The sequence below is a fragment of the Periplaneta americana genome, chromosome 17 (assembly GCF_040183065.1).
Source record: "Periplaneta americana isolate PAMFEO1 chromosome 17, P.americana_PAMFEO1_priV1, whole genome shotgun sequence".
Lineage (NCBI taxonomy): Eukaryota > Metazoa > Arthropoda > Insecta > Blattodea > Blattidae > Periplaneta > Periplaneta americana.
Window position 1 is genome coordinate 55,438,866 of NC_091133.1, and position 576,716 is coordinate 56,015,581.

A 576,716-nucleotide genomic window follows, 5' to 3' on the forward strand; every position below is an offset into this window, starting at 1 on the left:
GACAAAGTACGTTGATTTGCAGGCCAGTGAGACTCCAGTGGTTTCTGATATTCGAATCAGAAAAGAAAAAAAGCAGATTTCTAAATTGATGACTTTCACAAAATCGCGGAACTTGGTTAGTAGTATTAGATATACGTAAATGTACAAAAAGTCTATAGGTTGACATATGCAGAGACTTAAATATAATGTATACACGTATAGTTATGTGCGTAATGTATGTAAAGTCGATACAGAATCAGAGAAACCCGATAGATTATAGTACTTCTAGGTCAGAGCTTCGATAGATTCACTTGCTGTGAATGAGAATTTTGAGAAAGCCCATTTAACAGCAGGTATAGACTCCATTTAAGCATTCAGGAAATTAAATGGCTCTGTGGAATGGAGGCATCGATCTCACGAGAAGCAGCTTCAAAAGTCTTTGCCTGCTACTAGGCAGCGTCTTATTTCCTCCACACGTCACCCGAATTCAAGTTTCTCCTTGTATAAAGTCTAAACTGAAGTTTTATGACTCTGATAAACAAAATTATCATGAATTTAAATTGGGAATACATTACCTATTTTATACCCCAATACTTCTTGGGGATGACTGTTTATACTTACTTACTTACTTACAAATGGCTTTTAAGGAACCCGAAGGTTCATTGCCGCCCTCACATAAGCCCGCCAGCGGTCCCTATCCTGTGCAAGATTAATCCAGTCTCTATCATCACACCCCACCTCCCTCAAATCCATTTTAATATTATCCTCCCATCTACGTCTCGGCCTTCCTAAAGGTCTTTTTCCCTCCGGTCTCCCAACTAACACTCTATATGCATTTCTGGATTCGCCCATACGTGCTACATGCCCTACCCATCTCAAACGTATGGATTTTAAGTTCCTAATTATGTTAGGTGAAGAATACAATGAGTGCAGTTCTGTGTTGTGTAACTTTCTCCATTCTCCTGTAGCTTCATCCCGCTTAGCCCCAAATATTTTCCTAAGCACCTTATTCTCAAACACCCTTAACCTATGTTCCTCTCTCAGAGTGAGAGTCCAAGTTTCACAACCATACAGAACAATCGGTAATATAACTGTTTTATAAATTCTAACTTTCAGATTTTTGGACAGCAGACTGGATGATAAGAGCTTCTCAACCGAATAATAACACGCATTTCCCATATTTATTCTGCGTTTAATTTCCTCCCGAGTGTCATTTATATTTGTTACTGTTGCTCCAAGGTATTTGAATTTTTCCACCTCTTCGAAGGATAAATCTCCAATTTTTATATTTCCATTTCGTACAATATTCTGGTCACGAGACATAATCATATACTTCGTCTTTTCGGGATTTACTTCCAAACCTATCGCTTTACTTGCTTCAAGTAAAATTTCCGTGTTTTCCCTAATCGTTTGTGTATTTTCTCCTAACATATTCACGTCATCTGCATAGACAAGAAGCTGATGTAACCCGTTCAATTCCAAACCCTGCCTGTTATCCTGAACTTTCCTAATGGCATATTCTAGAGCGAAGTTAAAAAGTAAAGGTGATAGTGCATCTCCCTGCTTTAGCCCGCAGTGAATTGGAAAAGCATCAGATAGAAACTGACCTATACGGACTGACTGTTTATACAGAATGTCCAAAATAGTTAAGGAATTTGAAGATAGATAGTATTTAGTGAAATAAGTGGAAAACTTATAATGAACACAGATCCATATATAACAATACCTACGAAGCTAAGAGATCTTGGTTGTTATTATTACAGAAAGTGGTCTGTGTGGCGTTCAGTCATTTGTACACCGTTTTCAATTCTTCGTCGAGAAAAGCGCGTGTTAGCTTGAGCATATCTGATTGCTTACGAATCTGCTGACCAGCATTCACAATCCTTTGGTGAAATGTCTCCAAGCCGTTGTTAGGCCTTGACTATACCAAAGTCTTCAAATTTCTCAAAGACAAAACTAAGAGATTAAAGTCAGGAGACCGTGAAGGCCACTTGACTGGACCTCCCCAATCTTTCCATTGGTGTCACCGAACTGATGGTCTAGGTGTGGAAATATCGTGAAATAATGGAATGTTACTTCTCCATGCATACATATCCTTTATCGTCAATGAGAAGCACATTTCGTAGCACCTGTTAAGCAGTGCGATAGAAATGGCAAAAAATCGTCTGTAACTTAGAGAGCTTTGTTTTTTGACCTGTATTTGTTGGTAGTTCTTTATTTATTTTGGTGAATATTGTCTACCGCCAAAATTTTTAACTTTTTCTTGGACTTCTGCATTCTGTTTTCATCTTAAACCGGTGAAGCCAAACTCTAGTACTTAATGGCGGGTTTTCCTTCGTTCTTTTTCTCATCTGAATTCAGGACTGGGCGGCTAGTTGGCATTTAGAGGCTCCGACAGAGCAATACCCCGTCGCCAGACGACTATCTGATAAACCAGAGAGACCAGAAGTCCGTAAGTCTTAATCCGTAAGTCTTATATTAACATCCAAGACCAATTTAGTATAACTCCAAGATTTCAGCCCAGTCTATTTTAACTACTATGTCATGATAGGTGATATTATAAGGGGAAAGTAATGTTGATGGAACGAAAAAGATAAATACGAGTATCCCGAGGAAAAACCTCTGCATCGTTTGCTTTGTCCATCACAAATTCCATCACGACCCCGCCAAAGTGTGGAAACTACACATTAGCACTGAACTACAGACACGATCTGAACTCGGGGCATTTCACGTTCTGGTCTTCAACCCAGTAAGCTTATAGTTGACATAATAACACTTAACTCAAGAAATAACAGCCATGCACTTGAGTCGCGCTCAATCTCCCAGTTTATACATTTTAATCTGCAGTGGGACAATCTATTCTTACCAAGAATTGCAGGAAATCATTTGTATGGTACTTCCTTAAAACGTACTGCTGTAAAGCGCAGATAGTCTACATAAAAAATTATCAAACCGTCGGCTTAGAGTGTAAACCTGCTAACCGCCAAAAAGAAAATTTTACAAGGGAAGCAAAAAAATCAGTTTAATTTAACTCTGAAACTTTAGGACCAAATCTAAAGTAAAGGTACAAATGCCATCTGTACTTTGGATTTGATCCTAAAATTTCAGAGTTAATTTAAACTTAGTTTTTTGCTTTATTTGTAAAATTTTCATTTTGACGGTTAGCAGGTTTACATTCTAAGCCGACGAAACGTATTTTGTTCAACAATTTTAAGATAACTTTTTGAATAACTCGCCTTATTAACTAAAAATAACCAGGTTGCAAAAGTGCAATGCACGTCTGCTTGTGTCACAATTTTGGGAATGTCTCCTTCAAGGTTAAAGCATGTGACACTTGTGTCAGCTTTGTTATCACTCGCTGACTGACTGACTGACCGACCGAACCACCGGCGGACCGACCGACCGAGCGATATATTGGATTGGATTGATTGGTCGGTTGAGCGGTTTATGATCAATTGGACATGGGAAATCATGACGACCTAGCACTTAGACCATTTCCTGGTCCACTGTACTAACCCTCAACCAGGCGCATTCTCATCCACACTGGTCGACTCTGCTAAGATACGATGTGTGTCCAGGGTGCACGCAGGCGATTCCGCATGTCCCTGATTTGCCTTCTCTGCAAGACCGTTGATCGGAGAAATGTTCTAAATAAGATAATGGTACGGAGAAATGTCGATGTAATAATTTCGATGCCTATATTGACGAAAAGAGAAATCCCGAGAAAAACCCCAATTGCTACCTCGTCCGCAACAAGCGGGTAAGAGATTGCACTATCATGCATCCGTGGCTGCTGGTGAGTAGGTTTTCTCTCTTTCTCTCTCTCTCTCTCTCTCTCTCTCTCTTCTGCACGACGGTGCATATTCCGATACACTGCTTACCCGTTACCCATTTCAGCGAATGCTGACGACCACTGGTCTACACTACCCGGCCACACAGAAGTATAAAAGAAAAGGTTTATTATAAGAAATGTAAGGATCTAAGATCTTTCCCTCCCTATTCCGCACTTGAATTGTAACAAGGCCTGCCTAACTCTCGCAATAACCGCAAGCTTCAAACAACGTATATTTAAAGAGCACTGTAATAACAACTTCAATACTCAATAACGACGAAACGTGACATTTCAGTAAAAGATTTTTTTTTCTTGTCAAAATTACTTTGAAACCAATCTATTACCTCACTAAGGCCGTCGGTGAAATTTTTCTGTACTTTGTATACAAAGTACGTATATCCAATGAAAGAAAGCCAAGAACATATTCAATACGAACCAAGGAAATCAAAGAGAGCGAAGGAAGACTTTGGAATGAGTGAGGCTGCTCATGAAATTGAGAAAAAGGAGAATGAAAAGTTATAATGCAGAAATAATATCACACAGTGATTTATTCGCTACAAGCACTAACACCTTTTTTCTCGATTTTATCTTCATACAAAACATTTTTGTTAATAATAGAGTGGGAGAGTTGTTTTTTTCGAAATGTTTCCTTTACTATAGCAAAGTTCTTTGGAATCTCTAAACGCATTTATAGGCCTACATGCAGCGTAAATTTTCCCTCTGCCTACTATTAAATTATTTAACCGCAAGAGAAGAACAGGCATTTCATCTCCATGTCTATGGTAAATCAACAACTTAGAACATTCTCAATGCGATACTCAACTTTGAAATTAAATTAGTTTCACTAAATTGTATATAGGTATATAAAGTGAATAATTTCGAGGGAAAAATTGTTCCGGGGCCGGATATCGAACCCGGGACCTTTGGTTAAACGTACCAACGCTCTACCAACTGAGCTACCCGGGAACTCTACCCGACACCGATCTAATTTTTCCCTCTATATCCACAGACCTCAAAGTGGGCTGACAACCATCAAGCAACCAACATTGAGTGCACACTAACTCTGTGTGACTTAAATTGTGGTTTTCTGTTAACGAACAGTGACGTATATTATGCAAATCATGCTTTTCAGGTACTCGTACATAAAGTATTCATTGAATGTTAGATGCTAACTTATAGATGTTACAAGGTAAACTTAAATTTACAATAACAGTAATAATATTATGATTTTAACAAGTGGCTGAAAAGTTAGCACAGAATTATCACTACAGTAATTATGAAGTACTTAATGGTTCTCGAAAAGACAGTACAAAAACATTACACCTTGCTTCCTTTTTTACCCTAGACGTTGCACGCTTGTGAAAGACGACATCCAAAGTGCCGCCCATTGCATTTATTATCCTTTTAGCAACGTTTTAATTATTTTTCAGCCCTCTCTACAACGTGGAGGTGACTGAGACCCTTTGAATTCCCCCTAGTAGCAAAAACCAGGCAGTCGCATAGGATTGGCTTCATTGGAGAGGCTCTTGAAGTAGGAACAGCACAGGAAGAAAAAGGAGCAACAGGCGGACCGGAAATGACGTCACTCTTTTGCTTTTGAATTACTTTTTAAGTAGGCTATTTTACGACGCTTTATCAACATCTTAGGTTATTTAGCGTCTGAATGAGGTGAAGATGGTAATGCCGGTGAAATGAATCCGGGGTCCAGCACCGAAAGTTACCCGGCATTTGCTCATATTGTGTTGAGGGAAAACCCCGGAAGAAACCTCAACCAGGCAACTTGCCCCAACAGGGAATCGAACCCGGGCCACCTAGGCTTTTCAATGATACAGCAGCAAAATTGTCGTAATGTTATTCCTGGCTTGGTGTTGTAACTCTATAAAAGATATCAATGAAAAGCACCAATATTTCTAATTTAATTCTGATGATAGGCTAAAGTATTGTTCTGAAATCAATTTAAGGCAGGAGCCCAGAGTTGTTGAAACAAGCCTGATTAATAACAATTTAGAGACGGTTAATGATAATTAATTTTATGATGGAAGATGAGTAGAACGGAGAAAAATTCTCTCCAGTACCGGGATTTTTCTCCGTTTCCACTCATCTTTCATCATATGATGACGCAGAATATCTCCACGGAAATATCATATGCACTCATAACGAGTGCATCTCTGCAGATGTGTGGACATTGTGCCACTGTCATACATCTATGACGCAGTGCATGAGGTAGGCCACTAGAGGGAACCAAAGAGGTAGAATTTAAACTGAGAGGATTCAATCCGACATCGGGATGGGAATCCGGTGTGGCTTAGTGGATAGAGCGTCAGCACATAAAGCTGAAAACCCAGGTTCAAATCCCGGTACCGGAGAGAATTTTTCTCCGTTCCACTCATCTTTCATCATATGATGACGCAGAATATCTGCACGGAAATGTCATATGTACTTCGGTACATCATAATAATATAATTGATTTTACTTTTTATAATGAATTTCGAATTCAGTGACCTGTACCTTGTGTGCGTGTGTACAGGGAGGAAGGGAACCTATTACATTAATTCACAGAGGTAATAGATCAATTCAATGCGAAGAACTGATACAGCTAATAATTTTGAGAATGCGAAATATAACGTATTTAAAAGCTGCAAAGAATATTTGAGATCACTGCTTCGCAGTGGGGGTGAGTGTGACTCTTCCAGACTTGCGAGAGGAGAATGTAAACAAAAATGTCTAATCAGATACGTTTCGATCAAAATGTGAAGTATTCAATTAATTAATTACGCAAATTGTGTAGTTTTTAATATTCTTTATTACTCTATAACCTCTTTAACTCTAAATTTAATACCATGAAACTTATTTAACATTCACAGTATCTCTTGATTTCTTTGATTTTTAGGTAATTACAAAATAGTAAAGAATGTACACTCTTATAAACTATTTCCATTAAATATTTCTTTACATTTGTGTAAACTCAAAACAACATTATTACGAATACACATTTTGTAACTCAATCTTCATTTGACGTATTATCTTTGAAAAAATTAAAAATTAATGGAAAAGAAATTGAGTTTACAGTAAATTAAATATAATGTGTTAAGTATTACGTAATAATGTGTAATATGAAAATGAAGCTATTATTTTATTGAATTATGGATTTTTTTTATATTACACGTATGCTGTACATGTTATTCTACTTTCATCATCCGTATAGTCACATATCTACCGCTGTTGAGCGACTGTGGTTTATTTGAATTGAAGAATACAGGGAGAAAACCTTATAAGTCACGTTTTACTATTTTTACAGAAGAGCAAGTTAAAAATTTCAAGATCCATTATATTCTATTGTCTTTGGGTTATCATTCTTCAAATTTTTTTGGACCTATGAGGTCGTTATTCTGTACAGTTAAACTACACAAATCTACACTACCTGAGCTATTACAAGACATCTGAAACAGAAAATCGATGATTTTGGACTTACCATGTTTCTCTCCTGTGCTCTTCAATTTTATATTATGAATGTAATTATAATTTCTATCGGTAGTTCATGCAGTAAACATTACAAAAATATTGTGATTTACTTATATGCATATTTCTGTTAGTGTTTAATCATAATTATGTAACAAAATTATCTGTACTTATAGAACTTCGCAAGATTTGTCTTAAATTCTTAGGGTACGTACAAGTTGGAGCGACGATAAACGATAAAAGAAGCAGCGATGCTATATCAGAGAAAATTGAAGCATGCATTGTCATTGAGGTATGCATATTGGAGTAACGATAAAAGCGAAGATACACGATAAAAGCGACGAAAAAGATAGGCCTACGTTTCATTTTCTTCGCTCTTCTCGTTCATATAATCTCTGATTAAGATAACATTGATCTGTATAATGACCGGTGGTTATCAATATATCCGAATATAAATAGATTTATTATTATTTCGGCATATTTAATTAATTGTTGTAGATATTGGCAAATTGATCAGTTATGTATTTATTCGTGATACATTATGTGATCACAATAACCAATCACAGCACAACGAATTTATACTACCTTTGCGATGAGAAACGGGTTCAATTTTGTACGTATTTAAGTTATATTAACCTTGAACTTAGCAGCTGATATTTCCTATAATCTTCTTTCATTAAGTGGATGCATAGAATATTTTCTACTGATAAATCAAAATGTTCGCTTCCCGCGTCCTCGTCGCTCCATATGAACACTTGATTCTTTAATAATACCAAAGCGTCGCTAGGTAATTTCTTTTATCGTTTATCGTTGCTCCAACGTGTACCTACCCTTATGCAACTAAAGCATGAAATCAGGGGTGGGGAGGGGAGAGGAGGTCAGCGGCTTAAGGGGCGAGTTCGAACGAACATGAAATCTCTGCTTCCACAGAGGAGCTTCTGTTCTACACGAACTCGGCGAACTTGAACCGAACATAGCTCCTGTAAGGGTACGTACACGTTGGAGCGACGATAAACGATAAAAGAAGCAGCGATGCTACATAAGGGTACGTACACGTTGGAGCAACGATAAACGATAAAAGAAATGAGCTAACGACGTTTTGGTATTATCAAAGAATCAAGTGTTCATAACGGAGCAATGAGGTCGCGAGAAGAGAACATTTTGATTTATCAGCGGAAGATATTCTATGCATCCACTTAATGAAATAAGATATATGAGGCACTCAGAAGCAAAGTGATACAAGTGACATGTAGTAAGTTTTGAGGTAAGTGACTTTGAAGCTGAAACGGAAATTAAAAAATCTGTTACAGGACTATGTTGCTGTAAATTTACAGTTGTATATGTTGGTACCTATATTTTTTTAACTTCTAAATAGAAATTATCTATTCTAAAACAGTTTAGGTAAAATAGGGTCCTAAAGTCACTTGTATTATTCTGCCACGAAAATATTTTTGTGGCAAAGTAATATAAGTGCAAGGGTTTTCAGTATTTTTATATTATTTAAAACAAGAACAAGGACATTGCTTACAACACTGAAACATTTCTGTCTTAACAGCACCTGAGCTTTCTTTATTATCATATTATAACAAAAAATGTGTCTGTATAACCGAAAGAATCAATCAATCAATCAATCAATCAATCAATCTTCTTAATGTATCCAGTTGTTTGCAGACAACATAAAGTCAACTATAGTCCATTGTAGTATTTTCAGTTATTCTTTTTCATAGTAAATTAGGGGTATTTTGATCGGTGTTCATTATAGACGCCTGTTGCTAGTAGCCAAGTTGAGGTGTAGTCAATATATACTGCAGAGATGTGTCTTTTGCAACTGATACTGATGATTTTAATTTACTTCTTTTGTGGTTTATGAATGGACAGTATAGAAGAATGTGTTCCAGATCTTCATCATGAATATTACACTACATACAAGTAGAATTATTAGAAAGGTGAAATCGGTGTAGGTACAATTATGTGACAATGTGACCTGTTCTGGCTCTTGTTAAAAATGTTTGAACATGTTTGGGCAAGTTTTTGTACATTTCCAGGTCATTTGGTTTCTTTTTAACGGACTGTAATTTTTTTCCTTTGTCAGAAGAGAGCCAATTGTTGATCCATAAGTTTATAAAATGAAACTTTACTGAAGTAAAGGCATAGGATAGAGATATCACTTGAAGAGGTCTTGGTTTCAAATATGTTGCCTGTTTCGCAACGTTATCGACTTTCTCGTTTCCAGGTAGACCACAATGACTAGGTATCCATTGAAATTTTATTTTCTTTTGGAGTTTTTTTAGTTCACTTAGTTGTTTCTGAATTGGAATAATTCTATGCGCGTATAGGTGTGGTACATATTTGATTATATTAAATATAGCCCCCTTGGAGTCGGTAAGTATTCAAATAGATCTTTCAGAAATTTGAGTAACACACTGAAGAGCAGCATCAATAGCTAGCAATTCAGTGTTAAGACTGGAGGAGGCTGAACATGGTATGAAGTAATTTTCTTGATATTTTGGAATATAATACCCTGCTCCTGATGGTCCATCATCAGGGTTTAGAGATTCATCTGTATAAATTTGAAGGTAATCCTTATATGTGCTGCAGAGTAGTTCAATGGCATCTAACTTAAGAATGTATGGAGGATCATTTTTGAAATGATTTCATGGAATTTGTAGGCTATGTACTGGAATTATCCATTTTCATGGAGGAATTTCATTTATAACTGGAGTTTTAGCAATGAGTGTGTCTGTGATATAGACTGGTATTTCTTCTTTGTTTATTTTGTAGAAATTACATAGGATATTATCTCAAGAACCAGTCACATCACAAAGAATTTATACTTTGGGATGAGAAATGGGTTCAATTTTGTACGTATTTAAGTTACATTAACCTTGGACCTAGCAGCTGATGTTTTCATGAAGTGGATGTATAGAATATCTTCTACTGATAAATCAAAATGTTCGCTTCCCGCGTCCTCGTCGCTCCGATATGAACACTTGATTCTTTGATCATACCAAAGCGTCGCTAGGTCGTTTCTTTTATCGCTTATCGTTGCTTCAAGTGTACGTACCCTCATGCACAGCACTATTAGGGCATTATCTGAATTTTTTTAAGTCATACTATACAGATACAAAGGAACGGAAAATTTTTAAGGTGGTTCCTTAATTTTTTAACAGTATATTTTGTCTCATTGTGAAACAACATATATATATATATATATATATATATATATATATATAAATTGTGCTCAAAATTGGAAATTACTTTTCACTGCCATTATATTTCTCCATATATACGACCAATGACGCGAATCAACCGTCAGCTGCATTGAAATAATATTTCTCCATATACATAATTGAAAAAAGCAAAATCAGTTAATTTCATGTGTTTATAATATTCCATTTCCGTACTAATAAATATTCTACCACATTCACATTCCCACAGTTCATCTCATATTTTTAAATGTGATCTCCCTTCCATTAAGCAAATTACAAACCCATAAAAAAAATGTACTAAATGCGATATGCAAATGACTCCATGCGCATAATTCCACGTGGCAAACTAGAAAACAACAAAAATCGTGTAAACAGAACGTTACTCCGTGATACGTGAAAACATTTGAATACTAAGAGGAAACAGTTGAGTATCGGTACATGTAGATTATTTGCCGAACCATAGAGTCAACACTTTTTATAAAGTTGGCTCTCCTGTTTGCGTTTGGGGGCGTCAGATAAGAAATGTACGGCGTAAATGTTGGCACCGAATAATAGTTTTAGCGCCGTATCGTAGCCTGCCAGACGCACTTTCTAGCGTCTAGTCGACTCGTTTTTGTTATTCAGTCTGAAATCTGATTGGGTAGTATTACTACACAAAACAGCAACGCATGCGAAAGGGAATCTATGAACGCAACACCTCACATTGAGTGGGTCGAATTTACGAAGATGCCAGCTGAAAATATTCAGTTTTCACTTATGCATGTGCGAAAGGAAATACAACATGAGACTATCTGCCATGAAATCGTTTTTTATTTATGTGATATTAATCTATCCCATGACTCTTGTTGAGCTTCGACTTTAAAAACCTAAATATGGTTTGTCTCCTGGTTAGGTTGATTGAAAACAGGCAAAATTGGTAAAACCTGTCGAACTGCGTTTCCGGCGTCATCAACACCGCCCGTCGTGAGTCATGCTGTTTGATAACCGGTTTTGTACGTAGTTGAGTTGTTGAGAGTGGAGCTAGTTTGACACTTTTTGTTCTGTTCTTGGTTCATAGTGAAATATTGAGTAATATGTGGGAATTTCATATACTTTAAAATAGAGAATATTCATTTGCGACTGTTATGTGGGAAAATATTGTTACAAATCCTGCAAGAAGGAATTTCGTTATAATTATCCCGGGGTGCACATTGTATTACCATAAACAAGTTTTAAGTTTGTAAAAAAATGAGAACACATTATATTCTTCCACAAAAAGTATAAAAGGCGTAGGTCCAATCCCGTTTTAACAGAGGAATACTACAAAATGAACTACATGTAGCAGTTTTCCGTAATCTTTTCAAAAGAATTGATGCATGTTTGAGAGCGGAGGTTGAATATCTCGACGTTCTGATGTAATGATCAGTACCATTTTATTATTATTTATGATAGATAATTTAAGTATTTTAGTAAAGTAAGTTATTAAAACAATAACTAACATCTGAGCGACGCAGCACTTTTCCGACGGCAAAACACTACGGGATCGACTTCACTGGTGGAAACCCATTATATCTAGCAAACTCTCACGTACACTGCATTGATGTGCTTTGTCTGTTCAAAATTATTGTACCAAAACTTGATATCCTTTAGAAGTAGCTCACATATTTCCTCTACGGGCATAAACCTAACTAGTTCACAATATTGTATTGTAAGTTTTGTCAAATTATCTGTGCAGAGTACGATTCTACGTTCATGCCAATGCCATCACTACGGTCACTATGGTTACCGCATGACTAGAATTTGGGCTATTTCACGTCTGTTAATCACAGCAGCATTCCAAAGGATTCAACGCATACAATCACCATGGAAACCCCTAACAGTGAGAAGCGCGAATATTCGTCTTCACCGGCGCCGTGCCTAGAATAATGAGCCCGAGGCAGATATTGGAGCTTCAGACACGTCAATACGCCCACCTGATAGCGAGACCAGCTCTTGTTTCCTATTGATGAAATATTGCTTTGAACAGAAGTTCCTTCTCTGTGAGCCGCGGAACTTTTGTCTAAATGCGCTAAGTCCATCTGCTCTTCAAAAACGAAGATAATTCGAAAGAACAAAGTTCCTACTTGCAGCCTATCATTCGATCCGAAGTTGGCGGGTTCAACCCCGGACCATGGAAAATGGATTTTTTCTTCTTTTTCAACCTTCCATTATGTGCATAAAGGCTGTTCTTCTTCTGTTCTGTGCCATTCAGCTCAGCATCATCCCATCTTCTTCTGTAAAGTGAGGGGTAGACAAGGCACTATATCCTTTTACTTATTGTTTCTTGTTTTAGCTATCCTATATCTATCCATCCTGTCCATATTCTCATTCATGTTTCCTTCCATGTATCACTGCTATACACTACTCATTTATTATTTCTTTCTGACGCACCCTATATTGTCCAAATTGTATGTTTCCCTTAAGGAGCCGCTCCTCTCCCGAAATTTTGCTATGTACAATTATTATGAAGAATATGAACACATTTTGTATACAGAAAATACAGTCCTCAGAAATGAAATTTGTAAGAACAGTTGGAGGTTACAGATTGCTAGACAAGAAAAGCATTAAAGACATAAGCCAAGAATTAGCAATAAAAGAAGTACAAGAAGAGATGTACTATGGATGAACAACAAGTTATCAAGGCAATCCTACACTACAAACTAGCTGACAGGAGACATTTGAGAAGACCATTGAAAAGAAGGGTAGACCAATAAATTATTGGTACAAGTTTGGAGTCGGATTCAGAAGGAAACAATCCTTGACGTTGATGATGATAACGATTATTATTATTATTATTATTATTATTATTATTATTATTATTTATCTTCATTTCCGTCTTTCAAATAATAGTTTTGTTGTTACCGTATCGGGTCTGATATGTCATAACTCATAATTTATATTATTATAAAGTGCATGCATTTTATATTTCCACGCTCGCGGAAGTAGAGTGGACAGTGAACTGCACTGCACAGCTATCCACATGTAAGCGTCGAATGATAAATTGTATGCACTGTAGTTTTGTAGACTCTAACCTTGGTTTAAATTTGTAAATATGTATTACTCCAGATAGTATTATTAGACATCCCGTCACTTGATTTGCCTTAATAATCTGTTATCTTACTTCTTCATATGATATAAGGATTTATTTATTCATTCATTTAGTGTTCTGCCCTAGGGCAGGTCTTTCACTGCAAACCCAGCTTTCTCCAATCTTTCTTATTTTCTGCCTTCCTCTAATACCAGATTACAGAAATTAATTATAAATATGCCTACTTGTTTTACACCTGAACGTTGTAACTGGACACAGCCTATGTATGTACAAATCTATAAATAAATAAGTACATAAATAAATAAATGGTATAAATTTCAATAATACATACAATAAATTACAGTAAAAACGAAATTTACACTGATTACTTGTTTCACTAGTCTCTACACATTACAATGATTGACTAAGCATTTTAAGTGTTTCAAATGAAAAATTTCTCCTTCTTTCTGATAAACACGCTTTTTTTTTCTTTCCTAATGAAGTGCTCGCTACCAAATTCTTCTATTAGAGCACTGATATCCAAGCAACTAGCTTTGTTTTGTTTTGGAATGTTCACTCAACAGCAGATCTGAAGTATGTACGCCGCACTATACTCTACACAGACTACCACTGTTGCGGGTTGCTTAAAGTCCATAGGTAACCAAACGCAGGATTCTAGTTGTAACCTAGTACAACAGTCTAGTATGTACAGTCACGAAGCTTGAGTTTATGAGGGTACTAGGAACAATAGACTGTGCAGGTATTATTTCGCATTGTCTGTGATGAGGCGATAGTAGCGATCCTAGTGGTTAGCAACTATCTATGGATGCATATTTACTACATATTCAGCTTCGTGACTACATATACTAGACTGTTCTAGTAGGCCTACTATATTAGGTGATTGTATACATCACGGGAGTCCCACCACGTTCACACCAACTTTTATGTAAAAATTTCCAATCGTAGAATTAATCTATTATCTAAATAAACATAGTATCCCGGTGATGCAACATGACTTTTGGGGCAGGCAGCAACTAAAGACGACGCAAATTAAATGGAGCGGCGCGGCGCCTGCTCTTTTCAGCAGGATCACAAGGGCTTATTAATCCGCAGAAAAGTCGGTTTAGTAACATGAATCCCTGATCAGTAATTTGAGGCCTCGTGCATTTAAATACCGGCTTCAGCTTACCAAGTTCCGCCGGTTCTCATGATGCTGTTAGAACTTCATTTGTTCGAAGAAAACGTTGCGTAGGATAATTTACGTGTTTAATTTCTCATTAAACGAAGTGCTGCATAATATTTAGAATATCGTTTTACACACAACGTAAATAATTATAGGACAATGAATAATATGTAGGTATTTTCTTTCACATTTTGTTTTTTTTTTTTTATTTATTTATTTTGTTGAATTTTTAGTATCAAGTATTTTGTAAGCTTTTTTTTTTTTTTTTGACAAATCTGAGCATTGATTATCATAATCATCCACATCATCCTCGACACCGTTGTAATGAATTAGACTATAATGCAGCTCTTATACGGTCAGTAATATTGAGTCAATAATACTGACAGTACGCATCAATATTTTAGCGACCCTAAATGATCAGTAGGCTATTACTGTCGATATTTCTGGTCAATATTAATGCGCGTCTCGTTCAGTACAGACGCACAACATGTTTAGTTATAATTAGATCACGGAACTTTATGCACTATAAAACCTGAAAATATGCATGCAACATTGTAGTAAAAACTGCTTAAATATATGCTAAAAATTGAAATACACACAATAAAAAACACGCTTTAGAGGTTTATTTGGTATTTATATGATATAAATAAAAATAAGTTAAAGTAATTATTGTCTTCAAGTCATCATCATTTTTATTAAACCTATTTATTTATTCATTTTACCTCGTATTTGAATTCGCTTCGCACATTTCTAAGTTTCCAATTCTTTTTTAACTTTTTGCCTTTCAAGTAATTATTATGACAGTAAACAACCAACGATTTCTTCAGGATCCGAGAGGATCCGAGTGCGCGCAAGAAGTGGTATAAGTAGCATCGATTTTCAAGTCAGTATATTTTGTAAAAGAGGAAAAAGCGAAACGAACGACTATCACCACGTTTATTAACGAACGAAAATTAGCTTAAATATAATATATCTTCATTAAATTCAAGCCATATGAGCTGGGCCGGTTCCCTTGTTAGTATTGCCGGTACTGTATAAATTCAGTCGTTTTCAATTCATTCATTCATTCATTCATTCATAGTTTTCTGCCCAAGGGCAGGCCTTTCACTGTAAACCCAGCATTCTCCAATCTTTCCTAATTTCTGCCTTCTCCTTTGCCTTTGCATATGATCCACATATCTTAATGTCGTCTATTATTTGACATCTTTTTCTGTCCCGAATTCTTCTCCCGTTCACCATGTTCACCATTTCTTCCAGTGCATCCTTCAGTAGGCAGTTTCTTCTCAGCCAGTTACCCAGCCAATTCCTTTTCTACTTCCTGATCAGTTTCAGCATCATTCTTTCTTCACCCACTCTTTCCAACACAGCTTCGTTTCTTATTCTGTCTGTCCATTTCAACGGCTCCATTCTTCTTCATATTCACATTTCAAATGCTTCTATTCGCTTGTCCTCACTTCGTCGTAATGTCCATGTTTCTGCCCCATATAATGCCACACTCCACATAAAGTACTTCACTAGTATCTTCCTTAGTTCTTTTTCCAGAAGTTCGCAGAAGATGTTCCTTTTTTCTACTAAAATCTTTCTTTGTCATTCCTTTTAACTTCCTCGCTGCAGCTCATGTTACAACTTATGTACCCCCAAGTATTTGAAGCTGTTCACTTGTTCTACTGCCTCATTTAGAATTCGCACGTTTACCTCCATTATTTTTCTTCCGATGACCATAGTCTTCGTCTTGTTTGCGTTTATCTTCATCCCATATTTCTCACAGCTGCCATTTAGCTTCAATTACATATCCCTTAGTATTGTCTCCTCTTCTGCTAACATCATTAGCAAATCGTATGCACTTTATTCTTCCTCCTACTGACATCCCTCCCGTGTTGTGAAAACAGTTCTTCACTAAATCCTTCAAGTAGATGTTGACCAGAGTAGGTGATTCGTTTTTAATAGTAGGTTAAAAGTCGCTTTCCCCAAACAATTCCTTACATTTAATAACATTCAATTTACATTTGGCTACACACTCCTTTGCAGATTTTGTTCAAAATGGCGGCCCTGTTTCTCGATACACAATTCACAACGTCTAAACACTGATTTACAGGTGGCAGAACATAACTCACGATTTTCACCGAATTTCACGAATGATTGTTCGATCAACTGTTGCAACTTATGCAGATCTTGGGGTTACAAAGAAAAAACATCATTTTCCAGGACACCCCTCAGAAAAAAATTACATTTTGTCAGGTCGCATGATCTGGGTGGCTATTTTGTTGTGCCACGTCGACCAATCCATTCATGGAATTACTGGTTCAAGAAATCCCTCACTCCTGCACCAAAATGATGTCATATCAACTGCACATCGGCAAAATGAGGGCTGTTTTCAAGACACGACAATGGAAAAACAGTTGCCGAACGAACATGGTTGCCAACCCACCACTTATTACACAAGCTATTCGTTTGTCCAATTTATGACATCTGTTGGATATGTGTACAAGTATGAAATCTAAGAACGAATATTAGGGAAAGTGTCTTTTGATTCACCTTGCATATTCTAATTTAAGTGTTCTTCGGATCAAGAATTCATTTCCCTTACTTAAATATTAAAATCCCTATTTAGTTACATTTCGTTCCTAACAAAGTGTTCGTCATACAGTCTCCTACTATTTCTTCTCAGGCGATATACTAACGTCAAAGTTCAAGCTCATAATTAATTTGTCAAACTGTTATTTGGAACTGTCACCTGGTCCCTAACATCAAAACAGAGGTGTATGCTTCAAACCTGCCACGCAGTATGGAAAGAAAAATCCTGCAACTTTCTCTGAGGAACAAAGTAAGGAACGAGGAGCTACGCAGCCGTACCGGCATGAAAGACGTCCTAATCATCGCAGAAAGCCTGAAGTGAAAATGGGGAGGGCACGTAGTAAGGATGGACCACAGACGATGGACGCACAGACTGACATTGTGGGATCCCAGGATCGGCAGAAGAAGAGTGGAACCCCAGACAACTAGATGGGCCGATTTCTTCAAGAAGAAGGCAGGACCACATTGGACGAGCAGTACAAGAGACAGACAGCTATGGAGAAATCTAGAAGCCACCGTCCTCAGTGTGTAGTGTGGTGCGAATCTTACAAGTGTATGTAGTGTTTGTGTACATAGAACACTCCTTAGGATCGGCTCACCTAACGAGTGAAGTCTATTGAGCCAAGCCCTGTCAATCAGGAGGCCCTTGCCCTTACGGGATCTAGCAGGCTAAATTTATTTATTATTATTTATTTAATGTACGAAATAATTCCGGAAAAGAGTAACATTCATCGTCCACAGTACAGACACATGGTTTTCAATCTAAGTCTCCTCAACGCAAAACGCAGAAACAAAAGGACAGAGATTCAGTGTGTTGATATTGGATTGCATAAGGAAGGCTCTGTTCAGTGCATGTCCCGTTCCATATATGAGATAAATTGTTGCGATATTCAGACTGTGAAATGGTTTGTATTTTGAGAAAATATTTCCCCCGCGAAACTCGTATGCGGCCGCAGCAGCGGTTACACATCAATTTAATACCGTGCATTGCAACTCCTTGGATTTCTCAGCATCTCTGCTTCTTTGAAAGCTTTTATCTTTGCTTTTTCTCAAAATAAATCTCAGTAGGTGTACAGTACGCCGATGTTACTCTGAATAGCTGCACTTTTCTTTGCTCAGATATACTAGTATTATTTTACCTAGCTTGGATACCTAATGTGGTGTCGTCATACAAATAGGATTCAAGAAAAGAAGTAAACGGTGTCATTACATGACACACAGTTTTCCATTATGCAGAATACGTAGCAAATAAAGTGACCACTGCTCCAAGTAAAAGTCTCATAAAATTAGCCACAACCACATTCTTAGAAAAGATTTTCTTCTACAAAGACACAACAATCCCACTATCATAATTATCTACCTATTCTGATATTAGAATCTTTTTGAAAATTATCTACAAAGAAAACAAAACTCAGCTATACCGCTATATGTTAATTTTTTGCAACGGTGGGCGCACCAACACAATAAACGTATAATTTCAAATGTTATTGTTGACTCCGTAACAGCGTCTGTATTTATGAGCGCACCAGTCGATAATATGGAAGAATTGTGACGGTATAGCAAAGTCTTCGTAAAACTGGTAGGAATCAGAGGTACGTGACACCACCTGTCTTCACACATTTATGCCGAAATAAACTTGTTAATGAAGTCGGTAGCACAAAAGATTTTCAAAAATTTAATATATAAACTCTTATGTTGGTGACGCGAGTAAATAAACCTGCAGTAGGCCTATTTACGTCACTTCTTGCTGTATCTCGAAAGAGCTATTTTTTTCTTAAATACACAGATATTTTCACACACAAATATTTTATTTAGACAATTTTTCCGTTTGAGTCATGCCTTTTGGCTTAATGTTTGCTATACACATACTTACAAATCATGAACTTAATAATTTCGCATGGACCAAAATATAAAGATACACTTTCGTCATGTATTCTGTAATTCCAGAAAGTAAGATATATCAGTTAATTTTATAAATAGTGCGGTTTAAGTATACTAGGTCTATGTAATTAATACTGTCATTCAGACAAACATTTTGTAACATTGAATGATTCTGTATAAATACTCCCAATCATAACAAGAGGAACTTACAACTAGTGACCGTTCAATTCTTTAATAAAAAGGAGAAATACTTACTCAAATCGTAAAGAAAAGTATAAATAATTCTGTATATAATAAATAATTTCTTATGGGAAATTATTTTTCATTTCATACGAATTGTGTTATCTTATTTTTCTCATATTCTGAAAAATCAGGAATAAAATTATCTGAAAATTTCGGATTAACCCTTAATCCCTGTGTGGGGCACTAGAGTACCCCATGGGATTTTTATTTTAATGCTTCTTCGAGTTGGTTTGCAGTACTGATATGTTCAGAAGATTGTGACCATATTGTAGAAATTAAATTTTTTGCTTTTAGAGGAAAACATTACAAAAGCTCTTAATTGATAGGGTTCTCCAGTCTCCCAGGGAAAGGTTAATGTAAGTTTCGCTATGGGTAGGGATTAAGGGTTTAACAAACACCTTTAGAAGAAATCGCAGTAAACAGACAACATTTACAAAATCAATCTTTCGCATCAGGTAATGAAAACATGTACTATCGTGAAAATCTCGAAATTATTTCTTTATACTATCACAACACTTCCTCTTTACACATCGTAAATGAGAACAAAGAAAATTTTGAGCAGCTACATTTTGAACAAATCACAGTTTTTTTTGGCAATTTTACCGTAATGGCTTCAAATAAAGGAAACTGTTCTTGTTTATGAAGTAAAATCGATTAGCTATCAAAGAAGCACAATGGGTTCGGCTTGCGGCCTATATGCATCCGGAATCTTATGGAGGACTCAACCAAAAGCAGCATTCATTCATTGATTAATAAATTCCTTCGTGGATATTAAATATAATAAAATCTATTCAATAATAGGAAGCTATATAAATATGGACGGTTTGTTAGTCAATTAGAAAGACGGCATACAAAAAAAACACTTTTTCAGTTATCCGGAATTCAAAAAAGTGTAGGTGCTACCGTTAAAAATCCTAAAGAGACTTTAAACTTACTTACTTACTTACTTACTTACTTACTTACTTACTTACTTACTGACAAATGGCTTTTAAGGAACCTGAAGGTTCATTGCCGCCCTCACATAAGCCCGCCATCGGTCCCTATCCTGTGCAAGATTAATCCAGCCTCTATCATCATATCCCACCTCCCTCAAAGCCATTTTAATATTATCCTCCCATCTACGTCTCGGCCTCCCTAAAGGTCTTTTTCCCTCCGGTCTCCCAACTAACACTCCATATGCACTTTAAACACTATCATAATATTCTTCCTATACCTCGTATGAGGAAATAACAATGACACATGTACTTCCTCATTAAAGTCGCTTTAACTGGAGGTCATTGCGCGATTATCAATACTAGTGTTAATACTCGTACACTGTATCGCTGCCATCTGTTAGATATTTCAACGAATAAATATTCAACGTATTGAACTTCCTTGCAAAAACTGACGATATTAAGTGTCTATGAATTCGACAAGAAAGTAAATATTAGTATTAGTAGCACCGAGCAAATTATTCACGACTACCTAAACTTTTCTAAAATATGTACAAGATGTGTATCCAGAAATCAGACTGAAAAAAAAATAACAAAGCAAGACTAGTTGAACTTGTCCCCAACATCTCCAGCCCTATAGCCAAAAGAGTCAGGAGTTCTTGGGTAGTATCACAGTCTAGTATATACAGTCACGAAGGTGGAGTTGTGAGGGTGCTAGGAACAATAGACTGTTCCGGTACTATTTCGCATTGTCTGTAATGAGGCGATATTAGCGATTCTAGTGGTTAGCAACTATCTATGGATGCATATTTACTACGTATTGAGTTTCGTGACTGTATATACTACACTGTGATAGTATTCTGACAACCGGTGGGACTTGGGTATACCAATACACTCTTTTCACAAGGAGATAAACATTCATATTCGCCACTAACATAGAAGATTAAAGTGAAATCATCTGGGAAAAATATAATAAATATGGTTTTTTGGGTATGGAAAGTTCGACATAAATATATAAGGGTTGTCCAGAAAGTAAGTTTCCCTGGGGCCGTTTACAGAAAGAAAACATAATTTCATGGAAAGATTTAATGGAAACAGATACAGCAATTATTGAGTTATACCACAGAAATTGAGATATCTGTCATACCGTGGGATGAAATTTTGTGTCCTTGTATCGTAGAATCTGCCGCCTGGGATTGGAACCAGTGTGTGAGACAGCCGTCTGCATCTCTCTGTTGATCCCAATATGACAAATGTCTCAATTCCGGTGGGGAATACGTTGAAAAATAGCTCATTAATTGCTGTAATTGTTCCAATAAATCTTTGCATGAAATTGTATTTTCTTTCTGTAAACGGCCCCAAGGAAACTTACATTCTGGACGCGCCTCGTATTTTCTCTTAGATCAACAAACAATCAAAGCAACAATTTACAGCAGACTTTAAAAATTCAAACTGAAAGAAGTCATGTTCAGAAGATGTGAAAAATTGTCTAAAGTCATTATCAGAGAGAGCATTTGGTGTACGTAAACCGTTGAGTTAGCTGCTACATGCACTATATCGCAATGTATTAGGGAGCTAGAAAGGGAGGGGGTGAATGTCATCGTGCCGCTACAATAACAACGACTAGAGTACAGTTCCTGCAGAAAATTATCTTTACTATTCAGTAATTTCATTTTATAATATTAAATGACCTATTGTTTATATTTAACTTTTAATTACTACATACATAGTTCTGTATTACATGATTTTTCAAACAGAGCTTTTCTGCTTTCATTTCGTCAGATCACAATAATTGGATTGATTTTTCAAACAGAGCTGCAATGGTAACATGATTTACTTTCTCTAGCTCTTCGGATGTCAATAGAAACATTTTTCCCACACCATCAGTTTGAAGTGCCCCAACAATAACATTAGCAACGGATCTGTTTGCAATATTTGTCGTTTCGTCTATAGATACCAGACATTTTTCATCTTTTAAGGTTTCTCTAATTTCACGTAAGACATCTTCATAACATTTTGCTAAATAACCCGTACGCAGAGTAGATTATTAGGATAGTGTTCTACCTGTATATTTTTGCAAAAATGATCTGACACATGGGTGTTTCAGTTTTTTAAATGGAATATTTTCCCTAACGAACATGTGGCCTAAGTCTTGGTAAAAATCACATTCCATATTTGAACTCGTAGGAATAGCTTCGACTTTCTTCAAACTCAAGAACTTAAAACATTCTTTGTGTCTTTTAGAGTTGTAGTGTTTTTGTACATGGTGTCTCTTATTCTCCAGTAGATCGACTCTACATACCTTGCATTTAAGTTTTTCACCATCCGTTGAAAAGTGCTGCGATCCGAACTCCTCAGCAAATCGCTGCAATTGTACATGCCGAGGCTTCTTTTCTTCCGCACATCGTAAACTATATTGTAATGCAAAGGCAAATAAATGCACTTACGGTAAACACAAGTAGAACTAATTAGGACTGCGATAGTAAAAATTAAATACAGGAAATAGTGTAGAAGGGCCAACAAAGAAGAATATGAAGAAGACAGAAAATTCAAATACATCAGGAAATGCACAGGTATTGAAAACTATCCAAGACAGCACATATAACATCAGAGAGCTCTGTGCGTACAATGACTGTACCTTGTTGGTAAGACCCCTTCCCCCACCCCGTGACGCAGTGAAAGCTCTCGGTATAGTAAACTTGTGTCCACGTACCCCATCTGCTCTCTTTGGTCATTATCCTCCACAACGCGCAAAGATACCATAAGATACCTTATTGAAATGTTGCCACATCCTTCATAGCCCGGACTTATCCCTGTGGGCGCTATTATCATCCATTTGAAGAGTTGAATAAAAAGCTTACGAGGCAAAATATTTACAATTAATGACTTGGTGATGAAAGAAACACAACCAACAAAAGATATAAGAAGGAATAGAGTAGCTTTATAGCCGCTAACAAAAGTTGTCCATAAAACGGAGATTTATTGAAAATATAATTAATCAGGTTTGAATTTTTGTGTTATATAATGTTCACAACTGAAAAAGGTTCGGATGAAATTTGAATTCGCTAAATACGTGAAGGTGACACGTTCGTGACACATTTTTTTTCTAAATTTGCAGCTGCTCTGTACAACCAGTCTCTGAAGAATAAGGTACATTACGTCACTATTGCACATTTCTCAAGTGGGCACGTAATTAATCAATACATGAGGCTGAAATTCTTGATAATGCTTCTCGCGTCCTCATAGAGTTGAGCGAACCGAACATGTCAGCTAAATAGGATCAGAAATCCCTTCCACGCCTGACGTCAACGGTACGCGAGACGGGAGAGAGGAAGGCAAGCAAGCAGGCAGGCAGCATTTACGAATATTGGTTTCCTTCGCATCCTTAGGTTGGTTTACGAAGAGGAAACAAAATTAGGTTTATGAAATGATCGCCTGTATGTAAGAGAATGCCCCGTACCACGCTCTATATGAGTATATCGATTTTTATAGAACTTAGTATAGGCCTTCATAACACCAGCAAATGATATCTCAGGCTCATCCTTTGGTCGAACGACTTTTCATTCGGAGGATTCAGTTCAAATTGCAGCGAGTACTACTGTAATTTATGATGGCCACATGAGGTGTTGGGTCAGATTTTAATTCAAGGTATACTCCTCCAATAGTTTCACCATTTTGTTATAGTTATACAGTAGAAGGCATCAGTTATTCATAGATTTCAAAAAGGCATATGACTCGGTTAAGAGAGAAGTTTTATATGATATCCTTATTGAATTTGGTATTCCCAAGAAACTAGTTCGATTAATTAAAATGTGTCTCAGTGAAACGTACAGCAGAGTTCGTATAGGTCAGTTTCTGTCAGATGCGTTTCCAATTCACTGTGGGCTAAAGCAAGGAGATCCACTATCACCTTTACTTTTTAACTTTGCTCTAGAGTATGCCATTAGGAAAGTCCAGGATAACAGAGAGGGTTTGGAATTGAACGGGTTACATCAGCTCCTTGTCTATGCGGATGACGTGAATATGTTAGGGGAAAATCCACAAACGATTAGGGAAAACAAGGGAATTTTACTGGAACCAAGTAAAGAGATAGGTTTGGAAGTAAATCCCGAAAAGACAAAGTAGCCTATATGATTATGTCTCGTGACCAGAATATTGTACGAAATGGAAATATAAAAATTGGAAGTTTATCTTCTGAAGAGGTGGAGAAGTTCAAATATCTGGCAGCAACAGTAACAAATATAAATGATAATCGGGAGGAAATTAAACACAGAATAAATATGGGAAATGCCTGTTATTATTCGGTTGAGAAACTTTTATCATCCAGTCTGCTGTCGAAAAATCTGAAAGTTAGAATATATAAAACAGTTATATTACCGGTTGTTCTGTATGGTTGTGAAACTTGGACTCTCACTTTGAGAGAGGAACAGAGATTGGGGGTGTTTGAGAATAAGGTGCTTAGGAAAATATTTGGGACTAAGAGGGATGAAGTTACAGAACTGCATGCACTGTATTCTTCACCTGACATAATTAGGAACATTAAATCCAGACGTTTGAGATGGGCAGGGCATGTAGCACGTATGGGCGAATCCAGAAATGCATATAGAGTGTTAGTTGGGAGGCCGGAGGGAAAAAGACCTTTAGGGAGGCCGAGACGTAGATGGGAAGATAATATTAAAATGGATTTGAGGGAGGTGGGATATGATGATAGAGAATGGATTAATTTTGCTCAGGATAGGGACCAATGGCGGGCTTATGTGAGGGCGGCAATGAACCTCCAGGTTCCTTAAAAGCCAGTAAGTAAGCATACAGTAGAATCCCTCTTATTCGGCACCAAAGGTATCAGGCTAGTTCCAGATACGAGATTTTTCCGGATAATTGAATAAATACCGGTATGTACAAAACAAAAGTTCGCATTTCATGGCGTCAAATGTTGAAACTGCAGCCATGCGAAGCTTATTTCTCTATCACTTTCTCATAACTGAATAAACATAAAAACTGTGTGGATTTCTTCTTATTAAAACACACCACACAACACAAATAATACACTAATTTTAGGTTTGAATATTCACTGAAAACGAAATTCGTGCGAACTTCCTAATGTGACAACACTGACGGCCCGAACATAACTAAATAAACATAAAAACTATGTGGATTTTCTTTATTAAAAAACATCACACAACACAAATAATACACTAATTTTAGGTTCGAATATTCACTGAAAATGAAAGTTCGTGCGAACTTCTAATGTGGCAACATTGACGACCCGAACATAATTAAATAAACATAAAAACTGTGTGGATTTTCTTTATTAAAAAACTTCACACAACACAAATAATACCCTAATTTTAGGTTCGAATATTCACTGAAAATGAAAGTTCGTGCGAACTTCTTAATGTGGCAAAACTGACGGTCCGAACATAATTAAATAAACATAAAAACTGTGTGGATTTCCTTTATTAAAACTCATCACACAACACAAATAATACTCTAATTTTAGGTTTGAATATTCACTGAAAACGAAAGTTCGTGCGAACTTCCTAATGTGGCAAAACTGACGGCGCAGTCTGCGGCAATGTGGCAGATTTAAACTTTTTTTTTCCCCCAGCCAAAAGTGTCGTTGTTTTGGTATTGCCGGTTATTTAAGTGCCGGTTACGAGGGATTTTACTGTATATAATTCACTGTTGTTCTTGTCATCGATGCAGAAATCAACATGAAACTACTGTATCTCATTATCGTCCAAAGAGATCAATTTCACAGAATTATTACGGTAAACATAATACGAAAACTAATCGTAAACTTGACCTGAACTCTTGTTTTCAGATATACCACAATGACGATAAAAGAAAATCTAAATTATCTAATCATATTCCTCGATCCTCAAAATTTTCAACGAGAAACGTTTAAGCTTAACCCTATACGGATATAGGCCTAAGTGTTACATTTTCTTGTAATATGATGTCGTCACGATATCATTTGTTTAGCAACTGCGATGGGTTACGTCACACTATTCTGACGTCAGTTGCTCAGCAACGGCAATGAGGTACGCCACACTATTCTGACGCCAGTTGCTCAGCAACGGCAATGAGGTACGTCACACTATTCTGACGTCAGTTGCTTAGCAACGGCAATGAGGTATGTCACATTATTCTGATGTCAGTTGCTTAACAATGGATCATTCAGATGAAACACAGTAAGTCCATTGTAAATACCTGTAGAGATATTTTGTATAAATTTCAAGAACAGTTTTACTGGTGGACTCAAAATCTGCCATTGCAGCATTAGCATCAAATAAAACACCAAAAAATAACAAAATGTTGGAAACACGTAAGTTTATCAGACAACTTATAAAAACAGGGAAGAAAATAGCATTATAATAGATACCATCTCATGTGAGCCTTCTAGGAACAGAAATAGCAGACGAACTGGCGAAGAAAGGAACAGAAATAGCAGACGAACTGGCGAAGAAAGGAACAATCCTCTAACAAAAACGTATCAAGATATCATTCCATAGCCTCAAAACACTTATGCAAAGAAATTTTGAAAAAAAAAATGTAGAACAAAAACAGAAAACCATATAAAAAATAAACCGGGAAACATATAAGCAGCAAGAAAATATGCAGTAGCAAGACTAACCACACACCATGGTTGTTTGGTGGGTCATCTGCAAAAATTAACATCATCGGTAAAGACTCAACTTCCATTATGAACAGACCATCTACTCCAATGCAGTGCAGTGCAATAGAAAGATACATGAGGACAGAATTCAACTTACAACAATCTACTGACAAGGGAAGGGTTTCGGCTCGAACAGGAATTTTTGGTTAAAAATTTGTACAGAGGCTTACCTCACAATGGTGGTGAAGTCCGTAAAAGCATTCATTTGTGTAACTCTCCGTTTGGTTGGTATTGGTCAATACACTTCTTTAAAAATGTACATGAGGATTATCTATAAAATGCATGAAACAGCATGGAGCAGAGCAATAAGCACAACACGCAGAAGCAACACCTGAACAATCTTCTGAACAACACTCCAGTGCTGAAAAATCAAATGCTACCTGAATTACATTTTTTAAGTCCGAGACTTGTTCAGGATTCACCTAACCAGCTGACTGCCAGGAATACTAAAGCATAGGGCAGTATACTGGAGCAGACAACTGGTTATGAATAACAGAGTGCATTTTCATTATAAACACTCGATTTCCTAAGTTAAGTTCTGGATTCTCAGCAAGAGTCCTTATGCAATCTGTTATCCTCCGAGCATATATTTTGTATTGTCTAAGGAAATAGATATTCAGAGGCTGGAAATATTTAGTTTATTTAGGTGGAATGATCATACATTCCATGTCCTAGCCTTGGAATGATTCATTTATTAATGTTGCGTCCTTGTGCGCATTCAATGACTCACACAACAATGTACATTTTTGATTAGCTGTAATATTTCCAGACAGAACGTTGGAGAAAAATGTTCTTAAATGGGCTTTAGACATTTTACCACTCGCACTAGCTTCTAGGCTAGGCTGGGCTTACGGGTAAAGTATCCCATCCCCTTAATTTGTGCAGTGCTCTCCCCACCCCTCAACTTGTACAGTGCTCTAACACACAAACCACACATTACACAAACGAATGCTTTTGGGAGCTTTACAGAGATGTAAAGATGGGCCCGTATACAAATTTTGGATACGAAATTCCTGTTCGAGCCGAAACCCTTCCCTTGGGAGATCCAAGAAAGAATCACATCTTTTTAATGATGTCATTGGAATTTAAGAACAAAAGCCTTCTATAATATAGTATACTTACTTATAGCTTTTAAGGAACCCGGAGATTCACTGCCACCCTCACATAAGCCCACCATCGGTCCCTATCCTGAGCAAGATTAATCCAGTCTCTACAATCATATCCCACCTCCTTCAAATCCATTTTAATATTATCTTCCGATCTACAACTCGGCCTCCCCAAAGGTCTTTTTCCCTCCGCCTCCCAACTAACACTCTATATGCATTTCTGGATTCGTCCATACGTGCTACATGCCCTGCCCATCTCAAACGTCTCGATTTAATGTTCCTAATTATGGCAGGTGAAGAATACAATGCATGCAGTTTTACGTTGTGTGATTTTCTCCATTCTCCTGTAACTTCATCTCTCTTAGCCCCAAATATTTTCCTAAGAACCTTATTCTCAAACACCCTTAATCTCTGTTCCTCTCTTAAAGTGAGAGTCCAAGTTTCACAACCATACAGAACAACCGGTAATATAACTCTTCAAACAATAAATTTCCAATTTTTATATTTCCATTTCGTACAATATTCTGGTCACGAGACATAATCATATACTTTGTCTTTTCGGGATTTACTTCCAAACTTATCTCTTTACTTGCTTCAAGTAAAATTCCTGTGTTTTCCCTAATTGTTTGTGGATTTTCTCCTAACATATTCACGTCATCCGCAATGTCAAGCAGCTGATGTAACCCGTTCAATTCCAAACTCTGTTATCCTGGATTTTCCTAATGGCATATTCTAGAGCAAAGTTAAAAGTAAAGGTGATAGTGCATCTCCTTGCTTTAGTCCGCAGTGAATTGGAAAAGCATCCGACAGAAATATTATAGTATATAATTAATAAAAACAATAATAATAATAATAATAATAATAATAATAATAATACACATAAATTACATTAAATTTATTTTACCCTCAATCAAATGTACAGTACTTATAAATAATAACCAATTATATTAAAAAACTAAATATTACAGTAATATCCATGTAAGAGTATGAAGATAAACGTTTCACTCAATTACAGGCGTGAATTTTAGCGAAAAAAAAAAACAAAAAACAAAAGTTTGTTTTCTGTGTGTGATCTGTAGTTTTTACACGGTGTTCCGCTGTGTCAGACTCTGTCCTGCCAGCAACGACGTTCGAATGTTGGCCAGGAGGTTGAATAAATTCTCGCTACTTAGTTTATAAACGTAACGTTAAGTTACGTTTAAATCTACGATCTAATTAAGTACTAGCCTATATGTTGACGTATAATCAATCAACTACGACGACATAAAATTAGAAGTTTGCTAACACCTGGTTTTTAAGCTTAAGTTTGCCTGTAAGCAAATAATTCAGCCAATCGTACGGCAGGAGGAAGATTATATTTTTGTTATGAGTTTTAGCTCAAAAACAATTTTTACGCGGTATTCCACTGCTTCCAGACTCCGCCCGGCTAGCAACATAATTGGTGTCTTGTTGGTATCACTTGTGAGGTTTAGATCCGTCTTCGGACAGTTGACTAAACAGCATATTTGTGTCCTAATAGTCAGAGAAAGAGGATGTTTCTATTAAAATACAACAAGTTTGAATTTATTTTTGAAACCTAATTCTGTTAACTTACAGTTGGTGTTGACAGTTTAGTTTTTTGTGTTTAAAATTTCTTTTGAGGCACCTATTCGTTCAGTACTTTTCAGTGGCGGCTTGTGAGTTTTAGGCTAGGTGGAGCCAGGACAAAAATGAACTCATGTCTTATACCGTATGTCTCTATAGGCGACTCTCAATATTCCGTTATAGTTACATCAACATATCAGTTCATATTATCAATCGTTGGACTATAAAAAATACTTGAAAATAAAACATGCAATAATTAAAATATTTGTACACAATGGTTAGTACATGCACAATTAATAAAAAAAACAACCAAGTTAAACAAATCAACAAACTTACAGTGGCCGATTATTTGTATAGCTATGCTGCTTTTCTATTCTTCTGATGCGTAAATGTATCAATCACTTTCGAATTATACTTCGTTATTTTGTGAATGTAGTGCTTGTGAATAGAAAGAGCAGCTAGTGAATTTAATCTTTCTTGTGTCATAGTGTTTCTAAAAAAAGGTTTTATGTACTTAAGGGTGCTGAAACAACGCTCTGCTTCGGCAGTACCCACAGGGTCACAAGAACTATTTCCAACAACTTTGTTACTTCCTTGAGTGTGTCTGTAAGGTCATTTTCATGGAGTAACAACATTAACGCACTAGAGGTAGGTACGTTCCCGAACGTGGAATGCACTTAGTTCATTTCTAAGTATTTCCTTATCCAGCATATTTTATTGCGTAATAATGATTTGAAGCAATGACTCTGGGAAATTATCACAATAAATAGGGAATATTTTAGAATAAACTATCGAAAATGCAGAAAAAATTCCGGAAGTTTGGAATCTGTCACTTATTTGACACGTTATGGTGACACACGCTTCTTTTGAATTGACACAACACCTACAGTTTCATATGTGTAACATTGTTAACAGTGTAATTGAATTAAATATAAATATTCATTTAGAATTGATTAGGAGGCCGATTATTAAACCCTGGTTGGGACGGCTATCAACTATCTACACTTTTGTAAACGTACTTATCCACATTAAACACTGTACAATTACTCACACGCACTTTACATTGAACTTGATAGAACTTCAATTTTAACACAATACTACAGACAGAACTGAACAGAAGGGCCAGCCCCAAGTAAAGCTAGAAGACTGCGAGGGTGGTGGGGTAAAGGACGGGGAAAACTGGTATGTTACAGTGCAACCTTTCGTGCTAAAATGAACTACGTACAGGGCGGACTCTCACGGGCCCAGTCAGACCATTCTCTCGCAGAATTGCGTCTATGAATTTTTTCTTTTTTCTTTTTTTTTTTTTTTTGGATTGGAAACGCATTAAGAAAGATAACTTTAATATGAAATATACTGCACTATATTGTAATTTACGTTCTCAAAAATGGGGACCGGGACCGAGCCCCAATGGCCTTTAAAGAGGAATCGCCCCTGTTACTAAAGGGATGCTTCAAGATAATAATTCTGAAAGATTATGATGTCAGTCTTTCCGTACGGTACAGTACGGAAAAAATGTATAATAATTATCATTTCTATAAATGTTTAATTGTTCACTTTATAAAACGACTCTTACAATCAAGCAAAACTATAAAACGTGTATTACTATATCGTACGGTCGACTTCGGTTGCCTCGAGGTTACCATGATGGCCATTGCATTCGAGGTTCAGGTTCAAATCCGGCCGATGGCGATGGACTTTAACGTGGGATAAAATCCTTTGCATGGCTTCCTCTTTAATGGAAGTAAAACTGGAGATCAGTGTCACACATTTACACACATGAAAGAACAAAGAACCATGTCCCTATTTCTCAATTTCGAGGCTAATACGGAAAGGGCCGTGTGATCTGTTCCCCTGCCGTCATTCAGAAATCTCTTCGGAGGACACAATTCATACAGAGAACGTGGCTCGGAGATCGGGCGGATAAGTGAGAAAAGTATATTGAAGAGTAAAAAATCCTTGCGACACTTCCGCGTCGCACACTTTTCTTAATGTCTTCAGACGATACGGATGGCCTGGCTCTCGAAAAACTCGCTAATATGTGGTGTATAAAAAGGGGGGGGGGGGTTTTGGTTGAAAATGGAACGGAAGTTTGACATATTCGATGTAATGAAATACAGTGGCCTAATTGAACATGTATCCGGACCGTTTCCAGAATTTTTATTAAAATTTCCCACTAATGTTTCTATGCTATATCACTAGGGCTGAAGAAAAGTATTGGTATCAGGGTAGTATAAATAATTTCTATATACGTTGTTTACAAAATGCGTCCCATTGACGGGTATCTCTACTGTCTGTAAGGAGCAGAGAGAGTGAACATTCAACATTCCTCAGTAGTAGACCTGCTTAAGTGACGTGAGGTTGTATCAGAATGTAGAAACAAAAATCCGACAAAGAACAGATAATAAAGCGACTGAATTCAGAACATGGGAAAATGTTTTTGACTTAATTGATAAGAATTACATTGTTTTGTAAATGTAATGTTTGTTCCGAGTTAATTAATTTGAAACACAAGTAATGCAGTAAATGTAAATTCTATTATGAGTTCATTCATACGGAGCGGACTGTACAAACAGCCGCTTCTGTAACCAGTCGAGCTTGCACACAAGCAGTTTGTAAACACAGAGCTATACGCACGATGCAGCTTAGCCTATAACAGTACTTTTTTCAGCCCTACATATCACACTATCTTCCTCACAAAATTGAATATGAAATTCAAAATCGTCGCACGTTTTCTTTTGCAATCAGACGCCACGTGTCGCTTTGAAGGGTCACTCGTGATTGGAAAGAGACGCAGCGCTGGCTTCTGAGTGTCATGCCCACATCCCATCTTCTCTGTATGCATTGATACATTTGTTTACATGGGACAGACTCGAAAAGTCGTCATCATCATCATCATCATCATCATCATCATCATCATCATGCCTTCGATCGATTTCCGAGCCATGACTTCTCTGTGTGAATTGTGTCACAGATTTCTTCTTCCCTGTGGCCAGTATTTGAGAATAAACTATGGAATTCTCTACCTGTCCATTCTCCTTCAATTTTTACCCGAATAATTCTGATATTTGTGAAACTTTCAATACGGTTTTTCCTGACGTAGGGCTACGTGTATAACTCGGGCCAGTAAAAGGGTTGCACTTCGAGCTATGCGAGAAACGCAAATAAATTAATAATGGTGTAGCGAAAACCGCTATAATTTTCAAAGTAATAGATTATAACGATGATACTATAATTATTAATGAAGAAAATTTGCTCCGGCGCCGGGGATCGAACCCGGGTCCTTTCCTCCATTAATAAACATAATTTTGTAGGATCAAAAAAATTAATCTTTACGTAGAATAAATTTATATAACAAGAAGTTTTTCAATGCAATACCGCTTATTGATGTAATAAGTCATATGCCGAAAATCTCTACAGGAGGCTAGAGTGGGTAAAAAGAAATCGAACAAGCCCAAAATCAACGGCACGAGCGAATTAAACGCGAGAAAGTAGCTGCGGCTCAGGCCGTCAAACAATCTTCAGATTAAACTATCGAACTTGTGCCTGTCCCATTGGGAATCGTAAATATATTCACTTTTGTTTAAAACAAATTTTTTGTCCTCCAGCATTATAAACAATCTTTTATGCAATTCTAGCATAAAAACACGCTTGTTATGACGCTATAAAGCGTGTACAATTGGCCTAATTCTGGCACTGGTGCCAGAAAAAGTTACCTAGCAACTAGTATTCAATGACGTCATCACCACCTTCACGACACAATTTTATACAACTTCGCTGTAAGTAAAAGCTTCAAAACAACAACAAAATAACATTCTCTTAGAAACGGTTACTTAGCAACCATGCATTATATTACGTCATATCCAGTACTCATATCTCTACTATGTCATAACATTACATTTTGTAAATTTATAATATTTCTTTTTACATATTTTAATGCTAGAATATCAAAAAACGTTGTATCTAACACGTCTATAATCTTCATTATAAAAATTCGTGAAAATTAGCATAAGCATGCTCACGAGCTAAACATTCACTCCAGTGGCGAAGCGTCAGGGTAGAAAGGGTAAGCTGAGCTTTCCCAAACATTTTCGAAGAAGGGACAAGATCAATTTGGAATTTAGTTAATTAAAAACAGGAGTGTTTCCGCGTTTCGTTTACCTTCTAGCGACGTAAAGCACGGCCTAGATCACTATTTCCGAACCCCAGCTTACCCAAAAATTGTTTCACGATTCGCTACTGATTCATTCGTGCCATAATTGCCAAGATTATACACTGGTTACATAAATTACTATTATCGATAGTGAAATTCATGCATAATATGCCACAATAAATATCAGAGCCGTAAAATATTACCATGCCAACTAAAAACGTCATCACTTCTGTTAAGAAGGCATAGCTTGTATCATGAAGTTAACATTATGAAAGGCTTTGCCATGCTATAATATTTAATACATAATTGTTATCATAGTAACCTCTTTCTTCATAGACTATGATATCAAACTACCCATGATTACAAATCTGATGTTATCTCTTTTTTAATTGTTTTATAATGCTATCGTACAAAAAAAAATAACGTATGAAACACATCCAATACATGATGTAGGCCTACTCTTACGAAAAAACTCTGCGATTCAATGAGAATTGGGCTTATACGTTTCTTAGTTCCTTGTGAATATCTTCATTGTGTTTGTCACCCCTTTCATGTGTACCTACGAGTAGCTGTTTTCCTTACGATACTCTTAAGGTTGCGCAAGGAATTCGAAGAAAGTCATCTTACTTTGGTGAAATATTGAGGAAACGATTGGAAAAGGCAGTTTCGAATCTCTACGCCAATTAGTCATTCGACACAATCTCTAGATGCCAATTAGTCATCCAACACTGAAACAAAATACGGTAGTATGACAGTCATCAGGCCAAAACACACAGTGTCTACATTGTAATCACAACGCTCAAATTTGCCCATTGTTCTTACCCTACGGATATTTTTAGTCTAAACACGCCCTCGCGATGGTTGAGGTTTCAAGTTCAAATTTTGGACAAGGATGTTTTTTGATTGGCTTAAGTGGAGGTTTGGAACTGTAATTTACTTACTCCACGTCACAAAATCCCAAAATATGGATATGAACACCCCCGAAAAAAAAAAGACAAAGACAATTGAGATGCGGTTCTGACGTGTGGATATTACTGGGTGAACAGTATAGAGCAGAACAGGTTACATGGCTCTTAGCCGGCCGGCTTGCTATGCTCGCGGAGGCGGGTGACAGGAAGTCCGCAGTAAATATACGCTAGGGATTGTCGCGTAAGTTATTTCTAACAAAGAAACAAAAAATAAACACTTGAAAATAAAAGTACCCACATTATCAAGCCAGTAAATATACACTACGGTTTGCCGCGTAAGTTATTTCTAACAAAGAAACAAGATATAAACACTTCAAAATAAAAGTACTCACATTATCAAGCCAGGTGATTTTGGAAGTGCCTTCTTCAGTAACTTTGTAACCGTTCGAACAGTCATAGGAAATTTCCATTTGCTGAGAAAGACGTCGAAGTGATTTTCTAGGAGACCTCTCCAGAGCGTGTCCAATGTTATCTAGAGTTTCTTCTGTGAGTACTGTACGTGGTTTATTATGTTTCTTATCAAGAAGACTTCCCGTTTCACGTAATTTATTTACTACTAGTAATCTATGAATCGTAGTTCGACCTGAAACTTGAATATCAGGAAATCTCTCTTAAAATAATCTCCTTACGGCACTCCCAGATTCTGTATGGACGTATGAATCATAAATGAATACTTTTGGGGGAACAGAATACCCATACCCGAATTGAGCCATTTCACTTAATACGCACTATATTGCGTCACCTAACAAACACGTGCCACATTTGCAAGAGTTCAACTCACAATGAAGTCTCTTGCGGCCTTGAGTCCCCCACCGTCGAGCGCATAGCCAGCCGGCTAAGAGCCGTGAAACCTGTTCTGCTCTATACTGTTCACCCAGTATTAAGGTCCTGGTTTCGAATTTCGCTTAGAACATGAACTATGTTTATTAATGTAGACTCTGATATTTTGGTCTAGACAACATCACAACATCTGCCAATAATGAGATTTTCATTTAAGATCTATTTCAGCAGGTAGATAATTGACATATATACCTAAAAAGTGAGAACTGAACCATGTGTCAAGCCTCGATTAGGGGAACGTGCGTTATTGGATCCAAGGAACTAATTTAATCTGTATGAAATCATTTACATAATTTGGCCATCACACTAGTGAGTGATATCGATCAATAACTCGAAAAGTATTAGCTGATTTAATGCTTTTCAAAATTAGTATTAGGCCTATATTATCTTCTTTCCAGGCAGCAGGTGTTGTATTCTAGGGCAGATTATATAAAAGGACAGTAGTCTTCGTTTGTCTGTTGTTTTGTTTTTTAATTGTCTGGATGTTGAGGTTTTTTTATCTCATTTCATTTCATTAATTGTATACCATAGATTTTACATCAGCATTGAATCTTTAAGATGGGGACAAGTCAAAAGTTGTACAGAAATATACAATACATAGCAAGCAGATTAATTAAATTTGTAAGCATAAACAAATCATCAAATGAGTAGAAGGTATGAATATGCAGAATGGTTAATTCTGTCCTTAACTTCTGTCTTGACTCTTCAAAGTTTTTTAAGACAATTTGGCAGTGCAATAATTGCAGCTTAGCTTCAATGTTGACACATATCAATATGCAGCTCCATTCCGGAGAATCTGGGACCACTTGTTCCTATACTGGCATAGGCGGAGAGAGAACCGTTTCCTTGGGGGAGCAAAGCAAAACCATAGAATCCCAATATACCGAGGTTACGGGGGATATCATTTACTTACTCCCCTGTTATAGCTTGACCGTGACCATGGTACAGTATATCAGAATATGATCATTTAATAAAAGTATTTTTGGGGTGCATGTTTCTTATAGTGTTATATCCATATCCACGATGTTTAGGACCGAGTTGTATAGGGCTTCAACTGTAGGTCTACTACAAATTATAATAGGGCATAACCATAGGCAGAGTTATGGAAAGGTATGTGGGAGCACTGCCTCCCCTAAATTTGTCTGAACTCTTTTTTTTTCTATTAACATTACAAAATATTGAATTCAAAAGACTTTTCTTGCTTTTGTTTATGGATGGGACATTATTTGTAAATGCTACCATCATACCATCTTCTTGGAAAATGGCTGTTTTTACAAAAAAATCTTTGGACTCTAGTTGTTTTATGAAAACTACTGAAAATTTTCACTCCTTTAACAAGGGACTATGGTTTTTTTTTTTCTTCACTATCACCTAATTCAGTAGATGGCTGCTGCAGACTTCTAACACAGGAGTATAGGCTGTTGCAAAAGAAACATTACAGTGCTTCCATTCCTCAAACGAGGTATAGAAATTCTTATACATTCAGAAATTTAAAATAAATATTATAGTCTAGACACATGATCTTAAGACATTAATTCGTCAATTTAAGCACAGAAATTTAGTCATAAACAAAAGCATGAAAAGTCTTTTGCATTCAATATTTTCTGATGTTAATAGAAAAAAAAAAAAAAAAAAGAGAGTTCAGACAAGTTTGGGGGGGCAGTGCCCCCCATAACTCCGCCTATGTAATACTGGTACTTAAAATACTGTTTTATGATCACATCTTACTCTCAAATTTTTTGTACATATTTTTTTTTCGCATCCTGTATATTCAAACATCAATTTAATAAGAAAAATCAATAGTAAAAATTTCACGAACAGGAAAATGTAAAATATAATCTATCATAGTAAAGAATGCACAATTTCAAGTTTTCAACCGAACAAAGAATACTAACCCACAGATTTTCAATTCTTATACTGTACAACGCATCTGAGTCATCTAGATCGGAAAATTGGTCAGCCGCATACTGGATAGGAAGCCAGGTCTCTACCACTAAAAAAGAATGTGTGCTCTTGGGAATTATTAAAACTTAGGCATGTATAACATTCGGTACTCACCCAGCTCACTGAAGTTCTGTATGTCATTTTCAATTTTCTCTTACACACCTTTTCGAAAACCTTTGTGTGAGCTCCAAACTTCCATGTTCATACTGAGCAAGCCATTCCACCCAGGTTTTCCCATTAATTTGATAATGTGGACACAACTGGAAGTCCTGGTATGTCCTCCAGGCATATTTTCCTTTTACTAATGAAGAACAAATTATGTTCGTTTTCTACTGTATATCTTTCCTTTGAACATTCGAGCAGCCCTCATAAAAGAAGTGACCAGCTCCACGGTATGACTGATTCCTTTCCTGACTTCTAGTCACAGATGACTGCACTGTCAGTCAGATGAGTAGCCCACAATCTTCGAGTCATGTGATCACGACAATTGTTTACCTCCAGTTTATTTCTATTTCTCTGTCCTCTTGCCCCTGTTTTCTGTTCTCTAGCTCAAGACAATGTTATTTATGTGATTTCATTTGCTGTAAATGAACTCCACAATAATATTAAAAAATTGAGAAGTTAAAAGTGTCCCATATTTCTGTACAAACAAAATATGAACCATAACATCATCACTGTTGGCAATATACTGCAAGCCTTGACCGTCTCTCTAATGTGACCTCAATTCTTCCTATTTCCAGTATTTACAGATTTGTGCAATACTATTCAACCATCTGATTAACCATAACGTCCATAATACAGAGAGTGTTCCCTTGGAGAAGAAAAATTCCCTGAGTGTCTAGAGCAGAGATCGACATAAGAGCACATTCTACGTGTGGGTACCTGCTGCTTCCTCTGTGTCTTGACTGTTCAGGAGATCAGACCATCTCTCAGGTATACTGGATCAGTGGCGAGTTCATCACGGCACAGCACGTGGAATCTAGCAAATGAAGGGATAAGGAGACCGACCTGGTAGTCCATGTCATGAACAGAGACCGGAAGTTTAGGCATTATGAATCATTAAAATAGGCAGGCAAAAAGGCTATAAATAGTTAAAATACGCAATAAAAGGCAATTACAAAAACTTTGCACTAGACCCACAACCTTGAACTTTCCACAAAGGGATTCCCGCAGCAAGAAAAGCTTTACAGAAGTCAAATGCAAATTGAGATTTTCGACTCGATGTTGCAATTACTATTGGAAGCAAAGAAATCTTCTTCCCAGTAGCCTTGGAAAGTGCATTTTTGTATTTGGGTATACTGATATGTTGTGATATGAAATATTTAGCTAGCTACAACAACGTCGCAATGAAATCTGAAAGAAAAATGTTAGACCCGCACTCATTGTTGCCTTGTCAAATAAACACAAGCAATAATTAAAACGCTTACTGTTATACATTTTTGCACTGTAGCACTCATTGTTGCAAAGAGAATACGAACTGACTGAAAGACAATAATATACATTCGGTGAAGTAACTTTCATTGTAGCAGTTCTAGAAATAAATAAGAATATACTTGTAGGCAATTTTTAATAATAAATTAATAAATAATAGCTAAATAATCAAATAAAGGCAAAAAAAGCAAATATTTTGTAAATTAGGCATTTATATTAAAAAAGGCAGGAAAGGGCAACATAAAACTCTGATGTTTCAATCACAAAGGTATAATTCGTACAGATTTACATTCAAAATGAAGATAGATTTAACACATTTAAAAAGACATTCTGCCAAAGTTCAGGTCTCTGGTCATGAATAATTAATGTCGACCATTCTCAGAAGGATCTTCAGTGCTTGCGAATAACAGCTGAGACAGTAACTGCAGGAGAAGTGGATGTTTCTGTGACGTTAAAATATTAAAAAAAAAAAAAAAAAACAAACAAACAATACATCTGTCTCATTACACCTCAATGGCAGTGTTATTTGAAATTTCAATTGATTTCCATGTGTGTCTCAAGTCACCCCCACTAACTTTTCGTATTTTTCGTTCTGGTGAATGATATATACCTTTAGATAACATTGTCCCACAATTTGGGATAACTATAGCCCCATCTCAATTTCCTTGAACTTTTATTTTTAATTCATTAAATGGTAATATATATTCAAATGTGTTTTTTGCATGAAAATAAAACTTTTTTTTTTCTTATTTTTTACAGGTATCATGCCATGAAATCCAAACAAAAGGGTGGATGTTCGACCGTACATGAAATATAGTCCAGAAATACTGGAGGAGTGTCTAGAAAAAGTAAGATCTGGACAACTAACTCAATGAGCTGCAGAATAAAAATACAACATTCCCAGATTCACAATCAAAAACAAGCCGAAGGGTTTGCACAACAAACCCATTGGTCGTTCACATGTATTTTCAGTTGAGGAGGAAACTGCATTTGTTCACCATCTGATCAAATTATCGAATTATGGATTTCCTGTCGTGGTATTAGATTTTCAAATGGCTGTGAAAGACTACCTAGATAAAAGAGGAGTCAGGGTTAGTATTTTTCAAAATGACGTACCTGGCTATGAATGGACAAAGGGATTTTTAAAGAGATATCAAGAGCTTTCCGTCAGAACCAGTGCTAATATTAAAAAAGTGCAGGCGAACATTGGTGAAGCTGAATTTAATGATTACATGAGCAATTTGAGTGTTGTTATAAAGGATGTCCCTCAAAACTGTATTTGGAACTATGACAAAACTAACTTAAGCGACGATCCTGGCAATAAAAAAGTAATTTGTAAGCAGGGCAGCAAGTATGTTGAGAAGATGTGTAACAGTAGTAAGAGCTCCACTTCACTAATGTTCAGTGGAAATGCTGAAGGCAAATGACTTCCACCATATGTTGTGTATATCTGGACATGGACAGAAAATGGACCAAAAAATGCTCGTTATAACCACTCTAAAAGTGGGTGATTTGATGTGATTACTTTCGAGGATTGGTTTCAATCTCTCTTTTTACAGACCACCAAAAATCTCACTGGACCAGTAGTGTTGATCGGTGACAATTTGGCATCCCATATTAATTCTAGGATCTTAGAGCATAATATTAGGTTTGTATGTTTACCGCCTAATACAACACATCTCACACAACCCCTAGATGTAGCCTTGTTTGCCCTATGAAGAGAATATGGCGAAGTATTTTGTCAGAGTGGAAGGAATCAATGTCTGGCTCAAAATTCATCACAATTACGAAGAATGTGTTTCCTTCATTGTTGAAGGAATTAATGACCAAAATGGAAGAAAACATGGGAGAAAATTTGAGAACTGGCTTCAGGAAATGCATAATTTTTCCTTTTAATAGAGATATGTTATTCAAATGATTGTCCAGGAACCTGAATGCCAGTGACAATTTAGTTAGAGAAACCTTCTTGGAGCAATTAGAGAAGAAATGAGCCAGTTTCCTAGGAACAGAAGGCCCTAAGAGGGGTAGGAAAAAATGCAAGTACTAGCTGGTAAAAGCACTTCTCTTGAGGATGTAAGCCTAGCTTCTCAATGCACTGACAATGATCCAAACCCCAAACCTCCAGAAAAGAAAAGAAAGCTTCAATCTATTTCAAATGATGAGGACGACCATGATGATGAAAGTGATGAATCGCTGGTTGAATCTGACAAAGATGCTGAAACATACATGATAGAATTTTCAGCTCCATTTACAGCACCTAAATTAAAACATCATTGTTATGAAATCAATAACTTTGTTCTAGCTTTATTTAACGGTGACAAATACCCCGGAAGGATTGTGAAAATCTCTGAGGAAGGACCCACTGTAGAGTACATGGAAAGAGCATATAAATTTTGAAGGTGCCCTGACAGGACAGTTCAGTTCTATAGAAATGGGAAGATATGGTCAAGAAAATAAATCCTCTCAAAAAAATGTCAAAACGTAATCAATTCCATGATTGATAACTTTGTTCAATATTCCTAGGTTATTCCTATCAATTCATGATTTTTGTACTAAGTGACTCATTATGCCTTTGTTTGTTTAACATATTTCTAGTATTCTGTGATGTCATGTTTTGTGTTTTAGGAATTACCTACATGTGTTTGTGTAATAACTTAAGCAGTTTTATAATTAATATTTCAGTGTCTCGGGTCTGAATCTTTGCTATTTTTAGCCATATCCAGTTCCAAAACCTCACAATATCTTACAGAATTTATGTATTTTTAACATCTCAGTACTTCCCCTGGAGTAACTTTAGCCCAAGCTCTAAAATATTGGTGAAATCAATGATATATCACATATGGGACAAAGCTACCCCATGTCCAGGTAACATTGTCCCAAGTTTAAAAAAAATTCTTTGATGACTCCAAAACATCGAACAAATATCCAATACCAGTCAAAATTGTTCTCTTCTTTCTTCTAAAGAAGAACAAGAATATTACAAAAGATACAAACATACAGTTTCTCTATAATCGTAACAGGTAGAAAAATGTAAAATTCTGGGCCAAAGTTACCCCATCTTACGATATGCTTAGTTTTATTTGTGGTTGGAAAATTAAAATGAAACGAGTACATGTCCGCAACTGTTAGTCTTCATAAGATGTAAAGAGCTCACTTGCTTCTCTCAGAGCCCACTGCTCCCCATAATTAACCACTTTACGTACCCGAGCGCTGACCTCTGGTCTAGAATCTGGAAATTTATATTCAATCTTCTTAATGTATCCAGCTGTTTGCTGACAACATAAAGTCCACTATAGTCCACTGTAGTCTATTCTCGTGGGTACTCACCATGTCGTGATGAGGGGGCTTAAACTTGTTGTTTAAGTAACAAGTAATAAAGAAGTATCCACATAAGCTGCATTAACACCAAAGCAGTCCCACTATATTTTTCACTGGAAATTTATATGAATGTATGATTGTGTGTGTGCTGGGTTATTAATTAATCAATCTTCAAAATACATCACAACTGTGTCTGGGCAGAAACATGAACACAAGTTTGAACGTCACATTGTTGACATGTAACATCATCAGTTAGCACAACCATAAAGCACAGATAGATGCTAATAAAAAAAAAATTCCAACATCCTACATCACCATTGCCAACACCAAAAAACTACAACCCAAAACTGAGTTCCTGCAGGTACTTACAACAATGGTGAGGTATTGTATATAGCTGTACATATCTTCTATTAACAACGCCATATCACATTGACTCATTATTTAGAAGTGATGAGAAGTTGCAAGCATGGTATGCAGGAAAGGATGAGAGATAGAAAGATTTGCCAGTGGTAAGTTATCTTCTAACTGAAAAAGGGAATGTTCAAAAGCATTGTCAGAAAAGTTCCGAAATCACACATTAAACACACTGAAGAGAAAACAGAACATTCAGCAATAGTGGACAGAAAGAAATCAAGGTTTCAGCTTGCCTGTAAATGTTCTTTAAATAACAAAGCTACAAGTAATGAACAGTGCTATTTAAGTTGTGTGTACCTTCTCATTAACAGTAGTCATTTGATATTACATCATTGAAGCTAGTAGCAGTAATGTGCCAAACTAGCACATCATTTTTAATGTCTGAAACCAAAACTGCCTTATCCATTGGCCATTCCCCACAAAGCACCTTTTGATCTTTAAGGATAAAAAGATAAAGATAGTCTATTGTGCCCCATGAAGGGAAAAAGCCTCCTGCTAGAGGGAAAGCTCTAACTTTTCTAACATGGTGAGCTAAACCACGTTGGAAGTTGTAATTTGAACTTTATTTTTGTAGCGAGTTTTTAGTTAGAATAACTCTTCTCGGGTTCTCAGCCAGGTGAGTTGGAGATTAGCTTCCAAGCTTTCGATGGCTAGCTCTGCCATCTTCTTCAGGGAATGAAGTGAAGATGGCAGAGCTAGCCGTCGAAAGCTTGGAAGCTAATCTCCAACTCATCTGGCCGAGAAGAGTTATTCTACATCAAACACCAGGAAAGCCTCAAGTCATACGAGTTTTTAGTTAGTTTTTTAATGATTGCCTTTGTATAGTTTTATTTTTCACACACTCTAATCCTATAGAGTGACTTCTACAAAACTCAGTTTCTAAACTGCAAGCTCTCGAAAGCTCTGCATGAACACTTTTCTGTTTCACTAGATGCCTTACTTTGACTTACTCCAGTTCAATACCAGCAATGTTAATTTATTTGTACATTTAATGAAATTTCTGGCGAAAGTTTCTTCCATGAAGTAGAAGGAAGGATGCAACTGTTCTTTACTGCAGTCCATTAAAAAGTCTGTCACTTGGCCTGACCATCCTGGCCTTTAAACCAAACAGAAAGACAAACCTCTTCGTATAAGGTGTAGTACTGAAACCTGCACTAAATACTTTGTAATTAGAAATTAAAAATAGAGTGTGGTAATCTAGAAGGGCAAGGATCTCTTTTCGAGAATGTAAAGGTACCTTAAAATACGTATAGTGAATGACCTCAGCTATTCTCTTACAGTTCAGGCTAACCTAGATATTTTATTCTTAATAAGTCTTTCCCAATCTGTCCTCTGTTTAGACTTCATTGTCCATCATCTTTTCAGTATCTTCTTAGGTCGTCAGCCCAACTGGTTACCTCTTTTCCCTGCACTCTGTTGGTCGATTATTGAGTCCTAAGTCATTAGCCCGTGCACCGAAATGTACTGTCCACCTTCATTTAAGATTTTTAGTGGCAAATGCTGCATCTTGAATCTTCATTCTGTCCTACCATTCTCGTTCCATACTCGATCTTTCGTGCTGATGCCACAAATCTTCCTTTGACAGATTTATATTGCATGCCTGTCTTCTCTTGTTAGTTGCCAAGTCTGTTGGTGCGCTAAGCCAAAGGTCCCGGTATCAATACCCGGCCGAGAACAATTTTTCCTTTGAAATTATTTTGGCTTATTATTCTGTAATGTTACTTAGACCTTGTACAATGCTTTTCACGCGACTAAGTTCACGCATCTCATCTTCTTCGTGGCTACAATATTTTGTCTGCACACATGTAATATTAACTTACTATAACTAACAGCTTCTAGTCTTAACATTATAACTAGGTAATGTTGCTTAATCGCGAATAGCTCGTGTTGTTCTAGGTGGTTAAAAAGCCTCGATCTCCATGAACTAAGTCGCATCAGAAGGGGTATAGCACAAACATCATGTTCTGTAATTGTCCATAATTATTGATAATTAATAATTAATTGATATTAATATTTATAACCTAGACAAGGGTTCCTATAAGAAAGTTGCTCATAATGATCACCTCTCAACCCTAAAAGTTTGTGACAAAGTCACCCTCTATATAATGCATAACCATCTTTATGGCTGATACAATGGAAACAGTAAACAAATGCTCTCTAACATTTACCCCAACCAGCTTCACAGTATTCCTATAGCAAATTTTACAAAGAGGATGTAATTATAGGAAACCTTGGAGTTGGCATTGATGCTTGACAATTCTGATACGGTACTGTAAAAACAAATACTGAAAATGAAATAAATCTGTAAAATATACATTAGAAAATAACTACAGTCAACTCTGGGTATAGTGAACTCGGTTGTAGTGAACATTTGGCTATAGTGAACCTAAATCGTTGGTCCCGACATTAATATTTCCGTTTATGTGAACCCCCATTTCGGTTACAGTGAACCTAAAAACTAGAATTTCCAAGAAAATGTTGCAATTTTAAAATGACCAAAATGGTAATTTACGAAAACCCTTCTTTCTCGTATAAACTTTCAAGAATATGTGTTTAAAACAAAATTTCAAACCTGCTATTCCTTAAGTACATTCAAAGACAGGATTTGATCAACTTCCTGGACAGCTTGAAACATGTTAAAGAGAATAGTGTACGCAGTGAGGGTTAAAGGAATGATTAATTCTGATTCGAAAAAAGGTTATTAGAAAAGTAGGTAGAGAAAGTGTTTTCTTTTGCAAAAGGATAAGTACAAGAAAGATTACAGTATAATGACTGAAATGGATTCGGAACACCTCAAAATCTGTGCTTCAGTGGCTGGTCATGATAATATCTTTGAAAAATATTGGAGTCAAACGCCTGGCATTAGAAAACAACAACAGTATATTGACTCTCAACCTCCCTCAGAGTCTTTGTAAAAGTGAACCCGGGAAAATTCCCAGTCCGAATACACAATACAGTATCTATTATTTTCCATTGCTCTCAATTTAAGATTTATTTATTTATTTTTCATTTACTGCCAGAAACATTAATACTATATATGTAGCCATGTTATTAGTATAAAAGCAGACACTTCGGTTTTAGTAAACCTCGGATATAGTGAACGAATTATGCCAGTCCGCAGATGTTCACTGTAACTGGAGTTGAATGTATATACAGACAGAAAAACGGAGCACAAGGAGAATGTTTCTGGTATCAGGAATGATGAAAACAATGTTAAAAATCCCTAAATAGCAATTATTTATATTCCTAATAAATTAATATAAACATTATAAATAAATACAAGTGCTGCAAAGTTATTTCAAAAGAACAGCGAACTGGTTTAGAAGATCGAAACATTGCCTTCTCCCTGCAAATTGAAAATGAATGAAAGGGATGGTTTGTGGGATATTCATTTCTATCAAAGTGGACTGCAGTCGTAAGAGAGGAGGGAAAGTGGAACAAAGTGTACCACAATACAGCCTATAAAAGTTACTCTCCAGTCTCTATGTTCACTGATGATTAAGAACCCCATCTCAAACACAAAATAAAATGTGATCCTATGTAAACTCGTAAAAACCTGATCCTGCCAGTGTAGAGATTACAACCATCACCAAAGGCTGGCTCAGGAAAATTTTTCAATACTGTAATGATAGGACAATAAAAAGGAAAGGTAAATTAACTTAAGCCAGATAATTTTGCTCGCTGCTTTCTCAATCAAGGACAAGGCTCATCAAAGTGGTGGAAATCTATAAAACAGAATTCACATGTTTTACTTCCCTTTCAGAAAAAATGCTTAAGACTTTTACCAGTATTTATTTATTTATTTTTTTTTAATATTCATCATCCTTGGTAAAAATCTAAACATCGGAACAACATATCTAATGGGAAACACTATTCAACTGTAAACAACAATGGCACTGAAGGGGGCAAAAAATTCCACAAACTTTCATAAACGTTCTTTATTACTTAATTTTTTGAGATGTAGATGGCTATGACGACTAACATTCTGATAAGAAGAAGAAGAAGAAGAAGAAGAAGAAGAAGAAGAAGAAGAAGAAGAAGAAGAAGAAGAAGAAGAAGAAGAAGAAGAAGCAGTTGCAATGCCAATAGTGTTTTGTTTAATGATACTTTCAATTGCAGATGTTACTTATCATTGAAGTTCAGTATGGGTGAGGAATGACAAAACGAATTTTGCTTGGAACCCCTACTACACACAGGGTTCTTTTAAGTGTGGTAAATCTATTATATGATACCAGCAGTTTTACTTCCTTCAGACAGAAAATCATGAAGTTCTTTATCCCCGTTTATAATACATCACTCTTAGATAGATCTTAACTTGTAAACCTCAGTTCAAATGGCTAGAACTACAAAATGAAGGAGGTCAACCTCAAAACGCAGAACTGATGTAAAAATTCATAGTTGCTGTGATAATCTATTTGCCGCAGATGTTTGTTGAAAAAAAATTATATATATATATATTTTTTACGTTTGACTTTTCTTTTTTATTGTCGGTAAGTTTGTTGAAATATTGTCATATCAGTTAATCAGGTAAACGAAGAAAAAAAGAAGACTACAGTACACTTGGTCAGGATCAAGTACACAATAAAAGACTCCAAGTATGGTCCTTTTTACAATTTTTATTCTCATCTTCACAAGTTCTGATGCGATGACTATTTCCAGTTTTCATCAAAAGTCAAATGATTAACTGGAATCTGCACCAAGCTCAGGAACGAATATTTTCAAACTCCTGTACAATACAAGTATCAAGAGTCCATTCCTTGATACAGTTTTTTACATCGTTCTCATTCTCATTCACAAATTAAATCATTCGTCGTATAAAACACGCACGCGTACACACACACACACACACACAATCACACACATTTTTGCTACTACAATCTGAGATGACTTACAATGGCGCACATATGTGCATTAGTCTTCGGGGGTTCATCCCACACAGGAACTTGAGTTCCTTTCGCCCCTCCTCTGTGCAACTCTGCTCATTCTGTAACCAGCGGCGATCTATGTAGTAGTCCAAACAACTCTCAATTTCCTTCTCATTGTATTCCGGTACATAGATTGGCACAAATGGATCGAAGTGCTCAAAACCCTGCAAAAATAATAAACACTTGTTAAGTTCTACTAATAATGCTGTCCACCTTGAAAGCTGCTGCTCATTCTGCTTTGTTTGTCAATAAACTATTTTCAGTATCTCAGAAGTCATTCTTGATCGATGATGGTAAGTAGAAGAATATGTCACATTTTAGAGAAATTTTTCTGTCATTTCTAAGGGAGGGGAGAGACAATAATTACCATTTTACATAAAATGATGGGAAATTTCATGGTATGAAAGTATGCAACAAAATTTATGGCACTAATTTGGGAGAGGTCACTACAGAGTGTCATTCACGTAATCCCATATCTGGCATTTTGCTAATGCTAGTATCGCATTAGATTTTTCCCATTATAACTTTTGAAAGGAGTGAAATACTGAGCTGAAGTAATTACACGCATTTTTTTCAAAATTTGGAACTTTCTTTTTGATGTATCACAGCATATAGTTTCTTTAAAAAAAAATGTCCATACCTGCTTTAATACTTTCTGGCCCTATTATGGTCAAGGTCAACTGGCTTTTGTATTGCAAGTTACATGTTTTTATTTTATTTACAAAAGGGTAAACTGTTTGGCGAAATACCTGCATTCAAGAAAAGGTTTAGAAACTTTTGAAAGGCAATAATAATAAGGAATAAGACGAGAAGTCCACTGACTTTACAAAGACATGACTATAATTCCATCATAACTGAGCTACTGATCTAACAAATATTTTCTCTACAGAATATGGTGTAATATTCAAAGAAAATTCTTCAAGCCAACACTTAAAGTCAGCCAGGGAGGGACAAACTTGCAACCCCTTTTATTTTGGTGTGATTGACATTTGAATTTGATACTTAGAAAAATGCTCAGATAGCAATCAGTGCAGAGAGTGGATACCATACATCCACGAGAAAGGACTGAACTATTTTGCCAGGAGTCATCTCATTCAAGGACAAGATTCTTTTAAATGCCATAATATCAAGGACCTTCTCGCTTTACTTCCTTTCTGAAGGAAGCCATGCTAAGGAATTTTATTGGTCTTAAAATACATCGTCCTCAGCAAAGTTTGAAACCACGAACATCAAACATAAATGAGAAATAGACTCTAAATTTCGCCTTCAGGCTCCCCTTCTTAAATATACAACAAACTTTACATTATGGGTTCTTTTCTCCCTCCTCCTTCCCTTTGAAAGAAGCCCAGTAAGGATATTTAGAACCATTACTAATTCCAACATTCTCTGTTTCTATTTTCTTTTATGTTCTATATTCTACTGCAACACACGACAAGTTACAAAATGTAAAAAATCAAACAGAAATTTTTCAGCTGGTCATAATGAAGCCCCTATACTTTGATAGAGTTCTACTGCTTAGATGGTTAACAAATATGCAATAATTAACTATGAAATGATGATGTGCAAGTAGATTGTCCACATAATACCTATGTATGTGAGCAACTTTAATTACAACAAAAATTCTACTCAAGAAAACCAAGAATCGAAAGTAGACATTTTTGTATCTTTCTAATCCCAACGCATTCTCACCTCTTTCCCAAGCAGATAAACTGGCAGACAAGATTCTCTTCTGTCATCAGCTACTCCAGTGTTGTCTACAGTTATAACCACAGCACCATTGCACTAAAAATCAAACATTAAGTTAAGTAAATATACATCTTACTCACGAAATGTCAGGTGTTCACTAAAGTTGAGTTATGATGTGAAATGTGGATTAATGATTTCTTATTTGGATATAAACAACAATCATATAACATAATTGCAGGGCCAATCACAACCATTTCGGCATTCTCCTATCTTAACTTTGACTTGTTTCATATGAAGATTACTAAATAACCTCTCATTCCAATTTACACCAATTTTCTTCAGGATACCCATAAATTAATTAAATTCACTCTGTCACAAGCCTTTTTTAAATCCACAAATGCTACACATACTTCATTATTTTTCTCTAGGTACCTTTCGTTGATTGTTTGTAACGGTCCAATTGCATCTCTTGTAACTTTTCGCTTTCTGAAAAAACTAAATTATTGTATATTAATACCAACCCAATCATATTTAGTGATTTCCATGAAAGCTTCAGTCAATGTAACCTTCGATGGTGTGACTTGAACTTTATCTTCTGTGACTATGCGTGTCCTTGGATGGAAGAAGGCATTAAATCCATCTATTACAACAAGCGTTTTGCACCTAGAAGAAAAATAAATACTACTGTAAACATAATTTAATTTACTCATTTATCAGTAAGGATTAATAATGGTACTTTAACACCACCAATAATAATTATTGTTATGAAGTATTAACAGCGCTGGATTTTTTTTAACTAATGCCACCAGGTTGTCTTTCGACATTTTTGGTTTTCTCTTCTGACAGTGGCTTATACGTAAATCACTTCTGAAGTTTGGCACCTGGAAAGTGGAGTTATGTTATGCTGATAATATGGCACCAGGAGAGATCTTAATCTAGATTCCAGACCATGGACGAACACTGAAACAATTCCTGAGATCTAACCAGGAATCAAACCTGGGACCTCAAGAACTGTAGCCAGAAGCTCTGACCACTAGAGCATGAGAGACTGTGCTTCTTAAATAATAAAGTCACTTTTAATTAATTAAAAAATTCTCCTCACTTCCTTTGAATTCAGGACCAGCAATATTTTTTCAATGTGTGGGCCTATGGTATGGTAAAAAAAACCTATACTTAGATACTCAAAATAATGACATTTCTTAGCAAATAATTTCAAAAAATGTAGAATGTGGACAAATGAATAACGGTGAGGCCAACAGGCCACTTTCACATGGGTAAGCAGTGATGTGAAAATTCAATACTTTAATCAAACCCATAGGATTTGTAGGGTTTGAACATCAAACTTAAAGACATGTATATTATAGACACATGGATGGTCGGCCATTAAAAACAAATATAAAAATAATAAAAAAAAAATAGTACTGCTATCGACATTCTTTACATTGGGTAGTCCAGAGAGACATAAAAATGGCTGCCTCATATGTAAATTTGTATAGGCTTAAAGTCTATGAGAAATATAAACTGAAATGATGAAGATATTCGAGATCACTAGTTTGCAGTGATATGATTATAAATTACCATTCAGATTTGCAGACTGAAACTGGTCACAGGCAATGGATGTTTACAGGAATTCAAAATGCATAGCATGGTTTTCTTTCGAATTATGGTAAAACTGTGAGTTGCATACAGTAGAATTAAGGCATTTTCTATTTTCAAAAAGTGATTTTTTTTTATTACTATGTTATTTTCAAAAGACGAGTTAAATTATCCTACGTTATTTCAGTTTACTTTTGGGTTAATATATCTTAGTAAAGGTAAAGGTATCCCCGTCACACGCCATGAAGGCACTTGAGGGGCATGGAAGTAGAGCCCCATGCTTTCCATGACCTTGGCACTAGAATGAGGTGGTGTGGTTGGCACCACACTCAATATATCTTAGTACGTCATTAATGTGTAATGAACTTCACTTGAACATATTACATTATTGACAAACCATTCTATTATTTCAAGTTGCGTGCAAATGTGCTGTTGAAATATACGCACACAGCAGTAGATTTAACATGAAGAATTACCTATAAATCTGTGTCTGTTAATTTCAAGTCAATAAATCAAATATCAATGTCTAAGACAACTCGATCTATCTTGATGCGAGATTTTTTAGTTTTTGCGCATGGCAGAAACATTCAGTGTTTTAGAGCTATATACTGCGTCCAACATCAAGAATAGCAATGAAATGGAAACGTGCAAATTTAACTCAAAACAGTGTCAGCAGCCTCTAAAAATATATGACATCTGCCATTCAGCAAGAATTTTTATGCCAGATTCCCTGCTAATGCTTTCATTGAATTAAAAATGTTCTCCCTTCATTCAGCCAATTACAGTACTTCAGACTGTCTGCTACTAGTGATTTATGGGAGTCTGAAGAAAAAACGTGTAAGTGAAAAAAACGTATAATGGAAATAAAATTTAATAGCATCTGAAACAGCAAACTTAGTACAGTAAAACTTCATTCATACGTTTTTATGGGGGTCTGAAGAAAAAAACACGCGAGAAAAACATATAACAGAAATAAAATTTAATAACATCCGAAATAGCATACTTGTTTTTTCGCTGTATATACGCACATTTCTGGTGGCATGGAAGAGAAGGCCTGATGGCTTTAACACCACCAGAATAAATAAATTTATTATTTAATACAGTAAAACTTCATTTATATGTTTTTATGAGGGTCTGAAGAAAAACGTGTGAGAAAAATGTATAATTGAAATAAAATGTAGTACATGTATTAACATCTGAAATAGCACACTTAATACACTAAAACTTCATTTATAGGTTTTTATGGGGTCTGAAGAAAAAAGTGCAAGTGAGAAAAACGTATAATTAAAATAAAATTTAATAACTTCTGAAATACGTTTTTATGGGGATATGAAGGAAAAACACATAAGTGAGAAAAACATACAACTAAAATAAAATGTAATAACCTCTGTAGCACACATACCAGTAATATAGTAAAACTGCATTTATACGTTTTTATGGAGGTCTGAAGAAAAATGAGAAAAACTTATAACTGAAATAAAATTTAATAACATCTGAAATAACATACACACCAGTAATACAGTAAAACTTCATTTATACATTTTTATTTATTTATTTATTTTATTTACTTATTCTGTAGAGTTAAGACCATGAGGCCTTCTCTTCCACACTACTAGAAGTGAAATATACATTGAAACAATAAGAGTCTGAACAAAAAATGCGTGAGAAAAACATATATCTGAAATGAAATTTAATAGCATCTGAAATATCATACTTAATACAGTAAAACTGAAATGACTCTTAATAACATCTGAAATACGCATTTGAAGACTATATCATACTTAATACAGTAAAACTGAAATGACTCTTAATAACATCTGAAATAAGCATTTGAAGACTATATGGAGATCTTCATTTAATAACAAGTATTCATTTTACAAAGTCATTTATTTTGGACTGCTTGTTCCAAATGAATAAACCAAGCAATCAAATTGTGATAATTTTTCCATAATTTGTTCAGTTACATCAAAATGTGTTGCAAAATGTTTCAATTGTTTCTAAACCAGTAACAGTGTCATTAAAGGACACAAGATTAGTGCAGGAAAACATGAGCAGCTTTGAATTTCCACGAACTTAAATTGGACCACTTCCTAACAATGAACATGTACTGTATTTTCGCCTTCTTACATTTTCATGTCGAACCTAATTTCAAGCAAAACTGATTTAGAATGTACAAATAACCTTTCGTATCTCCCAGGGTTTAAAATACAATCATATAAGTATAAAGAAAGAATAAACGAAAAACATACATCCGAAATAAATTAACATGGAAAGTATAGAAATTTTGCTGGGACATCAGGAAAAAAAAAAAAGGAATGAGTGTGAAAAATGCATAAATGTGAAATATATAAAAGAAGTTTTACTGTACGTGTATAAGCAACAGTACCTTCTACAATCTTTTTGCTGTCAGAATAAGCCTACAGTAAACAATAGCACATGACTGAAATGAAACTTGGTTCGCCACAACTTAAGCCACTGATGCTCAGTACATGATTCTGCCAAATGTAGCACATTCTTTTTCATGTTAAATATTTACATTACGCGTCAAAGTAAGCCTAACATCACTACAATGCATTTGTTTGCTTAGGAAACAGTGACTTTCTAATTAATTACATTATTTTAAACTTCGTGTTAGGTCAATCGCTCTTGAACAAAGATGGTATTCTTCTCTTATGTTTAACTACATACATTGTGAATGCAGAAGTCATACTACCATGTGCTTACATGGACAGCGAGCTCAAGCAATGCCAGGGTATTACAAAAACATACTACTTTAGTATTAGGTACTCTTTGTATTCATCCGCTTTGTTGAGAAATTCATACTAAATAAAAGTACCTTTTCTTTTATATGTTGTTGTTTTCTAATGCCAGGTGTTTGACAAAGTCATTTGATCTCTTGCACTCCAATATTTTTCAAAGATATTATCATGACCAGCCAATGAAGCACAGATTTTGAGGTGTTCCAAATCCATTTCTTGGTTTGAGTTGCACAATGTGCAGTTAGGGGACTGATATATTCCAATTCTATGCAGGTGTTTGGCCAAACAATCATAGCCTGTTGCCAATCTAAATGCAACTACAGACGATTTTCGTGGTAAATCGGGAATTAACTGTGGATTTTGATGCAGAGAGTTCCATTATTTCCCTTGGGATTGAGTTATCAAATTTTGTTTGTTGAAGTCTAAGTATGTAGATTTAATAAATCTCTTCACAGAGTAATACATAGATTTAGTAACAGGTCTGTAAGTAGCAGTGCTGCCCTTCTTTGCTAAAGCATCCGCATTCTCGTCTCCCAGGATTCCACAATGGGATGGTATCCATTGGAGTACAATTCTTTTATTGAGTGATATTAATTGAGAGAGCAGTTTAGTTATTTCTGCTGTTTTCTGTTAATTTCCTCTTTACCCTTTCCTATCCAGTCCTCTAACTGAACTCTTACTTTCTCCGACCCCAACGGCATTAGAGCATTCGAGGCCTAGGGGTTCATTTCCCTTTCCTTCCTCCTCTTTCTACTTTTCTATTCCTAGTGCTGACCTGCTATGGCACTAAAATCGTCCTCCAGTGGCTTAAGGAGGGAAAGCTGGTGATCAACAAGATCTCCCAGCTAGGTCCAATGAACCCGTCGACCAACAGCAGGTGTGGTCCTCCAGACATTCTGGGGGTTGTGTGTGAATGAAGTAGCCACCAAAACGTTAAAATATGGTGTTCACTTAAATCGGCTACAACTTGCCACTTAACTCCAATATGAAATGAGTACCATTTTCTTTTATATAATGTTGTACATATGAGTTCAGTCATATGCTTTATCATACTTGCCAACTAAAAATCTAAAATTCTAATTTTCTATTAGAATAAATACAAAGTTATGGTCCTCAAATATAGAACTATATATTTCTGTGTCGTGTGTTTCGACTAGTAGCCAATTATAGGTATGACAGCCACGTGCTTGTGTTTACATTATAATTATTCTAACAATAAAAAGATTGTAGAAGCAGGTTGAATGGAATTACAGCTTTCATGAACGATATATCTCCCTTCTATGTACTTCATATTGCTCAAACATCGGGTCAGTTTCGTAAAATTAACTGACAATTACATGTCATACTGAGATAAGCTGAGTAGTTTGATACATTATCAGCAGAAGTACTGAGAAATTTAAAAAATACATCCAATAGGATGCAAGCAACTCACCGGCCCTGTGTGGAGTGGGCTTTAATCTCCTTCACCAACGCCACTACACAGTCTGATGCATACTTCACTCGCTTTATCCCATGTTCCACCAGTTCCATTATAGGTGCACCCTTCTCTGTAACCTCTCGCTTGCTCCACACATATTCATTTGATAAACGTAGCTAGAAGAGAGACACATTCATAAAATTCATTAAGATGTTAATATTAAACATTCTCAGTTTCAGCAATGGCATTGGATTATTATAACAACTTGACTGTCTTTCTTCAGATATTGATTTTGTCTACTTTAGTTAATGAATTAAAACTTCTAACCTTCATGCTGATCTCACACAATCACTAATACTGATACATAGTAAAACTGACCATATGGGTCATGCTGATGGCTAAACAGTATGAAAAATTCTTACTGGTCACTGATGAAATAAATGTCTGTATTTGCTACACTGATAACAAAACTGTTAGTATCAGTAATACACTATGTAGAGCCCACGAATATATTGTTATTGTGAGAAATGCAAGTCAGAAATCAGAGAGGCCACAAGACTTCAAAAGTTGTATTTCTATTTTTAAAGAGTTCCCTGACCTGTGGCACGTAAAGAGCAAAGAACATTTGAACAAAAATAAACGCAGAAATGTGTGCGAGAAACTAAATGAAGTTTTGAACACAATTAAATCAGATGCTTCCACAGACAGTACCAAAATAAAATAAATACTCTTCAAAGCAATAAAAAAAAAATCAACGACTCAAAACAAGTAGTATTAGGGCATAAGAAGTATACGAAAAAAATAAAAATGTATCATTAATGGTTTGGTGCAGATACAAAGTTTTTTAACTTTTTATATAACAACATGGTCTATTGATGGTTTGATGAAAAGTAACAAAATCCCTTCAACACTGTACAGAAGATAAATTTAAAATTACAAAACTAAAGCCTGGTTGAGACGGTGCGTGTTTCTGTGATGGATTCCAAGGTGGCTGCACGGATGGGTAGCCTGTGTGCTGACTGGCTGGCTCCCGTGTTGCCTACAGTGATGGTAGTTGTTCACACGGAGCTGGCTCTTTTCACAGTTAAATTGGAAAATCATCTGCTGCTTCATCTGTTGCCAACACTCATGGTCAGAAAGAAACTAAACCGTGAGTGGAAAACAACTAAAGTCCTACATTAACAGTAGTAAATGTCGTAATAAAGTAATTAAGCCATAAGTGCAAAACAGCTAAAGTCCGATATTTAATTGTTGTTTCTTAGAAACTAAGGAATATAGAAAAAACAGGTTTAGTTAGAAAACAACGAACATGGCGACATGGTTTCAGTGGTGATATTATATGATCATCTTTGGTTTCCAGCCTGCAAACCATCGCGAAAAATAGCAAGGAACCTACCCTCGAAATCCAGCAAGCTAGCCATCCACGGAGCCACCAGAGCGCATTACTTCTGGTGAGTGACCACGCAGGCAACCTATCCGCGCAGCCACCTTGGAATCCATCACAGAAACACGCACCATCTGAACCGGGCTTTACTTACATCTAATTTTTCTAGCAAGGCTGCATTCTGACATTTGAAATGGATAAGCCATGCAGCTGCATCCAAGTTCAGATCCACATAGCCTTCTCTCGTAGCTGAATTAGAGACTTCTTTGCTTGCCCTCATCCAGTTGGGAACTGCAATATTCGATTCATTATTGGTTTCATAAATTTTCTTGATCCAAATTTTTTTTTAAATTATCGGTAGATATCTCTTATGTCAATGCATTTCTTAATTAATTTCGTCTAACACAAAATCCTTATTAAGCCACATATGACTTAGTTGGTACAGAAGATTCTGAATATATGTGACAAAACTTGAGAACACACTTCTTAACATGTTTCACAAAGTTTTTATTTTTAAAACAAGTTTCCATTAAAATAATTTTCTATCCAATACTGTACCAAATTACCTTTCATTAAGATTCTGGCTGATACATACACCTATTACTTGGTAGTACATGTCACTTGATGATATGTGTCAGAGAAAGAACAATAATATTGTTTGTATACATCTGAAGTCTAATTAGTGGAATATGTAGCTAATCGGCATGTATGCAATGGAGGAGGAAAGGAACTGGCTACCCTACCCCATTATCATAAGTTACCTCATAAGTGGTGTCTTATCACTTGTGGGGTTCAGATCTGTCTTTGGACAGTTGACTAAACAACTGTACCCAATTAATGCATTAGAATGACTAAATGGACACATACTGCTCCTTCTCGAAAGCTTGACTCATCTGAGACAAGAGCAGCTGACCTAAGGGCCAATAACACACAGCATTAGATGTTGTAACAACTCCCTAATTACAAATGGATCTCTCTGAATTATGATAAATGACAATTGATTCCAGTGGCAGGAGAAACTTAAGTGCAAGGCTGAATACAGAGATATACACAGAAGTACGATGTGGATAAGGGCAGGAGAGTTATATAAAGATTCGTTGAAAGGTGTGGGGGCCCTTAACTTTGTTCAGGATGAAATTCAGCAGCAAATTAAAATGAGAACAATAATTTTCTCCGTACAAATACACGTCACTGTTCATTAGCAGGAAACCACAAATTTAAGTCACACAGAGCTTGGTGTGCACTCAATGTTGGCTGTCTGACATCTGTCAACCCACTTGAGTTAAGTGAATATAATGTGAATAATTGAGCTGGGTCTGGTAGAGTTCCTGGGTAGCTCAGTCGGTAGAATGTTAGCGCGCTCAGCCAAAGGTCCCAAGTTCGATACCTGGCCCCAAAACAATTTTTCCCTTGGAAATTATTCAATTTTCCTCCAGTTTCAGTTACAAAGAGAAGTCTTGAATTGAAACAGAATTTATAACGTCACTGTTAGCAAAAATAAGAATTCTTTAAACTATCAACATCAACAGTGACTATCATTCACCGCAGATTACTTACCCCAAGGCACATGAATGAGCAGAGACCCTGACTCATATCCATAGTGCAGGACATGTGCAAGTGTGATGGACTTCCCACATCCAGCCTCACCATCTGAGTGTCAGTTCAGGAAAACACTAATAATATGCAGAAAAACCAGCTCTGAAAACAAGACACTATGATCTCTCATCAAAATCTGCCTATTCATACAATTTCTTCAAGATTCTGAACAAACACAATTGTGTTAGTAATTTCCCTTTTTAAGTCCATCCCCTTCCGAAGCATTAATAGGTATTTTCTTTTAAAGCCATGGCACAAATATCCATAACACTTGAGCTAAGGAAACAAATGAGAAAGAAAGTAGCTTGGTGTCTACAATGTCAACAAAATGGCTACAAGCCATGAGTCAATAAATATGACCATCTTGAGAAAAATACAAACAATATGGCGAGGTATTAAAGCCCAAGAAAGACTGCATAACAAACAAAATAAAGCCCAAGAGAAATTTTTAACTATGTAGCATTTGACAAATAATGCAATATGCTCTGTTGAATATTTTTATTTTGTGAGCAATTTATGATTCAACATTAATCTGTATTCTTTAATTAACTTAATGCAATTCATTTTATTATTTTCTCTCCAAATTTCTTGTCCAAGGTCATCTACACCTGTCTTATCACTCTTTTAAAAGAATATTAAAATAAAAATATAACATGTTAAAAAAAAATTATAATATTTCTGAAGTAAATGGAAAAAATGGAAGCAATTACGCAATAAATCTAATTTATAATTTAATACGAGTAACTACTGAAGTGGCAACATACAGATTATTTCCTGGCCATGATTACCTCTATAAATATCATCATCATCATCATCATCATCATCATCATCATCATCATCATCACCATCACCATCACCATCACCATCACCATCACTATCACCATCATCTTTATAATAAGTAATAGTCCTAAAAAGAATGTTCCAGTCTACAAATTTTCTTTCCATCTCTTCACAGGGCGTCCTAGTGATGTTTCTCCTGCTGGTCTGTAATTCAAGACTGCTTGAGGGATCCTTTTTCTAGGCATATGCTGACATGATGATGCTAGCAAGCAGTTGGAGGGAAACATTATTTCTTACATAGAACAGATATTGTAGAATCTCCTACATGCTCTTTCTCAAATATTAATAAAATTATGAATCAAGGTCATCATCTTCACTGCCCAACGTTTACTCAATTTCCCCATTTGAGTGCAAGAGAGTGAATGGCACTGTCAACTGCTCAACATTAGATACCAACCAACAACCTTTTCCTCCAATATATTTTGCCACAGACAATTTCTAACAGGATATGGATGAAAATTAAACTTACCACTTAAAATTCTGGTTTACTACCATTAAAATGAACATTAATTTTTTTCAGCTCAAATTATTCCACCAGCATTGTTTATGCAAGGATTTGTGGGAAATCAGTTAAGATAAGGAACTCCCTCGAGATTTTTTTTAAGTGACAGACCTATAGTATAAGTGCTACGATAAACACTATCTGTATTACTATTATCATCATTATCATTATTTTTATTAAAAGAGACAAATAATGATGATTATAGAAAAAGGACCATCTTCTGCGAACCTCTGGAAAAAGAACTAAGGAAGAAAATAGTGAAGTGCTTTGTTTGGAGAGTGGCGTTCTATGGGGCAGAAATATGGACATTACGAAAAAGTGAAGGGAAGTGACTAGAAGCATTTGAAATATAGACATGAAGAAGAAGAATGGAGCATGTGAAATGGACAGATGGAATACAAAACAAAGCTGTGTTGGAAAGAGTAGGTGAAGAATGATGTTGAAACTGATCAGGAAGAGATAAAAGAATTGGTTGGGTCAATGGCTGAGAAGAAACTGTCTGCTGAAGGATGCAATGGAAAGAATGGTGAATGGGAGAAGAGTTCGGGGCAGAAGAAGATATCATATGATAGACGAGACATTAAGATATAATGATCATATGCGGAGACCAAGAGGAAGACAGAAAATAGGAAAGCTTTAAGAATGCTGTAAAAGATTTGCCCTATGAAAGAGAGGAGTGAGAAGAGGTGACTGAGAAGAGATGAAAAGGATGAATGGAGAAGGGAAGGGGGAGAGAAAGATAGAAAGAGAGGAGTCAGAGCTATCCTGTCTTTGGGGAAGAAACAAACTGCATACTGAAAAAAGGATAAAAAAAATGTGTAAGCACAGAGAGGTATTCTCCTTCATAGATTTCTAGCTAGTCCTAGTTTTGATGACTGCAATACACGTGATGTATTTCTGCTAGCCGTTGTTCCTAAAAATTGTGTTCAGAAAGTTGTAGACACACACTTCAGTCACAAAAATGAAGTAAGAAACAACTGCACATACAATTCAAATGCCACCTCAGACAAACTGTGACTTATAAACAGCATGCATAGCTAGGCAAGGATACAGACGACATATCTGACCACAGGACGTGAGTAGTCAGCTGCCCTCAAGTAGTGCAGGAGCTCCAGGGCTGGACTGCGCACCATGACGCATGCCTCTCTGAATGTCTTGGTCTGCTCAATGAAAAGCTTGGGCAGACCTCCATGCAAGTACAGCCGCTGCTTCACGTCTTCTGGAATTGTGTAGAACTGGCAGTCGTGTCTGTGATCATGCTTCAGCTGCAAAATAACAAACAAAAAGGAAGTAAAATGTCATGCCTTTCAAACATACACATTTTTCAGACCACAACAAACACCTTGATTTCAGGATGATCTGAATGACTTTTACCTAACTTTAGCAGCTGATTTAGTTGCCTCCACCATTCATGAATCTACTTTTTCCCATTATAAAAATATACACGTATCTTGAAAACAATGGTAGAGAGTGTCCTTCTGTATGAGTCAGAGTGTTGGACTTTGAATGATAGATGGAGGAAAAAGTTGGAGAGCACTGAGATGGATGGGTTACGTCGAAGTATGAGAGTGTCTCGGTTGCAGCATGTAAAAAATGATTTTATTAGAGAAGAGATGGAAGCAGAAGAAACTGTAGTAAACAGGATTGAGGAACAGATACTGCAGTGGTATGGACATGTACAAAGAATGGAGGAGGATAGATGGCCCAGACGGATAATTCATTGGTCCCCCACAGGATGAAGGAAAAGAGGAAGGACTCGTTTAAGTTGGTGTGGTAGTGTGAAAAAAGTTATGACTAAATTCGACTTAGAAGATGGAAGTGGAATGATAGATCCTTATGGTGGACAGGAATTAGAAGTAACCGCTGAAAAGTGGATAGCTGAATTAAGAAGAAGATAAAAATATACAGAAAAAGTACTCTAATGACGTGGACATGGACAAATAAGTGAGTAACTCTTCTCTGCTCAGAATAACAATCAACTGTATTGTATTAAAAAAATAAATCTCCTGCTTTACTTTCTTGGTTTGAGTGAACAGCTACGTAATATTTCTGACATAAAATGAATCGCTTCATAAAGAAAGGGCATCAGTCACATTTTTTTCGAAATTGAGTTAACATTGAATTTCCCATCTTGAATGCTCAACACATCATTTTATCAAGAAAAGAAACCAGTCCAACATTTCTTTCATCGTGATATTGTGTTCGGAATGTGAGCATTTTGTAAAGGAAGAGGCATCGGTCTGGACAGTTTTTCTTCATTTCCCACAACTTAGCTAAACTGGACTGAAGCCCTTTCTTTATGAAGTGATTCAAATAACAAACGTACAAATTCATAATTGGGCGACATTATTAGAAAAACAACATTGTATAAATTGTGTTTCTATTATTATATCATATCATAACAAAAACACTAACTGGACTACTTTCTGCAGTGCGAAACCTCGGAAGTTTTGTCTCTGTAGAGGGCAGTACTTGTGAAGCCTCAGGAGCTAGAGTTAATGCTCGTCGTTGCAAGAAAACGCATGATATTCCCCTCAGCATGGACTCACTCGTCACTATAATCAAAAGAAAACAATTTTTTTATAATGTTTATCAAACACACATGAATAGCTATTACATTACACCTACTACTTGAAACAGATGTATAATAGGCAGTTAGCACAACTGAATCACATATAGGTTATAACATGAAGACATTGACGTCAACACACAAGAGCTAACATGAACTGGATATAGGAGGCAATGTTAGAAGTTTTGTTCAGTCAAAGACAGGAATTACAATCCGTTACTTATTATCACAGTGGTTGAACAATGTAGAAAATTTGTAATATGCACGTGATAATACACCCTACAATAGTACTACTGTTTATCTCCCAAGACTTAAATCAATTATTATGGTAATTACTCTACTCGAAATTACTCACTATGTTATAGCCAAAGAGTTAAATGTTTCATTTCTTGATTTTTGTCGTCAATATCTTTTAATTTTCCGGATAAATAGGCCTATTACTAATATTTTTCTTTTGTGAAGTAACACATATTTTCATTAATCTTTTCTGCAACAAAAATTGAAGTTTCTGCCATCAATCATAATTATGTGAATTACTTAAATATAATCTGAATTTAACTCAACTAGAAAAAAGATGGGCAGAACATACAAAAGGACACCTGAAATAGGAACTATGCTAACTTTACAAAGCAACAAATAGATGATGCCCTAAAAGATGTTATCGATAATGAACTATACCTGTTTTTTTGAAAGATGGGACATGACAGTTAAGCGGCCGAGCTTAACGCTATGCTGCCAATAATGGACGACCACGAGATCAGCTGATGTTAGCTAGCAGTTGATGTTAGTTTGCTAACGTTGAAACATTCACTGACAACTGATGCGAAGATGATAAAATAATACAAGAATCGACAGAGAATTAAATACGAAACATATTAATGTTGACATTGTATGCACAACAAATGGCACTATAGTAGAGAGCAGGAATATTGGCGGATGGAGGTATACCCCTTCATACTACCCAACCCACGTTCCACCCCTACTTTAGCTGTAAACGTTCTTCGAAGGGTCGCTTCCGAAACATCTTCCACTCCTCGCTACGTAACCTAAAGTCTGTAACATCGAAATAGTGTTTATATATAAACACTGTCTGTGTGTCAGTATTTAGTGCAATTTCTGTGCGCAGCATTACAATTATTTCATTAAACAACAGCACATGTGAACACTTCATTTGTTATAATACAAACTACTGGTATACAATATGCGACATGATTTTATAACTACTATACTGATATCGAATAGCATTCGTATTTTGAGGTGAATGAACTAATAAAATCAGTTGAATTCATGTCTTCCAAGTTCGAGAGTCTTAGAGAGGAATTGGCGCACACAAGACATGAACTCAACTCCACGCAGGAGGAGATGAAGAGGCTAGTGCAAGAAAATGACCATCTCAAACAGGAAGTGAGTGATCTGCAGCAGTACACACGCAGAGACAATATAATGCTATTTGGAGTTCCGGAGATCGATGAACAATCAACTCATGAAGTCTTTGACCAAATATCGGAAGTCATAGGCGGTAGTGAATTGGTGCAGCAGGATGTAAGCGTAGCACATCGCATACCATCCAGGCCAGGGAAGACGTGTCCTATTGTCATCCGCTTCACAAAGAATAGAAGTCGTGATGAATGGCTCCAGCTGTTCAGAAATGAGGCCAAAAATGATGACAGCGGTCCTGGGATTGCAACAAAGAAAGTCAACAGGGACCTTCCGGCAGGAAGAATCACAGCAGGTGACCAACTGACAGCAGTGACCAGAGACCTTTTGAACAAGACAAGGGTTGCAAGAAAAGATGAAGCCAGTCCCGTGAGTAAAATCACTAATGTTGACGATGTAAATAATTTGTAAATAGTATTGTGACGGTACCCAGATTTTATTTTATATGATATAATTGACTTAACAATGGCTAGTAATACTATATTAAATGAAATCCATCAGTGCAAATTTAATAATAATAATAATAATAATAATAATAATAATAATAATAATAATAATAATAATAATAATATAATAATAATGGTTTTTATTCACTGCAATGAGTATATTGCCAATATACTATCAGATCTTAAAATATTTCACTTAAACTTATAGTGACCTAATTCCTGTTTTCCTCATTCTCTTAATAACCAGAATTTCAATCTATTACGAAAATTTTAATTTGTTGTATTAATTAAAGTTTTTTTAAGTATTCGTAAACACTATAAATAATTCCTTTCCTTTCCTTTCTAGACATGTCGCTCAACTAGGCACAGAAGCAATTCCACTGTTAGTATTGAAAATTACTGTTTGAATATGTGCAGACAACAGCTACGATGACTACTCTCTCAATACCCAACGATTGGCTTGCAAGCAACTACACCCGAACGCATCGACACACTGCCAGTCAGTCATCCCAATGGACAGGTCAGAAGAGAGGGGGTGGTACGTGCAAAAATGTGCTATGTACGACCCGCCAATATCTTTGCTCCTTACTATAAGAGAGGTATTTAGCACTCATCACGTGGAAACTGTAACTTTGGCAACTCAACTGTCATTACCATAGCAACAGGACTCTCACACTATGTGATATTCAGTTGTTTTTCCGATCACAGCACTTATGTCATGTCCCATCTTTCGAAAAAAACAGATATACATTTGCGAAAAGCTGGCAAGAAATACAATATACTATATGGCACACTTATTAAGTATTATGGAAGAAGAATAAAAAAATTAGTAAACAATCTAGGCCCTATATTCTCTGAAAAAGAAGAGGCAGCTAAAATTTCAGGTATTCTGAAAAATTCACACAAACTCACATCCACAGACTTGCGAATGTTTGTAAAAAGCTACTAGGATAAATTATTGTGGACGCAATATCTCAAAATGTAAAAATAATTTGCCTGGGAAGAATGGGTAAGAAGTTTGCTGAAAAGGAACAAAAGTGTACTAGTAATGGTGAAACGGTTGGCAACTAACATGTTACTTATGTCCCGCCCACTATTGAGACATAGGCCAATTTTACACATATTTAGTATAACTTGTTGCTTCTTTGACAGGTTAGGTTTGGTTAGTTTAGGTTTTTGTTATAGCCTACCTTGCATATACGATTATAGCACAACATTGGCAGTGATAAAAGTGAAATATTCGTTCAGTGGGCGTTGGATACTCTACATTCACCCAAAGACAATATAAGGAACATCGACAGCTTTTAGGAAATTACCTATCTTTCAAATAGACCTAACCTATATTCATTCTACTCTCATGTTAATTAGTCCTCTATAACTTTCATTAACGTCAACTGAACTTGAAATATGAAAAAATAAAAAATAAATAACTTTACAATTTACTTGACTACATTTTAGAATAATATACTCAAATAAGATACAAGAAACAAGCCAATACGCCTAAGAGTAAATTAATGTAGTCTCTATAAACACAATTTTAAGACCTACAATTTGTGTGATGAATTGCCATTTTCACATTATATTTTAGAAATATTTCGAAACAGCTTTGCCAAAATATTCTAATAAATACAATCACTTACGGTCTTTACAAAACCTATAGACCATTTTTCCTTTCTTCACCTTTCTACATTGGCACCCATAGACAAATTACAACCACCATTGTAAAGTGTAGAGAATTAAAGAGCAGTGTTGCCAACTAAGAATTTCATTTACCGCTGCACAAGCTTAAAAAACAGCTGAATTGTAGTTTAAAAACTTCAGATTTTTCTTAACACATCACTTCCAAATTTGAAATACAAATTATATGTACACTTTTAGGAATTGGAGAATTTTATATAAATATACACAAAATTGTGGAAAATGTGTATTACTTTGGGGCTCTATGTTCTATGCAAAATCGTCCTCATTTTCGTACAGGAGCATATATAGGCGGAGTTCTTTGGAGGGGAGGGGGCCTTGCCCCCACAAACTTGGCCGAACTCTTTTTTTTTTTCTATTAACATTATAAAATATTGAATTCAAAAGATTGTCTTGTTTTTGTTTATGAGTAAATTTCTGTGCTTAAATTTACGAATTATTATCTTCAGGCCGTATGTATTATTTACAGTATTTTAAATTTCTGAATATATAAGAATTTCTGAGGAATGGAAGCACTATTATGTGTTTTTTTTTTTTTTTTTGTAACAGCCTCTACTGATGTGTTAGAACTCTGCTGGTGTTCAAGCAGCTACTTGAAGAAATATGAATAACATACTGCACAACAATGCAGAAAAAAGAAAAGTGATCCCGATTAAATTTAAAGATGAGATTAAATAAAATAATTAGAATTCACATTTCATATGATATCTTGCTCTTTTGAATAAACAGATAAAGTAAATATAAAATTGGGGTTTTTCCTCAACCAATTGAAACAGAACTGTTGGGTAATTTTCGATGTTGGACCTCGGACTCATTTCACCATCATTAATTCACATATCATAATCCATACAATAGCCCGGGTTAAGTTCACAGTGTGGTGTGCTATACTTGTACAAGAGCGCGGTCGTTCAGTTACCCAATCATTCACAGAATAGAAGTGGTAAGCACAATAAGCCTCAGGCTGCAGTGCATGTCTTCGAGTCCCTCTTCCCTACAAGAGGAAAAAAAAAGTAAAATTGTCTGTATATTTTGTTACAATTTTACTTTATTTTACAATACCTTTATTAAATGATCATATTCTGATATACAGGGCTATTCAAAAAGAAGGAGCAGATTTCAAATATTTATTTCTTCCAAACTACAAAAGATAGAAACACTATTCCAACGTTCCTGGACAGACGAAAGTTTAAATTTTGAACAGTCCGGGTAGAAGTTCCAATCACGGATTCTGTAGACACACTGAAAATATAGAAAAACAATACTGGGAAAAAGATGAACTATCATATGTGATTAATGAAATTATTAGGCTTGTAATATTGGGGACAGATTATACAAGTTGACTGCAGCATGGTACATAGGCCGGAGATGAGCTAGCACGAGGACATTGACTTGGTTCTGCGATCAATTACACGAATAACAAGGTGCATATAAACAAATCTGGATAACTCTAATAGTAATATGCGTTACAAGAGCGGTATGTTGAAGTTTTCATGTTTGAGGAAAAGTTTGAAAAAGCGAAATGTAGTTGAGCTTTTTATTTTCGAGAATTGAAAGAAAACATACCGCTCGTGTATCGTACATTATTTTGTGCGAAGATCGTTTATTACATACCTGAAAGAGGAATTTCTAATTAGTTGCAATGAAATCTCCATCTTGATTTCTGTTCAATGACGGCAAATTTGCAAAACAAAAATATCTATCTTCAAAATTGTTGCTTTAAAATGTTTTCTGTGTGATATACGTCTGTCTTCCCCCCCCCCCCCCCAGTCTATGATGAGTCTGGAATCTTGTCGATTTTTTCACGGCTTCCTTAATGTTACTTGCATCACGAATGCAGTAACTTTAGTGGAGTTGTAGAGTTTACTTTATTTTTGCAAATATTTAAAAACAATAATTAACAGTGCAATTTAGGTGTAATTGCAGTGGTAAGTTTCCAATTTATAATTATTACTATATTGAACGTCTCTAAAAATAATATGTTAAAAGCCTAAAGCAGTAAAATCAATATGTCACTTAAGCGGTAAGAAGAGGGAAATTGTTATGTGTGTTAGGTTGGGAATACTGAATGTGGAATTTTAGACTTTCCGCGGATTGGTTTTGTGCGGAAACCAAGCAAATACGCACGATCTCGCACAAAAGTAAATATACGCTACATAGCATTACAAAGATATATTTTTACGCACCCTTCGTTATGTGTAGAAGAACACTATCATACTGTAGAATTATTCGTGGGTTTGAGTTTCCTCCTTGATTTTCTTGTGCTACAGTGTCTCTGTATATAATATCGCTTGTAACCTCGTATGTTTGTATTTCATAATTTACATATAATATTCTCGTCATTCACTTCAAAGAAGGCTAGCATTACTAATAGGGGTCATTATCACGAACTGTAGGGTCGCGTCGCATTCTTGTCAGGTTCCAAGATTAGAGTCTTCAACAGTAGGCCTATATAGCAGTATGTAATGTAACAGTGGTATTTTGGAACAGGCCAGTGAGCATAGAGCTCACTGGAAGAGCCACGCACGACTAGTATGTAATGTAACCGACAAGTTAGAAAGATGTCCCTTTGTTTCATGGCTAGACGTGCATATGTATTAAAAACTAACAATTATAGTGAAATTGAAAAATGTAAAATGCTTTAACAAGCATTATGAAATTGATTTTAAATAACTACATTTAAATATTAACTGTATCAGCCTCCGAGATACGATTGAGAGACAGACATTTATCCAGCTTTTTAGTGTCACTGCAGGCAGGTTCCCATTCAAAATACTGAAAAAGAATATTATAGCCCGGGCCATTTAGGAAGATGTTCCAAGAGGGGAAGCCTGTGAGAGAGAATGCTGACTTCCCTTCCTCGAGAAGGCTTTTTTTTCATTTCATTTACTGTATTCTATAAATCTTACATTGAAGCTTTAAGATGTGGAATAAATCACAATTTTGTAAGATTACAATTGTACAAATTTTTGTACTGTATAGATGAGGAGGTGAGATATGGCATATGAGTTTTGTCACAGGGGAAAGAATGAGCTATCAGAAAGAGTGTTTGTTTCATGATGGTTAATATTATACAAATCTACTGACACTAAAGTTCATATCGTCGCCTGAATGAAAGAACTAGGTAACTTGATTTTTCATATTTTGTGACATTGCCTATTTGTTATATTGGAAAATAGATGTTGCTGGTATTGTTCGGTCAGTCACCTAGATCCTGGATTACATGTTTTGCGATTTTTGCTATGCTATAAAAGAGGTAACTAAAAAACGCACATTTTGAGTTACCTAGTTCTTGCATTCAGGCGACGATATATTTTCTCCCTCTATACCCATTCGTGATATAGCCATGTCACATGATAAGGTCACAGGACAGGTCTTGCCTCCTCTACTACAGTATAGCTCACTTCAAAATTAGTTACATGGCACTCAATAGAAAATATCCTGAATAAATCTGTGATCGGTCCGGCTGCCATACAGCATCTTAAGACCTCACTTTGGCTGGGTGCACACAGGAAGAGACAAGTCATTTTTATCAGAGACCGACTCAAGGCTAAAGTTAACATGATTTTTATGGATCAGTCACACATAGGTGGAGACGCTTGTCTCAGGCTTCAGACTGAGGCAAAACAGTGAAAGTGCCTGGAATTACGTCTTGTTTCGAGGAAACTAGAGACAGTTCAATTTGCGCATACGCGTACTTCTGCTTTCATTATTTCATATTATCAGTGTTGCTGAGTATCGGAAGGAGATTCAGATTAATTTGATTTCAGTGTCATTGCCATGCACCAGTACTGCAATGGATGATGCACTGTGTTTTCCGCTGGTAAGAGATGCTAGCCCCAGGGTGCTCTGTGCTGACAACCATTGAGATAGAGCATGGTCTATTTTCCTGCATTCTAGTAAATGGAATCCCTCTTCATTCTGAATATGTTTATTTGAATTCTGATGTTTCTCCGCTTTTCTAAGGACGTTTTTTGAAACAGTTACTGCATGCAAAGCCCATTCTTTTCCACCACCAAATAAAACACAGTATAACAAAAAAGTTTGTCGGTGTCCAAACAGCCAGCCAACCACGAAAATCGCGTATACCAAGAGAACACAAATTTTCTAGATACTTTGTCATATTTAAAATCTAAATTCGGGCATTACATTTTTCTTCGTATGTCCAAGAAGAAAATGGCTTACTTTTCAGTAAGTTCACAACACTCGACAAATTACTACAAGAGTCTAGTTTACTCATTATTTCAGGCTCAACCTAACAAATACACCTAATTCTCACAAGTAATATAAAAATGGTCTTCACTCACTATTTCGGCCACAATCTAGTAAACTCACACTTAATTCTCACAACAAAAATAATCTTGAGTAACTTACGTGCTGACTAAACCAAAAGGAGCATTTCCCACTAAAGCAGCGTTACTAACCGTGTTTGTGACAAAGTCCTTAAACAGCATTAAAAATTTACTATAAATATGCTATCAATGGAGAAAATTGTTATTTCTGTCACTACGAGGGCTTTAAAAACTCGCTAAATTAACAAAAAAAAAAATACAAAACCTTCATCAATGTTGCCGCTGAAAATTAGTTAAAAATAGTTAGATCTAGCTACCATAAATTGGCAACACTAACTGCAAGGGAGAGAAAGTTTGAATATTCTTTGTTGGTCACTGTGGTTGGTCGTGAGACATGCCTCCTTGCGACGTGGAGGGGGTTGCTAGAAATTCAAATAACCTCACTCCATTTTCCATCCTCTCCAATCCCTGCTGTAAAGCGAAAGCCTGTTGAAGTGGCAGAAGAGGCAAGCGAGAAATTGTCTCATCCGCAGATGCCCATCACCCTGGCCGAGCACAACAGGAGCACAACAGAATAGATTCTGTCGTTGACATGTGCCATTATCTAGTGGCCGATGAGCGAAGAATCCTGTATAAACTGCTGATTTTCTCAATCACAACAATTATTAGGGTCAAGAAATTTATTTTAGTAGGCCTATTTATAATTCTTTATCTTGAGGTTTTTTCTGGGTAGGCATTGCCTCAATTGCCTCCACATAGCTTCGCCACTGGTAACAGCTCACACTTACTACTTTCTGTTGGCGCCTCGTCTCCTTCTCTGCTTCTAGTTGTTGACTCAGACTTTCCAGTTGGACATTGCACCACTGTCACACATCTGTGACACAGTGCATGAGGGTTAGCCACTAAAGGGAAACTAAGAAGGTGGAGCTTAAACAGAGAGAATTCAATCCGGCATCGGAATTGGAATTTAGTGTGGCTTAGTGGATAGAGCGTCAGCTGGTAGAGATGAAAACACGGGTTTGAATCCCGGTGCCGGATAGAATTTTTCTCCGCTCCACCAATCCTTCATCATATAACGCAGAATTCCTGTAAAGAAATGTCATATACGCACTTCGGTACATCACAATAAAAAAATACGCCTAGTAATTTCACATTAAAATAAATCTTTACAATAAAAAATGTACAAATACCCGGGTATCTTAAGTGACAAATTTGAGAAATTTGGACAACAAAATTAACTTTTAGTTTTTTCATTTAAAAAATATTCCATTCTTCCTCTATCAGAAAATGTTCACTTATCTGTCCTATCTTTCTTAAGACTCCCAGCAGACATTTTGAAAAGGCATATGCATGAGTAGTTCTGAGTAAGTACATTTTCATTAGCGCTTTTTTTTTTTCAGTTCCATTTGCTGTGTACAAATGTTCCTAGCGATGCAATTCTTACACAAATCAGTTGAAAATTTCAAAGAATGTTGTAAAAAGTATGAAGATTAAAATTTGGTCTCTGCTTATATCATATTATAGTACAAATTTTAACAAGTTCAATTACAATAATAATGCATTTTTTTAATAATAAAAGTTAAACATTTCTGAATAATAAAATATACATAAAATATTGTGACAGCCAGGAAACGATCTCGCGTCCGGCAGGAGGGCAAAGTCGGCCGTGGTTCGGCCCGGAAGTTGCGCGCGCATCTGCTTCCTGGGGCATGTGCTGTGGCATAGAGAGGAGAGGAGAGATGGCGACCGTGGCAGTGAGGGGAGAAATCCAGAGAATTTGAGAGGTGCCATCTTCTGAGATTCGTAGAAATTTCTAGCAACGTACTCTCTGGAAACTATGGTTTGGTTATAAAAGAAGAGAGGCAAGTGAGCTGGAGCAGTTGTTGTTGTAGTCGTTGGACAGCAAGCCAGCCAGTCTTGTGTAGCAGTGAAGCCAGCTTCGAGATCGGAGTTCGACTTGAGTGTGTCCGCAGCTGTGTGAGCATCTAAGTCCTGAGTTTGAGTGCAGTGGACCACAGTTGGGGGACCTGAGTTCGAAGTTCAGTGGACTGTCTCTGAAGGTCTGGGGTTCGAGATACTGTGAACTTGAGTGACTGAGCTAGAAGAACTTGCCAAGGCAAACGAACTGTAAACTGAGAGTTCTGTTTTGTAAATAGTGCTTTGTGAACATTAGTTAAAATTAACAGTTCATTGTTGTTCTCAATAATCCAAGTAAATTGTCACTGTCGTCTGTGGAGTGCAATAACAAATACTGTGTTACTGTGTGGAGTGGAAATCCCATTGTTGACGGGAATATAATTAAATTGTAGAAAGTGATTATTATTGTCATAACAATAAAAGTTACATTCTTGTTTTGTATAAAAGTTACAATATTAAAACCCCCAAAGCAAGTTCTTTAAACATGTGTAGAGTTTTTCTGCAAAATTTTAGCTTCATCAAATTAAGATTTCAGAAACATTTTATATCGACTAGGCCTAATAATTAAAAGTTAATAAATGCTAATAACTTCGAAATCAATAATGCCCAGCCCAAATTGAATCTAGTATGTACTGATAAGAATATTACTCACATTAGCAGTTTATAACTAGTGTTAGACATTAAAACACACGTATTTTGATTGGTTTCGTTAGTAATTCATGCTTAAACACACTCGTATATGAATAATGAAGATAAGATAAGAGTGTTCTAATATACAGTAAGTTGACATTTTGTTATGGTTTGTATCAACTCACATTCTTACTGAAGCACCAACATTTCTACAAGAAATTGTATTGCTGTAAGTTGAAGGCTCTTGGGAAGTGCTTAAGAATCATTTACAGTTTGCTTATGGTAGTTTAACAAACATTTATTACAATTATGTCACAATGCAAAACATTCAAGTCAGTCATCTGTATTCGTATTCTCTTTAACACATGATCTATCACTTTGTCACTTCCAGAGGTTTTATTGCCAATGGCTTTGTAGGAAGTGAGTTGAATGGTGAGAGTTCATCGTCCCTATCACTAAAACATTCTTCCTTATCATTCATATTCATAGGGGTAGCTTGCACGTCTTCATTCTTCCTCGAAAGTTGATTATACACTGCCATTGCCTGGAAAAAGAGGAGAAATGTATTTCCAATTAGAATCAAAATAACACAAAACTTATGCTTTTGGCATAGTACTTCATTCCATCGAAATATTCAGTTGTTGGCCAGTTAGTTACCGTTAGCAACTGAAAAGAGAGCCCTATTCCACAAAAGTATGCTCTAATACTCTGATACATTACAAGTGTATTGAACTGTAACTAATCAGTGATTAGTAGAATTGTGTTCCACAAAGGTTTCTTGTACATTTGTACTTTATTAGTTCATACTTATAACAGTAGAAGTGATTTTTTATTGTTTCGTTCCACGTAAGTATTAGCATTAGTCAGTTACTCTGTGGTAAATTGTAGATTTATCTACAAATGAAGGAATGCTAATAACTTCAAATACCAGTGAACTTTTTGTGTAATTCAAGGAAATAGTTCCCTGAAATATGTAATCTAATGGTAGTAAAAGTGACGATAATAATGAGAATATCCGTGTATACAAAGGAAGAATAAATTTACATTTTAATTCTATATTTGAGTACAATGAATGCTTTAGGTTAAGTGCACTTCAAGTATCTAGGACTTTTCACTAACACTGGACATAGATTAGAACATCCAACGAATCAAAGTAAATCATTATCAGTTAGCATCAAAATACACTTACTAAATACACTTCATTGGTTGGGTAATGGTAGTCAATATCATGGCATAGCAGATATGCATGGAATATCAAAGTTTTTACTATGTAATACTTACTTACTTACAAATGGCTTTTAAGGAACCTGCAGGTTCATTGCCACCCTCACATAAGCCCGCCATCGGTCTCTATCCTATGCAAGATTAATCCACTCTCTATCATCATATCCCACCTCCCTCAAATCCATTTTAATATTATCCTCCCATCTACGTCTCGGCCTCCCCAAAGGTATTTTTCCCTCCAGTCTCCCAACTAACACTCTATATTTCTGGATTCGCCCATACGTGCTACATGCCCTGCCCATCTCAAACATCTGGATTTAATGTTCCTAATTATGTCAGGTGAAGAATACAATGCGTGCAGTTCTGCATTGTATAACTTTCTCCATTCTCCTGTAACTTCATTCCTCTTAGCCCCAAATATTTTCCTAAGCACCTTATTCTCAAGCAGTACCTTGATTAACATAACAATGTCTTCTGAACACATGTCACGTGCTTCTTTTTACCAAGTAGCAGATCCACTCCTTAGCTTCGAAACCCTTCTGGCTTACAACTATAAGTGACACCTCACCAAAGAAATAGGATTTGATTCCTGCAACTCCTATATGATTTAAGGACAATTTTTTTTTCTGAATATTTCAATTTCTTCTTACATATACAATTTTATGAATTCTCCTGGTCAGCTGCACTGGCTCTGAGGTAGCTAAAATGCCTATCCAAATGGTCATTGGTTCGATTCCTCGTATAAGCAATGGAAGAAATTTATCTTCCTTCTACGGGACTGGATAGTTATCTGTTGTCTTGTGATTAACCTACGATGACTTTGCAGTCCAGCGTTGTGCCAAGGCCCACAATGTGCAGATGTCCTTTCTATCTTACACTGCAGTGGTGCATGTCATTCTGTCACCATTTCTCCATTTCGTCATCATTCCATAGCATTCCCCGAATGCCAGCTGGCGACACACGGGGGAGGCTGACCTAGGGACAAGGGGGTTTGCCTGCTCGAAACCTGGGTGCACAGCAAACCTTAGTGTAGTCTGCCAGTGTGGGTTTGGGAATGTGTCTAGCTTGAGGGTTAGCGCAATAGATCGTAACAGGTCGCAGTGCTGAGCTATAGTACCCCCCTCCTGTAAATTTCATTCCATTCCATACCACTGACCTGTGTAACTGCACTAGTGACATCTCCAACGTTGTTTGGCAGGATAAGTGTGTTACCCTTCTGAGCCAGTTTCTGGAATGCATGTACATACAGCTCTGCTACATTCAGTGAAGCAGCATTCTTTCCGTCCTGAAAATGAAAACAAAACTCTCAAAATTTTCTCATAATGTTGCATGTGTATAAATACATCAACGTCTATTCGGCAAAGACATTCACTTAGAATGCAATCTTGTTATTTTTCACTTGTGAAAGTTAGCTTAATAGCATTTACTTTCAGAGTGATCTGAAGACTAACTAATTAAATATTGCTCCATTAGAAGTTATAACTGACATTTTCGTACAATCCCACACTTACACATTTCATTTCCTGATAACTCAATCCCAAGGGAAAAAAATGGAACTCTCTGCATCAAAATCCACAGTTAATTCCCGATTTACCACGAAAATCGTCTGTAGCTGCATTTAGATTGGCAACAGGCCATGATTGTTTGGCCAAACACCTGCATAGAATTGGAATATATCAGTCCCCTAACTGCCCACTGTGCAACTCAAACCAAGAAATGGATTCGGAACACCTCAAAATCTGTGCTTCAGTGGCTAGTCATGATAATATCTTTGAAAAATATTGGAGTGCAAGAGGTCAAATGACTTTATTGTCAAACGCCTGGCATTAGAAAACAACATTTCCAGTGGCGGCTCGTACCTGAAAATAATAGCGTGCTAAAAATATTTTTAGACTCTCCTAATTTTTTAAGGTGAAATCCATCTGTCGACATTTTGAATCGACTTAGAATTGCCTTTAAACACTTTGCTATTTTCAATGTATTCTCTCACTACACTGTCCACACTGCTTATCAGATTAGTAAGACCTATGAACACACTGAGATTATCTGACGTTTCCGTCTCATCGTGGCCACGTAGCGCTAGTTCAAATTTCCCACAAAATTTAATACAATCAATCATTTTCGATAAAATATATCGATTTTTTTTACTTTCTCATTATGTTATTGTGCTGATTCTTGATAAGCTCTATTAGCTGCACTGCAATATTTGCGGTGCCAATCGTACAAAGATCAAACGAGTTTATGTTTCTTGCTGTGTGAATGTTTCTTTATATATTCATTCAGAGACCAAGATCTTTGACACGAATCACCACTACTAAATAGGAGGCAAGGCAAACAGAACAGAGCATTTCGTATTTCGCATCCACATATCCAGTCACTGTTGTCATAAACTCTTCTGTTACATTTCCTAGTATACACATAGTTTTTACCATTCTTTATTTTCTGCACAATATTGGTGTTGGCCGCCCTAGATTTTTAATTCTAATTTAAGCTTCTATGGCTGCTTGGAGAAAACAGTTATGAGTAATGAATCGATGGAGTTCATCATGATATAACTACAATGAATCCCATAAACCTGCACACACTGTTTTGAAAGTGGAAAATAATCCCTATTTTAACGGACTCCCGCAAAAAGATATGCCAACATAGACCCCGTAACACGTAGATAATAAACTCAAAACTTCTGCTGAGATTATATAAAAGTAAACCTGTTTACACAAATATATTTCAATATGATTATATTTATGAAAAACACAAAAAGCAAAAATAAGCTACATATATAAAACGTATTTTCTTTATTTCAAAGTTATATCTTTAGCGTGTCTAGGCAGCACTGTTCCGTCGACTGCTACGAACCAAAACAAAGTGAAGAAGAGCGTACCACGCTGCAAAATAGTGAGCACGGTGTTGTGTGAAAAAGCAGGACAAAATATCAAGGAGGGGCGAGGTGAAGTGCTGTTCTGCGCATGAGCAGACACTGCTAGCCGGGCTAAATTGGGAATTAGCACGTAGAGTAAGGATGGATTCCATTGAATCTATAGCACCAAATTATCGAAAATAGTGAACTATTATAAGTAGAATTTGTATTATGTGCGTTCTTTTAACAATATTATTTCGACGATAATTTTATGGCGTGCTACAGCACGTTAGCACGTAGGGAGCAGCCGCCACTGCTATGTAGTTAACTTTCAGAGCTAGCTTACAGCTGTTCTTGTTTTTAGTCTCTCAAACTACTAAACTGAAAGTCACTTATTGTGACCTACAGTACCGATTATGTTGCCAAATAACAGCTCACGATTCAAAGTTTATTAAACACCTTAGTGTTGTCAGCAGTATATTTAAAGTAAGAGTGTTACGGAATTGGATATAAATTTAAGAGAATAGCAGAAAAACTTAACATACGAACTAATTATTGGCAAATAAAAAATATTTAAGGTATGTAATCTGGAAAGATAAAATCCACTACATTGTTTCTGAGAAAATGTTGCCAATTCACTGCAACCAGGCTAAGTTACACACTAGAAATCTGAATAATCATTGTTCTGTTTTTCCTCAAAGAATCAATACTGTACTTGCTATTTTACTAGCATGCACTTTTCTCTCGTCATAACTTTTTCCTATTTTGTTGGTTAAAAAAACTGAAAACTAATAGAGAGCATTGGCTTTCCAAATTTTATAGATGGCAAACTCAAACTGTAATTTCCTGTAGATAAAGATGTTAGAGGTACACCGGTTTTTGCTGCCATTATTCTATAATTTTCAATAATTGTTTATTATTCTACAATTTTCAATCATTCTTTTCATCGGTTAAGTATCAACAGGACTTCACTGCACTGTATCTTCTTCTCCATCAGACCAATTCCATGGTGTTCATGTGAAAAATGTTCTACAGAGCAAGTAACATTCGATATTTTGTTATATGTACAATAACAACAAATCTGTTGTTGTTGTTGTTATCCAATGCTGGGCTTTGGCAACGAAGCCATTAGCGCTCTTGCTCTCCAATATTTCTCTGTGGTGGATCCAACAGGTAGAACTTCGCAGGTTTGTAGATGTTCTGCAGTCATTTCTTCTTCTTTGTGGCATAGAGGACAATTTGGATAATTCCTATTTTATGCAAGTATTAGACCAAATAATCATGTTCCGTAAACAGTCTGAATTTTGCTACTGCAGTTTTACGTGGGATTTCTGGAATATATATATATATATATATATATATATATATATATATATATATATATATTTTTTTTAAATAAAATGTTCCATTTTTTATCTTTGGCTTTGTTACATAGTGCTTGGTTTTGCTTGATTTTATATTTGTTTTCAATTAGTCTTTTCATGGATTGAAAAGGTAGGCTTTTATTTATATTCTGAATTAAATTGGAACCTTTTTTGTCAAGAAAATCAGCAGTTTCATTTCCAGCAATTCCGCAATGTGCAGGTATCCGTTGCAATTGAATTCTTTTCTGTAGTTTTTTAAGTTCTTGAATCATTTTGTGACATTCTTTAATTTGGATTGACTTCATTTTATATGAATTTATTGCGTATAAAGCTACTTTAGAATCAGAGAGTATGACAGCATTTGAAATTTATCTATTCTGTATAGTAGGTGTTGGAGTGAAATATGAATAGCCATTATTTCCGCATCAAAATTTGTTGTATATCCTACTGGTTGATAAAATGAGAATAATGCACACATAATTCCTGATCCTGAGTTGTTATCAATAGTAGACCCATCTGTGTAGATATGTAACCAATCTTCTGGTGGGTATCTATTGTTCACAGCTTCTAATGCCAGCGCTTTTAGTACAGGTTTGGAAGTTTCAGATTTTGTAACTGGTTCTTCTAAGTAAGCTGAATGTTAATTGGTTCGAAGGTTAGAGGGTTTTCTCTGGTTAAAATGTTTTCTTTAGATTTAGGAGATTCAATTCTGTTTTTATTTCTATGACTTTGGAGCAGGAAACTTGTTTGTGTTTTCAACTTGGTTGGTTGTAACAGTCTTTTTTCCCATTTTGTTGTTGTTAACCGTAGCATTTTTTCATGGTGTGTTAGTGCCTGCTCCTCTAGAGTTAGACATATTGGAGGGTTCTGGGTTGAGGCTTGCATTGCCGTGATTGGAGTCGATTTTGCTGCACCAGTTATTAGTTGCAAGGCCTGATTTTGGCATACTTCTAGTGGATTCAGGTTAAAATTATTTGCTGTAATTATTACCTCCGCATTGTAGAGAAGTATTGCTTGATGAATGTTTTGTACATGGTGTTCAAAGTCTGCCGATTGCTACCCCACTTTGCTCCAGCTAATCTCTTTAAAATTGAAAGTCTTTTCGTTGATTTGTTTACTACTGCTTCAATATGCTTTCTCAAAGATAATTTTGAATCAAAAATTGTCCCTAGATATTTCGTTTCATATGTTTGACTCAGGTTTGTTTTCTTGAACTGTAGATTTAGTTTTGGAATTTTTTTCTTCAAGCTAAGAACAAATCATAGAGATGAAGAAATTATACATAATCATAATTCCAAATTTTAAAACCACACAATGCTAAGTATCTTCTATATATTTGTTGTGAGTCTTTATTTAGTCCATGGTCTTAAACCTTTCGTTGACTCTGAAACCATTTTGATGCAGACTAATTTTTGTGGGAGGCATCCTGAACCTGTGTGCAAAACTTAAGATTGCTTAGACCACACATACGAGCTATTGTGCTACCTCCAACTTTTACGTTGGACAAATTTTGCCTTGATCCCTCTCATTCAGGAATACGATTTTATTGCAGTAAAATTATTATCAAGAAATGATTACCATTTATCATGATTATGCATAAAAATACCTCTGGAGGTTTTCCTTGCCCTATGCAATTGCTCTTTCGATATTTTATTAAGCCCCTGATACTAATTTCAACATTTTATTTCAATCCGTTACTACCTTGGTCTTAAGGGGCTTTGCCACCAGTTCCAGCCCCTTGGCTCTGGCTTCAGCTATTGCCAGCATAGCCTGTGCCTCTCCACTAGCCTTGTTGATTTGCTCTTGTCGCTCAGCCTCTGTAAAAACAGCAAATGTATTACATATGATCAATTTCACCAATATTAATTAGAATTTGAAAGAGAAAAAATCCTATAATGGTAAGATAAATTTTATTAAATTTTATGCTCAACCATGCCGAAATGTAGTAATTATACACCTGGTAGCAGCCCTTTAATGGACCTCATTAAAGTACACCTATTCATTAAAGTTCAGGTGTTCCACCAATCAGAAAGCACCAATGTAGCAATATGAAAGCGCAAGTATCGATTATTCTCGGATATGCAATCGAAAGACAACTAGCGAAACGTCACGGAGGCTGGAAATCCAATACTGTCGCAGAAGTTTATGTTCTGTTACAATAATAATTAGCGTTAATTGTAAATAATATTCAAATAAATTCAATTTGTCATCTCGTTTTTCAATGTCTAAATCAATTTCAAGGTTATATCAAGATTAATGTTTATTTTACTCTCTAGATTATATCAAGGTCAATGACATTTCTTTCTCGGAAAAAATCAATACTTTCGCGTCTGCGCACATCTCACAATTTACGAGATATTGCACAAGGTCAATTCCGCTCCCCAGTCAGATAAGAATAACATGAATACTTATGAATAATTTCAAGTTAGAAATATGGTCGTATGAAAATTATGAAACGAGCTTGCGCTCGTTTCATAAACATACTCGCGTCTTAATTGCTACCATTATAGGCTTGTTGCATAATGTACTATAATAGTTGTGAATATTTTTTAATGGATAATGTTTGAATATTATAGTTTGTGATATAAAATTATTTATTATTTTGCATTTTTATGACTGGAATTGAATACATATACTTCCTAAAGTTGAAATATTAAAGATGATTAAGGAAAATTAAGTTTGAGTAAAATGATGAGGGGGGGACTTAAGAAAGTTCTCACACACAGCACACTCTGAAAGTCTTCATGTTGCGACAAGCGTAAACTCTGCAAAACTAACCAGATGCCAATATCCTTGCTTGCCGTTTGCCTTCTGCAACATTTATGTCTGCTTCTCTAGTTCCCTCAGATTCCAATATAGCTGCTCTTTTTTTCCTCTCTGCTTCTACCTGCATTTGCATGGCCTCTTGCACACGGGATGGCAATTTTATATCACCTGGAAATGAAGTTTAAAATCAAATGGTTATATATTGAATTTTCAGCTTCTAGGAAAAAATGGGTAAAATAGGTAGGCCTATATGCACTTACGAATTTCATATCGAAGACATGTGATGCCCCAGGCCTCACTAGCTTTGTTAATTGATTCCACTATCGACACATTCAGGCTCTCTCTTTCTCGGAAGACATTGTCCAATGAGATTTTACCCAGTTCTGATCTATGAACAGATAACAAGTTCATAGCATTTCTCATTACATTCGCCATAATCAACATCAAGTTGGACATTTTTTTGTTCATTCTACTTCACAATGAATCACTGCAGTGGATTCTCAAAGGAATATGAGTATTTACGTTTTTTTTGTTAGTGAGCTAACACTTGTAAGCAACCCGCAACTTGGAGGACTGGTATTGATGGGGAATCTTAAGGTACGGTCACACGTCACTACTTTTGCTGCGCAACTTTTGTACTGCAGCTGCAAAAGTTGCGTGTCGTGTTCACACGTAAGCCAAAAGTAGCGCATTGCACGCTACTTTTTGTGCTGCACAACCCGAGTGCTGCAGGTTTCCATCTCCGTGTTGACTTTTCAATATACATTTTCTGGTTATGTTCGCATTATTAAGAAACTCATGCGAAAGCTTACTTATCTATTATTTGCTTTTCTGTACTAACTAGTATTCAGAAATTGGCATTATTTTTACTATAAACCTTTTAAAAACGCCTATATACTTAAATGATAACCAACAGCATATTCACGTAATCAATGTTGGCAACACTCCTGTTTGAAACCACGATACGGAAAATTAAAAAAAAAAATGAATTATATCATCAGCAAATATGCTTAGACTGTGTTGTGTATTTAATAACTTACTTACTTACTGGCTTTTAAGGAACCCGGAGGTTCATTGCCACCCTCACATAAGTCCACCATTGGTCCCTATCCTGAGCAAGATTAATCCATCATATCCTACCTCCCTCAAATCCATTTTAATATTATCTTCCCATCTACGTCTCGGCCTCCCCAAAGGTCTTTTGCCCTCCGGCCTCCCAACTAACACTCTATATGCATTTCTGGATTCGCCCATACGTGCTACATGTCCTGCCCATCTCAAACGTCTGGATTTTATGGTCCTAATTATGTCAGGTGAAGTATACAATGCGTGCAGCTCTGTGTTGTGTAACTTTCTCCATTCTCCTGTAACTTCATCCCTCTTAGCCCCAAATATTTTCCTAAGAACCTTATTCTCAAACACCCTTAATCTCTGCTCCTCTCTCAAAGTGAGAGTCCAAGTTTCACAACCATAATTAATAACTGTTACAAATAATTTATTTTCATCACATCTAACATTAAAATATATCCAAACAATAAAAGTATCATTGGCACATTTGGGTGCCAACACTGGTTGCAACCGCAGCAAAAGTTTCAACAAAACTGATATCAAAAATGCTGCGGCTGCAACCCTGAGAACCCTGTTCACATGTCGCTACTTTTAAGCTGCACGCAGCATGAAAAAGTAGCAGGCAGCAGGTTCGACAGCTGCTACTTTTCGAGTTGCACTGTTGTTCACACTTCGCAGTACGAGAGTTGCGCAGTTTTTTGTACTGCACGCTGCAAAAGTAGTGACGTGTGACCATACCTTTACCTATCCCTCCCTGTAGGTTATGTAACTGTGGACAAGATCCATACCAAGTACTGCCCGCCAGGCTCATAGCACCTGATGTGAGTTCCCATTACCATTAGTGAGTGTCTTAATCTTAGGGATTTCAACTGCTCTGTAAAGTCATGTACAGAATGATTGACAGAACATATCTACCTCATTGTTGTTTGAGCCAGCTGTGTGATTGCAAACTCCGGATCTTCTACTCCGTAGCTTGCTAGATAGGGATTCAGGATTCGTAAATACAGCACTCCATCTATACTTAACGTCACATTGTCTGTAACAAATAGAAACTATTGGAAACATCTCCAGGATTCTCACTGGTTACGTGTCCCACTGATATGTTCTACTCAGGTATCTCTTGGTGTTTGAGTATGAGGGATTTGAAATATTGTAGCAGTTCTTTCGTTTTTTGCAGTGGTGCTAGATGTGATAATGAATTATGAAGAAATTATAAAATTATGGAAGACGGGGAGAATCCCAAGAATATCCCCATAGTTTTTCTTCAGAGCAGGACACTCGTCTTGATATTTTTCATGAAATAACACACATACTGCTACAAACTGCCTCTCTACATTGGAGATTGGAAGTCTATGTGGAATTTATGGTGGACAAATTAGGATATTAGGGTTGGAAAGTGTTTTATAGTTTCCTGCAGAGCTATTTTCACTAGATGTGCAGTAGATTCGACCCTATGAGCAAAAGGAGTGGCAGTATAAGATGATAGATCTCCACGTGAGGAAGACAATAAGTGAATAATCCAGTTTGTGTGGTCAAGTGTTTTAGTCTCATCAATTAGTGGGTCCAGTTCTACAACTAGGTAACTGCAAATCTAATGTTTTTTGCATCCAATCTATTGTCTCCCTGTGTAGAAATGATGTGTAGTGAACATTTTTTTTTTAAATAAAATTAAAGATAAGTTTAATACTTAAATCGTCTAATGGTAAATTTATCGTAAATGTTTATGCTATAACACTTCGCTGTTTCATTTTCTTGTTATGTTCCTTGGCAAACGTAACAAATTAATATTAATAATCTTTACGAAGATTAAACGTAATAAAGTTTTTATTGCAAACGAAATTTAGTTTTAAATATGCTGCTGCAACTTCACAACATTGTGGGATGGACCATGTGACCTATCTACCATACTTCTAATTTATTCCAAACTAGCCATACCCGTGCGCTCTGCTGCACTGTTAGAAATAAATATAAAGTAATTACATAATTAAAATAGGACGTTTGATCCAGGGAACATTCGTGTTTGATAGAAGGATAAATCGTTTAATATGTTACTTAATTTAAATTGCATTTAAATAATTAAAATGCAGTCATTTTGGTCCAGAGAGCAATCATTTGGTGCAATGACAATTCCTTTAACATGTTTCTTAATTGTTATTACATGCAACCATAGTTTAATGAAGATTGACATATCATTTAGTTTTAATGTGTATACTTTATATTACTTGCTATATGTTTCAGAAGTTACTGTAATAACATTGTAGAATTATGTCCATCTAGAGAAACTACACTTTCCAATGGTGAAATAATAATTAAACAATTAATTAGCTTCCGATATTATTTCATACAAACACAGAAACATTCTCTGTAGGCTATGTTTAATAGCATTCGATTGTTGTTGTCCAAGGCCCCTTATAGACGAAGTCATTTGTTTTTATTTCAGTACAGCGCCTTAGATGGCGTTGTTATTGTAACTTTAAAACTCACTTATCTCATTAAATATCAGTCCTATCAAAATTTTTCAAAGAATAAAACTTATCGGATATTATTTTTAAAGAAACTTTTGTTATGTAACATTTTTCATGAAAATCAATAATAAGCGAGATATTTCGATTTAATTAATTCAGGCCCTCTTATAACCCCCCTTTTAAATAAAGTCTTTGAATGCCATATAGCCTAAAATCTAAGTTACAACGAACTTAATTTATATTCCAATTTTCATATAAATCGGTTCAGCTATTATCGCGTGAAAAGGTAACAAACATCCAGACAGACAGACAGACATACAAACAAAAATTTCAAAAAAAACGATTTTCGGTTTCAGGATGGTTAATTATACATGTTAACACCAATTATTTTTGGAAAATCGAAAATTACCAGAAAAATTTTGGCTACAGATTTATTATTAGTATAGATGTAAGTTGCACTTCCTGTACAGCAATAATAATAATTATATTAGTTGACTTACCTGAAGTAATTGCACTTTGCTTCGGTACATCAATAGCAATTTCCTTGAGGGACTGAACATATTTCACTTTATCTACAACTGGAATCAAAATATTCAAACCAGGTTCTAGAATGCGGTGAAATTTCCCCATTCGCTCAACAATCCATGCCTGAAAATCACAAAAAGTTATATCAACATCCTGAAACAGGGAATTAACTTGCAGTGAATATTGATCACAGAATATTAACACGACAGCAGACAGTTTTGTTTCTATGTTACAATGAACACACCTCTTGCTGTGGGACAAACATGATGACAGTGTTGATGGGCGTGGAGCCCTTGCATCGTACTGCAACTAGTGGCCCACACACTGAAGGCTTATGCTCCAATAATCCAGCGATAGCAACTGAATTCTTGCAAAAGAAAAAAGAAGTATTATAAATAATTATATTTATTGTGCAGAGAAATAGAACTATGTTATTTTAGAGAAATCAGAGACAGTGTATTGTCCAAAATTTGACATAATTGCACATCAGTAATTTCTAAAGAAAAGCCATTCTGCCTTCCTCACCAAAATTAATCTAACCTAAACTGAACTAGGCTACGTTAGTTTAGTTCATGGCGACTGTTTCTTGTTACTTACCTGTACATCTTATTTTTATATCCAAATGCAGGTACTTGACTTTGAGTCATTCCATGTGAAATCAACAAGGTTCACAACCTTATCCTCTCCAATTTTAACAATATTTTAGGCACTTCTTATAATCAGTTAGAAATGAAAGTATTACAAGCTTTCATAACTCCTAGGTAACAATTATAGGAGTTATTGATGATTGAAATATTGAAAAACTGCCTCAATTCACATTACAGTCCTTCACATATTTTGGAATATATTGAGTTCTATTTAAGATACAGAACTGATATTTGGCTTTTTTCCAAGAAGAAACAAAGGTCTTTGAGTCCAGCATATTTTTTTTTTTTAAGTTTTAAGAACATTAAGCTAAAAATTGTAAATCAATTTTTTCAAAAACCTACAAACGAAAAAATTTTAAAAATATATATAATTTAAGTCCATATGTGCCTAACATAACTACGAAGTTTGAATTTGGAACTCGAAAACTCTCCAAAGTTACAATTTATTTTGTTCAGTTGTGTGCCCAATATAAGAAAATTGCATTCATAACCCAACTTTGGATGTGACGGGCTTACATATTACTGGTTTTTAATATTTTCTTGTAGCATCCCTATGATGACAAATTAGTTTATGGGCTACCGTACCTCGTAGGATTTTTTTATACAGCGATCACAGTTTCTTTGCAAGCATGGGAATTTTTTCATTTGCAGTTGGCCGCATGTTAAAATAAAAATAGCCTATATCAATTTAGTATTCCCAATAAATGGCAGCATAATTCAATACATTTTTTTTATTCGGTTATTTTACGATGCTGTATAAGGTGATAATGCCGATGAAATGAGTTCGGGGTCCACCACCGAAAGTTACCCAGCATTTGCTCTTATTGGGTTGAGGGAAAACCCCGGAAAAAACCTCAACCAGGTAACTTGCCCCGACTGGGATTCGAACCCGGGCCACCTTGTTTCGCGGCCGGATGCGCTGACCATTACTCCACAGGTGTGGACAATTCAGTACATGACTTGCAATTCTACAAATGTATTTTTGTAACTTGTGCTGTAGTTAACTTCTTGCGTAAAGAGTTTATATAAGTTGTGAGAAATTTAAGACCCATTCAGAAATGGGTGATAGACTTCGTTAGTGGTTTAAATTTGAACTGTGAAGTTTGTAGCAAATGCAGGATTACATTTTATAAGTTGAGAAAAGGGGAAAGACATGACAGTCCAGACAAAGGAACTAGTGTGGAGCAAAGAATGAAACAAGAGGAAGACTAATCAGAAGATACCACTACTTCGAATGATGCAACTAAGTATTAAATTCTAGCTTACAGGCTGTTGGGGAATCCCCTATTAAGAAGAAGCATTTGACAGAAAATAAGTGTCCACAGAAAAAGACAAGGAAAGTAATGAATGTTCTAAAAAGGAACATTTTTTAAATTCCCTCTGACAGTGATATTGAAGATAATGTCAAAATTACAAGTGATGACTCTGAGATAATTTCACAACTGAAAACAAAATTTAAGACTACTAACTTACCAAGAGGAGTAAACAAACCCAAATACTAACAATACTACTACAGAGTTGGAGTGTAAAAAAACTGAAGAAGAATTTAAAGTTTCTAACTATATGGCTAGAAAGGCTAAATAACTAGTGAGAAACCATGGAATATTGTCTACACCAAACCCCAAACCTGGGAGGGTATTGCGTCATGTTACTGTGAACTTGGTTTACGAATTCTATACTGACAATGATGTTAGTAGATGCATGCCTGGGAAAAAGGATTTTGTATCTGTAAAGAAAGGCAACCTTTACTTTTTAACTTTGCTCTAGAGTATGCCATTAGGAAAGTCCAAGATAACAGAGAGGGTTTGGAATTGAATGGGTTACATCAGCTGCTTGTCTATGCGGATGACGTGAATATTTTAGGAGAAAATCCACAAATGATTAGGGAAAACACGGAAATTTTACTGGAAGCAAGTAAAGAGATAGGTTTGGAAGTAAATCCCGAAAAGACAAAGTATATGATTATGTCTCGTGACGGGAATATTGTACGAAATGGAAATATAAAAATTGGAAATTTATCTTTTGAAGAGGTGGAGAAATTCAAATATCTGGGAGCAACAGTAACAAATATAAATGATACTCGGGAAGAAATTAAACACAGAATAAATATGGGAAATGCCTGTCATTATTCGGTTGAGAAACTTTTATCATCCAGTCTGCTGTCAAAAAATCTGAAAGTTAGAATTTATAAAACAGTTATATTACCGGTTGTTCTTTATGGTTGTGAAACTTGGACTCTCACTTTGAGAGAGGAATATAGGTTAAGGGTGTTTGAGAATAAGGTGCTTAGGAAAATATTTGGGCTAAGAGGGATGAAGTTACAGGAGAATGGAGAAAGTTACACAACACAGAACTGCACGCATTGTATTCTTCACCTGACATAATTAGGAACATTAAATCCAGAAGTTTGAGATGGGCAGGGCATGTAGCACGTATTGGCGAATCCAGAAATGCATATAGAGTGTTAGTTGGGAGACTGGAGGGAAAAATACCTTTGGGGAGGCCGAGACGTAGATGGGAGGATAATATTAAATTGGATTTGAGGGAGGTGGGATATGATGATAGAGAATGGATTAATCCTGCATAGGATAGGGACCGATGGCGGGCTTATGTGAGGGCAGCAATGAACCTCCGGGTTCCTTAAATGCCAGTAAGTAAGTAAGTAGGCCTACACAAGAAAAGAGACTGCTTCTATTCAATTTAAATTAAGCATATGCATTCTTCAAACAGAACCATCCAAATATTAAAATAGGATTTTCTAAATTCTGTGAATTGAGACCGAAGCATGTAGTTACAGCTGGGGCATCAGGTACTTATACTGTATGTGTTTGCACTGTAGCCTACACCAAAATCTTAAATTAATGTTATTAGGCTAAATTGATATAACTTCCTGCTGAATCTGAAATAAACTTAAATTCATACAAACATTGCCTCTCACATGTAATATGTAACCCTCCAATACCAGAATGTTATCTTGGCAACTGTGAATATTGCCCTGGTGAACAAAAATTATAATCCATTTTGAATCTTGCGTACACTACTTTTAACACTTGAATATAATCAATTGATTAACTAGTGGACTTACTCATGTTAATTATGTAAGACCTGTCTGGCTTACAGCTGTTTCAGTGCTTCACGCACCATCCTCAGAGCCTACTAGATCACGGCATCATCTCAAACTTCTCTGCCTGTTATGTGGGTGTGTTTGATTGTTGAAAGGTGTTGAAGAGTGGAGTCAAATAGTGTGTCACTATTAGACTCCACTCTTCAACACACACACTATTTGACTCCACTCTTCAACACCTTTCAACAATCAAACACACCCACATAACAGGCAGAGAAGTTTGAGATGACGCCGTGATCTAATAGGCTCTCTAATAGGCTCTGAGGATTGTGCGTGACGCACTGAAACAGCTGTAAGCCGCACAAATCTTACATAATTAACACGAGTAAGTCCACTAGTTAATCAATTAAAAATTATAAAATATTCTCTCTGATTGGTTTCAATTAAATTCAATTGATGAAATATCTTACAAGCAGTGATTACATAAAGATAGAACAACCTTAGAAACACTTACTCATTCTGCAGAAGAATTTGGACATTTTATTTGTAAAACTGAATAGGTACCCTTTTACATCATTCATTTATTGCAGTACAACAATCAAGTTTCTTGAATGAACTTAAATCATCACTTCACATAAATGAGTTCATTGGTCTGTGTGACTTTGCTGAGAATTATTCGTTTATACTTCAAGATGAATATAATCATACCACTAGAACAATGCCCAACAACAATCTATCCATTTGTTGTTTACTTCAAGAATAATGATAGCAGCACAGGCAAGTTTGCAAAGATCTTACAACAACCACATATTGATTCCTCTGCAGGTATACCAGTGGTGCAAGGACAACATCAAAGCAATTAATTTTGAGTATGTGACTAATTCACAATACAATGAAGAACTTCACCTTCTCCAGGAGAGATTTTATGACATCAAGCCAATACCTGGAATGCAGAAACTGTATACTTTCATATCCACTGGAGTTCATAAAAAATTGTTATTGAAACAGTGAAAAGTATAAAGATGAAAACCTTCCTCTCATGATGTTGTTGAAAATGTCAATGACGTATCATCAGGATTTGTTGCATATACAGTAGCGTGCAAATTAATCTGAACACGACATATTTTTATATTTTCTGTCATTGTTGGCCTCACAGCTGCTCATACCGCTTTAATTGACATCTGTAGTATGTGTAATTCCATTGCTGAAGGTCTGTCGTTATTATTTTTTTTATAATATGGTAAATTAGGGTCTGTTGGACAGTCGGGCATGTTGACCACTCTGTACTTTAACGTGTTACCACGCCACTTGTGGGCATCACATTCTGCTAGAAGTCAATGACGGAAGTAGCCCCACTCATGCCTACTTCCATCACTGACTTCTAGCTGAATGTGGCGCCCACAAGTGACGTGGTAACACGTTAAAGTACAGAGTGTCCAACATGCCCGACTGTCCAACAGACTCTAATTTACCCTATGTGACATTTTGCCTGTCGTTTTGTACTTATAAGCATTTCAGTTGTGTTGAAGACTTAATACTGCAATCCTGTGTACATTCTGTTGTCTTCACAAATGGATACAACTCCACGAAAACGGTATAAAATTATAACATTAGCAGAGCATTCTTCTATGACACAGAGGCAAATTGCTGCAGAATGTCACATCGGTTTGGCTATTGTTAATTCGACCATAAAACGATACAGGGAGACTGGATCCATCACACCCCAGAAAAAAGGAAACTGTGGCTGGAAAAGGAAAACTTCACCTGCAAATGATCGTTTAATTGTCAGGAAAAGTAAATTAAATCTTAGACTAACTGCTGTCGACTTAACCCGCGAGTTAATGGCTACCACTGGGGCGAATATTCACGTCACAACAGTGCGGCGTAGGCTTTTGGAAGCTGGACGAAGGGCTCGTAAGCCTATTAAAGAGCAACTGCTAACCCCTGTTATGTGCAAAAAACGCTTAATGTGGGCAAAATTACATCAACACTGGACAGTCAATGACTGGAAGAATATACTTTTTTCCGATGAGTCTCATTTCGAGGTCCACGGCCACCATGTTTCTTACGTACGGAAAGGATCCGAAAAAGTAACAGTAGCTCATCTCCAAAAATAGGGGTTGTTTTACACATGAAGGGCCTGGAGCATTAATACCTATCAAGGGAATGATGAATTCTGACAAATATATTCACTTATTGGAAACCAGAATCGTAGCCCAGCTGCAAAAATCTTTTCCGGATGGCAGAGGTGTGTTCCAACAAGACCTGGCACCATGCCATACGTCTCGAAAAACTACAGAATTCTTCAACAAGAAGAATATTCAGGTACTCCCCTGTCCAGGCAACTCACCCGACATCAACCCCATTGAGAACTTCTGGTCAATTTGCAAAAGAAGAATGCAAAAAATGGATTGTTCTACAAAGGAGAAGATGATTTCTGCCCTCATTGGTGTATGGTTTTGCGATGAAGAAATGAAGAATATTTGTGGGAAATTAGTGGAATCCATGCCAAATCGTCTCAGAGCTGTTATTAGGAACAAGGGAGGCCACATAGATTACTGAGGTATGTCTTAGATCCTTTTTTTATCCCGTTTGAGTGTTTTTGCATAAGTAATTACGTTGTTCGGATTAATTTGCATGCTACTGTATTTGTGATTCTTAATGGTGAATTGGCTGTACATTAAGTAATGAAGAATTTACTGATAAAGTCAAGATTATGTTGCTCCACCCACCTGGACCATCACCATCTTTTGTGTATCCCTCAAAACCTGATATGAGGACAGTTTCATGACAATGTGTTCTGATAAAAGTGGATTTACGCACAGCTATAGGAAGAATTTACAACCTACATGCCGATGAAACTGAAAAAAATCAATAGAAAATATAATTCCGTTCTTTATTAAGGTTAGTGTAAATGTTTAAAGGGATTATTTTAGTTTCTGCTGTTTTGAAGAAGTGTAACTACTGTATTCACATTGTTCTAACCCAACTTTTGATATGCTTCGTTGATATAAATTATCTTATAGCTACCAAGGAAATGTGAATTCCAATATCAAAGTAGCTAACTGAGTATATTTAGGATAAGTACCTAGTGTGAACATGTAATTTTTGCAGATTTTTAAAAATGTAGGTTTTTTTTTTTTAATTCAATGTCAGATTTTGATTTTGTATTTATTTCATGATAATTAATTATAATGTTGAAACAACTCTGATACCTTAAAAAATAAGCCCATTTAATAAGCTTTACAATGAGACCACTTCCAATCTCCTATCTTTATTCGTTCCAGAGCAAAGTCACAATTTATTCTCTCATACGAGACTTAAATTTTGTACTTTTTCCCAAAGTTCAGTATCTCGTAACTTGAAAAATATGAGACATAAACTGTTTACATTCAATAGATATTAATTTCTTACCTACGAGAACATTTACAAAAAAGAACATTAATTTTGAAATAGGTCTGGTTGAAAATGACTCCTAAGTGTGTTGATTTCACATGGAATTACTCCTTTGCTATTATTGACACCAGTGTTCTCGCATAGGAGTCAAGTGGAATATAATTTTAAAGATGGTAATAGAAATAAAAAAAGGTGTGTTAAGAATAGCATCATTTAAGAAAACCCTGTCCCTGAAAGAGATGGCTTCAAGCAGAATTTATCGGCCCATTCCTCGCTCATTTCGAAATTAGATTCTATAAGAAAGCCTAGCACAATCGGTCCAAGCGTCGGCTATGTACGTTTGAGTTTGTTCCACCCTCTATCTGTAATTCATCCAGCTATGTCCATAACACTCCACTTCAAACATTGATAAATTTAAGTACAGGTAAGTAAGTAGCCTATGTAAAAGGTTGAACTGCAGTCATTCACAGAATAGCCGAATAGGAGTGGTAAGCACAATAAGCTTCAGGCTGCAGTGTAAGCCTTCAGGCTCCTCCTCCATATAAGAGAAAAAAATATATAGAGTTTATACACGGTGCCATTTTTAACTCGAGCAATATCTAGTAAGGACCATCACTATATTCATAAGACATGTGGCATAGCATAGCTATAGACAAAAATCAGTTAAGTTTGTATTTTTATTAATAGCTGGAAAAATTCTCTAAAGGTAGTTGGGCATAATTGGCACTGCCTTCAGCAGTTGAAATTTGCTTCGAATTCTTGGAGGGGAATATCAGAAAATTCTCTTCTAACAATACCTTATTTTCCTTTTTAATTTTCTCACAGCTGAAACTCTTAATAGAAAGGGCGTCTTTCAATGTTATCAGTATTATTTTCTATAAACCCCTAATGTCACAGTTTCATTTTCTTTTTTGTTTTATTTACACTCTTACATAACGTGGTCCTATTGGAAATCACGATTCCCTGTTCTAACGTTTATCGGAATCGTGGCATCATGACACTCAACAAGTGATTCTCATTAACTTAACTGACGTAAAATATTGTCTTTTATCTAAACTTAAAATGCACTTGACGGGCAATTATGTCTTAATACCGAAACGTCTGTGGCACTTTTGCGGGCAGAACGGTACCCTGTCGTTAGCGAAATGCGACCTACTTGCAGGGTATTGTGTAGCTTAAAAATTATACCGGTACTGTACTGTTTATTATTAACTAAATTCGCCAGCAGCGAATTAATAGCAGAATCATATTAGATAATAATATGGTTCAAAATATTTTAACCATCTTGGTACTGCATACAATACCGTAAACCCTCTACTAAAAATCATCATAATTTTATTGCACAACACACAAAGAACTTAAAACATACTTAAAAGGCGCCGTAATGAATAAAGCAAAGGTGACAGGTATGATGCAATCTGAAGAGAGATTGTGTTACTGATGCTGGTAGATAAATTATTTAATAACACTTGTGAATTAAAAACATTTTTCGACTTTGGTAAGGTGATGTCATAACAATACTGGAGCAGTGGCGGAATGAGACTCTGCCCCCCCCCCCCGCGGTAATGATTTACTTGCCAACAATATTAATGATGGTGTAATCTACATACATTGTAATATGATATAATGTACGAGATTCTGTAATAAAATTATTTCAATATCATCTTGAACTAATGTAAATAACAAAAAAAGAAATCACATTTTACTGACTTATGAGGATATTTTAAAAAACATTAAGCATAAAGGTTGACAACAAAGAAGCACAATCTTTAGTTTTCTGGGAATAAAAATAAACAATCACTATTGTCAGTTAATTACCGTAAAATAACGTTTTCCTTAGCAGATTAATTGCATTTTTATTGAGTTAAAAGTACAATAAGAATACTAACATATACCGCTAATCTCTACAGATATGAATCTATCATAACTTTAAAATCTTGACGTTATTTTACCATATTCGTACAAAAACTAGCCTCAACTGATCCTGGTAGATTCAAATTTACAATTACATCACCACCATTATGATTATACGGTTTCAATGATAGTCTTATATAATTTGATTTTGCGACATACATATTATGCCATAATTATTATAATTGTAATTACGGCCTACCTTGACATGTGGAAATTTCGACGAACATAACCGTAACCTCGACAGCATTATTGTAAAGCTTTCGAAATATACATCAGCACGTGGAACAGCTGACAGTAGATGGAACAACCAAAGAGTTTGTTACTAACTCTATGTTACAAACTCTTTGGGAACAACTCACAATGATGTTCTGCGTGTGAGCGAACAGCGAATCGCATTGATAGCACAGTCACGAAGCTCAATACGTAGGGAATATGCATCCAAAGATAGTTGCTAACCACTAGGATCGCTACTATCGCCTCATCACAGACAAACTGTACCGGCACAGCCTATTATTCCTAGTACTCTCATCAACTCAAGCTTCATGACTGTATATATCGTTGCTTACCAGATTATAAAGCAATGGTATTTTTTATACATATACTAGAACTAGACCATGGATAAATATATAATTATCCATGAAGACTGTGTTGATAGCGTGGGTAACAATGTCGCCAACTCGATTCTTAAAAACCCGCTAAGAAACAGTGTAGAAACCGCTAAATTGCTATATTGTCAATTACTGCTGTCCTAGATCATATATAAAACAGATCGCTCAAGCTTATGTTAAATTTGGACGCAACTGGAAAATAACGGACGCTATGCGTCGCTAGTGTCGAGAAATGAGCTTGCGATAACAAACACTAGATGGCAGAGTACCTGAAAAGTACATAGAGTAATACGACTGTGGGAAGACTTTTTTACGTGATGCCACCTCCAAATTTCTTTCTCATTGTAAAGTGAGGTTATGTTACAATAAGACTTTGATGTGTCGTTAAATTGTAGCATACAGAAGCTTGTTTTACCCAAATTCATCAACACACATAGATGACATTTTGGTACATGGCTGATATAATGTTGTTTGCGTTCAATATATAAATCTGTCATCATTTGATGTACGATAACTAATTGTTTTTAATTTTCAGTATACAATACCTCCCTAGCAACAACTATAACAAAATACTAAAAAGAGCAGATTTGTCTGTGTTTGTTGAATGCACATCATGATGCTCACGAAAAGGCACTAATTTATTTTGTGTGACCAAGATTACAATTTTTCAATATGAAGGAAAAGCAGGTATCCCTCTTCTGAAATTTATCCGAAAGGGGAAGAACTCCCTCCCCCTACACGTTTTCATTTTACAGGTGTATTATATGATGCGATATTGAAGCAGATAAATAATAACTGTACATTTCTCGTCCACATTAAATTCAACGTGTTCATAACGTAGACCTGATATATTGCTTCATGTAGGCTACACAGCTGGCAGTGTTCTTTTTACAAATAAGCGGTCGTACTAATCATTTTCTTTTCATCTGAACTATTGCTAGAATATGCGTTTGTGTTTTTATTTGCTCTGTATGTTGTTAAATAACTACTGAACATCGTCTTTGTTTAACAAATTGTTCTAGTATTCGTTTCATATCAGTCTTACGGTATTGAATTATGTCCATAACGTGGGCGAGATATTATCAGGCTGGAAAATTCGCTCTGAATGCATTTTTTTTACACAATTTTCTAATTTTCAACAGATTTAAGATACCCCGTGCGGTTTCTCTGCCAATGCAGAGTTAATTGCAATATACGGTAATTCTGTTATTTTCCTGACACTTTTATATCCGTTCTCATAAACGTACTGATTTAGATTCTTTACCCTACTGTAGGTATTTTGCTCTCTACAAATCATCATTAGTCAAATGAAATAGCCTATAATAGTTGTTTGTAACGAATTAGTAGACAACCTCAATCCCTCCTGACAGCCTCCCTTACGAATTTCTTTCTCACTTTAATCAAATTTACTTTATACTGGTCCTTAAATTACTGAAACTAGTGCTGAGGTAGTTACGGTGATTTCTGAAGTGAAAATAGTTCAATTTATAAGGGTGAAATCAAAAATAATTTTTGTAGCCTTTCCTTGTCCTTAATTGAAAATTTGAGTAACTTCATATTACGACAATATTTCTTCCTTCTTCTGCAGTTAACATAATCGCAGATGGACATTTCTAAATGAAGTTTGTTACACAGAAACCTTTGAGACAATATTGACACTTGAAATTCTTTATATAGTTCATCTATAAGAGTTAAACTAGCGCTGAGGTAGTTTCCTTCATACTCCGCTTATTCACCTTGCATACATGAGTCTGTAAACAGGTTAGGTTTGGTCAGTGCTGTCATGGTAATTTTTTTCTTGGCCATACACCCCACCCCTTGTTTTCTCCCTTGAAATATATTTTACTCTCCTCTCTCTATCTCTCCAATTGCCATTTAATTATTTTTTTTTAATATTAAAGAAGAAGTAAATAAATTGTTTTGCTTTACAATTTAATTGTACAAGTTTGATTTAAAGAATACACCATGTAGCACCACCATAGATGCACACTTGTCTCGATGAATCTTGGAGTGTATATTTGCAGCACTTCTTGTTTTTCAACCATTATTTTATATAATTCTGGATTCCAGTGCTGAAGAGGTGGATAATTTTTGTTTATGAACATCAAACAAAATAGGTACAGTAGGAACAGGAAGAGATGATCTAAGATCTGTATAGATCTCCACGTACAAAACTTAGGCACCATATGCCGTATGGCTCCTTACAGACAAAATTTTCATTTCCCCATACGATTAATTAAAAAAAAATTGTAGGTTCCATACGATATATGGCCTCATGTGGCCTCCATGACAGCACTGGGGTCAGTTAGTTTAGGCACTTTTACACCTTGCATATACAATCAACTGCATCTCCACAAAAAAATTCCTTATAAATTGAACGGTTTTCACTTCAGAAATCACAGGAACCGCTTCACCCAGGTAAGTAGTTAGCAGTTAATCATTTCAAAGCTCTTGTTATATTATGAAATAGCATCACACAATGCTGCCAAAATAAATGTTCCCAGTGTTAAAATTACAGAGTGTAAATTTCGCTTAGGACAGTTTTTGCTCTGGAAAATTAAAGGAAACAAACAGTATATCAAACCAGCAGCTGAGACACAAAGCACCTGAAATTCGAAAGTGGTTAAAAATTTTTATATTTCGTTCTTTCTTATTTACCAGCAACAGAAGTACCGGTATCAGATTTTTTGCAGAGCTAATATCAGAGGCCCCTCCTATTAGAGAATGTTTTGAATATTATTATATTCTGGAAAACTACATTGGCACATCAACCTCCCCTCCCCCCGCCTGAATTCTGGGCTGAAGCACGAAAATTTCGAAATGTACAAACTACAGATGCGGCAGAATATTACCACAATGGTCTTCAGCAAGAATTTTGTAAGTCATATCCAAATATCTTCATGGTCATTACTTACCTACTTACTTACAAATGGCTTTTAAGGAACCCGAAGGTTCATTGCCGCCCTCACATAAGCCCGCCATCGGTCCCTATCCTGTGCAAGATTAATCCAGTCTCTATCATCATACCCCACCTCCCTCAAATCCATTTTATCTTCATGGTCATTATATGTATTAAAATAAAACATATATTACATGTGAAGTACCTACTAAAAATGAGAGAAATAGAAATGGGAAGGACAATAAAAAAAGTGGAATGGACAAACACTAAGAAATTATTCATCTTGAATCAGTATGAACAATAGGATACTTTTTTTTGGTGCTGGTGGTATAGAATATGAAATTAAGTTGCATCAATAAGTTTTTCGAGTTTAGCATTACTTTAAGTATTTATTGTCCCCTGTTGGAAAGATGGAATTACTTTGTTTGAAACTTGATGAAATTTTATTGTACCTTAACTCAATTTATTAAGGTAAAATAAAATTCAAAATAATAACTGCAGGCCATTTTAAAATAAATCTGTTGGATGTAAATTATTTCTTAATTTATTAGGACCATAAAGGTATTGTTACAAGCGATAGATTGAATCATTTTTATCTTAATAATTTAATGTAGGATGATTATTTCGGGAATTGTTATGCTCTAAATTGTGAGGATATTTTAATACTTTTTTAAAATATAAATTTGGAATATGTTTCCAGTTAGTAAAGAGTAATTCAGAGAGACAGAGGTCTCAAGCATATTTAATGACACATGCCAGAATTATTAAATATGAAAAAAAGAGTTCTTGCACTAACATACTGTTTATAAAGTAACCAAATCTTAAGAAATACAGTATATGTACTGGTATTCTATATAAAGGCATAGGAGTGAATATAAATCTGTTTTAAGGAATTCCTATTTAATATTCCTGCTATAGGAACATGACAAAATAAATACAACGCAGCATGGAAGCTAATTCAACTTTATCGAGTATTGTTGATGAGATGTGTTATGAAGGTAGACCGAATCATTCAATATAAATGTATAAATAGGACGAATAATAATAGATTAATTTCAATGTATGTAGTATCAAAACTGAAAACGGTAACTAGTCTATGAATGATGTCTTAACAAGTATAAATAAAATGGACTCTTGACAATAGACACACATTTGGCTTCAATAATAACTAGGACTTCAAGGAATTTATGGTAGCTCACCTGTCAGGCAAAACTCTGAATAGTCAGCATTGTCGAACTATAGAAGCGCGATTAAAAAGTATTTTTTTCCCCACCCATTACATATGATTGCTTTTTTCAAGTCCCGGTAATAACATTATTAAATTAATTATCCCACATATTTGGGTGGTGCCTTTCTCTTTGTTTCTGACATAATTTATGAGAGTTTCTCTTTTACACTTCAATAGAGAAATACAACTTTCAGTGGACAATGAACGTGTAACTCTAATGGAACTCTAAGAACCACAGCATTAATGTTTTCTTCTTTTCTTTCATGCCCTTTAGTTTTTGTTGCAGATAACATCATGCTATTGGATAATTATACATGCACCTTTCTAATAAAATTGGCATATATTTCACTGGTCTCAGAAGTAAAATTAAATGTATAATAGCTTCTCGGTGCAAAATATTTACTGAAAATTATTGTAGGATTTGAATAGAAATGCCACTTCTCAGGCAAGGTTATTCGTGGATGACTGTATAATATATAGAAAAAATTAGTGATAAATCTTGTATCACCGCCTTGCAAAACTAGCTTGACGTTATTGAAAACTGGACTACAACAAATAAAATTAAAATCAATGTGAGCAAAAGTAAATCAATATGTATCCTTCTGTAAAACACAAAATTAAATTCGTCTCATATACCAATTAAATGGATCACCAGTGCCACAAGTAAACACTTAGGTACTGTATATATTTTAGTAACAAACTGGTTGAAATAAGTCACTAATATTACAAGGATAGCCTGAAAACACTACATTTCTTTATGTGTATTCTTAAGAAAGCTAACTGAAAGTCAAAAGAATTAATGTACATAACCCATGTTCGGTCCACTGCTGTGGAGTAATGGTAGGCACATCTGACCGTGAAATGAGTGGGCCCGGGTTCAAATCCTGATTGGGGCAAGTTACCTGGTTGAGGTTTTTTCCGAGGTTTTCCCCAATTGTAAGGCGAATGTCATGTAATCTATGGCGAATCCTCAACCTCATCTCGCCAAATATCATTTCACTATCACCAATCCCATTGAGGCTAAATAACCTAGTAGTTGATACAACATCGTTAAATAATCAATTTAAAAAAAAGACGTCAGATAAGCAGAGGAAGTTACAAAAGCTTGTGGTGGTGAATTTAAAGTTTCCGTGATGTTCAAGAAAGGAAAGTACTACAAATGGGAGGAAAAATAGATAGCCTATATTGGTATATTCAGCACATGATATTACAAAGGAGATATCACCACATATGGTTGTAAATAACCAAGAACATTTTAAATCTGAATGTGTATTTTAGTGTAATCAAGTGTTGCTTTGTATAATAAGAACTGTAGGCACTGTGTATAAATCTCGATATGCATCTGAAAAAAATAGTAATCAACTTGGCAGAAATGTTCGTGTGTCACAATATAATTCGTAATATTTTATTTGTTAATGGCACTGTTATTTTGATTAAAGTATGTCAGCAGTTACATGTACTACACAAGTGTCTTAATTCTTTGGAAAACAACGATTTATTTCATTTGGAACAATAATATGAACATTTTCCATTTTGGTAATAAATTAAGTGGCAAGAAAATGTTCGTCACACCATATAATATTTCATATTTTTTACACGATTAATTATTCCTTTTCATTAAGATTATCTGTTTATATTTTGGAATGCTTACGTTAAAAGACAGTGATGTCTCTTTCATAAACTCTTAAGTATTTAATTAAATATCCTGTGAAGATCATAGTTACTTCGAAAATGTTATGTGTGTCACTATGGAATGACCCATCAGTATTGTTAGTATTGTTACAAATTACAAAACCTGAAACTGTTGAAATGGGATCAGGAGTAGTGACAAAAAAATGTAATGTTTTAGGCCTACATCAACATGACTATTTTAATCCAGTGTCTAATAGTTTTTAAGATTTGAAGGCCTTTTGAGGTAAACAGTATTGAAAATGTGAGGGAAGGGGTATTTCTTGGTAATGGATTAGGCCTGTATATTTTATATTATTATTAACTATATATTGTTAAAGTACCTAGTAAATATCGTAATATGTATATTATATAATACTGTAAACGAGACATCACAGGCTGCAAACTAGATTATTCTTGTTTTTGTATAATTATACGAACATGTATGAAATAAACAAGACTACTATTGCTTAGGTTAGGATAGTATTACTTATATATTGTAATCAGGCTATATGCACAAATTTTCCAATATACTACTATCATAACTAAATAGGTAATGTTAACATTAATTTTCATACGTTTTTGTGGTGCAAGTTAAAATAATTCAAAGTAAAGTATAACGAAACTCCGACAACATTATAATTATGAACGTCAAATTCTCTTATTTTATTTATTTTTCAGTGTTTGGTCCCTTATTTCCCATTATTCTTTGGATTTATCTTAGTAAAATATCAATTAACGGATAAATTATGTTATACACTCAGTTGATAATATAAATAATATTCACGACAAATATATAAAAACAGAAGAGATAACGAATCATAATTTAGCCGACCGATAACTTTATAACATGGTCTACATATTCTATATTCTATATAGGTACATTGGCTTTGCGCCGAGAGATTGTATTGCATTCTATTCAATACAAAGGCGTACTTTATCTTATCTCTTCGCTTCGCCCACGTGACAACTATATTTAGCTCCCTCGTTCCGAACTTGCCGAGGTCATATAGGCCAATATTTATCCATGGTCGTCAGTTGTCGACAGTACATACGAGATAATCTCGTAAGCAGGAAATAATCGATATAGACCGACCAGACCGGTTCAGAGTTCGTGTCTCGTGATGGTGTTGGTCGTTGTGCCATCTGTTGACGATTATTGAACTACATCAAGCCGGCCTCGACTGCAAACCCTAAAGCCTATATAAAAGAGCTATCTGTTAGTATATATGATCTAGGCTGCTGTATTAAAAACCCGCTAAATCCCTAAATAAGCAATACAAATTTCACAAATTTTACCCGCTAAACTAACACTGAAAAACGCCAGATCTAACGGGAAAATCGCCGAATTGGGAACACTGGTGGGTAACGTTTACAGTGAATAATCATTGTGAATGGATAAAGTTATAAATTTTAATTGCAAGTTGATGGTTTTTCTCTGTCACTCTTCTAAACACTTTATGAAGTACGAAAATATAATTCCATGAATTGAGAATATTGAAAGAGAAGTATGATCACAGTCTAGTATATAGTCACGAAGCTCAATACGTAGGGAATATGCATCCATACATAGTTGCTAACCACTAGGATCGCTACTATCGCATCACAGCCAATGCGAAATAATGCAGGAAAAAACATTTCATATGCTATGTGTAACAAAGTGTTTTTTTTTTTTTACCTAATAGAAAATAATAATATGTCCACACCTGTGGAGTAACGGTCAGCGCTCTGGCCGCGAAACCAGGTGGCCCGGATTCGAATCCCGGTCGGGGCAAGTTACCTGGTTGAGGTTTTTTTCCGGGGTTTTCCCTCAACCCAATACGAGCAAATGCTGGGTAACTTTCGGTGCTGGACCACGGATTCATTTCACCGGAATTATCACCTTTACATCATTCAGACGCTAAATAACCTGAGATGTTGATACAGCGTCGTAAAATAACCCAATAAAAAATAAATGATAATAATAATCCCTGGTGCCATAGACCTTAAAGGGCCCAGACCGACCAGCAGGCTGCTGGCCTCATGTTCACATGCCGAAGCAGAGGTGGACGATCATCCAACCAGAATGGAGGTATTGTGTGGTTAGCACGATGATCCCCCTTCCCCAACCATTACAGCTGGCTTTTGCAACTGGATTTCGGTACCTATCATAACCCCCCAAGTGCATCACGATGCTGGGTGGACACCAGTCCCATACACTGGCCGAAATTTCATGAGAAAATTTCTTCCCCCATGACGACTCCAACCAGCGGGCATTCCATAAAGCAAGTCCTAGGCAGGATGCCTTAGACCACGACACCATGGCGCGGGACTAATAGAAACTAATGAGAGATAAATGGAACTGACAAAGCTTTGCTTAAAGGAAAACATTTTTCCAATCTCAACATTACTTTAAACTAACACTTCAACACTGTCATCAGTTCAGTAAGCGCAACTTGATTAGTAGTTGGCCACATAACAAGCTCACTGAAAAGAAGTTTGCCATCTTCATTGATGACGCATTTCAAAAGTTTTTCTATATCCTCTATTTTATTTTTATTTATTGGGACTCTACCATAAGGAAAAGCTTTCTGGAGGTTAATGGAGGATCGTGTGGCATTGTGTATCTTTGGAAGGTCAAAAGTATGACAAATGTCGCTGTCAATGTATAATGAGCTTTAACTATACCGTAACTCTGATAATAAAACATTTTGAACTGGGACATAGTAAAACTTTGTTTTTTTTTTTTTTCTCTCTTTCAAGTCCTGCAGATTCACATGGTAAAACCCGTTTCTTATAATAAGATGGCCACCAACTGTCAAAATCCATGATCATATCCAGGGTGCGAATTAACGGGCGGGGGGGGGGGATTTCGCCCTCTGTTGGAAAGTTATGCCCCTCTCATAAATTCATATTAACATCCCTGCCAGGGATAACTTCTATCCCCCTTCACAAAATATAATTGTTTTAATTCGAGTATAATTTATAAAGTACAATATAAAGTAAACAAAGAAAATAATATTGATGTATTATCACCTCCAGGAAGCTGGCAACAATAAATAACTTAGGAATTACACATCTTAAGTCTGCTCATGGATATAATAATTTATCTATGTGAAGTCGTCAAACAATGCTCAACACCACCAATCCTAACAAGCACTGAAATGTAATAAATTATACTTTCAATTTGAAGAAAAATTATCCCACTGCTCAATTGTCATTCCTCCCCTACACGTATTAGGATAATATTACTTATTGTCAAAATTCATTAACAAGAACCCTGTCAGCAGGGGCGTATATTGCGGATGTTCAAGGTGTGCGTTGGACACCCTGTAAATTCGGTAATTTCATTTTTTTATTTTAAGTTGTTTTATATAATGCAACAATAATTTTAATTTATCACAATTTAAATGCGTGGTAATCTCATTGGAAGTTGACGTATATAGTTCAAGACTAATTTTAATTCATTACCATTTAAATATTTTAAATGCCTGCTGGTTGAATGTGCACACCATCACCAGAACGGCTTTCGTTTTATAACGTACACTCTGCCTGACGAAGTGGGATGAGTCCTGGCCTGGTTGTCCTGTCCGTACAAAAGAACATCCCCTGCTGAGAGTTACTGCTATAATTCTCTGCGCGCGCAAGGTGGCATGGTTGGGATACTCGCTTCTCTCAAGCTCGCAGGTCGTCCTGTATTCAGGCAGCTCAACTTGTCAATAGCGTTACAAAATACTGTGTTTGACGTGTGTGTTTACTGTTTGTGTGAGTGAATTTACTGTGTTTAGGTTTTACTATGATTCATAGTTGTGTGCCAGCGCAGGTGAACAATTTAAATTACTTATTTAATGATAATAGCACTTGGAAATGTACACTGTAAAAGATCTTTTGCAAAAGCCATTCTCTTCTCGCCCACTAGGAGAGATATTACATCTAGTGAATAAGGGTAGACCTACCCCGCCACTTCCGAATTTAGTGCAACAATATAAAACAAAAAGCGAACAATATACTAGACATTTTTCTATTTCACAATATGAAATTGTAGAATAGTTAGCGGGTTGTGGAACTTCAAACAGGTTATTTTGCTGGCCATGGTTATTGTTTGGTCATAAATAATGCAATTTTGAATAACGTTATTTGTAGTTGCCTCCTATCTCCGGCATTTGCAGGGCAGTCATTGAAACAAGGTGATAAATTTTTTAAGAAGTTGTGGTGCGAGTACTTTGAATAATATTTAAATGTTATTTTCTTTTAATTTTATGTAATTTTTCCTTTAGTTTAAGGGCATTTTAATATCATTTTAATAGATTTTTAGGTCATCAACATCCGCCCCATAGTTATTACTTACAAATAATACTAAATTATATATTAAAAATGGCAGTTAATGTTGACCTGATATTTCACTTAGGCCTATAATAATTGTGTAAGATAGACCAACTATATATTTTTAACAGAACACCCAAACTCCAGGTTCAGCATACGCCACTGCCTGTCAGTCCTACATGAGACCTGGTATGAATGTAGCAATTAATATGCAAGACTAGAATCCCTATTACAGCTGTCCAAATATCTATATGAATAAGTCAAATATTATTATTGAAGACCACTTCACTTGAGTAAGCATGAAAATATAATAAATTTTGTAACAAATTTGGAAAACTATTTTCTCCACCAGTTCAAGTGATTTTCCATTACTCTAAGTATGAGTATAACTATTTAATAATGAAAAACCACTTAGCAAAGCACTATCAGTCTTGTATGTATCATGGTATTAATCTGGAAAACATTCTACAGAAAAAGAATCCCTGTTTCAGCTGTCCAAGGCTCTGCATGAATTCCCCAATCATCATTCAACACCAGTAAATGTAAGCAAAGCACTATCAGTCTTGTATGTATCATGGTATTAATCTGGGAAACATTCTACAGAAAAAGAATCCCTGTTTCAGCTGTCCAAGGCTCTGCATGAATTCCCCAATCATCATTCAACACCAGTAAATGTAAGCAAAGTACTATCAGTCTTGTATGTATCATGGTATTAATCTGGGAAACATTCTACAGAAAAAGAATCCCTGTTTCAGCTGTCCAAGGCTCTGCATGAATTCCCCAATCATCATTCAACACCAGTAAATGTAAGCAAAGTACTATCAGTCTTGTATCTATCATGATATTAATCTGGGAAACATTCCACAGAAAAAGAATCCCTGTTTCAGCTGTCCAAGGCTCTGCATGAATTCCCCAATCATCATTCAATACCAGTAAATGTAAGCAAAGTACTATCAGTCTTGTATGTATCATGGTATTAATCTGGAAAACATTCTACAGAAAAATAATCCCTGTTTCAGCTGTCCAAGGCTCTGCATGAATTCCCCAATCATCATTCAACACCAGTAAATGTAAGCAAAGTACTATCAGTCTTGTATGTATCATGGTATTAATCTGGGAAACATTCTACAGAAAAAGAATCCCTGTTTCAGCTGTCCAAGGCTCTGCATGAATTCCCCAATCATCATTCAATACCAGTAAATGTAAGCAAAGTACTATCAGTCTTGTATGTATCATGGTATTAATCTGGGAAACATTCTACAGAAAAAGAATCCCTGTTTCAGCTGTCCAAGGCTCTGCATGAATTCCCCAATCATCATTCAATACCAGTAAATGTAAGCAAAGTACTATCAGTCTTGTATGTATCATGGTTTTAATCTGGAAAACATTCTACAGAAAAATAATCCCTGTTTCAGCTGTCCAAGGCTCTGCATGAATTCCCCAATCATCATTCAACACCAGTAAATGTAAGCAAAGTACTATCAGTCTTGTATGTATCATGGTATTAATCTGGGAAAAATTCTACAGAAAAAGAATCCCTGTTTCAGCTGTCCAAGGCTCTGCATGAATTCCCCAATCATCATTCAACACCAGTAAATGTAAGCAAAGTACTATCAGTCTTGTATGTATCATGGTATTAATCTGGGAAACATTCTACAGAAAAAGAATCCCTGTTTCAGCTGTCCAAGGCTCTGCATGAATTCCCCAATCATCATTCAACACCAGTAAATGTAAGCAAAGTACTATCAGTCTTGTATGTATCATGGTATTAATCTGGGAAACATTCTACAGAAAAAGAATCCCTGTTTCAGCTGTCCAAGGCTCTGCATGAATTCCCCAATCATCATTCAACACCAGTAAATGTAAGCAAAGTACTATCAGTCTTGTATGTATCATGGTATTAATCTGGGAAACATTCTACAGAAAAAGAATCCCTGTTTCAGCTGTCCAAGGCTCTGCATGAATTCCCCAATCATCATTCAACACCAGTAAATGTAAGCAAAGTACTATCAGTCTTGTATGTATCATGGTATTAATCTGGGAAACATTCTACAGAAAAAGAATCCCTGTTTCAGCTGTCCAAGGCTCTGCATGAATTCCCCAATCATCATTCAACACCAGTAAATGTAAGCAAAGTACTATCAGTCTTGTATGTATCATGGTATTAATCTGGGAAACATTCTACAGAAAAAGAATCCCTGTTTCAGCTGTCCAAGGCTCTGCATGAATTCCCCAATCATCATTCAATACCAGTAAATGTAAGCAAAGCACTATCAGTCTTGTATGTATCATGGTATTAATCTGGGAAACATTCTACAGAAAAAGAATCCCTGTTTCAGCTGTCCAAGGCTCTGCATGAATTCCCCAATCATCATTCAATACCAGTAAATGTAAGCAAAGCACTATCAGTCTTGTATGTATCATGGTATTAATCTGGGAAACATTCTACAGAAAAAGAATCCCTGTTTCAGCTGTCCAAGGCTCTGCATGAATTCCCCAATCATCATTCAACACCAGTAAATGTAAGCAAAGTACTATCAGTCTTGTATGTATCATGGTATTAATCTGGGAAACATTCTACAGAAAAAGAATCCCTGTTTCAGCTGTCCAAGGCTCTGCATGAATTCCCCAATCATCATTCAACACCAGTAAATGTAAGCAAAGTACTATCAGTCTTGTATGTATCATGGTATTAATCTGGGAAACATTCTACAGAAAAAGAATCCCTGTTTCAGCTGTCCAAGGCTCTGCATGAATTCCCCAATCATCATTCAATACCAGTAAATGTAAGCAAAGCACTATCAGCCTTGTATGTATCATGGTATTAATCTGGAAAACATTCTACAGAAAAAGAATCCCTGTTTCAGCTGTCCAAGGCTCTGCATGAATTCCCCAATCATTATTCAACACCAGTAAATGTAAGCAAAGTACTATCAGCCTTGTATGTATCATGGTATTAATCTGGAAAACATTCTACAGAAAAAGAATCCCTGTTTCAGCTGTCCAAGGCTCTGCATGAATTCCCCAATCATCATTCAATACCAGTAAATGTAAGCAAAGCACTATCAGTCTTGTATGTATCATGGTATTAATCTGGGAAACATTCTACAGAAAAAGAATCCCTGTTTCAGCTGTCCAAGGCTCTGCATGAATTCCCCAATCATCATTCAACACCAGTAAATGTAAGCAAAGTACTATCAGTCTTGTATGTATCATGGTATTAATCTGGGAAACATTCTACAGAAAAAGAATCCCTGTTTCAGCTGTCCAAGGCTCTGCATGAATTCCCCAATCATCATTCAACACCAGTAAATGTAAGCAAAGTACTATCAGTCTTGTATGTATCATGGTATTAATCTGGGAAACATTCTACAGAAAAAGAATCCCTGTTTCAGCTGTCCAAGGCTCTGCATGAATTCCCCAATCATCATTCAACACCAGTAAATGTAAGCAAAGTACTATCAGTCTTGTATGTATCATGGTATTAATCTGGGAAACATTCTACAGAAAAAGAATCCCTGTTTCAGCTGTCCAAGGCTCTGCATGAATTCCCCAATCATCATTCAACACCAGTAAATGTAAGCAAAGTACTATCAGTCTTGTATGTATCATGGTATTAATCTGGGAAACATTCTACAGAAAAAGAATCCCTGTTTCAGCTGTCCAAGGCTCTGCATGAATTCCCCAATCATCATTCAATACCAGTAAATGTAAGCAAAGCACTATCAGCCTTGTATGTATCATGGTATTAATCTGGAAAACATTCTACAGAAAAAGAATCCCTGTTTCAGCTGTCCAAGGCTCTGCATGAATTCCCCAATCATCATTCAACACCAGTAAATGTAAGCAAAGTACTATCAGCCTTGTATGTATCATGGTATTAATCTGGAAAACATTCTACAGAAAAAGAATCCCTGTTTCAGCTGTCCAAGGCTCTGCATGAATTCCCCAATCATCATTCAATACCAGTAAATGTAAGCAAAGCACTATCAGTCTTGTATGTATCATGGTATTAATCTGGGAAACATTCTACAGAAAAAGAATCCCTGTTTCAGCTGTCCAAGGCTCTGCATGAATTCCCCAATCATCATTCAATACCAGTAAATGTAAGCAAAGCACTATCAGTCTTGTATGTATCATGGTATTAATCTGGGAAACATTCTACAGAAAAAGAATCCCTGTTTCAGCTGTCCAAGGCTCTGCATGAATTCCCCAATCATCATTCAACACCAGTAAATGTAAGCAAAGTACTATCAGTCTTGTATGTATCATGGTATTAATCTGGGAAACATTCTACAGAAAAAGAATCCCTGTTTCAGCTGTCCAAGGCTCTGCATGAATTCCCCAATCATCATTCAACACCAGTAAATGTAAGCAAAGTACTATCAGTCTTGTATGTATCATGGTATTAATCTGGGAAACATTCTACAGAAAAAGAATCCCTGTTTCAGCTGTCCAAGGCTCTGCATGAATTCCCCAATCATCATTCAATACCAGTAAATGTAAGCAAAGCACTATCAGCCTTGTATGTATCATGGTATTAATCTGGAAAACATTCTACAGAAAAAGAATCCCTGTTTCAGCTGTCCAAGGCTCTGCATGAATTCCCCAATCATTATTCAACACCAGTAAATGTAAGCAAAGTACTATCAGCCTTGTATGTATCATGGTATTAATCTGGAAAACATTCTACAGAAAAAGAATCCCTGTTTCAGCTGTCCAAGGCTCTGCATGAATTCCCCAATCATCATTCAATACCAGTAAATGTAAGCAAAGCACTATCAGTCTTGTATGTATCATGGTATTAATCTGGGAAACATTCTACAGAAAAAGAATCCCTGTTTCAGCTGTCCAAGGCTCTGCATGAATTCCCCAATCATCATTCAATACCAGTAAATGTAAGCAAAGCACTATCAGTCTTGTATGTATCATGGTATTAATCTGGGAAACATTCTACAGAAAAAGAATCCCTGTTTCAGCTGTCCAAGGCTCTGCATGAATTCCCCAATCATCATTCAATACCAGTAAATGTAAGCAAAGCACTATCAGCCTTGTATGTATCATGGTATTAATCTGGAAAACATTCTACAGAAAAAGAATCCCTGTTTCAGCTGTCCAAGGCTCTGCATGAATTCCCCAATCATTATTCAACACCAGTAAATGTAAGCAAAGTACTATCAGCCTTGTATGTATCATGGTATTAATCTGGAAAACATTCTACAGAAAAAGAATCCCTGTTTCAGCTGTCCAAGGCTCTGCATGAATTCCCCAATCATCATTCAATACCAGTAAATGTAAGCAAAGCACTATCAGTCTTGTATGTATCATGGTATTAATCTGGGAAACATTCTACAGAAAAAGAATCCCTGTTTCAGCTGTCCAAGGCTCTGCATGAATTCCCCAATCATCATTCAATACCAGTAAATGTAAGCAAAGCACTATCAGTCTTGTATGTATCATGGTATTAATCTGGGAAACATTCTACAGAAAAATAATCCCTGTTTCAGCTGTCCAAGGCTCTGCATGAATTCCCCAATCATTATTCAACACCAGTAAATGTAAGCAAAGCACTATCAGTCTTGTATGTATCATGGTATTAATCTGGAAAACATTCTACAGAAAAAGAATCCCTGTTTCAGCTGTCCAAGGCTCTGCATGAATTCCCCAATCATCATTCAATACCAGTAAATGTAAACAAGCAAGGGAATCTAATAGATACTTCAATGAATTTTAAAAAATAATAACCTACACTTCAGTTGTCATTCCATGTCTGTCAGTGTGAGTGTACAGTCATGTCTTATGTAAGTCTACTCTCTTTCCAGCTAAAGATTGAAGTAAATGTAAATAAATGCACGTGGCTTAATGGTTCCGGATTGGCTATTGGACGCACAACGCCTCCAAACTCATGCTTGTCATCTTCTTCCTCATATTAAAATAGTTCCTTCTAAAATAATAAAATGTATAATATACATGGAATACGAGTGAATTAAACATGCTTATAAGAACACTTTCTTACGATTTAAACAACATGTAGTTTCAGACATTGCGTGTTAAATCATTGTAACGTGTATTATGGCAACGCACATGTGTAATAGGCATTAAATCCCTCCCAAGGGACTTGCAGGTTCACAGAGGACATCAGCACAGCTGGTATAAAACAGTGCGAGATTCAGTGTTGTCAACCTCAAATACATTTCTGTAGAATTAAAGAAATTCTCCACCCTTCAAAAAATAACATTTAATCACGAATCTACAGTAAATTAAAATCCATTATTCCCAGTAGAGAAATAATACATATTAACCTTCTGTGAGCATTTTACGGGTTAGTTCAATGAATGTGTTGAAATGTCTGCAATATGGCAGGCAGTGGCTGCCCTGCGTGCTCACTTGCTGAAAATAATGTGCCCTGGTGGCTGCTTTGGTAGCTAGCTAGCTAGCGATTGTGGAGTAATACATTTCGGTTTTGTTTACGTCTACTTCAATCTTTAGTTGGAAATAGTTTACTTATAAAGGCACTGTCAGTGCTTAAATTTTTTAAAAATTTTCCAACACTATAGCCATTATTGCAGACGTCTAACTATGAGAATAAATTCGTCAATTACTTTTCAAAGAAAAACATCTATATAAGCATTAGAGACATAAAATTCCAAATTTTTCTAATTATAAACATCATGACCTGAGTCGGTAATGCAGACTTATGAAATGTAGACCTCGCTGATTTTACATACAAAATCAGAAACAAAGGCGTCGCCTTTGTAGTTTTTCTTGAAATTGCCAATGTCCCCTGCTGGACCATAAAAAATCTGGTCAGCCTACATTAGGCCGGGAATACACGGACGCGCTGCAGCAGTAACGTGGTATTACATGTAATGCACGGAGGAAATTGTGCACTCTCGAACAAGCGGTGTGCACGAGACGAACCATCTGAGCAGCGCGCAAGCCTCAAACACCTTTCTAGTTCCATTCTATCTAGCATGATGCACGACCATGGAAAACGAGGAAGCTTTGTTAACTGCTATTTGCGGTTTGGTAGTAATAGGATACATTTTCAACAGAAAGAAACGTAGACCTACAGGCTGTGCAAGAAGCTGCTAGGGAGTAATTTGTTAAATGTAATAAACTTTCAATAAGCCGCCAGTATAAAAACCTTAAGGACTACTCGGCTGATTTCCACCAATTCTGGAGAATTATTGATAAAAATTGAGCCAAACTAAAAAAATCAGCCACCAACATGCGAGAAACACCCTGAAGTCAAGATAGGACAGTAGGCCTATTTATTGTACTAAACTCAATTCATCCTTTGAAGAATGTTATTGTGTAATTAAAAAAGCATGTAAAACAGTATTTTGGTTGATTTTCTGTATATGTCAACATTGCAGGTTCGCACTGACTTCACGATTCTTGGTCACAGGGGATTCGTTTACAAGCCTTCAATACCTTTTGCGAATTTCAAAACAGATTATCGGAGAAATAATTTCAGAAGTTTGCCCAGCAATTGTCAGCGCATTAAAGAAAAATATCAAGATGAGTTAAATCATAGTACCAACATAATGTGCTCTTTAATGGGGATATTTTAATTGCAATACAAATAATGAGACATTGAGAGAATTACAGTTAAAAATAGGAAATATCACACAAAGAAAAATCAATAATATTTCGAAGTCGCATTGTAATAAAGCAACACATACAATGAAACTACAAACATTTTCTTTTTCGAGTAATCAAAATTTGATTGCCAAATAAAAAGAAATTATGGTTTATTTAACGACGCTCGCAAACTGCAGAGGTCATATCAGCATCGCCGGTGTGCCAGAATTCTGTCCCGCAGGAGTTCTTTTACATGCCAGTAAATCTAGTGACATTAGTCTGTCGCATTTAAACACACTTAAATGTCATCGACCTGGGCCGGTATCGAACCCGCAACCTTGAGCATAGAAGGTCAGCGCTATACCAACTATGCTACTCAGGCCGACTTTGCCAAATGATGTTTTTAATTTAAGTGTAGTCAAAACGAGTATTTTAAATCAGCCAAAGAAAATGATTTTAAAATAAAACATAGGAATGCAAAATATATACAACAAATACTACAAAAATTGTTATTCAATTCATTAAAAATAATAAGAAAAAACAGAAGACATTAAACGTGCTGGGTTTGACTATCGGAGTAGCCTATATGATTAACATTCTAGGGACGGAGTTTTGACTGGATGATATTGGGGAGAGCCAAGAGAGTTTGATTCAAATCCGAAAATGACAGGATGTAGTGTAGTAAGAATGGGATTGGAGATTTTGTCATTAAAGTCGGCTTGAGAAAACTTGAGTCGGAAGACGTTGCGGTGGTTCGGGAGCTGAATCATAGTAAGTTGAGGGAGTAATTGATTGAGTAGGTTGTCTAGGGTAACCCATTTGGGAATAAGACATCAAATGAAGGTGCAGATGAATGAAAACGGTCTTGTCCATAGTAATTTGGTATTTCAAAGAAGTTTCGTTTTGCTTTCACCTGAATGTCATAAATAATAATCCGTGGCGCTAGAGCCCGTGAAGGGCCTAGACCGACCAGCCGGCCTCACGCCCACATGCCGAAGCAGAGGTGGATGATCATCCAACCAGAATGGAGGTATCGTGTGGCTAGCACGACGATCCCCCCAGCCATTATAGCTGGTATTCGCAACCGGATTTCGCTACCTATCGTAGCTCCCCAAGTGCATCACGATGCTGGGTGGGCACCGGTCCCATACACTGACCGAAATTTCATGATAAAATTTCTTCCCCCATGAGGACTCGAAGAATGTCATAAATAGCTTGCTGAATTCCTTTCCTAGTAGTCGCATGATATGCTATTATTTTCGATAAAAGAAAGTACAAAATGATTTGACTTCACACTGTTCAACAGTGATCTTTAACCTCCCAGAAACCATCGGCGTGATTCAGGCGGTAGCGCGTTTGCCTGCTGATCCGGAATTGCATTCAAGATTGGTTTCGGTTCCCACTTGGGCTTATTATCTAATTGTGTTTTTCTGAGGTTTTCCTCAATCGTAAGACGAATGTCAAGTAATCTATGGCGAATCCTCGGCCTCATCTCGTCAATTGCCAATTCGCTATCACAAATTTCATCGACGCTAAATAGAATCTAACGTAGTAGTTGATTGAACATCGGGAAACAATTAAAAAAATTAACGTCCCAGCAGTGGCTTACATAATTCCAACAGCGTCTGTCAGTAATTGTGTACTATCATCCTGCTTTTCCGCTCGTTTTGGAGCCCTGTCTCATCTTGCATATTCACTGGCACGTTCCGTTGCTTTTATTATAATAGTCAATATCACCAGGATTCCACAAGACAAGACATAATTTATGAGGTCCAGTCTACTTCAGACCACTCCATGCTTGGGGTGTGCGCACTTCACGAGACAAATGGCAACGAACCCGTCCACACTGCGGCAACGAATCCCTTTGTGTTCGCGAGAAAAACCGACAAGAAATGGATCGCTGCGCGGCATTCGAGGTGTGCGCATTCTGGCCGCAGCACGTGCTTGAAATCGCATACAAACGAGGCCTCGAATTCTGTTCGACCCTTGTTGCATTACTGCCGTGGCGCGTCCGTGTATTCCCGGCCTTAAGTCCATCAAGAAATGACGAATGGATATACAGGACAGGTTATTCGACAAAATCACAGATTTTTCATAATTTGAGTTTAACTCACCTCTTCTATATTCATGATATGAATAATACAGATTCAATACATATGTACAAAATATTGAGCAGATAACTTGATACATCTTTTCACTCTCACTCTTTTTCTCACACACACTCTTTTTTCTCTTTTTTAATAGTTTTAATTTAATTACAAAAATATATATATATATATAAACTGTGATATGCTGCACACAGATCCCAAGAAAAAGTATTTACATCTCGCAGTCAGATATGTTATATGTTGCATGTTACATGCTGTCATGCAATGCTGTTATGTCTTTTTCAGGCTGTCCTGATTCTGATGCACTTAGATTCGTTCCTTCAAATGCTCGCAGATGGATCTGAAACACATAAAGGAACAAGAAAATAAAGTTATTTCTTGAAAGGGTTTGCAATGCCCTTTTGAAATATCTGTAATGTTTACGAAGAGTATGTTGCTAAAGATTTGAGCTAAAAACTTGAAAACAACTTTAAATTTGTGAGTTTTTTTTTTTTTCATTCTACAGTGCACAGCATATACTCATACAACTTATCAGTATTATAACCAATTGCAGCACAGTGTTTAGTGGGGAGATCCAACTACTCCCTTGCATAGGAAGAGAACAAATCAGTGGTAAATTGCAGTGATTTAGGCTTATAATCCCATACAAATAAAGCACTGATGAAAGATAATAAGAAAATGTTACATTGATCTTGTCTGTTATCAAAGCATACCTTTCTGGATGCAAGAATCACATTGGGGAAACTTGCAGATATTCAAGCAAGAATATAGCAAAGTTTTAGGGAATCTTCACACTGATTAACATAAGAGGCGTTCAGAGCTAAAGTGGACCAAGTCACAAATTGAGTTTAATTCATTTTCTGATTATCTGAAGTTGGATCTTTTCCGAGCAGTAATGGATCAAGTCTTAATTCCAAGTATCTGCCAGTAGGTGACACCAGTCACTTTTGGCTCAGATTATTTGTTGACAACATTCTGAGCCATAGTGGATCAAGTCACCAAAGCGTTGCATCAATGAACATCACAATTGTTTATTTTATAAATCTAGAATTTGAGAATGGAACAATAAAATTATTGCTAGTGAAATTAGATAATCCACTAGAGCAAGTTAGCTTTAAGTCCTATTATCTCAAAACTACGTCTCATGGGCTCGATCCACTTTAGCTCTGAACACTTCATAAGAAAGTGACATGTCACAATGATAGCATTAAGAAGACTGAAAATGCTGCACTTTTATCCTTATAGAGTGACAGTGGTTCACCGATTATGGTAAGGGGATCCAGTCACTCGCGTGATTTTTTTTTTAGTGGATGTTGCAATCTGTTCATGATGGTACTGTTGATTCATCTCATTTAATAATGATGGATGAAGCTTGGTTCAATTTAAGTGGCTATGGCCACACTCAGAATACAAGGAAGTAGGACACACAAAATTGTCACTTAATGCATGAAGTGGGTGTGTAATGTGGCATTACTGCATTCCAGGGTAATTGGTTCCATTTTCTTTTACAATTGTCAACTCACAACATTATCTGTGAGACATACTACGGCCATTTTTTTGCAATACTGACTGAAGATAAAGAACAGTATACTTACTTCTACAGTAGGATAATACTACTGCCAGAGCCATCTTCAGTTGCAAGTCAGAGCATGGATAGGTTTGGCAACACTGAGTAGAGGGGGGCGGAGGTGATATAAAGGCATGACATTTGACATTTTAGTGCTTTGATTTCGTTGTCACATGTACATTTTCGACATTAATTGATACAAAACTAAGTGCATAATGATCAAGATTCAGTGTATAGATGTACGTAATTTATTACGGAATCTGAAATGGTATTTTATTTGAGTTTCAGAATACCGCGTAAGTACTTGCATACAGACATTTATAACTTAAAAAAAAATAAAAGCATACGTGTACCAAAAATAAATACAATAATGACGTACTTTCACTATACCCTATTCCAATCAATTAACCATTGTGGCTAGTAATTGACAATGTTTTGCCGCTTTATGTTGTTTCACCTCTGATGTGAAAGGTCTAGGATATCATATACATTTTAATATCATGTGATTATCTGTCGTGCTTTTCTATAAATATTTCAGATGCCCAGGAAGCCAGTTTTAGTTTGAATCTCGCCAGTCACCATAACAATACTGTTATCCTAAATTATTTCTTATAAATTTTTTAAAATATAATTTTAAATAGGCCAAGACCAAATATAAAGATCTATGAAAAAATGAAGAAACATACCTTCAATATGAAACGTAACAAAACACATCATTATCTATTAAGTATGTGCCAATTAGTGTAAACTCAGTGAACTTTAAATCCTGTAAATACAAAGTGAAAAGAAACATGTTTATAACTAATTTATTACAAAAGAAATAATATTAATAAACAAACCTTGAAAACCAACAAAGTAAGTGTATGCATCTACAAATTATAGGTAGTTCTAACGTATAGCAGGCATTCCGAATCTTCAACAAAACTGCAACATTTATGGGATCACAAAACAGCTGTTTACAATGAACTTGAAAATCAATGGCGTAACTTTATTGATATAGGAGACGAGACCCAACAATTTGACCAGAATTCTGATACACCACAAACCACAAATAAGACTATAAAAATGTAGTTTATACAATATTTAATATTTAGAAGAATTGTCAATCACTTTGTCATTAATAACCGTAAAAATTGCTACAGACTGCAGCCATATTTTCATTTATTGTCTTGTTTTTATCGTCAACACGCATTTAGTTTATAATACAACAACAATTAACATTTGGTATGACCGTGAACATAATTCCGTCGACACACACTTATATTGTAACATTAATTTACATTGAAAATTGGCATTAGCACCAACACATGTTATGGATCATAGGCCTCTATTTGACAGTTAATTACAGTGATGCCAACATATGGCTCCGGCTTGTAACTGAAGAAGGCTCTGCTACTGCACATAAAGGCGCTATATCATTAGCAGGCATTTGCCAGTTCATTCCTCAGATTTACAGTAAATGTTTGCGATTTTTATCTGTGGGAAAATTTAAAATAGAAACTGTAACTGGAGAATGCTATCAGGCAAATGCTAAGTCAAATTACAAATAGAGAGTTACCGGTACAGAAGGTGTTTCAGAATTTTCTACACTGTAATTCTTGCATCCAGAAAGGTAAGATAGACATAAATTTTTTTTTTATTACCTGACCTGTTACTGGCACATTATTTGTACGAAACTATAGGCCTAAATCACCACCATTGACCACTGATTCGTTTTTCTGTGAGAGAGCAGTCGGATTCATCATCTGCTAAGTACCTGTCAAAACTCACCTGCAAGTGAAGGTTGACTTCATCACTTCGACTCAAGTATGGGAAATTGCCCCCTGACTTGAGATGTGCTAGTTTGGCTGATGGGTAACACTTGTACATCTCCTCTCGGACAGCATTTGACAGCGCATATTCATCAAACACGTCCATAATGGTGACAGTGATTCCATTCAACTTCTGAGGCTCCACATAGCAACTAACACAGTTTACAGTCAGTCGTGAGGCCAATTCCTGCTGACTCAGGCTTTCCAGCTGCAATATGAAGATCACAAATCAATTCTTACAGCAATGAGTTCGACTTGTTTCTGATGATTACATTTTCGGCCAACAAATACCTTCCTGAGCTAGTCTGGCAGTTTTCAAGTTATGAAAACCTAAAAGGTGGAATTATTAATTTACTCATGTTGATAGAATAGTAACAGTGATGGATTTTGATATAAGACAAGATATGGACGGTAAATTTGTCTGAAGCCCTCTCATTCAGGGACACCATGGTTTTCTTTCGTACAATATCTACTGCATAAGACCCTAGATTCAATTCTCTTCTGAAAAGTCAAACAAAAAATTTTTATAGCACTTATAAATCTATTGCCTCGAATCATATTAGGATATACACAAACTGGACACAGTGGCAGTGGTGAGCAGCATTGTGCTATGAAAGAAGCAAGCGTTATCTTACGTAAGTATACAAACTGAACACAACTCATCATTCTTTGCATTGCTATGTCATTGCTTTCTCCACTGTTTCAACTGGTCATATAAAATTGCTCAATTCCTAGTAGTAAACGTGTTGAGTAAACAGTTACTTCAGAAATAGTAACAGCAGTTTTCCGAAGAAAAGAATTCTGGGACTAGAATGGCCCCTTCTACATGATTCTATGTGTGTTGAGGAGACAGTGGAAGGAATGTAATATGATGTGGTTGCCAATCTCTGCTCAGTGCTCAAGAATATTTTGAAACTAACTGAAGTCGTATATACAGAGTGCAAGTGAAATAGCCTTGCAGATTTTCAGAGTGAATAGCTCATGTTGTATGTAACAAAAAACTATAACATCATATTGGTGGAAAGTTAATAGTTTTTTCAGAAAAAAATGTTTTCTCTCAAATGTTTAACAACATCTTATTTGGTAACTATTGCGATAGAAAAATATTTATCTCTCTGGCATATTTCAATACTGTGGAAGGTAAATTTAATTTTAAAAACCTCTAAATTCAAGCCCAGCACGGTGTGAGTTGATTACAACACAGCACTAGAGAACAGCTCATCTAGCAAGATACACCGAGATCGTTGATCTCTTACATCTGATCACGAGAAAAGTGTGTTAGCGGTGATGTTACTGGACTGCTGAAACTTCAAACTTAATTTTCCAATTAACTGGGCATTTAATCACAAAACGTAATATAGGCTTTCTATCCATTTCAGAGTACCCTATCGTCCCTTTCAATCTGCAATGTTATTTCACTTCCACCTGTACATGTCTTCAATGGTGGATACTTGGCTTAAACTCATTCACTCAACAATCCCCATTTATGAGCAATGCACTGAAGCTTTAGTTCTTTTTGCCACCACAGACTACCTGCTTTGAGTATTAGCCTATGAAAAACAGGATTATGCCATTCTTTCATTATAACAAATCAGACACTTCTTATGATGTGCAGTCCAAATTTAACTCATAACAACTTTTTAAATGTATATAGGTTACTGTACAAATTAAAAAAAAAAATTATACAGCCTCACTTGTCTGGACAAATTCTCATTTGTCTATGCACTGTTGCCAGTGTCCAATCTTCTTTCCATGGAAAATTTTATGAGAATTTTGAGTAATGTGTTAAATTTCTGTGCAACTTACAGTTTTTAATCCACGTCAAGCATACTGTGCACCAGAGAAGAGGACATGGAGATGGAGCACCTGGCTAATTGTGAAACTCTTAGGACATTTGTGGACCTTCCATCAAAATATTGGGAAGCAAGAAGGATGATGACTTCATTGTTAAATCCAGGGCATTAGATACACACACATAAAAAATTATGTGACAATTTGTTCTTTATATAGCAGAGTGTTGTTTTCAGCTAGTCTACTCCCCCCTCTCCCCCGAAAAAAAGTAGTTATACAAAATGCCTTTGCAAGACTTTCCATTGATAGTCTTACCCTTTGGGGCATGTTATGTCAGAATAATTCCATGTTAGTTCCAGAAAACCGCACAGGGAACTACTTCTGAAGATGCAAGGAGTCAAAATTTTTTTTTGAGTTGCTGTGATCAAATATTTCCACAGTTTTTTATCACTTTTTTGTTTCGGGATTGCACTGAGAGTGATCCATGTCTCTCAACTATAAATACTATTTCCAAAAAATGTGGATCTGGATGGTGTCCAATAACTAGAGCTTGCTTGGCACATTTCATCCACAATTTCTTTTCTCATCATCAAGTATTCCTAACATCATTTTGTAATTTCCTATTCTTTCTTAAAAATTTTCATTACTGCTCCAAAGTTTAAACCAGACTGAACAGAAATGTCCTCTATCGCTAATCAACATTCGATCATTTAGAATCAAACTTTCAACACTTGGGTTCCGTACATGAGAAACAGGGCCATCTTGAATACAGCAAGTCCATGGTACCCTAATGATCATTTTTAAACTATGTCTTCCACCTACTTACAATATTATGCAGTAAAATAAGTGCACAAAGTAATGCTAATTATGATCGATATTCACATAGCCTCCATCTTTTGAAAATAATAACTTAATTTAATACCGTATATACGTGAATACTCTGCGCTATCAAATAATCCGTGCACCCTAATTTTAAGAGAAAAAAAAAGGCTGTAATCTGTGTTTTATTTAAAAGAATCCTACATAATGATGTACAAAACTAAATGAAACACCAATTTGTTTTAAGAAACGCGTTATAATCTTCACATGCTGTTATACAAGCAACCGGGACTCCACTTACAATAGCAAAAAAATAAATAAATAAATAAAAAATAAAAATAAAAATGGGAATTACAATTTTTATCAATTTAATGTTAATATGTTCAATAAAATATTAAAGTCAATAATTGCATACTCCCTTACCTCTATTCATCATCATTTTCAATGTCATCACAAGCAGAAGAATCACTGTTGTCATCACCATCTTCCCATAGAGTGTCACCCTCAGTTCCGTCAAGTGAATTCGTTATACCTCGAAGCGGTATCACCCTATTTCAAATAATGTGCACACTCCAGTTTTTCTTCTCTAAATTCCGGAAAAAATATGCGCAGAGTATTCGTGTATATAGTATGCTAATTGCCTTCTATTCTTTAACTGAAAACTTCTTAATAACCAGTATTGAAATTAAACTTCAGATAACTGTTTTTTTTTCTTTTACAGGCACTCACCACAAGAGCAGACAGTTCTAAGCAGTTTACATCAAGGACACCTTCACAAAGGCTTTCATATCTCCCACATAGTCAGAGCAAAGACGTGTTCTTGGACTGCATCTAATATTTGTTAACATTTTGGTATGACACAACACGAATGCAGTGAAAACATATTCCACTTATAATATGTCACCCACAGCCATACTCACTCTTTCCACCATGAAATCTATAGAATCTGCTATTCCACTGTCGACCTGAAATGATGTGAAATTTCCCATCACCATTTTCTTCAAGACTAGTGATGGCAGCATCCAAAAACTGAAACAAGGAGCTTATCTCTATTAATGAATCTTAAACACAACATTATGCTACAATGAATGTTATTTACATATTCGTATACTGTATTACAGTGGTTCCTGTTTAAAATGCTTCCCTGCCTAAAATGTTGAAGGACTATCAGTAACCTTAAACAAAATAATGGCGCATAAAAATGACATATTGTTCCAAGGAAGTACTGAACCAAGCAGGAAGAAGTCAATAACTTTGAAATAAGAAAAGATCGAAACAGTGCTGTTAGAAAGTTTTTTTTTTTCGAAAAACGTCATTGTTATTTCGAATGATGAACCACTGAGTGTAAACCATTAGTCTCTTGACTTCACAATATAACTGAATAATATTCTTTTCGCCTTGGTTAAGTTTGCTGTATACTTTCAGGTGAGCAATATTCATGATGAAGTCTTCACCATTACTAAGGCTAAGTTGACTTTACATTTACTATTGGTAACAAAGGGGAAGAGAACATAAACAATACATTATAGTTTAAGAGTACCGTACCGAAACAGACCAATTAGAGCACAGTAAAGAATGTCATGCAACACGACCATATGACTGTTGAGGCAATAAGAATCTCACCTCATTCCACAACTACTTAACCAGACTCTGCCCGTACGTGTTGTTAAAATAATATACCAGCTGTGTCTAACTTAAAAGCAATGTTTTGCATTAGATCTAAGTTCATCTGGCAGACATGATACAATATAATCCCTCTTAACTGGCACAAATGGGACCAGGCAAGTTCCAGATACGAGATTATGACGTATATAATTGAATAAGTATTTAAAAAAATTACCTATTCGTATTTTATGATGCCAACTTGTTGAAACTGCAGTCACATTAAGCTTATTTCTCAATCACTTGATCATAACTAAATAACATAAAACTGTGTAAATTTTCTTTATTAAAACACATCACTTAACACAAAAATACACTAATTTTCGGCTGGGATATTTACTAAACATGAAATTCGTGCGAACTTCCTAATGTGGCAACACTGACAGCCCAGGCTATGGCAATCCATCCATACATTCTTTTGTGTCTGATAATGAACAGAGAAATTCTTTGAAGCACCTTGGATTTCGGTATTTTCCCATCACTGTCAATGTCACTTTGTGTGTACCAGCAGCATTTTCACATACCAGTGTTGTTGTAGGAAGACACCTTCATAATAAACCAGTCTCGTCGACATTATTTGTTCCACACTAACATTACTCTCAGACACAATTTTCTGAAACTGATTAATAAATTGGTCTGCGGACACTGTCAGTATTCCTTTGTTCACCAGAGACGTCCAGTTTTCGGATTCCATGTCTCTCTTTGAATATGTTAAGCCACCCAACAAAAAATCCACACTCACCTTGCAGTTTCATTTTCTGGTGCAATTCCTTGACTTTTTCTTGTACCATCAGCCCAGAAATGCACATTTCCTCAGATCTTTTAATTACAAACCATTCGTATAGAACACGATCAAATTCTTCACAGTAGGACTGATGTACAGTTTTCCTATTTCCCGAAACTTTCGTAGATTCATTGTTACTTACGAATAACCGAAGTTGACGGTCTTGTTTCTTTAAATCGTATAAAGTTGAACTTCCAACTTTATAATCGTCCATTGGTTTGGATCTACTAACTCCTCTCTTTATTTTCTCAAGTAATTCAAGCTTATGCTTCAGTGTGAGGACGTTCTTCTTGTGCTTAGCAGTAGTAGCCATGATTCTATCCATCACATGAATGAAACATTTACATGCTACAAGAGCAGACAATTTCACACTTTCCTACTTAGACACATCCAACATCCCCTCGAAATGGGTGAGTAGTTTTAGTATTTTAGTAGGTTATTTTACGACGCTTTATCAACATCTTAGGTTATTTAGCGTCTGAATGAGATGAAGGTGATAATGCCGGTGAAATGAGTCCGGAGTCCAGCACCGAAAGTTACCCAGCATTTGCTCATATTGGGTTGAGGGAAAACCCCGGAAAAAACCTCAACCAGGTAACTTGCCCTGACCGGGAATCGAACCCGGGCCACTGGTTTCGCGGCTAGACGCGCTAACCGTTACTCCATAGGTGTGGACATGGGTGAGTAGTCATGATGCTATCCATCACATGAATGAAACTTTTACATGCTACAAGAACAGACAATTTCATATTTTCCTATTTAGACACATCCAACATCCCCTCGAAATGGGCGAGTTCAAGTGGTAAATTTAAAGACATCGTCTCTGTGCATTGTTTGTTAGAACCAAGAGGAAACTTACCGACACTACCTGATCTACCCCAGGGACATAACGGTGTTTTCTGCCTGTGTTTTCACCCGTGAACAATGTAAAGAGTAAACACACTATGTGACATGTGCGATTCACAAAAACCACTCACATCTTCATCAGACTCTTCCCTTTCACATGAATGACTATTTTTTTTTTTTGCTCTAGCCACAAGTGCTATTGTTTTGGTATTGCCGGTTATTTGGGTGCCGGATACGAGGGATTTTACTGTATTTCCTGGATTATTTTGGTATCCTTCTTTGCTAGGATATCAGCTTTCTCATTGCCTTCAACTCTTAAATCCATTAGCTCTTTGCTGAAAAAGTGGCATGAATATTTGTGTTGCAGGTTCAGCATTACGGGAAAAAGCTAAGGAAACAGCTTTAAAGTTAAATATCGACCTTTAAGGCATCAAATAGTTGAATTGATCAATTCAAAAAGCTATATGTGTCCAATGCACGGTACTAAATGATCAACAATTATAGGTAAACCTGACTTACCTGAGTTATAAAACCATAAATGGGGAGGCATGTCCACTGATAATTCTGTTATTGCATAGTTAACATTTCAGGCATTTCAAAATTTTATCAATACACACTTTCAATTTGATAGTGATCATATAATTTCGTTACAATTTTGAGTTTACACTTTTAAGACATTTTTCCTTCTGAGAAGTTCACATGTGCTGGTTCTTGGAAAACGTCTTAAATGGGAACCACAGTATTACCTAAGTGTGCAGTATTACATATAGAACTGTGTTCTAGATATTTAGATTAACTTACATTGCTGCAGAGTCACTGTAGCTGAAGACAGTGGTGTCCATGAATGTATTGCATAGAATAAGTGAGGCAACTCTTGGGCAATTCATTGTTGACTCTGCAAACTTTTGTGCCAAAAATCCACCTGCAATACAAATAAAACCTCAACCTGATTACATGACTTCTTTCTTAGGACGTTTACTATACCTATAAATTATAGAAATGAGAATAGTTATCAAATGTAAGAGAGTAAAAAATATTACAGTCATTACGATTTCTTTCTACTATACATTACTATAAAACGCAGAATAAATATGGAAAATGCGTGTTATTATTCGGTTGAGAAGCTTTTATCATCTAGTCTGCTGTCAAAAAATCTGAAAGTTAGAATTTATAAAACAGTTATATTACCGGTTGTTCTGCATGGTTGTGAAACTTGGACTCTCACTCTGAGAGAGGAACATAGGTTAAGGGTGTTTGAGAATAAGGTGCTCAGGAAAATATTTGGGACTAAGCAGGATGAAGTTACAGGAGAATGGGGAAAGTTACACAATGCAGAACTGCACGCATTGTATTCTTCACCTGACATAATTAGGAACATTAAATCTAGACGTCTGAGATGGGCAGGGCATGTAGCACATATGGGCGAATCCAGAAATGCATATAGAGTGTTAGTTGGGAGACCGGAGGGAAAAAGACCTTTGGGGAGGCCGAGACGTAGATGGGAGGATAATATTAAAATGGATTTGAGGGAGGTGGGATATGATGATAGAGACTGGATTAATCTTGCACAGGATAGGGACCGATGGCGGGCTTATGTGAGGGCGGCAATGAACCTTCAGATTCCTTAAAAGCCATTTGTAAGTAAGTATACATTACTATAAAACAAAATTCTGTTTTCTTAATAAATGTGAGCATCAAAAAGGACAAGAGTGATCAAATAAGTGAGTTAGGGTGCCCAGTTAAGAGTTATGTTCATTCATAGTGATTTCTAAGCAGACTAGTTTGTTCTTTAAAAAATAATAATGAAAAATAATACACTAAATACTGACAATAATAAACGCGCAGAGAAAATAATGTACTGGCATTGATACATAGATGATATAATAGTTCTATACTGTATAATGGCAATAGAAGACAAACAAAACGTTCATCAACAGCTTAACAAAATAGGATCTCAAATTAATGAACCTATAGAACAGAAATAGAACATAACCAAACTATAAATTTCTTAGAAATCACAATAACCGAAAAAAACAACAAACACGAATTTAAGATATACAGGAAATCCACAACCACAAAAAAAAAACGCGCACGCGCACACGCACGCACGCACACACACACACACACAAAAATTCATTAAATCATCCCATACAACATAAACACGAAGCTTTCCCTACAATGACACATAGATTAATTAATATACCAATGAACAATGACAACTACACTGAAGAACTAAATGGATGAATCTCTCAAATGTAGCATATTTCCAACCTCGAAAATTGTAAAAAAAAATCTCATGAACTTATTTCAAGATCTTATTTCCTTTAAAAATAGTGGTCACATACTTCGAGTGAAATGCCAGATTTTGGGCCCTAAAGTTTTAAGGTTCAGGTGGCTGACGGACAAAATACTCATAATGGAGTGGTATCTATGTACCAAAGAGGATTAAAATATATATTTGTACTTACCAATGGTATGAAAACCCAATTATAAAGGCTCAAAAAATGTCAATAGCGGTACCAAAGAAATTAAAAAATATATAATTGTACTCATTAATGGTATGGAAGCCAAATTACAAAGGATGCTCAACAAATAAATTCCAGTCTCTAATGATTTGGCAGCAGGGTCATGACTAATGCTGTCATAGTACAAATGAATATAATTCATTATCTTTTCTCTCTGGATTATTGTATGCCCTCCTATATGAAGCGTTATTTGCCCCCTTGACCCATCAAAGTGGAATGACTGGACCTTCTGTGCATACTTACAGAGGAAATGTTTACTAAAGTCTGTGCTTTTTTTTTTGTCTGAGTTTCTCGGCTTCTCTTCAGGCTCGCCAAACTTTGATGTTCTATTTCTTTCTTTTTTGGAGCAGTTTTATAGAAAAAGTATAAAATGCCGAAAAATCCAAAACTGACCAGTATATCATTGGTATTACATAAGCATACTGACAGATTGCTAAATCGTACTTCATTAAATAAAATGCCTAATTACACTGTGAGATGATTGTTAACCTCCTGGTAAAGATGTAAGCCTCTGGCATAAAAAAAACATGAATCTAATTTTTAAGTTATGTAAGTGGTTTAGAAATATCAGTCTACTATATCAAGATTTCAGGGCATATTTCAGAATTTTATATATATATTATATCTTAGAGGTGATGGCTACCAATATATTAACAATATAAGCGAGACATTACTGTTTATTTTTCTATATGTAAGCTCCAAAAATAATGTTACAAGATGAATCTCATGTCCGTGTTTGATGTTTCTCTCCAATTGCACATCTACTTCAGTATTAAGGACCTAAGAAGAAAAAAGTATCTATTTAGGCAGCAACAATATCCCTATTTTTTTTTCCAGGAGGCTGATATTCAAAATTCTAGACAAACTTTATAAATACACAAGAAACGTGCAAATGGCTTAAAATATTTTATAATCATCCTACATTACACTCTTAAGTATACATTTCAAAATACTGGACCAGATAATTGTATGAAATATTTAAACAATAATTTGAGGGGGAAATATACGCCTACAGCCATAAAAGATGTGCGATTTTCAATTTTCTGCATTTGAATTGATAGCTTGACCAGTATGTGTCATGTGGTAACCTTATCATTCTGTCATATTGCAACAGTGATCTTTTATGTATCTCCTCTTTTATGGAATAGTTCTTTGTTATTATTTGCATTGCTGTTATTGGGGTAGATTTAACTGCACCAGTGATTAATCTCATAGCATTATTTTGTGCTACTTCTAATTTGTCAATTGTTTTTGTTGATGCTGTAAGTAAGTTTTCAAATCTATAAAAAATTTGTGGTTTTATACATGTTTTATAACTAGTATTCAATACTGATCTTGAACACCCCCATTTTGTTCTTGCAAGTCTTTTCAGTACATTGCATCTATTGATTTTTAACATGTTTTTCCCAATTAAGTTTTTGATTAAAGTATACTTCTAAGTATTTTGGATTTTGTTGTCGAGAGACTTTATGTCCATCTATTAGTTAATTGAAAATTGGGCAATTTATGACATAAGGAGAAAGTCTGATAAAAGATTTATTGATATTAATAGACATTTTATTAATTTCGCACCAAGTAGAGAAGGATTTCAGAACATCATTCATATGTTCATATGTTCTGTTTGTGTTTTTGATTATGGGGACTTCAAATCCATAATAACCAGATCATCAGCTTAAATGCACATTTAACAAATCTATTTTTAATAGATAATTCACAAAGTAGATCATTAATCATTACATTAAATAATCTTGGACTGAGCAATGAACCCTGGGGTAAACCTTTTCTGGACTGTCGAAATTTAGATATAGCTTCTCTATACTTTGTACAATATAATCTTTGATTGATAAAGTTGTATATCCATCAGATTAATTAACACCTATACCCATCTTATTTAATTTTTCATGCAATTTTATTCTCCAAACTGATCCATCAGCATCTTTGAAGTCAACAAAAAAATCTAATGTGGTTTCTTTGTTATCCATGTTGTCTTTTATATCCTGACTTAGCTTAAGTGTCTGTTGTATAGTAGTGTGATGGACTCAGAAGCCTGCCTGTGCTGATGTTATCAAGTTTTTATTTTCCAAATGCCAGTTAAGTCTTGCATATATATTGGGATATGAAAAAACCCTTAGAGGTATATTATTCCAGTAATACCTAAGGATGCTCCAAATATGTGCACTTTGTGTATGCCAAGGTAATCCAGTAGCTTCCTGAAACCTTCACACCATTCCTTCACGCTCCAGTAAACAGGATGCTCTGCCTACAAACAGGAAATCAGATGTCACAAGGACAATAGTACCAGTACATCAGTGTCTCAACATCCTTCCAGCTTTGTTAATTCAAAGAAGAAAAAGCACAGAAAACTACATATAGACACTACTTTTCTTTCACACTGTGGCTAGCGCATGGCGGTTCGCATGCTGGTCATAGCCACTCTGACTCCCGCCGAAACAGTTATAACATTCCTGCTACCGCTTCACGTTCTCATAATTACAGTTACAATTACAATGATAATAAGCACATATCTTATCATAAGATTGGAAATGTTATCCTTCTCTATCCACACATTTCTGGCATCTTCTCAGTAAATTTTCATTCACACTCTAGAGTTCAATATCCGAAATTGAGTCAATTTCTCACCTGATGTTTTCTTTTAGTTCTTTCAATGTATGGGGGTTTGTTGCATAGGCTACACTTTATTTTTCAAGTTCCCCCATAGAAAAAAATCGCACAAGTTACAGTTAAATCAGGGAATTGTGTTACTCTTTGCTTTCTATCACAAATTGACCCCGTTTCCCTGAATTTGTTCACAAGTTTTCGCACAGTTTCTCTGTGTGAGATAGGTAAACTGGGAAATTGTGTTTCAAATCGCCTTCTAACTTCCCTACAAGAGTTTGTCACATATGTGCCATACATAAAAATTCTTTGTGGTAATGTGTAATCGTGTCGAGGCATTATGGAAAACTGCGCAAGCACTGATAACACTCATAACGTAATTAGTACTTAAAACTCGTACATTTATACGCATGGAATAGGAACGAAACAAACTAGACAATAACTTCACATATGCAGGCAACAGGAACAAAACAATATAGGCAATGGCTTCATATATGCATGGAACAGGAACAAAACAAACTGATAACACTCGTAACTTAATTAGCACTTAAAACTCCTACATTTATACGCATGGAACAGAAACGAAACAAACTAGACAATAACTTCACATACGCAGGCAACAGGAACAAAACAAACTAGGCAATGGCTTCATATATGCATGGAACAGGAACGAAACAAACTGATAACACTCGTAACTTAATTAGCACTTAAAACTTGTACATTTATAAGCATGGAACAGAAACGAAACAAACTAGACAATGGCTTCATATACGCATGGAACAGGAACGAAACAAACTAGACAATGGCTTCAGTGCGACTGCTGTTCACTCACACAAACATGCGCAAATCTTATGCGCAAGCGGCGGGGATATTATAACTATTTCGCTGGGAGTCCGAGCTGCTGTGGCCAGCATGCAAGCAGGGTTGCTAGATGTCCCGATTTTCGTATAAAAATCCCGAGTCCTGCTTCGATTCGAGGCGGGATGCATAAAGTCCCTCCTTTAGAAAATTAACATCACTTGTATAATTTTATCGTTACTTAGTTAACTATTTTCTTCTAGGCCTAAATAATTACCTTAAATTTAAATTAATTTTCTTAACAATGTACGTTTGCAAATTAGAAAAAAGGAATATTTGGCAAATGCAAGGTTTGTGGCAGCAAATTCGGTGGTGAATGATATTTCTAAACATTTAAAAAGAGACGTTTATGAGAAATGCATAGCACAGAGAATCGGAAAAGCTTGTGAAAAATGCGAAAGTCCGGTGATAAATATGTATATACGCTCTCAAAATGTACACTGCATGTTAAATGATGGGTTTTGAGCCGTAATACGCTAAGTCATAACATAAATATGAATTTAGGTATCAATAAATTTAATGTCATTGTAATCAATTAATAAACATTTAAATATTTTGTCACATATGATGCCATCTTTTGCAATTTGTGCTTTACTGTTAATAATAAACAGCCGGGGAAATCTATGAGACAGAATTACTATTAAGTCATTAAGTTAATAATTTGGGATAGCATATTACTGCCACAAGTCCTTCAGAAAGGTGACAGAGAAACGTGATGTAACTTACAGCCAGATAGATATTGTTTTGTACTTGGAAACTGTACCTACAATATTTTTTTTGGTTAAAATTGCAATTTTGAGATTCATATTAGTTTCAGCTGCATGTAAAGGATAATTTTCTATTTTTTTTTTTGTACAGTCATGAAAATGTCAACTCTATCCATATTCATATCACTCATCCTTTAAGACAAAATTATACTGTGTATGATGGAAAAGGGATGACCCTCTTTGGTAGATCTAATATCTAGTAACCCTGCATGCAAGCCACCGTGGGCTGGCCGCAGTGTGAAAGAAAAGCACTGTATATACATAAACAGATGTATCAATATATGCCTACTGCTGACTTTCTTGCCAAAAAAGGATCCAATTTAATTCAGAATATAAATACAAGCCTACCTTTCACATCCATCAAAAGACTAATTAAAAAAAAATATAAAATCAAGCAAAACCAAGTACTATGTACCAAAGCCAAAGATAAAAAATGGAGCATTTTAATAAAAAAAAACAGAAATTATTCCAGAAATCCCACGTAAATCTGCAGTAGCAAAATTCAGACTGCTTACAGAACACGATTATTTGGCCAAACACTTGAATAAAATAGGAATTTACACAAATCCAAATTGCCCTCTATGCAACAAAGAAGAAGAAATGACTGAAGATCATCTCATAACCTGTGAAGTTCTACCTGATGGATCCACCACAGAGAAATATTGGAGAGCAAGAACGCTAATGGCTTCGTTGCCAAAGCCCGGCATTAGATAACAACAACAACAACAACATATATGCCTACGTAATTTCATTGTAAGATTTCAAATAACTGACACCATGAACATCTCAGCATAAGAAAAGCTTAAATTAACTTCATATTGCAACTCTTACAGCTATGACTCGAATTCCTTTCGCACTGAGTGCGAGCATCTGCTTGAAGAACACATCAGCAGTGCCACTCACTGGGGGCAGGCACACCAAAGGAACTTTGACACTCTTAGGCCCAGAGTCATACAGTTTCCATCCCTGAAACAAAAGTCAGTATAATATATCTTGTTCTCTTATTCTATATTAACACATACCTACAGCACATTTTAGCTTGTTCGTGATATAATAATAGTGTTGGAAGGCATAATGCAGAAAGGATTGTCATGTCACTGGCAGTCATGTATAGAATGCACTTGTAATGCGCAGAACAAGTGACGCAAAATGCTGAAGTCCAATTATAAGAACGTTTGTGTTCATATCCAACTGTAAACTTACAACGCAAAGTCAGCTAAGCACTAACTAAAACTATAAACTGTTGCTGAATATTAACTAAAGCTCTTAACCTAACCCAATACTATGCACATCACAAGAATGTTAATTACACTAGTACAGTACATTACGACGAATGATAGTGCATAAATATGATAATATTGTTATGTTTGTTAATTCTGTACATCCGTTGTTGGTTCCTTAACAGTGGAACGTTCTAGCCATGCCAATATAAATTTGTCGACATCTTGACCACTCATTCCTACGTTCATTTTATGGGTAACTGTTACATCTGCCTTTATCTTGTTGTTCCTACTGCCATTGCTGCTACCGGTACTTCTCCTCTGATTCACTAGAGTAATTCAATAGGCATTCAAGGATAAGTTTAACCGAATATTACTGGATCATCAGATCCTTGAGCACATCACTGTGCCATTACAAATATTTAATATTATAGATTGACAATGGACTGAGCAATAAATAAAAGTACACCAAGAAAAATCGCCTTCAACTACCACAAGTTTCCTTTGTACTCAAAGGGATTTCAATCTGATTCTCCAGTTTGATTAGTAAAAGATTCAACCATTCCGCTAACAAAACACCTATTTCCAGTCTATTCTAGCTAACGTGGATGTCTATTAATTCTCAGAACGTTCACTCTTTGATCCAAATCCTAATGACATTTCCATCAAGAACTGAGGAGATTGGCACACATCACTGCAGTGTTATGAGATATGCAACATGCATGATCAATTGCAAAAATGTTAATCAAGTTATATGCTGGACAGGATTCTGAAACTACCTATAAACAATGTTCCAAATTAATATTATGAAGTTATCTGGTTTGACTGGCTTTACTTTTTTTAACAGGCATGAGTCAAATTTTCTGAAGTCTAAGTATAATGACACAATTAATAGGCAAACAGATATACAATGAATTAAATAATGTGGAAAATGTGTGCCAAGAACTGGCACAACACAATGCCAGATTCCTTCCAGAAAAATTTATCCAGAGGGTAAAATTAAAACGTGGAGCTAAGGCAACACAACATGTAAACACATAATTTTCATTATTAAAGTATAAAATCTAAAGAAACTAATTATATTTGTTGAGAAAATTTTCAATTGAAACAATTCACCATTAACACTATTATTTTTATTTACATACACAACATACTATCTAGAACTGACAAATAATAATAGAGCAATCTGATGAGGTGTGCACAGGAACGACTGGGTTTTAAATGTGCACTACTGACGCACTCACAGCGGGGAATGGTGGGCTGGGAGAGGCGATGATGCAAACATGCACATGTTCATTCTGGTTCGTGTCAAGGTTAGTCTGCCAGTCAAGCACAAAAGCGGTTTGAAACAAAATTTCCAGGTGTAAAAATTTCATCACTTATAAGGTTATAACAATCCATTTAATCTTTATAATAAATTTCAGGCAACAGGAAGTGTTCAGCCTAAGAAACAAAACAGACAGCATAGGGTTCTCACAAAAGAAACATTAGGGGTGCTATGCATAGACATTTCACTAGCCCGCGCTACAAGCATGCTAAACTAGCCCCGGCTATCGAATGATTACTTGTACGGGATTCATATCATATCATGTCGCTAACACTGGTTTATGAATATGAAAAACGTTAGTTCGCTGATCATCCACAGGAAGCCCGCACTAAGAATGTCTATGAATATGGCCCTAGATGACTTGGTCATCAACTAGATTACGATTTTATCTTTGGAGTACACTGAACAATGCTATATAAAAGACAAACCCACGCACTCTGGACGAACTGAAACGTAATATCCGTCACGAATTCACAGTATTAATTGACCAGAACTACAGCGAGTTATGGGACATTTCATAAACAGCAGTGGTTGGGTCTCAACTGCTATATCCGAAGATAAGAAATTAATAATGCCACGGATATCTCCTTCCGAAACTTTCTGTTCTACACAATGGATATGATTACAAGGAGAATCAACTTTATATGAACGATTTCTGATATGAGGAGGATTGGATGGGTAGTTTGTCACACTCTCTTTAATTTGCGATATTAGAGATTTATTACCAGAGCGATCAGGAACTCGAAAATCTAAATATGCAAATAGAAATAAATCATGCCAGGAGGTAATGGTATTGTGCGATAAACAAAAATCAATTTTTGACTTATTCGACTGGAAGCTGAAGATCTAGCATCTTTAGGTATTCGGCATAATACATTAACATTTTTCTTGTAAATACTTACTGTAGTTTAGAGTAAAAATCATCTATAGAATTAGATTTAGAAGAACCTGGAGGAAAAGACTGAGAATGAACTCGAGAACAATGAATCTTTAATTCTCTAGGAGATTTGAAAATCTTGGAATCTGTAGAAGGTCGAATATGGCATGAAAAGAATCCTTCCGAAATATTATTGAAAGAAAGACTTGAATCGATCTAAACATGAGAATTATTGACAGAAATGTCAGATGATAATGTTGAATCATGATTCAAAGATTCACGACATCAGGTAATGTAAAGATTGATACCCCATTGAGAAAAAGATTTGCCACATACCTTACATAGAACTGTTGAAACCAGGCAAAGAGTTTAAGTGGTAGAGGAAGAGCAAATATCATTCATCTCCAAATTGTATTGAATTATATTGGCTGTTGAGGATTCATTATCATCAGAATCCCCAATAAGGCGATTATTTTTTTCTATATTAGAACTATAGGCATGTCTTTTAGAATTAGGACTAGATCTCTACTAGAGTTAAAACTTAAACCACATTGATGACAGCTAAGAGTTGTTTTCTTTACAGAATAATTATTCTGTGAAGTTACTGGGTCTTTGTTCTTCTGGGAAACTAAAAAAGACTGATCTGGATAGTATAATGTCTTCATTAATATTATTTAGCAATTCTTGCATAGAATCGTGACTGTGGGCCAAGTGAATATTAATGTCTCTTTGAAAATACATTTCTGAAAAAGCTCCCTTCTAAAAAGACTAGCAGGAAAGAAATGGGGATGCTCTAGGAATACTCTGAACACTACATACAAAATGTTTATACAGCCAGTGCTGACATACTGCGGAAAAATTTTAATTACTTCACCTTTCATAAACGAAATAGAATATGTTCAAAACCAAGCTCTCAGACTCATTACTGGTGGAATCAAAACAACTCCAATAGATTCTATGAGATTCCTCACTAATATTAACAGCATCAAAATGACAATAGAAGAAAAAGCACCGATTCAATATGAATAACTTATCAGATTACCAGGAAACAATTGGCATTCATACAGTCCTCTCTGTAGATTGAAAACTCAAAAAAGTTTTATATCCATTGTTCAAGAATTAAAACAGAAAATCAATATCCCGAATTTAAAAGAAAACTTACAAATTAAACCAAACCCTTTAACTCTATTAAATATAGAATATAATCTAAATTTAACAGAAGAAATACTGAAATCAGAAGTAAACACTGAAATACTGAAACAATTGTCTTTAGAGACAATTAATATTAGGTACCCTCCACAAAACTGGCTTCATTTATACACCGACGGATCCTTGATCTCCAGAGAACAAGGTGCCGATGCAGGTGTTACATGCTGTCTCTTCTCACTTCATAGATCTCTTGGATATGGAACAACAAGTTTTGATGGTGAAATCATTGCAATAAGTGAAAGTCTCAGGAATCTTCTACGCAACATCAATAAATTTAAGAATGCAGTTATATTGTCAGACTCCAAAGCAGCTATTCTATCAATAGTCTCTAAACACACACCTTCATCTCAAACAGCAGAAATAACTAACATGCTCTCTCAATTAATATCACTCAATAAAAGAATTGTATTCCAAAGGATACCATCCCATTGTGGAATCCTGGGAAACGAGAATGTGGATGCTTTAGCAAAGAAGGGCAGCACTGCTATTTACAGACCTGTTACTAAATCTACGTTTTACTCCGTGAAAAGATTTATTAAATCTACATACTTAGACTTTAACAAACAAAATTTGATAACACAATCCCAAGGGAAAAAATGGAACTCTCTGCATCAAAATCCACAGTTAATTCCCGATTTACCACGAAAATCGTCTGTAGCTGCATTTAGATTGGCAACAGGCCATGATTGTTTGGCCAAACACCTGCATAGAATTGGAATATATCAGTTCCCTAACTGCCCATTGTGCAACTCAAACCAAGAAATGGATTCGGAACACCTCAAAATCTGTGCTTCAGTAGCTGGCCATGATAATATCTTTGAAAAATATTGGAGTGCAAGAGGTCGAATGACTTTATTATCAAACGCCTGGCATTAGAAAACAACAACATAATATTAATGTCTCTAACAGTAAAAGTTTTTTCACATAATTGATATTCAACAAATATAGGTGAAGAAACTGATGATGTTGATGGCTTAGAAGCTTCAAAAGACATTAAAGAAAATGAAAAACAATAAGAAAAAGGTTATTCCTTGATAGTAGAAGCTCCTCTTCGTATGTATGCAACATGTACAAAACTTGAATTGTTTACTTTAGTTACGGAAACGCTGAATATCTTGTCGAAATTATACATAACTTACATTTTGCCACCATGTCACAGAATTTTCATGAAACGAGCAAAGCAGTACTTACTGGCAATGAAGATCACACAAGATAATAATAAATAGACACTAAATAATTAAAGATTTGTACAATCGATATGAATGTTAATGTTAATCCCAAAAATTTTCTTAATCCAAGAACGAGATAATGAAATCAAGATCATAGAAAATAGGTAAAAGTCCACCCTACTAACATAATCATATATGAAGCAGCCACTAATTCACAATAATATAACACTTCAATATCCAAAATTCCAGTAGTTGAACAGTAATAAACTAATATTTCAGGAAATCATATAGGCTAATATCAGTCATTGCCTTCAGGATTATAGATATGCTGTACCACATCTTCAATAATTAGGCTTAATTCAATTGGAATACCATTCAAATTTAAGCATTTTACTACTTCATAACAGTAGCTAGTCTATGAATAGTGTTTACTACCGCTTGATTAGGATAAAATCATAATATGTTTGCGTAAGTTAGATATACATGTTGTTTAGTCAACTAGGCCATACGAAAACAGGTCTGAACCACAAGTGATACCAAGAAGGCACCACTTATGAGACAACTAGACCAGGAGATAATGGGGTAGTGTGGCCAGTTCCTTTCCCCTCCTTTGCATACAACGCCCACTAGCTACCTATTACACTAGTCAGACTTCAGATGCATACAAATAATTGTTCTTCCTCCGACACATCGACAAGTGAGGTATACTGTCTGATAATAGATGTGCATATCAGCCAGAACCTCAGAGGATTTAAGACATACAATAAAAGATAATATCTAAGTTAAATCTAAATGAATTTCGCAACTTGTCAAACTTCCCATTAGGCCTAATTTTGATATAATAATGTAATTTCCTTGAAACCATTGTAGTTGGAACCAAATAATGATGCTTTGCCATTCGCGCTGTACTATACAAGAAGGGATGACAACTGTAGCCTACATGTCAGTGTGTCAAAGGACATTAATTTTCTGAAACTAGAAGGAATTCATAATTCACGTCACGAACTCCCACAAAATATGTATTCTAAAGAAAGATATTGAAATTTAACTTTTAATTAAAGGAAATGTTTCTTATATCCAATTAAAATACTACACTGTAAATAATTTATTGATTTTAATGAACTACAATACTGCATACCTTTGAACTGTCAGCATCTACAACGATTCTCCTCAAGGGTATGCTACTTCGAAAGCTAAGATACTCCTGAGATTGAGAAAATTCACTAACATAACTCATTGTTTTCCAATGTTACAATATACAATACAATACAAAACTGAATGAATATTGATAACTACATGACATATGATGACATACACTACATCACTTCCTATAGTTTTGCTGCAATCAGTGTTGCCAGTCTAAACTAAAATTTCCTTTCAATAGACAAAATTTCTCTCAAATATTTTTGACGCTACATTTCTGGCATTAAAAATACTGTATACACTATAAAACATTCTCTCTTTTCTACATAACAAATTCTCTTAAAATTAAAAAATACGAATAAATTATGAGAAATTAATTATCTGTTTGTATTATCTCAGCCATTGGTTTCACTTTATATTCATTGACAAATGGTAATACTGCGGAAAACAAATGAAAGAAAATTATATTTGTAAGAAATACGAATCACATGATCCTACTGCCGCGACCTTTAAATGCTTGTACTATTGGCATTGGTGGTTTTTCAACACTTTCATCTAATTCACCCACTTCATTATAATATATTTTTCATTTCACTTATTGTATTCCATAGATCTTACATTAGCATTGAAACTTTAAGACGTGGAACAAGTCAATAGTTAATTTATACAATTTTCGGCTGACGGCCGTAACTAGTTTAGGTCGCGTTGTGCATGCTGCAAAGTTTGCTCTGTTATGGCAACTCTACGTGCCGTAATTGTCAAATTTAATATTACCCACTAGATGTGCCTACAGTTTAGCCTGGATTCGCATTAGGTCGACATCATTTGACAAAAGCAATTTTATTTATTTTAGTGTACTGAAAAACTAGTGGAAAATGTTACTACGCAGATGTACCGTATGATACAACAAATACTGTAGGCCTACCGAGTTTGTTTTCGCGGGCAGGCAATTAAGTCTGCACAATTTAACAACTGGTTTTTGAATATTTTCCGGAAGAAACTCGAAATAATTACCACAGTAAGAGAATCCGTGTTTAGACAATTGCGCTGAACTAGCTGAAATTCCAAAATGCGTGCGCGCGAGAACACACACAGATATATTTTAAGGAAATACTCCTTGAAATTTGTACCTACTGATGGAATGTTGAAATCATACTTTTTTCGCAGAGCATAGACCAGTTTTATATCAAAAGAATGCAAGAATTCCTAGCACTTGCAAAAGAAGTTATTAAATTTTTGATAGCAATTATAAACTCGTATTTATGCAAAATAAGTTTCTACAGTAGCGTGCAAATTAATCCCAACACGACATATTTTTACATTTTCTGTCATTGTTCGCCTCACAGCTGCTCATACCGCTTTAATTGACATCTGTAGTACATGTAATTCCATTGTTGAAGGTCTGTCATTTTTTTTATAATATGTGACATTTTGCCTGTCGTTTTGTACTTATAAGCATTTCAGTTGTGTTGAAGACTTAATACTGCAATCCTGTGTACATTCTGTCGTCTTCACAAATGGATACAACTCCACGAAAACGGTCTAAAATTATAACATTAGCAGAGCATTCTTCTATGACACAGAGGCAAATTGCTGCAGAATGTCACATCGGTTTGGCTACTGTTAATACTTACTTACAAATGGCTTTTAAGGAACCCGAAGGTTCATTGCCGCCCTCACATAAGCCCGCCATCGGTCCCTATCCTGTGCAAGATTAATCCAGTCTCTATCATCATATCCCACCTCCCTCAAATCCATTTTAATATTATCCTCCCATCTACGTCTCGGCCTCCCCAAAGGTCTTTTTCCCTCCGGTCTCCCAACTAACACTCTATATGCATTTCTGGATTCGCCTATACGTGCTACATGCCCTGCCCATCTCAAACGTCTGGATTTAATGTTCCTAATTATGTTAGGTGAAGAATACAATGCGTGCAGTTCTGCGTTGTGTAACTTTCTCCATTCTCCTGTAACTTCATCCCTCTTAGCCCCAAATATTTTCCTAAGCACCTTATTCTCAAACACCCTTAACCTATGTTCCTCTCTCAGAGTGAGAGTCCAAGTTTCACAACCATACAGAAGAACCGGTAATATAATTGTTTTATAAATTCTAACTTTCAGATTTTTGGACAGCAGACTGGATGATAAGAGCTTCTCAACCGAATAATAACACGCATTTCCCATATTTATTCTGCGTTTAATTTCCTCCCGAGTGTCATTTATATTTGTTTCTGTTGCTCCAAGATATTTGAATTTTTCCACCTCTTCGAAGGATAAATCTCCAATTTTTATATTTCCATTTCATACAATATTCCCGTCACGAGACATAATCATATTGGCTACTGTTAATTCGATCATAAAACAATACAGTGAGACTGGATCCATCACACCCCAGAAAAAAGGAAACTGTGGCCGGAAAAGGAAGACTTCACCTGCAGATGATCGTTTGTCAGGAAAAGTAAATTAAATCCTAGACTAACTGCTGTCGACTTAACCCGCGAGTTAATGGCTACCACTGGGGCGAATATTCACGTCACAACATTGTGGCGTAGGCTTTTGGAAGCTGGACGAAGGGCTCGTAAGCCTATTAAGAAGCAACTGCTGACCCCTGTTATGTGCAAAAAACGCTTAATGTGGGCAAAATTACATCAACACTGGACAGTGAATGACTGGAAGAATGTACTTTTTTCCGAGGAGTCTCATTTCGAGGTCCACGGCCACCGTGTTTCTTACGTACAGAAAGGATCCGAAAAAGTAACAGCAGCTCATCTCCAACAAGCACCCAAATACCCCCCTAAAGTAATGTTTTGGGGTTGTTTTACACATGAAGGGCCTGGAGCATTAATACCTATCAAGGGAATGATGAATTCTGACAAATATATTCACTTATCGGAAACCAGAATCGTACCCCAGCTGCAAAAATCATTTCCGGATGGCAGAGGTGTGTTCCAACAAGACCTGGCACCATGCCATACGTCTCGAAAAACTACAGAATTCTTCAACAAGAAGAATATTCAGGTACTCCCCTGGCCAGGCAACTCACCCGACATCAACTCCATTGAGAACTTGTGGTCAATTTGCAAAAGAAGAATGCAAAAAATGGATTGTTCTACAAAGGAGAAGATGATTTCTGCCCTCATTGGTGTATGATTTTGCGATGAAGAAATGAAGAATATTTGTGGGAAATTAGTGGAATCCATGCCAAATCGTCTCAGAGCTGTTATTAGGAACACGGGAGGCCACATAGATTACTGAGGTATGTCTTAGATCCTTTTTTTATCCCGTTTGAGTGTTTTTGCATAAGTAATTACGTTGTTCGGATTAATTTGCACGTTACTGTAGTCTACAATTGGCATCAAAACGAAAGCGAGAAAACATCTTGAAATTTAAAATAATCATCTCAGTGTGTAAAGTTAATAAGGACTTTTTTCTTTATTTTCTAAATCATCTTACCGTACTCCTTTTTCTTTTTATTTCCCTGTACGTACTTCAAGAAACTATAGACTCTTATGTACACTAGTACACTAGGCCTATTTGCATGTTTCCTAAACTGGAATTCTTTTCCAGTGCTCACTTTCAGTTCTCGTAACCACAAACGAATGCATTTTTACCTGATCTACCCTCTTTCGAAAAGAATCTACAAGGAAAACAGAATGCTGCATCACGCTCAATACTGTATTCCAGCCAAGAAAATAATTGATATCATTCTGAAAGACTTCCCATGAGACCTAAGATACAGTTTTAGGAACGGCTGTCACAGGTCATTATTTACTGAAATAGAAATATTCCCTATAACTGAACTTACGACTGTATTAGTTTTATCACCTTTTGCACAGTAGTCACACCCTCTTCCCGAAAGGTTGATTCGTGATCAAGTTTTGCATCGCCACAGTTAGTTTCACTACCATTATCATTACAATTTGATTTTTTTTTTTTTTTTGCTAGAGATGAAATGAAAGAAATCGTTGATAGACATTTACTAGGACCCATATAACAGCTAAAATTGCACTTACAATATTATACTACACTATTAGAATATGATGGCAGAATGTTAAATTAAAGCCAGATGCCTGTTTGATAAGTTCTACCAAGCTATTGTCATTAATTATATGCAGTAGTAAAGCAGAAGTATGAATATGTTGAATTATTAATGAATGTGTGACGTAGAAAATAATATAATAGACTATTGTTAGTACTTTGCGCAAAACTTATTACATTTGAAATGTATTAATGAATTTAAATATAGTCACAATCATGCCATGGTATGAAAGAAAAATTTCACAACCTCAAGCGTGATTCGAACCTGCGACTTCCTGTACTCCAGTCAGGTGCTCTACCACTGAGCTATCGAGATAGTCTCGTGCCAAAGGCTTGGAATTATCCTTTCATACTGGCGACTCTGTTATAGAGTACTGTCCATAGCGTCTGATCTAGTCAGCACTGCTTATGGGTGGGAAGAAACTTTACAAATGTAATCTTCATCTTACGATGTTGAATGACGTATAAACGTTCATTAATATGTCACATCAACGGACGTTTATACGTCATTCAACATCGTAAGATGAAATGTATTAATTGTTCTTTTAGGGTGGGCAGGAACATTTTTGGTTGGGTGGACGCCTTTCTTTGCCCACCCCTAGTGTCATCACTGAGTATCATTCTAATGACAATGCTTATTCAACTGTACTACAGGATATGATGTAATGTTAGCTTGCAAGACTAGGTACCTCCTCATGAGTGACGATAAATAAAGTGATGGATGGGAGAAGAGGTGTACCTGCAAGAAATTCCATAGGCTTTTGCCAGGACTTGAAGACAGATGCTCCAATCAGAGTAAGATATGCCAATGTAGAACTCTGCTTTAACATATCACCACTGGTTTATTCCAATCTCGTCGTCTGGATATGATTGTCACCTGCATGACAAAACAGGAAGGACAGGAGAATGAAAGGACGGGAAGAAATTCTTTTGGCAATATTCTGCTGGGACATTCAAAGAAGATGAAACACAGTTTTGTACATTAATGTCTTTTACTATGTTCAACTAGTCCAAATAACATTTAAAATTAAAGCATCTTAGAATACATGATTCCTGAATAATGTATTTACAACTTTACATAAAAAAGAACTGAAACACTTTTCTGACTGGAGGTACAATATAATATGAGCAACAAACAAACAATCAAACAAACAAACAAACATGCAAATATCCGACATATGTAACCAGAAGACTTTCTTGGGGAGTTCATTACAGTTGTCTATCAAAGCACTTGTCGTACTAATACAATATCAGGGTCGGTACTAAAAAAGCATTCAAAGTCACACGCGCACATCCAGCCACTCACATACACACGGGAAATTAGTTAACGAGAGCTGCATCACCACCAGGGACATGGGGCGAGAGGGGAGGAGGGGCGGAACACCGAGATACGAGAAATTGCACCTACATGAGCGAGCAACGGGAAGTAAAAACATTAACTGACATCTTTTTATCTGTCCCTGCTTACAATTAATTTTATGGACAAATTTCATCATTTTTGGTTGAAATTCTGATCCACATATTTACAAAACATTTAAATAGCGTTAAACCTCTTTTTTTATGACATCTGTAGTCTATACTTCCATGGCTTGCCTTTTATTCTGTACACAAAGAAGTGATGGGAGTATAGACTTTGATCTGTTACAATGATTTGATTATTTTCTTCTCGAGACCCGAGCGCACGTCTCTTTGGATTACTTCTTGTCCCTTCAGCGTTGACGAACCGTCTAACTGGACTCCCATCTTCTATTTGTTCATACCACAGCAAACACCATCACTATGTACACCGAAACGTTCCAAGCCAACTCTCCACACCCAGCATAATAATTAATATTTGGTCAAGAAAAGCAAATTTTGGAAATTCCAAAGAACAAAGTGGGGGAAAAAATTACCCGGGCCACAAAATTAAGTTATATAAGCCAAACAATAAATTCAACAATTTTAAAAATTTCAATACCAAATTTGACTTTTTTTTATATAAATAATTCTTCTCAAAAATTATTACAACAGTACGATTCTTTCACTTATTTTCGAACTTAATGATTCAAACACTTGTAAACCACAACGAACGAAAGAACAAAAGTTGTGACGCAAAGCATCACGGGATTTTGGCACTGTTACCACTTGAGCGACGCACCTCGGTGGAAGGGCTTGAGCACTCCGACTCTACAGTCTGCCCCCTCCGATCGCACAGTTTGTCTTTGTTTCCACAGCACACGGATTGAAGTCATGTCACCACTAGGGCCGAGCCCAGTTATACGTAATCATTGGTTCCTGGACTCGTGAGGGGCTCCTGGGCCTGCAACAAACAAATATATGCCATTATGAAGAGTGGCAACTGATAGAATGAATTTTTTGCATCTGTCCTCAGTGTGCGAAAACAGCAATGAACAAGAAACATCTGCAACATTTGAAGATATAACGAAATGAGAAAGCAGCGAGAGCTTCAGACTAGAATATCATAAAACACAGGCTAAAGCCACGATAATAATCAATGATCACATATTATAAATTCATTATTCTTAATAATTATGAGGTAGGAGAGAATTAAAATATATATATATATATATATATATATATATATATTGATGATGATTATGATTATGATGATGGTGGTGGTGGTTATTAAATTAATTTCATTAAAGGAAAAGAGAATAATAATAGTATGAATGTTAATAATACTATTCTAAAAAAATATTCTGATAACTCATTATGCTTTTACACATATCTGTCTAAAACAATGGAATATGATATCAATGCTAAAAACATGACTGAAGATCCCATATCACATCACAGATTTTCAAACTGATCACACTAGATAATGTACTTGCAGATTAAATATGATAATGTTCTTACTTAATTGAGCTAATATAAAACAATATTAAAGTAAGTAAAAATTAAAATTGTATCTATATTCTATGTGACATATTCCAACGGTCACTCCAAAATTACAACACAGACTTATTGAAAAACAATGGCGAAGCTAAAGAATTGGAATTGGATAAAGTGAACGTTATCAAACGAATATTACAATGCACAATATATAAACAAACGATTATTCAATCCTGGCATCAGATTGAACATAAATCACACTTAAAACACTGTAAAGCGAAATGTTTCGAAACTGCACTCCTGGAATTTCGAGAGTTGAAGCATTCTGCTCATTTGTTTGGCAACTGCAGAGTTCATAAAACATGACACGGGAACTATGCGAAAAAAACAAATATTTCAAAATCAATTATAAGAGAATTAATTTTTTAAAGAGAGTTTAATCCCAGAAGCCTTCAAAACTCTTCGCCACTGTTGGACGGGGAGATACAACACAATATTTCAGACATTCACACTGACTGACAATGATATACTGTATATAGTCTACCGGTAACAAAATTTTTCAGACAGCTCAACCATGTGCTGAAATTTAATCTCTCCAACGATTTAAATTGGTTAATCTCCTGGGTAGTGTTGCTCAAAACACTAAGGTTCACTCACTCTACTAAATTTTAAAACATGTTGATTATTCGGCATAAACAACCCTACTGGGCAGGTGAACTTTTCAGGTGCCTACAGCGACTAGGCTTTCCAAATTAAAAAATAAAATGTTATTAAAATACAAGTGAAATCCATGGCAAATGGCATCGGAAATGAGGAAATAACCGGTATCTTGCTTCACATAAATCACAAAATATTTTGCAAATCTAGTCTTTCAGGTGAAGCTCCCTGTAAAGCAGATTTGAATAATTTCAAGGGGAAACCCGGCCCTGGAACAATTTTTCCCGTGAAATTATTCACAAAATATTTGTTTTCAGTTAAAATGCATGTGCAGTTTTCTATAAAATGATCTCCAACAAAACTACCATGAAGACAAAGGGAGTAAACAATTCTGAAACTTTGGAGAGATTAAATTTCGACATATTACTGCAATACCATGCAAGTTCGAGGTATTAGGGTTTCTGGACTGTATCATAGATGCAGACAAATTTTACATTTCGGAGCTATGTATTAGATCATTGAAAATAAAAAAAGAGAAACCTATCTGTTGGATTTTTAACTCAGAGAATAGCTCTTGGTAACGAATCCAACAGATGAGTTCTCTTTTGCTTACCTTCCTTGAAGATGGAAATTATAGTGAATTATAAAACAAAGATAGGACGCTCGTAAAATGCTAAAGGAGGACGTGGAATAATAATAAAAAAAAAAACAACTGAAACTTCTATGTAGGTATCAAAATGATACAAAAACTAAATAAAAGGTGGAAAACATTAGAACTACCGTATCCATGATGATATTTATACCAGTACTTACCGTAGGTTCATAAAGTCCTTGCTGCATAACAGCATTACGACAGGCATGTAAACAAGCGGCAACACGGGGTAAAAAGCATTTTACAGTACGACATCTCCATCACGACCATTAGAATACATTATTTGGCACAGATTATAATACTGGCAATTGTTAAGTTTGTTAGAAAAAAAATCAGTCTTGAGACAGAATAGCATGAGTTAATTGTGAAGTACGAAAGAGTTTGATACGAAAATATGCTAGATGAGATGGGACTCAAGTCTGTCATATCACAAACATCAGTACGTTCAGTAAATTAGGCAGAAGTCTCAGGTTTGTATCTCTCTTACAAAAAAAGTTAGCTCATACTAATGCTCGTAGGGTGACCATACAGTAATACGGTTCAATTTCCACAGTGAAACTTCTAGATTTAGATTGCATCTGGAGTGAGTAGTAAACCTTTATAGGCATCAGCTTTTACGCTATGTACAGAAAATATTGGTAACCCAGTTATTCTCTTTTCACTACTTTTAACGACTTAGTAGAAGTCTTCAGAACCTTCGCATCAAAGCTGGAATCTGATTTATATTTGACGATTCGTGGTGATCTCAAAAGTGTGCAGAGATATCTGTCAGTGTGGGCGAGAAATGGCTGGTAACTTTTGTAATTCAAAGAAAAGATCCTTTTACGTACTGTTAATTTACGTCACTGGACTTTTGGCTTTATTTATTTGCGAAGGAATCTTATCATTTTTAAGAATTCATCGTCCTTGGGGTCTGATAGTCTGAACCCTGAAACTTTAGTTTAATAGGGAACTATTGCCCATAATGGTGATATTTTTATTATTGTTTGAGGACAAGTAAGGCCGTGAACTCCTACAAAATCTGATGCAATATTGTCTCTGTTCATTACAAAATCCCACTTTGATATCACAAGGATCTGAATTCTCATTTTTAATCATCTAGCTAATGGTGAAACATCTGAAAAATGTAGGGTGTAACTTAATTGAAAGTGTTTCTTTTATAGTTTAAATGTGCAATCTTTATTTCTAAGCAGTGGTGAACTGCTTATGTTATAGCTATTTTTTCATACAGCACGGTGGATAGGTTAAATAGAATTCTAAGAATTTTCTTTCCAAACTGAGGTGTAACAACTAACTAGCTGTTAATGGGATTATATAAAATATTTACATTATGTTATCAGCTTTCTTTTCTGTACGCCTTAAATCGCAATTAGTAAATAATGCTGTATTCCTTTTATATTTCGACTATGTAGTTCAAGAAAACATAAAATGAATGTTTCAAAATGAAAATATTGAGAAATGCTGATTTAAGATACCATAAAAATTAGTTACTACTGCCGTTAAAAGGGATGAAAATATGAAGTGTTTGCATTTCGTGTAGATATTTTTGTGATCCAAAATTTCATATCCTAGAAGCCATAACCTATTCAACCCCATATTATGACAAGTAACAAAGACTTAAAGTTCATTTCTAAAATTATACAGATAGGTCACCCTATGTTAACACAATAATATGAACTACCAATGCAAGAGAGCTGCGGAACACCACAGATAGGATTTAAACCTACATATTTAGTGAAAGTATGCACACTGTGTCCTAAATACAATTTAGAGAAAGTTCTCAAAACTTTCAATTGCTTCTTTAAACATTAGAATTAAAATTTGTATAACGATTACTGATAGTGCGATAAACAATAGATTCGTCAGAATTCAAAGCCCCTGATGAAGTCTGTGAATGAATCGAAGTTCAACAAGTCTGGTATTTATACAGTCAACTTTTAGCTGCTCTGTGTACACATTGAACAGTGACGAAGTTCACACCTGTTTCACAACCCATGAGAAACAGAGAGATACAACAGTGTTCCTTTATACAAAGAATGAATTTATGATTTTTCAGCTATGGAAATGTATGGAGGGAATAGGAAGTAAAGAATTGGTATGAGGGCATATCAAAGCTATTATAGGTAGTAATTTTGGCTAGGAATAAAATTCTTTGCCTTCGACTACAAGCTTGGTAGTCTGAATCCATTGCAACCCAACTCTTGAGTACTGTTTCCACGATTAGTCTTCGTATGATAAAAAGAGATTATATAGTTTATAGATTTAACTTAACAAAAAAAAAATACAAGTTGAGAATTATCTTATCTTCCGCTCCTCACTGATCGACTAAAAGAGAATTACCGGTACTCTTTTAATTATTAGAATGTTAAGTTTGCTATCCAGCCGTGGATATGCAACCCACTGGCTGTCTCCACCTTCCACACAAATACGACATTACATATGCTATTAAACATTGTTTCGTAATACTTCTAACCAAATTTACTCATTCTTTTAAATGTTATATTAGCTCACACTTCTGCTTGGCAATTACTGCATAACTTTTCTCATAGCTGTACATAACCCGATAATGTTCACGTCTGAATCTCGAATTTCTTTTAACTTTAAGATTACATTAATTGTTAATTTTTTCCACATTTACTTGATGCGCATAGGAAAAATAAATCTCACGTTACTCAATATTCTTATTTAATATTAATATACATTTGCCTTGGACAGTAATAATTTTCAAATGATGTGAGATAGAAGCAAGGAGACTTGCTCTCCTTGATTAACTAAAGTCTGTCTTCCCTCCTCCAAAAAAAATTGTGCCACTGCTATTGCAGCCTGTTTTATTATTGTACCGGTACCGGTACTCTCACATTTTCTTCTACCAGTATTTTACTTGCAGTACTATTTGCAGACACATCTGATAGAACAGTTGAGGATCTGTGAGCAAAAAATAGCTGGGTGATAATGTTTGGGCCAGTCCGTCGAAAATGTACGAAACAAGTTTACTTCACTCATGAAGGAAGCAACATTAAAGAATTAACAATATCTTGAGAGATATGAAAGTATAGGGCTACATAGAATATCACGTAACACATCTAGAACTCATGACCTTCACACTTACTCGAATAATTTCTTGAAACAAATGTTGTACTATTGCTATCTTGGTAAATTGAGGAAAGGCAATGAACGTTCTCTTGATTAAATAAATATTTTGAACAGTTCCAAGGCAAAACTGGGCAATAAATATAACTAATTCTTGTACAGACTTGAAGTATATGGAAATAAGAAGAATGTTGTAATTCTTTTTACTCAGTATCACCTTCCAATGTCAAGTAAACAGGTTACAAAACAATCGTATGGAGTTTCATGAGCTTACATAATGGTTTGAGTGTTTAAATTTCTCATAGTATCTTATTAAAAAATAATGAACTGGAAGACAATATCGAAGACTTAAATATACGACCTTGACAGGAAGTTTTTTTAATTGGTTATTTTACGCTTTTTCAACTGCTATGGTTATATAGCAATCTAAATGAGTTGAATGAAGGTGATAATGCCAGCACAATGAATCCAGGGTCCAACGCCGAAAGTTACCCAGCGTTTGCTCTTATTGAGTTGAGGGAAAACCCCGGAAAAAACCTCAACCTTGTAACTTGTTCCAACCAGGATTCGAACCCGGGCTCGCTCGTTTCACGGTCAGGCATACTAACCGTTACTCCATAGCGGTGAACGATAGAAAGTTAACAGAAGACAAATGTTAATTACAATATTTAAAATTAAATAACAAGAAAAAGCTCATATCCGTTGTTTCGCATCTATTGACAATAAATCTTAACATGATACAAAATGTTCCAAGAGTCAGATTACAATCCTGATCGTCTTTGTGCAACAGCATATGAGTTGCAAGTCCGTGAGCAGTATCAATTACTGTGACGTCACTGTTCAATGTTTTGTGTGAAAGGTGATTGAGCACTATGGATATCAGTTAACTGTTATCAAAGCAGGTCACATGTGTGTCACATTAGAAACTTCCAGTCTGCTAGTGTTTACAAACATAGTATTACGCAGCAGTTTAAATTAATGCGTATTTATCATTTGTATATAGTTGAACTGAATGCATCGACAGAATACTGATACATTTGGTTCCCATGGTCTACTAAGACTTTTATGAATCCTGCTAGTCTACCAGTGTCCTTTATGGCACCAAGGCACCTGAACTGCAGATGATACAATAATAGGTGGGGATGATGCCTAGCAGAGTTTAATTTTGCCGTGGAAGAGAAATAATCTAAAAATTTTCTCTGCAACATCAAATTTGGGGACAGAACTCTTTTGCGTGCCTCAGATGGATTACAAGTGGGGTGGTCAAATCCACGCACATATAGACTATCCAGAATTTTTAAGGTTGAAACTTGAGAACGTCACATTCAGTGACAAACATGGTACTCACTAGACCAAATGAAATGACTTAGGTGACGTTAAGTCTATGATGTGGAACTGCCAGGTTTATGTTCCGTCTGAAGGAAATCAAGGTATGATACTAAAAAAAAAATATTTTTATCGTCCTTTGAACCTGTTGTTTATATATATATATTTAGCTATTATATTAAAGTTTATAGACTACATAAACGTTTGATGGAAATATACAAAGGAAAAAAAAACAGTGCTTCATGCAAAATAAAAGAGAATAAAACAAACAGAATAAGTATCAGTTTTCGAAACGAATTAATCTATCTTGATATGCTTACGTGTAACAACAAATATAGCACTTCTAAAGTAAGGCAAATATTTAGTAGAGAATACAAAAATGCTGTTATCAGTATTTTCAGCCCAATGCAAACAATACATACGCATAATAAAATATGACTTACTCAGGGTTTATGACAGTTTAAAATCTTATCATCCGCACACATGCTTCACAATCTAACAAACTGTTACCTTGAAACCATATGAGCAATATAAACTCTCTTTTTTTCATGAAGTTTATCACTAATAATGCTATTGTGAGCTTCAGCAATCTGTCAATGGAAAATTAATAATAGTTTGCGTCTGGAAATAAATTAAAATGTAACGTTGTAACGGTCTTTTCATACCGAGACAAACAAGATAACAATTCCGTTTATTTAATTTCGTAAGTACAAAGAATGTATTAATACACTCCCAAAATTCAAATCGAAAAATGAAATATTAATATCTACCCATTTTCTACATACGTAAATCATGGATTTTGCCAAGACTATAGCTATTATATAGGCCTACCGACCTACACTGATTAGCGTGGCAAGTAACAGAGATCCGAGTAATAAACACGCGGTAAGATGTGTAAGCTTGGGGTACCAAAGGGTTGCTGACGTTAACCGTTTGAGTGGGGCGATCTGCTCTTGCATACTGCTCTTGTGCAGCGAAGAGTACTCTTACACAAAGAACACGAGTTTGTGACCGTTGGAAAAACTATACAATTGTATACAATTCATAGATTAAATCAAAGGTCTCAATTTTGAAATTACTGAGAATGCCCTTTGTGTGTAACCCAGGAAATAAAAATTCACTTTCTTATATGGGTGCATATTATTAAACTATTTCTTTTATATACGTCTTTTGAAAAATAATTTAAAATAATAAACTGTAAATAGTAATGTCACTCACAACATGATAATGGAACCTTCGCAACAATTATTTTTTATATTTGATCAGTAATCTAATGAATACAATCTAAACCTCTTCTTATTTCTGAAAACCACAAAATGATGATATAAAAACTGATTCCAATTAATCACACTGAGAAATCAAGTTAAATTATCCTTTGTTTCAATATAAAAAAAACTGATTCAATTAATTACCTTAAAGGGATCAAGTTAAGTAATCTTTTGTTTCGATATCAAAACCTTAATAATTGAATTTCAATGTAATTCTTAAGGTTATCATAAAAATAAGATAAAAAACTATTGCTTGCATAGCTCTAGTTATCTGCCGATGGCTTCTTACAAGAGCAAATGAAGTTCATTCAATGTCATTATGAGATTTTTTGCCAAAACAAAAAAGAGGCTATTTTCTGTAATTAACTCAATAGCTCCTTATTTTCATTCCATCACTGATAAATTGGAGTAATATTAAGCCAATGACTCGTGATTACCCTCACTAGTTTATTCACTCATTTAAATAAATAAGTAAATGAAATGAATGAATAAATGAATAAATATTTCTGTAATTATTTTCTTGGCTCTTCCAATATCTTTAAGTAGGGTCCATATATTTCAACTAAAACAGATTTCTTGTATGCAATGCAACATACCTGTAAAAGTCACTTGTTTTAGCATTTCAGCATTGTTGTTTTGTTATGTTGTAAGTGATCCTGCTGCTAATAAATTTATTAGAACCATGTTAATTTTTCCCTCCTTCTGAATTTCCTAATTCAATGCTCGATTTTGGTAACTTCCATTGCCTCATTAACAGGTCTCAGTATTACAAAATGCGGTGGTAAAGGCTGCTAATTAAACTGGCTATTGTAACGAGGAACTTTCGCAAAATTTGGCTAATCTGCAGTATTGTTTCTCCCCAGACAGAATAATAATAATAATAATAATAATAATAATAATAATAATAATAATAATAATAATAATAATAATAATAATAAAAAAATTGAAGACATGAAGTTTGGAAATAGAAGAAACATTGCTGTTGTTTATTTTTTCCTAATTTATATGGCACAATCCTCTAATGAAGAAATATGTGCTTCAGATTACAGATTCTTGATATCTGAAAATATACAACTCCATTATGCCTGCAGACTGGAAACCTGTGACATGTGACCCACTTTGAAACAGGGCTTTTCAGTCTTTCACACAGCTGCTAAATGCGAAGTCATGCCACCACCATTACAAATAAACAATTCACTAAGCCAAGCAGAGTGAAACAGTTACATCACGTCACACGGGTAAATGGGAGGAGGACAGTGATGTGAGAGTACTAAATGGACTGGGCGGAATTCGTGTGATCGCCAAGCTTCAAGTTGAGGCAGTCGTCCCGTGTTCGTGCCTCGTGGGAATGTGGTCCCCAGGCTCAGCTCACGCACTGAAGTGAGATGCAAAGTCCACAGCTCTGTCGCCTTCGACATGTACCTTTCATTATAACGATCTATTTTCGGCCTTTAAGGCCTTTTCAAAATTGTTTTAGTTTATATCCCTTTGGTGATAAGGTGTATCTTGGAGTGAGCACTCGTCTTTCTGGCAATTCCTTTCCCTTTACTTAATACTGGCCTTGTGACAAATGAAGGGCATTTATGTATGTCAGGTATTGTTCATTCAATTAAATATCGGTAACATAAATTTCACTCACAGTGGTAAAGCTAATGTTGTTAAGATTATATGACTTGTTATGGTGAAAATATATGAGAATAATCCTAAAAATTGATCTCTGAAACAAGAACTTAATTACAAAATTTTGAATTTAAGATGCAGAGCGTCAAACATTTTAGATTAGGTATAAAACATTGCGCAGAAATACGTTCAAATGTTCATAGAAAGCGTTATGTTATTAAGGATTCAATGTATGTTGGAAACGGGGGAAAAAAATGACGTACCGGTAACATACGTTAAACTGTTATTCCAGGGAATGCTTCTATTATTGAAAATACTTATTAAAAATAATTTAATAAGCATGAAAAAGGATCATTTTATAATACCGATATTATTTTGTTTTTAGAAGTACACTATAGTTTGAATTCTTTGTGAAGATTTATCAGTATTATTATTATCAATATTATTATTATTATTATTATTATTATTATTATTATTATTATTATTATTATTATTACTACACAGGTTTGTATAATTTTGTGATGGAACAAATCAAAATCTTGTTACAAGAATAGCTGACCCAAATACAGTATTTAATTAGTACAGTATACATTTTTCATGTTGTTCGGCGAGTCAAATACAAAAAATACATTTAACATTTTCGATTTATTGTTTTAGTTTCAATCATTTGTTTAATTCTTAAATTATATTATGAGATCTATAGACAGTTAACAGTCATAGGTACTTGATAATCTCTTGTGATGTAACCTCTAGTGCACAGATAACTACATAAAGAGCATGTCGTAATGAGCTGTATATCCTGTCAAATGGAAATTATTTAAAACTTAATCTGTTTTATTTTGTTTAAGTTAATGTTTTTGTATAAATTTTGTTATTTATTTCCAAATGACGTAATTTCAATTTGAAGCAAATATCAAACATATTCTCTTCCCTTCCTTTCCCCCCCCCCCCACTATTATTTCATTCGACGTCTCGTCTGCTATTTACCCTCCATTACAATAATACAAATAATAGATACAGCAGTGTGAGAAATGTAAGCCACCCGTCTAATCCTAATCAATTTCCAAATTCACTAATTAAAATTGGCTTTAATCATTCATATTCTATGTTTCTTAAGATGCAAAATAATACAATTACTGCTATATATGTTTAGAATTATAAGTTTCCTTAAGAAACATTCATAACTGTGTCTTACCGTATCTATTCTGGTGTACTGAAGTGAATAAAGTTCACAATACATTTTCTCTTAAGTTACACTTGGGAGAAGGTGTGGAAGAAAAGGAAATATGGAATGATGTAAGAAGCAAAGAAATATGAGGAGGAACAAAAGAAAGGAAAGAAAGAAAAGTTTCGTCATTAAATTATGGAATGATACATGAAGTCAAAATGCAAATTATTTTTCAAAATTTTGTACGCGAAGATCTAGATTAGTACGTAAAGAAAAAAGTGAAGTATTTTTTATGTTTGTACTGGAGAATTCTGCAATATTACAAGAGTGAATTTGGTTGAGCATTGATATCAAACACAAATAACTTTAACAAAAATGGCAACCACGTGTTTTCTCGCGAATGAAATGAGTGTAAATAATTTAATTAAATTTGGTGGAATGACCATGAAGGAATACACTCGTTCGAAGAAGTTCATCACTGATAGCAGCAATATCTACATCTTTTTACAGGAAGAGAGCTGAGAGATGTACAAATATACAGTACTTAAAAGTGTAGATAAGATAGATCAGATTGCACCTACGAGAAAACCGCTTCCGAGAAATTGATAACAAGATTACGAAATGAAGTGAGAGTCTTTGTACCGTGTAAAGTTTCAATTTCTTATCTGTCAGCTCAAGAAAGGCTGCCAGGAAAGGAATGTCAGTGAACTTTCAACCTTGCTATTACGGAATCCATTATTTTATCACTTCTAGATATTTCTTTACTTCAAATGAAATGACAAGAGTAACTTGTCGGAACGAATTAACACTATCGCTACTCCCTCTGCAGAGGAATAAATTAATAACAATGATGAGGAAATACTATATACTATTTTTTTTAAAGGGAATGTATGCATATTCTTTATACAGGAAAATAGACTTATAAGAACGGATTTTATGCTTTACACTTCTGTGAAATGGTTCAACAACAAATACACCCACAAAACGCAAAGCCTGAAATAAATTAAATCTATTTTTGATAAAGATAGTAAAAAATCTTAAAGCTCAGTGCAGCATCGGTATCTATTCTTGAAGTGTATTTTAATGGACTGCATGCGATATGACAGAAAACAATGGAAACCTAGTAGATTACGTTGATAGCTAATAATTGGACTTTCCACTTCAAACATTGATGAGTTCGAACTGTTACTATATTTATAGTTGACAAAATGGTAGGTACATGCTTACTCGGGGTTCAGGCATTCATCCTGTGATAATTTCATTAATGTCATCTCATTATCACCACTTACTGAGAAAATCTCCGTCCTTGCGATCATAAAAACGTACTTTCAAGCACAGCTAATAATCTTAGTACTGACTCGTTAAAAAAAATGTGACCAGTTTCGAGCTGCATAAAGACAGACAGGAGGAGGGAGGGACAGAGAGAGAGAGCATCGTTCACTTCCTGCTACTTCAATGTACAATGCACAAAATGTGCAAATAATTCTCTGAAAAACCTATTAACTATTGTTTGAGGCTTAGCAGTAAATGAAATCTTCTTTGAATCGAGTATGACATAGGCTTTTTTTTTTCGGCTACTGCCGAATCAAAGATAGATAGCAATATTTCCAAGTTAATACTGAACAGTCAACACAGAATGGAATCTATAAAATAAACTCGGCTTACTGAAATGTATAATACTTTCGAATAAACTTCAGAGAGACCCAGAACCGTGATTCACATTTCAGGTCACAAGTACACTTTCTGTATAATTTAATTAGAATCCACAATTACATTATTAAACTTGTTAAATTAACAATTTAGATATCTTCACTGTGTTTAATATTATAGCTGATTAGGTAGTATTTTATTTAAGGGACTAGTTTCGGTAGGACTTTAAGCCATCTTCAAATTTCTAAGAGAGTTGAAAGTGTGTAAATCAAGAATGAATAATTAATTACAATATTTAATCTGTGAGAAATTACAATTAATTACAATTCAACCTGAGTTGTCACGTATTAATATTACCGGTAATTTTCTGATCTCGTCTTATCTCTTTACACCGTGAAATTATCCCTTTAACTATCCTTATCTCTTACACCCACTTTCGCCACTTATCGCTGGTTGATAACTCAAAGTCAAGTTGTCAGTTTTACCAACTGTGAATGTGTTAGATAATATTTTAATCAATATCCGATGGCTGATTTATAATAGTTTCTAGATGTTTCAACTGTCTTTTTTAAATCGAACGTTCCTGAATTATTTATTAGTTTCATTTTTACTGAAACATCGTTCTTGACTTAGAAGATTCGCCTACTCAGTTGGATCTGCTGTCTGGAGAGTCGAAAATGGGATCGAAGCATTGTGCGCTAAAATAAATAGGTGGAATAGTGGAATTCTGAACTATAATATACAGTGAATTACTAAGACAGAACGTGCCAGTAATCCTGAAATGTTATTAAGATTAAGTGTAATAACAGACTGAAATGTTAAAAAAAAAAACCGTAAAGGCCGAAGCATTAACAATGATTAAATTTAATGGATTCATCTCTCCAATTCAGTATGTTCGTAAGGTTAAATTAAATCAACTAATGTATCGGATTCAATTAAACCTCAATTCGAGGGCAGCAGAGCTGTATGTATTGTACGCACTCACTGCAATGCGAGACCACGAGGTTTGAACACTGGCGACTCTTGAATTGGTTTGCTGTTCTGTTTGTCTCGTCTTGTGCATGGGGCCAGCTCGCAATAATTGACATGTAACGCGCATGTGCATTCTAGAACTGTTTTGTGCAAAGCAGACATGAAAATCTTTCCCAGACATTTCAAAATACGGTACTTCAAAAATATTGTAACAGAGTGAGAACTGTTAACTCAAGTTCCACTAATCCACTGAGTAAAAGTAAAATCTCTCAAAAGATGATTTAGTTGGTTCTATGTTCTTTGAATACGTTTCCAGACAAACATTTTTACCATGAAAAATTAGATTTATCATTTTTATAAAACTCCTATAAAATAGTTATCTAAATTCCGTGTTTAAGGAACTCACCTATTTTGTAAAGATGCAAGTTTAAATTTACACAATCATAATCTATTTTAAGAAATTGTTCTATGTTTCTATCACGCAATGTTGGCTTTAAACAGACATTTCTTGCAAATGCTAACTACTTTATTTTTAATCGCATGCTAAGTACCTGTAAAATAAAACAAAATCTACATTATGATGTCGAGAGAAATGCTTCAAGCCAATTTCTTGAAAAATAAGACAATCAGGATACACAATTTTGTTTCTGAAAATACCTGCAAGTTATCGATGGAGTCCCATTCTTCAGAAATGCTCCTAAGTGAATTGTAAAAAGCGTTAAGACAGTAATATATTTAATATAAGTTAATCAGTGAATATATTTACATGAAAATTGGAAAGACTTTTCACAAAGATCTATACTCAGGACTCAAATGACATGTTTTCAATTTCATTACAATAACGTTAGACGAAAATGAACAAGATCTGTTAGCATTCAAATTGTTTCTTATCCTTGCTTGACTGCCGAACATAAAACATTGGTTTGTAAAGAAAACTTGGTTCAGGGTATTAATTTTGACCTAAGATTTATTTAATTCAAGAAAAGCAGTATTTGATCTTCTGGTTCAGTGGTCGTCAGCACTTGCTGAAATGTGCAATGGGTACGCGGTGCCGTCCCATGTACACCATCGTGCAGCAGGGAGAGATAGAGAGCATACCCGCTAGCAGCTACACAGTGCACTATGGTGCACTGAGTTTTCAGCGGGTAAGAGATGCTAGCCCCAGCGTGCTCTCTGCTGACGACCCCCTGTTCTAGTTGTTTTCAGGACTTAAACAACTTATTATATTCTTTGCTCACATTATGCTTTTCAATCTGAAACGACAGTCATATGAACTGCATGTAAGCTATGAAGTTTATGAGATTTAATCACTGAAGACTTTCCCGGTAGTTTAGTTACGATGTAATTTCATTGGATTTTAACAGTGCGTTGAAATAATTCCTATTCAATAGTTCGAAAATGTTTACAGGTTCCATTTTTGGAAATAAATCATAACCTCGAAAGTTCACCTGCATAGTTGGGTTTGTTAAGAAAGATGCGAAGTGAGGAAAAAAGAAAATAAATGAAGAAATGCAGAAAAGAGACAAAAAGAACGAAATAAAAGCAAGTAAAAGAGAGATAAAGGCAAAGAAGAAAAGGAACAGAAACAAAGAAAGAAGTGAAAGTAGGAAAATATTATGGAATGAGTAATATAGAGAAATAAAGAATGGAAAAGGTAGAAAAGTAAGGCCACAGTCTAGTATATACAGTCACGAAGCTCAATACGTAGTATATGCAGCAATAGATAGTTGCTAACCACTAGGATCGCTACTATCGCCTCATTACAGACAATGTGAAATAATACCTGCACAGTCTATATTGTTCCTAGTACCCTCACAACTCAAGCTCCGTGACTGTATATACTAGACTGTGGTAAGGCCAAGGAAAAGGGTGTATAAAACAAGAATGAGAAAAATGGAAGATAAAAGAAAGTAAAATAAATTATGAAAGGAAAAGGAGAAGAAACAAAACAAAATTAAGAAAGAGAAAATTTAAAAAAAGATAAAAAAGAAAGAAAGTGAATCTTATTGTCCAAGTTAAACACAGAGTTTTAATACTCAAGAACTGCATAAAAAGGAAGGCGACTTTTGTCATTCAGTGCAATATGAAGTGAACGTAATGAAGTAGTTTTCTCATAAAATTAAAAATAACACAGACACCTGCTCTGTGTACTGTACAAAGTGTCCATTAGAAACTCTGTGACTCTCAACAGTAACATTTTAATCTGAAACGTTTTGTTTAGAAGCCACCTCATGACTTCCGAACTGCGCACAGCTCCAATCTACGAGGACTGAAGGTCAAACTTGACTGTGTCACGTATTCGCACAGCTGTCACGCATTATCTCACTGCAAGTGATGTTTACTATTTCGATATCAATAGATACAGCACAGCGTGCACTGCAGCACAGTCTTATGACTGCATACTCTGATATGGTCAGCTGTGTTCCAGCAGAGCTTGACAACGTGACTATATTTCCTTAGTCTAAAAAGTATTCAACTTTGGCTAGGGCGTAATGAATGTATCGTAATTTTAATCAAAGCTAAATACCAATAAAATTATATCTCTACACAGCATAATATTTTGTTCTGGACTCCACCAATTTGAATTTACTATACTGTCTCTCTGTGTAAACAAATTTTGTAACTTTTGTTAAATGAAGCGTTTTTATATAAAATATTATCTAACTTGCATATTACGAGGGAGAGTCAAAAAGTAACTTTAATAATGGTTTTATTAATTAAATATGTACAATAAGACTACAAACACTTCATCACTTTTTAACATAGTCTCCAGTACGTTCAATCCTAGATCATACATGTAACAGATAACTCCTCGCTACGTTAAAATCGGCAGCACTTTGATGAGAACAACCGCCAGGATCGCCACCCGTCCGCCGTAAACGAACACGAGATGACAGCACAGTCGCTAATGCAATTCAAATGGGTATTATGACGTGACTCCTTATGTATCAACTAGATGGCAGCGTAGTAAACCTGACAAAAGTTGTTAACCTCAAAGCCTATAACCCCGACATATCTCTTACATTTATGATCTAGGGTTCAATGCAAGTGTTCCTGTTATACGGTACTATGTTGGAAAGTGATGACGTGTTTGTACATATTCAATTAATAAAATAATTAGTAAGGTTACTTTTTGACTCTCCTTCGTATTATTATTATTATTATTATTATTATTATTATTATTATTATTATGTCTATATTTATCGCAAGTACTGTATAATCCATCGGTTTTGTATTGAAGGTCTACTCCAGATGGCATCTTGTTTTCAAGAGTAAATGCAGAGAGAGAATTTACTTCTGCAACACCTTCCGAAAGATATAGGCAATTACAAATAACGCGTTTGTCATTTTTCTGTCTTTCCTGATCCAACCTTCGTGCTATATAAACTATAAACTTCACAATTCCAGTTTCCACATCCCACATATTCATCTCACAGGCTCGTTTATTATTATTATTATTATTATTATTATTATTATTATTATTATTATTATTATTATTATTATTGCTGTAAACGTAAAGGCTCGGCAATATAAAATGTACAAATCAGACAAATTCGTAGATACCTATCGTTATTAATTTTGTATAACTGAGTAACTGAAACAATTTCATTAAGGGGGTTTAGACGAAAACTCAAGGCGTACAGCAGATATTTAATAAGATATGTGTCTGGTTTTACCGCAGGAAATACGAGTATACAGTATACCGTAATTGCAAATTTCCACTATGAAATCTTATTTTCTACCATAATTTCACTTTTAATCTTTTTGGAACCATGTCAGTGGATTTACGCGTTATTCCAAGTTGGTAATAAATTAAAAATTTGTTTGCAATTAAGGACAACAAATATAAAATAACTGAAACCTAATGTGACCAATCCCACAGAATCGTAGCAGAACCCAATATGCCTACTATCCCAAACTTTACTAGGTGCGGAGAAAGATTGTCTATGAAGAGGCGGTTATAGTACGAGGTGTGAGACATCCCTCAAGTGTTTCTCCGCACCTAGAGGCATTCCAACAGTTCAAGTTGCATGGCGCGAGCTGGCCCCCATTAGCCTGTTGTGCAATTATCTAAGGATGCAACTGTCCATAGCCAGCGCCCTCACCTCTTCTCCCACAGTAGCTGGGTAGATCCTCTGCGGCTGATATTGGTTCTTCTCCAGGGAGAACTGGTCTTCTGTCGTCTTGCGGTACACGGGGTTGTCGAAGTTCATACTTGTCACGTTCCTGTGCAGGTAGTGCCGGTACACCACGAAAGCAATCTGCCAACATCACAATCATATATGTCAATCATTTTAAAAACAATGAAAGTAATATATTATTAACATAAATATGTTCGCCCTTAGCGATTGTAGAAACACTCCTATCTGATAAAATGAGGTTGAGCAAGAGCCATAAGATCGACTGTCACACAGAAACAAAAATTATAATAATTTGTTTTTTTTTTTTTTTTTAATATCTACGTCTTACAATCATTACTCACTTTTCTGTATGAATAGCATTATTGTCCTCACCTCCCCCCCCCCCTCAAAATAAGCGAGGTTAGGTATTGTGCAAATCAAGATTTCAGGTATAACTCCCTGTAAAGTTGATTTGAATAATTTCGAGGTTAGGTATTATTGGTTACTGAGGATAAGACGAAATATTCTTGACTGTGTTTGCTAAGTATGATGAACATCACTCTGATAAGCATCCTACTAGTCAAATTATTACTATACTCATAGAGAAAAACATTAGCTATAATGAACGTATGGATATTAATTGATTCTTTTTAAAAAGTAATCATTAATCTAGGACAACATCGGAAATGAAATAACAAACAAGGAATACTAAACAGATGAACGAAATATGTAAAAGAGTTATATGAGACAAGGAATCGTCCAGATGACTTAGCTATAGAAGACGAAGAAGCCGTATCAAAAGACGAAAAAGGATTTTCTATTTTAAGGGAAGTAGTTGAATTAGCGCTTAAGGAAATGAAGAATGGGAAAGCAACAGGAGTTGATGGAATCCCCATTGAGTTAGCGAAATGCTTGGGCGAAGACAAGAAGGAAATTCTATCATTATGCAACGAAATATATGAAAAAAGGCAACTGGCCTGAAGATTTTACGGAGACAGTGTTGTTTCCAATACAGAAGAAAAATAATGCCAAGAAATGTAACGAGTTCAGGACTATAAGCCTGATATCGAACTCGGTGAAGATTCTCTTGCGAATACTGAATCGACGTTTATATTCTAAGATGGAAGAACAGTTGGAAGAAGGCTTCAGGAAGGGAAAGATACGAGAGATGCAATTGGACTGCTACAAACAATAGACGAAAAATACCTAGAGAAGAATAAAGAAGTGTATGTAGTATTTGTGGAACTAGAAAAGGTTTTTGTCAGAATGGACTGGAATAAAATCATGGAGATCCTAAAGGAAATAGGTGTGGATTGGAAAGAGAGAAGGCTGTTCAGTAATCTTTATATGAAACAACGAGTCAAAGTCAGGACAGGAGAAGAAATGCCAGAAGGAAGTGAAATTAGGAGATGAGTAAGTCAAGGATGCCCTTTATCATCTACTCTGTTAAACATCTACTTGGAGGATTTAGTAAAGAACTGTTTTCAGAACATGGGGGGAGTGATAGTAGGAGGAAGAATAAAGTGTATAAGATTTGTTGATGATATGGTTGTTAGCAGAAGAGGAGATGATACTGAGGTATATGCTACTGGAGCTAAATGACAGCTGTGAGCAGTATGGGATGAACATAAAATAATGTAAGTAAGACGAAGATCTGGTCATAGGAAGAAAAATAAAGAAGGTAAACTTATGAATTCTAAATGAGGCTGTAGAGCCAGTGGACAGCTTCAAATACTTGTGGTGTACTACGTATAAGCAGTAACATGAGCTGCTAACAGGAAGTCAAAAGGAGGATAGCAGTGGCCGAGAAAGCTTTTAATAGAAAAAGGAGCATCTTCTGCGGACCTCTGGAGATAGAACTAAGGAAGAGACTAGTGAAGTGCTTTGTGTGCAATATAGCATTGAATGGGGGCAGAAACATGGACATTACGACGAAGTGAAGATAAGCGACTAGAAGCATTTGAAATGTAGATATGGAGAAGGATGGAGCGTGTGAAGTGGACACACAGAATAAGAAACGAAGCTGTGTTTGAAAGAGTGGATGAAGAAAGAATGATGCTGAAACCGATCAGGAAGGGGAAAAGAAATTGGCTGGGTCACTGGTTGAGAAGAAACTGCCTTCTGAAGGATGCACTGGAAGGAATGTGAACGGGAGAAGAGTTCGGGGCAGAAGAAGATATCAGATGATAGACGACATTAAGATATATATATATATATATATATATATATATATATATATATATATGGATAATTCATATGAGACAAAGAGGAAGACAGAAAATAAGAAAGACTGGAGAATGCTAGTTTCAAGTGAAAGACCTGCCTTTGGGCAGAACACTATGAATGAATGAATCTAGAACGAATTAAAATAAATTACTAGCTTACATTTTCACTAAGCATAAGAGCAATGTCAAGCTACTGATGAACTATGCATATTTGTTAATAGTATCGCTATTGCGTCACATAATGTAAGCATTCATATCACTATATAACATACTTCCCCCTGTTGTTTCATCCCGCACTATTCATCTCGTGATTAACAAACAATAGGTGATTTTGACGACAACGCTATAGGACCATTGTGACTGATCCATTGGTGTCCAAACCTTTCGTTGATGTGATACCGAACGTGAAGGATTTAACGCAGGCAACCGTCAAAACGCAGATGTAAGACAGGGTTGTAGACCTTAAAGGGTACATCATTCCGAATCATGGCCCAGGCAGTTATCTCAAAACAATCAGATACTTTCTTAGTTAGTATACTCCCTTAAAGTTTCAGATACATCCTACATATGTTATAATTACTACTATATTTATGTACGCTGTGTGTGTACACAACTGGCCTAGCTATCAATACGTCTGAAACTGTACACACATTCGTAAGCAGAATTTCCAAGCAGATTTGGTTTTTCTAATCACAGCTGTACAAAGGAAGGCCAAGTCTTCAGTCTCTGCCCTTACTATACAGGGACACAAGTTATATAGCCTAACAGAGGGTCCTTCATTATTATTAAGCTATAATCTACAGCAAACGCACAACAGTGTCGGTGCACCAAGGACTTAATCTGGCAACACCGTAAAGTAAACATGTGACTAACACATGTGATTCTAAAACAATGACTCAGGCATTCAAACGTGTAATTTTATATTGCATACTTTGTGCTGCTTGACCGTTGACACCCTTAGAATACGGGACTTTAAAATTACGTAACAAAATGTCCAAAATGCAAGTGGATGTACTCACTAGAAACGTCTATTTCAGAGAAACTTATGGAATGATAAGAAATGAAGATTTTTTGTGCCCAAATTTACATAAAAAAGTGCTACTTCATGCAGTATTCTGTAACTTTCACAAATGAGTTACACATTGACAATGAAGGCTTATAGGACGACCCTGCATGCATATTTTACATTTTTCGGACATTAACTGAGTCACTTAACCTAAACATTCGTTGAGTATGATTATGATGATAGTGATTATTATTAACACACTTTCCTACCGGTATTTTTCATTATTTAAGATTCAAGATTTATTCAGAAAGGATACTTTAGTTTTACAAATAATTTTATTATCTGATGCATTCATAAATCAGCAAACTCTATTCTTTCCCGCTTCTGTAACATAATATGATTAATAATAATTACAGATGTCTTAATGTAACTTCGATAACATACGTTTAAGTTCAATAGAGAAGAATTTAACAATTACTTCCATTATATGACAGTCACAGTAATCGCAATTGCATATTTGATCAAATTTGAGAATAATATACAGATAAAATACACAGCTTTCGTCCCTGCGTACAACAGACAAGCTCTAGTGTACAACAAATTATCTAAGTTCTATTTTTTCTGTATAGGCTATACAAAGAATTCATTATTCTCAAGACACCTTTTGAGCTATGCCTGTATATTAGCTATAAACTCTCTTTATGACTAGCGTTATCAATATTAGTGATACAAGACATGACTTATCTAAAACAAACAGCTATCCATATACGACAGAGTTCTTCAGGAACACTTAAGTCAATCTTATCGCATATTTTTTACATAATGTGACAGCCTTAATGTGAATACATAGATTTTATTTTATATATATAGCCCAATCACACATTTTCAGTTACTTATAAACTTTTATGAAATAATGCAAGTCTACTTTTCATATGCAGTGTGTAATTTGCATATGAAATAGAAAATGAAACTCTTGACCTTCGGAAAAATAAGCGGCACTGTAATAATTATTATTAGCTTATTATGCTTTACATATATTACACATACTTCCTTGTATCTGAAGTCACTCTGTATTCACATTTATCACAAATAAATGCAGTGCTTCCGACACCCCTTACTAGTATTTTCTATCATGAAACCGGGAAATATATTAATAATTAATTTTTCTTTGAACTCCGCTTAGGCCTTGAAAGTCTTAAAGTTTGGCAAAAATGAGGTTAAAAATAAAATTTCCGTGCGTTGCATAATACGTAATCATTTCCCATACATTATAATATTATATTCTACACAGAGTTCCACCACCTGTTCCTTCAGAAGAAAAACACTGAATAGAGGTACGCATTTACTCGTTCAGGTTTAGTAAAATACTAGTAAGAAGATTGAATTTAAGAATTCAGCTACAGTCTACACACCGAATAATGTTCTTTCGCTGTTAGGCTACACATTAGCCTATTTTTTAGGCTTGAAAATATAAGAACATTACTTCACATAAATAACTACTTTCTCTACAATAATTTGAGTTTTGTCCAGTTGAGAAATAAAATAATTCTTAACATCCACGCAACATGCTTATAATATAAATTTTGTAGGCAAGTCGTTCAATAAATATTACACGTCATACTATTTAGGACTCCAAGGCCTGTTCCGAGACTCTGAACTGTCTAACCATCGTTTTTAGGTCATCCCACATTACTTGCTTGCTTCTGAAGTCTCAAGTTACTCAAACTTTGAAGAGGTTTTCATTTTAACTGCTGATGTTTAATATTTTCTTTTTATCATCTTATTGGGTACGCTGTAGACCACTTCGCATGACGTACCAAAGGTCAACGTTCTATGGGGAAAAGTCTACAATTGCAAATTTTTTCTTCTAGAGGGGGATATTAGAATGAAATTGAAGTCATCACCTACCATTAAATAAAATAATAAAAAAAAAAACGTTAGTCCACAACAAAATTCTACAAGAATTACAAATCGTATCTCTTTTTGAAAGAATCAGAAATTGTAAGCAAAACTGAATACAACATACGCTAAGAACGGATGGCAACATAAACCTTCTACAAATTTTGAATTCACTTTCTGAAATTCTATTTCACTAATGTTACCTTCACCAAAATATTTGAACAGAGCCGCCATTTTCAAATGACGATCGCAAATCATGTTTTATAGTAGGCTACAGTAAAGAATTTGCAGTTTGAAATGTTGGCAAATAAAGAAACAAATGGTAGGGAGGTGATACTAACAGAAGAAAGTATATAAAGATTAAAAGAAATAAAGTACTCTAATAGAATAAAACAGATACTGACTTACTAAAATTCTATTTTACTAATGTTACCTTCACCAAAATGTTTGAACGGAGCCGTCATTTTCAGTAGACTATCTATGCGGTAAATAAATTACGATCGCGAAGCATGTTTTATAGTACCGTAAAGAATTTACAGTTTGAAATGTTGGCAAAAAACAAATGCTAGGGAAGCGATAAAATTGTGCAATAAGCAACCATGATTGGTTGAAAGGCGTCCTTTTGTACCGTGTTATTGGTCAAAAGTAGTAAGTGTAATAGTAATCATAATACACTGCTCTCTTAATTTGACTGAGCATATTGGAAATTAAATCAATGGCTTTTCCAAAAACACGCTATGAAATGTTTCATATAAAACTATTTTATCTCGAAGAGGAAAAGAAAAAAAAAAGAGCAAAATTGTTGTATTAAACTGTTTTGTTTGAAATATCTCAAAGAATAACCCCCTAAAATTATTAATTACATTACTTCCAGTTCACCCTGTAGAGGGCGGATGCCTTTACCTTAATATTTTCCATAGCGTATATTCCTTGCATCATATTTTTCTGTATTGTTGCAAGACCACTGCATAAGACATGATTACATCGCTAATTGCCAATTCTTCTTCTTGTAAGCAGTGTTATGAATTGCATGCGTCAAAGTTTCTCTACTGAATTTTTTAATCCTCATATCATTTCCTGGAAGCTGAGACTTGGCTTAATCAATATTACGAAGGGAAATTAATCACACAGGCTGTCTGTGATTTCCTGGACTTCATTTGCGCTATGGACGTGAACGAAGTTGATATGCTTATCAGTCGCTACACTTCCTCTGCTAATGAAGCATTTACATCATAACATAACTATATACAACGACTGCTTCAATCCTGAACTGAATATTCCCAAACCTTATTCATTCTCTGAAACGTATGACAGCATCATACAACAAAATAGGCCTAATATTAAGGCATAAAATTAAATATTCAGCAAAGTAACTACTATATTTTCAAGACATTACCAACAAGTTTTAATTTGTTTACGTTTAAGGAATTGATAGCAAGACGAATATCTCCAGCGATTCTCGAAATAGTTTCTATTACTATACTGTACAATTGAACGAATGACACTGTTTTGTTAGCACATATCGCTACCTTGAGTCAACCCACAGTTTTTGTGGCTTCCTTGATATTATTAAGAGGAGACTCCACTGAAGAACATGAAAAAAACAATCATTAACTATTTCACTTTCTTTAGAATATATGTTTTCATACCCTAAAGGGATTTAATTCAATTATGATTACAAAATTGTTTAATTTTTTTAAATTATAGTTTTAAGGCATTTAAAGAGCTGTCAAAATTATTTTTTCATCAAAGAATTTTTTTTACAAATTTCTGATTAAGAACTAGGTATTAACTTTTTGTTCTAAAGTTCGCTCCCTGAAGTTACTAGACGACTGTAGAGGAGGAGAATTTTAATTTCCATAAATATTCATTTTACTTTCAAATCCATTTTTCCGTAAGTTTATTTTTCTTGATTCAACACCAACTTTTTTATGCCAAATATTAATCAATCTGGATGACATTTTTTCCGCAAGTATTTATGAGGTTGCTGCATGTTTCTATGCATTTATTTTGTGAGAAATGCTGCTAGTTTATTTTATTCATTTTTTCATGAATTATAGGAAAAATAACATTTTTAAAATTTCAAACAATTTTTTCAGAGTGAATAAATCAGATATTTCATAAAACGAATGCGTAGAAATGTTTCTCTATGTCTTGTGAATGTCACGAAAGAAAGGAAGCTTAAAAATTGAGATCTTCTACTAAAAACTTGGTTTTTAAAGTATTTCCAAAAAGAATAGAAAAAATAGAAAATCAAAAGCCAAAAACATTTGAGGGTTCAAAATTTGGATTTTGTTAGTCCTTTACATAGTAAACATGCTCTCAAAATTCGGTCGAAAAAAATGATTAGGAAAAAAGTTGTCATTTTTAGTGGAATGTCCCCATAAAGCAGTAATAATATGTAAGACGTTTTCCTCATGAAGTTACAATCATTGCATTGGTTCAAACGTAACTAGGGCCCTGCCAAAGAATAATTCATTTTTTAATTGTCGTGTATGTTTCATTAATGTAAATAAATTTACTATGTAGAAGCAAAATACTGTAATACATATAGTAATACGTATAGTTATGATACATTAAAAAAGTATACATGAGTTTAAAATATTACACATGACAGTAATTACTTCATTATGAATATTTTTTATAATTTGTAAACTGTAAATTTTATTACGTTTCCTAGTAGACAGATTTTATGCGGGATTAAAAAAAAAAAGGGGGGGGGGATTAAATGAACCTCTCGATTTCCCTGCGGGCACCCGTATCGATCAAGTAAAGGTCATGTTTCAAGAAGACCATAAAGATTGCGAAGTTTAAGGACTCCAGAATTAACAGCTTCTTGTGAGTTTAACACCAATTAAGTTCTATCATGTTAAAAAGCGAAAGGTTACCTTGACTAAGTATGTATGAAACACGGAGAACTTCACGATTTGAGTTCTGAACGTCATGAAGATACCCTCAGAAAATACTTATGTGGTAACAAATTGCTGCAAAACTAAATAAGACTAGTAGTAATTATTCCTAAATACTGCAAAACGAACTAGTTCTTCCAATATGAAGTCATGTTAATGTTGTAGAATTCCCCACGTTGTGTAATCAAAACTTGAAGGAAGAGAAGCTTCCACTTTGGTTAGAGACTTAAATTCTCCGAATGGGATGTTATTCTGTAATAAATTAAGTTACTTATTAATTACACATCGTGCAGTGTTATTTGTAAGCTATGTCGTAATCTGCAGGCAGGTCGCATATCGGCGGAGATCTCCCACTCAAGGCACGTGAAGCATATCCCGTACTGATACCTTTCAGTAATGAAATGTGTCCGGAACGTACTTTCAAGGAAACTCATTGCATTTTTAAACCACGTGTGCTTCCAGTTCAGATGAGAAATGTTTTATGTCACTCAAGGTGCGCAAAACGAATTGGCCAGTTGTTGACCATCTGTTGTTGAGTGATCATGCTGATAGCAGTCAGAGAGCACCGTATATGTTGCAACAGCGATTATTTACTTAGGATACTTATGTAAATGCTAAGTCAGTGGGGACAAGAAGAGTATTTCACATTAAATTATGTCAGTTGGTATCGTCATTACCAAACAGGACGATGACGTATGCCTAGAGCAGGGGTTCTCAACCTTTTGAAGATTGTGAGCACCGCCCACAAGTAATACTAAATGAGCGAGCACCATGAAATAGAATATGTTTTGATTAGGTCTGTATGATTACATAAATAAATAAACAAATACAATTTTAAAACATTCATATAGGATAATGACATCCTTGAGCTTAAATGTTACTCAGAATGTTAGTGATATCCAAGGAGAAGTCGCTTGTAGCTACACATAAATAGTTCTGCAGATGTGAATTAGTTAATTGTGATCGTGAGTGAGGTATTTCATAAGCTAGAAAGTTTTTTTGCACAGTTAAGTTATTCCGAACATAGCCAGACATCTGAGAGAAGCATTCTGCAGTATTTGGAACGTGTTTGTATGTTCTGTTCTTCAAAGTCTATGCATTTTTCCTTTTAAAACAAATATTTAGCGCTAAGAAGGACTGGATATGTATCAACTGAAGTTATGCATGAGTAGAATCTTAATTTTTCTGATTAAGTCCACATTGAATTGAAAGGGGTTATACACCATGTGAAATACAATATGGCCTATTAGGTCTCTAAGATATTATAATGGATGGATAAAAACGCTATTTGTTCCACCTCGTATAACAAAGTTTGAATTGAAAAAAGGACCCCAGGAGCGTTTGTGCTCGCAAGCACTTTTTTACTCACATGACGAGAGCACAAAATGTCATTAAGAGAGCACCAGGTTGAGAACGCCTGGCCTAGAGGATTGTAAATGAAACAAAAATATTTGGTCTGGTTTAGACAATTATTATAAAAATATGAATGGTAATGTGGTGTGCTAAAAGTTAAAAAGTTAGATAGAAATGCACATTCCTTTTCAGATCACAGTCGGACATTTTTGAAGAATAAAATTCTGCGTTATATCAGGATTCACCTGCACATAGAATACGTCATCCAGCAGTTTCATGAATGAAACTACAGTTGTGTTTCTTTGAATATTTAATTCTTGTTTTGGTTTACAAATGGAGAATATGGGTCTATGATAAGAAAAGGAATTAAAGAAGGATATGCAATATATTTTCTCTTTATACCAAACGACATTCCGAAATTAGTCCCAGCTCACAACAAAATTTTCACTATGGTTCATTCAAAGTGTATTATACGTGTCTATTTAATACTACAGAACTCGGGTTTACAAATCAAACAAGTGGTCGCACAGGTCTCGATACAGAGATATTACTCAGAGAGACCAAGCGGCACCGCTAATTTCGTATGCAGTCTCATGTCTGTAGCGAGGGAAGGTGACGTCATTGGGCGTGGTCACATAAGCTACATTGATACATAAGCTACATTGATTCATGGCCTAACTGTTAATGACATTAGTATTCGGCTGTGACACAGTCTTGTTACAGTATACATTTGAAATTCTGCAATTTTTTTTTTTGTTTGACCAAAGATTCCGGAACAGGTGCCCATACTCGGTGCGGAGAAAGATGTATTCTAAGTCAAAATGCGTAAGTAACTTACAATTCCCACATATTAGAGAAGCGAAAAGAAAACAGTGCACATAAATTTCTACATAATCCATCAAAGAACTCCCTCATGTACAATTTGATCCAAATATGTAGCCAGAGAATATTTCTGACTAATGTTATGAAATGCGTAGCCACTGCTGTTAATGTACAATTGAAATTCATCTTCAACTGATTTTTTAATTGGTTTATTTTGCGATCGCTATCTAGCGTCTGAGTGAAATGAAAGTGATAATGCCAGTTAAGTGAGTCCAGGGTCCAGCGCCGATAGTTACCAGCATTTGCTATTAATGCGTTGAGGGAAAAACCCTGGAAAAAAATCTCAACGATGCAACTTGTCCCAACCAGGACAACACTAACTATAACGCCACAGCGGTGGACTGCCCTGTTTTTCTACCGTACCGAGAATTATTCTGTATTTTTTGTAACAATGTATTAATTTTTAATTGGCTATTTAAAGATACTGAATAAACTTCCAGGTTATCTATGTGAAATGAAGCCAATGATTCGCCCAGAGATTACTCTAAATTCACCACCCTTTTGAGGGCAACCTCTACGAAAATCCAACCATGTAACTAGTCCAAACAGGATTCGAACCTACGCCCAGCGCAGTCTTGCAAAACGAGTCTTAATTCCTTAATGACGCTGGCTGTAAAAGTGTGATTAAAGAACAGAAATGTTAACCTCCAGCACATTATGAGAGCCGTTTCCAAGGGATTCGGAGGACCAAACAAGTAATAGGACTCACCAGAGCTGCAAGGATGAGCACGATGGTGACCACAGCAATCACGATGCCTGCCACCAGCCCGCTGTCCTCCTCTATTGGAGTGTCAATTAGTTGTGTCTTGTTATTCATACTGGTGTTCATGATGCCCACTGCGGAAGACAAAGAAAAACACAATATAGCTAATAAAATAGTATAGTAATTGAGTATGGGGTAAGGCTTTCAACGAGGTACGAAACTTTCAGGTTATTTCGCTGTGCCACAGATATCAACCTCCATTATCAGGAAAGACAAAGCAAGGGTAACATATCTGTTGGATGCTTTGTCAAGTGCTATTCTGCAGGGGACTGTCTTCCTCTTACATTCGACCTCTAGTGCAAACACCCAACAAATTCGTACCAAAATAACGTCTTACAGTAAGCTTAATATTGTTGCAATATTCACATTACAGAGGACATATTGCTTGTAAGTATAGGTCTTATTTTCATTGTTTTTATATTTCTTAACATATCAGGGTGCCCAAAATCTCTCACTGTCATTGTACTCCATGAATCACAATATAACTTTGACACACACAGAAAACCAACAAGCGGGAGAACATAATCAACTGTAGCATATGACATAATATAGCCCTACAACAAGTTGTGCCACATGGAACACTCCTGCCATCTAACGGTAAAGCTTCGCATAATTACGAAAGAGAAGACAGGAAATCCAGCTATTATTTTTGTGTACATTTATATTGAACTTCACTTTTATCTCTTTGCGTTAGATTTATGCCTAGGTAGTATACATAATTATTTATTTACATACGCGTATTTTTTCTAAAGTTGTAGAAGTAAAAGACTGTTTCAGTAAACAGTCCGTCAAATTAATGTTAGTACAAAATTATGACACTAGTAAAATATAGTGCTGCAGCTGACGTCCGCTGTGCTAATATTTTAGTTGTCCACGATATATCACCCACAACTCACGCATGTACACAACATGTTTCTCGTGACTATTTCACTGGTGCTATATGATTGTATGTAGACCATTGGTAACTTCTGCGTGAACGACTAGTCATAGCAAAATAATTTTTGGAAAGACTACGCAAGGAAAATATAATTACACATTTTAACAAAAAAAATTATTCTATGTAAAAAGAAAATAATAATAATCAATGTGCTCTATCTTATTAGTACATAAATAGCAGGCGTCACAGGGAAGAAGTCAGAGTACCATAATTTCCAATTGGTGCTTTATTATGGATAAATTTTAGTAGAGAAAACGGTACCTATTCTAAAGAAAACCTGACACAGCGTGTAGAGGTTCCGAGCGAAGTGATAGGATTATACTAGTTTTTGGTTAGGCATTCAAAAATTAAATTTCTGGGAACTTCAAAGATTGAAAACACTGGCCCTTCAAATTAAATCCAATATTTAATAAAAAAGCTGGGGTGAATTTGTAGAACTGTACAAATTTGCCAGGACAACAAATCCTGACCCGACTCATTTTAACATTACATATTAAACTCTTTATATATATCCATCTATGATTTATTTAATTGACAGAGAGAGAGAGAGAGAGAGACAAGAGAGGTGAGATTGAATGTGAGGAGGAGGAGAGAGAGAAAAATGCATTCATAGCTCTATGGAATAAAAATGATGGAAAATAAAGAACCATTTCTTCTATATTCTATTACAAAATGTCTCTTTGGAAGGGCAATGTTGACAAATACACCTCAGTAAAACTTCCTTAAACACACATAAATCTGACATTGTCCTATTAATCCTTAAGTACCGACGCCAGTACTATTAATTTGAGATATATAGTACTTAAATTGGACCACATTTTGCAGAAACGAACATTATAGGCCCTACCTAAACTGAGAAAAATGCAATTTAAAATTAAACGTGAGTGATAAATTCACAAGTAAATATAACTACATACTTATTGCTTTAACCAAAAGGGTATTATACGAAGTATCTTTGTTCAAAATATGGATCCTAGGAATTATTTAATTATAGAGACACTAAATTTGTATGTGGGTTGGTTCCTTTCTGCAGAATGTGGTTCAATTAGGAATTGAAATTCAACTAGATTTCCTCAGAAATTTATCTGTCTTAAATCAGTTCGACGGATCTGTGTCACATCACGAGGTCTTCAAAATGAATTGCCTTCCTTCATGTATTAAACAGAAAACACTGTCAAAATACATTATGATATTCTCTGTTTCGTCTTTCTATAGTAGTTTTGTCATCGCTGGCAACCATATAAGTTAGCTTAAGAATACATGAAATACTGTATTGCGAAATTACGAGTAGAAATAGAACGTTATGAAAGCTTCTGTTTATTTTATGACGCGTTATTTGCCATGACTTGCAAATTCATAACAAAGCAACGGGATTTATTTGGTTGTACAGAATTCAAGACCCATGAAGAAAAATAACAGAAGAGAAGTAAAAATCCATGCATGTAACGAGGCCGTACTTACTGTACTATATCAGCTTAACTTTAACATGCCTATCAGGAAGTCACTTTCCCATAACAGTTCCACTTCATTTACAGAGTTAACCTCCAGTTAATATGTTCTAAAACCACTATGTGTAACTTGTCGGGAATAAGAGTTGAATTTGTGTGTGTGTATATATGCCAATGTACACCTAGTGAATCTCACGGCACAATACTAAGGACTGAAGAAATAACGTCCTTCAAAAAGGTAGGCATACGTTTGAATGTAGTGTTGGAAGTGTTTGAAGAAACAATATCCAGCCTAAATTCCGTCCCTGGTAGTATGGGGGGAAAAGCTTAAGGATAAAATGAAGGGTTCAGAGGCATAGTGGGCCAAGCGCCATTTATTAAAAACGGAGAAAGCAAGGGTTAAAGTTAAGTGAATACCTTAGTTTAATGGAGAACTGACATATCATTTAGTTTTAATGTGTATAGTTTATATTACTTGCTATATGTTTCCATTGAATTATGATACTAATTTCATTTCAACTCTTGTTTTTTACGGTTTTAGTAAATGGCGCTTGGCTCACTGTGGTTCTGAACCATTCAAATAAGTTACATGGTATCAAAAAATCCTGGATACGAACAAATGTGCAACATTAGAGATATTTTAAACGGAAAATTCTCCATTAATCTCAGTGAAATATCTTTTATTGTGGAATAGTTAGAACCATTTACGTATGCCCCAGTAATGTACTGTAATGTAATGTACCATGTACACCGGCTGCGGAAGCCTACGCGAATACTTATGCCCCAGTAATGTTTTGCGACGTAGAGAGAAGCTTTTCAAGACAGAAATCCATCTTCAGACACAATAGACACTCTAACTCTATTGAAAGCGTACGCCATATAATTATCGCGAATTACAACCCATCGCTTCTTTTGGACAGGGATTCACATGCTTTAACTTCTCAACAATAAATGAAAGGTTCAGAGTCATAGTGGGCCAAGCGCCATTTATTAAAAACGGAGAAGGCAAGGGTTAAAGTTAAGTGAATATCATAGTTTAATGAAGATTGACATCATTTAGTTTTAATGTGTATACTTTATATTACTTGCTATGTTTCCATTGAATTATAGTAATAACTTCATTTTCACCCTTGTCTTCTTCGGTTTTAGTAAATGGGGCTTGGACCCACTATGGTTCTGAACCCTTCAAATGTAAGTTTAATTTAATCTATAATATTATTATATTTATTGCTTATTATTATTATTATTATTATTATTATTATTATTATCATCATTATTTCTATTTATAATGATATATAAAGAAATATAAAATTTTATTGGTGCATATTTATTGGTAATATTTCAAGGTTTTTAAAGGCATACTTGCATGCATATGTAGTAGGTTTTTAGGGCATAACGTTCCTGGCCCTAATTACCACTATTATCTACAGGAAAGTCGTAGGCGACCTATTCATCACTTAACATGAAATAAGCTGGAAATATAATTATTTTAGTCCTTGAGTTTTTACTATCATTGTGTAACTAAGGTAGACAATCTTTATGCATTATTATTATTATTATTATTATTATTATTATTATTATTATTATTATTATACAAGTGTGGCTTTTTACGGCAAGGGAGCCATGAAGACTTAGGTGACGTGTGTTCATTTAGTACACAGTGACCTTTGTTTATCAGATGATGTCAGCCTATATTAAATATAATCGCCAGCGGCGCTAAGAATATGAACGAGCAATAATTTAACCAAGACGTACTTGACTCATGACTTCCAATAAAGCCTGCCTTCGTGGAATGTTTTATGACCATTAATCTGGTAAATTCTAAATAATTTCCTCTAAGTTGTCGCTATAGCTTATGCGCATATACCTACAGATTGTTTTCTTTTGGAGATTCTTCAAACACTCGTTTAATTTGCAAATCAAGATTTCAGGTATAACTCCCTGTAAAGTTGATTTGAATAATTTCGAGGGAAAAATTGTTCCGGAGCCGGGTATCGAAATTATTTACTTGTTTAATTTTTTTCTTTCTTGTGAAGTTCCGGTTATATGGCCAATCCATCTGAATCGTCTTGGTTTAATGTTGACATTATTAGTGTACCGCTATGAACTGTAATAATATATCAACATTTTGTTACAATATTCACGCAAATATTTACTTTTTGCCAAAAATTACATTTAATTGGATTCCAACAAGAAGAAACAATGAAGGAAAACAATATATTAGATAACTAGTGGACAGATCTTGCAGTGGTACTTCACTGTTGAGAAATCACCTCTAATAACACAGTTGATAGTGATTATCAAATGTCTATTTATTTGATTTTATTTGTATTTCGTGTGTCAGAAGATGACAACATTGTAAGCCTGACGCAATAATAAACAAATTTATTATTTTAGTAAATTTTGGCGTAGGCCTACAATATCTTCTTGCTTTATGATTTAATTGCATGGTGAAATAATTAGAATTGTCGAGGTATTTCCTAAAGGAAATCTTTAAATGTTGTTATAGAATTTGTTCATAAATTCGGTATACAGTCAAAAGAACGGTTTCTTTCCCTGCGGCGAGAGGGGGTAAAACGGTTTGAGTGTAATTTTTTCTCCTCATATTCTTCAAAAGCAGAGACAATAAAGAAAATAGCTATACAGTACCTATCACTTTGTTCTCTGGTGCATTTTCATGCTCCGCACATTAGAAATCTTCCTAAATAAACTAGAAACATAATATTATTTGAATTACAATACACATTCTCAGAAACACATGCAGACTTGATAATGGCCTAGTACTCGTACTAAGAAAGCAAGTTTTTAATACTAAATAGAAAGACATTTCTGAAACCTTCCACAGTTGACACTACTAGATGAAGTTAGAAACAATTAAACATCTCTGTTTCGTATCATTTACCTCTACAACATTTTATATACAATATTGTTCCATTTAAAACTTCTGATATGCACTGCGTATTACTTCGGAATCCCCAAGGCCATACACCAAAGAATTTGACACATTCAATACCGCTCTACCGTGACATTATGTATTATTTTGTGGACAATATACTTTTCGGGAGGATCTGAGCAATTTTATAACAAACAGTACAATGGCTTGCATTGCCCGGTGCGTCTTGGCAGTTTTGACATGTTTTGTGCCAGTCTTCACGGCATATAACCAAGAGCTTCAATTATAAATGGCGCATCCAACATTTGGCTCACTTCATTTGCAAGACGATTTAGTTGTTTTTTACTCTTCTTAAAAACCCAAGGTCTGGCACGATTTTATATATTGGTACATTACGAATTACACTATTATTCTTAATAGACGGTACGATGCGATCGATGAGAATCCTTAAAAAACATTTTTTAGTCTGCTATTTAACGGCGCTGTATCAACTACTAGGTATTAATTTAGCGCCGGTATAACGTGTGATAGCGAGACTGTATTTGGCGAAGGTAATCAGTCCAGGTGGAAATCGAACCCACGCGCAACCCCGAATCAGCAAGCAAACGCGCTTACCGCCCAAACTAAGCCGGTAGATCAAATTCTCAGAAACAAGCTATTTTGATACATGATTGTATTATTTCTTATACATAACCTTGTAAGCCTGATTGACTTTTTTAATGTCAACATAAATAATTTGTAGACTATACATTCAATATCCACTTTACGTCACATCTAACTTCCTCTAGATCAGATTGGATGAGTGTGACCTTATTTTGTAATTTCTTTTGAAGGATATGAACAGTTACAAATGCTACAGTCTTGTGTATTTATCAATTTCTTGCCTTTTCTAGTAATTGTCAGTATTATTATTATTATTATTATTATTATCCATAAGTCGGTGGTCTTCAATGAACTCGCTTCAAAAGTGAGTTAATTTTGTGTGTTTTCAGATCTTATGATATGCATAGCATTAGTAATCATAGTTTGTTGCGAAGTATGAGATTTTTTATTCATCTCATATACCTATTGGGTTTCCAGAATATTACCTCTTGAAAATATAGGCCTAACCTACTTCCTTCTTTCCAACGCTTCTCTTTTAAGATGTAACCTATAGGTAATCCCGAAACGTTGAATATTTCTCTATTACATGATTCAATACCTCTGATTAAGGTTCTGGCTGATACATTTATTGTCAGGTAATCTATGGGGAATTCTCGCCAAATACCATCTCGCTATCACCAATCCCAATGCTAAGTAACCTAGCAGTTGATACAGCATCGCTAAATAACAAAGTAAGAAGAAAATGTTGACTGAACACATACATACATACATACATACATACATACATACATACATACATACATACATACATACATACATACATACATACATGGCTCAAAACCGAAAACCTTCAAATCTCATTGAATACCATGAAAATATTTATCATGCACGATCATAACTTCTAGAACAATGCTACTGTAACCTAACTGGAAGACTAAAAAAAATAACCTAGGCATTTTTCAACTCGCACGGTTTGTCATAAAATTTCTATAATAAAAAAATATTTAATGCAAGCAAGACACCTGAAAGATAATATTATATTATAACAGAGGATGTGTTTCTTAAGATTCAACGAAACCATAATAACCTCCGATTTCATCTTCAAAGAGTGCAAGAAAAGCCTAGAACTGATTGTGAGTGTGTAATGCACTCTAATACGACGTTGCCATCTCTTGTGAATGACTATCACGTCATCTTGTGGGCCTACACGCTTTGCAATGGATAACGAAAGGCAGAAAGAAGTGGCAACTTCGTGGGTGCAAGATCACTGCACGTGTCTGCCTTACTCCAGGTGTCAACCAAACACTGATGATTAGGGCCAGAAAGTTCATGCATTTGCATAATTATATTTTTCCATTGGCTGTAATTAATTGCTGGTTAATAGTTTCACGAATCATCAACATTTAAACTTATCAAATCAAATGAAGAATCAGCGGGAAAAACGATGAATGTCACATTTCTGTTAAGGATTAGATAATGATCTAATTGAGTCTATAACTGCAAGAAGTAGTGCTGTTTCTATAGAAAATAAAGGAAAGGATTACTGCATTCGTGATGATAATTCTCCTTTTTATCATTTTTCATAAGAACAACATTAAACTTCGCAGTGATCCATTGGATTAGATAATGACATCAACATTAAGAAAACTGTGACATTCATCGTTTTTCCCGCGAACTCTTCAAATTTTATGTTGAATATATTTGCATATTTTGTTTTTTTTTTTTATAAATGCATAATATTTCATGATATTTATATTATTGTGGCATATTTTCGTGTTTAAGCTGAGTTTGTGTTGCATAAAAATGCATAGTTTGGATTTTTAAAATGAAATCATCATATTCTATTTTTGAAAACTGGTACTGAGTGAAATTATTATAATTTTGTTTTTATCACAAAAGTATTGAAACTTTCGTGGCACACCTTTTGTATCTCACGGCACAGTAGTATGCCGCTTTCAACAATAAATGTAAGTTTAGTCTCATCTAGTTTGAATTATAATGTTATTTCATTTATCGATTTATTGCTTACTGTTATTTTTATTGTTATTTTATTTTTTATTTATTCATTAAAAACATCAGCTCAAAGAATTTGAGTGACCACAAGGGTCCTAAATGCAATAAACATGTACAGTATAACAGTATAATGTGATTTGAAATATTACTCATTAATTATAGAATTTTATTAGTGCATATTTATTTGCATATTTTAAGGTTTTTAAAGGCATACTTGCATGTATATTTAGTAGATTTTTAGGGTATGAACTTCCTGGTCCTACTGATGATGTTAATAATGATACAGTTGCCTAATGTAAGCAAGGATTTTTTAACCATGGCACATACGTACTTTATGTATAACTCGCTCTAATCTAATTTACTATTCTAACTGCGGTATTATGGTACATGTGCTTGAAGACCACTGCAGTAAGTAAATTTCCACTGTGGAAAACAAATCGTTATCATTGAAGACAATGTTCACAGATCCCCGATTTCCTGAAAGCGGATAAGAAGCTATAATGGATATTAGAGCCTATGTCTGCTAAGAGAGATGATCGAAATTATCAACAATGTTCATTTTCCACAGGTTTTATTTCCTTCGCCAGTGTAATTTGTTGTTGTTGTTATTGTTATTATTATTATTATTATTATTATTATTATTATTATTATTATTATTATTATTATTATTAATACAGCCGTGGCTTAATCGGTTGAACAACGATCTTTCACCAAGATGCCTGGGGTTCGATCCTCGGCAGTGTCAGTGGAAACAACTTTGGGGCAGGTTTTCTCATAGAACTTCGGTTCCTTTAAAAGTAATTCATTCCATCAAGACTCCGTGCTCGGAGGTGTGAGACAACTAAACAACTCTCACAGTTTATTGCCACTGGCCCATAGAATTTATTTGATTTATTTCGTCCTGTAAATCAAGAACAATTGATATAGGACACGGGCTTTAAATGTCGAAAACAGAGCTGAAGATTATTTCTCATTAATAATAAAAATGTAAACTAAATTACGGTTTATTTAACGACGCTCGCAACTGCAGAGGTTATATTAGCGTCGCCGGTGTGCCGGAATTCTGTCCCGCAGGAGTTCTTTTACATGCCAGTAAATCTACTGACATCAGCCTGTTGCATTTAAGCACACTTAAATGCCATCGATCTGGGCCGGGATCAAACCCGTAACCTCGAGCACAGAAGACGAGCGTTATACCGATTACGCTACCGAGGCCTACCATTAATAATAATAATAATAATAATAATAATAATAATAATAATAATAATAATAATAATTCCACCGCTGAACAAGCAACTTCATGCCCAATTCCTTTTTCTATGTCACATTACTTACAAAAATGCCACGATTTTTTTCCACCCACACTCTTCACTGCATGTTATAACACTGTTCCATATAAGCTACATCATAACTGTGCAACAGGTAGCATAGTTACGCAATATTTGGAAACTACCGAACTCTGTAATCTATGAAAAATACACAGATCCACTGCGAAACGAAACACAACCTTGAGAAATTACCTGTAGGTTTGAAACTCATGTCGGCCCGGCCGTCCCAAAGTTCGCTTGTCACTGCGTTATCACGCGGCACTGACGACTTTTTATCCTATGACGTCTCTCAACACCACCTTTCCGCTTAACATCTGCCGGCCATCTGAGCTCGTTTGCACCGCAACTAGACCGATGGATGTTTTCCTGCCGACTGTAATACACTGGCGGCGCATGCGTACTGTGTGTGCTACAGCCATTGTTGCTTCCCTTGCCGCGGGACACAACAAACAAGGTCCAAGGTGCATTCCCCAGCAAGTTGACGTCAGTAAACACTACCTGTTGCAAAAACATGTGCGAACTGATGACTCAGACGTCAGTGGTCGCAAAATCACATCGCGAAGAACACGCAGCACAATCTTAATCCTTCCTGACTTATTGCTATGCTTCTTAATGTTACTCTCTATTTTTGTCCTTGTTCCCTCTTTCTTTCATTCTGTCCTTTTCTACTTTCTTCTATTATTTTATTATTTCTTTTTATATTTTATTTAATTCTTTCTTCCTTTTCTTTGACTTTCCTTGTATTATATCTGTTTGTGTTACTCCTTTTTAATCCATTCTTTACTCATTCTCTTTCCAATATTCTTTCTTTTCTTTGTCTTATTTATAACAATTTTTCTTCCTTATTTCTTAAATATCTTTATTAATTAGGCATTTCTTTGTTTCTTTTCGTTTTTTCCTTCTTCCTTTCTTTCCCTTCATTTTACCCTTTGTGTTAATTTCTCCTCATTTATTTCTTTTCATTTCTTCCTTTTCGTTTCATTACTTTCATGTATTATTTTTCACGTTCTTCCATTTATTTATTCATCTCTATTTCTTTCTCGTCCTGTATGTATGTATGTATGTATGTATGTATGTATGCATTCATTCATAGTTTTCTGCCCAAGGGCAGGTCTTACACTACAAACTCAGCATTCTCCAAACTTTCCTATTTTCTGCCTTCCTCTTAGTCTTCGCATATGATCCATATTTATCTTAATTAGAGATGAACAAAACTAACTGCCGCTCTCGCCCGCTGTGTTCGTTGCATTTGTCTTTCAAGTCTCGTCTCCTCATTCTCGTGCGCTTCGAGTCTGGCTCGTCATTCTCCAAATCGCATTTGGTCGGCGTGGAAAGATTTCGTAACTTGAATAACATACATCATTGAATTAAATAACATTATAAATGTTTAAATGAGACAAAAAGACAAAACAGAACAGTATCTTAGTTATCAAAACATTCTGGTTCTATTATATGATTTTACCTATGGTTACATAAATAGAAAAAAAAAACAATTCTTTAAATAAATGAATATTTCTAAGAAACATAAAACATAACGTTAATATCTTTTTACTTGAGATTGCACACTTGATATGAAACATATGAAAAGAAAATTCCTAGCCTTTTAATAAGGGTCTAGTAATTAAATAAAGACTGGGGAACGGATTATTATACACTGAAAGGTAGAGATGATATTTCAAATAGGCTACTACATTGTTTACACATATATAACAGTTGTCAAAGTAGATGAAAGTTCAGTCAAGTATAAACAACTGTGGCGATTCAAGGCTGCTTGACGTTCGGGACTTCGGGAGTGAATAATCTGGGTGTCTCGAAACACTCACAAGCAGGCTTTACATCAACGATGCTACGTATAGAACATTGTCGTGCGGGTTTTCGGCTTTGCGGGCGCTGTTTAGTCTTGTTTTCTCGATCGTTGTTCATCTCTAATCTTAATGTCGTCTATCATTTGATATCTTCTGCCACGAACTTTTCTCCCGTTCACCATTCCTTCCAGTGCATTCTTCAGTAGGCAGATTCTTCTCAGCCAGTGACCCAACCATTTCCTTCTTCTCTTCCTCATCAGTTTCAGCATCATTTTTCCTTCATCCACTCTTTGTAGCAAAACTTCATTTCTTATTCTGTCTGGCCATTTCACACGCTCCATTCTTCTTCATATCCACATTTCAAATACTTCTATTCGCTTCTCTTCACTTCGTCGTAATGTCTATGTTTCAGATGTATGTATTTTTGTTCCTTCTTTTTATTTTTAATTAAGTTATTCAAGAACGCTGCATCAACTATTATGGTTATTTAGCGTCGATGGAATGGTGATAGCGAGATGGTATTTAGAGATGAGCTCAAGGATTTGCCATGGGATTACTTAATATTCGCCTTATAATTTGAGAAAACCTCTGAAAAAACCAACCGGGTAATCAGTCCAAGCGGGAATTGAAACCACACTCCAGAGGCAGCTGTGGAACAGCAAGCAAACACGCTATCGTCTGAGCTACGCCGCGCCGGTGACTCTTTTTTATTTTTCTCATTTCATCTCTTTTACTTATCTTATTTTTATTGTTTTTTCTTCCTTTTGCTAATTTCATTTAGGTTGTTCTCTTTCGCATATTATTTATTATTTCTTCCCTTTTAATTATTCATAATATTTTTCTCCATTTTATTCTTATCTTCTTTTTCATTTCTTCTTTCCTGTTTATTTGTATCTCTCTTCATTTCTACCTTATTTGCGAGTTGTGTTTCGCTTGGTCCAGTGTTATGCATGCAGAGAAATTAACTCCTGACCGGACCTCGGTTACCCTGCAGACAAGTCTTTAATGAGGACAAACTTAGCATACAAAGCCGCGAACACAGCAGGTCTACAGTATATTAAACATGAAGTTTTGTATAAAGAAAAAGTATTGCGATGCTTAAAAAATTGATTTATAAATTCTGGTAAAATTTTATGTTTTTAGCATCCCTGATACTGGAGAAGTGATTTTGGACACAGCTATTTCTCCTGAACAATCTGAAGAATTTTGTCCGTATTCTGTATTAATTCAATCATTGCTTTCTGCCCAAAGACAGGTTTTTTATTGCAAACCCAGCATTCTCCATTCTTTCCTATTTTCTGCCTCTACATGTCAATTTAACTACGAATGACGCAAATGAAATTTCATATTGTACTTTTTAATGACAAAATTAATGACCTTTAAATAAAATATACAATGGCGCTCAACTTGAAATGTTAGACGATATTTTTCTTTGTGATTTTTGTATATTTATGTATAATATATTGACAAATGCGATAAACGAGTTACTGTCGTCTGAGAGAAGTTTTCTAACTCTCTCACTAATAAAAATTCTCATACAGACGTTTAACTGCTCTATACAGTGAACAGCTCGTATATAAGTCGTAGGCCTATGTGAATTCCTTACTAATAACCACTATATACGTCGTGTATTTCAATACTGTTATAGACCTAAGTCATAGTTTCGCCATTATTTTATTACTAAAATTATCAGAATAACTGAGATTCTTTATTGCATCTGATAGTGTGCGCTAGTGTGCCGCGCTGTGTCGATAGTAGAACGGAGCCTGATCGATTTCCACACTATATTTTGATCAAAGAGTACAGCTACAGCAATATTATTCTAATTATTCAGTGCTTTTTATTTGTTTTGCTGTGGTTACTTGGTGGTTAAAAAGCAACTATCATCATAAAACGACAATCGATACGAACAACTGTTAGAGAGGCGGCCATTTTTTTTCTGTATACAACGCTTAAACAGAAGGTTTCGTGTGTATAACAACAGCAAAGTAATTTTCATGTATAGTTAGTTACACACTGCTTATATATCCATCGATTATGCATGTTTTATTAGTACTATTTTCTGTCCCAACTCTGCGTAAGTATGATATAAAATTGTGCACGGTTAATTAGTAAAAGCATTATACTAGTATATAAGTCTAAAATTATTTATACTTTTGGTTCCAAATTCCTCAGTGTCAATGCTACTGAACAGATACATAGAAGAAAAGATGGCCTCTTCCTCATTTATTGTTAAGAGGATTATACAGTTGGAATTAGTGGAAACATTTATTACGCGTGAGTCGGAACTGAACTTATAAAGCGAAGAACTTATTATGAAAGTAGTATTCTCTCTACTGAGCCTAATTAAAAATACTAAACATGCGCGTCTTGTCATTGGTCGCTGACGACGTTATGCACTTCCACTGCTGCCACATTTAGTAAACAGCTGTTAATTAATATACTGTCCTGCTTGCAACAAGCAGGGTATAGAAAGTGCAACAACGAGGCCAGCTTAAGACTTAAACAAAGAGGGGTAGCCACGCCGGAAGTGACAGCGCGGCTTATAGTTGGAGTTGTGATAAACTACTCTTCAGTTCTTCACATATTTCTGTAATAGCATGTTGCATTGCAATTTCCCTTTATTTGTAGCGGCTTATTATTACCTCTCATAATATATTTGATATATGATCATGAAATTTATGATATAAGATAATGAAATTTGATTATGAAATTTTCGGCCATTAGCGAAGAGAACAGGTTGTTAAGAAATTAGAACATAACTGCTTACCGGCGAAGTTCAAGTTTTGGAAAAAAATTCATGAATCTCAGGTAACTGATTATGGCGTCAACATGGCATAAACGTTCTGACGGTTCAGCAGCATCATGCGGGCGAATCTTTGAGTGTACAGCGTGAAGGTTAGACTCATGGTGGATGGCAAAATCCCACACCTGTCCCTTTTCCGACAATACAATACACACATACACGCAAGTATATTTTTAACCTTCATAATCTTGTATAATAATGTTATCCAATGACGAAACTATAATCTGAGCCTCATCATCGGAAATCGAACTGTGAACGGCGCGTGAGAACAAAAATGTACGTATGTAACAAGTTGGGTCAGCGCGTGTGCTGACCTTGAGCGGGGTCCTGCGTCATCCAGCAGACAAAAACGTATAAACAAAAGCTAATGTTTTCAGCCCGTATGGAGGAGGGGGGAGCAGCAGGAAATGAAGGTAGCGCGAGAGGCTGTCCTGGCTCGCTTCCTACAGAAAAAAAAAAAACTTCTGCGAGCTGATCATTGTGCCATCTAGCACAATATTTCTGAATCTAGTATGTTCGATTCCATGGGCAGTCTGTACATGGAAGATTGGGAAGGAGAAAGGAAGTAAACAGATAATAATGTAAGGAAGAAATATTTAAAGTGTGGAGGATCAGAAAAGAGAGGTAATAAAAGAAATATTATAAAGACAAACAGGGAGGGAAGTAAAGACAATAAATACGGAAGGAATAATTTTAGAGGTAGAAAATGAAACACAAGTAAACGGACGAATAGCGTAATAAGACAAAATAAGAAGATAAAGAAAATTAATAAAGCTAATATAGAAAAATGAAGACGAATGACAAATAGGAATAGTAAAACAGAAATAAAAACACAACAATGAAAGACGGAAAAGATAGAATGAATATAAAAAACAGAAGGAAACAAATGAGAAAAAGAAAAAAGAGGAAAGGGAGAGAAAAAAAAGAGAGAGAAGGGAGAAAAGAGAACGGAGGAAAGAGAGAGAGAGAAGAGGCAAGAAAGGGAGCAAAGAGAGAAGGGGAAAAAGAGAGAGAACGTAGAGAAGAGAGAAAAAAGGGAGAAAAGAGAGAAGTGGGGTAAAAACAGAGAAGTGTGAGAAGAGAGGGAAGAGGTGAAAAGAGTGAAAAGAGAATAGGTAAGGGAAAAAAAGAGAGGAAATGAAAAAATGAAAGATGGGGGGAAAATATAGATAATTTAAAATGGGCAAAGAATGTAATATAAATAAAGAAATAAAATATATGAAGAGTTCAGAGCCATAGTGGGCCAAGCGCCATTTCTTAAAAACGGAGAAAGCAAAGGTTAAAGTTAAGTGAATACCATAGTTTAATGAAGATTGACATATCATTTAGTTTCAATGTGTATACTTTATATTACTTCCTTTATGTTTCCATTGAATTATGGAGAAAACTAGAAAGGAAATTTAATAAGGTAAATAAAAAAAATGATAAACTACTAAACGATAAATAAATACCGAAGGAGAGAAAGAAAACGTAAAATATTTATAACATAACAAAAGAAAGTAGAGAGAGCAAGAAATAAATTCGATAAAAGAGAGGGAGAAAAGGAGAATGAAAGGAACTAAAGAACGGAGAAAAGTAACAGTTAAGCGTTTACATAACAGTTACAGATATCGGAGCAATATTGTCTTTTTAATGTGGAGAGTTTACGGTTTTAAAATTATCTGCAGTGTGAAAGACGATCAAGGAAGACGGAACGATTTCGTTAACTACACGCTTGGTCACTGACGCATGGTAGACAAAACATACAAAGAGTTCAGAAGACACTTCACAACCACCAACAATCGTTCTTCCTGCTTCTCTGTCTGATAATTTTAAAACAGTTACAAGCAAAGCGGGAAGCGGCCAAGTCCGCATGAAACCAGAGTCTCACGGTCGGATTTCAACGAAACCTTATAGTTGGTTCCCATTTCGGTTGGTTTGGACTGACCACCTTAACTTTAATAAACAGGGATGACAAAAATTGCAACGTTCCGAAATAAAGCACCACTTTGTTGAGAAATCACAGGGTTATCATGTTCAAAATGAAACGAGTCAGATACTTACGGGAAATCGTGCAATCTGGGACTCTAAGACTCGAATAATAAACGATCTGTTGGAAAAAACGAAATGGCTTCTTGGTATTATTCGGTTGTACTGCATAAACATGCGCGCTTTTGTTTATGTAGTAACATACAGTTCGTAGAACAATAATATCCAGGTACGAAATCAACCGCAATGGTGATTGAACAAATAAATAAAGGCGTTAACAGGAGGTAATGAGTACATCAAACTTCTGTATTTACAGATGAGTCTGCTTCGTGGAAAAAATAAACAAGAAAAAAGAAAACAACACGTGTTTAGATTGTCATGATATGAAGGCCTACCATACTGTATGACATGTGACTCATGTCCAATACGCCTCTTTCTGTATATGTCAATGGATTTTTGGCAACATTTCATATGAATATTAACGTCTCAAATTCGGTTCCTTAAAAATAAATAATGAATTAGATCCAAAAAAGAAAATTGGAAGAGGTACAGATTTGACTTTTCTAATGTTATAATTAATAAGGAATTCAACAACGTTTCGAAGATTGGCTATAACTTAATCTTCATGTGAAAAAAGGAGGGGGGGTTGTTGTGAAGGTAACCTACTCGTTGGAGTCTACTATAATTCTGCTAGACGGACCTAATCAACCCCCCACTTTTTCACCTGAAGATGAAGACAAGAGCCTATGTTCGAAAAGTTATGAAATTCTTCATTCCTTAGGTTTGTTCCAGCACGGTTCAGAAGCGATTCTGAACTTCCTGCTCATGTGCAGTATTTCAACGTGCGTTCCAACAAGACTTGAACTGATTCAGAACCGATTTCTGAACTCCCAGTTTCCTGTTCTAACGTGCTTTGGAACTCGTTTGGAACGAGTAAAACTGGTTCTCGATTTAGAGCAGGTACTGGGAATTCTGAACTGCTGACGCATGCGCAGATGGCTTAATCTGAAGTTCAGGTTAAAATGCTTCGAGACTGGACAGGTTAAAATTAAAAAAACACTTGATTATGAGTGATTTGGAAGGTGATAAGACTGGAGAATGCTGGGTTTGCAGTGAAAGACCTGCCCTTGGGCAGAACACTATGAATTTTATGACGAATTAATTTCGGAAGATGAATATAATTTTAATATGAGAAGAAATTCCTACGGCTATGAAAGAATAGTTCAAGAAATGTTCCAACAACGTAAAATCTCGAACTAGTTCTGAGAACGTACTCAACCAGCGCATGCGTCGAAAGATGTTCGGTATTTTTTTGCACTAGTTCGTAACGCTTGCTAAATTGCTTGCTGGAAGAAACCCATTAATAGCAATAGAAGAAGTCAAATACATACCTCTTATTAACAATGTGTCATTGCTCTCTCTTTTTCAGATAGGTAACAAAAGTTGACAGAAGTTCTACGGAAATCCCAATTATTGCATGAAACATCTATACTCGAACTGATGTAGTAAAATATAATAAGTGCTTTATTTTAATACGGTACTATCTATGTTTTATTTGATACTCATGTATATAGGCCTACATACATTGCCTATATACCCAATATTTCCTGCACAATTTAATTTAAACTTTACTTAGCTATAGAATACTTAGGGCCATATTCATAGACATTCTTAGCGCGGGCTTCCGGTGGATGATCGGCAAACTAACGTTTTTCGTATTCATAAATCAGTGTTAGCGATATGATATGATATGATATATGATATATGATATGATATGAATATTGTACAAGTAACCAGTCGACAGCCGGCCCTAGTTTAGCACGCTCGTAGCGCGGGCTAGCGAAATGTCTATGAATAGCACCCCTCATTTTCTACGTCTTTAATACGAGATTCATAGACATTCTTAGCGCGGGCTTACGGTGGATGATCAGCGAACTAACGTTTTTCGTATTCATAAATCAGTGTTAGCGATATGATATGATGTATGATATGATATGAATCCTGTACAAGTAAACAGTCAATAGCCGGGCCTAGTTTAGCACGCTCGTAGCGCGGGCTAGCGAAATGTCTATGAACAGCACCCTTCATTTTCTACTTCTTCAATACCTGTAAGAATTAGTGTATGTTAACTGAAGTAGTTAACATAGTCCATATAAGTAAGAGAATCAAGACCTCCAGCCAACACCGTATCAATCCAGGAATTATTTCTTGTAATGCTAATCCAAGAATCGGAAATCAGATTGAATTGGAAATTGTCCTTTACATACTGCAGAAATTCATTTTCTGATTTGAACAAATCGATATTAAAGTCATTCTACAGCAGAATTGGCATTTCATGGTAACCTACTCATCCAATTCCCCAATTTCAAATACATCCCTAAATTCTTGGTGAACAGAGCCTAATTTATATCAAAAACTTCATCTGCATTATGGTAGAAGTTTGGGAAACATACACGAGCCACCAAAACACGTGGTAGGCATGGATTATATAAAAAGCGACTATCTTTTGTTTCTATAGTACCACGTGACGTCAAAGTTTACAGAAAAACTTTTCATGTCATAACTAAACTTTTTCTCTCCTTGTAGATCTAGTATTGACGTTTAAAGTTAAAAAAGGAAAACTTTTTCAGATTCTAGTCACGAAGTAATTCATTCATTTCATTCATTCAGTGTTCTGCCCAAGGGCAAGTGTTTCACTGCAAACCCAGCTTTCTCCAATCTTTTTTGTTTTCTGTCTTCCTCTCAGTCTCCGCATATGATCCATATATCTTAATGTCGTCTATCATCTGACATCATCACCTGCCTCGAACTCTTCCCCCGTTCACCATTACTTCCAGTGCATCCTTCAGTAGGCAGTTTATTCTCAGCCAATGACCCATCCAATTACTTTTCCTCTTCCTGATCAGTTTCAGCATCATTCTTTCTTCATCCACTCTTTCCAATACAGCTCCATTTCTTATTCTGTCTGTCCATTTCACACGTTCCATTCTTCTCCATATCCACATTTCAAATGCTTCTATTCGCTTCTCTTTACTCCGTCGTAATGTCCATGTTTCTGCCTCGTACAATGCCACATTCCATACAGAGCACTTCACCAGTCTCTTCCTTGGTTCTTTGCAGAGGTCTAGAAGGTCTATTAAAAGCTTCTTGACCTTGCTATCCTGCTTTTGATTTCCTGGCAGCAGCTCATGTTACTGCTTATAGTGCATCACAAGTATTTGAAGCTGTTCACTTGCTCTACTGTCTCATTTAGAATTCGCAAGTTTACCGCCTTTATTTTTCTTCCTATGACCATGGTCTTCGTATTGTTGGCATTTATCTTCACTCCATAGGCCTACTGCTCACAGCTGTCATTTATCTCCAGTAGCATATCCCTTAGTATCATCTCCTCTTCTGCTAACAACGCTATATCATCAGCAAATCTTATGCACTTTATTCTCTTTTTACAAACCACGCCTATTTTCTTTAGGATTCCCATCAGTTTATTCCAATCCACTCTGTCAAAAGCCTTTTCTAGTCTACAAATACTACGAAATAATGCATTTGCTATTATTAGAACTATTGTGATTACTAATTCAAAATGCGAGGTAGAAGACATGTGGTAATTTAGTAATTGATATTGCAGTATAACGTACAAATTTACTGATTAACTTTGTAACTCTTTTTACTGTGTTAATATTAGGAAATTACCTGCCGACTTGATATTCTCCAAGCTTCGGACAATAAAGAATATCATTTCGAAATTAGTCAGCCAGGTAATTTCCTAATGTTAACACAGTAAAGAAGTTATAAAGTTAATAAGTGATTATATCAGTTTTAAAAAGTGTATATAGATATATAGCACAATGAAGTAAAATTTTACTTGTATGTGTGTACAGATACGGAATTAAAATTTGGACCGAGTCTTGATGGTATGTAGACAACAATTTCACGCGACTCCACAAGTAGCATACTTGCAGGGGCTCTTATTTACTGTACATGCGGTAAGCGAAACATGTTAATATAATAAGGGAGCTCTAAATTTTATTTCCGTATCTGCACATAGACTCACACAAGGTTGATGTATCGAAAGTGGGTCATCCGATATCTCACCGCTTATCACCATACAATGAATCCTCAATGTTTTCTCCTGTTCAAAGCAAGGTTGACTGGACTACAATGTGTGAAATGTAAATTCTCGGTGTACGTACAAAATAGGGAAGCACGCAGGGAACAAAATAAATTCTCATAATTTAACTATTGCACGAGAAAGAAATGTACGGTACAAGCTTAGAATCATGCTTCGGCCCTCCTTTGATCTTGAACGTTCGGGTTCAGAATTGTTTCTGAGTTAATGCTATCGACTCAACGTTTTTCCAGTCTGTATGCAGTACACTCGATTGAATGCCTAACTTTCACTTTCTCATTGTATGAAAAACAAAGATAAACGTATCGTAAGTTTGGACAAAATGGATTATGGGATTTGTAACATTCCTGATACCGGAATATTTATGTGAATTGTGTGAAAAGTGAAACTTTTCTGCACGAGTCGAAAGATTTTCAGCGCCACACACAAGATGTACATTTTTTAAATCAAAGTTTATTATAGTTACTTTAATTACAAAGTCATAACGCGACTGTCGACTATTTATTTATTCTGCTAATAATTGTAACATAAAACATAATATAAACAGAAAAAACTTTAGCTCGCCCCTGAAAGAGTAGAATTCGTGCTCAGGGACGGATTCCTGAATTGAAATTAAGAAGTTTATTATACAATTTGTCATGTTTACTACGCAATTTAAATTTACAATTTTTCAATTTTTATAAAATCCATACATAACTTTTTAAATTTAATACTAAAACTATTAGAATGGACAAGATTAGGATATTTAAATATAAATTTGTTATATATTCTTGCGTCTAAATTACTACTATGATTAAATACTGTAGCAGTGTTTCATTTTGGTTCAAACAATCTTAAAGAATTCATACATTTTGTTTCATAACTATGAGAATACAATTCAAAATTATTTAGCCTTTTATGTATGAATTGTATTAATACAATATCATAAATTTGTCTTATTTTAAGAACATTAAAATCTAAAAACAATTTTTGAGATGAAAATCATTAGGTTTATGAAGATATATTTTAATTATTTTCTTCCGTAATAAATAAAGTGGATTAAAATTGGATTTGAAATGATACCGCCATCTACAGTCAGTTTGTTACCTAAATATTCAGTTATTGCAAAATAGTATGTGTAACTACTTATGTTTTTATAGTGCAAATAGGAATCAACATAGCATTTATCTTTTAAGTAACTAGATTCATAATTATTTTATTATACCTTCATTTGAAAATGACAGAAAAAACAGGTCTTAAAATACGTAACTATATTGACTGTATCGCAAAATTAACTTAATCCTAGCCGTAAAGGAATTACAGTAAGAGAAATTATTTATCTGTGAAAATCGTTTCTACAGAATCACAAATCCAATTGGAAACCGTAGGTGATCATTTTACGAAATCGTTTTCAATTTTATATATCTACATATTACTTTGTAAAACTAATGACATCCTTATCGTTACAGAAACGAGCCAAGGAAAGCATTCTTTTCTGTCAAAAAATTAGTTTTCTCTCACAAATATGTCTACAGATTTTTTCGTCACAAGTGATTTGCCCCATGCCGTCTAAAATTCAGAAAGACAGTACAACTGAAACAGGTTGTCATTTTCGTTCCTCGAATGCCTACTTTTCATAGCCAGGATTCCCCTGTACTCGGGGGCTGTAAAATAATTTTTCTCTCGCATATCTGGTTTCCGTAGTGCTGTTTACTGTTTGAGAATTAGGTAACAGAATTCGAGTGTCTCTATAAACGAATGCCTTTTTGATATTTCCACCAAATTTAAAACTAGATTTTCATAAACAGTAGAGTAGTAATTACAAGGTGTTACAATATACGTATATCTATACGATATACGGAACGCTTCACCACAAAAATTAGTACATAATTAATATACAGGTGAACCGTAACTGGTGTCATTAATTTCAGGGGGTTATTCTTTGAGATATTTCAAACCAAACAGTTTAATGTAATTTTGCTCGTTTTTGCTTTCTTTTCGAGATACAAATTGTTTTATATGAAACATTTCATAACGTGTTTTAGGAAAGCCATTCATTTTATTCCCAATACGCTCAGTCATTTTAAGAGAGCAGTGTATTATGATAATATATGCTTGAAAGAGTTTTAGTTTTGTTCTTTAAATGTGTAGAAATTTGATCCGAATAAATGTAACATTTTAAAATTCCTTTTCAGAACGAAAAGTTACATTTGCTCAGTTCAAATTTCTGCATATTTAAAGGAAGAAAGTAAAATTCTTTCAATCATTTACCTATTATCATAATACACTGCTCTCTTAAATTTACTGATCATAATGGGAATTAATTGAGTAGTTTTCCCAAAGTACGCCATGAATGAAATGTTTCATATCAAGTATTTTTTTGTCGAAAAGGAAGCAAAAACGAGCAAAACTATATCAAACTTTTTTGTTTGAAATATCTTGAAGAATAACCCCTTGAAATTAATGACAATACTTTAGGTTTACCCTGCACAGACCTACTTAAGTCCCGCGCCGTGGCGTCGTGGTATACGGCATCTTGCCTAGGACTCGCGTTACGGAATGCGCGCTGGTTCGAGTCCTCATGGGGGAAGAAATTTTCTCACGAAATTTCGGCCAGTGTATGGGACCGGTGCCCACCCAGCATCGTGCACTTGGGGAGCTACGATAGGTAGCGAAATCCGGTTGCGGATGCCAGCCATAACGGCTGGGGGGATCATCGTGCTAACCACACGATACCTCCATTCTGGTTGGATGATCGTCCACCTCTGCTTCGGCATGTGGGCGTGAGGACAGCAGCCTGGTCGGTCTAGAGTCTAGGCCTTCACGGGCTGTAGCGCCACGGATAAAAAAGAAGACCTACTTAAACGGCACAGGCTCATCACAGAGTTCGAACACCCTTTGAGTCCTGGCGAGATTTGCGACAAAGACTGTGTTAGGTGATATGTTTCCCCTAATGGCATTCCACCATTGTTTCATTCAACACAATCGTCATATATTGCGTTTTAAACCATCTAGTGCACAAAGGGAAACGCTGTGCGGCAAAGTGTCTGCAGTTGTCGCGTGTTCTTGCTAGAAAAATATATTTGTGTGAAATTGAACTCTGTCGATTTTTGAAGTAATCTCTCACATGCAGTGATTAAAATAATATGCTTTTGTGTGCAATGAAAAATAAAAAAAATTCAATTTTTGTATGTTAATCAAAATACAAGTTTATTATTGAGAAATGATAAAATGGTCATATGGCTTTTATAGAGTTTCGTAAAGTCAGAATGGCAATGGCAATCGTTGTACTGGGGAAAAGCCTGCCACAGATCTTATTTTACTAATATACGACCTAGCATAAGCCCCGGAAGATACATGAATTATCGATAGATAGAATTCCAGCTGTGTCCCTTAATTCCTCCTGTCAGATTGTCTAATTCTGTACTTCACCGAGCTGGCAGATGTCCCGGAAATGTGGAAAGTTTTCTTTCTATGCGCAGAATTTTAACTACTTGTTACATCACTGCAATTCCCACTGACCCATAGGTTCTCAGTTTCATACATTTACGTAATAAAACTACTAGGTATAAGGAAATTGAACAAAATATTAAACAAGCTCCATGGGCAATGTAAATTTCAAACGACTCTGATAAGACAACACACAATTATATTCTTCTTTGAGGATTTTCGACCCAGCGGGGTTTTCCCCAAGTTCATATTTGAACTTCCTCAACCTGATATCAGACATTGTCAGACTCGCGTAATTTGGGGACAATTAACACATGGTATCACGCTGATAATGTATGAAATATTTGTAACTGACGTGCCGATATCTCCAAGTGGAGTAGACCTATGTAACGCTGTCATATATCGAGTTGATTGATGACGACAAAAAAGGTTAGTAATTTTAAATTAAATTTTAATTAAAAGTAATCTCATAGCTTAAAATGTATTCACTGTAGATTGTAATGGTAGAAATCAATGTACTGATGTCGGTATAAAATAATAAAATTAGGCATAGTCTTTATAACGAAAATGTGACAACACCGCTTGAATTTACAAGTACCGATGCTTTCAGAAAAGATATATCCTGCACAAAGCCTCCCGCTATAGTATTAATAGAATTTATACTTTTTTCGCTATATTAAACACAGAGGAAGCGTTTTTGCCCAGAAGAGTTGTTGTAAACTGTATTTTTTTCCATTGCCGGCAATGAATATAAACTACCAAAACTTATTATTTATTTTTTTATTTTTATTTTATTTATTCATTTGTTTTGAAGATTCCCTGTTTCATCGTACTGGAAGTAGTTTGTAATATTTTCACAAAGAAATCTTTCATAACAAGACGTCGAAACCACCTCCCCTTGAAAGTTTGCACAAGAAAGAAAAGTAGGAAACCTGGCTAGGAGTACTAAGCATTTGATATTAAATATTGTTTGAAAATACCTAGGGTAAAATATTGCGTTCTTAGTGATCAGAATTCTACATTGAGTCGTCTAAAACTATGCCAAATTTATTCCAGTCTTGGTGAAGAAGCCGGTTCTTCTTCCGAGAGAGCTCCGGTCAAGTACAGTACGATTATTTAGTCCTGACAGTCGCCGGAGATGTGCGTCTAGTCAGGCGAGTCCATTTAGTTATGCCAAGGGGTGTTTGGGTTAGTCACTCGCTAACCTTCGGAGCGATCGGATGTCATGCGTGCGGTAGAGCCGTATGTTTCTAGTACAGTTAAGCTGTACTGCATTCCTTTACCGACAGCTCGCCCTTATCTCTACTCCGGAGCTCTCCCCACTACTACTATTACTTCCTCTCTTTCGCGTCGCAGAGCTGTCAGGACTAAATAATCGGTCTGTAATCGAATTGTTTTGTAATAGGTACCGTATATGATAATAATATCCCTTAAATGCTGCATAGGGCTATGTGTCGAGCCACTATATAAAAATTAAATTAACTAAATTAAGCTACCAGAGGAACGTGGCAATGCTGATGTTTAAATCACAACAAACGATAATGTGTCTATGTTATAAATTGTAGGGAGTCGCGGACGTTATAACATGGCAAAGCCTACTTCAATAATCTTTTTATTTGTCGCTAGGTAATTCACACCTTACTCTACCTATAGTAGAAAAAGATTGGTGTAAAACTTTTAAGTCAAGCATGGATGTCAATAGAAAAAGATACGTCAGCTTTAAAATAGAGATTGGAACTTTAAGACTTCTTGTTATAAACAGCTCTTCAACTGAACAAGATAAGATGACTGGGCAATTGGCCGTTTGTTAGCAGATAATGCTGAGGAGTATATTTAGGGCAGTGTTAACAAGGTCTGAACAGACCAGGCTCCATCAATTACAATAACGGCTCCCCACAAGGTCATGGTCTGGACCATGGCAAAGATATACACACATGAGATACAGATATACCAAGGTACAAAATACTTACAAGTACACCCTGTCAACATGCAACATCGTCACGTAATAGTTCACCGTTTTATTTCCCTTTCCTGTTTAACCCCTTCAACTCACGACCCCAACTACAAGAGCACCTTTGTTTTCTACTACTAAAAATTAATTATGAACTTGCATTGCTAAAGCAAAATTATTCACAGACATATGCATCATATAGAGCCAGGAAGTTAGGCAAAACGCCTTTTTTATTGGGTAGATTTACGAAAGAATTTAACAGAGAATAACACATTTCCGCACATTTCGGGACGGTAGGACCAGTTTTTATTTGGTCTTTTTTTGCCTATTTTAAGGTTCAATACCTTTTTTTTTTTTGCCTCCTTTGCATTTGATAAATATGTTCTGCTATTATGTATATATTAAAATAATCAGTATAGAGAAAATATTGTACGAATTCCGAATATATTAAAAATATATATGAAAATAATTTTTTATTTTATAAAAGAAGCCATTACGACCAAGTGAAGAGAAACGACTAAAGGCATTTGAAATGTGGATATGGATAAGAATGGAGCGTGTGAAATGGACAGACAGAATAAGAAATGAAGCTGTGTTGGAAAGAGTGGGTGAAGAAAGAATGATGATGAAACTGATCAGAAAGAGGAAAAGGAATTGGTGGGTCACTGGTTGAGAAGAAACTGCATTCTGAAAGGTGCACTGAAAAGAATGGTGAACGGGAGAAGAGTTCGGGGGAAGAAGAAAATATCAGATGATAGGCGACATTAAGACATATGGATCATATACGGCAGGGGTCGTCAGCACAGAGCACGCTGGGGCTAGCCTCTCTTACCCGCGGAAAACGCAGTGCACTATAGTGCTCTCGTAGCTGCTAACGGGTATGATCTCTATCTCTCCCTGTTGCACGACAGTGTACACGGGACGGCATCGCGTACCCATTGCACATTTCGGCGAGTGCTGACGACCACTGATATACGGAGACTAAGAGGAAGGCGGAAAATAGAAAAGACTGGAGAAAGCTGGGTTTGCAGTGAAAAACCTCCCCTTACATTATGAATGAATGAATAAAAAAAAGCACCTGTTACAAAAATTAAACGATATTTTTGCATAATTGAAAACTCTATTGAGACTTTGTGTGACGAGTTGCTGCTATTACATCTCGAACTCTGAGGCAGTTGGTTTGTGTCGTCTGAGAGGTTCAGTTCCTACAGAACTGTATACTTTAGAGTTTTTAAATGCCTAATTTTTATTATTTTACTACCTATTTCCTAAATATTAAGTGCCTATTTTAGCAAAATAAATGTCTGAACCTTCGGGCTGTAAACATAACAGAAAATAATTATGTACTCTTCATTCCTAAATCCTTCAACCTCTCAATAACGACCCATCATAAGTTCAAAACAAAGTTTTATGTACCCTAGACAGAAATAGAAAACCTCGCTAAACATGAAACACGATATGGATAAAGCAAACGAAAACTTTTCATACCCATATGGCGATATCTGCTGGGTTCGTATTGGCAGTCCACTGACCTTCCTGAGTCAGCCCGTTTCACAAGATAATAAACATGTTAAATATGGACAACACATTCCACTTCCTGTTGCGATTGTTTTGATGACGAGGTAGACCGGTGTAAACTACGCCTTTCTCGCGTCTTATTAATGTCATCGACTTTGTTAAAGTATGGTTAATTCATATCATGAATATGGTATAGTTTATTGTTTATATTTGCCACCATTTTCACCCTTGACTCCTATCATAGCCGCCGGGTGTATGGGACCGAAGAGGTTAGGGCTCCAAAAATTTCACCTATGAGGCCGACGCCCCCACTTCAATATCCCATGTAATGATAGTAAGAATATGTAAAACTGTACATCCCGAAACTGGTAAGTGTAAATGGGTTTTAGTTATGGATGTGTAAGACTAACAACGTGCCAAGTTTAGTTAGAAAATGCTGAAAGAGCTGCAAACATGTAATTTATATTTGTGTTATGTTATATAAGATATTTTGTCATATCGATACAGTTAACAATGTTCTAGAAAAACTTATTTTCCTCATATCGAGCGTGAAACACATCGAAAAGATGTAATTTTTAACTATTATCTATTAAATTATTACGTACTGATCTGCACGTTTCGTATTTATGATTCTCTAATAAACTCTAGCGGTAGAGTTTACAGTCAAAATTCTGTAATATTATTTTCAATTACGTTGTCTATTTCCAGTTTTTTCTCATTAGTTTTTAAATTTGATTTATATAATTATGCAAATATTTAAGTTCGACAAAGGTCTCTAGTAAATTACATGCGTTGAATACAATGTTTAGCTTTTTGACCTGAGTGATCCCATCGATACTCATACATATTTTCTAAAATTTAGGCAAAGGTTGGCCTTTCACCCCCTAAAACTTTATAGAAGTTGAACGCCTACGACTCTTATGAGATAAACACTAAATAAAAAAATCAGTAAAATACATTATGATACAATTCATAAGAATACGTACTTCAATAACATTCCAGTGTTCCCATATTCATTATGAAATGGATATAGGTCTACTATAATGAATAAGAAATGATTCATATATAGTGTAAATATTTTTTAAAATACACATTTTTGTGTTTCAATTGTATATAAGGAAGAAAAAAACCTGAGACTACTGAAATGGTTCTGAGAAAATGTTTAAATTCTTTGAGATAAGGGGCATGTGAATATTTCCTCCATCACAGCCAGGGTACGAATTAACAGAGGGTTGGGGGGGGGGGTTTCCCCCGCTGTTGGAAAGTTATCAAGTTCTCATAAATTCATATTAACATCCCTGCCAGGGATAACTTCTATCTCCCCCTCACAAAATATAATTGTTTTAATACGAGTATATGTACTTTATAAAGTACAAAGTAAGGAAAGAAAATAAATAATATTGATGTATTATCATCACCGGCAAGCTGACAACATTCAATAACTTAGGAATTACACATCTTATCTTAAGCCTGTGCACGGATATAATTATTATTATTATTATTATTATTATTATTATTATAATCAAGATACAAGACAAGCAACTCAGTGCGACCAAGCGTTGAGCAGTATCGAATGAGGATAATAATTTTATGTACGGTATTCTCTATCTAGGATTCTGTTCCCCCCCACCATCAGAAATCTTTATTCGCACCCTGATCACAGCAACACTGTGCTGACTATATGTACGGTACAGTCTCAGAAAAAAGTTGTCGCACAGATACTTTATAAGTCTCAGAGAGGAGGCAGTGCGCATGATCAGAGGACGAGCGACCTGGTTCACAAGAGAACGACAAGTTGAGGTAATGAAATTAGTTTTGTTTCGTTGTATGTCTGATCATACGCACTGCCTCCTTTCTGGGATGTGCGGCAAAACTTTTTCCTAAGACTGTACGTAACGAGGAAGGGCTGCTACTGTTCTCCAACCAGGAGAGTAACCGTGAAAGGAATGTGCTTACTATTGCGTCATCTATTGAAGCGAAGTAGACAGATAATATTACCGTTATAACGTCAGTTTAAAAAACATGCGCTCTCTTGCATATGTTATTTCCTGTATGGAGGGATTAAAAGACCAAGAAATTAACCGTGATCTAATTTTGTAACTAGGGTAGTGTAAATATGTGTATCAGTGTTATCGTTTGTGCTTTGAGAGTTAGCCAATGGAGATGAGTCTACCCACGTGTGTAACCTTAGGACATCAACATTCATTCACAGCATCACCCCGCTGCGTCTCAGTCCCCTGAGACTTTCTCCTGGTTGGAGTACAGTATCTGAAATACGCCCTTTAAGTACGATATGTATTCATATGAATTCTAGCAGCTCCATTACGTTCCGTGTGCAATGTTGTTTTCTCTCTTACTATATTAATAAGCATAAACAGGAAGTACCTAATGTCATGCTGCAAAAAACAGATTTACAGACTTTCACGGAAATACAATTTTTCATTATCCCCTTATCAAAAAATTAGTTTTGACAGTAAGTGGCTATTTCTCCTAAACTGCTGAATGAATTTTGTTCATCAGTAGCTGTGAGTCAATTTATCTGGGAAAGTTCAATATCCCGAAAACCCCTTTCCGAATATAGTTTTCGTCTAACATTACCTCACTTGGACTCCTTGGAATTTTAGCTACGCTGTCCAGCATGGAAACCTGAAGCTCTATCTGTTCTCGAAACGATGCGACAACGGTTTCTCTATACTTACATCGAGGAAGTTCAGTTTAAACACGAGATTCGAAGTTACAACACCACATGACATGATTAGTTAACTGTACAGGCCGTGTGTACATTATAGAATGTGTATCACTACTGTCCCACTTCGACAATAAAGTGTCTGTTGTGATGCGAGCATATTCTGAACGGGCTAAGAATAGCACAGATGGGAATGCCATGAAATAGACTTCACGGCACCCGTCCGGACTGCCAAGTCTTTACTGGAGGAAACAAAAAACAATACTCTTCTTTCATAGCATGGCAGATGAGAGGTCCAGGTTCTCTAAAGAGTTGCTGTGAAAATTAACAAGGAAAAAGAACTTGCATATGATCTCAATTTGCAAAGACTAAACGCACTATAAAACAAAATATAAACAAATGTTACACGAATACAGTTTGCCTCACTGTTAACCGAACGGATTGAGCGTTAGTTCTGCACTCTGGAGATCACGTTCAAGTCCCAGAAAGTGAATGTTGCGGAAGACAGACACATTAGTGAATTGATTACTAGGGATATCACCAATTTCTATTCCATCACTGTAACAATTTTCTATCATTAACTCATTATTGTAGATCTATTAAAATTTTCCTTAATTTTACTGTAACATAACCTTAGACACATGGTAAGGATCTTACAGGACTCCAGCAAAACTATTTCTAATATCTCGAAGCGAGATGTGGACAATTAAGAATGCAAAAGAAAGTAGCTAGAAGCTGCAGAAATGACATTTCTGAAGAAAAAAATTACGGCTTATATTTTTGACCCGAAATTATATGCAGATATTTTAGACAAGTTCAACCAATTACAGCATTAATATAGAATTGCCATACAAAGTAGAAACATAATATTGCAAGAATGGATCTTAGGATAATTCGAAAACAAGTTCTAAAATAAAAATCCAACAGAAGGAATCAGTTTAGGAAATACCTATAAAATGAAGTGAGATCGTAAGAGATCAGATGTCTTATAAAAAAGGATAATGAAAAGAAAGGAAAAGGAAACACAGAAAGAGCAGGAGTATAAGAAGATGAGAGTTATGAACAGAAGGAAAAAGAGCAAGATGAGAAGAAACAAAAAGGAGAAAGAGCCAGGAATAGGAGAAAGAGCCAAGAGGATAAAACAAGAAGAGGATAAAGAGTAAAATGAGGAAGAGCAAAAGGGCGAGAAAGAACAAGAGAAAGAGAAACAGCAAAGAAAGTAGAAAGAGCAAAAAAGACGAGAAAGAGCAAAAGAAGAAGAAAGAGCTAGAGGAGGAGAAAGAACCAGGAGGAGAAGAAGAAAGAGCCAAGAGGAGGAGAAGAAAGGGCCAGGAGGAGCAGAAAGAGGCAGGACAAGGAGAAAGAGTCAGGAGGATAAAACAAGAGAAGGATAAAGAGTAAAATGAGGAGAAAGAGCAAAAGGACGAGAAAGAACAAGGGAAAGAGAAACAGCAAAGGAAGTAGAAAGGGCAAAAAGACGAGAAAGAGCAAAAGAAGATAAAGAGCCAGAGGAGGAGAAAGGAGCAGGAGGAGAAGAAAGAGCCAAGAGGAGAAGAAGAAAGAGCCAGGAAGAAAAAGAGCCAGGAGAAGGGGAAAGAGCCAGGAGGAAAAAGAGCCAGGAGGAGAAAGAGCCAAAAGGAGGAGAAAGGACCAGGAGGAGGAGAAAGAACCAGGAGGATAGAACAAGAGAAGGATAAAGAGTAAAACGAGGAGAAAGAATAAAATGAGGAGAAAGAGCAAAAGGACGAGAAAGAACAAGAGAAAGAGAAACAGCAAAGGAAGTAGGAAGAGCAAAAAGACGAGAAAGAGCAAAAGAAGAAAAAGAGCCAGAGGAGGAGAAAGGACCAGGAGGAGAAAGGACCAGGAGGAGAAGAAGAAGAAAGAACCAAGAAGAGAAGACGAAAGAGCCAGGAGGAGGAAAAAAGCCAGGAGGAGGAAAAAGAGCCAGGAGGAGGAAAAAGAGCCAGGAGGGGGAAAAGAGCCAGGAGGATAGAACAAGCGAAGGATAAAGAGTAAAATGAGAAAGAGCAAAAGGACGAGAAAGGACAAGAGAAAGAGAAACAGCAAAGGAAGTAGAAAAAGCAAAAAGACGAGAAAGAGCAAAAGAAGAAAAAAGCTAGAGGAGGAGAAAGGTCCAGGAGGAGAAGGAGAAAGAATCAGGAGGAGGAGAAAGAGCCAGGAGGAGGAGAAAGAGCCAGGAGGAGAAAGAGCCAGAAGGAGGAGAAAGGAGGAGGAAGAGTAAGAGCCAGGAGGAGAAAGAGCCAGGAGGAAAAAGGGTCAGGAGGAGGAGAAAGGAGAAGGAAGAGTAAGAGCCAGGAGGAGAAATGGCCAGGAGGAGGACAAAGGAGGAGGAAGAGTAAGAGCCGGGAGGAGAAAGAGCCAGGAGGAAAAAGGGCCAGGAGGTGGAGAAAGAGCCAGGAGGAAGAGAAAGGGCCAGGAAAAGGAGAAAGAGCAACAGGAGGAAAAGCAGGAGCGGAAAGGGAAAGTAAGAAAAGAAAGACAAGAGAAAAAGAGAGGAGGGGAAAGAATGACAGAAAATGGGGGAGGAGGAAGGAAGAGTAGGAAGACGTTAGTAATGTTGAAGTTTATGAACTACTCAAATTAAGCGGCGAGAATAAATTTAAAAGACATCCAGATTAAAACATTATATACGATGTTCATGATAAAGTTATGTCTCTTGCTTGGACATACATATCTCAGTACAATAAACAGCAATTCAACAAACTATAACACACTGTAATAAACGGACAATACGAGGCTTATGTCTTGATGTAATGAGAATTGTGCAAGTCAAATAGCAGTTCAATATAAAATGATAAACCGCACGAGACAATCAGACGGACTTGTGTAACAGAACACCAAGGCTGCAAGGTCTACTGGGTTATGTGGTTTTACAGTCTTGGAAAGTAACGACGAACTTTCGCTGTGAACTGAAAGAGAAAGTCCGTGCTGCAGGATGAGCATTCGGTTTTCTTCCTCCTCCCCTCGTAGCTTGTACACATACATGCCTTTAAAACATTTGTGTTTACTTTGACTTGGCTCTTCCTCAACTTTCGAAAAATATACAGTTCTAGTTGATTGTCAAGCTTCTCTCTCTCTGTCTCTAACAAGTAGCTCATTTCTGGATTTTAGGTTGGTTTTAGAACTGAAATGAATGAACAGTTACATAGACATTCATTTCTATTTTTTCGCCTTAAGTGACGAATTACTTAAGCGACTGCAGACTACCACGCAAAAATTAACCTATTCATTTTTTGACTCCGAGAAACAATGGTTATTGCATTTACATTTCTTTTTAAGCACATCTCTACTGACATCATGTGATAATATGTAACTTTGGAATTTCTTTACAATTATTAAAAAAGAAATATGTATAAATATACTGGCCAGTATGAATTTCAAATATATTTAAGTTTTATTAGTTTTGATATTGCCTTTATTGAAATTTTATTGGTACTATCATTTATCGAAATTCTGTTTTTGTAAATAGGTTAGCATGACCTACTCCTATGTAGATAACGGAAAAATGTACTTTTATATAATCGCGGTGACTTTTATATAAACTCTAAAATTATAATTATTGAAACATAATAAGTTATCCAAAGACTAAATCAAGTTAATATTAGAACGGGCAAATGCACAATTCTTATTTTTCTATTGAAAGCTCCATTTGCAATTACGTAACCAAATAAAGAAAACATGCGTACACAAACATGCACAGTTTCCACTACATGAAATCAGAAAGCATGGACATACAATTGCATCATTTTGATGTAGGCCTACTATACAAACAGAAACCAACATAGAACATAAATTAATGCAATCAAAAATATCACAATTATGGATCATGCTAAATAAAATACATTTATTAGACCTAATCACTGCATTACATGTGAACAACAACCATGCTATATTAAAGTTCTAGTACATTGCAGCTGACACTAAACACCCAGAACGGATATCTCCATCAAGTATTCCACTAAAGTCTTTGACGTAACTTTTCGTTGCCGTCATAGAATTAGGTATCAGTAGTAAATACTCATCTAGTTCCGTCTGTAATAACTAGGCATAAGAGAACGGAACACTGAAGGAAAACCCGAAATAATATTTTTGGGTGCTATGCATAGACATTTCGCTATCCCGCGCTACGAGCGTGCTAAACTAGCCCCGGCTATCGACTGATTACTTGTACAGGATTCATATCATATATCATATCCTTAACACTGGTTTATGAATACGAAAAACGTTAATTCGCTGATCATTTACCGAAAGCCCGCGCTAAGAATGTCTATGAATATGGCCCTTTAATATCACTCATACAACGAATTAGGTTGCGTTAGTTTGGACAGGTAAAAAACAAGAGTTTCAAAGTTAATTTAAAATAGCTATAATAAACGGTACTATAATTACCATTCTTAAAACAGGTCGGCTTGTAGATAAAAGCAGTGAGTGTGTTAGAATTTTATCATGTACATGAAACAACTAGTGTAGAGTTCACAGTTATTTTTTTACTGTGTCTAACTTTTTTCATGTTGCGACGATCTTGGTGGAGAAATAAAAGCTATATGAACTTTGTGGAAAAACTAGAAACAGTCCGTCGATTGTGGCTACAAATTTCGTTGCACATAAACAGTTCAGTGCGTGTGGGGTGCCAGGAGTACAGTAAAGAGGCACGCGCATGCGTAGAAACCAAATACACATGTGTTATACACGCTTTTCCATGTGTTATGAGAAGAAAGGGAAGTAGTATTAAAGATCCTAAAGCCGATGAAAAATCAGGTTACTAATTAATTTGCCTTTTTAAGTAATTCTGATATGAATCGTATTTGTTATTAAATTCGTAAAATAAAAATATATATTTGGACAAAACCTCTACGGTACTTTAACACTTGAGCAGCCGCCACTGCTTCAAAGACCAAGAACTCTGATTTGATTGGTCAGCCTAAAAGATCAACTCTTAGGTCATCTGCATGTAAGGGCATACTATTCTACAGCAATGAATTTTCTTCCGGGACGTCAATAACTCAATAGCAAGGAAAATGCTAAGAAGTACACTACGACCAATCCAATACCGGTAACAATGAAAATAATCTGTTCACTACGTTTCGTTAGTATCAAGAAATTCCACTTTTTGGTCTTTGGATTATGTCACACTTGTTAATCTTATCCGTTAATGTGTCCTGTTGCAATTCCTGCATTATGCGAGCAGGCTACTGGAATAAATCCGTGTGTCATGCAGTAAACAAGATACTTTACTTAGTAGCTGACCTTCAAGGGACCTATCGGTGTTCACTGCACATTTACAGATATCTTTCTATGCTTGCGGAACTTCTCTCTTTTTACGTGAAATGAATTACGTAAACTTAAATGGAGAATTTCTGTTAAGAAGTTTTCCAAATCAGAAACACCAACATAATATTATGTAAAATATGAAGCCGGTCTTTCCCTCTATTAAGAAATGCCACGAAATATTGCTTTGCTCTAGAACAGTCATACATTTCAACTGTTGTAAATACATAAGATATAAAGATAAGTGATTTATTTTACATAAGAGACTGAAAACGGAAAATAATTTAGTAATGAATTGACAGAAATAGTGCAAGTGAAGGTATTGTTATTCTACTGAGTACAGTAACAATACTGAAGGGTTCAGAGCCATAGTGGCCAAGCGCCATATATTAAAAACGGAAGGGTTAAATTAAGTGAATACCATAATTCAATGAAACATACAGCAAGTAATATAGAGTATGCACATTATAAAACTAAATGATATGTTAATCTCCATTAAACTATGATATTCACTTAACTTTAACCCTTGCTTTCTCCGTTTTTAATAAATGGCGCTTGGTCCACTATGGCTGTGAACCCTTCATATATAACTAACTTCTTCCATAATAACGAGGAAGTACCAGCAAGCGCTTATAAGAGATACTGTTTCTATAATTTTAATGTAACGAATTACATTCTTGAAAATATAACTGTGTACGGAATGTATGTAATTAAAATATAACTTATCTTTCACTATCTGAAAAAGAAAGTAAATAATTCGACTAACTTTTAATATCTCTATGTCCTTGATATTCCATTTCATTTAAAGTTATGTGTGTGTTTTCTTATTAAAATCATTAACTTGGCAATGTGTGTAAGTACATTTTACTATAAGTCATAAGGAAATTATGTGTTGTGGATAAATTGGTGGTCATAAAAATTAAATAAAATTATTGTTTAAGGAGGCAATATAAAGTTTCAATTACTGTAATATCTGTGTTTTTCTTTTTCTTTTTACGGTTTAGTTTTTGTTTATTAATTAAATAAGTGTTTTAAAACTTTGTGGAATGCCCCCTGAGCACGAGTATGTACTCTTTCTGGGGATGCTAACATGTATCTTTATTCTAACAATAAAAATTATTATTATTATTATTATTATTATTATTATTATTAACAACACGAGATGAGTGGAATTAAGGGGAACTCCACTGAAAATCGTGAAAATTAAAAAAAAAAAACTTTTATTGGCTATTTCACTTCTTTAGAATATATATTTTCTTACCCCAAATGGATTTTGTTCAATTCTGATTACAAATATGTTTATTTTTTTAAAATTAAGCTGTAAGGGGGCGTGGCATTTAAAGGCTGTCAAAATTATTTTTTCATCAAAGAATTCTTTTTTTTTTTTTTTTTTTTTTTTTTACAAATTTCTGATTACAGTCTAGTAACTTTTGTCCTGAAGTTGGCTCCCTGAAGTTACTAGATGAATGTAGCGGAGGGGAATTTTATAGATATTTGTTACATGAATATTCATTTTACTTTCAAATCCATTTTTCCGTAAGTTTATTTTTCTTGATTCAACACAAACTTTTTTATGCCAAATATTAATCAATCTGGACGAAATTTTTACTACAAGTATTTATGAGGTAGCTGCATATTTCTATGCATTTATTTTGTAAGAAATGCTGCTAGTTTATTCTATTAATATTTTTTAAATTAATTATAGGAAAAATATCATTTTCAATTTTTCGAAAAAAATTTGAAAGTGAATAATTAGATATTCCATAAAATGAATGCATAGAAATGTTTCTCTATGTTTTATGAATGTAACCAAAAAAAAGGAAGAATAAAAATTGAAATCTTCTACTAAAAACTTGGGTTCGAAAATATTTCTAAAAAAAAAAACAGAAAAAATAAAAAATCAAAGCCAAAAACATTTGGGAGTCAAAATTTGGATTTTGTTAGTCCTTCACATGATAAAGATGCTCTCAAAATTTGGTTTAAAAATTATTAGGAAATAAGTTGATATGCGCAGAGCTCAGACAATAAAACACTTTGAGAAAACCATTTCGCATAAAAAAAGGGATGTATCGGGTTTTACTTCAATGCCACTTTCGATACGAATTTCAGTAAGTGTACTTCCAAGAAAATAACTTTTATATTATTACTTATTTTCATTCGCACGATATTCTCAGTTTCATGTTCAACAATGGCGCATCCTCCGGTTCTGGATGCACTATTTTTTAATTATTTTATTTCAGCAGAGCCATTTCAAAATCACTATCTCTAAAGTGTTCTTGACTGGAGGGATGTTAACCTGTTATTGTTCGACTACAGAGTTCTTGAATACATATGTAGTAATATCTGTGGGCTTAACAAAAATATCGTTATTTACAAAGTTATTAGAATTATAACGATACCAGATGAAGTACGGTAAATCATTTTAGTGACAATATTTTTCTACAGAGAAATTTAAACACATTTGAAGAGAAGAATCAATAAATGGAAGTACTTTACAATTTTACGTAACAGGGAATCTTTCACAACATCCGGTCGGAACTCCTTTTGAAAATTTACAAAAATTTAACTTTCATTACAAACCATAAAATTCAAAAGTATGTTTAGGATATAGCGTACTAATGCTTGAATAACCTTTTTAATCGCCGTTAATGAAGACAAGTTAGATGATTACTTTTTTACACTACAGTAGAGGCAAACTGGTTCATAAAAAAATCACAATTTAACTAGGTCAGTGCCTACTATGGACTGTGTGTTGTACTGCCTACCATTACTAATAAGGTATGATGAAGGAGATCGAATTATGTTATTTTGGTGTAGATGAGGAGAAATGAATAATGGAAAGCAGTTTCAAGAACGCTAATTACGACAGCCTAATATGAATATTACTTATATGCAGTTTTTATGTTAATTGTTATGTCTTACACTACAGTGCCGGTACCTAACCGGATACGAATTTTCAAGGTAGGTTTCAACCTGATCTCCTTCTCATGAAAGCGGCAGTATTTGTATTATAATGGGCCTAATGACGAAACAACATATCTTATAAAAATGCAAGTGATGGGTCTGTATGATAAAAACATTAAGTGTAGGTTTTGAGGTCAAGACGAAGAAATTGTATGACAAGTTATCTATGACTGAAATTTGTTAATCTTCAAGTAAAATTACCTATATTACGTTATCGTAAATCCAGGATAGAAAATACCACCGAAAGGTACAGTTTGCTCTGGATGCAGTGAACTCAATTATAGTGAACATTAGGCTATAGTGAACCTAAATCACTGGTCCCGACCCGCATACATTAAAAAGTACATTAATATTTCCCCTCGCTTCAGTCATAGTGAAGCTTAAAAATTGAAGTTATAACAATTGTATCCTGACAAGTTCTTATTTGAAGTCAGATCTTCTTGTATAAAATTAAAAGAATGTGTTGAGAACATTCTAAGTTTCTTACTCCTTTAGTCAAAGGACAAAGATAGGATTAGTGATTCCGAGACAATGAGCTGTACTGTAAGTCCAGGCAACGCATGACGATCTTGCCTCACTCCACCATCGAAGGTTTGCCATTCTGTTCTCAGGCACTCTACTCTACTGTTATTTCTAATCCTACACCGTAAAAGGTTTGCCTTTTGTTCTCAAACATGACGGACGGATAGCATCCAAACAACGGAAAATGAAATTGCATGCTTTTATTAAAATGGGACGGACATGAAGGTAACATTCCGATGGCTTTCAAATTCCATGACCCCTTCCCAGTTTCAATTAAGTGACCTGGGAAATTCCAAGGCTGAGTACGCAGTCACATCATTACAGCGTTTGTCATTTCTACCTGATCAGTCTGTTTCTAGTGTTCCAACAGTGAATGTACTGTTTAAAATAGTCGAAGCGTAAATGAGCGTTTTCTTTGGAAGATAAGGCGAATATTATAAGTGACACTGAACGTGGTCTTTCGCAAGCGGACGTGCTTCGACAGCATAGTTTAAGTAAATCAACTGCGAGTGACAGTATACAGTGTAATCCATTCCACAAAAATGATATATTTTAATTACTATATAGCATTTTATTTTCTTGTTCACAATTTCATTCATTCCTGTCATTTAAGGTTAGGGGAGAGACACTTCGGATTTAGTGAACCTCGCATATAGTGAACGAAATATGCAAGTCCGCAGAGGTTCACTATATCCGGAGTTGACTATTTTGAGTCAGCATTAACAGATTAACTTTTCAGATAATCAATTAACTCTACTTTATCATGTAAAGTAGGTAAGCAAAATGGACTTTACACCATTTTACTTCTATTTTTAAAGCTTGCTAGTATTCCGAAGCATAAATTCACATGTTTTTTACCTGTAATGTTGTGTAAGCTGATGTTCCTGTGAGTTTGGTTCGGGCCGTGGCTGCCGTTAGTAGAGGGAGTGGCTGTAACAACACATGGGTTGCAAAAGCGTGCATGCTGCATAACCAGACGGAGACATGAGAGTGTTCACCGTAAAACTCTTACAAAGTTAAGTAATTGTTTAATTTATGACGCAGTACTCGAATAAATTACTGATAACTCTCTGAATTCTAGTTAGATTTGTTTACTCTACAGAACATTCGCTGCAGGAATAATATTGTTTCCCTTGTTACTAATCGGGTAGGCCTAATGCAATATTTTGCCTTTCAAACAGAAAGAAAGTGACATATATATTCAAATTGTTATATTTATGCTTTAATTCCTATATAAATGTAAATATTGACGGTTTTACTGTAATCAAATGTAATTTTACATCAAATTGTTTAAATTTCCTAGTTATTTCAACACTGAAAGTCTAGGGACCTTCTGCTCCTATCACCGTATGCAGAAGAGAAGTTTTTTTCCCAGTGAGTCGCATGCTTTTTATCATATGTGTAATATTTTTCCACTCCAAGCCTCAGTGAACAAATTAAGAATATCAGGAATGGGTTTAATATGTTTGATGTCAATTACCGCATTCTACGGTGAACACTCACATGCATGATACATGCTTGTTACATGCTTTCATCACTGTAACATTTAAATGATTAGAAATACCATTAAAAACATAGCCATATGCCTACCATATTTTTTACAAGACAATTATTAGTGAAATGATTTTAAGCGATGATTGAAAAAAAAAAAACATTTCGCATAACAAGTCTTCCCTTAGAATTTCATGTAAATCTACCGATATACGAATGCCTTTGAATTAATGAAGATAATAGTATGGATGTTGGAATAAAAATCGAAACATATTGAGATTCTGTTGCAAGAAAGGCAAAAAAACACAGAGCTGAATATTTAATGCACTACTGACATCAGGGTATCTCGCAACCGTGTGTTAAGTTTTTATTTATTTACAAAAAATAATAAAACGGATGTTTACATGAAAGAAAATTCAACAGGTTATGCTGTCATGTAGACGAAACAAACATTTGCTTTTCCACTGGTTGTTGAGTAAAATAATAAGACATAGCTGCAATTAAATTTAAGACTCTTGCCAGAAAACACAAATTTAACAATACAGTGAACATACGTAATTTAGCGTGAACAGTCTTACGAAATCACAGTGAGTATTGTGACAGCTGTGTTAGTTGTGGAGTGTTGCATAATGAAAATTTCCTGGTTATTTTTTTCTTGTTTATGTTTCCTGTCGCCCTATTTTGAGCGCCTCTGGTCTATAATCCCTTCAGCCCCCGACGGTTCTGCTGACGTTCCAGAACTATAGGGAATTTGAAGACAAGAGTAGACTGTGGAATCATATGGGTTTTTACTTTCTTGAAACATCTCGAGATTTTGAAACAGTAGGCTACTTCATCGAAACAAAATTGACGATTTTGTAAGCGTATTTATGAAATACGTTCTTATTACATATCATAGGGCCGTATTCATAGACATTTTTAGCGCGGGCTTCCAGTGGATTATCAGCGTTTTTCGTATTCATAAACCAGTGTTAGCAATAGGATATGATTTGAATTCTGTACTAGTAACCAGTGGATAGCCGGGGCTAGCTTAGTACTCTCGTAGCGCGTGCTGCGAAATGTCTATGAATAGCACCCATAGTGACTAACAAATGTACAATGTAAAATAAATCATCGTCATTATCATTATTATCAAAATCATTATTATTATTATTATTATTATTATTATTATTATTATTATTATTATGTACGTGTGTCAAGATAAGTAATGCCTATTTTTCTTAACTACTTCCAAAAATTATGTACAGTATCAGACTCTTTGTTCTTGGCATTAACAGTTCCAAAAAATGAGTGCACAAAGTTCACTCATACTTTTTCGCAAATTTCATGAGTTTTGCAACAATTGAATTCCTTTTCAAGTCATGAATGACGTCACCATTTGTACAGTAGCATATTTTCTTGAAAGATATGTGTGCCCAAGTCATAATATGAATTATAGTTTTCTCCATTACACAAAAGAAATCTCTGTAATCTCAAAATTAAGACATTTGACTTTATTTATAAATTGAACGATTTAAGTAGATATAGCCTATTTGGGTTAATTAATTTTTCACAAATTTACATGAAATAAGTAATCATTTCTAATATTTTCTATTTATGGAAATCTGCAATCGGAAATAGGTATAAATATAAAAAAATACATTAATAGTTTATTGTAAAACGTCCAAGAAATCTCTCCTTTTACATTCTAACCCTTTAAGATATTCTTTTAGTGGTTTACCTACGTTCTTGCAACAGAGCAGAAATACCTCTTAATAGGCTAATAGAACTTTCCGGATTTCCCATATCTGCTAAACGCTGGACTAATTCTCAACGAAATGTTGAAATAATTGTGTGTGTGTAATAATTTCTCTTAGGTAGACATTTTTCTGTCTGTAATAAGAAATCCGTTTCATCTGTTAGTAAAGAAAATCGTCTCACAATTCTTCAGCTTCCGCATAATTGTGTGTTTTTGATATCAAATAAAGACCTACTGGTATTAATTTATTCACTAAATATTTTTACATTTCATGTAAATCATTTCCAACTAAGTTCACTCGTAGATACTGAATATGAACAAAACTTGACCATTAGTTTATAAGAAATCTCTGTACACAGACAGCCCTAAACCACTTGTATTTCCGAGGTAATATCGAAATAGATTCTTTGTAGTCTTACTACCCTGCAAAACGAACTTCCAACGCGGAAAATATGTACAATAACACGCTGTGACGTCATTGTATCGTAACAAACAGTCATCTGGCGGACTGGAGCGCCCTGAACTACAAGGCCAAATCGGAAGTTCGCCTTGCCAGGTTATATAATACTTTCTTTAATGAGTTAGTAAATATGAACGCTGCTATTATTGTATGTATAAGTGTGTAATTTATTACACATATTATTTCTCCAGTTTCATAGCTACTGCACCCATAAGATCCACATCTTTCTCTTAATTTTGATTCTCTGTACCTATAGCTATCACTTTTGAAGCAATATTGTTTAATATCTTATGGTTTCGGCTACTCTGTTGGTTCTCAAAACCGCTCATCCTGGATAAAGAACCAGCAAGGAGTTACGAAACGTTGGAGAGTTTAAATTTCAACATCCAGCTGCGAGTAACTAAAACTTCAGCACTCCAATCATAAACAAAAAGTGATATCTCATTGCGATACTTAATATCAGTCAAGACGACTATAACGATAATTTTGTCAAAGGCATTCGTATGTCATAGGTTTACTTACTACAGTATTACTTCCGTTTCTTGAATATCTGTATCGTATCATACGAAGAGTTTATCTTGTGTACTTCAGAAATAACATGAAAATGATTTTACAATGTGAAACACTGGATTATTATCCATCATCACAAGGGTCAAGCATAACAGAAACATGCATTTCTGCACCATGTTGTGAGGCGATATCCTATCTGTTTCAGCAATTATATAGAGGTGATACAACATAGTACTATTCTTCCTTCATGACATGATTCAAACATTCAAGAAACATATAATGTGTTACATGACATTCATACATGTTCTTCACATGCCATTTTATTAACATCCATGCAACATAGATGTCAATATGCAAACAAGAAGGCATGCAACACAATAAACTTTTGTTTGTGGAGTTCTTGGATATTGTAACAGGTTTACAGGTATAGTCATCTCTCGAGAAATACTGCACAAGTCGAACATAATGTTACTGAATCCTTCGTAAGTTAGTCACAAGTTTGGTTTCCATTGTTTGTCCAGTTGTGATTTAGAATGAATTGTATTATGTCACATTTCTCTACTACTATATGAGTATATTGATTTATTTATAGCTTTCTGCAGTTAAAAACTTTAAGATTTTATTAATTATATAAAATAGTACGTACTATGGGCTATATACTGCCCATTACACTAATTACAATTATATGTATAAAGAAATAGCCTTTATTTGTGAAATTATTTTATTATATTTATGTAGTGCTCGGGAAAAGTGGCACAAGTCAAAAATGTTAATTTTACAGGAGAAGGAAAAAACTGTCTTCACACTGGTTTATGTCGATTTGATTTTCTTCTGTATGAATTATTCTAATGGGAGAAATACTTGTGTCTCTGTTCCGTAAGCTGTCAATAAATTAATAAAAAAATGTTTGTGGAAATTAACTTCTGCCACTTTTCCCAAGCATTGCATATTTGGAATTAGGGTTAAGTCTTTCTGTGCATTTTGACTTTTTCTTTGCTATTAGATGTCTAACACTGATAGTCAAGTCTTAATGATATTGTAGACGTTTTCAAAAACTTAGAAAAACGTTATAAAAACGTGCTCGGATTTGTGATTCTACATCAGAAACCTCTGTAACCTGCGAACGCACTAATTTGAAAGAAAAAAATAACAGTTAATTTTTACCTGGAAACTACTCATTCAACGACAAGGTTATTTTAAGTGTCAAAAATCTCAGTTAGGAGGCATTGTTTTACTTTTCTTAAGAAGGAAATTATATTAAGAATTTTATCGCACTCACGAACTTTGGATTTAACGGCATGCATAGTAACCAGCAGGTCAATAAGTATAAAAATTATATTTAAAAATAGTAAAGATAACATTCTGAAACATGTCACAATTTCTGTGATAAGATTAGGCCTATAATCAATTCTTGATTACAGTAATATTCACAATTATTCTCATCATGTAGCGCAAGAAATGTGACAGATGTCAAGAGCGAAGAATAAAAATTATTTTATTTGGAATGGAACCTTTCATGCAGCATACGAAATACAATAAACATTCTGAATTTGGTCTGTATTAATGTCACCACATCCAAGAAACGTTCGGTAGCACAGTGGAAGTGTGGTGGGTTTTGGTACTTACTCGAGGTATGAGATTGGGAATTGGAGTTCCTGGAAGTTGAGTCCGATTTTGCCGCACTTGGAGAGACTGTTGTAGTCTTGACTGTAAATATGGCGACACAAACAAAACCCGTCAACATATAGGACAACACACCCATCATGCCCCACCCAGAGCCCACAGGCAAACCCAATGTTATAAATCTAGTGTTGTTTGTGCATTAGATTTCCAAATCATGAAAAATCAGAGTTGCACTTTGTGGTAGTATGGGAAGAGGTTTTCTGAAGTGTTCCATCATCATTCCATTATCTGTCCGTAATTTTTCATTCATATGACCAACGAATAAATCAATGGGAAATAAATGCATCAAACATTATTCCCAGTCTTTAACGCTGTAGATTCCTGTGCGATAAACGTCCCATATAGAACAAATTATTACTGGGAAATTCTAAATCAGGTGTCAAAGAAATCTTATGAAATGAAAATGATTTCACTAGAGCAGTGGTCGGCAAAGATTACGTCATATAAAATGCAGCCCGCAATATAAAGTAAAGGGACAATAGGAGGGGAGGATACCAAAACTGCTTAACATTGAATGAACAAGGGGAGGGGGATCATGCTTTACCCCTCCGCCCTGTTTGTGTATTAAGGGGTTGAATCACGAAATGCCGACCACTGCACTGGAGTGTTAATTTTAATTTCACAGATTTCATTCACAATTAAGATTTTGAAGTTTTGAAAGAACTGTCGTTAAGTGAATCATCAATTCTGCGGATATGTATAACATTATTTCTGTAAAAGTAATATATATGCTGTATTTTCATGAATTAAAATCCAAGATAAAGTAAGTAACTAAGCAATTAAATAGGCCTAAGTAAGTAAGCAAGTAATGTAAATAAATAAATAAATAAACTAAAGTGAAGTAAACGGTGAACATACTGTTTTACTTAAATTATAATACGGAATAAAAAAATTGATGAATGATGACATGACACCTCCTCGAACCTTGTTCACCATAAATTCTAAGCTTTACTCGCTGAAATTCTAACTGAACTCTTTAATATGGAAAACAATACACCCGCCATTTGTTTAACAATCCGTCAACATGAATTAATACATGAATATTGACAACAGCATAAATATGATGAGGTTCATAACTATGTAGTTTTTATTACACAAAAAGTAATTGTGTTTGTAAACTACTGATGTTTTCAGTTAACTGAAATCCATTTGTATTATATAAATAACTCATAAATTGCATGCACAGTTTGAGTAAAAATCGCAAGAATTTTACACAATTCAGATTTGGTTAGTAATATTCACCCATATGTCTCTAAATCTGTTACCAGTAAGCTAAAATAACTAAAGAATTAACTTGACGGACATTTGGGGAATTTATAAGAAATTCAAGGTGTTGCTAAATCATTATAATAGTACCTCTATATTTTTCTCTCTTTCTTCCTCAATCTCATCCTTATCTGTCTTTGGATTTATCATTCTATCAACATTAATCACCGCTCTAGTTCTCCTGTTATTGTCTGAAGCGATGTCTCCAGACAAAAAAAATCAAAAGATGTGAGAAAGGATATACTTTATAACGTGCTATTTCAAGTGTTTCCACAACAAAGTACTTAAGCATACACCTTAATTCTTATCTTAATATCTAAAGACAGACTTTTACTCCTTCACCCTAAAGGCAAACATCGTAAGCATGATAAGGTTGGCAATTTCCTGTTGCAAATTCTGCACGGTATTTTTTAATACTACAATATACTTATTCCTTTATTGTTGTTTGAAGAATTGTTTTTTTTTCTTTTTTAAAGTCAAACAAAACAACAGGAAGTGTGACAAAGAAAGCAGTAAGAAAAAATAAAACTGGGCATTAGCCATCAGTGTATAATAAAATTATCTTTCCCTTTAATAGTAACAGTATAACTACAGATCTCATTTTTTTTTTAATTATTAAAATTAGATCTGTAGTTATACTATTACTATTATTTACATATAAGGGTTTAATATCACTAACTGTAATATTTATGTACCGTTCATTATCTTTTTTTTTTTTGGCAATATTTTTTCAAATATCTCAGTGGCAACTTAATTATTTCTCGATCTTCCAACTTCCGAAATGTCAAGTTAATTCTTTAGTTCATCCCATTGTATAGCCCAAAGCTCTAATTTGTTAGTCATTTGCACTGTCCCATTTAGTTGCACGTGTCTCACCTTCTTCGCCGCACATAAGACCATCTGCTAGAAGTCGAAGGCCGTCAGGACATGCGCAGGATATTTTAGGCGACCTGGAGTTGATCTGTGGTGCTGGAAGACACAGGTGCGAGCAATGTCCATTCACGGCCTGACAATGGTTCTCACCGTCCGGCTGCCGGTACGGGTGGTACACGTGGATCACCATGGGGTTCTGCAACTGGAGTATGCCGAAACGCCAGAAACATAAATAACGATTATAACATAGACCATGCATCCATGCATCCCGTTTATACATATACTAGTGGCTTGTGCAGCAAATGCTGCAAACTAAGTTCATTAGACGTTCAAATAAACATTTTTCAGATTTATTTTTAATGAACAATACCAGACATTCTGAAAGTTATTTGCTTCCATAATAATGAAAGATTCTCTCGAGCCAATACTGAAGAGAACCACGCTTATAAATATCTACACCACACCGCCATTAAATATATGTGAAAAAGACCCAACCCCACTTGATTAATAACTATAAAAATATTTGATTTTTAATAATATTATTATCTTACGTAAGTTTTATAGCTTTCAGTAACATATTATATATATATATATATATATATATATATATATATATATATACACTATATAGCCGCCACTCAGTAAAATATAGAAATCAAAATCTAATTTAAGTTGTTCTCTACAACTACTTATATAACCCCAAAACGTTTCACTTTCCTATCATCAATATAGCATTAATATGTATAATTAATGAAAAATAGTCACATCATGGCATTAACTACAATAATATATCATTTCTAATGGTCATCAAACCACCTCAAGTTTTGTAGTTTTTAATATCCAATACACAGCTTTACCCAGAAAATTACACACCACAGAATCGAACATGTAAATTATTTTCAGTAAGTTAAGTTTTTAATAACCAATCTAATTTGAGCTCTAAATATGTCAGCATTCTTGCAGATCTTGGCCTTCGTGTAATATTGTTTACTGTAGTGTGTGTTTTGTTTTATTCTGAAATGCAATTAGCTAGTTCTCAAAACTGACGACAGATGGATTTTGGAAAATAGGAAAATTATGTTGAAAAATTGACATTTCACTGAAAACTACTATTTTTCTGAAAATTTTGAGTTCCAAGCTTCAAAATGAGGGGTCATTTATTAAAATCCGTTCAGCCATTTTCCCGTAATTTCCATTACCAGTTCAAATTATATATAGATTTGTTTGGCAAAGAAAAAAATAACATACACGTCATCCAAAAGCTGGACAGATCAGACCTAGAAACGAGTTAGGTTACTCTGAGAACTCCAGCTTCAACAAGTCTAATGTACGAGGAATATAACATTTTTGAGAGATCTCTGGGTTTAAAAAAAAACCTTCTACAACAGGTCGAGATCCATTTTTCTCGCGGTGTGGGCCAGAAATCTAAAAGATGTGTTTACTGCAAAAGCAAAACCACAAAAACATGCAAAAGATGTGATGTAGCATTGTATGATAAGCGTTTCATATAGTTCCATGCGTATTTATTTATGATGTACATCCATTTCCATTCCCTTCATTTGTAAGTTCATGAAAGCAGACCTTATTTGGTTAGTGGTTACCGGTAATATTTTGTTTGGTTTAGGCTGCTTTACTTGTGGAAAACTTTTTTTCATTGGTAGTAGTAATTATGTAAATTTATTGTTTTATATTTTTTTTTTGTAAAAACTGAATCTTTACAGTAATAAAAAAATTTCTATTATATTAGACAGAATTAAAACAGACTTTAGTGCAAACCCTCGTACTACCACTGTTTGACTATTGTGACGTAATACTTACAGACTTGACAACTGACCTTTCGAACAAGCTGCAGCGTCTGCACAATATGTGTGTCAGATTCATCAGCAATGCTCACAAATTTGACCATATTACACCCTCGTTCAAATCTTTATCCTGGCTGCAACTTAATAAACGAAGAACACTTCATTCGCTGTCTCTTCTATTTCGAGTTCTCCATACTTATATTCCAAATTATCTTCGTTCCCGGTTTAACTACTTATCCTCCAATCACAATCTAAACACCAGGTCACAGGAGAGCCAAATCCTAGCAATTTCTGCCCATAGAACATCCCACTATTCATCCTCTTTTACTGTCTCAGCCCCCGTGAATGGAATTCTCTCCTCAGAAGACTAGGGGCTGCCAGAAATAGCCACTTTCCTACGGGCGCAGTCAAATTGAAGTTATAACTGCGATCGAGTTTAATAATTTAATTTAATTTAGGTATGACTATTATTATTATTATTATTATTATTATTATTATTATTATTACATAATTATTTCATTCGTGTCGTGAAGATGAAAAGAATTGTCATTGTATTATATTAATTATGTATTATATTGTCTTGTATTTTAGTATTGTATTGCTTTGAATTGTATTGTATTGTATTGTATTAATTATGTTATATTCATAGCATTGTAGTAATTTTATATCATACTGGTTGAGTGGAAGAGAAGGCCGAATGACCTTAACTCTGCCAGTTAAAATAAACCATTATTATTATTATTATTATTATTATTATAAAAGGTTAACTAAATTATGTCCAACAACCTTAGTAAATACGCCCTATTACATAGCACTCATCTGGAATTTCTGAGTAACAGAGATAGTTTATATGCATAGTAGTTTTCTAAATATTTCCCTTTGTATTTGTATATACAAAATATAAGTGTAATACTACATTTTTGAGTTATATTAAGCAAAAGAGTCATTTTTTTATTAATTATGCCCAACAGTTTTAGTAAATAATCGTTATGATGACTTTACAGTAATATGCAAGGAAAGGTTGCTCATATGCCCACAGGGTCGTTTTCGACCCACGGTTAAATGGGCACTAATGATTATGTAAGCAGAGATTTTGCATTGTTATTCTCTTACTATGCCTGAAAGAAGCAACATTTGTGAAAATGAAGACTTTTTTCAAAAATAAAAATTACGGGCATATATGGGTTAAAGTTAAGTGAATACCATAGTTTAATGAAAACTGACATATCATTTAGTTTTAATGTGCATACTTTATATTACTTGCTATATGTTTCCATCGAATTATGGTAATAACTTAATTTTAACACTTTTTTTCTACGTTTTAGTAAATGGCGCTTGGCCCACTATGGTTCTGAACCCTTCATATCTTCTTTTGATTCTGAAAACGTGCCTTAACACAAAATAAGTAGCCTACTTGTCTAAATATCTGACACCTTGTCGTAAGAGTAAAGCAGAATTATAACTACATGAATTCCGTCGATAACAATGACTTCAAGAATTTTGATCTCTGTTACAGCATGGGACAGATTTTGTAAAGTACTTGGATTCTGCATCGTTAGCAGTGCCGTAACCTACCATGTGCGTGGCGGTGATGGCGGCGATATCCTTCCCGTTGAACTTGTTGGCGCGGTACACGGCCTGCTTGTCCCAGTCGGTCCAGTACACCCAGTCCTCGAAAGTCGTGATACTGAACGGATGCTGAAGTGAGTCTGGAGAGTACAGGATCACCCGCCTTTCGCTGCCGTCGTAATTACAGGAAGAAATTACATTCAGCTTGGCGTCCACCCAGTACACGCGCTGCTTCACCAGGTCCAGTGTCAGTCCGTTGGGCCACTTCACTTCGTACGACACTATCGTCTGGCGGTGCGATCCGTCCATACCCGCTCGTTCAATCTTTGGCTCAGTGCCCCAGTCTGTCCAGAACATCCAGCTGTAACAGCAGTCCCACAGTTTATAATTCACATCACACGTCACATAAGCTTTTCCCTTTCCTTCAAAAAGGATCTGTTTGACTCTCAGTTCTTGTGAACGACAGCTAACTGGCTTATTGTGAATGCACTAGTATATTTAAACAAAATCAGAGTCATTAAAAATCTCTGATTGTGCGCAAATAATACACCTAGATCCACGTTATGATAGTAACTAATGCAAATAATAATAATAATAATAATAATAATAACAACAACAATTATAATAAGAGGAGAAGGTGAGAATATGGGAGAAGGTTGTAATATGGGAGAAGGTTGTAATATGGGAATTGCTGTAACTTTTTATATTCCAAAGCTACCGAGCGGTGGCCTCACCGAACTACTTCTAAAGGTGCATCCTTGTCTCCCGGCCGAACAGCAACTCATTGTGGTGAGTGATGCGAAGGCAAGAGGGTAGAATCATTTTCGCGGGAGTCAAATGTTTTTGTAAAGTAAGACTTGAGTTCATTTTTCTTTACTAAGCAAATGAGGTACTTTAATGACACTTAGTGTTTTCTGTACTATTTAAATAGTGCTTTCAAACGAGATGCTTACTCGCATTTCTCCAAATATCACATGGTTAGGTTAATATACTTTAGGTTATGCACAAACATGGCGACTGGTGGGAATAGGGGAATCACGAAATTTCATGGAACCAATTCCAGGGCCTAGCAGAGAACCAACTGCATTCTCCGCAAATACAGGATTGCAGGAAAAGAGGAGTGCCTAGGCGAGAAAGAAACTATGTTTTGTCCCTGAAGATTAATCGGATGAAGATGAAGACAACATTATCACTTTCGATAGAAGAAGCAACATTATTAGTCTAGTTTTCGTAATTTAATTTTTCATTTGTGTTCATGTATAATATTTTCATTAAAATTGTAGTTTTTCTACAGAATTTTATCTTATTTCCATATTACCACCTGATTTACTCCGACATAAAATTTTGCAGTTCTTCATCTTTTTTGCTACATTTTCCGACGTTTTAATATTTTTATTTAGGGTACTTTCTGAACACTATGGCAACATATTACATTAAAGAGCTGTGCTATTATCCAATATAACTTATTGCAACAATTATGTTTCATTTACAGCCCCATATTATCACCTTCTCCTATAATAATAATAATAATAATAATAATAATAATAATAGTAATAATACATTCATGACACTGAGGAAGTTATTCAAATCAGCTTACAGGGAGCTATACCTGATAATAATAATAATAATAATAATAATAATAATAATAATAATAATACATTCATGACACTGAGGAAGTTATTCAAATCAGATTACAGGGAACTATACCTGAAAGCTAGATTTGCATAATACACGTTACTGTTCGTTAACAGAAAACCACAAAACACAGAGTTTGTGTGCACTCAATGTTGGTTGCTTGACGGTTGTCAGCCCACTTTGAGGTCTGTGGATATAAAGGAAGAAATTGAATCGGGGTCTGGTAGAGTTCCTGCGTAGCTCAGTTGGTAGAGCCTTGGTGCGTTTAGTCAAAGTTCCCGGTTTGATACCTGGCCCCGGAACAATTTTTCCCTTGAAATTATTGAAATCAGCTTCACAGAGAGCTATACCTGAAAGCTAGATTTGCAAAAGACTATACTTCGTGTACAATCAAAGAAATGAAAATGTATCTTTTTTACTTTGTTCTACAGTTAATAATTTCATTTATGTTTTTTTTAAGTAATCATTTAAAAGAACTATACCACGCTAATATCATTCACGATACGATTTAATGTAAAATAAATTCCAATAATACGAGTAACACGTATACTGAAGAAGTGTTCTCCATGACTCTTTCTTAAATTAGGGCTGGTAATAAAGAACATAAATTAATACTATTAAATTAGGGCCGAAAAACAGTTACACCAGTCAGAGAATATAATAATGCATAGCTGAAACTCTCACCCGTCGATGGGGTTGACTGCAATAGCTCTAGGCTCCTCCAGGCTGTCTTGGATCAGCACCTTCCTCATGTTGCCCTCGAAGTTGGCCAGCTCGATCGTGTTCTTGCCCGTGTCCGTCCAGTATATGTGATTGTATATCCAGTCAACTGCGAGGCCGTCTGACGTCGTCAGCTCATCCCTGATCACGACCGTTCGCTCACTGCCCTCATCAATAGGAGCTCTGTAACAGTTCATACAGGTATTTAATTAATATAATATTTTAACAAAAGATGCTAGTCTGAGTGAAGTGAAGATGATGATGTCAGAGAAATGAGTCCAGGGTCCAGAGCCGAAAGTTACCCAGCATTTGCTCTTAATGGACGGAAAAACTTCAACCAGGTAACTTGCTCAACCAGGATCTGAATCCGGACCCGCTCATTTTACGGTCAGACATGCTAACCGTTAGTCCACAGCGGTAAGAGGTTATCTACCTCAAGGTATTTGCCCATTATGTGAACACAGAGAAGATGACATTCATATTGTTCTGGAATGTCAACCTACAAAATAAATTCAAATGAAATTTATAAATGAAAAGTTCCTACTAATGAATAAAGAAATAGCTATAAGCAAACTTATGAATAATAATAACAAAATGTTACAAAAGCAAATAGGTTTATATATTTTTTTGGTTAAAAAATGAGAATGGAAAGAATTAAGGAAATAACTAGAATTGAATAAGATTAGATGTAATAAGAAAAAAAGAATTAATTTTTAGTGCTATCTACAGTTATAATAAAACATATATATTCAAAAGATTTAAATAAGAAATAATTAGAGAAATATGTTTATACGCTTACTTATAAAATGAATCGAGTCTTGCACAAAACTAGACGCAAGTGCAAGATAAAACATCTTAAATTAAATATTTAATTTTAGAAACTGTATTAAAAGTTGTATATCTATGTGTAAAATTATAAGGTGTCTAAATATAAGTTTTTAATGATTATATGTATGTACTTTTTTCTGTGAACTATAAATAATAAATATCAAATATCAAACAATACTCCAGAGCGGTAGACACCAAGATCTTACTAGGCTGCGTGGAACTTCAGTGAATGATTGTAAGAATAATATATTAAAATGTAAAGGCAACAGCCTTCCTTATGAAACAAACGCTCTCATTTCTTAAAGTAATGCTTTTATTTCTGATACATTAATTCATAACTATAATGTTACAAATAAACTTCCATTAAGAAATATAGTGGGAAGGTGAGCCGTTACAGAACATTTAAAGAATCTGCACCAACTCAGTTTCTACCAAAGATAGGAAGTAGAGTTGAATAACGATCGAGAAAAGAAAACTAACAGCGCCCGCAAAGCCGAAAACCCGCACAACAATGTTGTATACGTCGCGTCGTTGACGTAAAGACTGCTTGTGAGCGTTTCGAGACAGAGAGTTGATCACTCCCGAAGTCCCGAACGTCAAGCAGCCTTGAATCGCCACGTTGTTTATACCAGACTGAACTTTTATCTACTTTGGCAACTGCTGAATTTGTATAAACAATCAAGTAACCTATTTGAAACATCATCTCTACTTTTCAATGTATGTAATCCGTTCCCCAGTCTTTATTTAATTACTAGGCCCTTATTAAAAGGCTAGAAATTTTCTTTTCATATGTTTGAGATCAAGTGTACAATCTCAACTAAATAAATATTGACGTTAAGTTTTATATTTCTTAGAAATGCAAATTTATTTGAAAATTGTTTTATTTTCTATTTATATAACCATAAGTAATATCATATAATAGAACCAGAACATTTTGATAACTAAGACACTGTTCTGTTTTGACTTTTTGTTTCATTTAAACATTTATAATGTTATTTATTTCAATTATGTATTTTATTCAAAGTTATGGAATCTTTCCACGCCGACCAAATGCTATTTCAAGAATCATGAGCGAGACTCGAAGCGCACGAGAGTTACGAGACGAGACTCGAAAGACAAATGCAACGAATATACAGAGCGAGAGCGGCAGTTAGTTTTGTTCATCTCTAATAGGAAGTTTAAAAACACAATCTGTAACTTCTTCATAAGCAAATATAAATTCAGACTACTCCAAAAATATAGAAAAAGCTAATATAATAAATCCATTAGAATTCCAAAGATATAACAGTGAATTACAATTTTCATTAGGAAAAGTCAGACGTCCAAAAGGAGATTCTAAAAAAAAGTTAATTTAGGAAAGATTAACATATCATATCCCGAGAGAGAATAGCTCCATACTTTTACAAAAGGATCTAAGTTCAAAAGGTGGCGCCAGTTGGTGCGGAGGTTTTGATGGAGAAAGTAAGGCTTTTGAAATTGCTTTAACATACTTGTTACACAGACAAAACTTCTTTAGAAGAGCAGTAATTCTGTAGTTATCAAATCAGCATCCACAGAGATCAATGCAGATGAGGCGCCAATATGAGGGTTTCGATGGGCAAGTTCCTATTTTCCTGCTCCCTCTCCGCACTCCTCAGAATATTGAAATATGCAACTTGTTTCAGATATTTATCAAATGCTTTTCACACTCACTAAAAACACGACATATTTGGCCCCTTTTCTGGGAGCGGACCTCATCGTGAAAGTAAGATGTTACTAACTTGTAAATTTTCTGGTCGCTGACGTCGCTCCAGAAGATCATGCCGGTGCGGAAGACGAAGTCGAGTGCTGTGGCGCTTTTTGTGTCGTTGACGATGGCCGTCATCTCGTGGTGGTCCAGCGATATCTTTCGGATGTCGTGGCGGCGTGCAAACAGCAGCGAGGCGTGTCCCTCCATGGCCTTGCAGCGCGTGTGGTCTCTGGGATCCCTCAGGTAGCCGTCGACGCACTGGCACTTGAACGTCCCCTTCTCGTTGATGCAAGTCTGGGAGCACGCGCCCGGCGTCTCGCACTCGTCGATATCTGACAAACAAAGTACTCGTAAAAATCCTACTCCTTACATTTTGACAGGAATCTAACTTCGATCTATTTGTTGGAGTTTGTGTGTCTGTTTCAAGTTGTGTCAACACTAAAGTTTATTTTATTTTTTAATTTATTCAGTATGCTCCAACGAGTAGGGGCTATACAAGAACACATGCAGTACGTATGTTGTACAATGTAATTTAAAAAGTCATGAAACTACAGTCTGTGGAAAACAAACAATATCTCAAGAATTTATTAAAGAAAGAAAGCAAAATAAGAACATATAGTAAGATAACATTAAGTTTTACGCAGAAAGAAGAAAAAGTTTGAAATCATGAAATAAATAAATCAACTGAAAATTAAAATAAATAATCTTCCCGAAAATATATTTTTAAACAATTCTTAAAACACTGGCAATTTGGTAAAATTCTTTATTCCAAAGGAAGTTGGTTAAAAGTTGTTATTAAAAATGCTTAATTCCTTTCGTTCCATAAGTTACTGAGCTATAATGAGAAAAAAATATTTTTTATTTTTGTCTTTTTAAACAAGTATGTAATCTTTATTAAACTGAGATATAATATTACTATGTATTAACTTTGTACATGAAAATAACAGCATCTAATTTGATAATTGATTCAACTGGTAGAACGAAAGAGAATTGATATAGATATTTAACTGGAACCAAATAACGAAAACCCAATGAATTTCTTAAAGCTCTATTTTGAATAATTTTTAATTAACAATTTATTTAGACTGTTCATGAACCCTGTTAATGTTAACAGTATTTACGAACATTATTCGCTTATCTTTCGTAACTTTCTATCCATACCAAAATCAAAATGACACAGAAATAAAACTGAGGAAGAAGGAAACAGTATTGAAGGTGGCATTTGTTACCATCATCTGTGATGAATCCAACAGATCGAATCCCCTTTCTTTGCCTTTCCTGGTGCAACCATACATAGCTCCGAAACGATATTGTTTCTACAGTTACGATATGGTGTCAAAACTAAAAAATCTTACAATGTAAATTAATGAAACTGAGAAGTATAAGTGGTTAAAAAAGAACTTTTTCGGTTTCTCGTCTTAGGGCGTCATTTTCTACCACGTAAGAAATTTTAAATGACATTTTAATTTACTTAAATTTTTTTAGAAATGCCACTTTTTAAAAAATAGTTGAAACCAAAGTTTTCACAAATCTCGCTAAATAAAGTGGTGTTCATCCCTCGTTTTTCGGTGAGTCCAAGAAACATGGCGGGATAAAAATTGATTCATTTCGAAAAATTATGCAAAGTGTAATTGGATTAAATTTTGAACTTTGTTTTAATTACTTGTATTTTTTGACATTTTATTTCATAATAATTAATAGTAATATATTTGTAATTATGCAGGGCGAGAAAAACTGATTTAGTTGCCTCATGAGTGATGCCTTATTGGTATCATTTATGAGGTTGAAATCCGTCTTCGGACAGTTGAGTAAACAAACATCGTAACGTCGATAATTTAAAATTATGGAAATAAAATATGAAACATAAACTAAACATAACAACACAAAACATTAGCAATAACAATAAAAAACTTCACCGCACGAGCGAAATAAATAAATATTAAATAAAATACAATAAAAGTTTTTAAATTCAAATAATGATCTAACACCTAGGAATTTTTATGGAAAATAAGCATTGGCGGATGCAGACTAAACAAAGCAACAATAGGGTTTACAATACGCTCTTTTCTTTACTTAACAAAGTCCTCCTGAAAAGAAAAACATTTACTGAGAAATAAAAGTTTACTGGGATTCCTAATGAACGCCTGTGTAACTTACATATTGCAGTACATAAGTGGGTGAGCTTTAATTAACATAATGAAAATATATTCCACAATACCTATATATAATTTTAATTTTGAACTTTAGTTAATTTTGAAAAAAAAAAAAAAAGTGGCACATGGTCAATTTATTATAGTAATTTTTTGTTTATTATGCATTTAAAAAGTAATCTAGAAACTTAAAAAAAATCATGCTTTAATTTTTATATTCTTACAATAAAACTGTGTGTGAAACATTCTGAGTAAATCTTTACAGAGTTGGCTGATGTACGATTGAAGTTAACAAAAGTGAGCTGGATAAAAATTTAGACGTATTCGTAACGCCTAACTTGGCTGCAACCCTCAATATAGACAAGTCAACGAAGTTGCCATTTCACGAGGCACATAAGCGTATACAGAAAGTGAGTTGCAAGATCAACAAAGTGGACTTCATAGCACAAAACAGGTTGAGATGTGAAGCACCATGGGTACTGGCTTATGGAACTTAAAAAGCTTCATGTTGGACAATAAGAAACACAACATAAGCGTACAATTTTAGACTAAATTTGATCGTATTTAATTTTAATATAAAATCAATGGTGTTCGGGTAAAGGGCAGAGTCCTAAGACATTTGTGGTTTTATTTTTGAAGTTCAATATAATTCTACACTTCAGAAAAAGCCACTCACATGAGGAAAAATGATGAAACAATTCTGAAGGTTACAGTTAGGGCATAAATACAGGTATATTATACTAGACTACGGGTCTCTGCACATACATTTTATATCATTGAAACAAATTAAAATTAAATTATGATTTATTTAACGACGCTCGCAACTGCAGAGGTTATTTCAGTGTGCCGGAATTTTGTTCCGCAGGAGTTCTTTTATGTGCCAGTCAATATACTGACATAAGCCTGTCGCATTTAAGCACACTTAAATGCCATCGACCTGGGCCGGGATCGAACTCGCAACTTGGAGCACAGAAGGGCAGCGCTATACCGATTACGCTACCGAGGCAGACTCTTATACCATAATCATGTATGAAGTATAGTATAGTATAGTATACTCTCAGGACTCAGGAGGTAAAGTAATTTTTTGTGCAAATGGATTTTTGTTCTTCAGGTGAATACAGAGTGGGTGAACCAAAAAAAAAAAAAAAGATTTATTTGATGTGTTTTATTTGTGTAGAAAATTATTTGCAATAAGGGTGCTATGTTTAATTTCCATTTATCTCAAAACACTTTTATGACATTGGCCTTTACCCAAACACCATCAAAATGGTCACGCAATACCAGTTTACCAGTCAATGTTCCGGTTAATGTGACTGGCAACAGTTGAAGAGACAGAAATTCTTTACAAATGTGTAACTAAGTAAGTGAGAGTTGGTGCATTTATCTACAGGGCAATCTTTTGTAATTAGGGAATTAAAGCTATAGGAATTCTGAATAGACTTAAGTTGATATTGTATCCAGATCTGAAGAAGGCATGCTTAAAGTTCTTGAAGACAGGAGCACTGAATTGAAAGAAGGTAAAAGTCTGGACGCAGAATTGTTACCGTAGCAAATCCTGATGTCAAGAATTAAAACGTCTGAACCCGTCACATTTTTGACGAAATGTTTGTACATGCGAAAGAATCCGTATAAATTTATATTATTTGCCGTCTCAACGCTCCACTCTTCAAATAACAAAAAAATGTAAACATTATTTATACGTTCTATCAAAACCACTAGCTTTGTCTTGTCTGGATACAGATGTTACGTCTCTCGTCAGAATGGCTAGTTGGATTCACTGTCCACAGCTGAATTCTGCGGTCATGGTGGTTGAGAAAAGGCAGAGGTGGAAAAAAAGTAATGTATTGGATGGAGTTATTGGAAATGTTAGCTTCATCACCATTACTACTTGTGAGCGAAATATTTCAGTTACTAGTAGTGAAGCAGCGAAACATTCTTTCACACGTAACAGTGGAGTGGATGAGTTCGTGGTGGCACGATTATATTCCAGATGCAGATACAAAGCACAAACAATGCGCAAACATTGCGCCTTGAATTTTCGGCAACCAGCACCATCAGCTTGTCAGTGAAGTGGCCGCTACAGCAAGGAGAATTGCAAATTGGAACTTTACTTCTCTACTAGCTTTTTATTACTTTTTTACTTGTTATAATAATCATGTTTTCATATTCTTAATGTCATATTAGGTAGTCTACTGGTTATAAAGCTTATAAAATATCAAGAACGGTGGGCTCAAATCCCATCTTGGGTGATGAACTTTTAAAGGTGTTAAAAAATTCCTTGGAATAGCTACTTTTAAGGGGTTAGGTACAGCTTATAGCAGTAAAATTTTGGAAATATTAATTTTTTTCCTCCATTACTGTATCTTGCACAATAATGGAAATTAGTATGTGTAAAATACTGTGCTTCTGCTATATGAAAAAAATATTTTTACGATTCAAAAAAATTATTTACATTTTTTTTTTCAAGATTCAGTTCACTGTGAAGTGATGAAGCGTTTCCCACATAACTCAAAAACTATCCAACATTCTGTGATGAAATTTTTTGTGTGTATTTCTGCGTGTCATATCTACAATATGATGCAAGATCACTTCTATACCTTTGATAGATTGTCTGAGAAAAAATAAATTCATTTTAAAAATGGTCAAATATCAGTATTTTCTTCTAACACAAAATAAAAAAAAATATTTATTAAGGAATGTAGTTGAAAGAGCATGATATTGTAAATATGAGTTTCAGCAATAAAATAAAAGAGAATATGAAAATGTTAATACGTTTATGAGTTATGAGGGAAAAGCTTCATCACTGCACAGTGAACTACCACCATTATGAATTTTGAAAAATAAATATATAAATAACTTTTTTAATCGTAAAAATAATTTTTTCATATAGCAGAAGGACAGTGTTTTACACATACCAATTTTCATTACTATACAAGATTCAGTAATGGAGGAAAAAAATGTTGAATATTTCCAAACTTTTACTGCTCTAAACTGTACCTAAACCCTTAACTATGTTACAATTCCTTAGAATGATTTCTTTCAGAAAGAAGTAAAGCTATATCGTCAATCTGCAGCACGTAAAAGAATCCTGTCTCTAAATGAGAGGGTTTCAGGCTAAGAACAATGAATCCATATGATGGGTGGTGTGTGTGTGTGTTTGTTTGTTTCTCCCTCTCTTCACCTGCAGTCTGTACCAACCAAACCGTAATAATCTCTCGTACCATCACACGTCCGGTTGTCCATGAGCTTGTAGCCTGGAAGACAGTCGCAGTAGTACCCTCCAGGGGTATCCACGCAGCGCTGCGAGCAGCCACCATTGTTCTCTTTGCACTCGTCTTTGCCGCAGCGGTCTCCAGGTTCGTCCTCCCAGTTGGGGCAATCGGGCTTCTTGTCACACACCTTGCTCAGCGGGATGCACATGCCGCCTCCACACTCGAACTGCGTCTTGGGGTCACATTTTGGAGCTGGCGACGCTGCAATTAAAAGTAATAACATCAGAGAATATGTTACACATCCAATTGCTATACTAAAAATATAACGGAGACCTGGCTTCATTCTTTCTGCAAAAAGCTCTTACCTAACTCATCCAGCGTATTTGTGAGTAAGTTTTAATCGGCTATTTATTTGTATAGAAATACAGCGTCGTTGGAATTGATGAAAAAATAGTATTTTGATTAGATTCCCCACTCGTCTTATAATTGGAGAAAGTAAGAAAAAAACAAGGAAATACAAGGAGAACACGGGGACGACGACAAGGAGAGTAAAGGGTATACAAGGAGAATAAAGGGATGAGAGTGAGAATAAAAGGATTAAAATGAGAAGAAGGGGTCTAAAATGAGAATAAAGGAGAGAAAGCGAACAAAGGGGAGAAAATGAGGCCAAAGAAACGATAAGGGAAACATGGAGAATGCAAGGAAAACACAGGGAATACAAGAAAAACAAGGGGACGAAAATAAGAATAAAGGTAGGAAAATTAAAATAAAAGGAAAAAAAGAAGATAAAGGGACGACAAAGGAAATATTGAAATACAAAGAGAGCAAGGGGAAGATAAGTAGAACAAAAGGAATACAAGGAGAACAAGAGGAAAACACGGACAGGCAGGAAAATACAAGAAGAGCAAAGGGGAAACAAGCTGAATAGATGAGAACATAAGGGATATAAGGGGAATAAGAGGAATAGAAAAGAACAAGGGAAATACATGGAAAACAAGAGGAATACATGGAGAGCAAGCGAAATACAAGGAGAGCAAGAGGAATACAAGGAGAGCAAGAAGAATAGAAGGAGAGCAAGAGGAATACAAGGAGAGCAAGAGGAATACGAGGAGAGCAAGAGGAATAGAAGGAGAGCAAGAGGAATACAAGGAGAGCAAGAGGAATACAAGGAGAGCAAGAGGAATACAAGGAGAGCAAGAGAAATCCAAGGAGAGCAAAAGAAATCCAAGGAGAGCAAAAGAAATACAAGTAGAGCAAGAGGAATAGAAGGAGAGCAAGAAGAATTCAAAGAGAGCAAGAGGAATACAAGGAGAGCAAGAGGAATACAAAGAGAGCAAGAGGAATTCAAGGAAAGCAAGAGGAATAGAAAGAGAGCAGGAGGAATACAAAGAGAGCAAGAGGAATTCAAAGAGAGCAAGGGGAGTACAAGGAGAGCAAGAGGAATACAAGGAGAGCAAGAGGAATACAAGGAGAGCAAGAGGAATACAAGGAGAGCAAGAGGAATTCAAAGAGAGCAAGAGGAATACAAAGAGAGCAAGAGGAATTCAAGGAGAACAAGAGGAATACAAGGAGAGCAAGAGGAATACAAGGAGAGCAAGAGGAATACAAAGAGAGCAAGAGGAATACAAGGAGAACAAGAGGAATACAAGGAGAGCAAGAGGAATACAAGGAGAGCAAGAGGAATACAAAGAGAGCAAGAGGAATTCAAAGAGAGCAAGAGGAATTCAAAGAGAGCAAGAGGAATTCAAAGAGAGCAAGAGGAATTCAAAGAGAGCAAGAGGAATACAAAGAGAGCAAGAGGAATTCAAAGAGAGCAAGAGGAATACAAGGAGAGCAAGAGGAATACAGGGAAAACAAAAAAAAACAGGGAAAGTAAGAAAAATACAAGTAAAACGAGGGAAATACAAGGAGAACAAGGGGAATACACGAGAACAAAGGGAATACATGGATAATAAGGGGAATACAAGGAGAGTAAGGAGAAGCGAAGGAGAATACAAGGAGAACGAAGGGCAGTGAAGGAGAACAAGAGGAATACAATTATTATTATTATTATTATTAATTACAGTATAATTTAATGTGATAATATTCACACACATGTAGAGCTAGAGTCGTTTGTTTGTGTGCGAGATACTCACTGCAGTTTTCTTCGTCGCTCTCGTCTGGGCATTCGGCGTGTCCGGAGCAGTGCAGATGTCCGGGGATGCAGGCCCTGTTCTTACACTGGAACTGATCGGGTCGACACGTGACGTTGTGACAACGCGTTACACTCTCGTCGCTACCGCCGGGGCAGTCCTTGTCGCCGTCGCATACCCAAGACTGGTGGATGCAAGTGATTCTGTCTTCGCACTCGAACTCGCGGGGCAGGCAGTGCGACGTGTGCGTGGGTCGGTCTGAGCAGCCCTGAAAATCACGGACACCGATAAAAAATTATATGCACGCCACTTATACACTATTCATGAGTGGCAGCGGTTACAGGCTACAATCCTAATCAGTACTACAGTACACATCGTCAACTATTAACTATTCATCGACAGCGGTGGTCGCATGTTTGAGTTCTAGGCAACATTTCACACCACTGATAAGCTTCGGAACAATTATTGACGTTCATTATGTGGCACAGTCTGTTCACTGTATTTTTAATCTTGATGCACGTGTACCGACTCCTTGTCATGATATAATGATTTCTACGACAAACTTGCAAATATGGCATAAAAAGTACAGTAAAATCTCTGTTAACAGAATTAGAAAGGATGACCACATTTTTGAAGAAAGAAAATTTCACATGATAAATATATAACTCTTTTTAAGAGTTAAAAGTTTAGAAATTGACTCGTAAGTTGTGTTACATGAAAACATCACGTATATTAAAAAAAAAGTTAATACAATGCTTACAGTAGGTATAGTATTACCACAGTCTAGTATATACAGTCACGAAGCTTGAGTTGTGAGGGTACTAGGAGCAATAGACTGTGCCGGTACTATTTCGCATTGTCTGTAATGAGACGATAGTAGCGATCCTAGTGGTTAGCAACTATCTATGGATGCATATTTACTACGTATTGAGCTTCGTGACTGTATATACTAGACTGTGATATTACCAAATCTAATTCTCGACAGACATTCGGTTAACGGAGGTTTTACTCTAGTTACACAATATAAACATGGGAAGATTTATTGAAACAGATACAGGAATTGTTGAAATATTTTTAAACGTATTCCCCACAGGAATCAGTGGGTGACAGCCATTTGCACCTCTCTGTTGATCCCTAGATATGATAAATGCCTCAAATTCCGGTGGAGAATATGTTGAAAAATATCTACCTCAACAACTGTTGTACCTGTTCCAATAAATCTGTCCATGAAATTGTGTTTTCTTTCTGTAAACAGCCCAAGGGAAACTTACTTTCTGGACGCGTCTCGTACTACCATATCTAGTTTTACAGATAAATGCTATTTCGAAATATACACAGTCATTCGAAAATTAGTGGCAACACTGCTAGTATTCAGCTCCTCTAATTGTGACTAATGTAACTGGTGTGACAGACATCGGCAAAGGTAGGACAAGTCGAACTTATCGAACGCGAGTAAGTTAACCCCAGTGAGCTCTATACTAATCATTGGTTAACCCCCACCCTCTACTATTCATAGTCAACCCCCTACAAGCGCGGTTATTGTCCCGCTCATTCGTGTTATTACTAGCGTCGACAAAGCCTGTCTCTGTCAAAACAACCAAGTTCATCAACAAAAGGGAAGAGATACTATTTCCATAAAGAATGGGAAGAGCAATACTTCTGTTGTGAAGAAGTAACTAGATAGTTTGATTTTTTTCTAAATGTTTATTTTCTGGACATAAACGTTTGACTATTTTAACGAGACATGTTTTTACAAATTCTCCTTCCCTGTAATGCTTTTTTGATTTTGCAATATACCAAGCAATTTCATAGCTTGCTTTAATTATTTTATTTCACATAACATCCGAGCCCGTTGTTGTTGTCGTTTTCTTTTCATAGTGGTTTTGAATTGCAACAGCTGTTTGGCACGATCTACACCTAAAAGGGATAGATGTATATAAATACAGATAATTTATTTAGGATTTACTTTCTACCACTGTAGGTTGCCTACAAAAAGTATAAAGTTACAAACAATAATTTTATTTGTATATGAAGTGTTCAGAGCCATAGTGGGCCAAGCGCCATTTATTAAAAATGGGGAAAACAAGGGTTAAAATTAAGTGATTGTCATAATTTAACGAAATATATAGCAAGTACTATAAAGTATGTACATTTAAACTAAATGATATGTCAATCTGCATTAGACTATGGTATTTACTTAACTTTAACCCTCGCTTTCTCCGGTTTTAATAAATGGCGCTTGGCCCACTATGGCTCTGAACTCTTCATATACTGTAAGTGATTGAAAAACGTGACATTATTTATTATAAAAATAAAATAAAATAATATTCAGATGAATCATTTATAAGTTCTATTAGATATACTTGAAAGTGCTATAAATATGTAATAAAATGTATTAAATTCACGTTTTAATTGGAAATAACCGAGAGAGAGAAATAAACTGTTTCACAGCTTGCTTTAATTAACTTCATTAATTTACAATTATTAGTTATTGTATAATAATCTTTATCTTACAGTGATTATAGTCTACAGTAGTTTTACTTTTCTTGTGGGTCAGTTTACATGACGCAGTACTTGAAAGTAGCAGCTGTATCCTGGGTTATTGCTTCAATCACAGCCGTCACGTACGGATGAATACAATTTGCTGTGTTGAATCAGGATTAAAAGTACAGTGAACAGACTTTACAGTAACCAAACAACACTACACCCCACTGGTAAACTGTTCATCACTGGTGATTGCATTCTAATTTACTCTACCGCAGTAGCGGATCTTGCGCACTAGTTTTATGTAGGACTGCACACTACTGGTAGGTCTACTCTAACATTAGTGGTTAGGGTTCTGCACACCATTTCATCCCTCTGAAACTATCACCAGCGCACTATAAACATAAAGCAGCACTGCATACATATGAAACATTTTCCTTAGCGATAATTATCATATGTAAGTGTTCTAATGTAGCACTGCAAAACACTGATACATAATTATTGTTATTATAAATGGAGACTGTTAAAAACACGCCACTGACACATTATTATCAACATTGCAATATTAAACGTTACTGATATAATAATAAAAAGTAATACTTACACCTCTGATTAATATAGGCTTACTACTTATTATCGACGGTAAACACTACTAAAAGACGTAAGAGAGTTGGTGAAGTTAGTGATAGCGAGATATACAGAGTGTTAAAAAAAGTGTCCTATATTTTTACAGGCGGTAGCATTGGTCGAAACTAGAAAAAAAAAGTTCCTATAAACATGTGTACAGAAACAAATATCTGTTGAGATATGGGCCATGCTGGATTTTGGCCTATGATATCACTTGTCTGTTACGTAAATATTATAGAAGGTGCTCTATGTGGTTACAACACATTTTTACACATGCTTCAACCCTTCTTCTCAGTAAATCACGAACTCTTGTGACCACACTGGCTGTTGTCGGATTTGCTCACATGCATTGGATAAACACTCCTGTAACGTTTGTACATTGTCGATGGATGTGGCATAAACCAATGTCTTTAAATGTCCCCACATAGCCAGAAATCCAAAGGATTTAGGTCAGGTGATCGGGTAGGCCATGCTACTGGACCTCCTCGACCAATCCATCGCCCAGTTAGGTATTGTCGCACGAGGGGTAGAAAATGGAGTGATGCCCCGTCGTCCATAAACATAAAGACAGCCTACACCACTAAAACTGTACGTATTGTACGTACTTACTAACACAAGTAAAATGACAGACTCCGTAGTATCCTGGACCTTTGTTTACTACTACATTCTCTGTTTATTTCTGTTGAGAGATGCTATCCACTCTCAAATCATGCACCATTTTTTATGTTTTTAAACGCATGACAATCGTAGGCCATAACACAGCATGGTCCATATATCAACAGATATTTGTTTCTGGACACAGTTTATAGGAACTTTTTTTCTAGTTTCGACCTGTGTCTCCTCCTGCAGAAATATGCGACACTTTTTTTTAAACATTCTGTATATGGCGAGATCAATCCGAGGATTCGCTATGAGTTTACCTGGCATTAGTCTTATAGTTGAGAGAAATGATTGGAAGAAATAGAATAAAAATATCAGCTTAAGCGGGATTCGAACCCACGCCCGATCACAACCTCGGAGCACAAGTCTAGCTCGCCAGTCCCTGAACTACGTCAGTGACTAAAACAAAACTACACTCCACTCATACATCATCATAAATATAAAACAGTATTGAAAGCCAATGATATTCTACAAAGTTGACAGTGACCTCACACTCGAGTCACAAAATAATTGTACACGCCACTGATACACCGTCATCAGTGGTGGTGTGACTACAAACCTCTTCGTCCGATCCATCGGGACAGTCCAGATCGCCGTCGCATCGCCATCTCGACGTGATGCAGAAGTTTTCCGAGCAGTTGAACTCTGTCTCCGGCGCGCACGGCGTGTTGGGGCAGTCCTTCTCGTCGGATCCGTCCCCGCAGTCGTCATCTCGGTCGCACACCCAGCGCTTCTGGATACATTTGCCGTTAGCGCAGGTGAACTCGTCCGACCGACACGTTTCATCTGGCCATGCACAAACGAACACATACAAAAGCTGCTATGTGTACTGTACGCTACTATCTTACTGTGGTCAGTGACGTGCATGAGTGACATGCCATGCTCGTGCTGTACGCCACTGAACGAGTCAAGTCAGTGGCGTTCATGCCATTTAGTCACTGCATGGTATTGTTTTATTATGTTAGAAACTTATGCAAAATGTTCAATTCGTTAGTTCTACGACTTACAGACAGTTTAATAAAGTAATCAGAGTGTGAATTAATATCAGAATGGTTCATTATAATAAAGAGATGCAATTTGTGTTAGACCTTTCGCTACTTTTACGTCAGATACTTGGGGTAAAATTCTTGCGACACTACAGTAGACAAAAATTATGGGATAAATTCTATGGTGTTTGTGTAAAGGCAGATAGGTCATAAAATGAGTTTTGAGTTAAATGAAAATTAAATATCGGACCCTCATTGAAAATAAATTTTACTCAAAGAAAACACATCAGGTGCTACTATTCTTTTGTTTTTTACACATCCACTTGTAGAATTTAAATTGTGTATTCCACTGGGAAACAAAGCTCCATTTGTATAACAAATGTCTTAATTCCCTTTACTCAATACCATCGAATTTTCCTGGTTGCTATTCATATATATTTTCCACGACTTGTTATATTTATCTTAAGTACAAAAAGTAGCAGGAAACTACAGCACCGTGTCACCTTACTAGGTGACTAGTATTATGGGATTCCTGTGGCAAAAATTCTATAACTCAAGTGACAGAGGAATTCCTAGAGCTGAAGACGCCACTTATGATACTACATTCAGAAATCCGAATTATGAACACAATTTAAATGCTTCCATTAGACACATGTCACACTATATATTTCCACGCTCTCTGCTGGGTTAAAATCCGCGAATCTCAGATTTAACAGAAAGTGTGATAACCACTATACTACTGAGAGAACTATAAAGAAAATACAGGAATTTGAAAAGTCAGTAAACAAAAATTAACGAAACTAAAGAAAATTACTTCTTAAAAGGGGATTGTATTTCATGTGCATTGTTCCCGAACGAAATGATATAGACCTATTTTTAGATTAGGAATTTACGCTTATATGTACGTCCTCTGCAGCTTCGAGACAATTTGACATCTCAAGTTTCTTCTCCTATCATTTAATACGAACAAAATCTGGCTAGGGTGGTTTAGGGTAAAATTAATGTATACACGAAAACTGAATATTAAATCCACTTCTTTCAATATCAGTTCTTGAGAAAGCATGAAATACTATTACTGAACGAAGCACAAAAAAAGAAAGAACAGCTATTAATAGAATTAGGACGGGCTGTCTTTAATCAATGCAATGATTGATGACTTAGTACTTCTAAACTTAAGTGTCTGCTTAAAAGAGCTAATACATCAACATAAAATCCTCATGATGCTTACAGAGATTTAGTTATGAAATCTTGAAAGAAAATCCACCTGAAGTCTTTTAAATAAATCGTGACCTGAAAGCATTGTAATATCGGGTGTATGATAAATAAACGCTCATACAAGTACCCATTCTTTGGAAATATTTAATGAATTTTCTTTTCTACGTAACATATCGTTAAATTCATAGTAAACGCATTAATACATTTGGCTAACAGTCCGAAAATTTTCACTTCGTTTTAGGTAGATTTGTAAATGATCATAAATAAATAATCTTTAAAATAAATATTATGACAAATTATGTCCACCGTTCTGGATTAAGTGATAAATAGCAAGCACAGGAACCGCATTACCTGACACCTTTGAAATCAGTCTGATAACCTAGAAACGCACACTTTAATAAGCCTACGTGATGTAAAACCACAGTCTACTATATACTGTCACGAAGCTTGAGTTTTGAGGGTGCTAGAAACAATAGACTGTGACGGTACTATTTTGCATTGCCTGTAATGAGGGGATATAAGCGATCCTAGTGGTGAGCAACTACCTAATGTTTGCATATTTACTACGTATTGAGCTTCGCGATTGTATATACTAGACTGTGGTAAAACTGTGGAAGCTACAATCCCTCACGCCTGAAATAAATGCCTTCCGTTTTCGATCATTTGTTCTAGGGAAAACTCTCCTTTTCCATACTTCCATTCGCTCTTTTCGATTTTCAGATGTTGCCACCACTGCTATTGCGACGAACAACACGAGTCCTAGAGCGACATCTTGGAAGTTCAGTGAAGATAGTATCATAGTATCACAGTCTAGTATATACAGTTACGAAGCTTGAGTTGTGAGCGTGCTAGGAACAATAGACTGTGCCGGTACTATTTCGCATTGTCTGTAATGAGGCGATAGTAGTGATCCTAGTGGTTAGCAACTTCATATGGATGCATATTCCCTACGTATTGAGCTTCGTGGCTGTGCTTGCTATACTAGACTGAGATAGTAGACTGCAAACCGTTTGAAATAATATTTTTGGTGATTTTTTTATATTTATTTTGTGATGAATAATAGTAAATAAATTAATGATATAAAGCGTATTCCTTAATATTATTATATGTTGTGATTTGTGTGCTATAAAGGCCATGTATAATGATGATGTTAAATCGTGATGTGCTGTCGTTAGTGATTTACAGGGAAAGGATTTATATGTAAATACATATTTACTTATAAAGCTAATATAATTTATATTTTGCATTATCTTTATGTTTCACAATGTGTAGGGTTGAAAAATCCTACTTTTATTTTCCATATTTTTCCATATTTTAGAGTTTAGTACATATTTTCGTTAATTTCCATATATTTTCCATATTTCATATAAAACAGTCCATATTATATTAGGTTTAACAATAAAACAAAACAAAATTCCATTAACTTTTAAAAATACATTTCAACAATAGAGATTTAAACACATGTTCAGTAATCCCTTTAACATCAGAGTTATTTGAAAATTAGCAGTCCTATCAACAATGGGAAAGTAAGTTACAAAACTGTATTAATTTAATTTAAAATTTTTAACAGACTTCAGTTGTGCAGCTCAACAGTTAAATGCCAGTCAGAGTACACATAGGTTCAGTTTTGTAAATCATACTATAAAGACGGTAAATATGCCAAAAGTACGTCATTCAGTCAATTTAAAATCAAAACTAACAAGTTACATTTCAGAATTTAAAGAAGATGGTTTATCAACTGACAATAAAATATTATTTTGTAATTTGTGTCAGTGTGCAGTATCATCTACACAAAAGTTCCTGGTGCAACAACACATTACAACTAGTAAACATCAGGCCAACAAACAACTAAATTCCAAGCAGAGACAATTGTTTTTAACACAACCAACAACATCGAATGTAAGATCTGAGTTTAACATCGACCTGTGCCGTTCTCTCATCTCTGCTGATATTCCTCTCTACAAACTAAAGAATAAGGTCTTCAGGGAATTCCTTGAAAAATATACTCAACATACAATCCCGGATGAGTCAACACTTAGGAAGACGTATGCTCCATCCATCTACGATGAGACAATACAGAAGATAAGAGATGAAATTAAAGATAGTTCAATTTGGGTTTCCATTGATGAGACTCCCGACAAAGAAGGTAGACTTGTTGGTAATGTAGTTATCGGTTTGTTAAGTGAACAATATTCTGAACGAATTCTTTTACATTGTGATGTTCTAGAAAAGTGCAATAACAAAACTATAGTTAAACTGTTCAACGAAGCTATGGGTATCCTGTGGCCAAAGGGTATTATGTACGATAATGTGTTATTCTTTATTAGCGATGCTGCCCCTTATATGGTCAAAGCTGGACAAGCATTATCTGTTGTATATCCTAAATTGACTCATTTTACTTGTGTGGCGCATGCATTTCATCGTGTGGCAGAAGTGGTCAGAGACAATTTCCCTAAAGTAGATTTGTTGATTTCATCAGTGAAAAAAGTATTTCTCAAAGCTCCCAGTAGAGTTAACGTGTTGAAAGAAATGTACCCTGAAATTCCATTGCACCAAAGCCAATTTTAACTAGATGGGGTACATGGCTAGAAGCAGTTGAATATTATGCCGAACATATAGACTCTATTAACAATGTTCTCCTTGCATTGGACTCTGAAGATGCAGTCTCAATTGATACTGCGAAAACAGTTACCTGTGACATAAGTGTGAAGAATGACTTACCTCACATTCAGCATACATTTTCATGCATCATAAAAACGCTCAAAAGTCTCCAAAATAGGCACCTTTCACTATCTGAAAGTTTTGAAATTATAAATAGTACTGTGGAACAACTGAATCGTGGTAGAGGTAAAGTTGCAGATGCACTAAGAGCTAAGGTGGACACTGTACTTTCAAAAAACCCTGGATATGAAGAACTACAAAAGGTTGTTGCTGTGATGAGTGGTGAATCAACAGTGAAGATTAACTTGGACTTATCCCCAGCAGACATTGTGAAATTGAATTATGTACCAGTTACTTCTTGTGACGTCGAACGCTCTTTTAGTCAGTATAAATCTATCCTCAGAGACAATAGAAGAAGATTCACTTTTCAGCACTTGAAAGAAATGTTTGTAACCTATTGTTATGGTAACAGACAATAAAAATTGTGTTTTGTTGAAACTACATTGGAAGATAAGGTACGTCCATTATATTTTTTGTTTAGTTTGATTAAAATGTACCAATATTTAACGTACATAGTCATTTTTTTATAATTTTAAGTCCATATTTAATTCCATATTTTGGTAAAAATCCATATTTAATTCCATATTTTGGTAAAAATAACTACATATATATTTACATATTTCATATATTTTTAGTCCATATAAATCCGTTCCCTGGTGATTTATAATAGAATTCCCTTACATGAGATTTTAATTATTAACTTAAACATCCAACGAACTCCAATGTGATTCCTCACAGGAACATGAAAATCTCTCTCTATTACTTTGAAAGTTAACGTGTTCTTGCTTGTGTCTATTTCGTGTTTTGTACCTAAGTGGTGAATTTTGGCCATTCGAACCAAATGACCAGTCATACGCAGAGTTGATTCTTGAACTTCAATAAAGGGAAAAACAAATCAATTTGTACAGCGTTTAATAATAATAATAATAATAATAATAATAATAATAATAATAATAATAATAATAATAATAATAATAATAATAATAATGACATTGTTATTTTTTATTATTATCATTATTATTATTATTATTATTATTACTATTACCACTACTTATTCACAATACAGTGCAATGTGTTAATTCGCATTCTGATCACAAATATGCAATTTATTCACAAATAACCAATATATTATCTTGCAAACATATCACACGAAAAATAATTAAACATACATGTAACAGATACAAAAAAATCTACAATACTCTTGATTTAAACATGGTAGTCAATATTTGCAAAAACAAGACACACAAAATAAAACAAACATAAAAACACATACAGTAATAAAGGAAATTAAATTATCAAATATACAAAAATTAACAAACATAAAACACATACGTAACAATGTTCTAGTTACCTGTACTGCCGCTTATCTACGTCACAGGTCTGGATACTGTCACTGTACGTACCTGACATCTATCGGTGACATCTCTCACTCCCACAAGCACCCAAGCATACCATAATGTTGTCATAACGATTGCTATTCAGAGTAGGACAAGCACCCGAAACATTGTCTCTTATAAGAAAAAAAAAAAGAGACTAGCGCAAGCGAAAGAGTTGAAAGCTACCAGATATTTAGTTTGTATTTACATAGGCCCTATACACGAAGCGAGACAGTTCTACAAGGAATTTAGGTGACCGTGAAAGTAGACACTACATGGAATGAATTACATTAATAGCCCATTTACAAATTGGGGTAATCTTCCTGTCCGCTGTTGAGCAAGATCATGCTAAATTGGGCAAACCAGTTTCCCTTTATGAACATGCAAATACGAGTAGGGTAAAGGTTGGTAATATTGTGATACTAATAATATTATGATAGTTCTTTTTTTTTTAGAATTTTTTACAATTTTACTGAGTGAGAGGAAGATCGGTTTCTTGCGTCAACTTATTAAGGGAATGATCGTGGACAAGTTTCTGCACAAAACCGGTCCTTCTCTCCCTCAGCAAAATTGTAAAAAAATTCTCAAAATGTACTATCATAATATTATTAGTATGACAATATGCCTCTTCCGTTAAGAATCATGCATACTTCTACTCCGAATTATCTGTTATGACGCTTTCAATTTCTTACAACTTTTCAAAACCGGCATCAAGCACTTCTTTCTATCCCTCAACACAGAACGTCTTTATACTCATCCTCCTACACTGTAGGAATACCTCGTCTCTGGAATTCGTTATCTAATGACGTCACGGACTGCCCGACTTTATCACAATTCAAAATTAAATTGAAAAATTTTGTCTTATTTAATGCTTTAGGTATTGCTAGAAGTGTTGATTTGTGTTTTTTTTTACTCTAGATTAAAATGGCAAATTTCTTGTTTATGTTAGTTAATTAGTTAGGATACAATTAATTACGATACTTAATCACTCAAGTTTGTGTGACTGTAACCTATGTATAATTGTGTGGCTTTACTTTGTTTATAGTGTGATTTTTTCTTTTTATTTCTATTATTGTATTTATATTTCTGGTGGTGTGGAAGAGATGGCCTGATGGCCTTAACTACACGAGAATAAATAAATAAATAAAATAAATAAATAAATATTACCAACCTTTATCCTTTATCTTATCACAAAATAAGCAATTTATTTCCCCAGCGTCTCACTGAACTTTCATGTCTTAAGATGTTATGAATTTATACCTGGTGCCAGACCTAAAGGAATTTTTGCTTTACTTACTTACAAATGGCTTTTAAGGAACCCGAAGGTTCATTGCCGCCCTCACATAAGCCCGCCATCGGTCCCTATCCTGTGCAAGATTAATCCAGTCTCTATCATCATATCCCACCTCCCTCAAATCCATCTTATTGTAGGGATTCGTAACAAGCTGTTTTTTACGGTGATGGGTTGTTAGCCCTTCGCCCAACCCCCAAGCTGGAGGACCACCCCTTATCGGCTGTCCACGACTGCTTATTCAATATATTCGCAGCTACCCTCCATATCTGGAGGCCGTCTCCTCTATCCGCAACCTGAGGACGCGCCATGCCGTGCTTTTCATGATCAAATGTTTATTCTTAAAGTATCAATCCTAGAAAACGATAGCAGCGATACCCAATTAAACGTGTGGTGAAGAAGCATGATATTGGGGAAAGTTTTCTCTAATTTCTGTCTCCTTTCATTGCAATAATTATCACGCCATTTATTTGTTATTCACAGTCATATTTTTCAGAAGAATAGTAGCAACAGTGAAATATTGTATCGTACCGTCTTCTCCAGGAGGCCAATTCCGCAACTGAGATTATACGGGACAAGTAACCATGAAAATCGCTGGTCTTAGCTCTAATTCTTAGTGTTCGGGTGTGGCAAATTGCACAAATTAATTGAAGTTCTTGGAAGAGTTGATACTACTTTCGTAATATATCCAGTGCAGCTTGTTCCGTTAGTAATATCCGATCCGGTTTTCACCAGTTACATTTTAATAACCCCGAATTTTTTTCCGTCTATCAATGATTTCTTATACAGGCTTTGTTTTCAAAAAACATATAAATAAAAAAGAACGATCTATGTTTTATTAATGTGACAAGACTTGATTTGATCTGAAACTGGACTGAGTTTAAATAAAGACTTACTAGTTTCATAGAGTATCGAATATGAAAAGTACAGGTTAATAAAATTAGTGATCTATGGACATGCGAAGGTTCTACATTCAGAATATTATAAGATTTACAGACTGAATCCTTTGAAGTAATATCTAGAAATTTGTTAACACTAAAGACAGACATAATACGGTTCGTTCTCTCCTCGCATCTTCAATCCGTCAGAATGCATCCTATGAGGTTTATGAAGAGGTTGGTTGCGTCTCTTCTGATGGCTCTACTAGACGTCCTGATATCATCATAATTGATCGGCAGAAGGATAAGGGTGTCATTCTTGATCCCACAATCCGTTTCGAGATGCACGAGGAACAGCCACAAGAGGTGTGTCGTGAAAAACAAGTCATATATGAGCCTTGTTGTCAGCATCTTGGAGCACAATACCACATCACACATTGGACAGTTTTTGGGCTCATGTTCGGTGCCCGTGGCACGATCCCACGAGAAACTTTAAATCAACTTAAACAATTTAAAATTTCTGATGCAACAATTGATGCCATAGGATCTCATGTGTTAAAATCATCCTTAGCTATAATTAGTAATCATTTGTACCCAACAAACTTTTATTGTAAATGATTTCCTATGTTTTCTTATCATTTAACTTATCTTAATGTTTTTTTCTGTCAAATTGGTTTTCATGATTATTCTTTATGAATTGATTAGTAGGCCGATCTATTCGAACCCTTATTTAGGGCGGATTTTTTATTATAAACAAATTCTCTAACCTTTAAATTGACAAAACTTCATTTCTCACACTATTTTATTAAACCGTGTCGGACTGTAAAGAAAACAACTATCGCAATGATAAATAAATAAATTAAAATTTAGCTTCCCTTATGAAAAGGTTGCCAGATTTGACAATGCGTATCTATATATATAATTTGAACTGGTAATGGAAATTACGGGAAAACGGCTGAACGGATTTTAATGAGTGACCCCTCATTTTCATGCCTGGCATCCAAAATTTTTCGGAAAAGTAGTAGTTTTCAGTGAAATGTCAATTTTCCTACATAATTTTCCTATTTTCCAAAATCCATCCGTTGTCAGTTTTGAGAACTAATTTTATTCAATCACGGCCGACTTGATTGAATTTCAGAACAAAACACACACTACAATAAACAATAGGCTATTACACGAAGGCCATGACCTGCAGGATTGCCGACATATTTAGAGCTCAATTGAATTTGTTATTAAAAACTGATTCTGCAGTGTATAATTTTCTGAGTACAGCTGTGTATTGGATATTCAAATCTACGAAACTTGAGGTGGTTTGATGACATTATTACCATTAGAAATTAAATATTATTATAGTTAATATCATGATGCATCTATGTTTTAATTAATTATACATAATATTGATGCTATATTGATGACATGAAAGTGAAACGTTTTGTGGTTATGTAAGTAAATGTAGAGAATATCTTAATTTAGATCTTCATTTCTATAATTTGCCGAGTGGCTGCTATATATAACTACAAAACTTAAGTAAGATAATAATATTGTTATTAAAAATCAAATATTTTTATACTTATTAACCCAGTGGGGTTGGGTCTTTTTCATATACTTAATGGCGGTATAGTGTAGATATTGATATGTGTCATTGTCTTCAGTATTGGCTCGAGAGAGTGCAAAAATTACAGTTCCTAAGGAAAGATCAAAAGGTACTGTATTACTTACTGATAAAATAAGAGGCCTAGAAAATTTTGTACTCTCCAGATCATTTCAGCAGGATCTCTTAGTAGGATAAAATGATTTTACGCTCTACATTTCAAGTTCTACATGCTGCAGCTATACGAAAATTCTATTCTTCGAAATCTTAGCAAACCTGACTTTTTTTTTTAACTTTTGCCTACAATCCACAATGACCTGAAATAGCTACTGCTATCGTCCTGACATTGATACTTGCGTTTTGGCGTTGAAACTCAAAAACTGAAGTTGGATAGGTTCAAGAAAAAGTATTTGGCCTAAAAAAATCCATTCAGAGAGAGTATGTTTCATTATTATGGAAGCAAATAACTTTCAAAATATCTGGTATTCTCATTGAAAATAAATCTGAAAAATTTTTATTTGAACGTCTAACGAACTTAGTTTGCAGCAGAATTTGCTGCACAAGCCACTAGTTACATATAATTTGGAAACACACCTAAAAGGTAAAATGATATTACATTTGAAACGGTTAAGGAATCGAATATACAAAATGTCAGAAAAATTTACACCTAAGTAGCGTTTGTGCTCATTTACAGTTAAGATAGGGGGAAAAAATTTCATCAGATATACCGCGAGAAAAATAATAGTAGCTACGGATTTATTGGGATTGATATCTAAACCAATTAACAGCCATCGGTTAAAATACTTGAAATTTCCATTATCACTCCCATACAAATGATTTCTCAATATCTCAACCGATCCTTTGAGGGCACTATTTCCTTCACAATGCTGTGTGTTAGCCCCAGGTTTTTACATTTATTGGTAAATAAGGAAGGTATAGTACCACGTGCTCCCACCATCAGACCTATTACATCAATGTGGGACAGGCTATATTTATCTTTATAGAACGGGATTGTTGGTTCATAGATCCGTTTCTTTTCACTGTCCACCTCATGCGGTTGATCTGCATGTGTCTCAAATCTGATGGTGGGATCAAGAATGTATGCCGAGTTGTTCTTAATGGCAATGATATCAATTCGCCGAACACTTCCTTGTGTGGCTAGTCCCTGCAACTCTTGATGGACTGTAAACCCTACTTCCTTCAGTACTTTATATGTTGTGCAATATTATAGTATTGTAATATTTCAATTTTCCTACCATTTTTTCTATTATTCTATTAAAATTATAGCATATATTATAACCTATTAACCTGTTGTATCCTATAGGATACATTGCCAATTTAAGGGTTAAATGTATAAGGAATATCGACTTCTTCAAGTAAAGGTAACACTAAATTTTCAAGATGAATCGACGTACAAATTCAAGTAAACACTGCAGAACTTTTTTGCTAGGAATGCTGCAAGTTAAATGGCTGAGTCCATCTGAATGACCTGCAACTGGGTAGGCTACAGGAGGCGATAGAACAGCAGACACAAAAGAAAGTGGAAGAGCAGTTCTAGATATAACCTGATAGGGAAGAATTATAACGGGAACATGAGGTGAAAGCCATGGTTGATATAAAATAAATATTTTGTACAGAATGAGTCGCAAATACGTTTAAAAACTTTGTGTACGTGTTTCTGAATATGAATAAATACATTTTAATAGAAACATGAACTTGTGCTTCTCTATCGAAATGATAACCAGAACTGAGTATCAACTGAAATATTTATTTCAAAATAACAGTTAAGGAGCCGCTTAAGGTTACCTTCCACATTCTTCACACACGCTTAAGAACGATGCAAATAAAGGTACGATCACACGTCGCTACTTTTGCAGCGCTGCAGTACAAAAAACTGCGCAACTCTTGTACTGCGACGTGTGAACAACGGTGCAACCCGAAAAGTAGCGGCTGCCGAACCTGCTGCCCGCTACTTTTCCATGCTGCGCGCAACTTAAAAGTAGCGACGTGTGAACAGGGTTCTCAGGGTTGCAGCTGCAGCATTTCTGATATCAGTTTTGTTGAAACTTTTGCTGCGGCTACAACCAGTGTTACCACCCAAATGTGTCAATGATACTTTTATTGTTTGGATATATTTTAATGTTAAATGTGATGAAAATAAATTATTTGTAACAGTTATTAAATACACAACACAGTCTGAGCATAATTGGTGACGATATAATTCATTTTTTAAATTTTCCGTAGCGTAGTTCCAAACAGGAGGGTTGCCAACATTGATTACGTCAATATACTGTTGGTTATCATTTAAGTATATGGGCGGTTTTAAAAGCTTTATAGTAAAAATAATGTCAATTTCTGAATACTAGATACGACAGAAAAGCAAATAATAGATAAGAAAGCTTTCGCATGAGTTTCTTAATAATGCGAACATAACCACAAAATGTATATTGAGAAGTCAACACGGAGATGGAAACCTGTAGCAAGACTGCGGCTGCAAAAGTAGCGCCTTGCGTGTGAACAGACTCGCAACCTCCAGTTGCAACTTTTGCAGCACTCAGGTTGCGCAGCACGAAAAGTAGCGTGCAGCGCGCTACTTTTGGCTTACGTGTGAACACGACACACAACTTTTGCAGCTGCAGTATAAAAGTAGCGACGTGTGACCGTACCTTAAGACTGGCGACGAATCCCTTCGTATAGTCAACACCAGGGCTTCGACCACTCAACTTTATGGACTCGCTGGATTGTCCCGGTGCAGTTCCGGGTTCGAATCACGGCTCTGGATAGATAATCTTTTTTTTCATAATCTACCTGTGTTTCGAGAAAGTTATAGAAAAGCATGTTTTCTGTCCGAATGCTTAGAACATTCTAGATATTGAATTTGCCTATAAATAGGTCTAGGTGGTTCCAGCCGCTCGTGCTCAGTGCGGTACGTAGCAGTCAATTCGGCTGAAAGTTATACGACGCAGGGGGACTGTGTTTACGGTATAGTCTGTAAAACGCCGGTACTGCATAACTTCTCAATCCGCAGGATGAGAAGAGTCATCCAGTAGATAGTATACGAGTAAAATTTGCTAGTAATCTAACAAATAGGCATATGTGACAAATAGGCATGATATAAATTATTATTATTATTATTATTATTATTATTAAACTAGTTCGATTAATTAAAATGTGTCTCAGTGAGCCATATAGCAGAGTCCGTATAGGTCAGTTTCTGTCAGATGCGTTTCCAATTCACTGTGGGCTAAAGCAGGGAGATGCACTATCACCTTTACTTTTTAACTTTGCTCTAGTCTAGAGTATGCCATTAGGAAAGCCCAGGATAACAGAAAGGGTTTGGAATTGAATGGGTTACATCAGGTACTTGTCTATGCGGATGACGTGAATATGTTAGGAGAAAATCCACAAACGATTAGGGAAAACAAGGAAATTTTACTTGAAGCAAGTAAAGAGATAGGTTTGGAAGTAAATCCCGAAAAGAAAAAGTATATGATTATGTCTCGTGACGAGAATATTGTATGAAATGGAAATATAAAAATTGGAAATTTATCGTTTGGAGAAGTGGTAAAATTAAAATACCTGGGAGCAACAGTAACCAATATAAATGATACTCGGGAGAAAATTAAACACATAATAAATATGGGAAATGCCTGTTATTATTCGGTTGAGAAGCTTTTATCATCCAGTATACTGTCAAAAAATCTGAAAGTTAGAATTTATAAAACAGTTATATTACCGGTTGTTCTGTATGGTTGTGAAACTTGGACTCTCACTTTGAGAGAGGAATATAGGTTAAGGGTGTTTGATAATAAGGTGCTTAGGAAAATATTTGGGGCTAAGAGGGATGAAGTTACAGGAGAACGGAGAAAGTTACACAACGCATTGTATTCTTCACCTGACATAATTAGGAACATTAAATCCAGACGTTTGAGATGGGCGGGGCATCTAGCACATATGGGCGAATCCAGAAATGCATATAGAGTGTTAGTTGGGAGGCTGGAGGGGAAAAAGACCTCTGGGGAGGCCTAGACTTAGATGGGAGGATAATATTAAAATGGATTTGCGGGAGGTTGGATACGATGATAGAGACTGGATTAATATTGCTCAGGATAGGGACCAATGGCGGGCTGATGTGAGGGCGGAAACGAACCTCCAGGGTCCTTAAAAGCCAGTAAGTAAGTATTATTATTATCCCTAAATACGCACACGAATTTTGTAATCCATTCACGACTCATTTTGAACAAGTGCAAGTGAATATACAGTGAAAAGTGGGATGCAGAAATTTAATATGAAATTGAACGTTTAGGCTAAAATATTACCACTATGAAAGAGAGTTGAGCAAATTCTGATGTCACACACATTGTCACAGCAGCCTTACAGACCCATAACAAATGTCGTATTTACAGAGGCAATAACCACAAGCAACAGCAGCAGCACTAGCACCACCACAACTCACCGCACCCGTGAGTTACCATGGTAACTACAAAATCAAGCGGGTTCATGCAGTAGCAAGCAAATGAGAACATAACGAATGCTTATTTAACGTGAATTCTGGTTGGATCTGAGTGTTTATTATCGGTAACAAATTTATGTTTGTAATATGCATAATTAATCCATCCTTTGCCGCACGGTCGCCGGCGATCAAGTGACAAGTAAAACTGCAACAGCCGACACTGATTCACAGCCTCTAAAACCAAGCAGACCGGGCTCTGAATAGAGGCAGATTCAGAGGAATTTTAGGTGTTAATTTTCTCAGAGTGCTTTGGTTTCTTATATCAATATAATCATATCTATGGTTAAACTCTGCAATGCGCTGGTAATGCATTCGGGAGTGAAATTCTATTCGAAAGTGTAATACAAGTCTGTCGTACGAATATAATGGAACAATACAGTTGGCAGGAAAGTGTGATGCTGAAACAGACCTAGGGTCCATACGCGTAAAAGGAAGAATATTGTTATTTTTAGTAGGTTATTTTACGACGCTGTATCAACATCTAAGGTTATTTATCGTCTGAATGAAATGAAGGTGATAATGCCAGTAAAATGAGTCCGGGGTCCAGCACCGAAAGTTACCTAGCATTTGCTCGTATTGGGTTGAGGGAAATTACGGGAAAAATCTCAATGAGGTAACTTCCCCGATCGAGATTCGAACCCGGGCCACCTGGTTTCGTGGCCAGACGCACTAACCGTTACTCCACAGGTGTGAACAATATTATTATTATTATTATTATTATTATTATTACATCTGTAATTTTTTACTTGGTTATTTAACGAAGCTGTATCAACTACTAGGTTATTTAGCGTCTATGGGATTGGTGAAAACGAGATGGTATTTGGCGAGATGAGGTTGAGGATTAGCTATAGATTACCTGAAATTCACTTTACGGTTGGGGAAATCAGCCCAACCGGGAATCCAACACACATCCGATCGTAACCCTGGATCGGCAGGCAAGCGCCTCAATCAACTGAGCTACGGCGACGACCTTTCTTAGTTTAATAATAATAATAATAATAATAATAATAATAATAATAATAATAATAATAATATCATCCGTGGCGCTATAGCCCGTGAAGGACCTAGAGCGACCAGTCGGCTGCTGGCATCACGCCCACATGCTGAAGCAGAGTGGACGATCATCCAATCAGAATGGAAGTATCGTGTGGTTAGCACGATGATCCTCCAAGCTGTTATAGCTGACTTTCGAAACCGGATTTCGCTACCTATCGTAGCTCCCCAAGTGCATCACGATGCTGGGTGCGCATCGGTCCCATACACTGGCCAAAATTTCATGAGAAAATTTATTTCCCCACGAGGACTCGAACCAGCGCGCATTCCGCAACGCGAGTCCTAGGCAGGATGACTTAAACCACTACGCCACGGCGCGGGACTTCCTAATTTAATCCGGTAGTTAAATTAAGACCTTTTAACCGAGAGAGTAGAGTAAGGATATTTAATTTGAAGATATACAATCACAATGTTCAGAATCATGGTAACTAATAAAATCATGTTGCAATTATGTCAGGATACCCTTGTCTCTCTTACACTATTTCATCAATAATTATCTTTTACCTCATGAGCTCAGCTTGCCTTTGGTGTTTCGTGATTTTTCTAAGGCGTTAAGACAAATGTCGGGATGTGACTAGAAGGAAATGGGTCACAGACCTTCAAAAGTTGAAACCTTAGTCTTTGCGTGTCGCCTTATGTACTTCAAAGGTAAGCTTACTCGAGCGTCTCCTGTTCAGTACAAGATCTCTGTCTCTGATCTCTTGTCTAGAGGGGACAGGACGGCCTCCCGTCTCACCAATCGCTCTGCCCAAGCCTGTAACATCTTCGGCGAATCGGTTCACATTCATTTTGCGCGGCGGTCGACTCACAACTTCATTACGCATTACACGTAACATAGCTCTCTGTGCGATAATATAACACACTGCTATCCGCTTAGTGTGACTACTGACTTCATATTCGTACTATGGATGCACGCACGGCAGTTTACTCACAACTGAATTCACATTGTTCCCTTTGCGATAGCCATACATCACACTGCCATCTAATGACGCGACCACATACTACGGATGCCATACGATATACAGCATTTCGTGATACCATCGCGCAGGCCTAACTTTGATTTTAAAAGTTACCGTGATTTATGCCCCAACCTTCGTAATTTTTTAGTTTGCAATTTAACGATGCTGTATCAACTACTAGGTTATTTAGCGTCGATGGGATTGGTGAAAGCGAGATGGTATTTGGCGAGATGAATTCGAGGATTCGTCGTAGATTACCTGAGATTCGCCTTACGGTTGGGGAAAATCTCGGGGGAAAAATCCAGCCAGGTAAAATCAGCCCAAACGGGAATCGAACTCACGGTCGAGCGCAATTCCGGACCGATAAGCAAGCGCCTTAGCCGACCGAGATACACCGGTGACTATCTTAGTAATTACAAGACAATGTTATGGTTTCAAACTTCTTTGATAAATAACCCCATATCCGTAGGACGTTTAATGTAGGAATGTTGAGTTAAACCAACGGAGAATGAGCCAAGAAATAAGCACTTCGATATCTAAACATTAAACGTGAAGCACGCTGCTATCTTCCGACAGAACTGATTTCATATCTGACCAGTTACGTGTGGCTAATTGACGAGAAATTAACAGAGAGAATGGATATGACTGTAAATACGGAGGTGACAGCTACAGTAATACAAGGAAATATGATCGACTTATCTACACTATACAAGCACTCTGAGGACTGAAGGGATATTCTGAAATTAGTCCTATTTTCTTTGCAAGAGGGAGATGTGCTTTTGGACAACCCTGGCTTTTCAATTGTCCAGTGAGGCGCAACGTCTCATTTTTCGGGGGCGGGCGGTTCCTAATGAATCGTGCGGCCCGCGGGGAGGCGCTCAAGACCGGCCCGCAATTAACACTCCATATCACCAGGTCGATATGAGCGCCACTCTGACGGCAACAGCGGCACAAGTCACAGCACACGATGTGAGGGTCGAGTCCCAGCAAAAGTTGCGAGATATGTGATGTGGCAGTTGTTACCCAAGTACTTCGGTTTCACTTGAACTGATATCAGAAGTTTCGAAGAGGTGAATCTTTGCTAGTGAAGTAGTCTACCTATACAGAAAAAAACTGCGTTTCTAAGGTTGGAGTGAAAAGGTTGAGTCATGTGGATTTTGCTATTTGTAACGACCCCAATTGTAGGACATCCTTCTTATCCTTTTTTTTTTTTTTTTTCATCCGAAGACGGAGGTGGGTCCAATCTTCCAACAGTTGCGAATTTTTATACAGAGTGATTCACTTGTCCCTTACTATTAAGTTTTATGCAACCCTCCATTTTATAGAATGCCTACGACACTGCGGTCGCTGCTGCCGTTTTGCGTTCTCCTGCGATCGAACAGTGAACGTCTTGATTCCCACTTTCGATAAGTTCGCCGAACAGTAACATCCGTGTTGATTCCGCTCACTTTCGGGCCGATTTTAATAGTATTTCTGAACAGACTACTAACTGCTGTGACGCATTCCACTCTAAACTGAACGCTCAGTTTTACTCTTCCCATCTCAACATATTCCACCTGTTAGAGACATTAGAGAAGCGAGGAGAAAACTACTCCCAAAAAATACGGGACAAACAAAACTACGTAAAAGAACAAATGGAAAAGCTATTTGATTATCCTATACCATTACACGGTATGAATATCTTAAAAAAAAAAAAAAAAAAAAAAAAAAAAAAAAAAAAAAAAAAAATATACAAGTTTCTCCCATCTACATAATTTTATTACTTATGCTTGGCAATTGCAACTTTGCATGTACATTATGAGAACAACAAAAAGCCAAACATTTTTAACCATACCTTACTGCAAGTAGACAGTCTTAAGTCTGTGTAAAATGGGAAGAGAAATGTTACAGCACTATTGTTAACTGATGGGAATCAACATGTGCGCTATGGGTATCAACACGTACGCTCTCGGAGAAATATGGTGACAGCTAATGAGAATCAACACGTATGTTTTTGAATCAATTCGGGGTCAGCTATTGCGGTACCTGCTTGTAAGAAATTTCAACATAAGGCTAGGTGTAAAATTTATATAAGTTACTTACAGTGTGTGTAATTCCTTAATTGAAAATAAGCAACTCTGCAAATTGTTTGCTTACCAAGGAAAGTTCGCGTAAGTTAATTTGAGTCACTTTGTTTTTTGTTTTAAAATCCGAATGAAGTCAGGACCTATGATAGGTTAGGATGGTTAGGTTATACTGACAAATTTTAATACCGTATTATGTTCATTTATAAATATTAGTGTTGAAAGCACAACAATTTTATAATAGGCCTACATGCCCGAACCACTGTCCTCATAAATTTACAGTACATTTACGACACAGCTGATGTAGACTCAATGATGAGGAAATGCACGTAATAATCCGGGGTTCCCACATTAAAACCGTTGTTACAGTCAGTCCCAGCGTTTCTGGTGCGTGTCCTTGAGTAAAGCCAGTCAGTGGGCGCTTGTTGTCAGTGCAGCTGAGAACAGTACAACCCAACACGTCACGTCATCAATCTGTCAATCACAGTTGTCAATTTTATTGCCCACTTTGCGTTTCTGGGGTGTGTCCTTGAATACACTGACTCTGTTGCCACTTGGGCTGAGAGTGGTACCACCTCCTAAACAGATGTGACTTCAGCAATCTGCCAATCACAGTTGTCAGCTTCCTCGCCCACATACTGTGGCAAAGATAAAATACTCGCTCTCAACGTTTCCATTACTTATTTCACGCCCCAGAAACGGTGGCTTTGGTTATAACTACACGTCTTAGTCACACGATCTAGTACGACAGGCAAACTACTTCCTTTTGCATTTCAGGTAACATTGCAAGATCGGTTGTTATTTTTTTTTCTTTTACGGAGGAGGGACCCGAAGGCTTGCACCTCAGCCTGAGGATTACTGTGCTTATTACTCATATTCTGTGAATGATATTTGTCGCCGAACGGTCGAGCTTTTGTACGAATACAGTAGACTATGCTACACCGTGAGCTAAATCTGGGCTATGGTTACGGAATGCGTGCTGATTCGAGACCTCATGGGGGAAGTAATTTTCTCATGAAATTTCGGCCAGTGTATGGGACCGGTGTTCACCCAACATCGTGATGCACTTAGGGAGACGATAGGTAGCCAAATCCGGTTGCGAAAGCCATTCTGGTTGGATGATCGTCCGCCTATGCTGCGGCACATGAACGTGAGGCAGCAGCCGGCTGGTCGGTCTGGGCCCTTAAAGGGCTGTGGCGCCACGAATTATTATTATTATTATTATTATTATTATTACTATTATTGTTAAAGAATAAAATATACTTTATTTGAAGTGCAGTACTTTAATTTAGCTACATTTAGGTTTTAATTTTGATATCAGATTTAATTAAAACGAATAGGCGTACCTGATGCAACTTTGAAAGAAGTTTTATGACCTTTGTTGCCCCCTTCTACTCTTTATATTCCGTCTCTTTCTTCCTCCACCCTTTCCCCTCTCCCTCTTTTCTTCAACTCTTATTCCTCTTACCTTCTTCCCTCTTTTCGTCGTCACTGTCTTCCTCCTTTGCTCTTCCTACTCTTCTTCTTCTTTTTCCTGTCTTCCTCCTTTCTCCTCTTTTATCCCTTATCCTTCTATTCTCCTTAATTCTTACTTCTTCTTCCCTTTCCTTCTTGTCTGCTCTTTCATTCTTCATTTCCTCATCTTTCCCTTCTTCCTCCTTGTTCGCCTGGCAAGTTGTTAAATTTGTAAAGAAATATTATTTTATTACATTTTATTTGATGCTTTCGCAGCTATTGACAGTACCTCGTGATCTTTGAAAAAGCTACCACATCGTTCTTCTTTTGTTGGCGTCTCCTTTCCCAACACGTGAAAGAAGCACAATTACCTCTCTAAATTTTTGGTCTTCGGTCTAATTATTACATTGAGTAACTGCCATGACCCGCCATTTTGTATGCCCATTGATGTGCTTTCATCTAATTTAATTCGCCGGGCCATACCGATAGCAATTATGTGTAATCATACCAATCGATGATTTGTTCATTGGACGTGAAACGCGAGCCGGTCCGTCTGATAATGGCAGATAATTTGGGGTTAGTTTCACTGTCCGCCGCCAGAGGGGAAAAGCGTACAGTCCTGTTCGACGCAATGAAAAAAAAAAGTTGATAAATGCGACAGAAGGGCGCTCTGATTGCTACAGGAAATGTTACACATTCCACAACCGTCTGCAACAAGTCAATTCACACGAGGTTGCTCAAAGCGTTAGCGCTGCGCGTTTGTATCATAGATTGTAATCATTATTGTCATTTTTTTACCTCACTGGTTTTGATTGTGAAAGGTGCGTCCACATGCTGACTATAGATCATTGCGCATTTTTTTTTACGATGTTGATTTATCTCCTTGCTCTTTGTAACAAAATTGATTGCAAAGGCTAGAGTGGATTCCGGTTGCCGCATGTTTTCCCAAAATAACCTTTTTAGTTACTTCAGGCTATACGTAACCGTACATTCATTTAACATACCCCATTCGTATCAATAACAGTGTATTGAACTGATCGTTGTTTCCTTTCCCGCTTGGAGCGCTAGGTAATACCTTACTTTTACGCAAAATAAGCGAAACATTTTTAACATCCTCAGGCCTCAAACGTTTTTAATCATGCAGAGAGTATTTCATAGACTTCACTTGTTTGCACAGCAACAGATTAGACTGTCTCATCGCTTCTACCTCATTCCATATGGAGCACTATCCAACATCTGATTTTCACCAATATTTTATAGGCAATTAAAACAGTAGGCCTATCTTAATAACAGTGACGGTTCTTAGTACAATTTATCTTATTTGGTTGCGCTTAAGTTAACTTTTATCTATACGTGTTTCATTCTGAAAATAATCTTCAAACCATTGAACATTGATTTAAAGTGGAAAGAAAGAAATAAGTGGCGAAATATTAGAAAGGAGGTTCCTTTTTACAATAAAATTAAAAATAAAACGCAACTATGTAACTATGTACAGGATCAGCTGTTAGGTTGCACGCCGGCTACCACCAACTAGGCCTATTCGCGAGATGTTCGTTATAAAGTGTGGTGCCTACTCAAACTCGGAAATACCGCTCTGCCAGGAACTTAGCAATAAACGTTGGGAGACTGCCACTAAGTCCCCAATCATGCAGAGTTTGCAGAATTCCATACCGCTATGTGGTATCTTAAGCCTTTTCTAGATCAAAGAAGAGTTACGAAATAGGTTGCATTACTATGTAGGCAACAATGGAACATAAATTGAACATTTAATTTAGTAAATTTAATTAATTAAGTAGGTCTACGTGGATATGAAAGAATCATCAGTGATTGATAGGATTGAGAAGCGAACTGTACAGTGATATGGCCATGTAAGAAGAATGGAGAAGACAGTGTTGCCAAGCGAAATGTACGGAAGAACGCCAAACAGTAGTTCAAAAGTCGATCTACTCCTCATTATCAATAAATAATGATTACACACTTTTAATAGGTACTTATATCATAAAGATTTGGTAAATTTGTTATATAAACAATTTTACTGTGTTAATTGCAATTATGATTGTAGACAGAAATCTGAAGAATGCCGAATCAAACCGAAACCTGTTAACTAAAGTAAATTAACACTATATAGTCCCGGCCCTCTAATTTCCGGCAGCCAATCGCGTTGCAGGTCAGCTACATTTAAACGTGTGCGTCTTGTGATTCGCTGATTCATTTCTTAAGGCTCGATAAATACTTAATATAATCGCCCGCCATTTTAGCTCTTTAGTTGGCGTTCGCAGAAAGCACACGAAGACGTTATTTGCCGCTCAATTATTTGCTGAATTACATTGCGTTTCATTTATTATCACAGGAGTTACGACATGATAATGTTTGTGTTGCAAATAGATTCCTCGCATGGTAGCTCGGCAACGTAAGAACAAAAATGGCGAATGATACTACCTACCTAGACTTTATAGAGCCTTCACTTTCTAAGACGTAAGCAAAGAGGCGGAGTCACGCCGGAAATAACAGTGTCGGGACTATAGTTTCAATTAACACAGAAAAGTTGTTTATAACTTATAACAAATTTATCAAATCTTTAGTAGAAAATTTTATTTTTATCATTAGAAGGTGCGGAAAAGGCCATTAAATTCCTATTTAAGGAAAATAGAAAGTTAAAAGAAATTGTCGCTGAAAAACAATTAAACAGTCGCTAGATTTAGCGGTGAAGTAGGCCTAGCCAATTTAGCACCAATGGGAGGAAAGACTGCCAAGGACTCTTCTGGAGTGGTCGCCATCAGGAAGGAGAAAATGTGGACGACTTAGAGATCTGGAGTAGCACTAATGTTGCACCCGATGTCTACAGGAGGATTGGCAGAAACGTGAAGTATAGGAGAGAGGAATATAAGGTAACCACCGAAGAGTGGAAAACACATCAAAAGTAAAAAATGATCAGTGACGTGACAACCCATGAAGGGGCAGGAATGCTAAAAACTTACAGTATATATCCGTGAAAATTTCGAAATTGATGATTTTTGTATTACACTTCATTTCACGGGTCAGTAAGTTATTCATAAACCCCGTCGAGCATCCATTAATATAGTGCTGGCGTGCGTGTTAAACGCACAGTTCGAGGGCCGAACTGACGGCCACTCCAGGCGAATTTGCAATGCCAATGCGAACATGGACGCCCCGGCTAATCAGCTGCATTGCTATGCAACCCGGCCATATCAGCACGTCCCATCGTCATGTGTATGCCGCGACTGGTCTCCCAACGGTCGGTAGCCTATATGCGAGTGGAAGCCCTATTGCGAGTAAAAACAAATAACTTTCAAATGAGTCTACTATGTGAAATGTGTAATTGTAAACGACACACTCCACATACAACATTTTTTATGTGAATACGTCTGTTCTTTCGGTCCGAGGAATGGATGGCTGTATGACAATGACAAGCATATTACAACCTAGAGTAGGATGACCAGACGTCCTCGTTTGTCCGGACATGTCCTCCTTTTTAGGCCTTTGTCCGGGGTCCGGGCGGATTTTCTAAAAATCAAGAAATGTCCTCCTTTTCGTAACTTGTATGCCTGATATTTTGAAATTATCAGATTTGAGGCTTTTTTTCGAGTAATTTGCCTGTAGGTGGCAGCAGCGTCGAAGGAATATACTGTTTGCCAACGATCATAACTCTCTTTGCTCCTCCTTGTTATGGTCGATGCTCACAAGTAGCTAATAAATCAAATACAAATCTAAATAGTTATTTTCTGTTCTCTTTAATAATCATAGATCCCTTGACTTCCGTATGTAGCTAACTGTAAAATCATTATTATTTTAAGTTTTTTCGTAATTAGTCTATCTTGTAATAAAGTAGACTAGATATTAACATACTTTTAAGTATGATAAAAGCCTAAATCTGTACTCTAAATATTTTGTAATAAAATAGATATTGATTTAATTTGAAGTATAATCTAAGTCAAGCCTAAATATAAGTACGTCATATTTTCTGTCCTCTTTTTTCGAACAATGTCCTCCTTTTTGAAGCTTTGTGTCCTCTTTTTATCGATGTGAATCTGGTCACCCTACCTAGAGCTAAGTGACATACACCATCGTGTAGAGGACATAACTATGCACGAGATAACATAACAATCACATCCGCTCATGACTTCATCACAGTGCAGCGAGAAAAAAAAAAAAACAAAATGGTGTCGATTGCAGCAACGTTCTGTTATAGTAGGCCTTATCGGCTGTAGCTTCAGACTGAGTGGACATATTTCGAAGATCTTGGTCATTTGAAAGAGAATGAAAAGTTTTTTTAATACATAATAGAATGCTGTATAGTGCATTTAAAACAAGCTAATAGTGCGCGTGTAAAGTGAAATTTGTCAATAGGATTTCAAAATGTCGACGATTGTCGCTCAAAAAGTCAGTCAAGACAATAGATAAAAGGCCATCAGTATGATAGAGAACATCGAGACGAAACGATTGGTGTGCCTATAAGCAATGCAGCCCGAAAGTCAGAACGGACAAGACAAGACGCACACGGCGCGAGCGAGTGCAGTGTTTCTGCGTCTGTTGTGCCTGATATCGACATTAAAAGGCGTTGTCACTGCTGACGTTTACCTTAACAGCAATTCTATCAGCGACGTATACACGAATAAAACTTGAGGGCTGTCTCTCCGATACAATCTATCCCGACCGTTTTTCGTGACAGTCTAAACAGACAATTCAAACTATCTATGCCGTTTTGGAACTAGTCATCATCCTGACTCCGCATTTATTCAGTTCGTGCAAATGCACAACTTAAAGGAATGTCAGGTAATCTATGACGAATCCTCAGCCTCATCCTGCCAAATATAACTTAGCCTAATCTCGCTAACACTACCTAATTCCAACGAAGCTAAATAGCGTAGTTGATACAGACTTTTTTAAATAACAAACTAAAAATAACATGTTCTTTGGAATAATCTGTTCTCTCTCGAAAATGTTTAAAAACTTAAACATGCAGTGGCAGCAGTAAAATAAAATTGGAGTTACTATGGAATTAGCAGAGGAACTGGAGAACTTTCGATGAAATACTCGTACTTCTTTAGCAGTGAACAAAAACGTGTTTTATTAAAGAGTGTATTGCTTCATGATATAGGCCTACAAACTGTTCAATCCTATAGTGATACTATGTTATAAAAATAATTAACTCTATAATCTGCATCTCACTTCAAAGACGGTGTAGCTATATCCAAAACTTAGTGGGAAGAGTTACGATTACGGTAAACTCTGTCGGTAGATGCTTTGGAAAAAACAGTTTCCGATCACTAGCAGTAGGCCCATCTAAATTTCACCTGATTATAACTCTGATGTGCTACATTAAATTGCACCTGAATCTCAGGAATCACTGTAGGGATTATAACTGGGATTTATTGCGAATATCTTCACCATGATAGTCGTATTTGAGGGTTGCGGATTCAAACCCGGCCTGACAGAGGGCGATGGGTTTTAATGAACGATAAAATCCATAACATGATTTCATCCGAGAGAAGAGTAAAGCCTAGATAATTCCTAGAAGTTTTCAGGAAAAATTTTTCAATTTCGACACTGAAAAGGCCTAAACTCTGGAATTGAAAGCATCGTAAAATAAAGTAGCACTAATACTAGTAATTATCTCGAAACTGAAATTATCTGTTTGAAAATTACACATTTCAAATATAGACATAATTATACATAAGCTGAGGTAGTTTAAGACTTTTCGGTGAAATGCTTCCATTTACCTTTTACCAAAGACGACACTATACCTAATACGCGTTCAATATTAGGCCTACATGACCACTCAGCGCTAGTGTCGCCATTGTCGCATACAATACATCGTAGGCGATTATGGAGTGCGAAGTATTGAGGGGATCTAAGCATTCGTGGAGGGTTATGACGCATTCTAGTAGTTCGTGGAATCAACACCGGTCAACTTGCAACGGGCGAGTAGTAGGTAGTCCTTGTATCTTGATAGTCTAAGTAATATTCAATTCAAGGGATTAGAGACTTCAAAGTACGTGTGACTTGTGCGTGCAAGCGACAACAGTAACGGGACCTGGAGACTTGCTTTTAATACTTCCCCCATCTCCTTTCTTTCGCTGGTAAACCCCGAAGTGTCCTGAACACTCAGGGTTATACTGTTCAAACATCTTTGTTAAGTGACATAAAAGATGGAATCGGTAGGAGAGAAAAGTTTACGACTTCTTGGAAACATATGTATTGCTGGAGAATAAGATTCTCAGCAAATATTTATGTGAGGTGAATATATATTTTTAATTTGTACAACCGTTCTTTTTTGTTTTTTTTATATAATTTATGTGCGGTTTATTTTAAATGCATTAAAAATCGAGAAAATGTACAATAACGACGTAAAAAGGCTAAAAAAAAGGCATTTAACCTTAAAATAGGCAACGGGAGCTAAAAAAGGCAAAATAAAAATTGGGCCTATCGTCCCCAAATGTATGGAAACGTGTTTATCTCTAATAGGTCTTTCATACATACACTCAGTTTAAAAAAAAAGACATTTTGCCTAACATCCGGGGTCTAGTCATATTATGAAATAATCTCCACAACCTGCATTTCACATCTGAATGGAAGAAAAATGAAATTATCCGAGAAGGCCCAAACATTGTCTTTCTCAAACAAAAATTCATATTAGATTTCTTTTGGTTTGAGCCATGGTACTGGAAGACGGAACCAACGCTCTCGTAGTTCAGATTAAGAATAGGTTAGTAAGCCTAACTCGTTTAGAAAAGAGAACAGATAAAACTACTACGATAATAAAACAGTTGACGTTCTATTGTTTCTAGCGCAATATAGGATGCAACTGAAACTTTATGTAGGTAGCTACTGGACAGATGAAACAAATTTTGCACAATATGTGTCAATATTAGTACAGCATTCTGCATTCTAGCTGCAATTAAAATAATGTTTGAAATTAACACATTCTTTTTTTATTTTGCATGTTAAATTCCCGCATTATTATGTAGATGATGCTGATTGCACACCAAGCAACACATTGTTTCAATAGCAACGGAATTAAATAACAGTGGACAGGACAGAACGGGAATTGAAAATAAAAACAGTTACTTACTTTTTAAATAGGCTAATAACCGTTGCAGATCGTTATGCCTCTAATTTTGTTACGATTATTTGGATTCACAATCGACTGGATGGAATGATTGACAATATTAACCAGTCAAAGGTTCGAGGTTTATTTCACATGTGAGCGATTACACGTTTCAGTACATCCTTGCGCTATAGACACTGAATGAAAGAAGTTTTAATTTGGTCGCGTACTGCACATAGTTGGAATTAGGCCTGTAATTTCAGGTAATATAAAAATATCAACGTATCATAGCACAGAACGGATACTTCTGTCAGAATGTCGGACCCACGTAAGGTCCAAGTCCATATCAGAATTTTTTTTCATACTTTAAAGATTTTGAGATGCATTATGTGATTCCCATAATGTAAAGTCAACCTCTAGGCAACGTAACACTGACAACGTGGAGCGACCCTATTTCCTATAGACTATATATTTTGAATTCATTATGTTGCTTCAACAAATCTGCACCCTTACTTAAACCACAGATGTGGTATAAAGACTTAGATCTGACAATAAAAACACAACATACGCCACAGATAGAGAATCGGTAATGGCAAAATACGCATATAAACCTCTGATAAAGAACTTCGGTCCGTCCGAGCGGTTATGTCGCATCCCGGTTTCCCACGTCCGTTTTTGCTGGCCCCTCTGTAAAAGCTTGTGACTGGGCAGTCTTCGCTTTTTCTTGAAAACATCTGTTGTTCGGAATCTACGTAATATTATAAACTGTTTGAAGTAATTAAGAAGGGCCCTCGTTAAGTAACTAATTGTCACGTGATTTTCCCAGTTTTGATGACTCCGCGACATATCCAGTTGGACGGACAGTAGTAGTGAAAAAATACGGCAACAAACCGTCGATAGAGAAGTAGTATCAGTGAAAAAAAATATGGCAATAAATTGTGGATCGAGCGTTAGTATGAAAAAAATAGGCTACAAAAATTAACAGTGGAGATAAAACTAGTAGTGATAAAAATACGGCAATAAGGGTCGAATTCATAGTCGTCACTTATAAAATGAGGAAACACTTAAGTAATGAGCATTTCCTTAGCACTTATTTCAGATCGTATTGCAGAGACGCTACTCATTCATATGCCCTGAGCATTCCCTAGACATCGAAAGAAATATGGCAACATGGGTAGACGTGAGCGCTTTCCTACATTCAATTGTTTTCCAGCGCCTTCAAATTGTTAAGTCGGCATTATTGTCATACACAAATACACAAGTAAATATTATAGAGCTGAAAATTATACAAGATGTCCAGAAAGCATTTTACAGAAAAGAAAGAAGTGAGCTAAGATAACTAGTTATGAAATATGGAGATATCGTCGAAAGTAAAAAAAAATTGATAATAATTGTTCTCTCCAAAAGAAGAAATTGACATGGAACAAAATTGCAGTTGAGTTTAATGCAAACTCCGGAAATATTCCTGTAAGTAAATCATTTAAATTTATTTTTCAGTTATTTTTATGGTAAACAAAGTAGAAATGATATAATTACGCAAATTTTAACTGTTTATTCCTTGGGTAGAATACAAAGAAAAATGCAAATGACACTTTGTTGGGACGTGAATACTTTTCGAAAAAAAAATACCGCTTAAATCTACCTGAAATGCTGCTGTATCATAAAATCTCAAAGCAACCAGTACTTTCAGCAATGGCGAAATCGGAAAGCCTCATGGTTGTATTGTGAATTGAAATGAGAGACACCAGAATATTCACAACAGTGTTCTTGTCGAAACGGTATCTCCTCTTAAATTGTTGATCATTATACATCTCTAAATGGTTTTCCATATCTCTGATATATCGTTTGCTTGCCGAACTCATTTTCATTTTAATTACAGAACTCAATAAATTAAATTAAATCATAATCATCATCTATTGTATACCGAATCAGCTGATTACAATGCATATGCGGAAACACTTGAGTAAACTGACAAGCTACCTTATTTGAATAAGTGTTCACTTCAGTGGGATTTATGAATTGGAAATTATTATAAGCAACTGCTTAATTGTTTCCTTACGATAAGTGTTGACTATGTCGGCCCTAAGTCGTGGATAGAGAAGTGTATACGTTAAAAATATGGCAATAAATTGTGAATCAAGCGCTGGTATGAAAAGAAAAACGCAAAAATTAACAGTGGCGAGAGAACTAGTAGTGGAAAAAGTTCGGAAATAGAGGCTGCTAGAGAAGTAGCAACGAAAAAAAATAAGATAAACCGTGAATAGAGATCTGGTAGCCAAAAAAATATGGAAATAAACCGCGTTTAGAGAACTAGCGGTGAAAAAATTGAAAATAAATCGCGAATAGAGATCTAGCAGATAACAATTTTGGAAATGAACCGCGTATAGAGAACTAGTAGTGGAAAAAGTTCGGAAATAGAGGGTTGCTAGAGAAGTAGCAACGAAAAAAATAAGATAAACCGTGAATAGAGATCTAGCAGCCAAAACATTTGGAAATAAACCGCATTTAGAGAACTAGTGGTGAAAAAATGTGGAAATAAATCGCGAATACAGATCTAGCAGCCAAAAAATAAGGAAATGAACCGCGTATAGAGAACTAGTAGAGGAAAAAGTTCGGAAATAGAGGCTGCTAGAGAAGTAGCAACGAAAAAAATTAAGATAAACCGTGAATAGAGATCTGGTAGCCAAAAAAATATGGAAATAAACCGCGTTTAGAGAACTAGCAGTGAAAAAAGTTCGGAAATAGAGGGTTGCTAGAGAAGTAGCAACGAAAAAAATAAGATAAACCGTGAATAGAGATCTAGCAGCCAAAACATATGGAAATAAACCGCATTTAGAGAACTAGTGGTGAAAAAATGTGGAAATAAATCGCGAATACAGATCTAGCAGCCAAAAAATAAGGAAATGAACCGCGTATAGAGAACTAGTAATGGAAAAAGTTCGGAAATAGAGGGTTGCTAGAGAAGTAGCAACGAAAAAAATAAGATAAACCGTGAATAGAGATCTAGCAGCCAAAACATATGGAAATAAACCGCATTTAGAGAACTAGTGGTGAAAAAATGTGGAAATAAATCGCGAATACAGATCTAGCAGCCAAAAAATAAGGAAATGAACCGCGTATAGAGAACTAGTAGAGGAAAAAGTTCGGAAATAGAGGCTGCTAGAGAAGTAGCAACGAAAAAAATTAAGATAAACCGTGAATAGAGATCTGGTAGCCAAAAAAATATGGAAATAAACCGCGTTTAGAGAACTAGCAGTGAAAAAATTGGAAATAAATCGCGAATAGAGATCTAGCAGCCAACAATTTTGGAAATGAACCGCGTATAGAGAACTAGTAGTGGAAAAAGTTCGGAAATAGAGGGTTGCTAGAGAAGTAGCAACGAAAAAAATAAGATAAACCGTGAATAGAGATCTAGCAGCCAAAACATATGGAAATAAACCGCATTTAGAGAACTAGTGGTGAAAAAATGTGGAAATAAATCGCGAATACAGATCTAGCAGCCAAAAAATAAGGAAATGAACCGCGTATAGAGAACTAGTAATGGAAAAAGTTCGGAAATAGAGGGTTGCTAGAGAAGTAGCAACGAAAAAAATAAGATAAACCGTGAATAGAGATCTAGCAGCCAAAACATATGGAAATAAACCGCATTTAGAGAACTAGTGGTGAAAAAATGTGGAAATAAATCGCGAATACAGATCTAGCAGCCAAAAAATAAGGAAATGAACCGCGTATAGAGAACTAGTAGAGGAAAAAGTTCGGAAATAGAGGCTGCTAGAGAAGTAGCAACGAAAAAAATTAAGATAAACCGTGAATAGAGATCTGGTAGCCAAAAAAATATGGAAATAAACCGCGTTTAGAGAACTAGCGGTGAAAAAATTGGAAATAAATCGCGAATAGAGACCTAGCAGCCAACAATTTTGGAAATGAACCGCGTATAGAGAACTAGTAGTGGAAAAAGTTCGGAAATAGAGGGTTGCTAGAGAAGTAGCAACGAAAAAAATAAGATAAACCGTGAATAGAGATCTAGCAGCCAAAACATATGGAAATAAACCGCATTTAGAGAACTAGTGGTGAAAAAATGTGGAAATAAATCGCGAATACAGATCTAGCAGCCAAAAAATAAGGAAATGAACCGCGTATAGAGAACTAGTAATGGAAAAAGTTCGGAAATAGAGGGTTGCTAGAGAAGTAGCAACGAAAAAAATAAGATAAACCGTGAATAGAGATCTAGCAGCCAAAACATATGGAAATAAACCGCATTTAGAGAACTAGTGGTGAAAAAATGTGGAAATAAATCGCGAATACAGATCTAGCAGCCAAAAAATAAGGAAATGAACCGCGTATAGAGAACTAGTAGAGGAAAAAGTTCGGAAATAGAGGCTGCTAGAGAAGTAGCAACGAAAAAAATTAAGATAAACCGTGAATAGAGATCTGGTAGCCAAAAAAATATGGAAATAAACCGCGTTTAGAGAACTAGCGGTGAAAAAATTGGAAATAAATCGCGAATAGAGACCTAGCAGCCAACAATTTTGGAAATGAACCGCGTATAGAGAACTAGTAGTGGAAAAAGTTCGGAAATAGAGGGTTGCTAGAGAAGTAGCAACGAAAAAAATAAGATAAACCGTGAATAGAGATCTAGCAGCCAAAACATATGGAAATAAACCGCATTTAGAGAACTAGTGGTGAAAAAATGTGGAAATAAATCGCGAATACAGATCTAGCAGCCAAAAAATAAGGAAATGAACCGCGTATAGAGAACTAGTAATGGAAAAAGTTCGGAAATAGAGGGTTGCTAGAGAAGTAGCAACGAAAAAAATAAGATAAACCGTGAATAGAGATCTAGCAGCCAAAACATATGGAAATAAACCGCATTTAGAGAACTAGTGGTGAAAAAATGTGGAAATAAATCGCGAATACAGATCTAGCAGCCAAAAAATAAGGAAATGAACCGCGTATAGAGAACTAGTAGAGGAAAAAGTTCGGAAATAGAGGCTGCTAGAGAAGTAGCAACGAAAAAAATTAAGATAAACCGTGAATAGAGATCTGGTAGCCAAAAAAATATGGAAATAAACCGCGTTTAGAGAACTAGCAGTGAAAAAATTGGAAATAAATCGCGAATAGAGATCTAGCAGCCAACAATTTTGGAAATGAACCGCGTATAGAGAACTAGTAGTGGAAAAAGTTCGGAAATAGAGGGTTGCTAGAGAAGTAGCAACGAAAAAAATAAGATAAACCGTGAATAAAGATCTAGCAGCCAAAACATATGGAAATAAACCGCATTTAGAGAACTAGTGGTGAAAAAATGTGGAAATAAATCGCGAATACAGATCTAGCAGCCAAAAAATAAGGAAATGAACCGCGTATAGAGAACTAGTAATGGAAAAAGTTCGGAAATAGAGGGTTGCTAGAGAAGTAGCAACGAAAAAAATAAGATAAACCGTGAATAGAGATCTAGCAGCCAAAACATATGGAAATAAACCGCATTTAGAGAACTAGTGGTGAAAAAATGTGGAAATAAATCGCGAATACAGATCTAGCAGCCAAAAAATAAGGAAATGAACCGCGTATAGAGAACTAGTAGAGGAAAAAGTTCGGAAATAGAGGCTGCTAGAGAAGTAGCAACGAAAAAAATTAAGATAAACCGTGAATAGAGATCTGGTAGCCAAAAAAATATGGAAATAAACCGCGTTTAGAGAACTAGCGGTGAAAAAATTGGAAATAAATCGCGAATAGAGATCTAGCAGCCAACAATTTTGGAAATGAACCGCGTATAGAGAACTAGTAGTGGAAAAAGTTCGGAAATAGAGGGTTGCTAGAGAAGTAGCAACGAAAAAAATAAGATAAACCGTGAATAGAGATCTAGCAGCCAAAACATATGGAAATAAACCGCATTTAGAGAACTAGTGGTGAAAAAATGTGGAAATAAATCGCGAATACAGATCTAGCAGCCAAAAAATAAGGAAATGAACCGCGTATAGAGAACTAGTAATGGAAAAAGTTCGGAAATAGAGGGTTGCTAGAGAAGTAGCAACGAAAAAAATAAGATAAACCGTGAATAGAGATCTAGCAGCCAAAACATATGGAAATGAACTGCGTATAGAGAACTAGTGGTGAAAAAATGTGAAAATAAACCGCGAATAGAGATCTAGCAGCCAACAAATATGGAAATGAACCGCGTATAGGGAACTAGTAGTGGAAAAAGTTCGGAAATATAAACCGTGAATAGAGATCTAGTAGCCAAAATGTATCGAAGTAAACCGCGTTTTAAGTACTAGGGCCGTAGTCATAGACATTCTCAGCGCGGCTTCCGGCGGATGATCAACGAATTAACGTTTTTCGTATTCACAAACCAGTGTTAGCGATATGATATGATATGAATCCTGTACAAGTAACCTGTCGATAGCCGGGACTAGCTTAGCACGCTCGTAGCGCGGGCTAGCGAAATGTCTATGAAAAGCACCTCTAGTGTTGAAAAAATATGGAAATAAACCACGAATAGAGATCTAGCAGCTAAAAAATATGGAAATGAACCGCGTATAGAGAACTAGTAGTGAAAAAATATGAAAATCACGGCTACAGAACTAGTAAAAGAAATATGGAAACAAAATGCGGATAAAGAACATGAACAGCGGAGAGAAATAGGCTATTAGCAATAATATGCGGATTGAGCAATAGTAGTGAAAAAAAAAAAAACAAAAAACCCGCGAATAGAGAAGTAGTAGCGAAATAATAATTAGGAAATAGGCCTAAACCGAGGACGTAGTATTAGTTGTGAAAAAATACGGCAATAAACTGAGGACAGAGAACTAGTAGCGAAAAACACGGGAATAAACCGCGGATAGAGTAGGTCTACTAGTAGCGAAAAAATACTGCAACAATTCGCGGATGAACAACTAGTAGTGAAAATAAATGCGGAAACTAACCGCTGATAGAGAATCAGTAGCAAAAAATACGAAAATAAACAGCGGATAGAGAACTAAGTTAGTAGCAATAAAAATGCGAAAATATACGGTGGATAGAGAATTAGTAGCAACAAAAATACGGAAATAAACCGCGGATAGAGAACTAGTAGAGACAAAAATGCGGAAATAAGTTAAACAGTGGATAGAGAATTATTAGCGACAAAAATACGGAAGTAAACCGCGGACAGAGAACTAGTAGCGACAACAATGCGGAAATAAGTTAAACGGTGGATAGAGAATTATTAGCGACAAAAATACGGAAGTAAACCGCGGATAGAGAACTAGTAGAGACAAAAATGCGGAAATAAACCGCGGATAGAGAACTGGTAGCGACAAATATGCGGCAATAAGTTAAACGGTGGATAGAGAATTATTAGCGACAAAAATACGGAAGTAAACCGCGGATAGAGAAATAGTAGAGACAAAAATGCGGAAGTAAACCGCGGATAGAGAAATAGTAGAGACAAAAATGCGGAAATAAACCGCGGATAGAGAACTAGTAGCGACAAATATGGGGAAATAAGTTAAACGGTGGATAGAGAATTATTAGCGACAAAAATACGGAAGTAAACCGCGGATAGAGAAATAGTAGAGACAAAAATGCGAAAATAAACCGCGGATAGAGAACTAGTAGCGACAAATATGCGGAAATAAGTTAAACGGTGGATAGAGAATTATTAGCGACAAAAATACGGAAGTAAACCGCGGATAGAGAACTAGTAGAGACAAAAATGCGGAAATAAACCGCGGATAGAGAACTAGTAGCGACAAATATGCGGAAATAAACCGCAGATAGAGAACCAGTAGCGACAAAAATGCGGAAATAAATTAAACGGTGGATAGAGAATTATTACCGACAAAAATACGGAAGTAAACCGCGGATAGAGAATTAGTAGCGGAAGAATACGGAAATAAACCGCGGATAGAGAATTAGTACCGGTAGCGAAAACATACGGCAACAAATCACGGACAGAGGATTAACTCTAAAGAAAATAGTCTAAGAGAAGAACGAGATTACAGAACTAACTGTGAAGCAAAATACAGAACCTTCTGGATGTTAGTTTAAGAAAATAAACGATAGGCCTAGGCTATAAAGAAATAACTCTTCACTAACACAAAAAAATAACTAGGCCTACATGTTGTGAAAAGCGTAGACTGTCCGGGGGAGAATGTGTGTCATTTCCATGAAGCGATTTTTTAACTCTTGAATCTTAACATGATCCGATGATTTGTGATAATGGATGGAAGCTAAAACAGCCTACACAGAGAATTTTCCCACAGCAATGACGCTGATTACAAAGCTCACAAGATATGCTCCAAATCGAACCCCGATCGGCTTTGGTCAGAAGCCGTCAGCTGACAGCTGAATCATTCTTTATTTGTGATTCTTTCGTTCTCTGTACATTCTTGGCCCGCGGACCTGAGCTTGACCATTCCAAGCGGTCGTCAAGGCGACACAATTACGACGGAGTAATTCCCTGCGCATCCGTGACGCTGGGCCGAGATCGTGCCGCGACTGATAACTTCTTCGAAATAAATTTCCCCTCTCTTTTGTCTTAACTAACTGTAACATTTAACAGTGGAGATGCTGGAGAAATGTGCGCTTGCGCAAACGACAAGGACGGAGCTAATACCGTCTTCGAACCGGGCTTAATTGGGAACGGCGTTTTATATAAATCGTCAGAATTCTGTTCTTCAACTGTCCATTAGGTTATATTTAATTCCGTTTCTATGGATAAAACACGAATTTCAATGAAGACGTTAGTAAACAAGGTGTACTCTACTGTCCGTTTGTGTGTTTTCGGTCCATGAATCGAATCAAGAGATCACTACTTTAACCCGATTAATAACGAGCTGATCTGGTAACATCGGTAAGTGTGACAAGTGACTGGGGGGCGAAGCGCCGCGTATATCGACGGATCCGTCTGGCGTGTAATTTGTAGCGATTTCGGAGAAATCTCCCGCAATAAAGAGGCTATGGACCTCCTCTGCAGGAACCGGTAATCCCTTCCCCGAGGCCAGACAGACAGATTGACAGTGACCCTTCACGTGCCACCGGGTGCCTCCCAAGATTGTTCATTATCACTACTTTATTAAGACGAAAAAGGCCATCGCAGAGAACGGAAGAACTAGTCTGCTTCAAGACGGCTTAGTGATATTGTATGCTGTTGCAATAGTCTATGTGAACAGTCTGGAGAAACAGCGATAGTAGTCATACTCTGGCAGAATCGGAACATTCACTTTTTGAAAGATTAGGATGTTTTTCAGAACAAAATTTTTCGAACTTGAGGCTAGAACTCACAAAAGAACTAGGGTTGGAAATACAAAGTTACAATAAAAAAAACGTAAAAAGTTCTTGCGGGATACTTGAAAATAACAGACTTAATAAACAAAGTATTAAATCACAGAAAATACTGCAGAAAAACTAGATTAAAATTGAATCGTTAAACGCAGAAAGGTGACATGCCCACTTTTTTTTTGTTGTTTTTTTTTTGTTTTGTTGCGAAAATGAGTTTTATAGTCAATAAAACAGTTATATTACCGGTTGCTCTGCATGGTTGTGAACTTGGACTCTCACTTTGAGAGAGGAACAGAGATTAAGGGTGTTTGAGAATAAGGTTCTTAGGAAAATATTTGGAGCTAAGAGGGATGAAGTTACAGGAGAATGGAGAAAGTTACACAATGCAGAACTGCACGCATTATATTCTTCACCTGGCATAATTAGGAACATTAAATCCAGACGTTGGGCAGGACATGTAGCACGTATGGGCGAATCCAGAAATGCATAAAGAGTGTTAGTTGGGAGACCGGAGGGAAAAAGACCTTTGGGGGAGGCCGAGACGTAGATGGGAGGATAATATTAAAATGGATTTGAGGGAGGTAGGATATTATGATAGAGACTGGATCAATCTTGCACAAGATAGGGACCGATGGCGTAGAACAAAAAAATAAATAGGCTACGCTATATATCCATGTTTCGTAACTTGATAGTCCAGGGGCCTGTTTCACAATGTTTACAATCTTTGTAAATTGTAAACTTTGCTTGTAAATTGTAAACTTCTGTTTCACAATCTTTGTTTGTAATGTTGAACTTTACAAAGGAAATCAAATCTTTACAAATTAAATTTTGCTCACTTTACAAGTGTTCTGTTTCACAATGAAGAGTAATTTTACAAACGTGTAAATTTTACTTGTAAAATTAGCACATTTTCTACAATACCTCTGAGATGTGTAAAGTTTGATATTGCAACAAATTATTAATTAATACAATAAAGAAATACTTATTAAAGTAATTTTTGTAACTGGATAATATTAAGAATTAAACTAAAGCAGTTTTGATGTTATTAAGGAGTTCTAATGACTCAGACAAAGATATTGAATTTAGGCCTAATCAAACGAAGACGTATAGGCCTACGTAAAATTCTCCGGGCGAGAATTAATAACACGTTCGTATCATTGAATAAATTTAATGAAAGGTTTCGAATGAGTCCCGCGCTATACTTCAGAATACTGCGTAAGTATTTATATACGAAGATTGTATTTAATAAATACTCGCACTTAATAAAGAAGTTCCTTGCACCAAAAATAAATAATTCAATAATGCAATAGCGACACTACTTACGCGGTATTCTGAAGTCGTTTCGAGTCCCGTTTCGCTGGAATCTCTCCTACAAGATATGGGACATCATATCCAACATCCAAAAGAGACAAGTGATGCCCTAACCTCAAAGCGAGAACTGTATTATTTTGCATTGGATGCATACTAGCTGTCAGTTCCGTGGGTTAGCAGATAGCCTAAGGATGGAATTTTTAAAAGTGTGCAAAAGTGCCCATAGGGTAGTTGATGTTGTTAAAAGTGTTAAATTCGGGGTAGGTTTTTGATCACCAAAATGTTATTTACTATAGCACAGAATTTTTATGCTGCTGATGGGATCACTAATGTTTGAGAGGTTAGGAATGCAACATTAATAAATACTGACGGATCAACACAAAAAATTAACCTGATTTTGTGTTTAGACATCGTAATTATTTTATAAATTGCATATTTGTACGTGGACCAAATCTGTTATTTACTTATTTGACTGAATTTTGTGCTAACTTTGCTCATTTAAGTAACAGACGTATTGGTATGCTCGACCAATCACATCACATGAAACTCCATTGTCGCCAATATATAAAAATCTAAATACTTTTAATTTTTTTAAACAATACTTTATATTTTCTGTTGGTGAAATATGAATCAGCAAGCTTAGAATAATCTATTTTAGTACAAAATATAAACATATGTATCGATAGTAGTAAAAATACAGCGACTTCAACTCTGCTCCTTAGCGATTTTTGTAAACTGTCGTTGGCGATATTGTGTAACCAATAATGCGTATTTGTAAATTTCTTTAGCTGATTTTGTAAAGTTGGTCAGACTTTACAAACTAATAAAATAGCATTGTGAAACACAATTTACAAGCATTTGTAAACTTTTACTTGTTATTTGTAAATTGTTAATTTGTAATTTGTAAGGATTGTGAAACGGGCCCCAGTAAGTAAATATTCTTAATAGCTTTAGGGCAGGGACTTCAAACTCCAAGATGTGGAGAAAGCCTTGCAATGATAGGAGCGTCTCACTTTTGCATATACATAGGAATAACCGACGTTATCCGAACACGCACGAATACGAAGAAGCGTCACGAATGAATACTAACGATTCGTGACGTCTCACGCCTCATTGGCCGGGGGAGTGACCTGTCACGGCCAATCGCATTAGTTGGGATGTGGGCGGCCATTTTTTTTCGTATGTGTCGCGATGTTTTGTTGTTTTATGTGACGTGATAATGAACGTCGCTACGCCATTAATAAAATGGCGGAAGAGCGAACTTTTTGAATCATTACCCCGGGGAATTTTCCCTCTTTTATGAAGGGTGATAATTCCCACAGCGCTTTTTATTGTTTTTGTGGGGAATCTTTGCTGTCAGCGCAGCTTTTTAAAAACTCTTCATAAGTGTTCCACATCAGTCCACATTATGGACGCTATTTAAAGCTGTGATGGACTGGCAGCAATATGTGGCGGACTGTTACTTCATATTTGTCTGATGTATCTTTTCAGAGATTCATATTCACCTATTGACTTACTGTCCAGTTTTAGATATGACACTGAAAATATACTTATGTTATAGGAATATACTAACGTGATGTAGGTCTACGCACGAAGAAAAGTTTATACCTGAAGAGGACGAGGTGGAGAGGGAGAAGAAGAAAATTGTGAAAAATAAAAATTGAACATACCGAGAAGCAGGAAACAATGAGAAAGAAGAAAAGAGGAGAAGGGAGAACTACGATCTATAAACATGACACAAAGGAGAAAGGGAAGAAAGGATAGTAGGCCTACGAAGGAGAAAGAAAAGAAACGGTGCGAAGGAGAGAGAGAGAGGACGGGTGCGAAAGAGAAATAGAAGAGTAATGTGATGGAGAAGGAAAAGAAAGGGTGCGAAGAAGAAAGAGATAAAGGGTGCGAAGGAGAAAGAAACAAAGGGTGGAAGGAAACAGAGATAAGAAGTGCGGAAGAGAAAGAGATAAAGGGTGTGAAGTAGAAAGAGATAAAGGTGCAAGGAAACAGAGATAAGGGGTGCGAAAGAGAAAGAGATAAAGGGTGCGAAGGAGAAAGAGTTAAAGGGTGCAAGGAAACAGAGATAAGGAGTGCGAAAGAGAAATAGATAAAGGATGCGAAGGAGAAAGAGATAAAGGTGCAAGGAAACAGAGATAAGGGGTGCGAAAGAGAAAGAGATAAAAGACACGGAGGAGAAAGAGATAAAGGGTGCGAAGGAGAAAGATATGGGGTGCAAGGAAACAGAGATAAGGGGTGCGAAAGAGAAAGATATAAAGGGTGCAAAGGAGAAAGAGATAAAGGGTGCGAAGGAGAAAGAAACAAAGGGTGTAAGGAAACAGAGATAAGGAGTGCGAAAGAGAAAGAGATAAAGGGTGCGAAGAAGAAAGAGATAAAGGTGCAAGGAAACAGAGATAAGGGGTGCGAAAGAAAAAGATATAAAAGACACGAAGGAGAAAGAGATAAAGGGTGCGAAGGAGAAAGAGATAAAGGTGCAAGGAAACAGAGATAAGGGGTGTGAAAGAGAAAGATATAAAGGGTGCAAAGGAGAAAGAGATAAAGGGTGCGAAGGAGATAGAGAAGATGGGATATGAAGGAGAAAGAGAATAGAAAGACGATAGGAAAGTAGGAGAATGGAAAGATGAAAAAGATGAAAGATAGGAGGAATAAAGACATAATAAAAGAGAAATTTAAGAAAAAATGGAGAAGAGAATAAAATATAGCTGGAAAAGGGAATGAAAAAGGAAGAAGAGGAGAGAAAGTAAAATATGTTAAATTGAGTGATAAATAGGCTAATAAAATTGATTAAGAATTAGAAGGTGATGGAATTGATTCGAAGAGGAAATAAAAATAACATCGTAATACTCGTACATTTAACGGATAATTTCAATTATCTGCTCAGAAGTGCTTTTCGGAAATGGAGTGAATTTTGGTCATCTATTTGCATTTCGTTTTCCTCTACTTGCATTTGGAATGCTAAAGTCCCTCCTGTCCTTGTCACCTGCCCTATTCTTGCTCGAAGGTAAGGCCAATTGCTTTCAATGTGCGCTGTGATCAATGACGTCACAAAGACGAATGTTCCTGCTAACCGAAGACTGCCGCTCTCTTTTATTTCCTGCCAAAATAAATCTCCCCGTGAATCGTGACTAGACAAAACACGAGCGTCGAACCAACGTCTTAAGGAGTCGTATCAGGGTGTCAGTATTTTAATGGCGAAGTGAAAGGAATTATCCCTCTACTCACGTGCGGGTCGTTTGTTAATTAAACCCCTAAATCCTTCCACGGGGTTGGAGAAAAGGCAAGATTACAGATCAGCTGGGGTGGAGTGAGGGTTTCCACTTTTCTTGAAGATATCCCGCGCTTTGTGAGGTTGAGGTTATGGCTGGGGATTCTTGGAAGCCATCTTTAGTCTTACTACTGCGCTATCTACTTCCGCAAAGAGCTGGGTAGAACTTCCGTTTCTGTATGAAGGATGAAATCAAGAGAGAAAGGCGGAATCCTCTTCCCCCGTTACTCCTTGCTGTATGATTTATCTGGGATTCCAGCGTGAAATAATGGTTTATCTTCGGAGGTTATCACACAACCATTTTTTAAAACTGTTAAAGCTCATAAAACTGCGGAGAAAAGCGGGTGGAGGGGAAGAGACTGTCTAATGCGATAAGCGAGGAGACGAGATAGTTAGAAAAAGAAGAAGAAGAGAACAATTTTTATATTCAATATAAGTTATTAAATGCTATGTTACATGTAAAGTTACGAGGCAGCTTTGTTTTTTAAAACCCCAGATAATAAAAAAAGCGTTTCCTCTAGACGTTGTTATGGCAACGCAAACAAATGACTTACGAGTCGCGGAGAGAGGAACTCGCAATATCGCATCGCTTTTTTGTTTCCACGCGCCGTCTACAAGTATAGGAATCATAGAAAGTAGATGCTAATATTTTGCATGTTCTTAAAATTTACTCAAAGCTTAAGGAGATGAAAAACAAAAAGGTAATCATCATGTTAGTACGTCTTTCGACATTTTTGATTGAATTATTTTCTTAGCATGTAGTCTACGGCCGTTCCTTTATTAAAGTAAAATATGAAACTTAACTGCACATACTTTCTCATTAGGCCTACATACACTGTAGAAATAAAAGTAGATCGATTGAATATAATTAGGCATTTAAGATGGGAAATCAGTAGACTATTTTTTTTAAGTAACCCAACTTTTACAGCAAATGAGAGCCGTGAGATAAATATTCTCTAACGGTTTTTTTTTCTGTTATTTATAATCGCTTCAACATCTCTGCTCATAACGCGAGTTAATCATTTTGCATGAAATCCGAAGGCCTGCGTACTAGTTTTGAGACTGGTTCTATTATTGTGAACTAGATGGCGTCTGTAGATATAGGCTAGTATTACTGATTTGATATGAATAGCCTATGATATTGGTGATAAACGAAGCCGATGATATTAGGGATATTGTGACCCGAATTTCCTGGAATTTCCCTTACGGTTGAGGAAAAACCTCAACCAGGAAATTCAACCCGACCGAGAATCGAACCCGGGCCCTCTGTGTAAGAGACCAGCATGCTGACACCTACACCACAGAGGTAGTCTCTAACGTTTTGTTGGATATTATTTTTATAACGTTTCCATTAATGTTATGACATTCATTTTAATTAATTTTACTGATTTTAAGTAGGATTGTATTATTTCTACCACAATCCCATGTAATAGTGTGAAAATCGATATTAAATACAACAGAAGTAAAGACCAACGGGCAATGGAATAAACAAATGTAAAATGTTCCATGAAGCAATGAAGTTAAATTTCTAGAATTTCATTTAATTAATTCCTCCGAACTTATTAACAAAATGAAACAGTTGTTAGTACGTGTCAATATAGCCTATTTTTAGTACATCAACATTTTTCTTACAAAAATTCTCCTGTGAAACATACATGCAAGATCGTTTGTACTATTGATTTTTTCTCATGTTAAGTCCATATGTCTAGTACAGAGTTCTTAATAAATATGGCTGCCGTAGCATGGGAACTGGCTCCCGGGCGAGAGGCCGAGCATCAGCCGCTAAAATGCTGCCTACAACGGGGGAAGCAGAGATGGATTATGAATTCTATCTTAAAGTAGATCTTGAAAATGTAGTCCTTCCGCTTGTGTACAGAATTAATATCGCGAGAATCTGTTGTCACTTGCTCATCTCTAGGCTCATCAACTAATCCTACCCCATAAATAAAAATCACGACTGGTTAAATAAAGCATTATTATTACAAGAGGCAAGAAGGGGATATAAATGACTTAATGATTAGGCCTACATAATACATACCATTATATTTTAATAGTTCACTGCACACTTCGTCATTCATCCATCCCCCAGATAAGAATCGACAAGAGTAAGGTCTGGGGACCCTGGTGGCCAATGTACGTGACCACCGCGGCCGATCCATCGTTAGGAGAATTTGAAATTTATTATGTGCTATCTGACTGCTAAAATATACAGGCGCTCCTTCAGGCTGGAAGAACATTCCCCACCCTTGTAGCTAAGGGAACTATAAACAGGTGTTTCTCTGCACCCATTACGAACAATACTGACCTAAGACTATCTCTGAAGGGCAACATGTACTATTCCTTTGTGAGTAGTCAATAGTATATAGTCATTTGCCGTCTGTTTATATCATGGTAACGCTTGTTATGCGTAGCATTCAAACACCTGTATTTCCACATGCATTTAAAATTGGACACATGTATAATATACGATTTTTTTACTCTGTACTACCACTTCCTAAAATATTTTGCATTCATCTTTAATCATCTTGTACATATAATAAAAATATATTATTAATGTTTGTGCCTAGGTCTGTATAAAATAATTAGTTTACAGGTATTCCAAGTTATAAAGAACTCTGAAAAGTCAGTAATGAGAATATGGCAGTTACGATCTTTCTTACTTTCTTACACAAAGTGAGATGCGTATCACGTATTTTCTCCTTAGACAAGTCAGTTCTGCGATCAAATGAACTGGGTTTGACGGCTGTGTATTCATTTGAATTCATGGTAAACATAGCGAGTGAGATACAGGTCTCAAAATTCTTCAGGTTCTCCTTCTGTACGCCAACACTGTATACTTACAGTATATGGTTTTAACTTTAGTACTTTGTTGTATTTCTAGCAGAAGACTTAGAAACGCTCATCTGTTGTGCAAGTTAAATCGGGAGAACGCGACGGCTACAAACTAACAATATTATTTCTTTCATCGAACACCTCATTTACTAATGGTTCTCGAGTCGTATGCACGGTCGCAGAGTCCTATTGGAACCAACCGTACAATTTTTCCTCTTCTGTCAACTGCTGAGGAAACGGCGTTAAGATTAATGCTTCATATATCCCGATCAGAATTTGTCTCACGATAAAATATTGCACCTACTATTCTCCTTTCGCTTATCGCACATCACACACCAATTTTCTGGTTATAATGGGAAGGGGGTTTCATACAAAATTACAGGTCTTCGAAAGACCGATACCCACAATTTTGTGTGTTCACATGCCGATTTAGAAGAAACCAAGGTTCGTCTGAGAAGGGAAGGAGCTGCGGTTTAATTTCACTACTCTGAAATGAATTCGGAAACCAATAATTGCAATAATGCACTCTTTGAGCCGGATCATCATCTTTCTAAGCATGAACATTTAAGATTGGAGACGTTTATATGAACCGTTTTTTTTTTACTCAGAATATTCAATATCACCACTTCCGAAAATATTGACTTTCCTCCTGAATTACCCTGTATATAGGGCTACATTAGGCTATATAAAGGGTTATAGCGTGTTTAATTTGTGATTGGTTGCCACTCATGTTCTTACTTCTCAGCAAGGAGTACCACACTGTCAGCTAATTACGATACTTCACCAACAGATGACAGTTCTGTCACGGAAGATGAAGGATGCCATATGAAGTTACGTAAGGAATTATGTAATAATGAAGGAAACGTGTCGTGGCCCTTCGTGATAGACCTATTATCCCGGCCTTAACCAAGAGAAACGGGTGAATACTATCTGGAAACAACTGAAGTTCAACGAAAATGCGGACGGCTCTCTGATTGTATGTAGTAGAGTGTAGACATTAGAGATGAACAAAACTAACTGCCGCTCTCGCTCGCTGTGTTCGTTGCATTTGTCTTTCGAGTCTCGTCTCGCCATTCTCGTGCGATTCGAGTCACGTTCATCACTCTCGAAATAGCATTTGGACAGTGTGGAAAGATTTCGTAAGTTTGAAATTGAAATAAATAACATTATAAATGTTTAAATGAGACAAAAAGACAAAACAGAACAGTATCTTAGTTATCAAAATGTTGTGGTTCTATTATATGATATTACCTATGGTTATATAAATAATAAAAAAAAATTCTCAAATAAATTTGCATTTCTAAGAAACAAACAAATAACGTTAATATCTTTTTACTTGAGATTGCACACTTGATCTCAAATATATGAAAAGAAAATTCCTAGTCTTTTAATAAGGGCCTAGTAATTAAATAAAGACTGGGGAACGGATTACACAGAAAGGTAGAGATGATGTTTCAAATAAGCTACTTGATTGTTTATACATATATAATAGTTGCCAAAGTAGATAAAAGTTCAGTCAGGTGGCGATTCAAGGCTTCTTGACGTTCGGGACTTCGGGAGTGATCAATCTCGACGTCTCGAAACACTCACAAGCTGTCTTTACGTTAACAACGCGACGTATACATTGTCGTGCGGGTTTTCGGCTTGCGGGCGCTGTTAGTCTTGCCTTCTCGATCGTTGTTCATCTCTAGTAGACATGTTCGCTATCAGAAAAGGAAAGTCGAATGATGTATTGCCTTATGTTTGTAAGTTATTTCCCCTTGATCCCAGTGACGAAGAATTGAATTTATTCATGGATTATTTAGAAGATGGCCTACTTTCACTGAACACTGCTACATTCTCGTCAACAATGTAGGTTATTTTCATAATGAACTAGACGAAATATCAACCCTTGCGAGTCATTCCACTTCAGGATGCTTCTATTGTCACATTCAAATACATAGCTACTAATCTATTACAACAGATAAAGAATTCCGAACTATACTTCTATTGTCTTTATCATTGCAGCGCCGAAGTCAGAAAGGAGAGACTGGAGAAAGGACAGTTCTTACCCGACGAAATTATACGACAGTCTTACAGAAAGTAACAGCAAATTCAATTCTTGAAATATATTGTTCAATTAGAGATACAAATAATATATAATATATCATTTTCGACATAATCTCTCCTCAATTCAATCCATATCTTACACCGTTGCACCGACTATTTATTCCACCGGAAAAAATGTTTTAGTTGTGTCGTTCTGGGACGACTAGAGCGTTGCTCATCAAAGATTGACATATGCCCGCACTTAAACGAATCTATCCAATCGTACACTCTCCTCTCGCTAATGCAGCTATCTCAGGTACCTTTGCAACATGAATTTCACGAAGATTTACGGCCTATAACCACAGTCTACTATATACAGTCGCGAAGCTTGAGGTGATTTTTTGCAAACCTCGTGCTCCAAGCGGTTAGCAACTAGAAACAATAGACTGTCCACGGTCGACTTTGGACTGTGTCGTATTTCCATCGAGTGCTAGCGCGTTGCGTATTTCACATTGATGCTTGTGAAATGTTCGTTATTGGTTGTAATGAAAATGTTAATGGCTAAAATACAATAATTGGAATAATAATATTTTACTAGAGACGTAGAAAAATTAAGTTTGTTTTAATGAAATTTATTGATCACGTTTTATTTTCAATTCTGGTGGGATTATTATTGGTTAGGCCTACTTTTTTTTCAAAGGATATGTTTTTAATTATAGCTTTTAATTTTGTTGTTATTTTTATTTGTTACTTTACTAGAGACGTAGAAAAAGTCTGTTACAATAAAATTTATTGATCATGTTTTATTTCCAATTCTGGTGTGATTATTATTGCTTAACCTCATCCAACTTTGTTAGTTACGTAAGCCTACACTACAAGTACCGGTACACGTACATAAGTTAATCCATTAATTCATATTTCCATTATTATTGTTGTAAAGGGAAATGCAAATTAATATTTATTGGTTTAATAGTTAATTATCGCTATAATCTTGAATGAGTGAAGCGATTATAGTAAATTTCAGTTCGTTTTGCACAAACCAAAATAATATTAACCTATTTCTTGCAGGTAACTTCGAGTTTATGGTGGAATTTAATATACTTCATTAAAATAATAAATTAACTTTATGCATTTAATAATTCAATAATGGAAGCAAGGTGTTAATTTTTCCAAAAGAACACGACAACGAAAGTGTAACATATTTTGTCGTCTACTAGGAGAGAGATCTGCGATGATGAGGCGATAGTAGCGATCCTAGTGGTGGGCAACTACCCATGTTTGCATTTTTACTACATATTGAGCTTCGCGACTGTATATAGTAGACTGTGCTATAACCACAAAAATCTGGTAACTGTTCATTATTCTTCTATGGTGCACACAGTTAATGGCGTCATCATTTTATTTAAATTGTTCTTCCCATTCAGCAAGTGCCAATACCTTCTCAAATCATATATCTTCCTTTCGTGGGAGTTTAAAATCCTTAAGGTGTTTGCTTCGTATAATAGTGTGAATTTGCTGTTACTTTTTGAAACACCCTCGTATGTTAGGGCCTAAGTGAATAATGTGTATAGCTCTACGATTTCATTTGTAAAGGCTGTATAATGTAAATTCCAACCCAATATTTAACAGGAAGAACTTAGGCCTACCACAGAAATAATTTTATTGAAAAAATAAATTTTTAACCAAACTAAGTGAGAAAGTCTGGGAAGAGTGAGAAAGAATTTGTTGCTGTTAAACGATACAAAATCTGTCCTGAAGGGAACTATCGGTCTGCACCTGGCAAAAAGGATGATGTCCGCAGTCTACGCAGTGACTATTGGGGCTGTGTTCGTAATTTACACAATTTTGGGATTACATCCGCACTTTACTGGTACAGAGAGAAACAGGACACATAGCCGATCGTAGTTAACGAACCCAGGACTTTACGAATACAAGGCAGGCGTGGTAACCACTAAGCCACCGTGCTCGTCATATTCACATAAGCGAACAAAAATATTTTATTGGTCAATGCAGGCTATGTGGTAAAGTAAAATAGGAGGATTATTTGAGTTAGCTTACTCCAATGTTACGCACATTTCTTTTGTTTTTGAATTGACTGATAATCTGCTTGTGTTTGGTATCCACGCAGCCGTCATCTGTTTTTACTTCGTCAGCGCCATAAAGTTTGCAATATCGCCTAGAGTTTCCAAGCGACCGTATGATGAAATTTTGTTTCCAGCACTCTGCTGGAAAGATGCGCACTGCGGTAGTGGGTTTTCTATAAATACACATCTTTATTCAAAAACGCAACTTAAAAACTCAGTACGCTTTGATTGCGATATTGCATGTAATGGGAAACAACTGAATCGTTTTGCGCTGAGTAAGCCGACATTCACAGCTACCAAAGGAAGAACACAGAACGGAGCAACAAAGTTATTCCTGTATCGAAAAGAAATGCTACCGGTATGTGTAAAACAGTCGAGTAGCGACAGCTGTTAAATTGACTGAATTATAGTCTAATGGCCAGTTTCTCCAAGAAATGTTTAATCTGGCTTAACTAGTGTTAAATTAACAGCCTGTTTATTTTTAACATTTTGTTAATATATTTTCAATTTTTTCAACATCATTTTGTTTGAAACAACCAAAACTTAAGTATAACAGTCTTTAACACTATTTTAACCATTCAATAGCAGTTGGTAATGATTTTGCACATGTAAGGGAATTTTTTATTGGCTGATATTATTCTTTAAATTCTGTATTGTAGAGTAAGTCATGAAACATACATAAAATCATAACCTGGTGCAGTAGGCCATGATCGATAAAGACTAAGACAAATGAAAGTTGTAGGTGATTAGTCCAGGGAAAGGATTTATATGTAAATACATATTTACTTATAAAGCTAATATAATTTATATTTTGCATTATCTTTATGTTTCACAATGTGTAGGGTTGAAAAATCCTACTTTTATTTTCCATATTTTTCCATATTTTAGAGTTTAGTACATATTTTCGTTAATTTCCATATATTTTCCATATTTCATATAAAACAGTCCATATTATATTAGGTTTAACAATAAAACAAAACAAAATTCCATTAACTTTTAAAAATACATTTCAACAATAGAGATTTAAACACATGTTCAGTAATCCCTTTAACATCAGAGTTATTTGAAAATTAGCAGTCCTATCAACAATGGGAAAGTAAGTTACAAAACTGTATTAATTTAATTTAAAATTTTTAACAGACTTCAGTTGTGCAGCTCAACAGTTAAATGCCAGTCAGAGTACACATAGGTTCAGTTTTGTAAATCATACTATAAAGACGGTAAATGTGCCAAAAGTACGTCATTCAGTCAATTTAAAATCAAAACTAACAAGTTACATTTCAGAATTTAAAGAAGATGGTTTATCAACTGACAATAAAATATTATTTTGTAATTTGTGTCAGTGTGCAGTATCATCTACACAAAAGTTCCTGGTGCAACAACACATTACAACTAGTAAACATCAGGCCAACAAACAACTAAATTCCAAGCAGAGACAATTGTTTTTAACACAACCAACAACATCGAATGTAAGATCTGAGTTTAACATCGACCTGTGCCGTTCTCTCATCTCTGCTGATATTCCTCTCTACAAACTAAAGAATAAGGTCTTCAGGGAATTCCTTGAAAAATATACTCAACATACAATCCCGGATGAGTCAACACTTAGGAAGACGTATGCTCCATCCATCTACGATGAGACAATACAGAAGATAAGAGATGAAATTAAAGATAGTTCAATTTGGGTTTCCATTGATGAGACTCCCGACAAAGAAGGTAGACTTGTTGGTAATGTAGTTATCGGTTTGTTAAGTGAACAATATTCTGAACGAATTCTTTTACATTGTGATGTTCTAGAAAAGTGCAATAACAAAACTATAGTTAAACTGTTCAACGAAGCTATGGGTATCCTGTGGCCAAAGGGTATTATGTACGATAATGTGTTATTCTTTATTAGCGATGCTGCCCCTTATATGGTCAAAGCTGGACAAGCATTATCTGTTGTATATCCTAAATTGACTCATTTTACTTGTGTGGCGCATGCATTTCATCGTGTGGCAGAAGTGGTCAGAGACAATTTCCCTAAAGTAGATTTGTTGATTTCATCAGTGAAAAAAGTATTTCTCAAAGCTCCCAGTAGAGTTAACGTGTTGAAAGAAATGTACCCTGAAATTCCATTGCCACCAAAGCCAATTTTAACTAGATGGGGTACATGGCTAGAAGCAGTTGAATATTATGCCGAACATATAGACTGAGACGGTTCCTCGTATAGGATAAGGAGATTTTCATTAGATTAGTATTTAGTGTTAATATTCTTATATGGATAGGATGCGCGGACGTGTAAGTTAGTTTCAAAATCTGAGACGGAAGTAACAGGTGGACAGGAAGGCCGAAAGGAAGCCAGGCTGACAGGAAACATGTGTCCAGGCGTGGAGTTGACTGATGAGGGAATGTATGGACTTTGCCTGCGGGTGGTCAGTAAGATGACGCCAAGCCAGGTTCCAAGAGAAATGATCTGGTATATGTCAGAGGATTGTCAGGACGCCGGAAGTAGGAAATGTTCTAGTTAACGAACAATTTTTGAAGAACGCGTCTTAAGTGACGTAAGTGTAATCATGGCCAATCAGGATTCTTAATAGAGACACGTGATATATAGATAGGAGGGTGAAATTCTATGTTTGGTGGTTGAAAGTAGAGGATAGATTTGGCAGATAGACAGAAGGCGGACAGAAGGCAGATAGACAGTGTTCGGAGAGGTCGAACTCCACATATTCTCGGCAAACCTAACTCGGAAGTATAACAATTTACGGACTTAGAAATTTTTAGTGGGTGTAGTAAGAAGTCGTGTGTTGCATTATTATTATAAGTCTGAATTCTTTCCTCTCATCACGTTATCAACTGTCCATTATATTACTGGTGTTTTATAGTACAAAATATATAATTACGTGAACTCAGAAATTAGTATACCAACTTGCGGGAAGTGAGAGCGAGATATTATACACTTGGACGCGCATTTCTGCTGATCTGAAACGAACACTTAATAGTAATAATAAACGCTTTCATAGTTCTTACCAACAACTTCTGGTGTGCGCCTACATCATTTCAACCTACGAGCACGTCTCCCAAACCCCATGTCCCGACCGTTTTGCAGCTGACCTGGGAACCTCATCCTCTACCGGAGTAATCTCGAGGAGGCTGGCGCCCAAATTAATCAGTGTACGTAGTTAATTATTGACATCGACGTGTCATCCTCGAGATACTTTCCATATTTCGGAGCTGGCAGCCGAGGGCGACGACGACTGTTACATATTTTGGCGTCACAACGTCGGGCTCGAGATGGCAACAATGACCACGGCGGGGATCGACGCGAGAGCCGACAGCCGACGCAGGGTTAATGCGGCTCGAGATGGCAACAATGACCACGGCGGGGATCGACGCGAGAGCCGACAGTCGACGCAGGGTTAATGCGGCTCGAGATGGCAACAATGACCACGGCGGGGATCGACGCGAGAGCCGACAGTCGACGCAGGGTTAATGCGGCTCGAGATGGCAACAATGACCACGGCGGGGATCGACGCGAGAGCCGACAGCCAAAGCAGTGTTAGTAGAGCAGCTTGCAGTATCATGCAGTGTCAACGACCGACAGCCACAACACCATGCAGACCCCAAACAGCTGAGAACAATGATGGACGGTGGGGGAGACGATCAACCAGGCGTAACCTAGAAGACGTCGATACGTAAGCATAAAGGGTTTCATTTCAATTGTTGTGTCCATATATATGTACATGTGTGTAATTCATTTTGGTAGGGTTTATTTTGTTTTTGAGTTTAAGGGGAATTGTTGAGGATATATTATATATTACATGTTGCTAAGGAGCCAAACTAAAAGTGGAAAAATGGAGACTACAGCAGGGACGAGTACTAGCCAAGATAAAGAAAGTTCGCGAGGTTCGGACAATGTCATGTCAAATAGTGTGTTAGAGCGGATATTGGAACAGATGAATCAGATGAGGAACGAAATGATAGAAACTGGTAATAAATTGAAGAGTGAGATGGCTGAGAATAGTAGCAGGCAGTTCGGTAATTTGAAGAGTGAGATGGCTGAGAATAGTAGCAGGCTAGAGAGCCAGTTCGGTAATTTGAAGAGTGAGATGGGTAATTTGAAGAGTGAGATGGCTGAGAATAGTAGCAGGCTAGAGAGCCAGTTCGGTAATTTGAAGAGTGAGATGGGCAATTTGAAGAGTGAGATGGCTGAGAATAGTAGCAGGCTAGAGAGCCAGTTCGGTAATTTGAAGAGTGAGATGGCTGAGAATAGTAGCAGGCAGTTCGGTAATTTGAAGAGTGAGATGGCTGAGAATAGTAGTAGGCTAGAGAGCCAGTTAATGGAAAGTTCTGACGTATATCAAGAGCAAATTGGTCAATTAAGAAATATAATGAACGAGAGATCTAATAGATTGGGAAATATGATAGAAGAGAGCTATAATAGATTGGGAAATGTACTAGCCGAGAATAGTAACGAAGTGGAATATAAATTAGCTGTGAATATCAATGAGTTGAAAGAGAAACTAGATGAAAATAGTACTGAACTGAAAGATAAGTTAGCTGAGATTATTAGTGAATTGAATAATAAGGTAGCCGAGAATAGTAATGAAGTGGAAAGTAAATTAATTGTGGATACTAGTGAATTGGATAATAAGATAGCTGAGAATAGTAATGAAGTGGAAAGTAAATTAATTGTGGATACTAGTGAATGGGATAATAGGATAGCCGAGAATAGTAATGAAGTGAGAAGTAAATTAGCTGTGGATATTGATGAATTGGGAGATAATCTAGATGAAAATTGTAATGTATTGGATAATAAATTAGAAGAGAATATTGATGAATTGAATAATATGGTAGCCGAGAATAGTAATGAAGTGGAAATTGAATTAGCTGTGAATATTAAGGAGTTGAAAGAGAAACTAGTTGAAAATAGTACTGAACAGAAAGATAAGTTAGCTAAGAATATCAATGAATTGAGTAATAAACTAGCTGAGAATTGTAATGAAGTGGAAATTAAACTAGCTGTGAATATTAATGAGTTGAAAGAGAAACTAGATGAAAATAGTACCGAACTGAAAGATAAGTTAGCTGAGAATATTAATGGAGTGAATAATAAGAAAGCAGGAAATAGTAATGAAGTGGAGAGTAAATTAGCTGAGGATATTAATGAGAATATTGGGGAATTGAATATTAAGGTAGCCGGAAATAATAATGAGGTGGAAAGTAAAATAACTATGGATATTAATGGATTGGACGATAATCTCGATGAGAATAATAATGAATTGCAGTATAGACTAGCCGAGGACAGTATCAGGTTAGAGAGCCAGGTGTTAGAAAGTTATAGAGCATTCAAGGAGCAAGTAAATAGAGTAATCGAAAAGTTTTGTGAGTTTGGGAGCGAGAAAGAGAATGCGGAAACCATCACAAACATGGGGCGGAGGGCAGAAGAAGCCTTCCCACCCCACAGAGGGTACAAAAGCAATGACCATAATGATGGTTGGAGCAGGGATCGGCCACACAGTGCTGGCGGTCATGGTTTACAACCCTACAATAATGACACGCGGTATTTTGTGAACCGATTTTCTAACAATAGGAAGCGGTACTGCAACGATCAAAGAAGTGAATATAGGAAGGGCTATTGGAGGCCTCATTTTTCTGCAGGAGGAGAAAAAGTTAAGTGGAAGCATGCTGGTAGATTTAATGTGAGGAGTAGCGTGTCTCCACGTGTAAACTGTCAATTTAAGAATGTCACAATGACATATGAGGAAGGCCGCAGACGATCCCATTCGGAGAATGACGATCCGATTCATGATAGACATCCAGGCGACGTACCAGGTTAATAGACGAGAATTTGTGTAAAGTTGAAAATAATATGATTTTTAATTATAAGAAAAATAAGAATGTGTTTGTTTTGTGCATGTAGTATTTGAGCGGTATAAGCAACTAGAAGCAAGAACTAATGTCAGTGCTGCAAATGTTTCCTTGTGAATATTTTTGTAACTTTTGTTTTCCTTTTTGCCACCTTCAGAATTAGTTGTTTTTGTGTGTTTTCTTATGAGATCACGCGATAAGTAGTATTCCCTGTGGCAATAATTTAAAGATGATATTAATAAGAATTAATAATGATTAATAATAATGATAGAATATTTTTTTTAATTAACTTCATTTATGTTCATTTATTTGTAGAGGTTGAATGATTCGATTTGAATATGTATCCATTTTTTTTAGAATCAATATTAAGTGCCAGGCCATAATTTTTTTTAGTTCGAGACATAAAGTTGTCCTCTATATTGAGGGGACGTTATTCGAGATGTGTATTCAAGGTTGCAGCTCATGTATGAGATATGATAAATAGAGTCAGTATTTCAGAAGTATTATGTATCGTTTGGTATAATTTTGATTCTGGTTAATGGTTATTATTTCAATTTTATGAATGTAAATGTGTTTTCAAGGCTTCAGATAATGTATGAAGTATGATATAAAGGGTTAATTGGTATTTTAAAATCTATTATGTATTATTTAGCGTATATTTTTTTTATTGTGGTTCATAATTCTTATTTCTATGTTATAAGTATAAGTATGTATCAAGGAACCGATCATGAATGTGAGTGAGAGAGCGCCATTGTATTCGGATGTGCCCTGAATGTTACGATTGGATGCTGTATATATGTCAGGTAGAAGTCAGTTAAACTGGCGTGTGAGATGTAAGCAGGCGTGAGGTGTGTATATAGATTCATACATGTGAATAGTTGTAAATATGTAATAATTGTAAGTGTAAATTTGTACATTGTTTATAAGCATAGCAAAAGGTGTATCCAAGTGTGACTAATTAGGGGACACCGGAGACTAGTAGCGAAGGTATTATTTTGGGGCGTCTCATAACAACAAATATTCCCTTGGGAATATTCTTTGTTATGAGAGGGCATTTGAGACGGTTCCTCGTATAGGATAAGGAGATTTTCATTAGATTAGTATTTAGTGTTAATATTCTTATATGGATAGGATGCGCGGACGTGTAAGTTAGTTTCAAAATCTGAGACGGAAGTAACAGGTGGACAGGAAGGCCGAAAGGAAGCCAGGCTGACAGGAAACATGTGTCCAGGCGTGGAGTTGACTGATGAGGGAATGTATGGACTTTGCCTGCGGGTGGTCAGTAAGATGACGCCAAGCCAGGTTCCAAGAGAAATGATCTGGTATATGTCAGAGGATTGTCAGGACGCCGGAAGTAGGAAATGTTCTAGTTAACGAACAATTTTTGAAGAACGCGTCTTAAGTGACGTAAGTGTAATCATGGCCAATCAGGATTCTTAATAGAGACACGTGATATATAGATAGGAGGGTGAAATTCTATGTTTGGTGGTTGAAAGTAGAGGATAGATTTGGCAGATAGACAGAAGGCGGACAGAAGGCAGATAGACAGTGTTCGGAGAGGTCGAACTCCACATATTCTCGGCAAACCTAACTCGGAAGTATAACAATTTACGGACTTAGAAATTTTTAGTGGGTGTAGTAAGAAGTCGTGTGTTGCATTATTATTATAAGTCTGAATTCTTTCCTCTCATCACGTTATCAACTGTCCATTATATTACTGGTGTTTTATAGTACAAAATATATAATTACGTGAACTCAGAAATTAGTATACCAACTTGCGGGAAGTGAGAGCGAGATATTATACACTTGGACGCGCATTTCTGCTGATCTGAAACGAACACTTAATAGTAATAATAAACGCTTTCATAGTTCTTACCAACAACTTCTGGTGTGCGCCTACATCATTTCAACCTACGAGCACGTCTCCCAAACCCCATGTCCCGACCGTTTTGCAGCTGACCTGGGAACCTCATCCTCTACCGGAGTAATCTCGAGGAGGCTGGCGCCCAAATTAATCAGTGTACGTAGTTAATTATTGACATCGACGTGTCATCCTCGAGATACTTTCCATATTTCGGAGCTGGCAGCCGAGGGCGACGACGACTGTTACAAGACTCTATTAACAATGTTCTCCTTGCATTGGACTCTGAAGATGCAGTCTCAATTGATACTGCGAAAACAGTTACCTGTGACATAAGTGTGAAGAATGACTTAGCTCACATTCAGCATACATTTTCATGCATCATAAAAACGCTCAAAAGTCTCCAAAATAGGCACCTTTCACTATCTGAAAGTTTTGAAATTATAAATAGTACTGTGGAACAACTGAATCGTGGTAGAGGTAAAGTTGCAGATGCAGTAAGAGCTAAGGTGGACACTGTACTTTCAAAAAACCCTGGATATGAAGAACTACAAAAGGTTGTTGCTGTGATGAGTGGTGAATCAACAGTGAAGATTAACTTGGACTTATCCCCAGCAGACATTGTGAAATTGAATTATGTACCAGTTACTTCTTGTGACGTCGAACGCTCTTTTAGTCAGTATAAATCTATCCTCAGAGACAATAGAAGAAGATTCACTTTTCAGCACTTGAAAGAAATGTTTGTAACCTATTGTTATGGTAACAGACAATAAAAATTGTGTTTTGTTGAAACTACATTGGAAGATAAGGTACGTCCATTATATTTTTTGTTTAGTTTGATTAAAATGTACCAATATTTAACGTACATAGTCATTTTTTTATAATTTTAAGTCCATATTTAATTCCATATTTTGGTAAAAATCCATATTTAATTCCATATTTTGGTAAAAATAACTACATATATATTTACATATTTCATATATTTTTAGTCCATATAAATCCGTTCCCTGGTGATTACTATTGAATAATATTACAAAGTAAGGTTATAGTACTAATGCTAATAATAATTATATGACTTCTCAAAGAATTTTTGCTGAAACCTTTTTAAATAATACTATGTAATTTGAAATACTATTGACATTGGCTATAGTTAGTTGAAAAGAGCCAGTATCGTAGAATAAAGAGTAAATAGTAGATACTGAATTGGAGTAAATGGTTTATTTCTGTTTGTCATTCTGGTTTAAATTTCTTGTAAAATTTTGAGGCCTACTTATTTTGAAAATCTATATTGTCACAAATTGAGTATCATGCATAGTAGCCTATATAAACCATCATTCCTAGTTACCTTACCTAGTTGAGATCCCACATTTTCTGAATATTTAATATAGAATAGCTCAGTATCAAAATAAGCCAGCCAGTATGATAATCAGTTTACTTTTGAAGATTATCTTCCCTATAGGCCTATTAGCTTTTCAAATTGACTTTTAAATGTTATGTTATCAGTCATTCACGAAACATTCCTTAAACAGAGACATAAATATTATTTTCACAACTTCTGTTTGAACAGCTGTGGTGTCATTTGCCATATTTAACTATCTGTCAAATGAGTTAACTGCTTAAAATCCTACATTTAAAGTTAACAAACACTTAACAATCTGTTAAGCCAAACTAGTGTTGAAGACATACAGAATCGTCTCAGATTAAGTTCCAACTCTTGGGTTCCCTCTAGTGGCCGCCCTCTGCACTACGTCATAGATGTCTATGGACGTAGGACGTTATGAGTGACTATTTGGCCGGGATCCGACGGAATAAGGGCCGTCTTAAATCACGAAGTGATTTACGCAATCATATATATATATATATATATATATATATATATATATATTATTAGTGGGGACAAAGCATCAGCACATAGAGCTGAAAACCCGGGTTCAAATCCCGGCGCCGGAGAGAATTTTTCTCCGTTCCGTTACTCTTTCATCATATGATGACGCAGAATATCTGCATGGAAATATCATATGTACTTCGGTACATTAAAATAATATAAACTGTTTAGAGTTTAACATTCGTTAAATGTTCTAACAATACTTGGGGAAACCGGCCAGAAGCGTTTTGTGACAAATGCTGATAAAACGAACATTAATAAATCAGGCATCCTAAACATTAATGAAAATATGACAACTGCCGGTTCTTCTGCCGTTCACAAAACTAGCAGCAACGTTTAATTCGAACACACTGTGATATTGAAATCGTGATCCCTTTTAATAATAAACTGTAGAAGACACGGAGAACGTCAAGACTTCCTATACACTGCAGTGAATAAAGGAGACAAGCAAGCGAAGACATGCATGCACCGTCACCGTTACCATGGGAACAAGCACGCCATGCACAAACTCCGAACATCATGCACCATATTGCTACTCTACACTGTAATTTGCCTTGGGGAAACAACGAAGCATCGCAATGTTGCCGTTAATTGCAGTGCAGGCTTCTTGATGTGCACTGCATCATAAGAACTATGCAGTTCTCTTAGGGATGGATTGTATTTTAATATAATTTTAATATAATTTTAAATAAAATAATGAGTCCATGTAATAAGAGTGAAGTGAACGGAAGATTAACGACGATGTCTTGAAGTTGTTACTGCACAAGAATTGTTAATTACGAAACTCCAGGAACATTTATTAAAACATAGATCCACTCAAATTTAATCAGATAAACTGACTTATATTTAATTTTTGGGCATTAGAAGGGAGAGACTTTCTTTCTATAAGTTCGGCATGGACACGTTAGATTAACTTAGCACTATCTACCGAAATTACATTTTTAATTGTTTTACATAATAATTACATTTTATTAAACACAATAAAGGTAATTTAGAATTATATAATATATTATATTATGATAATACAGTACTTTTATTAGAATTTTCACTATTTTGAAGAAAGTTTGTGGCATATTTAATTTATGATTACGGTATCTAACCAGAAATTTCTGTTATTCGGTCATTTATATTTTATAATAAAACGTTTAGTACACAAATCGAATTTTTTGAACATTACACTTCAAACTGAATGACAAACTATCCACTCTTTGAAATTCACAGATGAAAGCCAAGTCAAAAAAAATTAACTGTTAAACTCATTAAATTAATGGAAACCAAAATACGTATTGAAAATGAAGAGGTATGCAAGAGTTCTCATCGTATTATTAAATCAAAGTGGGTTGTATAAAATGTGAAAAAAAAACGTATTAAATCGAGATGGCGTGACTGGACATAAACCTAGGTCTCTGAAGTTGCCACAATGTTTTCAGTTAGCTACAGCCACAAAAAGCTCTCTCTTCATCACAGGGAAGAGATACATAACAACTAATTTAATATTCTTCCGAACACAACATTATATTGCATTAACTAAACATTTCTTTATTTTAAAAGCAAAAAGACTTTCACATTAAATTAGATGCTATTGTTTCCCCTCAACATGGTTGGGTGCAAAAAGCCTCATATTTATTTCAGTTTTTCAGCCGTTTTCATTACAAAAGCAAGGCGACAGCGTTCTGAAACTGCTATCGATAATATCCCATATTTTTTAAACTTAAAAAGTTTACTATTTAGAGGAAAATTAACAAGTATTTTAACAACACACATCTACTATGATGAACTTTGAATGTTAGTAGACAGGTATAATTCCAAAAAAAAAAAAAATCAATACATTCATTATTTTTCAGTTCTAAAATAACAATAAAATACATTCCATATTAAAGGTACCTGTACAATTTGGCATCAAAACTCGAGAATAAACACCACACACACAGTTGTAAAGTTAAAAATCTCATAATGATTAAATGCAAGCTAATTAAGCTAATTATCTATGTATGCATTTGGATTAATATTAATCAGCAGCTATCATTGAACTCTTGTCACCTCGCTTTACATTTCATGCATCTGTTATTACAAACTATTGCCACAACGGGCAGCCATGTCGCATCTCGGATGTTTATATTGTTCTCCTTATAAAATATCTGGGTTTCATAAATATCTCTTCAGTTTCGTTTTGTTTACAGATAAAATGTAAAATAAAATCAATACACAGAGTGAGTAGACAAGCCTAAAGAAATAATTTCGTTTTGAGATATGAAATTAATTATGAAATTACAGTATCAATATCGAGAAGTGAATTGGGAAAACTAATGGATAAATTCCTATTGCGTTTATGCTATAAAACAGTAGTTAAATGGTGTATTTGTAATAGATTAAAACTGGTTTACTTTTGAAAGAAATCAACTGATAATAATCTGATTGTGCCATACTTGAAGTATCTGGTGACTCGAATTTCTGTTGTGATTACTCCGTGCAAATTTTCCAAAGAATTTTTCTAAAAATAAGATATGGTGCAGAAGTTTCCCGTTACTACCTGCTCCTTTAACACGTATTACTGTGATTTATGTGAAAGCGTTTGAATATCACAAGAAAGCAAACTATCACGAGACATGTTAAATTTCTTGGTTTATATCTTGAATTACTGGACTGGAATGAACATGTAGATTTTGAAGGTAAAAAATTAACTTAGTATGTTTTGAAATATTACGTTTAAGATAATTTTTTTTAGACAAAAAGGATTTGATCTCAATTTACTACTTTTGGTCTATTGAATTATTTTTTATGAGGTAATTCTGTTTAAATGAATATAATTTTTGTATCTAAGAAACGTATCATCAGAATAATTAGAAAACTTAACAATAATGATTAATTTAAAACTCATTTTAAACCTCAGTTTTTCTAAACCGATGCTTGCGAGGTGCGAGGCCCGCCTCTCATAGATCCGGACTACACGAGAGATAGTGAGTGGTTTCTATAGCTGCAAGGTGGACAGGCCTCGCAGTTATAGAAACCACTCACTATCTCTCGTGTAGTCCGGATTTGTGCGAGGCGGACCTCGCACCTCGCATGCGTCCGTCCAGAAAAACCAAGGCTTTAAATAACTAAAAACTCTACTGTTCCCTGTATAACGATATATTTATAAAACGTTAATTTTAATAAAACAAAATGAACTTGAATTACTTTTAAAAGAAAGGATCCCATGACTATCGATGCTCGTTATGAAAATTTCTTCCCTATTGAAAAACACAGAATAGCAAATATGAGAAAACCTCTATATGTGTTGGTATTAGGTTTTATAAAAATTGCCCAATAACTGTAGGAAATTATCACTGAATAAATTTAAAACTGTAATTAAGGCTATTTTAGTTAACAAATGATTTTTTCCCATATGAAATTTTTATATCATGAATGTATTTTAAAACTATATTATTCTTTTATTGGTAATGTGTATAAAAATGGAATTTCTCATAGGTATGACAAAAAAATTAATATGAATATAATTATAAATAAGTACTATGTCAAAAACATCTTTTTTCATCACAAATTCAACTTGACTGCGCAAGTTGCTAGAATGTATCTAAATTCGGCTATTTATTCCTTCGGCTTAGATAATCGAGATGGCACAATTTTTTTTTGTCTGAATTTAAGTAATAATTCTCATGAAAATGTTTACGATATGCTAATTAAAAAAATATGACTACGTCTAAAGATTTAATTATTTAAATATAATTTTAGCAAATTTTTTTTTTTAGTAAATGGTCGCTAGGAAACAGAGAGATTCAACTTATTTTAATGGGCGTTCAGAAATGAAACAAGCGAGAAGCGACATGGCGTGGCCACGGCCCCCTGGGTGCGTGTTCGCTTACTGCACGCCTTCTCGTCGGAGCCATCAGAGCAGTCCGGGTTGTCGTCACACATCCACGTGAGGGGCACGCACTCGCCGGGCATCGCGCGGCACGTGAACTCCTCTGGGCTGCACACCTTTTCCTCTGAAAGACAACACAACATTAAGTGCAATCTTACGTACATTTCGAGCAATTCTTCTCGTCGGACATGTCGGGACAATCTGCCTGCCTGTCGCACACCCACGCCTGCGAGATACACACGCCCGCTGAACACTGGAACTCTCCAAGCCCGCACGCCCGCGCCTCTGGTGACCCAAATTGGAACAATGCTTGTTAAATGTAGAACTCCACTCAGCGATGGTTAAAGCAAGTTCGTCCATATTTGAAGAGCAGATCAAGATATATTGTGTAAAAATTTGAATTGCATACACTGTATGACTCTTCTAAAACTAGACCAGGGATGCAGAACTTAGGAAGAGAGGGGTGGAAGCGTGGGGAAAGAGTTCGTTTCCCCGCCACAAGGCCGGAGCATTCAATGACGTATCAGTGACGTTTGGCAAGCACACTGAATACACATCTCTTTTCCTCCTACCATAATGACGCAAGGAGAGAAGGGAAGGGATGAGTTACGTGTTCTGGTTTGTGACGTCTGCCGCAATTGTAGCACAGTTTTGCATCCCTGAACTAGACCATTCAATAAGCCCTTCACAAATGATATGTACCTACCAAAGAGAAAGCATTCTGCTCTCAGATATGAACGTTCTTCATAGCATACCGCATCTACTCGAAAAATTTCAATGGCTGTTACCTTCAAATTTACTTCAAGGTATAGGCCTAATAGTAATATACTCTGTTTTTCATACAGAGAAATTTTGAACGGTCTGACCATTTTCATTTCCAGGCGGGGCTACTGTATAGGTTATTTCAGACCTAAGTTGACAAAAAAAAAATTCAACTGAAGGAATAGCTTATATGGACGTAAAATAAAGAACTACATGAAATGTAATTTCTTCTAAAAATATTATAGGTCTTCCTAAATCCCTTATTTTTCTCATTGTTCTTAAAAATTCGTTGCGACCGGCAACAATGTCGTCACTTTCCAATAAATGTTTCTTATTGTCCTCGTTTCAGCTGTACTGAAATCCAATAGCTTTTATTATTTTCCGCAATGAGGACCGTAAAATTGTAACTTATAGTGTTTCGTATTTTGCGAGCTTCCAGCACAATATCGTCTAAACTGGGTAAAAATCTTTTTTTATATAAAGGAAGTACTGTTCGTCTTAAAGCTTCCTTATTAAATATGACCAATGTTCTTTCTAACAGGAGAATACCTTTTTAAAGGAGTTTTGAACTTTCCTCCAGATTAATTGTCTTTCATGTAACTATAGGCTAACTATATCACCATTTTAGACATACGTGTCTATGTAAGTCAGCCTTGGACACCAATACCTCAATCGATTACTGCAAACTACCCCTTATCTCTCCACTCCACCCTCCTTGGCTGAGATAGTAATGTTTTGACCCGATACGAGTAGACAGGAAGGTAAGTATTGTTCAGTGACGGATTGTATAGGGCAGGCATCATAGCTTTCAGCTCTCGCTGGTCGCCTGAAATCCACCACTGATGCACACAACCTTACAGTGCGTTTCTTTGTGCGGTGGTGTAAGCGAAAAGAACATGGCCGACGGTTTCTCCGTCCTTTCACTTCTCCGTTGTGCCCAGAGCTGCTTTAAGTGTTTTCTACAAAACATTACAAACGGAAATTCTCTTCCATTCCTTATTCGCTCTGGAAATACTTATAAACGCGATAAAGAAGCAAAGACAAGTGATTATTTAGGATCAAAAGAGAAAGAGATATTTTTCATTTTTTACCGCATATTTAAACTTTTTCAGCGCGTAAGATGTATATTTTATTATATCTTTAAAAGCTAAAATATGTTATATTACGAGAAATACGAAACTTTTTCACTTTCTACTGCTCATTTAAAACTTTGCAGCACCTAAAATGTATATTTTTTTATATCTTTACAAGCTAAATCTGTTCTATCATGAGAAATACAAAACTTTTTCACTTTATCCTTTCATTTTCAACACCTAACATGTGTATCTTTTTATATCTTTACAAGCTAAAATTTGTTCTGTTATTAGAAAAACAAGATATTTTTAACTTTTTACTGAGTAAAAATTTTCAGCACGTAAAATTTGTAATTTTTACTGATTAAATTATAACTTCTTTACTGGAAAATTACCTGGATGACTAGTTTTGAAGTGATATTCTTCATTGTTCGGAGCCTAGTCTATATCTTTATAAGCTAAAATCTGTTCTGTTACGAGAGATACAAGATATTTTTCACGTTTAATTGGATATTTTAAAGGATTTTATCACGAATACAGACTTTTCACGAACTCGATAATGAAGGAGTGATTTTTTACATATAGCCTGCCTCCCTGTTTATGAACAAGCATTCTTCCTGAGCTACCGGCAGACTTGAGTCATACTTAACGTCTTCTTGTGCGATCATGTGTAAATTATAAGAAAATATAATTTCACAAAATATGTACCAAAATAGGGCTAGACCTATAACATAACAACACACAACAGTCGAGTCGGCGATCCACTTATTCTCTCCTGAACTTCACACATGATTTATACTAACTGTGTAAGTAATTTGAAATAAATGTTTCTCTTGCTATTACAATGCAACTAGACATGAAACTCTACGGGCAGATGCGGTAATATTATACAAATAATTCTTACGCATTTTAATCTGAAACACAAAATATTACTATCATAGTCATGGCATAAGCGAATTATACATTAAGAAAAAAAATAACGTAGCTGCAACTGGCTGCTAATGAAATTGTGAAAATACATCCTCCACAAAAATAATATGAAGAAAAATAACAAGTTTGTATAAATACAACATCCTTTCAAGTTAACACTAAAATAATGTATGCAATAGAATATTTCAAGGTGCGATGTTACACAGGTCCAGAGACATATTATTACATATTTTGTAGATGCTTTTATTATAAAAAAAATTCGCATATAGGGGAGACTGTTGTACCTTTAAACACTTTTCAAATTGTATTTTTTTTTTTAATTTTTGGAAATGAAATTTTAAAATGAAAAAATGCTTGATATAATTATTGAAGATTCCTTTACGACTTCCTATATGTATTTTCCTGTTTCACAGATCTATTAAGGATGGAAAAAATAAAATGAAGGGATATGTAATGTGTTCAAAGATACAACAGGTTGATGTACCTTGGAACATACCCTCTTTTAAGTTGAAATTCATGGAATATAGGTGGGAATATAGCTGTAAAAACTGACAGTCATATTTAAAATGTATTTGCCATCATAAATCAGAGCAGGCTTCTCTGATTGAGATTTAATTTCCTGGAGAAGCAATAACTGCTTCAACAGCTTTATTCAAGGCATCCGAATCAATTGGGGGCCTCTTTAATTACAGACTTACTTCGTGACATGATCTTACAATAAAATAAAAACAAAAATCGATAGTATCGTGTACTTTGGAACATGTTCCATGGTACAAGAGGTTTTGTGTTCAAAGGTACAAGAGGGTGCACGTTTAAACAAATATGGCTCCCAAAACTAGAGATTCGAATAAATCATGGAAATTAAAATATGTTATTACTGACCAGATGATAGGGAACACACTGTACTTGAAAGATATTAACAAATATGTTAGAAAACATATATCAATGAACTAAATGTTTACTTTTGGTACTAAAAAAACTTATTTTGTCCACGGAACTCACACTTTGCAGTAAAGCAAACTGAAACTACGACCAGAGCTACTTAGCGGCTTTCTCTACTATCTACTTGAGTTTGAGTCCTCTAGGTAGTAGAAAAAATAAACAAAAAAAATGTTCAAAGGTACACTATGCTAAAGGTACAACAGTCTCCCCTACAACAGTAATATATGCTGCCTTAAGAAATATCCTGGTGTCTAAGTAGTGTAGTATGTCCACAATAAAAGAACCGGAAACAAAAAATGTTTATACACAAAAAGTTATGTCTAATAGTCCATTTATGTGAGTAGTGGTAGTAATTTTCCTTTCGGTTCGACATTTAACATAGCACATTTTGTTTCATGTATTCTACGAAAGAGAACAACAATAATTCTGTTTTTTAAGTGTTTAAGGGTGTGGGTGGGTGTCGTTATTGAGTTCCCACGTTGGACGCCATTTGAGGGTGAGTGGTTATTGTGACCACACGTTGGGCGCCATTTGAGGGTGGGTGCGTCTCGATGTTGCGTGAGATTCACTCAGGGTAGCCGAGGTACGGTTGTGGTGTAGGTTGATGTCGGGAATAATCCCAAGCCGGCTACTTATATAAAAGGCAGTGTAAATTCCAAAACTATAAGTTTATTGTCGTATTCACTTGGTAAACCCTAGAGTATGTATTTCCGGCTGACTTATAATTCAATCGTTGGTCGCAATTCTGTATCGACTCAGTTGCAGCTCTGAATAAGCTCTATCCGATACTATAAATTCAATACTCTGTCCCGTACACTAAGACACGAAGCGAAATAGTAGTCCTGTCGACACCAAACGAAGTAGTTATTGTGCCCTGTATGTAGGGCCGCCGACACGATGCGAACTCGTTTTTATGATCTCCGCTCCGCGGCGGAATAGTAGTCGTCGACACCAAACGAAGTAGTTATTGTGCCCTGTATGTAGGGCCGCCGACACGATGCGAACTCGTTTTTATGATCTCCGCTCCGCGGCGGAATAGTAGACGTCATCTCCGCTCCCCGTCACCCTTATTTATAAAAACCTATCCTACGCTAAAACTAACTATCCTATTGGTTAAAAACTACGTCACTAACTGGCCTAAAATCTATTCCCTATTGGTCCAAAGTGACCTCATAAGCTGGACCAAGATCTCTTCTTATTGGGCGCGAAATACGTCATCTGTAAATTTAAACTTTGGATTTCCCATAACATCAAATTAGTTTGTATATCTCACAAGAATACCCGTTCTTTGGAAAACCCAAGCTTGGCAGTATCTTTCCCACGGGTCCAGTCTAACTCCGGCTTTATGCTTCATCGAGTCTCTATGAAACCCCGCTCAACGTGGCCCTAAATCTGTCCGATGCTGACAAGTGACGAAACACCTGTGTGAGGAAGCTAATTCTAACGAAGTCGCCAGAACATCCCCGCGAATACATGTAATAAAAATATGGAGATATCACTTCGCTAATAAATCGGTCTCTCCCTCTCCTAATTACTGCTTCAAATGCCCATCTACATAACCATTGGAAATTCCCGAAAGAGTTTCCAATGTTATGAGATGTCCCCGCTTTCTGCCTATAACTAGCCTCACAGTTCCCCTACGCTATCAGCCGGTAACACATTATTTACAATACAATCTGATTATAATATCACTACAAGCAATTACAATAAATAATACATATATCTTCACAAGCCTTTCTATGTACACAACTCTCACACAATAAGCATAACAATGTACAATTTATATTCACATTTACATATGTACAATACCATTCATTCACATATTTACATTTATTTATTAATTGATCAATTACACACTCTGCGTGCTTGGTTGTACCAGCCGCCCTGTACAGGTTCACCTAGCTGTACGCGTGAGACTAACCATCCTACTCTTTCTCATTCCTGCCTCCTAGCCTCTCCTGTTTGAAAGGCCGCAAGAGTTGCTTGTGGTACCTACCAACAGGTTTACTTTTTCCCCTTTCTACCAATTCGAAAGTATGGTCTCCGTATTTACTCTTAATTTCGTAGGGCCTCTTGTACAGTAGCTCCATGCGTGAGTAACGTCCTCTAAGGGCGGAAGATAACTTCACGTCCCTTAGCAATACCAAATCGCCGGGTGAGGGCTCCCATTTGTGGCGATATCTTTTAACTTTACCGAGTCTATACTCAGCCTTTTTCCTGATTCGGTCGAAAGCTAGTTTACACAGTAGTTCATCACTAGGAGGCTCACCCTCCTGTATTGCCTGCGGCAAACTCTTTATCATGGGATCGGGATCGATCCCTAACATAAGTTTGATCGGAGCTATTCCGGTCGTTGGATTGATAGAGTGGTTCATGACTCTCTCAATCACCTCAAATTGCCTAAACCAGTCCTTATGGTTTCGGTGACACAGAATACGGAGGTACAATGATATATCCCTAAGCGCTCTTTCGCAGGGATTACCGCTGGGAAAGTATGCGGAGCAATTGTATAGTTTCACGCCCGCATCTTCCAGCCTTTTGCAAAACACTTTCGATTTATGTACCGACACATTGTCACTGAGCACCGCTGTTACCGGACCGTAAGTCGGTATGTAATCTCTAACCAGCTTGTCAGCACACAATTTACTAGAGATATTTCTTAAAGGGTAAATCTTTACAAATTTTGTGAAGACATCGTACGTAACAAATATGTACCTGTGTCCGAAGGACGATGTGGGCATTGGACCGTGTTCGTCCACTGCTACAAGTTCATTCTTTTTACCCCTGATAATGACTTGTGGTACATTGTCATACCTTACATTTAGAGGTTTCGCCCTCTGGCAGACCTCGCAACGAGATATTACCCTTCTAACCTTCTTTGACAGTTGCTTAATATAAAATGATTCTGACATAGTTAAAATGATCCTATCACACCCAGAGTGACACATAGATAGGTGAAAGTTGTTTATAAGTTCATTCTCCATACTCGCAGGTATGTATATCTTCCACTTCTGGATATCCCTACCATGCAATTTATACAAGATACCAGAGCGCAATCCATACACTTCATCTTTCACCTGTGAGATTTCTCTAGCTTTGTCCATTAAGGCCCTTATCGTGGAATCCTCCTGCTGCAAATCTGCAATTTTCCGAAATTTTCCCGTCAGAGCTCCATTCCTCGTGGAATCAATTTTCATCACGGCAATTTCGTACGCGGGGGCGGTGATAGTTTCCGGTAGCCCCGATTTGGAATTCAAACGAGAGAGACAATCACCAAAGATATTGTCTGCCCCCGGAATATGTCTAATCGTCACATCATGAGCCAAAATTTCGTGCACATATCTAGATATTCTAGAGTTCGTCAATTTGCATCTACTCAGAAACGCTAGGCTTACATGGTCAGTAAATATGATTATCTGCCTATTAAAGATATACTGACGGAACTTCTGTAGTGCGAAGTACACAGCAGAAATCTCTAGTTCCGTGATTGATGCGTTGCTTTCGGTACGCGACAGTCCCTTAGAAGCTGTGGCAATCACATGTCGCTTATTATCTTCATCCGTCTGACATAGAATTGCTCCATATCCATATGAAGACGCATCCGTATAAATCTGAAAAGGTAGGCTGTCGTTAGGCCTTTCCAACAGAATTGAGTCGGCAAAAAGCAGTTTCGTTCGATCGAATGCTTCCTGCTCTGCCGACCCCCACCTGAAGGGTGTATCCTTCTTCAATAATGCTCTGAGTGGGGCTACATGCTTAGCATAATTGACGAGAAACCGATTCTGGTATTGTAGGATACCTAGATATCTACGAACCTGTTTCCGGTTCCGCGGCGGCGGGATCCTCGAAATGCTCTGAATTCTCTCTTGGTCCGGTCTAATTCCGTCAGACGAAATTACGTAACCCAGGAAAACTGTCTCAGCTTTAAAAAATGCTGTTTTACCCAGCTTGACTGTCATACCAGCCTCTCTCAATTTAGTAAGTACAAAATCAATATCCCTAATATGCCTATCCACATTATTGCCATATATAAGAAAATCGTCAATGTACTGTGCCAGAAAACCTTTCGTCGAATCACCAAAAATTATGTCAAGTGCTCTTAGTAGCGCAGATCCAGAACTCGCGATGCCGAATGGGCATCGGGTATACTGATAGACTTTCCCGTTATGTAGGAACGCTGTGAATTTTCTCGAGTCCTCGTCCAGCGGAATCTGCCAATACGAACTGGTCAAGTCCAAACTAGTGAATATGGAACAGTCACTGATACGGCCTAACAAAGTGTCCACTGACTCCGTCCTGAAATTATCTTTAACTGAAAACGAGTTAACGTGTCGGGCATCGATCGTTACTCTTAAGCTTCCATTGGGCTTCCTAACCCAGCACAATGCATTTACGTAAGGCGAGTCCGATACTTCTATAACTCCGTCTTTTAACATATCATTTATGACTTCGTCTGCCTGATCCCTTAAAGATAGGGGGATGGGTCTACATTTATGCCGAAATTCCTCCATTCCTACCACCTTAATTTTGTGTGTATACACTCTACACAGACCCGGCGCGTCTGAAAAGACATTTAAATGGCTACCTACAACATCCATTAAGCGTTTTCTTTCACTCTCACTCAGGCCGTGTGCCTGGTTAACTTTATCTCTCACTATTTCGAAAGTATCTGTCTTCCTATTGTTATACGCGTCTACCTGCCTAAGATCGCCCGGCGAACTCTCATTACAATATCTGGCCCTACCGCTAATGAGATTACGTCCTATTTGTCTCGCCTGGACTAATTCGCCGATACATAACTCGCATTCTCCGCAGCCTACTTGACACACTCCCCTAGTTACCTCGTTACCTTCCCACGGATTAACCTCTATAATTACATTCTTACAAATTTTGAGGTGCTCTACAAAAAATAACTCTTCCTGTAATTCTATCTCTCCCGCGGTTCTCTCATCTAACTCAGCTCGAGCGTTATTGCTACTGAATGGGACATGGCCGACACTGCCGTTACCTGCCGTAACCCCTAGTCTGTTTTCCCTGAAATCTAATAGCGCGTGCCATTCATAGAAGCTTTCTACTCCAATAATGATGTCGGTAGTCAACCTTTGTATCACAAGAAAAATAGCATTTAATTTCACTTCTCCGCACTCTAACTCGAACCATACTTGATATTTTACCTTTTCCTTCTTCTTGCTTAGGGCGCCTGCACAGTACAGTGAACATATGGGTAACGTTTGCAGTTTTATTCCTGAATCCCTAACCTTTTGAAAAAATTCCAAGCTGCATACATTATTTGTGGAGCCCGAGTCCAACAACACACAACACTTTATCCCAAATATTTTAGCATCTATATAAGGCAATACATAAGTCCCATTATTTTCTAACTCTGGGTTAGTAATCTCGCTCTGTCTCTTCACGCTTACCGCGTTGGTGGATTCTTTTGACAGTGGCTTACTGCACTTAGCTACAGAAATCTCCGAACCCTTGAGACTTCTGTCTAGCAGTTTCCCGAGTGCGACGCAGTCGGTTCCACTGCTATCTCGTCTCTATTTCTACTATTTATAGGCTCCCGGCCCATACTCATTCTGACCGGACTTTGCTGACGTCCGTTCATGTCTCTATTCCTGCTTTGTCCCACGTTACACTGTGTAGGTGGCCTATTGCACCCTTGTGAGGCCATTTCTTGTAGGACGCCTCGCCTATCTCTCTCCTGCTCCTGTCTCCTCCAATCACCTCGATTTTGCGGTCCCCTGCTAAAATTAGGCTGCCAGAATCCCTGTCTGTAATTTCTGTTCCTAAGCCAGTGTGGTTGGGTTCTAAGCCTATTATTTCCATTTTCTTGTCTTCCCGTGTACCATCGTATGTGGTTAACCCTACGCACGGGACCAACACCTCCTCGATCGTTCCTCATCCTGTTATGACTACTCTGGTTATTCCTACTATGATTGTAAGGACCCCCAAAGGGCGGGTCAATCCTTCTCTCCCTGTTGGGACTTTTCCCTCCGTTATGGCCATTATGGTACCTACTATGTGCATTGTTGGGGCTCCTGTCACCACCCCAGTTACTCTGATTTTGGGCTCCTGTCCTTGGGGACGAAAAGGCCGTACTTGCCCTCTTCCCCGCTTTCTGGTCGGTGGGGCTTGAACCCTTTCCTTTGCCATGTTCATAATCTGCCTGTCCACTACATTCATAGTGCGTGGCGTCCGAACCATCCAGCGCAGTCAATAAATCTATTGTTTCCCCGAAGTCTCGGGGCCCTGCTACGATCAGATTATATCTTATGTTCTCGGGATACTGCGAAATCACAGTTTGGATCAGCTCTGAATCCGGTATTGGCGGATTGAGGCTTTTCCCTTTCTTAACAATTTCAAGAAAATAATCTATCATAGAGACGCCTCTTCCCGCGTCAAACCTGCTCTGATTAATTTCCTTCCTAATTCTTTGTTGTTGTCTTTGTCCCCAGTATCTCTCCGAAAATTTTTCTCTGAATTCCTCATAAGTGACATTATCCCCTAGGGCCACTAGCGCCCAGTTGAGTGGTCGGCTCTTTAGGCTCTTTCGTACGACAGTCATTTTTAAGTCATCCGGCACCCCTCTTACTCTAAAGTACGTTTCTAGCTCACTTATGTAGTTATGTGGGTTTGAAAATTCAACCTCATCAAAAATAGGGTAACCAATCTCATTCAAAATGTGAGTGGGGTACTGGGGACGGCCTAAATATGCCTTGTCGTTTACATTTATCAACTCACTACGCACATTATCCCGTGAGGTCTGACATTCCTCACCAACACTATTGTTAACATGTCTTACATTTATGTTGCTACCTGATGCCGGGCTCTCACTTGTGCCCTCTTGTCTAGAAACTGCACGGTCCGAGCTGCTATGTCCGCTTAAATTTGCGGGACTACCCCCATTTAGTACGTCGTTTATTGAGTTTAGTTTACTTCTTAATTCTTCCAAACATTCGTTATCCGCCCTTTCTTTATTCTTTATGGCTCGCTTGAGACCGTCCACTTCCTGATCCATCTCACCTATTTTCTCTTCCACCGAATTCTGAATTTCCCGAACCTTTTCCACTATCGTTTCCTCCACAGCTGATTTCAGATCGCTATTCTCTCTGGTAGCGCTATCTCTAACTCTAACTTCTAAATCCTTCATACTTTCTGACATCCTATCCATAGCTATCTTCAATTGGTTCTCCATTCCGATCCCATTCTCGGATAATTTCCCCTCTAGCTTCTCTATTTTGTCTTCCATCTTGTTTCCTCTTTCCGCTAATTTTGCAATATGATCTCTAATCTCTCTCGAACTTTCCCCCAATCTATTTTCCATTTGTTTTATCTGCTCTCTACTTTCCCTCAGAATCTGCTCTCTACTTTCCCTTGAGTTATTCTCTAATTTAGTTTCCATTTGTTTTATTTGTTCTCTACTTTCTCTTGAGTTGTTGTCTAATTTAGTTTCCATTTGTTTTATTTGTTCTCTACTTTCTCTTGAATTATTGTCTAATTTATTTTCCATGAATTGTCTCATCTGCTCCCATAACTGTTCTAGCGTCATTTCCCCTCTGCCACTGTCTCTACTCTGTTGCTTTTCCACCGTTCGCTCTCCCTCTATTTCCTGTCCTGCGTTATTCTCGACCTCCTCCCTAATTTCCATACTTTCCTCGTCCTTCCTTTGCTCCATGGTTCCCTTGTTTCTATTTCCTCGTCTTTCTCGTATTTTCCTAACTACCTTACTCCTATGGCTACGTAGTATCATCTATATGCTATTCTGTCATCTATCCGACGCTTGCTTTCCCAATAATAGTCTAACTAGGCCTGTATTTGCACTCTGCTCACTTCCAACAAATTACGCAATACACTTGTTTCACTCTTTCCCCCAAAATATCACACACAAAACAACAAAAAAAATACATATATATATATATATATATATATATATATATATATATACACCCGAAATATCACACCAGAAATTGAAACATATACACTTTATAATTATTCCCCCAAAATATCATATACATATATACACATATATTCATCTTCTATTCATACTTGCCACCGCCTCTCCGAGTCGCCTTCTCTGGTGGTCTCCGTGTTGCCTTCTCTGGTGGTCTCCGTGATGTCGCGATGACTTGGTTCTATTCCCGCCTTCCAGCGTCGTTCCTCGGCTATGCAGGGCTGAACTGCTCCGTCCGGTCCTCCTCGTTGTTTGGTGCTGTGTTCGCACCCGGGGCCGGTCACTGGAACAGTTGTCTTCCTTCGAGCCCCACGTTGGAAAACGCCATTTGTGGGTGTTTGTCGTTATTGAAGCCCCACGTTGGGCGCCATTTGTGGGTGGGTGTCGTTATTGAGTTCCCACGTTGGACGCCATTTGAGGGTGAGTGGTTATTGTGACCACACGTTGGGCGCCATTTGAGGGTGGGTGCGTCTCGATGTTGCGTGAGATTCACTCAGGGTAGCCGAGGTACGGTTGTGGTGTAGGTTGATGTCGGGAATAATCCCAAGCCGGCTACTTATATAAAAGGCAGTGTAAATTCCAAAACTATAAGTTTATTGTCGTATTCACTTGGTAAACCCTAGAGTATGTATTTCCGGCTGACTTATAATTCAATCGTTGGTCGCAATTCTGTATCGACTCAGTTGCAGCTCTGAATAAGCTCTATCCGATACTATAAATTCAATACTCTGTCCCGTACACTAAGACACGAAGCGAAATAGTAGTCCTGTCGACACCAAACGAAGTAGTTATTGTGCCCTGTATGTAGGGCCGCCGACACGATGCGAACTCGTTTTTATGATCTCCGCTCCGCGGCGGAATAGTAGTCGTCGACACCAAACGAAGTAGTTATTGTGCCCTGTATGTAGGGCCGCCGACACGATGCGAACTCGTTTTTATGATCTCCGCTCCGCGGCGGAATAGTAGACGTCATCTCCGCTCCCCGTCACCCTTATTTATAAAAACCTATCCTACGCTAAAACTAACTATCCTATTGGTTAAAAACTACGTCACTAACTGGCCTAAAATCTATTCCCTATTGGTCCAAAGTGACCTCATAAGCTGGACCAAGATCTCTTCTTATTGGGCGCGAAATACGTCATCTGTAAATTTAAACTTTGGATTTCCCATAACATCAAATTAGTTTGTATATCTCACAAGAATACCCGTTCTTTGGAAAACCCAAGCTTGGCAGTATCTTTCCCACGGGTCCAGTCTAACTCCGGCTTTATGCTTCATCGAGTCTCTATGAAACCCCGCTCAACGTGGCCCTAAATCTGTCCGATGCTGACAAGTGACGAAACACCTGTGTGAGGAAGCTAATTCTAACGAAGTCGCCAGAACATCCCCGCGAATACATGTAATAAAAATATGGAGATATCACTTCGCTAATAAATCGGTCTCTCCCTCTCCTAATTACTGCTTCAAGGGGAGTGAGAGATTGAAATACTGTATTTAGAATTTTAAATAGGCTAAGTGAAAAAACACGCAAAGTTTTCTAAAGAAAATCGTATGTCTTTGTATTACTCGACCAAGGCCAGTGGAGTCCTGCAGCCCGGAGCCATGGCGCTACTGCTCCTGCGTTCCTAATACCGCATCGCGATAGTTCACATTACGCCCGCGGCTCCACTCGCCTTGGTCGAGTAATACATACCGTATTTGCTCGCGTAATTTGCGCACTTTTTAATTAACTTTGGCCACTGAAAAATTGGGGTGCGTAAAATATGCGGATTTTTCAAATAAGAGGTCCTGCGGTGTAATTGTTATTTTTCTTCCCCATCTTGAAATACTGTATAAATACAAGTGCACATTAGAAGTGTTGAAAGTCAACTGAAATACAAGTATTTACGGTAGGGCTAATTTTCTATACCGGTAACTTGTCTCTACCAAGGACAACCATTGTTAAAGTAGCGGGACTGTGAGGTTTCTTTCTGAAGCAGGTACTTCAGTTGCTGGTGAATGACCTACGATGGATTGTAGGGAAGGAAAATCCCTACTACACTGAAAAAAATATGTACGTAAAATGTGTGCGCAAAATACACGGAGCAAAAATAAAGTTCAAAATAATCCTTTAAAAATTAGGGTGCGCAAAATACGCGGGGGCGCAAATTACGCGAGCAAATACGGCATATCTTTATTATTATTATTATTATTATTATTATTATTATTATTATTATTATTATTATTATGTGTTATACATGTGTAATTTTAAGATATGAAAAAAGTGACAGGGGATTCATCAATAAAATTTATGATGTCTTTTTCAAAGATTATTGTGCTTTTTTTTACGTTTTTATTGCCTTTTTTGCCTGCCTATTTTAACTGTTATAAATGCCTAAACATCCGGGCTCTACTTATTAACAACAGAAGTATCACTAGATTTCCGAAATGTCAAGTACACGAACGTTTCACGTTACAAAATATTTGATGCATTTCTGTTATCCGAGTCTAGCATTGATAAGTTATGAAAATCTCGGGTCTTCAACTTATCAAAATTATTTTAAAAAGAAAAAAGAGTGAGGGAAAGAAACAAAAGATGGAGGTAAGAGAAAAAGAAATGAGATAGAAGAGGGAAAAAAGGAATAGGAGGAGCAAGGAACAACAATATAGTCGAGGAAAGAAAACAATAAAGGAATGAAGACTTTGGAAGAAAATAAAAGATATCAACGGGTTACTATAGGACTGAGAATAGACAACCTTGATAGCATTTTATAGAGTAAGATATTGTACAGAGCAGTGTGTACAAGACCGCGGATCACAAAGGTTCAAGACGTGAAGCTTTGATACAAGAGCAGAAAACTTTCCACTTTGGTTTTATAAGGCTCGTATATTCAATAACTTCTTCCCAGTTTCATGCAGTAAAAGAAAGCAGATGAATTATAATACAAATTTACATAATTAGTTTTAAATCGTTTTCTACGTCAAAAAGAGCAGAGAGGGATGGTTGGAAGAAAAGAAAAACTTTTACATTAGATTCTTTACAAGGTTTTCATTTCACGGAACTTTGTGAGAGAAAATATTATCGTAAGATAAATCAAGAGCGGCGAGACATCTGGTGCCTCATAACACAACTACGCACAAGCGTGGTATAGTCGCGATGAGCGAGACAGCGAAGTGATTCAATTTTGTTTCCTCGACACACGGAAGTCTTCATGAAATTGACACCTTGACACATTTTCTTTTCAGTATATTTAACGACGCTGTATCAACAACTAGGCTACTTAAAGTCGATGGAATTTGTAATAGCGAAGTGGTATTTCGCGAAATGAGGACCAGGCCAAGCCATGTGATAACCTGACATTCGCTTTACGGTTAGGGAAAACCTGGAAAAAACAGAACCAAGTAATCATCCAAAGCGGTAATCGAACCCACGCCCGATAGCGGCTAAGATTATATAAGGAAATACTCCTACAGCCTTAGGTATAGTGGTGGCTAACTCTTTATAGTGTGTAGATAATAATAATAATAATAATAATAATAATAATAATAATAATAATAATGGCGTTAGTTAATACTAGTTTCAAAAGATCTTATTTTCACTTTGTAATAGGGTAGTGTACAGAATATGTACAACTGTTATTAATCATGATACTTCAATCTTGTCACCGGAAAGTTGACGCATTTGCTTTCGTAACGACATTCTAAGAAATATAGTGGAGACCCTTCTTTGTTCATAAATGGTGGTAAAAACTATTAGCCAATCAAAGGTCAGTTACAGTCCGCGTCACCGTTTTTGGCGTGTGAAATAAGTAATGGGAACGTTAAGTGCTAGTGTCTCACCTTTACCGTAGTCAGTCTGATAATTGTATTTGGCAAATGGCTAATGTGACGTGTATAGGAAGTGGTACCACTCTCAGCTGCACTAGCAACATGCTCAAAAACTGGGCACTATACTCTAGGACACACGCCAAAAACGTTGGCATCAGCTGTAATACATTTGTACGTACTGTGTACTACGTTATTGGTCTTCTCTTAGTCTCCGCATACGATCCATATAATTATCTTAATGATGTTTATCATTTGATACCTTCTTCTGCCCCGAAATTTTCTCCCGTTCAACATTCCTTCCATTGCATCCTTCAGTAGGCAATTTCTTCTCAGTCAGTGACACAACCAATCCTTTTTCTCTTCCTGAACAGTTTCAGCATCATCCTTTCTTCACCCACTCTTTTAAACATAGCTTCATTTCTTATTATGTCTGTCCATTTCACGCTGCGACCTTCTCCATATCCACATTTCTGATGCTTCTAAACGTCGTTTATAGGCTGCAAATAGGGCCCACGTACTTCGAGTCCATCTACTGTACACAAACCACCCACAATTATCTGTATCATTTATGAATGTGACGTTGTTTGGCGATATAATTAGTGTTTTTATCTCGAGGCTTGTTCTTTATCTAGCAAAGAATATACCTAGGGTATTTACGTATTATGCACGCCCTCATACTCCTGCATTGTCAGTCCGTGAATTCTGCAGAGATTCTGAAGTTTCAATCGATATGTATGTCTGTACAGGCATCTGTAAGGAATGCCGGAAACTGTGGTGCACAAATGGGAGGTAGAATGGGCTTTTCCTATAATTCTCTCACTTACGGATAGGATTCTTTTTTCTAAGAACAGGCTAATGAGTTCATCTGGCTTTCAAATAAATCCATGCTAAGGGTTTTTATCACACTCGCACCCATTTAGTTATAATAGCAACCATCATAACCCTAGATCATCTGAACGATTATAGCATACTTAATTATTAATGACTTTTAGAGAATCCGGAGGTTCATTGCAGCTTTCACATAACCCGCCATCGGTCCCTATCCTGTGCAAGATTAATCCAGTCTCTACCATCATAGCCAATCTCCCTCAAATCCATTTTAATATTATCCTCCCATCTATGTCTCGACCTCCCCAAAGATCTTTTTCCCTCCGGCCTCCCAACTAACACTCTATATGCATTTCTGGATTCGCTTATACGTTCTACATGCCCTACCCATCTCAACGTCTGGATTTAATGTTCCTAATTATGTTAGGTGAAGAATACAATACCTGCAGTTCTACGTACGTTGTGTAACTTTCTCCATTCTCCTGTAACTTCATCCCTCTTAGCCCAAGTATTTTCCTAAGCACCTTTTTCTCAAACACCCTTAATTTTTGTTCCTCTATCAAAGTAAGAGTGTTTCACAATCATACAGCAGAACCGGTGATATAACTGTTTTATAAATTATAAATTTCAGATTTTTTGACGGCAGACTGGATGACAAAAGCTTCTCAACCGAATAATAACAGGCATTTCCCATATTTATTCTGAGTTTAATTTCCTCCCGAGTGTCATTTATATTTGCTACCGTTGCTCCAAGATATTTGAATTCTTCCACCTCTTCAAAGGATATATTTCCAATTTTTATATTTCCATTTCGTACTATATTCTGGTCACGAGACATAATCATATATTTTGTCTTTTCGGGATTTACTTCCAAACCCATCTCCTTACTAGGTTCAAGTAAAATTCCCGTGTTTTCCCTAATCGTTTGTGAATTTTCTCCGAACATATTCACACGACTATAGCATAACTGAACAATAATGTTACACATCGCTCATTTTTGGTTTCTGCGTTGTCAGCACTGAAGAAGAACGTCATGTGCTAGACCCGACTGTACTTTGAAGCCTAGAAGTGTCGTCACAAAGTTCAGTTTACTTTCTTCCAGCGACTCCTAGCTGCCTGGTCGCATTATACAAGAGAGTGATTCTCTCTATGCACACTCTACACAGAATCTGCACAGTGTAACAGAGATCCCTTGTACGGCAACCAGTCAATATCCAAAGCCCCATCAACAAACACAGTTTCTATTTCTTGTCTTCAGATAGCGCCGCGGTCGCGAATTTCGGATTCTGTCATCCATCACACAACGTCATCGAACATCGCTAGGCTTAAATTAATGCAATTTCGAATGCGGGAGAACAGCTGAGATCGCAGGGAAGTTAGAACTTGTTAAGATGGCAGCATCCGCGGTAAAAATATGGAGCAATGAAGAGACGAGTGGCAGAGGGTGGTTTTCAGAGTTTTAGATTTTAACGCTGTGTTGAGTTCTGATTTCTTCAGTGTTCAGGGACAACTTACAGGATCCATTACCAGGACAATATTCACCAATGGAAATTTAAATCACGGGTGAATGTGCCAAAATCATATTCACAATTCAAGTTATAGTGAATATTTGAGATATTCAATACCAAAAGATGTTAGTCTCATTATCTTCAATATTATTTTTCAATTTGTTTCTAAAATTTTGCCAAAATTTGCACGACTTTAGAATGATACAACCCTGAGAATGAAACTTTTAAATAATTCCCTAATAATGAAAATGTAAAATTTCAACACATAATTGAAAACGCAAAATAATCTTCATTAACCAATGGTTTAGAAATTATGAAAAGTTTAGACGAAATTTAGACCCGTCTTACACTTAATCTAAAGGCTTGCAAGGATGTAAATCCTACTTAAGACAACTATTAAAATAATTTTTTCTTTGCCACAATTTCCACTTTGCCTCCTATCTAAAATACTGTATTGGGAGTTCTTCGTGATGACATCAGCCGAAACGTAATCTGAAGTCTCTACATTTTATGTACAGTATATGATATCATGATGTACCCATGCGAACTTTCCCTTTAGCACCCTAAGTTTATTGAAATTTTATTTTATATGATAATAAAATATTATATCAATAATTATGTTCTTAATATTTTATTTACATTTCATGTCGATAAAATGCTTACAACTTTTTATTATAACATTCTAAGCCATGTATGTTGCATTACTTCATCTACAAAAACTATGTAGGTAATATCTCGTAGATAGAATAAACAGCCAAATGTAGACTAAGCCAAAAGTAATTCATAAGAAGGCTTTCTCGAGTTTTAGCCTAGATCATATACACCCAGACTGCTAGGCCTTATAGGCTTTGACGATAACAACTTTTGTCAGGTTTACTATGCTGCCATCTAGTTGTTACATAAGGAGTCACGTCATAACTCTCATTTGAATTGCATTAGCGACTGTACTGTCATCTCGTGTTCGTTTACGGCGGACGGGTGGCGATCCTGGTGGTTGTTATGTTCAAAGTGCTACAGATTTTAACATAGGAATGAGCAATCTATTATACGTGATCTGAGGTTTTAGTTAAAGTCTAAATTTCCGAACCGTGTAGAAGCACTGACACAGCCATTACTTTATAAAATTCTAATGTTGACATATAAAATTAGTTTTTTACTCGGTTATTTAACAACGTTGTATAAACTACTAGGTTATTTAGCGTCGATGAAAATTATGATATCGAGATGGTGTTTAGCAAGATGAAACTGAAAATTTACCATTAGTTGCATGACATTCGATTTACAGTTGGGGAAAACCTCGGAAAAAATACAACAATGTACTCGGCCTATGCGGTAATAGGATCAACGCCCGAGCGTAGATCCGAATCAGTAGGTAAATGAGAGTGCAGCCTGAAACTATATTGAATGACTCACAAGTCTGTAGCACACATCACAACCACTACCGTCACCATCAGATAGCGCAATGTAGACACGCTGAAGAGTAGAAGCCAAATCCAGAAGATTATCGTAGCTACTCGATTTGTAGAATGTTAGCGGTAGAGATTTTATGGGGTTTTACTCCTGGTAAAAATAGAGCAGTACAATAATTGTCAGTTAATTTTTGTAGCGGTGACATGAATGTCAATTCTGAAGTGGTAATGACTTGAAGAGAAATGGGAGGCCCATATCTTGAGAAAATATTCCCCACTGCCTGTTTTGAACCATCACAAATTCCGCTAGCACTCGCCAGAATATGAACTCGGGACTGCAAAATAGAAAACCTATGATTTAACCGTTTGTCTTACGATGTGTGCCTGTGCCACACACACTGCTCGGTATTTCTTTGTTTTCAATCCTGTTCACAAACAACATGAGCAACGGCAATATTACAAATATCTTTAAGTATACAGCTCTCTCCCCGTTTCCTCTTTCTCAGCCTCTTGCAATCCCTTTTCAGCGATACTGTTTTGTCACTGATCGTAATTATAAGGCAGCGACGCTATTTCGCAACAGCAGCACCAACTATCGAACAAGACAAGACACTTTAATGAGCTCGATATTAAATTTACGTCGCAGGCTTTCATTACAAATACTTTATCACTCTTACGTCATCAGCTCGTCTCAATAATTACGCATGTCGGCATTCGGGTGTTTCACAAGGCAAGACTCAATAGCAACGAACTTATTAAAAACAATTATAATCACAAGTTGTCATGGTAACGAAAGTTTTTGGAATACGAGCAAAGAGATCACTTCGGTTTCACAAAATCATCTCCTGTTGCTATGAAATGAAGTTCATAATGTAGGCCTACGCATAACACATACCAGTAATTTTTCCATATATGAATTTATAACCTTATGATGGCTGATTTTTCTGTTTCAGGAGTGTGATAATATAATAAATCTATAAATGTTTTGAAATGATTTAAGAACTTATTAGTTCCAACTCCGGGAAAATGTCGTTCTTGACGCAGGCCTATAAGATTCGCATAATCTTTTAAGTCTTGGTTTTCCTGAACCGACGCATGCGCGGTGAATGTAGTGTGATTAACCAAAGCAACAATGGACTTGCTGCGGTGAGGCGTAGCAGTGTGAAGTCACATGCATTGCCAGTATGCAAGTTTAGAGGCATGTTACAGTCGCCGACAATGTGCGCCTGGATCAGGCTAGTCCATTTAGTTACGCCAAGGGGTGTTTGGGTTAGTCAGTCGCTTGCCTTCAGAGCGATCGGATGTCACGCGTGCGGTAGAGCGTATGTTTCTAGTACAATTAAGCTGTACTACATTCCTTTACTGACCGCTCGCCCTTATCTCTACTCCGGAGCTCTTCCCACTACTACTGTTATTTCCCCTCTTCCGCGTCGTCGAGCTGTCAGGACTAAATAATCGGTCTGTACTTGGAAACCATTAGTTGTAATTTGTGCCATTGTGTGTATAATTAAATGCATGTTGTTTAAAATATCATTCCAGAATGTACCCCTTTAATCTTATCGAAAGATGGATTCTCTGTTTCAAATTTGAACATAATTACAGCGCAATTGAACCCATAAAAAATTAAGTGCGCATTTTTTATCTCCATGGACTACATCAAAATCCATATCCATTTTTGCGGAGTTGTACAGATAATCTCACCTGACCCAATAAACCTGCAATTATCCCAAAATTAAAAAAAAATATAATGCAATAGAGTCGAATTCTCTATACCCAAGCTCCACTACATGTTACCGGTATCGGCTTTTTGATCTTGTTCTATACTAAATGCGCTACATGAAAGATAGAAAATCTTATATTCTTCAAACATCAACAGTAAGTGTATTTCTTCGATATTAAATACTTTCGGCACTGTGAGGACATATGTCTTTATGGTTTTCCCTCAGACATAAAGTAAACTTACAAGATTTAGTGTCCCGTTATGGCAGAACTTAAGGAACAATAATAATGACCCGGATCCGATGACGTGGAGCGTCTTTACAGAACAAAAAATTCTGATGACGTAGTAATGTTTCCATTGCGTTACAAATCGTAGCAAGAAAATTAATAGACTACAAAAAGACGTCAAGTTTTTCTTCTCTTCCGTTTCTTTCTTTCTTTTTCTTTTTTTTTTTTTTTCTCCAGAACCGCGATCTTTCTAGAGACTACGAAAATAAATTGAAAAGAATATAAGAACGAAAGACTTTCTCGGAGTTGCTAAAGCAGTATCTTTAACTGGTAATAATCTATTTTCGGCCATGGCCTCCTGCGATCTTCGGTGACGCAGTAGTTGCCACACAATTTATAGATGGCTCTTATCACAATGTTTGTAAACATGATTATGTAAGCGGGACGGACGCTAGGCCTAGGTCAGCCTCCGATATCTGGAGTGCAAGGCCGTGGCAAACAAACGAGTTCATTTCCGCGTTTTTCAAGACCTGCTTCCGTCCAAGAACTTTATGAAGGAATCAAACAATGTTGCTATAAAGTTACACTTAATCAAATCTAGCTGAATTATACAAAGTGATTAAGACAATACTTTGACGCTGAATGGTGCTACGGTCGTTGCTTCGAATTCAGCTTAAGGCGCAGCAAAATGCACGATCATGGGAGTCATTTCAGTTTTTGCTTGGAGGGGGGGCGGGGCAAGATTTTTTTCGGAAAGACCTTATAGGGCGTACGCACTCCCTATTTCCTCTGAAATGAACTATCTTCCATACGGTAAACTGGAGTAAACTTGACCATAAAAATTGTTTAAACTATAATATCAGATGCACTGAATATATTTTTAAAGTTCAATATTTTTTTCTCAATGTCTTAAGTAATTTTTATTATTTGTCAACTATAGAGCTGATAGAATTTAGAATTTATAAAACAGTTATATTACCGGTTGTTCTGTATGGTTGTGAAACTTCGACTCTCACTTTGAGAGAGGAACAGAGATTAAGGTTGTTTGAGAGTAAGATGCTTAGGAAAATACTTGGAGCTAAGAGGGATTAAGTTACAGGAGAATGAAGTTACACAACGCAGAACTGCACCCATTGTATTCTTCACCTGACATAATTAGGAATATTAAATCCAGATGTTTGAGATGGGCAGGGCATGTAGCACGTATGGAGGAATACAGAAATGCATATAGAGTGCTAGTTGGAAGACCGGAGGGAAAAATACCTTTGGGGAGGCCGAGACGTAGATGGGATGATAATATTAAAATGGATTTGAGGGAGTTGGGATATAATGATAGAGAGTGGATTAATCTTGAACAGGATAGGGACCGATGGCGGGCTTGTGTGAGGGCGGCAATGAACCTGCGGGTTCCTTAAAAGTCATTTGTAAGTAAGTAAGTATAGGGCTAATATCCCGGTTTATTATTTTTATCGTCAAGTTTACCACACTTTAAAGTACATTTTCAGTTTTCATGCATACACTTAGTTTCAACTTATCCTCCTCACAAATAGGTTATGATACGTAATTTGCATACACTTGTTAATATGACGTAGGTGTGAACAAATGAAAACATTTTTTTATAAAGAAATTTGAATTTCAATGAAAGAGGTATGCATATTTACAACAGGTAAAAACCACTAATCTAGCAAAGAGCAACGCCCTGCTTTAATTTTATCAAACTCGTTAACTAGATCGTCTTTTATTTCTTAATTACATTTCAATATTAAAAGTATTTTTTTATTTTTAGTAGGTTATTTTACGACGCTTTATCAACATCTTAGGTTATTTAGCGTCTGAATGAGATGAAGGTGATAATGCCGATGAAATGAGTCCCGGGTCCAGCACCGAGAGTTATATACCACGCATTTGCTCATATTGGGTTGAGGGAAAACCCCGGTAAAAACCTCAACCAGGTAACTTGTCCCGACTAGGATTAGAACCCGGACCCACCTGCTTCCGCGGCTATTAAAATTATAATTATCACATTTTTCAAAATACCAACTTCTTTTAAATCTTAAACTCAAGGGGCAATTGTCTCTCTGTCCCCCTAAATGACGTCTCTGAGCACGATGCTAATGTGTGAATCGTACTTAATAACCCTTTGCTGTGTTGTGTACGTGAGTGGTGGCGTCGCAATAAATCACATTTATATTAATTACACAATAATACTAACAAACATTCATAACAACACAATCACGCTTGTGAAACACCGCACCCGTAACAACGAACAACTGCAAATATAACATTATAACACGACAAGAAAAAAAAAACTTATTACTGTAACAGATGTCGAAATCTAATTCTGTGTTCATGCTGTATTATTTCGAAAATAAAATAAAATTTACCAGCTGTCATAATTCACTAATGAAACACGCAACGGTGCAGATGACAGCCACACATTTAATAGCTGACACAACATGTTCGTGGCTCGAACCACAGACCTCGGCATACAAAGCAGACTCAGGCAGGAGTCCACAGTTCCGACCACACAGATATTCAATATATTTGTGCTAGCTCCTAAACAAAACGTTAACAGCTCAGCGAAACATTTCAGGATTGCGGATATGGTAGTCATTGGTGATTATTTGTGGAGTTTAAAGCAGAAAACATGTCGTTCAGCGAGAAAGAGGCTGTTAAAGGTAACAAATATTTAAGACGCATGCTACTTTTTAAATTCATGCCACCAGCGTCCGCATTTTTCTTTATTTGTCACATGCACTTAATCTATTCGCTTACTGCAATCGTATTCGTGTAGTTTTATAGGGCTACTTTTGTTCTTGCTTATCCGACAGAGCAGGCCTGCAGAACTGTAGCTCTTGAGAGCGACTGCTTTCCTCCCCTCTTTTACCCCACCCACCTTTTCTACCTGTGCGGTCACGGCGTTCTAGTTACGCTCGGCAGCATCAACATTCATTCTCGGGGCGGAAGTCGATCATCCCCAATAGAAGTGGAGTGAAGCTGACGTCATAGTTCTCCTACTTTGCGAGTTCTGCAGGCCCGCGCCAGAATATTCTACTATATCACAAGATGTTCTGGAACCGTTCCAAGAGCTATTTTCCATCACATGGGTTCCATTTTCACTGATAATGGAGTCTATACGTTGCACCGAAACGTTGTATGTTTCCGAATTTATGACATGGTAGAAAAGTTAAAAAATAAAATAAGTAAATAACTAAATAAGTATAAATAAATAAATTACTTATTATGCTTTTAAAGAACCCGGAGGTTCATTGCCGTCCTCACGTAAGCCCGTCATCGGTCCCTATCCTGAGCAAGATAAATCCAGCCCGTAACATCATATCCCACTTCCCTCAAATCCATTTCAATATTATCCTCCTATCTACGTCTCGGCCTCCCCAAAGGTTCTTTTCCCTCAGGTCTTCCAGCTAACAATGTGCATGCATTTCTGGATTCACCCATAGGCCGGCTTGCTACATGCCCTGCCCAGCTCAAACGTCTGTATTTAATATTTCTAATTATGTTAGGTGAAGAATACAATGCTTGCACTTCTGTGTTCTGTATCTTTCTCCATTCTCTTGTAACTTCATACCTCTCAGCCCCAAATATTTTCCAAATAAATAAATTAAGTAAACAAATTAATTAAATAAGCAAATAAATTAAATATGTAAATGAATAAATAAAAGTCGTACAACGAAGAATGAAATTTATTAAAGAAATTTCTGATTTAGATTTTGTATAACTATTGTGTAACTATAATAATAATAATAATAATAATAATAATAATAATAATAAGTTCAATCATTTGACGAACCAGAGTTTACCAAGATCTACAATTCTATTTCATTACATTACATTAGATAATATGTAGGTCAATAAAATACTTCATTTTGAGTCTGTAACACTTTTAAAAGTTTCTATAGTGACTTTCAAATCTTATGCAATGAAAACAGTTATGTCTTAATAATGAGAAGATAACAGTTATGAGCATTAAAGCGAAGGTAAAGTTTTTAATTACGCTTCAGTTATGGCAGTTCCAGCGAAAGTAAATTTTTTAATTTCGTTTCAGGACCGCTCATTTAATGACGCACTTAACTCAAGCTTACTGTATGAAAAGAAGCAAAACATAAAGACTAACTAGCAGATCCACACAGATTGCATCTTTACAAAGATAAAACGTCCATCCAGTTTATTTTTCTGACAAGTCGGGATTCAACTGTTTTAAATTATTCCACTGTTAAATGAAAGCGAACAGATGAAGAACGAAAAGTTTCTCCTTGCTTTTGTATCTATAGCATATACATGCTAAATTAAATTATTAGTAAAAGGGCTGTAAAAAGTCTAACGGTAACTAGAGAACAAAGAGTACGCTACACAAATAGTGTGCGTTCAGAAAATTCTCCGTTGGGAGTCAATATTGGGAGCAAATCTTCCTGCAAGTTGAGTACTGTTTATTTTTCTACAGCGTGTGCGGTCTGATTTTACTGTATTCTCTTTGTAATTTTCTTCATTCGGATTTGATTTTAAATTCCCAGTAACGTCAAACGGAATCAAACTGTATAGGAAAAATAAAGGACGTTTTGTTGCAAATTTTTTTACTCTTGTCTTCAAAGTCGCCTAGAACCTCTTAGTAGTGTTCATGTGCATGTGTATGTGTGGGTTTGTGAGAGGGGGCGAAAGTTCTTCTGAATATAGACCGTTTAGGTAGGTCATCATGCAAATAATGCCCAGTAGACAGGGGCGAGATTTTTCTCCCTACAAATAATGCAGAGATAATGCTATTAGGGTTCCTCATTGATCAGACCTGCAGAACTGTAGCTCCTCAGAGCGACTGCCTTACTACCCCTTCTTACCCCAACCACTTTTTCTACCAGTGTGGTCATGGCGTTCTAGTTACGTTACGCTCGGCTGCATCAACATTCATTCTCGCGGCGGCAGGTATACAATACACTATCAAGAATTACAAAATAACATAACAAAATCCTTAGGAACATACCTTTAGAAAGTAAGAGAAAAATGAATGAGGGAAATAAATAAGTTAAAAGACATGTAAAATAAATTTTAAAATGTATGTGTTCATATAATGTAAGAAGGTCTACCTATGTATATATCGTCCTATTACTAGTAAAGCCGATTAAGTCCACTTTTTCTGTAAAATAAGTTAAGTACAGTCCCCGACTTGTCTTTCGTTCTCTATATTCTACTAAAATGAAATAAGTCCGAAATGTTGTATGCAGGCAACAAACCAATTACCTTATTTGAAGAATTTATTATGATTTTTCATGCATTAATAAAGTTTTAATTCCTGTATTTACAAAACTTGTATTACTGATCTTAACTGGTTTTACTAGTAGGCTCTAATAGGACGATAAATAAATTGTACGTTGATATGTGAGTGATAGCTATATGACCGGATGTCAATGCTTTCATTCAACATTGTAACGCACTCCAGCCAAATAAATATATAAATAAATAAAAATAAATAAATATATAATACGCATACTTCAGTTTAAAGAGAACTGGAACATGACAAAATCTAAACCCGTGAAGAAATAGGAAATGGTAATATGATTATTTTATTGTTGAAGACGAAAGAATTGCTTGTTTACTGTGTCCCATCCAATTTATTTCTACTCGTCATTTCAATATTAAACCACATTTCAACAAAGCCCATATTAAGAATTATGAAATGCAAAAACTTTCGGGTAAGTTCATTATTACGAACTGTATATTGATTATTTATTATATACTGTTAAATTAAGGACGTCACTCGTTGTGTTCATTTTGAACTGAAATTAATAGTGACTTTCAATGTTCATTACTTAAATGCTATAAATTTATGTTTCCGTAGGTGATGACAGGAGGAAAGTTTTCGAAAATCTAAAGCAGGTTAGGTGCAAAGATATCTCGAAGAAACTACAGACAGGAAATCTAGCATAATTTTAAACCTTGAAACGAGATAACGCATTATAGACACAATGAATTTATTACAATCCTTTTTGAAAATTACTGTGCCACCACTGATGGACCTTGGACTGACAGAGAATGTGAACAACTCTACGCGGAAGTCGATCATCCCCAACAGAAGTGGAGTGAGGCTGACGTCATATTTCCCCTACTTACGAGTTCTGCAGGCCTGTCATTGATCCAATACATATCATTTCATCGACGCCGTTAGTATTTGTATTTCAAAATCTTTGTTCAATAACGCATAGGCTATAGGTTCTGCTGTTTCACTCAGTTCACTATTCTACGAGCGGACCTCGAGTTCCAAGAAGACTGTCGACCCAACGTCCCACTTTCGAGCACAACTACGCTTTAACACAAATGTGCAAGATCTGTGGCCCCGATACCAACACGTCTGCTCAGCCAATATTACTGATGGCGACGCAACCTTCAACTGTCTTCCTAGCGGGCAATGCGAGCCATAGCAACCTGTGAATAAAGAATACAGCGGCCTAGGTTCAACGGACGAATCTTCCTTCGCATTCAGTTTTATGTGAGCAAGAAACCGCAGATGATTATACGTTCATGGAATAATTTGAAACGAGGCGACACTAATCCGGCTGGCATTTAATATTTCATCTTAGGTGGATTTCTTAGTGTGTACAGAAAAGCAGTGTATTTTCCGTTAAAACAATTCTCTATTCTAGATTTCGTGAATTTGAATGCGAAATATAAGCCTAATTAAAAAAAGTGACAGGGGATTTAAGGAAATACCAAAGATCGCATGAAACGTCTACAGCATACTCTAACTGAAATAATAAAATACAATAGGTATGCACTTTCTTTATCACTGCACTATAATGTATTTTACAGTATTTTTTATATTCCTGTATATATGTATCCTGTATGATATAACTGGATGGGGAGGCATTACAAAGACTGCTCTTCTTCCTCTAATTATGTTGCAAAAACGTATAATCAAAATTTGTTTGAAAAGGCGACTGGGTTATCCAACAAATTTGATGCATTCCGAATTGAATGTTTTTAGAATTGACCAAATTTATAAATACTCTTTAGTGAAATTCTATCATAAAAATAGAATGAAATTTGTAGCTCAGCCATATGATCATAATACAAGACGAAATGAAATTCTTAAATTAGTTGGACCTAAATGTTTCACATCTGCTGCTTTACTACACAGTCCACGTCTATATAATTCGATAATAAAATCCATCCAGAATTGACTACTTTAAGCAATGAAATTTTCAGATCCAGACTTCCCTGTATTTATATTATGTACCATGTATTGTGCAACAAGCTTATTTCTATCCTAAGTATATTTTTTCTATCTTATTTTGGTTACTATATTAACATGACCTGTACTAATTATACTAATAAAAATAATTTAATATTAATCCACCAATCTCAACATCGTCTCTTTTTTCACTCATTTATTACTAGCATTATTATTTACTAAATTTATTATCATCTTTATGTGACCTTTTTTCTTAAGTATTTTGTCTACAAAGTATGTATATCTATGTAACGGAACTGTCCCCGAACACGAGCTTTGCTCTTTCGGGGTATTTTAAAGTAACGTTTTTATGTATATGTTATTATTAAATAAATAAATAAAATAAATAAATAAAATATCAAAGACGTTTAAGTAAAATGTCTTAACCTTCATTTTTAAATGGGGCTTTTTTGTACTAATTAATATAAATAGTTAAAATTTAATTACAAAACGTGAATATATGTTTTTTGACAATTATGTTTACATTCCTTCATATAAAGTAAATAATAATGTGTTAAAATTTAATTATAGCTGTTTCTGAAAAAAATATTTTCTTTTGTGGGATAAGCCCTTTTACAGTAGAGCGTCTCGTTTAGGCAGAGTGAAAACGCAAACGAAGTGCAGGTAACGTATGGGGAAGGACGAGTCGTACGATAAACACGAGGGACAAGGTTTTAGTTACAACATTTATAGCGGAGCATTAATTGATTAATTACTGCAGACCTCGCATCTCGCAGTTATAGAAACCACTCACTATATCTCGTGTAGCCCGGATTTGTGCGAGGCGGACCTCGCATTTCGCACGTAGCATGCGTCGGTTCAGAAAACCAAGGCTTTATTTATAACGAAAAAATATTTTTAAAGCCTTTTCTTTAAATTATGTTATGGCAAACTACAAACTGCCTTGTATCTAGTCCAATTTATTTTATATTACTAAGCTCTAAAAGTATGAAAAATGTTTATATATTATGACATTTGTAACCAACAGGCTAATAATAATGTCAATCTTATGTTGATGATGATGATGATGATATAATAATAATAATAATAATAATAATAATAATAATAATAATAGTAGTAGTAGTAGCAGGCCCTAATAATCATAATCGTAAATAAGTCATAAGTATAGGGAACATTTTCAATTAATAGTCTACGTAATATTACCAGAGTTGAATTGGGTTTACTTCTAAGAAAAATAATTAATAGCGAATACAATTATTAAATTCTCGAGTTCCCTAAAACAGCAGCATTATAAACTGCAACAGCGCGGCATAATTTACAATTTGACAACCCTGTCTTACACCGCAGTCAACTTGGTTGATGCACCGAATTGCTATAAAGGAAATTCAATTTGTTGATTTCCCTGCAGATGGAAGCACTGAGCTGTGGTCTCCTGATTCACACTCTACAGGAAATCTTTTAAATTAATTTTAATCGAGTTTGCGAAGACTCCGTCGAGTCTTGGAAATTCAGTTGAAGAGAGTGAGGCAGGTCAGCTCGCGGTATATACGTTTTACGACGAGGGCGATGGTAACAAGTTAGAAAGACGAGGACAGAAGAAAACAAAATGATGAAGAAGAAACGTAACGGGTGGAGATCAGAACGTAAAAGGCAGGGTATAAAAAAGGTGAAAAGGGCTAGAGATCAAAAGGTAAAAGAGGGCGGAGGAAAAACATAAAAATGATGGAGATAAAATAGTTGAACTCAATGGTAGAAATGGTTGAAGTTTGAAAGATAAAAATGGGTGGAGACAAAGAGAAAAAATTGTGAAGTTAAAATATAAAAAGGGTGCAGGTAAAATGGTTGAGATCAGAAGGTAAAAAAATGATTGGTCAAAATTGAAGAAGATAGTTTAAATCAAACGGTAAAAGAGGCTGTAGATCGAAAGGTAAAAGATGTGGGAATTGAAAAGTAAAGGGAGTGGAAATAAAACAGATTAAAAAGGTTGAGATCAAAAAGGTAGAAATGAGTGGAGATAAAAAGGTACAAAGGGATTGAAATCAAAAAGATTAAAAATGGTGACAATCAAAAACGTAGGAAGGGGTGGAGATCAAAATGGTAGAAAAGTGGAAAGATCAAAAACGAAAAAAGAGTGAGATCAAAAAGTAAAGAGGTAAAAAGTAGAGATCAATGAGGTAAAAAGGATGGATATCTAAAAGGTTAAAAGGGATGAAGATCAAAAAGTAAAAAGGAGAAGAGATTAAAAAATAAAAATGGGTGGATATTAAAAAGAGATAAAGAGGTGGAGATTAAAAGTTTGAAAGGAGTAGAGATTGAAAAGGTAATAAGAGGTGGAGATTAAAAAGATAAAAAGGGGTGGAGTTCAAAAGGTTAAAGGGACGGATGGAGATCAAAAGCTTAAAAGGGATGGAGATAAAAAGGTAATCAGGGGTGGAGATGGAAACATAGAAAGGAATAGAGATTGAAAGGTAAAAGTGGTGATCGAAATATACAAAGTGGTGGAAATCGAAAAGTACCAAGTGGCAGAAATCAAAAAGTAAAAAGTGGTAGCAATCAAAAAGTAAAAAGTAATAGAAGTCAAAAAGTAAAAAGTGGTAGAAATCAAAAGATAAAAAGGGGGGAAAAACATGCAAAGGGAAGGGCATTGAGAAGTAGAACAAAAGAGAGAGATAAAATTGGAAAAGTGTGAAGATAAAAAGTTGAAAGAGTAAGGATTATAAAGGACCTATAAGACTGAAGTAAGAAGGTGATAAAAAAATTGGAAGATGTTGGTAAAAGGGTGAAACATAAAGGTACAATATTAAATGAAAACCAGATAAACAAATGAGTACATTTTGAGAAGACAATGTAAAGTTTAAGAAGTTTACGAACTGAAGGCCGTTATGAAGCAAGACGATGAAGTAATTACACAGTTAAGAGTGAAAGGGAAATAATTACTCTAAGAAAACCGTCACGTTGTCTTAAATTGTTACATGATGTAAAATGATAGAATCAGTGCCCATAATAGTATTGTAATTAATATCAGCAATAGTAGCAGAAAAATGTGACGCTAGCTGTTATTGTTGCTATTGCGGACATTTTACTTTTATTCACCTTCAAAGACATTATGAACGAATTTACGACTACAACTGAGTATAGAATTCGTACAAATTGCCAAAAGTGTCCATTTTTCTTCCACTTATTCACTCAAATTAAAACATATACAGTGGCAGAAAACTAATTTAAAATATGTTACTATGACAACGCATATAAGGTTGTTCACAGCAGTAGTGCCAATTGATGTCTGCACAAGCTGGACAGTTTGAAAGCACTCGATTTTTCCCTCTCTTGTTGCCAGGAGACATTTGAAAAGCAATTAAATCTCTCTATAGGGGGTCCTCATTGGCTTCTCGACCTGAATTCTTGCTGCTTTTTAGTGACCGTTTATCACGTTAAATAAACTCAAAATGGACCTGTCAATAGATTTAAAAATCAGGCAGAAAATTGGGAATTCCACTTCGTTGACTTCGGTTGGCATTATCTGCAACAAAGACTACTTGTATACTAGTCCAGTTCTTGCTCCGTAATTAAGAGATTCGGGGATCAATGAACTATGGCCATCGTGAGAAGTAATAATTTCATAATAATTAATGCTCGGTGTATGTAACAATCTGCTTCAAGTGATAGTGTACCATGTTGTAGTTTATCACAGGGATATTACTTACTTCAAGTCAGTACAAAAATTGAACACCAATTCCTCTCTCTACACTCTACAGGAATGACCATACGCAATAATATTCATACTTTCATAGAATGATAATCAACGAGCGCAAAAAACCACATGAAGATTAACTTTAAGTACTGGGTGAACAATATAGAGCAGAACAGAAGCTTCGTGCGGCCTTGAGTTCCTCACCCCCGCGCGCATAGCCTGCCGGCCAGTCGCGAAACCTGTTCTGCTCTATACTGTTCGCCCAGTTTTACTTTGGTACGTACCTCAGTTAGCAGCTATAGGTAGCATATACTTGAGTATTAACGTATCTAATATCCAGAATCTCCATGGCCAACATTAATTAAATCTTTCTTAATTAAATGTAGGCTATTTCGTTACAAATCGGGAGGACTCGCATTTAATTCCCGGTAATTATGTCTCGTTACCAGAACATAGTACGAAATCGAAATATAAAAATTCGAAATTTATCCTTTGAAAAGGTGGAAAAATTCCGACATCTTGGAGCAACAATAACAAAATATAAATGGCACTCGAGCGGTAATTAAACGCAGAATAAATATGGGAAATGCCTGCTATTATTCGGTTGAGAAGCTTTAAAAAAACTGAAAGTTAGAATTTATAAAACAGTTATATTACCGGTATGGTTATGAAACTCGACTCTCACTTTGAGAAAGGAACACAGAATAACAAAGTACTTAGGAAAATATTTGGTGCTAAGAGAGATGAAGTTACAGGAGAATGGAGAACGTTACCCAACACAGAACTGCTTGCATTGTATTCTTCACCTGACATAATTAGGAACATTAAATTCAGACTTTGAGAAGAGCAGGCCATGTAGCACGTATGGGCGAATTCAGCAATACAAATAGAGTGTTAGTTGGAAGGCCTGAGGGAAGAAGACCTTTTGGGAGGCTGAAACGTAGATGGGAGGATAATATTAAAATTGATATGCGGGAGATGGGATATGGTGATATGGATTGGATTAATCTTGCTCAGGATAGGAACCGATGGTGGGCTTATGTGAGGGCGGCAAAGAACCTCCGAGTTCTCTAAATATCATTTGAAAGTAAGTAAATAGATTTCACATATCCCTTTACATAGGCTACGAGTCGAACGTTGTGAAAGATGCTTTGAGATGGCTTTGAGTGTTGTTGCTATAGCATTGTGTACATTAGTGGACGGTCTACCAGATATCTTCATAATATCTCTAACATGATCAAGTTCTCTTAATTTCTCTATTTTCTACTTACAGTTGACTGAAAAATAGATGGCTTTCTATCTTTTGATTAGAAATGCCTTCATTTAATTTAATTGCAATTAAGTGTTATTTCATCTCTATTTGAGGTTCTTAACTTATCGTGTAATTGAAGTTGTTGTTTGCGGTTTTGCACTAATTTATACAAATGAATGCATAATTAATGGGAGGGGTTGCAGCCGGGCAGTACATCTTTTGTGTAGTGTTATGACGTTGCACTACAGTCGAAACTAGCGAGTAAAATTACATTGTTGAGAACCATTTTGCTATAAATATATTTTACGCCATAACATAGCAACCTACACAATTCCGTAGCAACGACATACAAGGCCCTCTTAAAACGTCCGTCTCGTATCCTGGTTAAAGACGTTTCACTTAAAAAAAATAACAAAAACAAACTCGAAAATTGTTTGGAGAAGGGATAGATTAATAATTCCTAAAAATGTTAAAGTTGTTTTATGTATGTACGAGTATTTTACTTAATAGTATAATGGGACCTTGAAAACAAACTTGAAATCCGGGTGAATGACACAGGAAGTTCGTGGTGAACAAAGACTATATCCGACCACTTTTTCCCTGAAGCAATTACGCCATATTTCCGTATGACTAGAGCCCGGATGTTAGACGAAATGTCTTTTTTAAACTCAGTGTATGTATAAAAGACCTATTAGAGATAAACACGTTTCTACACATTTGGGGACGATAGGCCCAATTTTTATTTTGCCTTTTTTGCCTATTTTAGCTCCCGTTGCCTATTTTAAGGTTAAATGCTTTTTTTTTAGCCGTTTTACGTCGTTATTATACATTTTCTCTATTTTTAATGCATTTAAAATAAACCGCACATAAATTATTAAAAAAAAAAAAAAGAACGGTTGTACAAATTAAAAACATATATTCACCTCACACAAATATTTGCTGAGAACCTTATTCTCCAGCAATACATATGTTTCCAAGAAGTCGTAAACCTTTCTCCCCTACCGATTCCACCTTTTATGTCACTTAACAAAGATGTTTGAATAGTATAACCCTCAGTGTTCAGGTCACTTCGGGGTTTACCAGCGAAAGAAAGGGGATGAGAGAAGTAATAAAAGCACGTCTCCAGGTCCCGTTACTATTGTCGCTTGCACGCACAAGTCACGCGTACTTTGAAGTCTGTAATCCCTTCTCACACCCCTCTTTTTGAGACAATACACAGTCTGTTTTTCCCGATCTCTGAAAGAAAGTAGAGACAGCCCTTCTGAAATAAGTCGTTTTAAGGTTGCTCCAATCACTTCAGTAGAAGTAGAAAGATCTTTTTCCATCATGAAAAACGTTCTCTCTGACAGGCGGCTCGCTGTGACAGTTGACAATTTAAAAAATCATCTTGTTCTGACATGTAACCAAGGAAAGTGAGTACCATATGGGATAGTTTATTAAGTATTTATTTATTTCTTGTCTGTTTCATGAATAATAAATGCCTATTTTTACTATTTTAATGCCTATTTGCCTGCCCATTTCAACCAAAATAAATGCCTAAACATCCGGGCTCTAGTTATGACTTATCACTATCTCATAAAGTATCCGACACTTAATAAGCAACGGAACTGTCATATTATATGTCCAGAAACATAAGCTGAAAGCAGTTTGAGTGAATAAGGCATTTCTACTATTTGTATCAGACTATGCTTATGGTTTGTAAATATAAAATTGGTTGGAAAAACAAGTGTCATTTTTTTCACATCTGAAGTGTATTTAACCTCTTAAGCCACTGTTACACTTTGCAGTTGAATAAACTGTGCCACGAAAGTGTGTGCATGAATAGAGTGGGTTTCTACGGTGGGACGCAGGAAACATTTTCGTCACCGCAACCATTTAGACGAACAAAGTTGTAAAGTTCACTTTGAAACAAGCATCTCTGGACCCAAGTAACATGCATCCCTTAACATTTCTGGAGAAGATTTTAATATGAACATGTATCTGCAAAATAAAGTAACACTGCAGTTTATATGACACAGACTTTCTCATTATACCACTTCATCAAATAAACAATAAAACATTTTCTTCTAGAAATTAACCATAAGAAAGTTTTGTGTAGAGTCATAACAATTTTCTCTTTTTATAAAATAGAAAAATGCATTCTGAAATTTCCGTAAATAATTATTAAATTACACACAGAAAAATTGTACTTATAAAAAAAATAAAGAATTGCTGAATTAAATTCAAGTGCCGAGTATGCACTGTTCCAGTAGGTTCTACACCTCCCTCTGCTGCTTTCACAACATTTACACTTGGAATTGGTTTGTTCTCACTTTTGTTATTAAATTATTGTCACTGATTCATCTTCAACTTTATTCTCCTTTCAATCAAAAACTTATCCACACCGAAGTTAGATTAACATAACACAAATAACACGCGTGAAACTAAAAATCAACCCTAGTGTGGTTAAGTCAGATATTTTAGTTATACTAATTTCGATTTCTTTCTTCAGGATGTCCATTGGGGGTTCGCTGAATTCATTCTAGGTGGCAAAAATAGTTCATTCTAAATTCTCCAAGTACTTTTTTTTTAACAAACACGGACTTTCTTTTCCAAATTATGTTAATCTAAAAATTATATAATTTCATTCATATAGTTTTTTTAGCACTGTGAGCCTATGTTGCATTCCACCGTTAGAGTAGAGATTGCAACTTTTGGCTGATGTCGCCTGAAACTTATACTTAACTCTGATTTCAATTGCCAGCAGTCTTCACTAGCTCGTTAATACAAATATTGCAGAAAAGAGAAATTTTGTTTATAATCTATTTTGTAGCATTTAATCTTGAAGTGTGTTTCTTTGTGTAAGCGAGGAGAATATGTATTTTAAATATGCTTTTTCACATGCATTGATATGGAACAAGAACATTTCAAATGCAGTAATAATGATGTTTCATAGACGGAACTGTTGCTGAACATGAGCTTTGTTCTTTTGGGATACTTACATGTAACGTTTTTTTATTATTATTATTATTATTATTATTATTATTATACTTATTTAATTAATATTAATATTCTTCCTATAAGAAACATTCATTTTTGTATATATTAAAAAATCCAATAAATACGGTAGAATATTTGCAAATTCATTTCATTGACAGTCGTGAAACGTCTTCAAAAATAATTCCTCGATCAGCTGGATTTACATTTGAAGAATGCATAGGACAACGATAGCAAAACGTCTGCTTATAAAATGTTTGAACATGTTAATAATTGTTTGGCTGGTAAATTAAAGTGCCTACTTCTTCATCCTGACATAGAATACCAGCAACGTGTCACTCGCTATGGCGGGCCATAATTAATGAGTGAAATTTAATTAATTAATGTGTAATGTTTTAGCATCAAACTCATTACCACGGCAACGAAAGAAAAAAAACGAGATAAAACAGCAAAAAAGTAAACATTGCATTACGATTACTCTACAAATCAGTGCTGTGTTTTCCGATCAATCATGGTAAACGACATTTTCGTCCAAAATATGTTCTATTTCTTTCCGTAACCAGCGAATAAAAGTTATTTTTTCAGAAGTGCTCTATTTTATAGTACTTATTACCAAACTTTCCAGTGCCGTAGCTGCGTGCTCTAAAGGTTTTGGACTACCGTTGTCATGGAATGAACGCTGCTTCCAATCTTCACCGAAAGAGAAATTTTCTCACAGAGTTTCGGCCAGTGTGTGGAATTGGTACCCACCCAGCATCGTGATCAATTTGGGGATCTACAGTAGCCTACGTGAAGAAATTCCTATTTCGCAAGCCAGCTATGACGGCCAGAGACATCATCGTGCTAACGAGAATTAACTCCGTTCTAGGTGCATGATTATTCACCTCTACTGAGGCATATAGACATGAGGCCAGCAATCGATTGGTAGGCCTGCTTTCGCGCTACGATTTACTGCAAAATTAAATTGATTCAAGCTAAGAACCCTTGGTTTGATTCTAGTCTCCGATAATCTTGGAATAGCGATAAATGCGGAGTGTGAAGAGTGTCATTCATCAAGTTCTCTGTCAAGATACACACAGCAATCACGTGATGACGATATAAAGTACAGTTTACACATACCCTACAATCAATTTTCACGAATGGTTTCCACATGTAATTGAAGTAGAGTAATTCTACTTCGTATTATGAAGACCTCTAGTCACAAATATATTTCGTTCCTGACAGCACTCGATCTTCAAATCAATCTCTGTCAAGATAGGCCTATCAATTGTCTCGCAATGTCGTACAATCTGTTCCATTAATGTCGTCATATTTTGAACTTTGTTTAAAGCCAATAGTTCATCTCCCTCCCACTGGTTATGTTAGTGCTGTTGCACCTCTGAAATGGTGGCATACAACGCAAACAAGTTCTAATTGTGTACACACTAATCTAGCATGAATACTACTGAAAACCGGAATACAAAATACAGGCAGTCAAACTGCACGTGCACAGTATCGAGAATAGAAGCAGTTTTCGTCTCAGTAAAACTAAGAAATGAGACGGTATTAATGTTTACAGCTTACATATTATTATTATTATTATTATTATTATTATTATTATTATTATTATTATTATTATTATTATTTAACTTTTTAAATTACTTATGAGTTTGGCATAATTCAACAAGTTTCTTGTTAAGTTCACAGTAGTGGGGATGAGATTTTATGAACACGTACGTATATACAAAACCTAAGTTATTGACATGAGAACATTGAATACGTGTATATGGGACAAATTGTCGAAAATAATACAGGGTGAAACAAAGAGGTATGTCAAAACTTTAGAGAATTATTCCTCACACGTAAAGGGTAAGGATGAAAATATGTCATACGAAGGAAGGTTCGGGAACTTGATTTCTTGTTGGAGCTCTATTCTACAACTCTACTTACATTGTATGATGCGCAAGCTAGTTAGTGTGGAATGCCATCATAGCTATCGTGTAACAACCACTCCATATCACAACAGTTGATTACATTTGAAGAGTACAGGGGAAAACAATCAAAGTGACAATTCTCTTAAGGATGATTTTATCATCTAATTCAGTATATTATTGTAAAAGTATGTGTTTTTCTTATCGAAACTGGTAAAAGACAATTACCACGGATACAGTAACCTTTCATACTTTTTCATTAGAAACAGCAATAAATTTTGCAGGAATATACTGAAGATGACATCACCCTTAACAGAATTGTTAGTTTGATTGTCTTCCCCCTATACCAGCGTTGTCAGACAAAGACTAAACGGAGCGGAGCGCTCCAATATGACTCGTTGCGTGCTCCGGTGATTCCACAGACATAAGCAAGTTCACGCTCCGACTGCACTCTCTAGCTCCACAACCGGTTTTGGAGCTTACAACTCTGACACTACTGCCCCATACTTTTGATATAGTCACACTTATCTCTGGTTAGAATGTAATTACAAATTGAAGTGGAATGAGGTCGGAGATAATAAGCCGTACGTTCTGTTTCTGGGCGTTTCCCACAGTTGTGGTGTTCAGTGTTCTGGTATAGGTTGTAACGTACGCGAAAGCTCTGATGACAATCCACACAAAAACGAAATAACTTGCACATCACACAATGCAAGCAGAGTTTAGAAAAAAGAGCTCTAACAAGGGAATAAAGCGTTTCTGGACCCATGTTCATATAACATATTCTCATCCACGTAATGTTTCCTGAAGTTTTGACATACATTTTTGTTACACCCTGTATATTCTCTTACCTCAAGAATGTATTTTTAGTTGTAAATATTTTCTAACACATGGTATAACGAGAAAGTGAAAAGTATACTTGGTATTTAAGGCTGACTACTTACGACAGATGCTGGGGACCTCATCGCTTCCGTCACTACAATCCTTCTCGTTATCGCACTGCCAGTGGATAGGGATGCACCGGCCGTTGGCACATTTGAACTCCGTCTCGGAGCACGTCCGGCTCACTGGAATAACACACACAGTGATAGACATGGCAACATTGTACTTACAGTGGCGTGCTGGCAGTAGGATAGGCGGGCCACAAACACCACACACATACATTCAGCATTCATACATATGAACGAGTTACCAAGCGAGAAATGTGGGAACTAACCCGTTTTTATTACATCGTATATGTTATTTCAACGACATTGTAACTCCGCTTTTTATTGTAACCAAGCAAAACCGAGTTCTGTATTCACATTTATTTCACATCTATAACAATGTCTGATTTCAAAATAATCCTGTCAACAACTAACTTTTAATTTACATTTTTATTTCATCGCTATAGTAATGTCTCCTGTCATTGTAAATAAATAAAAACCAATTGAATTTTATTTGCAGTTGTCATTTCCATAGAAACAACTCTTTCCAATACAAAGCAACAAATTATTTTTATTTCCTCTCGCTTTCGTTTCCACGGCAACGACTTCTTCTATTGTACACCACGTAATAACCATGTGGTAGAACAATAAGTGCATAGACGAGGATATGCCCGAATATTTCTGAATTCATTCCTTCGCTACAAATCTGTTTCTTTAGATTGTGGACCTAGGCCTGAGCAAGACTTTTAATTCGACAAATTTCTTAAATATGTCGTACTCAAATATAGAAAAAAAAGTGTAGCTTGAACTTTTCCCATTCTGGCGATATAAACTCGGTACTTTAGAGGTTTAATCTGTCTTAGCCTTCAAATGAATATGGATTTAGTCATCTGTAACGACATCAAAGAATAAAATACTGCACATCTCACCCTTTTATTCACCTAAAGATACAGGCAGAACAAACCTTTGAAATTTTTTAAGTTTTGAATCACGTGGATTTAGTCAATCGTAATAACTCGAACGAATAGCAGAGTCTTCTTACCCTTCTATTCATCTCAAAATGACAAAAATCCAACCTTCGGAATGTTGTCAGTTTTCTATACACTTAAATTTATTAGGTTTTTCTTTATTTTTGTAGTACTACATTGAACCTTACATATTAGACTCATTTCGATACATCCGCAATCCGGCGGTAGAGCGTTTCCCTGCTGATCCGGAGTTGCACTCGGGCGTGGGTTCGATTTCCGCTTGGGTTGATTACCTGGTTGATTTTTTTCGGAGGTTTTCCCAACCATAAGGAGAATGTCAGGTAAACTATGGCCAATGCTCGGCCTCATATCGCCAAATACCATCTATTTATCACCAATTCCATCGACGCTAAATAAAGTCGTTAAATAACCAAGTAAAGAAATATATATCCGCGACGAAAAGTTACCACAATTGAAGAAATTGATTAACTGATTTCACAAGGACTGGATTGGGGATGGATCCTAGCACTAGGCCATTTTTAGGCTTATTTTACGTCCTATATGCGATATTTGTCTAAATCAAACGGTGTAATTCATGAATCCAATGCTGAATCTTTGGCCCTGTAGATAAGGTTCACCATCTACTGAAGAGTCCGGACTCAGAGACAGGAGCCCTAGGTCCTTAGAACCTAGATTAGCATCGAAACCCTACCCCCACACATCACTCCAGTTTATTTTTACTATTACAGATGAAGGCGGGGGGGGGGAAGTGGATTGTGTTGATGGAATGGAAGAGGGAAACGGGAGTAGCCCGAGAAAATCCCTCTGCAACGTTTGTTTTGTCCACCACAAATTATTGCACTCGGACCTGACCGGGGATCGAACCCGGCCTCCTGGATGGAAGGCAGCGTGCTATCACTGTAACCACAGACGAAGAATTCAAAGCATCGTCCTTACGCAAAATCGTACAGTGATGATCCACTTCGTTGATAAATTTTTAGATAAAATATGTACGCTTGAGAAAAGCGGAATCACCTGGTTGAAGAACGCGAAATGACTACGAAGAATAGTTATGTATGCAACGATATTTTGACGCGAACGGAGCGAGCAACTGCACGAGTATCTTAATAGCCATTATATGAAGGATTCAGAACCATAGTGGGCCAAGCGCCATTTACTAAAACCGTAGAAAACAAGGGTTAAAATAAAGTTATTATCGTAATTCAATGAAAACATGTAGCAAGTAATATAAAATATACACATTAAAACTAAATGATATGTCAATCTTCATTAAAATATAGTATTCACTTAAATTTAACCCTTGCTTTCTCCGTTTTTAATAAATGGCGCTTGGCCCAATATGGTTCTGAACCCTTCAATTGAGAGTTATATACAACTGTTTTTTCTACGACCTGTTGTAAGGTTAGAGAAAAATTAATTAATTCATTAAAATCAAAATTAATGTTTAGAAGTGTACTTCTTTATATTGACAATATAAAGTATGAATACGGTTTTAGATAATGGGAAACAAAATAGTGACGTTTGAGACAGCGGGAAACAAAAGAATGCAAGTGATTCTTATTTACAGTTCCTAGAGGTACGAAAATAAATAAAATCACAGATCCTTTTTGTAAGTTTTAACGTGTACAAGAAATTGTGTTCCAAAATTGTACTGTTCATAATATGTATATCAATAAAACAGGAAATTGTGTAGTATTGTAGTTGTTTGCATTTTAATAGAGTTCACTACACTTCTGCAGTTTGATTAAAGCATTTAATATCTCGAAATCAAAGGTACTACTAATTCCACAATTTGGGACATCTGACCGACATCTACGGCTGACTACTAGGATCCAGAATAGGCTACAAAGCAGAGGTTAACTTACAATAAAATACAATATGATTTGCGGAGAGAATACAAAACAATGATAAATTTAAAAATAAAGTACATTTTGATTTCGGAGAAACATGAGATGAGGGTGCAATGAATAATAATGAAATGAAGCAAATAATATTTCGTAGTGTTATACAAGTGATTGTGTAAAATGGATAATGAATCTCTCAATACCATTAGACAAATTTTGTTAATATCCTCACTAGAAAATTTAAGAGAAAGGAGAATGGTTTTGATTAACTTAAATGAAGTTCCCCTAGCACCAAAAAGAAGTCCTTTCACTTCCCATGTATTAATATTCATTTTGTATCTCTCACTGAAGTGAGGAATACATGGATTGTAAATAGACTTCTTTCATCGTTAACGTTATTGGCTTGTTGATCATCCTTCTCAAAACGGACAGTGGGGTCAAGAATGAGACTTCTTTGATTCCGACGATCGATGGTTATAATGTCTGCTCTTCTCGTTGACTGATTCTCAGCCAAGCAGTGCATTCTTCGTAAACCTCCCACTTTGCCTTCCGAAGAGTTGTTGCGATGGAGCTTCTCACTTCATGGTGGCGATTGTTCCTCAGTAGTTCTCCTTTAGGGCAATAACCCAAAACATGCCCAAGGGATTCTACTTCGCTGCATCCTGGATGAGGACAGTTTTGATCTTGGAAGGAATTATCTGGCACAGATCGTACTACTGCGCTGTTTGTGGACATCTTTATGGCATTGGTCCACTCTGAGGATGATATCCTTCTTCTATTACTAATCCAAGAGTTGTTTTTTTGGATCTTCACTGTAAGTTACCACTCCTTTAACTTTTTTGTGGAAGACGACACCAATTATTAAACGACCACCGCCGTAACTCAGATCTTAAACTTCGTCCTTCGTCTATATCGAAATAATAACCTGTATCGAAATGAATGTAATTTCGATACAGATGATCATTGCATGATAACTTAATTTCTGTATGGTCGTAGAAAAATTAATTGTATTGAGCATTTTCCATATAGGCCTAATGTCTATGCAATAAACTTCCTTACACCAGAATTGCTTGATGAGGACAGGAAAGGCAGATATAGAGACGGGAGAAGTTTCTAGCATACTTGCGCATTAATGGAATTACAGTCTGCATTGTAAATGAATCTGGTTAAGTGGAGAAAATTGGAAAGTTGAGTACGTGACACTTTATACAGTATAGAATGAAATGTTTAATGAACGAGGGGGGTAGTGCAAGTGAGTATTTAATTATGTGTACAAACAGCTAGCTACGAAGTGACCGTTGGCGTTGCCAGACCCCCCCAGTTTATAACAATCCAGGCTGCAATTATAACACAAACAACAGGACTGCCAACCATCCCAGATTACATTTCCCTTATTAGCATGGCTAGTCATTCTGATTGGAACGAAGGACACAGAGAAGAGAGGGAGAAAGGCAACTTAACGAACCGGAAAAGATGCGATTGAAGACGAAGAGGAAGCTAACATAACAGAAAAAACTTTAACCGGAATCCGGAGAAATCAGTTTAGTTCATTAACATTCCGTGGACGGCGCTGTACACCGAGTGAAACTAGCATTCGTCATTTGTCGAGAGGAGACAGACAGCCAGCACAGAAACTGATAGAAACGAATTTAATATTTGATTACGAACTGTAAAATGCCGTTACAGATGTATGCAGGTGTCTACGTAATGTATTGACAGAAACAAATTAAAATAGAACCGGAGAATCATTTGTTGTGACAGATGTAGTGGAACCTTTCTACAATTTTAAATTATTTGTATTGTATTTCGTGGAAATGTGTGAAACCATAGTCTGTTTCTACGATAAATGTATTTCCAGATTTCATCAATAACCTTCCAATGAGTTAGACATGCTTATATTAGAGTACTGTAAACTGTACAGAGTGTGCACAAAGTCCCGTCACACCGCATGTAAATATAACTTACTTTTTACATTACTGTTTTCTGTTATGACTAGACAGTGCATTTTCGTTCCCAAACGTACAGCGGATCGAATAGTTTCTTCTGGTACATTATTACGTCACATGGATGCATAAGCAGGGTAGAATTTCAAGCAGGTACGCATGGGATCATTAAATAATAATAATGATGTAATATATTATAAATATGCCCCTGTAACGTCATATGACGTAGAAAGAACATTCTCTTAGTTTCAACAAATTTTACGTGATTTTCGTAAAAGATTTGCATTTCATAACCTCAGAATGTATGTTTTCGCTCACTGCAGCGAGATAGTTTTGATAAATGAATTATTTGTATATATTGTGTAAAATGTAAATATTGATAATTTGTATATTGATTTTTGTTCTTATTATTTTGTTCCTGCAACGTCATGTGACGTAGGAAAATATTTCTTAGCTTAAACAAATTTTTACTGGCATTTATAGTAAAAGATATGAATCACATAATCTCAGAATTTATGTTTTTGTTCACCGTAATGGAGTTGATTTCGTTAAATGATTTAATTGCATATATTATATATAGAGTAATTACAGTTAATGTGCATCATGTTTACTATTATGTTCTATACTGTATTATATTGAACATACTAGTTCAGTATTATTATCGATCTAATTGCATTTTCTGTAATACGTAGCATTAATATTTTGTACAGAGCTAGTTTCGCAGTGTTGGTGAGTTTACATGGTTAAAAAGTACCTGGACAGATCATTTCAATTCAGTAGCAATCCCACTTACAGTTGTCATGCTCCATTATTATTATGTACCGAACTAGGTTATACCTTTCGTAGCGTCCTGTCGTAAGCATTATTTTAGAGTCAGAGCCTGAACCCTAAAACTCCAAGATATACTAACCGATAACTTTCCTAACTTGTTTGGGAACGAAAATGCTTTGCCTGATTATGACACAGCTGATGAATTTAAAGAAACTGTGAGACATGCTTTCAGAAGGATTGCTCCAGCAATGCTGCGAAGAATGTCACGGAGAACCTGACGACGTATTATTTTTTGTAATGAGAATGATGGGTCGCAAATTGATGCTTAAGACGAGAATAATAAATGAAGCTGTGCTGGAAAAGTGGGTAAAGAAAGAATGATGCTGAAACTGATCAGGAGGAGGAAATGGAATTGGTTGAGTCACTGGTTGAGAAGAAACTGCCACTAAAGGATGTATTGGAAGGAATGGTGAACGGGAGAAGAGTTCGGAGCAGAAGAAGATATCAGATGATAGACTACATTAAGATATATGGATCATGTGCAGAGACAAAGAGGAAGGCAGAAAATAGGACAGATTGGAGAAAGCTGGGTTTGCAGTGGAAGACCTGCCCTTGGGGAGAACACAATGAATGAATACCTTAATCGAGAAGATTCAAAACTGTTTAATGTAGAAAGATAGAGAATCTACTGTTTTGGGAACTACTGAACTGATAACTAAATACCACTGTATATACTTGCATCTGTCTTGCACGAAATCCTCGAATTTCAAGAGCGCGTGGATGCCGCATACCACGTGCACAGAGTGTCAACACGTCGCCCGGCAGGTGGGATCAATATCTGACGCACCCCGTCCAAACCCTCTACAGTAAATGTCAACATAGAAATCAATCGCAATTTTACATCAATCCTTTTTCGTCAGTGGCGTGAACACTACTGGAGTGAGAGGTCTAACGCCACTGATACCCAAGTACGCAGTTTTTAATAAAGTAACTTTGTTTAATCCCGTATTACTCAAGTGGAGTAATTTTAAGCTTTCAATGTACTGCACCTAGAGACATCACGTAGGGCGGAGTATAAACTAGAGCTTATGCAGATTTTTTTTCGATCAATGACCCAGTATGGCATATTCCCTTGCTAAGTCTCAAGTTAAAGAAAAAAATTAATAAAACTCAACAAAATAAAAAAAAATTAGTGCCATGAATACAACACTAACTTTCTCGTCATATGTTTAATATCTTTTTAAGTCATTTTTGACATGAATAAGTCTGTAAGTTCGGTTCAGTACTAGGTTGCCATCCCAAAAAGTCGATCGACATATTTTCTGGCCTCTTTTCTCGTGCCTATAATTTCTAAGCTACATGATATATTCTAATGAAATAAGCCGAAATCGACAGATGAAGAATCAATGTATTCAACATGACCTTGAATTGGAGTGGAGTGGATCATGTCATTTAGAGATACGCGGGACGGGGGAAGTTGCGGAAAGAATTAGCGAGTCGCGCGGCAGCGAAATTCGAGATTGCGAAGCGATAGAACGCTCACAGTGGTGCCAAACAATTTGTAGCAAACCAGGCTACAATCTCAATTGAGCAATAATCAGCAGTCGACAAGTTAAATTTAAAAACAAATTCGTGAGTGAATAGTGAACTTTTTTCTCTTCACTGACGACGGCGGATGACGGACTCGACGTTACACAAACATAGGAGATGCCATATTTTTCGTGAGTGAGATGGTAATGGAAGGAGAATTGTTCAGAGTACTGAATGACGCCATCGTCAAAATTTGAACTTGGGTCATAGGTCAAAGCTCTACCAACTGAGCTACAAAGGCGTCATGTTAACAATGATACGAGTACTTTCATTAAAGTTCACTTACTTGGAAGACACATAAGTGCAGTATATTCTGAACCATAAATCAAAGATTCATTTTCTCCATTAGACACGGTGGTTATTTTCTGTAATTTCATCTGACATTAATTATGCATTTTACTGTGTAGATAAATATGTGTACTTGATTTTTTACAAACTCTTACGATGTAGTCAGTAGCAGGTAAGCTATATCATATTCACTGGTAATATTATTTTAATATTTACGAATATGAACACTTAAAATATACAGAGTGATTCACGAGGATTTACCGTCCTTTACGGAGCTTATTTCCGAAGACATTCTGAGCAAAAAATGTCATATAAACATGGATCCTATTCTCAATATTTACAGAGTTACGTTTCGTTATTGGAACGCATTGCTGTGAACGCGTGATTTTGGTCAGCGTGCAGTCAGCAGCCAGCGCGAGCGCTACGGAAATCAAAGATAGCCGTGTGCAGTTACGTAGAGCGACGAGTGCCGTCCACAAGCGTGTACTCAAACGGACGGCGACATTTTTTAAAATTTGAGATAAACTATCCAAGACTGTAAAATGTTAAAAATGTTATGTTGTATTTAACGACGCTCGCAACTGCAGAGGTTATATCAGCGTCGCTGGATGTGCCGGAATTTTGTCACGCAGGAGTTCTTTTACTTGCCAGTAAATCTACTGACATGAGCCTGTCGCATTTAAGCATACTTAAATGCCATCGACCTGGCCCGGGATCGAACCCGCAACCTTGGGCATAGAAGGCCAGCGCTATACCAACTCGCCAGCCAGGTCGACTCCAAGACTGTAAATTAGGATGCAAAATTGAACTGCAAATAATTAAGTCGGTGGAAGTGGTGTGGTTTGTAATAATTGTTGTGATAAGTGCGTAAGAATAATGTAATTTTCTAGTTAAAATACAAAAAGATGTCTGTACGAAGCAACTAAGGGGTTCACAGCACATTTTAGCTTCATATTAGCCTACTTGCCAATTAAAGAAAAGATACTTCTGAATGGTTCTTCTCTATTTGTATTATTCTTTTACCTTCAAACTAAAGAAAATACATATTTTACAAACAACTTTAAATTAGTGTAACTGTGAAAATATTGAGAATAGGAACTATGTTTATGAGATTTTGTTTTGCTCAAAATGTGTTCAGAAATAAGCTCCGTAAAGGACGGTAAATCCTCGTGAATCACCCTGTAGATGCAAACATTGAAAAGTGTGTATTAGTTATTTACAAAGAGGTTTTAACCATACTGAACAACTGACGCAGTAAGTTGTCTCTGAAATTCAAATTCACGTACAGTAACAAACTGGTTTCCTGTAGCTTCGAGCCTACACCTTAGTCACTGTGTACACTACGTATGGTATTACTGTAGCGTAATTCATGGTACTATTAATTTAATTATTAGGAATAAAAGATTGATAATAAGCCAACATTACATTTAAGAGCCACTATGACTCAAGGGGTTAAACTGTAATGAAGAACGTCACTGAATTCCCACAATCCACCGCTCTGATATAGAAAAGTTCTTTTTGGCTCGTAAAAGTGAAATACGTAACGAAATTTTCGTCTGTGATGCCCTAGCAATTTGTAGCGCGTTACCATGGTGATAAAAAAGAGTTCTTCAGTCTTTTGAGCTCTGTACATAAATTTCTGCGGGCGTATATATTTCGCTCACAAAAGCTACTGGATAAAAATCCTTCTCGTTTTATGCTAAGTGGTTATGTCAGACCTTTGAGCTTCTTGGAAGGAACAAACGGAGGGTTGCAGCTAACGAATGTAAATTAGGGGTGAATTGTGGCAGGTAGACCTTCGGAAACCATGTGAGACTGGTGCAGGGAGAACACCACTACGCTTGCTTCTCTGGGTGAGTTGTGTCACTTACTGGCACGTAAAACAACGTTCTATCATCACAGTGTTTATGTAAGCGTGAAACTTGAATGATACGACCTAACACACTATTGAAGGAATGAAAAAATTGAGAGGGGAATTAAGGAAATCCCAACGATTGTGTGAAAAGTATATACCGCTAACCCTCGAGCTAGGCGCATTCCAAACTCACATCGAGTGACTATACTAAGGTTCGTTACGTATCAAAGTTTCCAGCAGGAAATTACTATACTTGTTCATAAACCAGCCCGATTTGTATGTTGCCAGCCGACGTTTGGGGAATGCCATGGGAATGGAGAGGGAACGGAATGAAGCTGATCAGAGACTTGATACGAAAGGACCCCGATGATTATAAAATATAATAATAATAATAATAATAATAATAATAATAATAATAATAATAATAATGGTTTATTTTAACTGGCAGAGTTAAGGCCATTCGGCCTTCTCTTCCACTCAACCAGTATGATAGAAAATTACTACGATGCTATGAATATAACATAATTAATACAATACAATACAATACAATACAATACAATTCAAAGCAATACAATACTACAGTACAAGACAATATAATACATAATTAATATAATACAATGACAATTATTTTCATCTTCACAACACCAATAAAATAATTATGTAATAATAATAATAATAATAATAATAATAATAATAATAATAATAATAGTCATACCTAAATTAAATTAAATTATTAAACTCGATCACAATTAGCCTATAACTTCAATTTGACTGCGCCCGTAAGAAATCGTTTAGCCTTTTCTTGAAAGTAGTTATTGTCTGGCAGCCTCTAATCTCCTGAGGTAGAGAATTCCATTCACGGGGGACGGAGACAGTAAAAGAGAATGAATAGTGGGATGTTCTATGGGCAGGATTTGGATCTCCTGTGACCTGGTGTTTAGGGTGCACGAAAGAAAAATTAATTGCTAAGCAATTTAAGGATCTAATGCACGACAAAATTCAGGTAAAAAGTTTCCAGAGAATCTGTTCGGTTTAAAACAGTGGTCGTCAGCACTCGCTGAAATGGTAAAGGGTAAGCGGGGCCGTCCCGTGTGCCCCGTCGTGCAGTAGGAAGAGGTAGAGAGCAGCTACGAGTGCACCATAGTGCAGTGTGTTCTCCACGGGTAAGAGACATCAGCCCTAAGGTGCTCTGTGCTGATGACCCATGGTTTAAAAGATGATACATTGAAATTCAGTGAAAATACCATACCGTCGTTGTTCCTGTAATAACTCCTATGTGACATATTTATCGATTTTCAGATTTTTGCTCTATTAAATAACTTAAATAGTGATACAGCAAATAATAAAATCCCTTAGCCTATACGTAATTAAATTTCTTTCTTTCGAAAATTTAAGAATTCACAATCTCCTATGTACCACTGCCATAGAAGGAATAAATGTATTTTTTCTGCCTACTCAAAAATTTTATATTTTGCACATAGGAGTTATTGTAGGAACAATGACGATACAATTTATTAATGTTAATGAAAACAATTTTTTCAGTTCTTTCTCGATCGAAATGAATTGAGAATTATGAATCCTTATACATTAAAGCAAGAACTACTATCTGGCGTAAAATGATAGGGAATTAATGGATGGTGAGGTGGTCGACTGTTTTGCGAACCTCTGTTACATAGACAGGGGAAGAATTCAACGTATAGTACGCGTATACCAATGCGACAGAATGGAATGTTATGGCTAGACCTCCAATTTTTAGGCCTTTAAAGACCAACTTTTAGGCACCTAAAATAGGCTCTAGAATTGCCAAAATTGCTAGTAAGAATATAGTTTAGGTACCTAAAAATACGATTTTATGAATCTGAATGTGTTTCTACTTGATGTGATACCAGTAAAATGCAATTAATTACTGAATATTGCATGACGGTATACAGTGACAAAACGGTAAACAATTATTTATTATGAATAATAAAATTATTAATGAATTGATCAGCCTCATTGCTTTATGGCTACTGATACGTAAAGGTAAATATTATAATTAAATTAATTAATTTACTAATAAATTCACAATTACCACATTATTCATAATTTTATTTGCATTACAGTAGCCTACATAGCAATGATTTTATCTAAATTTTCTTCGGAAAACGTATTATGTGTCTTTCACGTGTTAAATTTTACGTTACCTCTAACATGTTTCAGCCTGCTATCGGCCATCTTCAAAACTGGTTGTTGCTGGTCTTTGCGCCTTTTTTTGTGTTTCCTGTGGGGGTGTGTTTGTGTAGTGTAATGTGGAGTCAAAGAGTGTGTGTGTTCTGAAATTGAGTTGTGTGTTGAGAATTTCATTTGGATGTGTTTTTGTGTGTCCGTATATTTCGTATTGTTCTAGCGTGTTTAGTTTCTGGCTTTTTGGTTGGATGTGTAGAATTTCCATGTCTGTGTTGATATCTCTGTAGGTGTGGTTAGCATTTGTGATGTGTTCTGCATATGTGGAAATGTTCTGTAATTTTGTTATGGTTGTGATGTGTTCTTTGAAACGTGTTTGAAATTATCTGCCTGTCTGTCCTATGTAGAAGTTGTTGCAGGTGTTACATTTGAGTTTGTATACGCCTGTGTGGTTGTATTTGTTTGTGTGTTGAGAGTTTTTGTAGAGTGTATTATTGATGTATGCGACACATAATACGTTGTCCGAAGTGATATAGTGTTAAACGTTGTGTAATCAAGATGTATACTATTTTCTTCTGTTGTCATACTTTGCTTTTCATCAGCAGAACCATTTCATAAGAGGAAAATCTTTTCATTGGACACTGCTCTTTTGTATTCCTACTACCAGCGTAAGTGCTCAACAAAATCAGTCATTTTTCAGGAATTTCTTCATTCCTACATCCAAACCATAGATGAATACTAATGAATGTCCAAACTATTGCAAGGTCTTGAGCTAAACCCATCCATGTTATTCAAAACTTTCTCTTTAATTGTGGAACGAAAAATTAAAAACGTATTAACAAAATAGAAATAAGCATTTTTAACCTCTAAATCATTAAAACAGGTCACAATAGGCAAAATAGGCATTTCAGGCAGAATAGAACCCAATCCAAATGTTTATAGTTTATGTAAAACATGAAGATATTTAACTAGTTTTAGTTTATCCGTGTAGCAAAATAGGCATTTATCCCAAAATAAAAGGTATAGTTATGACTCAATCTACAGTATTACTTAAAATACTAACTCAACTACAATCTGTGATAGTTTCTGGAAACATGTCCTGGAACAGACAGTTAGTATTGTCTTGCACTGATATAGCGCCAAGGGAGGTTGCCTTGCCAACGCACAAGTCGCCTTCTAAATTCTCTAATGAAGAAACAATAAAGATTAATTACACTACTCAAGACCAGGCACAGCAATGGCGTCCCTATCACAACACGTTCCCTCATCAGTGGCGTGCTGAAATCCAGTGGCAGTGACGTGAAAGAACAGAAGCCTATTTGTGGCCAGATTCTTGTTGATTACAATCGTTAAGAACATTTATAAAACAGTTTCCTATTAATTTTTAAAACTAATATTGAAACTTAATTCACACAGAAAGTATAATGTATTAAAAGACATAATGCTTATTAAAGGATCGGAAGTTCGTGAGTTCAAGCCCGACTGACAACTTCACATTTTTTCTTTGGAAGGAAAGTAAAGCCGAAGGTCCTGTTTCATATAACCAAAGTCACCGTTTTTGGCGAGTGGAATAAGTAATGGGAACGTTAAGAGCGAGTATCTTTGTCGCAGTCTGTAAGCGAGAAAGCTGACAACTGTGATTAGCAGATTGCTGAAGTGACTTGTCTCAAGAAAGTGATACCACTCTCAGCTGAATTGGCAACAGATGCCACTGACTGGGCACTGTACACAACGACACAACCCAGAAATGCAAAGTGCGAGTACCTTGCCTTTGCCGCAGTGTGTGGGCGGTAAGACTGACGACTATGATTGGCAGATTGCTGACGTGACGTGTATTTGGATGGTACCATTCTCAGCTGCAGTGAGCCACTGACTGGGCTTGTATTGAAGGACACGCGCCGAAAACGCTGGAGCTGGCTGTAGACTTACTACTCTTGAAAGACAGAGGTCTCCAGCAAAGTTTACTCAATTTTATAGGGAGGTCAGTGTGCTCCGGAATCTGCAGGGAATTATGGAGTGGTGAAAAATCCCGCCTCCATTCGAGACTGAATCTGAACTCTTCCAGTCCGTAAATTCCCTTTAATTAATAAAATTCCTTACCACGAAAAAATGAAAAAGAAAAGACAAAATAACTAAAATCACGCAAAAACGTACATATAAAATAACGTAAAAGTAAATAAATAAACAGTCTGCCATTGCAATAAAACTCTTTCTATATTTTGCAATTATTTTAGTTATTTATGAATAAGGAAGTTTCCTACTCCATTTTATAAAGCGTCATAGTGTCCTTATCTATCTTTTTGAAATCCAGGGTGCGAATTAACGGGGGGAAATGGGGGGGGGATTTCCCCTTGTTGGAAAGTTATCTCCCCTCTCGTAAATTCATATTAACATCCCTGCCAGGAATAACTTCTACCCCCCTCACAAAATATAATTGTTTTAATACTAGTATATGTACTTTATAAAGTACGAAGTAAGCACAGATAATAATGGTGTATTATCATCACCGGAAAGCTAACAAAAATCAATAACTTAGAAATTACACATCTTATCTTAAGCCTGCTCATGGATACAATTATTATTATGATCAAGATGCAAGACAAGCAACTCAGTGCGACCAAGCGTTTAGCCGTATCGGATGAGGATAATAATTTTATGTATGGTATTCTCTATCTAGGATTCTATCCCCCCCTCATCAGAAATCTTAATTCGTACCCTGTTGAAATCTGCCATATTTTATTAGAGTCGCCATTTAGCCTATTGACTAGTCTCCTAAAAGTGAGAAAGTTATTTATCTATGGTTTTTGGTGGTTTTCCTAAGGCATTAAGTCAATTGTTAGGATAAGCTCTAAAATAAATGGGTCACAGATCGAATTAATCTCCCATCTTATGTTCCGGCATTTTCCAAATAAATGTGTTCCCAAATCAGATCCTTGTCTTTCGTATACCGCCTTAGGGACATCTAGACGAGCGTACAGTGGCCTTCACTTTTTCAGGCTGAAGGGCTCGGTTCCTTTGGCTAGTGAGAATAGTGACGCCATCGTCTCACTCCATCCCGGTTAACATGTTAGGCGACAAATGAAGCGAGACAAGTGGCCTACCGGTTTGGGGCTCACATACTTTCGTTCCCCAGTCGCAAATCGCATTTTAGGGACATGTGCACCAGTAATTTTAAGTTGTTTCCGCTCCCTTTATCTTCATGTATTGAATTCGATGAAGAAAAAGTGAATCACAAACCAATATGAGGAATAATATTAATGACAAACTAAGAATTTTTGCCATTATCATGAGACAGCACGAAACTCAACCAAAAGCATTCTTCGTGAACACCATCCGGTATCTCTGAAAACCTAAAGTTTACCCGACAGGACACCATAACAGGACACCATTGGAACTGTGTATACAATGCAACGTTTTAACTGTTATAGATGTTATTTTCTATACCTTTTTTTCTCATTTATTCGATTTGTCGAAGAAAAAGATAAGTTGTAAACCAATATGAAGGAAAATTGTAACAAAAAATTCATATAATAGCATACTATATGGGTACCATACATACGTCTGAAAACCTCAAATCTACCTGATTTTTACGAAAAACAATTAGTGCATAATTGTATACGTATACAGTACGAAGTTTTAACTGTTATAGAAATACAATAAAATTCTTATTTGATAAACAATTCATTTGACAACACCTGAAGCAAAAACATCTAACAGTGTTAAGTCTGGGGATAGTGGTGTCCAAGGTTTGTTCCCACTCCTAATTCAGAGGTTTGGAAAAAGTTCTGAATAGCAGCAACATAGTAGTACAGTTCTACAACTTATTGAAACATAATCTCAGAAGAAATGCTATTTTAAGTTAGCTAGAGCTCTAAAAATTATCCAAGCGTGTCAAGATTAACAGATCCTGTTACTGTGGACTCAGTACAGAAGGACCGTAATATATTTTCGTTACTTTGCTATTCCAATCCACACATTTAGCTTCAATGAATTTCTCTGCTTTAACACTAAATCATATCGTTCTTCAGCTACACAATGACAATTGTATCTACTGACTTTTTCAATAATGTGGAAAGTTATCTCGTATTGAAAAGAAACTACTCTATTAAATTTTAAATTTCAATTTGTTTGCCTAGTTCTGCACACAATTTACATTAGTTTATCATTAAAATTTCTTTACTCATATCCGCTTATGATTTACTTCATTTCTCACCTACTACAATAACGCTGATAATAATTCATGGACACTCTGTATAGACTCTTATCATTAGAAGCCTCACTATTACAGAGTCTAGGCCACATAAAAATGGAGCACTGGTGGAATCAGATTCGAGGAAAACCTAATACTTAGTCAAAGCCTGTAGGCTACCCCAGCTTCTTTATTAACTACAAATCTGAGGAGATCTCCGGAAGATCAAAGCGCGGTACATGTGACAAGAGAACATTATCCGACTGATCTACGCCGAGCCATTAATTCCCCTGAGAGTTAGATTAATATTCAATTCTGTGATCGGGATTCGAACCAGAAGCTCTACAATTGAACACTGATCGATAGCTAGTAATGGAATACAACTGGGTTAGAACGTATTTCTTCGGAGTCTCTCTGTCAAAGCCCGTGGCGGCACTTCACGTTGTGTCCCATGGGATCAATACAGCTAAATTACATTACATCATAATCTAATAATACACGCTCCAATGGATCATAAGAAGCGATGACCAATGCTGACACCTGTCGCATCAAACCAGCATCATGAGATAAAGTACACAAGACATGAAGCATACAGTGCACAAACTTGTTCTGTGCACATGAATGCAATAGTTGCACCAGTTTACAATCGCGTTTCACTCGATTATTGGAGGATTTCATTATGAAATTATTCATCATCTCTTTCTTCCAAAATAAATTCTGAAATTATTTTGGGATAATATCAAGAAGACGACGGCTATCAGTAAGATGAACTCACCTATGAATCCTAGGTAATTACGTACTTTAAACTTAAAATATACCATTAGGAAAGTTCAGGATAACAGACAGGGTTTGGAATTGAACGGGTTACATCAGCTTCTTGTCTACGCGGATGACGTGAATATGTTAGGAGAAAATTCACAAACGATTAGGGAAAACACGGGAATTTTACTTGAAGCAAGTAAAGCGAAGTAAATCCCTTAAAGACAAAGTATATGATTATGTCTCGTGACCAGAATATTGTACGAAATGGAAACATAAAAATTCTAGATTTATCCTTCGAAGAGGTTGAAAAATTCAAGTATCTTGGAGCAACAGTAAAATATATAAATGAGATTCGGGAGGAAATTAAACGCAGAATAAATATGGGAAATGCGTGTTATTATTCGGTTGAGAAGCTTTTGTCATCTAATCTGCTGTCAAAAAATCTGAAAGTTAGAATTTATAAAACAGTTATAGGGGAAAGGTCCCTATATTGAACCGTGTCTTAAATTGAAACACTCGATTATTTCCCAAACTGTCCGACAGACTTCACCATAATCCAAGCAGAAGAGTACTGTGCAGCGCAGTGAATGTTGGGTGCAGTTGACCTTGCGTTCGGAGCAATGGTTTCAGCTGTAAGAAGTGTTGTGTGCTTATGGTGCTTCTGATGTAATATTTGACTCTCCTAGCTAAGCTTGTACAACAAATCAGGTAAGATTGTAATAATCTTAATCTATTGCATGTTGTGAAGCAATTACATAGCAACAATATCCATGCGTAAACTCTTTCAGGCAACACGTTTCCGTATTTCACAATTAGTAAAGAATGTAAAATGGCATTGCCAGTAATTTGAACCACCGTTTGAACCCTATATTGAACTGGTCCAATTTAAGAAACCTTGTTATGTTTTAGGAGCTTCCAACTGTGAATATCTCGCGCAAATAGATATACTTCACAAGTGGTGAAAGAGGAACCAACAACCTATGTGTGTTGCATGAGTGCAACAGGAACGTATGTTCCTCCCATGTTGATCTTCAAAGGGCTGAGATTTAAGGATGAACTGAACACCGGTGCACCACCGGGTGCAATATGCACATGTTCTGAAAGTGGATGGATTACTAGCGAGTTATTTCTTAAGTGGTTTCAACATTTCATCGCCATTGTGAAGCCCAGCACTAATAATAAAGTGTTACTTATCCTTGATGGCCATTCCACTTACACCAAAAATGTAGAAGCTATCATTCTTGCTCGGGAAAATGGCATTGTAATGCTTTATTTGCTCGCACATACAACGCACAAGTTTCAACCATGTGACGTGTCTTCTTCAAGCCCTTGTCATCATACCACAATCAGGCTGCAGACAAATGGCTTCGAAGTAACCCGTCTCGAAATATAACTCAGTTTCAGGTGTCAGCTTTAATAGGAGAAGCTTATGGTAAAGCTGCTACAGTGGTAAATGCAACGAGTGAATTTGCGAAAACTGGAATTGGGGCACTCGACAGAAACGTTTTCCAGGACCGCGACTTCGCTTCTGCTGCCGTCAACCATACAATGACCCTAACACAAGTGTTTCAAACTCACCTTTACAAAATCCAGTTCCCTCTTTTCAATCTAGTAGACCTAACATTTCTGAATACATTTCTGCGTTCAATTCTCACTGTCCAGGAAAATCTCCAAACATAACTAGGCGTAGGCCTAACACTGTTGTTGAAATATCTCCTATTCCTGAACTTACCAGATCAAGGAAACAAAAAAAAGCCACGTCAGTTGCAATCATCATAAGCAGTCCATACAGGAATGAGTTGCAGGAAAAGCAAAGGAAGAAAGTAGCAGGTAGGCATACATCGACACCAAGAAATAAACCGTTAAAGAGAAAGGTCCAATATGGTCAACTAGAAAATGAAGACAAGAAAAATTGTAAATTGTCAGAAATGATGGATATGATCCAGTGCATGAAATGTAGGATATGGCTTCACCAAAAATGTTCAAACGTTAGTGCTAAAGAAAAAGTGTTTTACTGTGAAGACTGTGGATAATGGACTCTTTTATATAACAATGAAAACCCTATATTTGTAATTCATGTTCTAAAAACAAGGTGTTTTTTATTACCTAAAAACTCCAGTTTTCAAGGAAATTGACATTATAATCACAAACGTCTTTTGTACTTTTGTTGCTAATTGAATAATTGCTTTAAGTATAGGACAAAATATTTATATTTTCTATTAATAAAAATGTTTCTGAATTTAAAATGATGTGGTTCATTTTAAGATAAGGGTGGTCCAATTTAAAGACCATGTTCCTAATTTGGACCATTTCGCACCTTCCCAGTTTTAATTTTTTATTTAAATAATGACAATATTAATTAGCAATTGTGTTCAGGCTATGTATAGCCAAAGAGTCTGCAAATCTAATGCATATTTTCCTGATAAATTTGATTTGAGATTATTGCCACAATTTAGTGTTGAAGGCTAAGTGGTTCAATATAGGGGCCTTTCCCCTATTACCTGTTGTTGTGTATGGTTGTGAAATTTGGACTCTCACTTTGAAAGAGGAACAGAGATTAAGGGTGTTTGAGAATAAGGTTCTTAGGAAACTATTTGGAGCTAAGAGGGATGAAGTTACAGAAGAATGGATAAAGTTACACAACGCAGAACTGCACGCATTGTATTCTTCACCCGACATAATTAGGAACATTAAATCCAGACGTTTAAGATGGGCAGGGCATGTAGCACGTATGGGCGAATACAGAAAAGCATATAGAGTGTTAATTGGGAGACCGGAGGGTAAAAGACCTTTGGGGAGGCCGAGACGTAGATGGGAGGATAATATTAAAATGGATTTGAGGGAGGTGAGATATGATGATAGAGACTGGATTGATCTTGCACAGGATAGGAACCGATGGCGGACTTATGTGAGGGCGGCAATGAACCTCCGGGTTCCTTAAAAGCCATTTGTAAGTAAGTAATTTGTAAGTAAGTAAACTTAAAATAATTATATCGTAAAACAATTATTCGCCACCGACATTGTCCAGGGATAGCGTGCGGAAATTCTTCGAAGGTGTACTCGAGCTTGAGTTGGAATTCTGTTTGCGCGATTATCCATTTCTTTTTCCTTTTTTTTGTGAGGTTTTTGTCCACCTGTAAGGTGAACAGAAAGTAAACCAATATTATATCCCCTGACTCATAATAAAAATACCATCTCGATATCCATCGGCGATAGCTAACCACCCAGTTAATAAAGCGTTGTAAAATACCGATTAAAAAAAAAGAACAATTCTTTACATAAGACATTTCTCAATCATTCTACAAAGAGGTGTGTTTATAAGAATATGTACAGTTTTGAGAGAGAGAAAGAGAGGGAAAGAGAAAAAGAGAGGGGAGAGAGCCCGAGAGAGAGTTTCTTTCTGTTAAAATATTTCTTAATTAAAAAAATTCTGCAGAATTAAAAGTTAAAAGGATCTAAAAAAATTTACATAACTCCTTCGACACGAATTGACAATGGCATATAAGAGATACCGCTCTTATAAAAGTAAAATGCGAGTACATTCCGAGATAAAAGTTGTGACCGCACTCGGCTCTACGCATAGCAATTAAATCTGTTTCCAGAAATTACTGATTCATCCAACATTTGCTACATCCTTACGCATTTTCTGCCATCTGGACATAAAAAATAACTAAATAATCCTGTACAACTAAGTGATTTGTAACGTATGTGAAACTCATACAGGCGAAGTATATGGAATTTACATATATTCATATATGAGGTCTCGTACTTTTTATTCGCGTGTTACAATATATTTGTACGAGATATTTAAGGAAATTGAAATGAACACACATCACATGATGCTTTCATGTATAGGAATATGATCGATGTTCACTTGTCTATTTGCATACAGCCAATACAGAAAGAAGATGAAAGAGCGACTGAAACTACTGCAAAGGATTGAGTCGACAGAAAGAGAAATCGTGCCTAAGGCGTCCTTCATGTTCAATTGTGTAATATCAGAAATATTGCGTTTCAAATCCAGATCATCATCTGTTTCCGGAGCCAAGATTTATGCATTCGATCCTACTGTGGAACAGCGGCATAAGTAAAACTCGAATATTCCAATTCTTCCATTGTAATTTGATCAACCGATTTTTGTGGTTTTATAATTTAATGAATTGCAACATTTTTGTAATACCTGATATCTTGATAATGTTTTATTCACCGTTGTTCTACAGTTATGTTAATTCTAACTTAAACAATTTCACATTTAATCGTCTCGTCATTTTATAGGTAAAATTTTACCTACCATATACATTACCGGTATATTCTATTCTGTAAGTAAAATTTTCCCCACATTTTTCTATGAAAATTTCGCACCAATATATTATTTTGTGGTACCATATGTTAGACTCATTGTAAATATGTTTATTTTTTCTTTAATAGCAATTTCTATTTCTTATTCTTGAACTAATTTTTTTTTTCCACTAGTAGGCCTATTTATTTGCATACTCGTTCTAAACGTTTATTAATAGCCGACCTCTCCAATCTTTGTATAATTTTCACTTCATATTCTGGACGCATATTGACTTACTATAAGGAAAACAAACCATAATCGACTTCCGTCTGTCAGAGTGGTTATGTCGCAGGGTTATCGACACGGAGTAAATCACGTAACAGTTCCTTGAATTTTTTAAGCCGTTGTATAATATTACAATAAGAGTCCAATTCCGAACAGCAAATGTTTTCAGGAGATAGTTAATACTGGCCAGTCACAAGACATTGCAGAGGGACCAGCAGAAACGGATGAGAGAAACCAGGATGCGACAAAACCACTCGGACGGACATCAAGTTCTCTAAGAAAGCAATACAAATTGATATTTAGGCCTACATGATTTATCGTCATGATTTATTTTAATAATTAATTACTTTTTTCCCTTTTAGTGAGCAGTATAATTTTTTCAGGTAAAAAACAATGGTCAGAGTACATAATATCACTACCTTGATATACTCTTAAATATTGCACTAAAGAAATAATATAGTCAATAATGTTTCTTTATCTTCTATTGAATAAAGTATATTTATGTGTATCTCTCATTCTATAAAATATGTTACAATTACAGATTTTAAAACAATTATATGTGCAGAATTGTCTCAAATGATGGCAACTGTCATTCAGAAAATTTTCTTCGCAGGTTCCAACTACTGTATTTGTGGTACCGGTATAGAAGAATTCCCTACCGTAGCATTTAAATCTCCGCAGATTAAGACATAATCCTGCCTATTCATTTTTCCTATTTGAGTCTATAAGAGTTCATACATCTTTTCAGATTCTTTTTTCCTACCATCTTCTGTTTTATATATTCCTATGACTGTGAGAAATCACATATCGATTTGACATTTTAATTTAGGGATAGCATAGGAGAAATTGCTGTTTGCGGGCAGACGCCATCGGCATGCCCAAGATATCTTCTGTTTAAACATGGTAATTACAACACACATTTCTGTAAAAAAAAATCAAAAATTGATATTATGCAACATTAGAAATTTATTTCGTTTAATGATAAAGTAGAAAGTGGAATTCAGAGCTCGAAACATGGACCTTCAAAATTCCGAAATGGCATTACCACTAAAATTTCTTGAAACTTATTTTCTGTCAAAATGCTTAATTTTACAGTCACTTCAGCTCTTTCCGTAACATACTCGTTTATTATTTTTTTTTTCGCGGGGCATTAAATGTTATTTGGGAGTTAAATCACTTTTGCAGTCAGGAAGGGTATCAGGCGCCGAACAGCTGATCTGATAGCCATGCCAGGTCAGAGTGCAGCAAAATCGCCATGCATAACTTTCTTATCTTACGAGATCCGCGTGCGCCTCAACCAATTTACTATCGTGAATCGATACTGCAAGAAATGTGGGATCTACAATTGAATCGGTCATTGCAGAAAGGGGATAAGTCATAAAATCTTACTTTTGAGATAATCAATAAAAACTGTTTTCTTCTTCCAATACTGGAGTAATCATCATAAATATTTTTTCTTACTTTGTTTATGAATAGTGAAGTATAATACATCATGTTAGACATCTGACATCTCAAACACTTTTGTTTAAAGTTGTTTAATCGAACCATGACTTATCCCCTTTCTGCAAGGAATTGTTAAATATAAAAGAAAAAAATATATAATTTACAATTTTGGGCTAATGTAATATTTGAAAACAAATTAAATGGCAATAATTACAATGATAACGATGTTTTTGTGTGTAATTACTACATTACTGTCACCATTTACATAATTATTTTTGCATTTTAATCATTATTCCTATTACAGAAATGTACCAATATGTGATTTTATATCACAGTTTTAAATCAAAACTCTACTTTTAAACTAATACTTAAAAACTGCATATAGGAGAGCACAATAAAAATACACTGAAGTATTCAATTTTTATGGATTGTATTGTTAGACGTTGGAAGATACGGTACGTCGTCTGCATATTCCTTGTCACAAGATGGCCAGTTCAGGATCTCTTCGTAAAAGGAAGTGTGTTCTAATGGAATGTATTGCCTCACTTTCGATACGTCTCCAAGTTGTTTTTCGTATTAATGGGAATTTTCCATTTGTATGCTTTTTTGTAGGCATTACTATGCGTCCAGAACCTGGTTTTTTCATACAGAATCTGTGTTTCCTCATTTCACTACCAATGAACAAACTGGCAGTCACACATCCTGGATCGTCTTTAGAGTAAACAAATTCACTGAATTGTGCTGAAGAAAACATATTCTTATCTTTACCTTTCTTCCTCAGTGTGTCTAATGAGCAGGTGGATTTCTTGTAATACTCTGGCCACCAGTATTTAAAATTCAAAATATCATCAGTAGTAACTGATTCTACAGAAAATCTGTTGTTTGTGTTTGCCTGGTGGATCAAGGTATTTTATTGGTCTGGCATATATACCCTGTCTGTCTTCCTTAGTTTGCGCTTCACGACACCAAAGTTGCGGTCACAGGGAAGAAATGAATGGCCTCGTTGTGGAAAATAATCTCCCCATTTGGATCAGTGCAAGCAACAATCGAATTAAGGTATGATTTTTATTTTGCCCTCCACAGTTATCAGAGAAAAGATACAATTCCCTGACTGAAGCAGGGACATTATTTTCAATGTAGTTCAGAAGGAACACACTTCATTTGAAGGTTTGTGGCCTATACCTTCATGACAGGAATAGAAGTGCGCCGTATGGTCTTTGAAATTGTTAATGTTGAAAATTGATGACCCAAAGTTGCGTCTAAACAAACAATGAGTAGTTTCTTATCCACATTGTTCTCCTGTCGTACAGGCTGCTACAGACTTCCCAATGGAATTGACGTTCCAATGCCTTCAGTTTATTTTTCTTATTTACATTTCTGCGGTAGTTACTTTCATTGCGTTTACGTTTACCACTAATAAAACTGTTTTCTTCCCCTGGGTCTAGCTTATCTGTCATTTTCCTTATCAGCTGATGGGCGCGTAACTTATTAGATCCGCGGCAGTCAGTTGCGTCACGTCGTCAGTCAGTGCAGAAAGAAGGTAAGTCGCTGACTTGTCCCCTTTCTGCAATGACTGCGCTGCTTATGGTACTCTGCTTTGCGTTGAGAATGAGCAAATTTGTCCCATTTCTGTATGGAAATGTGTGTCTAGGTCTGGAGAAGGCAATGGCACTCTTAACTCATTTTTGCGTTTTTCATGACTTATCCCCTTTCTGCAATGACCGATTCAATTTTTAGTCGTATTTCAACACAATAACAAAGAAGAATACACAGATATTATTATTATTATTATTATTATTATTATTATTTACTCAACTGTCCGAAGACAGGTCTGAACCTCACAAGTGATATCAACAAGGCACCGCTTATGAGGCAACTAGGCCAGGAGATAATGGGATAGGGTGGCTAGTTCCTTTCCCTCTCCATTGCATACAACGCCAATTAGCTACATATTACACTAATCAGACGTCAGATGCATACAAACAATAAAAATGTTCTTCCTCCGACATATATCTTTAGCTGAATATATTAGACAGAACCTGAATCAGAGGCGTTATTGTTATTATCATTATATTTTCCCATTATTATTATTATTATTATTATTATTATTATTATTATTACTATATTAATATGGACGGAATTGGTATGAGCACATTTGTAGAATGAATGACGACTGAGTATCCCATAGTGTGTCGAGGTAAGAACATGCGTGTATTTTACCTTTTATTTAAAAAAAAAAATCTTAAGAAATAAAAAAAATATTGGAGTATTTAGTACGTTTACGTGACTTTTTTTTAAGTCCAATTTGTATAAGTTCGACGCGGTTATTTAGTTCCCTACAGGCAAGCTTTGTGTCGGCTATATCTTTTTTGCACGCATCAATACTTGTAATGTCAAGCGGTTTCGTAGTGAAGATTATCCCTAGTTGCAATATTATTTTTATACCGACATCAATACACTGATTTATACCACCACCATCCACAGAATAAATTTTAAGCTATGAGATGACTTTCAATTAAAATTACAAACTTTTTTGTCACCACCAATCAACTCGAGATATGACAACGTACTGTTATCTTGCACGTGGATTTGACATGGACACGTCATTTGAACATGCTAATGCATCAATGGTAGACATATGTTACCGCTTCTTGTGACTGGAGCGGTATCTGAGAAGACCTAATGAATAAATTTTTACTTTACACCCTAAAAGGAAAGCGTCCGGTTTCACGACGACTGGGTATTAATTGAACGAGGATACTATACATTAGATTTTTTGTTCATTTCATGCGTTCTTATATATCGATGGTGTTTCGCTAAAATGGCTTACCCTAGTTATTTTAAATATGACTTTTTTGCAGTAATTAGTATAATAAGTTAAAATTAATTACAAAAGTGAAGATATGTCTCTAGACAATTATGTTTACATTCCGTCATAATAGTCATAATAGCCCTTAATGTGTTAAAATTTAATTTTTGTTGTTCCTGAAAATTTTTTCTTTCCTGGGTTAAGCCATTTTATCTAACACCATCGATATGTAATAGGCAGAATTAGAATCTTTTTCTCCAGATTTTATATACAAGTAAGCCTAGGATCCAAAAAGAAAATTATTTTTCGTACGCTTTCTCCACTTTTCAGCGATTTACTTCTATTGCTTTTTTCCTCTCTATAGAGGGGAGAACACTTAGCCAGTTGCAATAATTCCTTGACAGTTGGCCGGCGTGTTGCGGAAGGTGAGAAGTTTACAACGAAAATCGCATTTAAATTTTAAAATTAAGAAAGGCAATGAGCACAATAAATTTGTAATTACGGGGGTCGGAAGTAAAGGGGTATAAGTGCACTTCAGTTACTTTTCAGAAAATGTGATTGAAAATGTCTAAGTTTTCGTAAATTCCGTGAAGTTTTAATTTTAAATCTTAATGTGATATGTCGTTAAAAGATATATCCCTTTGTCACTAAAATTTGTTATGCATTAGCTTACCCTGGACGCATAACTCGTTTCTTTCTTTCTTTCTTTCTTTAATAGAAATGTCACGTGTACCCCTTTGATTCTGATCCCCTCAATTTTAACCACAATAGAAACGATAAATTTGAAGTTGGCACTAAAAGTTTGAAAACTTGCACACACTCTTTAAATAATTTTAATAAGGAACCCAAATTTACACCATTACTGTATACACATCTTTATTCAGAATTAATAATGGCTACGACATCATTTAAGGGAGAAATTCATGGACAACATGCTCATTTAATGCAGAAATCATACTTCCTGCTTATCTTAAGTCATTATTCCGCTGTGTACTTCAGAACATATTTCTGTGCTCGCTGAAAAGGTCGGGGCACTTCGTCTGGAGAATAATAATGAGATATTATTTAAATATGTGATAATTATGGTTTAAATATCTAGAGTATCCCTAGAAAATCTGCTCGATGGCAGTTTGTTTCCTTTGTTTCCACCACAAACTCCACTGACATCAACTTGGTGTTGAGTCATAGTTTCTGTGCACGGAAAGCCGATGCACTATTATCTGTGCATTTCGAACTGGCGGCTCAAGGTCACGTAGGCTACTAAAGTACAAACTAAGAACGAATCACTGAACTGAAAACTGTGAACTGAATCACTGAACTGAAAACTGTGAACTGAATCACTGAAAACTGTGAACTGAATCACTGAACTGAAAACTGTGAACTGAATCACTGAACTGGTAATTCCGACTGTCCCAGCTGACTTTAGTTGAGGAGAATGGTCCAAGATTGGCGTAAACCAAAGGTGGCCAATCAGAGAGCTCGCTCTTTGTGCTAACGGGATGGGCGCCTGAAAGAGACTAGAGCTGTTGACTTCTAATAGTTTGTGCTGTAAGATTAGATGGCACCACATTACTTTGTACCACACTGCAGTCTGAGTTTGGCAGCTTTGGCAGCGTCACATTTTGAAAGAAGAATTAGCCCACTTTCCCAAATTGTCAACGAGAACATCTAATTTGACACAAGATCAATTACAGGCATTTGCAGGTATTCTTGGGAGTCTTATTCAAGAATTTTGTATCAGATTTCAAGATCTACACGATTTATGAATGGATTTGTCAATGGAATGGAAGTTTTTGCTGCGCCCTATTCAACTACTATAATAATTGATGTTGTTCCTTCTGAACTTCAGTGAGAGTTGCTCACAATTCGATGTGATAATGAGATGAAGGCTAAATATGAATCACGAACAAGCCTATCACAATTTTATGATCATTTTTCGGAAACAGATTTCCCACATATGCACAAAATGGCTGCAAAACTGTTATCAATATTTGGCTCAACACATCTGTGTGAAAAACTGTTCTCTCTAATGAAGATAAATAAATCTCCAAGAAGAACTACTCTAACTGATGAACATCTTACTGCAGTTCTTCGAATTGCAAGTGCAACATGATCGCACCAAACATAACTCGTCTTATTCAGCGAAAAGGGACGCCTTCCTCATTATCTGCTGAATGAAATTTAAGATATGAAAGAACAAATGTTTTGTTTATGATTGATATTTATTAATTTATTTCTGTATTTAACCTACAGTTTGTCATTCATTGTTTATGCTGTATTCCTAACCAAGTTTTTGTGTACTTCTATTTACTGTATTTCCATGACTACAAGTATTAATTAGTCAAACGACTATTCAGTTATATCTGAAAATACGAGTAATTTATTTTCTTTCCTAATCATAACCTAATGAAATGAATATAATTAGACATATTTATTTAGCACATGTCATTTGTGTTTCCTGATAATAAGCTGATGAACTGAAGAGACCTAGATATTAGGTATGACAAAACTTTTAAATGTTTCGATACGCGTCTCTTTCCTAGTTGTAACTACAGACGTGCAAGCAGCTACCTTCAGTGCCTTCCGTCCGAGAGCATACTCTGCTCCTTCTCCGGATTGAGCGGGGACTCTGCTCATTGAGCCGAATTGTGCTCTCCTCTGGCGTAAACACACGGGGGAAATGCAATCCACTGCTTGACCTTGAGCTACTAGTTCGAAATTCACATATAATAGTCAAATTACTAACGATCCGATACTTGCCTTCCTCCTCCTCTAGCCTGTCTGTTCAATCAGTGGTTTTCCCTTCTAGGCCTATTTGTATTTATTTTTAGCTAGAAATATTATGGTTTCGTGTCATTCGTCAGATATGGTTCTTTTACTAATCGTCATCTATTTGAAACTTCTCTCATGCTTTGTATTTCACATTATATTCATTTTTCTCCTACTGAATCTTGATTGTCTGAATATTATTCATAATACTCGTACATTCGTTCAAATATTACTCTAGTTTTTCAAATATCTATTCTAGTCACCAAGCACTGATATGAGAACGTGTTTCTACTTTGATTCTCATATTCCAGAGATAAAAAACTTGATTGCGATTTTGACCTTCCGCAGCCGACCCTGTAGCGGAAGAGTCACGGCCCTTTGAAATATCGGTCCACTGCATGTTACTAGCTGCTGCAGCCTCTTTTCTTTGACCCATGCTCTATAGCGTTTTCAAACCCCGACGTTGCGATGTTTACCGAGGACGTTAGAATATTCCGAGTTATATCTGGTAATATTAAATTCCTTTAACTACAGATTTTCATGTAATAGCAAAATTTGAAATAATAAGAGAGAGAGAAATTTTATTGGCAAATAAAGAACACGGATAAGAGCAACTCTGAAACTAAAGTTACTCCAAAATTATTGTGCACGAGCGTAAATAATTTAATGAAAATGAAGTTCATATGCATATTCATTTACGACAAACAAGAAACTGGCCGTCCTACCCATTATCTCCTGGCCTGGTTGCCTCGTAAGTGGTGCCATGTTGGTATCACTTGTGAGGTTCAGACATGTCTTTGGACAGTAGACAGTAGACAACATATTTAAACGGCGTTTTTAATCATTTTCAAGGAGAGTGGGTCAAAGTTTCAACTCAGAGCCTTGTTGGCATAACTTTTCACCTGTTATAATTACTGGAATTGCCATGGCTTTACTATTATTTTAAAAGTGGAATTTAGAATTTTTTAAAGGTTTATAACACAAATTTTGCCAGTCATTTATACATCGCCAAAATCTGGAACCTGAATTTTGAGTGTTTACAAAATAATATTATAGGACACACTTCCATATCTTCTAAGGCAGTAAACGGCTTTTTAGTATCTGTCAACAATGCCTTGCAAGCTGAATATTATGTTCTTCCTACGGTAATGGACGTGATCGTAGGAAATAATATAAATGTCTCTACAACTGGCCGCCAAAGTGGTTTTTGCCGGAATTTTTCCCTTAAATACAGTAGAACTCCAATTATCCGAACTCCAAATATCCGGATCGCCAATTATCCGGATCATGTTTCAGGACAGTTTGAAATTGTTTATTCAAGGAAAGTGCATATGTTTAGGTTTTTTATTTCGTGTACTGTACTACTGTATATAAGTGAAGTTCTGTTCTGTATGGAATATGAAGAGTCCTTATAATTTTAATCCATTTAAAATTCCATTTTGTTTGAATATGTGTAACTCTGTTCATTATAAATTGTAGGCCTATAGTCATTTTGCACTTTTAATACATGCAGTAGCTTACTGTTTTTTTCTAGACTCTTTTCATTTCCGACCCAATTATCCGGATTCCTACATATCTGGATCATACTACCCCATATTAGTCCGGATAGTTGGAGTTCTACTGTAATTATACATTCATCATTATAAGAATTTTAGTTAGTTTTGAAGAGCAAATTGCACCTATTAATACTGAATTTTCCAGATACTAAGGTAATGATGTTCATACACAGGATTTCTTAAATTACGTTATACTGTAGATTTGTCCGTTATAATACGTAGTATAATTTGGGCATATAAATTTCAGTTATAAAACGTATATTACTGTTAAGGATTTCATTAGTTCTGATAAGTCTTATTTTATAGCAAGTAATTTATATCATTCGTCCATATTTAAAGTGTTCTGAACCATAGTGGGCCAAGCGCCAAATATTAAAAACGGAGAAAAAGGTTAAAATTATGTGATTACCATAATTCAATAAAACATTAAGTAAATAATATAAAGTATGCACATTAAAACTAAATGATAGACAATCTTCATTAAACTATAGTATTCACTTAACTTTAACCCTTGCTTTCTCCGTTTTTAATAAATGACGCTTGGCCAACTATGGCTCTGAACCCTTCATTTATTCGTAGATTTTTAGACACAAGTTTCAAATTTCAGTAATCAGATTAGTTCTTTCGCGTTACATATTTCACCATAAAAAATTACAAAACATACGTTAAAGTATTAATTTGAGATCAGATAGAAGTAACAAATTATCTTTTTATTGGTTTATGTTACGACGCTTTATCATCTGCGATGGTTGTCTAGCGTCTGAGTGAAATGAAGGTAATAATGCCAACGAAATGAGTCCAGGGTCCAGCGCCGAAAGTTACCCGGCATTTGCTCATAATGGGTTGAGGGGAAAACCCCGCAAAGCCTCAACCGGGTAACTAGTCCCAATCAGGATTTGAACCCGGGCTCCCTCGTTTCACGGTGAAGCAAGCTATAAAATAGTTAAATCTAAAACAAATAGGGGAGACTCGGCTAATTCCGCAGTATTAAGAAGTAAATCTATCACATTTTATTCAAAATGTTAGTTGAAAAATATTATCAAGGTATACAGACATGGATGAAACCTTTCATTACCAAATGAGATAAAGAGACCCATTAAAATGCAAATATATTTAGTTGTACATACATTACAGTTGAAAAAGAACGACTCGGGTAATTCCGCAACAGTGCGGATAAATCTGCAATAGGACTTGGCTAATTTCGCAGTCGTCAATAATTATGAAATACATTATGAAAGAAACATAAAAGGAACAATTTATATGTAACAATGCTCAATTGCCGACAGAGGTGTCGACCAATATCCTTCATTTTTCTATAAAAATCATATATGCACTACTGCGGAATTAACCGTACTTCGGAATTAGCCGAGTTTCCCCTACTGAAGCACCATCATGTATCTTGTTATTTCATAATGTATTATTTATTTGTTTTCAAACAAGTAACTGTCCTCGGTGTAGAGAAAACACGTCTGCTATCTACGTCGATGACGATAATTAGGATGATCATCACGATTTTTATCTTTAATTAACCCTGCAACATCTCCCAGCTCATTCCACAGACTCTCTTCTTCTTAAAATATTCAGACCGTTTCTGTGATAGAAAATCATTCATTATACAGTTCTACATCGTGCGGTACGTGACAAGATTCAAATGTCACAGCTGCCTAGCAACGTGACGTCACTATTAGTTGCCAACGACTGTTTTCTTTTAAAACACACGACTCACATCGTAAACCAGGCTAGGTGGAGAAGTGCAGACGGCCGTTGGCCTCCCATTTTCTAGGAAATGAGCGATAGTCTAGCCGGTCTGGTCTCCATGCCAAGCCGAGCGTGGAGTCTGAAATCATACTCTCCACTTATGGAAGGAAGCTTTTTGCTGCCAGTCATATTTGTGTACGTTAAGCCTGAAGCAGGCTGACACGGCTTTATAAGCAGGGGTATGCGGAACAGTAACGGCTCGTAGTGCACGAGCATCAAACTGACCAGTCGTGTTTGCTGAAATTTTAATTACTTAAATTTTCTTGTGAATAATCTGCTTATAGTATATAAAGAAGGGCTCTTAAGGTATCAGTGTGCCAAGACTCCTAATTCACGAGACAGTGGACAGTGGGAAGCAGTATGGATATGAACCCTACGTGCTGTCCGCCTTTGCTGATTTCTGTTAAAGACTGTGTGAATCTCAGAGACACAGTGCGGTCGGAAGGATTAGATCAATGGGAAAAATACGCTATCCACGACTCAATCGAGAATCGAACACATCTCCTTCGGTTCGTAGCATATCGCTTTAATGACGATTATACCACGCGCTCCCACTTTATGTTCTACTTGTATTAAATATACGATGAGAATTTATTGATTTTCCGGATGTTATAATTAGCTTAACCACTTTTAGCCTTCATTCTCCAAAAGAAAAATTGCGAATTAAATTGTCAATGATATTCATCACTATGAAGACGGCAGTGCTAATAAATACGCTTGTACACAAGCAATATGTCACTTAAAAAAGCATTCTGATAAGTCTGTATTTTCACAATTGTAATTTGTTCCTATTATCTAGAATATTTGAAATATATTATAACATTCTATGTATATTACTTTAATTTTCTACACAGTTTGTCTCATTGTTTAATTTGCTGTTAAATTCATAAGTAACTCTTGTATAGACGTAACTTTTATCGAATTCACTTTGTTGTAACTTGTAAGTTCATTCACATGTATCTATACTTTTTGTTGGTTCAATAGAAGAGAAGGCCTCACGTCCTTAACTCTGCCAGTTAAAATAAATCATTATTATTATTATTATTAAAAAAATTACACTTAGCCCTAGCAATTATTGAACATATTTAGTTCATATTTAGTATCTAAAGTCATTTTATCGACAGTAATCTCACTAGAAGTTTTGATTTATCTAGAGAAAATCAAAACTCAAGTGGGATTTAATTGACTATTACATGTTTAGAAGAAAGTATATAAAGATTAGAAGAAACAAAGTACTCTAATACAATAAAATATTAATTGACTTACTTAAATTCTATTTCACTAATGTTAGCTTCACCAAAACGTTTGAAAGGAGCCGCCATTTTCAGTAGACTGTCTATGCGGGAAACAAATTACGATCGCAAAGAATTTGCAGTTTGAAATGTTGGTAAACAAATAAACAAATGCTAGGGTAGTGATAAAAACAAACAAATACTAGGAAAACGATAAAATTAACAAAGGTTAGGGAAGCGATAAAATTGTGCGATAAGCAGCCATGATTGGTTGAAAATGTCCTTTCGTGCCGTTTTAGTGGTCAAAAGTAGTATGACGTAGTAAAAGTGTAATAGTAAGGGATAATTCACAATATATGTAATCATTCTTAGTAAAAAATAACGGATCTTTATATCTAATCAAAAACACAAAATGACGATCTATTTATTCCTAAAATAAAATCAGACGATTTTCTTCGTAATTATTTTGTATTAGGTACAATAAACTGACAAAATAATCTAATCATGTAGTTCGAATTGAAGGAAGTATGAAAAGTATCAATTATTACAATTTTATTATACTATACATAATTATGCAAATCTAGCTTTCAGGTAGTAGCTCCCTGTAAAGCAGATTTGAATAATTACTTATAATTTTTTTTGTGACTTAAATTTTTACCCACTCTGGCCAAATTACTATACAGAAAGGAAAGGGATGCTCTTTCTCTGAGATTAAACAGTAATAATTGGTTGCAATCTTCTTGTTATGCGTGGATGAATTTTCACAGAAGGAATTCAGTGATATGGAAGGTATTCTGAATGACCTACAGTGCGTATTCATCACACAGACCTCATCTACAATTTTAAAATTAAGTTAAATATCCAACAATTTGAAATTACAAAGAATGTCTTTTTAGGTACAGTGCAGAAAACGAAACGTACCTTCATATTTTGAAAGCCTAGTAGGCCTACTTGATTCCACTGACATACATAATTTGAATGAAACTTCAGAAAAACTCCAGAATTTATGAAATCCCTTGGATTGCGTGAAACTTCTTTATTCTTGGTATGTAATATTCAGGTCACCAAGGTAAGAATGGACTTAGGGATTAAATGTATACTACCACAGGTAGGGTAAGTACAACCTATCCAACAATGGAGCGACACGAACAATGTGAAATGGCGCAATGAAAGTAAGGGGAAATGGGAGGAAAATAATTAAAAGGTACGCGATTGCACGTCTATGAAAGAGAATTTGGGACTGAAGAATCTATGAGAGCTCCAAGCATATTGGCCATCTGTCTCAATCTGATTTTCACAGTTTCGTTGGAAGAACTTCAGAGAATTTTGAAAAGCGAAAGTCGAAAATGAATGTAATCTAATAGCCACTCGTACTATACAAGGGAGAGGACCACGTGGAATGGATGAATGAATGGGGAAATGGAAGGAGAAACCATGAAAACGCATACGAAAACAACCTCGAGGCACATTAAACAGAGAATGAAGCAAGAAGGACCGCGTAAGAGATTACGGGACACAAAGCTTATTTTACACTTCCGTTTTCATATTATCTAGAGTACGTCAGAGTAAATCTTTCATGTCAATTTGTTATACCTTTTCTCACCTTGTAGATCAAATGTACAAGTTTGGTGTCAAACTATAACTGTAAGATATTTATAGCATAATAAAAGAACAGAATTGCTACAAACGCATGAAACTTATGAAAAAAATCACCTTTGTAACACTTTTAAGCGTGTAGAGGATAATAGACTCCCCGAACATTTACAAGCGAATAGCTGACAATAAGAATGGGCACAGGTGCTACTGTAACATGGACACCTGTTCTGTACGCTGGCCAGGCGTTTCAGTTAACAGCTCATTGATGATTCCCGCGAGACGAAGTCGCCGGAAGATACCAGATTGGCTCTCCAGATGGTGAACCTGTTCCCATCTGCACATCAGCATCACGAACAATAAAATTGTTGCTACGCTCCGTGGAGTGACAAGATCTTTACTTCTTTTACGTATAGTTCGTACCCGAGAACTGTGTTTTCTGCAATGTGATGGCTTTATTACTTCGCATGTACTTCTTAGAGAGTTGTAGTTCGACTCCCAGCTCACTCTAAGATAATCATTTATTAGAATACAGAAGGCTTTAGTAAGAAAGTATTAGTAGAATCATTGACATGTTTGAAGACAGATCCAACAAATAAAATTTAGAACCGTATCATCATTTATTGATGTAGTATACTATCGATGTTATGAATACTTCCATATTGTGTACATACTGTATTTCGGTAACTCTACAGTGGATAGGCCTATTTTGTAAATCGTCAAAGATGCGTGTCGTTTGGTGGCTGACATGAGGTCCGATTATTTTACTCCCAGTGAAAGAACCCACACTACTGCATAAAGAAAAATGCATAGTTACAATTATATACCAATGTAAATAATATATTATTTGTCCTATTATTTTTATTATAGTAACAATGATGTCAGATTTTAGACCAAGAAATATCCAGTCAATTGATCATTCTTTTATGTTCCTTTTCAGCCAAAGATACTATATGGCAACGCTGAGAGTGAAATATGGTTGTAGTAAGTAATGGTAGAATGGCAGGAAACTTACAAACTCAAGGAAATATCCGCTCCACAGCCTCCACGTCCACCACAAAATCTCAAAGAACTGTCTGACAAAGAAACCATTCCAAATTTATCGGATCACTACACCTTCTGGTGCATGTTTCATAACAATTACTATATGTAGGTACTAGTAAATATAGTTTTTACTAGACTAGTTTTCTAGATTTTTTGACATAACTACTACAGTTAAAAGAATAATTACTAGTAAATTTAATCCTACTACGGTATTTACTAAACTGTATTTTATGTAACTTACTTATGGCTTTTAAGGAACCCGGAGGTTCATTGCCTCCCTCACATAAGCCCGTCATCGACCCCTATCCTCAACAAGATTAATCCAGTCTCTACAATCATATCCCACCTCCCTCAAACCTATTTTAATATTATCCTCCCATCTATGTCTCGGCCTCCCCAAAGGTTTTTTTCCCTCCGGCCTACCAACTAACACTGTATATGCATTTCTGGATTCGTCCATACGTGCTACATGCCCTGCCCATCTCAAACGTCTGAATTTAATGTTCCTAATTATTTAAGGTGAAGAATACAATGCGTGCAGTTTTGCGTTGTGTAACTTTCGCCATTCTACTGTAACTTCATCCCTCTTAGCCCCAAATATTTTCCTAAGCATCTTATTCTCAAACACTCTTAATCTCTGTTCCTCTCTCAAAGTGAGAGTCAAAGTTTCGAACCATAAGGAACAACCGGTAATATAATTGTTTTATAAATTCTAACGTCCAGATTTTTTGAGAGCAGACTGGATGATAAAAGCTTCTCAACGGAATAATAACAGACATTTCCCATATTTATTCTGAGTGTGTTTACGTAACTACCAGTAAAAAATAATTACTGTATTGTAGTAACTACTACAAGAAATACACATGTACTTCAGAATTTTACTAAGGTAAACAAGAAGGTGTTTCATATATTTTACTATGGTAATTTTACTTTAGTTAAATGTTAAGGTTTCTTAAGTCCATAGTTCGGTAAAATTAATTACTAGTGTACAATATTAAAGTAAAATGAGTAAAAGTAAATATAAAAAATGTCTTCAGAATCAAGTGACAACGATGAAGTTATTATGGAATATAGAAGACAAAGAAGATTTAGGCGAAGGACAGAGTTCGGGTATCTGAAAATACTTATGAACTCAATGAACGTTTGAGGTAAAGTTTTCAGCAATTTTAAACGATTACTAGAAACCATTGCTCCATACCTTCAGCATGAACAATAACCATGGCTTCCTATTATATTTACATGTCATTCTACTAGACGATCTATTCTTATGTCAAGGAGACTATAGTCCACTAGAGTAAGACATTTTATGAAACATGAAAATGAACTTAGAAATCTACATTTACTATAGTAAGCTACAAAAGATTTTTTTACTATACTTTTATGAAAAAGACCCCTGGAAGTAACTTTTTCCATCTTAACAAATTCTTTCAAAGGAGGTTCAGACGTAATATCGTTTAAGGTTCCCTTGTGTGCTCGAACTCCGGCCCCTTTTGTTGATAAGGTGGTTCAATATGTATCAGCATTCTCTGATGAATCACAGAGCAAGTTCGTTCCAACGCAATAACGCATGTTTGATTTTTTCCCGCTTCACTGCCGTGTTGAATGTTTCCGTACTCATCATTTTGCCATTGAGTCTTATCGTTGAAGGACGGGTCCCGGGGTTACCGGGGCGACTGACTGCTTTGCCCTTACTACTACTGCGTAGGCACGTGCCGAGCTACTGCGCATGTCTGAGAATCTGCGCTGTTTACAAACAGTCCACAAGCACTTGTTAATGAAATATAAATTAACATGTATCGTATGTGGTTCAAATTGTAGTAATTCCTATTGTAAATACATAACACCGGAATCCGAAATTCTGTCTTACAGTTCCCCCATTTGAGACATCAAATGGTTGCAAAGTGCGATGATGGCCGCAAAATCAGTTAAGTCCCGATATTGGTGATATGACTGTTTAGTTTGGTTTAAGATTCAAATGGAAGTGAAGGTAAAACTATCGGACCGATTCAAAGCTCGCGCAAGGAACGATTACCGAAAAACAGTGGTGACGTTACTGTCTGTTTTGACGTGTGTATGTAGGCAGGCCGAGGGAGAGAGAGGTGCGGTGCGATGGAAGTACTGCCTCTTCCAAGAAGATGAACAGATGGGGACATCGCCTGTGGAAATGAAGAGCGTAGCAAGAGAAAAATCCGAAGCGAATTAAACGCGCAACATTATGTTTAGGAATAAAATGATACTCTGTGAGGGGAATACTGCATAATAAAATAAACGCACTTGGAACAAGACACGTATTCACATGCAGTGGAGCTGGAACTAAAACCGTAATGTAACTATCACAATGCAAGACTGATTCTATCGATGTCGTTTCTCTTCCGACTGTACTCTTGAATATCATTCAAGTTATCTCGTGAACTTTCCTATCGCCCGTTCTTCCTTATCGAATTGTTTCGTTCGCAATCCTATCATCGGTAATCCCTGCTTGCGAGACCTAATACTACCAACAACATTTCGTTAAAAGCTTATTAATCCTCGGCATATAGCAAGGGTTTCACATCTAACCAGGTAATTGAGTCGAAATCGAGGAAAAAGAAAAGGGAGGAAAAGAGAAAGACAAAATGGGAGAACAAGAGAAAACTTTAAACGTAAATTTTCTGGCTGCTTAGTTCCGTTTAGAAAAAAACAGGCCTATTAAATTTACTGAATAGGTTCAATGAAAGAGATTCTGTGAATGCTGTGATATAAATTATGTATCACAAAGTATGAGTAACACTTTCAGCAGCTGCTGTGTGGAGGGTAAGTACTGAATCTTAACAAGAATAAGTAAGTTTTAATCTGGCAAAGCGCCGTGAATTCGCGAATCCAAGCGGCGGGCGGCGATAAGAGAGTATCTGCGGCTGATTGGTCGACAGAATACCGGGAACGTCAGCTGGGACTCGCTGTAATATATCAGGTGTCATCTGCCTATTATTTATACGCGTTATCCTATGCCGCCCATTCGCACCCAATTCCATAACACAATACTCTTAAAATCATGACTTAAATGCAAAAGGTAGTAATGAGCCTGACATGCTAGGTCAGGTGATTTAGGCGTGTAGCTAAGATAGTTTGCTAATTTGGCCCTTACACAATGTACCTATTAACATAGGTTCTGTTTTTATTTTAATGTGTGAACTCCGGAAATATTCTACATATTTCATTCTTATAGATTCTACGCTAGCTATATCGGAAATGTACTGTAAAAGAAGGGCATATATTATAAAATGGTCTCGCTTTCAACACTAACACCTTAAATAATAGCCTACATATAAATAAATAAATAAATAAATAAATAAATAAATAAATAAATAAACATAATACGTTATTAATTTTTCAGTATAACCTAACCTATCGTAGCTGCTTACTTCGTGAGCATTTTTAAAGCGAAGAAAATGTATAATATAAACTTTTTATAACTTTTCTTTGTAATCAAATGAAATGCACAATTGTCTATTTCGAATTAAGGAATTACTCATCCTGGAGGAACAGAAATGTTACACCTATCCTCGCGTTGAAATCTCCTAGAAACAAGTATAGCAATTTCATGGGCATGCTATAAAATGCAGTGTTACATAAAAGTTATTAATAAAGGATAAATATAAATATATAAGCGTATATATACACACATACAGTATTAAATATCTTTTTGCATTTCTTGTATCAAAAAGAACTCCACTTGGCAATATTAAGTCCAAGGAATTTCTGGCACAGAAATAGGAATTGTATCAATGGACTACTTCCGAATTAAAACAGTGCCGGGCATCGAACCAGAGTTCGTGGAATGAGAAATGATAAGCCCGTGCCCTCGCCCTGAGAAGATTAATGCTTTCCACACAATTACCTCCGATAGTATAATACAGTAGGTACTTCATATGAATAAAACAAAATATAAACAATTATTCCAATTCATCTCAGTCTAGACATATTTAGGTTCACAGAAAAACCAACCTACAAGCAAGTCAATGCGGTAACATTAAAATACCATTAGGACGGCGACTCCCCTAGTCTCAGAACACGGGGATGTATTCATATTTCACAACTCCCTCTCCGGCGAGTGATAAATTCTCAGAATTCAAAACTACTTGTTGCTGCGTTCTTCGATAAACAGGAGCCTCTGGAATTCCCATGTCGACGTCTGACTGATGCTCGTCTGTTCTGCATCCCAGGCCCCCGAAAACATTAGCGACTGCAAACTACATGCGGCGGCAGTGCTGCCAACTTATTCTCCTGTAAAATATCTTGTACGAAGCGAGAGATATTTCACTTTTCGGATCCGTTAGCAAGAGTTATTCTGCAGTTAAATATCCGACTTGACTATTTCATGAGGGTATATCAAACGGACAGTGAATGAATGATGAAAGGTTCGACTCCAAGCAAGCGAAATGAAATTGTAAGAAAACCTGATACAGAAAAAAATGGTAGACAGCTATATGTTTGAGGAAGATAAAAATATTTTACTGAAAGTATAAGGATTCAAATAATTTGAAAATTACACGTATAGAGAATTGAACTCCGTTGACAGGAAATCGATAGGCTGCAGGCGAAAAGTTGAACAACAATTACCAAATTTAAGAGATTAGCTCATAGTGCATTAGACTGCATACATTTTTTTCTTCACATAACCTTTCATGTTCCCAGAAATATTTAGATCCTAATGTCAATGAACAAACTTCATTCCATATGATTTCTTTTCTTTTTACATTATTTCTTCCCCGTTCCTCTACAATACCGACATGTCCACTAGACGTCAAGTTTGTCGAGGCGATACTGTCACGGAGAGGTGGCAGATGTATCGCGAAGATGGTATGAGACGTGATGGTGTAGAGTTAAGTATGATTGAAGTGGAGATGGTTCTGCATATATTTCAGGGTAATAGAATTATAAATTTAATAATAATATTACAAGAACTTCAAATAGAACTCATTATGCGTTCATCAGCAAATATCAACTTCAGTGGAAGGGTCATCTCGAACGAATGGATAGATGCAAAATTCCAAAAGCACTGTTTCATTACCATCCGCATGGCAAAAGATCTCTTGGTCGTCCGAAGAAGAGATGGACTGAAACTTATAGTTTGAGACCGTAACAGGCCAGTCGGCCTAATACTTGTTAGGAAGACGACGACGAATAATAATATTATATAAAATATTTTTATTATTATCATTATATATTAATAATAATAAAATATTATCATTATTATTATTATTATTATTCACAGGTCTATATGTACGAAAATGATTACACGAGAAAAATAGCCTATCCAAAAGATATAACAGTTCATTAATGAAGTATTTGATATCCACAGAAATATCTAACCGAATAAATTTGCATCGGTTTCTAAACACAACAGATGCCTAACGAATAATGGGCGATAGAGCCATTGAAAATTATGTTTTTTTTTATCTTCAGCTTGTAATTTCTCTGTAATTTCCAAGCTTACATAACGATACCTTCTCACAATTTAACAAGTACTGTATAATGTAGTGTGGATCTGAGAAGAAATGGAATAAGGTGCTTTAATTTTAGATTTAGAGCGGTGTTTTTTAATTTTGTCTGTGGATGAAATTATTATAGGACATGTATGTAATCTGTTTATTTTCCTCATCTATTTAATTTCTTCACTGAATTCCATTTTTCTTCCGATAAGAATTGCACAGTTTTGTTTGCCACTTAATTATACGTAAGACAAAATAAAATCGTTATATCTAATAATAATATGGTTTATTTAACGACACTCTCAACTGCTGAGGTTATATCAGCGTCGCCGGTGTGCCAGAAGTTTGTCCCGCAGAAATTCTTTTACATGCCGCTAAATCTAGTGGCTTGAGCCTGTCGCATTTTTAAGCACACTTAAATGCCATCGATCTGTGGCGGAATCGAACTCGCAACCTCGGGCACAGAAGGCCAGCGCTATACTAACTGCACCACACAGGGCGACTCGTTATAGCTAATTTGGACTAAATCTTAATTTAGATTTTATTCCAAATAAAATATACAATTTACACTAGGAATAATTGTATTTCCTGAGTAACATTCCAGTGTCAAATGATTCGTAGGTAATGAATATGAACAAAATACGTTCAATAATTTATGAGAAATCGCTGTGTTCAGACATAAGATAGTAGAAATGGCCACCTTGTCGATAACAACACTTTCGGTACCAGAGATTATGAAAATGTTTATTTACGTTAAAAATAGCCTATCTAAATAATCTTTATGAAGCATCAGAGTAGGCATTTTCTCTGTATCTCTGTCACGATCGACGTGAAAGAAAGCAGAGTAACAATACCATTGCGTAATATTTTGAGTACAAATATAATTTATTACAGTTATTATATAAAAGTTAACAAGTTCAATATTGGAGCACATAAGCCTAAACATTTAAATACGTAGACATTTAAAAGTAACAAGGTTAACAACTGAATGTGGCACAGAAAACTACATTCAGCAAAAACAAACGCGTAACGCACTTTGATCACCCAGGAAACGCTGAGAGTTTAACGTAGTAGCCTACATAAGCGTATCAATATCGCAAAGAAGTTCTTGGCCTTAGAAGACTGACTGTAACTTGGGAAAACTTACGCAAGGATAAGCTGTCCAAAGTTTACAAACATTACGATTTAGATAACAAAACTGATCTCGAACATATTCCTTTCTGTATCTCCATTCAAGATACAGCGACACAGGGTATTTTACAATGCCAGTAAAATTTTAATAAAAATGAAAACGCTACGCACTAGAAAAAAAATCACAAGTTTAAAGACATACTTATTTTCAAATGGCTTTTAAGAAACCAGGGGGTTCTTAGCCGCCCTCACATAAGTCCGCCATCGATCCCTATCCTGTGCAAGATTAATCCAGTCTCTACAATCATATCCCACCTCTCTCAAATCCATTTCAATATTATCCTCCCAACTATGTCTCGGCGTCCCTAAAGGTCTTTTTCCCTCCGGCTTCCCAACTAACACTCTATATCTTAACACATGTTAAGAAAAAACATTTTGAACTACAAAGACTCCACCACGAAACAATGGATAATAAAAGAAATACAAAATTTATGCCACATTTAGAACCCGAGAAAATCTCTCAAGAAAAAGTGTCAAGTTTTTCATGAAATAATGAAGTGCAGGTTGAAAATCACAAGGACATGACATGACTACATTTTTATTGAAGGTACAAACGCGAAAAATGTCACATTTTATGTGTGACATGAGGCAGTAACGTCATGTAGGGCCTACTATACAAGCAAACATAAGTATAAGAGTTCATAATCATACAAGGGGAGTATGGCTAAAAACCTATGAAAGCAAAGATGAAGTCCATCTCAAGCGAGGACTGACTAAATTAAGCTACAAATTAATGAAACATTATCCATGCACTCACATTGTGCGACACAATTCTCTACACAAAGGGATTTAACATGGGAAATCACTATTAAGTAGATAGTCGGCCCTTTAACATTTTCCCCCGAAAAAATTTTTCCTTTGAAACATACAAAGAAGATAGTATTTACAAATCATACATATTAAATCCCAACGTACGGTAAACTGGGTTATTCACAGTAAAGGATATATTACTATCTGTACAATCACTAAACAGTATCAAATAATCCACAACAGGGTATTCTATTAACATCATTTAAGGTTAATACTCATAATCACTGCCTTCTTCGAAAAATACCCTGTGCCTAGCAAAATATATTTAGATTAAAAATATTAGAAAGAGTAAATTATTTTACATATCTCGGATACACATTATCTTTTTTTCGATGAAGTAGACATTTCACAGAAAATTTCTAAAACAATGGGAATAATTAACAACATTATGAAACATCCCTAGTACAAAGGCATACTAGAATTCATCTATACAAGACCTTGTCTTGTGTGAGGGCGGCAATGAACCTGCGGTTCCTTAAAAGCCATTTGTAAGCAAGATAAAATTTAATACTGAAAGCATTAGTTTCACTCTGAAATTTTGTATGCAACCTATTCCATTAATTCTCATCAGCGTATTGTATATCGTTACGATGTCTCCTAGACCAGAGTATCATTCCCAGACGACGTACTATTGCAACAATTTCAGTTCACAATTCATTTATCAAACTGTTGTTTGCGATCTGGTATTTCAGTGAACCAGGTATCTCCAATCGGCTGGAATTTGTTTTGAGTTACACTGAAGATCTTTACCTGACTATAATCGTAGGTAAGAGTTTCCAGATACGAAATTCATCTGTCACACTTCAAAAACGTGTCAGATTTACATAGAGCCAATATATTAAAAATCAAATTTTAATTCAACTTAAACGGCCATTCCGTACACATAAATATACGAACATAGAGGCCCTTTGTTCACAGGACACAGCCACAGGGTCGAAAAGTTGTTAGAGCGATGATGTCAACAAAATTATATTAAAAATAACATTATAAACAAAACACTGTCGCTATTGAGCGAAATGAATTCATGAAAGGGATGCACAGTGTGAAATGGCGAAGCCATTGTTCAGAAACAAAAGCGCATTGACTACACAATCGTCTGAAAACACTTGACAAACGAAAACATTTCAAAAGCTTTATTCCCAATCCGAGGCGTGCAGTACAACCAACGGGACAGGGGGGAGGAGTTACGGTATGTAAGTATTCATTATTTTGACAATTTTGTTGAACTGCAGAATCGGTTAGATATGGCAAGGGTAAAGCGATGGTGGAATAGGAAAAACTGAGAATCATGAAAAGATAAGCTGCTTCCCAATTCATTTTCACTCCTTGAATTAAAACCAACAGCAACTGACGATAGTAATGAAAATTAGTCACAGTAGCGATAGAGGTGGTGGTAGCACAGTCTAGTATATACAGTCACGATGCTCAATACGTAGTAAATATGCATCCATAGATAGTTGCTAACCACTAGGATCGCTAATATCGCCTCATTACAGACAATACGAAATAATGCCGGCACAATCTATTATTCCTAGCACCCTCACAACTCAAGCTTCGTGACTGTATTTACTAGACTGTAGTGGTAGTGAGCTGTGGTAGCGATTGTAGGTGTAGTGACAATAGTTGTGGCTGTAATATGAAGACCTGTGATTTTATCGGTGTGGCAGGTTTGTCAGTGGTTCCGACTGTGACTACAGTTCCAAAATCACATTTCCGAGAAATCGCCATCTCTGCCCAATATGCGACTCATAGCGACGGGTGACTGATGTACGTATATGTCACAGCTTCAGAGTCCAGACAATTGCTAGTCAGAGGAATAACTTGAAGGACAATATAATTTGGATCTAATTGATTTTCGACTCACAAAAAAGTTAACGTCGACAACTCTTTAATACTGAAGCTATGCACTCGATTATTCTTTCACGAATGATTCACCTAATTATTCGTAAGCATTGTTCAGCGAATATACACACATCGCGATAGCCCAGCTCAGAGCGTATTTTGTTTTGAGCACACTCGCCGCGCTAATCACTATTATTGATATAAGACACGGCACAGGTATAGGCTTATCAATTCAATTTGCAGAAGAGTCGTAAACATAAACTTCTGTCGGCTCGCGATGGAAACATTCACTATCGTCAAGAATCATTCGAAGACAAAAATCAAGTTATGGCAAAATTGATATTATCTGTCACAGCGATTTTTCCGGAGCTGTGAAAATTACCGGAAAACTTGTGATAATAGTGTTGATAGGATTTCGTTTGCTATATTACAGCGATAGTACTACGTGCAATGTGTTTATTCTGACTCTGAGATATTTATTTTCTCTGCTTTCAAGTAAAACTATAAAATATGATAAGAAACGAGACAATACATAACTAACGGATCCTGTTTTTCGCAATGGAACTATCGAGCCGAATTTCACTTATACTAATTTCTTTCGCTGACTATTACACTTTTACTATGTCATACTACTTTTGACCAATAAAACAGGACATCTTTCAACCAATCATGGCTGATTATCGCTACAATTTTATCGCTTCCCTAGCATTTGTTTGTTTTTATCACTACCCTAGCATTTGTTTATTTGTTTTCCAACATTTCAAACTGTAAATTCTTTACGGAACTATAAAACATGCTTTGCGATTGTCATTTATTTACACCACAAACAGTCAACTGAAAATGGCGGCTCCATTCAAATATTTTGGTGAAGGTAACATTAATGAAATAGAATTTTAGTAAGTCAATTAATGTTTTATTGTATTAGAGTACTTCATTTCTTCTAATCTTTATATACTTTCTTCTAATCGTGTAATAGTCAATTAAATCCCACTCGAGTTTTGATTTTTACTAAACAAGTCAAAAGCTCTAGTGAGATTACTGTTGATTATTTTGCTTTTGTTTTTAAACTCATATCTTGCCATGAAATGATTATTGTGACAAGAAACCTTCGCCAATGTCAAATTATCGAAACCGTCAGAACTTGTAACATTAGGTTCTACTGTTTATAGCATTAGCACTGATTGTGATAGTGGTAGTGGAGGCGGTTGAGCTATTGTCATGGAATTAATAGATCACTTTTTTTTTTTTTTTGCAAACTGGCATATTACTAGACTTTTTGGTAAATTACATACAAGTTTTTTTTAATTTACATCCTGTTCAAAGTTCAACGTAACACCCTGTATAAACACATATAGGCGTTGCACTTTACATAACAGAATTTCACACCCGACTTGATTATATTCTGAAATCCGTCTGTGACGTCATCTTTATTCACAGTGTGACTTATCTAATTTTTCAAATGCAAAGAGAATCTATGTGGAGGTAATCTTGATCGACTTTCTTTTATTTCACTCTTCAACTGTTTGTAAGCCTCGATGGTTTGTCGTCATCTCTCGAGAGAAAACAAATCTGGAGCGGGTGTGCGGCTTCATTGTGTTTTGAAACAAAATCAGAAGGCGGGGGAAGAGTGTGCTTTCATTTCATATCGATAGATGGTACTGTCAGCTGAAAAAGAATAGAACTCAAGTGTTTTCCTTTGTGACTTCGGTATTATGTAGCTACCACACTGCCTAATCAAAATCCAAATTCGGTTACTGTTAGAAGGCTTTGGCTTACAGAAATGTCCATAACGACATATAATGGTTCAAATATTAATTGCGTTGCGTTATGTAGGCCTAAACAGTACTAAGAAAAACGAACACCATCCTAATTAAGTACATACATTGAATTACATAAATTGGAACCCTAGTGCTACGTCCATATGAAACAACTATTACGCTGACTTCCGGTTAACATATAAAGAAATAACTGGCGGTTGTGCAAGTTGTAACTTGTTCAAAATCCATTACTGCAAAACAAAAAACAAAAAAACTGTTGGTCAAATCATTCCATTTCTTTCAGAATTTCTGTAAGTAAAAAAAAATGTGTTTTTCATTAGTTATTTAAACAAAATTGCATCAAATGCGCGTTGTCGATGGGAGACTGGTGATAGCCGGTGGTACTTTATTTTAATTTCGAGGTTTGGTTACTGATTTACAGTAGGTATAAATCTGTGATTTGCCCCACAAATTTCAGAATATTGACCATATACTGCGCGTTCAGTTCAAAGTGTGTCATGCCGTCATGTGGCTAGTTGATGAGCCTAGAGAATTCAATCTTCCTACACTTCCGCAGAGGCGTATTACCTATGTGCCAGAGAAGTTGCCTAGCAAGTACGGCGTTCATTCTGAAGAGTACAGTAGAACCCCGATTATCCGTCACCCTATTAACCGATCGGTGGATCATCCGACTGTCTTCATGACATTTTTTTTTTGCTACAAACAAAAGAGTACGAAGTTCAAGACATTACGTTCAACACATTACGTTAGTTCTGTACGTATTTTTATAGAGAGAATTATTACAATCCTTTACAACTAGCATTACACAGTTTGTAGTAGGAATGTTTCTGCCATTGTCGGAAATCATAAGCAATTACTTGTGGGAGGGAATGTTTTCCCCAACTTATAAAATAGCCACAATCTGCTTTCTGAGAAATCTCCCGCGAACTTCCACACAACAGCAAACCCATGCACCATTCAGTATTGTCCTCCTATTCGAGTGGCCGTACTTTATTACTTGTATGCCAAATGTTTTCTACGAGTGTCAAAAGAAAACTTGTGCTAATTATCGAGAAAAAAAATGTGCAAATAATTGAGTTGCTTTGGAAAAGAGAAACTGTGGTACATGTCGCATCAGGATACGAGATTTTCGTTACAATTGTGGGCGACTTAATAGAAAACAAGGATAAAGTGCTATTTATATTACTGTACTTCATTGTGTTTGTTACTTCTTACGAGCATAATATTGCTCAGCATAGTGTCTAGTATGAAGACATCAGTGGTTGCAGCACGGAAGGAAATTTAAATTACGTACGAAACTGTATTATACACTTAATTGAAGAAATCATTAATGGTACGGACTATCAGATTTTTTCGATTAACCGTTCAGTTCACCCCCTTCATTACCACAGATAATAGAGGTTCTACTGTACTTACCGATACATACGGTAACGCCTGTACTGGCAGGAATGTGAACTGTTTGGGAACACGCACTGAGGTGAGATTTTTTCTTACTGTCGGGATATGGGGAGAGAGTTAAGACGATTACTTAGTACTAACTTCGACGGTCAACATGGACAAGAAGCATTTGATTTGTATTGTGGAATGTTGCCGTACGCAACCGATAACAAATACCCTACGTACGACTTGCCCGCGCAAAACACAGTTCGAAAGAGGTTATGGTAGCACACAGACTTTACAGACCGCCATCTGTTGCTACGACGTTCAAGTTATACCGTACACGTTCTCAAGTTCAGATTGAACGCCTTAATTAATAGGCAACTTCTCTGACATAAAAGCTGAAACTCGCTTCAAATCGCTGACTCACAACAGTGACGTCATGACACACTTTGAAATGAACACCCAGTAGAACACCAGGCCGATTAATTAAAAATCTAACTCAGTTTAATCGGCCTGGTGTTGCTTTTACACATTTGCCTTAAAGTTTGGAAAAACTTCGGACGGAAAAAATGCAACTACACAGTGAATCCGAGACGGATTCGAACTCTGACCTGAACACAGTTGGCTACCTCGAAACCATGTCGATTGCAATGCAATACTGGATGAATTACACTGGTTCCATTTTTTTAAGTATAGTCCCGCAAATTTTACTTAATAAGGACGGAGAGGGAGAGAGAGAGAGACAGACAGAGAGAGGGGGCGATGGAGAGAGAGAGGAGACAGAGAGAGAGAGAGCGAGCACGTCCAGTGAGGTACAAAGTTAACACACAGTGATACAAATAAAAACAGAACAAAAATTACTTAATAAAATGGAATTTTATGTCAAGTAACAATTATTTCAATATACGACTTATAGTAATGAAAGGAAAACGACAATGAAGCCTTCAACTTGCCTCAGAAAACACTGAAAATGTCTCCATGGAGCTGGAAGCAAGAGATGATTCACAACAGAAGGTTTTGAGTTAATAGAGATGAAAATGAAATAGAAGGGTGGGATTGAAATAAAATTATTGAGCAGGGAAAAGGGAAGGGCGGATAGAAATATAATTGACAGCGGATCCGGAAATATGAAGTCTGAGATGAGAGGCAAATAAATAAAATAATTTGAAGAGAGAGCACAGAGAGAAAGAGAGAGAAAATTCGCTGAAGTTAGCGAGAGCAGAGACAATAGAAAACTGGGATCGGAGATTACAAAAGAGATGAAAATAGGATGGAAGACAACATTTGAAAACTAGAACTCGCCGCTTTCTCTATTTATATTCTGGTTCTTTGATACTCTGCCCTCAGGCCGCCATTCGTCTCAACTCAGTGACTATCAGTGAATTGGCAGACGTGTATGTAAATTTAAGTTTCTAGTAACCGAACAAAATAGCTTCATTGAGCGACAAATAAAATAAATTCCAGATGCTTAACCAAGCAAGAAACAAACTGCGACATGTTTTTTCAGTTGCTTAGTAACCATATAAGAAAAGAAAAAGTCCAGCAAACTCATGTAACTTAAACTGATTAAAACGTATAATTGAGGAGCTCGGAATCAAAACGCGTTAAGTCCATATTTTACTCGAAATCCATTTTTTTTTCGAATATACGTTATTTTAGAAGCACTTCATCATCATCCTACACTTGTGTTGCAATTCACATTTTTAGCCTGTTTAAATCCGGCCTGAAATCGAGGATCTGATTCAGAACGTATTCTATCCTTCACCCTGAATGGATCAAACCGTATTAAGTCCAAGATTTCTAACGAAAGCAGTACACCAGAATGAACGTAATTAATTCGCCACCTGCATTTAACAAATTTTAATTGTTCACTCTTTTCTAAAGTTTGCTTGTTGCTACCGTTAAGTCCATGCGGTAAGGACGCATGTATTGCTTGGAATCTCTATTTAAATCCTCACACGGAGGCACTGGGCTGGTAGTAGTGCGGTAAGTAGGCAGGTAGAGGTCTTTTCAATAAACACGGGTCTTTCACTACAATTATTGTGATATCATTTCGCAATATATCATCTGGATTCCATCAATTTGCTAGATAATCACGCAGTATAGCTAAATATCCGATTAAAAGGAAACAATTAGGTACACAGATACTAACACAACCATAACATTGTAATTAGGCCTAATATGGCATTTGAATAGAGTCGATCTGTGACCCTACAGTCAGCTATTTCAAGCTGAAACATTCCTTAATCCACTTTGAGGTATTCGGCTTGTTCATAGGTGCTCGAGGGACAATCCCAGAATTTTTAGAAGAATTACGACAGCAATTTGCTCTGCCAACATCTCTGAGGGATGATATAGTGATAACAGTGTTTAAAAACAAATCCTAATTAATCATATGGTACCACATTAATGCAATTGTAATTTTTCATGCCCATTTCTTTGGCTGCTATTACACTATCAAAGTTCTTTGACAAAGTCTTTTATAAAATATATGACAGTGTAATGGGTTTTCTTTTATAAAAGTTTCTTTGATACAAGATATTTTATAAAATGTAAGTGCACCTTGTTATCTTTGATAAAATCAAATATCTGTACCTTGAAACAAATATGGCGGAACGCAAATGTAACTGGACTGTTACTACCACAAAAATTCTGATATCGGAGTGTGAGAGAAATTAAATGTTGTAAATAAATAATTTGTGTAAAATAATAATAATAATAATAATAATAATATTTTATAATAATTTGTATAACTTTTCAAGTTCTCGCAATGTAGTTCTTTCAATAAGTTCTGATGGATACCTCTCTTATCACGTTTTACAATATACGGTTTAACTCATAGGAGTTTCTTTTTCTGTTTCTTTTTCAGTCAAATGCTTATATAATAATTGAACTAATTGTCTAAACTTAACGAGTAAATATAAATACCAACAAATCCTCGGAACACGTGTTAACTGTTGTGGAACAAGTGTTAGTGAGCTTTTGTTCCTAATTTTAGGTTATCTTTGATAAAATATTTCATAAAAAATTTTATGTGGTGTAATATACCCCAAATTCTAGTTTTTATCAAAGATCTTTGATAAAGTATTTATCATATTCTTTAACAAAGAACTTTTACAGTGTAATAGGAGCCTTTGTTTCTTTTTTTATTATTCATTATTTATTGTTTACATATGTATATTTTTTAAGAGTAGATATACAGAGTCCGTAAGGGATACCCTCGAAAGGGGTATTATTATTATTATTATTATTATTATTATTATTATTATTATTATTATTATTATATTATTATTATTCTGCCTCAACATATAGACGTTCATAACAAAGTAATCTGCTTCGAAGATCGAATCGCTGACCAGTCAAGTACGAATCTCTCAGTATAGAAAATTACTGAGCGTGCTTACGAACATTTTATATGAAGATGATTTTTACCATTTTTTCAACTTAAATTTATGTGAAATAGAGTTTAAAGTTTATCGCTCGTGTTAATTGAAGATCTCGTAACGGGAGTTTTAAGTGACAGAACTATTGAATTAGTGCATATTAAGCTTCGGCTCGTAATTCTTTCTCCGATATTGCAGCGCCGTGCACCACCACGGCAGCCGGTACTGGAATTACATCGAGACGCCCCCTTACTCTGTGTCATGTCACCACAAATAACGACATAAAATACAACAAACTTTCTCCAGCATTTATTCCCATCCGCTCTTTTTTATTTTATGTTCCGACACAAAAGAGACGTCAGCGCATTCTCATGGGTGCACAAACAGCTGGCAGCCAATTGTTACGAGGATGACATTTAAATTGGGGGTATTATTTAAAACAGACAACGGCCGCTTTGATTGTCTAACCTCGCCATGTTTAATTAGCGATGAAAAGAAAAATTAATGGAAACCTCTGTGGCTAGGTAGAGGAATTTATTTAATAACAATTTTAATTTAGATCCTCTGCTGCAAATGGGCGAAATGAACACATGTATGGCCACAATTAAGCACTGGTGGAAAGAGAGCAAATTGGAAAACTAGAATAATCTGTGAAAATCAATACGAGTGCCACTTTATAGACAAGAAATTCAAAGATTTCAATGGAAAGAAAACACTGTCGTTTAGAAAAGAAGTAATTCTGTGGTCCCAAAGCAAAAGGTGATATGTAAATTTTTGGCGAAAATGAGATTTTGCGACATGTTGTATATCCTGATGGTATCTTTATTGTGGCAAAAGGTGGCATGAATATCTCTATTATTTTTCCCTCTAACCCGTTGTTATGAAACGATTCCTATGATTTTATACGGTCGTTCTAACTTTCACGGTTGTCAAGTTAAAATTCTTAAATACACTGGAAATCATGCTGAAAAAAATTGACAAAAAAAAAGGCTGACGCCACTAATTATTATTTTCATAAGGAAAATGATAAGTAAATACATTACCATACATAAAATAATAAATTATTGAGCTTTAAGGGGAAGCAGAGGTGAATATTTCAAAATCCACTAAATTTATCCGATTTCTTTGAAATTGATCATGGATACTAAGTATGTTATTAGTAATGGACATTCCAAGTTTCAACTTTCTAAGTACGGTACAATAGTTATGTAAATATTAATCATTTTATAAAACTTTATATCGTTTGATATAAAATGCTCCATGCACCATATTGTAAGAAATTGTCAATATTTCTTTTTATTTATGTTCAGAGAAGGTTTATAAATAATGATAAGTATTAGTTTATTATGGGAATAATATAGTAATACAGTTATCTTGGTTTTAATTTCATACTTTTAAGGGCACAAAATCAAAAACTAACATCGGAATATCAAAATAAAGATAATAAAAATGGAAAAAACCAAATTTTCATTTTTTCTTCAGTTTTGTTCGAAAATTTCACCTCTGCCTCCCCTTAAAAATGTGAAACACATAACAAATACAGCTAGATTACTATGAATTATTTTATTATACTCTTCAGTGGCATGTCTGGATTTGCTAAATTATTTTTCATCAAACACTTTTTCATGGCACTTTCCCTCATAGTTTAATTTGCAACATACAACGGAAGAGAGAGAGAGTTATTTCTATGTTTATTGAGGAACGAAATTGAGTTTTATTTTGTCTCTATAAAAATATACATTGAAATAAAATAGAAAATAATACACAATAGAGACTAGCACAGTACTTGTGAAAAAGCTAAGAAATAGATACCGCGCACTAACAAGTTGACAAACCTCAGAAAACGTTGACAAAGCTGATACTTTGCATGGTAGCCCTGAAAAACTGCCATTTAGCCTTGTAGCCACAAAATTGAACGCCAAATTACGAGTAGAAAAGTATATGGTACCGGTATATAAGTAATAATAATAATAATAATAATAATAATAATAATAATAATAATAATAATAATAATACCATGTTATTCTACTTTTCAAATTATTTTGCAAGTAGCCCACTCTAAATAATTTTAAATTGAGGATGTAAGAACCGATATCAGATATAAGCTATAGATTTGGATCGGAAGACGTGTTAATAAAATTGCGATATGGCGAAGAAAAAAATAATATTGAAAGATTATGTTCAACGTGGTTTCAGACATCGCGTATCCAACAGCTGTCCAAGTGTTGCAATAGGTAAGAAAAAAATTAGAAATCCTTAATGGTGACGACAGATTGGATAGCAATACGGGTTGCAGGAATGCTACACGCTTTGGCAAATTCTTTAAAGCGAAATTAAGAATTAAATCAGTGGGTCGAAAAACTGGACTTGTAATTAGCAAGTTGACCAGCCTGCGGCGGGACAGACACCTTGTTTCCTCACTCAGTGACTATGACAGCAATATGAGTTATGAGACTCATACTTCGACTATCTGAAAGGAGAGTGCGAAATCACTGCCACACAGCTGTTGTGATGAAGAAGCGTTAATGGTGCGAGGTAGATCTCTTTGATTTGTTGACCGGAGGAGGAAAAAAATAGTCAGCTCCTGGTTCAACCTTCCCCTCGAAGAAAGAACTTTACCTTACTTATTTCAAGGGTTCAAGTTCTGTTTTGGAACGTAAAGAAAAAACTGCTACACTGCTTGGAGCTCGACATAATCACTTCCAATTCATAGGCAGCCGCTGTAGCCATTAAATTACACTGATCACACTGCCTTGTAGTAGTAGTAGTAGTAGTAGTAGTAGTAGTAGTAGTAGTAGTAGCTGCAGTTGTAATAGCTGCAGCAGCAGTAGTAATAGTAGTAGTAGCAGCTGTAGTTGTAATAGCAGCAGTAGTAGTCATAGTAGTAGCAGTAGTAGTAACAGCTGTAGTTGTAATAGCAGCAGCAGTAGCAGTAGTAGTAGTAGTTGTAGTAGTAGTAGTAGTAGTAGTAGTAGTAGTAGTAATAGCAGCAGTAGTAGTAGTAGTAGTAGTAATAGTAGTAGTTGTAACTGCAGTAGTAGTAATAGTAGTAGTAGTAGTAGTTGTAACTACAGTAGTAGTAGTAGTAGTAGTAGCAGGGGCCTAGTAATAGTAGTTGTAACAGCAGCAGTAATAGTAGTAGTAGTAGTAGCAGCTGTAGTTGTAATAGCAGCAGCAGTAGTAGTAGTAGTAGTAGTAGTAGTAGTAGTAGTAGTAGTAGTAGTAGCAGTAGTGGTAGTAGTAGCAGCTGCAGCAGCTGTAGTTGTAATACCAGTAGTGGTAGTAATAGCAGAAATAGTAGTATCAGCTGTAGTAGTTGTAATAGCAGTAGTGGTAGTAGCAATAGTAGCAGCAGCTGTAGTTGTAATAGCAGCAATAGTAACAGTAGTAGTAGTAGTAGTAGTAGTAGTAGTAGTAGTAGTAGTAGTAGTAGTAGTAGTAATAGCAGCAGCAGTTGTAGTTGTAATAGCAGTAGTGGTAGTAGTAGCAGCTGCAGCAGCTGTAGTTGTAATACCAGTAGTGGTAGTAATAGTAGTAGTAGTAGTAGTAGTAGTAGTAGCAGCAGCTGTAGTAGTAATAGCAGCAGTAGTAACTAATAGTAATAGTAGTGGCAGCCATTATTTATCATCATTATGCAGGATATGTATTATTCCAAATAATTCCATAATTTGATATCCTCTAATCGCAGTTCTGCCAGTGTTGTAGACCTATTTACGTTCACTATGCAAGTATTGCGGAGGAAGAGATCTGGGGAGGAATTGAGAGCTACAGTTACAAAACAGAAACATTTCTGGCAGGGTTATCTCAGCAGCACATGAACTACTGATCCTAATTAGTGTATCTTGCAATGTTGCCAGCACCTGTCCACTATGGAATTCGATTGCGTCACAAAATTAACTTACATTTATTCCAAGTAGGGTGACCAGACGTCCTCTTTTGTCCGGACATGTCCTCCTTTTGGGCCTTTGTCCGGGGTCCGGGCGAATTTTAAAAAAATTCAAGAAATGTCTTTCTTTTCGTAACTTATATGCCCGATATTTTGAAATTATCTGATTTGACGTCTTTTTCAAATAATTTTCCTGTAGGTGGCAGTAGCAACGACGGAATATACTCTTTGACAATGATCATAACTCTCTTTGCTCCTATTTGTTATGGTCGTTGATTTCATATGTAGCTAATTTTAAAATAATTTTATATTGTTAAGTTTTATCATAAGTATGCTGTAATGAAATAGATAAAGTAAAATATAGGCCTAAGCCTAAATGTAAATGGATATTTTCTGTCCTTTGTAATATTATACTTCCCTTGAATTTCATATGTAACTGACTGTAAAATCACTATTATTATTATTATTATTATTATTATTATTATTATTATTATTATTATTATTATGTTTTATCATAATTATTTTGTAATAAAATAAATATTAACATACTTTTAAGTATGATATACGCCTAAATCTGTACTGTAAACATTTTGTAATAAAATAGATATTGACGTAATTTATAATATAATATAAGCCCTAAGCCTAAATCTAAGTACATATTCTCTGTCCTATTTTTTCGGACAATGTCCTCCTTTTTTAAGCTTTGTGTCCTTTTTACCTATGTAAATTTGGTCACCCTAATTCCAAGTGAACTCAAATAATGGTCTATTTACTCAAAGTAACAGTTATTCTTTTTAGTCCATTACATTTAAGATTCTCTTTAAGTATGAGCTAATAATATTGCATGCTGCTTTAAAACTCCTTTCAGTGACTGGATAACACAACACCTCCGCAGTAAAGAATAACTGAGAGAGTCTGCTTTTATATACGAACATTGTTTGCTATTAGGTGTAAACAAGTTGTAATATATACGACTTTTTGAGATAAACAGTCTCCATCTCTGTCCTTGGTTTCGACGTCGTAGTAAAATGTATAGCATTACGCGTATATGATTGCAAAGGTTCCGTTCGTGATAATATACAACAGTTAAAGCATTAATTCTGAAGCTGCATGGAATCCACGATATCAAGTTTATATCGTTTTCACAATGTCAATTACATATGAAGAGTCCACTGCATGAATGATGGATGTCATTTGGAATACATTTTGCAGGAGAAGCAATTGAAAGTTTGAAATGCTTAGCGCTCAAAGCTTAACTGTGATTTTCCTATCATTACAGGACAATGACTATCAGTGTTAATGCCATATAACTCTCTATGTACATTCTATATGTCTTAAGCTATGCATTGACAGTCTTGGTTCATTTTCGACAAGAAAGTGACATCCATCATTCTTGCAGTGGACTCTTCATATCTTGTTTTTATTTTACGTGGAGGTACGTCGATATGAAAGAGCAGTTCGCCAGTTCGAGTTATAGAACCGAGAAAGAATTAGAGAAAGGTACGTGGTTTGTATTACGCAACCATGAGAAAAGAGAGTGAATGAACTAAATGGGTTATGAAGGAAGGGCATTCAATAGAGGAGAACACAGAGAAAAATGGAGGAAGAAATCGTTCGAATCAAACTTGAAGTATTCTGTCACGTTGGCACCCCTGCATCGAACAATTGATTCGAGACAGATGGCGGTTTGTTTGTGCCCACAAACTCGTCTCCAATAATACAATACTCTCTCACAAACAAGCACAAAACTTTGTGTCTTCTCCAAACAATCTAATAAGGATAGATCTTCAAAACCCTTTCTTCTGTCTCCTCTTTTCTATCTCAAGAAAGTGAATCGAAGTTGATTAAAATTAGATCCAGCAGGCAGGGCGCGTATCCATAGCGACGGGGCAAAACAATATCGCCGCGTTGACGCTGTCTGCAGCTTTGTCGATCGGCAATTGTCAAATCAGTCTACTTTCTGAAGTCTTTCATCAAGAAGTTGTTTTAACGCTGAATTTGAGACAAAATTATTCATCTTATATTCGATATTAAATCTGTATAATTTAAAAATGTGATTTCGAAATGACTTTATTGTAACTCGCCATTACAAAATTCAAATTTTGTATTTGATTTGAATTATGTAACACCAAACAATAACAAAAACAAAATATTATTTTTTTATACTTTACAAATTTGCGGAATTGTATACTGTTAACTGAACGGCTTGACAGATTTCCACGTTAGAGATCTAAGCTGAAGTCCCAGTAGTCCAAGTAGAATTCGTGGTGCGAAGATGTAAGATTTATATAGAGATTTCCGCTTCTACTGTCACAATTTCCCCATAATTAGTATAGTTTTTATCACCGAAGCTTTAGCAACAAAAAACTACTGTGCCGTCCAGTCCTGACTAAGATCATCTTCATGGAATTCCTATGGGGAAAGTAGTAACCACGAAAATTCTTGAAAGTTGGCACCGACACCTATACATCCACTTGTAACACCACACAAACAAGGAATCCATGCCGATTTAACACATAAATGTATGACGTCAAATATGGAATATCACAGTTTAAAAAGCATTTTAAAACAAAATTAAATTTGTGAAGTAACACACATTTGAAAACAGTTTTCTCAAGTGCAAAGTGACAGACTGAAAAAAAATCACTTGAGACACATGCATCAGTATAACAATCTATGACCCAAATAGGTCTACTTTCTTTTGTCTCTCACACACAACTTGTTTCCAGCCCAAGTGGATGGTCGAACTTGAATTCCCCCACTATATTTCGGAGGGAAATGCTAGACAGGTGCAGAACATAAATTCCCTAACTGTGCTTTTCCTGGAATTCTAATCATAAGCCTATTTTTTAAGTAAGAGTGTACAAATTTAAGTTGTACGAGTAATTAATTGTTTAGGTCACATACTATCTACGGATGAAAATTTTTACTTATAGCACTGAACATTTTATACTTTTTACTCCAAAATACAGACACAACTCCTTTCACATGAAAAGTGGCGCTATGTCACTTGTGCCCTGGACATCTAAAGTCTTAAAAATAAACATAGGCCTAACTGTTTACTAGTTACACAGAAAAAAATATCTATTATAATCTACACTATTTTGCAAAAGTAAACTTTTGTTATTGAACTTAAATGAAAAAGTTAGATATACGAACAGGTTTATCGCCGACTTATTTCTTATTTGATAAAAAAATTTCAAAATTCTATCCGAAATCACTGAATGTAACATTAAAAGTAGACTAGCAACCAATCAATCCAATCAGTCAATAATAAAAGTATTGGAGACGAAAGATTTATACCGGAAAGCAATACATCGGTTATTGTTACGCAGTGACATGATAAAAATGTACCTTCAACAACCGAGGCGTCTGATCTCTAATACATCATAATATCCAGACAAGAGAAGGTTATAGACTCACAAGCAAACATTCTGATGGGGGCAGACAAAAAAGTTATTTTTTTTTTCTCCCGTCATGCTAATAATGTTACAACAAGTGCTTATACAAATTTTGACCATTCGACCGCAATTACGAGGGCCGTAAAAATAAGTTCGCCAGGGGCCGTTAACAGAGAGAAAACACAATTTCATTGGAAAAATTTATTGGAACAGACACAGCAATTGTTGGGCTATTTTTCAACACATTTCCCACCGGAATTGAGACATTTTGTCATAACATGGGATCGACAGAGAGGTGCAGATGGCTGACTAACGCTGGTTCCAATCCTAGGCGGCCGACTTCTACAACACAAGGATAGAATAATTGATCCCATGGTATGACAAATGTCTCGATTCTAGTGGGGGATATGTTGACAAATAGCGCAACAATTGCTGTATCTTTTTCAATAAATCTTTCCATGCAATTGTGCTTTTTTCTGTAAAAGGCCTCAGAGAAAATCACTTTCTGGACGGCCTCGTAATAATTATTGCGGTCCAGTGGCGAAAATTTGTATAAGCACTTCTTTTGACATTATTAACATGGTGGAAAAAAAAATAACTTTTTTATCTGCCCCCATCAGAATATTTGCTTGTCAGCGAATAGGTTTAAATAAAATTATATGAAGGAATGAAAGAAATATGGAAATTCGACAAAAAATAATAACCAATTAATAATTACAACCACAGGCATCATCTGAAATTCCATCCTTTCGACACTAAAAACTACTGTATTTGAAGTACACATGTATTTGGTATGTACATAATATTTTACTCTAATCACATCGTGAGAAATTCATAGATAATAAGAATGTATCACTGTGATAAATCTAAATGATGAAGGGGATACTGTAGTGAAAAAGATAATAATAATAATAATAATAATAATAATAATAATAATAATAATAATAATAATAATAGAATAAGATAGTGTTGAAAATGTCTTCAAATAAAGTAATAAAATAAACGTTTTAGGCACAGATTTTTAAGAGTACCACTTCTACAAGAAATTCCACTTTCAGATACATCGAACTCATGGTTAGCGAGCTACAGAGAAGACTCTTGGTCTACAATCACCATCTGCAACAGATTTCATTCACGTCTCAAGAGAAATCCCATCTCCCTTCTTCTGCACACGCGCAACATTTCCGTAACGCGTTTTTTTTTACGAGCCATGACACGATACAAACAGATCGCAATAATGCTTAAAAATACGTGACATTCGATTTCGAAACCGCTCTTCAATTGTCGAAGCGAATGCACACACGAACGCCAGAGGCGCAAAGCATGCAGTCAAGGCCCCCTGAACCAGGAAACCAGAGCGATCGCGTTGAGGTAGCGACCGGCCTTCACACAGCAACGGAGGTTTGCGAGAAAATAAACGAAACCCGAAAGGAAAAAGAAGTAGACCGAAAGGATGTGAAAAATACTGAAAGGTAATATGAGAATATATACGACTATACGAATGTCAGGGAATGGATTGCCTTTATTCTAAGATGTAGTACTGGACAGTATTAAAAAAGGTTAATACGCTTGGTGCCTATTTTCACATTTAATTCAAAGAACCAGAGGTCAATATTTTTATATTTATCCTAACTGATTTAAGAACTTTTAACTTTATAAATTTATTTTAAAGTTTTCAATCACATGATTTATCATTTTTTGCAAAATTATTATTTGCTAGTACATCTTACAGAAGAAATTTTATGAACGTTTTCGCCTATACGGCATCATCAGATATTCAAAATATTACAACGAAATCAAAACGTAAGTCCAATAAGGTGTTCACAGTAATAAGCATAACAATGATTTGAATAAATCATGAGTTATATGTAATAAAATCTGATATGATTCAAACACCTGGTGAACAATCATTATAGAAGATTTTCAACAAATGTGTTGCATATAAGACATACACCATTTAATCGTTAACAAAAGTAATATTTGCAGAACACCACGTAGAACCTGTCTCACACAGACATTAAGTACAAATATTTTATATTTTATCAATTTTAACGATTTTTATACATATAATAGTGGCATTCAACAAAATGTAACATGAGTTCTATGTAATTTATATTCATATTTTATATTTTTTTATATTTCACTTTTCGGCAAGTCGGCAAAACAACACAAATTAGTCAAATTGAGCATTTCTCACACCAATATCAAATTTTATTACATATAATTCATGATTAATTATTCAAATCATTATTATGCTTATTACTGTGAACATCTTATTGGACTTACGTTTAGATTTCGTTATAACATTTTGAATATCTGATGATGCCGTATAGGCGAAAACGTTCATAAAATTTCTTCTGTAAGATGTATTAGCAAATAATAATTTTGCAAAAAATAATAAATCATATGATGGAAAACTTTAAAATAAATGTATAACCTGAACTGATTTATCTGAAAAATCAAAGATGAATTGTAAGAACTTTTAACTTGTTAAAATATAAACTAGCATTATTTAAACAGTAGCAGAATAGATGTTACTTCAACACAGCGGGTAGAAACAAGATAGTATATGCGTCTTACAACAGTAAAGTCGTTTAGGGGAACTCTATTACAGGAAATATATAATATAATATGAATACTTTTTCAGAAAACAGTACGAAAAATGAAAAGAAAGTATCCAAAGAAATATCCATCCAGCAAGGAATAAGACATTGATATTCTTTAAGTCCTATGGTGTTATAATTAATAATGGTCTTAAGACCAGTATTAACTTACGAACGTGAATGTCGAACAGAAAAAAAAATAGACAAACATTTTAGAAAACTAATGGAGAAATCAGCGAGAGACAAAATCCGTACCTCAGTTACCACAGAGAAATTAACCCTATGGATAAATGAAAGGAGATTAAATTGGAACGAACACATTGACAGAATAAAGGCCAACAGACTATACTCTGTGCATTTTGAACTGGCGCGGCGGTTCAAGATCACGTACAAACCACGCACGAGTCACTGAACTGAAAACTGTGAACTGAAGCACTGGTAACCCCGGCTGTCCCAGCTGACTTTAGTTCAGGAGAATGGTCCAGAAATGGAATAAGCACTCGTGGCAAATGCAGTCCATTGCTTGACCTTGATCCGCCGGTTCGAAATGCGCTGACAATAGTGAAAAATGTAGTACTTCAGTGAACACCTCAACAAAAAGACCTTTAGGACGACCACAACTACGATGAAAGAATGTTATACCCAGGAGCGGAAGTGGATGGACACGCAACAAGGTACCAGCTTTCATGCGTAAAGGAAAAAGACGATGTAGAATAGTTTCCTTAGAGTTCAGACTAAGCGCACTGATCAAGAAAAGAGAATAGCTGATTTAAGTGAGCTGTGGCATGGCGCGTCCTCAGGTTGCGGATAGAGGAGACGGCCTCCAGATATGGAGGCTAGCTGCGAATATATTGAATAAGCAGTCGTGGACAGCCGATAAGGGGTGGTCCTCCAGCTTGGGGATTGGGCGAAGGGCTAACAACCCATCACCGTAAAAAACAGCTTGTTACGAAACCTAACAGAAGCCTCGGAATGGGACTGATTCTCCGGCACGACCACAGCAGTTGTGAAACTTGGACTCTCACTTTGAGAGAGGAACAGAGATTAAGGGCGTTTGAGAATAAGGTTCTTAGGAAAATATTTGGGGCTAAGAGGGATGAAGTTACAGGAGAATGGAGAAAGTTACACAACGCAGAGCTGCACGCATTGTATTCTTCACCTGATATAATTAGAAACATAAAATCCAGACGTTTGAGATGGGCAGGACATGTAGGACGTATGGGCGAATCCAGAAATGCATATAGAGTGTTAGTTGGGAGGCCGGAGGGAAAAAGACCTTTGGGGAGGCCGAGACGTTAGGTGGGAAGATAATATTAAAATAGATTTGAGGGAGGTGGGATATGATGGTAGAGACTGGATTAATCTTGCTCAGGATAGGGACCAATGGCGGGCTTATGTGAGGGCGGCAATGAACCTCTGGGTTCCTTAAAAGTAAGTAAGTAAGTAAGTAAGTTTTTTAAACTATTTGTCACTATTTCTATCAGGACTATCTTCGCCAGGGGTGGGGTTAAGTCTGGTTTACATATGAGGTGTTTAGTTGCAAAATCAGATACATCACTAAAACATAATTTTTCAAAAACATAAAATTACTTAGTCATACGTTAAAAAATGTTAAAATTTTAACGTATGACTAAGTAATTTTATGTTTTTAACAAACAAAGTGTTAACGTGAACTTTAATCAATGATAATTTTTCAGTATGAAGGAAAAACTTTTGCAAGGAACCAAGGATTTGCAACCATACCATTCTTTCATCATACAAATCCATGTGATGTATCTGGCTTTGAAGCATAACAGTGTTATAGTAGTCGTAGAATCATATGAAGATATGAAATATAGCATTAACTCATTTTCGAAAAAGAAGTGATGTATCTGATTTTGCAACTACACGTCTCATATGACAGCAGTTGGAAGTATGGAAAAGAGAGAAAACGATTGGTGTCGGAATATGAGTATACTACCTTTATCTGCAAGAGTTGTTTTACAAAATGTCAATTTTCAGCAAAATCATAGGATATCACATAAAATACGTATTACAGTACATACATTTTGTTTCAGGTAGTCATCTCTATCAGTCTTTAGCATAAGTCACTAAATATCTTTAACCCTTAAGCAGGCGCGCTTAACCACCACTTAAACCGTTATTATCTCGAGTATGCGAATTCCGATTTCAAAAATGTTTACTGTTATTGTTGCTTTACCAATTCCAATAAAGGTACTAAGGTTTCAGGAGTACAGGCTTACTGAATCTATAGTTACGAGCTCCGTAATATCTGACTGGGGTGTTCACAACACCCGCGCGACTACTTAAGGGTTAAACCTTGTACAAGAATAGGAAACAGAAAAATTAAGTAAAAAGAATAAACAAAATTGTTAACAGAAGAAAGGTAAATAGATAAATAGGGAACAGAAAAAAGTGAATAGAAAAAGTAAATCAAAATATAAAAATATATTTCCTTTTGTTTGACAAGTTTGTAAAAATAATGTCGTATTATAGTGTCTTTATATTTTTTCCGCAGTTTGAATACAGTGGAGATGCTAAGTAAAACTGCATTTGCGTGACAGACGAGAGTTCTTAATGATTTGCAGGCGGCGGCTAATCATTTTGTCCCACATCACCCACATCAATTCGTCATTCTGCAAGGTTAAACCGCACATGATCTGGCACAACACGCTTTTATATAGGTGGCGCGGAGGAGAAGTAATAAACAATCGCAATCACCTCGATTACTGCCCGAAGGAATTTTTCACCCCAAAAAGCTGCCACAGCTCCGCCAACAGCTATAATAGTTACACTGCAACTCAGGATTTTAACAGTAATTACAATACTTTGTTATTTTCATATCAGCAATGGGAGACTTTAAAATGATACAAATATAATGGAGAGACAGAATAAGACAAACTGTGAAAACGTAAATATTCGGGAACAAAGAAAAACCTGCCCCACAACCATTGTGGCTATATGAATCTCATTAGATTTGTCTGTGATTTCACTCTGGTCTCTTTCGATGAAAACCTATTACATAACTGAGTGAACAATGTCTGGGGTCTCTTTCTATGGGAGATTGCATTTAAAAATTTTATTTACATCGCAAAGAACACGCAATTACATACAATAAAGTACCTCAAACTTTTTAGAGAATGGTTAAATGAATTTAAAAAAAACTAGAAAAAAATATACATTGTTAAAAATTTAAGCGCTTCCTTCCATCATTGTCAGTATTTAGCTATTTTCCATAACATATACCTAATGGTTAAGGCGTATCAAATTAATGAATGCCATTTCCAGATTGTGCTAAGTTTTATAGATACAGAACTCTAAAAGCTGTAATTCTTTCCAAGCTGTAACTGCACTAAGTCGACTGATATAATACACCATAATAATTAAAAAATGTTGAAAGAAATTATTGAGAAGTCACTCAATATAGCATTAACAGGCTTTCGTGCTAAAGCTTGTCTAATAATTCTGCCTTAAATAAAGCTACTGTACTATAGGAAGTAAATAAATTACATTGTTCTCTGCAAGTAGAAAGTGTCCTGAAAAGTGCATTTTTTTATTTGGTGCGTTTTGGAAAAGAGCTCTTCAATTAGAAACCCTAACCATTGAATCTGAAAAGTGTAGAGATTTGTGAAGTCCATGCTTGCGTGTAAAGACCAAAGCGACTAAATAAAGAACATATCGTCGGTTTATAAGCAAAACACACTAAGTGAAATATATTACTTCTGAAAAAAGGCGTATGTAATGTACATAATGTATGTATACAAATTTAGCATTGGAAAATTAATATACATAAAGAGAAACAACTTAGTAACAATAATATTTTGATAATTCAGTTTTGTCAAGAACTTTCAAATCCCTTTTGCTCAGAAGTAATGTTTTTGACTTAATGTGTTTTGCTTGTAATCCGACGATATGTACGCTGAAAGCCTTAGGTAGAGGCTAGGCATTAAAGCCATAATTGTGCCTTACGTCAAGAAGTGTGTTATTGAATACCGACCTATGCCTAAACGTTGGAAATGTACACAATACCAGACATTAAAAAGCATAATGCAACCAGTCACAGTCATTCCCGACACTCTACGGAGATCTTTGCGCTCCCATGTGCCATACCACTGATGATGTCTGCAGGACTAGCAGATGAAACGTATGGTAACAACAGTTCCAACAGACCACGGCCCTTTAACCCGGATAACACCGATCTCAATGACGTCGGCCGTATAAGCGTACATTCCAAGATTCTAAATTTAATTATTTTTTCTAAATTTTATAGCTAATATTAGCTTTATAATATAATCATAATTTCCATAGAAATTTCTCATCATTATCCTCATTCTGGGTTGTTCTGTTTTTAAAAAATGAACACTTGCATCTTTGTTTGTTTAAAAAAACGGATAAAAGTCAATCTTAGTATCAAGAGTGGATAATATAATTTTTAAGTAAGTTTTAAAGTGGCTTAAACGAATAAATTTAAGTGAAGACCTAAATTACTTTATTAATAAAGTTACCAATATGACATAGAAAAATTTTCATATCTTATATTAGAAGTTTTTTTTAAGTAGATTATTTTACGACGCTTTATCAACATCTTAGGTTATTTAACGTCTGGAGAGATGAAGGTGATACTGCCGGTGAAATGTGTCCAGGGTCCAGGACCGAAAGTTACCCAGCATTTTCTCATATTGGGTTGAGGGAAAACCCCGGAAAAACCTCAACCAGGTAACTTGTCCCGACCTGGAATCGAACCCGGGCCACTTGGTTTCGCGACCAGACGCGCTAGCCGTTACTTCACAGATGTGCACTACTAGAAGTTAAAACAATGAAAGAGAAATATGACTCTACTGACAAATAATATAAATGGCTCTTGTCTACCTTTGATACTAGACTCCTCAATTGTTCTTTCTCTGACACATACCGTCAAGTGACTTGTACTGCCAGATAATAGAAGCTTACATATCAGCCAGAACCTCAATCAGAGGTAAACAAGTAGCTTATAAGTCGTAATTCTCACTGAAGTGAATGAAAACGCATAGCTGACAGCAGCGCATTTCCACTGCGAATGTTATCTACACTGTGAATTGGAATCCGTCTGCAGTACTTTCAACTGTTCCCAGGTGCTCCTAGAGAGACTCGAGTGAATGGCCCTCTGTTCGGGAGAAAGTTCGGAGCAGGAAGTGACAGATACTTGACAATCCTTGAGAGTCGATACAGACCTCCCACAACATTGTGTGTAGTGGGGAATGGACTGAAAGTAACTTGCATATCTCAACAGATCACGTAAAAATCTGTGCAACAGGCCCACGTGGCGTGCACGACAATCCCCCTTCCATTTTATTAGTATCGTACATCACAGCTTCTCTTATTATGGGACGTAAAACCGCAGGTGGTCGCGATGTCTCGTATGGTGAAGACGAAAGGATGAAATATGAAAGAGGGGATGAATAAGAAGATAATATGAAGGAGAGAAAGCAGAGAAGAACGACAAGGAGAGAAGAAAAGGGAACAAAAATTGACGTGACAAGTTGAAGAGTGAAGAAAAGGGAGGAAGTGAAATTCACTTGGTCAGTGACTGTAGCAGTGTTGCCAACAGGACAGAGATTCCAACAAAACTGACGGAATTTAATGTAGCCGACGGGAAAAGAATGGTTTTGACGGATGACGGATTTTCTGGCGGAAATAAGGATTTACATCGTCTTTTGACATTTTAGCTGCTGTTATTTTCAATTGTTTAAATTTTTAGGTAGCGTAGACCAACCCAGCATATCAACAGCAGAACTAGAGGCAGATGATGTGGATGAATTATTATTATTATTATTATTATTATTATTATTATTATTATTATTATTATTTTAATCAAGTTTGGTAAGAAAGCTGCGTTAATATATGCATATATATATATATATATATATATATATATATATATATTGAGTGGGTCTTATTATTTTAATTTTGACAGATTCTGACGGATTTCCAGGTGTTAGACTGACGGGGATACAATTTATGTGTTGGCAACACTGGACTGTAGCCTACTCTTGGTGTAGTTCAATAAATGCAGATCCCTATATCTTATTATTAGCCATTAACCATAGGAAATTCAAGACCTTGAACACTTGAAATTTTATCTTCGTTTATTCATATTTAACAACGAACATATCCTCCTCTATCAAGGTCCTACACTATGTAACTGATATTTTGAACTGTAAATTTGTTTATTTTGATGATACTGCGTTCCGAAACGTATACCAATACACTCAAAACTTCCAGCAAAAATCACTGCAACTTTTTTCTTTCTTTTTTTTTAGATTCTCTACAACATACCCAATAAAATATTCACTGAGAGTCCATTGTAACTCCACAAAATTTTTCCAAGTACCCTTACGAACGCCACAACAATTATTATTACGAGTGTCCATAGAAACGTCATTTGTTTCATTATCGTTACCGTTTATAGCAACATCAAAACGACCAATTTTGCGAGCATTTGGATCCATATCATAACAATATTCGCGAGCGTCCATAGCAGCGTCACAACAATTTTTACTACTGCTTTTAGAACAGAGAAAAAATTGTGCAATCATCTAAAAAAGTAACGTCACTACAAATTTTTGCGAGCGTCCATAGCATCGTCAATATAACCTTTTGCGAGAATTTATAGCAACTTCGCAATTGTTTTTAAGTACCTCTACCAATATTTTTGCTAGTCTTTTTAGCAACGGCACTACATTTTCTCCACTCCTACCAAGTTTGAATATAATCACTATAAATTGGTCTTCTTATCTTTAACAACTGACTACAATACTTTGAATGTTTCCATAACAATGTAAACAATGTTTCTCCTAAGCTTCAATAGCCTCTACAGTATATTGTAACTTTCCGCGTCTCCTAAGTGATATTACAGCAACTTTCCAAGAGTCTTCACCGAAATTTTACCACAATTTCTCGCAAGGTTCTACGTCACTAGCCTTATCGTGCCATCCCATAGCATTTACATTACATTTTCATTTCCACAACCACGTGCACGCACACACACTCACTGACTCGCTCGCCCGCCTACCGTCCCGTGGCTGTCTCTACCGTCTTGAGGGGTGAGGTGCGCGTCGTCCTCGACCATGCCGGCGACGCCGCTGCAGAGCGCCGCGGCCACGAGGGCGGCAAACACTACGAGAGCCATGCTGAGTCACTGAGTCACTACTGAGCGCGCGCCCCGCCGTCCGCACTATAAGAGCGCACTGTTGCGTCATCCACAAGGACACTGACGTCTGATGCAAACTTTGAAATTTATAAACTTCATGAGACTCGTGGAGGGGGCAGGTGAAGGGGTGGCAACGTGAGAGAATTCACGAGGGAAGGGATTAAGGTGGAGGAGCACCGTCTCGCTTCGGACTCAAACCCACATCATAGAAAGAAAGATTTCAGAAGAATTTCAAATTTTAAAATATTTCTTCAATTTCGGTTTGTCCCCGTTGTATCAACTGTTAGTTTACAAGGCAAATTCATCTTCACTATAGGCCATGAAGGTAGGTCCACAGAGCGGTGGAAGAGTTACTTCCTAGTAAATGACATGGGTGATATTTATCACTGAATGGATAGCAATGAACTGCTCTGTACGGCAGTCACTATCAAACATTATGCACTACTTCATTACAAATGGGTATTTATCTTTTTTAGTTAAAAATAAAAGAAATGTAATAATTAATGAAAAACTGAAAATGAATGAGTAAGTCTTAGATAAGAAAGATTGAAGTCATATGATTTAACAAGAACTAACTATACAAATATGTTTTATATAATATGAATGATTGTGCTTGTTCTGTGTTTTATATATATATATATATATATATATATATATATATATATATATATATATATATATATGAAACTGCAATGAAGAAAGAATAATTTGCTGAAGCAAGGAAGAATTGGAGGCAAGCCAGCATCTCTTTGTAATGAATCGATACACAGAAACAAAAGTTACAGATAAAATAACTAAAATAAGAAGTAAAAAAAGGAGTTACTAAAAGACAGTAAAATCGTAGAATTAACAAACAAATTCAAATTTGGCAGATACGCATTCTCAAGACTAACTGATAACTTTTTGGACTTAGAAATTACTTAGTAATCATTTTCATTTCTAAATTTAATAGGAATGTCAAAAGAATACTGTGACATTAAATAAAGACATGAAGGCTTACCAATTAGAGAAGGCTTATACGAACTGTATAAATATTTCTGTTGTGAAAGAGGAATGGAAGAAAACAGCATAATGAAAGATTTATATATACTGGCTGCACATTGCAGAGTTAAAAGAGAAATTCAACTTTAGCAAGTAAAATAAGTTTTAAGGTCTACGTCCTCGATTGGTTGAAACTTGCACTAAAACTGTAGGTAAGTGTAAGATAAGCCAACATAAATTGAATATTTATATTATAGATAATTCGTTATAAAATTGTATTCTTGAAATTACGAATTGTATATAAATTAGGTATAATTATTTAGTGTATGTAATATCTTTGTGAACTATTAACAAATTATCATTATCATTACTACTTCATTACCACTATGTACATTTTTTCGGCTGTTTTAAACGAATCACACACACTCGAATAAAAATTTATCATACCGCAACTGTTCCATCTCTGATAGACTATTGAAAAATTGAAATAGAAATAGAAATAGAATAGAAATTGAAAGAACTAACTTTCAAATTTTTGTAGAGTCCCTTTTCCCGGTTACCTCAGCGCCATCATTTTGAGTGAGGATTCTTTATATCGTCGCTGAGCCTCGAAAATCCGTAAGGCTGTGTTTTTAAAACGATTTTGTAGGACTAAGAAAAAGGATTGCCACTTTTAATTCGCTTTATTTTCAAAGCTACTTTCGATATAATTTCAATCATTACAAGAAAAATGATGAAATTATACCGAAAATAGCTTTGATAATGAAGAGAATTGAAAGTAGCAATGCTTCTTTCTTTGTCCTGCAAAATATATATAAAAAAACGCATAGTGAATTTTTGAGGCGCAGCGACGATATGTTTCTTTCGACAATTACATAACAAATCGGGGACATAATACACAAAATTAAGCTCTTATAGAACGCCTCGCTTAAATTTCAGCGCTGCCTGTAAAATGTTCAGAGAATAAGGAAGTTTACAGATCGGCATCTGTGTTTTGGTTTCATGGGTCAAAGCAGGTCAACGTGGGTGCGTGATGATAACAGCCATAACATTTGTTCGCAAACTGGACTATCTGCTCAAGGGCAGACGTCAAAATCGACGCTTCAAGACTTATGACTGTAGGGATATCAACTCTACGTTCCCGTCGTCTTTATACCCCTGATAGAGCCTAAGTGAACTCCAGGGCCATAGTGCGGCCGAAAGCATGAGATCAATGCAGAAAATCCATGATCCCATTGGGAATCGAACCCGTAAACTTCAGACATACAACGTTACGCCTTAACTATGACGTTACCGCGCGCGTCTTGCAGTTTATAGGAAATTGAATTTTAAACGAAAACAGAAATTATATTTATGCTATCCTAGCATTGTTGTTGTTGGTCAACTGTCCGGAGACAGGTCTGAACTTCACAAGTGATATCAAGAAGGCACCACTTATGAGGAAACTAATGGAGCAGGGTGGCCAGTTCCTTTCCCCATCCAGATCTTAGCATTATAAACAGGAAATTGTCGCACTCATCGTTCGTGCGACATTCACTCATGCCATAATCATCAGTTGCATTATTATTATTATTATTATTATTATTATTATTATTATCATTACTTACTGGCTGGCTTTTAAGGAACCCGGAGGTTCATTGCCGCCCTCACAAAAGCCCGCCATTGGTCCCTATCCTGAGCAATAATAATAATAATAATAATAATAATAATAATAATAATAATAATAATAATAATAATAATAATATCATGCAGAATACATCACAATCAAGTTCACAATATATTATGCCATGCCTATTATATCGTAGGAATAGGCCTACTGTATTGTTTTAATATCCTGTCATAAATCGAATATAGGCCTACATGCCATTATGAAGTAACGAAAAACATATATACTATAGGCTACATGTCATGATGTCATGAAGGGGCTTAAGGAGGGGACATGGAGGTAGAGCTTCATGCTTTCTTGACCTCGGCACTAGGATGAAGTGGTGTGGTTGGCACTACGCTTCAACCCCATTTTAGCCCCCGGGAAAGACCCAGCACTCAATTTGATAGGAAGCTACGTGAACTTGGTAGCCATTCTGGTAGTTTGGATACGAGAAAATCCCGTCACCACTCGGAATAAGAACCCCAGACCTTTATTGTGAAGTATAATGCATAATAATGCATCTATATCTCATGTCTGCACCTTACCACGTCAAACTCAAACATGTCATGGACTCATCATTACTGAATTGCCACTGCAGTTCTATATGTTATTAAATAAATATGTGAGAATTAGCCCAATACTGAAATAGATTTAGAGTTTATTCCGGACTTGGATCGACTCCTCCAGCCTTAAGAGCACGACCAATGTATCGTGACTTTGAAAAAAGAACGAGACGGAGAAAACTGTTAATTCCTGCAAGATACTTGGCGTGGCGGAGGGGGCTTGTGCATGGTACACGGGCGCGATTCACACCAGAGCGGTGCACAATCCAGTTCTTCGACCCTGCGTGGGAAGCCCAGCTACAAGAAAATTATGTTAACGTCATTATATTTTCTAATTTATATATGGGATTTATATATGGAGCAACGGCAGTGACTTTGGTAAGATACTAATTCTGCAGAAAAAGGCATTCGTATTATTATTGGTTCTTTCTACGGCGCCCATTGCAGACCTCTATTCATTAAGGAGATTATTTTGATTTTGACCTTTATATATTTCAGTGCTTAATGAAAGTTAAAAAGATTTTAAATCAGTCCCATGTGAAGTTCGATCTGCATCAGTATTCCACCAGTTTAATTATCAGTTACATGTGCCCACTGAAAGAATAATATAACTAGGCCTACAATGTGCTTTAAAACTATTTAATAACTTACCGCCTGAAGTCCACAAATTAAATCTGAACAGATTTGAAGCTGCACTCAAACAGTGGATTGTAAATAATCCTTTTTACTATAGTCTAAATGAGTTTTTTTAATATACAGTAAATATTTCATTTTAATCTCTCTTTTAGTTTCTTTGCAACTTATTGTATAAGGTACATGTTACTCATTGTACACTTTTACTGACATCGTCTATAGCACCCAAATAAAGATTGATTGATTGATATATATTACTTCTGACTGCATATTTTATTATAACTGTTTTTCATACTTTTCCATCTGCTGTTTATGTTTCTTCCCTTTCACACTTTATCTTCAAAACTTTCTTCTCTCGCACTTTTTCTGAACTTCATACACTTCTTCTTCTTCTTCTTCTTCTTCTTCTTCGGTATCCCCTCACCCTATTGTTAAGCTAGTTTTCCTACTCATCCTATTCCTCTCCTTCAACACAATTATATTCTCCTCTTATCTTCCCCCTTCTTCTTTTTCTTCTTCAACGCTTCATTATTTCATCCTATTTTTAACACTTACATTACTCATGTTCCAAGCTCCTTTCTTCCCCTTTCCATCAACTTTAGTAATCTTTCTCCTCTTCTTCAACACACTTTCTTCATCTTTTTCATCACATCATTCTTCTCTTGTTTCTTTTTATAGTGTGTTTCAATGGGATATCCCACTTTTTAATTAGCTATAACTCTTTGTCCATAGGTGACTTTTAAATTATAAGTGCACTGAAATGATGCAAGAAATTAAAAGTTTCAGTGGCTGCCGTCAGATAGGAGATTACCTTCGATACATCGTTAAAAGTTAGTATTCATTCTTGTCACATAACCATTCATGTCTCAGGCTATGTAAATTCTCAAAACAGAAGGATATGGACGTCAGAAAATCCTCATGTATACCACGAGACATCATTTCGTTCATAAAAAGTTTAATTGTGGTGTGCAATATTCGGTCACAGGACCATGGGACCAATTTTCTTTGAAGAAACTGTAAATCCTGATGTGTATAGAAATATTTTCTCCGACTTCGTTGAACAGATGGACGACACCAACTCAGGCAGGGATATTTTCAACAGCATGGCGCCACATTCCACACCTCTAATGAATCCATGGCACACTTCGGCAGCTTCTTCGAGGACCGTGTTATACTCAACTTCTTAATTTTTTTAAATTCTACTTTTAACATATCCTCAAGCTATTTTTCCTTCCTTCTCTTCGTGTATCATCTGTTCACTCTTTTAACCTTGCACGTTTATTAATGCTTCCATCTTTTCACTTTTATGTACGTTTTGTCTTACTTTCATTAATCTCAATCTTCCACTTTATATATTTTTTTCTGCAGGTTCGTCTATGACGTGGGCTCATATTGTCGCCTCCACTCTCCTTCCCCTTTTCTTCCTTCTTATTTCTGCAACGTTGCATTCCAACATTTGTATGCGATCATGTATCAACACAGTACAAAAGATACATACATCTCATGTGGAAAGAAGATAAATCCCATCTCCCTCTATAGAAACCGAACCCTGGACAGCGGGCTTTCAGTTATTGTGTCACAGGAATGAACCACATGAATGAGGACAATATATTTAGTACGGGAAGTATAAATAAAATATTGTCGTGAAACATAGATCTTCCCTCCACAAATATGCAACTATTCATGAAAATATGGTACCGTATTTCAAAACACACATTTAGACATAATTATTTAACATTTCTGTGGAGTTTCGCTAAGCTGTCTGAAGTAAAGATCTTGTCGCAGCGGCAAGCAATGCGAAATTCAGTTATTATCGACCTCGACGATGCAGACGAATCTGGAGCAGAAATCTAAGATTAATGAAGGGGACATATACATCCTTGAATTGAATGGCAAGGCCTTCGCAGTTTCTGCGTTCTGATGTTTTATGAAACATACATGCCGGAAGCACAAGAGTTAGCAAGTGTGTATAGACAAGTTTTGAATCAAGAAATAAATAATTACTGTTGCCCGATAGCATGGGGCCTTGCCTTTGGCTCGGATCATTGAGCCAAGTCTATTGTTACGTAGGAGCGCCTCATCCATGTTTCAGAATGCAATTCCTAATACAAAAATCTTTCATCAAAAGCTGGAGTCCTGAATTTATGAAGGGGTTCGGACACCAGGTCCGCTCACCAAGCGCCAGGAGTGTTACTATCACACATAACAATAAAACCGCGGACACGATCTTGACTAACACTACGCTGTTTCATTAAACTGTATGTCTACTCAGAGCGTTTACAGAGGCTTCTACCTATGTATATGCTAGCTGCCAACATATATTCGAGTTCTACGTTATAGAAAAATCGTTCATTTTATGTTGTAATATATAGAACAAAAATTAAAATATAAAAGTAAACACGAATTAGCTCTGTACTATTATGAAGTGAATATCTGGGACGTTCAGTTGGAGATACCGGTAGCTTTACTAATATTGCATAGCTCTATTATTTCATCCTTGAGAGCATTCACTATATGCAAGTTGTTTTCACGTAGAATTATGTCACTAGGTATAAGGAGGGTAACTTGGAAATTGACGCCACATAAAAATGCAACTCACTCCCTCTTCTCCTTTTATTCCCCTCGTTCCCATTTTCTTCCCATTGTTCTCATTTTCTTTTCATTGTTCCCATTTTCTTCCTCTTGTTCTCATTTTTCCCCATTGTTCTCATTTTCTTTCCATTGTTCCCATTTTCTTCCCATTGTTCTCATTTTCTTCCTCTTGTTCTCATTTTCTTCCCTTTGTTCTCATTTTCTTCCTCTTGTTCTAATTTTCTTCTCCTTTTCTTCCTCTTGTTCTCATTTTCTTCCTCTTGTCCTCATTTTCTTCCCCTTATTCTTTTCTTCCTATTGTTCTCCTTTTCTTCCCTTTGTTCTCATTTTCTTCCCTTTGTTCTCATTTTCTTCCCTTTGTTCTCATTTTCTTCCCACTGTTTTCCATTTATTCACCTTGTTCTCCATTTCTTCTCCTTATTCTCCTTTTCTTCCCTTTGTCCTCATTTTCTTCCCATGTTTTTCTTTTCTTTCCCTTGTTTTCCTTTTCTTCTCCCTGTTCTCCTTTTCTTCTCCTTATTCTCGTGTTCTGCCCCTTGTTATACTTTTCTACGTACCAAGCGTAGAAACGTATAACAAGGAGCAGCATGTACGATCAAAAGACCAGTGCATTGGATTTAAGAGACAATTCTGATAATATAGTACATCTATATGTAGCTTATAATATTGCTCAATAAATCCATCTATCTATCTACTTTTCTACCTCTTGTTCACCTTTCTTCCTATTGTTCTATTGTAATCACCTTGTTCTCTTTAAATGCTATTTGTTTTATATCTCGTACCGCCCGCACGCAGTTCTACGTAAAGATATGTAGCATAGTGAAGCTATCGACGCCACACGTAGCTCTACGCATAATACTTATGCACCTGTCGTCTTTTCCTAAATATTTTGTTTGAGGATACTTCGCAGATAAATATCACACTTTGACAAGTCCATAGACTGAGCAGACAATAGTCTACCAGTTAGCCTAGGCCTATTACTCTATCGCCAACAATTTCACATACCATTGAATGTGCGTTCCACACAATTCAGACAACTAATTGAGACTGACAATGTAAACTGCCAAGAGAATTGGTCGTCAGCGTAGTGCAAAAACTGATAGGAAAAGTCCATACATTGTGTCCTGAACCGGACTTCTATTAGTCCCACTTGAGGGGAGGGGTACAGGTAGGGACTGCCCTCGTACGTAGGCAGCTTAGGTGCGCTCGGGATGGAATGTCCTAAGACCCTCCGCACTACAGATTCCCTGCGAGCCGACCCCGAACTTCCCTACAGCCTGCAGAATCCTTTTAATATTACTAAAAAATCCTTTTACCTTTCCACGTACGCATCACCGCGGTTCCCCAACCCCGATCCCACGAGCTACCATGAGTCCATGGTACTAGCACTACCACCAGCAACTAATGACCACATACCACGGGGGTCCAAGTTCGGTGGAGGCCCGCAGCCGACTTTACATTGGACGCAAGCTCGAAATATGGGGAAAAAACAGAGATGATAAAAGAGGGGAAGTTTATTTATGATTCTGAAATGATTCCGAAGTCCAAAGCCGAAAGTTACCCAGTAATTTTGCTTCAATTGGTTGAAGGAAAACCTGAGAAGAAATCTCAATCAGGTAACTTGTCTCAACCAGAATTTCAAACCAGGCCGCTCGTTTCACGGTCGGACATGTTAACCGTTACTCTACAGCGGTGGACTGGACTTTAAGGGAACCAAATTTACCTGCATTTTCATCGAGTTGTGATATTGCTATATGACCAGTAGGCCTACTGCGTTAAGTTTTGTGACAGGCTGAAGACAGAAAGAAGTGAAAAAAAAAAATGTGGACAAAGGCCTAAATTTGATGATATTTTGAGTGCAATGGTACAATTTTTTTTTTTACAAATTATGTTTATTCAGCAACATGTCCAGCCAAGCTTCTCTAGATGTTCAAGAAAGGGTATGGTCCGATTTCCAGTTAAAAATAATTTAATTTAAAGATAAATCTTTTATTATTTCTAATGGCTTATAATTTTTTACGAAAACAAAGAATATTGTAATATATAAATAAATAAAACGATAGAACATTGTAAGTGAAAGGCATAACTTCCCGTTGTGAAAGCAACACTAACCGCAGGCACAGAATTAAAGGTCACTTGCAAGGATGAATTTTATGAAGCTCGTTCTCATAAAGATTTAAAATAAATAATTTATGGAATTAGTTATGGTAATATTCTAAGGACAAAAGATTTTTTTTTTTTGCTGCGAATAAATGCACCGCTTGTTTACTGAACGCCGTTTCTCTTCATTACCATTTATTAACGAAGTATCCTTGCTGGTGAAGATAGTTGTATTTAGACAAGTTCGCGGATTCAAATCCGCCAAAGGCCACGAATTATTTTGACACTTAGCATGGCTCCCTTCAAGGAGGAGGTAAATCTTAGGATCCTTATAGGTTTACATGTGAAAAATACCATGAACGTACGGGATCTAGGCATTAATATACAGACCTTTCTTATGAAAACTAAAATTTAAGTATACCATTCAATTCCTGCTAATCATTATGGGTAACGAAATGTAACAAAATTCTACACCTGCAAAAGGGAACTATAATTTGTTAAGCTACAAGAAATTATAAATATAAAGTAAAGATTCCAGTTCTATGACAAACATAGATGGTTCTATTTTTCTGTGCAGAATCAGGAATAACAATCAGGCCAGGTGATGACCTATGAGAAATGTCTTTGCAATTAGTAACGTTATAGTCAATCCAGGATGTGTACGGAGCAGAAGTAAACATCCGATTAGACATACGTCAATATAACCAGCTGATGCGATTAACCAATGAAAAGAAAGGTACAATGACGTATGGCTAGTGGCCTATTTACTTCTGCTCTTTACATATTCTGGATTCAGAATTCTTCCTCCTACTCCACAGAAGAGAAAATTCGCCCGAAGTTTCCGTTCGACGTGCCAGCGAAATAGAAATGCAAGTATTTCTTAAATTGTGTTTATATAGTATTCGTTTGAGATGAGCAGGGCATGTAGCACATATGGGCAAATCCAGAACTGCATATAGAGTGTTAGTTGGGAGGCCGGAGGGAAGAAAGACCTTTGGGGAGGCCGAGACGTAGATGGAAGGATAATATTAAAATGGATTTGAGGGAGGTGGGATATGATGATAGAGATTGGATTAATCTTACACAGAACAGGGACTGATGGCGGGCTTATGTGAGGACGACAATGAAGCTGCGGGTTCCTTAAAAGCTATTTCTAAGTAAGTTTATATAGTATTAATCAAATTTTTGAATGCAAAATGGTATTTGACAAGGGAAGTACGAGAAATCGTCATAGAATAACCCCACATTCTTCTTATAGTTGCGAAAAACCTCTGAAAAAAAAAACAACCACTGAATCAGTATCTAGGCCTAGTACCTCTAGATCACGCCGGTGGAAAAAATACGGAGTATAATCGGTACTGAAATGGATTAGGACGAAATGGTGTCTAGTGAGAGAGAATGTTGATGCACATGTTGCATGATATGAACAGTACTGAATCGTGTTATTCCGGAAAACTCTAAAGCTATACATTTGTTTATTTAACGACGCTGTATCAACTACTCGGTCATTTAGCCTTACGGCTGTCCATTACGTCTCTCTTTCCCTGTACTTTTACATACGTTGTATAAGTTGAGCGATTATCTAGCATCATTGAAATGGTTGATAGCGAGATAGTATTTTAGCAGAATAAGTCTAACGATTGACTAGGGATTACCTGGCATTCGCACTGCAGTAAGGAAAAATCCTGAGAAAAAAATCACCGACCTAGCCGGATTCGAACTCATGCCCGAGTGAAGTCTCGGAGAACGATTCCAGCTCGCTACTCCTAGACCACACCGTTAGTTGTCATGTGTTATAAAGGATTCTACGGAAACTGTCTTAAGAGTAATTTATCATTCCAATTCCAACATCAATTTCAGGGATTGGAAGCATCACAGTTGCGTTAAATAAAGAACAGCCGGAACGTTAACGAAGTTACGGTAACAAATTCATTAGTATTTATAAATAATTATGAAGAAAGTTAATAATGTTTCATAACAAGTAGTCAAATGTATCCTCTATGTCAAACAATTCAAGACGCGTGGTTGATAGATTGCCTGTCGTGTTTCTTGGTTGTGTGAACCCGGCTCTGGAGTTATGGCGGGGAATCACTCAGCCAATGAGAAACGAGCAGACAAAGTGGACCGTCTGCAGGAAGATGATGCAACTGTCAGTCAGTCTGGTAGAGTTTACAAACATTCACGCGTGCAGCACAATGGACAGGTGCCGCATGACGCAACAATCGAGCCCGTTGCACCGCGATCAGACGGGGTTTTAGACTCCACGCCGCCAGCTGGTACCGCCGTAACTCTGCGACGGGTGGCCATAATGACAATGCGACCATATTTCAGAAATTTTATAATAACCGCGGCGTCGAGTGAATAATAAAAGGAATTGGTGCCGCAGCCGTCGTCCTTCCGACCAACATAATCTCCATTCAAGGATATTCATTTGGCGTTATGTTCTTGGTGGGGAAGAAAATGACATTTGCTTGCCTTCTCGGGAACGGCGTCGACTGGCGTCTACTTGCGGTCAAACAAAAAACATAAAAAAACAACCCGGAAGTGCATACTTCACAAGCTGGGAATTTCAATGCGCTGTCAAGACATGATTACGGAAGGTAGGTGGGGAAGAAATACAGAAAATTCTTATAGGATAATAATAATAATAATAATAATAATAATGATAATAATAATAATAATAATAATAATAATAATAATAATAATAATCCATCATCAACATTAAACTACATCGTAAGAGTAGAGTAGGATATTCAAGAAAAATATTAAAGTTGGTTTAAAGCAGTGCCTTCAGACGCATATCCCTGGGGATACTTGGAGAGAACTGAAGGGATAAGTTTCTTTTTGTTAATGATCTTGCTAATATACAATATCCATAAGAGATCAAGAATTTGTGTTGCCAATGCATCCCTTTTACAGAACTTATTCCTTTTATCTCTACATATTTCTAAGAGGCCAGTTTCGCATCTAATTGAAACTAACAGCCAAGAAGTAAACTAATCACGTTCCAATGATCTAGATATTTTGATTAATTTCATTCATTTAGTTTTCTGCTCATGGGCAGGCCTTTCACTGCAAACCCAAGATATTCCAATCTTTCCTATTTTCTGCTTTGCTCTTTGTCTCCACATATGATCCCTGTATCTTCATGTTGTGTATCATCTAATATTATCATCTGCCCAAAACTTTCCTCCCGTTCACCATTCCTTCTAGTGCATCCTTCAGTAGGCAGTTTCTTTTCAGCAAGTGATCTCTTTGCCTAGAAGACAAAATTATTTCAACTCATATTTTACATACGAGTAGTTCATGGCTTCATAAATTTCGACCTCAGATCACCGGCACATTGGGTATACTGTACCTCATCATAATACTTCCCGATACTCCGTTTCAATTTCTCGTCATTGCAACTCCCTACCTCATACCTTAAGGGGCTGTCAGAAATTTACTAATTTCAAAACCCGGTTGTCGAATAGAGTGCTTAGACTGTGAGCTTTCCTAAAATAAATTTTTTCTAATAAGTTATACGATTTTAATTTTTAACGTATAAATTTTCTTTATTATTTTAACATTTCGATTCACATTACTATAATTGACTTTTAGAATTACATGTAACTAAACTTGTTTTCATTTTGTTATTATTATTATTATTATTATTATTATTATTATTATTATTATTATTATTATTATTATTAATTGTATATTGTTCCTGTATTTCTGCTATTGTATTGTTATCGTTCTACTGCTGGTTGAGCGAAAGAGAAAGCTTTATGGGCTTGGCTCTGCCAGTAGAAATAAATCTACCACCACCACCACCACCACCACCACCACCACCACCACCACGTTTTTGGATGTAGCACAAACTTGATACAACCGAGGAGCCGCCCTGATATATCCATTTGAATCAGATGTGAGAAGGGTGGTATTTCAAGCTACCAGATAAGTCCCAAAAGAAGGCAGAGAAACTACTGTATGTAAGCGTATAGTAAAATTTGCAAAGTGACGAATACACTGTTAAACTAACTACTCTTGTAAACAATAAAAGTGAATCACACTTACGAATATTCGGGTAGTATGTTAACAATGGACGGATTTTGTCCTTTATTAGCTTCTTTTCGAATTTCAGACACTATAGAATCGATAACTAAGAAACGGCTAAACAATGATTGTCAAGGGAAACAGAAGGCAGCGCAGTATTCTGAAAGGACGGGAATTCAATAGCCACTTTGTTATTTTTCCGTAATTGAAACCGAATTGCTTTGGCTGTAAGACGAAAGTGAGCTGCGACAACGCTCGTCACTGCATGCATGTTCATGAAAAACATGCAAGTCTGTCTGCAGGTAATTTATTCTGATTTCTAAAGCGCTTCCATTGCATTTCCATACTGATGCCTCTTCCCGCGTCACAGACTCGAATCTCGACAAGGCGTGTAGAGGACTCCTGGGACGGTATTCATTGCACGGCGCAAATTATGTGACATGAGCCCAACACAGGGAATTATTAACTACATACTAAAATCCTCACAGAGTCGGAAGGGAATGGATATCTTTTAATTCAATACAAACTGAAACAAACTAGGCCTATATTGTAAGTTAGGAATCTGCGTTAAGTTATGAGAATGACGGAGTTCTTCGTGAGACTAGCAATCAATAAGAAAAAAGTGAGGACTTTTGAAACTGGATTTCGCCTGAAAGAAAGAAAACTAAAAAGAAAAGGCACAAAAAGACAAAAGACGAACAGAAACTGAAAGGGAGAAAAAAGATGAACAGAAACAGACAAAGGGAGAAGAAAAGAAGACAAATAGAAAAGGATGGACAGAAACAAATGGAAAAATATAAACATAAACAGAAATAAGGAAGGACATAAACAGGTACAGAAAACGGGGCAATTATGAACAGAAACAAAAAAGGGGCAAATGAACACAAACAAATAGAGGAAGGAGATGAACACTAACAGGAGGGGAGGGAAATAAAAACAGAAACTAAAGAAAATGAATAAGAACAGAAAGGAAATTAAACGATGAACAAACAGAAAGGAAAGAAAGCGATGAACAGAAACAGAAAGGAAGGAAAACAATGAGCAGAAACGGAAGGAAAGAAAGCGATGAACAGAAACAGAAAAGAAAGAAAGCGATGAACAGAAACAGAAAGGAAGGAAAACAATGAGCAGAAACAGAAAGGAAAGAAAGCGATGAACAGAAACAGAAAGGAAAGAAAGCGATGAACAGAAACAGAAAGGAAAGAAAGCGATGAACAGAAATAGAAAGGAAAGAAAGCGATGAACAGAAAGGTAAGTGATGATATAAACAGAAAAGAAAGAAAACTATTGATAGAAGCAGACAAAAGAAAACGATGAATAAAAAGAGACAGAAAATAAAACAATGAACGGAAACAGAAAGGAAAGGAATGTAAATGGCAAACAAAAACAGAAAGAGAAGAAAGTGATAAATATAAGCAGCGAGAAAATAAAATAATGAACAGATATAGACAGGAAAGAAAACGATGAACAGGAAGAGAATAAAAAAGAAATGGACAAAGAGAAAAAGGACAGGAAAGAAAACGATTAATAAGGAGACAATGAAAATAAAGTGATGAACAGAAAGAGAAAATTGATGAGCAAAACAGAAAGAAAAGAAAAGAATGTACAAAATCAGTATTGAAGTACGCCGATGAATGAAAACAAAAAAAGAGAATTGATGAAAAGAAATAGAAAAAAGTTAAAAGTGTGAAGAAACAGAAGGATAGAGGAAAATAACGAAATCAGAAATTAAAGAAGAAAGTAGAAAAAGTACGTATGTAGAAAAGTTGAATAGAATAAATATACAGAGGAAAAGAAAAATGTAAGATGGTACGAAAGAAAACACGGAAGATAGGACAAGTGAAAGAAAAATAAAATAAACAGGTAGCGTTAAGAAACTGAAATTTAGAAGAAACAGGAAATTAGAAAGAAAACAGAAAGATCAGCAAAATATAATTAAAAAAAAAGATAGTCTCATATAGTCAAGAAAAGACGACGGCTAAACAGAAATAAAATAGTTGTGTTTGTGCAGAGATTACCGACCGTCGAAACTCATCGGGGGCGAGGAATGGGCGATAAATTTTTCATTAAACCTTCTATCATTAATAAGCCACTTTTACTCGTGAATTTGCGATACGACACCCACTTAGATTTCAATCACTAGCATGATTGTCGCTGTACCACCGATGAGACTGAAAGAGAAATAAATAAAAGTAAAAACGAGTAAATTGAAAATAATAAAGAACAACGAAGTGAGAAAGAGAAACAAATGGAACGAACAGATCGGTGAAAGAATAGAACGTTGGGAAATGAGTAATTAAATATAGTAAATAAAATAACTTTCAGGCTTGTTAACTGCTTGTAGTTGCGCCGTTCGACCTTGTCTCGCTGGTGCCCTAAGGTTGTCTTTTAACATGCGACAATACGTGACCAGGGTCCGAACTTGGGACCCACGGCCGGATAACCTTGTTAGCGGGTTGTGGGTTGCCAGGGGCAACTCGAGGACCTGACCGCGTTACGATATTGTGTGGCACGTCGGGCAGACATATCAGAGCACAAAGGAAAGCGGCCGCACGTGCGAATAACTGATCGCGGGTATCAAGTCGCCGATCAGGCAAGCGAATGGGGGAGGGAGACTAGCCGTGACAAAGGTAAAGGGCCGAACAATGGAAAGACAGAGATAATTGAAAGGGAAACGTCAGTGAACGAAACTTAGGTTAAGATCTGGAAATCTAGACAATGAACGACAAAGGTATGATTCCGTAACTACCGAAAAGGTAATCAATGGGTGCTATTCATAGACATTTCGCTAGCCAGCGCTACGAGCGTACTAAACTAGCCCCGGCTATCGACTGGTTACTTGTACAGGATTCATATCATATCACATCGCTAACACTGGTTTATGAATACGGAAAATGTTAGTTCGCTGATCATCCACCGGAAGCCCGCGCTAAGAATGTCTATGAATATTGCCCTAAATGAACAACGCGAAAATCGCGTCTAGAAATAATATGAAAGAGACATGTATTCACGGTAAGGACAGATAAAGATATAAACATTTATTATCTACCAACAAGAGCGAAGGCAGAGCCTAAAATAAACAGTTAAATGTGAAAATATGAGTGGAGTAAAAGAGCTACAACGAAAGGTGGATAAGAAAATACGAATCCTCAGTTAAGGAGAAAAAGAATCGGGGTAGGCTGTATCGGAGTCACAGCCACAAGTTTATGCGTGAATACGTCACAGATAGAATTGCTACAGACGTGGACAAATTATTAGACAAAATTAATTATATGTGCAACAAAGCTGTATTTATCGGCAGAAATAATGAACAAAAATGTATTTTGCACAGAAATAATGAACAGATAATAGAGTCTGGAGGTTACTAATATTTTGTGAACATTAACTTATTCTTTATTAACATGCTGATTTTGTCAGGGATGCTGGAAACCAAAATTTGACACTTTCTTTGAATATAAACATCATTTAGCCAGATATCAGACAGTGCTTATATGAGCCAATGTTTTGTAGCAAGCCTCTTTTTGTTCACTTTCCTCTATAGTATAGATCACAGATTTTCAATTTTGTTCATGTCCGGTCTTCTTGCAGGCCATGGGAGAACAGACTGTTGAATATCTTCTGCAGTATATAATTAAAACACCAGTAGTACCAACACAGCCAGATAAAATATACTTAACCATTGGAAAAATATACCAGACGATGTAAACAATCACATTTGCAACAATAGAGACTTTGTGAATTAAACTGATAGTTGATATGACGAATTATATTGTTTCCAAGAAAAACGTTTTAGTCTAATAATTTGTCCATGCCTGTATTAAGAAAACTGTGATCAATGACAGTCAACATCTCTTCTTTCCACATATCCAGAAAACATGGTATATCTTCGCTGTGCTGGAACTTCTGGGAGTAGCCATCCTGTATGCAATGCTATAGTAACTATCGTGCTCTATCGTTTGTTACGAGTTGCTTATACCCCCGTTCCCATTTACGCTACATATGGCTCGACATTGTGATTTTTTTCTCTTCACTCAACTCTATTCGCGAATATTTCCAATTTAACTTATCCACTGCAGACTGTTGCTCAATTGAGATTGTAGCTTGGTTCGTTACGAATCGTGTGAAACTACTCCGAACGTTCTATCGCTTTGCATTCTACAGTTACACTGCCAGGACTGCCGAGCTACCCAGCTAATTCGTGCCTCCCTTCTTCCGTGTATCGCTAGTTGGTGTCACCCGCTCAAACGCATGGTCATGTTGGATACAATGAAGGCATAATAGTATGGACAGCAAAATAAATGTATTATATACCCATTCAGAATCTTGTTTACTAAATGTTAACATTTTTCTTATGGACAATCTAGGATGTATTAAGTATGGTAGGTGTACTGTATTATAAGATTAGTGAACGAAATTTTATACGATCCTTCGCTTGTCGATTGCCGTTTACTTCAATGAAATATGTAGTGTAATTTATAAATAATAGGGGCGTCTGAAAATGTGTCAGTTGACTTTCTGGTATGGCATTCCAATACTGGACCGAGCTTATAGACTATTCATGTCAAAGGCTGACACAATACATATAAAATGGAATGAACTTTCAATTAAGTGGAAACAGTTAAAGAGAATAATCAAGAGAAATAGGGGTTATGCATCTAACTTAATAAAGACAAAACAGTATTTACGAAAGAGTAGAGCGTAGAAGATAAGCAAGCTAAATCAATTTGACAGTGTAACTTGGATTCCGAAGAGTATCTTATATATACTTTATTTACGTCAAAAATCCCCAAAAATATGGTTTCTAATATTTAACTGTAGTAGTAGTCCCTATTCACCGTATCTAATAACATACAGAGAATAGAACGAGACGGAACGGTCTGAAAACAACATCAACAATCAATCAATCAATCAATCAATCAATCAATCAATCAATCAATCAATCAATCAATCAATCAATCAATCAATCAATCAACCTACCAATCAAATAAATCAATGAATCCATCAACCAACTTATCAACAAATAAATCGATCTGTCAGAGATTGGTGGAGCCAGAGTGAATTATAATGGCAGACAGAGTAATAATTATTATCCCATGCCTCCATGTTAATGCGCTCATTATAATCAGATGCTCAGATGCCGAAACCTTTAGCCCTGTGAACTAGGAATTTATTTATTTCTCCTGTTTAAATTTACATTTTATTACCGGATGAGAAGTTTGTACATGGCTAAATTATTTTAAGGATATGCAGTGGAGTCCGCATTCTGATATTGTATAACTGTTATTATTAAGGGGATGGTTGGAAAGAGGGTGAAATTAACAGTAAGTCTATAATAGAAACAACAACCAAATTTCTTGGCTTACAAATCGATAATGTCTTAAAATGGAAAAATCATATTAAAGAAATTACCCTCACACTAAATTCAGCATGTTTTGCTATTAGATCTATGCAAGAGATAGTAATTATCAATACCTTAAAGCAATATATTTCTCTAATGATTCTTCGATATATAGTATTTATGTCAAGAAAATTAGGAAGTTAACAGACGCAAAAGTAATATAACCTTTACATGTTTCGCAACAATTCAGTTCTTTCTGTAATGTTGCTAATGATATCACTGTTTATACTATACTTACTTGAGCTATGATTAAAAATTACATACACAAATGAAATCACTTCATTTGCACCTAATAAGATCAACTTTTTTTCTGGACAGCACAAAAATACATTTTTCAAAATACCAACAGTAAGACCTTTAATTTATTCATTAATCGTAAGGTTTAAGTAGATTTGTGAAATTGTATAAATTTACACAAAATAATTGTGCGTATATTGTAATCATTGCTAATGATACTTTTCCATTTAAGAAAATCGTGTAGATCTTGCTTCAGTGGTTCAATCACGTGTAACAAATGTGTTATGATGACAGGGGATTTTAATCTTTTAACTATTGCATGCTGTTCATTGCTCTTAATTACCAGACTTAGTAATGACTGAGGGTTAATGGAAATAAGATGATTCGTAAATAAAAGTAAAATAGTTCTGTATACAATACATTTATACTTAGAGCAGACGTCTGGGAACATACTGCCGAACTCGTTTCATGTCTCTACATCTTATCTAAAAAATAAATTTATAAAAAAAGAATTACTATAACATATTTCAAATAAACAGCTACTTTGCGTTTCATATTTCAAATACAGACTCATTACTTATTTAACAAAATGCATTGTATCTCACTACAATCATTCTGGGATAAATTAACTCCTAGATACAGAATGTGAAGAAAATCCGTCCAATATTTGAGGAGAAATTGCTGTTAGAGAAAGAAGGCATGCCTAAAATACTTCGGCGTGAGGGATGCTGAAGACGTGTTTTTCCGAAAAAAAATGTCTGAATCGATTTTTGCAGCATTGCAATAGTTTCTCTTTTACTTTGTACAAGATGAAAGAAAAAACTGTAAAAAAGCAATCAATACCAGTAAAAGCAAAAAAGGTTATCAATCGACAATGAGAAGGAAGGAGCCAATGATCGGAAAAAAGCAGGAAGTAATAAAATTTTAGCCAATGGATGAAAAGAATGGGAAGCGACAAAATAATAAAGAACAAAAAGTGACTAGAGAAAGGAAAGATAGATTTTAAAGAGGGAGATAAACTTGATTCAGAAAGGACTTGCAAATATTTTGAAACAGAAAGTTTGTAGAAAACAACAGAAAGCCTCGCGGCACAAGGGAAACAAACACAAAATAATACAAAAGCGGAGCGCATGCTGGGATTCCGTTTTCTGAACGCAGCCGGTCGAAAATTCGCGCTCAGGTGACGCCGCGTCATCCTATTTGGTGGTAGCGCCTATTTTTGTTTTATTTTCAATAACATTATCTTCATAAATCAAAACAAAAAGTAGGGAGAGGGGGTGTTGGGCTCATTGTAGCGCCTGGCACGCACGCCAAGTAACGCAATTAATATCGTATAGAGGGCAGGCCAGTCGTGCGAGCATCCGCTGAAACGTGAGCGCTATAATCGCGTTAAAAATGACGTCGTCGCTGCAACAATGACTCAACGTCCAATCCGTCTTATTGCAAAGGAAACAAACACATTGTTGTTATATCAAATTATGAATATGTCCGTGGCTAACGAGAAAGACAGGCTACTGCGCAACGTCACATTCTTAGTCATAACATGGCCAACATTGAACAAGTTTATATATAAATTCACGTTTAACATGAGTTTAATATAGCAATTTATTTGTTTTTTAGAACCTTGAAAATGTATTTACATTAGGCGATTGTCAAGATGGCCATGACTGGACCATGATAATCACGTGACTCCGATTTATGTCTTAGTGACGCTATGCTAGGAATAGGCCTACGATTGCTGTTTTGTAGCATACAATGCAAATTATGAACTCGTCTTGATCAATGATATTACGGTAAGTGTGAGATAGCTGTTTTGTACTACACGAAAGAATATTATTATATAATTGTACCATATAAAACGAGTTATAGGGTAAACTAGGGTCTGTTGGACAGTCGGGCATGTTGGACACTCTGTACTTTAACGTGTTACCACGCCACTTGTGGGCACCACATTCTGCTAGAAATCAATGACGGAAGTAGCCCCACTCGTGCCTACTTCCGTCATTGACTTCTAGCTGAATGTGGTGCCCAGAAGTGGCGTGGTAACACGTTAAAGTACGGAGTGTCCAACATGGCCGACTATCCAACAGACCCTAGTTTACCCTATAGCTAAATGCTGTCTTCCAAAATCGTCGGTGTTGTGTTAAGAATTTTACTTTCTTTCTTCTTTGTTCCTGGTGACTTCCATTTATAGAGTCGTTTGGGAAATTTAAAGTTGGGGATATTTGCTACTAAAATTCATATTAATTAGGCCTATGTTGTTTAATCAACCGTCCGAAGACAGGTCTGAACCTCACAAGTAATACCAACAAGGCACCACTTATGAAGCTATTTAATTATTTGAAAATATCTTTTGGTTAAGGAAATCTGTCTTATCACAGAAAATTGCTTTATTAAAAAATTAATTATTTAGATACGTACAATCTTTAATTTCATATGCACTTCATAAACGTCGAGCTTACTTTCCAGAAGAAATGAGTGGACTTTTCACAACCGATTCAATTTTAATTTGGTTAAACCTTTTCACACGCACATCATACAGATCAAGGATATTACAGAACCTCATTGCTGTGTTAGAAAGAAAGAATAATGCTCAAAGTGATCAGGAAAAGAACAAGAAATTGACTTGGTCACTAAGAAGAAATTGGCTACTGAAGGATGCACTGGAAGAAATGGTGAACGCGAAAAAAGTTGGGATACAAGAAGATATCAGATAATAGACAAAATTAAGATATCCCTATGGATCATATGCGCGAATTAAGAGGAAAGCGGAAAATAGGGGAGATTGGAGAATGCTAGGCTTTCAGTGACAGACCTCCCCTTGGGCAGACAACTATGAATGAATGAACAGAACCTTATGAAACCTGTTTGAAATAAAGATCTAAGGTAAGAAGAATGATCAAACTTGGCTAACACGAACGGGAAATGTTCACAAAATTTCTTTGAATTTTATCAACAGGATTTTTTAAAAGGATTTATTGTTTCATGCCATAGGCCCAGTTTAGGGTAAAGTTGCCTAATGCCGTGATGCCCCTAATTCCGTGATACGTTTTTTTTCACTTAATATTACGGGATTGGGTAACTTGCTTGGAAGTTCACCGATGTCTCAAAAGTAGGTGAAAGATGCACTCTTTCGAGAAACATGTCTGGCGCTGTAATAGAACGGCAAAGCTTTGATTGACTTTCAGTTTTAAAAAGTATCACGGGATTAGGAGTATCACGGCATTAGGCAACTTAAGCCTACAGTTAAGAATTGTTCTGTTCCAACATTTGTCACGGCTGTATTAGTGTTATCTTTTGTGAGATGAGCCCAATGCAATTTTTGTTAGGTTTTGTGTTATTTCCCACTGATCTACTGATTTTATTAATTACAATATGCGAGTAGGATGCAAGTTTTTTTTCGGAAGGGGGAGGATACTGGCACTTAATCTTTTATATGTAATTTTCATACGTTATTATTGCACCTTGCCACAATCCCTGGACTTTTCAGAAGAAATAGATGTCATAGAACATTTCTAGATGAAGAACGAGTATTGGTTAAAATAATAAAAAAAAGAAGAATGCCTACGCTGAAAAAGCTGTTGTATTGTATTATAACTTTGCACTATTAATATGGCGTTTTCGAATAATGTGATATTTTCTAATTTGATAGAATTTTATTATAATTTATTAAATACATATTTTTGGTAGTGTTTCACATTTGAAGATTCAACTTTCGACAAATACAATAATTACATTTTCCTCATCGTTAGAAGATAACCACTGAAATTTTTCATAATAATGCATTACACTGCACTGAAGACAAATTAATTTTATGTCATATTTCGTAAAGCAAAATATATTTAGAAAATTTAACGCCTGTAACATTTTAGAGAACACATTTTTATACATCCTCACGTGCGTAAGTGGCATTTTCAGATGATGTGTAGGAAGTAAAATAAAAATATATTATGTTAGGCACATGTCATCATTTACAACAGAACTTTTAATTCACTTCGCGCCTTGCGCGTGTTTCGTTGCCTCGTGAAGGATATAACACCAGTAAATATTATACACGCCGGCGACAAATCTCACTTCCTGTTTAATATACAACACAGCCCCTTGTATCGCTTCAGCACGCAGTACTGCCCACAAAAAGAAGGCTAGTGTATTGCATAGACTTGGTAATCCAGTAGAGCAGAGGGCGTGGATATTAGCGCTCCTCGTGTTTGGAAACACAACTACAAGACAATGAAACATCGCGCAACAAATGAGGTTGAGGGATTATTAGGTTATCCACGCGAATTCAATTATTTCATTGCATATACTTCATTTCCGATGTATCAGGCGTCTTTTGTTCCCCTTACGGCACGGATTTGATCTATGTTAACACCCCAAGACCTCTATTCTGATAAAGCTTTTGAAATTCTGTGCCCGGAAATTAAACATTATCAGTCGACACGCAATTAATGAATGGATAAACGCTTACAGGAATTATGAATCTTGAAACCAATGGCCTCTAGGTTCTATTCAGTGGTCACGTAAGGAACATAGCGTTCCTTTTGGGAGAGTTCGTATTACTTTCATTTTCATAAGGGTGGTAATTTATGTTTAGGTGGTTCTATTTAATATTCGCCCGTAAGGGGTGTAATTAGTAATGAATAATCTTTTATCAAAGGAAAATTCCTTTACTGCAACAATTCCTTTCGGCAATGTTTAAAAATCGATCAAAGCTACAAAGCAAAATCATTACAGAAATAAGTTCGTGAAACATTTTAAAGTTTAATAACAAATAAAGTACGCAACAGATCATGTTAATTTATATGCCGATAGAGAGAGAAACTCTCCAAGTTTTTTTTAAATAAGAAAAGCCCGCTCTTAGTTGCCATGATTTATCGCTAGGTGGCAGTAGTTATAAATAGTGGCAAAATGGCGTTTACTAAACGTGAACAATCGTTTTGTATGTTGGAATATGCAAGGACCTTGTCAAAGATTTGAAGTAAACTGTTTCGGCGACTTGCTAATCGCGACGAAGCAATTTTTCATCTCTCCGGAAAAGTGAATCGGCACAATGTGCGCATATGGGAACAGAAATTTCCCGCGCAGTCATAGAGCATGTGTGAGACTCACCTAAGGTGAATGTCTTCTGTGTGATTCCGAAAGAGAAGGTGTATGGACCATTTTTGTTTGTGGATTCCACCGTCGCTGGAATGATTTACTTGGACATGTTACAAAACTGACTGATGCTTCGGCTGAATGAAGACAGTAATGATTACATCTTTCAGGAAGATGGATGTCCCTGTCACTATCACAACGTGCGAGAGTATGTTAATCAAAATTTTCCACAGAGATGAATCGGACGCACAGGACGAGAAGATGACGCATTAATGAAATGGCCACCACGATCACCGGATTTAACTTCGTGTGACTTTTTTTTCTTGTGGTGGTTTCTGAAGAATATTGTCTATGTCCTCCGCTCACCACTGAACTTTGCCACCGGATTACAGCTGCCGTGACTCTGGTCAACCGTGACATGCTGGAGCGTGTATGAGACGAACGAGATTACGGCATAGATGTATGCTGTATTAGCAAAGGTAGACACATTGAGCATCTGTGAAGTATGTTACAAAACTTGGAGAGTTTCTCTTTATTCTAGTGTAAAGTAATTTGTTATTCATTGTATAGTTTAGTAGTTAAGAATTTTTAAAACGTTTCACGGATTTATGAATAGCCCTGTATATTGTTTCTATGCCCCATGAGGAAGGACCCGGCTTTCCAGCTAGCACTGTAAAATATCGTGAGTGCGGGATAATATTTTTCCATTCCCACTGCCGTAAGTATGCTGTTATTAGCTCGTTTTAGGGATGGATTTTATCGTGATAATGTTGGTTGCTATTGACGACAGGACGTAAGTTATATTGTTTCCTTAGGGAAGTAGGTGAAAATATATTTCGTTCAATAGTCGTACAGCAACAAACAAAATAATATTAAAAACTCGACGACCCTCCCAACAGTTCTAATATTAAATCATGTAAAATGAAAAAGTGTATTTTATTATATAAAATGTGGGAGTGGAAAAAAATATGAAATTCGTGAGTTAAATAGTATTTGCTAGTCTCGGACTACTTAGCGGTAGCAAACTCATCCTCAACTGATACAACCTGCTTACAGCCCTTGTTTTGTGTAATTACAGAGCCTTTAAGTTGTCGTTATTCGCCCTGACTGTACTAGCGTGTATCAAGTCGCTACTGCCGAGAAGAGTAGACTAGTTATACTTCGTCGCATAATGTGTGACAGGAAAGTAAACATTGCCGGCAGAGAAGGAGAGAAGTATAATTGCTATTCAACCATTGGCAGAGGTCTCATTCCATGCGTATCTTGAAGTTTGGCGCTTCGAACCGCCCAAACTCAACTCAAACGTGGAATGAGACCTCTGCCATTCGTTCAATAATTCAGTAGCAATTATACTTCTCTCCTCCTCTGCCGGCAATGTTTACATCTCCTGTCAGATATTATGAAACAAAGCATAGTTCGCCATAATCGATATATGAATGGAGCCAGTTATCTAAGCTGACTATTGCACTTTTACTACGTCATACTACTTTTGACCAATAAAACGGTACGAAAGGACGTCTTTCAACCAATCATGGCTGCTTATCGCACAATTGTATCGCTTCTCTAGCATTTGTTTAATTTTATCGCTTCCCTAGCATTTGTTTGTTTTTATCACTACCCTAGCATTTGTTTCTTCGTTTGTCAACATTTCAAACAGCAAATTCTTTACGGTACTATAAAACATGTTTTGCGATCGTAATTTGTTTCCCGCATAGATAGTCAACTGAAAATGGCAGCTCCGTTCAAACGTTTTCGTGAAATACAAAATTGTAGTAAGTCAATTAATATATATTTTATTGTATTAGAGTACTTTATTTCTTGTAAGCTTTATATACTTTCTCCTATTTTTATCACCTTCCTACCATTTGTTTCTTTGTTTGCCACCATTTCAAACTGCAAATTCTTTATGGTACTATAAAACATGCTTTGCGAACGTCATTTGTTTACAGCTTACACAGTCAACTGAAAATGGCGGCTCCATTCAAACGTTTTGATGAAGCTAACATTAGTGAAATAGAATTTCAGTAAGTCAATTAATATTTTATTGTATTAGAGTACTTTATTTCTTCTAATCTTTATATACTTTCTTCTAATCGTGTAATAATCAATTAAATCCCACTCGAGTTTCGATTTTCTCTAGATAAATCAAAACGTCTAGTGGGATTACTGTTAAAAATTTGATAGTTACTTTACTTTCTCCAGGTCTTGAAACCGGAAGTCTACAGTCCAGACTCGTCTGCCGCACATTAACACGAGGTTAAGTTGTTCAGCGTCTTTACTTCATTACTAATTTAAAGTGCAATATTACGGAAGGTCTGAGTAAAATTTAACCGAACAATAAAGGAAAGCGTATAAGAGTAAATACGTCATTTCAATCACAAAGTCCTGTAAGGTAGCCTACATTTTACTATTGTTTTCGAGAATATGTTATCAATTTATCGCTAGCAGGCATCATTTTTCACGAGAAATTTCAGCCAATTGTTCCCTTATCCATCCAAAATGTCAATGCTGTACTGTTTATCACTATGACTTGTAGTGTCTTTAAAAGTAAACAGGAAGCACATCTTGTCTAGTAGACAATGTCTACACTCGAAAGACTGTTGCTACACATCAGCTCAAGATTCAAAGTTGGTTCTACATCTTCGGCTGCAACCAGTACATTCAAAGTACGTGCGGTATGGAAGGCCTGCATACAATGCCTATGGCATAGGAATGACAATTCATGAACTAATTGCTGGCCCGTAAAAATAAAATGTTAAGGATAAAGGCGTGCTCGTAGAAACCGTTGAAGCGCCCTTGTTTTCTTGGCCATTACAATAAGTGTAGTTTCATTCAATTGTGCATCTCAGCAAGTCATCGGTTTAATCATACTTGAAGCGGAACAGATCCATCGTGACGGTCGGTGATCGACCCTCGTCTGGTTTTAGCTAAAGAAGAATTTTAACTGTTTACACAAAGCAGCCAATAAAATTTTACAGTGCTAGCTTGAAAGCCGGGTCCTTCCTCATGGGGCACAGAAACAATATACAGGGCTATTCATAAATCCGTGAAACATTTAAAAAATTCATAACTAATAAACTATACAATGAATAACAAATCAATTTACACTAGAATAAAGAGAAACTCTCCAAGTTTTGTTACATACTTCACATAACCTACAATTTTTTTAATTAATCGTATGGAGAAAAGAAAAGTTTGTCTGTACGGAGCTATACGGCATATTTGTATGCGGAGATCTGTACAGACCTTAGATCATCTCTTGCTTTTCCTAATGTATTTTTTTATGTTCATAAACAAAAATTGTCCATCCAGAATTATATAAAATAATGGTTGAAAAGCAAGAAGTGCTGCAAATACACTCTCGGAGATTCATCGAGTCAAGTGCGCATCTACGGTGGGGTTACATGGTGTATTCTTTAAATCAAGCTTGTTCTACAATTGAAACGTAAAGCAAAACAATTTCCTTACTTCTTCTTTAATATTTAAAAAATCATTAAATGACAGTCGACGAGATAGAGAGAGGAGAGTAAAATATATGTCGAGGAATAAAACAAGGAGTGTGACGTATGTCCAAGAGAAAAAATCCCATGACAGCACTGCTTGTCAGTCAGTAGGGACAATGGTTCTGATTAATGGAAGTAAACTCCGACTCCACCTCCAGCACAGCGGTAAGGTTTAGTAACCTCCTACAACGGAGTTTTGCCAGTTGTTAACCTATAATTTAACATATTTTAATTCTGAGGCATTTAATGTGGTATTAATTTCCAAATGAATCCAATTCTCTGTAATGATATAGGCCTATCATTATTCATTACAATTTCAAACAACTCACTGACGTCATGTTGATGTGTGAATCGTTTGTCTCTATACTATGCCTCATGAAATGAGAGGGCGATTATCAAGTGCAGCAGTTAACGAGATGGCTCCGCGTTGTCAAATTTAAATGCGAGGAATATGTAAGCAGAAAAGAAATAAACTTTTATTTGAAATCCCAAATATCCTTATAATACCAACCATGCTCACAATAACAAGCACGAATAGCGTAAATGTTTCACGCAACTATATGGATTCGATGAAACCCCCGTCACTTTTACGAATGGATTGTACCAAGCTATGCGAGCTATTGCAAATGGTTACATGTCCTATTCAATTACAATTATGAGTGAGAAGATATCGATCAAACAGAGATTTTCCACTTTAGGGTATCTTGTATGAGTTCGTCTTGTCAAAAATTACCATACAAGTTTCGAAATGTTGTGCAACAGTACACGTTGCGCAAATAATTTGGAGCATGTTCGATGCAATTCAAATTGTTGCGCAACAACTCAATTCGCACCATACACAGTCAAAATGTTTGAATAACGGTCTTCGTTGCGAATATTGTTTGAATATGTATTGGGTCCTAAGATACTGCATATGAAAGGACTTTAGTTTGAAGCAGATGTGGTTAATATGCTTCGACCGCCTTTTATTCCTGAAGAGACTTTGTACTGAATTTAATGAATAAGTGAACGCTGAAATTGTTCTGGATACAAACCAAGGACGCGTAACATACGACCAATATGTTTAGTCATCATCATCATCATCATCATCATCATCATCTCACGGTTTAAGCCATCAAGGCTCGTTCCGGTCTCGTAAGTTTTAGTAAAAAGTTGTATCCATTTTTTTCTTGGTCTGCCAATATTTCTTATACCTGATGGTTTATAATTTAAAACTAGTTTTGGAATGCGGGAATCATTCTATATTGTTTTATTTTGTCTGTTAACTTAAAGATATTCAATTCCTTTCGAATATCTTCACTTCTTTTTTTATCTAGTAGGTTATATTCAGCAATATTTCTTAAAAATTTAATTTCAGCTGTTTCAGTCATTTATTCTTCTTTTTTAGTTAAAGTCCAAACTTCAGAGCCATACAGTAGTATAAGAACTGCCATCACTTTATGACTCTTTAATTTAGTTTCTCGTCTCGTATATTTAGAGATCTCTTTATAGTATTACAAATATAGTTAAGTTTATTAATTTTATTTAAAATGTCTTCATTTTTAAAATAAGAGATATTGCAACCAAGACAATTAAAGCAATTGACTTGTTCAACGGTTTTTCCTTCTACGATGATACTGGCTCTTATGGTATTTGATCCGTTGAAAGCTAATATTTTAGTTTTGTTTATAGATATTGTTAAGTTATATTGATGGACAATATTATTTAATATACTGTATACAGAGCTTTTTGTAACCCATCTTCTGAGTTGGATATGAAAACTTAATCATCTGCAAAAAGTATCTAGATGTCTATTTCTAATTATAAAATGTGAATCTAATTTCGTCTGCCAATTGGATATAGCATCGTCAATATATATATATTAAAAAGTGATGATGAAAGTGGACACCCTTGTCTGACTCCTCTGTTTATAGTTGCCATTACATCGGTTTTCTTTCCAGTTTCTATCATGATCTTATTTTCTACATATAAACTTCTTATTGCAGTTATCAAGTGTTGGGGCACACCCTTCTGTTTCATATGTTTGGTGTTGTTCGATATTATTAATTTTCTCTTGAGCAATGCATGCATATTTTCTCCCATCTTTAAGATATGAAGTTACTCTTCCCCTTTGAATGTAGAACGTATCTTAAAGACATGGCACTTATACTAGTAAAGATAAGTGTCACGAACAACTTTAACGAGCGAGAAACATCTCATAACATGGAAATGTCGAGTTTATTAGTGATTATATTGGATGACTTCGTGATTAGTTAAAGTAGATTAGAGAGTGATGTAAGTAACTGGCATAGTAACCTTGTGCAATGTGCAGTAGGAACTGATAATTGTGATTTTGTTCTGCAACAAAAATAATAATAATAAAACGAAATTTCTACTGATTGGCTGCCAACTTCCTGTAATAAGACCAAGATAAAAATTTCCTGAAGCATGACTTGTTTGCACAAATATACGATCTGACAGAGGAAAGAGAGATTATAAATGGTTATTGACTCAAAAACTTATTTTTTTCAAAATGACATACGTGAGATCATAAAATACAGTAGTGAAAAAAAAAAACCCGGACCGACCCTTGTAGCTGATTTCAGAGCCTTGTTCACTCCAGAGAACGATAGACTGGTAACTAAGACTTTCGTGGTTCGAATCCTGCCTGGGAAGGAAACTTTGTTTTTGTTCCTTATTCAAATTCATTCCCAATACTTTTCGATTGCAGCGATATTTTACTACTTAATTAACTTATTATTCCCAGAACATGAATTTTACCAGAAATCGAAAAGTATTGGGAATAAATTTGAATAAGGAACAAAAAAAAAAAAAAGCTTCCTTCCTAGGCAGGATTCGAACACGAAAGTCTTAGTTACCAGTCTATCGTGCTCTGGAGTGAACAAGGCTCTGAAATAGCTACAAGGGTCGGTCCGGTTTTTTTTGCCACTACTGTACATAGTCTAACATTTATTTCTTAAAAAGGACAACCTTTAAATGCTACCAGTGGAATGGAAATGTGCTTCGTCGGACATTCACAAAGTGTCAATAAAATTTTCATCTTCATTCTCCTTACAAAACGCCCTTCGGTTGAGAATATCGCGATATTTCAATTATAGAAGTATCACCTGAATATTATATGGATGAACATGTCATAAATTGAAATGACGAAATTCACGCCTAACAGACTCAAAAATGTCGTCGTTCTTGTAAAAGATTTTCATTGAAAAAAAAAAAACGCGTTGTGCACCGCTCCATCTTCCATAACGACTAAATGGCGTTGTATTAGAAACAGAATGCGCGCAGTTTATCGTCCCTCAACTGTGCTGCGAGAGATACACGCTACTTAAAGTCGCCCATTCCTTTGCCGAACTCTGTATATCGTATACCGAGCATGTGAAAAAGAATGCAGACTATCCCATTTTCGTTACGATTAATAATAATAATAATAATAATAATAATAATAATAATAATAATAATAATAATTTATTAAATTAAACTACAACTGAAACAATAATAAAAAAAATTAGCAGGATAGATTGGAAAAGGCGTTTTCCAGTTCTTAGCTTGGGATTACGAAGAAAACTACAAATTACGTTGACAGTAATTGTGGCTACAGCAATATTACATAACATTGCTGTGGAAACCAATGATGAACTTCCCCCAGATGACTTGACCATGTGTCAATATGTCACAGAGAGAAGAAGGAACAGGAAGGCTACGATGTCTTTATATTTAGTTGTTAACTCAATTAGCACAGACAAATTTGAGCTTCCGTTTCTCTTCCATTTCCTTGCTCACTATTATGGACTTCGAACTTCAATGCTCGAAGGTTATGGAGTTGTGGAAGAAAACAAAAGAAACGCGCAACAAGGTGTGTTCGTAAAAACAAATTCCCAGTCACGGCCTTCTAGATTAGTACATTTGCTCTTTCCCTAGAGGGATAAAGTGGTGTTAGCTAACTCTCTGTCCAAAATGCTTGGTGAAACGCATTAGTCGCAAGAACGAGTTAAAATTTTAACCAGAAGTTAATAAACTCGGGGTTAATATATATTTAACCTCTGTTAACGAAACCGAGCCTAAATGTTATATAAGTACAGTTGGAAGTTATCAGAAGAACGTACGATGAGTAGGCCACAATGATTTTGGAATAGGATAAGGAATACAGCAGATTATAGAGGACAAGGACGTGGTCATGGACACGTTCAAGATCATATAGCTTGCGATTGGAAAAATGAAGACAGAATTTACCCGTACACGAATACACAAACATACTAATTACAAATTATCTCCTTTTTGCAAAAGTTTAAGATAACGCTGACAAATAACTTAACCCTGAGCAAAATATTTTCGTACCTTCTCTTTAATATTCTTCAAACGCTCAACTGAACGTCGGGATGAGTCCTAAAAATAGATAGATAGATAGATAGATAGATAGACAGACAGACAGATAGATAAGTGCATTTATTGATGCAAGATAAATTATACAAACTCATGTACACAAGATCCTTCGCACGAGCCCGTACGGCTATTCGTGCTGTAACTATGCACAGTTTGAATCTTCAAAGAAAACAAAAATAACACTAAAGAAACAGGCCACGAACTTACACAGCCCCACAACACTTGACAAGTTTTCAAATTTGAAAGTGTTCACTTCTTCGGGCACAATCGTTGAATGTTTCGTATTAGCTTTTAAACAATTCCCAATACAGACTAAGGCCACCACTCACGTAGGCCTGGGTTCGATCCCCGGTAATAGTGCTGACCTCGGTACTGTTATTGCAAGTTATCTTGAACTTTCTGAGCGGGGACAGAAGGGCAGAGGGAAGGAAGCGCGTAACGTGAGTGGAGTCAACTGAGTTGTATGCGCATGCTCCGCATCATAATCTCTTGTGAAGAAACATAAGCTATTTCCTTCACTGCGTACCAGTAGTGTTAAAATGGAGCAGCAACCACAGGGTATAATTGTGGTGAAATCACACCACTGCGGAAAGAAAGTAATCCTGTTATCCACAACAGAGACAGAGAAATTATCGCAAATATAATTAAGTGTTGCGAGGAGGAAAAATTAAACAAAATAAATGTTTGCTGGAACCTCTTGATAAGGAATATGAGAGAGCGGCTAAATACTCTGGCAAAAGTATTAGTTCCGTGAAGAGAATTAAGAATAATACTGAATTACAACCGAATGAACCTCACACTACTCCGGGAAAGAATAGGTATGTAATGTTTAGAAATTATTGCTATAAAAGTTATGTACAATAGTGTGTGTACTGTGAGCGACATAATGAATTACTGTTGTAAGTTATTATTTTGTTATAGTCTGCAAAACATATTACTTCATTCCAGAACTAGGACTTGTGTATAGTTGAAGTGGACGACTTGATCAACATGTCATTCGGGATACAATCGAAGAATTCTATCTTGTTCAGAAAGTAGTACCTACGATTAAGAAGATAATTCCGAATGGATGATGCCATTGACGAAATAATAATTAATTTTGGACCAAGCAATGATGGCAGCAATGATAGGGATATGGATTGTGTATAATTGTAAATTAATGTAAATTCAAATAATAAGCCTGTAAAATATTGTTATAAGAATGTGTACATATCAGCTGTAGGTGTAAGTCATGTAGACCTATATAATGTATAAAAATAGCTGTAGTAACTCTGCCATTGCCGCTCCCCAGCCCGGATGAGAGGGGAGGAGTGTACAAACGATTATATTTAAATACTTACTTATTACAGGTTAATTAAAACCTGCTACGAAACCATGTTCTCTCAAAACCGGAGTGTCATGAGATGATGATGTCTGTGTTGAACCAAGTTCTTTTACAGTAGAGAGCCGTGAAGTGAAAGAACCAACTTTTCTGAAAACAGTCACGTTACCCGAGGGAGAGGGATCCTTGCCGTGCCGTTACGTTGATGAGTACATGCCGTACCGAGCAGTTCGAAAGACAGACATAGGGGATGTAAGGTTCAAGATAACTTGCAATAACAGTATTGCGGCCAACATCTTTGACCAGCTGTTGTCACACCTGTGCTCTGCTTCTTTCTCCCCATTACATTAAACAGGTTATGTCATCTTCACGGCCTTTACGCCATCCAAATTTGAGCTTGTTCAGTGGAACAATGACCCAAAGAGTGAGACAAATGACCAAATGGCTTGGAGTTCACAAAGTTGTACTGAGCTCTAGTCTTACAAAGACTTGCTCTGTACCTTTCATTCTTCCCTCATCCCTACAGATTTCTGTTTGTAACGAATTATTTCTAGTGGAATTTATTCCAAGCTTATTACAGCTTTACTTACTAGACTGAAGCACGAAAGGACTAGAGTGATATGGTGACAGCATGATGCCAGATATCCAAACAATTTGAGATCACATTCGCAACCATGTAGGCTATATCATTTGCGAAATTCCAACCTACGTCGTCAAATATGTTTCGTAACTATTGCATGCACTACGACCCGGCAATCGAACAAACAAATTTAATGTCATTCTTTTTCATACATTGAAGAATATAAAAATAGTGCTTATTTTTCTTTAATTTTTATATTTCTTAACAACTATAATAACACAGTGTCCAAATAAGTCAGATTTTCGCAATAATACAATTGAAAAGAACAAAAATTTCTCACACGCAGAAGGGGGGGGAAGGAGTAGGCCTAATGTCTAATATCGGGGTAAAAACGTTGAATTTCATGTAGTCGCAGCCATTTTGTATTTCAGACTAACACAACTGCGCCATTGACAAGTCAGATCGTTGAGCAGCGTAAACAAACGCCGGCGACTCTGTTTTGTTTCCTGTGTGACGTCGTATCAGAGCCTACTGATAATCGTCTTCCAAGTGGGTCATGTGTGCGTCACTGCCTCTCAGATCCCACGCAGAAATAAACATTTGAACATCAATAAAATTATGGAGCAATGAGAAGGAATATAGCAATGAAAATAACAATTCCACGCGCCTTCTGGAGCAACTGGGCTGTCTGCCAAGTGCTTACACATTATTTCTCGACAGAACAGCTTCAATGAAGGTTATTTATAGTTTGTACTTCCATCAGGGTCCAATACTGAGCGGTGTTAATGCGTTTGTCCAACCCAGAACTTTGAACGTCTGACGTTTTCAGACAGTTGAAGGTTTATAATAGTGAAACATAAGAATGGCATCGAGTTGCCATGCTAGAAATGAAACTATAGGTTAACAACTGGGAAAACTCCGTTATAGGAGGTCACTAAACCTTACCGCTGTGCTGGAGGCGGAGTCGGAGTTTACCTCCATTAATCTGAACCATTGTCGCTACTATTGGCTGATAATTAGGAAGGAGGAGGTGACTAGTATATTGTGTCACTCTTTAAGATTGACGCATGTGCAGACCAATGGAGCTTTCTAAGTTGTTCCCTATAGCCTGGTTACAAAATTACAGGAATGTTTAAAAAGAAAGGAAATATATGGCAAATAGCCTGCAAGTAGGAACGATACAGAATTTAATTAGCCTACGCCAAATATGGAGAAAATAAAGGTTTTGAGATTTTACGTCAAGGATAAAAAGACTTAAAATTCTAAATGTGTTAAGTGCCAATTTTTCTAACTTCATTTTATTCAATCTAAGGGAGTAACATCCATATGGGAATACCATACTAAATTGTTTTTGTCGTAGCTCAACTGTAAATGACTCATTCGTGCGCCAAAAGACGATGCTGTAGGTATCTCAACATATATATTTCGCAGTGTGTTTTTCATCAATATCTCAAAAAGTTGTTTTGGCACTTAGCACATTTAGAATGCCAGGCCCTCAATTGCTTAAGGGACACTAGGAATGAATTTTAAACTTTTACAATTTTAATCCAATTTGTCATTTTTTAACAGTTTGTTAAATGCTAAGATGCAAGTACATTCAGTTCAATCGCATTATTATTTTCGAGGTTAATTTTATTTTAATTATGCAAATTAGTGACACAATCAAAATGTTCCACTTGGATGACATTTCAATAGAGCAAGTTCATATTTTTTCATATGGACCCTGATTGACATTCAATATTATAAAGTTAACTATTACACTTTTACTACATCATACTACTTTTGACCAATAAAACTGTACGAAAGGATGTGTTTCAACCAATCATGGCTGTTTATCGCTACAATTTTATCACTTCCCTAGCATTTGATTATTTTTTTAATCACTTTTCTAGCATTTGTTTTGATCACTTCTCTAGCATTTGTTTCCTTGTTTGCCAACATTTCAAAGTCCAAATTCTTTATGGTACTATAAAACACACTTTGAAATCGTCATTTGTTTCACGAATAGATAGTCAACTGAAAATGGCGGCTTCATTCAATCGTTTTGATGAAGGTAACATTACCATGAACCTGACACATTTCATTTGGCTGCCAAAAAATCAATGAATGGAAATAAGTTGGTAACATGCATTGCAATATGTAGAGAAACTGTGGAAATTTCGTTGGCTATTTTTAAAAACCTGCGCGAGAGGTTGTACGTGGCGCTGCGGTAGCTTCAGTCAAAATGGCGACAGCGCAAGAGCGAGCACAAGCGATCTGGTGGTATGCTGAAACAAATTCGGTGATTCAAGTGCAACGCAACTTTCGGCGCGTGTTCCAGAAGGACCCACCATCACGGAACACCATTAAGACATGGAAAGAACACTTTTTGGCAACGGGAAGTGTGGTGAAATTGCATGGTGGCGGTAATGTGCGCGTATCAGAGGAGAATGTAGCAGCAGTGAGACAGGCGTATGAACGAAGTCCACGCAAGTCAGTTCGACAAGCGGGACGAGAACTGCAGATGCCGAAGTTCACGGTACATAAGATACTGCATCGCTCTCTTGGGTTTCATGCATACAAATTGCAGTTGGTTCATGAACTGAAACCAGATGACGGTAATAAGAGGCAGGCATTTGCTATCGACATGTTACAGCACATTGATGGAGACCCAACATTTTTAACTCTCATTGCTTTTTCTGATGAGGCCACTTTTCATTTATCGGGCAAAGTCAACACACACAATGCACGTATTTGGGGGTCAGAAAACCCACGCTGCATTGTGGAACACATTCGTGACAGCCCGAAATTAAATGTGTGGTGCGGATTGATGCACAATTTGATCATCGGCCCCTTTTTTCTTTGCAGAACAAAAAATTACGCGCAATACAAACCTCGACATGTTGGATCAATTTGTTGTGCCTCAGTTAATGCATTTGCAGCCGAATGTCATCTTTCAACAGGACGGCGCCCCACCACGTTGGAGCCTGATCGTTCGAGAATTTCTCGACACACAATTTCCCGGTCGCTGGATTGGGCGTGATGGACCGACAAGATGGCCACCTCGATCACCGGATATTACCCCTCTATTCTTTTTCTTGTGGGGATATGTCAAGAACAAAGTGTATACAGGCCACAAAATTCGTGATCTTCAACAGCTACGCGGCCGCATAAGAGATGCCGTCAATTCCGTTACGCCGGAGATGCTTCAGAAGACCTGGCAGGAAATTGAATTCAGGCTAGATGTTCTTCGTGCAACGAGAGGATCTCATGTTGAGGTGTACTGATTTTTTAAATAAAACTTGGTGAGTTACTCTTGATATTACATGCATTCTTTTCTTTTTACCCCAAGCAGTATGAATTATACAGCAATTTCAAATGTGTCAGGTTCATTGTGGACACCCTGTATAACTTTGGTAAGTCAATTAATACCTATTTTATTGTATTAGAGTAGTTTATTTCTTCTAATCTTTATATACTTTCTTCTGTTTATATCACCTCCCTACCATTTGTTTCTTTGTTTGCCAACATTTCAAACTGAAAATTCTTCACGGTACTATAAAACATGCTTTACGATCGTCATTTGTTTACTGCATAGTGAACTGAAATGGCGGCTCCGTTGAAACGTACTGGTGAAGCTAACATTAATGAAATAGAATTTTAGTAAGTCAATTAATATTTTGTTGTATTAGAATACAATATTTTTTTTAATCTTTATACACTTTCTTCTAATCGTGTAATAGTCAATTAAATATCACTCGAGTTTTGATTTTCTCTAGATAAATCAAAACCTCTAATGAGATTACCGTTTATAAATTTCTTATTATCTAGGTTAGTTTAGGCAAAATAAATTTTTGAAATTTTCTCAACGTTAGGTCCCAGAGAAACTTAAGTATCTTGAAAACTAATTTGAAATACGAATAAATAATTCGTCTGATTTAAAGCAATTGACCGATAAATGAGCTAAATTAATTCCTCAGTAAATAAAAACAATTCCATAAATAAAATAAAGAATCATAAGTACACAAATATAACTTACAATACATCTTACATTAACAGACACCTAATGGTCATATAACACACAGATCTATTAGTAATTACGTAAGATCTATTAAAATGACAAATGTTATTTATGTATAATGAAATTTAAAATGACTGATAAAATGGTAAAATGGATTACAAAAAATGAACCATCATTTTTCTTCATATTCACTTAAACATGGAAGGACTCTGCCATCATTTTGCATAGCATTTCACTTGGAATTGCCCGAATTAATATTACAATAATACTTTTAAGGCTTTCATATATTTCTAGGGTTCTTTGTACGTATTTACAATATTATTTACGTATCTCCAACAAAAATAACCTGTAATAAAATCAGAAGAACGGGAAGTCGGGGGAAAAAAACAATTCCAAGAAATGAGTCAATTTTGAAAAGTCTAGATATCTGTAGGATTCTTATCTCGCAGTAACTCGTATCCCCGCTCTGTTGAAACCAATGTAAGTCGCTTAGGTATGCCTATCTTATTTTAGAAGCTTATACGTGAAGTACTGGTGGGATGTAACAGGCACTGTTACACAATTTTCTTGAAAAACAGACTAGAAAGTTTATAAAACAAGACAGCACACGAAACCGTAATCTTAGGAACTGCCAAAAATTTTATGTTTTCCAGTAACACATTTTTGAGTCTTCGGAAATGCATTTAAAGAGATATGTACTTCTTCGTTATCCCATTATCCATAAAGATGAAAAGTGAGACGTCCAATTCAGTTTATAAATGCAAAAGTTATTTCAAAATTAAGACAAACGCAGTTAACATAACTTATACACTTAAATGGTGTTAATTTGTGAACAGAACTTCATTTCATGCGTTATTCACGCAAAATTTGTTTCTCACATAGTGTAAAATGTTTGTAGAAAACTCTTGCACCCTCTTCACTCTCCGGGGTTCTTATACGTCACGGATATGAAAACTTGGCCGTTGCATGAGCAGGGATCTTACAGAGTTGTGGTACAACTGCCAGTTCAAATTGTCATTACCTAGCTTCCGAGTTCGGTTCCCAGGATCAGTGAAAATTACCATGCTCACCACAAGCTACATCGCGGTAAACTTCTCCTGGTGCTGGTGGTCCGGTTTGGTCCTACTGTTGTTAAACCAAGCTTTTAGTAGCGTCCTACAGGTCCCTGCATCATTCTAACAGTTGACGTCCCCTTTCGATTTTTTCCCCTTCAGTGGAACAGTGACCCACGGAGTGGGGCAAATGGCCTACTGTGCTCCAACCACGAGAAAGTTTCTGCGGGATGAAAGGCAGCGGGGTAATGCTGTGAATGAATGTTGATGTCATAAGATGTCATAAGGTCACACACGTGGGTACTCGTATATCTATTGACTCGCTCTCACAGCACAAACAATAACATTGATACACACATGTTTATACTACCCTAGTTAGAAAATTAGATCACTGTTAAACTCCTGGTCTTTTAATCTCTCCATACAGGAAATAACAAATGCAGGAGAGCGCATGGTTTTTAAACTGACGTTATAACGATAATATTGTCCACACCTGTGGAGTAACGGTCAGCACGTCTGGCCGCGAAACCAGGTGGCCCGGGTTCGAATCCCGGTCGGGGCAAGTTACCTGGTTGAGGTTTTTTCCGGGGGTTTCCCTCAACCCAATACGAGCAAATGCTGGGTAACTTTCGGTGCTGGACCACGGACTCATTTCACCGGCATTATCATCTTCATTCCATTCAGACGCTAAATAACCTAGATGTTGATACAGCGTCGTAAAATAACCCAATAAAAACGATATTATCTATCTACTTCGCTCCAATAGATGACGGAATAGTAAGCACATTCCTTTCACGGTTGATCTCCTGGTTGGAGAACAGTACAGGCTTGGAAGTCACATAATTTCCTACCATTAGTCACATGATCCATTACAAGTACTCGCGCTCGTGCAACTTTTAGTTTATAATTTCTCCCTCGTCCCTGTTGGTTTCAATTCTGCAAAATAGATCGATGTCTCCAAGGGAATTTGTCATATAAAACTGAATCAGTATTACGCAACTTCTTAATTCAGAATGGAACATTTTGCCGTAAAGAAAATTTAAAATTTTTAACTGATTCCGAAGGAACGGTTGTGTCAGTTGTAGTTACCGTGTAGATTCCACTTCATTAATGAAAAGAATCTCCAGGGCTTCTGTTACACGGAGCATATATGTTAGAAATATTTCAATTGCTTTATTTTTTTATTTTAAACATGAGATATGAGTTATTCCACTGTGTAATCCATATGTAAATTAAATAAGTGTAAAAACAAGTAAATAACAAAAACAAACTTTAAATGCAAACATATTATACAGAAAAACGCACGAACAAACACTACGTCATGCTGTCAGTTCGCGTGGAACAAACGAGCATTGTGACACGTGTTGAAGCGCAATGCAGCTTCTAGCGGTTCGTGTGCATTTGTTGCTATGGTTACAATGCAAAATTAAGTCTGAACAAGTCATGAAAGGTTTCTTCTTGTAGTTTTATATCAAGTCTTCCTTAGTCAATGTTATAACGATTTTGATGAAAAGTAGTACCTATAAATAAATCCCACGAGGGTAGCTGCCCTTCAGTAAGGGTTGCCAAACGACACAGCATACTAAACAAATAAAAATAAACACAAACATTTGTGTAATGATAATTATTTTCAAATGGAAGCTACTCTTGGGAAAGTACGTTTATTCAATAATTTTTAGTAATCAGATAGAATATAAATAAATTTAGGTGTACAGGTGATTACGTTAAATCTGAACAGAATATTTCATTACGTCTACAGCAATAATTTTCAAAATTTTTAAAGGAATTTCAAAAGACTTACAACATTCAACTGAGAATTTTGGAATTGTTCCTCTTGCTCCTAACAATAATCCAAATTCTGCAATCTGTCCTTGTATGACAATAATTCCTAAAGTATTCAATTGTAGCGTCATAAATGGTCTTTTCTTCACGTACTGCTAGACGAAAGCATTCCAAGATATCTCAAGACTGGTTACTTAAATTGAACTAAAACTGAAAAAAATCTACCGAGGCTGAAAGAGCTACTTATTTAAATGAGACATCTGTAGAGTACGATCTTCTTACGATGATTTTAACCCACGTGGTGGGCTTTTGTCTTTGTCGGAAAGGAGACGTTCATGAAGAGGTCCACTGTATTTCTGAAGACGACTCTCACAGAAGAGCGGATATAATAGCAATAAACAGGCAACACAAAAGGCTATTATCATAGATCCAAATATACGTATGGAGAGAGATCTAAATCAAGTTCATCAGGTTGATCATGAAGAGGCCCATTTATGAACCTTGTATTCCCCACCTTAGTGCCAAGTATAACATCCCTCTCTTCAATTGGTTAGTGACAGGTTTATTTTTTGGTGCTCGGAGTTCTTTACCAAAATTTACATATAATTTTTTAAAACAATTATCAATATCATCTTCTGAAATTCAAAAAATCATCTCGCAAATTCTTAAAGATTCCATGCAGATTATACAATTTCATTTATACTACTCAGAAGGCCTTAATTAAGGATATGCTAATTTTAAATAAAATCTTTTATTTATAAGTATAATTTTAAAGTCATTTTCTAAGATTTTATTTTATAATTGATAATCAGTGGTGCTTAATTATTACATTTTATTTTTATAGCAATACTCATATTTAATTAATTATATTTTTATTTGCTATTCATTTCCGGACCCTCGTGGTCATCCTTAATTAAGGCCGGACGATTTTATTTCTCTCTCTCATTGGCAAAACTTCATTTCTCACATTAGTTTCTTAAACCTTGTCGGACTGTAAAGAAAAGAACTATCGCAATGTCCATATTTTATATGTTGTACAATATTATAGTATTGTCAATAAGTGAAAGTCTCAGGAATCTTCTATGCCACATCAATAAATTTAAGAATGCAGTTATATTGTCAGACTCCAAAGCAGCTATTCTATCAATAGTCTCCAAACACACACCTTCACCTCAAACAGCAGAAATAACTAAAATCCTCTCTCAATTAATATCACTCAATAAAAGAATTGTATTCCAATGGATACCGTCCCATTGTGGATTTCTGGGAAACGAGAATGCGGATGCTTTAGCAAAGAAGGGCAGCACTGCTACTTGCATACCTGTTACTAAATCTACGTATTATTCGGTGAAAAGATTTATTAAATCTACATACTTAGACTTCAACAAACAAAATTTGATAACACAATCTCAAGGGAAAAAATGGAACTCTCTGCATCATAATCCACAGTTAATTCCCGATTTACCACGAAAAGCGTCTGTAGCTGCATTTAGATTGGCAACAGGCCATGATTGTTTGGCCAAACACCTGCATAGAATTGGAATATATCAGTCCCCTAACTGCCCATTGTGCAACTCAAACCAAGAAATGGATTCGGAACACCTCAAAATCTGTGCTTCAGTGGCTGGCCATGATAATATCTTTGAAAAATATTGGAGTGCAAGAGGTCCAATGACTTTGTTGTCAAACGCCTGGCATTAGAAAATAACAACACATATTATAGTATTGTGAAATTATAATTTTCTTATCAATTTTTTTTCTACTGTTCTATTAAAATTATAGCATAGCCTATAGCCTATTAACCTGTTGTATCCTATAGGATACATTGCCAATTTAAAAGTTAAGGATCTCGATTATGGTCGCACTAAAAGGAAATAAAATTCATTAAATAAGTTTTAATAAATTTTCCTTGTTATGTCTCAAAACTCAATGCATGGTCTTTTAATTCTTTATTTCACAACGCTCAACCTAATGCGAAGTTATCTAGCGTCGATGGTTTTGTTAATAGCGAAGTGTACCACTAAATATTTACTATGAGATTAACTGACATTCATCTTACAGTTCAATTAAAGTTGGAATAAAGCAACTCAGCAAATGATCCTAAACGGAATTCAAACTCACGCCCGAACCCGGCTTTTAAGAATGTTATAAAATGTGAGCTGATAAAACATTATTCTCTCTCTCTCAAAATAAAGACTCCAAATTCTGAAGCTAACCAACTTCATTTTGCAAACAATTCTGACATCTATATTTGAATTTTCCTACCACTAATTCCTGTTCTCTATTTTAACAGTTTTTAAAATTAAAACTCGTAAAAATTTAGGCACAGTATTTTTAATAAGTTAGTTACAACGAAATTCATTAACATTTAGTCTAACTTATTTTTTGCTATTTTAGTGATTATTTAAAATTTTCCCCTAAAATATACTGAATACTTGTAGGCCTATACTTTGTCGGAAATACCAATATTTTGCTCCATTAAGAAAACTGTTGAAAATGCACTGTTGAAAATAAATAGTACTGCACACTTTGAAATATACAACCACAGTCTACTATATACAGTCACGAAGCTTGAGTTTTGAGGGTGCTAGAAACAATTGACTGTGACGGTACTATTTTGCATTGCCTGTAATGAGGCGATATTAGCGATCCTAGTGGTGAGCAACTACCTAATGTTTGCATATTTACTACGTATTGAGCTTCGGGACTGTATATACTAGACTGTGATAATACCATGGAAGAAGGGAAATTCATCACCGCCACTGCTCTAGCTACCGAATGAAGATTAATTTTACGATTTGAAAAATAGATGGAAACAATTTCAATACCTCCTGACTCAATTTTTGCATGTGACATTTAACTGGCTACATTCAATAAAGTTTTACATGAATAATGTGTGTGTTAAATAGCAGACCTGTAGTACTGTGGCCGTCGATGGAAAAAAATTCCGCGTAATGATACAGTGAAGGAATGTTCACTCAATACGACAGGGACTACATTTCAAATTCCAGCGATTAGAAATGAAATGCGTAGCGAACAAAAGCGGCATTAAAACATTTTCTGAAAATGCTCCAGTTCCTCCTAACATAATTCCACTGGCAAAATTTTCCGTTTTCTTCATTATAATCTTTCCTTTTATATTTCAATTTCTCTCAACTTAATATTAGTCCCTCCATGGCGAATCCTCGGCCTCATCTCGCCAAATAACATCTCGCTATCAACAATCTCATCGACGCTAAATAACCTCGTAGTTGATACAGCGTCGTTAAATAACCAACTAAAAATATATTAGTCCCTGAATAGTGGCGTCTCTTATATTACAAGAAGGATAAAAGATCTAAGTGCTGTGTTTTTCATTCAAGAAATACAAGTATTACTCACATGAAAAACAAATTTATTCTGACGAAAATATATGGAAATAATCTCAAGTAAGTACGAAATATAAGAATTGAGAACAATGTAATAAACACGAAAGATAATACTTTACAGATATATTTGCTTCTAGAGTCGTTTTGAATTCTTTGTGGAGATTAAGTATACTAGTAATTTGTTTCAGAATAATGCAGCGACGGGACTAAACAAAATCTTCTTGAATTTATTTCATTTTATTGGGTTATTTTACGACGCTTTATCAACATCTAGGTTATTTAGCGACTGAATGAAATGAAGGTGATAATGCCGGTGAAATGTGTCCGGGGTCCAGCACCGAAAGTTACCCAGCACCTTGTTGAAATAATAGTTAATACAAATATACAAGATGAACGGTAAATAATGACATTAATTTCAGGACGTTAATCTGCGAGATATTTCAAACAAAAAAATTTAATACAATTTTGCTCGTTTTTATTTTCTTTTCGAGAAAAAAACATAGACTTAATTCCAAATATGCTCAGTCAATTTAAGAGAGCAGTGGATTATGATATTAAATGATTTAAATAAGGTTAGTTTTTTTCCTTTAAATGTGCAGAAATCTGATCGGAACAAATGTAACTTTTCGTCCTGCAAAGAAATTTTAAAATGTTACATTTGTTCGGATCAAATTTTTGCACATTTAAAGGACGAAACTAAAATTCTTTCAATCATTTATTACTATAATCCACTGCTCTCTTGAATTAACCAAGCATATTGGGAGTTAAATTAAAGACATGAAATGTTTCACATGAAACAATTTTTATCTAGAAAAGGAAGCAAAAAGGAGCAAAATTTAATTGAACTGTTTTGTTTGAAATATCTCAAAGAATAACCCCTTGAAATTAATGACATTACTTACGGTTCACTCTGCATAGTTTTTACTCTGCTTGACATTTGTATTATGATGGCTAATGGATTAAATACTGAAAATAAACTTCTTAACTTCTTAATTTAGAGTCTAGTATATACATTCACGACGCTCAATACGTAGGGAATATGCATCCAATGACAGTTGAACTTTAGTTGCTAGCCATTAGGATCGCTACTATCGAACAGTCCATTGTTCCTAGTAGGCCTACCCTCAGTTGCTAACCGCTTGGAGCATTTTATCGCGAGAAATGCAAAAAATCAATTCAATTCAATTCAATTTATTAAGCCATTAAACATACAGTGATAGACTTCGTCACAATACAGAAGGGAGGAAAAAAAACATACATTTGAAAATACACATATAATTGAAAACAGTAAAGTTTAATTAGAATGAAAACAAAACATTTTGAAACTCTAAAATTAATGAAAACACTTCACTCTTAATGTAATAATTGTAACTAAATGTAAATAACTTTATTTATTAAAAAAACAATTTCGTATGAATTTATGTTAAGAAACTCATCTACAGAGTAGAAAGGATTAATTAAAAGCCAATTATAAAATCTAGCTCTAAAACTATCGGTTGGTAATTTATAACATTGACTGAGAAGCTTATAATATTATATAATCACCTCTAGCTTCGTGACTGTATGTACTAGAAACTAGAGTGACTAGACTGTGGTTTTAGTATCAATTATTTTATCAATTTCAAGTTAATGTGGACTATATACGTAGTTAACGACAGTACTATGTTTCGTATCGTTATCTCTGGAGCACAGATAACCATATGGGGAATATGTCATGCTGAAGGTTATGTAACTTAATTGTTTTTTATTGTAAAAGATAATGTCTCAACAATGTTACAAACTTTATGCAAATTTCCGTTCTTGTCTCTTCTGTCAAGGTGATGGTAAAATTTCAGCGAAGGGGAATTTCCCTCGGCTTACCACCACTGACTGCCACATCTCCTCTTTTTTTTATCTCTGAATCAACACTATCAATCACAGATTTTATATTCTCAAGAGAACAAAGGTATCATATCCTTAGGACAGCCTTTTCCGGATTAAGTATCGAAATCGTTGCTGGAATTGGTGCCGACGATTGGTTCATCAAGAAAAGCGCAATAAGGAAAGGACAACTTCTTCCAACATCCTTTTAAATTATAAAATATACTTATGTATTATAAGGAAACCTATCCCACAACCACAGGTCTCTTTATGGTAGATGTATGGTTTTATGTGGAGCCACTTCTGCAATTGCTGCAAGTCACGGGGAACTTTCTTTCCAACCGAGTGAAAGTTTCAGAAAATTATCACAGAGATCAAAGCATGCAGAGCTGACTAACAGCAAAAGAATAACATAAACGTTCAGTGGAAGAGTCCATAATTGCTATCTCTTATGAGGAACGTCGAATATAGGTAGGCGCTCACTTATCGGAAAAAATTCGTTCGTTGCGTTCGCATTTTTATTATAATATCGCTCACTTGTCCGCATTTCCGAATTAATAATCGAATAGTGTTGTATTGTCGGACCATCGGATCTGTGCCCCTTCAGCGCTGTCGTCGTTCTTGGAAAAGTTAACGCCTGTACTCCATTCCACCCGCTTTCTTCCCACCACGTTCAACAGCAGGCCACGAACCTTGCCGAATAGGGATGTTGCCAAACTTCCGTCAAACGGTGTAATAAATAACTGGTTCTCCATGCTACAATATTATTTCTTTCAATCAAAATACATCTTGTATTTCTACATTTTTTAAACCTAAATCCCATGTCTCGAATCACTTTCCGTAGTTCTTCTCTCCAACCTTGGAAATTATTGCTTCTCTCGCAAGCTTCAGTAATTTCTTCAATGTTGAAACTTCTTTCTGAACGGTATAAAATTTTTGTATCTTTCTTCTTAAAATACATCGGTTCATATCATCTACAATAATTAAGTTCCCTTGGTCTGTTCTTCTCTGGTGATTCTAGCTTTTCATCTCCTGCACAGACTCCATCTCTCCTGATTTTCTTTATTAGGAGTTCTGACCTGTCTATATAAATTTAACATGTTGTATTATTGGTATTAGTTAAGTAAGTAATTTTAATACATAATCAATTGAAATAAAATAAGCCTCACCTGTGATATCAGTTGCTCTTTTCGTTGCCTGATTTATAGGAAACAGATATTGACCTGTTTGTTTCTCTTAATCGCAAAATGCTATTACGTACTTGCTTAATAATAATTTCTTTCGCCACTCCGTGCTACAGTATTCATGTTGAGTTGACAACACTGGACTGCAAGTGCAAATATTGTAAACTGTCCCGTAATAAGGCTCAAAATTGTGATAGTGAGGGAGAGAAAGGGAGAGAGATAGAAAAGAGAGAGAGAGGAATGCAGGGAGAGAAATGAATTACCGAGGCTGAGAAGGAATTGGGGTTCAGTTCGCATATCTTACGGGGGCACAGATCCGATGGTCCGACTACCGATAGAGAGCGCATTATTTAATAGTAGTGTTCTGTGAGCTGAACCTGGAAATCAAATAACTAGTTCTGAAAGATAAATAAATTATGAAGGGCATACCAGGTTAATTCAATGTTTCCCCAATCTCATCCCACATGTTCTTGCTCCATATTGCATTGCTATAATTCTAATTTCATAAATTATAAAACTCTTCATACTGTTAGCTGTAATAAAATAAGCTTCTCGTATCCATTTCAAAGAATAAAAATCCGAACGCGGCGATCGATTTTTTTCCGTTAAGTGGGCGCCTACCTTATTATTACATTGCTCGTGTCTTAATTTGGCAACTTTACCGAGGTACGAAATGCTTTTCATACAAGGTGTTAAAAAGTATTCAATTTTTTGAGAGGTGATAGACCTACTATTCATCAAAACAAGAAAAATGAATCTAATAACTATGGACCCTACAATTAGTATCTTCTGAAGTTTGAATACTTGTTCATCAATATCTTAGGAGGTATTCAATGTGATTTCCATTCATTGTAACACATTCTTCTGCTCTACGTCTTAGAGAATTACACCTTGTTACCATTTTGTTTACTGCATTTCCGATATTATACTGTAGGGCCTATACTAGAGATGAACAACGAGCGAGAATGCAAGGAATATTTATTCAGTATCTAAGACGGGAAACGGGATTAAATCGAAACATCTCGCAAAGAGCATTAGAGCACAGGCAGTTAACGTTGAATAGAAGCAGAGGAGAAAAAGTAAGGAAGCTGAAAAATAAAATTAGTAAACGCAGAGAAATAACTCAGAATTATAATTCATTACACGCATAAAATTTCTACAAACAAACATAAATGCATACATTTTAAAAATAAAAAGCATGTAAACCTTTTAAGAGATGTCGGTGAAATATTAATAACAAATAACGCAAACGCACTGTTCTGGGTATTTATTCACTTGAAAACGGTAGCGTTTTTTTTCCCCTCATCGCCTAAGTAACTCCGTGATAGACTTCTCTTTTTCCGGACTTAACTGCTTTTCTGCTTGTGAGCGAAGTAAACAGAATGTATTTTAAGACTATGTAATGAGAAGAATATTTGATTTTATGAGAGATGAACCAGCGAAAGGAATTGAGAGAAGGCACAACTTCCTGGTTTGTAGAGTCTTCATTTAATTTTGTTAGGGTGGTAAACATGACGGAAACACACTTCCGCCATCTCTGAGAGTTTGTTCCCTAATTATCAGTGCGCTGCCGACGCAAAGACTTCCTCGACTAACAATATAAACTGAATCACATTGACATTTCAAACAGTGGACCTGAGTTTGATTCTGGGCAAAGAAAAGAGAAGAGGAATACTAGAATGAGTAAATTAAAATGAAAAAGGTTAAAAGTGGGAGAGAGATATAACAAAGAAAAGAAACTGAAAATAAAGGACTGACACAGAAGATGTAAGGAAATGGTTAACAAAGAAAACGGAAGGAAAGGAATAACAAAATCTCTGTAAGAATTTATTGTTTCCCTTATTCTCGTTGCTTGTATGTCTGTTACAGTCGGCGAACACGGTGACTTTTACTTTTTTGCCATACTAAATCGCACAATTATGGAATATGGAGCAGTAGGTTGGGATCCGTACAGACAAAACCAAATCGATTCAATAGAGAAGGTCCAACGCAAGGCAGCAAAATATGTCAAAATGGGGAAGGGACATGGTGAGGAGATAGTAAAAAACTTAGGGTGGGAACTTCTCAAATAAAGGCGACGAAAAACCAGACTCACCGCATTGTTTAAGGCACAAATGGGACACAAAGCATGGACCGATATCAATGCTAGATTAACAACACCATCATACTTAGGAAGGGCTGATCATATTAGGAAGTTTAAATGTAGAAAACAAAGAACGGACGTGGCAAAATTTTCTTTTGTTAACAGCACAATAGTAGACTGGAACAGCTTACCTGTGGCAATCTTTCAGGGTGGTCCTCTTAAAATCAATACATTTAAGGAAAGGTTGAGAAGATTAGACTGAAAGTGTAATTGGAGGTGCAGTGTAATTATTAAAGTTGTGTCATGTACTTAATTGAATTGATATGTAATTATTAAGTTGATTTGTAATTATTAAGTTGATATGTAAAATAATTAAGTTGATATGTAATTAATTAAGATGATATGTAATTTAGTTGATATATAAATAAATTAAGGTGATATGTAATTAATTAAGATGATATGTAATTAATTAAGGTGATATGTAATTATTTAAATTGGTAATAGTTGGGTGAAACAGAAGTACTTATAAGTTAGATTTATTTTTGCTTATCGTAGGCGTTATTATAGAATAGTTTTAAATTATATTTCTAGGTTTATTGCATCTACTATTTATAGATTTATGTTTATTTTATTTTATTTCATTTAGGTTTATTTTATTTTATTGAATGTAATTGTAATTAATGTATATTATATATCACTGCCACCGGGTGTATACCCAATTGTAGTGTTAATAAATACATACATACCTACATTCCAAAAAAGGAAATCACTTCTGAACCCAAAGCATACAGGAGGGCAGAATACTAGCTTTCGGAGAGCACCAACACTTTATTTGGGGTACAAAAAGGCTGAATGGACTCGGAAATTGATGATTATTGTGTGTATTCCATTACTACATGCCCGTAAAACTATATTTGTTGAGAGTTCGTTGAAATTTGATATTTTATTGTGTTTATATTAGTGTTATATTCGTATGGTCACAGAGTCTCCACTCACATAGAGAAAAAATCTGTTCAACTTCCACTTTTTAGTACTCTGAAAACATTACATAACGATAAGCTCATTTTATAAAGCGTAAACAAATCCTGGATGAAATTCTGTAAACAAGCTTCGATCCCGAGTCATACGAATAATATCCTGGCTCCGATACTGTTTTCAGGTTACAGGCTTCCAAGCTTCAATTCAACATAAAAAGAGTTCGAATCAAAACACAAAAATCAAACAGTTAAAAAAATGTTCAAAAGAGAGAAATCAAACAGAGAGAACAGAAAGTACGCAAATGAAATTAATGAGTGTTCCATAAAAAGTTCTTTTTCCCATATTTCAGTTGTTTATCCGAAACAAAAACCTATCGCTAAATCCAGGGTTGAGGTCGAAAACTATTGATTTGGCATGGCCCACTCTGATAGCTCGCTGAATTCATTAAAAACAAAAGCCGGTCGACCCGCCCGAACAGGCGAAGGTCGAGCTTAGACACGGCCAATGAGATGCATAACGGAACGTAATTACGCTGTATTATGGGGCTTCTGGCCGGCCCGGTCCGTATTTGGAAATATAAATGTTTTTAGTATGTCTAAAACTGTGCCTCTTTGGACGGTGGAAACCGTTGTTAAGCTACAAACGCGAAAACGGCTCAGATTTCGAAAGGAAGTTTTCAGAACACACAAGCTGGCTTTACAGTATACGAATACTAATTTCACAAATAGGTCCTATACTTTTTGGAGACATCAATATGTCAGCCATCGCCCCTTGGGCTTTGTAGATAGCTTACTCTTCTGTGTATTACCTGATATAATTTCATCGTATTTCATGTATTTAGTATTTCCTGTGTTATTATTTTGGTACTGTTCACTTTAATTTTGCTTATTTATACTTGATTAATACAATTAAGTAATAATTTTTGTGTACATAGGCTTAAGCGTACAACATTACTTTTTCATTATTTAATGTAAACTCCACTCCTGGCCACAAGGTTTTGCTTCATCGGGAGTGCCAACTAAAAATGTACTAAGCTTATTATCTTTGAAATAAAATTATTATTATTATTATTATATTATTAATATTATTATTATTATTATTATTATTATTATTATTATTATATTAGTTCAAATCTCAGAGTGCTGAAATTGAAATTTGTGGTGAACATGGATGCTCTTTTGCATCAAGTATATAGGGTATTAAAAAGTATCCAATATTTTAGTTGTTCGTATGTATCAAAACAAGAAAATAATGTCTAATAAACATGGGTCCTACAACACATACTTTCTGAGATCTGAACACTTCTTCATAGGAGGTGCTCAATCTGACGTCCATTTATGGCAATGCATTCCTTTGTCCTTTGGCGTAAGGAATCACGCACTCTTTGAAATTGACCTGGTTCCTTCATGTGTCCCCATAACCAAAAGTCTAGGGGATTTAGGTTTGGGGAACGAGCAGGCCAAGGTGTGGGACTTCCCAGACCAATGCAGTGGTCCTGAAATGTCAACGTCAGGTGTTCACGCACATTGCGGAGAAAATGTGCTGGTGTGCCATCGTGCATGAGCCACATCTTTAGTCCTGCTGACATGGCACATTCTCCAGCAAGGCAGGCAATACGTTAATAAGAAAGTCCTGAAAGTCTGTGTGATAGCATGTTATTAATTTATCACCAAGAACGCATGCCCATACGTTGATTGAGAATCGGTGCTGATGCCTTGTTTCTTCAACTGCATGGCAATTTTTATCAGCCGACACATGCTGATTACGAAAATTCACAACACCATCTCTGCTGAACCCCGCTCATATCCGCAAAAAGACTTTTTTTTCAGTATTCCTTGCGACGTATCAGTATTCCATGCCAAGGGTGTATGATTTTCTAGTAGTCTGCTGTATTGTATGGCAGAGAAATGCATTGCTGTGAATGGACGTCACATTGAGCACCTCCTATGAACAAGTGTTCAGATATCAGAAATATAATATAATTGGGCCTACATGTTTTACTAAGATATTTTAATTGTAACTTTTTTTTTTTCGTAAAACAGTCAGTCATTCTCTTCTCTGCCTACACTGTTTTATTGCACGTTGTCTTGTGACGCGTTCGCTGAAAGTTGACTTTGAACTCACTTTCTTACTACTATTTTGACTTTTATTTTTACAATTTTTGCTACGACAACCTTTATTACTGTATTTTCATTTCCTCGCGGCACACCACTGGGTCATTCGCGGCACATCGGCTGGCAATGGGTGTTAAAGTCCTTCAAGAATCTTGAAGGTCTAAGCCTGAAATTTTCGCAGCATGATTGAAATTCGAGAGGAAAACAAGCAGCCATTTTTGTAGCGAGTTAAAATAATGACATGAAAAAGTGCATCGCAAATATAGAAATTATATATATGTGTATAGAACTGTCTTTCAATGATTCTATCTATACATTTTTTCCAAGTTAACACTTTATATTGATGAACTATTTCCGAAAGATTTTTGAGCACTGGTACTGAATAATTTGGAAATCGAAAGTTAATGATAAAACTATAATTTTGCATGCTAAATTTATTTACAACCATAGCGTCTTGTAAATTGTGTTGCCCAAGTAAAGAAAATAATTAAAATCTAAAAAGAAAAAACCGACAATACTTACTAGATGAACTGATATATGATATTTGAAATGTGGCTCCTATATACTATAGGCTAATCAAATTTTATCTTCTGATTGAGATTCTGGCTGATATGTACATCTATTATCAGGCAGTACATTTCACTTGACGATATGTGTCAGAGGAAGAACAATTGTTTGTATGCATCTGAAGTTTGACTAGTGTAGCCTAATATACTGTATATATAGTGGACGATGTATGCAATGGAAGGGGAAAGGAACTGGTCCCTGCTCTAATAGTATAAAGCTATTCAAGTTTAAATAATTAATATAAATATTATTACAACAATTCATATTACAAAAAAATAAGAAAGAATTTTAAATTATTATATGGTCATCACTGATTAATTTTACCTATTGAAGTTTGTGATGCGAACTGACGAAGGGATAATGGTATTTACTCAATGATACATTTTTATGCCTGTTTTAGGTTAGGATAAATATTATATAATATGGTTTGTTTGTGCCATTTTCATTTTAATCTGTGTGTTCTTTTAGAGAGTGGTTGGATCTAATCATAGGTGAGGGGGATGAAACCTACAAAGTAGGACTTGTTTTAGGTACAAAGCACGTACGGTCAGAAGATCCGTGCATTGGACTTAAGAGAAAATTATGATACATATGTATGTATAATATTGCTCAATAAATCCATCTATCCAAAAAAAAAAAAATAAATATATACCCCATTATCTTCTGGCCTAGTTTCCTCGTAAGTGATGCCTTCTTGGTATCACTTGTGAGGTTCAGACCTGTCTTCAGACAGATGACTAAACAACAACAATCAAATTTTCTAATGATCGAGTGTTAATCCCTTGCATTACCACTATTTGCGTTACGGGATACATGGAAGTTGTCTAGAGTGGACTGTTTACAAACGCTTGTTTCATTGTCACGCAGCTATTCTGCAGGAAAGTAGGCACTGAATGGCACTTGCTCTGTTACTCTCCCTGCTATTGACACGGTCTTATTTCAGCTCAACAGGACGGAGTGTCCATAACTTCGTTACAATCCAGGCTTTGTGATTCTCCTACACAGACCATTGCATTCTATGGAAGGTAATGGCGCAGCTCAAACGTAAACAAGTTTCTTGAAAGACCGATACGCGGCGCTGGTGACGATTCTCACAAGCGGGTTTACAGAGTTACTGCATCTGCAGACGTTCTTGAAAGCAATACTGTATGTCATTCTGACATTTTTATTGCGTATTACGCAGCAATTATCTTAATACAACGTCTGTTTCTGAAGCAGATAAATATACAGAGAACGGCGCTAGTGTCGCATTCATCAAAAAGAAATAAATATGCATCACGTAGTTTATGTTGTTTTATTACTTTTTCCGTAATCATGGTGAAGAATATTTTTAAAACGTTAGTAGAGTTGATACTCGTAACTTTTCGTCTTTATTTGAATTGTTGATTTTAATAAAATTGTATTTTTGATGTACTGTAGATATTACGTCTTAATTATTTTTTGTCACTGTTTCTGTAAGTTGGAAATTTCATTACATCTTCTCAGAGATAATGAAAAGACAAAATGCAGTAAAAGTAAAATGAAAGAAGATACGCTTTAGATGTTACAAGCAGTCGATATGTAAAAAAAATGAACATTAATAAATATTTACGACTATTACACTTTTACTACGTCATACTACTTCTGACCAATAAAACGGTACGGAATGACGTGTTTCAACCAATCATGGCTGCTTATCCTACAATTTTTATCACCTCCCTGGCATTTATTTCTTTGTTTACCAACATTGTACTTTCAATAATTGTACCTTTTAAAATTATTCATGTTTTTTTTCAACATCCTTAATTAAAACTTTTCTATCATTCATCTTTTTTGTATTATTTAGGTTATGTTGTGGCTTCTACTGCATGAGATTATGGATAGTCACATATCAGAGATAAATGAAGTTGAATGCAACGGTTTTAATAAAAATGAAACTGAATCAATAAAGTCTTCTTCAGTAGTAACTGTCCATAGAGTTCAATGAAGGTTGTATAGTTGGCACAACTGGTAACAAGAGAACACTACTGCCATCTAGCGGAATATTTGTAATGATGAGATGATACAATAATAAGTTTTCAAAACAGCTCAATATTTTTGTAAGTCAATATTTTATTATATTAGAGTACTTTATTTCTTCTAATCTTTATATACTTTCTTCTAATCGTGTAATAGTGAACTAAACACCACTGGAGTTTTGATTTTCTCTAGATAAATTAAAACTGCTAGAGAGATTACTGTAGATAAATTTAGCTTCACTATTTCACTGATTGAAATGTTACACTTGTACTTCAGATCCTACATTTTTCGCATATTATGCACTTGAATATAACCTGTAAATTTATGCTCAGAAAGTATAATACAACACGGAGTTCTGAAAGGACAGATTTTAAAAATATTATTGTTTCTAGTTTATAGGCCTATCAGTGATCTAGTTTGAACCATGTACAATTTACAACAAGTAATCATATTTGCAGGTAATTTAAGTGTGATTATCTCAAGTAAATTTTATAAACATTTCCAATGAATTACAACCCATAAAGGGCCAAGGCCGACCGACTGCTGGCCTCACGTTCACACATCTCAGCAAATATGAACAATCATCCAATGAAAATAGTGTATAGTGTGGTCAACACAATGATAACCCTAGCCGTTATAGCTGGGTTTCGAAACCGGATTTCGCTACCTACCGAAGTTCTCCAAATTCAACACAATGCTGGGTGGGTGCTAATCCCATACATTGGCCAAAATTTCATGAGAAAATTTCTTAGACATAAGGACTTCAACTAGAGCGCATTCCGCTAAGGACGCTAGATAACCATGTGTTATACATGGTAGTTAAATAACATATTTGAAAACTGCATTCATTTGTGTCGTGAACTCAACTCTGAAAGCAACAGCCCAGATCACATATAGATTGCTCATTCCTATATTAAAATCGGTTGCACTTTGAAGAGAACAACCGCCGTAAACGAACACGAGATGGCAGTACAGTCGCTAATGCAATTCAAATTGGAGTTATGACGTGACTCCTTATGTAACAACTAGATGGCAGCGTAGTAAACCTGACAAACGTTGTTACCGTCAAAACCTACAACGCCGAGCAATCTGGGTATATATGATCTAGGGCAATAGCTATCTTTCGCGGCAAACCTCCAGCATATCATCTTCAATGACTTCACGGTTCCTGCAAATCAGAGGTGTGCAGTGTTGCGTAATCAAGGAGTAACTCTATCAAGAAAGACAAACGGGGCTGGGAGTAATTTTATATTGAAATCCACTAGTTTGTCAGATGTAAAGAGAAATCAGTTCTAAGTACGCCCGAAAAACAACCGTAATTCGGTGGTGTTTGGGTAAAGGAGACGTCATAAAAAAATTCCTGTATAGTTGTTACGCGCAACCACAGGGATTTCCTTAATCCCTCTGTCACTTTTGTGAAACTAAGATACAACTACATTTCACAATACTATAATACTTTTAACTTGCAAAGTATTAGCATATAGGCCTGTTTTAGTTCTAGATCACACTTCAACAGCAGTTGGAACATCACGTTTGTCCATTATTTCTAACCTACAAAAAGTGTAAGACAATTTGTTTTGGATGAGTGATCTCCACTGCCTTCTATACATTTGGTTCTCCGAACTGCTTGGAGTAGTGCACCACTCGAAAACTCACGTCATTAAAAAGTTGGTTATGACTGACCCGCACATATTGTTGCGTTGCTAGGCAACGCTCCCATTCAGGCGCTGACCGAGTACGGGTATTTTTTTTAAGTTGGGAGCAGTGCGAGCAAGAATGAAGTAAATGCACACGTTAAATAATAGATATAGTCATAATGAAAAATGAAATTATTTAGGAATGAATACAATGAACAGTATATACGTATGATGTGGTGAAGGGAAAGAACTCTTAGGAAATAAGAGAATAGTATTACAATATTCTAAAAAGTTGAATAGCATTTCCAAAACAGTACGGGACGTTCCTATAACGCTAACAGATAATAGGGACTTTGCTCTCAAAGTAGGACAATGAGAGAGATTGTTGTTATCAAAGTAGCCTATAAGATGGAATGTTTTTCTAAAATTATAAGACGGAATGTCGTTTTTAAAGTGTAGGTCTAAAAGAGAATGTCTTGTTTAAGTAAAGGTCTAAGAGGGAATGTTGTTATTAAAGTAAAGTGGAAGCTCTTAAGTTCGACATCCTATAGTTCGACTGCTCACATAGGAGAATTAGACACTCCCCTATACGGGCACTAAGGATTTGCCATTTGAATGGGAATTGATTCTGTGTCTCGTAGTGATAGTTTTTTTGTAGGAAAACAATATATTTTATTGATTAGGACATCCATATTGATCAATGATTTTAAATTAATGATCTCTTCTTTTTATATTTGAGAATTGTGTCGTTTGTGAGACGGAACTGTCGAAACCCACTGTGGTACTAGAAGCGCATACACAAGTCTCGGGGCGGGCAGGAAATGCAAGTACAGTACTGTATTCGTTGATGGTTAACCATAAGAATTTGTATTCATTTCACCTGCCACACCCACTACTCTTATTGGACTGACTTTCAATTCTGTTCTGTTGAACATAGGAGAGTCCACTGTATAAGCCTAAGAAGAAATGTTATTCTTGAAGTCTAGACTTGAGAAATGTTCTTAAAATATAAATCTAAGCGCGAATATCGTTCTTACAATATAGGCCTAAGAGAGAATGTCGTTCTTAAAGTCTAAACCTAAGAGAAAATGTTCTTAAAGTATAGGCATAAGAGACAATGCCGTTCTTAAACATTAGAAAGAATGTTGTCCTTTAAAGTTAAAAAAATAATGTTACTCTTAAAAGTTAAAAGATCATGTTGTTAGTAAAGGTTAAGAGATATTATTGTTCTTGAAGATTAAGAGAGAATATTGTTGTTGTTAAAGGTTGAGTTCATTTTTCTAAAAGATAAGAGATATTTATTATTATTATTATTATTATTATTATTATTATTATTATTATTATTATTATTATTATATTGCAAGATAAATTTTTTCTTGAACAATTGGAGTGTGTATTTTTTATGTTACAAATTATTCATAGCATGATAAAGGAATAATAAAAAGAAAACATAAATTGCAGAATTGAGTGACTCCGAAACGTTGGAAAATTGACATTTCAACGCATGATTTTATCACTCAACGTTACGGCACAGAAGCAATGTAAACTATTATTATGAACAATAATGATTAAAAATGGTAGAAAAAATGTATCCCTGTGACTGCAGTTTCGAACACAAATCTTGAGGCAACAGGATAAGCTGAGAGTGAGTGGATAATTTTCAAGCCTGAAACTCGACCAAAGATCTTTAGAAACAGAGCTTCCAAGGAGGATTATCTTCTTAACTACTGATTAAATTAAGAAAGCCCCTGTAATTGAAAATTGTTTACATGAGATAACTCAAGGGACGGCTTCCTTCACAGCGCTTCTGTCGCTTAATGAAGACGAAGAACTTGAGGTGTGATGAAAGTTGAAAGTGCAGGCAATGCTGCAGGCCATCTAGAATACTACGTACAGCATATCATACGACTCCTGAATTACTGATGATTTGATTTCATTAAATATGCATACAGGAAAGAGCTATTATGTACTTTGAGCCACAAAACATGTTACTAATTGTGAACCTGAACTATTTAAAGAATTAACAGATTTAATTTCTAATTCCGTACCATACATTATCTTCTCCTCTTCTTAGTGCACTTTATACTCCGCTTTCCCAAAGCTATACCTTCACTTCTCTCACATTCTTCATCTCTTCCTTTTGTTTTATATACACGCCGCTAATTTTATCCTCTTTTGTTCATTACTTTTATACCCCTTCTAGTCTACTATCTTCTCCATATTCTATTTGTATCATTTTCCATCTTGATAACATTCTTTTTTTCTCCCTTCACCACCAAACCTCCCTCTTCTTATTCTCTCTTAAATCATTCAACCGTTTCCTCCTCCTCCTCCTCCTCCTCCTCCTCTATTCCTCCTGCAGCCGTCTCATTCGTTGCTTCCACTTTCCATCATCCTGTGCCAAATTATTTTCCACTTTTTCCAACCCTTCTCCTCTGCTCCATTTTTTCTACACCTTTCTCGTTATTTTCCATCCCTTTTCTTCCGAGTCTAATTTCTTCCATTCCTCCTTCCCATGCCTCATCCTTTTCCACCATTTTACCCCTATGTCTAATTTTTTTCCACTCTTCTCCTGCGTCTGATTTTTTCTCCTCTCTCCTCCCGCATTGTCTTTATTGTTCATCCCTCTCCTCCTAATTTCAATCTCCTAAACCTCATTATGTTTCATCTCCTAAGACCTATTATTTTCCATCCTTCTATGTACCACTCTTTTCTGCCCCTCTCCCCTAACTTTCGCCATTTTCCACTTCTCCACACTAAGTCCCAACCTTTTCCATCTCTTTCCATCTACGTCTCATCCTTTTGTACCCTTCTCCATCTACATCTCATCCTTCTCCACCGCTCTCCATCTGTCATCTTTTCCACCTTTCTCCACCTACGTTTCATCCTATTCCAACCTTCTCTACCTACGTCTCATCCTTTTACACTTCTCTCCATCAACGTCTCATTCTTTTTCTACACGTCTCTGTCTACGTTTCATCCTTTTCAATGTCTCTCCACTTACGTTTCATCTCTTTTCCACCTCTCTCCATCTATGTTTCATCCTATTCCAACCCTCTTTATCTACGCGTCATCCTTTTACACTTCTCTCCATCAACGTCTCATTCTTTTTCTACACCACTCCGTCTACGTGTCATCCTTTACAATGTCTCTCCACCTACGTCTCGTCTCTTTTCCATCTCTCTCTATCTACGTTTCATCCTATTCCAACCTTCTCTGTCTACGCCTCATCCTTTTACACTTCTCTCCATCTACGTCTAATTCTTTTTCTACACCACTCCGTCTACGTGTCATCCTTTACAATGTCTCTCCACTTACGTTTCGTCTCTTTTCCACCTCTCTCCATCTATGTTTCATCCTATTCCAACCTTCTTTATCTACGCGTCATCCTTTTACACTTCTCTCCATCTACGTCTCATTCTTTTTCTACACCACTCCGTCTACGTGTCATCCTTTACAATGTCTCTCCACCTACGTCTCTTCTCTTTTCCATCTCTCTCTATCTACGTTTCATCCTATTCCAACCTTCTCTGTCTACGCCTCATCCTTTTACACTTCTCTCCATTTACGTCTAATTCTTTTTCTACACCACACCGTCTACGTTTCATTCTTTACAATGTCTCTCCATCTACGTCTCATCTCTTTTCCACCTCTCTCCATCTACGTCTCATCCTATTCCAACCTTCTGTATCTACGTCTCATCCTTTTACACTTCTCTCCATCTACGTCTCATTTCTTTTCTACATCTCTCCGTCTACGTCTCATCCTCTTCAAATGTCTCTCCATCTACGTCTCACTCTCTTCTCTTTATGTCTTATGTTTTTCCACCATTGTCCTCTTACGTCTCATTTATTGTACCCTTGTCCCTCTACGTCTCACTCTATTCCATTTCTCTTCTGTTACGTATTATTTATAACCTCCTCCTTCTACAACTTATTCTTTTCTATCCTTCTCATCCTTCTCCATATTATTTCCCATCTGTTAATTTAATTCTTCCTGGAGATATCTTGTTCCACCGTATTATTTCTCCCAACTCATCCTTATTCGTATCATTGTTTTCCCTTCCTTTTCATCCGCCTTTCATTCCCCTTCCATCTCAATTTTTATCCTCATTGTCAGTTTCATTCTTTTTCCATTCTCCTCCCTGTGTATTTTTTCCTCCCACCTCTTGTCTAACATTATGAGTCTTCTCCTCTGCTTCATTCTATCTTCCCAATTCTAACTGTTCCTCCTCAATCTACCATTCCCGCCTCATTCCATCCTACATTTCCTATCATCCTCTTCTTCCTCATTATTATGTTCTTTTTGTTTACCTTCTTATTGGTCTACCTCCAATATTTACCTAGTAATATTTTTCAACACTTTCTTCACTGCTCCATCGTCATCTTGATATAAGTCGAATATCACTGTTTACTCGTCACTGTATACCCCTGCTCTCTCTCGCACCTTGCGCCACTGTTTCACGGAGCATAGAATATGGCAGAGGTATTGAAAACAGCCCAGGGTGAATTATAAAGCAAACTGGTCTGGATCATGAAGTCAAGCAGTCTCTCTTATTTCCGTCTCAGAAATCTTATTTTCTTTCTTTCCTACGAGTAGCGCTTCAATCTGTGTCGAAACAGCTGCGAATCGTCAACATTCATTGCCTCTTGCGCCTCTTTCTATTCATCTATTTCAACTCCATGACGACGGTTCAAAAATTCGTAAGCGAGTTCTGAGACCAACAGCGTCTTAAAGAGCAAAAGCCAATGCCGAAGTTTAAATGAAATTAAAGTCTAGAACAGAATAAAAATAAATAACAATAATAATACTACGCAACCAGCAGGTGCACAAGATTATGAGTGGAGCAATTGTGAAATATTGATAGAGAATCCAAACTACTCTAAAGAACGCATAGTTTTGTGACATTTTCAATGTATAGTCCGGGTCAGCTTACTTCATACCCAAAGGGTGAAACCTAACTATCCCCCCCCCCCATTACTACGTATGTTAGTGGATTATGGTGATTTTCTTGTTTGCAGGTTGAATTTTCTTTTGCCAACTTCGTTTTGAATTTCGATACTGACAAATACTGACAAATGGTAGGGATTTTGTAACTGTTATGTTGGCAGCTGAGACACATTTTGTCGGTACCGGAGTGCCATGAAATTAAAATTGTACTCTATATCTGAAACGGTTACTGGAAGCTAGTGAAATTTAAACATATTAATAATTAATTAATATCAGTATTAATATTAATTCATAATACCTATTTTATGTGTTGCGTTGAGGTTACAATTCAAGACTATAGTCAGATAAGTGTAAATAAATATAATATACTTGAGTGTGATAATGCAAGTGGGCAATCGATAGAAATGCCATTTCACATTTTAATGAATTTATTTCGTGTTTAGATTTTTATTACAATAATGTCAAAGAGAGGAAAAAAAAAAAAAAACATGGTAGCGGGACTCCTCCAAGTCAGCGCAAAGCGTGCTGGGAGATTGGGGATAGCTTCCCCTACTGTCGTTCTATTCTTTCAGATTTAAGCGAAAGAAGATAATGAAGAAGGAATTATGCTCATGGAGACAGCATTTATAACTAGAATAGCAAAATTATTAGGAGTAAGTATTTTTAAGCATACATTTCATGATGGTATTCGGTTTTCGGAGTTAGTACTAATAATTTCATGTGGTCAAAAAAATACAATGAATTTCATATTGCCAGATAAAATACCTAACATGTTGATCCCTTTCTAATATAGTTTGCCTACGAAAATATGTTACAAATTATTAAAATATTTAGAATAACTTTCCAACCTAAAGGTAAAGTAAGGTAAATAAATAAGTCAATCAGTACGTAGTGTCATGATTCTACTTCATATGGTGATATCTGGTAACAGTTGGCAACACTGACAAGACGGCAATATTTGCTGTTTAGAAACTGTTTTTACGTGACCCTCACTATAAGAGAGTTTTCCGGGAATCGAAATCATAGGTCTTCAAAAGATAAAAACGATTTATTAAATTATGAATCCTAAGCCCAAAAGCCGTTCAAAATCTATGGCTTCTTCATATGAGATATCTGAAGCAACGATAAAAGAACAGCAAAGAAAACAGAATTACTTTGAGGAAGTTGCAAAAGTTATTTTAATTATGCGATAATATATAGACGTGATGATCAGAAGGCGTTATGAAGGGACAATGTTGTATATAAAACACGAACTTAAAAATACCCTGCATTTTCTGAAGCTAGACTTCTTCATTTACCTTGGAAGTGCGCACCCCTTGAGGGTAGACTGCGCTGAGTTACAGTTGGGCGCATATGTTTCAATTACAAAGCCAAACTGCGTTAAGCTTGAGCACGGTGCATCTCTGTACCTGTCTTTTCGCTTGAACGTGCACTTGCTGTCAGATATGAAGAGAGCGAATAAGTTTGTCTGCAAGAATGCCCTACAGCGCCTCGAAATGCTACAGCCTTTATCTCAGGGATTTTCGGAATGCAAACTTAATGTCAGATAATAAGGTCAAGAAATGAAACATTATAATTAAAACTGCATGGGGCCAATGAATGTGGTCACTAGGGAATTGTATAAAAATTAGATTAATATGTTAGGAGAAAATCCACAAACGATTAGGGAAAACGCGGGAATTTTACTGGAAGCAAGTAAAGAGATAGGTTTGGAAGTAAATCCCGAAAAGACAAAGTATATGATTATGACTCGTAACGGGAATATTGTACGAAATGGAAATATAAAAATTGGAAATTTATCTTTTGAAGAGGTGGAGAAGTTCAAATATCTTGGAGCAACAGTAACAAATATAAATTATATTCGGGAGGAAATTAAACACAGAATAAATATGGGAAATGCCTGTTATTATTCGGTTGAGAAACTTTTATCATCCAGTCTGCTGTCGAAAAATCTGAAAGTTAGAATTTATAAAAAAAGTTATATTACCGGTTGTTCTTTATGGTTGTGAAACTTGGACTCTCACTTTGAGAGAGGAACATAGGTTAAGGGTATCTGAGAATAAGGTGCTTGGGAAAATATTTGGGGCTAAGAGGGATGAAGTTACAGGAGAATGGAGAAAGTTACACAACACAGAACTGCACGCATTGTATTCTTCACCTGACACAATTAGGAACATTAAATCCAGACGTTTGAGATGGGCAGGGCATGTAGCACGTATGGGCGAATCCAGAAATGCATATAGAGTGTTAGTTGGGAGGCCGGAGGGAAAAAGACCTTTAGGGAGGCCGAGACGTAGATGGGAAGATAATATTAAAATGGATTTGAGGGAGGTGGGTTTGATGATAGAGAATGGATTAATCTTGTACAGGACAGGGACCAATGGCGGGCTTATGTGAGGGCGGCAATGAACCTCCGGGTTCCTTAAAAGCCAGTAAGTAAGTACTATACACCAGCCATTTTCAAATGGTGTGCCGCGAGAAAATGAAAATAGTTAAAGTTGTCGTAGCAAACATTGAAAAAAATAATAGTCAAAACAGTAGTAAACAATGTAAGTTCACAAGAGTCAACACGGCACAAATAAACATTCAGTAAACACAGTGTAGGTTGCGAGCGGCAGAGAAGAGAATGACGCTCAACCAGGGTTGCCAGATCAGTAAAGTTAAAATATCGTACCAACCTAAAAAAACATTTCAGTTGTTTTACGAAAAAGAATCCCCCCTCCCCAGTTAGGAAACACAGATCTAGATTGTATGGGTGTGCCCCGGGATTTTAAATTGCAGCTTTATTGTGCTAAATGTGGAAAAAAGTTCAAAAACGCTGCTATAGACAAATGATGCGTGTAACCGATTTTATCTTTTACAAATGACAGAGCCGGTACGTAATTCTCTATCAATGAATGTTTCTGCACTTTTCATTACAACGAAAAAAATGTTACATACTAGGTTTTGTATTAAAAAACTGCTCGGCATTAAAACGTGAGGCGTTCGTTCCTTGGAATAACAACTTAACGTACGTTACGTCTTTTTCCGCTTCCAGCATATATTGAATCCTTAATAATAAATCTACCTTCTGACAAAATAGGCTAGTATTACCTTCCAACAAACACACCGTCCCCTTGAAACATTTTAATGTCGTTCTGCGCAATGCTTTCCATATCAAAAGAGTTTGATGTTCTGTGTATGAAATTGAAGATTTTGTAGTGCAGTTCTTGTTGCAGAGAAAGCCTCAATAATTAATGTTTATACTCAAGTACGTATTTGACATTAGTCTTTCGTCGTTTGGGTACATTATTATTGGGAATTATCTTTATTTTAATATTTTATTTTCCTATGAAGTCTCATATATTCTGCACCACTGCATCCTGTAGACATGTTTATCTGGTATGACTTTACATTACACGTCTGAATTTGTTAAGATTACTGCGTTATGAAGTCAGCATTACAGTTGAGTGAACCAAACCGTAAGAGGTGAATGAAACTGGATTGCATTATCAACGTATTTCACTCTCAAATGTCCAAATACTGTACAATTTTTACGGTTTACTGTTACAGGCAGTTACCGACACACATCGGCTTCAGACGTCAGCGAACACCAACTGATCCGCTTTATGACTACTGATGATAGGACAGGTGTGGTGAAGAAACATATCTAGTCAACATATATAAATAAACAAAGTGTTGTAATACTGTTAGAGTTATTTTATGTATATTTTAATTACTTGTGAGAAAACGCTGGTGTAATATGACTATACTATAACATGTCTACAGTATTTTCCTTTAATAGTATATTATGCAACGAGCCTATAATTACAGGCAAGATGCATATGACTGCTTTTGTTTTACAATAATTAAAAATCTAAGTTTTGAGTTTTTACAAATATCTTACCTTGTTACTTTAGTGATAATGAAATAATGAACATACGTGTATTTTCAGCGTGTTCTCGACTATTGCAACAGATGTCACGAGTGTGAGTGTCTTTTCAGCGTGTCCCCGAGTAGTGCAACATATGGCAGGCGTGTAAGCCATATTTATTGATTTTTTGTAGGGCTAGGTATGGAGATTTTAACCTCAAAGCAACACATATTAAAACACAGGTAATGAACTCAATTTAGAATATTAAAATTAACATGAACAGAATTTATTTTATTTTAAATACATGCTGATTGTGTAGTTCGTGAAATTTATCTAGGGAATGGCTCGCAGTGGAATGTCAGAAGCTGGGTTAATGTTTATTTGAGCGATTAGAACAATGCCACTTTCAAAACTCGCGCCTGCCATTTTGGATTGGTGTTCTCAATACATGCGGCATGTTGCGCGTACGATATTAATCAATATCGTATTTGCTTAGTTGGAAATAGATAGTTGTAAAACCATATTGAATAGGAGTACTTTAATATGCGTCATTAAGATACAGTTATGTCACATGTAATGAGCGTATTGTAGTCTGGTCGAATAATAAAATGATTAAAGTTCTGACGTTACGCGACAAACAGTTACAAATACCTAAATAATTAACGGATAAAGGCAGAGATTTCTAGTTTTCACTGAAAAACTCCATCTTAGAAGCACTATTGGATATATAATTAATGTTATGACTACTGAAACAAGTAGGAATAGCTTAATGTTATGACTACTGAAACAAGTAGGAATAGCTTAATGTTATGACTACTGAAACAAGTAGGAATAGCTTAATGTTATGACTACGGGGCGGATGTTAATGACCTAAAAATCTACATCAAAATGATCAATAAAATGCCCCTAAAATAATGGAAAAATGACATGAAATTAAACGAAAATGACATTTAAATATTATTCACCTTACTCGTACCACAATTTATTAAAAATTAGTCACCTTGTTTCAATAACTGCCCTGCAAATCTCTGAGAGAGGAGGCAACTTCCTGGAATTTGGCTAAGATAAATGAAAAGTGCATGCAACAAAATGAAGTTTTAAGAGAAAACTATAGATTTTAATGAGGATTTGCAATGTGTTTCACTCAGGGGTGATCCATGTCAGTGCCTTCATTCTCCGTCTCCTTCTCCTTCCGCTCTTCACTATCGTTACTACACCTTTCAGATGGAGAGTGTAAATGACAAAACAAACTGTGGGCGCAGCATGCGTTCTTGCAATCTTTGTGTTAAAAATATTGTCTACTCTAGTACATCCCTTCCGAACCATATTGAGGACACAACATCCTATTGTCCAGGAAACGGTGAAAGTTTCCTTCCTTCCAAACATAAATTCTAAAGGCGCCCTCATACCAATGAAAGAGGGTAGCGGTCAAGCCCTCACTTAAATTAAGTCGTTGTTAAGCATTTTATATTACTTCTGTTGTGAGAGGTGAAGCCTTCAGTGGAATGAGGGATGGACTTTAGAGTTTGTTTCAAACTATAAAACTCAAACTTCACTATTATTCACTTATCCAGTAGGTAATTATTAGTAGGACCTATTACTGATCCGTTTGCTTAGAAAAAGATTTAGCAGTCCTGTATGTAAAGAAGGAAAAAATGCATTCAAAATGATCTAAAAGTTGTTCAGAATATTAAAAATGACAAAAAATGCCGAAAAATGTAAAAATGATCTATTACTTCAAAAACGTAAAAAAATGCAATAGGCCTATAAGAAATTAATTTTTTACGTTGATATTAATATAAAAAGGATTTCTATATTAATAGGATCGACGTAATGTGAAAAATAAGAAGATGACTTTTCATTAACATCCACCCCCTAGTTATGACTACTGAAACAAGTACAGAGACAAGAGATGATATACTACTTTATAGGAGCATCCCTAAAGTTAACTGTAAAAATTGTACAAAAGAATACGACTTTTCAATGAGGGATTCGATCTCACGATTTTGAAAGACTCACTTGTTAAGATTGAAAAGACTTCAATGAGAGAAAAAATAAAAAGATGGTTGCTATGTAAAATTATCTAGAATAGAAATAAATGTAAAAATCTGAGAAATACGACAATTATTAACGAAAGGACTGGAGACATACTTGTGCAAAAATTGGAATACGAATTACAAAGCTGGTTGTTACGGAAACGGATATAATACTTACTGCCTTTTAAGGAACCCGGAGGTTCACTGCCTCCCTCACTTAAGTCCGTAATTGGCCCCTATTCTACCATCATATCCCACCTCCCTCAAATCGATTTTAATATTATCTTCCCATCTACGTCTCGGCCTCCCCAAAGGTATTTTTCCCTCCGGCCTCCCAACTAACACTCTGTATGCATTTCTGGATTCGCCCATACGTGCTACATGCCCTGCCCATCTCAAACGTCTGGATTTAATGTTTCTAATTATGTCAGGTGAAGAATACAATGCGTGCGTTCTGTGTTATGTAACTTTCTCCATTCTCCTGCAACTTCATCCCTATTAGCCACAAATATTTTCCTAAGCACCTTATTCTCAAACACCCTAAATCCACCTATGTTCCTCTCTCAAAGTGAGAGTCCAAGTTTCACAACCATAAAGAACAACCAGTTATATAACTGTATTATAAATTCTAACTTCCAGATTTTTTGACAGCAGACTAGATGATAAAAGCTTCTCAACCGAATAATAACATCAGGCATTTCCCATATTTATTCTGTGTTTAATTTTCTCCCGAGTATCATTTATATAATTATAATATAATATATAATAAGTTAAATTAAAAAATAAAAATAAGTAAGATTATGGTGGTTACTATGGTAACAATGAATAAATATAACTCAAAATTAATGTGATTGCTATGTACATATTGTATACAAAAGAAATCAATGTAACTAGTGTAAAACACAACTATGGTTGCTACAGGAGCCTGACTATTGATGAATGAAACGATTGTAAACATGAAGATGTCTGGCTTTTATTGAGGAGTGTAATATATGAATCATCAACTGGAAACATGTAGCAATAGTTTTCATGAAAAATATCTAAAATTGAAATTAATTTAATGGCTGAAAACATACGCTTTGGAAACATATGTAACAAGAAATGTCTCCATTGATACTGATGCTGCTTTTCCATACACGCATCGTCAATTGAGGATATGAGTCCCTGTTGCACGAACTCTCGTGACTAAGGGCAAACTCATGTTGTGGATATTCAGTGCAAACATGGGACAGTCTAAACTCCGAACAATGGAGCCTCGAACCAAGAAGATCTGTGAATTATGTGTTATCACCTCCCCACCCCATATTGCCTAGTGCAGCGGCCCGAATGTGAGGTGCGAAGTTAATACCAAGATTCACTCTAGATAAGGGATCACCAAATAATCCGCGTACAATTTTGAAATATTTATTCTCTTCATAACTGCAATGCGATTATGTCTGCTTTCTATCTTTAAGAACTCTGTTCAAATCCTGAATTTTCACTGTGAGATGGAAAGAATGGTGTTCAGACAGGTTTATTCTTATGGCGAAGTGCATCAACATCGGTTAAAAATGCAGTAATCATAGATTACGGAACGACGGTTAAACAGTAACAGTGGTTAAAATGTAATTTCTGTGCACCATTCATAATCACCGATTACTAAAACATGGCTAGCTGACACCTCATTTAACCAGAGTAAAGTCTATTATGGTACATTGTTTCTACAAAATGACTAAAGGAAAGCATCCATACCACTGCAAAGATAATAGTCAACGTCTAAAAACGACTGCGCTCACTACGTTCTACATCGAAATGAACGTGTCCTACATTTTCGCGTTGCATTTGTTTGCCTTTAGGCGCTATTATATTTGCGAGTTGCATTTATTTGTTTTTCAGTACTGTTAGGTTACAATCGTACAAAACGGAAAATTGAATGCAAAAATGAATATATCCCAATGTGAAGCTGAAGTATCGATAGACTTAATTACTAGATTTAAATATATTATATAAAAAAGATGGAATATCCATAAAGGAAAAGGATGCAGAAGATTAGTTAGGAATGTGTCTACAATCTTGGACCCCATTTACACCAGGGAATTGTGCATTATCCTAAGATCCATCCATAACCGTTCTTTGTTCAGCCAGTGACAAAGAGAAATAGATATTCGAGCATTCCTTCTTAAAATACAGAAAATAACAATTACATAGAATCGTAATATAGGAGAAAAATGGCTGTTCTTGTGTTATTTCAAGTGATCCATTTGTAGATTTTGATAAACGAATTCCCTCCTGAAATTTTCTGTCACCCAATTCCTCGTACGAATTCTCTCTTTCCACTAAAGAACCTTCACGCTCACGCTCTATACAAGTAATTCAAGTACTGTACAATAATAATCGTCTTCGAAATAATCACCTGTGGCTCTGGCCGCCATTTTCCTTTACTTCCTCTACTAATCGCTGGTTATCTCCTTTAACCGCTCGAATTTGGCTGGTTAGAGATTACTGTGGTTAACCTCCTATTTAAATCGTAACCGAGGTTGATCCACCGTAAAAATGCTTAATCAGGGGTTAGGTGACAATTTTAACCGATGGCTACACTAACCGACTTTGATGCACGTGAGCTTTAATATTAGAAGAGAAAAGTTCATATTTTAGGTAATATCCAGCTACTTCATCAGACATAACATTCTTCTTTTTTCTTTGTATTGCTAGCACACAACAGAGTTTAACTTTCCAGAATTTTAAAATTACTTTTGTATGAGTGAGTAATATTTTATTTAAAGACTTTCTATTACAAAGGTTATTCAGCGTTGAAATTAAACATGGGCGAGAAATGAACAGACTTCACTTCATTGTCTTATTTGTGAGTTTAGTATATTTAATGTACCAAGCATTGCTTCGTTTCTTTAAGCAGCGAACTTGAATGCATTATAGAAAATTGTAGGCACTGCTTATGTCGTTCGCGAAATTGGGTGGTTAACTCCATTACTTTCCTAATGTTGACAGTAAAAATGTGTTTCATTTCCGTTTATTCTTATTTTCTCATGTTACAGAACGTTAATAACAATAATAATAATAATAATAATAATAATAATAATAATAATAATAATAATAATAATAATAATAAGAGTAAAATTTGCATTGGAACCCATATGTTAGAACAGGTAAACTCATTTAAATATTTAGGTTATAATTTGATATATTTACCTGTTAGCCTACTGATATATCTGAAAACATTCAACATTTTAATGGAGCCTTAAGAACCATCAACCAGGTTTTGACAACCACGAAAATCTAAAAACATACCAGGTTAAAAGCATATAAAGTTCTATTAAGATCTGTCCTCGTGTATGGTAGTGAGGCCAGGACTGTCAGATGTTTAACGCCTAACAAACTGCGGAAATGAGATTTCTAAGGAGGACTGCCGGCTACAGCTTGCTTGACCACAAGAGGAATGAACCAATTACAAAAGAATTGAAAATTACACCTATTTATGAACATCTCAATCACTATAGACAAAAATGGCTTAACCATGTCAATAGGATGGACCGTTCCAGACTCCCAAGACAAATTCTCCGCTATATACCACATAGAAGACGATCTTTGGGACGCCCCCTGAAAAGATGGACGGAGACCGAAACAGGTCACTAGACCTAATACCTGCAAGGACGATGATAATGATAATGATGATGATGATAATAATAACAATAATAATAATAATAATAATAATAATAATAATAATACTCATCCGTGGCGCTACAGCTCTTTAAGGGCCCAGACCGGTCAGCTAACTGCTTGCCTCACGCCATGTCGCAATAGAGGTGGACGATCATCCAACCAGAATGGAGGTATCGTGTGGTTAACACGATGTTCGCCCATCGTTATAGCTGGTTTTCACTACGTATCGTAGCCCCCTCAAGTGTATCACGATGCTGAATAGGCACCGGTCGCATACACTGACCCAAATTTCATGAGAAATTTCTTTTTTCACGAGGACTCGAACAAGCGCGCATTTCATACAGCGAATCCTGGACAAGGATGCCTTAGATCAGGACGCCACGGCGCGGGACCCTATTTAATCTGGAAAGCTAAAATTTTCAGAAATCGTTTATTTTCATGTTTTACATGTACGGAAAAAATAGTTTCGAAATATGTTAAATTTTGGAGATGGGGGTAACGTATTGAAAACCGAATAATTTCTAGGTAAAAATTGTTCCGGGACCGGGTATCGATCCCGGAACAAATTTTCCCTTGAAATTATTCAAGCCTGTTTCGCAGCGAGCTTCTACCTGAAAGCCAGATTTGCGTATTGAAAACTGTTTAAGAAATGCACGAATGGGGAAAAATTATTTCTCAGTAAGGAAATAAATTAAAGAAAAACTACTGTTTCAGCATGAAGTCAAGTTACGTGTTCATGAGCTGCATAAAAAAAAACAGCTATCTAACTTCAACAGTTTTCGAGAAAAAGTTCTTTATGTAAGACAATTTAACACTGTCAAGATATGCCATTCCGTATCCTTTTAAATAACAGACTATAATAATAATAATAATAATAATAATAATAATAATAATAATAATAATAATAATAATTTGTTAGCGGGTCACAAAAAATAACATTGCAATACGGAGTTTCCTCATCCCTGTTTAAGAGCTAAGAATGAAACGTTTCTGTGTAGAACAAACCTCCGTTAGTAAATACAGAAAGTTAGCCAATAACATAAAACAATCTGAATCGAAAGTTATGGATGCAATTGAATGAAATGCTTTATCAGAAGCGCTCTCAAGTCAACTCTGTAACGTGGTTATAGAATCTAGCTTGAAAATAGGTCAGCTGTCTGTAATTGATTCATACGTAATAACGAGGGCCGCTGCATTGCTCAAGTCATTCAATATCATATCCAACAGCAATTCATACGAGCCAGACATTCTATAAACTTACATGCATTCACGGAGAAACAAATGCTATAACGGATCTCGTTTCATTACTACGGATAAGCAGTAACTTACTTCGTAGCAACAGTTGTCTACGTTAGCTACTGTACAGTATTATTACAGAAGACTGCAAAATGATTACGAATTCGCCGACATAGTTTCTTGCTCCTCACTTTGAGAAACAGGCGCTAGAATTGTTCGTAAAGTTGTGCAAAAAGATTTAATTATATAAACTTAATTAATTAACACGAGCTAATCACAAACCAAGAGCTCTGGAATATAATTTAACACACACGGATATAAAGAGCTTGGGTTAAAACAAGAAGCAAATTCTATAATTATGCAACGAAATATATGAAAAAATTAATGACCTGAAGATTTTACTGAGACAGTGTTGCTTCCAATCCCGAAGGAAAAAAATGCCAGGAAATGTAACGAGTTCTGAACTATCAGCCTGACATCGCACTCTGTGAAGATTCTCTTGCGAATACTGAATCGACGTTTATATTCTAAGATGAAAGAAGAGTATTCTGGCTTCAGGAAGGGATAAGGTACGAGAGATACAATTAGAATGCTACGAACTATCGGCGAAAGAACCTAGAGAAGAATAAAGAAGTGTATGTAGTATTTGTGGAGTTAGAAAAGGCTTTTGACAGAGTGGATTGAAATAAACTGATGGGGATCCTAAAGATAATAGGTGTGGATTGGAAAGAGAGAAGACTATTCAGTAATCTTTATATGAAACAACGAGTCGAAGTCAGGATAGGAGAAGAGATGTCAGAAGAAAGTGAAATAAGGAGAGGAGTACATCAAGGAAGACCTTTATCACCTACCCTGTTCAATATCTACTTTGAGTATTTAGTGAAGAACTGTTTTCGGAACATGGGAGGAGTGATAGGAGGAGGCAGAAGGATAGAATGCATAAGATTTGCTGATGATATGGCTATGTTAGCAGAAGAGGAGATGATACTAAAGAATATGCTACAGGAGCTAAATGACAGCTGTGAACAGTATGGGATGAAGATAAATGCAAATAAGGCGAAGACCATGGTCATAGGAAGAAAAATAAAGAAGGTAAACTTACGAATTCTAAATGAGGCAGTAGAGCGAGTGAACAGCTTCAAATACTTGGGGTGTACTATAAGCAGTAACATGAGCTGCTAACAGGAAGTTAAAAGGAGGATAGCAATGGCAAAGGAAACTTTTAATAGAAAAAGGAGCATCTTCTGCGGACGTCTAGAAAAAGAACTAAGACTAGACTAGAGAAGTGCTTTGTATGGAGTGTGACACTGTATGAGGCAGAAACGTGGACACTACGACTAAGCGAATAGAAGCATTTGAAATGTGCATTTGGAGAAGAATCGAACGTGTGAAGTGGACAGACAGAATAAGAAATAAACCTGTGCTGAAAAGAGTGGGTAAAGAAAGAATGATGCTGAAACTGATCAGGAAGAGCACTAGCTCTGAAGAAACTGCCTACTGAAGGATGCAATAGAAGGAATAATGAACGGGAGAAGAGTTCGGGGCAGAAGAAGGTATCAGATGATAGAAGACATTAAGATATATGGATCATAAGAGGAGACAAAGAGGAAGGCAGAAAAGTAGGAAAGATTGGAGAAAGCTGAGTTTGCATTGAGAGGCCTGTCCTTGGGCAGAACACTAAATGAAATGAAAAATGGACATAAAGAAAGAGGTCAAATGTGGTTACTGTGCATAAAGTCTTTAGCATTAACAATAAGTTGCCTAAATTATTATAGCAGGCCGAGAAATACAGAATTTGTCCTTTTGAGTTACAAAGATGCATCTAGAATAGTTTATGGACTCCTGTACCATCAATTTTTGAAGTGGAACTTTTTTTTATTGTATTTAATTTTGTGATTTTTAAAATGGTATACCTACCTACCTTAAACCGCTTTACTTGTTACTTCCGGAAACTTATCTCTACCCATTTTCCGTTACATTTGATCTTTTCCACCTTCCTTTGCATTTCCTCAAGAACGCCAAGCATATCGTCGTTCCTGAAATAACTCCTATGTGCAAAATATAAAATTTTTCAATAGGAAGCAAAACACATTTATTCATCCTATGGCAGCCGTACATAGGAAACTGTGAATTCTTACATTTTCGGAAGAAAGAAATATAATTACATATAGGAGATTTTATTATTTGCTGTATCACTATTTAAGTTAATCAATACATATGTCACATAGGAGTTATTGCAGGAACAACGACGATATGTGCATACATATTTTTCCACATTTGATCGCTTATAATTCCGCTCTCTAGTAGGCCCTAATAAGATGATTTTCTTGGGGTTCTCCCGTCTCCCCATATTAGCTATCTACATCATTCTGTCACTATTTATCCATTCCGTCATAATTCCACACCATTCCCCGATAGCCCGCTGGCGACGCACGGAGGGGGCTGGCCTAGGGACGAGGAGGATTGCCTGCTCGAAACCTGGGCAAGCAGCGGACCTTAGTATAGTCAGCCGGTGTGGGTTTTGGAATGCATCTAGCTTGAGGGTTAGCGCAATAGATAATGAAAGGTCACAGTGCCGGGTCGTAGTGTCCTCTTCCGAAATTCCATTCCAATACTACACAATAGTCGAGTTGAATGCATTACTCTCAAGAACGAAACATAACAGCGGTATGGCAGCCTACATAGGCCTAAAGATTACGTCATATCCTACTATTTAATTCAACGAGGCTCTTAAATTAAAGAGGTTTTTCAAAATTAAGTGAAGTTCGATAAAATATGTTACTGAATATTACTCACGAGGTTTAAAGGCTGCCAGACAGCTAGTCACTTAGCCTCACATATAATGGATGACCATTTCATAGAGCTTCCTTCGCAGAAAACTACAGAGCTACGGGATCTATTAGCGTTGCCTAGCAACTGTACCCGTCAGAGAAGACCATCTTACAGCCTCCGTTTCCCTCATCAATCAGCAGGAGGCAGCACGTGATTGGTTTCATGAAAACACTTGTCTCCCTGTGTGATGGGCTATAGTTTCAGCGTGTTGCACAGGAGAAAGCAGTTCGATAGACGTACAGATTTTTACGACAACCCTTCATAAACTTCATTTTTTTCTCTTAGTCAGATTCTTAAAGGTGTGTGTCCCTATTTCATTCCTTATAAAGTACATCTCATTGTTGTGATGAAATATGTTCAGAAAGGTGGTGACCTCAATACGCAGTCAATAAAATGACGCTGCAGTATAACAACATCGTCTGTAATAAGATGTAATGGATTATCACAAAAGTCTTTCCAAGCGATTTAATGCCATGAAAGTATTAATCACTGATGTTATTGCGTTGTTTAATGATATACTGGTATTTCCTCCGGGTCTTTACTTGGCAGCAGCAGTAGTAGTAGTAGTAGTAGTAGTAGTAGTAGTAGTAGTAGTAGTAGCCGTGGTATCAGTAGTAGCTTTTAATTTTTTTACGAAGCTCTATCAGCCACCATTATTATCACTTTCATCCCACTGAAATCAGGGCTGGGTATCAAGAGCGCATAGCGGATTCTAGGCCTACCCTCTCACGGGGAGCCACATGACTTCTCTTCAACTCTTTCTTCCCCGCGAACACCATGCAGCGTTGATGTCGTGACGGATGAATATTAAGCGTTCCCGTTTAAAGTATGGATTCGCTCCCGGTGCCCAGCTCTGCGCTAGATAATGCCAGCTAATTGAGTCTATGATCCAGCGCCGAAAGTTATCCAGCATTTGCTCTTAAATGACATTAAGGAAAACCTCGGAAAAACCTCAACCAGATTACTTGTCTCAACCAGGATATGAACTTAGGCCCGCTTGTTTCACGGCAGTACATGTTGATGGATGGTAGTAGTGGTAGTTGGCATTTGGCAATGAATAGAAGAAATAGTCTACGCACTCAGCGAGTTTACACGGGTCCGCCGCAACGCGGCGCTTCTATCACTAAACTCCTGACTTGAAGGAAGTTCACAGTTCTTGTTACGCTAAACGTAGTCCTTTTTAAAAGAAAATTTCTACCATTTAACCCGTCTATTCGTAACTTTAGGAATACCTGCATAGTCCCTTATTCGTAATTAATAGCCTTCTCTCAGTTAATACTATTATGAACGTTCGTAACATAAAATACAATGGAATCTGAAACGCTATGAAAGCGATAAGTTCAGTATTTAACAAGTTGCGAATTCAGGGACAGAAAACTCTACAAAATGTTAAATATAACCAGAGTTGAAACAAATTTTACGTGCTTAAAAATTAATTAAATTACTCACCATATGAATGATAAGTTGCCTGCTACCTTCGAGAGTTTGCGAGATGACTTGGAGGATTTATGAGCTTGAAATTGTCCTGAAGAAGAATCGGCACTTTAAGCAGTGGTAAACCAATTTAGGAATAATATCCATGATGTGTTCTCTGCAGCAACCTACTCCTGAAGACTGGATCGTAAGAGCGTCAATAGTGTCAAGACAGTCATAGAAGATATCACCTCACATTGCACTCGCTGAGCTAACCTTTTCTTTAATTTTCATTTCTGTTTGAAGAAGTACGTCGTACACAGCTTGGGAGGAATGGGTTAAAAAACTGACGTTCCTACCGGATCCGTAGTTCTTGATTTGGATGAGAGCTGTACAATGTTTAGACACATTAATTTTCTGTCGAAGGGAATGGACACAGAGAGTACACGCAATAAACTTAGAGGAATGATTTACGACATAACCTGCCACATGATACACTAAACATCTGTCAATCAACACGGCACAGCACTTTCCCAGTCTTGACCATGCATTTCTTCACAAAGAACAATTTTTTCTTTCATGCAAGTTTCTACAGACTTCTTAACTGCCTTGTTACGTAATTCCGCATTTCACGCTAATGTTCGCATTTGATTCACAAAAGATGTGAGTAGTTTATCACTTTTCGGTTCACAGTTTCCTGCAATGTTAAGGACCTGCTTTGCAGGGACATAAATACATTGTAACAAATGCATATGGAGGAAATCTATCGTCGAAGGATGGTCATCTGAACTGAATTAACGTAAAATTCCGAAGTGACGTTCCAAGGAGTCTTGGGTGAGTTTCCCTGTTAGGACATATTTGTATTCTTTGCTCCAGAGCCATTCACTCATTTCTAAGGTACTCTGCAAGGTTGCTACTAAAGACTCCATTGTTATACCAGAAGCAAATGTGTTGGTTGGAGTTCTGAGACACTGAAGAAAATCAATAAGGAATTTGTGGTTAGAAGAGTCTTTATAAAGAGCCTTAGCAGGAGTGTGTGAATTTAATGCGTCGGCAATGCAGTTTAAATGCCTTGTAAATTCTTCAGTGTCCTCACTGCCCTCGAAACCCGATGACCGTACTTCACGATAAAATTTGAGACCTTTGGCGACACTGTCACTGAAGAGTTGGAACGCAAGTCTGGCATTCATTCTCTGAAAGGACGAAGGATCTAAAGAGCTGTTGTCAACTTGGGGCAAACCCTAAGACCGGCACATCCAGATAAATCTTCCTCAAAAAGTCTCCTATAAAAACTGAAATTGATGTTTTTCTCCTTGTAAGAGAGTTCGACTTTATCATGGAAATAATTTCTTATGCATTTCAATATGTGCACAAAATCCGAGAATTCCCATATCTTTCTTTTTTCGTCGGACGGATTACGAATATAGCATTGTGCTGGAAATTTGTTTCCATTGATTTCCAAAGATATCCAGGCCTTTGTATTTGTTTGACTGCCATCACAAGTGAAACCGATTACTCTCGCCCCAACTGCCTCTAATTGTAGTATAACTTGAATAAGAATTTTAACAAGAATATCACCTGGAGTAGCGTTTCTGCTAGCGTAAATAGCAATTGGTTGAATCCAATCTTCCATAAATGGCACAAACATAAATACTAGTGCATGATTGGCTAATTGCTTCTTTTGGACATCAGTCGTGAGATCTCCAAAATCAACAAATCCGTCCACTTTAAGGGAAGAGTTATTAAAGTGAATTTCTTCTCTGAGTTCGACCTCATCGAATATTACCACTTCGTAACGTTTATTTTCATCTATTTCATCCTTATAGAAATCTGAAATAGCACTCAAGAATGTGGATTTACACCATATGGACACTTAAGTCCTCGGCAAAGTTTTCTTAAATGCTTTTGTGAGGCAAGAGGCAGCAAATCATGTCGCAAACAATGTCTGTAGCCTTTTGGTGATTTTATTCTAAACAGCAAACTCTCTAAAATAAAGTCAGCACTATATCTCATTCCATTGGGATTTTTGAGTCCACATTTCTTTATCATTGTATCCATAATCATTTTTTGCTTCTTACTAAGAAATTTACTATCTCTATCCTCAATTTTTTTTACATTTTAACTGCTTTTCTATTAAACAAATTCTGGCTTTCGCCGAGGAAAGACTGACTTTAGCCCTTGTGTACCTTCGATTCAAATTTTTAAGTTGCTTCTTCAAATGTAATATTTTATCAGCATGACAACCATCTTGAATTTGAATCTTACTATCTTTATTACTGCTAGACTGACCTTGAACGTCAATTTGATCCGCTGTTATTGTTGGATCTCCATCATTAATGTCTGCATTCTTGTTTCTTCTTTTCCCTGCGGGTTCATCATTCTTCTGTCTCGTGGGTGATTTTCGATGTTTTACCCGACTTGATAAATATTTCGGTAAATTAGGGAAAATTTGAGGTAGAGCTCCTGGTTTTAATTTCCAACGCACTCGTGATATTTCTGCCTTTTGACCTTTAATAATGAAACAGTCTGATTTTATAATAATATCATCGGAAAAATGCACATCACAAATACGGTTATTTACCGAAAGCTGCCTATCTTTCCGCGGAATCGCTCTGGTCCATTTCCCAAACTCATCTTTTTCTTTGGGAGGTGAAGAAAAATGTATTTTGCCATTATTTATACCGTATCCCGATCTACAACCCGGAGCGAAACAGTACGAAATTTTTGCAATTATTTTGTGAACCACCACACAATATTCTTTTGTCACTGGTTAATTCAAAGTACAACAAATTGAAGACTTCTACACAACCCCAAACAACAAATCATACTAACAACCCCTAGCAACTTTCACCATTAAATGCGCGAGAAATTGTATTGTCGAGGTGTCTGACCTCAGACAAACGATGGAGTTTAGCGATCGAAGCGCCACTAGTTCTCAGGTCCGCCACCGACAATGAGAGAACATAGGAGTGCGTACACTATTCCTTCTATTCGTCCTGGTAATAGTGGCAGTTGTGGTAGTTGGTGTTTGTATTCTATAGTCGTGACGCTGTTATCCCCGGCGTGACTCCTCCTCGAAATGTCTTAGGAAGCGAAGACTCTATAAAGTCTACATAAGTAGTATCGATCGCCATTTTTGTTCTTTCGTTGCCGAGCTACCAGACGAGGAATGTATTTGCCACATCGTTATACATTATCATGTCGTAGCTCCTATGACAATAAATCAAACGCACTGTAATTGAGCAAATAATTCAGCAGCAAATAACGTCCTCGTATGCTTTCTGCGGACGCCAACGAAAGAGACAAAATGACAGGCGATTATATTAAGTATTTATCGAAATGCATAACGTCATCATCAGCGAATCACAAGACGCACACGTTTAAATGTAGCCGAACTGCAACGTGATTGGCTGCCGGAAATAAGAGCGACGGGACTATTTGTTGGTTGCATTGGTGGTAGTAGTAGTAGTAGTAGTAGTAGTAGTAGTAGTAGTAGTAGTAGTAGTAGCAGTAGTAGTGGCGGTAGTAGCAGTAGTAATAGTGGTGAATTTTATTTAACGATGCTTTCAACTGCAGAGATTATTATCCTACATAGAATTTTATGTGATTTAGAAATGTCCACGAACTTTGCCTGCAGCCCTCTTCCAGGAACAGGATTCTATCACGTACCGACAATTTACGACACGAGCTCCATAGCTTTATTTTCCTTCCTATGAAGTTATACTAAGGATTTTATTGACGTTTAAAATTTATCGCTCTCAGCCAGTACTGAACTCGTGCACCTAGGAACTAACATCAACATGCTAACCGCAAGACCATCGAGGACGACTGCTTGCCATTAAATTCAAAGTTCGCTGGTTCTAACCCGATGAGGGCGATGAGGCATTTTCAACACCTACTATTCTCTCTTCTGGACAAGCTTGATTTCACACATTAGACGGACACAGTGCGATTTCATGACGCGGTATTAGCATGAAGTTGAGTCTGCATCTAGGACATTCAAGGATACTTTTAGTCTTACTTAACAACGCTATATCAATACTACGTGTAAGTTATTTATTGTCCATGGAGTTGGTGATAGGGAGATGGTATTTGGCGAGATGAGGCCGAGGATTCTCCATTGATTACCTCACATTCGCTTTACAGTTAGTAAAACCTCGGAAAAATCCCAACCAGATAAACTCACGGCTGAGCACATTTCCGGATCAGAAACACTATTTTTAAAATTGAAAGAAACCTGTTGCAGTCAGCGTATTCCGAATCTCAGCGCTGAGCAATCCGATGGCATCACGGTGTTCCGAATTCCAACGATGACGTCCATCAGCTTGCAGAGGTGGTGGCAAAGTCCATCACTGAATGTGATTGGTTCTCGCAAAGGGCGGGAATAGCAGACGAATGCCATCGTGCACTGTTGTGTCATGGCGGTTGTTCTACTGTATTGTTTGTAATGAGCACAACGTAAAAAAAAGTATGTTAATGGTTTATGAGCGAACATGTCAAAGGACCAGTTGTTACTACTGGTTCAAGAAATAAATTGTTTATGCTCTCTTTTCTTTGAACGAGATGACAGTACGGAAATTTCGCAAAATGTTGCTAGCGTAGCACAGACAACAACTTGTACAGCCGCCATGATAGTCATTGAATCTTCCAGCAGTTTTGTTCCTATTTCGCTGCAGCGTGACGTCATTGATGTCCACCGGTCCGGCGGTGAGATTCGGAATACGCTGAGTAGGAACAAGTCGAAACCCCCCCCCCCCAAATAATAGGTTTCGCGTAGTATCAGAGCTGTACCGTTAAGCTGTGCCTATAGCTCTAACATGGTTGGGAAATTATAAATATTAAAACCTTTACCTTTATACTTGTTGGCATGTATCATAAATTTGGAGTGTGTAAAGAAACTCCTGGAAGTTACTTACAAGCAAAATGTACTAACGGTAACAATTTGTCAAAAATCAACTCCGATAAAGTAATTATTAATAAGTTACAATTTTATTATACGTGTAGAGAACCTGTAACTAGACCAATTATAATTATCAGCTCCAATACGGAGTTTTCCATACAATGAGGCCCGAAATATTTAAATACACATTACTAAAATAAATATACCAATTTAGCGAATACTTAAATTAGTCAATATTATTAACTATATCTGTGTATAGCTCTATTGTGGAATTACTTAAGTGTGGAAATGAAATAATTAAACAAATAAACAAATAAATAAATAAATAAATAAATAGATAAATAAATAAATAAATAAATAAATAAATAAATAAATAAATAAATAACAGACAAAATGACAGGAAGGAAGAAAAATATTTAAGGAAGAACGGAAAATACACAAAAGAAAGCGAGTATAGAGGAAACAAAGGAAGAAGGCGAGATAAGAGTAAATCAATTGAATCAAGGCAGAATAAAAATAAATGAAAGGTATAGAGCAAGGAAAAAATGAAGTAAGGGAAAAATTAAATATAATGAAGAAATAAATTAAGGGTTCAGAGCCATAGTGGGCCAAGCGTCATTTATTAAAAACGGAGAAAGCAAGACTTAAAATTAAGTGATTACCATAATTTAACGAAACATATAGCAAGTAAGATAAGTATGCTCATTAAAATTAAATGATATGTCAATCTTCATTAAATTATGGTATTTACTTAACTTTAACCTTGCTTTCTCCGTTTTTAATGAATGGCGCTTGGCCCACTATGGCTCTGAACTCTTCAAATGAAATAAAATGAAGAAAGAAAGGAAAAAAAGAAATCCAAGCCAAAATTTTCAGCGAAGAAGCAAGACTTAAAGGAATGAAGGTCGACAGAAATGAATAAAGAAAGAAGCAAAAAAGAAAAGAGGAAAGCAATAAAAGAAGAAAAAGAAAAAGAGAAATAAAGAGCGAATAAAGGAGCACAGAAACAAGGAAAGAAGTGCGAAGTAAAATACGAAAGAAAGTAAGTGAAGGAGAGAGTAAAGAATTAAATGAAAAAAGAAATAAAAACAGTAAAGAAAGAAGGAAGAAGAAAAGTTCAACAAAGGAAATAGAGAGAGAGTATGAAAGTAAGGATAAAATAAGAACAGTATAAGAACTAAAGAAAGGAATTAGTCAACGCTTTTAAATCCATTCCACTTCATATTACGATCATAAATAAACTTAAAAAAATGAAGATAAAGATCGAGAGAAAAGGAAAGGGTGGTTATGCACTTCAAATCACATTCCTTATAGCAGACGTTTTGTTCTTAGAGAAACCTGACTGCAAAAGAAGGTGAAGATGGGAAAGTATATTCAAAGATTCTATACAGAAGATGGCAGATAGACGCTTGTTGCAGCAACGTCGCCGCGGGGGGTACGCGGTATTGTTGCGCCAACTCCGCGAGTTGCCAGATGCTGGTGTAAGTTTGTGACGAACAAAGACTTGTGAAGTTGGAGAAGCGAGCTTTGTTGAACTTGCCGAGCAACTACAACGTATACTCGCGATCACAAAGCAGTGTCCCCACACCACTCTCTATCTCTCAACTTGGCGAATTTAGTCTGTTTTTTGCACACCTGCAAGTCTACAGCGCCACTAGTATTTAAGTCTGCAAACAGAACGAGAAACCACAAACAGAAATTAATTAAAAAACATTTTTAATGGTCTCATTCAATGCCATGCACATGTAATTTATTGTCTGAAGTTGGCCACCCTGTCCTACTTCACAGTTCTCTGGCTTTCATTATAGTACAGGCTACACAGAAGAATGCGCTCCGAATAGTAATCTTGTCTACGTGCTGACATTTCGGTTTAAAAACAAGGGATCAACTTTTAATTTCGAAAACAAACATTGGAGAGCACCAACTATGAATTTAATATTAGGCTACTTCATAATACAATCTCTCCCATGGATTACAATCCCATGTGTACCTGGTTCAATTTTTCGGAGGTTTAACTAGAAGACGAATGTCAGGTAATAGCATAGAGAAGCCAAATATCATTTCGTGATCACTAGGGACGGATGTTGATGATCTAGAAACAGCTGAAAAATGACCAATAAAATGCTCTTACATTTACATTAAAATGCACTAAAAGTTAAAAAATGACCTTAAAAGTTGATAATTTAATGACGTGGAACTGTATATGGACTGAAAATAAACATAGAAAAGCGGAAAGTTTTAAAAATAAATCCAAATTTCTCACTTGTTTCTGTTCTCCTTGTATTAAAGATTAATTTTGAATTAATGTAAAAAAAAAATCGGATGACCATGTTGTATACTTCAAACGCAGAATAAGGTATGATTTTTAAACTAAAGTAAAATTAAGAGTTATTGATAGCAACGAAAATAACAAAACTTGTTACAAGAGTTTTCATTTCGTCTTTTAGTCTGTGGCGTTCATACCATGCATGATGATTAAAGATACGTAAAATAAATCTGCTGTAAGATGATCTTACACTACAGAGTGTTAGTGTTTGGAATGGGATAATAGGCTATCGATGGCTGAGAAGTGATACTATGTAGGCTATCTATAAAAAATGATCACTTAGTTTAACTACATTATTATTTCAATTAGCTATAGGCCTATTATTATTATTATTATTATTATTATTATTACTATTATGTTAAAAATTTGGACAGTTAACTCATATTTTGTCCTCGAGTAGAAGATAAGATCTTCCAAAGCAAGAACATATGAAAACTTTGTCTATTTTGAGAAAAACCAATTTTTAAACTAGCTTTTTCACTCACCTACACATTTACAGATATGAGGCATCACTTCTTAGCCATCGATATATAACTTCATTGATGATTTCAATAATTATTTACTTTTGAACATACATAGATAAATGTATGCACAACATAGGCTCATTATTATTGACACATCATATGTAATATATATATTGTTTCTATTACCAGCACTTAAATTCTTATGATGGGCCATTTTCGATAGGTGAGATAAAATATTAACATATATTTTTTGCGCTAATTTTTCTTATTTTGTTTGTTTTCTCCTCCAAATCACACTCGCTCATTATCGACATAAAATCTATCCTCGTCACATTCTTTGTCATCTTATCGGATCACTATGACCAACAACGGAAAGTCACTTTCCTTAGTAAAGAAAAATATTAAACAAAGAAAAAGCAAGAACTATAATTTGTATGTAACATTGCTGGAAAATAAAATGAACCTTTAAAAAATGTGTAAAATCAATATGAATCAGAGACAATGATTTTAATGACCCTTAAAAAAAAGACGTATCCAATAAAAATGGCAAGAAATGCAAGTTAAAATTAGGCCTACATATTCTTTTTTGTTATAACGTAAAATGAATTAGTATTAATAGCCTATTAAAATGCACGACTTTAAAGTTGAAAGGAAAATTATGACATTTCATCAACATCCGCTCTCTAGTGATCACGAACTGCAATGACTATAGATATCCATGCAGTCTATTTTAATAACAGACTGAAAATATGACAGGGGATTTTTGAATCCTACTGATTACGTCACTACATCTTTATTTTTTTGGAGTTATCATTTTATTAATGATGCCTGAGAATTCGCAGCTACGACGTGAGATTTATTTAGGACATATTTCTACATACATTTCAAAATTTAATTTAATTTTTATAAGACAGTTTGGAATGTTTTTAGATAATATCGTCTAAATTAAAGTATTAGGTAAAATTGTTATCCCGAAAAGACAAAGTATATGATTATGTCTCGTGACGGGAATATTGTACGAAATGGAAATATAAATATTGGAGATTTATCCTTCGAAGAGGTGGAAAAATTCAAATATCTTGGAGCAACAGTAACAAATGTAAATGACACTCGGGAGGAAATTAAACGCAGAATAAATATGGGAAATGCGTGTTATTATTCGGTTGAGAAGCTCTTATCATCCAGTCTGCTGTCCAAAAATCTGAAAGTTAGAATTTATAAAACAGTTATATTACCGGTTCTTCTATATGGCTGTGAAACTTGGACTCTCACTCTGAGAGAGGAACATAGGTTAAGGGTGTTTGAGAATAAGGTGCTTAGGAAAATATTTGGGGCTAAGCGGGATGAAGTTACAGGAGAATGGAGAAAGTTACACAACACAGAACTGCACGCATTGTATTCTTCACCTGACATAATTAGGAACTTGAAATCCAGACGTTTGAGATGGGCAGGGCATGTAGCACGTATGGGCGAATCCAGAAATGCATATAGAGTGTTAGTTGGGAGACCGGAGGGGAAAAGACCTTTAGGGAGGCCGAGACGTAGATGGGAGGATAATATTAAAATGGATTTGAGGGAGGTGGGGTATGATGATAGAGACTGGCTTAATCTTGCACAGGATAGGGACCGATGGCGGGCTTATGTGAGGGCGGCAATGAACCTTCGGGTTCCTTAAAAGCCATTTGTAAGTAAGTAAGTAAGTAAGTAAAATTGTTAAGTAGGATAAAACCACTCTGACTGATTATTATTATTATTATTATTATTATTATTATTATTATTATTATTATTATAAATATGACCTAATCATATTTTGGTGAAGATACGTTTAATATAATCCTGATATTAAGGTTATATAATTATTATTATAATGCTTGGATAATTGGAAAAAGAGAGATGTTATGATATTTTAGATAAGAAATATCTAAAACAATGATATTAAACGCTAATGATAAGAGTCATTTAATATAGAACATTGTGTCTGCAGTATCACATTGTAAGAAATGTATATTTATTTATAATATTATATTTTGTAATTTTGTATAATAATAAAATAATTTCTACATAAATCGTACAATGTATATCATAAAGTAAGTCAAATGTCTTACTTTTAGTGTTATAAGAATATACTTAGTTTGAAATGCAGGACACCAATAAGCTTATTCACCTTCTTATTTATTGTTTAATGTAATTTAATTAATGTGCCTTTCCTGAATAATGGTTGAAGAAAATAATCATTAGCAGTAATACTATTGACGACATTGTACAATAATTGAAGTGTTGCGAAACGAGTGAAACAAATGAGGAAGTGAGTGCCATCTCATAGATACTTATTTCTATTTACATTTGCATTGATAAAAGTGCACAGAGACTGTTTTGTATTTTAAAAGTTCGCGAATGCTTATAATACAAAAGAGAACAGGAAGGAACGAGCATTACCACCACAGAAGGACACGTTTAAAGCACAAAAACTCGTCTCCAACTGCAATCGAACACGCGATCGCTCATTTGTGGTCACATAATCTCTCTGTTGTCTGAGAAAGGTATATTGTACACGTAAAACTGCCTCAGATTATTTCTTGTAAAATGTCGTTTTTCAATATAATCAAGTTTTTTTTTTCTGGTTATAGGAAGTATAGTAGAGGTACAGACAAGAACTGAAGTCTGTGTCATTGTTGTCGAAACCTGACCGACCTTCGGTGTCGAGCACGGGTAGCCTCAAGGCTGGCAGTATGACAAGCAAAAATTCTCATGGGGGCAGATAAAAGAGTTATTTTTTCTTCCACCATGTTAATAATGTCAAAACAAGTGGTTATACAAATTTTGGCCACTCGAGCGCAATTACGAGAGCCGTAAGAAATAAGTTCGTCTGGGGTGTTTACAGAAAGAAAATAATTTCACTGGAAAAAATTATTGGAACAGATAAAGAAATTGTTGAGCTATTTTTCAACATATTCCCCACTGGAATTGAGACACTGATCATACCTTGGGATCGACAGAGATGCAGACAGCTGTCTCACACTGGTTCCGATCCCAGGCGACAGACAACTACGATACAGGGATACAAAAGTTGATCCCATAGTATGACAAATGTCTCAATTCCAGTGTTGAAAAATAGCTCAACAATTGCTGTATGTGTTCCAATAAATCTTTCCATGAATTTGTGTTTTCTTTCTGTAAACAGCCTCAGAGAAACTTATATTTATTGGCCCTCGTAACTGTGCTCGAGTGGCCAAAATTTGTATAAGCACTTGTTTTGACATTATTAACATGGTGGAAGAAAAAAAAAACTTTTTTATCTGTCCCCATGAGAATGTTTGCTTGTGAGAAACATTTGGACATACCACTCGCGACAAACTGTCCAATGACAGACGAAGTAAAGAAAAAACTTAACGATGGAATGCACGAGAAACAAAACTGCGCGGACAAACACGTATTGCTATCAGCTTACCACGAACTATTACAGCAATAACAGTATGGGTACCAAAAGTAGATGCAAAACCGACAACAATGAGTAGCAAAGTAAGAACAACAGTTGCCACAGCAACAGTTAATAGCAGCAGTTGCAACAACAGTTAAGAGTAGCAGCTACAACAGTAAGAACAGCAGATACAACAACATTAAGAACAGCTGTTGGAACTAACAAGAGTAAGAAGCAGCAGTTGCAACAATAGTTAAGAGTAGCAGCTGCAACAACAGTTAAGAGTAGCAGCTACAACTGTAAGAGCGCCAACTACAACAGTAAGAACAGCAGATACAACAACATTAAGAACAGCTGTTGGAACTAACAAGAGTAAGAAGCAGCAGTTGCAACAGCATTAAGGAGCAACAATTGCAACAAGAGTAAGGAGTCATCAGCTGCAACAGTAAGAGCATTAGCTGTACAAGTGAGAGAAAGAACTGCAAAAACAGTAAGGAACAGCAGCTGCAACAAGAATCATGAATCTTACACATATATCTGCATGTGTCTGATAAAACGTCCAGATATAGTTGGTTAAAAATTATTTACAATTCTTTAACTGGCTATTATAGATTTTGTCTCAAATGTTTATACGTTGTTTGTTCTTATAGGAATATAAATCTGATCTGAGGGATTACTCTGCAGTGTTTTATACTATTGTACATGAATTTGATAATACTTATGTAGGTAACAAAAAAGATTTAGTATTTTTTTTTTATTTCATCAGCTCTAAATGGTATTTCCAATATTACCGTAATGCACTGTTTTGTTATATTTCGATAACACCCTCAGAAAATTGTTTCAATATTGCAAATAGCAAAATGTTAATGAACAATTAATACAGATTTCTTCAATATCATTCAAAATCTCACTTAAATGAAGACGGTAAACTAAAATAAAGAAGAAGCCATTGGAAAAAGCGATTATATTAAAATTCATTTTAAAAACTTACTGTGCACACAAAAATTAGACAGTGTAGGAAGAACATTGCATGCAATCATGCACAATATACCTGCAAGTGCACTATTAGATGTTCAGTTTTTTACACTTCGGAAAGAGATAATAAAGAAAAGTACTGTAACCAGAGGGGTGAAACTGAGAGAGGAGTTTCCGGTAGAAGACGTGCAGGTCGTTTTGTTGCCCGATCACCTGAAGCGCTAAACGTTTCAATGGAATTTTCTGATTGGATACTAGTGGGAAACATCGATGTATACGAGATATATCACGTAGGCAAAAGAAAGCCACACAGAACAACAAAATAGTCACCACATTTCTTTTGAGACGAGAGCCTGATGACTAATTTATGAGTCGTTTCTATGTTTATGTTATTTAATTAAGAAAATAAGTGAAAATTTCATCAGAAAAACTAATATTTTATTTATACTTGTTCTGTTGAAATGTTTATTTATTATCTTAATTGAACAACATAAACACACAAACATAATATTAAACTTTAACAATCTTTATAATTTGATCAACAAAACCATGATTATCGCGCTCAAATTTTCAAATATTAAGTTTCACAGTCAGACCACCAGGAGCGCACCTTTTGTTTTCTGCTTCCTCTGTCATACATGCGCCGTGCACTTCTATTATTTTGTTGTTCTGTGATTGTAACTGATACAAATAATGAAATAACCAAATTTTAGTTTAATCTAACGAAGGAGAGGTGACATGTGGATGTAGTTGCCTAGAAACGAGATAAATACAATGTTCATTGTACTGGAATGTCTTGATTATGTAGACGTCCATCATTCTCTTTCACACTTTTTTTGTGAAATGTAAATACTCAAAGGGAGCTATGGCGACAAGAAAGAAAAATGTTAACAGCAGGGACAAATTGTTATCTTCTTTCTCTTGTTCTTACTGTCCGATCGTTTTCATGACTGATATCTTGTATTAGTAATGATAAGTGATGCCGAGTTGATTTTCAGTCGGTGAAAAGCTGATTTATTCTTCTCTGATTCACTTGCTTATGCAGTCTGAAAGAGAAGTCTCGTAGCACGCAGCCAACCTGGACAGAGTTTTATTTTGTGTAACGTAATAAAATGTTAGCATTACGCTGAATTTAACCCATAAGTTACTGTGCGGGAACTTCGCCGCAGTCTCCATCCCATTTGATCGTCAATTCCTCGACATCTCCATGACGACGATTCTCGCTTGTCATTATAAAATTTCGACCTGAACGTCACCAATTAACGTCACTGGTCTGCCGAATCCGCAATTCAGCCCCGACCGAGGCCACTGAAGTCGGATTGACAGGTCGCGTACAGTCGCTTCCCTACAAAGTAGACTACCCTTATTTCTTTCTTTTAGATTCTTTCCTTCTTTCTAGAATTTATTTTTTAATCCTCTAGTTTTCCTTCAGTATGTTCGTTTCCTATATCGCATCTCCATTCGGAAATTCGTCATAAATACATACACTTATCCTTTCTGTTCATGTCTTCGTTTTTCACTCACTCATTCATTCAATTCACTCACCGTTCGTTAATTCATTAACACATTCACTGCACTCGTTCTATAATTAATTAACTCTCCCACTTCACTTGTACTTCGCTAAGTCCATTCATTCACTTCACTCGTTCGTTAATTCATTCACTTCAATCCTAGTTAGTTAATTGCGTTCATTAACTTCACTCGTCCTTCGTTAATTCCATTCATTCACTTCACTCGTCCTTCGTTAATTCCATTCATTCACTTCACTCGTCCTTCGTTAATTCCATCCATTCACTTCACTCGTCCTTCGTTAATTCCATCCATTCACTTCACTCGTCCTTCGCTAATTCCATCCATTCACCTCACTCGTCCTTCGCTAATTCCATCCATTCACCTCACTCGTCCTTCGCTAATTCCATCCATTCACCTCACTCGTCCTTCGCTAATTCCATCCATTCACTTCACTCGTCCTTCGCTAATTCCATCCATTCACTTCACTCGTCCTTCGTTAATTCCATCCATTCACTTCACTCGTCCTTCGCTAATTCCATCCATTCACTTCACTCGTCCTTCGCTAATTCCATCCATTCACTTCACTCGACCTTCGCTAATTCCATCCATTCACTTCACTCGTCCTTCGCTAATTCCATCCATTCACTTCACTCGTCCTTCGCTAATTCCATCCACTCACTTCACTCGTCCTTCGTTAATTCCATCCATTCTCTTCACTCGCCGTTGGTTAATTACATTCATTCACTTCACTCGTCCTTCATTAATTCCATTCATTCTCTTCACTCGCCGTTGGTTCATTCCATTCATTCACTTCACTCGTTAATTCATTTACTTCACTCCTAGTTAGTTAATTTCGTTTATTCACTTCACTCGTCCCCCGTTAATTTCATCCATTTACTGCAATCGTTCTTCGTTAATACCATTCGCTCAATTCACTCATCGTTCGTACATATTCGTCATTGATTCATTCATTCGCTGTACATTCATTCTTCGCTTGTACGTATTCTCCTTCACATTCTCAAGCTCTTACTTTCTCTAAATATCTTTGTAACTTTTCCATTTTTTACCTTTTATTGCCCATTTTCCTTTATCTCTTTTATTCCTCCCTTTCCGTAGTTCCTCCAATCTTATCGTTGCTTTTTCTTCCTTCTCCTCTCTCTGTCTCACATTAGCAATGAGGCTCTTGAATTTTTTCTGTTCTACATTCCAGCAGTGTTTTGTTACTTCAGAAGAAAACGATTCGGTCGGACAGGAGTTAGCCGGTCTGAAGAGAACAAACGTCGCTATGGCAACGGACATCGTAATCAACAAAAGACGGATGACCCTGCGTTGGAAACGAAAACAGTAAATTCAAATTCAAGAGAATCAGATGTCTCGTAAGATACGAGGCAATCTCGTTTGCAGCGAGATAAATCTGTCAGTCTGGTTCATCCTTGCATTCCACGGACTGTAGCTAAGGGGATGATGATGTGTTGGGGAGGAGGGCGAAGACTGGGGGATGGAAAATGATTCTTGAGAGGGAGTAAATGACAGATGTGGGAATATTCCAGGGAAGTCTGAATTCAGAGGGGGTGGGTGTCCTAATGCAACCCAACTCTCAATTTTCGGTAGAGCCATCGTAAAAAATGAGCGGGTAGAAAATCCGAGATGAAAGTCTGAGCGAGCAGGTGTAGATATGAGACGCCCACCGTCTTTATTGGATCGGGACTGCGCCTTACAAATAGCCAAGTTTATTCCTCGGTGACACGTCTGTGGCTCGCGAACTACGAAACGCTAATACAATGGTAATATCTACTAATTTGATAATAATTGTAACAGCAGCAATGATGACAACATACAGCCATTCTAGTTGTCGCGGACGTTACATTTTTATTATTTTCAAACTCTATATATTGAAAATGAAATCAATTTGGTACACTTTCATTATTAGAATCAATGTAGAAGATCAGTATCATTTTATAGAAAAAAAAAGTTATTTGAATATTATTATTATTGCAGAAAATAAAGAAAAGCTTCCGTCACGAATGTTATAAGTAGGGGGGGGGGAGATGTTGATTATCTAAAAATCTACATAAAATGATAATTAAAATGCCCTTAAACTAATGGAAAAATGACGTAAAATTAAAAGAAAATGACATTTAAATATTATTCATCGTGCTCGCACTACAACTACTTAACAATTAGTCACCTTGTTTCAATGACAATATCGGAGAGAGGAGGCAACTTCCTGGGATTTAGCTAAGATAAAGGAAAAGAACATGCATCAAAATGAAGATTTTAAGGAAAACTATAGATTTTAATAAGAATTTACAATGTGTGTCAATCAGAGGAGATCGGTCAAAGCCCTCACTTAAAATAGGTTGTTGTCATCATTTATACTGTTCCCGTTGCGTGAAGTGAAGCCTTCAGTGGAATGAGGGATGGACTTTAGAGTCTGTTCCAAACTATAAAACTCAAACTTCACTGTTATTCACTTATTCAGTAAGTAATTACTACTGACCTATTTGCTTAGAAAATGATTTAACAGACCTATCGGTAAAGAAGAAAGTAAAATGCATTCCAAATGATCTAAATGTTCTTCAAAGTAATAAAAATGACCAAAAAATGCCGGAAAAAATATAAAAATAATCTAATAGTTCAAAAACGTAAAAAAAATGCAAAAAATGCAATATAAGAAATTATTTTTTACGTTGATATTAACATAGAAAGGATTTCTATATTAATAGGCATCGTCCTAATGTGAAAAATAAGAAGATGACTTTTCATCAACATCCGTCCCCTAGTTATAAGATTTGTGAACTCACTTTACACCTTATATATTATATTTATTCAACAATAGCTCCTTGAAAAACACAGGCTACATTAACAGCTGATCTCTCTGTGAGTAAGTGCTGCAAACTTTAGGGAAACACGTAGTTTTCCCTTAGTCACTCGTAACGAGTGCACCTCTGCACATAATGTGTTGGACATTGTGCCACTGTCACACATTTGTGACACAGTGCATGAGGGAAACTGAGAGGTGGAACAAACTGAGGAGATTCGATCCGGCATCGAAACTAGAATCCGGTGTGGCTCAGTGGATAGAGCTTCAGCACGTACAGCTGAAAACCCGGGTTCGAGTCCCGGTGCAGGAGAGAATTTTTTTCCACTCCACCCATCCTTCATCATATGATAATGCAGAATTCCTGCACGAGAATATCATACGTACTACGGCACATTACAATAATGAGTTGTATGTTTTTGTCTTGCAACTTAAATTTTTATGAAGCAACTTTGTTCGTACCTACCTTTAGGGCTGTATTATTTCCTACAAATCAGAAAAAGCCACTGTATTTACAAAATTTGGCTACTTCCGAGACTTTCAACATTGCAAATTTATGAAACAATCGCTTCTCTATTACGTAGTACAAGGTTTCAATGGTCACCGCTAGGAGCACTGTTTTACAGCAATGTTGCCATTACTTATCGAATATCCTAGTATAAAAAATAAGGAAACTTCAAACAAAGAAATACAACAGCATAAAAATAAACCATATGCCAAAAGAAAAACAAACTACGCACTATAAAATTAGTTTACGAATAAAATGCTTAATGTTGAATTTATCTTATTTCAGAATTTCAAAACATTCTTTCACATGTAAGAGAAACTTGCCTACGCATCCGATATTTAATGGTGATGCTGTAGCATTCATGTTATTCATGTCCATCTTACACGTAACAGTTGTTAGAGTAACGTGTAGTGCAAGACTCCTTTGAAATAGGTCGCGACCAACTCCTTTCGCACACTCTTTTTATTCGTGAAATCACGATCTATCATTCTAAACACAGCTGCACAACTTCAGTATTTACAAGCGTCGTTAAACAATAATGAGACATAATAATTTAAACAATACTAACATACCGTATTGGTTCACGACAATCTGCATCGTATTTTACGAGATGAACGTGAAAGTGAAGCGAAGGTCTTCAGACTCGTTTCTATAGCGACCTACATATTGTCACTCCATACAGTATTCGGTCTGATGACTTGCAGACTGTCTAGCTTTTGCTATGATGCAACGGACACTACAGATTTAAATATCAGCATTAATGCAGTAGAGACAATGGGCAGAAAGCAGGCATGGATAGAGGGCCGGGTAAATTACATAATGGGTAAAGAACGCACATAAACATATCCGTAAAAACAAAAACCTGTATTTGAAACATCTAACAAGTGAAACAGAAATATAAATCAAATAGGCCTACACATATAAATTGGTTAAAAAAATAACTAAAAAAATGCTATAATTTATAAATATACAGAATGTTCAGTGGCTTTGATACCAACTTTCACGGCTATAGTCGCGACGCTGTTATTCCCGGCGTGACTCCTCCTCTTTGCTTACGTCTTAGGAAGTCGAGGCTCTATAAAGTCTAGGTAGGTAGTATCGTTCGCTATTCTTTCGTTGCTGAGCTACCAGACGAGGGATCTATTTGCTACACCGTTAAACATTATCATGTCGTAGCTTCTATGATAATAAATCAAACACAATGTGATTCAACAAATAACTGAGCGGCAAATAACGTCCTCGTGTGCTTTCTGCGAACGCCAACGAAAGAGCCAAAATGGCGGGCGATTATATTAAGTATTTGTCCAGCCTTAGGAAATGCTTAACATCTTCATCAGCGAATCACAAGACGCACACGTTTAAATGTAGCCGACCTGCCGGAAATTAGAGCGACGGGACTATAGTAATGTTGATCAACCGTACAGCTCATGCATTTTGTAAAGACACTTCCCCACTCTTCCTACAGAGCTGCGCACGAGATCGGATGAGTCTACTTACAAATTATACGGGAATGGGTTAGTTTTTGCCTTGAACTCGGTAGACACACGCCCGACCTTCCCTTCTACTCCTACGCCCTCTACAGAAACTTTGTACCCGTACTGCACATCGCGAGTGTCTTGACAAAATTCATGAGCTCTAAATGATATTGTGGCTGATGAATCCTTTTATCTTCTCTTCCATTTACATTTCCTCTTCCATAAATGAAATATACCCGTATCAGCATGTTTTCTTAATATAAATTCTTCCGTGATAACAAGAAACTAAAGAAAAAAAATAGAAAATTATAGGCTAGTATATTTAACGACCCTCGCAACTGCCGAGGTTATATCAGCGTCGCCGATGTGCCGGAATTTTGTCCCCAGGAGTTCTTTTACATGCCAGTAAATCTAGTAACATGAGCCTGTCGTATTTAAGTACACTTAAATGCCATTGGCCTGGGCCGGGTTCGAACCCCCAATCTCGAGCACCGAAGCGAAACTAGAGAAATCAAAGTCAGTCGGATGCACCTCGCTACTTACTTACTTACTGCCTTTTAAGGAACCCGGAGGTTCATTGCTGCCCTCACATAAGCCCGCCATCGGTCCCTATCCTGAGCAAGATTAATCCAGTCTCTATCATCATATCCTACCTCCCTCAAATCCATTTCAATATTATCTTCCCATCTACGTCTCGGCCTCCCCAAAGGTCTTTTTCCCTCCGGCCTCCCAACTAACACTCTATATGCATTTCTGGATTCGCCCATACGTGCTACATACCCTGCCCATCTCAAATGTCTGGATTTAATGTTCCTAATTATGTTAGGTGAAGAATACAATGCGTGCAGTTCTGTGTTGTGTAACTTTCTCCATTCTCCTGCAACTTCATCCCTCTTAGCCCCAAATATTTTCCTAAGCACCTTATTCTCAAACACTCTTAACCTCTGTCCCTCTCTCAAAATGAGAGTCCAAGTTTCACAACCATAAAGAACAACCGGTAATATAACTGTTTTATAAATTCTAACTTTCAGATTACTAACCAATTAAATAATATTTACAGACTTACCCACCTACTTATTTATATCGCAAACATTATGCGACATCAAGCTTAAAAAGTGCCAGCATCTTTGACCTAGAAATGGCAGTTAAATTCTAAATCCGTCCTTTAATTTGTGCGAAGGAGAGAAGAGTAAATTTCTCTTAAAGCATCAATCATGCAGGAACCTTCTACACGAACTATTGAGTAGGCAACATAAATCTATGAACATAGCTGAAAGGTGCAAAGACTAACAGCAGTGCAGCAGGAAACTGTGAAAGTGCTGCTTTGTTCTTTTACAATCAAGTTTTTTCATTGGTATCTCTGAACACGATTTGAGTCTTATCGATCGCGAAACGATACTTAGCTCCCTCTTGCATCAAAGTTTGGCAATACTGCATGCATTTCGAATTGTTATCGTGTTCTTGCCGTCATTCCCTCGGTAACCGCATTGCAATCAGTTGCCAGGCAACACCTTCTGTCTTTTTGTGCTTAAGTTAACACAAAAAGCCCTCCACTTGTTGATAGCGTCTCTTAGCCAACCAACAACGCTCTTCTACGTACGTCTTCAGACAGAGAATATTGTTGTTTCAACCTACAGAATAGGTTTTCTCACAAATTGTATTTCTCAATCGGAATTTAAAATAATTATTAGAAAGTGCTTAGCAAATTCAGTCGCCAGTTTCTCTGTCAACCTCGATGAGTATCAAACTTCCAATTCAATTTACGTTTTTCGATTGGAATTTCGAATGTAACATGACAAGACGTGTGAAATTAAATAATAATATTTTTATTTAAAACAAAAATGTTAAAAAATATATCATTTTACGGCATCAATTTGAATAAATAGCGTTTATTAGTTAAAACCTGTTTGTTATTTTTTGGCCGATTGTGTTTTTAACAACCTTACGGATGTTGCTGGTAGTCCTTGTAAGTTAAACTTATAACACACGTGCGTAGTAAATAAATCAAATCAACTTTTATTTATTTACTTAAAAGTAACGAACTATCAATGTCGCGCACCACTATGTGCTATGAGGAAATAACTAAATGTTTTATTATACCAGTACTCTTTCTAAATTAATTTTTTGGAGTGCAGATTTGTAAGAAAACAGGAATTAATATTGATAAGACGTAAGCGTGAAAACCATTTCTGACGACTTTCGGTTGTTGCACTGAGCGCCACTCGTGGGGTCATGGCTGAACGCGAAAACGTCCTTGGAGTAAAATACGTATTCAAGCATTAACCTATACCAGTATGTAATTTATTTACACTGATGTGTAATTAATGTGCCACCTACAAATATTTTCTATATGCTATTTATTTATATTAATGTGTCTTTGAAGACAAAACTAATACACTTTCTATAATTTATTTCATTACATTTTCACAATCGTCGCTGAATAATAACAAATGAATAACACCTATCGACAAATACGAATAATAACAAATGAATGACACCTATCGACAAATAAACGGCGATCACATATTAAAATGTTAGCGTCCAAAAACAAACTATTTATTTAAATTAAAAATGATTAATAGTAATTTATTTTTTTTATTAAAATCGGCCAAACAGTAGTATGCAATATTAAGTACGTAATAAAATCTCGGAAACAGAGAAGACTCGACTTCGCCTAGTCCAGGGCCGGGCATGAGAGCGGCTCCATATAGCCGTCCAGAGCTGCTCTCGCTCCACAAGGCAAGCCGGAGCAGAACGCTCACGCAGTGGCAGATACACATTACAGCTACTTCCCTGCATTAATGTAACAAGAGCCACGGTTGTTCTAGTCATTCAGTCTGTCAGTACATAATAGTTTATAAGGATATTACATCAATCCATTGTACAGTACAGACTTTATAACACTCTTATTAATTTAACGAAATAAACTTCGCTCTATGCAAACACACAAATCATTAGGCTTATTTACATAACCTATACGCACATACTGCAATCTCCTCACCACGGTTCTACGAGACAGGCGTATGGCTTCCATTTCCCCTACTTGCTGTGGACAGAATTCATCTGCCAGTATAATTAAACATTGCTTGATGAATTCACCTTCGTTGAATGTTTTCAATTCCTTTGCAATTTCGTGGCAAATTTTGTAGCTAATTCTCATAGCCGATTCACTAAGTGCATTATTATTATCCTGTTAATACATAATATATAATATAATGTAACATGATATGATATGATATAATATAATATAATATGATATATGATATATCATGAACTTTAATATCCTATACTATGATATATCATAATACTTGTATAATTTAAAATTGTATATTACTAAATGTATAATAACTTCTAATGCAGCATAAATATCAAATAGATACTCTAATATAATGTACCTGAGAAACATTTTCTTTAAGTTGCATTAATTTATGGCGTTGATTACCAACATATTTGTCATATTCAGTAGCATGTTGTAAATAATAATGCTGTTGGATATTGAACTTCTTAATCAGTTGGAGTGTTTTATGCCAAATTAAACACTTTGCTAATCCACTGCTTTCTACCAAAAAGAATTCCTCCTCCCATGATATATTAAAAGCATTGGGAGTAGCGGGCCGCTTTAGTGTATGAACACAAGCTCCGTCTTCAAAGTTCGCCATCATACTGCAGAGTCACCACTGCACCGACACAATGACGTACAGTATGCATACGTCATAGCGCTCGCAAGACCCGCTCTTTAAATATATAAATATATATATATATTTTATATTTATATATATATATATATTTTTTTTTGACGTACCGAAGTACATATGATATTTCCATGCAGATATTCTGCGTCATCATATGATGAAAGAGTGATGGAACGGAGAAAAATTCTCTCCGGCGCCGGGAACCCAAGAGATGGAGCTTAATCTGAGACGATTCTGACCGGCGTCGGGGTTGTATCCGGCGTGGCTTAGTGCATAAAGCATCAGCACGTAGAGCTGAAAACCCGGGTTCAAATCCCGGCGCCGGAGAGAATTTTTCTCCGTTCCATCACTCTTTCACCGCTCTTTAAAGCACACAGCGCTCATTTCTCAGAATCACGTAAAGTGCCCAGCCCTGGTCTAGTCTTTTCTTAACTTTTCTTTGATTCTGTTATAATGCACTAAACACGCTTGTATCGCAATATAGCTAATATTATGTATTTGACAGGGGTAAATGAAAATAATATATGTAAATGTAATGGACATACATGATCAATGTTACAATTTTCAATTAATTCATACAAAATGTATACATCAATCGTATGTGGAGACTAAGAGGAAGGAGGAAATTGAAAAGACTGGAGAATGCTGGGTTTGCAGTGATAGACCTGTCCTTGGGCAAAACAGTATGAGTGAATGAACTAGTAAAAAGGAAATGAATAAGTTTGAAGTGCTCACATCTTATGCTGGAGTAATGTGCAGTTTAGTCTTTTCTATAATATTCTAAGACTGTACATTTCGACATATTTTGGAGGGACTGTACAGTACCAATCCCGCTGTGTCTATCTTGGAATTGGATGGAGATACAATCGAAATGGGTAGTTACCCTGATATTTGTTTTTCTCCAGGGACATATGCAGTTTGAGGGTGGCAACTGAAAATCACGACCCTTTCTGACCAGGAGGTTTAAAATAAATAATATTGACATTTAACTCTCTCGTCCCCCTTCGCCACAAGACTAGTTTCCCATCGCAGAACAATCGGCTTCAAACAAAACACAGAGCATTGTGTGGCACAAAAAAGCGAATTTCGGTTTGTTACGTTAATATTTAGTTTTGCGTGTTTAAACAAAATGGCGTCACTCTTCCTGCGGGCGAGGCCACGAGGTCAAATGTGATTTCGAATAACAGAAACTGCGATATTGAAACAGCGATGATGACGAAAACTTTTAATGAAAGTGCATTTCCAATATCTGTGGATACTTGTACGCCAGATTTGAATTGAAACACTATTTTATAATTGCTTCCTTTTCATGACAAATTAAAACCTCACATGCTATGACAGTTGCTCTAATTCTTTCTCCGCTTTGAAAATTCATACCTACATGCCGACTAAGTTACAGATTTTCTTATTCTTTCGTGTTCATGTAAATTCACACACGATATGTTAATTGAAAATCATGAATTTAATTTTCTTAGTTTTTCGTTTCCATCAAAATTATATATTTTGCCAACAAAATTATATACTTCGGAATATGTATGATAAAAACTTTCTTGTGTTAAATTTTAACGTACCTTGTTAAAATGTTTCGACCTATTTTGGGTCATCTTCAGAACTGGTCGTTGTTGGTCTTGGCGCCTCTTGTTTCCTGTAAGGGTGCGTTCGTAGTGTAGAGTCAAAGAGTGTATGTGTTTTGAAATTGAGTTGTGTGTTGAGAATATCGTTGGGGTGTGTTTTCTTGTGTCTGTATATTTTATATTGTTCCAGACTATTACGACAATATTCCAACGATATTCTCAACACACAACTCAATTTCAAAACACATACATTCTTTGACTCTACACTACGAACGCACCCTCACAGGAAACAAGAGGCGCCAAGACCAACAACGACCAGTTCTGAAGATGACCCAAAATAGGTCGAAACATGTTAACAAGGTACGTTAAAATTTGACGCAATAAAGTTCTTATCATATATATTCCGAAGTGATACAGTGTTAAAAGTTGTGTAATCAAGATGTAAAATTATATAATTTTGGTCCGCGCACAGTTCTTGTAAGTATTTTTCTTTGTAGATTAAAATATTAAACAATGAGTCACGCAGAGTTATTATTTATGGTTACCTAATTCATTGGTTTAGAAGGGAAGAAACAATAATAGATTAGCATTGTTGTTGTTTAGTCAACTGTCCGAAGACAGGTTTGAACCTCATAAGTAACACCAATAAGGCATCATTCATGAGTAGGGACCGGATTTTTATGTAATATCAAGGTGTGAAATATGTACATATATACGTAAAAAAATAAGCTGAATATGTACCAAAATATGTAAAATCATGAAAATATTTAATATCAATATCTGTGCTGGTTTATATTGTTAAGCTTAGATATTTGTAGTCTGGTACAATTTTTAATTTTCTTTTCTCCATGACGATTTCTACTGTTTCTGGTGCTCTTCAGCCGTTTCTGAGTATCATAATTTCTGTCTGTCTTTCTGTCAAATTTGTTTTTATTACACCATTTTATCACGATGTTTATTGTTTCTTTTAACTTTGTCAATCTTGTATAAATTTAAAAAATCAGAGAAAAGTAAAGCGCTAGAAGTTATATGCCATTCATAAGATTTTATTGGAAAAAATCTCTTGAAAGTTCAAAATAATATCAGAGGAACGTAAATTCTTCGGAATTATCTATCATATTACGAATTTATAGAAAAAAATTGCACATGGCCGGTAATTATTCATAAAAAAGCTTGTCGAGCTCTAATGTTGTATAATTTAAAACAGTAAGGGAAATGTAATGTGTTCGAAGTTACCTACAATGTCACAGGCTTACATAATAATAATCTCCCTGAACTTCAAAATAATTTCAGAAGAACATAAATTATTCAGCGTTATTCATCTTTTGACCGGTAATATGTATAGAGGAGAGAACTCAACACTTCTAAGGAAAGTAGCCATTGCAAGCATTGTTCCTGGTGAAAAAGTCGGACTACACGAGATCTGTGTTGACTGTGTTTATAATCTTTGTGCAAGTAAATCTCGTGACTTCAACATGCGTTTTGCTTTCACAAAAGGCTGTAAACACAATGAATGTGAGTTACACATTATAAGCATTAATTCAATTCAATTCAATTCAATTCAGTTTATTAAGCCATTAAAAATACAGTGATAGGCTTCGTCACAAAAAACATACATTTTAAAATACACATATAATTGAAAACAGTAATTAGAATGAAAATACAAAACATTTTGAAACTCTAAAATTAATTAAAACACTTCACTCTTATGTAATAATTGTAACTAATCTAAATAACTTTATTTATTAAAAACAATTTCGTATAAAATTATGTTAAGAAACTCATCTACAGAGTAGAAAGGATTAATTAAAATCCAATTATAAAATATAGCTTTGAAACTATTGGTTGGTAACTTATAATATTGACTGGGAAGCTTATTATATAATTTCATCCCTATGACAAAAATTTGTACTAGTTTTATGTAATCTACAGTATGGAATATTAATTTGTTCACTATTTATAATTTCATGATCATCTATACTGGCTATTAATGAGTAATTTTCTGTATTTTGTCGAGTGTAATGGACTAGGTCGTATATATATATATATATATATATATATATATATATATATATATATAGATAGATATAAATTTATGACAGTTAATATCTGTGATTGTTTGAAAAGAGGTCGACAATGTTCGAGATAGTTTGATTGACATAGAATTCTAATGGCTTTCTTTTGAAAAATCAAGACACTCCCAATTTTGCTACCATTTTCCCAGAAAATTAAGGCATACCTAATTATCGACTGAAAGAACGAAAAGTAGGCACATCTTAAATAATTTTGAGAAACACAAGTCACTAATTTCTTTAATAAATATATAACTCTTGATAATTTTGTGCATGTATATTCGATATGTTTTTCCCATGTTAAACTGGAGTCTATAAAAAGTCCTAGAAATTTGGTATAGTTTTGTATGTTGTCCTTTTTTATTACATGATTTAGGGTAAAAGTTATGTTGATAGTCTTTTCTTGATTAAGCAAAAAACCATTAGATTCAAACCATAAAGCCATCTGTGACAGAATATCATTGGTTAGAGCATGTAATTCATTCAGAGTAGAGCTAGAACATGAGAATGTAGTGTCATCAAAAATGAAAATATATATTGGGTGTTCATTTAAAAGTTAATTCCGGTTATACCGGAAGTAGAAAAAACTCAATAATACCATTATTGAGTTCTTGGTATATGGTTTTTCCACACACACCAAGCTTCATGTCACTGAACCACATGCTTCAATAATTATTTAGGTGGTGCGGGACTTTTAACTAACCCTGTATATAATATTATGGCCAGTTTTATAGGAAAAATTTTGCAGCATTAAATATTAAATTCTGGTCTATTTGTTAGACGTCCATACATGACTAAACAGAGAGATTCATGCACAAAAATTCGTGAGATATTACATCATTACCATTTGATTGGTCATGAAGCCACCCTGGGATTCCAGTTCTGTAGCAGGAAGAGGGCGTTCTGGCAACAATCACACGATATCTGTACAATTATTGGGCCCTGCAGACCGCCTTTAGCGAACGAGCAATTGACTTTGGTGAGAAGCGATCGATGGGTACAGTCTGTTTAAAATTTTGGAAGCACTGATGCACACACGAACTACATACTAGACGCATATTTAAATATTAAATATATACCTTATGCTATAAGATTTAATGTGTTTCCAGGGGGAAGGGAAATTTTTTGGATTTTCCACACCTGTCACAGATGTAGAAATACTCAACGTTTTGGAATATATGACATGGTGAAAGTTTCCAAAAATCTCGAATCACAGATTTATATTGACTATGACGATGGCGTGTTTGACATACTGATAAAATCATCACGTTGATGATAAGGGTGAAGATGATGATGGTACGTTGGTGAAAATAAATCAACAATAAAGCAACAGTTGATGCGGTACAGGCTTTTCTTTTTACGTATTTTATACATCAGAAATTCGAGTTGAAATATCGGTGAATTTAAACAGCATTCGTTCCGTAGATGGCAGTTACAGGGAGGTTTTTTTCCCTCCCTTTTTTTTTTCTGGTATTTTTATTTTCTCTTTTATCATCCTCCAAAGCTCTATTATCATCTTATTACTGCTCTATTACAAAGTTCTCTGCCCTGCCATTAAGTACTGTAACTCAACCTACAATACATAATGGGGCTTCTTTGTACTATATCAATCCCTACAATACATAATAGGCCTACATCACGTGAGATAGGTAAGAAGCATTGCTTTTATTGGCAGCGGATCCTTACTCTTCTCCCATCTGAAGAGAACATAACCGGCACAATGAATGAATGAATGAATGAATGAATGAATGAATGAATGAATGAATGAATGAATGAATTTAGCCATTAAGTCCCATGAAGGGCAAAGGCCTCCTATAAAAGGGGTGGCTCGTTATTACTCGCCTGGTGAGCCATTCCAGGTGAGATTTCTCTTTGTCGGTCTGTATATCTTTAAAGCTAATGTATAGGGGAGAGTCGGGTAGTATCGGACATCGGATAGTATCGGACAGTGCGTTTCTTTCATCTACCACTATATGGTAGTACCTGAATGACATGGTTACGTTTCTGTATGCGACATGACAGAAACGTAACCATGTCAATCAGGTACTATAATCGTGTGGTAGATGAAAGAAACTCACTGTCCGATATTACCCGATGTCCGATACTACCCGACTCTCCCCTACTATATATATATAGCAGTAGTCATCATTGTAACTATTAACACTATACACTGTAACATTTCTAACTATTTCTAGTTTGTATTAGTCCTAGTTCTTTCCACTGAGATCTGTTCCTTGCTTTTCTTGACCACTGTTTGCCCGTCGTCTTCACAAACATATCCGCCCATCTGAGTCGTGGTCTTCCCTGGTTCCTTTTTCCGATCCGTGGGTCCCACATGGTGGTCGCGTGCGTCCATCTTGAGTGCTCCATTCTCGTCACGTGCCCCCCCCCCCCACTTCCACTTCGTCATCATGGCACGTTCTGGCCAGTTTTGTAGACTGTCGTTAGGTAGCTTGTATTTTAGCGTGACACGTAATAATTTCCTCTGCATCTTTCTCTGGCAAGTTTGGATCGCTGCATATTGCTTCGAAGACAAAGCCCTGTCTGACACCCGTATAGGATTATGGTAGGATGCAGGTCTCTAGAGTCTCAAACCTTAGTTAGCGACTGATTGCTTTGTCCAACAATATGAATTTTAAACTCCGGAACGCCTTCCAAGCCGTGCTATTCTTCTTTTTATCTCTATGTCGATGTTCTGCTTGAAGGCTACATGTTGTCCTAAGTACTTATATTCAGAGACGTATTGTAGTTCTGTGTTGTCCAGTTGTACTGAAGTTTGTTGTCCATTGGTCATTATTTTCTTTTCGTCGCTGTTCATAATCAGACCTATGGCCTTACTCTGGGTGTTTAGTTCGTTTACCATCTCTTGAAGTGCTTGCGCTGATCTGGCGAACAGAATGATGTCATCTGCGAAGCGTAGATTTGTTAGTCTTCAGTAATAAATAATTATACCTGTATAATTCAGCTTACTTGTACGGAAATAGATTATCACCCTGATGTCCGCAGAGATATGACGTTTCTTACTTTGAGACGTAAAGGTATTAAGGTCGATAAACAAAATTTTTTGATTTTATACGAATTAAAAATAACATATTATTTGTGAAGTTATTTAGGTAGAAGAAAAATCCTTATTCTATGACAGAGTACAAGAAAAATCGTCTAGTATCCGGCGTCAGTGAAAGATTCTCAGAACACACAAAATACAAAGTCCTTAACTATAGTCCAAACGTACTATGTTCGATCCTTAAAGTTTCGCTGTACCCGTCGATCTTGCTATTTTAGTCATTCCTGTACTGAATAAACAAGTAAGAACGGACAGACCTGGCTGTTGACATAGAAACGGGCGGGTGGACGATAGAGGGGCCGTGGCGTGAGGCATGGCCCCCAGGGGACCTAGTGTAATGATATGCATGCAAATTAGACGGACTTCGAAGCCGGGCTAATTTATCGCCGTCGGGGTTATCTCACGGGGTTATTTACCCTATTATTTATAGTTATCTGTACCCTCTGACTGTGGGGAGGGGGTGTAGGAGGGAGGACACTTTTTCCTCCCGGTCCGTTTTATTAGGTCGGCAGATACTGTGGGTGGGTGGATCTGTCTCTTCTCCCTCCGACATTCTCGTAGTCTGTGAAATAACAGTAAAACGAGGTTATGTCCGAACGGGGCGTCTAGCTGGTGCTTCGTTTTCTATGGCGCAAAATAGGAACCAAACCCCGGTGAAAACTAGTGGAAATCCTTGGTGCTTTGAATAATGCTGTTGTTAGTATTCCGTTTCCCTCTCAGACAAATTATCTGTAAGTGATTATCAGCATGAGATTGGGACATACTACACTGTATAATTTAATTTTTGGTACAAAATGTTTGTTCGGATAAAATTATGTACCTGGGCACTCCCGTTTTCGCTATGAATATGATAAACCATTACATCGCACCCCTAAAATAATACTGTCGTAACTCCCAAAAATTTAATTTTGAGTTACAGGCAGGGTTGTAATCTTTATTTAATCCTCTATGAAATAGTACAACTGTCGTATTTCTAACAAGGTACATTCGTGAAGTTCCCGATTGATAATGGTATAAAATCAAATAGGATGAAAAGCTCAGCTGTAATCAACGTTTATGGTACCAATTGTAGCAGCGCATAGTGTAATTATAGAATGTTTATGATCCCAGATAGATATTGGTATAATAATGGATACGGAAGGAAACTAATCTATAAATAATGATTATTCTACTGATTTTAGCTGTCCTTACATATACTTAAACATGTTTGTGGGTGTTGATGTAGAAATCCGTTTAATGCAAACGACAATAAGCACATTGGATGAATAATACAGGGACATAATTTTATTTTTACTTCAATTTTTATTGAACCTGAGTTTTTTAATGTACTTCACTCCCACCCCTTCTACTAATGAAGTTCAACCGTCTTCCACACAGATCCAAGACCGCATATACAGTCATAGTAGCCTTACGGTCATTGTAAACACTACGTTCCAAAAATATGTTCGCCTTTTCCAGTGACGAAAGAGCTTCCAATAGTGTATCATTCTCGCACAGATACTGTCATCCATTTGCCTACGTCGCATCCCGGTTTCCCCCACCAGCTTCTATTCGCCTCTCTGTAATGACTAGTGGCTGGGCTGTCTTAGCTATTTTCTGAGAACATTAATTTCTGTTAGGAATTAATTGGACGTCTACGTAATATTATGCAACTGTTTAAAATAATTTAAATAAAAGGGCCTCGTTAAGTAATTAACTGTCACGTGATTCCCCCCCCCCCTTTTACGATCCTGCGACATAACCACTTGGACGGACAGTAGATAGCATGTCTGAGTAATTTTATCTTTTCGGATCGGGCAGAAGTGAAGATTGAATTTACAGTACGTAAGGTACTCTTTTATAAAGTAGGTACAGAATTATTTCAACATGAGTTACTAGTACGAAGGACGAAACTGGTAATTGGAATTAGGTACAATAGTCTATAGTGCGATAATATGCACAAAAGAACTGAAGCCTGTATCGAAATCAATGGCCACCATTTTCAAAAATGTGTTTAAATATCCATATTATAATTATTTTTAAATTTAACTTCATTCTCTATAGTGTACGCTAATGTGCTGTAGACAGTATAATATAAACTGCATAATGAATACGTCCACATGGACAGCTCAGTTCGTGAGTAAAAACACTTATTGTTAATACTGTACTGTATTTTGATTAAACAAAAACCTAATGAAAGTTATCGAACTCAAAATCGCGATATTTCCTAGTTTACGTAAATGGATGAACTACTTTTCTTCCCTCCTACACCTAGTAAAATGATTTGTTTGTATTTTACGCCAGTATCATCGAACTCTACGGCTGGGGGGATCATCGTGCTAACCACACGATACCTCCATTCTGGTTGGATGATCGTCCACCTCTGCTTCCGCATGTGGGCGTGAGGCCAGCAGCCGGCTGGTCGGTCTAGGCCCTTCACGGGCTGTAGCGCCACGGATTATTATTATTATTATTATTATTATTATTATTATTATTATTATTATCATCGAACTCTAGTCGTGGAAGGGGATGGCAAACGGTGTTTCAACTGTTGATTGAAAGGTATAGCCAGGTTAATATTAAAAATGTTAGTAAAATTAAAATGATGTCCCTGTACATTTCTGCAGTTGGGAGTTCAGCAACTCGGATCTTCAGTGTCCCAGATAACATTGACAAGAGCTTCAAAGGCATCACATTCAACTGGAAAAGTAGTTTTCTTCCAGGCATGCTTAATCATGTTAGTGAATATGGGGCATTGAATTGATTATGGGTAAGTGCATGCAGGTTGATGTTAGCGTTACGGCTCTGGAGCTCAATGTCAATGTTGTCGAGTAAAACTATCTCACAAAAACGTTTGGCGAACTTCTCCCATTGACGAAAAAGGTATACATCCAATGGTTGAACAAGGGAAGTTGCACCAGGTGGAGTGGTTGTTACCTGTATGTGTTTATGCCCCATATTCACAAACATTATTAAGCATGCCTGGAAGAAAACTACTTTTATAGTTTAATTTGATGCATTTGAAGCTCCTTCCAATGTTATCTGGGACACTGAAGTTTCCAGTTGCTCAACTCCCAACTGCAGATATGCATCTTTCATGCAATGTGTTTATTGTAGTTTACATTTGTGTTTACCGGATTTCTACATCAAACCCACAAACATGTTTCAGTATATGTAAGGATAGCTGAAATTAGTAGAATAATCATTATTTATAGACGAGTTTCCTTCCGTATTCATTATTATACCAATATCTATCTAGGCTCATAAACATTGTATAATTGCACTATGAAAAACTACAATTTGTACCATAAACATCGATTACAGCTGAACTTTCCATCCTATTTGATTTTATACCATTATCAGTCAGGTACTTCGCGAATGTACCTTGTAAGTTCAAGTGCAAAATCTGCACGGCTCATACTGATTCTTGATAATCTTGAGTTTTCATATGACTTTGAAACGTATATCTTGCATTTATTCAAAACTAACGTTTGATATTATTAGTATTATTTTAAGGGTGCGATATGTAATTCACTATCACAATGTGTAGGAAACTAATGTAATATATAACTTGTTATTTTATTTTGTTACTTAACGACGGTGTCAACTACTACATTGTTCAACGTCGATGGTTTTGTTGTTGAGGAGATAGACTCAGGATTCGCCATAGATGATCTGATATTTGCCTTGTTGTTTGGGAAAACCTCGAAAAATACCCAATGAGGTAATCCGCTCAAGCGGGAGTCGAACTCACGCTCGAGCGCAGTGCTAGATCAATAAACAAATTCATCTGCTGAATGAGCTAAGCCGGAAGCTTATATCATTTGTAGTCGACGAGTAATATGGGTTATATATTGTTCTCTGTACAGTTTGGCCCTTCTTCTGCCAGTTTCTATTCATAAGACTGTTATTTCATTAATGTAAGTCAATAAGCTCACAATATGGTAGATTTTGTAGTTAGGAGTTCCAGTTTTCTTAATACAAAGTCTCATTTATTTGAATTTACTAAATGTAATAGTTTAGAATTTTGTCTGTGTTCAAATTATATTAATAATAAGGATTTAAGAGGAAGTTTATTTCTATTCTATTGTACAAGGGCGCAATTCTTCTATTTTCAAATTATAACTAAACCCTTTTCAAGCAGTCGTAGAAAAATAAAATTATGTAATATCGTCTTAGAAGTTCGTTAATTATGATGATAAAGAACTGATTTTGTGCTGGTGTTTGATACCAAGATATTCAACTTTTTGTTCCCTCTGTAAAAAATTTAAATGGCGTGGTGGGCCCCTTCTTTGAATAACAGCTTCATTTCTATTTTTCGTCTTATTTCATTTACATTTTTGTTTAGTTTCTATTTTCTTACTTTCTCCTCTTCTTTTTACATTTCAATGTCTTCCTTTCCTGTTTTATCCCTTCCAATTATTTTTTCCTTCTTTTTGTTTTCATAGTCTCTCTTTCTTTCCTTATTTTTCTCTTCCTTACATTCTTTTATATTTCTTTATTACTTCTCTTACTTTCATTATCATCTCTCCATTTCCTTTCCTCTGTCTTCCCTCCCTATTAATTTACAGCCTCTTTCCTGAAGTCTGCTCTTTCAATTAGCCGCCAGCTAGCTATGTGGAGTGGTCGGCAATTTCCTAGAATTAGAGTTATCATCTCACAACTTCATCTTTATTCAAAGACAAACTCAGGGAGTCAAGGTAAGAGGAGAGAATTTCATTTTCCTCTTTCAGCTGCAGCGAATGGGGAAGTTATTTAGGTTGGCAGCACTGAATAAGAAATTAGATCCGGGTCATTGGATAACGCCGTTACTGTTTACAATATCCCGGCAAGTAAATGAGCCGTGTCTAACAACCGAGGGAAATGTCGAGATGAAAATTTCCCTTCTCTATTTAACCAGAACAGCAGTTAAAGCAGTAAATTGCTTCGTTCGTACAACTTAATTTTTCTTCGATATCTTAGAAGGCGACGAAGAGAGTTCTAAGAACCCTGCAGCAGAGTTTCAACAGGAATATCTTAAACAACAAATGCGCTGTGGATTCTGGGATTAGAATCCTCAGACTACAAAAAGCGGAAGAGAGGCAGGACTGGGTTATGGAGCACAGACTTCTAGGAATACTTATAAACGTTCGCTCAATCATGATTACCCAAAGTGTGCATAGTCTGTAGTGCAAACATCGGAATTTTCAATTATCAAATGTGCTGTTTATTACAGTATACAGTACTCCGTAGGGTCTATGTATTTAGATACGGTACGTGCATCCCAAGACAAATGAATATAAAAATGTCAGAATAGAGTGATAAATACATGCATGTTTATATCCTGCAAGTTATATAGGCTACGCTTAAACACAGTTCCTACGGGATAGGCTACTGTCTAAATAAACGAGTCATTTGAGAGTATAAAACGTGTGAAAGTGGATATTTTGAACGCTTTGAATTGATTATTATTGTAAGTTAATAATTTTATTCGTAAGGTAAAATAATTAAAAACCTTTATGCAGTCATACTGTACATTCTTTTGAATATATTTTATGAAAGTCGATTGCTTATTAATTGAAGCGTTGGGCCGAATAACGGTCTATGTTACAATCTGCTAACTGTGCAGGGGGAACAAAAATGTTACATAGTTTTTTATTGGGTTATTTTACGACGCTGTATCAAATCTAGGTTATTTAGCGTCTGAATGAAATGAAGGTGATAATGCCGGTGAAATGAGTCCGGGGTCCAGCACCGAAAGTTACCCAGCATTTGCTCTTATTGGGTTGAGGGAAAACCCCGGAAAAAAACTTCAACCAGGTAACTTGCCCCGACCAGAATTCGAACCCGGGTCACCTGGTTTCGCGGCCAGACGCGCTGACCGTTACTCCACAGGTGCGGACTGTTACATCGTAATTTCGCTCATAAATTTACTATCGGAAGGTAACATAGACCATCAATATGTTTTGTGCACTAAGCGAAGTATACGATTGTATGTTATTGAAAGTCATATTACACATCATAGAAATTTGTAACATTTTGTGCTCCACAGAAATGCTACAATAAACAGTTTTATATATACAGAATATTATGAAATATACAAAATCAATAAAAAAGTTAAATTATGAACAAAAGATTATGATATTTATTTTTAAATGCCATATATTAAAATTAATTAACACCATGTAATTTATTATGTCATATTATGAATAAGCATACAATATTGATCAAATAACACTATTATTAGAACATAACTGCAGTATTGAGGTGTACGGACACCATTAAATGAATGAAAGTTGTAACAATAATAAATGAATGAAGAAAATACTGCAAAAATAACAGACAGGAACTTACATTATTTTGGGGACTTTCGCACTAACTTGCGACTTCATCTTCCTTTGTTGTATACTCAAGATCACTATCTCTCAGCGACTTTCGTGACATCTTTCCACATATTAATATTAATTTGTCTGCATTCTTGTTTTTGTTTTTAGATTTATTTAGCCGATCAATACCTACTGTAGAAATCGTCACTGTCTTGCAGTCGTCCATTTTACGTAACAGATCAACCGAAAGCTGATTCACAGAGTTCAGTTCGTAAAGAGAACAAACTCCCGTGCAATAACTCCCGATATGATGTAAACAACTGGATATGCTAGAAGTGACTAGACTGTTTTCCAACCAAGAAATTCATGATTGTAACTCGTGTAAAAGCGTCTCTGGTATAGATATTTAAAAAACTGTGACAGCTGTGTAAGACTATACAGAGCATTATTCCATTAAATCTCGATTTTGAAAATTTGTAACATAGACCGTTATTCGGTCCAACGCTTGAATTATTTTATTTAAGAGACTTTTTGGTCCGACAAGTTAAATGTAGAGTAATTAAATGTAAGTCCTTCAATAACTGTCACAAATTATTAGGCCTAATGGTTATACAAATAAAACATTAGGTCATGATTGTAAGTTAAATATGACTAGCGCTTTCGCCGTATGTGGTCATCAGGTCTAAGAGATAACATATGTCAAGTTGCATGAACGTAAAACATAAGGAGTAAGAAAATAATATAACCTTACAAAAGCTATATGAAGATAGCTGTGAATGCTGATAAAACGATATCATGCAACAAACATCTCAAACACAGTTACAATAAAAACAAATTGTTAAGATGTGCAATTATTTACAAATTAAAATTCAATGTGTTGAATGTAACTTATGAATAGGCTTACAAAGTCATTAAGTTAAAATTAAATGGACAGTCTGTAAGAATTTTCAATTGACGATTTCTTAAATGTGATGTTCTAGCGTTAATCTGGATTTGTGATAATATTTCGCTATTATCCAGTAGACCATTGAATATTTTATATATCATTATGATGATGATGATGATTATTATTATTATTATTATTATTATTATTATTATTATTACGCTTTTTTTGTTTTTCGATATCTAAATGGCTTTGGTAATTGCCATGTAAAACTGACTAGGTTCAGAAACAGTTTTGATGCAATATTTTAAGAAAATACAAAATGATGTATGTATGTATGTATGTATGTATTTACCCTGCAAGTGGGCAAGCACCCGGTGGCAGTGGTATACACAATATAAACAATACACAATAAAATTGCAATACACAGTACAATTATACAATACACAATACAATTATATACACAATACAATTATATACACAATACAATAAGAATACACAATACAATTAAACACAATAATTACAATTAATAATAAAACATAAATAAAATACTTAATTTTGTAATACAACCTACATATGTATAGGCCCTACATAAGTTTCAATATCTTTCACTTTAATCTCATCTCACTCACTGTACTGGCACTATGACGCATTTCACTGACACTTTAGGACACATTTCACTGACACTATAGAACACATTTCATTGACGCTATAAATTATCACTGATCGGAACTATTCACTGCACTGTAAAACCATAACTTCACTGACTCACCTCGCTTCACTGATACAACAGTTCAAATAAGTCAAATAATTACACCCTTATGGATACTTAAAAACAGAACTACATTTAAGCTAAACATTTCTAGTCTAAGGCCCTCTTACACGCTATTTTTAAATAATTTACAATTCAAACCAAGGAAGTAACTCGTCAGGCTAGATAAATACATGTCACCTTAATTTTAATTTGCACTTTATACACAACTTTTTAAGTTATTCTTGAATCTCCTTAAGGAAGGACAGCCCTCAAAGACCGCTGCAGGTAGGTCATTCCAATCATTTATAGTTCTATTTAAAAGTGAGAATTTAAAATCATGATCGTTCCTACCATAGTACGTTGGCTTTTCTAACCGAGCCGTTATGTCTACCCATGCTTTCTGGCCTAGATGTGCTCTATGATGTTGAATAAACTATTTCAGATACGGCGCATTTAAGTAATTTTCGAAATTATGAAAGCCAGGTGAACTTTAAGAAGAATTTAATCATGCCGTTTAACATTTCTATAACAACTGTGCAGAAGTACGAAAACCAATCAGATAAAAACAAATGACGAATGCTGTTTCGTACTGCCAACAATTCCGAGTTAATAACTTCATTGACAGGTTCCGCATGTTGAATACAGTTCATGGAACGAGTGTGGGCATTTTTTGTACGCTTTTTAACTGTACAGTCAAACATTCGTAATTTTTTTTCTTCTGTCGGATATGATTATATTAATTGAATTCTGCAACCAGACAGTTCGAATATTTTAATGAGATATTTCATGTCGATAAATATGCAAAACTGAAGCGCTAGTGTGGAAAAGCGTGGTGATTGGGGAGTGTTGTTCACATATCCATAGGGTAACATGTTCATAGCCTCCACCTGCTGGGCGGGGGTGTGAACTCTAGTAATGGACTTTGTATATACCGAACAGTGTGAAAATTTTATTATTTATTATTTTAGAATGGCCGGAAAATATGTACCTCCGAAGCATTTGATCCGACAACTCACTGCCAAGAACACGGACATATAACAAAGGAACAAAAGGATAGGTTAGTGTAAATCAGTCAGAATTGCTTTTGTAATCATATAATTTGAACTGGTAATGGAAATTACGGGAAAACGGCTGAACGGATTTTAATAAATGACCCCTCATTTTAAAGATTGGAACCCAAAGTTTTTCAGAAAAATAGTAGTTTTCAGTGAAATGTCAATTTTCCTACACCATTTTCCTACTTTCCAAAATCCATCTTTCGTCAGTTTTGAGAACTAATTAATTGGATTTCAGAATAAAACAAAACACACACTACAATAAACAATAGACTATTACACGAAGGCCATGACATGTATTGCTGACATACTTAGAGTTCAGATGGCTCAGATTCTTTCACATCATAATGCCAATATGTTGACCTTCATTTGTGTAATTTTTTGATAACGTATCAAAAATAATTTACAGGTCTGATTCTACGGTGTGTAATTTTCTGAGTACAGCTGTGTATTGGATATTAAAATCTACAAAACTTGAGGTGGTTTGATAACATTATTACCATTAGAAATGAAATATTATTATAGTTAATGCCATGCTGTGACTATTTTTCATTAATTATACATATTAATGTTATATTGATATGAAAGTGAAACGTTTGGGGTTATGTAAGTAGATGTAGAGAATATCTTAAATTAGATCTTCATTTCTATAATTTACTGAGTGGCGGCTATAAAGTAGCCTATATATATAACTACAAAACTTACATAAAATAATAATAATAATAATAATAATAATAATAATAATAATAATAATAATAACAACAATTTTATAGTTATTAATCAAGTGGAGTTGGGTCTTTTTCATATATTTAATGGCGGTGTGATATATATATATATATATATATATATATATATATATGCGTCATTATCTTCAGTATTGGCTCTAGAGAGCGCAAAAATTACAGTTCCTAAGGAAAGACCAAAAGGTATTACTTACTGGTAAAATAAGAAGCCTACAAAATTATGTAGTCTCCCGATCATTTCAGCAAGATCTCGTAGCAGGATAAAATGATTTTAACCTCTACATTTCAAGCTCTACATACAGCAACTACACCAAGATGCTATGTCTATTGTTCGAAATCATAGCAAACCTGACTTTTTTTTAACTTTCATTTAAAATCCACAATGACCTGAAAAAGCTATTGCTTTACTCCCACATGAAAAATCCACTGATCGTCCTGACATTGTTACTTGCGTTTTCGCGTTGAAACTTAAAAACTGAAGGTGGATAGGTTCAAGAAAAAGTATTTGGCATAAAAATAACCATTGAGAAGGAGTATGTTTCATTATTACGGACGGAAATAACTTTCAAAATGTCTGGTATTCTTCATTGAAAATAAATCTGAAAAATTTTTATTTCATCGCCTAATGAACTTAGTTTGCAGCATTTGCTGCACAAGCCACTAGTAGCTTATAAACGCAAACATGCATTTTGAATACTTTTTTACACGTAATAACTACAAAAATAAAGTTCAATACAAAATTAAAGTACAACCACAGTCCAGTATGTACAGTCATGAAGCTTGAGTTGTGTGGGTACTAGGAACAATAGACTGTGCCGGTACTATTTTGCATTGTCTGTGATGAGGTGATAGCAGCGTTCCTAGTGGTTAGCAACTATCTATGGATGCATATTCCCTACGTATTGAGCTTCGTGACTGTATATACTAGACTGTGGTACAACTTCTAACGTGGATTAGCTCACCGTATTAGAAGAGTTAGAGCTTTCCCTATACCAGGCGGCCTTTGCCCTTCACGGGACACAGTAGGCTATTTTTATCCTTTTATCTCATCTTAATCCTAAGAGTGTGACACCTAACCCTTAAATTGGCGAAACTTCATTTCTCACACTAGTTTATTAAACCGTATCGGACTGTAAAGAAAACAATTATCGCAATGTCCATATTTTATATGTCGTACAATATTATAGTGTTGTGAAATTTTAATTTTTCTACCAATTTTTTTCTATTGTTCTTTTAAAATTATAGCATCTGACTATTAACCTGTTGTATCCTATAGGATACTTTGCGAATTTAAGGGTTAGACGTCCGTATTTTTAAGATCATATAGGCTACAGTTCATTTTAAAATATTTCATTAATGAAAAAAACTAGCTACATAAGTGGCCTTTTCAGGAACTATAAAAGGTTCAGAATAAAAATGTTTCATGCATATTCAGTCATTATTCCTATCCTTGCTGAAAAGGCTTAGTTTATTTAGTTAAGTAGCCTTAATACAAATATGATATATCTATCAAGAGAAGAATATAACTAAGTACATAATATCTGAATAAATATTTGCATTATTTATTTACCTTCTTTAAACTGAGCTAGGGTCCAATATTACAGTAGCTACATATAACTAATTCACAATAAAATAGAACAAACAAGATGCAGTAAACGGAAAAGAATGCAATAAATAATATATTTATAAGAAGTAAGTAGTAAAAGAGGAAAGAAAATACTAAATAACATGAAGTAAAGAAAGAAATATGAAGATATAAAAGATCGAAAAAGAGAAAAAATAACTGTACAAAAAATGAAGTCCTGCATAGCCTATTAAACATATAAATAATATGATGTAGACCTATCTAATATTTACCTTTGCTCAATTATCCCAGATATATTTATTAACACATTTTAAAATTTGATAGGCCTATAAGAATAGCCAAAATCCAAACTAAAAATTTTACATTACTCATTATACGGTATTATGTATAAGAAATTCTCAAAAGTGATGATTTTTATGAATAAAGTATGTGGAGTTGTAAAAAAAACAGCAATTCTGTATTTTTTAAATTTGATGTGTTCGTATTAAGCAGTATTTGTTCAAGTGATTCTCTGTTATGAACAGGGAAAGGATTTATATGTAAATACATATTTACTTATAAAGCTAATATAATTTATATTTTGCATTATCTTTATGTTTCACAATGTGTAGGGTTGAAAAATCCTACTTTTATTTTCCATATTTTTCCATATTTTAGAGTTTAGTACATATTTTCGTTAATTTCCATATATTTTCCATATTTCATATAAAACAGTCCATATTATATTAGGTTTAACAATAAAACAAAACAAAATTCCATTAACTTTTAAAAATACATTTCAACAATAGAGATTTAAACACATGTTCAGTAATCCCTTTAACATCAGAGTTATTTGAAAATTAGCAGTCCTATCAACAATGGGAAAGTAAGTTACAAAACTGTATTAATTTAATTTAAAATTTTTAACAGACTTCAGTTGTGCAGCTCAACAGTTAAATGCCAGTCAGAGTACACATAGGTTCAGTTTTGTAAATCATACTATAAAGACGGTAAATATGCCAAAAGTACGTCATTCAGTCAATTTAAAATCAAAACTAACAAGTTACATTTCAGAATTTAAAGAAGATGGTTTATCAACTGACAATAAAATATTATTTTGTAATTTGTGTCAGTGTGCAGTATCATCTACACAAAAGTTCCTGGTGCAACAACACATTACAACTAGTAAACATCAGGCCAACAAACAACTAAATTCCAAGCAGAGACAATTGTTTTTAACACAACCAACAACATCGAATGTAAGATCTGAGTTTAACATCGACCTGTGCCGTTCTCTCATCTCTGCTGATATTCCTCTCTACAAACTAAAGAATAAGGTCTTCAGGGAATTCCTTGAAAAATATACTCAACATACAATCCCGGATGAGTCAACACTTAGGAAGACGTATGCTCCATCCATCTACGATGAGACAATACAGAAGATAAGAGATGAAATTAAAGATAGTTCAATTTGGGTTTCCATTGATGAGACTCCCGACAAAGAAGGTAGACTTGTTGGTAATGTAGTTATCGGTTTGTTAAGTGAACAATATTCTGAACGAATTCTTTTACATTGTGATGTTCTAGAAAAGTGCAATAACAAAACTATAGTTAAACTGTTCAACGAAGCTATGGGTATCCTGTGGCCAAAGGGTATTATGTACGATAATGTGTTATTCTTTATTAGCGATGCTGCCCCTTATATGGTCAAAGCTGGACAAGCATTATCTGTTGTATATCCTAAATTGACTCATTTTACTTGTGTGGCGCATGCATTTCATCGTGTGGCAGAAGTGGTCAGAGACAATTTCCCTAAAGTAGATTTGTTGATTTCATCAGTGAAAAAAGTATTTCTCAAAGCTCCCAGTAGAGTTAACGTGTTGAAAGAAATGTACCCTGAAATTCCATTGTCACCAAAGCCAATTTTAACTAGATGGGGTACATGGCTAGAAGCAGTTGAATATTATGCCGAACATATAGACTCTATTAACAATGTTCTCCTTGCATTGGACTCTGAAGATGCAGTCTCAATTGATACTGCGAAAACAGTTACCTGTGACATAAGTGTGAAGAATGACTTAGCTCACATTCAGCATACATTTTCATGCATCATAAAAACGCTCAAAAGTCTCCAAAATAGGCACCTTTCACTATCTGAAAGTTTTGAAATTATAAATAGTACTGTGGAACAACTGAATCGTGGTAGAGGTAAAGTTGCAGATGCAGTAAGAGCTAAGGTGGACACTGTACTTTCAAAAAACCCTGGATATGAAGAACTACAAAAGGTTGTTGCTGTGATGAGTGGTGAATCAACAGTGAAGATTAACTTGGACTTATCCCCAGCAGACATTGTGAAATTGAATTATGTACCAGTTACTTCTTGTGACGTCGAACGCTCTTTTAGTCAGTATAAATCTATCCTCAGAGACAATAGAAGAAGATTCACTTTTCAGCACTTGAAAGAAATGTTTGTAACCTATTGTTATGGTAACAGACAATAAAAATTGTGTTTTGTTGAAACTACATTGGAAGATAAGGTACGTCCATTATATTTTTTGTTTAGTTTGATTAAAATGTACCAATATTTAAAGTACATAGTCATTTTTTTATAATTTTAAGTCCATATTTAATTCCATATTTTGGTAAAAATCCATATTTAATTCCATATTTTGGTAAAAATAACTACATATATATTTACATATTTCATATATTTTTAGTCCATATAAATCCGTTCCCTGGTTATGAAGTGGTCCATTGGATGTTTTATATAGGAACAATATTGTTCAGCTACGAACAGACACCTGGTGGGAGATTTGTGATTTAAATTAAGAAAGAAAATTATTATACGAAATCTTGTACGATACTATAAAGATGAATGATTACACTTTTTAAAATAAGGAACTGTCAGGAAGCGTTTTTTTAACTTTTGCAATCTCGTGTCTATACGAGTCACAATAAGGAGGCCAAATTATACTAGCGTACTCTAATTTTGCACAAACTAGACAAATGAAATGAAAGTTACGTATCTAGGCCTACATAAGTAGGCTACTACGGCACTTAACAAATGTGACACATTTGAGGAATGTAGCTTTAAACATTTCTGATAAAAAAGAAATAATAATAATAATAATAATAATAATAATAATAATAATAATAATACTTACTGGCTTTTAAAGAACCCGGAGGTTCATTGCCGCCCTCACATAAGCCCGCCATTGGTCCCTATCCTGAGCAAAATTAATCCATTCTCTATCATCATATCCCACCTCCCTCAAATCCATTTTAATATTATCTTCCCATCTACGTCTCGGCCTCCCTAAAGGTCTTTTTCCCTCCCAACTAGCACTCTATATGCATTTCTGGATTCGCCCATACGTGCTACATGCCCTGCCCATCTCAAACGTCTGGATTTAATGTTCCTAATTATGTGAGGTAAAGAATACAATGCGTGCAGTTCTGTGTTGTGTAAAATAATAATAATAATAATAATAATAATAATAATAATAATAATAATCATCATCATCATCATCATCCGTGGAGCTACAGCCCTTTAAAGGGGCCCAGACCAAGCAGCCGGCTGCTGGCCTCACATACACATTCCGAAGCAGAGGTGGACGATCATCCAATCAGAATGGAGGTATTGTGTGGTTAGCACAATGATCCCCCAGCGGTTGTAACTGGCTTTTGTAATCGCATTTCGCTTCCTATCTTAGCTCCCAAAATGTATCACGATGTTGAGTGGGCACTGGTCACATACACTGGCCGAAATTTCATGAGAAAATATCTTCCCCCATGACGACTCGAACCAGCGTACATTCCGTAACGCAAGTCCTAGATAAGATGTTTTAGACCACGACGCCACGGCGCGGGACGAGAGAAGGGAACACAAGTTTTAAAAATGTTAAATAAATAATGTTACTAAGGGATGTAAATGGAATTCCAATATATACCCGTGACTTACAGAAAAGAGAAGTTACCGAACTTAAATCATTCGTGGCGATACATTTCGATATGAAGAAAGTGCTGATTTTGTAAGATCTAAATCCGAAATATGATTTTTGATTACCTACACTACCCAGTTTCTTTGACAATCAAGTATATTATACAGTCTCCTATTTTTAAGTCTTCCCTATAACTTATTCTCCTATTTATAAGTCGTCCCTATAATTTATCTGTCTGCTGTTTGTTACTGTTGGAGAAAGGAAAGATATTGTTTGCCAGTTCATGGACTATATGATAAGCGGTGATTTATACAGTGCGTCAAGAGTGAATGTCATTATGAATTTGACTCCAGTGACAAGAGATCGAAGCAGTCAGTCTCTGTAGTAATTATGCAATATCGTACAGTACAATATGATTCCCTACAATTTAGAACTGCGTATACATTACTTATTTACTATTGTTACGTAAAACATGAACATACAAGCTATAGCAAATATAAAAGGAAGTTCACCAAATGCAGTAAAAGACGTGTTCGGTGGTAACAGTATTAGCAGAGTATTGTGGAATGCGAGATCGCCTTATTTAAATCTGTGCGATTTTTTCTGTGGGGAACCATGAAGGGAAATGTGTACGCTAATATTCCGCATACAATAGAAGAATTAAAAGGCAGTATTCGGGCTACGATAGTTAGGATTACCTCGGTTAAATTTAAAAGAATGTGCCATAATTTATTCAAACGTGCCAGTTGTGTCTGGACTGCGATGGAGTGCATTTTCAGACATTCACGTGAAGATAGTACTGAATTTATTAAATGAATTTTCTGCTGTTCATACACCGTCGTGCGATGGTTTGCGCTCACGGAACCTGCTCGCTTGCTCTCCGCAGGGCATTCTGTCCGTCGGTATACGACTAATCTTACAAATAGAGAGCCCTGTAGTATACAAGTCTTCACAGAAGATAGCTACTGTATTTTTCAATATAGCGAACCCTGTTGTTGAATTTGTTGTAAATCCCACAAAGATTCGCCCTTTATGAATTAATTATTAGCAAGTTCTCTCTGATCACGTTGACAAGTCTTCACCCTGTCCTCCTCCATCTTTCTCTAAACTCCAGTCAATCAAATCAGTCTCTGTCCCTACACGTGTGTGACTAAAAATATACCCTGTTTTACAAGTGGTTTGAATATCACTTTTAATGTAAAGTATTTTTGTGTAAGTAAATGTACGTGCGAAAGTAACAAAACAGATATAAATAATGTTTATCCATGAATGGTATCTGAACTGATCTTTCTTTCACCTCCTTAGCAACCCAAATAATTGCTTTAGTCACAGGAGTGGCAAAAGTTTTTAAACCATTCTCTCCATGATAATCAAGACTTTAACAAAAATAAAATCTATACATTCATTCATTCATAACTTCTCCGCAAACACACATTACAAAGAAAATGCGTACAATTTAAAATTAAATGAAATGTAGATACCAGTAATGAACTTTAGATACCAGTGATGGAATCTAGATACGTCATGGAATCTAGATACCAGTCCTGGAATCTAGATACCAGTCATGGAATCTAGATACCAGTCATGGAATCTAGATACCAGTCATGGAATCTAGATACCAGTCATGGAATCTAGATAACAGTCATGGAATCTAGATACTAGTCATGGAATCTAGATACTAGTGATTAAATCTAGATACCAGTAATGAATTTAGATACCAGTGATGAAATTTAGGTACCAGTGATGAAATTTAGATACCAGTAATTACATTTAGATACCAGTAATGAACTTTAGATACCAGTGATGAAATCTAGCTACCCATCATGGAATCTAGACACCAGTCATGAATCTAGACACCAGTCATGGAATCTAGACACCAGTCATGGAATCTAGATACCAGTCATGGAAACTAGATACCAGTAATGAAATTTAGACACCAGTAATGAAATTTAGACACCAGTGATGAAATTTAGATACCAGTGATGAAATTTAGATACCAGTGATGAAATTAGATATCAGAGATGAAATTAGATATCAGAGATGAAATTTAGACACCAGTGATGAAATTTAGATACCAGTGATGAAATTTAGATATCGGTGATCAAATTTAGATACCAGTGATGAAATTAGATGTCAGAGATGAAATTTAGATACCAGTGATTACATTTAGATACTAGTGATGGAATTAGATATCAGAGATGAAATTTAGATACCAGTGATTACATTTAGATACCAGTGATGGAATCTAGATGCCAATCATGAAATCTAGGTACCAGTCATTCAATGTAGATACGAGTAATGAATTTAGATACCAGTGATGAAATTTAGATACCAGTGATGAAATTTAGATACCAGTGATGAAATTTAGATACCAGTGATGAAATTTAGATTTCAGTGATGAAATTTAGATTTCAGTGATGAAATTTAGATACCAGTGATGAAATTTAGATACCAGTGATGAAATTTAGATACCTGTGATGAAATTCAGATACCTGTGATGAAATTTAAATACCAGTGATGAAATTGAGCTAATTATACTCTCTTATACTGCAAATTACTTTAGTTTCGATAATATAGTTATTTCAGTTCTGTTTACTTCAACTTCGTTATCAGTGTAAATACACGAGCATGGGGCCTGCACTGTTGAAATCAACGAATGTTACAGTAAGTGAATTAAAAAAGAAATGGGTGTTGAGCTCGAAGAGAAAGATCGTTTAAAGCATATACTCTCACTTCGAAACATCAGTTGATTGTCGACATCCCAAGCTGGGATACCGACGGTTATGTCATACAAAATGTATTAATGTTCTTAAAAGCGAATTTCGCAACACAGGGAAAGTGCAGATATCTGTTGTGTATTATTTTTACAGCCGAGGCACGTATAAACCCGATCATTTTCCTTTGCCTTATTTATTCAGCGTTTTAGTTACAAATGAAGTTATAATAGGAAATGCGAATACAAATGTTTGTTTTGTAAGAGAGAAAAGCGTTCGTAGAATATGAACAAAGGATATTTATAGCTAATCAACATAAATATAAAGAGTCTATAATAAAAAAACAGAATTCATTAATTAATTAAACTGCTCCAGATTTAGCCAGGTCCCTTTCACAATGAAAGTTAAAAGTAAGCACAAAACACAAAACCATGCACAATACCTCTGTTATTTAATGAAATGCGTAAGCGTATATTCAAAATAGAACATGGAAGCATGCGAACTCCATAGTTTTCATGTTTACATTATTTTAAAATAACACATCGCACCTTCTGTGCATTAGTGTAGCAACTCAAATTTCTAGTTAAGAGAAAATAACTTTTAGGTTTGAAACTATAAAATTTAAACACATTTGAGGTTACCTGATACCTTTTATACATCACACATAACATGTAGCAGATAACCTGAAATATCGTCAGTTTACTTCTAAAACGTTGTAATATAAAAAATCTGTGTATAATTTGCAAAGTGTGTCTGCTGATAACACCTCTTAAGCCTAAGTCTATGCTTTTATATTTTATAAAATTACAAATGCATATAATACCTCTGACTGAGGTTCTGGCTGATATGTAGGGCTACAGCTATTGTCAAGCAGTACATCTCACTTGACGATATGTCAGAGATAGAACAATTTTATTATTAGGGGAGAGTCGGGTAGTATCGGACATCGGGTAATATCGGACAGTGCGTTTCTTTCATCTACCACCATATGGTAGTACCTGAATGACATGGTTACGTTTCTCTATGCGACATCACAGAAACGTAACCATGTCAATCAGGTACTATCATCGTGTGGTAGATGAAAGAAACTCACTGTCCGATATTACCCGATGTCCGATACTATCCGACTCTCCCCTACATACATCTCAAGTCGGATTAGGAAATATGTTACTAGTCAGAGATGTATGCAATGGAGGGGGAAAGAATCTGACCACCCTAACGCATGATCTCCTGGCTTAGTTGCCTCACGAATGATGCCTTACGGGTGTCACTTATGAGGTCCCAACCAGTCTTTCGACTGTTGACTAAACGTTAAACTTAAAAAAAAATGCGTAACAGTTGTTAACAATAAATTCTAGACTTAACAATGTAATAAGCAAATGTTTACGATTAGAAGAAAAAACTCAAACACCACAAAGAAATATAATAGAAAAAAATAATTATCATTAGTATATAACAATAATGTTATTTTGCTCTCTTGTACAATTTTCTCAAACGTAATTACAAGGTTTTGGAAAGAAGCCAACGGTCTATTTAATTTCATAATTTGAAGCATAGAAGTCATTTTCTCTAAATTAGCAATTTTGATTTAATATACTAATGCACTGAGGGTCTGATCAAGAAGAGGAAAAGGAACTGATCGGGTCACTGGCTGAGAAGAAACTGCCTACTGAAGGATGCACTGGAAGGAATGGTGAACGGGAGAAGAGTTCGGGGCAGAAGAAGATATCAGATCGTAGACGACATTAAGATAGGTCTATATGGATCATATGAGGAGACAAAAAAGAAGGCAGAAAATAAGAAAAATTGGAGAAAGCTGTGTTTACAGAGAAGTCGGTGGAATGAAGGAGGAAAACGGGAGTACCCAAGAAAACCCTTCTGAAACATGTCTTGTCCACCACAAATTCCATCACGATCTGCCCGGGAATGGAATCCGGCGAGTGTCATACTCAGGTACTCTCTTCTTATACTGCGATACCTGAATTCGATTTCATTAAATTTCTTAAATAATTCAATGGCCTTTGACGTCGATGTCCATTATTAGAGCTTGCATTACTCCGCACAATAGAGTCGGAACTTGCTGAAGTACATAACCAAACTGGATGTAGAATTTTTCATAATTACTGTACTTCGGCACACAATATTACGTTAGCGAAAATACAGAAGTGAGCACAGTATCACGTACCAAATTAATAAAAGTAAAACAGTCATCGCACTCATATGCGTGTCTGAAGTACTTAACTGCTTTTATGTATAAAGGCACGATGTTGGCAGCACTGGTCGCGTGATCACGCTCTCGTGGTGTTAACAGGGTGGCAAACACTTCCGATACTAATTGAAACACGATATGCGCTTCAACAATACCGATACTACAGTGCAAGAAGGGACTAACTGTAAGTCTAAGAGGAGCATTTGATAGCGATATTGAATAGGACAAGGAGGTGGGGGTACGAGTGAAGAAAGAGACTGTAAAAGAGCAGATGCCAGTACTCCATTCAAGGAGAGATAGGAAGGACATTATATAATTGGTACAAGGTCCTATACAACAAGAATTACCATTTTATAGTAATATGCGCTATCCCTATGCATACGCAGTGAGACAAAACAAGACAAAATATAGGAACTGAATTACATCATTCTGGACAAGTATCTACTTTATTTGTACTGTATTCAATATTATTTAAGTGACATGCCGCTTCTCTCTGATGACTTTTTAGTTAACAAATTTGTATTCTAAAAAATTATTACAAACTATATAATAATATAATTTCATGGGTTACCACACAATTATGCATCTGAAGTCTGATTAGTGTAATATGTAGCTAATTGGCGATTTATGCAATGGAGGGGGAAAGGAACTGGCCTCCCTACCCCACTATCTCCTGGCCTAGTTGCCTCATAAGTGCTGCCTTCTTGGTATCACATGTGAGATTCATACCTATCTTCGGAGAGTTGACGAAACAACAACCACCACACAATTATAACAAAAAATTATCTTCTGACAAGCGCTCATAGAAATAGAAATGCAAACCGGGAACAATAAATTCTTTTGGAAAAACTTACCACAGAAATGTGATGCTAATATTACTTTCAGATCCAAGGCGTAATTAAATGAAACCCGTCCAACGTGATTTATAAAACAGGAAGTATGATAGATATAGAAAGATCAATGTTTAAGGATACGTGAACGTAATATGTAGATTTCCTTAGAAGAAATCTTGATAAGCATTCACACAGGCGCAGACGTCCCATTGCGAGTGAGTTATCGGATACAGTCACCTGAATACATGAGTGCAGTATGCTTCCTTAGAAGTTTTCACTGCCATTTAGACAAGCGTCCGATACGAGGGGAGTTATCGGATAGTCAGCTAGATACATGAATGCAGTATGCTTCCTTAGATGTTTCCATAGGCACTTACACAAGCGTTCCATTGCATGAGAAGAAAATAGGTCTATCTTCGCTAGTCGTTTAATAATTTCAGTACTGTCTGGCCTTCAGTTCATTATCTATGCGGAAAGTATGCCTCTTCAGAGATTTCTTTAAGGGTCCGAACAAATAATCGACATAGTTACAAATCGGGAGTATAAACTAGAAGGCTCAGAGGCTTCTGCTGTTAAGATTTGAAACTTCGCCCGTCTGTCACCTTCGGAAGAATTTGAAATAACATTAGCCGTGTTAACAGGTTTCTGAGTTCTACACACTTACTCGTACTGTGTATAGAACCAAACTGTTCTCGATTACTCTACCAAGGCGGCTATCATGCCATATATCACGTGACGAGCAGACCACGCGTTGCGGGGAAAATATTATATTTCATTTTTCTCCGCTAATAAGTATCTACTCGTAAGTGATGACTACATTAAGTCATTAACATTCAATACAAGACGGCGAGGTCCTCTAATAAGAATATATAGTTATATTTTTCATTTGGTCATGCTTCGTAATTTTCCTAACTTCTTATTACAATTGAAGGTTCAGAACCATAGTGGGCCAAGCGCCATTTACAAAAACCTGTAGAAAACAAGAGTTAAAATGAAGTTATGACCAAAATTCAATGAAAACATAGCAAGTAATATAAAGTATACACATTCAAACTATATGATGTCAATATTCATTGAACTATGGTATTCACTTAAATTTTAACCCTTGCTTTCTCCGTTTTTAATAAATGGCGCTTGGCCCACTATGGCTCTGAACCCTTCAATTTTTCTTTGAAATTATAGACAGATCAATTTCCTTTAGCTAAAATCAAAGAAATATAAACAAAGCAATGTGTCTGATAGATTGAAGTGGTACCATTGAATATGTTCACGCAATATTTTAGTTCTCTAAATTCTTTAACATTTTTCTTCTCTCCAGAGCAACTGTAGCATCAAAATTATGTTTTGTTTGCACAAGTTTTTCTTCAAGAATAAATTCCTTCTTGTAGTACTTATAATTCCCCCCTTATTTCGCACATCTATTTTCAAAGGGAGAAAAAACTTCAGACTTTAGACCATTTCAAAGCTTTGTTATTTATAAAGTTATAAGTCCAATAATTAGATATTAAAGACGTTGACATGCTCTCTTTTTAGATCTATGACTGATTTTCATCTTTTTCTCTAAGTTCTACAACTTCGTGGAAGTTTTCGCCTTCTCAGCAATTTTCTTCCATTAATTTTACAACAGACTTTAGATATGAATTTCACAATACGTAACCAGTCTAATGTATAGGCCTACTATAAGGAACTATGTAAAAGATTTGGTCAAAATTTGGAGACATGTTCCTCACATACTAACCGTTAAAGTTCAAGTGTTAGGAATATACTGTTATAGAAACATAAGACATGATACAAATTCAAACCCCGTGACGGCCAATCTGACCGGGGTTTTTCATGGTTTCCCTCAGTCACAAAAGGCATATGTCGGATTGGAAATTTACATAGCATGATTCACGACCACCTCAATCACCAATATCACAAACATTAATCAAAATCTAAAATCAGTTCCATGAACACAAGCCATCTACAACACACAATTAGAAACAATAGTAGTCTAACCACGGCCTACCGGTATATTCACAGATTCTAAACCCGCGATATGACCACAGATGTTAAAACGTGTATAAAAGACATGATATAGGGTAACAAGACACGGAAAAGAACACGAATAACCGTCACCTAACAATCAATTTTACAAAAAATAAAACAGAAAAATCGCATTTGTGCTAGTTAATGTAATCTTAATCAAGGCTTGGTTTAAGTTGTTATCTAGATACACAAAACAGTACCAAATACTTTCTTAAAACGCCTTCGTGATGTTGGCTATAGAAATGATTATCTAGGTCACATACACAAATTAGGCCATTATACAGTAGACTGCGCGTTCTCATTTTCGCTATTGAAGTTCAAACCAAGATTACACAAAGCTAGTCTCTCTGACCCAGTGATAAGCACGACGCAAGGTTACTGCGGAAACCACAGAAAACAATAAACAAAACACCCAGTTCCATGGTATGAGGATAACCAACACTCGACCAGTGTTGTTTGCCAACCTGTTGAGACTAAAATCCCTAAAATACCTCTTATTCTTTCCCTACATTCCAATTAAAAGCCACAATTCCAAAATATAATTTCAGCTTAAGAGTGAAAAGTAACCTTTATTAACAGAGCTTATAACAAAAAACATAACACAATTAAACGGCTAATAATATAAGTTTTTTAATAGACTACTTTTGCAATTATTAGCCCTCACAAAGTAATACTAACAGGGGAAATTGCAAGTTTTTATTTGATGAATATTCCTAATCGCCCTCCTCTCACTATACATTTTTGGAATGATGGAACATTAATATCTTTTCATGCAAAGAGAACTTTTCATATAAAAGTGTATTTGTTTTAGTTTTAAAGGAAAGATTAAATTAATTGTCAGCAGATTTGCAGTAGGCCTACTCATGCACACAAAACTACCCATTTTTTTACTTAATCCACTTGCTTAATCCACATACTTGCTTAAGTCACAAATCACAAAACCAATTCACCGTAATCTCAATCCGCTTCGCCTGAATGCTGAGTAGTAATGAGAAAGGGGAAGTCCCTATTCAAATTTAGATCTCTATCCAGATTTTTTTACAGTGTCGCTGTAATTAATAAACGACCGATTTATTGACAGTCTCGGTATGGTTTTGTCGTTAATAGTTCATTTATTACCCAAGTAAAATATCAGAAGTCGACGCATGCGTGCTATTCCTTGGAACGCGGCATCTCTCCACTGCCGCTCTCAACAATGCCTTGCCCGGGGCTCTCATTAAGTCCGCGAGCGACTCCGATTGCAGAGTCTTCCAATTAGCTCGCCGGAACCCGATATCGCGTCATAGCAGTAATTACAAAGAACAGATACGAGTCCAGCCGCTTTTCAGAAACTGAAACAGGGCCCTAAGTACTATCCTGACCATAGCCATTCAAGTCTAGACAATTTTACTACATAGGCTATGTTAACCATAACAACAATAGAAATCTACATAATACGATCTTTAATATCCTACAGAAGGCATAGAAACTATGGAAGTCCAGGTATAACAGCGGTCATCGGCACAGTGCACCCTCGGGCTAGTGTCTCTTACCGGCGGGTAAGACTTGCGTGGATCCGTGGCTGCTGGCGGGTATACTTCCTCCCTCTTCCTTCTGCACGACGGTGGATATTCAGATACACTTCTTACCCGTTACCCATTTCAGCGAGTGCTGACGACGACTGACTAGAATATAACGAAACACAGTAACCACAGCAACGACTGAAGTCGTATTAATAACGGAGACTGTTGTTGAAGATTTTCCAAAGTCGACTTTTGCAGCAAAGTTTTATTCACAGAAAATGCTTTTGAGACATACTTTGACTGTGTTGCCATTTTATAACATGAGAATGGCCAATCTTGGGTAAAATTCATGTTTTGGTGACTTTCTGGTGATTTTTTTACTATTATTTGGTGACATTTGATTTGATGAATTGGCAACTTTGTTTCCAGGATTGTTAGCCATTCTTGCAACTTTATATAATTATTTCATTGTAAAACAATTCTGAATACTGGAAGATACGAAGATGCCAACAATGACAGTTTATGACAGAGACACGGGCCCTAATATTATGGTAGAATTATTGGTGAAGAAGTATAAAGAATAGATTTAAATACACAAAATCAATAGTAAGCCATTAATCCTCACCTGTAGCGGTATATCACAATGAAATAAGAAGTATTATTTTTATTACTTAGTTAATCATCAAATCATGCTGAAAAATGAGAAGGATATCCAATAAGGTCTGTTTGTCAAATCTGTATCTTGATTTGAATTCATTATTCCTATAAAATTCAATAGGGTTTTGCACATTTCTAATAATACGATTAATAGTTTCGGAAAATTCAACAATTTCCAAAATATCAGGTATTATCCTTATGTCCTTATGAACGAAAGTCGAAGTCAAAGTCCAGATTTTCAGCAAAATAATAATAATAATAATAATAATAATAATTATTATTATTACTACTACTATTATTACTTAGTTATTCATCAAAGCATGCTGAAGTACGAGAAGGATATCCAATAAGGTCTGTTTGTCAAATCTGTATCTTGATTTGAATTCATTATTCCTATAATAGTACATTATGCAACGAGTCTATAATGGTAGTAATTAAGACGCAAGTATGATTGTTTATGAAACGAGCGCAAGTGAGTTTCATAATTTTCATACGAGCATCTTAATTCCCAATATAGGCAAGTTTCATACGACTTTTTATGCTGGACCATATTTCTAACTTGAAATTATTTAAAATTAGGTCTTCTTATGATTATGTGCGAACTGACCTGAACTGTGAGATGTGCGCAGACGCGAAAGTATTGATTTTTTCCGAGGCCGAATATCATTGACCTTGGCAGAGAATAAGATGAAGATTACTCTGATATAACCTGGAAATTGATTTAGAATTTAAAAACGAGATGACAAATTGAATTTATTTGTATATTATTTACAATTAAGGCTAATTATTATAGTAACAGAACATAACCTTCTGCGATAGTATTGGATTTCCAGCCTCCGTGACTTTTCGCTAATTGTCTTTCGATTGCATATCCGAGAATAATCGATATAACGGTACAAAGCTGACTTGTCATTGGCTGAACACTGGAACTTTAATGAGTAGGTGTACTTTAATGACATGCATTAAAGGACTGCTACCAGGTGTATAATTACTACATTTCGGCATGGTCGAGCATAAAATTCAATAGGGTTTTGCACATTTCTAATCATACGATTAATAGTTTCGGAAAAGTCAACAATTTCCAAAATATCAGCTATTATCCTTATGTCCTTATGAACGAAAGTCGAAGTCAAAGTCCAGATTTTCAGGGAAATTATTATTATTATTATTATTATTATTATTATTATTATTATTATTATTATTTATTAATATTACTATTATTATTACTTAGTTAATCATCAAAGCATGCTGAAATACGAGAAAGATATCTAATAAGGTCTGTTTGTCAAATCTGTATCTTGATTTAAATTCATTCTTCCTATCAAATTCAATAGAGTTTTGCACATTTCTAATAATACGCTAAATAGTTTCAGAAAATTCAATAATTTACAAAACATCAGCCATTATCCTTATGTCCACGAAAGAAAGTCAAATTCAAGGTTCAGATTTCCAGTGACTTCAAAGTAAAGTCACGATTGAAGTTTACTTTCGCCAAAATGTTGACTGTGAATCGGAAAATGGCGACTTCGTACTTTCTAAAGTCAACTTTGGTCCAAAGTCTCGTTTATGAAAATTACCCTAAAATTGCCTAACACAGATGCCGTAGCACTCGTAATTTATGTACAGATTCACTATGCGAAATCCAAATACTTTTCAATTTAGCCAAATGCGTACATAAAACTCAACAACAAACAAAAATGTTTTTTGCACTCTGTGCACATTATTACACCGTTGGACTGTCATCAGGTTATGAAGCCAAACATGAAAGCCTCAAATGTGGCACAAACAAGAGAGAATCAAGCTGCACAGTTCCTGGAGATAGCCAATTAATTCCATTGGTTTGGGCACAGCCAAGTACTGGCACCATGTACAATTTTCTGTCTAATAATAATAATACTAAAAAAAAGCGGGCGCCATTTGCAAGTTTCGTAACTATTGACTACGCAAGGTAAGATATAATAACGTAGGTAGCGAACCCTATCATTTGAATCGAATTGTGCGCAATAACATGACCAGAGCGCGTGAGAGTCAATGCAACAAGGGCATGTCGTGTCAAGCATCAACACTTCCTATGTTGATGGCAACGCCAGTTGTTTTTCTCTCTCCTCTGTCTTCATTTTATTCGCTCCCTCTTCATTTATTCCTCTTGGATTTATTCTCTCTCCACTCTGTCTCAATTTATATGTCATTTGATATTTATTCGTCAACAAACTTTACATAGTTATAGTTGAGATTTACATTTCTGCTTTTCGGTCCACCACCACTTTAATATCTACCCACATATCATCCTTGTTCATTGATTATTATTATTATTATTATTATTATTATTATTATTATTATTATTATTTTCTATCCCTCTTCTTCACCATCATCTAATAAATTTTACAGAAGAAAGAGTTCGTCCAAAGGCCTGGATTCGGGAAGAGTAGGCTACCTAAAACGCTCATTGCATTTCCGCGTTGAATAGCAATACTTAAGCGTTGACGCAAATAAGTATTGCAACGGCGATCATCAATAATGAAGATCAAAATTTGGCCGATTTGAGATACCAAAACTTTAGCGTCATGACTCCAAGGACCGAAGATCTCCACAGCAAAGGGGATTAATTGTCTAAAAGATGATCTTGTCTAATTCTTATAGGTTAATCTGCTGTATTTATACCCCATTGTTTTGTCTTAATATATTATTAATACGTATTTCCTTTTTATTCCTAATCATCCGTTCTAATCACATTGCTATCTATCCTCTTCTATTCTGTCACCTAATTAGACCGTCTCCCTTCCTTTTCCCTCTTTCCTATTAAATATTGCATATTCCTTTCACTAATTGATTGCATTATTATTTTGTTTCTTGATTCTCAAATACACCTAGCCCTACTCTCATTCCTTCTTTACCAGATATTATCCATAAATTTTTGTACACATTTTCATTTTCTCTATTTTACAACACTTACATAATTTATTATTTCCATACAATTCTCTCCTATACCGGTACTTATTTACATACTTATCTTTTTCTCTTAGTTTCTATCCCTAATTCGATCTTTCATTGCTTCTTTCCGTATACTTATATTTACGAGTATAATAATAATAATAATAATAATAATAATAATAATAATAATAATAATAATAATTAGCGCTCCCAGAAAGAATACATACTCGTGCTCAGAGGGAATTCCACATAATTTTAAGATATTTTATTACATAGCAGAATAAAAACTAAGAAAAAGAGAAAGAAAACACATGTCACAATAATTGAAACTTTAAATTTTCTCTTTAAACAATGATTATTTAACATATATTTTAAAATAAGGAGCATTGGGAATTGAGCTATTATCTATATATTATATAATTTGAACTGATAATGGAAATTACGGGAAACGGCTGAACGAATTTTAATAAATGACCCCTCATTTTGAAGCTTGGAGTCCAAAGTTTTTCAGAAAAATAGTAGTTTTCAGTGCAATGTCAATTTTCCTACATCATTTTCCTATTTTCCAAAATCCATCTGTCGTCAGTTTTGAGAAATAATGGCTTTTCAGAATAAAACAAAACACAAACACACTACAATAAACAATATCACACGAAGGCCATGACCTGTAGGATTGCTGACATATTTAGAGTTCAGATGGCTCAGATTCTCTGACATCGTAATGCCAATATGTCGGTAAGAAAGTTTTTGTAATATTGGTCATTAAAAACTTCAAGACTTACTAAAAATAAATTTATAGGTCAGATTCTCTGGTGTGTAATTTTCTGAGTACAAGTATCTGTGTATTGGATATTAAAAACTACAAAACTTAAGAATGTTTGATGACATTATTACCATTAAAAATGAAATATTATTATACTGAATGCCATGATGTGAGTATTGTCACTAATTACACAGATTAATGCTTTATTGATGATATGAAAGTGAAACCTTTTGGGGTTATATAAGAAGGCGTATAGAATATCTGAAGTAAGATCTTCATTTCTATAATATTTACTGAGTGACGGCTATACAGTAGCCTATACAAAACTTACGTATGATAAGAATATTGTTATTAAAGTGAAATAATTTTATAGTTATTAATCAAGTGCTATGGGTCTTTTTCATATATTTAATGGCGTTGTGGTGTAGATATTTAAAGCTGAAAGTTAGAATTTATAAAACAGTTATGCTACCGGTTGTTCTTTATGGTTGTGAAACTTGGACTCTGACTTTGAGAGAGGAAGAGAGATTAAGGGTGTTCGAAAATATTAGGTGCTAAGAGGGATGAAATTATAGGAAAATGGAGAAAGTTAAACAAGGCAGAACTACACGCATTGCATTCTTTACCTAACGTAATTAGGAACATTAAATCCAGACGTTTGAGATGGCAACGCATGTAGCACGTATGGGTAAATCTAGAAATGCATATATGTAGAGTGTTAGTTGGAAGACCTGAAGGGAAAAGACCTTGAGGGAGGCATACGTAGATGGGAGGATAATATTAAAATGGATTTGAGAGAGGTGGGATATGACGGTAGAGATTGGATTAATTTTTCTCAGATTAGGGACCGATAGTGGGCTTATGTGTGGGCGGCAATGAACCTTTGGGTTCCTTAAAAATCATTTGTAAGCAAGTGATATAGATATTTATATGTGTGATTCTCTTCAGTACTGTGTGGAGGAAGCGCAAAAATTATAATGCCTAAGGAAAGACCAAAAGGTATTACTTACTGATAAAATAAGAGGCCTACAAAATGTTATACCTGATCACTTTAGCAAGATTTCATAGCAGGATAAAATGATTCTACCCTCTACATTTCAAGGTAGTTCATGAAACATGCAGCAGCTATACCAAGACGCTATGTCTATTGTTGGGAAGCACGGCAAACCTGATATTTTCTTAACTCTCACCTACAATCCGCAATGATGTGAAATAGCTACTACTTCACGCCCACATGAAAAACCGACTGGTCGTCCTGACATTGTTACTTGCGTTTCCGTATTGAAACTCAAGAACTGAAGATATATAGGTTCAATAAAAAGTATTTAGCATGAAGAAACCCATTCAGAGGGGCGTGTTTCATTATTATGGAAGCAAATAACTTGAAAAATGTCTGGTATTCTTCATTGGAAATAAATTTGAAAAATTATAATTTGAACTTTTAATGAACTTAGTTTGCAGCATTTGCTGCACAAGCCACTAGTAATTATTTATATATCCGTTGATTGAGGAATGCACACTGTTCAAGACTATTTAAAATCATTGTATGTAGTGTTTTCTTGACAGTCCGGGACAAGTACTTAAATACCTGATAATGATAATGAACGGCCGGTACCAACTCCTCGAGGATCTGTCTTAGGATTGATACTCGAGGAGCCTCGAGGATCTATCATAGATACTCGAGGAGCCTCGAGGATCTATCTTAGGATAGATACTCGAGGAGCTGGTACCGGCGGCCTTTTATTATCCTCAGTATACCCTACATGACGCGTCGTTTCAGTGTTGTCACTAACTGCCGCATCATCGTGCTCCCAACTGTAAGGAAGCATGCCGAGATGTAGGGCCTACTCTGCTATTTTGCGAAGGGTAGAACCGCCGGTCTGCTGTAGGTTCTTTATTGCAGCTATCACGATTTGGGCTAACTTCCTTGCCTTCATCTCCGTTGATTGTTGAGTTTCCTTTCTTTCTTTCTTTCTTTTTTTTTTTTTAGCAAAGATTTGTTCTGGGCCGAAGCTAGATAGGACCTTAAATATGCACAGTTAACTGACGAACAAACAATTCATCTAATACAGTTCAAAAGTATGAAGAAAAAATTACAGTTCCTAAGGAAAGACCAAAAGGTATTACTTACTGATAAAATAAAACCTGAAGGTGGATAGGTTCAAGAAAATGTATTTGGCATAAAAAAACAATTCAGAGGGAGTATGTTTCGTTATGATGGAAGCAAATAACTTTCAAAATGTCTGATATTCTTAATTGAAAATAAATCTGAAAAATTTTTATTTGAACGTGTAATGGACATAGTTTGCAGTATTTGCTGCACAAGCCACTAGTCTTGTTATAAAGCCTTCGATCGAAGTTGCTAACTATAAGCTACAGTTGTTGTTCATTTAGGTTCCGTCAAAGATATGTACATAGAATGCTAGTATACTTTTAGAACCCCTGATACTACTCCCAACTCCACAATACTGATTCATATTAATTTCAAATTCACTTTATTTCACTACTGATCACTCTATTTCACTCTCATTTCATTCTGATATTCATCCACTATAATTTATTGTTTCTATGTCTGTCTTACCACACTCTGAACTTTCTTCTAACACTTCACACTTTCCTGTCTCAATTTATTCAGTCTCTCTTTTTCCTACTCTAGTCTATTCTATTTCTTTCTTTCATTCTTCCTCTTTCTTTTTCTTCTTCCTTTTCAGTACTTTTTCCCACCGCAGAGTACCTGTGCCACTTTTCCCTCGATTACTTCCGACTACAGCAAATTACAGCGCAAAATTAATTAAGGATATGTAGAAATAAAATTTTTAATTCACTAAATTTGTACTAGCGAAAGGTGTACAGTAGTGGCAAAAAAACCGAACCGACCTTTGTAGCTGATTTCAGAGCCTTGTTCACTCCAGAGCACGATAGACTGGTAACTAAGACTTTCGTGGTTCGAATATGCTTGGGAAGAACAATTTTTTTTGTTCCTTATTCAAATTTATTCCCAATACTTTACGACCGCAGCGATATTTTACTAGTTAATTAACTTATTATTCTCAGAACATGAATTTTACCAGCTTATTTTCTAATGGCTTTCGAAATGGGCTACGTCAGCAGTCGAAACTACAACAATTTCAATAGATTACTCGCTATCTTGTGAATGCGGGCGTGGCATGCGCAGTGGCTCATTTCGGGGACTTCAATTATCCCGTCGGTCTGGTTTTTTTTGCCACTACTGTACATACCTCTTAACTACGAAATCTGCATTTACGTCATTTTACTCCTCACTGGTTCGCTTTCTGAAGCTAAAACATATCACATGACGCTGTGATACTATGTTCTGAACAGCAGCTTGGTTTGGAAAGAGTTAGAGAAGATAAAACAGAGACAAAGTAGATAGAAAAACAAATTACATTTCACACGAGTAACTGTGAGAGTTGAAATGTGTTGTGCGAAGAAGACGCTGGACAGTCGATCTTGTGTGTTGTCACAGTGGGAACGCGGAAGTGTTATGACAGGTTTCAGAGTTCTGTTTGCATTACCTCCAGGAAAAGGGATATTTTTCACATGGGAATGTGTGTAACAAAATAAACAACCCCACCTCACAAGAGGAGGATTTAAACAACCCCTGCGGTCACGTCGTTATAGCGAGGACAAGGGAATGGCTATGCGTCACTTATGCACTGATGCGCTCAGGTGTTGCATCAGCCCGAGCAGTGAACCACGGGTTGTCTACCTCCGCTCAAGGACGCATTCCCGCTAACTCTCAACTTGCACAGCATCAAAGAGGGTCAGGGAATCCATTAGGTGACACGTGTTGGAAACACGATTAGTGTTGACAAAACTGACCAGTGACGTAACAACGATGGGTAAAGAGGTAAGATTTACCCTCATAAAACATTACAGAAGTACATAGCAAGGATGTCAACATCAGATGCAACGTACTCGATTCTCCGTGCTATAAAGCACTGAATGGTTGCAGTGAATCTATTCACACACTTTTATGCACACTTCATCCCCCTATTATTTATTCGTCGTTTTCATACTCTCTCTCGCTATCATGATATTAATACTCGATCACAGCGCAATAACACGCTAGAAATTCCACTTCACACATCATCTCTGTATTCCTCATCTTTCACTGTTGCTACCTCTCGTCACTGGAACTCTCTGCCGCCTGAAGTCAAAGGCTGCCGAACATGGAAATCTTTCAAATCTAAGTTAGAAAATTATCTTATGACGAGTTGCCAAACTAACTTACTATTATGACAAGTGTTGTATTGCATGTTTCCACGTAATCACATTTTTTTTTCTTTTTATGTTCTAGTGATATTTAACTTATTTTATATTTTTGCTTTCATATTTTCCGATAATGGTATATCTATAATGTGATAAGTAGAGCTATATATAATCATAATTTTCCTTACTGTGTGTACTTATTTTTTTGTTTTTATTTATTTATTTTTTAGAATATAATTACAAAACAAACAAGGGAAATAGAAATAAAATAATACAAGCAATATAAAAAGGAGATACAGTAGTATTAACAAAATTTGAGACAGAATGAGCAGCGCTCGTGTTCGGTCGCAGTTCAGATATTATATTAATAGGCCTATAAGAGAATATAAAATAAAATACTTAAAAATATTGTATTCATTGTATGCTTTGTACTGCACTATTACTACTATTAGTATTATTATTTTCATTATTATTAATATTATTATTATTATTATTATTACTATTCTTATTTTTTATCATTATTATTATTATTATTATTATTATTATTAATAATTGTCTTATTTTTTATACTTTGTATGACTCATTTATTTTGACCTGCTGTTCACATATTATTATGCTTTTTTTCTTTCTTCCTGTATGTTATATATTATGTCTGATTTCTACTTACTTGTTTACATTTTTTTATTATTATTATTATTATTATTATTATTATTATTATTATTATTATCTTATTCAGTTTTATGTGTAAAATTGTAGTGTACTTTGTAAATTTGTAGTGTTTTTTGTAACGCAGTTTTACTCCTGGTTGAGTGTTAGAGAAGGCCATATGGCCTTAACTCTGCCAGGTTAAATAAATTATTATTATTATTATTATTATTATTATTATTATTCTGCAGACAGTAGCGGTGATCAAGAAGGAGTGAGCAAAATTAACTCTACTGGCCTACCCTGCGTGGTGAATTAAACTGCTTTTAAGCGATAGACATTTTACATTCATACAAGACAGCTTGTACCTCTCTGATAAATGGAATTAATTATAAAATAGTAGAATTCAATAATAAACATAGACTCTTCTTAACCCATACAGTTTCAGATAATAACTAGGATCTAATTAATTGTTATGTAGTTATCGAACAATGCAATTAGCACATAAACGCTGCGTTTCTGTTTTAAACTAATAAAAAAGGAAAAGAACTCACAGGATATTCTGCATATGGTAAAATGAAATTATAGGCCTACAACAAATAATAAACATATGTATATTCTCTTTAACTTAAGCAGTTTAAATAATGAGACATATCTAATTAATTGCTATGTAACTATTACATAATCATGTACTCATTATTAACATCACACTTCTAGAAACAAATTTAAATTTCTGAATTCTCGCCTAATTTAGAAGTGCATTTTTTTTTTGCTTTTTGTCGACACCAGCCTTCTTAGGTCGGGCGCATATTATCATCAACAAAATGTGAATACATCATTCTGTAAATCAACTAATAATTTCAGGCGTTTCACACTGCTTCTCTTTGTAATAATTTCCACATACCAAACAAAGAGTATCACCTCATCTTTCACTTACATAAGAAATCAAGGGTCCAGGCAGCCTGAAACTTACTGAACGATTTCTTCGTCAATGTGTAATGTACAACCTTTTTGTGCGAGATCGTGCGTATTTGCTTGGTTTCCGCAAAAAACTAATCCGCGGAAAGTCTAAAATTCCACATTCAGTATTCCCAACCTAACACACATAACAATTTCCCTCTTCTTACCGCTTAAGTGACATAATGATTTTACTGCTTTAGGCTTTTAACATATTGTTTTTAGAGACGTTCAATATAGTAATAATTATAAATTGGAAACTTACCACTGCAATTTCACCTAAATTGCACTGTTAATTATTGTTTTTAAATATTTGCAAAAATTAAGTAAACTCTACAACTCCACTAAAGTTACTGGATTAGTGATGCAAGTAACATTAAGGAAGCCGTGAAAAAATCAACAAGATTCCAGACTCATCATAGACTGGGGGGGGGGGAAGACAGACGTATATCACGGCCTGCTGGAGTATAGTAAACACAGAAAACATTTTAAAGCAACAATGTTGAAGATAGATATTTTCGTTTTGAAAATTTGCCGTCATTGAACAGAAACCAAGATGGAGATTTCATTGCAACTAATTAGAAATTCCTCCTTCAGGTATGTAATAAACGATCTTCGCACAAAATAATGTACGATACACGAGCGGTATGTTTTCTTTGAATTCTCGGAAATTAAAAAAGCTCAACTACGTTTCGCCTTTTCAAACTTTTCCTCGAACATGAAAACTTCAACATACCGCTCTTGTAACGCATATTACTATTGTCCACCAATGACTTGTACCTGCGTGCCCTACGTACCATAGAGGACAATATGGACAAGACTTATCAAGATGGAAGAGAAATAAAGCTGACAACGGGAAAATGCTAAGACTGAAGAAAAAGTCTAACACTGAAAAGAAGGTAATGGAAACATAAAAAGTACAGCGACTAATATAAAATGGATACACAAGAATGGGATATAAATGGAACAGAAACATAGGAACACTAAAGAAGAGAATGCAAAGCAAAATAAAGTTGTATGAAGGATGGGAAAAGTAAGTTAAAATAGAGATAAAAGAATAAAAATTGAGAAAGAATTAGGAAAATGAAAAGTCTTGAGAACACAATAATGTAGGGAAGCTAGTCGCAGAAAATAGCCATATTATTCAGAAAGACAGATATATTAACAAACAGAAAGATAGCGGTATAGAGGGAGAGAAAATAAATGGAGTTGAGGAAACGCCTAGTCTTTCAGGGTTACTATAGAGACGAATTCATCTGTCCAGAGGCCGTGGCTGATGTAAGCTCTCCCGACGTTGAGTGAGGCGGCCGTGACATGCAGCCATTGTTACGTCACACTAATAAGGGGGGATACCGCTAACCTACACTAACTTCATGGCACGACTGCAAGCTGGCTCCATGCAAGCGTCCAAACCGTTGTTACTTCCAATGGCGTTTCACTTTTTTTGGCTTTGTATCTATACAAATCCAGCTTCAGTCAAAAGATAGTCACTCAGTAAATAGGCCTATACTGTACTTCGAACTCTTAACTGCTCCTGGGGGTTTGTGGCACACAAAGAAATTTTTAAGTAGTTTTCCTACGAATACTTTAAAGATTCTAGTATATTCATGCTTCACTATCATATAATAAATGACAATTAAAATTTATTACATGTGCCGTCTATGCTTATCCTTAATTAACAAATATATTGGTTATACAATATTTTGTTACATAATATGTCTATTTAAACGTTTTCGGCTCTATGGAGCCATCATCAGAAACAAGTAGGCCCATATGTATGGTGTGAGTACACTATATGTTGCCGTACAAGTAAACTCAATTAATATTAAAATTTAAAATGACATGTTTCTATGTAAAATCAATAATTGTATGGCAGAAATTACAATATAAATACAAAGCGGCTCTATGGGCCGTAATAAAATGTTACAATTGCTGATGGTAAAATTAACTAAATACTTTAAAATTGTTAAGATCAGAATTAATAGTCGTCCAGTTTGATGGTTATGTAGCTTTCCATATTTGGTAGGATAGACATATTATGTATAACCAATATATTTGTTAATTAAGGATAAGCATAGACGGCACATGTAATAAATTTTAATTGTCATTTATAGTAATTAGCTTATCGGCCCCATCATGCCTCTTAAATTTAAAAAAATTCACTATCATAGCTTAATACTGGCTGTGCTAAGGTTTTATACAAACCTATTCTTGTGTGTCTTTGTACTAGTTAAGGTTTCATAATTTTATTAATGATCCCCATTGTTTTATTATATTTATATATTTTTTTCAGCAACATCTACTTCATCATAAGGTGATAGAATATAGCCAAGGTAAGTGAAAGCATTTACTCTTTCTATTATTTTATTATTCAAACAGATTTTACTCGGTACAGGGAATTTCCCACAAAATGACCTGACTTTCGTTTTTTCAATATTAATTTCCATGAACAAATTCGTTCGTTTACATTGTTGTGCTTTAGTCAACTGTATGAAGACAGATTTGAACTTCTTAAGTGACACCAATAAGGTATCGCTCATGAGGCAACTAAGCCAGGAGATGAGATAGGATAGTCTGTTACTTCCCCCCTCCATTGCATACATCGCCAACTAGTAACATATTACACTAATCAGATTCCAGATGTAGGCCCATACAAACAATTATTCATCTGACAGAGACCAATATTGTATAATCAGTTTATTAAAACAAATACAGAATTAAGTAACGTGAACAATAACATTTTCAGTAAGTGAATTAAATATTACATTTCTTTCAATTAAAACTGTTAATTAATTTTTTTGTTCATATAAATATTTTTTTATTTTTTCAACTAGTGTTTTTTTTCTTATTTTATACTTATGTTATTATATTATGTACCTGTAACTTTTCAAAGCATGAGTATTTGTTCTTTCGGGTGCAAACTTTATTATTGTAAATATATGTATAAAAATATAGTTTAATTTATTTCAACAAATTAAATTAAAAATGTTATGTAGTAGCAAATCGTACGAGAATACCCTAAATTTTTAGCGACAATTGAATCACTGTGAAAGAACTATGCATATCAACTGCATTCAAATTTATTTCACAGAACCACCTGAAAGTGAAGTCTGAAGAGAATTTGACTGGCCGCGAGTAGCTTCAAAGGCGGCCATGTAATTCCGTATGAATTCAGATTTAAGTTACTATTAACGTTAACAGAATTACATCTGCGTGGAAAGTACCTGCAATTCATGTCAAAATTCCATGGCCCCCTTTGAACCTAGAAATAGCACCTCTCACGGCCCGTTTGATGTATGCGGCATGTTGCGCCAACTAGCCGGCAGATTTCTGCAACATCAAACAGCGCGGGACTTTTCCTCCCCCACGCACAACTTTCAACCACATCAAACAGAGCCGGAACTAATTCCGATATGAGTCAGAATTTGTTAATTTGATTACCGCGTTCGCACCTCGCAGCCAGACAGGCGATTGTTTCTCACAGCCACCTGGATTTCAACTTTTCCTCAGACTCTGGGGTTACCATGGCAACTTTGATATTTGACTTGTCTGCGAGTTTGTTTATCGCTGATGTGATAATTTCAGGATTATGTTTATTTAGACAGGAAGTGCAAACATCTACTTTAAGGAAAAGTTATGAGGAACTTAAGAAGGAAAACTAACTCCAACCGTTGCAATATATTCTGCAGATCGCAAAAATGAACTAAAAGAGAGTTTCTCCGGCGTAACAAATCTGATCAATTACAGTGGACTCTCCTAAGTTCGACTGAACAGAATTGAAAGTTCAGTCCAATAAGGGTAGTGGGTGTGGCAGGTGAAATGAATACAAATTTTTATTGGTTAGCCATCAACGAATACAGTACAGTATTTGCATTTCCTGCCTGCCCCGAGACTTGTGTCTACGCTTCTAATACCACAGTGGGTTTCGACAGTTTCGTCTCACAAACGGCTCAATTCTTAAATAGAGAAGAAAAGAGTTCTTTAATTTAAAATCAGTGATTAAATATGGATATCCTAATCAATAAAATATTCTGTTTTCCTTTAACAAAAGTATCACTACAAGACACACAACCAATTCCCATTCAAATAGCAAACCCTTTTCTTAGTGCCCATATAGGATCGTGTCTAATTCTCCTACGTAAGCAGTCGAACTATAGGATGTCGAACTTGTTTTCTGTCGAACTTAAGAGCTTCTACTCTATTTATCTACAACCATCAACATGAATATCATATATCATGGATCGATTGGTTATCCGAGTAAAACATAAGGTATGATAGGCTGAAACATGAAAGAAAAGAAACAGACGCGAAATGAAGAAATTCAGAACTGAAAAACTGCATATATCACGATGAAAAAATAAATACAGGGACAAGAGACTAAACACAGAAAAGAAAACAACAAAAGAAAACAAGAAAGAATAGGGAAAAGGGAGAGAAGAATATATAAACTTAAGAAAGATGCAAAAAGAACACGGAGAAATGTGATAAGTGAGGGTAATAAGTGAAAGAGACAGAGAAAATGAAAACAGGAAAATATAATGATTAAAAATAAAGTAAGAATACAAAAATCGATGGAGGGAAGGAGATGGGACAAATAAAAAGAATACAGAGGAAAACTGTTTCGAATATAAAAACATCGAGAACTTAAGAAGAGCATTTAGAAACCTTAGAATGTAAGGGCGAAAAGAAACTTACGAATTGTAAAGAGCGGGAAAATAAAAATGAAAACTCGATTTAAGAAATTATATGCATACGTTACGATGTAACAACTTCAAAGTTGGATTTTTAGTTTTCATTCATGTGTAAATGTTTGTTTTCATAGGTCTTCATTAACAATTGGAAGATTTGAACCAACTTTGATGAAATTTGTTACGAGAACAATAATTACAAATAAATTAAAGGCAACTAACTATTCAATTCCAATGACAGTAGGGCAGGAATACAGAACTGGCGAGAGAGGGGTGGAAAGCATCGGCGTTGAATGACGTATCTGTGACCAGTACGCAATCACATAAGACAGACACTGAATGCAAATCCCCTCCCCTACCAAGTCAATGACGCGAGGGTGGAAGAAAGGGGTGAGTGACGTATTCCGACGAGTGATGTAACGCTACAATTGGTGCCCAGTTATGCAAGCCTGCAGTACCGGATTCTGCAACCGTTATTACGCACAACATTCCGGAAATCGAAATCCAATCCTTCTGACGACAGGTTGATAGTTGACTTAACTACAGGTGTACTCTAGAATCGGTAAACTGATGATATTAGATACAGGTTTTTGAAGAAATTTTTATTGCTGCACAAATCGGCACAAAAATCATCATAAGATAATTTATTATTATTATTATTATTATTATTATTATTATTATTATTATTATTATTTTAATATTAAATATAACTCGAATTTATTTGATAAAATGCCAGACTCCGGAAATAATGACAATAATAAATTATAGATTTGAACTGCGTTAGCTTACGAGTTTTTTTATATTTTTTATTTATTTTTCCTCGAAAATTAACATGTCCACGAGCTTATTCTCTGCAATGAACAAAATATTTTTTTTTTTGTGGTGAAACATTAAGGATTTTTTTTTTTTACCAAAGTAACATCTTCGTTTATTACGGAGACACATATTTGTACAGTCCTCACTTCAGGAGAAAATCCGAGCAAGGAATGCGAGTTTTTCCCCTTCTCTTACAACCAACTTCCCAACATGGAACCGGCCAGCCAATGACTAAACCTTGTTGTTTGTCCCAGCCACCAATGACGCCATCCCCATGCACTTGCTCCTTCAGAGGAGCAGAATTCCTAGTTGACCCTTTCCTCTTACCCCGCAAGGAGCATACCCCCTCGCAGGTATCTTCTCGTGAAATTTGGACAGTAGCATTTTCAGAAAGAGACTTTTTTTTTAAAAAAAAAAAAAGCTCCTTTACTACTATTTAGAAATCGTGTGGCTAGTTAACAACAATGGTCAGGGTTGCCTACTTGGTAAGTTAGTATCTAGAGCATAGATGTCCAACTGTAACTCGTACGAGGTAACCCCTGGCGTAAGCAACCCGCAGCGCATATTCTTTAAGGTCGTTTTTCCTATTTTATATGGAAAGTTATTGACTTTAGCAGAGCATGCTTGACGTGCAAAATCTCCTGGTTCTATAGACGTTTGAACACCCATGATCTAGAGAGTTTAATTTTTAGTCTGCTGATTCTCACTGAGCACTACACTGGCATATTCATTGAGAAATGTAAGATATCTTACAGGAGGATAACACCACAACAACAAAGAATAAGAAGATCTAAGACACTGGTTACTCTTGGAGGATAATTTTTCACATTACGTCTACATAATTATGCTATAATGTTATTAACTTATTATTTACATAACTTTGCTTTGTAACTTTATCAAGTAATTTATACAATGCAAATTTTCATGAAGATTAGACCACTTCTTTCACGTATTCTGTTGAATTTTTTATTATTGCACAAAATATGTTTTATTGTTGCGCATAAGGGTTTTATTAGGGCAAAAATTGTATATGACCGCATACTAAAAAAATCTTGATATGAGAAACGCAGTTTCCAAAAAAAAATATAGACCACATGCTAACACAGGTTCAAATTTCCTGAACCCGGGTCTCTGGTATTGGAAGTAGATGCAGATGTAGATGCATACGGCAGCTGTCAATTGTTTTCTGTTTAACTCTTCCTTCGCCTTCATCTTCGTCTTTAATATTCACTAATACTCAGCAAGTTTTCCGAATAGATTGTAACATGAAATTCCAACGAGAATTCAGGGGGGGAAGTGACGTCATAATTCCGATCGGAACGAAGTACATCGTGCAGCCAATAGATGTCGATCTAGACCGGTACATCCTCCGGGGGATCCGCAACTTGTTATAGGAGAGGTCACAAGGTCAACAATCCCTCCCTCAGCCCCTCAAGAGAGGAACTGAGTGAGACTAGTTGTAACTAATGTTTACCCACAAGCCACCCTTGTGAAAGTCACCGCTGGGATACGTGCAAATTGTTCTATAGCCCCCAGAAATTGACTCTCCTACCCTGCAGGTCATAAGTACAACCCTTTGACGTAAAGGAAGGAGGGTTGAACTGAGGGTTATTATAAACCGGAGACCTATATATGCAGGTTTGGCGGACTTGAAATTCCAAGGAGATCGCGTAAATTATTGTAGGAAAATTTATAACAGACCGATTATTTTTCACTTATATAATGTCATTCAAAGTTTTACAATTCAAAGTTAATATTAGTTGTCAAAGAGATCGATTCATTTTAGCAACAAGAGAACTGAAAACTTATTTGAAAATCACATTTAACGAAGAAAATAATGAACTGTGAATAGTTAAAAAAAGAAGCTTGTGGAAGAATTAAGCTTACCAACTGATAGGTTAAGAAGCAGTAATCTATACTAATAATAAATCTGTAGCCGAAATTTTTCTGGTAATTTTCGATTTTCCAAAAATAATTGGTCCTAACATATATAATTAACCACCCTGAAACCGAAAATCGCTTTTTTGAAATTTTTGTTTGTATGTCTGTCTGTCTGTATGTTTGTTAACTTTTCACGCGATAATGGATGAACGGATTTCGATGATAATTGGAACATAAATTAAGTTCGTTGTAACTTAGATTTTAGGCTATATGGCATTCAAAATAAATTATTTAAAAGGGGTTATAAAGGGGCCTGAATCAAATGAATCGAAATATCTCGCTTATTATTGATTTTTGTGAAAAATGTTACATAACAAAAGTTTCTTTAAAAATAATGTGCGATAAGTTTTATTCCTTGAAAAATTTTGATAGGACTGACATTTAATGAGATAAATGAGTTTTAAAATTAAAATAACTGCCATCTAAGGACGTATAATGAAATAAAAAACAAATGACTTCGTCTATAACTGGCCTTGGACAGCAACAATCGAAAGCTATGAAAGATAGCCTACAGAGACTGTTTCTGTGTTTGTATGAAGTAATATCGGAAGCTAAATTAACTGATTTATATAATTAATTATTATTTCACCATTGGAAAGTGTAGTTTCTCTAGATGGACATAATGCTATAATGTTATTACAGTAACTTCCGATATAATATAATATAATATAATATAATATAATATAATACAATATAATATAAAATATAATACAATACAATATAATACAATATAATACAATACAATATAATATAATTTAAGTTATTTGAAGGGTTCAGAACCATAGTGGGCCAAACGCCATTTACTGAATACTTAGAAAAGAAGGGTTAAAATTAAGTTATTACCATAATTCAATGGAAACATATTGCAAGTAAAATAAGGTATAGACATTAAATCTAAATGATGTCAATGTTCATTAAACTATGGTTGCATGTAATAAGAATTAAGAAACATGTTAAAGGAATTGTCATTGCACCAAATGAGTGCTCTCTGGACCGAAATGATCGCATTTTAATTATTTAAACACAATTTAAATTAAGTAACATATTAAACGATTTATCCTTCTATCAAACACGAATGTTCCCTGGATCAAATGTATTTTAATTATGTAATTACTTTATATTTATTTCTAACGGGTGCAGCGTAGCGCACGGGTACGGCTAGTACATACATAAAGTAGAAGTGAGAAAATCATAGCTACAGAGATAGATATTCTAGACAAAATTTCATTGCAGAAAGCAGCCTCAATAATACTGTACAAAGTTTTCAGAAATTTTCCATTCTCGAGTAAGTCGTTATAGTCTCGTTCTGTCACCGAATGCTCGTAAATACATTCTATTATTATTATTATTATTATTATTATTATTATTATTATTATTATTATTATTACTATTATTATTGTTATCATTATCATGACGCACGTATGAATTCCATGCAGGGTGTTTGGAAGGCTTAGCAATCCCCACGTTCTACATTTCATTAAAGAGCTACGCTCAAACGTATTTGTAATTGTGTCATATGAACCAAAATTAAATTCCGCTCCGCTGTTTAGCCCGACATAGAGTTTCATCAAAACCTGATTAACCGAGCTGATGTCAATGGCTGAAGCCGCTCTGCTGGTGTGCATATGTTCCAAGGCGTACTTCTAAATATTTGTTAATTCTAACAAAACAGCAACAGATAATGACAACAAAAGAAAAATAATCATGCTTCTGCTTACCGTGTCCTCTGTCTTATATTAATAGTCATTGAGTAATAAAGGTTCACACTCTGAGAAGTCCTCTTTCATATTTACGTAACATAAAAAAAAAAACAAATTAATGACGGCAGATGGCCTATGGACAATAGAAAAGTTTATTAGATCTTAATTTACTTGTAGATCAATATGAAAGAGAGAGAGAGAACGACGATGAGAGAGTGAGTGAATTTAGTATTTGCTAAGACACGAACTTTAATAAAGTGTTCAGAAAATTAGTTACGAGAGAAAAATAATACATGGTTTACAAAGAAGTAAAGCACCAAAAATAAAATTTTGACAGTCAAAGGGTCTACACGAGAATGAACCAAATTATATATTAAGAAATAATTTAAAAAAACTACAAATATACGAATTACAGTACAGTATGTTAATCGAATGTAAAGGGGAAGACAACCATAAAATAAGGAGTACGGGCAAAAGAGGACAGGAGGAGAGGGAGGAAAAGAAGAGAAAAATTTGATAAAAGGTAAAGGAAATGAAAAAGAAGTAAAGAAAAAGGGAAAAAGAAGATGAAAGAGAAAGGGGGGAAAAGAAATGAAAAGAGAAAGGGGATTAAAGGGAAAAGGACAAAAGAAGGTGAAAGGGAAAAGAGAAGAAACATGAAAAGAGGGAAAAGAATATGAAAGGGAAAAAAGGAAAAAATAAAAAAGATAAAAGGAAAATTAAAGAGAAAGGACAAAAGGAGATGAAAGGGAAAAGAGCAAAAAAGTAGATCAGAGGAAAAAGGGAACAAGAAGAAGAGAAAAAGGAAAAAGAAGACATAAGGGAAAGGAAAAAGAGGATGAAAGGGAAAAGTAAAAAAAGAAGACAGGGGAAAAGAAGATGAAGGAAACATGGAAAAAGAACAAGAAGGAAAAAGGGAAAAGGAGACAAAAGAAAAAGGGAAAAGATGTAAAGGAGACGAAAAAGAAATGCGAAGGGGAAAGGGAAAAAGAAGACGAAGGGGAAAGGGAAAAGAATATAAAGGGAAAAAGGGAAATGCAGAGAGAGAAAAGCAGAGAAAGAAGAGAAGGGAACGGGGAAAAGAAGAAGTAAAAAGGAGAAAAAGAAGAAAGGGAAAACGAAGAAGAAATGGAAAAGGGAAAAAAGAAGAAAGGAAAAAGGAGAAAAAAGGCAAAAGGGAAAACGAAGATGAAATGGAAAAGGAGAAAAGATGAAAGATAAATAGGAAAAAAGAAGAGAAAGGATAAATTTTGGAAAAAGGAGATAAAGGGAAAAATATAAGATGGAGAAGAAAGGGAAAAGGAGAAAACGAAGAAGAAAGTAGAAAGGGTAAAAACGGAGAAAAAAAAGGAAAGAGGAGAATATGGAGAAAAATAGAGAAAAGCGAAAAGGAAGAAGGCAAAAGGGAAAAAGAAAGAAGAAAGGGAAAATGAGAGAACGCATAAGAAAGATAGATGCAAAAAAAAGGGAAAAGGGAAAAATTCAGAAGAAAAAAGGGGAAAACGCATAAGAATGAGAGAAGGTGACAACGCAGAGTAAAGGGAAAAGGGAAAAACGCAGAAGAAAGAGAGAATGTGACAAAGCAGAAGAAAGGGAAAGTGCAGAAGAAAAATGGAGGAGGGAAAATGAAGAAAACGGATATGAAAGGGAAAGGAAGATAACGGAGAAGAAAGGGAAAAGGAAGAAGGAATATATAAGGGGAAAACGAAAGAAAATGGAAAAAAGAAAATGAAGGGGAAAAGTGAGTAAGAAGGTGGAAGGGAATAGGAAGATGGAAAAGAAAAGGGATAAAGAAGAGAGGGAAAAGGAGAAAATAAGCAAGGAAAAATGAGGACAAGCAAAAGAAACACAAAAGGAAAAGGGAGGATATGTAGAAAGGATATAATTATAATATAATTATATATACTGTATTATGATATGGCATTATAATATAATATGATACAATATGATATTGATACATGTTAATGATGATGAAAGTAACAACAACAATAACAATAGCAGGCTAATAAATTTTATTTTACTGTTGTCCCAGCACATTATTGATTTAGATATATCCTTTACAGATTTGACGATCTGTACATCTAATGAAGCTCACAATAGAGACTGAAGTAGAAGCCCACTAGTACAGTGATGCGAGAGACTGCGAATCTAGATAATTAAGCAGATTAGCAGAACTCTGTCTTATTACTACAGAACTCTAGCCAGATAAATAAATCTATTTGCGAGACACTGTTCATGGCTGTGAACTCGCTACTTTCAAGATAATGCAGTATAGCAGTCTTGCATTCGACACTCGGAAGGCTTTTTGTCTCTCAGTGCCAGAGCAATGGAGAGAATATTGCAAAAGCTAATGTCGTATCTCGGCAACAAGTCGGCAATACGGACTTCATCACACCAAGAGATGCAGTGGTGAGCAGTTGGCAAATTGCTTCTCAAGAAACTCCAGCATTAAGGTCAGTGGGATTTATACACTCCCGCAAAACAACGTAGATTGTAACTTCACACAATGCGATAGGACAACGAACAAGAGACGAATCGGGCACTTACATTATTACTGTAATGAAGACGCCCAAAACTTATAGTTTTCTCTTTATATCTATAAACTGCTGTGAATGTCGACATACAGCTCAGTTATAGTCTATTTTCACTCCAATTTGTCGCTAGGATACAGAATGCTCTGAGGTAACGCAATGAAGAAACACTTCAGAATAATGTGAGGGAAAGCAAATGAAGTACATTTAATTATTTAAACGTGGCTATGAAAACTGAGGAACAGTTAATGTCAGGAGAAGAAGAGGTACTTGCAGAAAGCTATTCAAGGTTGATTTATTCTCCATATAGTTCAAAATATCCAACAAAAATGTGTAATTATTTTTTATGTAGCACACTCATCTTGGTTTGTCAGCACTATCGGTATCAAATGAATCTTCTAATTAACATTTGAACATATATTTTGCCCGTACAGTCGTAGGGTTGTAGGCAACACAGAATTTTATGGGATGACAACGGAATTTATGTGTCTCGTACAGAGAGTGTTTCTATGCAAGCGTCAAATGTAATAAACTGCCTGAGGCGATGTATATATCGGGTGGCCACGGGAAATGAAGCGCTTTGTTCCTAATCGCACAGTTTTGGTTCGAATCTAACCGCTTGCAGATTTTTTTGTAATTCCAGGTTCAGGCGATAGTCATAGGACGTAATGTACAGTGCATAGTGTGTATCTAGTATCAATTAACTACAGTCCGATCCGTTTGGGTATGGATCATATTAATTCATTATTGTAAAGCTATTAAGATAGTAGAAAAAATTTCTTGCTGGTTATATTATGATTAAAAGATGGGAGTGTTCATATATGACAATCAAAAAAACATAATCTGAAAGACAAATGAAAATTGTAGACGATTAAAATGGCTACTACAAATCAACAGCGAGCACAATGTGTTTGTTCTTTGGTATGCTAAATTTGAGTGTGTTAAAAGACTTCAAAGGAAATTTCGACGTGAGTATGGTGTGTGTAATGTACCTAAATACGATTCCATAATGTTGTGGTATCGAACATTTGTAGAAACAGGTTCTGTGTTAAAAAAACATGCAGGAGGTCGCAGGCGAAACCCAGTACGAGACGCCGGTATTTCTTGGCTTGGCCCCCAAACTCCCCAGATCTAACTTCTTCGTGTTGGTTTTGTTAAAGACATTGTCTATTCACAGAAACCTAGGAACATTGATGATCTCAGAGTAAAAATTACTCAAGCTTTTCAACAAATCATTCCTCTTATGTTACAACGGACATGGGCTGAATTGCATCACCGTTATGAGTTGTGCAGGGTGCGCAATGGGGGTCATGTTGAGCTCTGAGGAATTTCCGATCTTTCAGTGTTGTATGCACAAAGTTTCAACAAGTGAAGTTCAGTAGTAAATGTTTTATCCATACCCAAACGGATCACCCTGTATTAATTATTTCATAATACGTTACAATGAAAATATGTAAAGAATGCCATTGTAGGGATGTTTATATCGCCAATGAAAATAATTATTTTATGCGTAACAAGCAGAGGAGATTAAATATTATTTAGAAGTAATATAGTGTGTGTTTTGTCCAGTTCAAGTGATTATTGAATTCCAAACAAAAAACCGTTGTGTTTATAGATTTTTTTACAGGTGGCAAGGAATCTCAGGATATTCGAGTTCTATCTAGATATTATTGTGGACGAATATTCGCTGAAATTTCTCTTAACATGGAGTTAGAGCTGGGCATCCACTGAAGACAGAATACGAATATGCCATCAATGATCCACAGCCTAAGAGGAGTTGGGATCTAGTCAGTGCCTCTATGTTAAGTTAATGCAGTGCTTTTAACCACTGTGCACATCGGGTGGTACCATTTTATATTCTTAAGGCGATACGCTACTAAAAAATAGTCGAATTTTGACAAATTTTATCATTTTTTTATTTTCACGCTAAAAAATATGCTATTTCATGAGGAATATTTTCGAGAAAAGTTTATCTCAATATCTTAATTATAAGTATACGTTCATATAATTGTTGTGTTAATGTAAGAGTTATGTGTAACAAAAGCATTAGATTTGGGATAACGTTGCGATAAAAAAATTGATTTCATGTGTACAAGTATAAGAAAGACAATTCATGAATTCATAATACTTCGAAATTTTATCACTAAGGAGGCATTGAGAATAATACTTTTAGCTTTAGTACAATCATTAATATAATATGGTATAATAAATTGGGATGGAATAGCATCATCTGTACTTAATCCATTAATTTTATTACACAGAAGATTAATAAAAATTTGTCTAACCAAAAATATGGATTACCCAACAGATTTAATTTATACAGATTTTGAAGTATCAACTATCGAAGTAATTTATAAATATAATTTACTAACTTACTACCACAGAAATCAAATAAAACATAAATCTAATCGACATGAATATCGTACTCGAAGACAAAAGTCTACGTTCCCATTAATTGAGCCTAAATGTCATACAAGTGCAGCTCTTAAACATGGTTCTAGTTTCGACACGAGACTTTATAATAAAATTACAAACCATTTTTCAAATTTGAAATATTTTAAAATTGAAGCTTTTAAAAAAGAAATTTAGAAAATTATTCATGATATATAATATTAACATATGTGTGTATTTTTTTACCTTTTCTTTCTGTCGACTATATTCATGTTTTTATTGAATATCACTGGCTTCTGCCTGATTGTCAATTCATATGAAATGTTTTTTCTCTCTTTTTTTTTTCTTTTTGCTCTTGTGTGTTATTTATTGGTTTGAATTAAGTTGAAGCTAGCTAGTTAAATAACTAAATAATTAATTAACTCAAAAATAAATTTACTACGTTTTCGACGACAAGTATTCGTTTTATTTCTCTGTGGTTAATGCTAGGGTGGTGAAATCTGGCATGCTTATTCATTAATATCTCTGTTGCGAAATAGAGCATTTCATTGGCATTATTCAGCATAGCTTTATTGCTAGATAATTATACGTAAAACAGTATTATATTTTATTAATGTTAATACCTTGAAAAAAAAATATATTTTTTTTACAAATGAACAAATTACTAACGCTCCAATATAAATATGGATTAGAAACATTAGAAATGGGATTTTCACTAAGAAAATTAAGAAAAAAGGAAACAAAATGAATTTTTTAAAAGTACTTCATGAAACTTACAATGTGTGATTATGATATTGATATGCACATTCAGTAGAAATTTCAATTCTCTAGCTCAAAAATGGTGAATTTTAGAAATTTCAGTAGCGCAGTGTTAAAAGGCAGTTTGGTTTTATTTTTTAAAACATAATTTGAATGCAAAGCCACAATTTGTTTTCGTTAAATATGCTCACATTTACAGAATCTACCTCCCTATCTGTCATAAAGTAGGCAAACTTTTACCTTACACTTTGGCCTAATAGATAGGTAGGCCCTATATTTTTTAGAACCTCACCGTAAGTCACAAAAAGTAACAATAGTTCTTTGTTTAGGAGACTACTGGCTGATTTATTGTAAATATTCCCATAGCTTCTTCTCAAATTTCACGGGAACGGGCACTGTTACCACGCTCCACTAGCGCTAAAAATCAAGGCGCAGGTTAAATAGGAAACTAGAGGTGACCACAACGGACACGAGAGGCAGCAGCATCGATATGGAGTTGATACATTGATTCAGATCAGCAGGCCGTGAAATTACTCCTCTGCCGCTACCTGGGGGCGACACAACAAACCGTGTGCACTGGCCTTCCGTGACGTCACCAAGGCTCAGTCTTAAACACCGTGAAAATAAGTGCTTTGGGCCCCTATCCCTTATGATAGGCCTACAGAAGTAAATTAATTTCTGCAACAAACATCGAATAGTACAATTTAGCCTATATTATTATTACGCTAGTTTCAAAATCTTTCGTTCCGATATTTTAACAGACGCAACCTCCTTTCACTTCAAGATTGAAAATAAATTTCTATTGATATCGTAAACAGTTGTAACTTTGGTTACACGGGAAGTTATTTGTATGTTAGGAAAATATTATTTTCAAATATATTTTATACTCCTCAATGAAGGAAGGGTAACAGACTTTCAATCAGAACATCATCTTGTTGAAAATAATGCATTATAATTCTATTTTCTGTGAGACATAAAAACTGATGACGTCAGAGCATACTTAAATTCACAGCCAAACGAGAATGATCGTATCTGAACACAGAAGTTTTTACATACAGGCATAATAAACTACAAGTAAACATTTCTTCATGTGCATGTGCAATTTTTCAGCAGGAACAGATGATACAACAAATTTACACAATGGATAACGACAAAGCAAGCGGCAAGAATAAAAAAAAAATAATAATGAAGATTAATGCACTGTGCATGATTTGGAAACAACTACTGCAATAGCCTATCCATCGTATATTGTGATGCCACATCAAGGAAATAGCGTTTTCGAGTCGGGTAATAATTTAAAAATTTTTATTGAGAGATTCAGTTCCTTAAGTTCCCGGAAATACGAGTATATTATATGATTATATCATATTTAAAGAACCACTTTTCATGGAAAATTAATAATTTTTCTCGAGCTCGGATTCCTATGACTTCAAATACTCTGGAATTATGAATGCACTTACGCCCTAAAAATACCAAAATATGATATAAAAAACTTCGAAATATGACGCAAGACAAATCTTATTTTTATTTATTTGTTGATGAACATAACAGGCAAAGCCCAATTACAATGTTCACGACTTACAATTTACATAATTTATAAAACATATGCAAGGAAAACAAAACATACCCTTATTAAAACAGAAATAAAATAGAAAAAAGAGAAAAACAAAAATAAATTAAAAATAAAGTGTGAAAGTAGCTTGAAATTAATAATTTATTATTATTATTATTATTATTATTATTATTATTATTATTATTATTATTATTAAACACTATCCCTAATCAAAGATTGCCTAGAAGACAAAGTATACCATTTACAAAACAAAATTGTGAATAGTACATATTACATGGATAATTTATTATGAATATAAAACCAATGCAATAAAGAGAAAAAGAAAGAAATGCAGTGCAATGTCTTATCTAAGGTGATTTCTTAACAATTCAATCGAATCTTTCAACGCAAGTGAACAAACATTGGTAATTATAGATGAAGGCAAATGAAAAGCCTTGCAAAAATCAACAAACTGCTTCGGGATGGATCCTCTTGCTCCGATCATCAAGCCTATTACTTCTATCTCTTGTAATTGATATTTCTCTTCATAATACGGGATTGTTGGTTCATAGATGAATTGTTTCTCCTTACGGACATCTTGCGGTTGGCTCATGCAAGTCTCGAAACGAACTGTAGGGTCAATTATAAAACCTCTCAGATGGTCCTGGAAAGCGATCATATCTACCTTACGAGTGCTGTCGGTGGTTGATAGATCATGAACCTCTTCGAAAACAGTAAACCCATTATTACGTAGTGCTTGAGCAATGACGGCGCTTATTACTTTGTGGTGTCTGGTATTGCGCAAAGCCTCGCCATGCGGGCAAGAACCGAGGATGTGTGGGAGAGTTTCGACTTTCTGCAAAGTATGATAAATTATCGTATACTTAGAAAATTTCATATTTAAAATATCAATATTCGGATGAGGATGTACTTTAGCGTGTAATTGCAAAATTTGAAAAAATGGAGAATTTTTTTGCCTTTCAGTAATTGACCTTGGTATGAAATAATAACATGCGTTACAAGAGCGGTATGTTGAAGTTTTCATGTTCGAGGAAAATTTTGAAAAAAAGCGAGACGTAGTTGAGCTTTTTTAATTTCCGAGAATTGAAAGAAAACATACCGCTTGTGTATCGTACATTATTTTGTGCGCAGATCGTTTATTACATACCTGAAAGAGGAATTTCTAATTAGTTGCAATGAAATCTCCATCTTGATTTCTGTTCAATGACGGCAAATTTTCAAAACAAAAATATCTATCTTCAACATTGTTGCTTTAAAATGTTTTCTGTGTTTACTATACTCCAGCAGGCCGTGATATACGTCTGTCTTTTTTTTTTTTTCCCAGTCTATAAATGCGAACTTAAACGATAAGGTTATGTAATGATTTATTTTTCATTTTAATATTTTTACAATATTATTTATATAACATATTGCAGTAATAACATCGGCATCTGGAATCTTGTTAATTTTTTCACGGCTTCCTTAATGTTACTTGCATCACGAATCCAGTAACTTTAGTGGAGTTGTAGAGTTTACTTAATTTTTGCAAATATTTAAAAACAATAATTAACAGTGCAATTTACGTAAAATTGCAGTGGTAAGTTTCCAATTTATAATTATTACTATGTTAAACGTCTCTAAAAATAATATGTTAAAAGCCTAAAGCAGTAAAATCAATATGTCACTTAAGCGGTAAGAAGAGGGAAATTGTTGTGCGTGTTACGTTGGGAATACTGAATGTGGAATTTTAGACTTTCCGCGGATTGGTTTTGTGCGGAAACCAAGCAAATACGCACGATCTCGCACAAAATAAATTTTCATAGTTTAGTATTAAGCTTGGGTGAATATCATGTCATATAATAAAATAAACTAACACAGTCCAACTTATTGAAGGCAGAAAATAGGAAAGATTGGAGAATGCTGGATTTGCAGTGAAAGAACTGCCTTTGGGAAGAAAACAATGAATGAATGAAAAGCGTCGACAGTTTTTGAGAAAAGTTCCTTATGTAAGACATAGGGGAGAGTCGGGTAGTATCGGACATCGGGTAATATCGGACAGTGAGTTTCTTTCATCTACCACACGATGATAGTACCTGATTGACATGGTTACGTTTCTGTGATGTCGCATAGAGAAACGTAACCATGTCATTCAAGTACTACTATATGGTGGTAGATGAAAGAAACGCACTGTCCGATATTACCCGATGTCCGATACTACCCGACTCTCCCCTAATTTAGCATTGTCGAGATAGGCAATTCCATATCCCCTTAACTGGATGACACTGCAATCTAAAGAACATAGAAGAGCCACGTTAGGAGAATATACCACATGCTGATGAACTAATATTTGCCTAGAAACCTGATAGGGGAACCTCGGCGGATCGAGTCGTAACACTGCTATGTAATACTGTACAGCCTATACGGAAGAGGAAATATTTGTGATTTGCAACAGTCCAACTTCAATGATTAACCGCTAATAGCCTAGCATGAAAGTTTTAAACACACTGGCAGAAATCACTGCGAAATTAAGTTGGAAAATTTCCATCCATTACGTTGATAGAAGTTAGACCATAACCAAACCAAACTCTGTAATACGCCCCAAATACGCTTAACAAAATCAGACCTACTATTTAGTGTTAAATTCCACTAGGTTCATTTCGTTTCGTAGTTCTTGGATTATACTGAATTTGCAAATAGTAGAGAGTAACAGTAGCCCACGCAAAGTTAGACCACTTATGGGCACATTACGCTGCTCCCTAGCAGCCCCTCCGTGACTCTTACACCACTTAAGACATGCTCTAATTCAGAATACTGCTGCTGATGTCCGTGTTGGACCAAACATTTCTCAGCCGAGATCCTCTTAATTTTCCGAGAACAGTACAATAACGCTTTGAAGTTGCTACATACATAATGATTCTAAGAAAGTGATTATTAAAAGAATGTACAACGTTACAATTGCTATAAATATAGAACTAAACAGTACCTTTTCCTTGCAGACAGTTGAAATTGTTTACCTACCGTTTGTTAATATGAAATTCTTATACATGTATAAGAGATATGTTATTAACAGAAAATAAATTGATAACTGCATGAAATAAATTCCATTACTTTCGGTCCGAAGTTCTTACACATGGACAAAAGATCTGTTAACAGCCCGCCATGTTTTCATTTTGGCGGCATAATCATTGTTGCAATGCTGTATAAACTTAAAATAGCTTAAGGGAGGCCTATACAGAAAACTGTGACATTTGAGGACGAAAAAAAAAAAAAGATTTTTATTTACTTTTTCCTGCAATACCCTACTCTACATGTTTACAAAATTTCAAGGGCGTACGACGACTGGAAACATTCATAATGTTATCAGAATTAGAGGTTCGCATAATTTTATTGAAGTGTCAACTTTAAAGTCATTTTTCCCCGCTATAATATTTTATGTATTTCTCTTCATCCAAATCTCCAAGGTTTATACAATTTTATAGATAAGAAGAGGAATTATTTCTGTGTATTCACTGTACAATGCTTAACAATTCTGTGCATGAATTTTTTCTAACTCTCCAACTTTAGAAGAAAAAATATATACGTGACAAAGAAAAAAAATGATGAATTATTTCATAAATTATTTTTCTCTATAATCTGACATTATTAAAACAATTGAATACACAGTTTTATTTCTAACACAGCAGTGGTGATGTATAAAGTATCTAGACTGATTGAATTAAATTGGTATGAGGAGTATAATTTTGAAAATTAAAAAAAAAAGTGAATAACTGAAAAAGTAATACAAGTAATAAAACTGCACGCATTGTATTCTTCACCTGACATAATTAGGAACATTAAATCCAGACGTTTGAGATGGGCAGGGCATGTAGCACGTATGGGCGAATCCAGAAATGCATATAGAGTGTTAGTTGGGAGACCGGAGGGAAAAATACCTTTAGGGAGGCCGAGACGTAGATGGGAGGATAATATTAAAATGGATTTGAGGGAGGTGGGATATGATGATAGAGACTGGATTAATCTTGCATAGGATAGGGACCGATGGCGGGCTTATGTGAGGGCGGCAATGAACCTTCGGGTTCCTTAAAAGCCATTTGTAAGTAAGTAAGTAAGTAACTGAAAAAGTAAGTATGATGAAAGTCAAATTTTGGTACAACAATTAGGTTATTTAAGATACATATCTGTACCAAAAATGAAAGCTCTATCTTAAAATACACAGAAAATTATTTCATTTTCTCTATAGTGATCAGGTCGTTCGGACTGTACATTATTCCATTTATATAACTCTTGTCGAAGCAGGTTACCCGTAAAATGAAGCTTTCGCAAGTGACTGATGACAGCTGCGGAAAATTCTCTGCGTTCAATATTGGTTATTCCATTACAGTTTGCAGAGTCCTATCAACATCACATTGCTGAATTGACCGAGGACACCGAAATTAATCCAGTATTATTATTTCAGGAGTAAGTAGTTGGTCTCGTTTGCTTAAGTTCATTGGGGACGTATTAGAAATCTTGGTTTGATTGTGTAGAATAACTTAGGCTAATAGTGTATGATTGAAACACGTGAACCAAATGGATACAATATTTACTACTCCCTTACTTTCAATTTTATAAATTTATTTTTCATCTGCCTATGTACATACGTGAACACAGCAACATTGAAATCATATTTTTTACATCATATATTTTGAATTTAACTTTCAAACGTATCTTTGATATAGTAAAAAACATATAAGACTTCGGCAAAATTAAATTGAATTAAAATAATAACAATATCTGAAATAAACATCATCGGAGAGGGTACTGTTTTAAAAATCACGAACCATGCAGCATTTCTCCTTTTGAAATAATGTGTGAACAAACTATGATTTCATTGGCTCAAAATATTTCACTGTTGATCCATCTACTTTGATGGTAAGACAATTTATGTTTAACCTACGTCCTAGTGATGCTGAATTTTATGAAACTATCTCTATTACCATAAGAACCCGAAATATTCGTATAAATACTTAAATAAATTAAGCAGCTAGAGAAATGACCACCGAACAGGACTTTAATCAACGAATGAAACAAAAAATGAAAATTAAAAAAGAAAAGCTTTCATATTACACAAAACAAAGAGGAATAATTCAAGAATCTGAATTTATGAACATAGTTACCCCTTTTTCTTTGATGACTGAACATAGAAAAGCTGTTACTGCCAATATCCTTGAAAATTAATTTTTACAAAATCTTCGAAGAAGTGGAAAAATTCTAATATCTTGTAGCAACAGTAACAAATATAAATGACACTCGGGAGGAAATTAAACGCAGACTAAATATGGGAAATGCCTGTTATTATTCGGTAGAGAAGCTTTTGTCCTCTAGTCTGCTGTCAAAAAATCAGAAAGTTAGAATTTATAAAACAGTTGTATTACCGAATGTTCCGTGTGGTTATGAAACTTGGACTCTCACTTTGAGAGAGGAACGTAGATTAAAGATGTTTGAGAATAAGGTTCTTAGGAAAATATTTGGGGCTGAGAGGGATGAAGTTATAGGAGAATGGAGAAAGTTACACAACGCAGAATTGCACGCATTGTATTCTTCACCCGACATAATTAGAAACATTAAATCCAGAGTTTGAGATGGCATGGCATGTAGCACGTATGGGCCAATCCAGTAATGCATGTAGTGTGTTAGCTGGAAGGCCGGAGGGAAAAAGACTTTTTGGGAGGCCGAGACGTAGATAGGAGGATAATATTAAAATGGATTTGAGGGAGGTGGGATATGATGATAGAGAATGGATTAATCTTGGCGGGTTTATGTGAGGGCGGCAATGAACCTTCGGGTTCCTTAAAAGCCATTTGTAAGTAAGTAAGAGTCTATGACCCTGGCTCAATCCGGTAAGAAAAGAGGATAAGTCCCACTGAATTTTTATTTAGAACCTAGCTTCTCCTATAGATGTGCAAAATGTATATTACATTAGTATGTAGTTGCACAATAAAGTCCTGTTTTCTAGAGTTTTCTCTTTAGCACCTGCACCCTTTCTTATGTCCAGTCTTCTATTGTAAAGATACAATTTAACCTAAATCTGAATAGGAAAACAAATAAGAAAAAAATATAGATCCAATCATTTTAAAAGAATTGGAAGTGGAAGTTAACAAAATACATCCAAATTTATAAATATGTACATGAATGTTTGTAAACAAAATATTATGGCAGTTGTGTAGTTATCTTAGATGACAATTTTATGTAGGGTAAACATTGGTAATTTCGTGATAATTTCATAAAAACTAATTTAAAATGCAAATGTGTAAATATATCCTTATTCCGATTTTTTCATCTAAAAGACGATAACTTGCTGTACAAATCTGGAGACATAAAAGATTGGATACGTTCTTGAATATGTGCCAAAAACCATCTTTACAACTTAAGCTGAAAGGTTTGTTATTTCGTGATAACCTTGGTAATTTCGTGATATTGCATTGATAATTTCGTGAGAGGTAGAAGAATTGTGGAAAAATTCATTAAAGTCAAATGGAATTCTCATTTATTGTTACAAGACTTCAAACATAGTAATTCCGTCTAATATTCATAGCAAGGAAACATAGAAATACATATCAACACATAATAAGAATGAAATCAAAGTAAAAATTGAAATTGAAAAGGTATCTTCTTTGCCCTGAAAGGGTGAACACTTATTACGGACTTTACTACAGCCTGTATATTACTAGGGTAACTCCAAAAGTAATGCATAACGTTTGTTTAAAAATTATATTTTTATCCTACAGCTTTGCTATTTTCACAGAATGTAGATGTATCCTTTAGGAAGAAAATGTCACTTTTCCACATAATCCCCGTCCCTTTCAACTGCCTTACGTAACCTAGGAACGAGGGCCTGTAGACCAGCACGGTAAAAGTCTGGACCAACACGTCTGAGCCACTCTTTAACAGCGTGCACAAGGGAGTCATTTTCTAACCTCGTTCCGCGAAGGGATCCTTCAGTTTACCAAAGAGATGGTAATCGCACGGTGCCAGTTCAGGACTGTAAGGCGGATGTTTCAGTGTTGTCTATCCGAATTTTCTGATCTGGTCTGTGGTCTTGTGACTGACATATGGCTGTGCGTTGTCGTGCAATAGCAGAACATCCTGCTTCTCCCGATGTCGTCGAACACGACTCAGTCTAACTTGAAGTTTCTTGAGAGTTGCAACATACGCGTCAGAATTAATGGTGGTTCCGTGTGGCATGATGTCCACAAGCAAGAGTCCTTCTGAATCGAAAAACACAGTAGCCATAACGTTTCCTGCCGAAGGTGCATTTTTGAATTTCTATTTCTTTGGTGAATTTTCATGATGCCACTCCATTGTCTGCCTCTGTCTCCGATCCAAAATAGTGGAGCCATGTTCCATCTTCTGTGACATTTCTTGCAAGTAAGTCATGTAGCACTTATCATTGACACTTAGCATGGTAACAAATCAAACAGAAGCTACACTGAATCCATTAAGTCTCCGTTTTCTTATTTGTTATCACATCTTGCCTTCAGATTTCTAAAATTCCTATTGTAATACAATTTTTAAAATAGTATAAAATGTAACGCTTAATGCTCAACAAAATTTCGCCTCAAAGAGCTAAGATTTCTATCAGTAAAACTAAGCCTATATGGCGACTACAGATGTATCTAAAATTCCAAAAACATTTCCTAAAATTTCATGAAGATACAATAAATCTTTGTACCAAATATCATATGCTTACCTTTAGTAATAAGCCTGTAATGTAATTACAAACATCCACAAAATTTGTACGTCTGAGAAGTCGTCGCAAACTTGCTCTCTCCAAACATAAAAGCTCACTGAAGCAACTACAATAGTCACACAAAGCTTAGCTGTATGTTTCTGGAAACTGGACAACATATGCAATCCCTTGGCGGAAATTTGGATCTCGTAACACCATTGGTTAGTTCACAAAAGAGCAAAGAAAAAATATCACGAAATAACCACTGCCACGAAATTACCAATGTTTACCCTATACAGTAGGCCTACTGTAAAATAATGCAAAGAGAAATCAAGACAAAGGTTCCATCTTCAAAATAGAATTGTAAGCTATTGTATTGTTAGGCCTATGTGAAGTCAGTTGAAGGAAATAACTATTAAATTTGGTTATTAACTGACGATCTTAGCGCTCTTCACTATGTACGAAATCTTCAAGATATAAAATATTTCACTTCACTTGAGATAATTAAAAAATTGTAAAAACTATCCGAGAATCTTTTAATTCAAATACAAAGAATACCCTCCCATGCAGAAATTCCCAGTAACAAAAATAAAGATTAAATAGATGAACTTAGCTACTACTTGGAAGAACTATCTGAAGAAATGTCATCCATGACAATTAAAAAGTGATTTCTTGAATAAATTCAAAACAAATGTAAAATAAAAATAGTACTGTAATCTTAATCCTGGAGAGACCGCATTACTACAACTAACATGAAAATACCAGACTCCACTAACCAAATAAAAACGGCATGCGAAATCTATTAAAATTATCACTGAAAGGAAATTCTTCCAGAATTGCAGGAATAAGACCCAGAAGGGTTCAGTTCTCAATATATTTTCTGTAGCTTCAATCTTACTAAAACAATGTACTGTTTAAGCTACTGGAAATCTTAAAAAACTAAAAACAATTTTTATGTAGGTGATCTAAATAGATTTTACTGGGACTATTACACTCTTACTACGTCATACTACTTTTGACCAATAAAACGGTACGAAAGGACGTATTTCAACCAATCATGGCTGCTTATCGCACAATTTTATCGCGTCCCTAGCATTTGTTTCTTTGTTTGCCAACATTTGAAACTGCGCTGGTCTGGACGTCAAAAAAAAAAAAAAAAAAAAAAAAAAAATATATATATATATATATATATATATATATATATAAAATTACAAACCACTCCAGTCGATGCACAGCAGTTTCAAATATGACTCGCATTGGCATTCAAGAACAAGAATTAATAAAAACACTGATCATACCTATGCATCTTCTGAAATCCGATTTACAAATTATTCATTCAGAAATCCTGAATAAGTTGAATACACCATGTAGGCCTAAATCAAAGAGTTCCACTTCTATTACGCACACGTCCAATATAACATCAATTGAACTACCAACCACATTCAAATTTGAAAATTGTACATTCAATAATTATTCCTTTTAAAATTATTCATGTTTATTTTTATGTCATCGTCGTTAATTAAAACTTTTCTAACACTTGTGTACAGTATATTAGTTAGGTTATGTTATAGCTTCTGCTATATGATATTATGGATAGTCACGTATCAGAGATTGTTTAATATTAAGACTTATTGAAAATCATCTGTCAAGTGACGTTGATTACTGGGATTCGGATAATTGAAGTGGAATGCAACTGTCTTAATAAAAATGAAACTGAATCAACAAAGCCTTCTTGACTAGTAACATTGCCATCGTGTATAATAGATCGAGAACTTCTCGACGAGAAGGCATTGCTCACTACTGCCATCTAGCATGCATCTATCGTAATATGTGTAATATTGAGATGGTACAATAATACATTTGAAGACAGTTGTATTTTCGTAAGTCAATTAATATTTTATTGTATTGGAGTACTTCGTTACTTCTAATTTTTATATACTTTCTTCTAATCGTGTAATAGTCAATTAAATCCCACTCGAGTTTTGATTTTCTCTAGATAAATCAAAACGTCTAGTGAGATTACTTTTGATAAAAACACTATACCCCCAATGGGCTCAAAAAATTATTCCCACTGCTTTTCACATGATTATCCTATACAGAGTGAACCGTAAGTAATGTCATTAATTTCAAGGGGTTATTCTTTGAGGTATTTCAAACAAAAAAAGTTTAATACAATTTTGCTCGTTTTTTGCTTCCTTTTCGAAAAAAAAAAAATACATAAAACATCTCATAGCGTGTTTTGGGAAAACTACTGAATTAATTCCCAATATGCTCAGTCAGTTTAAGCGAGCAGTGTATTGTGATAATAAATGATTGAAATAATTTGTTTTTTTCTTTAAATAAGTATACAAATGTAATTTTTCTTTCTGTAAAGGAATTTTAAACTGTCGCATTTACTCCGATCAAATTTCTGTATTTAAAAGATAAAACCAAAATTATTTCAAACATTTATCATCATAATACCCTGCTCTCTTAAATTGACTGAGCATATTGGGAATTCGATCAACAGTTTTCCAAAAGCACGCTATGAAATATTTCATGTAAAACAATTTTTATCTAGAAAAAGGAAGCAAAACTGTATTTAAACTTTTTTCTTTGAAACATTCCAAACAATAACCCCTTGAAATTAATGACATTACTTACGATTCATCCAGTAGTTTCTGTTTATCTCCATTTCTAGCAGTTTTATTAGTGACTTACAAGAAGAGAGTTTCAGATTGTTGCAGAAGTAAAAAGCGACGTACTGTATGACGAAGCTATATCTACTTTTAGAATTGTGCAGAATGCAATGGTGTGTTTTAAGAATTGATTGTTATAAATAAATTACGTAAATATAAACTTATAAAATTATTTTCAGAATACTCTGAATACGTACAAAAAAGGCTAACTGAAATATAGAAATCTTGCCGTAACATTATTACTACAAAACACAGATACGTGGATATACAGAGGCTAAATTTTAGTTCATTTAGGCATTTAAGACAACAATTCGCAGTAGTCGTCTTATTGCTTCGAAGTACTCGTGCTGTAAGAAGTAAACCGCGCGCCCACAACTGTCACAGAATTAGGCGCGATTGCCAGCAGATTAAACGATTTAAGCTCATATCTTACGACTTCTAAATTGACATAAAATCTCGTTTCTCTTAAGGTCAAATGGCTTAAAGACACGTTGAATACTGAAAAACCTAACAGTTTAAAATTGAAAGCGATGTCATTAAAACTCACTTTTAACAGGCCTCTCTAAAAATATATATATAGCGGCGAACAATAATAACGCCATCAGTTGCTTCATAATTAATTCAGTGAATTAAAAAATCCATTAGGATTTAAAGGAGAAAATTCGTCAGAATATTCACAAACAAATTATTTAGTCAAAATCTCTTTAATAATGGTGTTTATTGAATCCCCATTTGCAGCCTAACAATATGTATATTTGACGAATTACCATTTTCAATAAATTAATAAATAAATTCATAACAATTCTCCTAATAGAACAACCATTCACAGAAAATCACAAATCCTGGGATAAATCGGAATTAGCATTTTTTATTGACGCATTTGCATTTGGCTTTCTGTCAATGTTCGCTTTGCTCATGGATGATGTTCACTGCAATCCCGAGCGCGTGTGTGTGACCTGATAATTCACCAATATTAAACCTGTAAAATATTTTGTAGGCAATTTTCGTCAGATTATAAGTTCGAATGCACCAACAAAAATATAAAGTTACGAAAACGCCGTAAATTTACAACTCTCAAGGATAGACCTTTACTTTAACAATACGTATACAAGTGTACATACTGACGCTACCTGGTTTCTTGACAAATGATTGAAAACTAACAAAACTTCCGCGATAATGCCAAGTTATTTACGTTATCTAAGTTTATCTGATGATTCGCTGTACAAATATACATGCACTGCATACATAAGGCACACGCACATACACGGAGTGTTTCATTCATACTAAGGAATGTTTACATTGAAAAATATTACTGTGTAAAAATATAACAATAAAATTCTATGTATTACGTTTGAATTATTACAACTTAATACTAATATGAGCATAATTTATTGTGGATGAAATATTATTGAATGTAATTACATGGAAAGATCTCTTTACTACTCACATTTGCAGATTTCTTAATAGTGAAGTTGCAAGTCAAACAGGTGGAAAAACTTACCTGAAAAGAAACAAAACATGCAGAATAAGATATGATTATGATGATCATTACATTATCATTATTATCATCATCGTCACTAACATCTCAGTTCCATCGTCATTATTGCCACTAACTTCATCACTTGCCATGTATTAGGCAATTTCCTGTTCTGAGATTCTAAAGTGCGTTAAACACTTAGGGCCATATTCAAGAGCGTCACTTCAACTTCACTTAGTCTTGACTTCAAGTCAGAATTTTAATTTTCATTCCGTAACAGCAATATATTCAAATTATGAACTTAATTAAGGTTACAAAAGTACATATTTGGTAGGACATGTCCGTATTTTGAAAGTCTGTGCTCCCGTTCCTATTTATTTATGAAGATTTGTAAAAAAAGTCCGCATTTTTATGAAAAGTCTCAATTATCTCATTTTCAATAATTACATTTCAAAAAACATAATTCTTAACCAGTTAGCAGTGAAGTCTAAAAGTGCAAATACAGTAGATAGAGATTTTGAGTGAGGGGAAATGTGTCACAGAGGAGGGGGTACAGAGTTATAATAGTTTGGGGTAGTAATGGAAGAGTAAGGTAGTGGAAGAAATGACGGGCAAGAAAAGACAGAATGGAAGAAATGTAATAATAAATTAAAACAATTAATGACTAAATGACTTGTACGAGAGGCGTTGTAAAACGGGGAAACGGCACCTGTATACCAATTTGTGAAGTGCCACCTCACCTAAAAGGTATTGTTTAATGAAAAATGTATTCATTCAATCATTAATTCATTCTTAACTGCGAATAAAACTTTAGTTTTACATCCATATATTTTATTCAGAGACTGAACTCACATAAACGGTATAACAGTGCTCCAAGTATTAACGTCACTGGTCAATACACTGTGATTTTTCGCCCATATATTTTATTCAGAAAAAAAGAAATTGGCTGAGTAACTGGCTTAAAAGAAACTGCCTGCTGAAGGATGCATTGAAAGGAATGGTGAACGGAAGAAAAGTTCGGACAAGAATATATCAGATTATAAACGAAGGATCGTATGCAGAGAACAAGAAAAAAGAGGAAAGATTTGATAATGCTATATTTGCAGTGAAGGACCCGCCCTTGGACAGCAAACTAAGAAAGGACGAATAAAACCATATTTCATGTAAGTATTGTACATGATTTAATAAAATTAAGGTTATATCACATTACTTTGTAAGTAAAAGTACATGATATAACCAAGATTAAATTCCATTATTTTTTATGTAATATTACATGACTTAATCAAGATTATCACTTTCATTGTAATTAATCAAATATGAATCACTTTTCGTTGTAGGTACAAGATTTAGGCAAGATTATCACATTTCTTCTACGTAAAAGTGTATGACTTAATCCTAATAAGCTTAGTATATCACGTTTCACTGAAGGTAGAATACATGATTTAATCAGGGTCATATCTTATTTCAAAGTAAGTAAATAAAAAGTACATAATTTAATCTACATTATATCACGTTTCATTGTAGGTAAAGAAAAACTTCTTTAAATTTATTGTTAACTTCTATTAGTGTTTTCAGGTTGTGCTGAGTGATGGCGTTACATGCCAACAACGTGACATTGAAACTTGTGTTCATGTTCTGCTTAGCGACAATCCAGATTTTGTTGCATTTTCTATGCTTGAAGATTGGTTAATAAATACCTGGCACACTCGCAATCACATCGTCGTTCATACAAATTTCCAGACTCTAGACACCCAGACAACTTTTCTTCAAGAAAAATTACTGAATGTCGATCCATAAAATCGAACCCGAAACCTCTAGATCACGGTGGCACTTGTAGGAAAAAAAGTATGTGATTTAATAATTCAACCTTACCACGTTTCACTGTATGTAAAAGTAATGGTTTAATGAAGATTCTATCACACTTCATAAGAAATTAAAACTACATTATTAACAAAGTACCTCTTCTCTGTAGGTTATTATACTTACTTACAAATGGCTTCTAAGGAACCCGAAGGTTCATTGCCGCCCTCACATAAGCCCTCCAGCGGTACCTATCCTGTGCAAGATTAATCCAGTCTCTATCATCATACCCCACCTCCCTCAAATCCATTTTAATATTATCTTCCCATCTACGTCTCGGCCTCCCTAAAGGTCTTTTTCCCTCCGGTCTCCCAACTAACACTCTATATGCATTTCTGGTTTCGCCCATACGTGCTATTGAAAATAATAATGCATTTTAGTTTTTACAACCATGACAAGCTTAAAAATGAATGTGACGTCAAAATAGACATTATGCTTTCAGGGAACACAAGAACTGGAATTTAAGTTACATTTGTCCATAGTTCAGGCTCTGCTCGCTGTCTGATTGCATTTTTGGCAAGTCGATTTTTCATCACATGCAAAACCAAACGATGCTGGTCGAATCATTAAAGAAAACACCTTCAGGTAATCTGCTGCCATACGCAATTCATTTATGAAGCCTCTTCGTAGAAAAGGACTGTTTCCTGGCAGACAAAATTCGTGGCACGATGGCGACAAGACAAGCACCGGCACGAGCTCTTCTTGAATTATTAATTCTTTCTTTTGTCATAAAGCGAGACTATTATTAAACTTGTTTTCCTCTCATTTTGTATACAAAGCTAGATGAGATTGTGTGGAAAATTCAAGATAAAAGCGAAAGTGGCCAGTGCACTGTGAAGTACAAAATGTGGTCAGAGCAGAGATGTGGTTTTGCACTCTGGCACAATATATCAGACATAACATTTTTTGTGTGCACTTTTTCAGCAGAAACTGAAGTCGTAATAAAGTTCTGCCGAGACTAACTAACAATCAACTGACGAGATTGTAAATAAAAAGCGCAGAAATATTTTACACCATTCATATCAGATGATGTTGCACTAATTTATGGTATAAGATCTTAGATTCTTGTGGCATTTATAAAAATTAAAGCATTAACAGCAAAACAAGCTGAATTTAACTTAGAAAGCATATTGTGAGGATTCAGACTGTCAATGTTATAATACAATATAATCTATACTAATAATAAATCTGTAGCCGAAATTTTTCTGGTAATTTTCGATTTTCCAAAAATAATTGGTCCTAACATATATAATTAACCACCCTGAAACCGAAAATCGCTTTTTTGAAATTTTTGTTTGTATGTCTGCCTGTCTGTCTGTATGTTTGTTACCTTTTCACGCGATAATGGCTGAACGGATTTCGATGAAAATTGGAATATAAATTAAGTTCG

The 576,716-nt window shown here is 35.7% G+C and overlaps 4 protein-coding genes across 10 annotated transcripts; all 4 read right to left on the reverse strand.

Moving 5' to 3' along the window:
- Window positions 1-47,527: 47,527 nt before the first annotated feature.
- mRpS29 (mitochondrial ribosomal protein S29) lies at window positions 47,528-65,684 on the reverse strand. Its single transcript, XM_069816744.1, has 9 exons — window positions 65,573-65,684; window positions 61,896-62,035; window positions 60,532-60,745; window positions 58,100-58,192; window positions 56,697-56,833; window positions 55,174-55,334; window positions 49,908-50,049; window positions 49,390-49,482; window positions 47,528-47,864 (listed from the first exon to the last, which is right to left on the reverse strand). The coding sequence occupies exons 1-9, from the start codon at window positions 65,595-65,597 to the stop codon at window positions 47,664-47,666; spliced, it is 1,206 nt and encodes a 401-aa protein (XP_069672845.1). The 5' UTR covers window positions 65,598-65,684; the 3' UTR covers window positions 47,528-47,663.
- Window positions 65,685-72,704: 7,020 nt separating this feature from the next.
- Stoml2 (stomatin like 2) lies at window positions 72,705-94,107 on the reverse strand. The gene is made up of 9 exons (XM_069816787.1): window positions 93,956-94,107; window positions 84,980-85,102; window positions 84,711-84,858; window positions 82,661-82,781; window positions 80,938-81,065; window positions 80,690-80,845; window positions 79,613-79,728; window positions 74,847-74,975; window positions 72,705-73,010 (listed from the first exon to the last, which is right to left on the reverse strand). Exons 1-9 carry the CDS (start codon window positions 94,001-94,003, stop codon window positions 72,840-72,842), a joined length of 1,140 nt encoding a protein of 379 aa, XP_069672888.1. The 5' UTR covers window positions 94,004-94,107; the 3' UTR covers window positions 72,705-72,839.
- A 20,039-nt stretch (window positions 94,108-114,146) lies between these two features.
- Window positions 114,147-137,349, reverse strand: LOC138693098 (maspardin-like). Its single transcript, XM_069816719.1, has 7 exons — window positions 137,143-137,349; window positions 131,034-131,168; window positions 128,116-128,221; window positions 124,238-124,358; window positions 121,065-121,173; window positions 117,494-117,742; window positions 114,147-114,496 (listed from the first exon to the last, which is right to left on the reverse strand). Exons 1-7 carry the CDS (start codon window positions 137,239-137,241, stop codon window positions 114,404-114,406), a joined length of 912 nt encoding a protein of 303 aa, XP_069672820.1. The 5' UTR covers window positions 137,242-137,349; the 3' UTR covers window positions 114,147-114,403.
- Window positions 137,350-142,158: 4,809 nt separating this feature from the next.
- Window positions 142,159-406,103, reverse strand: LpR1 (Lipophorin receptor 1). 7 transcript variants are annotated; one of them, XM_069817316.1, is made up of 16 exons: window positions 405,946-406,103; window positions 337,986-338,108; window positions 298,855-298,978; window positions 237,993-238,224; window positions 233,666-233,930; window positions 231,540-231,791; window positions 226,200-226,500; window positions 223,576-223,794; window positions 221,263-221,617; window positions 217,889-218,081; window positions 215,690-215,770; window positions 210,723-210,794; window positions 171,525-171,652; window positions 160,527-160,682; window positions 145,488-145,508; window positions 142,159-143,484 (listed from the first exon to the last, which is right to left on the reverse strand). In XM_069817316.1, the coding sequence occupies exons 1-16, from the start codon at window positions 406,040-406,042 to the stop codon at window positions 143,440-143,442; spliced, it is 2,664 nt and encodes an 887-aa protein (XP_069673417.1). In that variant the 5' UTR covers window positions 406,043-406,103; the 3' UTR covers window positions 142,159-143,439. The 7 variants fall into 7 exon arrangements, with proteins under 7 accessions (XP_069673417.1, XP_069673415.1, XP_069673413.1 ...); XM_069817314.1 differs by having other exon boundaries at window positions 217,889-218,087; window positions 237,993-238,219; window positions 298,856-298,978; window positions 405,946-406,102; XM_069817312.1 differs by having other exon boundaries at window positions 217,889-218,087; window positions 405,946-406,102.
- Between the last annotated feature and the right edge of the window lie 170,613 nt (window positions 406,104-576,716).

What these genes read in the sequence shown, in the direction of transcription:
- mRpS29 (XM_069816744.1), bottom strand. Translation starts at nt 65,597, where the DNA reads ATGGTCTATAGGTTTTGTAAAGACC. An exon ending in GCACTGCAGAAAGTAGTCCA is followed by an intron (nt 60,746 to 61,895) that starts GTTAGTGTTTTT and finishes GTTATTTTGCAG; the next exon opens with CTGAAGCATGATCACAGACA. An exon ending in CCTTGCTAGAAAAATTAGAT is followed by an intron (nt 55,335 to 56,696) that starts GTAAGTAAAGCC and finishes TCTCTCTTCTAG; the next exon opens with CTACGTTTATCAAATGAATA.
- Stoml2 (XM_069816787.1), bottom strand. Translation starts at nt 94,003, where the DNA reads ATGCTGTCGAGGTTACGGTTATGTTCGTCGAAATTTCCACATGTCAAG. An exon ending in TGTTTGTCCCACAGCAAGAG is followed by an intron (nt 84,859 to 84,979) that starts GTGTGTTCATTG and finishes TGTGATTTTCAG; the next exon opens with GCATGGATTGTTGAGCGAAT. An exon ending in AGCAAGGATATTGGCATCTG is followed by an intron (nt 79,729 to 80,689) that starts GTTAGTTTTGCA and finishes CTGTTTTTACAG; the next exon opens with AGGCTGAGCGACAAGAGCAA.
- LOC138693098 (XM_069816719.1), bottom strand. Translation starts at nt 137,241, where the DNA reads ATGAGTTATGTTAGTGAATTTTCTCAATCTCAGGAGTATCTTAGCTTT. An exon ending in TAGATGCTGACAGTTCAAAG is followed by an intron (nt 131,169 to 137,142) that starts GTATGCAGTATT and finishes CTTTTGTTTCAG; the next exon opens with GGATGGAAACTGTATGACTC. An exon ending in CATATTTGGAGCATCCTTAG is followed by an intron (nt 124,359 to 128,115) that starts GTATTACTGGAA and finishes TTTGTATTGCAG; the next exon opens with GTGGATTTTTGGCACAAAAG.
- LpR1 (XM_069817312.1), bottom strand. Translation starts at nt 406,042, where the DNA reads ATGGCTCTCGTAGTGTTTGCCGCCCTCGTGGCCGCGGCGCTCTGCAGC. An exon ending in AGCGACCAGAAAATTTACAA is followed by an intron (nt 223,795 to 226,199) that starts GTTAGTAACATC and finishes GAACTGTTACAG; the next exon opens with AGCTCCTATTGATGAGGGCA. An exon ending in GCAGTCAACCCCATCGACGG is followed by an intron (nt 221,618 to 223,575) that starts GTGAGAGTTTCA and finishes CTGCTGTTACAG; the next exon opens with CTGGATGTTCTGGACAGACT.